Source organism: Nannobrachium achirus (assembly GCF_963921795.1).
Source record: "Nannobrachium achirus genome assembly, chromosome: 10".
NCBI classification, from domain to species: Eukaryota; Metazoa; Chordata; class Actinopteri; order Myctophiformes; family Myctophidae; genus Nannobrachium; species Nannobrachium achirus.
This window is the reverse complement of record NC_137819.1, coordinates 6,301,623-6,751,622: the sequence shown is the minus strand read 5'-3', so window position 1 is coordinate 6,751,622 and position 450,000 is coordinate 6,301,623. Positions and strand designations below refer to the sequence as shown.

The 450,000-nt window shown below is 42.6% G+C and overlaps 5 protein-coding genes across 7 annotated transcripts in view; all 5 read left to right on the top strand.

Annotated features, from left to right (window-relative positions):
- The window catches only part of LOC308292371 (NACHT, LRR and PYD domains-containing protein 12-like), a gene marked incomplete at both ends in the record, with an annotated part of 41,171 nt that extends 9,299 nt beyond the window's left edge, over positions 1-31,872 (top strand). The window contains 10 exons of the mRNA XM_080734684.1: positions 2,434-2,534; positions 2,993-4,844; positions 6,599-6,775; positions 13,716-13,892; positions 15,307-15,465; positions 18,053-18,229; positions 22,078-22,254; positions 23,426-23,578; positions 30,372-30,470; positions 30,555-31,872. Coding sequence (XP_080590810.1) covers positions 2,434-2,534; positions 2,993-4,844; positions 6,599-6,775; positions 13,716-13,892; positions 15,307-15,465; positions 18,053-18,229; positions 22,078-22,254; positions 23,426-23,578; positions 30,372-30,470; positions 30,555-31,872 — 4,390 coding nt within the window. The remainder of the gene's footprint in view (positions 1-2,433; positions 2,535-2,992; positions 4,845-6,598; positions 6,776-13,715; positions 13,893-15,306; positions 15,466-18,052; positions 18,230-22,077; positions 22,255-23,425; positions 23,579-30,371; positions 30,471-30,554) is intronic.
- Positions 31,873-79,361: 47,489 nt separating this feature from the next.
- LOC308292370 (CMP-N-acetylneuraminate-beta-1,4-galactoside alpha-2,3-sialyltransferase-like) lies at positions 79,362-80,372 on the top strand (the record flags this gene model as incomplete). The annotated part of the gene is made up of 1 exon (XM_080734683.1): positions 79,362-80,372. The coding sequence occupies one exon, from the start codon at positions 79,362-79,364 to the stop codon at positions 80,370-80,372; it is 1,011 nt and encodes a 336-aa protein (XP_080590809.1).
- An 80,319-nt stretch (positions 80,373-160,691) lies between these two features.
- LOC308293329 (uncharacterized protein) lies at positions 160,692-229,691 on the top strand. Of its 3 annotated transcripts, none has more exons than XM_080735791.1 (37): positions 160,692-160,920; positions 167,758-167,838; positions 177,719-177,801; positions 177,889-177,976; positions 178,891-179,036; positions 180,986-181,108; positions 183,355-185,308; positions 185,883-185,965; positions 191,911-192,091; positions 192,503-192,540; positions 192,670-192,738; positions 193,302-193,329; positions 193,444-193,467; positions 194,225-194,296; positions 195,104-195,243; positions 197,166-197,279; positions 197,376-197,430; positions 198,085-198,132; positions 199,282-199,338; positions 200,000-200,133; positions 201,767-201,877; positions 204,805-204,847; positions 205,646-205,726; positions 206,561-209,362; positions 210,380-210,504; positions 212,529-212,627; positions 215,166-215,223; positions 215,880-216,017; positions 218,490-219,785; positions 220,009-220,083; positions 220,933-221,084; positions 222,314-222,448; positions 223,693-223,750; positions 225,078-225,149; positions 225,720-225,797; positions 226,616-226,753; positions 227,495-229,691. In XM_080735791.1, exons 2-37 carry the CDS (start codon positions 167,814-167,816, stop codon positions 228,424-228,426), a joined length of 9,855 nt encoding a protein of 3,284 aa, XP_080591917.1. In that variant the 5' UTR covers positions 160,692-160,920; positions 167,758-167,813; the 3' UTR covers positions 228,427-229,691. The 3 variants fall into 3 exon arrangements, with proteins under 3 accessions (XP_080591917.1, XP_080591916.1, XP_080591918.1); XM_080735790.1 differs by having other exon boundaries at positions 167,745-167,838; XM_080735792.1 differs by lacking the exons at positions 160,692-160,920; positions 167,758-167,838; positions 177,719-177,801; ... (3 more) ...; positions 183,355-185,308; positions 185,883-185,965 and adding an exon at positions 189,612-189,760.
- Positions 229,692-238,765: 9,074 nt separating this feature from the next.
- Positions 238,766-445,378, top strand: LOC308292369 (uncharacterized protein; the record flags this gene model as incomplete). The annotated part of the gene is made up of 72 exons (XM_080734682.1): positions 238,766-238,920; positions 239,042-239,110; positions 260,397-260,421; positions 261,436-261,453; positions 265,446-265,496; positions 269,024-269,154; positions 270,852-270,977; positions 271,863-271,920; positions 273,203-273,250; positions 274,575-274,640; positions 275,596-275,735; positions 277,694-277,819; positions 278,419-278,476; positions 280,849-280,932; positions 282,066-282,176; positions 287,040-287,174; positions 289,015-289,101; positions 289,382-289,419; positions 289,574-289,642; positions 289,733-289,760; positions 289,875-289,898; positions 290,062-290,130; positions 290,501-290,646; positions 292,884-293,003; positions 293,665-293,719; positions 296,545-296,607; positions 296,810-296,875; positions 299,030-299,163; positions 300,735-300,854; positions 321,311-321,356; positions 322,158-322,235; positions 333,564-334,003; positions 334,481-334,789; positions 335,269-335,553; positions 336,035-336,409; positions 337,154-337,496; positions 339,736-340,050; positions 341,743-341,861; positions 345,198-345,332; positions 345,689-345,992; positions 346,770-346,912; positions 353,762-353,884; positions 355,481-355,871; positions 358,903-359,039; positions 360,894-361,016; positions 368,215-368,487; positions 370,198-370,470; positions 399,817-400,129; positions 400,337-400,473; positions 404,029-404,139; positions 405,751-406,072; positions 407,231-407,382; positions 412,122-412,241; positions 413,371-413,632; positions 416,090-416,229; positions 418,385-418,519; positions 419,174-422,468; positions 422,921-423,045; positions 424,397-424,498; positions 425,663-425,723; positions 426,812-426,919; positions 429,148-429,461; positions 429,965-430,096; positions 430,587-430,824; positions 432,392-432,460; positions 434,825-434,976; positions 437,490-437,618; positions 438,146-438,203; positions 438,559-438,624; positions 441,825-441,956; positions 442,037-442,099; positions 443,424-445,378. The coding sequence occupies exons 1-72, from the start codon at positions 238,897-238,899 to the stop codon at positions 445,376-445,378; spliced, it is 15,192 nt and encodes a 5,063-aa protein (XP_080590808.1). The 5' UTR covers positions 238,766-238,896.
- LOC308292265 (tubulin beta chain-like) lies at positions 243,974-254,373 on the top strand (the record flags this gene model as incomplete). Its single annotated transcript, XM_080734580.1, has 2 exons — positions 243,974-244,805; positions 254,348-254,373. The coding sequence occupies 2 exons, from the start codon at positions 243,974-243,976 to the stop codon at positions 254,371-254,373; spliced, it is 858 nt and encodes a 285-aa protein (XP_080590706.1).
- Positions 445,379-450,000: the final 4,622 nt, after the last annotated feature.

Below are 450,000 nucleotides of genomic sequence, written 5' to 3'. Positions count from 1 at the left end.
TAAAGCATTGTATTTGGGATTGAAAAGCTTCACCTTGCAGGGGGGGATTAATTATTAGGCTATAATCCATATTGCATTTGAATGTAAGCCAAACACAGAAGACAGAAGTTAATTTCTTTCTCCAATCTCCAGCCTATACGGCCGCGGTGCTCTCTTCTTGCTAGATCAATTCATGGTTCAAACTTATTTTTATTCTATAGCCTATTTTTGCACTGGGACGCGATGCGCTGATTATGCTGTGATGAAAGCTGGAAGCTTCATCATTTGATTAAAAGCAGAGCTCCGAGCGTCAAGTCATCGTTTACGGTGCCGCGTGAAGGGAAAAAAAACACAGCTACAAATAACACATTGCATCAGCGATCCTTTCTGAACCGTTATGTGTTGTTACATGAAGACTAATTCTTGTAAACTCCATTTGTAGGTTCAGGGTGAGAAAGAGAGAATGACAACGAAAAGAAGCGACGAGCAGCAAGCAGTCAGACCCTTATAACTCAGAGTCAGTGTGGCGGTTGCCATGTCTGCTAATTATAAGCGACTCTGGGCTTGATTTCCGTAAAGTTGCTTTGTAGGTTGATAGAAGGTGGTTGCGTTTTATTTGTTGTGAGCTTGTAGATCGGCAATTTTCAAGTAGCTGATGTGGTGATGCATATAGTTTTAAAGCTTGTGTGGCCTAGATAATATCACTTTTTGGTGCTTATTTTTGTACACCTGGTTGCTTATTTTTCTCGCAAAGTCTGGCAACTGGTCTCTCATGCCGCCACAATGGTTTAGTGAAAACGCTGTATGTTACGGCAAAGAGTGCGTGTGAAAACACCCAAAAAAACAAACTCGCAAATTATTATGCAAATTATTTTGCCGAAAAAAATCCGGAACTGCAATGAAAACATGCCTTATGACTTATGAGTGCAGTTTGTGAATGAAGTTGTATAAATCACAATATTGTCTTTTCAAAAAAAAAGATAAATTCTTTCATGAAAACTGGAAATGATGTGAGCTTGTTAGTTTGTTTTAATCCTGTTAACCTTTGACAAGTTGAAGTTAAACTATGAAACAACGTAGACGAGATAAATCAAGAGATCTATTGCTGTGTTATTGTTTTGTAATGGGACAAAAAACACAAATGATCTTCACATGATCATTTTATTAACATTGTTTTCCAGAAGTCTTCACCACAGAGCAGTGTCTCCAACACCCAGCTGTCTGTCTGTGAAGAGTGACCGGTCAATGGGAAATCGTCCTGTCTTCAGTGAACCTGGACCTCCACTCACACAGTATGTCAATCCTCCTATACAATATACAACACTAGAACATGACAAAGTGATCTCAATCATCTCACGCTACGTTTACAAAATCTACACATTACTATAAAACAAGACATGTTCATATGCATTAGTTACTATTAAGTTGGTGTTCAGTATTTGATTCTGATTCTGTCTATCTGGAATATACATTATTATGCAACAAATGATGTGTGTGTGTATTTATCTATGTAACAAACTATGACATCTCTGTTCTCAATTATGTTCATGTCAGGGACCTTCAAATTAATGCTTTTGTCTGCAGACCACTATCTGAAAAATATTTTGTGGCAATGACCTCCATACAACATTTTTTCAAGCAAAAAAGCGGATCTACAAGCTCACAACAGGTTTGCATAGCATGTTGTGAGGGTGTTTATCTGCTTTCATCAAATAACTGATGTCTATTGGTTTAAAGTAGTTCAACTAATCCTGACTATATACCAGTAAGACTCCCTAATCGGGAGATAAGCGACAGGTTGCTTATCTTAGAACTAATATCTATATATGCAACAAACTTTGGAATATCTGTCTGTCTGTCTGTCTGTCTGTCTGTCTGTCTGTCTGTCTGTCTGTCTGTCTGTCTGTCTATACTACAAACTACTTTTTCTTCTTTTATTATTTTTTTGTTTCTATTGCTATTTTGTGTAGTTTTTCCTGTTGTTTCAACATAGAAGAGCCCAAAACAGATCACAAACAGGTCACCTGTCCTGCATTGGGCCTGGTTGGAGGTGGTCACCCTAGAGGTCGCATGTCACCCTGAGGCGTCTTACTAGTTATCTCTTCCAGACTGTAGGCCAAGCGTCCGTCCGTCCGTCCGTCCGTCCGTCCGTCCGTCCGTCCGTCCGTCCGTCCGTCCGTCCGTCCGTCTGTCTGTCTGTGGCTAATCCAGAAAAACTGCTAGTTCGGCAAGAGCCTGTGCTTGTGCACACTGCCAATAAATGGTGCATTTATATAACACCTTTGTCCAAGGTGCTTTACATACAGTAGAGTAGATTGTACATTTGGTGTTAATGTGGCTAAGGTATGTTTCAGGCCTTGGAGTGATATTGATACATATTGATACATATTATTCTTATACGTAGCCCTATAAGTCATTGTCTATATTCATGATACGTTGTCTTCTCCTTCACAGAGAGAGGGAGAGGAGTGGTCGTGTTGTGACAGAGCAGGCGTCCAAGAGATCCAGAACCACACCTGGACTGAAGACACCCAGTCACACCAGCAGTGGACACAGTAAGACTGGACACAATGTACATTAATTAACACAGTTAATAACTGAAATGTTTGAAATGTTTGAATTGACAGAAGACATTGTCAGATTAAATGTCCACAATGTGTCATCAGTATCCATGTTTAAATAATGATGCTAAACATGTATCAACTCTGTATGAAAACCAGTGATCCACTGTTGTTTCTTTTGCCTGTTTTTCTTCGTTTTATTAACCACTTAAACCCCTTATGTTGTTTAGTGGAGACCGTCAGGGCTCTATACTAGTGTATTTTCTGTTCTCACTCAATATGAATTATCTTTGCTGAAAATAGCCGAAGCTTACAGATCAGCTTGTAAGCTTGTAGATCTGCTATACGCTGTTGTTTAAGTGGTTAAATTAATGATTTGCATACACAGCTGTAAGGATGTAAAGTTATAAATTCAACTGAATGTTTAAAATGTCTTCATTGTCTTCTCATAGCAGGTGTCAGTCCGCAGGAGGTTCTAAAGGTTTATAAGGTTGGTTTGAACCGTCTTGATCGTGTGACATACGTCACTGAAGTGCCCTCCCTCAGCAGCATCTACACAGAGCTCTACATCTCAGCGGGAGAGAGTGAAGGGGTTAATACCCAACATGAGGTCTGGCAGCTTGAGACAGCTTCCAAGAGGAAGACCCTTCATGACCAACCAATCAAATGCTGTGACATCTTTAAGCCCCTCCTCCTTGGCAGAGACAAACCCATCAGAAGAGTTCTGACCAAGGGCATCGCCGGCATTGGAAAAACATTCTCTGTGCGTAAGTTCACTCTGGACTGGGCAAGGGGTTTGGAAAATCAAGATGTCATTCTCCTGGTTCCCTTCTCATTCCGAGAGCTGAACTTGGTCAGAGATGAGCAGCACAGTCTTCTCTCACTGATCCATCGTTTCCACCCAGAATTAAAGAAGGTCACAGCAGAGCAGCTCGCTGTCTGGAAGGTTGGCTTCATCTTTGATGGTCTGGATGAAAGCAGGTTTCCGCTGAAATTTGAGAACATTCGCATTGGTTCTCATGTCTTCCAAGAGAATGACATTGTTTCTGATGTCACAGTGACATCATCAGTAGACTTGCTGTTGACAAACCTCATCGAGGGGAATCTGCTCCCCTCAGCCCTCCTCTGGATAACTACCAGACCTGCAGCAGCCAATCAGATCCCTCCTGATTGTGTTGACATGGAGACAGAAGTACGAGGGTTCACAGACCCCCAGAAGGAGCAGTTCTTCAGGAAGAGATTCAGTGATGAGAAGCTGGCCAGCAAAATCATCTCACACATGAAGACATCAAAGAGCCTCCACATAATGTGTCACATCCCAATCTTCTGTTCCATCACCGCTACCGTTCTGGAGGACATGTTGAAGACAGATGAGACAGAACAGCTGCCCACGACCCAGACTCAGATGTACAGCCACTTCCTGTCGGTCCAGACAAAGAGGAAGAATCTGAAGTATGATGAGACATATAAGGAAAATAATAAAGACAAGAAAAAGAAACCAAACAAGAGACAGAGAAAGAAGCGGCAGCAGCTCACAAAGCTCATGGAGAAGGACAGTGAACTTCTTCTGAAGCTGGGCAGGCTGGCGTTTGAACATCTGGAGAAAGGCAGTGTCATGTTCTACCAAGAAGACCTAGAAGAGTGTGGCCTTGATGTGAAAGAAGCCTCGCTGTACTCAGGAGTGTGCACAGAGATCTTCAAAGAAGAGACTGTTCAATGTGAGAGAAAGGTCTACAGCTTTGTTCATCTGAGCATCCAGGAGTTTATGGCTGCAGTCTACCTGTTCCACTGTTTCACACAGAAGAACATGAAGGTACTGGAGACATTCCTGGGAGGAGGAGGACCCTCGCTGACCCTGGAAGACTTCCTGTACAGAGTCATGAAAAAATCCCAGAAGAGTAAAAATGGCCACCTGGACCTCTTTGTCCGCTTCCTTCATGGCCTCTTACTGGAGTCCAACCAGAGTCTGTTAGGAGGCTTACTGGTTCAGAAAGAGAACCGTCCAGAGAGCATCCAGAGAGTCATCAACAACCTGAAGAAGATGACCACTAAAGATAGCTCTCCTGAGAGAATGATCAACATCTTCCACTGTTTGATGGAGATGAACGACCACTCAGGACTTCAGGAGATCCAACAGTACCTGAAGTCAGGGGACAGTCTGTCTCCATCCCAGTGTTCAGCTCTGGCCGCCCAGCTGCTGATGTCAGAGGAGGTTCTGGATGAGTTTGAACTGCACAAATACAACACAGACGAATGGGGGCGATGGAGACTGATCCCGGCTGTGAGGAACTGCAGAAAGGCTCGGTTAGTAGTCATGTGAATAGAAACATCCTAGAGTCAATCTGCCATTACAGTTAACATGTCTTTAACTAGAAACTACGTTTGACAAAAGTTCCAATAATACTTCTGTGTAACAGTAACTGGTGGTATTTTGTGTACGTGCAAAGTTCACAACAAAGCAGAGAAAAAAATAAAATTCAGGGAAATTGCAAGTGTGGTTGCCGTGACGCGAGTCACGAAGAATCCTCTGGGAAATTAATTCTGTCTTACCCTTTATATTAGATACTGTGGTGTTATTCATATTAGATACTGTGATGTCATTTATATTAGATACTGTGATGTCATTTATATTAGATACTGTGATGTCATTTATATTAGATACTGTGACGTCATTTATATTAGATACTGTGATGTCATTTATATTAGATACTGTGATGTCATTTAGATACTGTGATGTCAAGTGAAACATGACCAAAAGCTTCACCTTTCTGTTGTTCAGCCGTCCAACCTGGATAACATTACTCAGAAAGTTTAGAAAACACAGCTTCACTTTGCTGGGAAAACATTATCTGAGTGAATACAATAGTGTGTTGCTATAGCAACCACACTAACTAAACTAAGAGTGTAAAATCCCTGCTGGTTGAACCCACCAGACCAGTGGTTTGAACCCACTGACACTCAGTAGTGGAACCTAAAATAAAAATCACACCCAGCGTGAAGTGAGTGGTGCCTTTTATGAGTTAATTACAACGTCTGTCCGGACAGATTTACACACAAAGCCAAATGTAGGAGTGGTTAGCACTGCTCAAAAAGGACCAGATCATTATTATTTTCAATGGGTCTCTTTCACTCAGCTCTTTACATTTCTGCTATATTCTTTACTATAGGTTTGCTTCTAAATAAAGAGCCACGTCTGATTCATGACAGGCTGTGTAAAGCCTTGATTTGTGGATCTCAGGTTCATCAGATGATGAATTCCACCAAATCAAATGTGCCTTCATGTGTTCATCATTTGCATTGTTCTCTGTTTAACGCCATAAAAGACAACAGGAATATCCAACGTTAAACCAGCTTCACTGTGGTGAAAGCACTCTGTAGTACAAGTTCAAAGGCATCAGATCTATAAGCTTACAATGCTTTGCATAGCAACACCCTGGCAGCTTGTAGATCTGCTTTATTTGGAAAGCGAGTCCCTCATGCGATGTAAACAACAATAAGCTTTGTGATGTGACAATAAATAATATTATATACATAATAATAATAATAATACCTGTTAATATTCTGTTATGTTGTTTGGGTCCAAAGTGTTGTGCCTGGCGGCTGAATAAAACTGCCATTACCAATGCTGTAGTAAAGCTGAATATCTCTATGGACAACTTATAAACAATGTATGTGTGTCGGTGCTCCGCCTCGAAGCCAGATCAAAGCCTGCAGCTGTGGCCCAGTTTGAGGAGACAGGGATGAGAAATAGAGAGACTGAATGCTGGTCTCTAGCAGCTTGTTTGTAAAGCTTTTACACAGTTTAGGCAGTAAATATGCAATGTAGTTCAGTCTTCATTTCACACCTTTAACTGCTGGGTGAAATCTTTCATATCAAAATTGTTATCTTCCTCCGTACAGTCATTCTGTGCTGTCAAGTGGTGTAGTTTATTCCACACTCTTCTCCGCTAAATACTGTTTGTCTGGATAACTAGATAGGAGATATTTTATTTAACTCCCATGACAGTGAACTATGTATAATTTGTTTTGATAATCTCTTATTTAATCTGCATTTACAGACTTGTTGGCTGTAACCTCAGACAGACAGAGGTTGAAGTTGTGGCTTCAGCTCTCAGCGCTAATCCTTCCCATTTGAGAGAATTGGACCTCAGTGAAAACAACCTGAACGACTCAGGACTACTGGAGCTGCTCTGTGAAGGACTGAAGAGTCTGCACTGTAGGCTGGAGATTCTACAGTAAGATACATTTACCTGATTTATTTAGTTATTTCTGTTTTATTATGTATTGTATTATATGAATATAATATGAATGCTGTGGTGAGAATGTATTAATAATCTTGATATCATGGTAACCCAAGGCTATGTGCCTGAGTAGACGTTAAAAAGACCCCAAACATGTTTGAAAGTGAAATATCCCTTTAAGGTGTAATTATAGGCTACTTGGTCATACAACGGGGTTGTGCACCGAAAATAGCTGATCTACAAGCTCATAATGCAGCGAGGATGCACTGCTTGTGAGCTTGTAGATCGGCTAGTTTAGACACGCGAACTGTTGTAGCTACGCCACAGTTATGAAGCTTTACCGAGGTACGCAACAGATCAATAGATAATCAATAGCCTGCATCTACCTACTGTACCAATCAATTATCATTCTATTAGCCTAGGCATGAGGTTAGCAAATTATTTGGGGGGTCCCCTGGTGATTAGCTCAATGTGAAACATTGTTTTCTCACTCAACAATAAACAAACCAACATACAGTATAAGTGTATACAGGGCATATTAAGGGAGCACGGTCCCATACCGAGCTACCGAGGAGTTGACCCGTAGCTGGACCTGGCTGACGCGCAGTTGGTCTGGTTGATAGAATACCGTACTGTTTGTTCAACTTCGCTGTGTGTATCAATGTTTAAAAGAAACGATGCAGGCGGCTTCTTCATGCAATATGGTACATTTATTTCTCCACCGTGCATAACTCATCAGGGTTCCACAAACGGCTCCAGTGAATTAATAGATCAAAAGTTTAAACAAACAATTCGCGCCACAGCGACTTAAAACACAACAGGTAACTTGCGGTCAAAAACCGTTGCCCTTCCGGGTCAAAACCTCCCAAAGGTGCCCGTGAACTTGACCCTTTTATATTGTACAGCGCCACCCCATGGTCACACAAATTCATGAGCAGGTTTTAATGATTTGGCTCTTACACACCGGCCCCTAATTGTTGAGGCCGGCAGCCGAAACAATTCAAAAATAAACAAAACAAAATAAAGAGCCAAAACACATACACATTTCTTGAACCAGACAGTTACTGAGCTTTCAATAGTTCGGTCCTTTAAGTCTGCAATTTCACGGAACGTGCCATACTTTGAAAGACCTCCAGATCCCTGCCATGTTCTCATGCAGGCTCTGCAGCAGACTCTGCAGAGAGGTCACTTGCACGTCGCTCCTTGACACCTCTGCTTCGAGGCAACCACTCTCCTCAATAAGCTGCCGGATGCACTCGATGTGAATCTCCTTCGAATTCATACACTTGTATTCCTCTGGAGCTGTGTCTTTCTGCCAGCTCACCAAGACTTGAGTATGGCTTTTCCGGTGTTTAATTTCTTCTTCCAGAATTTTCGCAGCCCACAGCATGCCGCTCTTCTCATTCGCCTGCTGCCTCGTCATGATGTCAGACTCAAGCTTACGCACCCTGGCCTGGGCCTGTTGAAGCTCCTCCTCCATCCCGTCCTTCTCTGGCAGCATCTTGTTGATCTCCATCAGGATACTCATTGTCTCCGTATTCCTCATCAGCTTGTCGTGCTGAACCAGTGCCTTGGCCGAAACCTGCCTTCTCTCCTGCTCTACATTCAGGCCGTCCTGCACTTCCTTCAGTCCTCGCTCTACGTGCTGCACCCTCGGGCGGTGATGCAGGCTCTCTTCCTGGGCCACCTCAAACTGAGACTCTGCAATCTCTTCCCCCCAGTGCACAAACCCGAGTACCTCCAGGCCTTGGTTTTGCGATGTTCCCTCTTCAGTGAGAGAGATGTTCATGGAACTCTCATTGGCAGCACATTGCAGATTAGCAACCATCTTGCTGCTCCTGGTCTGGATCTGCTCATGTGGGAGTGGGTCCTGTCGTTTCAGCTCCTCAGAGTGGGTCTCCAGTTTTGACAGCTCTTCCTTGAGGCTCTTGTCCTGCACCTCCCAAGACACCCTGGCGGTGCACTGTAGCGGTGCACTGGCTTTCTGTGCCCTCTCCTCCTGAAGCACAGACAAACCTTCCACCTTTTCTAAAAACCTAAGGTCTTCTCTGGACCTTTCCTCAACCTTCACAGGTACCTCATTTAAGTCTTGATTGTACTGGTTGGCCAGCATTTCTTCCAGTCTACCAACTGCAATTCTGTTCACCATGGCAGAACGAGATTCTGCCTCCACACCACCACTGTTTCCACTCAGTGGTCCATTGACGACCCAACCCAGCACTGTCCTTATCGCATACGGGCCATTCTCGTGGCTGTTACAGACCTCCCAAGGTTCCAATAACTTGGGAGCGCTGGTCCCGATTAACAGGTCGACATCTGCCTTTAAGTGTGGGATGTGTACACCGGACAAGTAAGGCCATTTGGCCAGTTCCTCAGAAGTCACCACATTTTCAGCAGTGACTGGCATTTTCTTCTGAGTTAGAACTTCAGGCAGAACATAGAAGTCGTTGCTGTTCAACCCAGCTACCTCCAGCCCCATCAAAGAGTAAGTTGGCACAACAGCCTCCTGCCCCATTGTGCTCAACAAGATGTTAGTTCTTCTGCCCTTAAGGTTCAAACTCTGCATTAGATGTTCCGAGCAGAACGTGGCTGAGCTACCGGGGTCCAGGAAGGCATATGTTTGGATGATGTGATTTCCTTTTGCTGCTTTCACACTGACAGGGAGGATGGGCAATGCACACTGGTCATTACCGGCCCCTGTATGTCCACATGTTTCCTTTGAAGTTGGTTGGTTATTGGATGATTCCCTTGACTGTTCTGAAGATGGTTTGATATGAAGCACAGTCGGGTGAGTCTGACCACAAAGTCTGCATGTCAAGCGACTCTCGCAATGACGACTTATGTGACCAACACACAAGCATGCAAAGCACACTCCCTTTTCCATCAGAAAGGTTATCTTCTCCTTGTGAGTCTTTTCCTTAAACAGTTTGCAGTCCTCCAATGAATGAATGTGATCACAGTAAAGGCATACCACTTCCTTGACATTCACTGAATTTGATGTTAATATCAGCTTCTCATCACTCTCAGGCAAATCCATTGATGTTAGTGTGGTGGCAACAACATTTCCTTTTACTCTGTTGGATGGATATGCACTGAACCTTGTCAGAGCCTTGGTGCCGCCACCCCCACCAGAGGTTGGATCCTGGATGTCTCCAAATAGAGGGTCAGACAAAATACTGACATGTCGTTCCACAAATGTAACGATGTCCCAAAAGTGAGCCCTTTCATGTGTGTTTTCCATTATGCCGTGAGCCGTGGACCTCCACTGCTCCCTCATTTTGTATGGCAGTTTTGCTATAATAGCCCTCATGTGGACAGGCATATCAAGCTCCTGCATGTACTGCAGCTCCTCCATTGCGTTGCAGCAGCCACGCAAGAACAAAGCGTAAGCTTGGAGCGCCTCAACATCTTCAGCTTTTATTGACTGCCATGCCAAGGCCTTTTGCATGTATGCAGTCGCAATTTTATACTGGTTTCCGAAATGTTCTTGGAGAAGACTTTTTGCTACTGCGTAGCCACGCTCAGCAGCCATATGCTGGCAGCTACGGACCAATTCCTGTGGCTGTCCTCTTGTGAACTGCTCCAGATAGTATAAAGCATCTGTTTCGGTGGCCTTTTCCTCCACACCTTGTTCAAAGGCCTTAATGAATGCCCTATACTGGAGGGGGTCACCTGTGAATATGGGAATCTCCCTTGGTGGTAGAGACCTCAACTGTTGCTGCTGCACCAGAGCAGCAGTGATTTCATTTTGTTTCTCCATGATGCTAAATAGGGTTGTGGATTCCTTGGGACTGAATTGGACATTTGCGGATGGTTTCACAGGTGGTGTTTCCATTTTGTTTGTCTGTTGTTCCTTGTGGGTGTGGTTAGATGATGGATGCTTGACAGATGGTTTGTGCAATTGGCCATGTGACTTTGGTTTCACATCTATTGATTTGGTTGTTGGGATTGACAGTGGTGTTAGTTTATTTTGTTGGCTTGAATTTACAGGTTGATATGGGTTTGCCATAGGGTTTAATGCTTTGACGTTAACGGCCCTTTTCCTCTTTTCCTTTTCCAAATATGAGTTCATTGCCTTTGAAGGTGCTGTAGATGTACCGGTACTTTTATTCTCAGAATGCAACGCATCAATTTTTGCAGCCGTTGCAGCCAATTCCGCGTCCAACTCAAGTTGCTCTCTTCTCCTCCTGAGTATTTGCTCCTGTTCCTCCAAAGCATGTTTTTCTTTTAGAACGGTTGCACGGGCAACAAGTGCGGCTCTCTCCGCTTCAGCGATCCTCCTTGCGGAGGCCGTACTTGACTTGCCACTTTTACCGCTTGCTTTTGAGTGTTTACTCGAAACATTGGAAATACTGTCGTTCGGAGTAATACCATCATCAATTAAATTGACACCACCTCTTTTACCACCATTTTCATTCATTTCATTTGCAACCTGGGTTTCAATTACACCATTGAGTTCATTTGGAATTGGAACATCAGTTTCATCATCATCATTGCCACCTTCATCATCGTTACCACCATCATCATCACCAACCTCATCATCATCACCTTCATCATCATCACCACCGACCTCATCATCATCAACTTCATTTCGAGAAACCCACAAATTTGCATTTGACATGCATTCATTGTTTGACAACATTTTTGCTTTAAACCATATTTCTTGTTTTTCTTTTTCATCACTTGGCATAAACCCCAACATATTATCATGCATGCATTTTGCCTCATTGCAAACCTGGACCAGCTCGGTAAGAGCGTTTTGCACCTTATTTTTCTCATTATCTGTCATGAACCCTTGAATTGCACCTCTTAGTTTTGCTGCCATATTCAGCTTAGCCTTTCGTCCTGCTTGCAACCTTTCATATTTTTCTGCAAGCCCCTTTGCAGTCATTTTACCCACACGTTTTTCAGCTAAAATCTGAACCTTGTCTGTAACATCACCACTAGAAGCAGAGCGCACGGTGCGCACACGGGTATCCATGGTAACCTCTGACGCTGCTCGGCGCCCCTCCATAATAAATAGTCAGTGAGCAGCGCGACGCAACAAAGTCAGTGGAAAGAACAGTCAGTGGGAAAACGATGAAAGTCACACGCAAACGATAAGTCAATTGTCTCCTCTTCAGCAACCATGGATTTACGCTCCCCCAAGTTAATGTGCGCGCACAATATGAATGGCCATTTTTACCAGTAGCGCTACGTTTTTGCATACCTCGGTGCAGCCGTTGGGCGCCGTTGTGATGAAGCCGTCCACTACTGCTCCGCAGCCTGGCCCCGGATCGCCGCCGTCGCTCCTCCGTCCCCCGCGGAGGGATGGTGACGTTCCCGTTCTCCCGACGCAGCAGCAAACAGCACAATAGAATCCTCTTCAATCTCCGACAACACCAGCAGCTCCTCCGTTCGTCCTCTCGCGTCCCAAACGCAGCGCAGCTCCCGCAGCATACAAACTAAAGTCCAACTGGTACTTTAGGTTTTTGACTAGTATTAAGGGAGCACGGTCCCATACCGAGCTACCGAGGAGTTGACCCGTAGCTGGACCTGGCTGACGCGCAGTTGGTCTGGTTGATAGAATACCGTACTGTTTGTTCAACTTCGCTGTGTGTATCAATGTTTAAAAGAAACGATGCAGGCGGCTTCTTCATGCAATATGGTACATTTATTTCTCCACCGTGCATAACTCATCAGGGTTCCACAAACGGCTCCAGTGAATTAATAGATCAAAAGTTTAAACAAACAATTCGCGCCACAGCGACTTAAAACACAACAGGTAACTTGCGGTCAAAAACCGTTGCCCTTCCGGGTCAAAACCTCCCAAAGGTGCCCGTGAACTTGACCCTTTTATATTGTACAGCGCCACCCCATGGTCACACAAATTCATGAGCAGGTTTTAATGATTTGGCTCTTACAGGGCACATTTATAAAGGAACATTTTAATGACTTTTAGGACCTTTTTAAAACCAAATTGGACAAACTGTCAAATATTACAGAAGGAAGAGGCAAACATTGTGAAAATAGCCGATCTACAAGCTCACTGCAAGGCGTTGTGAGATTGAAGTTTGACAATTTTCCCAAGTGGAGTCAAACTAAAAACAACATGTTTGTCCAAGCTCCAGATTCAATCATTTTATTGCATCTGCCACAGTTCACCAGTTGAGCTTCTTTACTCTGTTAAAGGGTCATAAAACCATGAAACATTTATTTTATGTAAACATTTACATACATACATTTACAGAACAATAAGACACTTCTTATATCTGTGCATATCTTACTGCAATTCTTGGAGCTGATGTTTTCCTTTTTCTTGGGTTGACAGAAAAAAACTATTAGCATTTCATTGGATATTTGCTCTCTCTGTACCTTTGGTCTGATATTACATAGGCAGACTTTAATGTTCCCACCACTTATGGATGAGGAGTGGTTTCATCATTCTTATAACTCAACTGTCCAGCTGGTGGGATCATCACTTGCATTTCCTGGTTCTGTCTCTTGTCTCTTCACACATTGTAGCTTATGAAATGTTATAACATTGGTGGAAATGCAAACTAACGTTGTGTCGGTGCTCCGCCTCAAAGCCAGATCAAAGCCTGCAGCTGTGGCCCAGCTTGAGGAGACAGGGATGAGAATAGAGAGACTGAATGCTGGTCTCTAGCAGCTTGTTTGTAAAGCTTTTACACAGTTTACACTGTAAATATGCAATGTAGTTCAGTCTTCATTTCACACCTTTAACTGCTAGGTGAAATATTTCATATCAAAATTGCTATCGTCCTCCGTACAGTCATTCTGTGCTGTCAAGTTGTGTCGTCTATTCCACACTCTGCTCCGCTAAATACTGTTTATGTCTGGATAACTAGATAGGAGATATTTTATTTAACTCCCATGACAGTGAACTATGTATAATTTGTTTTTGATAATCTCTTTATTCAATCTGCATTTACAGACTTGTTGGCTGTAACCTCAGACAGACAGAGGTTAAAGTTCTGGCTTCAGCTCTCAGCTCTAATCCTTCCCATCTGAGAGAATTGGACCTCAGTGAAAACAACCTGAACGACTCAGGACTGCTGGAGCTGCTCTGTGAAGGACTGACGAGTCTGCACTGTAGACTGGAGATTCTAAGGTAAGACACATTTACCTGATTTATTTTGATCAATTTTGTTTTATTATGTACTGTATTATGTGAATATAATATGAATGCTGTGGTGAGAATGTATTAATAAGCTTGATATCATGGCAACTCGTAGACGTTAAAATGACCCCAAACATGTTTGAAAGTGAAATATCCCTTTAAGGCTAAATGCTACTTTGTCATACAGCAGGATTGCGCACCGTAAATAGCTGATCTACAAGCTCACAATGCAGTGAGGGCGCACTGCTTGTGAGCTTGTAGATCGGCTAGTTTAGACATGTGAACTGTTGTAGCTACGCCACAGTTATCAAGCTTTACTGAGATACGCAACAGATCAACAGATAATCAATAGCCTGCATCTACCTACTGTACCAATCAATTATCATTCTATTAGCCTAGGCCTGTGGTTCCCAAATTATTTGGGGGTCCCCTGATAATTAGCTTAATATGTAACATTGTTTTCTCACTCAACAGTAATCAAACCAACAAACAGTATAAGTGTTACAAGGCACATTTCTAAAGGAACAATTTAAATTACTTTTAGGACCTTTTTAAAACCAAATTTGCCAAATTGTCAAATATTACAGAAGGAAGAGGCAAACATGTGACAACAGCCGATCTACAAGCTCACTGCAAGATGTTGTGAGCTTGTAGTTTTCACAATATGTATCTGTGGAGTCAAACTAAAAACAACATACAGTATCTTTGTCCAAGCTCCAGATTCAATCATTTTATTGCAGATGGGTTTGGCAAAAAAAAAAAAGAAAAGAAAAAGCACCTCATTGGATATTTGCTACAGTATCTCTGTACCTTTGGTCCAATATTCATTAGGCAGACTATATTTAATAATCCCACCACGTAAGGATGAGAGTGGTTTCATCATTCTTATAACTCAACTGTCCAGCTGGTGGGAGCATCACTTGCATTTCCTGGTTCTGTCTCTTGTCTCTTCACATAACCTCCATATTGTAGCTTATGAAATGTTAGAAAATTGGGGGAGATGCAAACTAACGTTGTGTCGGTGCTCCGCCTCAAAGCCAGATCAAAGCCTGCAGCTGTAGCCCAGCTTGAGGAGACAGGGATGAGAAATAGAGAAACTGAATGCTGGTCTCTAGTAGCTTGTTTGGAAAGCTTTTACACAGTTTAGGCAGTAAATATGCAATGTAGTTCAGTCTTCATTTCACACCTTTAACTGCAAGTTGAAATCTTTGATATCAAAATTGCTATCTTCCTCCTTAGGCCTACAGTCATTCTGTGCTGTCAAGTGTTGTCTATTCCACACTCTGCTCTGCTAAATACTGTTTATGTCTGGATAACTAGATAGGAGATATTTTATTTACCTCCCATGACAGTGAACTATGTATAATTTGTTTTGATAATCTCTTGATGTAATCTGTATTTACAGACTTGTTGGCTGTAACCTCGGACAGACAGAGGTTGAAGTTGTGGTTTCAGCTCTCAGCTCTAATCCTTCCCATTTGAGAGGATTGGACCTCAGTAAAAACAACCTGCACGACTCAACTCTACTGCTCTTTGCTGGACTGAAGAGTCTGGAGATTCTACGGTAAGATACATTTACCCGATTAATTTTGATCACTTCTGTTTTATCATGTACTGTATTATATGAATATAACATGAATGCTGTGGTGAGAATGTATTAATAAGCTTGATATCATGATAACCCAAGTCTATGTGCCTGATTAGAATAGCTGATCTACAAGCTCACAACTCATTGAGGACGCAACACTTGTGAGCTTGTAGATCGTCTATTTTCGACATGTTGTACATATGTGCCATTTCAACTTCACACATCCTGCCATTGGCAAGACAGTAGATTTTCAGGTGATTTTCAGATTGTAGATCAGATATTCTCTGAAAAAAATAAGCTTTGTTCTCCAAACCGGTGAAAAAATGCATTTGCAGGAAATTTTCAGGAAAATAGCAGTAAATACTGAAGAGTTGAAACAGCATATCTGTAGCTGTAGTTATCAAGCTTTACCGAGGTACGCAACAGATCAATGCATAATCAATAGCCTGCATCTAACTACTGTACCAATCAATTATATTTCTATTAGCCTAGGCATGAGGTTTCCAAACTGAGGGTCTGGATCCCCAAGGGGGCCCCAAAATTATTTTGGGGGTCTCCAGGTGATTAGCTTAATATGTAACATTGTTTTCTCACTCAACAGTAATATGGACATTCTCATAATATAATTCGGTTTAGTCTTGCGAATGGGAGGGGTGAAGTTGACACATTCTTGCATATTTAATTGATACGTTTGCACTCACACTGCACTTTGTCATCCGAAACAAGGAATCTCTTATAGTCCACGTCTGTCCACGGTACATGTATGTATCCAAGCTGCCTAATAATGCCTCCTCCATCTCCCTGTGTTTATGAATTCTTCAAGTTCAACTCACAACTAACCGCAGGACCCCCGCAAAATTGCAGCGCAGGCGTTAGCCTATTTATCTGCGGTCGTAAACGGGAGATCAAAAAATAAAACCCAGTGGCGGCAGGCGGCACTCGCAAAATCTACCAGCAATAAACCAGACGGCAAATACAAGATATGAATATCTACGAAGAGGAGAACGTCTCTCTCTCTCTCTCTCTCTCTCTCTCTCTCTCTCTCTCTCTCTCTCTCTCTCTCTCTCTCTGCCCCTTGTCTTGCCCTCCGCTGGCTCCCTCTCTGCGCTCCGCGCGTAAAGCGTCTCCATTTGGACATGATTTGGCACAGAGAGCGAGAGAGAGAGCGCGCGCACGAGCAAGGGCGAGAGACCCACACATCGGCCTATATTATATTAGGCCTATAGCCTATATATGATATACAAGTGACTCCAGTGGCACCTTCCTTTTATCTAACTCCTCACAAATAATACACTATATGCGATTGAGGGAGCGGTGATCAGAAATTAAATCAATGAGGGGAGGGGGCGGCCAGAATGGTCAGAAATCTAATGAGAGAGGACGGTCTGGAGGGGGATTTAACCTTTTATAAATAACTATGGATTTAAACCGCACATTCATTGCCTGTATTTGAGACGGATGGATTCACACCAACAGTGAAGCGTTTGCTGTAGCGAATCGAAACCACCGTTTTTCTGTGGATTTGCTTTTGTTTCTTTGATTCGAAAAAGAATACGGATGCGTCTTCACACATGCCCAAACGTTGTGTATTTTCCGACAATACGTTCGAGGATTCGTTTTAATTGCAATAAAACGTGCCTGTGTGAATGCCGCCTGAGTCTATACAAGGCACATTTCTAAAGGAACAATTTAAATGACCTTTAGGACCTTTTTAAAACCAAATTTGCCAAATTGTCAAATATTACAGAAGGAAGAGGCAAACATGTGATAAAAGCTGATCTACAAGCTCACTGCAAGATGTTGTGAGCTTGTAGTTGTATATGTATATGTGGAGTCAAACTAAAAACAACATACAGTATCTTTGTCCAAGCTCCAGATTCAATCATTTTATTGCAGATGGGTTTGGCAAAAAATAAAAAAATAAAAAAATAAAAAAAATAGCAGCTCATTGGATATTTGCTATCTCTGTACCTTTGGTCCAATATTCAGTAGACAGACTATATTTAATATTCCCACCACTTATGGATGAGGAGTGGTTTCATCATTCTTATAACTCAACTGTCCAGCTGGTGGGAGCATCACTTGCATTTCCTGGTTCTGTCTCTTGTCTCTTCACATAACCTCCATATTGTAGCTTATGAAATGTTATAATATTGGGGGAAATGCAAACTAACGTTGTGTCGGTGCTCCGCCTCAAAGCCAGATCAAAGCTTGCAGCTGTGGCCCAGCTTGAGGAGACAGGGATGAGAAATAGAGAGACTGATTGCTGGTCTCTAGTAGCTTGTTTGGAAAGCTTTTACCCAGTTTAGGCAGTAAATATGCAATGTAGTTCAGTCTTCATTTCACACCTTTAACTGCAAGTTGAAATCTTTGATATCAATATTGCTATCTTCCTCCGTACTGTCATTCTGTGCTGTCAAGTGGTCTTGTCTATTCCACACTCTGCTCCGCTAAATACTATTTATCTCTGGATAACTAGATAGGAGATCTTTTATTTAACTCGCATGAAAGTGAACTATATATAATTTGTTTTGATAATCTGTTATTTAATCTGTATTTACAGACTTGTTGGCTGTAACCTCAGACAGACAGAGGTTGAAGTTGTGGTTTCAGCTCTCAGCTCTAATCCTTCCCATTTGAGAGAATTGGACCTCAGTGAAAACCACCTGCACGACTCAGGACTACTGGAGCTGCTCTGTGAAGGACTGAAGAGTCTGCACTGTAGGCTGGAGATTCTACGGTAAGATACATTTACCTGATTTATTTTGATCAATTCTGTTTTATTATGTATTGTATTATGTGAATATAATATGAATGCTGTGGTGAGAATGTATTAATAAGCTTGATATCATGGTAACTCAAGCCTATGTGCCTGAGTAGACGTTAAAATGACCCCAAACATGTTTGAAAGTGAAATATCCCTTTAAGGCTAAATGCTATTTTGTCATACAACAGGATTGCGCACTGTAAATAGCTGATCTACAAGTCCACAATGCAGTGAGGACGCACTGCTTGTGAGCTTGTAGATCGGCTAGTTTAGACATGTGAACTGTTGTAGCTACGCCACAGTTATCAAGCTTTACCAAGATACTCAACAGATCAACTGATAATCAATAGCCTGCATTTACCTACTGTACCAATCAATTATCATTCTATTAGCCTAGGCCTGTGGTTCCCAAATTATTTGGGGGTCCCCTGATGATTAGCTCAATGTGCAACATTGTTTTCTCACTCAACAGTAATCAAACCAACAAACAGTATAAGTGTATATAAGGCACATTTCTAAAGGAACAATTTAAATTACTTTTAGGACCTTTTTAAAACCAAATTTGCCAAATTGTCAAATATTACAGAAGGAAGAGGCAAACATGTGATAACAGCCGATCTACAAGCTCACTGCAAGATGTTGTGAGCTTGTAGTTTTCACAATATGTGGGTCAGTGACGTCCCAAAAAATGTGTTTTTAAAAAAACTTTAAATTGCAGGCATAAAAGTTATTTACTTTTGTTCTACTCACTCTCAACCTTATGGAAATACATTTTGTTTTTAGATATTTTATTGGAATCAGACTTTATTCAGCAGTTTGTTGTACTTGTGCCTAAAATCGTCATATGGTGTGACATGAAAATAATTGTTCATAAAATGAAAATGGAGTACATCTTTCTTAAGTTACTCACTTTATCAAAGTCCTTTATCATAACTAACCAGTGATCCACTATAGTTTTTTGAAAATTAATTATATCTGTATATTTTTTTCATAATCGACACTCTGTGTGAGGCCCATGTTCATGATCTTACAACATATTTTAAATGTATTCTGTCAAAACTTTCTCTAAAATTACACAAATATTTGTGACTCTTCCTGATAATATTCTCTATGTAATCCATAAACATTTTTTTGGTTTAATCATTAATAAAGGTATGATTTCTCACTATTTGGAATGTCACACCAAATGATTTAGTGTCACACCGTATGATCATATCTTCATGTGTCAAAGCAAACTGTGTTTTAACCTACCTATTAGTGAGTACTGAACTTTACTGATTGATTAAACAATTACCCAGGATAACATGGCCTTAATATTTCTGAACAGGATATTATTGTAGGGCTTTAACATGGGATAAGAAAGAATTGTAGTAGTAGATGGATGATGAGGATGTGCACAGGAATGCTACGCACACCTAAGTCTTCTGCCGGCCCACGGCAGAAGGATCCTAAAGGGACAATAAGGCGCATAGCCACACTTGGAGCCAAGGCATTGAAGGCAACATTTTATTAACACCAATTAGTGGAAACAGAACTCAGCATTCAGGTAAATTGCTTTTTTCCGAAGTCTCCTGAACTTGAACACAGCATTTTGTGTTGAACAAATGTAATTAGGAATCATGACATTACACCACATCTCCACTAGCTAAAGAGTGCTGGGTTGCGCAACTCTGAAAATAGCTGATCTACAAGCTCTCGCAGCACAACGTGTTGAGAGCTTGTAGATCAGCTATTTTCGCTAGTTTTGTCTCGGGTCCTACCTTAACACTGTCCACTGTCCAGTCCAGTGAGTCAAAGTACAAAAGTATTAGATCAGATTAGATTATACATTTAGACTGTATTGTACATCAGCCAGTCGTATTTGGTGAGGGTAGCAAACCGGCTGCCTTGTTGCGGTTCTGCTATGCCACAGACAACCTCCTGCTCTTCGTAGAAAATGCAGTCTCGCCCCTTTGGCTCCTCTCTCCTTGCTGGGTCATTGTTTAGTTTCTCCCTGTACTTTCTCGTTCTCTCAGCACTTGTCATTTTCCAGCTGACAAAAGAAAATGGAATGTATAGTTTAAGACAAAGAGAAAATATTGTTTAGATTGAAACAATATGTTAAGGTTTCTGTGAAGGGGTTTCTGCTCTGTCTGATGAATTTGAAGTATCACTGAATGAAGCTAAATTACATTTTATGTAAAAATGTTTAAAACAAATGTTTAAATGTACAAAAGAAACATGGAACTTTGTTATTTGTTGTTATATCTGTAGTTAAATACAGTATAAATCATATGGTGTGACAGTCAAGTCATATGGTGTGACAAGCAGACATGTCACACCATATGATTAAGTGTCACACCATATTACTGTTTTCTCCATTTAGGTTTACCTTGAGGCTACTATGTACACATTAGCATGCTAACAGCATGCTAGCTATAACAAAGCAGCCTAGATCTACATGGAAATATGACCAAAACTTCAAATAACTTAAGCTTTTTTTAAAGAAAAGGTGTCACACCAAAAGACATCCAGAATGGTGAGTTTGTCAACGTTTCAACAAGATGGCATTTCATGAAAATGTTAAAATCATAACTCACCTCAGACACCTGTCTTGCAGTTGTGCTGGGAGTGCTGAATAGCCTTACAGAAGAAGGACCTCTCTAGCCAATAGGTGTCCAAATAATTGCCTGTTTAATTTTTCCAAACTAGTGTCACACCAAATGATTTTGGGTTGGGGGACAAAATGTTTTTGATCAGAAATGACTGAAAACATTATGCTTTGACTTTGAAAAGATATAGGCTCAAAATAGACATTTTTTTTAGCCTAAATTCATTTTCAAATGATTTTTAGCAATTCTTTTTCTTAGTTTTATTCAAGTTCCCACTTTGAGAAACAAGGTCAGGACAGTCACACCATATGAGTTTTGCCATGTTTGGTTGAAGATTCTGAAGAAATGAGGAATGAAATGTTTTAATCTTGAGTAAGTTCACATAAAGCTTAATGTCCTGCACAATATTCAGAAGGTTTTTGACAAATATATTTTTTATTTATACATGTTTGACACCGAGGACAGCGAAAACGTTACGTCACGTCACCCACCCACGTATCTGTGGAGTCAAACTAAAAAAAACAACATACAGTATCTTTGTCCAAGCTCCAGATTCAATCATTTTATTGCAGATGGGTTTGACAAAAAAAAAAAAAAAAAATAGCACCTCAGTGGATATTTGCTATCTCTGTACCTTTGGTTCAATATTCCGTAGACAGACTATATTTAATATTCCCACCACTTATGGATGAGGAGTGGTTTCATCATTCTTATAACTCAACTGTCCAGCTGGTGGGAGTATCACTTGCATTTCCTGGTTCTGTCTCTTGTCTCTTCACATAACCTCCATATTGTAGTTTATGAAATGTTATAATATTGGTGGAAATGCAAACTAACGTTGTGTCGGTGCTCCGCCTCGAAGCCAGATCAAAGCCTGCAGCTGTGGTCCAGCTTGAGGAGACAGGGATGAGAAATAGAGAGACTGAATGCTGGTCTCTAGCAGCTTGTTTGTACAGCTTTTACACAGTTTAGACAGTAAATATGCAATTCAGTAAGTTCAGTCTTCATTTCACACCTTTAACTGCTGGTTGAAATCTTTAATATCAAAATAGTTATCTTCCTCCGTACAGTCATTCTGTGCTGTCAAGTGGTGTTGTCTATTCCACACTCTGCTCCACTAAATACTGTTTATGTCTGGATAACTAGATAGGAGATTTTTTATTTAACTCCCATCACAGTGAACTGTGTGTAATTTGTTTTGATAATCTCTTATTTAATCTGCATTTACAGACTTGTTGGCTGTAACCTTGGACAGACAGAGGTTGAAGTTGTGGCTTCAGCTCTCAGCTCTAATCCTTCCCATTTGAGAGAATTGGACCTCAGTGAAAACAACCTGAATGACTCAGGACTACTGGAGCTGCTCTGTGAAGGACTGAAGAGTCTGTACTGTAGGCTGGGGATTCTACGGTAAGATACATTACCCAAATTATTTGTATCACTTCTGTTTTATTATGTAGTCTACTGTATTATATGAATATAACATGAACAATGTTCTGAGAATGTATTAATAAGCCTCATATCATGGTAACCCAAGCCTATATGCCTGAGTAGTTAAAATGACCCCATACATGTTTGAAAGTGAAATATTCCTTTAAGGCAAAGTAAAGGCTACTTCGTCATACTGCAGGATTGCTCACCAAATATAGCTGATCTACAAGCTCACAACGTGGCGAGGACGTACCGCTTGTGAGCTTGTAGATCGGCTAGTTTAGACCTGTGAACCGTTGCAGCTACGCCACAGTTATCAAGCTTTACCGAGGTATGCAACAGATCAATGGATAATCAATAGCTTGCATCTACCTACTGCACCAATCAATTATTGTTCTATTAGCCTAGGCCTTGTAAATATACCAAGACTCCCTAATCACGTCGCATACACAAACTTTAGAAGGCAATCGTAGCCAATCATTAGGGAATATGGGAAATGGGACAGATCCATGTTGATGACATGACTTTAGAGATACTGTGTACCACTTTGTGTGATTTTAGGCCAAAATCTGTAGGAGCAGTGTCCAAAAATGTGTTTAGCAAAAACCGTGTGTGTGTGTGTGTGAAGTTTGGCATGGATAGGGGCAACGGAGCCAGAGATAAGAGTACGGCAAAAGTGTGACGTGACGGACAGAGGGACTGATGGACTGACTGACTGACGTAGGGACAGCCAACTGCGACCTGAAGGTCGCAATAATGTAGTTCAGTCTTCATTTAACACCTTCAACTGCTGGGTGAAATCTTTGATATCAAAATTGTTATCTTCCTCCGTACAGTAATTCTGTGCTGTCAAGTGTGCATTTAATTGTGTTGAGCTGAGCTTGTCCTAGCATATACTGTATGTATCCAGGAATAATTACATTTATTGTATCAAATATCCCACCGTTGCCTTTATATATATATACTTTTTTTTGTAATTTGTTTTCCCTAATAACATTGTTTCTCTCTCTCTCTCTCTCTCTCTCTCTCTCTCTCTCTCTCTCTCTCTCTCTCTCTCTCTCACTCTCACTCTCACTCTCTCTCTCACGCGCTGTGCATACTGTGCGCGTGCATGTGTCTAAATACATTGTATGTATTCTTATTCATTCAGACTGAAGCACTGCTGGTTGCCAGAGAGATGCTGTGAAGTTCTGGCCTCAGCTCTTAGATCTAATCTCCATCTCAAAGAAGTGGACCTGCGTTTCAACATCCTGAATGAATCAGACCTGAAGACTCTAATCTCTGCTGGACAGCAGACTGTCAGGTGAGTAGACCTGGATGTGTCCATGTTGGATAGAGCACTGTTTCTACCATACTGTGTTCAAACCTGGATAGTTTGAGCGTCGCGATTACATACAAAGTGAATGCAAAAGCGAGACGACGCGTGTCCGGGCGGGGCGCGAACGATCCGAACGGGGCGACGGGAACGGCACGAACGGTTGCCTCTGTATCTTCGCCCCAGTTGGAAAAATCCAAGGGAAGCAACCTTCGATTCACCCATCGTGTCCTGACAGCCAATCAGCGTTGATTTTGTCCGGAGACAAGGAAATGTTTTGGGTGTTTGGTTTTGTCTTGATTCTGACGCGACATGGTTTTTTTTCCAACACTGACCTGGGCAACCAAAGTGAAGCGATTGAAGCGACTAGAATAGAAGAAATAGCTTCAGGTTTGAAGGCAGCTTCAGACTGTGTTCACACTAGTGTCTTAAATAGTGCAATGAGTTTGCAGTGGGATCAGTGGGGTGATAGACCCATACCCACTGGGTCTATGGGCCTATCACCCCACTGGGATGATAGGCCCTTGTGTAGTTGTGTGGTGCTGCTGTACGCACCGAAAATATCTGATCTACAAGCTCAGAGCTTGGACATGGTCTGTGTGTCCGACTTTGGAGACCAAAGCGCATGAAGTCAGAACAGGACATTCAGAGAGAGAGAGAGAGAGAGAGACATTTTCATGCAGTTGATTTCAGTAATCAGTTTATTTCAGCTGATAAATACTTTCAATATCCTCATGTAAGGATGTTATGAATCATAACTCATAACTCTTGACATTCTTATATCCAACAGAGCTCATGGATACCATGAATATGTTTGTCTTCATCACGACTAAGTCTCAGTCAATACTTGCGATTAAAAATGTCCTGTAATCTCCTTAGAGATTAGGTATTTATTGGAGAAACACTGTAGTGTCAGCTAGTGGAGACGTTGTGTTAGACAGTTAGACATTGATTCATTGATGCATTGTTGTTCTACTTCCTACAGAGTGAAACATGGAGGAGAAGATTGGATTAAACCTGAACTCCTTAAAAGATGTGAGTATGTATGTCTTATCTACAGTATGTCACACATTAACATATTGTACACTGTTGTATAATCTGTTGGCTCCTCCCATGTTTTATACTCCCTGAATTCTAAACGAAAAACCTTTTTCCTGGGACTATTTTAATAATAGTATTATACAATGTGTTATATGTACATATATGTGTTATATATGTGGATATTTTTAAATAGCCGATCTACAAACTCACAACGCCTCCCATTATGATGCGTTGTAAGCTTGTAGATTGGCTATATTTCAAAAACAGCTGATCTACAAGCTCACAACATGTTGAAATGTGAGCTTGTAGATCCGCTATATTTCATACACAAAAAATAGCAGATCGACAAGACACTGTGATCTTTTTAATGGTTTAGATTTTAAAAAATCACTGATCTTTAAGCTCAAAACGCCTCGAATCGTTACACATTATTGAGTTTGTAGATCAGCAATATTTTAAAGATAGACGATCTACAAGCTCACATGTCATAATGTGTCATGCTGTGAGCTTGTAGATCAGTTGTATTGCAAACATAAAAAGAGACGATCTACAAACTCATCATAATACACATCATGATGTGGTGAACTTTTATATGGACTATTATTTAAACAAAATGGCTGATCTACAAGCTCACAACTTGTCGCATTGTTACAGGTTGTGAGCCAATCTGCAAACTCAACAAGTTGATTAAGTTGTGAGCTTTTACATCGGCTATAGTAGTAGGCAAAAATAGCAGATCTACAAGCTCACAATGCTTGGGATGCGTTGTTTAATGACTTTTAGAATATTACGTAAGAAAGCGGCAAATGTTGTGAAAATATCTGATCTACAAGCTCTCAACACTGTGGGCTTGTAGTTTGTCTGTTTTCTGTCAAACTACTGTCAATGTAATACCTACAATTCCAAGTGCTTGCAGGGTGAGGGTCCCCAGTTGAAATATGATTCTTTTAGGGGTCCCCAGTTGCAGACATGCAAACAGCCCCAAGGTGAAAAAGGTGACAACTTCTTTGGCTAAAATTCTCCGCCGCGCATAGCGCGGCGCGAAATTTTGGACCTTTTTTGGGTCGGTAGGGTGAATTTGCACAATTCTAACTGGGTAAAACAGTGACTTACTCATATAAAACATGCAGCAAAATTGGACTTGTTGCCTACCGATTGTTCTATCTAGATATAATGAAGAAAATTATAAATATAATATAGCCTACAGATATAGTTATAGGAATAACCTATAATATTTAGGAACTTGTCTTTAATAGACAGGCATAGACAGAGACACAATGCACGCTGTGAGCTTGTAGATCGGCTATTTTCTATCTTACTTCTTAAATAGGCCAGTGTTTTCTAAGATAATTTCTTTGATTTTTATTTTATTTATTCATGAAATTAGAAGGAAAAAATAACTTTTCTTTATTTTAAATCATTAAATGTTATTCTTTTTTGGGGGAGAATGTTTTTTGAATGTTTTTAAATGATACAAAACTAAATGTAGGAAACCAAACATTAAGGGACCCATAAACATTTTTTAGCGACCCATAAATGGGTCCCAACCCAGTGCTTGGGAAACAGTGTTGTTGTAAAACCACAGATGATTGTTGTATTCTCCGCTTTGAGAACTGTATGTGAGTCTGCCTCATTTTTCTCTCCCCCTCTCTCTGCCTCATCTTAAAATAAATGCGAGAAATCTCTGTTCTGTCTAATAAGAGGCAGATGGAACGGCATGATAGCGTTGATTTAGCGTTAGCTCTGCTCTGGTCCATAGCGCGCTAGACAGTGGAGTTCTCCACTAACGGTCTAACGCTATGGACCAGAGCTAATAGCGTTAGCATGTAGCAAAACTATCGCATCACCGTTGAGGAAAATCAACAAACGTAGGCTATAGTCGATTATGTCATGTCACCGCATCGATGCAGAATAGCGACCGCATCGCGATACAAACGAATTAAAAAGTCCAATCCACAACTACACCACAATATCAATATCAACGACAACCTATTACTATGTCCTCCGTTTGAGCTCTCCGCTCAGCTGCTCTGGACAGAGTCAACTCAGTCAAGCATGGGTGTTGACGTCACAGGCAAGAGAAAGCGAGCGCTTGATTTGTTCAAAAATAAAACGACCATATCCCCCACCCACCTTCACCACTACTGCACTGACAAAACGGACGGAGCCAAGAAGAGAAAAAAAGCGCTCCTCTTCTCACTGCTGCTCAACGCAGCCTAAATGACATGACACCCCCCCACCCCCCCAAAATATTTTTACATCGAATCTGAACGAATCACACAAACGATCAATTTGGATTCAAAACGGCGATTTTCGCCGAAAAGCTACACGTTTGCATGCCTGCAAATATGATTCTTTTAGGGGTCCCCAGTTGAAATATGATTATTTTAGGGGTCCCCAGTGTGTATTTTTCACATTGATGTAATTTTCACGTAAACTTCATGTAAACATATTTTCTCACAGAATTAATGTCACTTCTCAAACTGGAGGCTTTAAGACATCACAGACCTGGTTGTGAGCTTGTAGATCTTACTGTGTTGTCATCAGACACAGACCTGGTTGTGAGCTTGTAGATCTTACTGTGTTGTCGTCAGACACAGACCTGGTTGTGAGCTTGTAGATCTTACTGTCATCAGACACAGACCTGGTTGTGAGCTTGTAGATCTTACTGTGTTGTCATCAGACACAGACCTGGTTGTGAGCTTGTAGATCTTACTGTGTTGTCATCAGACACAGACCTGGTTGTGAGCTTGTAGATCAGTTATTTTTTTCACTATTTTAAACCCCCAAAATGACTTTTTTCTATTGATTAGTCACACCATGGAGACTTGAGTTCAATAATATCTTTTGTATTTGTCACATTCCTAAGACAAACATGTATTATAGTAAATTTACCCCCATTGATTCTGGATGGAGACCCAAATGCATTTGTGTGAGAGTCAATGGGGGTACATTTACTTAACCCTTGACCCTATATCTGCTATTTTCAGCAACATTTATTTTATTTCTTCTGCATCTCTTCTCCACTAGTCCCTCCCTAACATTTTACTACTGCATCTCTTCTCCACTAGTCCCTCCCTAACATTTTACTACTGCATCTCTTCTCCACTAGTCCCTCCCTAACATTTTACTACTGCATCTCTTCTCCACTAGTCCCTCCCTAACATTTTACTACTGCATCTCTTCTCCACTAGTCCCTCCCTAACATGTTACTACTGCATCTCTTCTCCACTAGTCCCTCCCTAACATTTTACTACTGCATCTCTTCTCCACTAGTCCCTCCCTAACATTTTACTACTGCATCTCTTCTCCACTAGTCCCTCCCTAACATTTTACTACTGCATCTCTTCTCCACTAGTCCCTCCCTAACATTTTACTACTGCATCTCTTCTCCACTAGTCCCTCCTAACATTTTAGTCTAGTGTGAAAAAATAACAGATCAACAAGCTCACGGTGCCTCGCTGCAAGCTTGTAGATCTGCTATTTTAGAAAAATCGTGAACATGTGTGCAGGTCTTAGAATATTTTTGACCCGATTCCATTCTAAACCGTTCTTCTAAATCAGTGGTCCTCGAACCTTTTACAGTTTTTTTCGATTGCTAAAACACATTTTTCAAAAATTTGGCACAATTTTCACAACCTTTACTTCTGTCCCCAATCGCTTGACTCAATTTGTCACTACTTTAGATTTCCTTATCATATTAGACTCCGACTTTCCTTCTTTACACTCTGATGTAAATTTCACATCACCTTGTTGTCAAAACACAAGACACACTTTTCAGGTTTGCACACACTTCTCACATAAAATCTCAAAGCATCAATCCACAGCACACAAATATTCAAATCTCTAAACTTTCGGGTCAGGCGAGCAATTCAGAGCCAGGTCCCACTGCTTCAGGCCATGGAGGAGGCTTGTGGAGATGTGGGCTTTGAGGCCTGTCAGGGCTTCATGCGGCACTCTAGGCCAGGGGTTTTCAAAGTGGGTGATGGGGCACCCTGGGGTGCCACGACGGCAGTCCAGGGGTGCCGCGAGATCATTTGATAATATTTGGAATTTATTTGGACACTTGAAAAAATATTATTTAGTATAATTTTAAACTTGAAGTACAAAGTTATTTTCAGTCAGTTCTAACCAAATGGCTATTACAGTTTTTTTCGATTGCTAAAACACATTTTTCAAAAAATTTGGCACAATTTTCACAACCTTTACTTCTGTCCCCAATCACTTGACTCAATTTGTTACTACTTTAGATTTCCTTATCATATTAGACTCTGACTTTCCTTCTTTACACTCTGATGTAAATTTCACATCACCTTGTTGTCAAAACACAAGACACACTTTTCAGGTTTGCACACACTTCTCACATAAAATCACAAAGCATCAATCCACAACACACAAATATTCAAATCTCTAAACTTTCGGGTCAGGCGAGCAATTCAGAGCCAGGTCCCACTGCTTCAGGCCATGGAGGAGGCTTGTGGAGATGTGGGCTTTGAGGCCTGTCAGGGCTTCATGCAGCACTCTAGGCCAGGGGTTTTCAAAGTGGGTGATGGGGCACCCTGGGGTGCCACGACGGCAGTCCAGGGGTGCCGCGAGATCATTTGATAATATTTGGAATTGAAGTACAAAGTTATTTTCAGTCAGTTCTAACCAAAATGGCTATTATCTCAACGTTTTCCTCGCAACATACTGTAATCACTAAAATATTGTCACTCTCGGGCAGAAAACTTGTATCTCCAAGTTTCAAATGTGTACGTGTTTTGGTAAAGCAAAGCCCTGCTACATCATACAAGACTGTCGCACAAAACTATTGAAAACAGCCGATCTACTCGCGATGCGAGGCGTTGTGTGTTTGGAGTGTTTGGGGGTAAACGTTTGGACCTACAGTCAATAAAATGTTTTGTCTGCATATTTGTGTGCTGTTTTATGTTTGTCTATGAGATTAGTGGGCATACACTGGGTCATTTTACAAAAAGGGAATTGGTTCATTTACCAGAGTAATTGACATTCATTCAGTGTGTTCCATTTCGACAATTGTGTTTTCAATTTTGCTCTTCAGTGTTCTGTTCATGCTTGGTAGTGTTCAGCCAAAAGCTAGTTGTGTTTATTCAATGAATGCATGTGTGTGTCATGTGAAAATATGGCTGTGTTTACCAAATGAAAACACGAGTTCCATTTTGTGAACATGTTAAGAGATTTGATGGCAAAGAGTTGTTTGTTTACGAATCTCCAGTCAGCACTCCACTCCTATGGGTGTCGCTAGCGGCAACCAAGAATAACAGAATCACTCACATATACTCCCGTAGGACAATTCCCATTGGCCGAAGGGTATGTCCGTCAAATGACGTACCCGCCTGGAGGCGGACCCCTATAAATTCCCCATCCGCCGGCTGTTCCCCCTCTTTTTCGCTTCTGCTTCAACTGGATTGCTTGTTCACTCACTCGCTCCAACGAAGTCTTCAGCATTAAGAAATCTTACCTTCAAGTTTCAACTTTTCCCACTAACTACACTCAGGAGTTCGTTTCGTCTGCACCGATTTGGCGAGTAAGGTCGAGCCTACCGCTTTCGAGACTTTTTCTCCTGCCTTCTTCGAGTTTCTCCGCTAGCTAACTTTAGCCCGTTAGCTTGAGCTTCGCGCTAGCCTCAGCCCTCGCTTGTTAGCCTAGCTGCGCTAGCCTACTAGCTATCCACGGCTCCTCTACCTCATGGTTAGCTTAGCCTCCGGCCTGCTTTTTGCAGCCTAGCAATGGCCTCGGACGTCCCCTCGTCCTCGGCTTTTCGCTCCTGCTCCGTGGACGGATGTCCTTCCCTCATGGACCCGGGAGCTCCACAACGGAGGTGCACCAGCTGCAGGGAACAGGGCCTCTCCTCCGCCCCAGGTTCCCCAGAGGGCCGTTTCTCCCCGACCTCCGTCAGGTGAAGGCACGCCGCTGTAGCGGCTAGCCTCATCGACCTGATCGCCGACTTCCGCTCCTCTTCAGAGAACCAGGCGCCCCAGGCCTTCCCTCCAGACCCATGGGAGGTCCCCACCGATTCCCAAGAGGTCTCCAGCAGGGACATCGAGGTCTCCTTCGTGGCCGCGCAGCTCCGAGTCAGACGCTGGCCAGAGGAGGAGGACGATACCGACGATGAGGGCATCTCTCTGCCAGGTCCGGTGGCTCCGGCCGCCTCGGGTTCTTCTTCCCAGGCCCCGACCGACCTGCTGCCTGCCCCCACCGTCTCCACGGTGACGCAGGCCCCTTCCCCCCCTCCACAAGTGGCGGGACCCCGGCCTGAGGTGTTCGTCTTCACCGCACAGGTTCCCTCCCGGGCTCCCCGAGGCTCCGCTTTCGCCGTTGAGGGGACCCCATACCGGCCTAACCCCCATCCAGCGACGATGACGGCCTGGTCCGTGCTGGAGAGGGCAAACCACACACTGGGCCTCCCAGTGGCTATGGGAGAATACGGGATGACTATGCTCCCCCAACTGCCTGGACTGCAAGAAGCCTTGCACGATACCTGGGAGCAGCACTGGGATCCGACCAAACTCAACTTCCCCACCGAGTTCGTGGGGGGACCGGAGATAGGCATCCCCACCTGCCCTAAAGTCAGTGCTCCTACCGCCAGCGCCCTCCAGGACAGGTTCTTCGAACTGAACCCGTGGGCACCCAAGAGTCCTTTCACCTTGGGACAGACCCCGAAGCTGGAGGACAGGCGGGACTCTTCCGCGTCCAAAGGAGCCAGGGACGCCTACAGAGCCATAGGTCATTCGGTCAGAGACCTTAACGCAGTTGGCCTCCTCACGGCCTATGCAAAGACCCAACTCAGCCAGGTGACGGACCTTCTCCACAGCGAAGACGCCACCGAGCTGGCTACCACCCTAGAGCACCTCTCTACGGTTAACCTCCATGCTGTAGCCTGGGCCGGCCGCGCCATGGACTTCATACAGCAAAGGGAGGCGCGCAGCTGGATCGCTCCGCTCTCCAACGACAGGCCTTTCGAAGGGAGAGAGGAGCTTCTCCAGCTCCCCAGCTCTCCCAGAGGTATCCTGGAGGGCGCACTACCGATCCTGCTGAGACAGTCCGCGGCACGCCGAGAGGACGCAGGTTGGGAAGAGCCTCTCCCCCGGCTCCCACTTCCCCCCCGTCCCTCCGGAGGCCCCCTCAGATCCTCAGACCAACGTACCAGGTCGGGCCGGCGTCTCCCTACTCAGGAACCCCCAGCCCGCAGGCCCAGAGAGGACCGCGAGCACCCCCTGTAGGGCGCTTTGAACAGACTATTGGGGACTCCAGGCCTTAGTTTTCTTCAGAACTGGCTTCTCCGTGGCTTTTTCCCTTGTTTTCCTTCGGACAGGGAATCCGGAGTCTGTTTTGCTATTATTGTTTTATTCAAAACGTGCATCCCCTCCTCTGCCTTCATTGACATAATGCTTTATTGTTTTATTCAAAACGTGCATTCCCTCTGACATTGTTTTATTCAAAACGTGCATTCCCTCCTCTGCTTACTTTGACGTAAAAATGTTTTGTATTCACAAAGGTTTTACTGGTCAAGTAAATTGGTCTGTCCTCCACTTTCTGTGTGTTTCTTCCTAGTACACCACCTAGTGGACACGAGATGTGTCGAGTGTTTTGCCTCTTCAGGCTGTCTCTCACTTTCTCACAGCCTTCTTTCCTCTGTTCTTCAGTGTGTAGAGATTTCGCCTATTCAGGCTTATGTTCTCTCAATTCCCCTTAGCAGTTCTTTCAGTCACCACTAGAGACCAACCTCCAGCTAAAGGTAATCTGAAGTCTCCGCTTTCCTTGTTGCTCTCCTCCTTCTAAAGGTATCCATGAGCCCCCTCGGGACCTTTTAGACCTTATGAGCTAAGAGTAAAACCTGTACGCCTCCACAGGGTTTTTTGGAGTCGTTTGCTGTAGGTTAGAGTGGACTTTAGCCCTCACAGGCCTTGTTTAGTCCTTCTCTCCTTGTCTTCCGCTCCTGGCCACGAGTTTCGGTTCCAGCCCTCTTCAGACGTGCTCGGTTCGTTCCTCGAGTCGTCCCCTTCGGGCGGTCTCTCGGCCACGGGCGCGCTCCCTTTCCTCCTCGGCTCCGCCGGCCTTCCGGGGCGCACTCGGTTCCCTCCGCGGGGACCCGAGGTGCGCTCGGTTCTCCTCCCGGCTCGGCCCTCCCCTTCTCAGCCACGTGACCGGCCCTCCTCAGGTGCGTTCGGTCTGTCGCTCGAGCCGTCCCGCGCGTACGGTCTCTGGTTTTTAGGTACGCTCGTTTTCCTCTCCGGCTCCGCCGGTTCCCGAGGTACGTTCGGTGTTTCCCCCGGCTCCGCGGGGACCCGACACGAGCTCCTTCTCCACATGACCCCGCTGCTTCCGGGTTACGTTCGCTTCCTCCCCCGGCTCCGCTGGAGTCAGAGGAACGCTCGCTTCTCCCCTCGGCTCCGCCGAGGAGAACGTCACGTGCCCGTCCAACGTCATCACGTCAAGACGGGCAGACATTTGTAAGCCCCCTCTTGGGGCGTTTGTTTTAAGGCACCTGGCCTCCCTCGAGAGCGGTGCCGATCAAGTCTCTTCGCTCTTCTTCCCTGACAGCCCTTTTCTCTTGATTTTTGGTGCATTCCCAACCGGGATCTCTCGCACCTTATCTAGGGGGTTTCAGGCCGTCTACCGGCTTACCCCTCTGTCCTTCAAGAGTTCTCTTCGTCAGGGAGACAGGCTGCATACAGCCGCCTTTTACTCTAGGGCGCGTGGAGTTTTTTCCTTCGTAACGAGACTCCATCCTGTCCCTCGTTCCCTACTTTAGGTAGGGTTTCGACCCGCCCAAACCGGGCCGGTTTGATTCGGTTCTTGAAAACCCTCTTTTTCAAGTTGCTGACTCCCGCCAGTCTTCTACGTTGAGGTGAGGGTGAACGCTGGTTCACCTATCTGGTTTTAAGGGACACGTCTTCACTAGTCTCCTTCTTTCCTCCTCACCGTCCTTCTATCAGGTTCGCCTCCCAGGGGAAGTGTACGAGTACACGGTTCTCCCCTCGGCTTGTCTCTGAGCCCCCGGGTCTTCGTCCTAGGGGCCAGGAGGGCGCTCGGACCCTTTGCGGCGCCAGGCCGTCAGGTCACAAGCTACCCGGACGTCTGGTTGAGTTACGCGAGCTCCGTTCAGGAGGTGGCGCGTCACATCAGGTTGGTTTGGGACCACCTGCAGTCTCCAGGGGTTTTGCTTCTCTCTAGAAAAAAGTGCCTTCTCCCCCTCCTCAGAGTGCCACTTTTCTAGGGGCATTTCTGGACTCGCTGCCTTGGTCAAACGCCCCTCGTAGGAGAGGATAGAGAAGTTTCTCTCCTACACAGCCTTCTCCCGGACAGAGTACTCAGTCCGTTTCGAGAGGGCCTTACGCCTCAGGGGTTTTCTTAACCCTAGCCCTGCACAGGGTACAACTGGGACGTCTCCACGGGAGACCGCTCTAAGGTGGTTGTTTTCCCTTCGGATCCCGCCCACCGAGGGTCGCGCTCTGGTGCAGGTTTCTCACTAGACCTTGGAGGTCTTGCTACCCTGGCAGCAAGCCGACCTCCGGTCGGCTGGAGCCAGGATGGGAGAGGTGTTTCACCGTAGGGTGATCACCTCGGACGCCAGCCTTTCAGGCTGGGGCGCGACTCTGGAAGAGCGCAGTAAGGGGCCCTCGGGGCCCGGGGGTGCGACTCCACCTTATCACCTACTCAGAGCTGATGACGGTGTTGCTGGCCCTTCGTCACTTCGATCCCCTGATCCTGGGTGGGCACGTCCTCATCAGGGCGGTCAACACCACGACTTTGTGTTAGCTAGACAGGTTAGCTCGGGCCACGACTGTGGTACCTAAGTCGACTACAGTCAATCAGGGCCTCTCTTGTTCCGGGCCTCCTGTTCAGCGGGGCAGTTCTGCTGTCCAGGGGTAACCACGTTACGAGATCTGGTCTCCCCGCCCCTCGGTGGCGGAGGAGAGCTGGATCGGGTCCTTGACCACCAGGTGGCAGACTTGTTCGCGTCGTCAGAGAACGGTCAGTGTTCTCTGGACCTTGGTCTGAGGGGGACTTCCCCACTGGACCTAGACGCTCTGTCTCGCAGCTGGCCGCAGGGCCTTCGGTCTGCGTTTCCACCGCTAGAGCTGTTTCGTCCGACCCACGTTAGGGTCAGAAGTTACTCCCCAGAGTTGCTCTGGGTGGTGCCGAATCAGGGGACTGGGAGTTCCCTGATAGCGCCTCTCCTGGTCGGTCGACCTTGGCGCCTACCTCTACTCGGGGATAGGGCGAGCTAGGCGTACCAGGAGTTTTCTCCCAGACCCCCAGCGCCTAGACCGGTGGGTCTGGCACATGTAAGGGAGTGGCGGAGGGCCGCCGCCCTGGCCTCTGCGGTCTTAGACAAGATGCAGAGGGCCGGGGCCCCTGGTACTCTAGAAGTGTACACGGGGGTTTGGGAGGCCTTCGCCTCTTGATACAGGTTGAACCGCCCTTCGGTGGTTTTGGCCCTGGCGTCCTTCTAGACTTTTGGACTTTCTTCAGTCCGGTATAGTCCAGAAGCTGGCAGCCCCTACTATTAGGGGCTATGTGGCTACCTCGAGGGTTGTCACCTTGGTTTGGAGGGTTCTTAACCTTCTAAGAACCCTTGGTTGTCTCAGTTTTGGCTGGGATCAAACGAGGCGCTGCTGCGGCTAGACCGTTGGTTCCCTCTTGGGTTCTAGAGGTGATCCTAAGGGGTCCGAGTCAGGCTCCTTTGAGCCTTTTGGGAGACTTTCTCCTTGGAGCCCTTTCCTTAAGTCGGCTCTTTTCCTGGTTCTGTCTACAGCCAAGAGGGTCAGTGACCTTCATGCTCTCTCTGTAGCTGGGGGCTGTAGGAGGTTTTCTGGAGTTGACCGCAAGGTCTTTCTCTAACCTTTCCTCATGTTCTTACTCAAGAACGGGAGGATTCAGGAAGTTCCGGTGGAAGTTCTGGCCTTTCTCCCTCCTCCTTTCGCTTCGGAGGAGGATAGGAGGTTGAACTGTCTTTGCCCGGTTAGGGCACTGAGAGTTTACTGTGAGAGGACTGAAGACCGCAGACGGTCTGGTAGTCTGGTTGTCTCACATGGTAAGTCCACTGGCAAGACGGAGATCGCGGAGTCGTCTCTGTCTGGGTGGATTGTGGAAGCCATTGATTTGGCTCATGACAGTGCGAAGATGGCTAGGCCCTTCGGCCTGAAAGCCCATTCGACTAGGGGAGTTTCCTCTTCTTGGGGTCTCGCTAAGGGGACTTCCATTCAAGAGGTGTGTATGGCGGCTAGCTGGAAGTCGCCTTCCACTTTTGCGGCTTATTTTCACCTGGACTTAGCGCCTCTTTCTTTGGCGCATTCCGTTCTTGAGGTGGCCGCTTCCTCCCCTTCCCTATGAGGTGAGACTCTTAGTAGTGTTCTCCCTCAGGTTGTTTTTGTAAGTGTCTTTACACTTTTTCTTCCTCCACACAGACCAGAGGGTAGTGGTCGTGGTGGAGGGGGGCCCTTTTCCTGGGTTAACCCTTCGGTTGTAACTTGGGGCAGACTAGGATTGAGGTGGGTTCCGGTGGGCCTAGTCTGTAAGGGTTCCTTAATTCCTTTTGGTCGTTTCTGCTTCCGGGAGTTTATGTTTCCCATAGGAGTGGAGTGCTGACTGGAGATTCGTAAACAAACACAAGTGTTTCGTATGAAACACCTGTTTGTTAAGAATCGGAAGGAAGCACTCCACTCCTATGGGTGAGGACCCTGTTCGTGAGTTTGCGCAGAGCTCTCTCAAAGAGGGGGAACATCCGGCGGATGGGGAATTTATAGGGGTCCGCCTCCAGGCGGGTACGTCATTTGACGGACATACCCTTCGGCCAATGGGAATTGTCCTACGGGAGTATATGTGAGTGATTCTGTTATTCTTGGTTGCCGCTAGCGACACCCATAGGAGTGGAGTGCTTCCTTCCGATTCTTAACAAACAGGTGTTTCATACGAAACACTTGTGTTTTGCAAAGGGATGCCAGGGTTTAGCAATTTGTGTTTGATGTTTGGAGTTTTGTGTGTGCAGTTTTGAAACAAACGTACAGTTTTGAAAAATGTGTTTTAGCAATCGAAAAAAACTGTAACTCACTGAATGACTGACTTTACATTATTTAATGGCCCTTGATGCCAGCCATTTTGTTTAATTTGGCTAAACGGCTAACGTGCACAAGCGTGCACGGCCGGGCTATAAACATAGAACGGTTGGGTCGGCGAATTTTTTCTGTCTACATAGCAAAAAAAAGTAGACGGTTATGGAGATAATGGCCAAACGTTTATAATATAATCTGGTGTAAAAGGAAAATAGAGGAAATATGTCATATTTGAAATACGCACAGAAATTGATATGATATGATATGATATGATATCATTTTATATCAAGTTTGCGCTCATTTCCTGTATATATACACCTATATAAGTGAACATTTAAAAAAATGTTGCTGCCATTTTAAACATAGCTGTAGTAAGCAGCTGCCAAATTGTCCTTACCTTTTAACGTGGGCACGGCACACATAGTGCATGATCTTTGCGCGACTCATGTAGTAGACCGGTAGACAAGATGACAGCTTTCGAATAAAAAGAAATCCATTGGAATAGACAAATCCGTTGACTCAAATCAGTATCCTGCTGAATCCGCCAGTATTTACATAAGAAAACGTTGGAAACAGCAGCTGTGCGCTATGGTAACACGTGGGCACGTTCGCGCACATAGCAGACGATATGTGCACGGATCATATGCCAGGCGGGCACAAGAATTAAACAGCTATCAAATAAAAAAAAACGCGTGAAAAAAGACGAAGATATGGCCGTGCAGCTCCTTCCTCTGTTTACAACACAAACCTATGGGACGGCAGCTGCGATTGGCTCGGTCTAAACAGGAAATACGACCGGATACAGTTAGGGGGCGGGCCTAAAGTCTCCGAAACGGCCATATACAGCGACCATACTTTTAATCGTTTCATAATGATTAAAGCTAATTAAATTTCCGGGAACGACAGGCATCGCAGAAAGATACAGCGGGAAATCAACGGTTTCGACGGGGATTGCGGGAAATGAGTTAATTTGAGTTGTTTTAACTCATTTTGTGCTCCAGACATGAACGGGTTAAAATGTACAGGCTGCCTCTCGCAGGCTCCGTCCGCGGCCAGTCTCTTATTTTGAAGGCCAGAAGTCGATTGCGCAAACATTTCATGTTTGACATCATGATGTCATTCACCGGAAGTGGTCATCATCCCATGCGGTTGCAGTAATGGCCGATCGTTGCCTTTTAGCTTGTCTTATAATAGCGAGAATCCAATGCCATCATTGGCATCAAAAGTGTTTTTTGGAGAAAATGGACATTAAAGATGAGATAGACCGTCGGCTTCCATGTTAACACATCTGTTGCCATGGCTTATTTCTGTCTGTACTGTGCTCTTGCCATGTTTTTGACCAACTTCGAAGACAGCCTCCGCATTCAGTTTTATCGTGACAAAATCACACAACACATGGAATGAAAGAGGAGATTCTCTAGTTTCACCCGGTCCAAGAACCATGTTTCTACGATGTTCGCTTCTGTATTTATAGGCCAGACAAAAAAAAAAAAAACGGCCAAAAATGACCCCTTTTTAGACCTTGTTTTGAGAAAAACAGCTTTTAGTGAATGATACTGTATCAGGCTGAAAACTCACTTGATCTTTTTAGCTTTGATTTCAATGACTTCAATATTGTATTTACAGTATTTTTCCTTCAAAGAAATACAAAAGAATAAGACAAATAAGTGTTTTTTATTTTGTTTCTTTACCGTTTTCAATCAAGTGTATTCTTGCTAGTTCAGTGTTTCTCTGGCTTGTTCACATTGTTTCTCACATTGTGTGTCTGCGCGCGTGCATGCGTGCGCCTGTACGTGTGCACGTTCACAGTTCAGAGTCTGCATGCATGCTCGTGTGCGTGTGCATGTGCATGTTCACAGTTCAGAGGCTGCGTGCGTGCACGTGTGAGTTGAGATGAGGCCGGTCAGAAACAGCAGGCAGGCCAAGGAAAGTTTTCAGTTCTCCAAAGGGAAGTCAGCAGGCTCCTCTGCACGAACCACTACCTATAAATATAGAAAAATAAAATCCATTTACAATACAATACAATGTGTCTCACACGCACGCACGCACGCACGCACGCACGCACGCACACACACACACACACACACTATTTCTCTCTCCCCTCCCTCTCTCTCTCACACACACACACAACAATAAATACTTTTTCTCTCTCTCTCTTCCTCCTTCCTCTTTCTCTCACACACAATACATTCTCACTCTCTCACTCACTCACTCACACACACACACACACACACACACACACACACACACACACACACACACACACACACACACACACACACACACACACACACACACACACACACACACACACACACACACACACACACAATACATTTCTCTCTAACCCTCTCTCACACAATCAATCACACAGTCAATTCAATGGAGCTTTATCCTCCCTCCCTTTCTTTCTTTCTCTCTCTCACACACACACACACACACACACACACACACACACACACACACACACACACACACACACACACACACACACACACACACACACACACACACATAAACACATTTATCTATCCCTCCAGCCCTCTCTCTCTCTCCCCCTCCCAGATGGGAGGAAAAAAAACACAAATCAATTTACACCTTTAGCCTAAAAGTTTTAGCAGACACATTTATCCTACCCAGAGCGATTTAGATTATAAAAAATAAATTGATTCATCTGACGATTATATAGGCTATATATATATAAAATACAAACTCACTGGAAAGTTGTGGTCTGGGTCTCTGGGAATGGGATGTGTGCCTTCGATCTCGCTGTGGTTTCCACTCTTCACCGAGTCAGTCAGGGGACTACACAACGCCTCCCCATGCGAGGCGTTGTGTGCTTGTAGATCGGCTGGCGTTGTGTGCTTGTAGATCGGCTGTTTTAGACTGCGTCTTCTGAGAGCTGAATGGACTCGCGTTAGCGACTGGTTCCGCGCACCACCGCGACCAGCTGCTGTTGTTAGCGCCACCGTCTTTGAAGGAGGTGACATTGTTGTAATGAAATAGAACACGTTTTTTTGTCACAGTGACCCACTAACAGGACATTCACAGCAGCCCGTGATAGACTAGAGTGTGTTGTGATGATGATGATGATGATGATGATGATGAAGAATATGTTGTTTGTCACCGCGACCGACTAATTCTTGTGGGGGTCCGCTCACTATCCCGACGGGCCGCTGTTCCGGCTAGCGTGGGCAGGTTTTTAGTTACTGAGGTAAGGTTACTGAGGTGATGATGAACCACAATCGTTTGGAGTGGACCAGGAGGAACCAGGACATCACGGCGTGCGGACAATCGGTCCGGCCGACGGCTAAGCAGCGTGAGGACCGGGACATCACGGTGCGTGATCGGGACATCGTGGTACGTTGACCAGGACGACTTGACGGCGACCCGCGAAGGAGCCGTATCACGGCGTTTGGAACCGAACCGGCCCGGCTCCGCGTCACCGTTTGGAAGAGCCTGCCCGCTTGGAGTTGATCGGCGTCTAGAGAACCGAACCGGCCCGGCACCGCGACGCCGCTTGGAGAAGACTGCCCGTTTGGAGTTGATCGGGGACGGGGAGAACCGGCCCGGCGACGCGGCGGCGGCACCGCAGCCAGCACGTTTGAGCCACTTACCCAGCGAACTATCACCGTTTGCCGTTTGGAGCAGTCTGCACCGTTGGAGTTGATTGAGCAGAGCTCAAACGGTGATCATGATGATGATGAGTAAAATGGATAGTCCCGCTGCTGTTGTAGCGCAGCGTCGCCATCTTTGATGGTGAAGTAGAAATTACAGCGACCCACTCGTTTGTTTGATGTGATGATGAAGCTGCAGAATAATGTAACGATAGGCAGGCAGACTAGAGTTGTTGGTGGGTGATGATCACAACACAAGTAGATAGTGTGTCACAAACACACACCCTGGCTGGCTTGCTTCAGTCCATTGGTTTCACTTCAGCAGGGGGTACACTAATCTGACAATGGCGCCATCGTGTGTAATAAAGGTGAAATTGACTAGCCTGGACCTTTTATATATACTCTATGGCCTGGACGCACTGAAAAGCATTTCGTCATAGCGAGTTATTATGAATTTCATATTTGAGCCATTTGAGCCATGGTTTAGCAATATTGTGGTTCATGGGAAGCATTTGTCTTTGTTTTTGGTCACATTACTTGTTGAATATGTGATTTCTGACTTATTTTTTATCACAGAAGCAACAAACTTTGTAACAAGATGGGTGAGAGTGTAATTAACCTAATTAAGTAATTAAGGCCAAACTCGGGAAACTCGGGGTTGGCACAGCGGTCTATTTGAAAACAAACTCGGGAAACTCGGGGTTGGCACCATATGTGTTAAGGGATTACTATTTTGTGCACGTGGATCCGCGATGATGATGAATCGGCGAGTCCAATCGGGCCGGCACTTTCCAACGGTCCGTACGGTAAGATTGCCAGCTTTACTGTACAGTATATAGCGCGAGTATACTCGGGATCGTCACTCCGAGTAATCGAGTATTTTTCACGAGTATTCTCGGGATCGGCTACAAAAGGGTTAAAACCATTTAAAAAAAGTGTGTAAAAAACGTTTTTGGCACTCGGGAAGTTAATGTCACAGACCCCCATCTCAAGATGTGTTGTTCCAGGGACCCCCTGAAGCAAAGTTGGTTTTGAAAAATACACCATTCAAAGGTTTGCACAAATGTTCATGCTTTTTCAAAAATAGCAGATCTACAAGCTCAAAACGCGTCATTTGGTCACTGGGGTGCCAGAGTAGTGGGCAGCGACATCCACCTGTCCGGGGACCCCGCAGGGGTCCTTGGAGGCATACCAGGGGGTCCCCAGTAAACTAGTTCATGCCACATTTTATGCACTTTAACCATATTGTTCTCTATTGGCTATTCAATACAGATCTACAAGCTCATAGGGCGTCATTTGGTCATTTGGTGTGAGAGTAGTTGGCGGGGATCCCCCCCGCGTCCGCGGACCCCCAGGGGTCACAGACTGTGCACCAGGGGGTCCCCAGTAAACTTGTTTGTGCCACATTGTATACTTTGAACATATCTATTGGTTATTCTAAAAATATCAGATCTACAAGCTCATAGTGCGACATTTGGTCATTTGGTGCGAGAGTAGTTGGCGGGAATCCCCCCGGGGTCTGCGGACCCCCAAGGGTCACGGACTGTGCACCAGGGGGTCCCCAGTAAACCAGTTCACGCCACATTATGCACTTTAACCATACTGCTTTCTATTGGCTATTCAAAAATACAGATCTACCAGCTCATAGGGAGTCATTTGGTCATTTGGTGCCAGAGTAGTTGGCGGGAATCCCCCACGAGTCTGCGGACCCCCAGGGGTCAAGGACTGTGCACCAGGGGGTCCCCAGTAAACTAGTTTGTGCCACATTTTATACGTTGAGCATTGTTCTCTATTGGCTATTCTAAAAATAGCAGATCTACAAGCTCATAGTCATTTGATCACTGGGTGCCAGAGTAGTGGGCGGCAACATCCACCTGTCCGGGCACCCCACAGGGGTCCTTGGGGGCTTACCAGGGGGTCCCCAGTAAACTAGTTCACGCCACATTACGCACTTTAACCTTATTGCTTTCTATTGGCTATTCAAAAATACAGATCTACAAGCTCATAGGGCATCATTTGGTCATTTGGTGCCAGAGTAGTTGGCAGGGGTCCCCCCTGTGTCCGCGGACCCCCAGGGGTTACGGACTGTGCACCAGGGGGTCCCCAGTAAACTAGTTTGTGCCACATTTTATACTTTGAGCATTGTTCTCTATTGGCTATACTAAAAATATCAGATCTACAAGCTCATAGCACGACATTTGGTCACTGGGTGCCAGAGTAGTGGGCGGCGACATCCACCTGTCCGGGGACCCCACAGGGGTCCTTGGGGGCTTACCAGGGGGTCCCCAGTAAACTAGTTCACGCCACATTTTACGCACTTTAATCATATTACTCTCTTTTGGCTATTCAAAAATACAGATCTACAAGCTCATTGGGCGTCATTTGGTCATTTGGTGCCAGAGTAGTTGGCGGGGATCCCCCCCGCGTCTGCGGACCCCCAGGGTTCACGGACTGTGCACCAGGGGGTCCCCAGTAAACTAGTTTGTGCCACCTTACCTACTTTGAGTATATTGCTCTCTATTGGCTATTCAGCACTCGGTGCTGCGCTGTGAGCTTCTAGATCTGCTATTTTTCATTAGGCCTAGTTAAAGCATAAAATAATGGCTAAAGTGCTTCCATATCTTATTTCAAGTGTGTGTGTGTGTGTGTGTGTGTGTGTGTGTGTGTGTGTGTGTGTGTGTGTGTGTGTGTGTGTGTGTGTGTGTGTGTGTCAGTCAGTGAATGATGTATTTAATGTTTACTGTGTTGTTTTCTCATCAGATTTCCAGCATCTCACTCTGGACACAAACACAGCATACAGAAGACTCTCTCTGTCTGAGAACAACAGGAAGGTGACACGGAGGGGACAGGATCAATCATATCCTGAACATGCTGACAGGTTTGATGTATGGCCTCAGGTTCTGTGTACAGAGGGTCTGACTGGACGCTGTTACTGGGAGGTAGAGTGCAGTGGAAGGGTTAGGATAGCAGTGACTTATAGAGGAATCAGCACAAAAGGAAGTGGTGTTGACTGTCTGCTTGGACACAATAACATGTCCTGGAGTCTGGACTGTAATTGTCTTAGTGATAACAGTTACATTGTCAGACACAATAATAAGCAGACTGTCCTTCCTGTCAGGGCCTCTAGGGGGGGCTCCATCAGAGTAGCAGTGTTTGTGGACTGTCCTGTTGGGACTCTGTCCTTCTACACAGTGTCCTCTGACTCACTGACACACCTGTACACCTTCCACAACACATTCACTGAACCTCTCTATGCTGGGTTCTGGTTAGACTGGTCCTCCTCAGTGTTTCTGTGTGAGCAGAGATAGTCTCTATGTGAGGGTGACATCAGGTCGCCATGGTTACTCAACACGTTTGAGTGAGTGCAGGTTGTCATGGTGACTCATGGACTCCATATTTGGGCATGAGTAACTCACGGTGACATCATCATTATGATGTAATCAGCAGCACAGTGACATCACACATTCCAGCTCCTGTAGATTCAGTGTTTCTCTGGCATTGTCTCTGGCGGACCCTCATAAGACAACATTTGTGTCGTTAACAAATGTTACAAATGATATAAAAGAAACACAAACATTCTCCTTAGAATAGCAGATCTACAAGCACGAGCTTGTAGATCTGCTATTTTTGAAAAATCATGAACATTTGTGCAGGTTCTTTAAATATGTTTTACCTGATTCTTCTAAATCAGTGGTCCTCAAACTTTTTCATGTCAAGGACCCCCAAAATTACATGTAATTGGTTGCGGACTCCCATCTCAAAATGTGTTGTTCCAGGGACCCCCAGAAGCAAAGTTTGCTTTGAAAAATATACATTCAAAGGTTTGTACAAATGTTCATGGTTTTAAAAAAATAGCAGATCTACAAGCTCACAGCACGTCATTTGGTCGTTTCATGCCAGAGTGGTGTTCGGTGACCTCCATGCGTCTGGGGACCCCACAAGGGTCATGGACTGTGTACCAGGGGGTCCCCAGTAAATACAACATTTTAACCACTTTAAGATTATCGCTCGGTGGGGGGTGGTGGCTGGCTATTCAAAAATACAGATCTACAACCTCATAGCGCGTCATTTGGTCGTTTGGTGCCAGAGTGGTGTAAATTAGTTAACATAGCATCACAATCATTTGAACCACTTTATCCATTTGTATGTTGGCTATTCAAAAACAGCAGATCTACAAGCTCACAACGCGTCGCAAAAAAAAGTTCAGATGGGGGTCCCTGGTACAAATATGTTCAAATGTGGGTCCCTCGTACAAATATGTTCAAATGGGGGTCCCTGGTACAAATATGTTCAAATGGGGGTCCCTGGTACAAATATGTTCAAATGGGGGTCCCTGGTCAAATCCATATTAATGTCAAACTCTATGGTATAAAATGAGTCATCACCACAGGGAGCTTTAGATCTCAGATTAGATCAGATAGAAGTGCACAAACCTCCACTCCACACATTTATAAATATGTATCATAAATACTGTCCATCAATGATGATGATGTATATATCAGTGTCATACTTGTGTCTCTTATGTAGATACAAACTCATATTTAATGTATATTTAATTTTTGATATTTTCAGAGGAAAACTGTATATTTGATCATGTAATTGTCACAGTATAAATATTGTTTCTTGTATATAAACCTTTATACTGAACCACTTGAGCCCCATATACTTTATTGACTGGGGTTCCCCAGGGTTCTGTAATTGGTCCCCTGCTTTTCCCCCCACCTCTACACCAGATCTCTTGGGTGAAAATAGCAGATCTACAAGCTGTCTAATAGCAAAAATCTATAATGTCACAAAGTTACACACTGTGAGCAGTGTTCATTTTGACAGCAAATAATTCTGTCATCTATTGTGTTTCTAGTTTTAGTTGACTAAATGTCATAACATTTTAGTTGACTAAATCTACAGTTTATTTAGTCGACTAAAATGTATTCTTGGAGGGCTGTGATGGTGTTGTAATGCCTGATTTATACTGAGCTCTGTGCCAGAAAATAGACGATCTACAAGCTCACAGCATGTCTGTGACGCGTTGTGAACTTGTAGATCAGCTGTTTTTTTGAGAGAGCTACACCCGAGCTCAACCAAACATAAAATGTCTTGTCTTGTTCTACTGGATCTCTTCTCCACCAGTCCCTCCCTGACATTTTAGTCTAGTTTTTATTTGTTGATGAAATTGTAAATATATTTTGTCAGAATGTTGTCAATCACTCTGGATTCAAACATCTACTGAATGTGTTGTTAATGAACTCAAATCAATCGTTGTTTATTCATTGATTCATTATCAGATCATTATTTCCTCACTCATTCCATTATGTTACTTTCATTGAATATTAATGTGATGCTGTTCTCATTGTTCACATGTTATTGTATGATCATGTGTAGAAGTAATGATTTTTTAATAAATTGATTGTTGACAGTCTGTCGTTGTTCCTGTGTATTAATATTCATAGTGTTGTCATGACAACATGGCCACAGCTCATTGGTCATGTATAATAACTAAGGCTGGGACTTTAACTGATTAATTGCGATTAATTAATTACAGAAAATTAACGCGATTAAAAAAATTAATGCATTTTAATCGCACTTAGTTTTTGCACCACATAACCTTCAGTTTCGGGCATACCGATCATAGTGATGCACCAACCAAGAAGAGAAAACAAACGCAAAGCGAGAAGTAGCCGATCAGAGCGCTTTGCTTGGCCCAGTGGAAGCAAAATTTAGATTTAAAAAACTCACTTGTTGATTCACTCGTACAACAAAATGTGTTTTACTTGAAAAAAAATGCTTCTCAGGTCAAATATTGATGTGCGATTAAAATGTGATTAATTGCGATTAATTAATCACAGAGCCTGTAATTAATTAGATTAAAAATTTTAATCGCATCCCAGCCCTAATAATAACTATAGGTTGGATCTCATTGGTCATGTATAATAACTAGGTTGGATCTCATTGGTCATGTATAATAACTAGGTTGGATCTCATTGGTCATGTATAATAACTAGGTTGGATCTCATTGGTCATGTATAATAACTAGGTTGGATCTCATTGGTCATGTATAATAACTAGGTTGGATCTGTTGGAACAAATTAAGGTTATTTTATTTTTCCATGTGTTTTATCCTGGTTTCTCATGCTGAGATCACTGCATTAAAAAGACATGTAATGCCTTCAAACTAGGGGTGTAACGATATAGTAACTGCATTGAAATATCGTTTTTAACTTAAAAAAAAAGTAAATCGAAATGAAAACAGCTAAAATCGAATCGTATCGTTTGATTTTGTATCGTATCGAATCGGCAGTGCAAAGAATCGATTGTATCGTATTTAGCATTTTTAAGAAGAAAAAAATGAAAAGGAGGGGTTTAATTACTATTCTTTTCCATATAGCCACACTGGTCTATTGATAAATGTATGTAATCTCTGGGTTCATGTCAAGGTGCAGGTTTGCCAATATACAATGTCCATGTATTTGGCAGATAATCACTGTGTTTACTTATTTATATCCATAATAATACATGTTTCCCTTAAAAACCTGCACTATCCACAACTTTCACACAGAAATAATGTCTTTGCTAAATAGTTACTATATCAATTTTAAATCATTGAATCGAATCGTATCGTATCGCCATGAATGAACCAATATCGTCCATGTATCGTATCGTCAACCATGTATCGTGATATGTATCGAATCGCTATTAAAATGTATCGTTACACCCCTACTTCAAACAGCTATGATAATATTTTCTTTATTGTTTAAAGGATTAACTGTCACGGATGAAGGCAGATTGAACCCAGAAGCAGAGCCACAACAAGCAGAGTTGCAATTAAAGTATTTAATGACTGAAATGATAACCTTACAGCAAGTAGTAGACCATGGCATAACAGGAGCAGGCAAGGCAGAACATCATGACAGCAGGTTACACAGGATCATCATGGTGACAGGATACTATGAACTGACAATGAGTGTTTGCATTGAGTCCAGTTATATAGTGAGCAGGGTGATTGCAGAAGTGTTCACAGGTGTGGAATGGGCATGGCACTGGGCTGATGAGGGAGTGAAGTCAGGTGAGTAACTGGGGCTGTGAGATGTAATGGAATGTGGGAGTGGTCGAAGTGGGGACATGGTCTGTGGAGAGGCAGACCGTGACAGTACCCCCCTCTCAAGGGACGGATTCCAGACGTCCCAACAGGCTGGCCCGGAACACGGAGCAGGGTGGGTGGAGGGGGTCTGGAGGAGAGGGAACGGGGCCGAGCAGGTGACTTCAGGTGGACGACCATGGACCGGGGCCAAGCAGGAGACACCAGGCGGACGACCAGAATGATGAACTGGGGCTGAGCCGTTGATGTCAGGTGGACGACCAGGATGATAGACCAGGTCAGCAAAGATGTCGTCTGGTGGACGGCCGGGATGCTGGGATGAGGCAGCAAAGATGTCATCTGGTGGTCGGCCAGGATGATGGGATGAGCTGTCATCTGGTGGTCGACCCGGAGGCCGAGACGAGAGAGAAGAGCTGTCATCTGGTGGACGACCTGGAGGTTGAGACGAGGTAGTGAAGCAGGAGACATCAGGAGATGAGTACTCTGGAGGCGATGCTGCAGATGACACCAGGGATGCTGCAGGCTCTGGAGGCGGTGCCAGGGATGCTGCAGGCTCTGGAGGTGATGCAGCAGGCTCTGGAGGTGACACAGATGCTGGAGGCGATGCCAGGGACACTGCAGGCTCTGGAGGTGATGCAGCAGGCTCTGGAAGTGACGCCAGGGATGCAGCAGGCTGTGGAGGCGACGCCAGGGATGCTTTAAGCGATGCCAGGGATGCTGCAAGCGACGCCAGGGATGCTGCAAGCTGTGGAGATGGCGCCAAGGATGCCACAGGTGCTGGAGGCGGCGAAAGTGCTGGAGGCGGCACCGCTGTAGACTGGGCCGCTGACGACTCAGCAGACTCTGGAGACGGGACCCCAGATGCCGTTGAAGACGGGAACCCAGACGACGCTGCAGAATCTGTAGACGGGAACCCAGACGACGCTGCAGAATCTGTAGACTGGACCCCAGACGGCACTGCAGACTCTGGAGACTGGACACCAGACGGCACTGCAGACTCTGGAGACTTGACCCCAGATGACGGAGAGAGCAGGAAGCAGCTGAACAGAAAGCCAAGGACCAGGCCTTCCATGACCTCGGGCATACACAGGTCACCAGTGGAGCTGACTGACAAAGGCTCTGGTAGATCATCGGCCGACAGGGCTGCTGTGGGGGCAGAGGGCGCAGGCAGGTCATCTAGGGAGATGGCTGGCAAGGGCTCTGGCAGGTCAGCAGCAGATACAGCCGGTGAGGGTGCAGAGGGCGCAGGCAGACTAAGCTCCAGGACTGGCTCTGGCTCCGAGGCGCTGTGCAGGACTGGCTCTGAGGCGCTGGACAGGACGAGCTCTGGCAGTGGAGGTTTGTAGATACTGGGCAGTGGAGGTTCGTAGATGATGGGCTGTGGAGGTTCCTTCTGGCGTTGAGAACCATGGTTACCACGCCTTCTCCTGGCAGGCCCACGGTTCCCCACATAAGGGTTCTGGACTGAAGCTGAACCAGGAGAGGTGGATGCAGGAAGAACAGAATCGAAACAAGCAGGAACTGGAAATGCAGGCTGGGTGCTAGCATGCTGGTTGCTAGTCAATTGAATGCTAGCAAGCTGAGAGCTAACTGGCTGGTGAGCAGCAGGCCGGGTGGGCTTGGTGGCTAAGTAACCCTGTGATATTTTCCCCCGTTTGTTGGCATTACGGGGATCTCCCCGAGCCAGACTGGAGCCCAGATTCGATTCTTGCACTTGAACTAGGTCAGGATACACAGGAATTTTAACACTGCTTTGAATATACGAAAGCAAGCTCACATACTTTGTCATTACTCCAAACCCAGTAGTGGGAGGCGCTGGCTGGGAAACATGGTGTGAGCTGGTTTCAACAAAGTTATTAAGCCTCCTACGGACAACATCCAGGTGGGGGACAAAATGGCTCACCCATGGCCTCTCTTTGAACCACTGCTGCTGTACTGTTATCTCCCTCTGAAGTTCAGCACGCAGTTTTGGAGAAGAGGACATGAAACGAACTACCAAATGTTCAAATTCCACCACCTTTCTGTTAAAATGCTGTTGCTCTGCTGGGTTCATGTTTATGGTCAGTTCATACTGTCACGGATGAAGGCAGATTGAACCCAGAAGCAGAGCCACAACAAGCAGAGTTGCAATTAAAGTATTTAATGACTGAAATGATAACCTTACAGCAAGTAGTAGACCATGGCATAACAGGAGCAGGCAAGGCAGAACATCATGACAGCAGGTTACACAGGATCATCATGGTGACAGGATACTATGAACTGACAATGAGTGTTTGCATTGAGTCCAGTTATATAGTGAGCAGGGTGATTGCAGAAGTGTTCACAGGTGTGGAATGGGCATGGCACTGGGCTGATGAGGGAGTGAAGTCAGGTGAGTAACTGGGGCTGTGAGATGTAATGGAATGTGGGAGTGGTCGAAGTGGGGACATGGTCTGTGGAGAGGCAGACCGTGACATTAACTGTTAATCATGGGACTTGAGCTGAGGACCTTCGACACATTGATCAGTCAAATAGAATTCAAATATTCCTCACGCCTGTTTTCCATAAACATTCAAAAGAAACAACACTGATACTTATTCTATCCACAAGTATATCACTGTATATTATAATAGATTTAGAGAAGTGAGGAACCTCCTGATCTAACAGAATAAATGGTTAAAATGAAGTTATGCCTGATTCAAACTTACTTTATACTTTAAGGACAAGTTTGTTTTTTTACAACTAGGGTTCATATTTTAGATTCTAATTAGAGAAAAGAAAAAGTGAGAGTTAAAATGTTTTCATTTGCTTCGTTCTATTGTTTTATCACGTTCATCATGCTAAAATGTGGGGCATGCGTACTCATGGGGGCATGCGTACAAGTGGCTAAATATGTCTTTTTAGACACAATAAGCCAGCAGCTTCTTTATTGCTATTTACAGTAACACTTCTAGCCCCCATAAGTCACATCATTGTATGCATGCCACCAACCACTGAAATAAGAATCTCTAAAACAATAGAAAGAAGCAAATGAAAAATGTTTAACACTCATCTTTTATATTCTTTAATTACAATCTAAAATATGAACCCTTGTTGTAAAAAACTAAAGTTGTCCTTTAATAACTAAGTTAACTCCCTGGGTGGACCAGAGTTACTCTCTCACACCACCTACTTTTTTCTTCCACAGTAAAAACCCTCCTTTATATTCAATAAGATTGATTGATTGATTGATTGATTGATTGATTGATTGATTGATTGATTGATTGATCGGATCAGATCAATCAAAAGAATCAAGACACCTGGGTAAAACTGAATAAATCCTCTTTGGGTCCAATTTTAACCTCAGCCAGGTGGATAACTTCACAGTCAAAGTGGGTGAAAATGTAATCACACAAAGTGTGGTTTCACTACTAGTCAATTCTGTGTGGGGATCTGATGAACTGATGGGGACTGACTGGAGCTGGTGGATACGGGGAGTCAGGGCCTGATGGACGGACGGACGGACGGACGGACGGACGGACAGACGGGTGCTGACACGGACTGGCCGTCTGATGGACTGACCCAGTGGTTCTCAACCTTTTCAGGCCGCAACCCCCAAAATAATCATATTTTAACGGGGGACCCCCCCCCCCCCCCCCCCCCCACCCCGATGAGCACTAAGAGTATATGTTCTATAACACAGTTCTATATTGTGAAAATAGCAGATCTACATGCTCACAACGCCTCGTTGTGAGCATGTAGATCTGCTATTTTCACAATTTCTGCCTCTAATAATTGACAATTTGGCAAATTTAATTTTAATTTCTCATTTTAGAGGTATTAAATATTAAATGGTCACTTTAGAAATGTGCATATACCCTCTTCTATACACTTAAGCTTTATGTTGGTTTGTTTACTGTGGAGTGAAAAAAAAACGTTGCACATTAAGTCCAAATAAAGGGGGGTCCCCCGACACAGAGGTTGAGAACCACTGGACTAAACTATGGGTAAACTATGGTACTGACTAGACCATGTTACTGACTAAACAAACTATGGTATGTAGTGTGCAGTATTTTCCCAAATATGGATATGACTGATGTCTGACATCATAGATGTCTTATGTTATAGACCACGTGAGACTCACACAATATGTCCTTTTATGGATATTCCAAGCTATGGGCTTAATATTGATAAGGCGTTGTGAGCTTGTAGATCTGCTATTTTTGGCTAAAGTTTTCAGGATGCTAGGGTTCAAGGGGTTAATCTAGAAAAAAGGTTTCTATCACACAAAGATTTGGAGGACCCCCTGTAGTAACTCTGAGGACCCCCTGTAGTAACTCTGAGGACCCCCTGTAGTAACTCTGAGGACCCCCTGTAGTAACTCTGAGGACCCCCTGTAGTAACTCTGAGGACCCCCTGTTGAAGACCCCTGCTGTAAAGCACTTTGTACTTATTGTTCCCCTCGTATGACTGACCTCTGTAAGTACAATACTTTAATCAATATTGTGCTGTTCTCTCAAATTCTCACAGCCTCCTCCAAATAATAAGGGGCGTACACTTCACCATGTTTCAACCTTATCTTTGTATAATTGGTCCTATTGACTGATCATTAGATTAAGTTGAAATTGTTTCAAACCTCAAATTGGGTCTGTTTTCCCGTAAACTGAAATTAAAGCTGTAGGTTGAAACCACTTTGTCGACTGTGTGTCTCTCAAATATGTAGCAGATCTACACATCCTGTAGACACCAACTTTAAGAGTCTCTGTGGTCTGTTGAATCAGTAATATAGAGTATAGATACAACCTATAGTCTGTTAAATCAGTGAAATGGAGCATAGACAACCTGTAGTCTGTTGAATCAGTGATATAGACGCAACCTAGTCCAGGGGTCTTTTCAGGCCAAGGACCCCTTAGTTGAGAGAGAGAGATGAAGCAGGGACCCCCAAAACCTTTTCAGAGATTCCATAATAGTTTCATTGTTTGACAGCACAATCATCTGTGCATTTTGTGTTTTTTCTTTTCCCCCTCTACACCAAACCTCTTTGTCAAAAATAGCCGATCTACAAGCTCACAACGCCTCGCAGCACGAGGCGTTGTGAGCTTGTAGATCTGCTATTTTTGACTACAGTTCTCAGAATAGGGTCACTAGGGTTCAAGTTGTTAATATAAAAAGGAGTGGAAGATTTGGAGGACCCCCTGTTTTAACTCTGAGCACCCCCTAGGGGTCCCAGGCCCCCCTGTTGAAGACCCCTGCTATAGTCTGTTAAATCAGTGATATGGAGTATGGACAATCTATAGTCTGTTAAGTCAAGTGATGTGGACCTATAGCTGCTGCCTGAAGCTTTTCATGTTGATTATGCTGACATATAAACCTATTATATTATATTATATTATATTATATTATATTATATTATATTATTATATTATTATATTATATATAATGTAACTGCTGCAAGAAGACATGTTGACATGTAAACATATTATATTATATTATATTATATTATATTATATTATATTATATTATATATAACTGTAGCAAGAAGACAACAGAGCACACACATCCCAGTAAAACGTTATGTTGTGTCCATTGCTGGCCCACAATTAAGCCCTATTCACGGCCCGCCCACTCAGAATCCCCCGGGTGCTGAAGTCACGTTTTGAAGGGGAAAATCCTACTATAAGCCTATTAGTCCATGAGCTAGACCAAAAGTGAGGGACACCTAAGGTGAATAAATCTCTTTTGTATAAGTTTGTTTATAGGGTCCATATAAGTACTTTGAAGCATGATAGCCTTTTCAAATAGGTAGCTTTAATAGTTTTTGGGGACAATCATTGTTTTCCCATTAACTTGCTTTATAAGCAGAGTAGAATTTGGTGCAGTTTATTGTATCTGGTATGTAACATTTAAGCTTGATTCACACTTATAATCACACACACACACACACACACACACACACACACACACACACACACACACACAAGGCTATGACATATAAAAGTATGTTACAAAATTATATAAATATTTCGGCCTATAACAATAATTTGCATAATTAGCCATTTATTACCTAAAATAGGAAACTACTATCACTTTGTTTCTTCTTAACTTAGAAAGTTGATCTAAATGAAATTCTTATCTTGCCATAACTAAATTATGAAATATCTTGTCATTAAGCATATTTGCATAAATTGTGAAATAATCGGGCTGAAACCCAGAAATATCTATGTATATACATATGTTTTGCTTTTAGTTTATTGAGAAGGATCTTACAGTCTATGTCAGTTTAAATGTACATACAATGATATCTTGTCATAAGTCACCAAGGTGACAGGTCACCTTGATGACTTTAAACCTGGGACAAGCCTTGAAGGTATCAAACCCTACTATGCACAAGACATGGTCTGTATTCATGCTCACAACTGAAGCTGAGGATGCCCAGGTCGTGGACAACATGCCAACAGATGACCTGTCACCTTCTTGGGTGACAGGTCGAAGAGGCCAAAATTGGAGTAATGTGACACCTTCTGCTGGACCTAGTTAACAGTCTTGCTGTAGTGTTTTGGATGAATTGAAGGCGATCTATGGAAGTTTTATTGAGGCAGGTGAGAACTGAGTTGCAATAGTCAAGGTGGGAGGACACAAAGGCATGGATAATCATTTCTAGGTCTGAATGAACAATCAACCAACCTAAGTTTCGCAATATTCCTAAGGTGGGAAAAGAAAACAGGTGCGTGTTACAGATTTTATGTGTGATTCGAGGTTCATGGCCTGATCAAAATTGACCCCAAGGAAGGTCTGGAAGACTGATAAGCTTGGACATGGCTCTGTAGGAACACACACAGCAACTAGAGATGGGTGGACAGCACTGAGGGCTGCTGGCAAGTGGCAACACAATTGATGGAAGATAGTTGGCTTGTTGAAGCCTGGAATGAGGCACATATACTGTACGCTATATGGTCCCACCACAATAAGGCTTATCCTTGAAGCAAAGCACAAGAAGAGGGCCCTAGAAGCACACAGGAAAACAGTCCAAGCAATGTTTGACCTCTATGTGTAAGAACATGCAGACTAGTCAGCACAGCTAGTTGACAGCACAGCTAGTTGACAGAACATGCAGACTAGTCAGCAAAGCTAGTTGACAGAAGATGTCAACCACCATCAAGAGGTGGAAAATTAGCAGCAGGCCTTGCTAGCACAACAAAGTCCTTGAGGAAGAAGAAATCCAGTAATCCTAAATTCCCTCTACACCTTGGGGAACTTCACCTTTCTTCTCTAATGCAAGTACTTATTTGCTCATGACAAGCAGACATATGGCAGACTGATTCTCCTCTAAACTGCATAAACGAAGGCCCTGCAGACCACACAGATATACCAATAATTCAGCAATGGACATTTCACTTTTAATAAGACTTAGATGACATTCTGTGCCACTGGGTAGATAATGCACTTGAGCACAATCACGTGTCACTGGAGGCCTTGTGACATTATTCAGAGGAGAGAGCAAGGTCATGACACACTCAAAAGGTTGTCCAACCAGGACTGAATGGTGATGACTTTGGTTATGTTGATCAGCAACCAGAATGTTACCACTGAATGTTTCCCCTGCCAACAGACCAAAGATTATAGTGAAATCTATGTAATGTTTTGACATCCATGATCTCCCATTTTCCATGAAGTAGCTAGGCCACATGGAAGAAGTGGTACAAAACTTGAGTCCACTGACACTGATATGTTTGTTCTTTCAATTAAATTATACCATCAGCTATGCAATCTGGTGTTAGAAACAAGCAATGTACTGCATAATTCTCCTAGAAACAATAGTGCAGGTACTGTAGTTGGTGCAGTGAAACCTAATCAGTGAGAGGTGGAGGCAGATGTAGAAACTTATAGTATAATATACTGAAAGTATAATATGGAGTTTGATTATGTTACTTGATTTACCACTTCCTTCGTTGAGTCCCCGTTCTATACGTTGTCCGCTCCTTTTTCACTCTACACCAAATCTTTTCAATACCAGTTAAGACTCCCTATATAGCTGTTCACATCATGTCACAATGAGATGTTGTGAGCTTGTAGAGGGGAGCGCTTCACTGTTTCTACATGTCTTTTCGACACCCAACTCTAACCCTTACCCTAACCCCCGTGGGGTGAGTCGCTAACCCTCCGGTCGAAATGATGGTAGTTCGAAAGAGTGAGATTTTACCCTTGTAGAGATGCCATTTGTTGAATGTTTACCCTGTGCTAGAGTTCATGTGGTTAAATAAGTGAAATAAGTGAATGAAAGAGGTTGAACAATGTTTTTTTTTTCCCCTCTGCATGACATGTTTTATTAAAAAAACAGTTAGACGTTTTTGATTCTGTGGATCTGTGGTTGGTGTCATTGAAGGCTGATAACTGTGACTAAGCTACCACTTGACTTGGGAAGGGCTATCATGCTGAAATATTATCTAGGGATATAGACCTTTTCAAAATACCAAACTAGATTTATTCACCTTGAATGTCCCCCGTTAGTGAAAATTCAGAAATGGGCTCATGGACTAATTAGTGAAAATTCTGTTCACAACATGAAAAATCACTGTCACAACATGAGCTGTTGTGAGCTTGTAGATATTGAATGTTTACATAGGCATGCTAAAATACGGCTAGCATGATCAAGAACACAAGATAGTAAAAGGCACAAAGCATTATAATTGACTTTACCGTTTGAAATAATGATTTGTTGGCTTTAAGTCCAGCTATTTCTGTTATAGTTTCCCCTTCTAAATTGACATCAGCACCCGGGGGATGCTGAGAAATTTGCTGAGTGGGCGGGCCGTGAATAGGGCTAATAACCTCCTACCTGACCTGGTGGAGACCTTTTTCTTTTTTACTTTAAATTAAAACGTGTCAATACCACAATGTGGAATGTAGAAACAGACTGTCATTGATGCATATACATTAAGAGTATCAACACCATATTGTGGAATGTAGAAACAGACAACAAATACATTAATTTAACCTGTTAACAATCCTGTATAATTTGCAAAAAACGCCTATACACAGCGTACCCAAAGTAAATTGATTGTTGTTTTTAAACCATTTGGAGTATTGCATTGGGCATGGTCTCATTTTGGAGGAAACATTTTGAAGTTTTACCCAGAAATAAATGATCACTCTGTGTGCAACTGACATTGAGTAATGCAATAAATAGATGCCTGCATAACACTGTTATTATCATATAGGAGCTGAAAAACACAATGTGGCCACATTTTGAAGCCTTACCTAGCCCAATTTCAAAGGGAATGATAAAACTACAGAATATGAATATTTTACACATGTTTTACTAAGTGTAAGTCTATGCGTTTTCATTTGGAGAGATTTGCATATATCATATAAAAAGGTCAAAAAAGGGGTAATAGACTGGATTTTTTTAATTTTTAATTTTTATTATTTTTATGAATTTATTATTATTATTATTTTATGTATTTATTTTACTGACACCCCTAACACTCTTGGTCTGACATGCGGCGCGCTTCTGCGTATTTACGCACATCCAGTAGTGTTGTTACGCAGGCATTTTTGGGTATTGTAGTTCACTTCAGCCAAAACAAATTAGGCATCATTTTTCTGAGAATTTTGGCTATAAGATGTGCCAGTCATCAGAACAACCTGTTGCCACTGGCTGAATCTATGGCACAGGAAACATGGCCATGCACCGCCTCTGAACACAGACCATTGGTTGCTATTGGGGGGATGGGCAGGACTAGAAGCTCCAATTGGGTGAAATGAAGTGTCAATCGTTTGGGGGCCATTTTGAGCTATGATTTTGAGAGCAAACAAGGGGTTATACTGAAAATGTGGACTGGATTTACATGCAAAACACCGTGAAGAGTTGTCTTTCGTCGTCATCATGTTTGTATGTCTGCCAATGGGAAACAGTGATGGCATGAAGGAAAATATGGTTTGGACTATTTTCAATCAATGGCTTGGATTATGTGTACTTTACACGAACTAAGAACATCATTATTGTGGAAATAGATCATGTTGGTGGACTAGAAACCATCTCTGAACGTGAGTAGTTACAACTTTGTCAACATTTGTTTGTTTATGTATGTCGGACTTCAACGTTGATAGTAGCGCGAGTTTTGATGCTACACATACGTGGTTTGCAGCTCTGTAATCACAAGACTTGTGGCTTTCTATAGATATGCGACATGCCCGTGTAGGTGAAACACACGCTCGCGTGGACGTGAATGTTTGTCAAAGTACGGCCGTTGGGCCCGCCGGCGGGCCGAGAACTGATAACAGGAGCCACAAATTGCAACTATAGATTATTTAAAAAAAAATTAATCTAGAGTTGCAACCGCAACCATTGACAGCCTATATGCATCTGTATTCTGTAGCGCTGGCCCTTTAAGGGTAAGGGTCGATCCATACCGTTATAAGGAGCCTAACTAATTTCGGTTCGGCAGTGTCCAGACCCAAATATGGGTTTCCATTCCCGGTTCGGGGGGGCGTCAACCGACTTTTGTCGGCTCTACGGTGCTGCCTAAATGTTGTGACCTCCCGACTTAATTTCGGTACTTAGCGGTGTCTTCTCATTCATTCAGCCCGGCTTCAAGTGCATATTCTCGGCTATGAATCCAAGGAAACAGCGTTCGTTTCTGGGAGGGAGACACGCCGACTTCCAAATGATTGTGGACGCCGTGTATTGAGTGTTTCATAGCGAATACAGACAGCAGCTGGGTCTGAGTGATGGCAGGCAGGCGCGCGCGTGACACACACACACACACACACACACACACACACACACACACACACACAGGGGAGGCCTTAGCTATGTTTCACCAGTTTCAATTGAAACGGGCCTCAGCCACCAGGGGGCCTCCAAGAGCTAGCCAGCAAGCCTTGTTCAACTTGCAACACATGTATAACACTTTTTAATAATCATGTAACCTTGTTAATATAACGCCATTTAGGTCAATGCTATAACATTATGTAGTGATATAATAATAATTTAAAAATAGCAGGCAGTTATTGACTATAAGTCAACTTCTGTGTGCGATTGTACCGTGGCTACTATGGCCTGGGTGCGCAGGCGGTGGCGTGGGGGGGCCTCATCAATAGCTCTTGAAACGGGCCTCCAGATTACTAAGGCCGCCCCTGCACACACACACACACACACACAGAGAGAGCTTTGGTCGCTTCTCGCCGACCGTTTTAAAGAGAAAAGAAAAGCATAGACACAACTCTGCTAATGTTCCGTGTTGATAGGTTTTCCACGACGAGTTGTGACTGCGTGATGATATGCATGCAGCAAATGAGGCGGCCGCGGCACGTCTATAATGTGAGCTTGTAGATTAAATGTTGAGCGTTTGTGAGAGTGAGTGAGAGAGAGAGAAGAGACCCCGTGTCCCCGGTGCTGCTGCCTGCTGGAGCTGCCTGCTACTTAATGGACTTCCAGTCATTCAGCTTGCAGCGCGAGGTCAGTCAGATATCCGCCCTGCAACGCTCATGTATCGGCCACAAACGTCGTCATGCCATGGACCTCCAATATTTACAAGCGACTACTAGGCAATAGCCGTTAAGAAAGTATGGATGAACTCCCCCCGAACCTAAATAATTTCGGGTCGGGGAGCACTCCCGAACCGAAATTAGTTAGGCTCCTTATAACGGTATGAAACGACCCTTAGGTGTATATAAGAGGTGGCCATTTTGGAGGCCTACTGTTTTGGCCTGAAGCCTCATTTGGGTGTTTGTATCAGACCAGGAAGCATGAGGTGTACTGGGTATCCAGAGGGAGCCTTGGATACATTGACTGGGTAGGTTTTGGTATTTTGTTGTATTTGAGTCATTTTGCTATGTTGTATAATGTAATGAATCTGTATTGATGGGTAACCAGATGTATTAGGAGGACTAATGTAGCAAACCAAGCTAATCTACAACCTCTCACTGTTTTTCCCACCATGCTATATTCTATTTGAAACTAGCTTTTGTGAGATTGTTTGCTGGGCCAAATTGACATCATAGTGCTGAGGGTATTTAGGTGTATTGGCCAGGGGTGATTTCCACACTCAATCCAGAGGGTCACAATGCATTTACTATCAAACATAGGCTATGTTTGATAGTAAATGCATGCATGGTGGCCCTCTGCTATGTTACACAGCCGACCTACAAGCTCAAAAAGCTCACACTGCCATGTGTTTTGAGCTTGGAGATCTGCTATTTTAGCATTTTTTTAATTGAATACTGATAAGTGTAATTTTATTCAATTTTAAATGCATTTAGGCCTATATGTTCTGTTAACTTTATATACAAATACATTGGATATAAAAGACTAGTACTAGTCATTAAGCTACTAGTATAGACTGAAGTAATTAAAGCAGGTCATGTTTGCATGTTTGTAATAATAATTGTAACAGCTGATATCAATCTATCAGTGTTCTGATATCACCATTAAGTGAAGGTGGGGGCCACATGTGGCCACCAGTTGCCCATGTATGGTATAAAGGCCAGTCATTAATATTGCATGGTTTGGATTTTGTACTTTAATTGGCTTAATTCCTTAAATTACTTTATTTGCTTTTGCATGATATTATTTAGATTTGTTTGGATCCAATAGGCCCTGCACCTACAGTATATCACCTGCACTTATTGGGCTCACTCCCACTTTAGCATCATGATCTCCCAGCTATAATAAACAGTCTTCCCTTCTGTATTTTAACATGATTTTTGTGTTTGTAAACACATTCCCCTCGGAGGCTTGCCTTAGTTCCCCTTTAAAGCAGTGTGACATGTTTTGAGCTTGTAGATCTATTTTTGAATTTGAATCCTGACTTATCTTTTACTATTTTTGAACTGAAATCCTGAAAAGTAAAATTCTAATTTAACATCAAATGCATTCAGTTATAGGCCTACTTATGTTAACTGTATGAACTTAAAAGACAATACAAATGTAATAATAGTCATTAAGCTACTAATATTCACGATATTCCTGGCCCCGCCCCCGGCTTCCTGTTCATATCCTGAAAGAAAATAAAAAACATCATTTGGTTTCCTGTGTCCTTGCATTAAAGTGTCAGTAGAGGCGCTCTGGGCTCTTGGCTCTGAATGAACCGGTGTTGCCATGTCTGCTTATAATAAGCAATTGGTGTCGTTGTTTATTGGGCTTACTTTCTAATATTTTTTAAACCAGTGGTTCCCAAATCTTTTCATATCAAGGACCCCAGATTAACAGATTTGTCCACAGTCGCAGACCCCCATCTGAAAATATGTGGTGCCAGGGACCGCCACACAGATTTGTGTTGTTAAAATGTTTCAAAAATATTCAAATTATTTTCGTTTTTTCTTTCCTCTATATTTTTTAAATAGCAAATATACAAGCTCACAATGTGTCACAATGTGACACATTGTGAGCTTGCTGATCTGCTATTTTCAAATGTAAATGTAAAGTAGTAAAACTGAACCAGGTTAATTCTATTGGGCTTATTATTCATAGACCTGGCCGCTTGTCTCTGGCAATATCTGGCAACAGACAATTCCCTGTCACTTCCTTGGGATCTCTTGTTCTTCGACTTGGGAGGAAGTGAAAAGATGTTTAAAAATGCTCCAGCGCCCTCTGTAAAAGGAAAATGGCAGCCTCCATAGAATGGCCAGGAATATCGTGAATAGACTGAAGTAATTGGAGCAGGTGACTATAATGGCTGAAATCAATAATATCAGTATTCTGATATTAACCTGCGGGTGGCACTAGACAGTAAGTGAAGGTTAGGGTCGGGGCCAGTTGCCCATGTATGGTTCATACTGATGGTGATAACTTCAGAGGACCCCTGGGGGTTGCCAGACCACACTTTGGCTGAGAGGTGAACCAGACTTCTGTGGTTCTTTTCAAGCCAAATAGGCTATATGCACATACGCCATTTTGTTCTACTTCCGGGCCTCTTTCGACTTCCTTCACAGGTGTTACTGATGATACTAATTAAGGCTCTGTTTGATTTATTGTACAGTGATTCTTTAATTTCAAGGACCCCCATAACTCTGTACAAATGGAATCAACAAATGGAATCAAATGGACCCGCCCTTGCGGGTCCATTTGCTTCCATTTGTACACTCTCAGAGTTACACACCTGCATCAGCATGGGGACATTTGGAACCCACTCAAGGACACTTTGAGACCCACTGGTGTAGCAGAGTGTTTCCAGTGAGCCAACATGCACAATAGCAGCACCCTGACTGTTTGACCAGAATGGAACAGAGCCTTCATTAGTGTCATCGGTAACACCTGTGAAGGAAGTCAAAAGACACCCAGAAGTAGAACAAAATGGTGTATGGTCATATACCCTGTTCCAAGCCTCATATTTTTGCCTCCTCCTTTGGCGTTATGGGGAAATTGGTGACAAAATGTGTGTCCATCTTGTGGACGTAATTCACTTAATGTCAAACATCCAAAGCAAATCACGGCTGTCTTGTTAAGAGTTAAAGCTAAAAGGCCTATACAAATGGCTCAAGGTACATTTACATATTTAAGAGAGCATAATAGAATTGGGTCAAATATTCAGACTTGCACAAATTGTCATGATTTTTCAAAAATGGCAGATCTACAAGCTTGCGTCTGCTATTTTTTATATTTTATTTGTAATAGTTAAAGCACAAAAAGTAGTAATACGTTCCTGGTCTTAATGTGTTAATTCCTGTGTCTATTTATAGGTGAGTGTGATTCACCGCAGCTCCTCAACCAGCCAACATCCTCCTTCAAACAACTACATTACCCAGAAGTCCACTGGTTTCCTGCCGGCTCCAGAGTCCAGAGTGCCCTGCGTGTGTGAGTTGGGATAGGCGCCAGCAGGAGGCATCATCTACCGTAGCTGTGTGGACGGACAGTGGACCAAACTCACTCTGACATGTCAACGTACAGTAAGTATGATATGATATGATATGATATAGTACTTTATTGTCACTTAACACTGAAATTTGTCTTGCGACAATGTACATGTACATGTCAGCCATGTATGCGAAACATATATAGGCCTACAAACATTTGACACAAGGGAACAAAAACAAGACAGGTTTACACACATAAGGATAATATAGACGAGAGCAATGTCCACCGCCTAGCCTACCTCTGGCAAAACTCCTGATTAAGCCTTAAGGTTCGTACACACAGAGGGCGAATTGGCGAATAGCGAATTAGCGTATAATTCGCCTTTTTTTAAAAACCTTATAAAGTCAATGGAAGCATCCACACCAAACGCGAATTTCGAAAAAGCGAAAAGGCGTCTGTTTTTTATTCGCCCTTGTGTCGAATTTAGTGAACGTTCAAAGGCGAATTCCTCTCTCTCTCTGTATCAAAGTAAGCTCACTCTACCCTATTTCAAGAGAGAGAGAGAATGGTGGAGGGACCTTCACGTTACATTGAGGCCAAGGGGAACGGTGTTTTTCTCCTTTTCCGTGTCTCTCTCTGTGTGGCAGGCCAGCGTGGCTGCTTGTTACAAGCAGCTTGTAAAAACTACTCGAATGTATTACTGGTAAAAGCATATGGTATGTTTTAGGCTAATTTATAACTGCAAAAAGACTAATGTTTTAAAATAAATCGCTGGGTATTAAATACAAAAGGATCCGAAGTGTAGTGGAGTAGAAGGAAAGTAGGCTACTGGAAATTGGACTCATCTACAAGTACAGGCTACTCAAGTAAATGTACTTTTAGTTACTTTCCACCAGCTGCTGCGGGGACCTGCCAGTGTGTTGGCCAGTATGCAGCAGGGACACGGGCGGAGGAGGAACGGTGAACGCTCTGCTCCCCTGGCTTCCCCTCACTCTCTCTGGCCAAATGCACTGCATGCAGACTGAGATGCGATATAATATGAAGAGCGCACTGTCTCGCAAATAGGGAGCGCGTGTACTGTTTGTTTCTCCGTTCTACTCTCTCCTCTCTTCTCCTTTCTCCTGCATGCGCCAGAGGCAGATCTATAATCACCCCCTTGTTTAGGCGAATTAAGCGAATATTAAACGCATATTCGCGTCGCTTTTGGTGTGTATGGAAAAAGGCGAATCGCGAATTCTTCGCCTTTTTCGTTCGCTTATTCACGTCGCTTTCGCTAATTCGCCCGTGTGGACAGAGCTTTAGAGTCGACTGATGGACAAAGGACCTCTTTAGACTTATTGTATTCTGCCCTACAAAGGCAGAGTGCAGTAACTACGTTTTCGGACACACCCAAAGGTTAAGTTAGCCTTCATGATATTGGGGGATGAACAATTATCTCAAGAACAGATATACAATCAGTGTAATATCACTTTTATGCCTTTATCTCATTTGTCTGATTAGCTGTAACACTTTTAAACCCTTTTTTTTTGTGAAATTCTTGAACGTAGTTGCTGCATTCTGCCTTTGTAGGCCAGTATTCTGGAACACCGTATCTCCTTCCTGAAGGCAGCAACCTATATTTTCTATGCACATGGCTACTGTTAGAGGTAATATTTCTTGCCAACCTTAGAATGCTGTTATCATACGTAGTCGTATATAGCCTCTGAAGTGGTTGTCCAACTATCTTTTAACAAATGTTCAGTTGTTGCAGCAGTTGTGACTTTAGGGCTGCAGACAAGCATCCATACCAGATGGTTCTACAGTACTGAAGAACACTCATAATGACAGAAGTGAAAAACATAAGAAGAATCTGTCTACTAGCACCAAATGATCTTAAACTGCGAAGGAAGTTGATTCTTTGCTTTGTTTTCTTACACACAGATTCAATCTGATCTTTACAACTACTTACTGTACTGACAGTAGAGCAAACTCACTCTGACATGTCAACGTAAGCACAACTACTTAGTGTAGGCTACTTAGATTAGAACTTCCTTTACACTACTTCTTGATTGCAACCGTAGATCGCAGATTAGTATGTGAACGGTCACGGCTTCTCCGTATGTATGTCACGCCTGACACTGTGGTTTGTCGCTCTGACATCATGCTCTGATGTCACTGTGATGTCAGGGGAACCACTCTTAACAGAATGGGTTCGCCGCTCTGACATCATTCTCTGGCTTCACTGTGACGTCAGTGATTATCATTGCCCTGCTTTGTGGTCACATGGGAATCCCATGGATTTAAAACATGTCTGAACTGCAAAACAAACTCTTTACTTTTTTTGTAAATTATATTTGAATCCCATTCAGACTGAATCAAACCAATCCCACTCCTCCTGAGTCTTGTTCAGACTGAATCAAACCAAACCCACTCCTCCTGAGTCTTGTTCAGGCTGAATCAAACCAATCTCACTCCAACCTGGAGACAAAATCCCACTTGTCCTGTCAGTGTGGAACACGGCCAAAGTGGTTTTCAAACTGTGGTTCCAGGGGGTCCCCAGGGCCAGGGGGTCCCCCAGCAACATGAGTTGACCCGGTATCAGAATCACTTTAACCACTTTTACCCTACACTAGTATATAGAGTAGAGTACATCGGCTATTTGGGAATATCCCATCTGCAAGCTCACAACGTGTTGAAATGCGGCACATTGTGAGCTTGTAGATCTGCCAATTGTCAAAGCTTAAACATTTCAGTGTGTTTGAAAGCTTGCACAGATCTTGCATGAGGTTCCCTGGCCCACAGTTTGAGAGCCGTTGTCTTTAGTTGATGTGTTTCTGAAACTGGAGCAGAACTGGTGTTTCTGAAGCATAGCAGACAGTAGGGCATTAACGAAAAAGTCGACAAGTCGACTTCATTACACAAGTCGATTCCCACCAGAGAAAGTTTAAAGTCAAAGGTTGAAAAAAAAAAGAAAAAAAAAGTTCTATTGTGAAAATAGCCAATCTACATGTAGATCGGCTATTTTCACAACTTCTGCCTCTATATATTTGACAATTTGGACAATGTTTAATTTGTCATTTTAGAGTCCTTAAATTGTCACTTTAGAAATGTGCAGATACCCTCTACACTTAAACTTTATGTTGGTTTGTTTACAATTGAGTGAGAAAACTAACCAAGTCAATCATCTGTGGACCCTCCAAAATAATTGGGGGGTCGTGTGTGATGTGATGACGTCATCAAACGATAAAGTCGACTTCAACTCAACGAGTCGAGTCGACTTGCAAAAATCACAAGACGTTAATGCCCTAGAAGACAACTGTGTTTGATACAGGAATAGTGAGCACCTCTTGGTTACATTGTTTCCCTCTGAAATGTAAAACAAATTGGGAATTAGTAAAATGGTCTTGCAAAGTATATGATGTGAACATGCACACTACATATTAACCATGATGATGATGTAAACTAAAGTATGCTGAGGATTATTATGGATTATTCAAAAATGACAGATCTACAAGCTCGTAGTGCGGCACTTGTATATCGTAGTGCAAGCTTGTATATCTGCTGTTTTCTAAAGGCCAGCCAGTGTGACACAGATACGTTCCACTTTAATTTATTCATTACTTTGGGGAAAACAAATGCCCACTTACACACTGAATTGATGCCCACTTACACACTGAATCGATGCCCACTTACACACTGAATCGATGCCCACTTACATACTGAATCGATGCCCACTTACATACTGAATTGATGCCCACTTACACACTTACACACTGAAGTGATGCCCACTTACACACTGAATTGATGCCCACTTACACACTGAATTGATGCCCACTTGCACACTGAAGTGATGCCCACTTACACACTGAATTGATGCCCACTTACACACTGAAGTGCCCTCTCTTTAAAGCTACAACTTACCCTGGTCTCAATGATGAGATTGACTTCTCTCCTTTTCTCTAACTGACAGATTTACCTTGCCTTTATACTGCAGGCTTATAATTGTAATTGTGTACATATACAGATTACTATTTTCACATGCTGTGATTCCTAGTTTTTATATTTTGTATTTTTCTGGTACTTTTTCATGTGGTTTTTATCTTTTCTTTTCTTTTTTCTATTTTGTTTCTAATGTATTGTAAACACTGCGCAGTGGGTGGGCCATTTTGTATGCATTACTGTTTATTCTAACTTATCAAGTGGTGATGTCTTGTTGATTGATTATGGGCGCTATATAATGACGTCTGTCTCTGTCATTGCTAGCGGACCCTGATGAAGGCCAAACGAGGCCGAAACGCGTTGGTCTTCTTTTAATGCTGCCATGAGCTAAATAAATTTGTTTTTCTACCTTGAACTGAACGGAGCTGCCTTGGATTCTTCTTAGTTCCCCACGTTATCAGTGCACTGTTTTTTGTTACAATGGGATGGAACTAGAATCTTTTTTGCCTAAATATATTTACCCTCTCCAAAGAGCACCTGTTTTCAGTCTTTTGTACTAGCCTATTCACGGACCCACGCAGCGCTTCTTCTACTTTTATTCTATTGTCTATTGGAGGACTTCCCTGGGTGAGTCTTTTTAAGAAGCAGCTCCGTTCTAAATAAAATTGGAACGCTGTGGCCATTCACATACTAACAAGCAACAACTATGACGACAAATACTACATTCTCCTACACGGAGCAGCAAGGAAAAGACATTATAGTCCGAGACTCTCTACTTGGGAACGATGTGACATTGACACAGTCAAATGATCCTACGAAACTATACCAAGATTTGAAGAACCTTTTACAAAAGGAAAAGAAACTGGAATTGCAATCAATTACCCTTTCCGACTATTGGAGAGAAGAAATGATCCCTCGGGGCCTGAGGGTGAAAAAGTTCCCCGCATTTGGGAGCGATAACGTTGAATTCAAAAACAAATGGGAAGCTATATTGAACAAGTGTTCACTTGACTTGATTCTACTCCTCATTGATGAGTCTAAGACACAGAAAACTGAATTACAAACGGAGATTCAGGAAGTGAAAGAACTCCTTGTTGCCCGTGTCACAGACACAGAGCGGAAGGAATCACTGGATAAACAACTACAGGAAGATATGGACAAGTTCTCTACGGCATTGCGAGATGTGAAACTGGACAAATTCAGACGGGATCAAAACGACTACAGGAAAGGAAATGTGTACTCTTGGAAACAAAACACTTTTGGCGGACGTGGCAACAGACAGAAACATGCACGCTCAGTGTCCTTTACTCTTCCAAGCAGCGATGAGGAAGATAATATGCTGAGTGACTCCGCTACTAGCGCCTCTGATTTTTTAGACAAGCGAACCACGCCTCGCAGAGGAAGAGGAAGACGAGGAGGGGGAGGAGGAAGCGGCCGCTTTCCCACACACCGTTCGGACAACCGCTACCAGCTACGCAGCACGGGGCCGACACCGACAACATAAACCAGACGGTGATTAATATATCAGGTACCCCTCTCCCTAACGCTTGCATGTCTGTGCTTTCAAAAGGACTTTCCTTTGCTCCTACATACACTACCAACGAATTCAAAACTAAAGTTGACCTGTATAAGTTTTATAGGAACCTGCACCTAAAAGCATGGTATAGCCACGACCCTCACAACACAGTGTCTAGAACAACACCTGACACAGAACAGACAATTGCTCACACTCCTTTCAAACCTAAATCAAAGTTCTTTCCACACAGCAATAATGCTTGTCTAAACACATTTACAAAGAAAGTAACGTATGATGTGGAAAAACTATTTCAGGATGGAAACAGACGGTCACGGAAATACAACCTTACAATGGAGGAGAATCAGGCTATCGTGGAACTGCAAAACAATAACGACGTGGTGGTGAAGATGGCTGACAAAGGAGGTGCCACAGTGATCTGGGGTAAGCAACAATATTGCCAAGAAGCTTTACGCCAACTAAGTAACCCTATATATTATAGTCCTGTGATGAGAAATCCATTGGAAAACATGCACTCTGAGCTGAAACAACTTCTTGATACAGCTAAAGATGACAAATGGATCACTGACAAGGAGTATGACTTTTTGCTACCCAAAAGCCCTAGATTGGCATCTTTTTATATGTTACCAAAAATCCATAAGGATTTGATTAATCCACCTGGTAGACCCATTATTAGTGGCAATGAAACCCTATCTGAACCAGCGTCGAAATTCATTGACTATTTTATTAAACCTTTTGTCACCAACTTACCTGCCTTCCTACAAGACACGACCAGTGTCCTAAAAAAATTGGATGAGCTACAAAACATTGGCAATGCCCTTCTAGTCACAATGGACGTGGAAGCTCTTTACACAAATATTGATCACTGTGAAGGCTTACAAGCATTAAGACACTATCTCCAACAACGCCCTGAGGACAGTATGCCCCTAGTGACTTCATTGTGTCATTAGCAGAATGGACTTTGAAAAATAATGTATTTTTATTTCAGGATCAGTTCTACAGACAGGAGAAGGGAACGGCTATGGGTGCAGCCTATGCCCCTAGCTATGCAGGACTCTTCTTGGGCCTATGGGAGCAACAATTTATCTACAGTCAGACCAACCCTTTCTTGGACAAGATCAAATGGTACGGCAGATATATTGATGATTTATTTTTTATTTTCAATGGATCAGAACAGGATTTGCTGGATTTCCACAGATATATAAATCTGACCAACGAGAACCTTAAACTCACTTTGGAGTACAGCAAATCAGAAATACATTTCTTAGACTTGAAGATCACAAAGGATGACAATGGAGATATACATACCTCTATCTTCAGTAGTGATCGAAATACTATCTTAAGAGCAGACAGCTTTCACCCTTCTAGTTTGATCTCAAATATTCCTTTCGGACAGTTTCAGAGACTACGTCGAATATGTGACTCTGAAGATGACTTTGACCAACAAGCCATCAACATGCACCAGAGATTCACACAGAGGGGATACAAGACAGACACTCTGAACCAAGCTTACACCAAAGCCAAATCCCTGGACAGAAGAGGTTTGTTCCAAAAAAGCTCCCGCCCTTCAAAATGTGGACAGATTTACTTCACTACTCAATACAGTACCCATGCCCATGATATTAAGCACATTATCAAAAAGAACTGGAGTATCCTAAAAAGTGATCCTGATCTAAGACCCTTGTTTCCTGATTCCCCATCTTTCTCTTTCAGACGTGCCCCCACCCTCAAGGACAAACTCGTTCGTAGTTACCTACCAGCCCCCCCCCCCAAGGAGACTTGGCTCACACCACCCCCAGTGGGAAACTTCAGATGTGGAAATTGCAACCATTGCTCGAACATGACTAAATCCAACAGCTTTGTTGACGTGTTCAGTAACAAAACCTATGAGGTTAGAAGTTTTGCAAACTGTAACTCTACCTATGTAGTGTATAGACTACAATGTGAATGTGGTTGCTTTTACATCGGACGCACTAAGCGCAGACTCAAAGATAGATTTGCAGAGCATAAATATGCTATACGGACTGGAAATCCCAACTACCCCATGGCAGAACACTACAAATCAGCTGGACACACTAACCTTAATAATTTAAAAGTAATGGTGATTGAAGTTATTCCCAAGTCCATTAGAGGAGGTGATAGACTAAAACAGCTTCTCCAAAGAGAAACATTTTGGATAATCACACTGAAAGCTACAACTTACCCTGGTCTCAATGATGAGATTGACTTCTCTCCTTTTCTCTAACTGACAGATTTACCTTGCCTTTATACTGCAGGCTTATAATTGTAATTGTGTACATATACAGATTACTATTATCACATGCTGTGATTCCTAGTTTTTATATTTTGTATTTTTCTGGTACTTTTTCATGTGGTTTTTATCTTTTCTTTTCTTTTTTCTATTTTGTTTCTAATGTATTGTAAACACTGCGCAGTGGGTGGGCCATTTTGTATGCATTACTGTTTATTCTAACTTATCAAGTGGTGATGTCTTGTTGATTGATTATGGGCGCTATATAATGACGTCTGTCTCTGTCATTGCTAGCGGACCCTGATGAAGGCCAAACGAGGCCGAAACGCGTTGGTCTTCTTTTAATGCTGCCATGAGCTAAATAAATTTGTTTTTCTACCTTGAACTGAACGGAGCTGCCTTGGATTCTTCTTAGTTCCCCACGTTATCAGTGCACTGTTTTTTGTTACAATGGGATGGAACTAGAATCTTTTTTGCCTAAATATATTTACCCTCTCCAAAGAGCACCTGTTTTCAGTCTTTTGTACTAGCCTATTCACGGACCCACGCAGCGCTTCTTCTACTTTTATTCTATTGCCCTCTCTTCCAGTTGGATGTGTTTTTGTGTGGCTCAGTGACCAAGCCTGTCAAAGTTTACATGATCACAATTATTTGAGATAATCGTAATTATTTAGCCTAAAATTGTCATAATCAATGTTTGCACTTCCAAACATGTTCATAAATATGATGATTATAATTGTATTTTATGATAATGGTTACACAGCCCTGCCAGGGACCACCAGGTGATGATAATAACAATAATGTCACCCTGTAAGCCGACACGACTCAAACGTTTCGCTCTTTTTTTTCTGTCTTTACAGAACATGAAGTTAACAAGAAGACGTCTGTAAGGTACAGAACTCTGCAGCCGATGTTTTGCTGCGTGCGGTGGAGATGGTGATGCTGCCCAGATGTTGCTGTGTGCTGCGTGTGGTGGAGATGGTGATGCTGCCCAGATGTTGCTGCGTGCGGTTGTCAAGGTAATTTTAAGATGTGGATATTTAGCTGTGCTGTGACTATCTGTCAGCAGATGCCCTGAAGGTCTGTGACCAAAACGTTGCACATCTATTACTATTATTCTTAGCTGGTGGTCTCATGTTGGAGTTCAGTCAGTAATGAATCAAGGCTAGTCTGAGAGCATGTTTTATACAGTAGCCCACCTTTCAGCCAGGTAGAGGTGATAATGGCCCAAAATCCCCTCCCCTGCCCTGTAACACCATTATAACAAAAGACGCACAGGAACAAAAGGCGAGGAAAAGGCAAGCAGAATTCAATTTACATCCCAATGAACTGGCTGGCTGCCTTCCCCAGCGAGTGGGCAAGGGGGGTTGAGAGACATTCTTTAAATTAGCAGGGCTTTTTGGGTGCTTGGGGGTGCTTTGGGGGCTATATTTAACATTTTCTACAGAATAAATGTAAGGCGACTGCCTTTTCGCCTTAATGAGCCGTCCGCGCCTGCTCCCAAAGTTCATACTCATCTCCATCAAAAACCAGCCGACTCCAACGGCTACTCGAAATAGCACACATGGCTGTTGTCGTTAGCCTAGCACGGCTAATCGGCTACAAACTTTCCACTTCAAAAATAAAATCTGGCAAACCTGGTTAAACTGGGCCCATAACCTGTTGAGTTTAGCACTGCAGGAATCTATACTTGTACCAGAAATACTCGAAGTGAAATAGATGGAGGATAAACAAACAAAGAACAGACAGGGAGGCATCAGCTTCATGCTGGAACCAGTCGACATACGAACTGGTGCAGGTTTATTAAGACAGCCTTAAATAGGGGCCAACAAGCACTTCCTGTCCAGCTTTCACAATAAAACTATCAATACACACAATACATACAACAATAAATATAGTGGGAGAGCATATCTCAACAATATCAAAGTCTATATTTAGACCGAATTTAGACGATTGAAAATCCATATTTCAATAAATATTTATTTAAAAAAAACAACTGCACGTTGCAGAACTGATCTCCAAATATTGGTGTAAAATCATGTTAATAGCCATTCGCCACTATAAGGTATACGTACGTAGGTGTAGACGTTTTATAGGCCTATACCTCATTTCAACGCCTATGTTTAGACCATGTTTTAAAAAAGAAGAAGAAAAAAAAAAATATATATATTAGGGCTGGTATGCGATTACAAATTTTAATCTAATTACAGGCTCTGTGATTAATTAATCACAATTAATCGCATTTTAACACATCGGGTGCCCACGAGGTGTCTACACGCCAATCTCTTTGATGTCTCTGGACGCCCAGCCCCAGTGCCCACGACGTGTTTGACGCATTTTACAATACTGTAGTTACTGTACATTGCTACCGCAATGAAGGCTCTACCACGGTGATCAAACGCCAACAATATGGGAAAAATACTACATTTCCCAAAATGCAGCGCGGTACATGTGACCAGGATGTGCAGTCTCCCAGCAGCCAATCACAAGCTTCTGTTCCTATCCTGCACTGCACTCTATCGTCCTCCCCTCGCAGGCTAGCACGACTCCTATGTATCATGGATACTAGTATTTTCCCAGTAACGTCTCGGCGGAGATACACGCAACATGGCGGATTCTTCTCCTAGTCTAGCTTTTTCAATCACCATGTTCAATGCGCGGTCCTTTCTACCTACCGTGACACAAACGCTGTGGCCCAGGTTTGATAAAAAGATGTCCTGACTGAAAGAAAACTTTATCGTAAAAATAAACAGGACATCCGTGGATTACATTTACTCGTATCATGGATACTATTTTCCCAGTGACGCTGCGGAGGTAACGTAACATGGCGGATTCCTTTCCTGGTCTAGCTTTTTCAATCACCATGTTCAAAACGCGACCCTTTCTACCGCGTGATACACACGCTGTGGCCCAAGATTGGTAAAAAGCTGTCCTGACTGAAAGAAAAGATCATCGTGAAAATAAACTGGACATACTTGGATTACATTTACTCAACGTATTACGGATACTTTTTCCACGAAGCGAAGGTACGTAAATGACGTGTTGCCATGGAGACGATGGGCCCCTGTGAGGGTAAACCCTGAATTAACGTGGGCATCCGATGTGTTAATCACACATCGATATTTGACCTGAGAAGCAATTTTTTTCAAGTAAACGAGTGAGTTTTTAAAATCTAAATTTTTGGGCCAAGCAAAGCGCTCTGATCGGCTACTTCTCCATTTGCGTTTGTTGTCTCTTCTTGGTTGGTGCATCGCTATGATCGGTATGCCCGAAACTGAAGGTTCTGTGGTGCAAAAACTAAGTGCGATTAAAATGCGTTAATTTTTTGTAATTGTAAGTCATCTTAATAGAAAAAGAAACCAAAATATACGATGAAATAGCCACTTCTGTCTATGTGCAGTGCAACTAGACCTGTTGGAGGCACCACTGCCGACCCTGCCATTAGGAGGGTGTCGAAAGTGTGGGACGAAACACCTGATGATCGATGGTTACCGCCTGAAGACATCAAATTGTCCTTGCCAAGGCTACATTCACCAAACGTTAATGGAGGAGAAGCATCATTAGATGTAATTATAATCATTGTAGAAAGGTTGCTGGCTTTGGCGCCCTACTAAGTCATTAGATTAGAGTATGCCCTGGGCTACATCTGGGCCAAATCTGGAGCTTTTATACTGATTAGTGTGACATTACCATTTCTCTCCCTAATTTCTCTGGTTAACTGCACATCTCCATTACTCTTAGGTCCCTGTGCCCTATCACACACTGGTGTGAGTATGTGTGTGTGTGCGTGTGTGCGCGTGCGTGCGTGTGTGTGTGTGTGTGTGTGTGCATACATGTGTGCGTGCGTGTGAGAGTCTACCATAGGAGGGAGGGAACTGTCGCAGTTCTGGTGTGTGTGTGTGTGTGTGTGTGTGTGTGTGTGTGTGTGTGTGTGTGTGTGTGTGTGTGTGTGTGTGTGTGTGTGTGTGTGTGTGTGTGTGTGTGTGTGTGTGTGTGTGTGTGTGTGTGTGTGTTGAGATGAATTAGATAGTATTATATTGTGTTGATTGCTATGTGCTGCATGATCCTGAGACACAGCTGCTGGTAGGGATGAGGGAGAATAGGTAAGGAGGTCATCGATGCCTCCCTTGTTTTATGGCTGTGTGAAAGAGATAATCACCATTAGAACAAAGAGGGTCCCCCAAGGGTTCCCAGTTCGATCCTGGGCTCCCCCAGAGTCGAAGTGTCCTTGAGCAAGACTCTGAACCCCTAGTTGCTCCCAGTGAGCAGGTTGGTGCCTTGCATGGTATCCTCCGCCATCGGTGTATGAATGTGTGTGTGAATGGGTGAATGTAATGCAAACTAGAGGGGGGGGGGGGGGGTTAGGGCCCTTAATCGGCCCTAACCACAACTGGTCTGTTTGTCAATCAGATATCGGAATCTGAGTAGTTTACCATGTGGTTGAGCAAGTTAACAATGAAGCAAAGTGTTCTTTTGTCAAGTCACTACTGTCTGTCTCGGAGTCATCCTCAATTATGTGGAATTCATGATGGTGGAAAAAGTACAAAAGTCTTTTACTTAAATTAAATACTGCAACAGTACAAAGGTATTGGTATGTACTTACCGGTAAGTTAAAGTACCAAAAGTAAAAGTGCTCATTATTTTCCCATTTCAAGTTTTCAAAATGAATAAAATTCCTTTGAAAATAGCAGATCTACTAAATCACAATGCATTGCATTGCAACGCATTTTGAGCTTCGATCGGCTATTTTCAAATGGCCAAAATGTATATAAGGATGAAGTGGTTAATGTATGTTTTGTAATAATAATCACAATCTAGTAGTAGTTTTATTTAGTCTTTTGAAGTAAATTAATGCAATACAGTTTTTCTTTCATAGAAAAAAAAGTAAATCAGACCAAAAAGGTGTAGGCTCAGAAGTCTAAGCTTATTATGCTTACCCTTCACAAAGTAACTAGTAACTAAAGTTCTCAAATAAATGTAGTGGATGGTTTAACCCATTTAGACTGGGAACACATTATTTCGTGCTTTAACTATTGAAAAATAGCAGATCTACAAGCTCACAGCTTGGTCCCTGTACCCTTGGTCCATGTGAGCTTGTAGATCTGCTATTTTTTTCGTAGCATTTTCTTCGTGAACATTTGTGCTGAATATTTCAAATACTTCTAAGGTTTTTTTCAATACAGTTTTTCTTTCATAGGAAAAAAGTAAATCAGACCAAAAAGGTGTAGGCTCAGAAGTCTAAGCTTATTATGCTTACCCTTCACAAAGTAACTAGTAACTGAAGTGCTCAAATAAATGTAGTGGAGTAAAAGTACAATATTTGGATCCACCCAAGATGTAGTGGAGTAGAAGTAAAAGTATTGGAAATTGGAAATACTTACTTACTTAGTTACTTACTTCCTATTGGCAGGGGTGTCGCACCAAATTTTGGGCCCTGGGTAGGCCTACAAGGATTCACTGCGGGCCCCCCATGAATGTTCGTCATAGGGGGAGGGGGTTTAACCCATTTAGACTGGGAACACATTATTTTGTGCTTTAACTATTGCCAAATAGCAGATCTACAAGCTTGGGTCCCTGTGTCCTTGGTCCATGTGAGCTTGTAGATCTGCTATTTTTGAAAAATCGTGAACATTTGTGCTGAATATTTCAAATACTTCATTTTTCTTTTTCTTTTTTTTTCTTTTTTAAACCTATGTTTCTATGCCAGTGGTGCTCAAACTTTTTTGTGAAGGACCCCAAAAATGATATGTATTTGGCCACGGACGCCCATCTTAAAATATTTAGTTCCAGGGACCCCCCCCCCCCAGAAGCTAAATTTGAGTTACAAATGTTTGCTTAAAAATACATAATATTCAAAGATTTGCACACATTTTCACAACATTTCCAAAATAGCTAAAGTATAAAATAATTAAGGCCCCTAAATTAAGCCCCCCCCCCCCCCCCCTTGTGACACCCCTGCCTATTGGAACATTGGCCGACGAGTCCCCTCCACCTGCCGACCCTTCTTGCTCCATGCCAGCTGACTTCCATCTCACTCAGGTCTTCCTTGGCTGTCTGTCTCCACGTCTTCTTTGGCCTCCCTCTCTTCCTCTTTCCACCCTCTGGCATCCAGTCCAGTTTACAGTTTAGGCATTTAGCAGACGCTTTTGATCCAAAGCGACTTACAATACGCAGGTAATACACATCACTATAATAAGCAAGACAATATGTCAGTACAATAACAACAATTTAACAAAGGAGGAATATCAATCTAGAAAAACAATAACAACACACACACACACACCCACGCACACGCACACGCACGCACACGCACACACACACACACACACACACACACACACACACACACACACACACACACACACACACACACACACACACACACACGCGCGCACACACACACACACACACACCAAACTGGGTCACCAAATTGGCAAAAGATGTTTTACTTTATTTTTTATTTTTTTATTACTTCACAAAAAATAAACTTAAACACTGAGGAAAAGCACAACAGAACTCAATGTAAAAAACGACCAAAGAAGAAACCAAACTAACTCTAATGAAATAGCTGAGAGGAAAATGCTATCTAGGCGTAAATAACCATAGCAGTGTGGGTCTGTGTTTGTTGCTGTGTCTGTCTTTACTCTCTGCACACCAAAGATGGCTTTTTAACAGCGTTGGGAAAAGTACTCACATTTCTTTCTTAAGTAAAAGTATCAATACTGCAATGCAGAAATACTCTGTTACAAGTAAAGGTATAACAAATGTATAACAATCTTTTGAAAATATCAGATCTAAGCTGACAATGCATGACATAGCGATGCATTATCACCTTGTAGATCGTCTATTTGTACTTTGCAGATTTGCAGATCGTATTTTTTTTAACTTTACGTAAATAAGTAAATGTACTTTATAGTTACTTTACACCACTGCTTTAAAAAGAGGTAGACTGCTAATAGACCCTATATGCCTTAAAGAGGTGGTGCCAGACTTTTGGACTTTTTCTGTTTTGTAATGTCTAGTCTACAGGATGTGGTCGTGGCGCAGATTGACCACAACAAAGAAAGAAAGATAGAAAGCTCTGTTGAGTCAACAGAGCTGTCTGTCAGTGTTGACCTGCTGTATCAATCGTTTCACAACCTGCACATTCAACTGAGGTAAGGACATCTTGTACTGTGATACTGCCACTAGTAGTACTAGCTATTACTAGAATGAATGCAACATCTACTAGGCCCTACTACTGCTATTGCTACTATTGCTAGCTGAAAACGTGCTATTACCTTCCATGCAATGTGCCCTCTCTTATCAATGATTTATTGAGGTGTTGGCCTTCACAATTTAACCCTGCTAGTAATCCTTGTATTTGACCAATGTTCAAGTTTATAGAATACATGTGGGTCAATATCTCAGCATGCAGAGTCTACTTGGTGCCTTTCTTCGGGTTCATTTGGAAATATACATTATATTAGAATATTTATTGCATTTGGGTTACATTTTCATAATCATTTTGAGCATCTTTAATGGTTTGGTATGAATATGTGTGTTTTTTTTTTTTTAGATGAGTTTTTGGGCTTTTATGCCTTTATCGATCTGTCAGTAGACTGACAGAAAATGGGGGGAGAGATGGGGAGTGACACACGGCAAAGGTCGTAAGGATCGGAAATCAAACCGGCGATGCCGCAAGGCATCCATGCCTATGTGGAAATGCCTAAGTGGTATGCGCCTGGACCAGTAGGCCAGCAGGCCTACATATATATATATATAAAGATCATTTTGGTTTGGCTTCCTTCAGACAATGTGGCAGCATAGGTAATAACAGCAGAATAATGATGACAAATATTTTAAAAGGGGGACAGAATAATATATCGTCGTTGTCGGGCAGAAAGCTCGTATCTCCAACTTTCAAATGTGTGCGTTCTTACTATGACACTATGGCACATTATGAGTCCTCTAGTACCAGTGGTTCTCAAACATTTTATTTGCAAGGACCACCTTTACTCTGAGAGTGTAGAAATGGAACCAAATGGACCTGTGAGGTCCAGAACCATCTGTATGTGGTTCTAATAGTATTATTGTCCACTCATTTGTGCTGCAAAAATGTACGTAGCAAAAATGGAATTCTTTACAAAAACAGTATAATTAGTTTACCTTTTTTTTTTTCACATGGAGGATATTGTATGTCTTCCAGCCCCAGATTCCCTCCTATAGGTCTGAGTTTGAATGCAGAATCATGTGCCAGATTTAATTTGCATGTGTGGGGAGTCAGGCGACTTAATCATTGATTGATTGATTATTAAACATAAACATATAAAATATATACAGTATATACAGTATATAATATGCGCTCTAGAATATTCCGTAATACTAGAGCTCAGCAGAATTTTATGTTTGGGCAATAGTGAGCTCATATTTCAGTGGTTCATTGTCACTTTAGAAATGTGCAGATAGGCCTACCCTCTATACACTTAAACTTTATTTTGAGTGTCTATTTACTGTTGAGTGAGAAAACATGTTGCACATTAAGCTAATCATCTAGATAGACTCTCCAAAATAATTTGGGGACGCCTCTGGGGGTCCCGACCCACAAGTTGAGAACCACTGTTATATTTGACGGCATCTTTATTATACAATTGAGCAAGAGCCGCATCCCACTTCCAAGCCCATTCACGCCCACTTTGCATTCACTTCAACTCAACTTCAACTCAACGGTAGGGAGAAGGACGTACGGAATAACCGCCCATAACTCTATCATTGGCCCCCCGTTGCCATGGTGACCGGTGTTTGGCTCGTATTCCCGGCTATGGGACCGGCGGATCCAATTTCAACCGAGGGGGGCGTAGCCAGAACACACACACACACACACACACACACACACACACACACACACACACACACACACACACACACAAATAGCTAATAGTTAGCTCACAACTTTCCACTTTTCTCTTTCACCTCAATCGCAGTAACATCCGTATACACCACTTGGCTAGGACTGATCACGTGGCACACGGAGTTCTTAACCGGAAGTGCGTCCGGCGGTCAAATATGTCCGACCGGAAACGTGCGCTGCGCCACAATAGTTCCGCCACAATAGTTCCCCCCCCCCCCCCCCAAATTTTTTTTATTTATTTTTTTTTTTTCCTTTTTTTTATCACTTTTTTTTTTTTTTTTTTTTTCCCTTTTTTTTTTTCAAAAAACTTAAAAAAAAAAAAAAAAAAAAGGTTTTTAGTAAAGAAGCGGGTGTGGACTCTAGATGTGAGCGGCCCGAAGGGCCGCGATCCTCTAGTGACATACAAACAGCTTAGTGAGTGAGACAACGGTACACTCAAAGAGAGGAGAGGGAGACATAGAGGAGCTAAGTGTTTCGGGTGTAAAGATTGCATGCTGACTCATTTTGAAGCATTGAGGCATTTCCCTCAAAGACTCAATTCTGCCGTTTTGTCTGTGTCACCAGAGTGAGTTCTCCAGTGTTTTAAGGTACCATGCATAGGAAGACCTGTGGAAGGCGGAAGACCATCCTGGGGATTTGTTTCATTCTGGCCCTGGATATCGTGGCGTACTTCTGGTTTGCGTATGATTGCGATGAGTGGAGTAGGCCTTCAAGTGACTGCATGCCTGGCTTTGCAGTTTGCAAGATGGCCACACTGTTCCCAGGGTTTGGATCAGTACCAGCTCCAATGTTTCTCGATCGAAACTTTGAACGATTCCGCTGCATCAGTGATTATGTCCTTCCTTTTGGAATCAAATCACACGAGAAGATCATAGAGGACATTCTGTCAGCTACAAAAAGCTACAGTTTAGGGGAGGAGCTGGACAGTTTAAAAAAGCGATGCATCGTCGTGGGGAACGGAGGGATCCTGACCAATAAGTCTCTGGGCCAGACGATCGATACGTTTGATGTCGTTGTGAGGTTGAACGCAGCTCCGGTGAAAGGCTACGAGAGAGACGTGGGCTCCAAGACCACCATGCGCATCTTGTACCCCGAAAGCTGCCCCAAGAAGATGGAGGAGATAGAGGGCCAGTCGCTGTTCGTCCTCTTGGCCTTTAAAGCTACGGACCTTGAGTGGTTCCGACACATGGTCTTCAAAGAGAAGCTACTTGATACGGAGCACTGGAAGTCAGTGGCACAGCATGTAGCTAGAGAACCGGCAGACATGCGAATCCTCAACCCATACTTCATCAGAGAGGCCGCTTTCAAGCTCATCGGCTTGCCGTACAACGATGGTCAGCCAGTTTGGGATAAGGAGAAGGGCAATGTTCCCACCACAGGGACAGTTGCCATAACGATGGCCCTCCACAACTGTGACCAAGTGGCTGTGGCTGGTTTTGGCTACAACAGGAGCGACCCTGACGCTCGCTTGCATTACTACGATGACCTGAAAATGTCAGAAGTGACAGTAAGCGGCGATCATAACATTGTAAAAGAAAACCTATTCCTTGTGAAACTTGTGAAGGCTGGAGCTATCCAGGACCTGACCATGGGCATCATCTAGATCAGTGGTTCGCAACCTTTTCAGGCCGTGACCCCCCAAACTAATCACATTTGAGCTGCTGACCCCGTCCACCATGACTAGCGCATGGATTTGTAGGAGTTGAGGCATTACATTTTGTTTGACACTGACTCGTTTCCACAGATAAATGCTGTGAATATATAGCAAAGCTCGTACAGCTATTTTCCACATTTTAGCCTATTTCTGATATGATTTGATAATTTGGCTAATATTTGACCAGTTTTTATAGCATAGTTTGTTGGTTAATTGTTATGCAGTAATAGTCTAATTTCTTTTCTTTCTTTTTGAGGTATTAAAAAGGTCTTGAAAATCCTTAAATTTTAACTTCACTGTCGTCTGGGGACCCAGATGATTATGTTTGGATGTTTCCCAGTCCATGAAAGCTTAATTCCTTACTTATATTCCCTACTTATCCTGACTTATTTGCCTTGCTTTTAATTAAATCTGAGGTGATTTCTATTTTTTTTTTTTTTTACTTTAATGAACTTGAATTTATTGAATTATTGTGATTTGTTATATCAAGGGCATATTTGAGTGCACTTGCTTTTGCTAAATAAAGTTTGCTTTGATTGTATAGTGGTTTTTTTTGTATTATAATAATTTTGCTTTAAAACTGGAGAAGCACTGCATGGGACATACCAAACCAGCATACATCCTCATACCAAACCTTATCCAAATGCAACATATTTTATTAAAAAAAAGAAAAAAGATGTCTTTTATACAGAATGAACCCTGCATGGATTACAGTTTTAAATTATTTTGCGAAGATTATGGTCTTGGGACCATAACGTATAATGTAAACCAATGATTGGATGGTTATGAATGCATATTAGTTATGAGGTAAAACAAGATAGGGTCTAATGGCACAGCTTCCATGAAGCACCGTGTGCCGCGCTGCGAGATTGTAGATCTGCTATTTTTGGAAAAATCTTGAAAATGTGTGCATTTCTTTGAATATTTCTCATCCTTCTAGAAGCAAAATTTGAGTTACAAATGTTCGCTTAAAAAAATACATATATTCAAAGATTTGCACACATTTTCACGACTTTAAATCTGGAATTCATCAGTTTGACCACTTCCTTATAGTAAAACGGACAGGGGGGTTGCACCGTACTTATTGGTTGCATCTTTTTCAGCTTACAGTACACCAAGTCTCTTCACCAAAAATAGCAGATCTACAAGCTCACGACGCGTTGTGAGTTTGTAGATCAGGTATTGTTGGTGAATGTTCCCCCCAGGATAGGGATGCTGGGGTTTAAGTGGTTAAACGCCAAGTCTTTCTCTGGTTTTGAGAAGGCGACGGTTAAAAGTATCCCACGGGTTCTCAAAACAGGCTATCCAGATTTGCTGCCGATGATGACGTCATCATCGGCCGTTTTTGAAGATTTTTTTTTTTTTTTTTTTTTTCAAAAAAAAACTTTTTTTCAAAAAAAAATCTTTTTTCAAAAAAACATTTATTTTTTTTCAAAAAGATTTTGGAGGGGGCACAGTTCAGGCCAAAGGTGGTACTGCAGCTGAAAATGCTCTGAGAGCCATTAAAAAATGAGAGAGGCTCTCTATTCAGGGGTGGTAATTTAGCCTCAAACCTTTTGAAAAACGTTTTTGGGACATAAACAATATGACATAAATACTTTTTAAATGCATGGTGTATCACCTTTAAGTTGTCCTTGTGACATAATCTGTATCTTATGGGTAGGGTTGCCACCCGTTCCGTAAAATACGGAATCGTTCCGTATTGGACAATTAAAAGATGCGTTCCGTATTGAACCAATACGGAACGCGGTTTGTTCCGTATTTAACCAAATGCCCCATAAAGGTCTGTCACACAAACCTCAACACAGAATTTAACAATAATGAATGAAATAAAACACAGGAAAAGACAGCAAAAGGAGGGAGAGGCACGAAAGACTCGCAGTCGCTGTCTCCTCTCCTCTCCTCTCCTCTCCTCTACCCCGGCCCCTGTCTGCATATGCACTGCATGTCGCTATCAATCACCGTTGCCTAGTTACAGTCAGTGTGATCACTGCACACCGCGCGCTTTAAAATGTCGTCTGAAGACTATACTCCACCGCCTCAAAAAAGGACAGAAGCCTATAAAGGTACTGGTACAGACGCGAGTGGGAAGAAACAAACCCGTGGCTTGACAGCGTCAGTGGAGAAAAATAACATGCAGTTGCCAGGTCTGATAATATAAGCTATGTTGGTCTGGGTTGGATGAAATTCCATGCAGTGTTGCCAAATCTGACTATTATAAGTATTTTGGGCTCTTATTTCTGTAAAGTTGCTCAGGTTTAGGCTAGTGAAGCCTATTCAGCTTAAAGTAAAAATGTTCAATGTTCATAAAATAGGCTATGCTCAGGTTTAGGCTAGTGAAGCCTATTCAGCCTAAAGTAAAACATGTTTAATCTTCGTTGCTAATAAAGCACTTTAAACTTTAAGTATATGACTTAATGGTTTCTTGACTACCTTCTCTTTACTGACCACCAAGTGACCCAATACAAGAGCCAGGTTCAAATCATTCATACATTGCTTTATTTCATACAAAATTAACTTATTCATATTTTAAAAACAATTGGCCAGTTCAAACTGCAAAACAATATAGGTTATACCATGTTGTGTGTTATAGTTATAACTATTCTATGCATTTCATGGGTTTGGGACTGCATTTCTTCGCCGGCCGGCGGCTGTGCCACGCGCACGGAACGCACGCACCGCGTGCCCGGAAGAGGTGTTCCTTATTTCAATTTCTGAAAGGTGGCAACCCTACTTATGGGGAAAGATTGGATGGAACTGTTGGCTCAGCTGGTTCCCCAGCTGGCTCACCAACCATGCACTCAGCTATGGCCACCCCCAATTTACAGGGGTGCCCTGAGCCAAAAAATGGCTTTGTCAGGCAGATGCCTGACAAAGCCATTTGCCAGGGACGTGCTGGCCATTGGGAAAAGCGGGACAACTCCCGAACGGCCGGTTCATTCCCAGGCCGGTCCAGGCCGGCCATTAGGAAAAAATTCTAAATAAAATGTCGGCCTTCGTTCCATTTTGGGGGCTGGGCGGCCAACAAAGTAAATCGTCACTGTCGGGCAGAAACCTCGTATCTCTTTCGCAAAGCAAAGCCCTGCTTCACCATACAAGGCCGTTGCACAAAAGTAGTGAAAACAGCCGATCTACAAGCACACAACGCCTCGCGGTGCGAGGCGTTGTGTGCTTGTAGATCGGCTGTTTTCTCATGTACTGGTTTCTCATGTACTCATGTACAGTAATTGGCCCACTGGCTTGTCACTTGTCATGATGTGAAACGGAAAATCTTTGAGATCTCTCTATAGCGCGCAATGAGGGCCTCTACAACTTTTTTCCCGGGCTGAATCAGGGGCCCAGCACGTCCCTGCCAGTTGCTCCGCGGTGGGTTCTCACCCGAACCTGCGCTACCCAAACGCCTGCTACCTTCCATTTAAATTACAACACCTTACAGTAAGTACATTTGTGTGCTGAAAATGTGATAGTGATACAGTATGTACCATGTTTGATGTTTTCATTTTTGTTTGAATGCATCTTTATTTCCCATTCCATTTTATCAAGGTACTTACGTATATATTATTAATCCTGATAACAATATCGGGGGTTTGCGTTCAAATGATGTTCTCATTTGGTAATATTATCATGTCAATTCGAGAGAGAGAGAGAGAGAGAGAGAGAGAGAGAGAGAGAGAGAGAGAGAGAGAACTACCCCCACAACATCTCAGAGGAAAATAATTTTCTTTTACTCCACTACAATTCTATTTTATTTACTAGTTACCTGTAGATTTTGAGTATATATCTTTCGGCCATTTGAAAATAACAGATCAGCCATTTTCTAAGGATTTTTTATATGTTTTGAACTTGTGAAATGGGACTTTCATCTGCACAATGAGTACTTTTACTTTTGGTACTTTTACATATATTTTGATGCCAATACCTATGTATGTACTTTTACTCAAGTACATTTTGAATACAGGACATCCACATGTAACATAGTAGCCTATACAGCATCGATACTTTTATTTAAGTAAGAAACGTGAGTACTTTCTTCCACCATTAACCATCAGCTTGCACAGAGCACCAGGCTTATGTTCCAAAAACACATTGCATAATAATTCGTACAAATTCAACTTGCACGACACTTGCAGAGCTGGAGGTAGCAGTCAGAGATGCAGGTTTTCTTCACAAGGCATAGTATAGGGTTGTGGTTTTAAGCTGAAAGTCTGGCATCTGTAATTTCTTGGTACTATAGATGATCAGTGGCCTGCTCTGTGACCACATCCTCTCCTCTCGTGCTGCGCTCTCTACACACCTGCATGTAGTGGCAGTTTCACTTTTACCCAGGCACGTGCAGAGGGGGGGGCTTTGGGTGCTTGGGCACCTGCCCAAAATTTGTGGCCCATATCAAGACGAACCTTTGACTAAATAATTCACTATAATAATTATTATTCTATTTATAAATGAGCTGGCTGCCATCATAGGAAGGGAATATCTTCAGAAATAGTGTCATATCCTGGAATAAATTCCTTACCAAAAACTTCCTTCACCAATGTGTTTGTAAAGGTCTCTGGTAACACATCTCACAAAGACTGAAATGCAGTTTCCCTAGGAGAATCAGTTACAGCTGCTGAAAGTTGGGATCCCATTAAATTAACTATACACACCAAAATAAATATGCTTTAAGTAGCATGTGAGGGGTCAAACTACTAAGTAAGTGTGAATGTATATATTACCAGTAAGGGCAACAAGCGACCTCACCCTAAAGGGCATTGTCGCGCCATGTCTTGGCCATCTGGCCAGTGATGTATATCGGACCAGTTACCCATATGCAGACCCCTGGTAGCATGTGAGGGGTCAAACTATGTTTTTTTCGCCTGTCAGTCACTTCCAGAACCCTCCCCATTCCGCCTTCGACTCACCCGATTGGACAGAGGGGGAAAACCGGAGAATTTATCTGCTCCAGCATAAACGCAAGGTCGGCACGGCGTGCAGAAATCCTCTACTGGCATGAAACCACTCCTTTCCCATTGAATTGCATTGGCGGAATGGGGATTCCACTTTCATAGGTACTTTGGTGTACCTATGAGTGTACCTATGAATGTGGATTCCCCATTCTGCCAATGTATTTCAATGGGAAAGGATCGAGCGGTTTCATGCCAGTAAGCTAAAAAACGCCCCATTCTCATTGAAATACATTGGCAGAATGGGGAATCCACTCTCATAAGTATTGGTGTGGCTGCAGCCTCACAAGTAAAAGTCCAAAATTCAAAATGTACTTGAGTAAAAGTACAAAATTATTAGCATCAAAATTCAAAAATCAAAAAAGTACCAAAAGTAAAATATATATTTTTTGTTGAAAATAGCAGATCTACAAACTTACAACGCATCGTGATATGACACGTGAGCTTGTAGATTGGCTAAGTTCAAATAGCCTCTGTATAAATTGGTGGATTAATGTATGTTTTATATCAATCATTTATACCTGCAAAGTAACTAGTAACTAAAGTTTTCAAATAAATGTAGTGGAGTAAAAGTACAATATTTTGATCCGAGATGTAGTGGAGTAGAAGTAAAAGTGTTGGAAATTGGAAATACTCTAGTAAAGTACAAAATAGTTCAAAATTGTCCTTAAGTACTGCAGTACTTAAGTAAATCTACTTAGTTTCTTTACACCACTGCATAGGGCTGTGGTTATAAGTTGAACATCGGACATCTGTAATTTCTCGGTACCAAAGATGATCAGCAGCCTACTCTGTGACCACATCCTCTCCTCTCTCATCTACACATCCAGACATAGAGCAAGTTTCACATCTACAACCACCATAAACGGTAAATGGTGCATTTGTATGGCACTTTCATCAGAAGTGATTATTTACCCATTCGCACACACATTCACCAATGTGTGTGCGAATGGGTAACATTCCCTCCTACTAAGTAAGTGTGAATGTATATATTACCAGTAAGGGCGACAAGCGACCTCACCCTAAAGGGCATTGTCGCGCCATGTCTTGGCCATCTGGCCAGTGATGTATATCGGACCAGTTACCCATATGCAGACCCCTGGTACCCATATGGAGATCCATGTACTGTATTTGGAGATATGCTGTGAGAGCCCAAACATGCTTATTTGTTACGTGAAATTCCTATGACATCTGACAACATACATACAATCTCTTTTATGCCCATATGTGGAAACCCCTGTCTGCAGAACCAGCCACACAACTATGGGCAACAAGGTCAACCTGATATAAATAACAAGGCGCAAGTTGGCACCTCAAGAGAGTACCAACTTGCCCACCCACATATATTAACAACCCATTTAGAACGGGTAGACATTTTAGTGTATTATTATTTTATGCTTTAACTATTGAAAAACAGCAGATCTACAAGCTCATAGCGCGGCACCGAGTGCCGCGCTGTGAGCTTGTAGATCTGCTATTTTTGAAAAATTGTGAAAATTAGAATTTTGACCCGATTCTATAAGTGTCTTTTGAATCCTTCTAAGACTTTGTGAAAAACCCTATGTTTCTATGTCAGCAATCTGGCCAGCCATCGTCAAAGAAAAGGTCCTTTTCACTTAACTGATATTTATTTGGCCACGGACCCCCAACTCAAAATATCTAGTTCCAGGGACCCCCCAGAAGCAAACAAACGTTCGCTTTAAAAATACGTATATTCAAAGATTTGCACACATTTTCACAACTTTTTCAAAAATAGCAGATCTACAAGCTCGCAGCGCGGCACTCGGTGCCGCGCTGTAAGCTTGTATATCTGCTATTTTTCACTGGTTAAAGCATTCAATAATTCTAGGCCTAAATGGGTTAAGACAACTCATCACCCTACTTGCTCGCTCTGCTGGTTGCACTTGTAATTTTCTTCGGAAAGTGACACAAATTACCAGCCATATTTGACTATGAGTGCACAAGACGCAAGTTGGCACATTGACAGAGTGCCGTGGCCCCTCATCAATTTTCGACATTTCAATGGCATGTGCCATGGCACCTCATTGGCTGGCCCCATAGACAAATATGGCTGGTAATCCACGTCACTTTCCAAAGAAAACAACAAGTGCGACTTGATTTATTATGACTTTTGTCTTTAGATGTCACGTTACTTTGTCCTCAGTGTTCTCGGTGACGCCACCACCTCAGCAAGCTTAGTTCCATACAAGGTGCAAGCTGGTGTAAAAGGACTGTTAGCTGGGGAGGAACTGGTAAAGTTTGTGCACTTGGTGAAAGGTTTTAGATTTTTGGTACGGTGTTAGGTATGGGTATAAGGTTTTCAAAAACCATCGCAAACAAGTGGTCTGTTTGCAATGAATCAAATATTAGATACTTCAGCATATGGTTCAAACCCCAAATAATTGATGAAAGACATTTTTCAATGGATTCTGTTACTATTGGGTATGACAAAACAAACAACACACTAAAAATTCAGGAAAAAAAAACTATTGGAAAGGCACCATGTTCAAGATGGCGTCCACAATGGCTGCCGGGAGCTGAAAATGCCTATAAACTGGGTTTTAATGTGTAAAAAATCATAATAAATCTGCACTTGGTGAAGAGTTTTTGATTTTTGGTATGGTGTTAGGTATTACCAGAATATCAACAGCCGCCGAGAGGGAGCTGTCCAGGAAAGACTTTGAATGTTTCAAGAAGCTGTTCCACAGGTTCCTTCAGGTGAAGGGACCGTCCGTGGAATGGAACAAGATAAATCAACCCGCTGAAGATTTATGATGAAAGCCTTATGATAAAATAGCTGCTCATGGCCTCCCGAAAAGCAGAGTGGTTGACAATCTCAACAAGCTTGTGGTGTTGAAGCTTAATGGAGGTCTGGGGACCAGCATGGGGTGCAAGGGCCCAAAGATCCTCATCACTGTCCGCGACATGAACACCTTCCTGGACCTCACTGTGCAACAGATGGAGCATTTGAACAAGACGTACAACACAGATGTTCCTCTTGTTCTCATGAACTCCTTCAACACGGACGATGACATGCAGAATATTATGCATAAGTATTCTCATTGCCCTGTCAAGATACACACCTTCACCCAGAGCAGGTACCCACATATCAACAGGGAGTCCCTTTTGCTAGTGGACATGGACAACGACACAGATGGGTGGTACCCACCTGGCCACAGAGATCTCTTCGCCAGTTTGTACAACTCTGGCCTGCTGGACCAATTCATAGCCCTGGGAAAGGAGTACATCTTTGTGTCCAACATCGACAACCTGGGAGCCTCCGTGGACACCCACATCTAGCAACAGCTGGTCAGCCAGTCCAATAGCAAGCACTGTGAATTCATCATGGAAGTGACTGACAAAACTAAAGCCGACGTTAAGGGTGGCACCCTGATCCAGTATGAAGGTAAACTGCGGCTGTTGGAAATTTCCCAGGTGCCGGAGGCTCACATTGGTGACTTCAAGTCCATCGTCAAGTTTAAAATCTTCAACACCAACAATCTGTGCCATAGACATGGAGATCATAGTTAACCCTAAGATGCTGTGTGGCGGTAAGAATGTGATCCAGTTGGAGACGGCAGCGGGCGCGGCCATGAAGTGCTTCGACAACGCCATGGGCATCAATGTGCCACGCAGGCGCTTTCTGCCCGTCAAAACCACCTCTGACCTGCTACTGATCATGTCCAACCACCTGTACAGCCTGGAGGCGGGCTCTCTCACCATGACTGTAAGAGAGAGATCCCCACCACACCCCTCATCAAACTGGGAGGCTCCTGCAGGAGTACCTGAGGAGGTTTCAGAGCATACCTGACATGCTGGAGCTAGACGTCCATACAGTGTCTGGAGACATCACCTTCGGCAAACATGTTTCACTGAAGGGAACGGTAATCATCGTAGCTCAACAAGGGAACCAGATCAATATTCCTGATGGCTCTGTGCTGGAAAATAAAATTGTGTCTGGCAACCTCTGCATCTAGGACCACTAAGGCCGTCTCCCTGCTGATGGCTACTCAAATGGTTACGATGAGCAGTCACTCAACTGGTAGCAGTTATAAGTGTTTTGCTCAAAGACACATTTCAACACAGAGGTGAACCAGCAGCAACCTTCTGATTACCAGACAGCCTCTCTACCCACTATCATCACAAGGAGCGTCTCAGGTTAACGTGCCACTATTCTCTCGAGACAGAGTCTGTAGCTAGTAGCTACTCAAAGGAAGAGGGACAGAATGAGTGGGCGTTCCCTTTTCTTTGACGATGGCTTGCCAGATTGACGTGCCACTAACATAGCCTACACAGTACAGTCCCACTTTGTGATTTATTTGGTAGACTCATCCACACGTTGCACCGTGCGTGTTGGCAAGCCATGTGGTGAATGGTACGTTATCATGTGAAGCAAAATCTGTATCTCACTCTTAGCCAAATCACAGCAGCCGTTCGCATGGGTGAGGTTTTGAAGGCGCATACTTGCAGACCTTGTCTTACTATAAATGCGAGAAATCTCTGTGTGCGTGTATGCGTAGATGTAATCCGCGTATCTCGAGAACCGTTCGTCCCACCGGCTTCAGATTCGGCATGCGCGTTCCCCAGCGCGGCGCAGAGTGTAGTGCCGGGCCTCGACCCTACCCGATGCGCGTTTTTCCCGAACCGGAATCTCCATATGCGGAGATGATAGTTGACATCAGGCTGTTTCTGAGGAAACCGGCGTACATCATAAAAGGCTCTGACATCACGTACGCCACATGAGTCAACAAAAAATGCCATGGTTACGTATTGAATGTCATCAGTATGACGTGTTCTGATGTTTATATATGGGCATAAATGGAAGCAGATAGACAGATACAGATATCTCCATATATGGGCATAAATGGACACAGGCAAACAGATGGTCAAAACGGGTCCTATGACAACAAGTATAATGGGGTTTGCATTAGAGTTCTCAACGGGCCTGAAAATTAAGGCCAGGCCCTAACTGGGCCCGACGTGGCAGGCCCGAGGCTCGGCCCGACCCTAACAAGTTTCATCATTCTAAGCCCGAAGCCCGATAAAGCCAGAGTAAGAAAAATCGCACCCGTGCGAAGTGAGCGGTGCACAAATATTTAGGGAGTATGATATATTGTGGACTTCGATTTTCAAACCTTTTCTTTAAATAACTAGACCAGGTCAACCTGGTTGTGCCAGACCCCCTGTCTGTCATCATCATTTATGACATCATGCCTTTTGTAGGCATGTCATCATCATGTCATCATCATATATACCCTTTATATAGAAAACCCGGACAGACAGACCGACATTTGCTTATGTAGGCCTACCCATTTCATGGGTCTGGCAATCATAAATGCTTTTCCCTTTTAATTTGAAGATATTAAATAATATCTTTATTATTACACACATATGGTTAATATGTGTGTGTGTGTGTGTGTGTGTGTGTGTGTGTGTGTGTGTGTGTGTGTGTGTGTGTGTGTGTGTGTGTGTGTGTGTGTGTGTGTGTGTGTGTGTGTGTGTGTGTGTGTGTGTGTGTGTGTGTGTGTGTGTGTGTGTGTGTGTGGCCATGATCAATCAATAGCTAGCTGTTCTAACAATTTGCCAAATTCAACACTAGCAGTTTAGTATTCACAATCACCAAGTCAGCATCGACAAGTTAGCATTCACAATATACATCATCAATATAAACCAATTCTATTCAATCATGTACATGATGTCATGTTTACATCACAATAGATGGTATATAGTAGGCGAACGAGGCATCTAGCTCTTTATATCTGTGGTAGTTACTGGGAGAGGAAACCAAAGGACAAGGTGACCATGGTGGAGCCTTGGGGCAGAGGGGAAGCGTTTGGATACGTATCTTTTCCAAAATAAGTAGCTACAGAGAGTCGATCTCCAGAGAGGCGAGAAGAGGCCAGAAGATGAATATTTTAGTTTTTCAAAGTCTGTTCATTTGTATTTTAAACTTGTATTAGCTGCCTGTCATTTATAACCTGTGAAATTATCCAGTCTGTCTAAAAGTGTGGTTATTTTATCGCTTATCAGTGATATTCATCTAATACAATTTTGAAATTCAAATTCAATGGCCTAAAGGGTGAACCAATCGGGTGCCTCCGTGTCTATGACATTGTTTTTTATGACGTATTTTCTCCGGCCTAAACGCGTTCTAAATCAGGGTGAACCAATCGGGTGCCTCTGTGACTATATGACATCATGGACAAAGCAACAGAATCGAAGTGTTTCATTGGTCTAGCTAACTCATGTCATCATCATTAGTGACATCATTTATTTTTTTCAAAAGCTCTTTATTTGTATTTTAAACTTGTATTAGTTGCCTATCATTCATAACCTGTGAAATTATCCACAGTCTGTCTAAAAGTGTGGTTGTTTTCTCTGCTTATGGGTGATTCTATTCAGTTTGGTCAATTCATAATCAAGTAAGCATTTGATTGGACACCATGTTTATTTTCTCCGGCCTAAAAGGTGAACCAATCAGGTACCTCTGTGCCTATGACATCATTTTTTATGACATATTTTCTGCGGCCTAAACGCGTTCTAAATCAGGGTGAACCAATCGGGTGCCTCTGTGCCTATGACATCATGGACAAATCAACAGAATCGAAGTGTTTCATTGGTCTAGCTAACTCATAATTTTGGTTAAAAAGCGGTCTATAGGAGCGGTTTGCACTGCTCAAAAAAAAAAAGAAGAAAATAAAAATCGGCTCCGCAGCAGCCAGCCACTGCAGCCAGTGTCCCTTCAAATTATACAGCGGAGTGAGAGAGAATGGTGTGGCCGTGTTAATCGTTGTCGTGTGGAAACCTTGTATGTCCAAAACCTTCCCTTCCAAAAACGAAAATAGCACACAAGCCGCACCGCAAGGCGTTGTGTGCTTGTAGATCGGCTATTTTCACTATAGCCTTGTGCGACAATCTTGTATGATGGATCAGGGCTTTAATTACTTTACGAATCAAACTAATTTGAAACTTGGAGATACAAGGTTTTGCCCGACAGTGACGATATGTTGTCTCATGCAAAGTTTCATATTATGAATTGAAATGAAATAAAATCCTTAATCCTCTCTTGTTCACTGTGCTTCACACTAGGGTTTAAGATTTTCCGGGAATTAGCAAATTTTAATTCCCGGGAATTTTATGGCCTTTTCCCGGGATTCCCGGGAATTCCCTTAAAAAAAAGAAATAATAATAATAATTTAAAAAAGTGCCCACTGAAATGCATTTATACGTAGATACTTATTTTTTTCAATAGAATTGATATTTAATTGTTTAAAACGTTTTATTTGGACGAAATATAAACATGTAAAATCAAACATTGAGGCCTATATAGGCCTACCATATTCAGAAAAAATATGACACATTTGTGAACATTGAATGAACTTTATTGAGCTTTTTCTTGAACTGTTAATATCCTATGCATAGCACTGTCCATCTGTCTTTCAATGTTATATGAGATACACAAGTGGTTCCGGTGTAAATAAGCCAAAAAGCTTACTATAGGAAATCCTTTTAGTTGACCTTGTACCCGTGATTTGCAAGTTGCAACAGTACAAATGGGTATCATTCACCTCTGAATCTATACGATACCTTTTTCGATACCTGGGAATCGATACAATACCTTTTTCGATACCGTTTGATACTTTTTTATTTATTGTTATTATTATTATTATTACCCTTATTATTATTATTATTAACTTTTTTTCTATAGGCTATTTTACACACCACAATAGGTTATTAAGGCCGTCTAAAGACAGTGGTTCAGCCATTGTCAAGTAGTGGGCTTACTGTAGTTGATGGAACTACTATTACTGTTACTATGGCTGCTATTTTATATACCTACAAGTGTTTGTCTGCAATAGAACACATTCTTTATACAGCTATTCTATGGCTATACTGTTGACGTTTTTTTATTTTATTTTTTATTATTGTTATTATTATTACCCTCATCATCATCATCATCATCTTACCTTATCTTAGTTTTTCTTATTTTTATTATCACCTCAATCACAACATTGCATTTAGCTTCTTGTCCCTGTAGAGTAGTGACAATAAGACCTTGCTTCTCTTCATTCTTAAACCTCACATCAACAATTTGCGCTGTTGAATGCAACTACATTGAACGTGAATGCGCGTTCGCTTCTACTGCATACGTGAACGTGCAGCATGGAGTTACACAGACGGACGCGGGGGCAGGGTGGCTGGCTGTGCTGGCGAAACAAACACAAACATGCTTAAAAAGTTTCTTTCAACCGATCAATTACCTTTTCCAGACGGTCGGAACTAAAGACACATGTACCATACTACACATCTCTCCTGGGACTGTATTCTTTTTTTAAGACGACACAGAAAAAGGCTTTCACGGAAAGGGTGCCAGTAGCTGCCTGCAGACAGCAGCGAGCGGAGAGGGGGAGACGCTGGGGAAGAGTAGCTCTGGTCCACCACAGCGTTAGCGTGGGGACTGGGGAGAGGAGATCATAGCCGTTGGATCATCATAATAAAGTCATTCCACACAGGTGAAGGGGACGCCATGCTTGCACGGTTGGTGAAGATAATGTGGCTGCCTCCGCAGCTGTTACCAGGCGTTAATTAGTAGTAATTTCTAACAAGAAAAAAAAATATATATATATAACGGGATAACGGGAAACGGCTCATTTCCCGCGATGGAAAATACCTCCACTTTTCCCGGGAATCCCGCATCCCGGGAATCCCGGCATTAAACACTACTTCACACCTAACCTCGCCCACCAGGCTTTCTGAGAAAAAGCCTGGTGTTCGTTCACAACAGCCCGTTTGGTTTCCGCCTAAAGCGCGGAAACCACTAGAAGAAGCGGCGTCGCTTTGATTTGGTTCCCTCCGTTTGTTTCCACAATCCCTATTAAAATGCTCGAGTAGCCTAGTGTAGTCTTGCCAGTCGCTAAAAGTTGGACTAAAAGATGCATGTACCAAACGAATTTTTCAAAAGCAAAACTACTCTGCATCAAGGAGTTTATTAGGTAGGTCCTAAAAGTGTGTCCTTGAGCGCAGGGGAATATTTTGGGTTAAAACTGAATCCGGTTTGCTCTTTCCGGCAAATTGTAGTCCTTTGAGTACTACAACATGACGTTTTGTGGTTTCCGCTCCAGACCGGTTACAAACCCGAAAAGTGAAGTGATCCCAGACTACTTCACACCCTGCAATGCATGCATGTCTGACTGTCTGTCGCTACTGAAATTCCTCTTCTAATCTCTGTCTGCTGTAGTGTTAATAGGCCTACTTAACATTAACACCTCGACCTCACCTTCATGTCACGACGACGATGACCAGGCCACGGGAACGCTGCAGCAGTCGGCAATCGGCACAAATAAAGGCTTTGAAGTTTGAATCAATTGTTCTTCTATTTCATTATTAATGATTGACCATTATTAATTATATTTATGAAATACATCACACAGCAAACGATACTTCAACTCCAAATTCCAACACTTTATTAAAAAATCAAACCTCGGTTCGAAGTGGAGCGGTGAATCTGAGCAGCTATACCGTGTGTGTGTGTGTGTGTGTGTGTGTGTGTGTGCGTGCGTGCGTGCGTGCGTGCGTGTGTATGTGTGTGTGTGCCTGCACAACAGCGCCCCTCCTTTAACTTGTGTGTTGTGTGTGGCCACTCAAGGTATTGCCAGGCTACAGACATAGCCAGCCAGCCACCCACCCACCCACCCACAGACATACCTGTCTATTGGGAGCGCTTTCACCACTCCAAAAACTATACACGGGCGCTCCAGCAGTGCAGTTTCAATAAAAGATGTGGACTAAACAACACTCTGGTAAACAAACACACACAAAAATATATAGACCTAAACTAACCATTAAAACAAAATAACAGTGGTGGTTAATTGCTTAAAAAGGCATGCAAGTGTAGCAGGATGACGTTCCTTCGGTCCGTCCCCCCTGCCCACCTCCCCGTGCTGCGGGTTTGATGGGCAGCGGTACTTAGGCAGCAGTGTTTGGCGCGCGCTATTCTGTTTGTTTGTTTGTGGCCACACACGGCTTGTTTGGACCGCAGTCCTGGGCATCTCGGCACGCAGGTGGGCTCACGCTGTTTGCCCTACCTGCATGCCTGCCGGTCGCTGTTGTACAGGTAGATTCTCTCCATCTTGCTGCTCAAACATTGCTGTGTGTTGCATTGTGACAGTGAACTTGAACCAGTGTTACTTTTCCTTTTCTCTAGCCTCTGTATTGTCTCCTTCGGGAGCCCCCGTCACGGTGGTGCCAGTGAAGCACACTTAAATGGTATGTTGTATCCTCCCTCTCCACAGCATAACATGTTCATTTGGTATCACAGAAATGTAACGTGGCTTTATTCTTTCAGTGTATTGCCTGCCTGGCTACCTTGTTAACGGCACGGCGTGTGTGCTCTGCCTCTGCAAATAGTGGTGAGTTCAATATTAGTCTCTCTGCTCTTTTCTCAGTGATCTAATGTATTGGTTAAGTGGTCTAATGCCACCGCGTCTCTATTTACAGGACGCAACTGCTGCTTTGCACGCTCTTGATGTTGGCTACTGGCCGTTACGAGTCAGCCGCCGCTTATTCCCAATTGGTACACAAGTACGCCCGTATACACTTCTTCGGCGTTGCGACAGCCGCAAGGCAGTCTGGGTAAAACAGGGGTTTCCGGCGCCATATTCAAAACGCTGTTTGTTATTGTTTTCAGTCGCCGGTTTTCAGCCACTTTTGAACCTAATAAATATTGTCAGTCTTTATTGTTTAACATTATAGTATTGCGGACCTTACCTGACCATGACGCATAAAAGTATTTATATGGATACTCTGCTTGAACCCGACCGTTCACGCTACGTGGACAAGCTAAGACTGATCAACATGCCAGCTTGCCCGTTCAGTTTACCTCCCTGTAGATGGATCAACGACCCCACCCAGGTTTTGGCTGAGATTTTAGCAGGAGATGGGAGTCAAGCATAATGATAGCTAGCTAGCTATTATGTCAACAGAGCATCAGACATTAGAACAGGGCAACCTTAGTACTTGCAGGGGAGGATGATCACTGTCACAAGTGTGAGAGAAGAGATATATAGTTTTTTGTTGTTGAAATTAAATATTAGTATTATTTCTTTTTAAGTTAGTCAGTTAAATTAAGTCCCCTCATATCTATATATAAATAACATCCAGCACATAATTCTGCATTCTAGTCTAGTGATCATTATACCCTGATGTGAACGAAAATATTTCCAAAACAGGTTGTCTTATTAAAATCGGTAGGACATATTTAATTTTGATGTCATAATTAAACTTAATTTTGATATGGCACACTGACTCTCAAGAAAATGAAATGATGCAATGGAAACATGCATTAGAAGAATGAAATACGAAACTCAATACATTAGTGTGGCCTTAGATGAATTCACATGTTTGGGTGAACATTGATTCATAATTTCTTCAAGGGATCTACACCAATATGAAAATGCGGAACCACCGGTCTTTGGATGCCCATAAATATTTTATGGATGGCTGGGTGCAAGTGATCCTGCACTGTAAACCCGAGGGCTCTGGTTGCACCCTCTTCCGGACAGAGGTGAAGCCCTCCTGGAGAGCCCATAGCAAGCGAAAATCCTAAATGAGACCTCAATTATTTCTTATTTTTGTCTCTAGATAAAGATGAGCACCAGCCGAGACCAAAGTGCATTTTCTCATTCTTCTCAATTTGAACTCCTGAGATTTGACACTGTTGAGTCTCACATTGATCACTGTTTGAGTTCTTGGGATAATCTCACCAACATCTCTTTTAAAGAGTCTCATCTGTGTCTTTCAGTGATCACTGATTGAGTTCCTGGGATAATCTCACCAACATCTCTTTTAAAGAGTCTCATCTGTGTCTTTCAGTGATCACTGATTGAGTTCTTGGGATAATCTCACCAACATCTCTTTTAAAGAGTCTCATCTTTGTCTTTCAGTGATCACTGATTGAGTTCTTGCGATAATCTCACTGATATCTCTTTTAAGGAGTCTCATCTGTGTCTTTCAGTGATCACTGATTGAGTTCTTGGGATAATCTCACCAACATCTCTTTTAAAGAGTCTCAGCTCTGTCTATCTGCGATCACTGTTTGAGATCTTGAGATAATCTCACCAACATCTCTTTTAAAGACGTCACTCATAATGCTTCATGATCACAATTACTGGTTACTCACTGATTTTTTTTTCTTTTTTTGGCCAGGATCATAGTCTCTCTATAAATGTCACTTTTCAAATCAGCTTGGTGGCCCTGGACGTTAAAATATGTCAAAAATCCCCCCAAAAGACACTTATTCTGCCTAGCTTTTTGGCGCTGAGTCCGATGAAGTTGGTCCTGTCGCGTAAAATGCTTTGGTCAATTTCTAACCCCTCTAAAAGGGCTAGCTCGGGTTCTAGGGGGCGTATATACAAACGGAAAAAAGATTATTGGTCGGCTTTCCGCGACGAACACATGGATGTATGTTTAATTTCTGAGCGACCCCTAGAAGGCTAACCCTAATTCTAACTTTAGGGGCCGTTCTCTTCGCATGTTCATCTCCGCGAGCTGAACACACCAGTATAAGGTTCATCCCACACGGACACTCCTGTGAGGAGATAGCTTTCTCCGGCCTTTCATTCAATGTGCTCTAACGTTTATAGAGTCTATCACGGGGAAGAAAGTTTGTAGGAGGACAACCAAGACATCCACACGTTCGTCTCGGAGAGCTCTACAACATATCTCAGAACCAAGGTCTGATGTCGCATCGTCTTTGACTTAAAACGCAAAATAACTAAGCCTAGGGTTAGCTATTTCGCATTATAAGTCGAAAACCATCATGTGTCAAGGGCCTGTCTTTTAGTAGGCTATGTTGTATAGCTCACCGAGACGAACACGAGGAGGTGTGTTTTATTTCTGTGCGACATTCCTAGGGTTAAACTAGGATTAGCCTCCTTTGAATTACTATAAAATCACGATAGGATATTAGGGTTGCTGAATGTCGACCTGAGGCTTAAAATTACGTGCAAACTTGAGAAAAAATATTCATCAGAGCACCTACCAACCCGTAATCTATCTATAAATGCGAGAAGTCTCTGCGTGTCTGTCTGTCTGCGTGTGTGTCTGTAATCCGCGTATCTCGAGAACCGTTCGTCCCACCGGCTTCAGATTCGGCACGCGCGTTCCCCGCCGCGGCACAGAGTGCAGTGCCGGGCCTCGACCCAACCCGACGCGCGGTTTTCCCTAACCGGCGCGAAACGTTCGGAATCTCCTTATGCGGGCTGATTGTTGACATCAGGCTGTTCCGGAGGAAATCGGCGCAAGCGCTGACTCACTGTGACATCACCTCATAAAAGGCTCTGACATCACGTACGCCACATGAGTCAACAAAAAATCTCTGTGAGTGTGTATGTATGTATGTAATCCGCATATCTTGAGAACCGTTCGTCCCACCGGCATGCGCGTTCTCCATATATGGGAATAAAATGAATGCCCGTATGCGGAGCTGATGTCTGACATCAGAGTTTTCCGCAACCGGTACTGTGTGTGCAGAGATCTTCATATATGGGCATAAGTGGACAAAGACAAACAGATGGTCAAAACGGGTCCTATGACAACAGGTATATTGGGGTTTGCATTAAAGGGTGGGGCATTCATGGGGTTTGCATTAAAGGGTGGGGCATTCATTCCCTATTTCAAATTCGGCACGCGCGTTCCCCACCGCAGCAGGTAGTGCAGTGCTCGGCCTCGACCCGACCCGATACACGATTTTCTGGAACCAGCACGAAAGGTTCGGATTCTGATGTCTGACATCAGGATTTTCCGGAACTGGCACTGTGTCTGCATAGATCTCCATATATGGGCATAAAATGGATGCAGACAGACAGATACAGATATCTCCATATATGGGCATAAATGGACACAGGCAAACAGATGGTCAAAGATCTCCATATATGGGCATAAAGTGGACGCAGACAGACAGATACAGATATCTCCATATATGGGCATAAATCGACACAGGCAAACAGATGGTCAAAACGGGTCCTATGACAACAGGTATAATGGGGTTTGCATTAAGTTTGTCTCCTCCTCCATCTGTTTGTCTGTGTCCCTTTATTCCCATTATGGAGATCTCTGTATCTGTCTGTGCCTCCGACTGTGTTGCAGACACAGTGCTGGTTCCCCCTTTAATGCAAACCCCATTATACCTGTTGTCATAGGACCCGTTTTGACCATCTGTTTGAAAAAGCGACAGGGATCTCATATATGGGCATAAAATGGACGCAGATAAACAGATATCTCCATATATGGCATATATGGGCATACAATGGACGCAGAATCACAAAGATCTCCATATACGGGCATAAAAGGGACACAGACAGACAGATACAGAGATCTCCATATATGGGCATAAAATGGACGCAGATAGACAGATATCTCCATATATGGGCATAAAATGGACCCAGAACTATAACTGCAGTGATCTCCATATATGGACATAAAATGGACGCCGACAGACAGACAGATACAGATATCTCCATATATGGGCATAAATGGACACAGGCAGACAGATGGTCAAAACGGGTCCTATGAAAACAGGTATAATGGGGTTTGCATTAAAGGGCGGGGCATTCATTCCCTATTTACATTGTTCCGAGTTGGCCAGGTCGCCTACTAGACGCTGGGCCGCCCGAGCTTCTAGTGCCTAAAACACACCAGGAAGTGGCAGGTTTGAGTGGGAGTCCACGGGGGTCCACAGGGAGCCCCGGCAGTGGCTGGGCCCCCGGGGACCCCTTGGGTGCCGGCCCCGTCTCTCCCGGGCCTAGAGTTATTTGGTCGCAAAAAATTATTGTGACCGTGGTGTGACGTGATGAGCCAGCCAGCCAGCCGGTGGAGGTTTTGATAATGACTGCGACCTGAAGGTGACAAAAATGGCCTCTCAAAAATGTTACCAATGCCATTGTAAGCTTGTAGATCTGCTCTTTTCAAAGATTCTGCATAATGAGTACTTTCTACTTTTGTACTTTACATATAAATACTTTTCATACCAATAGTTTTGTAGCCTACTTTTACTCAAGTAAATTTAGAATGATTTGTTACAGAGTATTTCTACATTGCAGTATTGAAAAAAATGAGTATATCTTCCAATGATGTATAGGCCTAGCACTTTATAGTATGTTTATTATAACTATAGTAGTTATAATAATAGTTATAATAATTACCCCCCCAAACTGAGATACCTTGTAGGGTAGGGAAGGGGGCTACAACATGTATTGTATATTTATGTATAAAATTGTGTAAAATCATATTGTGCATTCAATACTGCTATAATAATAATGCTATTAATATTATATATATATACCCCCTACTGTTGAAGACCCCTGATCTGATATGATCAGATCAGATCTAATCTTTAGATAAGTGTACAGTAGTTGAAAAACAATGCATTATTGCTTCAGCAGCAGTCAGTAAAAGGGTTAATTGCCCAAACAACAACTGGGAAGGTTGAGAACAGTGACATCACATATTGCTTTGATCTACCAGGAAGCAGAGCTCTGTAGGAGGCGGGGCATATCCTTTATTATTATACTTTCCCAGAGGAAACATTTGCTGCTCATTTTTAGCTCATGATGCTCATCTATTGCTCCTCGAGACAGAAAGGAGCTATTGAGACAGAAAGGAGATTGGAACGACTTGGAACTGGTTTGAACCAGTGCCATTTTGAACCTCAGAGTCAGTCAGTGTTGAAGAGAAGAACACACAGGAATTATATGCTCTCATGGACTTTATCCTTTTTCGGTAGGTGAAACAGCATAGCCACTGGATAAAGTTACCTACATGTACTGTATGTTACTTAAGAATGTTGTCTGTGGTGTTTTTGTACAAAGTGTGTATTTTCCTGAAAGGTTCACCCAACCAGCACTACAAAGCTAATGCTAAAGTTAGCTAATGCTAACGCTAGCTGATGCTAACGTTTGCTAACATTTTACAGTGGACATCCTAATGGAACTGAATGTTCAAAATGTGTAAGATAGGTTCCCTTTTGATAGAAGCAGACGTTTTTTTTGTTTGTTTATATTGTATTAACCTTGCTGTGTATTTGTGCACAGCTTGCAGCCTGTTGTGTGTGGTATTGTGGCTAACAGAGCCAAAGTTAGCTAGCAGCTGTTCAATACAGTCTTGTATTGTGTGTGTGTGTGTGTGTGTGTGTGTGTGTGTGTGTGTGTGTGTGTGTGTGTGTGTGTGTGTGTGTGTGTGTGTGTGTGTGTGTGTGTGTGTGTGTGTGTGTCATTTGTGGCTAATGTTAGCTTGCAATGGTAGTAGAGTATACAAATGGAACTAAATGAACCATAACAGGTCCATTTGGTTCCATTTGTACAGTTCTAGGGGAGTTATGGATGATGGGGGATCATGGCCAAATGCATACTAAACAGGGGGTCCTTGAAATAAATAAAATAGTCTGAGAACCAGTTCTTAACTAGAAATACTGTTCATACAAAACAGTGTGGGCTGGGCACAAATATCTACCCATTGGCTGCTCCTCATTGTAATCAGTGATGTAATAATCATATTTGAACTGGGGACCCCCCAAAATAGTCATATTTGTACTGGGGACCCTCCAACCTGACAAGCACTTGGAATGCAGTGAGCTTGTAGATCTGTTATTTTCACAATTGTTGTCTCTTATACCATTTGACAATTTTTTGTTTGACCAGTTTTTATATAATTTGTTGTTTACTTTTAATGTTATAATGGTATTTTCTTTCCTTTGTTCCCCTGTTCTTTTGAGGTATAAGAAATGTGGTTCTCAACCTGTGGGTCAGGACCCCCAGGGGGTCCCTAAATGATTTTGGGTGGGTCCCCAAATGATTGGCTAATCATTGTTTTCTCAACAGTAAACAAACCAACAAAGTTGAAGTGTATAGAGGGTATCTGCACATTTCTAAAGTGACAATTTAAGGACTTTTTAATACTGTACCTCTAAAATGACAAACTAAACATTGGGCCAAATGATCATATATTAGACTCAGAAATTGTGTAAATAGAAGATCTACATGCTCACAAAGTTGTGGGCATGTAGATCTGCTAGACTTTCACAATAGAACAGTGTTATACCAAATGTACTGTCCCAACTCTTAGTGCTCGTCAGGGTGGGGGTCCCCAGTTAAAATATGAATATTTTTGGGGTTGCGGCCTGAAAAGAGAACAACTGCAGGCTACCGGCAGCAGTGCGCAAAATCGCTTCATGTTGTTTGATCCGGCACGCAATAGTTATTTATAATATAATATATTTTACATTACTCTTAACACAAATGATCCCCTCTTGCTAATCACATGTTTTACAAAACACAGGATCACACCTGTTATGTCAACATGCTAGATTCAGTGACTGAATCTAGCCTTTCTCAGCTCCAGTGCAGACAATGGGGACTGATGACACCACCATTTTGCAGCCGTGTCCTGCCCAAAGGAACAGAGTTGACCTGACTCATCTCGCTCAGGTAAGATTTGCAGATGACTGTTTGAAATGGAGATCAAGATAGTGATTCTGATAAAGGGGGCAGGGGCGTCAATTGGGTATGGCAGGGGTATGTAGCTACCATACCCTGGGTCCAGGGGGAAAATAAAAGTTACTTTTAAATATAAATCCATGAATGTCCCTTTGTCTATCTGTTCTGGTTATTATGTTGTTAAATTACAGTAAAATAACTACAAATGCAAAATTTAACAAAAATGGTCACTTAACAAGGCATTATAATTATATTCTTCACACTTGTATTCTCCCCATCTTGACAAATGGTATATGCCAAGGTTCCGCAAGTCAGCTGCACAGGTGCAATTCATTATTGTTAATTGTGGCATGTTAACTAACATGCACTTGAACAACCAATCCAGGCTGCCATATCCAGCCCAAGAAACTGTAGAAACGGGGGAAAAATAGAATGTACTTCTTAAAAGAAATGTATCATGCCTGTTGCTAAGGTATGGCAACATGACTGGTGTCTTGCACGTGAGTGAAGCCAGTCGTGTTGCCATACCTTAGCTTTTTCTGAACTGACGCCACTGAAAGGGGGTAGCAGGGGGGTAAATGGCAAAGTACAATTATGGAGAAGTATGGGGGGCATGGTTTACATTTTTGCCACTATAAATATATTTGTCCACCAAATCCCTGTCCCCCCCCCCCTTTTTCCCCCTCCCACTTAGATGATTGAAAACATTTTGATGGCCAAACCTGGAGTAGAAAGGATCATTACAGAGTGTCAGAATCCCCTTCAGTGAGGAATGCCAGCTAAGCACAGAAACCCAGTGTCGTGAGGCCATCACACTGATGAAGCATACAACTGATGAAGCAATCGTCAAGGAGAAGATGAAACAGACCTTCACCCATCGCCAAGCAATGGTTCATGACCCAGTGAAGTCCTCTGAAATATTCATCACCTTTCCAAGATTTCTTGACATTGCAGGAATGGTATGTCGCTCTGAAACTGTCTTGCTATAAAGTCGAACTGACATGATAAATGGACTTTAAACAGATGACATCCCTGGTCATAAGGTGAACCTATTAAAAATGTATGCCATTGTCCTCTGTATTCCATTTTGTCTGCAGATGGAGCAGAATTTCAGTCTGATGTTTGGTGATGCCATCGCTGCAAAGTTCTGAAACAGTGGCCTACTCGCTACAGGCAGAAAGTCCTTAAACAAAGCCATGGCCTCTCCCAGGCAGGCGACCTTGAAGATCTGCTTCATAAAGCTGAATCCCAACAGGACAACTGAATAATGGTATGCTGGAATTAAAGGACTAATACTAATGGAAGAGGGAATTGGTTTTGAAACCAAAATGTAAAGATTTTAGTAAAAATGTCTTTCTGTTTTTTTTTCCTCCCCCTGTATTTTCAGGATGGGACAGTGAGATGTCCTCCAACTTGCCTTATCCACCTCATGCCACCCTCACCTCAAGGCTGCAACAAGAGACCAGGGAAGCTCTCAGCCCGACAAGCCATTGACCACCTTGTGAAGTTCATCTAGGTAAGGTTATAGTTCAATTAAAGTTTAAGATGGCTCACTGTTCTGTCCCTAACATTCACCCTTAAAACTATACTTTTGTGAAATCATGCGATGACCATGCTCATATAATCAGCGACTGCCCTGTGATAATTGTCTGCTTTTGCCCCCCCGTAAAGATAATGCAGAATGTTGTTATGGTTGCATGTTGTGGCAAGTGATTCTGGTGGCTATCCTATAAAGATGGGGCTCTAAACTGCAAACAGATTAATTGTAATAGCATGACTAATGAAGTTCTCTTGTCACAGACTGGGACCAGTGTCGAGGGGCATCTGGACAGCATCACCGAGAGTCGTCAACCCTATCTACTGGCTGTGGGGACCCAGAGCTGTACCATACACAAATACTTCATTGTGATTGACAAACGTACATTCCCGTGTAAGTCACCAGACTCTCCTAACCCTCTTTTGACATGTTTTTTTTAAACTCATTTTGTCTTTGCTACCTCATACAACCAGAATCTGGCCAATGTCTACCACTTTTTGCAAATCGCTTTTTACCAGATTGAGGCTGCTACCACCAAGGTCAATCCCAGGGTCAAAGAAATGAGTGCTCGGATGCTGCACTGATTATTATTTTTTATTTTGTTTTTATTTTTATTTATTTAATACTTTTGAGATGATATTGTCTCCTACCGGTTGGGTCCCCTACCAGAGACTCCCGGCTCTTGATTCTGCACTGATTTTTGATACATTTGTAATAGTTTTGAGGGTTGTGATGCTAAACTGAATAGATTTATTTTGAGGGCTCTGATGCTGCACTGAATTTTAATACTGAAAAGTATATTGTTATTTGAGTACTCTGGTGATGCACTGATTTGATACTGAGATGTTTTATCTGCCACTTTAAGTTCAGCCACTGTTGCAGTGCTGCAACAGTGGCTGAACTTAAAGTGGCAGATGTAGGCCAAAATGATCATTAACTTTTTGGTTATTTTGATTGAAGAGATTGTGTCTCAGGGTTTAATGTAACATTGTATCTTTTTCCCCCCTACTGACTGAGAGAAGTTTCGAACGACATCACTGGCGTGGAGAAAACATGTTGACTGTGCTTCTATAGCTAATTTCATCTTCTCTGTCTGCAGACTATGTTTTACGGTATGGCACCGAAGCTGGATGGAAGGCGGTGTCCGTGGAAAAACTGGTCGGACAACGCAGAGACGATTCACAGCAAGGGGAAGAACAGCCTACTCTTCCTGAGAAAACAAGATCGTTTGGCGTGTGCCACAGGATGCAACACATGTTCTACCAATCTGTTATGGCAAGTGTTTTTTTTTTTTTTTTTTTTTATGACGTGCTGCCTCCAACCTCAACAGACTGGTGAGGAAGGCAGGGTTCTCCTTGCAGGGGTGGATGAAGTGGCCAGGGTGCGAACGGCTGGATACAATCTTGAAGAACTCCTCCCACCTTGAGATTAACGTATACCGGAGTAAGAGAGGAAACTATAGATTCATCTACCCTGGAGGGGGACGTGAGAGACTGGGAAAATCTTTTGTGTCTGTTGTTCTCACGTTTTACAATGAGACAACGGTCGTTTGGTAAGGACAACTGTAACTTAACTGCAGTAATAGAACTGACTGTTCCTGTTTTTTTGTTTTTGTTTTTTGCTGGGAGCACATGTCACTTCTGCTTTTTGCACTTTTCACACTTATGTAGCAGTGACTGTTATGGACACATTTGATTAGGGTCACTTTTTCTTATTTGGCACTGAATTCATGAGTAGTAAGAAGAGTAACTGAAGTTTCTTTTTTTTCTTTTTTTTTTTGTTAAAGGGCAAGACCACTTTGGTCGAAGTGTGGGTTGTATAACTAACTATATTATTATATATCAATTTCTTGTTCACCTTAGAGTTAACATCACAGCAAGGTAAATACACAAACCAAACCTCTTCCAAAGTAGTATTGTCCTTAAAAGTCTTGTACTGTTAAAAGCACTTCATCCTCTGCCACCTTACAGAAATAAAGTTTTATTGAAGGAAATTATTGTATTGTTTTTTTTTTTTTTATCAAAATAGCTGCATGTATACTGTATCTCATTTACAGCTCCAAGTGAGAAGAAGGTTCTGGGTAATTAGATCTCAATTATTGCTCATTACTGGCTCAAAGTAAGAATATGGGAGACAGTTAAGAGACTTAAACTAGCCATTAGAGAGCTCTCACCTAGGTCTCATTTATTGATCGCTAGTAGCTCCGTTCTGTCTGGGTGAGCTAAACATGAGCAGCATTGTTTTTCTCTGGAGTTCTCATCTGTTTCTCTTATACTTCTCAAACACTGCTTAGGGTCATCTCAACTAAGCCTCATAGATGGCTTGTTGGATTCGGTTGGTTTATCATACTTCTCAAGTTATTGCCTGGTTATCTTCTCATTCTCATCTCTCTATTGCTCCTAAGAGGGTTTTAGGAGTAATAGGGCAGCAGCAAATGAGCAAAGGATGATATACAAAAGAGAAGGCAATAGTTATGTCTCAGGAGTTGAGATTAAGAAATAGATAAGCAACAAAAATTTTGCTATGGGAGTGTCTGGCAAAAACCACCATACCTGGGTGGCTGTGAGAGACAGCAACGAAGAGGACAAAACCAAAATCATCGCTGCTCACTGTGACTGTATGGCAGGGTAGGCATGCATTTAACTCATGTTAACTCATCCAGAGCCCAGGACATTAACGGATTAGGGGGTCCAGAGTGCCCCCTCCCGGCCCCATTAACGGCCATTGTCTTATTTTGAAGGCCAGAAGGTCTAGACCGGAAGTACTTCCGGTCTGACGTCATCGGATCCTGCGACGGAACCGATCATTGTTTACGTGGTGCCATGCTGGATTGCATAGGAGCGTTTATACATGTGTTTTATAAGCGAGCATCTGCCTCCATCTTCGCTTCTAAAGTGTTGTTTTGAGATAATGGACATTAAAGATGAGATCGGCCGTCCACCTCAATGTTATGGGATGACTATTGTGTGCTCGTGGAGCCGTGATGATGACAAATCAGCGCGGATTTCGTCTCCGGAGCGTCGGCCATTGTACTAGGTATTTTTACTCGCCGTTACAGTAATATATTACTTTTCGCGCGACATCGCGCATTCGGCACTATACGTACTCTAGTACTTATTGCGTGACATCACGCGAAAGGCACTAAATGAGTTAACTCATGTTATACTTGCATGACATTAAGGCTAAGTAGCAGATGTATTTATCCATAGCCCTGGCTGCATATCTCAGCTGGTAGGTGTGCTCCCACCCCCCATGGACTGAGCGAGTGCACTGATATGACTAATGTTAATTTTGTTCTCTGATTAACTTGTGTTTTGTTAGGGTGCAGGATGGTGCCCAATGGTTGTGCAGAACCATCTCTATACAGGCTAAGTAATGTTACTCTAATCTCGAATGATATTGTGGATCAAGGTAAGTCAATTCAACCAAGGTAAGCTTTACGTTGTTTGGTCCAGGTAAGATTTTTTCTTTTACTTAAATCTGCACAATACATTTTGATGAGTTTAACAAATTGGATGTTTTTTTTTTATCAGTAGGCTAAGTATGACATGTCTCTGTTCAACCGATCATCCTTATGGTAAGTTGAGATCAAATCACTATGTGCCACAGAAGAAAAGAAGTAAGTATCGGAAATGTAGATGCATTGTTCATTTAAGGAAGTGTTGTGATAAGTCTGTAGACATCAGTTATTCTCCTTTACAGCCTAGGTGAGACCTGTACACATGTGGGAGCCGTCCTCTTCAAGCTTGAAGCCTGTGTCCGCCTGGGTATGGCTCAGGTTGCATGCACGAGCAAGGCCTGCGAGTGGAATGCGGTTTCAACAAAAAATGTGGAAGGGGCCCTGATTGCTGACATCGAGTTCCACAGTCAAAAAGTAAAAGAAAAATCAATAGGAAAGAAGCGGAGGATTCGGAGACCAGTGCCCAAGGTAACACCTGCACAGGAAAATCAACTTCTGGACATTCTTGCCGGTACCGGCGAGATGCCTGTAGTCCTCAGCACATATGATGACTATTCAGAGCCATTTGTCCCCAAGCCCTGGTTCGAGAACTTAGAGGGCTTTACTGATGAGGAAGTTGTCAGAATTGAGAGCAAAACAATGGGACAAGCGACAAGTAGGCTTTGGCACCGGCAACGCGAAGGGCGTATTACTGGATCGTCAGCACACAGAGTGATGCACACCTCTTTAGAAAAACCATCAAGGACATTAATTGAGGGAATATGCACATCTACACCCACACGCCAGCTCAATGTTCCAGGGATAGTGTGGGGGAGAGACCATGAGATTGATGCTCTGGAGACCTATAAATATGTGTTGGGGAGGGGCGACAACGCTTCCTCCAAATCCATATATGTTTCTAACGAGATCATGAAGACTCATTTAAACCTCAAAGTGGAGAAAGCTGGCTTCCGGGTGTGCAGGGAAAAGCCATATATGGGAGTTTCGTGTGATGGCTACGTCTCCTGTGAGTGCTGCGGAAAAGGGGTGCTGGAGTGCAAGTGCCCCTTCAAATGGGCACGTGAGGGGATACCATCAGAAGACTGGACCGGGGATGACAGCGGACACCTGGAGACCTTGATGTCCTTGAAGAGAGAACACCCCTACTTTACACAAGTATGACTTTACCATTGATATTGATCACAATTATCAAAAGATTAAGTTTGAAAAAAGCCATCATGCACAAAAGACGTTTTTCCTCTATGCCGCACAAATATAAGCTTCTGTTTTGACAGGTGCAGCTTCAGATGTTTGTCTGTCAGGCAAAATATGCTGATTTCATCACCTGGACCCCACAGACGACTGTCATCTTCCGTGTCCCTCGTGATGACAATTTCATCATTGATGCTGTTGACACCATCAGCCGGTTTTGGGTGAGGAACATCTTCCCTCGGCTGACTGGGACATCACACCCTAATGGTGACCAGCAGGTTGAGGTAAAACCAAACATTTGAACTAAAATATTAAACAGTACGCAAGGCCACAAAGAAAATATAATTGCCTTGCCATACTGTATTTGATTTGATTATCACAGACAATAAAATAATCACAATTCATGCTTTGCATTCTCAGGACCGAGGAGAAACATCTGACCATCTGTATGCCCAGAGAAGAGAACACTGACGCTGTGAGGTAAGGATATGGACATGGTAGACAAAGGTTGACTTAAGATTAAAAAAAAAAAAAAAAGATCACACAGCATACAAAATATATACAATATTAAATTTCACTTATGAAATCTTTGATAAAACCACCTCTGACTATATATAGCACTCGAGTTAACCAATTGTGCAATCGTGTGACATCAAGAAAGACCCTCAATTATTCAGTATGTATATTTCTCATTTAATAGGCCAAAAGAGCATGTACAAAAAAACAAACACGTAATCAGAATCACTCCCCTCCCCTCCTACTTATCTCCCACTCTATTCTTGTTCATGACCACGCTTCCTGACAGATTCACCAGCGCTGCACACACATGCACGATCTTGTCCACCTTGGCCATCTTCCTGTCTGAAGCGGGTGCCAGCTCATCTGCCCTGGGTTTCACGAGCGATAGAGGAAGTGGGCCATCCAGAATGTGGAATCTCCCCTTCATAACTCCTATCACTCGTTCTGTAAGAAAATAAACGCAAAAGAAATGCTTCACCAGTTGGTTGTATCCTGTTCTGGTTTTCTAACAAACTTTGTTTCGTATTGACTTTTTCCCAGTGGCAACAGATAAGTCTCAGTGAACACTTATCTGTTGCCATAAGGTATCCTCTGATGCCTAGTATGTTCTCACAGTACACACTGCTGCATGTGGAACGCATGGATTTAACAGTGCTGTGAGGTCACAACAGTATGGTAATGCAAACTGGATAATGAAGATGCCAATTGTACTGTGTTCTTCTTATTTTGTTGCAAAGTTTCTTAAAAGGCTTAGTTTTATTTATGGTTGGGTGCTGCAAATATGTGCATTGTCAAGTGAGACAGCTGTTACTATGTCCTGAACCGTATTAGTTTCATGATGCATACTAATGTGCATCTAGAATAAAATGACATCAATAAAAAATAAATTTGCTCCATTGTATGTATTAATCTTTTGCATATTCAAAACATTACTTGGGTGTACTTACCAATATGAATCCTGATGTTTGACAACACCCGGGACTCCTCGACCTCTCTCCCTGGAAGTTGCTTTTTCCCACGAGTGAAGGCCGGGGTGAGGAGAGAGACACCCAGCAGCGCAAAGTCCTCCTTTAGGGTGAAGCCACGATCAGCCAAGATCTGAAACAGAATATTAAACAGCCAAATATGACTAAAACCTCATTGCTATGCTACATGATATGTTATTACACTAGGAATGAACCGCTGGTTTATTTAAGTATTTAAAAACATTCCAGGGGAGTCATAGTGAGAATGGTGCAGTGCCCAATTATCATTTTGATGTTGAATCGATTACATGAAATGGTTTAAGCTGACTTTAAAGTACTGTTGGAGACTGAGTGTATTCATTACCTGGTCACCTGGATGGTGGTATCATGCGGAGATGAAGTCTGACTCCCTGACGATCTTCACGTCAGAGGCTCTTCCTCCCCAGCCTCTGGACAGGTATGTGATGCTGCCGGACGGATGACATGCGATGAAGTATTTAACTGTTGTCCAATTTTTGTAGTTGGAGTAGGATTTTGCCCTGTAAACAAATACAATATAACATATGTCTTAGTAAACAAGGATTTGCTTTAATGTTAGAAGAGCAATGGTTTATATTTTCTGGTTTCATAACTTACCTAGCTTTTGGCCTTTGGGAATGTTCAATCCTGATTTCAAAGCAGTCAATGATGCACGTTAGATTAGGGAACTGCGCCTTCATCCTGGGTGGTACTGTAGTAGACATGGATTTGCGCTGTGGCCAGTGAATGGCACAGGAGGCCAGCTTTGTTGACAGCAGGTCGATCCATCGGTCAAACATGTCACTGAGGGTGGCGGGACTCATGCCAAGGATGTGGCTCAGCAGTAGGAGGGATGGGTTCTGCCTCAGCCTCAGCAGGGTGATAAAGAGCTGGTCAATGCTGGGCAACTTGCACTTCTTGGAGATGAACTGGGCCAGATAAGAGTGCAGTCCCACAAACACCTTCCAGGACACTCCAGTCAATGCCTTGCACTTCTTTGCATCTTCCTTTACTGAGTTGGCACAGAGGACTCCGGTTGACTTCTTCATCATGCTTGTCGCCTCATCCCTCTCTCTTATGGCCTGATCCCGCTCTCTATAGTGGGGTGCCTGGACACTCAGTCATTTTAAATTTGTGTGAAAGTTTATTTTTCACTTCCAATTTGTAGATTATGGTCTATAGAACAATTTTGGTTCGAGTGTCAAGACAGTAGATTGAAGAAAAATATATTTTTTGCCCTATTTCCAAAATGACCAAAATCGGAATTGTGTTTTTTGAACAATGTCTTAGTTTTCCCCACAATTGCTGTGTAATATATATTTTTTATTGCTATATCAAGTCAATACTGTGTGAGGAATCAATTGGAGTCAAATGTTTGTTTTGAATATTCTGGTATTGTATGATATTTCACACAAATGAGACAATAACATGGTTATTACACTCATACACAACAATACAGTTACACTTTTCTCCCTGTAGTGCCATTGGATTTAACAACTACTAGAACAATATTTAAAAAAATAAAAAATAAATCTAACACATATACAGTCTGCTCTGGTCTAGCTAGTTCTCACAAGTACATTTGACGTGTGCATTTCAATTTTTCTTTCATGCAACTGCACAGAGTGCAAGTTGTCATACAAGCATCATGGACCTGAATGAATGAATGACATATTACTACAATACATATTCATGCAGATACATAGTTATGTGCTGTCGCCGAGGCGCTTGCTTGGAAGACACTTCTGTTCAGATGTTGTTCCAAAGCATCAGTTGGGGGGGAATCCTTTCCACGTCCCTAGTTTTATGTGAGAATTGTGTCATTCGAACATGATCAACATCATTGCCCACTTTTTTCAGCCTTGGAGATGCTTGTGTTGGGAGTGTCAGCGAGGGTTACAAATTCTTCCATACCCTGCCATGGATTTGAATGACGATGTGCTGTCTGAGCCGGTGAATGCATGGAAGAGAGCCATGGCCTAGCATGCTGACTCATGCCCAGGTTTGTGGCGATGGTATTCAAGGAGATCATTCTAGTAATCTTTCCAGCTTTGAATCAGATCCAGATTTCCGCGGCCGCATTCAGAGCCTGGATGTGATTTCTGTTGAGGAGGTTTCTGTTGAGGAGGAGTTAGTTGTGCCAATTGTTTATGACTTTTGTTATTGATGGTGGAGTACTGAAATCGGCAAAAGTTTCTGGCAAACATTGACAACAAGAAGGAGCTGTTAAGTAAGAAGGAGATGTACTCATTCCTTTCAAGTAAGTTGTTAACAGATACACAGTTTCCAGATGACAAGGATGTCTACATTACTGCGGGTGATCAAGTCCACCACGTTGGAAACAGTCCACCAATGGATCAATGCAACCATGAGGAAGCTGACACTTGTGTCCTAGTAGGCCTACATCTTCTCTATGTCCTCCAAACATCATCACTTGGGATGGTGCATACTGGAGACACAGATGTTGTTGTAGTGCTTCTGTGTAATTTTCATCACATCCAGGCTCTGAATGCGGCCGTCTCTCTCTAGGTCGTCCTTAGACGAGCCTTCCATCGTCGCTTCCAGTCATCCCGGTTTTCCATACATCCTGTCAGCTCGCTGGTGCTTTGTGCTCCTGTGTCTTTCTTGAGTACATCCACATTATGTTAGTGTGGGACGTCCTGGTGACCGGTGCCCATGTGTTGGTTCCCCACAGCAGCAGTTTACTGTCTGGCAGCTGACATGTGCTGACATGTGAACTCTTGCTGATGTTGAGCACTACACGTAACATTCTGGTGTAGCACCCGTCTAGAGACTTCTGCAGAGCAAGGTCCAGCATTCACTGCCATATAGGAGAACAGACTCTACCGTCACATAGAAGAAGCTGAGTTTGGTTTGTCGAGGGAGGTTTGAGTTCCATACACTAGCCATGCCATTAAGGGCCCTCCATGCAAGATCTTGCTCTGTTGAGTTGAGCCCAGGTACTTGAAGTCCTTGACCTCCTTCAGAGCAGTGCCTCCTCTTGTTGTGAGAGGTGGATGTTCTGTTTGAATGTTATTTGTGATCACCTCAGTTTTCTTGGCATTCAGCTGAAGGCCAACCTTGGCACACTCGGACTCCACTCTGCTCAAGAGCTCCTGTGCTTGCTCTACGTGGTTGGAGAGTCTAGGTCTGTCAAGACTACTGCAGGGTGCCGTCTTGAGGCCAAGATCCTGCTCTTGTCCACTGATGACCTCCCTGAGCGCATAATCCAGGACTAGGGTGTCTCCTTGCAGTACCCCTGCCAGGATGTCAAATTCCTCACTGTTGCCATCTGGGGTCACCACCTTGGTCCGTGTTCCTGCATACATGGTCTCTATTGCCCGGAGTAGGTTGGGAGGGACACCGTAGGCCTTCAGGATCTTCATCATGGTGCCTCTGTGTATTGAGTCAAAAGCCTTTTTGAAATCGATAAAGCACAATACAGCCGTCGGGTTGTTCTTCTTCACCTCCTCGATTAGTCTCCTCAAGGCCAAGATCTGGGCTACTGTGGTTCTCTCCTCTGAAACGCCGTTTTGGTTTTCCCTCAGGTGAGGGTCGATGTCATGCCGAATCCGGTTTAGTAACAGCTGTGGAAATCTGGATCTCCTTCAAAGCTGTAAAGACTACTAGAATGATCTCCTTGAATACCATCGCCACAAACCTGGGCATGACAACATCCAAGGGCATGATTCTCTTCCATACATTCACTGGCTCAGACAGCACATCGTCATTCAAATTCAAGGGTAAGCGATCCTGCTGCAAGGTGATGCGCAAAGTGCCATCCCTCATGGAGGAATCTGTAACCCTCGCCGACACTCCAACATAAGCATCTCCAAGGCTGAAAAAACTGGCGACAAACTTTGTCTGTAGGCTGTACCCTGATGACTCAAATGAGGGCAATGATGTTGATCATGTTCGAATGACACAATTCTCACAGAAAACTAGGAATGTGGAAAGAATTCCACCCCCAACTGATGCTAAAATCACACAAAGCGGTACACAGTATCTCTATAGTCATGTCAACAACATAGATCAGTCCCATTTCCCATATTCCCTCCAGTCCTGATTGGCTACCTTTGCCTTCTAAAGTTTGTGTATGCGACATGATGGTCGCTTATCTCCCGATTAGGGAGTCTTACTGGTTCATTCAGGTCCATGATGCCCGTCCACAGTCCCACTGATTATGGGATTAGTGGTCCCATTTGGACCACTCTGCCCCTTGCCAAGGATATATTCAAGTGTGAAGTGCACTTGTAAAAGTGCTTGTATGCCAACCTGCACTCGTTGCAGTTACATGAAAGAAAAGTTGAAATGCACACATCTGTGCAAATGTAGGCCTACTTGTGAGAACTAGCTAGACCAGAGCAGACTGTATATAGGTGTTAGATTTTTTTTTGTCTTTGTTAAAATATTGTTCTAGAGTTGTTAAAGCCAATGGCACTGTATTGTGGTACAGGAAAAAGATGTAACTGTATTGTTTTGTATGAGTGTAATAACCATGTTATTGTCTCATTGTGTGAAATATCATATAATACCATAATATTCAAAACAAACATTTGACTCCAATTGATTCCTCACACAGTATTGACTTGATATAGCAATAAAAAATATATATTACACAGCAATTGTGGGAAAACTAAGACACTGTTCAAAAAACACATTTCCGATTTTGGTCATTTTGGAAATAGGGCAAAAAATATATTTTTCTTCAATCTACTGCCTTGACACTCGAACCAAAATTGTTCTATAGACCCTAATCTACAAATTGGAAGTGAAAAATAAACTTTCACACAAATTTAAAATGAAAACCTAAAATTACATGTACACGGAACCCCACTACTAATGGCTGCATCTCTTTCTATTTTCATCCTCTCAATTTCGGCTATCAACTGAGCCCTCTCATCGTTGGCCTGAATAGGCTCAGCCTCCATCTCAGCCGTCTCAGCCACTGTTTTTTTCTGGGCAGGCCCATCATCCCGTGTGGATGGTCTTCGGGTTGTTTTAGGCCCCAAAACCCTGTCAGCCTCTCTCTTCGCAAAGCTCCTGAAGCGGTCCAATCTGCGTTGAGCTGAAACAGTTTGCTTCCGGTTGGGGAAGATGGATGGGACATAATCAGGATGGATCCGGTCGTTGACTTGGAACCCTGAAATCATGATATCACAGTTATCACAGTCCAATGTTTGGCCTTTTTTCTGACCTTTTGCCTTTATTGACAGATTTTAGTGAGAGAGTGACAGGAAACAGGGATAGAGAGAAGGGGAGAGACATGCAGCAAAGGTCGTTGGGGACGGGACTCAAACCCACAACAGCTACGGGGTGGCATTGAAGCCTATATGTGGGGCGCTCCTAGCCCCAATGTTGGCTTTTAAAAGTAAAGATTACTTACTTTTCTTCTGTGGTACATAGTGATTAGACCTCAACTTACCACAGGGATGATCAGTTCAACAGACTCGTCCATTTTTATATTTATTTGCAAAATAAAGAAGAATAGATCTTACCTTACTGGACCAAACAATATAATAAAACTTACCTTGTTCCTTCAATTTACTTACCTTGATCCATGATATAATTTGAGATTAGAGTGACATTACTTACCCTGTATAGAGATGGTTCTGCACAGCTTCCAGACACCACCCTGCTCCCCAACAAAACACAAGTTAATCATACAGCCTAATGAGCATGATGATTAAATGAGATTGACGTCAAAGTGAGTGTTAGCAAATATAACATTTGCAAAATGATGATGGTATCAAACTTAGCCCTAGTCCAAGACAATACATGTCCCAGTCAGCCGGTCTAAAGCTGGTATGCCTGAGTTATAAAAACACCCTTGCTAGTTTATGGCCACGGTTCTCAAAGTGGGGTCCGGGGACCCCCGGGCGTACTTGAGGGAGTTCCAGGGGGTCCCCAGCTAAATGGATAATTAGGAACCAAGTTGATGGGTCTGTAACTCTTAGAGTGTACAAATGGGACCAAATGGACCCTAACGGGTCCATTTGTACACTCTAAGAGTTAAATTAACATAGATTTATTTTACAATATAAATGTGTGCCCCAGAGATAGAAATGCCATTACATGGGGGGGTCCGTATCCTTATGTATGTAAAACTGGGGGTCCTAGAGATTAAAATGGTTGAGAGTCATTGCTATAGCTGTACAATTCTTCTCTTATGGGGGTCCCTGGTGTATCTTTTCAAATGGGGGTCTGCGGGCTGATAAGTGCCAATTTGGGGGTCCTTGGCATGAAAAAGTTTGAGAACCACTGGTTTATGGCACATGTATTATTGTGGCGATGCTTCTCCCAGATTGATCAGGAGGAGAGTTGAGAATCAGCTATCAGACCGGCTAACGTTAGCTAGCTGCACTTGCTGTTTACATAATGGGAGATAACGTTAGCTAACAAACACTTGGCTGTTTATGACCACAACGTTGCTTCTTGTTGATTATCATGTCTTAGCTAATGTTGACGTTAACGTTACCTGTTATGAAATGTTCTCCACACACGTAGAAATGTGGGGATGGAGGATCCCACAACTTCCCATCTTTAGCTTTCCTTTTTATGGCTTGTAGCCACAAAAGCCGTCGCTCGGGGTGTTTGTTCCGACATGGTAGGGGGCAAAATCGGAGAAGTGGTGTTTTCTTTTTGTTGTTGGAGCATCCAAAAATACAACAGCTCTTGACCATGACTACAGAAACCAGCGACGGAGCGACTGAAAACAATAACAAACAGCGTGGCGCCGGAAACCCCTGTTTTACCCAGACTGCCTTGCGGCTGTCGCAACGCCGAAGAAGTGTATACAACTTCACCCGTCACGACGACAGGCGCACTATGGTGCGCGCAGTCCATAGACTATAATATAGGATACCTGTTGCAAACCCCCGAGGGTTTGCTAACCCAGGGTTAGGGTTAGGGTTGACCCCACCACTGATCGGTGCACTGTGGGGCGAACAGTACACAGATAATTGTCCATTGATCCATACCTGTCGAAACCCCCGCGGGTTAGTTAACACAATGATGTCTCTTTGAGTTTAATCGCCTCTGTTTTGATAATATTTCTTTTGCTGTTATTATTGTATATTTCGTTCGTTTGGTATTATTTGAGTTTGTTTTGGTTTGATCATTTGCATGGTTTTGGTATTATTTGAATTTACTTTGATTTGATTTATTGTTAATTTGTATCTCTACTTTGGCGAGTCATATTGATATAGCATCCTATCTGAGCCAGTTGCAACATATAGTTCGAGAATGGTATAGTCTACCACCCAACCTGTGATATTCTCTGACATCCACTGATATATATATTTTATTATTGACGGATCCCTTTTATTGATTGATTGTGATATGATTATGCATTAAATAAATAAAGCTTTTGTACATTTATAACCACTGTTTCTGTCTAGGTTAATTAAACCCATTATGTACAACGAACCTTGCAGGGAGTAACTAATGTCCAGGGGGTTTCCCTTTAACTACATTCTTAAAATAACTATCTCCCTAAGGGCGAAACTCCCTAAGTGGCGTTGTCTTGGCAATCTGTTAAATACCACCCTGCTACATTTTGCCGTGGGTCGGCAGGATAGTACAAATTAAAGGCAGAAACGTGGTTATTTTTTTTTTCTTCTTTCTGTCTGTTCTTATTTTTTTTTCTCTTCGTGGTATTGTTTTTTTTCTTTTGTTTTGGGTTTAGTTCTTGTCTTGTTTAAATCGGAAGAACAATACAGGTTGTATGTGGAGGGGGAAGTTGTGGTATTGGGTGTGTATTTTGGTTAACAAGCGTTTTTCCTTTAAAAGCAAAGCAGCAGTGTGCGTCACTGGACGGGAGAGGACCCTTTGGTCACCCGAGCAGGCGCCCCAGTTTCCGTTCCAGGACCTGGGTTGTGTATCGCCCAATTTGATTGTAAGTGTTGAACATTTTTCTGACTTATGATGGAGGCGGAGCTACAGCAGCTCAAAGAGATGCTAACACAGCTCAGAGTAGAGAATCAGTCACTGAGAGAGGAGCAGAGAGATTCACAGTCACGTTCTAGTCATGCTGCCTCCGAGGTGCCTGCTTCACTCCCCGTGGCACAATCTTCAAGTGATACTAATGGTGGCGTACCAGAGAGGTTGGTCTTTGTGCCGTCAGTTAGAAAGTGCCCGTATTTTAGCGGCAAGTCAAGTGTAAATATAAATGAATGGATCGAGGAGGCACAGACTTGTATGCGCGCTCGCTATCTGTCGACCAAAGACCAGGCTTTCTTTTTATTCGATCACTTGGAGGGAGAGGCACGAGAGGAGATAAAATATTGCCCTGCTGTGGAGAGGGAGGATCCCAACAAAATTATTGCCATCTTGAGAGACTTGTATGGGTGTTCACAGTCCTATGTGGCTTTACAGGAGGCATTCTTTTGCAGGAAGCAGCAAGATGGAGAGACACTACAAGAATTCTCTCTCGCTCTCATGAGCTTGATGGAGAGGGTCAAGCAGCGTGCGCCTTCCACCATGTTAAATGCTGAGGTCTTGTTACGTGATCAGTTTACTGAACACGTTTTGGACAACTCCCTGAGACGGGAATTGAAGCAATTAGTGCGTCGTAGTCCAACCAGTACAGGGGGCGCGAGGGGTCGTAGTAATTCCGTTCCTGCAACATATGGCACTCAGTATGCTGTTCACGGTGGCGCACGCCCTGTAAGCAGGGACTCGCCACAGAGCTCAGAATTTACAGAGGTAATGGATATGCTTAAGCGACAACAGGAACAGTTGAACCTTCTCACACAGACTGTGGCCTTCCTAAGAGGCACACAGCCTCCAAGTCGACCATCCAGGGGTGGTCCGGGGACCTGTTGGAGGTGTCAACAGCCCGGTCACCTCGCTAGGGACTGTGAGGCCTCAGGGCGTTCTTCCTATGGCCAGCGCCCCTCTGATGCTGGTCCACCGTTGGGTAGGGACCAACATGCTCCCGCACCAGCGGAAAACTGGCACCCCCCGAACTGTTGAGCCACAGTTTGTAAAGTGTACTCTATGTAGGATCGTGCATTGTATAATTCTGTGCTTGGCACAAATAGAAGACGTACGTATGTACCAGTTCCAACATCTGGTCCCACTGATCGTCCGACAAAGTGACCCCGATCCCATGCAACCCTTAATGAGTCTAGTCGAGTATGATTTAGCTTAGACATATCATCATATATCATGGACATTGGCCTCTTGTCTCCAGATCCAAATGACAAAAGAGAATCAAATACAGTCTCCGGTGGGCGGTTAGGAAATTGGGGGTATTTATTTCTAACAAAATCCCTGATTTGAAAGAAACGAAACAGGTGAGAGTTGGGTCAATTCAATTTGGCAGCGAGTTCTGCGAAAGAGGAGAATACACCGTTTGAAAAGAGATCATTGACAGACCGTAAACCCCTACGTGACCAGGTCTGAAAGACCAGATCAGACAGGAGAAAAAGATGATTTCAATATACTGGAGCCAGAAGACCAGAAGCCGTGTGTAGACCAAACTGCCTTCTGAACTGAGACCAAACTCTCAGTGTGTTTGTAACTAAAGGGTTTTTAGATGCCTGTTTGTAATCGGGATTAGCAGTTGATCTTAGATCGGCTATTTTCAAATGGCCTAAATGTATATTGGGCTGTATGTATAAGTAGTTAATGTATGTTTTGTAATAAAAATCTAAATCTAGTAGTAGTTTTATTTGGTCTTTTGAAGTAAATTAATACAATACAGTTTTTCTTTCATACAAAAAGAAAATAAAAAGTAAATCAGACCAAAAAGGTGTACACTGAAGTCTAAGCTTATTATGCTTACCCCTCACAAAGTAACAAGTAACTAAAGTGCTCAAATAAATGTAGTGGAGAAAAGTACAATATTTGGATCCATCCGAGATGTAGTGGAGTAGACATAACATTATTGGAAATTGGAAATACACCAATAAAGTACTTACTTAGTTACTTCCACCCGTTCCTATTGGAACATTGGGCGACAAGTCCCCTCATTTACTCTGGTCCCTGGCGACCCTTCTCATGCCAGCAGGTCTTCCATGGCTGTCTGTCTCCACGTCTTCTTTGGCCTCTCTCTCTTCCTCTTTCCACCCTCTGTCTTCCAGTCCATTGCAACAACAACAACAACAACAACAACAACAACAACAACAACAACAACAACAACAACAACAACAACAACTACTAGCAACTACTGGAAACTGGCACATTACATTTGAGGATGCTCTTTTCTTTTCTCGTTGCTCATTTGCCTTTTGCTCCCTCTTTCTTTTCTCATCTTTCTATATGTCTTCTTATTATTATTATTACCCTTTTTAGATTATATATTTTTTTTAGATGTGGTTTGCTGTTATATTGTTTGCTGTTATTTTAGATATACCGCTGCACTGTCTGAAGGATGCCAAACCAAAAAGTTTTACTCTTATGTATATGTACTGTAGACCTACCTGTACAAAACAATAAAGTACAACCTTGTACCGTGAACAACAACAGTAAAGTACAAACGAATACATCAAAATTGTACTTTACTGTTACACCACTGCACACAACTGATCTGTTTGTCATTCAGATATCTGAGTACTTTACCTTTACTACATTACTACTCGCACTGTGAGGCGTTGTGAGCTTGTAGATCGGCTATTTTTGGCAAAGAGTTTTGGTGTAGAGGGGAAAAGAGCAGACTAAGTGCAGAGTGAAAGGTCAAGTTTATTAGGTAATGACGGCTCACATGGTTAAATATCTGAAAACACAATTTGACAAAATAACACTGAATGATTGTGCAGTCAAACGATGAAACTTTATGGACCCCCACAGGTTGTGGGGGTCCCTGCTTCATCTCTCTCTCAACTAAGGGGTCTTTGGCCTAAAACATTGAAGACCCCCGGTATAAACAATACAGCAAAGTGTGTTAATTTGTCAAGTCACTCCTGTATGTCTGAGGACTGAGGAGACATCCTCACAATCAGCAGCATCCACATTATAACACATCAATAAGACCACAGACCTGACAGCAGAGCAAGCCATGAATATCTCTCTCTCATACACACACACACAATTTCAGTTCAATTCAATTCAAAGGGCTTTATTGGCATGAGAAAACATACGTTTACATTGTTTTATTATATCTTTTATTCAATGATTTCATGAAGAAATCAAAGACATTCCATAAATTAGAACACAAAGGTTTAAGAAGTAGTGAAAATAGCCGATCTACTATTTTCACTAGTTTGGGTCTCGGGCAAACGCCTAATTTCTCTTTTGGGTCACAGGCTAAAAACGTTGAGAACAACACATTCTCACCCCCAGTTAGTCAGAGGGTTGACGCGCCGTCTGGTATGCTCAGGGCGTTTATTCGAGCAGTCAGGAGAGGGCCATCCCAGCCATAGCGTTCATTCGAGCAGTCAGGAGAGGCTCGGAGAGCCGCTCATCGCGTACATTAGAGCAGCCAAGGCGTGTTGGCTCTCCGCCCACTCTTTTCAGTTGCGCTAGTGGAGTTACCATGGCAACGCGTCAACGGAGCGCTAGGGAGCGCTCCATTGTCAGAACCGGGATGCTGTTTCAAAACGGCATCCCGGTTCTGCAAATGGGCTTAAACGAGTGATAGTCACATGACCGTTTCAATATTCCGGTGTTTTCTAGTTAGGCATTTCCATTTAATGCATTTTGATAACATTTAAAGCCTTAGCTTTATAATGTGCTTAATTTTAGCTCCCTTCAATTAATTGATTAGATTTCTTTAAGGTTTAATTTATTTATTTCATGTTTTTATTTTGAGCCTACCGAAATGGCATGGCCATCAAGTTTAATTAATCATTTAAGGATATTGATATGTAATTTGGGCCATCGTGTTTATTCATTGTTAAATTATAAAAAATAATTATGATAATTTGTTGTTTTCACAGGAAGTTCAGTTGGCGGAAGTTGCGTCACTTACGTGCGTCTCACTAAAAAGACCAGATGAGAAAACAAAAACAAAAACACGGAAGCAGCAGCGCCGCTTAAACTTCTTTAAATTATTATTATACTGTTATACTGGCCTGTGTATTTTATTTACGAGAACCTTCAGATCCAAAGGTAAGTTTGTTTACCTTCTGTTGTTAAGCGTTGACAAGCTGACGTTATTGTAGACGAAAAGCAGCTGTGGTTATGGCTGAAATGCATCAAACCTAGTGTTAGCTAAAGATCTATCTATCTAGTCATTTCGTGCTCTCACATACGTGATATAACATTAACAAACGTCTTAACGTTTAAACGCTTATGTCTGAACACTGGATATGTGACGTTGGCCAGTGCATTTAGTAGAGACACACTGACTACTGTGTTGCTGCATGGTATTTTTTATTCTATAGCTGCCAATAGGTCAGTGACCAAAAGCAGTAGATAGAAGCCCATTCGTTAGTGTAAGCATGAAGATAATAGATAAATGTCTGACTTCACTCCACATCTGACTATAAACCTCATGGTATTCATATCAATTCAAAGCAGCATGAGAAAACATTTACATTGCCAAAGCAAGGGTCAACATATAATGAAAAGAGGAACAGTTGGAGGGGGTACAGAATTGTGTAAACAGAGCTGTCAGATTGCTGTCGTTTTATACATGTTATATACAAAAGCAACATATAAAAATAAAATGTGGAAACAAATGGCTACGTGGAAACACTTTGGGACAAATAGCTGATTTTTTTCCCCTTCAAAATAATTTGATTATTATACAAAACAAGGCTCAGATTTAAAATGTGTTTAAAAGTAGCTGCCCTGTTTATATGGGCAGTAGTTTGAGGTCTACTTGGTACAGATACTATACTAGAAAAAGATGATAAAAAAAAAAAAAAAAAAAAAAACATTCACAAATAAAGTTTATCTAGAAGAATAAATAAAGTTTCCCCAGGACTACAGTGTGTTGCCCTGTCAGGCAACCACACTAATTAGGGTGGTTTATTCCATTGGATAACCCTCTTTTGTCACAACAGTTCACAGATCTCACTGCTGTATTTCTCCCAGTAGGTATGGGAGAAATGGCAGGTGGTGGTGACTGAGAAAGTGTAGCTCTGTTTCCACATTTTAGATCGATAGATACCTTTATTATCCCAAGGGGAAAATCAGTTGCCCAGAGGCAGCACAGCAGTATAAGGTTATTTACAAAGTTACAGAGAAGTAAGAAGAACAAATAAAAGAAACAAGAACAGAGTACAGTAAAGAGCAAGGTACACCAAGAGAGTGAACGAATAATATATATATATATATATATATATATATATATATATATATATGTGTGTGTGTGTGTGTGTGTGTGTGTGTGTGTGTGTGTGTGTGTGTGTGTGTGTGTGTGTGTGTGTGTGTGTGTGTGTGTGTGTGTGTGTGTGTGTGTGTGTGTGTGTGTGTGTGTGTGTGTGTGTGTGTGTGTGTGTCTGTGTCTGTGTGTGTGTGTGTGTGTGTGTCCTTAAACTATAAGTGTCCTTAAACTATCAAAACAGTACAGTGTCCAAATCAAAGTGACCATAGCAGTCAATGCTAGTTAGTGCAACTAGCAATGACTAGTCTTTTGCATAAAACAAAGTACAGTTCCAAAACAAAGTGACCATTTTGTGCATCCCTGTAGGTTATTCTCTATGGTTGAGGGATATTTTATGGAGTGTGTCATAGAGAGAGATGGGTTCTATGACGGATATCGTTAACCAGATGTTTAGCTTAAAGGACGACTTCACCACTTTTCAACCTAACTTCATATAATTGGTCCTCACTGTTCATGATAAATAGCACAATCTTTTCCTACTCGGTCTGTCTCTCTCTCAGGAGAGCTGTGGGAAGTCCAGAAACCCATCATTCAGTAACATCATTGTTTCACAGATTTATTTTAAAAACACTATTTTTTAAACAAATATTTAGATTTTTATCATCGTAAGAACAATGGCTTCCATTATAACATGTAAGTAAATAAGAGTCTGCACACCAATTTTATAATAGACACTGACTTTGGGACTAATTGGCCGATAGGGTCACAGGTGTGGGATGACACACTGCACATATGAACTAGTCGGTGGTCAAGGACAAACTGTATCAAAAAACATACTACCTGGGCACTTCATAAATGATTACCCAAATACAATAATGGAGCACTCGACTGGTCTGCACGTTCTTTATTGCAGGGGTGACTCCATTATTTTATTTGGGTAGTTAGTCATTTATGAATTGCCCAGGTAGTATTCTTCTGCACATATAAACTGACTGTCTACGTTGATTGTGTGAAGGTCTGAGGAAGAGCTGAGAGTCGAAACGTACCTAAGTAAACTTACACTGGGAGCATCAAATTGGTGTGTGGACTCTTATTTACTTATATGTATACTGTTCATCAGTCCAGCACCCAGCCTATATGGCTTTAGCTGTGCGTTCCTTTTAGGCTGTTTTCTAACCTTTGTGTTAACTGTTTTCCATTATAACATTGCAACTTTTCAGGAATAGAAAGCCTGCATTTTCTTTTAGCTTGTATTCCCCATTGATGATGTCACTGGATGATGGGTTTCTGACCTGCCCACAGCCCTCCTATGAGACACAGACAGAGTAGAAAAGAATGGTGCCATTTTATCATGAACATTAATGAGGATGAATGATGATAGGTTGAAAAGTGGTGAATTCGTCCTTTACTCTCTCTCTCTCCATCTCTCTCTCTCTCTCTCTCTCTCTCTCTCTCTGCCTGTCTCTCTCTCTCTCTTTCTCTCTACACATATATACTGTGTATAATGTGTGTCGTGATTGTAATATACTTCTGAACTCTTCCCTTCAACACTGTCTGGCAAGTGACTTTCAGCTGCAGCATCACCTGAACAACTGACATTAGCTGCTTTGAAGATCTTGTGTTCATGTTGTTAATCTGAAAGAATGATCATTTCACACAAAAAGTGCTGCGAGCTTGTTGATCTGCTATTTTTGAAGAAAATAAATTAGTGCAAGTTTTAATCTCTTTTAAAAGCGAACATTTGTAACACAACTCCCTGCACTCTCTAACACTGAGAGTGCACAAATGGAACCAAATGGATTTGGTTCCATTTGTACTTTGTCAAAGTTAAGGGGAGACCTTCAAATTTGTCGTACTGGTCGGGCCAGCGGTTAACAGCAGCAGACTCTTGTAGTTCTGGTGTGAACAGTTTTTGCACTTTTTGTTTTAGTAAAAATGTTTAGTCTAAACTCAATTCCACTCTCATATATTCATATAGGTTGATGGAGGAAGGGATTCCGTCGTCTTATGAGGACCTAACTGGAGCATAGCTGGTACAACCTGCAGGGAGCCTCTGCTAAGACACTGCGAATATACACCCAAGCCCTGGTCTTCTCTGCAGCGGATTACTGTGCCCCAGTCTGGAGCAGAACCCCCGTGCATGGCAAGGTTGATGTGGCTATCAACAGTGCCCTCCGTATCATAACTGGATGCCCGAAGCCTAGCCTACCCCAGTGTCCCTCTTGCCATTCGTCATGGGAATAGCCACGGCCGGCTGCCTCCCACGTCCTGAGATGCTGGCATGGCTATATGCGACACCGAGTTGGACCTCTGACGGTTACTTCAGACACAGACCTACACTGGACACTGTGGCAGCAGCTTCGTAGTCTGCTACTGGAGTAGCGTTAAACTTTCTCTATAATCCACACAACACAACACACAAGTATGTTTATACCTTGAGACAGTTTCTTTTTTATTCATACGGACGGTGTGCGAGGCGCAAGGCGGCGAGGACTAAAACCAAAAATGAAACTAGCTTTTACTTTTTCCTCCACGTCGCTGACTCCAGTTGCAGGAGCGCGTTGTGCAGAGCTTTGTTCAAAATAGCTGAGGAACACACTGGAACAATGTTGACGGACATCTTTTCCTATGTTGGATTGGATTAATACCCTTGGTGTCAATGCGTTGGAAACGTGGAGGTTTTACCTGCCTTTTTTGCTTTGATGCCGCCTTTTGTGGACCTGCTTTTACCTGCGGCTATGTGGACCATAACACCATGTACATACATACATACTGCTGCTAAGTGGACCTAATCTCACACATACATACATGAACTTTACACTTTGAATACAGTACATCATCATTGGCAGGATCTGCTGGTAGGGCTCTGGGTGGCATAATAGCAAAAAACAAACAGCTGGGTGATCTGGGATATGCTGCTTACTCCAAACTATTTCACACGTGTGTTTGCCCTGTCATGGACTATTATGGCAGGTGTATGGGGCTCAAACACAAATGAAAAGGGCAAATGGTCCAAAATAGAGCGATACAGTATTTCCTAGGTGTGCATAAAGTTGCCCAGGTATTGGCAATAACAGGAGATATGGGATGGGAACCGTGTGAAGTAAGGTGGAAGGGCAGCATGGTAGCCTATTGGAATAGATTAATCAGAATGCCAGAAAATAGAGTTGCCAAGACAATATTTATTTGGGATGTATCAATAAAAGGTGCATGGGCATTGGGCAAGTACTGTGGATGAGATGCCCCTGCACCTTGAAACTGGTAGATACAGAGGAGTAGTGGAGGAAGAGGGGGTTTGTATTTATTGTGACATAAATGATATTGAGAATGAGTTCCACTTTATGTTCTACTGCCCTTTGTATCATGAGCTACGTCAAAGACTGTTTAATAAGTGTAAACCTAGATTTGATATGGTTCAGTGACGCAGAGAGACTTTGTTGGGTTTTTGAACACAATATATTTGCACTGGCAGAATATTTAGAGAAAGCATGGGACAAACAGACAAAGAAAACATATACCGTATGTAAGGTATATTTATTTTGTTTTGTCATTTTCTTTTCTTTTCTTTATAATATTATTGTTGTGCACTGTGTGCAGTTTCCAATAATGGAATGTGGTATTGTTTATTCATGTTTGGTGTCTTATAAGCTCGCAAGGGATGGGTCTTTTCGAAGTATACCATGACACGAAAAAAAAAAAAAACAATCATATACTGATGATAGCCAAAGATATTATTATGCCAAGGTACTATATTAGTGTTGTGTTGGTGGTGAAGGTTTTCCATGAGGTGATTTATATAACCAGAATACACTGTGCCCGTTTGTCTTCTCATTCTGTATGCCCATGGCAAAGAGCATTTTTACTAAAATGTCCACCTGCTGGACAGGTTATTCAATGATTGGAATTGATTAATTCAGAATCAAGCATTCAACTAAGCTGTGAGTTAGATGATGAACATGTTTCCCCTCTCTCTGCCCTGTTTTTTTCCTGAAAATAAGTACACCTGTAGAATGTGACCACAATGATTCTGATTCACAGAAAAAAAGAATTGTAATACAATCATGAAATCATGTTTTCATTCCCACTTCAGTTCTAGGACACTTCGTAGCAACACCAGTGCATATTACCAGTACACAGGATGCCAAAACATGAAATGTGTGATGTATATGTGCCAAGAACAATAAATTCCAGGAATATGTATCATGTCTTTGTGTTTATTGATAATGAAATATAGCTATGTATTCAAGCAAATTGTGCTGTTACAGTATGTCAACAGCAAATACCTGGTTGTGATACTGTAGTGTTATATTGTAGTAATAGTGTGTTATTACTGTCATATTACATAGTGATACAACCTTTCTGACATGATATGATATAGTACTATTGTCAGTTTGGTTTTCATCATAGCTTTCCATCAACTGGACTATACTGTATTTGAGGCAGATATGTGTACAGCAGGGTTCCCCAATTAGTTTTCCCCTAGGGCCGAATTATGTCTAGGATACCAAGCCGAGGGCCACAACATTGCAGGGGGTGACGGTGGTGTTCCCACTACTCCAGCGACAGTTTTCGTCGTTGTCAGGTGAAAATCTTGAATGTCTAAAACTGTTCGTTTTGAATTTATCATATTAAAAATGATTTAAACTAGTGAAAACAGCCGATCTACAAGCACACAACGCTTCGCGTTGCGAGGCGTTGTGTGCTTGTAGATCTGCTGTTTTCACTACTTTTGTGCGACAGCCTTGTATGATTTACGAAAGAACGTACAAATTTGGAGATACGAGATTTCCACCCGACAACGACGATATTAGGGTTGTTCGATTAATCGATTTTTAATCGTAACCCGGTTTTTTTCCTTTGGAAGATTTAAAAAAATGGAAATCGTAAAATCGATTTTCACTTTAATTAGGGAAATTCTTACTCATTGGAGCCTTGCACGCGCAAAAAGTACACAGCCCCGTCCTCCTAAAGCAGGACGACAAGGTCCGACACCAAATTAATACTACTTTCTATCTGATGTGTAATTTCTTTGATGCGCGTTTAGCGCACGTCAGACTGAGCAGAGTTCACCACCGCTCACTCGCGATGGTTCAAGCAGCAAACAGAACAAAACGCTGCTGAGCTGGTAAACTTACTTACTTGTTGTAGTTTGAAAGAAGCTTATTAATTCTGTGTTACCCACCTACTGACTGTAGTCTACTCCTAGTCCTACTGTCCCTGTCACTGTGTTAATTTTGCGTCGGGAAGCGAAGCGCTTCGCCTCCGTTTACAATCAGTCAACATCTCCGTGCATGAGTGGTGCAGGGCAGGGGCGTAGCCAGGAATTACATTTTGGTAGGCGAAATGCCTACCAAAATGCCTCACCAGCCTCCAAGAGCTGGCTTGTTTTGGCTGTTTTGTCACTCACTATTGATAATGAAACACTAAGGACGCTAAGTTGTATGTGATTGTTGCACAACTAAAGTTATTATTATTAATACCCTTATTGTTTTATTGCATTTTGCTATTTGGCTATATAAAAAAAATCAAAAAATGAAACAATAATGAAAAAAAAAAAATGTCCTTGCATTTTTTAAATGAAAACAAAATAGTTGAAACAATGTATTATTCTTTTAACAAAAAATCGAAATCGAAATCGAAAATCGGGATTTCAGAGAAAATAATCGAGATTTTATTTTTTGGCCATATCGAACAACCCTAGACGATATACTAGCTTTGTTGCTGCTCTTATACCACCATTATTACTGGGGTTGGTGTGGGCCAGACAGTAGCCCCCCGCGGGCTGCAAATGGCCTGCGGGCCGCCTATTGGGGAACCCTGGTGTACAGTATCAGATGTATGAACAGTTACAGATTAGTATGGGTCAAGTTGGACCCCCCTAAAGGAACTTAGTCCGTAAAGAGTCCCTGGAATCACCACTTCCTGAAAATAACCAATCCACACAAGCTCAAAATGAGTAGCATCAGCAACCCGTAGTGATCTTGTAGATCGTCTATATTACAGTAGGTGCCACCGTACAAGGAATGCCTCTTGGTGAGGCCTACACTATGATCAATATCTGACTTTTATCAGAGTGGCAAACCCATTCTGTTAGAGTGGTCTGACGTCACAGTAACCCTAACCCTAAATCTAACCCTAAACTTAACCCTAACCCTAACCTAGAGCAGCAGTGTTTCTCAAAGTGGATTCCAGGGACACTGTGGGTTCCTTTAGGGGGGTCCAAATTGACCCATACTAATCTGTAACTCTGACAGTGTACAAATGGAACCCAAATGGACTCGTTAGGGTTAATTTGGCTCATTTGTACACTGTCAGAGTTAAGAGGAGACCTTGAACTTTGAAGGTTTGAGAAACCTAAACCCTGAAATCTACAGTGTTGTTAGCTATAAGCTGTCGCACAGTGCATCTATGTACAGCATGTGGTAAATGGTAAATAAATAAATGGTAAATGGTGCATTTATATAGCGCTTTTAATCCAAAGCGCTTTACATAGATTGTGCATTACATTCACCCATTCACACACACATTCATACACCGGTGGCGGAGGAATCCATGCAAGGCACCAACCTACTCACCGGAGGCAATTAGGGGTTCAGAGTCTTGCCCAAGGACCCTTCGACATTGACTCAGGGGGAGCCCGGATTCGAACTGGGAACCCTTCGGGATTTATACCCTTCGTGCTCTAATACCAGTTTCTCTACCCCTGAGCTATGGTACTTCTTGGCTGTTTTCACTACTTTTGTGCGACGGCCTTGTATGATTTACGAAAGAACGTACACATTTGGAGATACGAGATTTCCACCCGACAACGACGATATACTAGCTTTGTTGCTGCTCTTATACCACCATTATTACTGGGGTTGGTGTGGGCCAGACAGTAGCCCCCCGCGGGCTGCCTATTGGGGAACCCTGGTGTACAGTATCAGATGTATGAACAGTTAGAAAGATGTTAAATCAACAGCATCTGTCAGCAGTGAAACAGCAGTTAACTTAAGCAGGCAACTGAACTGTCTTGCTTCTGGAGCCCTGGTAGCCAGGCCCTGGACTGCTCAAGCTGCGGCAAGCACCAAGAACTAGAGGCAAGAACATTGAATATGGGAGCCAACCCAGGGTAAAGCACTGGAGGGGCAAGAAGTACCATAGCTCAGGGGTAGAGAAACTGGTATTAGAGCACGAAGGGTATAAATCCCGAAGGGTTCCCAGTTCGAATCCGGGCTCCCCCTGAATCAATGTCGAAGGGTCCTTGGGCAAGACTCTGAACCCCTAATTGCCTCCGGTGAGTAGGTTGGTGCCTTGCATGGATTCCTCCGCCACCGGTGTATGAATGTGTGTGTGAATGGGTGAATGTAATGCACAATCTATGTAAAGCGCTTTGGATTAAAAGCGCTATATAAATGCACCATTTACCATTTATTTATTTACCATTTACCACATGCTGTACATAGATGAACTGTGCGACAGCTTATAGCTAACAACACTGTAGATTTCAGGGTTTAGGTTTCTCAAACCTTCAAAGTTCAAGGTCTCCTCTTAACTCTGACAGTGTACAAATGAGCCAAATGAACCCTAACGAGTCCATTTGGGTTCCATTTGTACACTGTCAGAGTTACAGATTAGTATGGGTCAATTTGGACCCCCCTAAAGGAACCCACAGTGTCCCTGGAATCCACTTTGAGAAACACTGCTGCTCTAGGTTAGGGTTAGGGTTAAGTTTAGGGTTAGATTTAGGGTTAGGGTTACTGTGACGTCAGACCACTCTAACAGAATGGGTTTGCCACTCTGATAAAAGTCAGATATTGATCATAGTGTAGGCCTCACCAAGAGGCATTCCTTGTACGGTGGCACCTACTGTAATATAGACGATCTACAAGATCACTACGGGTTGCTGATGCTACTCATTTTGAGCTTGTGTGGATTGGTTATTTTCAGGAAGTGGTGATTCCAGGGACTCTTTACGGACTAAGTTCCTTTAGGGGGGTCCAACTTGACCCATACTAATCTGTAACTGTTCATACATCTGATACTGTACACCAGGGTTCCCCAATAGGCGGCCCGCAGGCCATTTGCAGCCCGCGGGGGGCTACTGTCTGGCCCACACCAACCCCAGTAATAATGGTGGTATAAGAGCAGCAACAAAGCTAGTATATCGTCGTTGTCGGGTGGAAATCTCGTATCTCCAAATTTGTACGTTCTTTCGTAAATCATACAAGGCTGTCGCACAAAAGTAGTGAAAACAGCAGATCTACAAGCACACAACGCCTCGCAACGCGAAGCATTGTGTGCTTGTAGATCGGCTGTTTTCACTAGTTTAAATCATTTTTAATATGATAAATTCAAAACGAACAGTTTTAGACATTCAAGATTTTCACCTGACAACGACGAAAACTGTCGCTGGAGTAGTGGGAACACCACCGTCACCCCCTGCAATGTTGTGGCCCTCGGCTTGGTATCCTAGACATAATTCGGCCCTAGGGGAAAACTAATTGGGGAACCCTGCTGTACACATATCTGCCTCAAATACAGTATAGTCCAGTTGATGGAAAGCTATGATGAAAACCAAACTGACAATAGTACTATATCATATCATGTCAGAAAGGTTGTATCACTATGTAATATGACAGTAATAACACACTATTACTACAATATAACACTACAGTATCACAACCAGGTATTTGCTGTTGACATACTGTAACAGCACAATTTGCTTGAATACATAGCTATATTTCATTATCAATAAACACAAAGACATGATACATATTCCTGGAATTTATTGTTCTTGGCACATATACATCACACATTTCATGTTTTGGCATCCTGTGTACTGGTAATATGCACTGGTGTTGCTACGAAGTGTCCTAGAACTGAAGTGGGAATGAAAACATGATTTCATGATTGTATTACAATTCTTTTTTTCTGTGAATCAGAATCATTGTGGTCACATTCTACAGGTGTACTTATTTTCAGGAAAAAAACAGGGCAGAGAGAGGGGAAACATGTTCATCATCTAACTCACAGCTTAGTTGAATGCTTGATTCTGAATTAATCAATTCCAATCATTGAATAACCTGTCCAGCAGGTGGACATTTTAGTAAAAATGCTCTTTGCCATGGGCATACAGAATGAGAAGACAAACGGGCACAGTGTATTCTGGTTATATAAATCACCTCATGGAAAACCTTCACCACCAACACAACACTAATATAGTACCTTGGCATAATAATATCTTTGGCTATCATCAGTATATGATTGTTTTTTTTTTTTTTTCGTGTCATGGTATACTTCGAAAAGACCCATCCCTTGCGAGCTTATAAGACACCAAACATGAATAAACAATACCACATTCCATTATTGGAAACTGCACACAGTGCACAACAATAATATTATAAAGAAAAGAAAAGAAAATGACAAAACAAAATAAATATACCTTACATACGGTATATGTTTTCTTTGTCTGTTTGTCCCATGCTTTCTCTAAATATTCTGCCAGTGCAAATATATTGTGTTCAAAAACCCAACAAAGTCTCTCTGCGTCACTGAACCATATCAAATCTAGGTTTTTACACTTATTAAACAGTCTTTGACGTAGCTCATGATACAAAGGGCAGTAGAACATAAAGTGGAACTCATTCTCAATATCATTTATGTCACAATAAATACAAACCCCCTCTTCCTCCACTACTCCTCTGTATCTACCAGTTTCAAGGTGCAGGGGCATCTCATCCACAGTACTTGCCCAATGCCCATGCACCTTTTATTGATACATCCCAAATAAATATTGTCTTGGCAACTCTATTTTCTGGCATTCTGATTAATCTATTCCAATAGGCTACCATGCTGCCCTTCCACCTTACTTCACACGGTTCCCATCCCATATCTCCTGTTATTGCCAATACCTGGGCAACTTTATGCACACCTAGGAAATACTGTATCGCTCTATTTTGGACCATTTGCCCTTTTCATATTTGTGTTTGAGCCCCATACACCTGCCATAATAGTCCATGACAGGGCAAACACACGTGTGAAATAGTTTGGAGTAAGCAGCATATCCCAGATCACCCAGCTGTTTGTTTTTTGCTATTATGCCACCCAGAGCCCTACCAGCAGATCCTGCCAATGATGATGTACTGTATTCAAAGTGTAAAGTTCATGTATGTATGTGTGAGATTAGGTCCACTTAGCAGCAGTATGTATGTATGTACATGGTGTTATGGTCCACATAGCCGCAGGTAAAAGCAGGTCCACAAAAGGCGGCATCAAAGCAAAAAAGGCAGGTAAAACCTCCACGTTTCCAACGCATTGACACCAAGGGTATTAATCCAATCCAACATAGGAAAAGATGTCCGTCAACATTGTTCCAGTGTGTTCCTCAGCTATTTTGAACAAAGCTCTGCACAACGCGCTCCTGCAACTGGAGTCAGCGACGTGGAGGAAAAAGTAAAAGCTAGTTTCATTTTTGGTTTTAGTCCTCGCCGCCTTGCGCCTCGCACACCGTCCGTATGAATAAAAAAGAAACTGTCTCAAGGTATAAACATACTTGTGTGTTGTGTTGTGTGGATTATAGAGAAAGTTTAACGCTACTCCAGTAGCAGACTACGAAGCTGCTGCCACAGTGTCCAGTGTAGGTCTGTGTCTGAAGTAACCGTCAGAGGTCCAACTCGGTGTCGCATATAGCCATGCCAGCATCTCAGGACGTGGGAGGCAGCCGGCCGTGGCTATTCCCATGACGAATGGCAAGAGGGACACTGGGGTAGGCTAGGCTTCGGGCATCCAGTTATGATACGGAGGGCACTGTTGATAGCCACATCAACCTTGCCATGCACGGGGGTTCTGCTCCAGACTGGGGCACAGTAATCCGCTGCAGAGAAGACCAGGGCTTGGGTGTATATTCGCGGTGTCTTAGCAGAGGCTCCCTGCAGGTTGTACCAGCTATGCTCCAGTTAGGTCCTCATAAGACGACGGAATCCCTTCCTCCATCAACCTATATGAATATATGAGAGTGGAATTGAGTTTAGACTAAACATTTTTACTAAAACAAAAAGTGCAAAAACTGTTCACACCAGAACTACAAGAGTCTGCTGCTGTTAACCGCTGGCCCGACCAGTACGACAAATTTGAAGGTCTCCCCTTAACTTTGACAAAGTACAAATGGAACCAAATCCATTTGGTTCCATTTGTGCACTCTCAGTGTTAGAGAGTGCAGGGAGTTGTGTTACAAATGTTCGCTTTTAAAAGAGATTAAAACTTGCACTAATTTATTTTCTTCAAAAATAGCAGATCAACAAGCTCGCAGCACTTTTTGTGTGAAATGATCATTCTTTCAGATTAACAACATGAACCCTCGCATCCCTATTCTGAGGAGAATACACACACAGAACAAAGGAATAGCATATGCACATCCCCAAAATGTGTATACGGTGCTGGATCCAGGAAACAATGAATAAAGGATAATGTCCGCACACGTATAATGCTCTCCCGTTTTTTAATTTCAACCAACAACGTTTCGCCCAACAGGGCTTTCTCAAGTTACAAGTGAGTGGCATTGGAGCCTATAAATAGGTCATATTCCATGATGGGTGTCAACAATCAATTAGTTAATGAACCAATAGAATTCAATTACATAAATTTAAATTTAAGAGCCATACACCTGAACACTAGGTTAAAAAATCATCATATGCAACCCAATCAGAATATGATTGGGTTGCATTTACATATCACAAAGCATGAACATGTTACATACAAAGAGATACATATAATTCTAGGTTATATCTTTAATACAACACACACACACACACACACACACACACACACACACACACACACACACACACACACACACACACACACACACACACACACACACAGTTTAGATTAATTCCTATGGAGTGTGCTATATTGTATAGTCACTATAAAAAGTTAATAGATGTAATAACCAGGTAATTGATTGACTACAGAAATGTCCAAGAAAGCAGATCTACACGCGTCATACTCAAAAAATAGATGTCTACAGGCTCATAGTGGGCCAGTTGGTCACTTGGTGTCAGGGTAGTGTGTCCTGCACGTCTGTGGACTCCCCAAGGGTCATGGACTGTGTAGCAGGGGTCCCCAGTAAAACTAAACTAGTTTATTCCATAGCATATGCACTCTAACCATGTTGCTCAAGGATCTTCAAAATTAGCACATCTACAAACTCGCAGCACGGCAGCTTATATATCTACTATTATTATATATGCATTGCTATGTACTGTATATCTGCATTTCCTGTCAGTCTACTGTCCTATCAATAAGGATGTGGGGGGGGGGGGGGGGCATAGGCTATAAAGCAGGGGTCTTCATCAGGGGGTCCTCAGAGTTACTATAGGGGCCCTGGGGGGGGGGGGGGGGGTCGCCAAATCTTTGTGTGATAGGATAATTAACAACTTGGGGGTTCAATCCCTATTTTGAGGAGAACTTAAGACAAAAATTGCAGATCTACAAGCTCTCAACGCCTCCCATGTTGAGAGCTTGTAGATCTGCTATTTTTTGGCAAATAGGCTTGGTGTAGTGGGGGGTCCCTGCTTCATCTCTCTCAGCTAAGGGGTCCCTGCTTTATCTCTCAGCTAAGGGATCCCTGCTTCATCTCAAGGGGTCCTTGCTTTATCTCTCTCAGCTAGGGGGTCCCTGCTTCATCTCTGTCTCAGCTAAGGGGTCCCTGCTTTATCTCTCTCAGCTAAGGGGTCCCTGCTTCATCTCTCTCAGCTAAGTGGTCCTTGCTTCATCTCTCTCTCAACTAAGGGGTCCCTGCTTCATCTCTCTCTCAACTAAGGGGTCCCTGATTCATCTCTCTCTCACATAAGGGGTCCCTGCTTCATCTCTCTCTCAGCTAAGGGGTCCCTGCTTCATCTCTCTCTCAGCTAAGGGGTCCCTGCTTCATCTCTCTCTCAACTAAGGGGTCCCTGATTCATCTCTCTCTCACATAAGGGGTCCCTGCTTCATCTCTCTCTCACATAAGGGGTCCCTGCTTCATCTCTCTCTCAGCTAAGGGGTCCCTGCTTCATCTCTCTCTCAACTAAGGGGTCCCTGATTCATCTCTCTCTCACATAAGGGGTCCCTGCTTCATCTCTCTCTCAGCTAAGTGGTCCTTGCTTCATCTCTCTCTCAACTAAGGGGTCCCTGCTTCATCTCTCTCTCAACTAAGGGGTCCCTGATTCATCTCTCTCTCAGCTAAGTGGTCCTTGCTTCATCTCTCTCTCAACTAAGGGGTCCCTGCTTCATCTCTCTCTCAACTAAGGGGTCCCTGATTCATCTCTCTCTCACATAAGGGGTCCCTGCTTCATCTCTCTCTCAGCTAAGGGGTCCCTGCTTCATCTCTCTCTCAGCTAAGGGGTCCCTGCTTCATCTCTCTCTCAACTAAGGGGTCCCTGATTCATCTATCTCTCACATAAGGGGTCCCTGCTTCATCTCTCTCTCACATAAGGGGTCCCTGCTTCATCTCTCTCTCAGCTAAGGGGTCCCTGATTCATCTCTCTCTCTCACATAAGGGGTCCCTGCTTCATCTCTCTCTCACATAAGGGGTCCCTGCTTCATCTCTCTCTCACATAAGGGGTCCCTGCTTCATCTCTCTCTCAGCTAAGGGGTCCCTGCTTCATCTCTCTCTCAACTAAGGGGTCCTTGCTTCATCTCTCTCTCAACTAAGGGGTCCCTGCTTCATCTCTCTCTCAACTAAGGGGTCCCTGATTCATCTCTCTCTCACATAAGGGGTCCCTGCTTCATCTCTCTCTCAGCTAAGGGGTCCCTGCTTCATCTCTCTCTCAGCTAAGGGGTCCCTGGCCTGAAAACGTTGAAGACCCCTGTTTTAGCTTGTAGTTGTTTAAATCAGCATAGCAACAGCATTAGCATTAAATGTCCCAAGAAAGCAGACAATCAAACAGTGAAACAAACACACGCATCCCAATTGGCTACCACATCCTAACATTAGTGATGGATTTAACAATGTATTTACTCTTACCTGAATGGACTTTGCAATAGAAGACAAAACGTTATCCGTGGCTCTCCGTGAGCTTCCTACCAGCCAGCCACTGCATGCATGCGTGCATTTGTAAACAAACACAAAGCCTCATCCTCACACACAGTGTTGTGTGAAAGCAATGCTGACAGGCACTATTAGCCAATCAAAAACACGACCTTCCCGAGAAGACCCGCCCTTACCCACCTCTGATTGGCCTACCAAACGTCAATCTCTGTGACTCATTAGGAACAGGAAGTGTGTTCCTGCAACCTACCTTGATTTTATATTTGGAAAGAATATAAATGTTGTCCTTTCTAAGCCATCTAGCCATCGAAAAATTACAAATCTAGTATTGAAATGCACAGAAAAATTACAGGATTCTGTGGGTGGTTCATGGTGTGTGGTCTGGTGCATTTAAAACACGATCAAAACAGCATCCTGGTTCTGACAATGGAGCTCTCCGTTGCAGAACCGGGATGCTGTTTTGATACACAAACAGCATCCCGGTTCTGAAAATGAAGCGCTCCGTTGACGCGTTGCCATGGTTACCTCGCTAGGCGACTGAAAGAGTGGGAGGCGGAGAGCATGACTTTAGCGTCTGAAATGGAGGCCTTGGGAGGCCTTGGGCACATCCCTTTGGCGTTTAGACAAGACGCGGTGATTCCTTTGCGTTTAGACAAGACGCAGTGAGGCGTCCTGACGGTGCGTCTTGCGTGATACGCGGTAGGGATGAGAACGTGTTGTTGAGAACCACTATACATGACCTGAGCCATTCACAGTGGCGTCAGTTCAGAAAAAGCTAAGGTATGGCAACATGACTGGTGTCTTGCACGCACGCAAAGCAACAGGCATGATACATTCATTTTAAGTACATTCCATTCCCCCCCGTTTCTACAGTTTCTTGGGCTGGATATGGCAGCCTGGAACGGTTGTTCAACTGCAGCTAAACTTGGCATGTTAGTAAACGTGCCACAATTAACAGTAATGAATTGCACCTGAACCTGGGAATATACCATTTTGTCTAGATGGGGAGAATATAATAATAATACCTTTTAAAGTGACCTTATGTTAAATTTTGCATTTGAAGTTATTTTACTGTAATTTAACAACATAATAACCAGCACAGATAGAAAAAGAGACATTCATGGATTTATATTTAAAAGTAACTTTTATTTCCCCCCCTGGACCCAGGGTATGGCAGCTGCATACCCCTGCCATACCCAATTGACACCCCTGGCCATTCAGAATCGTTATGAAGCACCTAGGATTTCAGGTGTGATCATGTTTAGCATACTGTCTGAACCTGTAATTATCATATGTATGTTTGGGGGCCCTTATGTATAGCAAGGATCCCTTGTGCTAATGACCCTCTATTGGGTCTCTCTGTGGGTTTCCTCATGTTGGGTCTGTTTGTTCACCTCAGTCCAGCCAGTCAAATGTATTGGATTAGACAAATCTCACTTTAATTCAATAGAGATCATACCTTGCATGTGTGACCCGCTATAAATATGACAGAATCAAAGATATGGTACAAATATAACAATTGCTTTATTTAGAAAAGAAGCTTACAAATACTAGGAAAGAGTTCAAAGTTATTAAAAGTGTTGGAGATGCAATGGGGAGAATGGCTAACAACAAATCACTGAAAAGAACAAATAAAAAACTTCCAAAGTACACCGTGATGACATCATCACAGTGTAAAAAAGCGAAACCCCAAAATCGATCTTCCACAGAAGGTGGGGTCATTTCCACATAACAACTCGAGGGTATAATATAGAGGTGGTTCTCCCCTTTAATCAATAATGAAATGGCTTTTGGCTCTGCATTGACTAGCGCAGTGGCGGAGACCCGGAAGAGTTTGCCCACAACACACAAACTAGTGAAAATAACACATCTACGAGCACTTTCATCATCATTATATGGTCATTTTCATGGTAACTTTAAAGGGGAAGACCACCCATTTTCAATATTGAACTATGTCATTAATATACCTTAGAGGAGTTGTGTGGACATAAACAAAAGGTTCCCCCTCTTCTGTGTTGCCTAGAACTGGAGGATTGATTTTGGGTTTTTTATTGCAAATCACAACTTGATGACATCACACATTGTACTTTACAATACAAACCCCAAATTCAATCCTCTAGTTCTAGGCAACACAGAAGAGGGGGAACTTTTTTATTTTTATTTCCACACAACTTTTTGGTATATTAATGACATAGTTCAATATTGAAAATGGGTGGTCTTCCCCTTTAATACACAATTCAAGTTGTGACATAATAAAGAAAAAAGGTATTTAAGTGAGTGACTGGGTGGTAGCCTTGAATTTTCAAAAGAAGTGTGTGTGTGTGTGTGTGTGTGTGTGTGTGTGTGTGTGTGTGTGTGTGTGTGTGTGTGTGTGTGTGTGTGTGTGTACGTGCGTGCGTGCGTTACAATGTGATTTTGTTTGAGACGAAACTTTACAGACTCTCCCCTATGAGTTCTCCTCTATGAGTTCTCTCATGGCGTTTGAGAGTTCCGCTCCGGCTGAACTGTTTCCCACAATGGTCACAGCTGTAAGCCTTCTCTCCTGTATGAATTCTCTGGTGAAGTTTCAGATGACCTCCACGGCTGAATCTGGTCCCACACTGGTCACAGTGAAACGGTTTCTCTCCTGTATGAGTTTTCTGGTGACGTTTGAGAGTACCGCTCTGGCTGAACTGTTTCCCACACTGGTCACAGTGAAACGGTTTCACTCCTGTATGAATTCTCTGGTGAAGTTTGAGAGTACCGCTCAGGCTGAACTGTTTCCCACACTGGTCACATGTGTAGGGTTTCTCTCCTGTATGAATTCTCTGGTGTTGTTTCAGATGACCACCATGGCTGAATCTGGTCCCACACTGGACACAGTGAAACGGTTTCTCTCCTGTATGAGTTTTCTGGTGACTTTTGAGCTCACCGCTACTGCTGAACTGTTTCCCACACTGGTCACAGTTGTAGGGCTTCTCTCCTGTATGAATTCTCTGGTGACTTTTGAGATGACTACTCTGGCTGAACAGTTTCCCACACTGCTCACAGTGAAACGGTTTCTCTCCTGTATGAATTCTCTGGTGTTGTTTCAGAAGAGTGTTCCTGCTGAACTGTTTCCCACACAGGTCACAGTGAAACGGTTTCTCTCCTGTATGAATTCTCTGGTGACTTTTGAGATCACTTTTCCTGCTGAACTGTTTCCCACAATGGTCACAGCTGTAAGCCTTCTCTCCTGTATGAATTCTCTGGTGAAGTTTGAGATTACCACTCTGGCTGAACCTTGTTCCACACTGGTCACAGGTGTAGGGTTTCTTTCTTGTATGAATTCTCTGGTGTCGTTTCAGATTACATTTATGTCTGAATCTGGTCCCACACTGGTCACAGTGAAACGGTTTCTCTCCTGTATGAATTCTCTGGTGTTGTTCCAGATGACTGTTCGTACTGAATCTGTACCCACACTGGTCACAGTGAAACGGTTTCTCTCCTGTATGAATTCTCTGGTGTTGTTTCAGATGAGTGTTCGTCCTGAATCTGGTCCCACACTGGTCACAGTGAAACGGTTTCTCTCCTGTATGAATTCTCTGGTGATGTTTGAGTCGACCGTTTCTGCTGTAGATATGTTTTGTCAGTGGTAGTTGAACAGGAACATCTTGGATGGAGAATGAGGAAAGAGAGGAAAAAAGCATAAAATGTTTTGAAATAATATATAAGCTGTGTTTTATCACCAACTAATAATGTTCTAAAGTCTCTTTCACACATGTGAGAGACTCTTACATTTATAAAGGGTGGAAACTGCCAGGCACAAATTGACCATTGGACAGCATACACGGTTGCTATGATTTATTTCATATTTAATGTCAATGGCACAATATGAAAATGTTATGTCACGATTATTGTATCCAAAGAAATGTCAATTTACTATATTATCGCGATAATCAATATCCCCAACATCCATTATCCTGGGGCGGAACATTTGCCAACAAATAGCTGATCTACAAACTCACATCGCACAAGTTGCGAGGCGTTGTGAGCTTGTAGGTCGACTATTTTTTTGGCAAAGAGATTTGGTAGAAGGTGAAAAAAAGATTATCAAGTAATTTATTTCCAGATCGGTTTTCACCAATTATAGAGGGTTTAAATGGTACCGGATATGCAGCTCTGCAATTAAAAGGTGACTTGATCCCAGTGCATGATGGAGGATCATTTCATAATACATTTTAATCTCCACAATATGATTATTGCGACTGTATTTTATCACGATAAACGCTTATGATTATCGTCCCGTTCCTAGAATATGTTTTATTTAATTGTTTATTCAGACAGTGCATATAAATGGTAGGGCTGGAAGCGAACCTTCGGAGGTTCGAACGTTCGTTCGTTACGTTGGCAATCGAAGTTCGAAATTAATGGGTTCAGGTTTTTTTCTTTTTTTTTTCTCTTTTTTTACACGAAAAATAATTATCAGAATGTGATTGGCCTATTCAGAATATCACAGTAGTAGAGATAGCCAGATACGAAATAAGTTAGGCCTACCGGTAAACACTAACAGTTAATGGTGACCGTTATAGTAGTTATAAAATGCACCAGAACAGCTTGGAGCGATCAAGGACCGTCCTCCGCTCCAATTGCGCTCCTATTTGGGGCCGCGAACCGGGTGGCGAATCAGCCTCGCTGACACACGCTTGTTGACAGTGAGTGAGAGCAGCTCAGAGAGACGTGTGTGCTTTGAACAGCGAACACCCAGCCATCCACGCACCCAAAGATTAAACATCCCTTTCTCCTAAGCATGAGCAAAGATGGATTTCATTGCAACCCCCTAAAGGATCTATAATCAATGCGATGTATGGGGTTGTTACATCGAGACCAGTTTAGCCCGAACGCGACGAGCTCCGATGCAGTCACCAAGTCTAATCATCATCATCCGTGCAACTCCGCTATACATTGAGCCTGTTCGTCAACAAACTGTGCGACATTTTCTCCGATTGGGTTGGATTTTCCAAGTGTTAGCCTAGGTGTTAATGCGGCCACGCATCCACGCGTTTTCAATGGATAAAACAGCGCATTTAAAACATTTCCTAGTTTCCTACACTGTTTAAAGGTACAGTACGTTCGATGGTTCGAACGTCCGAACGTTCGGTTTTTATTCAATTGAACGAACCATCGAAGGTTCGATGGTTCGTTCCGAAAATCCCCCCGAAGTTCGAATCCCTAAAACAGGGCTAGATTACAGCCCTAATAAATGGACATCACACATGAATGCAACTTAAATACAACGGATTTAGCAAAGATGATATTTTACATCCGCAGTCCCCACATAAAATATATATAAAAAAAAAAACAGGCAGACAGTGCATCAGGAAACAAAGCATAAAACACACATACAGGAACAAGTTACAAAGGCACAAAGTACATCTACCGGTATATCATTTAGCAGCATTTTACAGGGCAATACAAGTTTGTATCTAAATTAACTTGAGCATAAAGTGCAGTATTGCTTTCAAGTAACACGGATATGCTGTCAAAGTGCACTGGACTATTAGACTATGCTATACATGGTCACAGTTTTATTTTTATAGCTGATATATATATATATATATCATCATTCTTCGAGAGTGAGGTCTAGCCAACACCAACTCGGGATTCCTGGATCGCTGCCGTCCACAGTCTCCTATCCAACATCAGGTTCTTGAGCTCTGCAGTGTTGTGAGCAGAGCTGTCGCGCCGCAGCACGTCTACATAGGTGGTTCGCCTTTTTCCCCTCCTGGCTTTGCCCTGGATTGGCTCCCATAGGGTCAGTTTATTAGCCTCCAGCTCTGGGTGCCTGACACAGTGTCCTGCCAGCCTCATCCTTCTTCCTCTGACCTTGTCCGTGACCCGTGGTAGGTCTCCATAGAGGTCCACATTTCTGATGCGGTCCGTCCATGTGACACCTAGTGCCATTCGTAGCATTCTTGTGTAGACTCCATCCAGGGCTTTTTCCTGTTGTGCTGTGAGGGTCCATGTCTCAGCCCCATACAGCAGCACAGACTCCACAGTAGCTATGAACAGCCGCCTCTTAAGGTCCTCTCCAAGTTCTGATTTCCACACTCTCCTCATCCCGTGCAAGGCCCTCCAGGCAAGTGCTCTCCTGACCTTCAGATCCTGTTCAGTTGAGGCAGTCCAGGCCCCGAGGTACTTGAAGTCCTCCACACGCTCGAGCACAGTCCCGTCTGCAGTGGAAATGGTTTTATCCTCCGTGTTCACAGTCATTACCTTCGTTTTCTTGGCATTGAGCCTGAGGCCGATCTTCTTGCACTCCTTTTCTACTGCCAATAGAAGCTCCCTTCCTTTCTCGACTGTGTCCGAGACCAAGGCAATGTCGTCTGCGTAGTCGAGGTCAGTGACCATGATGGGGTGTACTCTCCTCGACTGCCTTGGGACCAGTGTAAAGCCCAGAGCCTCCTCTCTGCCATTGATCGCAAGTCTCAGGGCGTGATCCATTGCAACCACGAACAGGAAGGGGGCCAGAGTGTCACCCTGTAGGACACCAGCCAGGATCTCGAATTCCTTAGTGTCACCGTCGCAGGTTTGGACCTTGGCTCGAGTCTGATTGTAGCTCGACTCAATCATCTGAACCATTTTGTCTGGAACTCCGTAGGCTCGAAGAATACCCATGAGCTTTCCCCGGTGGATGGTATCGAATGCCTTTTGGAAGTCAATGAAGGTGATCACTGCTGACAGGTTTCGCTCTCGTACCATATATATATATTAGGGATGGTCCGATCAGGTTTTTTGGAACCGATCAGCGAGCACCGATCACAAAAGTTTGATCACCCGATACCGATCAATCACCGATCCGATCAAGTTATTATTTATATTTTGTAAATGTTACTGTTTTAACTTTAATTCATTCATTCACTCATGAATTCATTTATATATTTGCCTTATAGTTATTTACCAGCATTACTATGTATTTATTATCATAGCAGTAACTAATTATTCCTTCAGCACTGTGGAAATCAATACCCCAAAATGGCCTCAAGTGGGCATACTGAACGGCTGGTTGATCGGATGCACCGATCCAATCGGATCGGTGAATTTACCTTTTGATCTAAACCACCGATTATCGCCGATCACGCTTTGATCGCCCCGATTTGATCCATTGCCGATTGATCGGTAACATCTCTAATATATATATATATACGCTGATGAAGGCTGATAAATATGAATTAATGATACATAAATGTATGATTCATGTATGTATGAACCTCATATGACCATAAGGCTATATTCTGTGAACTACTGTCTGTACTGGACTTCCAGTACAGGTCAGGGCGACTTTTGTTACCTTGACTACGAGATCATGTTTTGCTTATACTATATGATCTGTTGTTACTGTATTCTTTTACTGTATGTCTAACCACCATTTTTAAAGGCTTAAAGGATAACTTTGTTTTTTTACAAGGGTTCATATTTTAGATTGTAATTAAAGAAAACTAAAGACGAGTGTTAAAATGTTTTCATTTACTTCTTTCTATCGTTAAAGAGTTTTTAATGATTTTGATTTCAGTGGTTGGGGTGTAATGGAAATATTGGACTTTTTAGGTTTCCTGTCAGGGAGCCACACCCCATTTGATAACCATGGCCAGGAAAGGGGTATGACTAGGGCTGTCACAATTATTACATAATCGTCTAATCGCAATTATTCGAGGTAGTCGTAATTATTTTTGCATAATCGTCAATCATTTCCATGTTGAGAAATGTTAATATAGTTACAAACACTTTCAAAAAATAGTGGAAATAGCCGATCTACAAGCTTGTGAGATTGTAGATCGGCTATTTCCACTATCAGTGTTCTTTTTTAAGTATAATATTGTCAAATATGTCAGTAATTTCTTTGTATATTTAAGTTATGTGTCATGATTGCCATTTGCAACTTCAAAGCCTAAAAGCCAAACAGAAATGTAATTGTCAACGACAAATACACAATTAAATCGTTAATCGCAATTATTTGAGTGACAATTAATCGTCATGTAATATGTCATAATCCTGACAGCCCTAGGTATTTTGTGTTTATTTCCTCTGAAGGAATCAACCCACCGACTTGAACAAGCTCTATGTAAAACACCATGTGACACCTATTGTTTCTCAGTGCTTGGCTTGAGAGAGAGAGTGTGAGGTTATTAGCATCTCTTTAGTTTATCTAGAAAGCCACCAGGACGAGACCGCGGTTTTCCCTGGGACCCTGAGCGCAATGGTGGGGGACGGAGGGTCGCGAGCTTGGCGTACAAGATATTTAAAAGTTATTTGGGGCCATGATGATAACCCCTTCTTCCCACTACTAGACTAAGTAATAAGGATTTATATTGTCTATGTTATTGTTTACAACCACAATTATTCACGTGTGAATATCGCGGTTCCACTAGTTTTACTTGTAGGCTAGTGTAGGCATAGAAGCCTTTTCAGATTGATTGATTGAAGAATTTATTAGAAGTTTGCAATAGAAAAAAAGTTCAGTTTCATGACAGTACAAATCACTGGTACAAGGTCAACTAAAAGACCAGAAGTTAATTTAATGTTTTCATTTAATGATTTTAATTATCTGATTTGATTATCGGATGTGATGTAGTCGCCACTAGGACACCAAGAGGCCATTGGGTGGGAGATGTGGTCTGGGTTTTAGCTCCAGAACCATGCATCCTGCTTGTATTCTGTACTCTATGCATCAACACTTTGGAAACCTCTGATCAGCTTTATATTCTACATTCATCTTCCGAATGACAATGTAATACTAATGCTGGACCATTTCCCCAAAATGTCATAACTATATCATACATGCAATCTGGTTGGACTCTGTGTGGGTGTCTCTCTAGACCCCGGGCCCTTTCCAATCAATCAGGGCTGGGGTCATGGACTGCCTGACTGTGTCTTAACCTTTCTCTCACCCCTTGTCCTGACACTGTTATCTACAAGCTAAACAAACTTTGAGATCCAAGACAGTGGGGGGGGGGGAGACATAAAGGCAGATGATCATTTGCCTTCCTGCACTCAGGAATGTGTCACCAGACACCCCACTCTGCATCCTGGGTCCTCACACACACACACACACACACACACACACACACACACACACACACACACACACACACACACACACACACACAAGCCCATCCTGTTTTTTTCCCCCTCTCTCTCTCTGTCCAACATGAAGACTTTGGAAATGATTTTCGTTTATATAATGAACCAAAACTAGGGTTGCCAACTCCGAGAGTTTCATATACGGGACACCTCATTATATTTCTGAGGAAAGGTGCGGCGAAAAATCTGATATTTTCGGTTATAAAGTTGGCTAAAACAGGCATTTTCCTATATTAAATCATATTTTTCCTTTTACAATATCATTTCGGATGTCTTTGGGCCATGTCCTATTACCTTAAAATCATCTAGTGTATTTTTTTTTCTTCCAAAACAGGTCTACCTGGTTCTCATGTGCCCACTCTTTGGTTACCCAACAATAGTTTAATCATATTGGCATACAGTAATAACCATTAGGTTTTAAAAACAAAATCAACGCATGCTTATGTTATTTCACATACCAGCCAGTCTGGGGTCGCTTTAGTAGTTGGCAGACAAGAAATACTGTAGTGCTCCCAGGAATACCAATATATCCATGGCTTATTTTCTGCTTGCTTTTTCACTTTGTTGTTTAGACTATCACCTATCATGGATTCATGTCTAATCTGTTTGTACACAATCTTCTGTCACGCGTTTTCTTTTTTAAAGACATTCAACTCGGTATCGCTCGCACTTTCGCGCAGGCAACTGTGGACTGTACCTACAGCCCATGGGAACGGATTGTGTAGGCGGCGGAGCGGCGGAGCCTGTGTCTTAGCAACACTGTGTTAATGGGCTGCTTACAAACAGTGCAGCGCCTCACTCAGCAATGGGATGCAGCACTTGACTCAGAGGAGAGCAGAGTGGAAGCTCATTGACAGGCAGAATCGCTGTCATTTCTCAATTAAATCATCCCGTCATTCATATTTATCCCCCAACCTTCAAATACGGGACAAAGAGCGTCCCGTTTCAGTTCAATACGGGACACGTCTTTTAGTTTCCAAAAAAGGGACAATCCCGTATTTTACGGGACGGTTGGTAACCCTAACCAAAACACAAGTTTCAAGAAGAACATGACCAAAGGATAAAGGAAGGACCATGGACTATGTTGGGTGGAGCATGAATAAAGTATAAACTATATGACTTGCGTATGTACTATATAATATGAGGATATACTGTTGTAATAATGTATACTGTATGCTGCCTGACCATGTCGCAAATGAACAAATGCCAATTTTGATTTGAAAAACAATGACACCTCTGAAGAATCAGTTGTGAGGTTCTGCAAATGTATGAATGTTAAAATGAATCCAATACAAACTCTGATGAAGAATCCCTGACATCTTTTGGCTACACCCTTATCAAGAAAGGGGAGGATCTCTCCAAAAGACAAACATGTGTGTTCCCCAGCTCTCGCAGGCCCGCGACCGAGTATTTCCCGGTGAATCTGTGCGCAACGGTGGGGGCTTGGGAGTGTGGGGGACACGCACCAACACTGACTATTGCTGATGATGGAGAGGTTAGCTTAGCTTTTATGTATTATGTTATGTAATGTAATCTTGCCGATTTAGTAAGAGACTCGTCGCCAATTGCAAGATATTTAAAAGTTATTTGGGGCAATGATGATATCCTTTTCTTCCCACAACTAGAAGGATTTATATTGTCTGTGTTATTGTTTACAACCACAATTATTCACGTGTGGCAAGATCGCGGTTCACTAGTTTTTAGTAGGCTATTTAGTGTAGGCTTAGAAGCCTTTTCAGAAGTTAATTTAATGTTAATGTTTTCCATTTAATGATTTCCTTTATCCTCAACTAATCTTGCGCTAATGCACGCAACTGTTTTTGCCATGTTTTAAGGCTGTGTATGCTTTTCAGAAGTTAATTTAATGTTTTCCATTAAATGATTTCCTTTATCGTCATCTTCCGCTAATGCACGCAACTGTTTTCGCCAGGTTTTAAGGTCTTATTTTAGTTGTTTCTCATAAGCTCGCAACCCTCCTTGCCCATCGGCCCCCACCTTTGCGCACAGATTCACCGGGAAATACTCAGTCGCCGCAGGCCCGCCCTCTCTTCTGCTGGAACCAGCTAGCCCTAAGGAACACCAAAAGGCTCTCTCTAAAAAGGCTTTTTCTCTCTATAACACTATTGCTTGATCAATGGCGGAGGGGGTGACATAGAAAAGATTTCAGTCTTTTCTCTCCCCTTCTCCGGCCAGTCGGCCACACACCTGAAGTCCACCGACTAGGAGGAGAGGACTATGGGGCTGCACCAAGGGTGAAAGAGACGGTCAACAAGCTGTTCTCCCCATCTCCAAGGCCCGCTATGCTGTTATGTCTGCCCGCTACAAAGCTTGATACGGCCCCGGTGGTCATTCTTGGCCTAGAGCAGACGAACGAGCACAACTCAACAACACGCCCTCCTCCAGGGACCAGGGCCAGAGAAACCGAGGGACCCCCAGATGCTCTCCACCTCTGCCCGGCTCTCCTCATCTCTACTGCCATGCCAGGCGACGCAACGACATGCCATTCTCCTAGCCTGCATGGTCGCCATGCCGCCTTTCTGTGCCCGCTACAAAGCCTTTGTCTAAGGCACATTCCTACCACAGGTCGAATTTCGTGTATGTTATGGCAAAAGAATGATGAGAATGAGTGTACTTTACCCTCTTAGGCTGTATGACCTAATAGCCCATCTACCAGTTCACTTCATGGCGCTAAGCTACGTGTCGTGTGCTTGTAGATCTGCTATTTTTCTGTCCATACTTCTGGACCAAGACCACCAATCTATCAGTTCACATCATGGCCAAAGTGACATGTTGTGAACTTGTAGATCTGCTATCTATACTATAATTTTGCGAATGTCTGAGTGAGTGAGTGAGTGAGTGAGTGAGTGAGTGTCTGTCTGTCTGTCTGTCTGTCTGTCTGTCTGTCTGTCTGTCTGTCTGTCTGTCTGTCTGAAACAGCGTTTCTCCTCAGTGGCTGGAGCAATTGATCTGAAATCGCATCACCATTAGCATATGAACACACCTGACATAACTGTGAAGCCCGTTTGTCACTTTCACAAATCATATGCTGTATATTAGCATTTTTATGGTGTATCTACTATCTATTCTGCATCTAGCATGAGGCAAATCTATTCTGCATCTAGCATGAGGCAAAATGTTTAACCAGCTCTGTGTGTGTGTGTGTGTGCGTGTGTGTGTGTGTGTGTGTGTGTGTGTGTGTGTGTGTGTGTGTGTGTGTGTGTGTGTGTGCAGGCAGGCGGGTGTGTGTGCAGGCGGGTGGGCGGGCGGGCTGGGGGGGGGGGGGGGGGGGGACAGTATCTCTGTAGCCATTAAACGAAACGGGTTTCTTACATTGATGCTCCTACATCATGCAAGCACCAGTTAAAGTTACTTTCCATCCCTCATATACTGTGTGCACCCCATAACCCACACACTGCACATCATTTTGGAGCTCATATCTTTGAACGGGTAAGGGCTAGTTTTTCATTATTTCTGACATGGAGTTCTTTGTTTTGTTCATGCCCTTCGATACATGAATTAACTAAGTCCAGTCCCCACTTGATTCACTAAACAGTTACGCCCGTATTTTATTTTTCTTGTTTTGACAAGTACCAGTTTTATCTATATATTCTTTCCACTTGACCAAAATGGAGTCCCATCTGTGTCTATCCACAAGTAGACACAGATCGGATGAGATGTCCTTATTTAACCACTAGACCACTTATGCTTCAATGTACCACTGAAACCAGTATCATATTGAACTATGGTGTACCTATTATTCCTTGTAATAAATGGAAATTGTTATGATTGAAAAGGTATTGTGTCCCTTTTTCCGGTTTTACCGTATGTACAGCAATGTAATAAGTCTGTTCAAGAACCCACATTTTAAACGGTAAACGTGAAGAAGAATAATTTTCCAATTTTGAAAAATAGATTTTCAATTTTTGAAAAATATATATTTTTTAATATTACTGTATTCAATACTGTATTCATATTCAGCATTGTCTCTACAACAATATATTCCTAACAGGTGTCATGCCTCATGCGTGCAAGTGGCTAAATATGTATTTTTCCACACAATAATCCCAAAATGCATGCACCGCAATCTTTCAAGGGCTAGTAGTGTTACTGTAAATACTAATAAAGAAATCGCTGGCTTATTGTGTCTAATAAATACATATTTAGCCACATGTACGCATGCAACCAACCACTGAAATCTAAATCTCTAAAATAGTTAAAACGATATAGAAAGCAGTAAATGAAAACGTTTAACACTCATCTCACACTCATCTCTTCTTTGCTCTAATTACAATCTAAAATATGTTGTAAAATAACAGAGTTGTCCTTTAAAAGGATATTCACCCTAGAAAATAGCCTACTTTCCCCCCATGGATTAGGCTACTCTCCCCATGGAGACTTGAATTCATGAATATTCTGTTTTTGTTGCATTACTAAGCTAAGCCAATCATTTGATTTGATGACCAGCAGTGGTTCCCTATGGAGACACAAATAGCCTGCTTTGAGACACAAAGAGTCTCTCCTCAAATTATTGGCATAGGAATGCGACAAAAAGTAAAAGTAAGAAAGATAATAATAAAAAGTAACACGACTCACCAATTCTGTGTAACTTTATCACAGGCTGCTTCAGCATGGCTCGCTGGTGCATCTGTGGCTGTTCCTCCTCTGACGCAGCAGCTGAAAACATGTTGGACGACATCTCTCTTTCTCTTTCTTTCTTTGAGGCGTTTGGCGGTTTGGGATCTGACTTTGCTTGCTGTTGCTGACGTGTTGTGGTCTTGATGTCACTCTGGTCACTGTGGTCAGTGAGCTGCAGTCGTCTCTGCTCCGCCTCTCGGCATGAGAAAACTCACACCACGCCCCCTCTCACTCGTTCTTAATTTCTCGCATTCTGAGCCGCGTGTGTTTCTCTCTCTCTCTTTGTGTGTGTGTGTGTGTGTGTGTGTGTGTGTGTGTGTGTGTGTGTGTGTGTGTGTGTGTGTGTGTGTGTGCGTGTGTGTGTGTGTGTGTGTGTGTGTGTGTGTGTGTGTGTGTGTGTGTGTGTGTGTGTGTGTGTGTGTGTGTGGAGCCCCTAGGCAGAGGGCCCCCCCAGCTGGGCTCATTATTCTGAGCATTTAGGGAAAAAAAGCAAGTCTCTAGCCCATTCCTGTCAAAAGTTATGATTTTTTGGTAACACTTTACTATAAGGTACAAAGTAATACACTTAGTTAATGCTTAACTAACACTTTATTCCTGATTAACTAATACATCAGTTAATCATGAATTAATCATGAAAATCATCAAGTAATGTTGGAATAGCTATTACTTAACTTAATCTATCAGTAGTTAAGACTATGTTAGTTAATAGTTAATAGCTCACTGGCTTTGGCGCAATTAATCACGTTTTAATCGCACATCAATATTTGACCTGAGAAGCATTTTTTTTTCAAGTAAAACACATTTTGTTTTGAGTGAGTTTTTTAAATCTAAATTTTGCATCCATTGGGCCAAGCAAAGCGCTCTGATCGGCTACTTCTCCCTTTGTGTTTGTTGTCTCTTATTGGGGGGGGGGGGGGGGGCGGGGGCATAAAACAGATAACATTCTGCCTGCTGGCACACAGAAACCTGCAGTTAAAGTACAAGCTCATCATTGTCTCAATGAACAGAACAAAGTATATTTGGCATCCCTAGCGCATCTAAAATACAAAACTATATGATCACATAAAGTAAGCTATCCATTTGACACCTGGCCCCAGGTGACCCAAAATACATTCAAGTTAATGGAGTGACAGTCCATAAATACAGTAGGTTCATGGCGATTTCTGCCTTGTTTAACTCATCCCTAGAATGAGTTACAGATACAACTGGTATTGACACCTGGGTCCGGTGCCCTTGAACTATTGGAAGTGTGAACCAAGACCGTGAGTGGTTCCTGGGCCGAGTTACAGGAGACGGAAGTCCCACCAAAATAGGCCAATACCACTCACTCCATACTTCTAATCAAATGTATCAAAATCAAATATCTAAATATTGAATCAAACTAACTGTCATCTAAATCTGTATTTTAGATGTCCTAATGATGCCCAAAATACAGAGAAGTAGCAAAGAAAATGAAATAAGGAGGATGCGTATGAACCCCTTGAGAACTAAACCGTTTTCTGTAATGGTGGCCTCTAATGTGCATATTTAGGAGTAAGCTTACCACTAATTACATAAAACATACTTTACAAGCATTGTCTAACCAGAACATGGATATGTACATTTTATTTGTCAGTTTTGCTAGCTTTGTTAGAGTTAGTGCAAGAAATAGTGCAAAATCACCAGCCATTTTGATATGCAAATTAGAAGGTTAAAAACTCAGAATTTTGCTTGGGTACCCGGTTTTTCAGATTCAGCAGCGTTGAATTGTGTAAAATGGCCTGGTACCACACTTTTACCCCCAAATGCCTCTAACCTCCTAGAAGGCCTTTTTTCAGAAATCCCACGCGACTATCCCTTGTTTTATTGCTGTGTGAAAGAGATAATCACCATTAGAACACAGAGGGTTCCCGAAGGGTTCCCAGTTCGATCCCGGGCTCCCCCTGAGTTAATGTCGAAGAGTCCTTGAGCAAGACTCTGAACCCCTAGTTGCTCCCGGTGAGCAGGTTGGTGCTTTGCATGGTATCCTCCGCCATCGGTGTATGAATGTGTGTGAATGGGTGAATGTAATGCAAAATAGAGGGGTTAGGGCCCGTAATGGGCCCTAACCACAACTGATCTGTGTGTGTCATTCAGATATCTGAATCTGAGCACTTTACCATGTGGTTAAGCAAGTAAACAATGAAGCAAAGTGTTCTTTTGTCAAGTCACTACTGCAGTGTTTCTCAACCACTGTGCCTGGGGACCTTTGGTGTTCCCCTGAGAAAGGTCAAGTGTGCCCCTTGAAACTGAAAGCCAGTATTGAGTGAGTGTCTGTCTGTCTGTCTGTCTGAGTGTCTGTCTGAGTGTCTGTCACAGCGTTTCTCCTCAGTGGCTGGAGCAAATGATCTGAAATCGCATCACCATTAGCATATGAACACACCTAACATAACTGTGAAGCCTGTTTGTCACTTTCACAAATCATATGCTGCATTAGCATGTTTATGGTGTATCTACTATCTATTCTGCATCTAGCATGAGGCATATCTATTCTGCATCTAGCATGAGGCAAAATGTTTAACCAGCTCTCTGTGTGTGTGTGTGTGTGTGTGTGTGTGTGTGTGTGTGTGTGTGTGTGTGTGTGTGTGTGTGTGTAGGCGGGGGGGGGGGGTTACAGATGTTGTCCAAAAATCATGCAGATCGGTACACAGTATCTCTGTAGCCATTAAACGAAACGGGTATTTCTTACATTGATGCTCCTACATATTATCATGCAAGCACCAGTTAAAGTTACTTTCCATCCCTCATATACTGTGTGCACAGTGCACACCCCATAACCCACACACTGCACATCATGTCAGAGCTCATATCTTTGAACGGGTAAGGACTAGTCATTTAAAAAAAGATTTAAACTACTGAAAACAGCCGATCTACAAGCACACAACGCCTCGCGGTGTGAGGCGTTGTGTGCTTGTAGATCTGCTGTTTTCACTACTGTTGTGTGACAGCGCAGCAGCGCAGCAGCGCAGCAGCGCAGCGAAGAAACGTACACATTTGAAACTTGGAGATACAAGGTCAGACAGTGACGATATTTACACCCCCATATTATGTTGGTGTGCCCATGGATTCTTGGTACATGTGTGCCCATGCAGAAAAAAAGGTTGAGAAACACTGCACTACTGTAGGGTGGACTCAGGTAATGTGGGCCGCTTTTTGGTAAATCGCCTGGGAAACTAAGAAAAAGCAGTGCAGAACGCTGAATGTATTTTTTATAGTTAATATAGACTGTCCTTAATATATTTGTGTTAAATGTATGTAGGAAAATTAGATGGTTATTTTTTTTTAAATGTTTAAGCTTAAAATGTCACACATTTTCAAGATTAACACTTTTCAGGTTTTTTGAGCCACCTGATCAGCTAAAATGGGCCACTTTAGGGTTGACCCCATTAATTCCTAGCTCTTTAAAATTTAACAGCCAATGACTGCACATGTTTCTTGCCACAACTGTACTTGACACAAAACAATCAAAATTTGAGTGGTCTTTGGTTGTTTTGGTGGGAAGAGCAATGTCTCAAAACTAGCCTGCAGAGGAGAATTGCATTGTCCAAACATATCTAATTTGTCAGTTATAAGTTTGACAAGTGAATAAAAAACAAATGCACATCGATAAAAAATATATATAATATATATGTAGACGGCCTTAACCAGAAACAATGCTTATATTTTGCATATCTAGTGTATTTTTATATTAAATCATATTTTTGTCAGTGGCCCATCTTACCCTAACCCTAATAAGGTAATGTGAGCCACTCATCTGCTATAATGAGCCAAAGCAAATCAAAGCAAAACAGTCAAACAAGATTTGGAGGTCAATTTAATTTCATTCATTGAATTTAATTTCAATAATGGTACCGTTGGAACCGGCTCGCCGTCCCGCACACGATGGTGCCATCGCGGACCCCCGCGGACCCCCAGGGCCGGCGCCAGGCCCCAAAAACCGGGCCTGGGGAGCTCCGGGGACCCCCAGGGACCCCCAGGGCCGGCGCCAGGCCCCCAAAAGCGGGCCTTTGCACCACTCTGGCCGGCCAGGGACCACCAGGGACCACCAGCGGGGGTCCCCGGAGGTCCCTGCCCGGCCTCCGAGCACTGCCGCCCGGGGACCACCTCCGGGGACCCCCAGGGCCGGCTCCAGGCCCCCAAAACAGGGCCTGGGGACGGCCAGGGACCACCAGGCACCACCAGGGACCACCACCGGAGGTCCCTGGCGGGCCTCCGAGCACTGCCGCCCGGGGACCACCTCCAGGGACCCCCAGGGACCCCCAGGGCCGGCTCCAGGCCCCCAAAACAGGGCCTGGGGACGGCCAGGGACCACCAGGCACCACCAGGGACCACCACCGGAGGTCCCTGGCGGGCCTCCGAGCACTGCCGCCCGGGGACCACCTCCAGGGACCCCCAGGGACCCCCAGGGCCGGCTCCAGGCCCCCAAAACAGGGCCTGGGGACGGCCAGGGACCACCAGGCACCACCAGGGACCACCACCAGAGGTTCCTGGCGGGCCTCCGAGCACTGCCGCCCGGGGACCACCTCCAGGGACCCCCAGGGACCCCCAGGGCCGGCTCCAGGCCCCCAAAACAGGGCCTGGGGACGGCCAGGGACCACCAGGCACCACCAGGGACCACCACCGGAGGTCCCTGGCGGGCCTCCGAGCACTGCCGCCCGGGGACCACCTCCAGGGACCCCCAGGGCCGGCTCCAGGCCCCCAAAACAGGGCCTGGGGACGGCCAGGGACCACCAGGGACCACCAGGGACCACCAGGGACCACCACCGGAGGTCCCTGGCGGGCCTCCGAGCACTGCCGCCCGGGGACCACCTCCAGGGACCCCCAGGGACCCCCAGGGCTCATTTCTGAAGGTGGCCCACCTAAGCTAACACAAAACATAATGCTAATGAGGTGGCCCACCTAAGCTGGCCCAGCTAAGCTTTCACCACAATTGACTATGGTAATGTGAGCCACTTACAAAAACGTCATTATTTATGAAAAATGATTTCATTAAGCAAAATATCAACATCATGCCTGGTAAAGGACATCTTAACACACATTTTGCACCAGTTTTTATAAATGTGCATTTGTTTTCATTGATGTAGTATCCTTAGCAATCTCAAGTTAAAACTTTGTGTCTCTGCACCCACCTTGCAAATTCTTCCAGCAGGTCTTGTTGTGTGGCTTAGCTCCTCCCATCAAAACGACTATGGACCAATCAAATCACTTGTTGGTGTCAAGCACAGCTGTGGCAAGAACATGTGCAGCCATTGGCTGCAAAGATTTAAAGGCACAGTTGCTAGGAGCCTGAAACTATGGCTGGCTCACATTACCTGATGGCCCACATTACCTGAGTCCACCCTATGTCTTGAGGAGTCATCCTCAATTATATTGTGGAATTCATTATGGTGGAAAAAGTAGGCCTACAAAAGTCTGTTACTTAAATGAAATACTGCAATATATAAATAGGCTACTCTGTTACAAGTAAGAGTCTGGAATTCAAAATGTAAAAGTACAAAAGTATTGGTATGTAGGCTACTTAAGTTAAAGTACCAAAAGTTAAAGTGCGCATTATGCATAGGCCTAATACATCAAAATTGTACTTCATTGTACTTCCCACAACTGATCTGTTTGTCATTCAGATATCCGAGTACTTTACCTGATGGTTCTTGGGTAAGTATAAACCATAAAGCTCCGAATCCGATGTCCCAGAGTAGAGAGAGAGAGAGAGAGAGACCCCCCCCCCCCCTCATGCGCAGAGGTTGGCATGATTGAAATAATTAATGAATTAGCCTAAAAGCCAGCAAATAAATAGCCACATCTGAGCACATATAGCCTATAAGGCCAAATCTCACTTACAAAAAAGTATAAAAGCTATTTGAGATGTTTATAGATTAGAATCTTTACACACCTGCTTCCAAATAATTCATTATATAATTCCAGTTCACTGCGCATATTATTATGTAGGTCATTTCAATTAAGCTCTCGCACTCACTCCCCCTGTGTGTGTGTCTCCGCTCTCATAGGCTACTAAATTGAACAGCCTTTCGGACTTTAAGTCTCTCGGACTTTAAGGCCATCGGAAAATCACCACACGCCCGTCTGAGGAGTCATCCTCAATTATATTGTGGATGTCATGATTCCACTCAGCAGCATCCACATTATACCACATCAATAAGACCACAGACCGCCTTGCAGCAGAGCAAACTGAGCCATGAATAGCTCTCTCTCATACTCATACACATACACATACACATACACATACACATACACATACACATACATAGACAGCGTTTCTCCTCAGTGGCTGGAGCAATTGATCTGAAATCGCATCATTAGCATATGAACACACCTAACATAACTGTGAAGCCCGTTTGTCACTTTCACAAATCATATGCTGTATATTAGCATTTTTATGGTGTATCTATATCTATTCTGCATCTAGCATGAGGCATATCTATTCTGCATCTAGCATGAGGCAACATGTTTAACCAGCTGTGTGTGTGTGTGTGTGTGTGTGTGTGTGTGTGTGTGTGTGTGTGTGTGTGTGTGTGGGCGGGGGGGGGGGGGGGGTGTTACAGATGTTGTCCAAAAATCATGCAGATCGGTACACAGTATCTTTGTAGCCATTAAACGAAACGGGTATTTCTTACATTGATGCTCCTACATATTATGATGCAAGCACCAGTTAAAGTTACTTTCCATCCCTCATATACTGTGTGCACAGTGCACATCCCATAACCCACACACTGCACATCATTTCTATTTAATTCAATTCAAAGGAGCTTTATTGGCATGAGAAAGCCTCTATGAGAAAGCCTCTAGCCTTCTTTTGTCGCAAGAGTTCACAAATCTTGCTGCTGTGTTCGCACATTGTTATATTTCTCCCTGCAAGTATGGGAGTTTTGCATCATTGGTCATGTTTTCAAACTCTGTTCACTGTAGAAATGACCATAATTATAGTCTAAAGAAATACCTCACCAAACTGGTGAAAGATGTGTTATCCTAAATGTGACCATAAACGTGTGCGCGTGCTTGTGCGCGTGCCCGGCACGCGCACAAGCACACCTAGCGGCCGGACTACACCAAGAAACGCGCACATACGCGCGTACTGTCCGTGAAGAGGCTCGCGTATGCGTAAACGCTCCAGGCTACACCAAGGAGGCAGTATATGTGAGGAAGACCCATGGGAAGACCAGATAGTCTATGTACAAAACGCATAGGCGTGCTTAAAAAATAGAACCGATCCTATTTTTAGGGAATGCGTATCCGTGGTTCGCGCTATCCGTACGCCTGGTGTAGCCGGCTGAATTGATATACATTGGAGCTATCCAAAACGCACATACGCGCGCGCGCCCCGCATACGCACGCATACGCACTGACGCGCGCGAAACGGCTTGGTGTAGTCCCACCGAATACACACCGTGCGTGTGTGCTTGCATGCGTGTGTGTGTGTGTGTGTGTGTGTGAGTGTGTGTGTGTGTGTGTGTGTGAATGAGGGGAGAACCCTTTAGATATTTGCATTTGGTTGACTTTATCACGGAGTCATAATAGGTGCTATAAAAGTAGTCTTTAGAGATGTATCACTGATAGTAAACTCTCAATGACAACAAGGTCTGCTGCCCCTTATCTCTGTGGAACCAGGTCAACACTGATTCTAACTGATGTCTGTTTTTGTTTCTATCACTCAAAGATTTGGAGGACCCCCTGTAGTAACTTCGAGGACCCCCTAGGAGTCCCGGACCCCCTGTTGAAGACCGCTGCTGTCCTATGCAAGAGCTCCTGGGGAACTCAGATTAGATCAACAAACACAGAGTGACAGAGGTCCTCTGTTAACCCATGTTTGCACATTGATTGTTTGCATATTTGATCTCACATCAGACTCAAAACTTTTTCCAGCCTGTAGATTGCCTGTTTTCACTACTCCTTAGACATTTGTTTTCTAATTTATGTCATTTATTAGATTTTTTATTTATTTCTTCATGAAATTACTGGGGGGAAAAAAATATTGAATTTGTTTTTCATTCATTAAAATGTTTTGCTTTTTTTGGTAATGTTTTTTTTATGTTTTGAAATAATAATAATTAAAACCAATGTAGGAAACAAAAAAATAAAATAAGGGACCCATAAAAAAATAAAAAATACAAGACAAAGTTTTTGGGAAACAGTGCTCTTCAACCTTTTTGAAATGAAGGGCCACGTTTTTTTTTATTTCTTTTATCTATATGGAAATTCATTTCAATTAAAATAAAAAACCTAACATATTTTCCATGAATAAACCTTTTTCCTTTGAAATATTTTCTTTCTCGTCCGGGGACATATTGCTATAATGATTAGACATTAAAGCAATAACCCACCTACTATAGGCCTATCTCCCAGATTTCAGTTTGAATGAATGAAGACTGTACAGGATGTAATTTCCTGCAAAATTGGTGATTTAATTTAATTGACCACATTTAAAACATACATTATATTTGAATTTTGAAACAAAGAATCGTCCCTTTCACACTCTTGCCAGTGCGCCAGTAGGCCTAATAGATTTTTTGACTTTAGTAGGCCTATTTCCAATTACTTCTACTCCACTACATCTCATAGGAAAATAGCTGATCTACAAGCTCACAGTGTTTTGCAATGCCTCACATCATGAGCTTGTAGATCTGATAGGCTATATATATATATGGCTATATATATATATATATATATATATAGATATCCCTTTGTTGAAATATATTCTTTCTCATCAATACATTGCTATAATGATTATTAGACATTAGAGTAATAACCCGCCTACTGTATCTCTCTATATATATATATATATAAAAGAAAGGAAAAACTTGTGATGAAGCATAGTAGTGGCTACTTTCTCTCTTTTACTTTAAGTTGGCCTACATTTTTATACTTGTGTAGTTTACTTTTGAATATAGGCTAAATGTTAAATTCCCTTCTTGTAACAGATATTTCTACATTGGTTGCAGACAGTATTGATAGGCCTACTTTAGATTAAATGTAGTAGCCTACTTTTCCCACCACTGGATAGGCCTACTGCCTGGATATGGTAATCTCTGGTAGGCTAGAAGTTAGAACAGATTACGATCTGCAAATTCCGATAGGTTCCCGGATTGGGAGGTGGTTTCCATTCAGACCTGCCCCTCAAAGACGTTTTGACTGTTGTTGGTGGGGGTCGACACACATTTCCCCTCTTCCCTGTTGTTACTCTGATGCATTAACCGCTGCATGATGCATCAGCGTTGGACTATTTTACCAAGTGACCAGACCTGATTTGCATTTTTTTTTGCGTTTTCTCTCCACGGAATACAGTATTTTTTCCCCTCTCATGGATAAAAAGTAGGCTAATTTCGGATAATTTGGGTTGAATTGATCGAGCTGCATGGCTGCAGGACCGCTATGTCAACAAACAAGGTAACGCTATGCCTAGGTACACTACAACTTTTTAACACAGATAGACTTATCGCGCCCATTTGTTTAGGTTTTTAACTTAAAACCAAAGCAAAAGGGAGATGCCTACACACATGCATGTGTATTAGTGCTACACATGCATGTAGGAATCTTTGTTAAAAAGTTAGACCTACGTTTAACTTTTAAATGTCACTGGCTGTCTTAGTCTCCGTCGCTCCTCTAAAGCTATTTGTTTTCGGTTAAGTCAGTGATTTCAAGCGTCCAACTGACGTGTCCAGAATAGATTATGTTCTGTTGTATTAATTGTTATTATTAGATATAGCTGGAGAGGTTTTGGAGGTTCCAAACGCGCGTTGGATACACCTAACCTGACTCTGCCACATGGTGGCAGCATTGAGTTAAGTTGACATCTGGCGGAGTCATGTTAGGACAGTGTTTCTCAATCTTTCAAATTTCAAGGTCTCCCCTTAACTCTGACTGTGTACACATGGAACCAAATGAACCCGTTAGGGGTCATTTGGTTCCATTTGTACACTGTCAGTGTTACATTGTATGGGTCAATTTAGACCCATAAAAGAATACCACGGAATCCACTTTGAGAACCACTGTGTTTAGATACCCCAGCATATTATATTGATTGATTGATTGATTGATTGATTAATCGATTGAAATCTTTAGGCTATTACAAGTTTGCATAGGAAAAGGTACAGTTTCAGTGAATGACAGCTTATTATACTTTTAGTGTATTTTGTATCCTATGAACACATGTAGCTACTATGTCAAGAAAGATGAGTGTGGAGAGCGGGAGCATCCATTTAGAGCAGTGGTTCTCAAAGTGGGGTGCACTCAAGGGACCCTCTAGTCTAAGTGGTCTGTGGCCAGACCTAATGCAACTCCTCCTTGCAACCATAATCCCAAATGTTGCAAGGAGTTGCATTGGTACGATCTGGCCTTGATCTGTCTCTGAGAGTGCACAAATGGAAACAATTTGGTTCCATTGGTACACTCACTCACTCAGTTATGGTGGTCCTTGAAATTTAAATAGTTTGAGATCCACAGATTTAGAAGAGGTGTTAAACGTTGGCCAACGGAATGCTTTGTAGGCCTACAAAAAATATCCATTAGTTGATGCAACATAAATATATAACATATAGAAGCATGTGCAGAACACACATTTGAAATGTTTATTATAAACAGAAGTACAAGGATGCCTCATACAAAGGTCATGAACAATGACCGTGCAGTCAGATAATGAAAGAACAGCCAGTTACAAAGAGCCTAGATGGCTGAGCATTGTTACATACGATACTTGTCAGACAGCAGACATAAATCATGGGTAAAGAAAGCAATGCCTCCTCCAAATTGAGCGGCTTCCTATAATGGCTGACACTGAGCATGAGCAACACCTTGATAACTGTTTTGGCCCTCCTTTTGGAGAGGCCTGCCATTTTAAGCCCCTCACAACCAACTTGTGCACATGCCTTAGGCTGCCACACACACGCATGCACGCACGCACGCACGCACGCACGCACGCACGCACGCACACACACACACACACACACACACACACACACCAAAGATGGAAACTAAACTGCTGCAGTATAATTTAATATAGACCAGTTAAACAGCTTAGTTTTTTAGCAACTCTTAACATTGATTTTATGTGGTATCCTTAAGACTGTAGCTGCTGCATTGGCTTTTGTGCACAATGCATTTCACTTGCCTTTTACTTATAATTGGTATTGTTGTCAATAAAGTTGAACCTTGAACCTTGATTTCGGAGTGAGGGCCGCTTTGGGCGAAAGGTGACTTGATACAACCAGATGCAGATGCAGTATACTCACTCACACGCATTCACTTACACAGCTGTCACTTGTCTTTGTTTTACAGCCTGTCATCTCAGTCACTGCTATTAATACTTTTACACTCTCATACTATCCAAACCTCCACCAGCCGTCAGTCTGTCCTTCCTTCCGTCACGTCACGTCACTCGTCACACGTCACACTTTCCCCCTACTCATATCTCCGCCACCGTTGCCCCGATCCATGCCAACATTTCCACACAAACTCCTTGCCTGCCAAACTACAACCTCCAAGGACCCCCGGAGCTCCAGGGACCCCCAGGTCCCTGGGGGACCCCCAGGTGTAAAAAATGACCAATTGTGCAAAAATGACCACCCCAACGGGGCTGCTCACGATGAATTCCCGGGGACCACCGACTCCTGGTGCTCCAGAACGGATGCAAAAGTGGTGGCGCCCCCAGTGGAGGACCCCCTCCACTGCAGCTCACATAAAATGCCTTAACTCGGGCTAGGAGCTACCGGGAGAGCCGGGGCCGGTACCTATTCGTCCGCCTCGGCGGCGCTGAGACCCCACCCCTCATTTCTCACATGGCCCTCTTCTAGCGCCACCATGAGGCCGATTCTTGCAAAACACATTTTTGGACACTGCTCCTACAATTTTTGCCCTAAAATCACGCAAATCGGTACACAGTATGTCTACACTCATGTCATCAACTTGGATCTGTCCCATATAGCGCCACCTTCAGGCCGATTTTTTAAAACACATTTTTGGACACTGCTCCTACAATCTTTGCCCTAAAATCACGCAAATCGCTACACAGTATGTCTACACTCATCTCATCAACATGGATCTGTCCCATATAGCGCCACCTTCAGGCAGATTTTTTAAAACACATTTTTGGACACTGCTCCTACAGATTTTGCCCTAAAATCACACAAATCGCACAGTATCTCTACAGTCATGTAATCAATACGCATATGTCCCATCTAGCGCCACCATCATGATGATTTTGGTAAAACAAACTTTTGGCCTATTTGTGGAGATAGCGACCGTTGGTATAATGCCCATTCTGTAGTCTTTGTGTACTGTAAAGTGTGTGTGTGTGTGTGTGTGTGTGTGTGTGTGTGTGTGTGTGTGTGTGTGTGTGTGTGTGTGTGTGTGTGTGTGTGTGTGTGTGTGTGTGTGCGCGCGCATGTGTGAGTGTGAGAGGACAGTGTATCTGTGTCAGTTTGACAAATTATTTAATTTCTTTAGAACAAGTCTTTTACGAGTCTACAGGGAAGTCTTCTGGCCTCACAATGGCCTGTGTGTGTGTTTCTTCGTCAGTGCTTTGTGGGGGCCCCATGCTTCTGTGTGTGTGTGAACAGGGAAATTACAAGTGAACACCTGTGGCTGTGTGTGACTGCCTAGAGGCCGCGTACAAATGTCAGCGTGTGCACATGCACATGCGTGTATGTGCATGGATGTGCGTACTGAGTGCACACGCAAATCTGAGCTTGCACATGGCGCTAGCTTTTGTGCACATTTGTGAGAAGCAGTGCCACCTCTTTATGCCCATTTAAATACTTGGGGCCCCAAAGTTGTTGTCCTTTGAATACGTGCTGCGCTTCAGAGCCGAGGACAGACACAGGTGTCCAAGAGATGACACAAATGCAGTCTGTGTCCTTTACCCCTCCATTAAGTCTTCAAAAATCAGGTGTTACATTCACACCCTGTCAAATTCATTCATGGCCATGAATGAATTGCCTTTGTGCACCTTTTGATTTATAGCGTGTAATTGATTCTTATGTTGCTCAGTGGGAACAACGCCTTCTATTTTGTCCAACAAAAAGGGGGGTTAATGCTATGCACTGGTTCCTTAATCTTCTGTCACCTGTGTTGTGCACCGGTTCCTTCTTCGGTCACCTTAACAACAGGCAACAAGAGAGCAGATTGTAACTACACATGTATATATTTTCTTCATGCATGACAGTATGTCTACACTCATGTCATCAACATGGATCAGGAAGACATTTTTTCCCTATTTGTGGAGATAAGCGACCAACGGTCGCTTATCTCCCGATTAGGGAGTCTTACTGGTAACTACAGTAGCCTATTTCGCTTTACAAATGTTGTTCATTATTAAGAATAGCGACTTAAACAACTTTAATTATTAGGTTGTAGGCTGCAACAAATTTGGTAGGGCATCATGTGCATGATGACCAGTAAGACTCCCTAATAGGGAGATAAGCGACCGTCAGGTCACAGCGTGATTTTAGGGCAAAATGTGTAGGAGTAGTGTCCAAAAATGTGTTTGAAGAAATCGGCCTGTTGGCGGCGCTATATGGGACAGATCCATATTGATGAGATGAGTGTGGACATACTGTGTACCGATTTGCGTGATTTTAGGGCAAAATCTGTAGGAGCAGTGTCCAAAAATGTGTTTGAAAAAATCGGCCTGAAGGTGGCGCTATATGGGACAGATCCATGTTGATGACATGAGTGTAGACATACTGTGTACCGATTTGCGTGATTTTAGGGCAAAATGTGTAGGAGCAGTGTCCAAAAATGTGTTTAAAAAATCGGCCTGAAGGTGGCGCTATATAGGACAGATCCATGTTGATGACATGAGTGTAGACATACTGTGTACCGATTTGCGTGATTTTAGGGCAAAAACTGTAGGAGCTGTGTCCAAAAATGTGTTTTGCAAGAATCGGCCTCAGGGTGGCGCTAGAAGAGGGTCATGTGTGAATTGATGGGTGGTGGTTGTGATTTGGCAGGCAAGGAGTATGTGTGCAAAATTTGGCATGGATCGGGGCAACGGTTGCAGAAATATGAGCAGGGCAAAAGTGTGACGTGTGACATGTGACGGACAGACGGACGGACGGACGGACGGACGGACGGACGGACGGACAGACAGCCGGTGGAGGTTTTGATAGTAAGTGCGACGGTCGCAACCATGCACGTGCACTATACTGCCCTGCAAAGTCAAAGTGCCGTAACTGGACATGTTTTCATGGAAGCCAGACAGAGACCAGAATCCTTAATTCAACAATAAATTATTTATATAGGATATAAAGCCCTTTATAGCAATCCAGAAGGGCTCTGCATCATATACTACGTCATAGTGGAACTGGGAACACAGAAAATAGACCTTGACATTACCAGTAAGACTCCCTAATCGGGAGATAAGCGACCGTCAGGTCACAGTATACAGATCCATATTGATGAGATGAGTACATACTGTGTACCGATTTGCGTGATTTTAGGGCAAAATCTGTAGGAGCAGTGGCCAAAAATGTGTTTTAAAAACTCGGCCTGAAGGTGGCGTTATATGGGCCAGATCCATATTGATGAGATGAGTGTATACATACTGTGTACCGATTTGCGTGATTTTAGGGCAAAATCTGTAGGAGCAGTGGCAAAAAATGTGTTTTAAATAATCGGCCTGAAGGTGGCGCTATATGGGACAGATCCATGTTGATGACATGAGTGTAGACATACTGTGTACCGCTTTGTGTGATTTTAGGGCAAAAAGTGTAGGAGCAGTGTCCAAAAATGTGTTTTGCAAGAAGTGCAACTGAGTAGTGGGACTGAGTTACTGGGGCCCAAGGTGGAGGGGCCCTAATTATTTTATACTTTAGCTATTGAAAAATAGCAGATATACTGTACAAGCTCACAGCACGGCACAGAGTGCCGTGCTGCGAGCTTGTAGATCTGCTATTTTTGAAAAGTCGTGAAAATAAGTGCAAATATATGTATTTTAAAGTTTCTGGAACAAAATATTTTGAGATGGGGGTCCGTGGCCAAATACATATCATTTTGGGGGTCCTTGACATGACAAAGTTTGAGCACCACTGACATAGAAACATAGGTTTTTCCAAAAAAAACCTTCAAAAGACATTTTCATGGTTTTAAAAAAAATAGCAGATCTACAAGCTCGCAGCGCGGCACTCGTTGCTGCGCTGTGAGCTTGTATATCTGCTATTATTCAATAGTTAAAGCACAAAATAACGCAGTGTCCTACATTGGTTGGGCATAGTTTTACTGAGGTTAGGCATTGTAGCAATGCCAATCACCAGTTTAACATTCACCAGCCCCATGTGATAAAGAGACCGTCACAATCATCCTAATGGTTGCAGCCACTAAAGCAGTGGTTGTGGTTCTCAAGTTACCTTTTCAGGCCGTGACCCCCCCAGACATAATCATATGTGAACCGGTAACCCCCCACCCTGATAAAGACTTGGAATGTTGGAGTTGGGGCATTCAATATTGTTTGACTCAGTTCCACAGATAAATAGTGAAAATAGCCATTTACAAGCTCACAACACCTCGCGTTGCTGTAGATCGGCTACTGTAGATCATCTATTTTCAAAATGTAGCCTCTTTCTTGTATTATTTGACAATTTGGCAAAAGTTTGACCAGAAAAATGCAGGGCAAAGGTTTTTCCGTTGCCTCTAGGGCAGTGTTTCTCAACCACTATAGGCCTGAAACTGCTTGAAAGCCAGTATTGTATTCATCATTTTAAAAATGATTTAAACTAGTGAAAACAGCCGATCTACAAGCACACAGTTGTGCGACACTACAGTTGTGCGACAGTCTTGTATGATGAAGCAGGGCTTTACTTTACGAAGAAACGTACAAATTTGAAACTTGGAGATACAGAACTTGGAGATACAAGGTTTCTTCCCGACAGTGACGATATTTACACCCCCATATTATGTTAGTGTACCCATGGATTCTTGGGACATGAAAAGTGTGCCCATGCAGAAAAAAGGTTGAGAAACACTGCTCTAGGGAATGTGCATACAACATTTTACACTGTAACACTTAACACAACTCTAACAACAAGGCCACTGGGCCTTGTGAAATTCTTTATACAAACTATTAAGCATTAACACATTTAACAGAGCATTACAATCACAAAATAAACTGATTAAAAGTATTTAAATGCTATTATTAAAAGAGTTAAAATAGTGTAAACCCTATAATGCAAATCTTTTAGATGTCCATCTAAAGTTTCATTCTATGTGTGTTAATTCAGTGTTTATTTTTAGCCTTGAAGATACTGGAAGACTGGAGGAAGGAACGCAAGGAGGGCAGCTTGTTAAATATGATCACACCAGGACACAAGCTGGGTGAGTATTAGAATTAAAGTAATTTAAATGAAAAACAGTGTTGAAAGCCAGTGATATGTCCAAATCCATCTTGTTTGTACAACAGAGTGCTTGTTGTTGCACAAGTGCAGTGCAGAGGTTAGCGCGTGTCTCAGAAAGAGACAGAAAATAGCCGATCTACAAGCTTAGGAGGCAACGCCTTGTGAGCTTGTAGGTCTCAGGGCATGACATTAAAGGTGATACACCATGAAATTTCACTTTTCATATTTTAAAACCTTTTTTTGGGGTCCCACTAGCACCTTCTATCCTCACAAAGTCCCATTTCTGACCGTTGTGTCTTTCTCTGGTTTTGGGAAGGCTAAGGTTAAAAGCATCCCACGGGTTCTTAAAACAGGCTGTCCAGATTTGCTGCCGTCGCTGACGTCATCGACGGCCGTTTTTGAAGGTTTTTCTTTTTTTTTTTTTCTTTTTTTCAAAAACCTTTTTCTCCAAAACTTTTTTTTTTCAAAAAAATTTTTTTTCCAAAAAGATTTTGGGGGCGTGGCGCCGTTCAGGCCAAAGGTGGTACTGCAGCTGAAAATGCTCTGAGAGCCATTCAAAATGAGGAGTGGTAATTTAGCCTCAAACCTTTTGAAAAACGTTTTTGGGACATAAACAATGACAAATACTTTTTAAATGCATGTTGTATCACCTTTAAGGCTTGTCCTGTTGTCCCTTGAGAAACTTGTCCCTTGGACAACTGGCTCTTGGTTTCACCTTTTCTGTGACGCTTGTTGCTGTCTCCAAACAATGAAAGAAAAATAACCAATGGCTCAAATTGGAGATCTCAACATAAGGAAGAACACCAAAAAATGGAAAGTTTTAACGTTTTTTATTTAACCGTTTCCCCACAGTATAACAAGTTTTAATGGATTTTATTTAATGAAAACAGCTCTTAGTGGCAACTTAAACTCAAGGTACTTTACCAAACCAAAGATGTAACTGGAAACCAAAAGGGACCTGGAGATGCCGGCAAAGCTTCTGATTGGTCCCTGAGACTCCCTGACTGGCCAACCAGAAAAAACCATTCACTTTTTGCTATCGGGGGTGGAGTTTGTGCAGTGGAGAATGTTGCTTCAGGCTTTCAAGAACGGTCCGCACTGCACGACACGGCGTGCGTCTAGTACGGCCGCGCGAGGTGATCGCGATTTCGCTCAATATAATGAATAAGCTTCAACAAACTAGTTCACATGGACCTTATCAATGTAACTAAGAGTTACGATTGGGTACATATATTTTAAATGGGCAGAATTACGAAAGCCAGCCTATTATGTGAGGAGAACTATAATCTGGCTGTCATCTTCCTACCCAAGATGCACTGCGCTTTCTCTTTCTATTTCTATTCTCTCTCTGATCCAGAGGATTAAACTAATTAAAACATATATTTTCGGGGGAAAACTACTGTTTTGGTATGTAATTACTATACCCTTTTCTTCCCTTTTTATTATCACGTAGATGTGTTTTTTTGGGTACTAGCTGTAATGAGGCTATGAAAAAAAGAAAAATCCCATCCACTTCCACTATAAAAGAATCTGCAATGGTGATTCTGTCCCACTGGGATTAAACACATTAAAACAAACCCCCTGTTTTGCAATGTAACTACTGTACCTTTGTCTTCCCTTTTTATTAATATCACCTAGATGTTTTTCCTTTGGTACTTTAAATTGCAATAATGAGGCAATGAAAATACCCTCTCCCCCCATTCACTGCCACTATAAAAACAATCTGCCCAGGGTCATCTGTACCACCATAGTAAAAGGGCAGAATGGGGCGGGATTTGCAAAGGGAAGAATTGGTTTAGTCACAGCAAAGTGAAGGAGAATAAGAGAATGAGTGATGTCATGGCCATCCGCAACAACGCTCCTATCAGCTTTGTGGAGGGGGGCCACGGGGGTCTTATCTATGTGTCAAATAAAAAAAACATAAATGACTGTGAAATGGCTCATTTTTATCCAGACAAGTGACTTTTGTGCCTGGACAAGTGAACGGGAAATGTACTTGTCCAAAGACAAGTGCCTCAAAAAGTTCATGTCAAGCCCTGATGGTCAGCTCCTTAGATCAGTGTTTCTCAAACTTTCACATTTCAAGGTTTCCGCTTAACTCTGACAGTCTACAAATGGAACCAAATGGACCCGTCAGGGTCCATTTGGTTCCAGTTACAGACTTGTAAGCGTCAATTTAGACCCCCCATAAAGTAGAGAAATCCACTTTGAGAACCACTGCCTTAGATTAGCTTCAGCTGACATTCCATCCTGACGTGACACAGACTGAGCTCACTGAGCAGAAGAACATGAATATGAGTGCTAATAAGCAACACAGGTTGGCAGGTTTTTGACCAAGGCTGCTCAAACAGATGCAAGACGCCTCTCACAGAACAATGTTCCTCTGAGGTATTCTGTAATGTTGATAAAAAAAAAAAAAAAAAAATCACACCCGTGTGAACTGAGCGGTGGTCATGGAGGCTGTGCAACAGCACTACTGGGTGGGTGCAGCGGGGTTAGTGTGCTTTACAATGCTGTAGTTTCTTCACACACTCTAATTTATTTGACCCTAAAACATTCAGTTTGTTAATAATAATAATAATACTTGACCACACATGCTGACCCACCCTTCCCCCCTGTGTGTGTGTGTGTGTGTGTGTGTGTGTGTGTGTGTGTGTGTGTGTGTGTGTGTGTGTGTGTGTGTGTGTGTGTGAGAGAGAACAACAGCGCCCCTCCCTTAACATGTGTGGTCAGAAAAGGTACTGCAGGCTTGAGGCTACATACACGGACGGACGGCCGGACGGACGGACGCATACACACACGGCCACGTATAGGAGACGGTGTGACCACCGCTCAAAAAAAACAACATTTGTATCCTGTGTGTTGAGCATGATGTCATTTCTGTTGGAGGACGGCTGTGCAATTTGTGTTTTGACCAAGCATACAAGAGAGACAATTTGAATTATTCTGTTTTTACATTTTCTGTACGCCGACAGAAAAGTAACTATAACTTTTTGAGGCACTTGTCCTTTGGACAAGTACATTTCCCATTCACTTGTCTGGGCACAACAGTCACTTATAAAAATGTGAAATTTCACTATAATTTCTTTCTTAAATGCACGCATAGGAGTTAGACATTGAAATAGAATACATAACAAAAGGACTGCTAACGACCTCACCCTCCACTCCATAGTATCGCCAGTCCAAAGTCTGCATACAGCACAAAGCTGCTAGGAGCGTCACATAAAAAGTGAAACCTAGAGCCACAGACAAGTACATTTTTAAAGAGCTTGTCCGGGAGGATTTATTACTTGTCCTGGACAACAGGACGAGCCTTAATGTCAAGCCCTGGACAGGATGTAGTTGGTAGGCTATGAGACGGCCTGATGAAGGTCTAACAGTGACGAGCACCTGGTGGTTGTTCACAGCTGAAGATTGCTTAATTGGTTGTCAGATGTCAGCACAGGTGTTTTTTAATTTGTTTGAGTCCAGTTTTGTTGAAAGGGTGTGCATCTGTGAACAAGGTGAGTAAAGTGTTTCATAAGGTTTATTCTATGTTTGTTATGTTTCATTACAATTATTGACCTATGTTTATTATAAATGACCAATTTAAATACCACATCACACCACACACCGACCATGTAAACGGTGCCTGTGCTTATCGTTGCTGTTATCTTCATATTCAAATTAAAGTAATGCCCTACTTGATCATACTACAGTACAGCATCACACAAAAGCATCAAAAGTAGCAGATCCGCAAGCTCAAAACCACACCATGTTTTGAGCTCGTAGATGAGCTACTTTTGCCATTTTTGAATTTGAATCCCAAAAAGTAAATGTTTTGGACATGAGGTTTCCACCCAACAGTACAGAGACGATATATATTAAGTAACAACTCTATGACAGATCATGTGAACTGCTGATTTCCCAAGTCCATGCCCCTCATCATTCCCAAACCGAGGAGGACTAGGCCCATCATTATTCCCAACCAGAGGAGGACCAAAGAGATACTGCAGAACTAACACTACGGCTCGAATAAGTGAATATTAGCAGCCAACATCTTATCGGAGTCACTCGACCCCCCATGGCCTTCATGTAGGAGCACGAACTGCTTTCCCCATCTACAGCCCAGCCAGCGTAATGTGCTAGCCCGGGTTCAAAAGAAGCCACCCAATGGCCGACAGCAGCCAGCAGGCTCACCAACAGCTGGATCAGAATACAGTGCACTGGCCTCCCGCCCCACTGGGCTTCGCCTTGCCACAACCTTGCACAAGATAATGAGCCTCAGCTAAGGTCTTCCCTGCCACCTTCCCTTGCTTCTAGTGATGGGCAATCCCGTTCATTTCAGTGAACGGATCACGGATCACGGATCACGGATTTCGTTCACATTCACGGTAATGATCCGTTCAAAAGATTTGCTCAAAAGATTCGTTCATAGCGCGATCGTCGCGTGAAAAACACAATCGCGGGAGATTTTTTATTACGTCGTGAGTACTGCCCGCCGTCGCGTCCTGTCTGCCGGCCGGGGATATTAGGGGCACGGTGGCGCAGTGGTTAGCGCTTCGCCTCACAGCTAGAAGGTCCTGGGTTCGATTCCCGCCGGGGGGCGCTGTGGGCACTGGCGGCGTGTTCCTCCCTCCGCGTCATCAGCGCCCACACCCTAGGTGGGGTTGGCGATAGGGCCTTTCTGTGTGGAGTTTGCATGTTCTCCCCGTGTCTCCTAGGGTTGATACCCTCACAAAAACATGCAGTAATCCTGGTTTCAATAATGCCTCCCCCTGGCCTGCCGGGGCGCCTGATGGAGGGGAAAGGAACTGGTTGGAATAACGTGTTCCTTCCACGCGCTACGTCCATACCGGGGAAATCTCCACTGTCAGGTGAAAAGAAGCAACTTGAACTCCTCATGCATAGAAGGAAGCATGAGGTCAGTCCGTTGTCTCCCCAGGCATGGCAGAGGGAGAGCAGAGCCCAGGATTACATAGGTAATTGGCACTGGGTGAAAAATGGGTAAGAAAATTGTGGGATAAAAAAATTAAAAAAGAAAAAGAAGACAAGGCTTGTCACTCCCGCCCACCGATGGAGTTCGCCACTTCATGGAGGATACACTCCACTACAGGCATCGCCCGGGTGCCCCATGCCAGACTACCATGAGAACCATCTATAGCAGGGTTCCCCAATTAGTTTTCCCCAAGGGCCGAATTATGTCTAGGGTACCAAGCCGAGGGCCACAAGATTGCAGGGGGCGACGGCGGCGGTCCCGCTACTCCAGCGACTGCGACATATCAGATATCGTCGTTGTCGGGTGAAAATCTTGTATGTCCAAAACCGTTCGTTTTGCATTCATCATTTAAAAAATGATTTAAGCTAGTGAAAACAGCCGATTTACAAGCACACAACGCCTCGCGGCCGCAAAAGGCCCGCGGGCCGCCTATTGGGGAACCCTGATTTATAGGAAGCCAGTATGACCCTAGAGTCTAGATCATATTCTGGCCTACACCACAAGGGCCAAAGTTCTGGTCCAGAGACTGTGTGCCAAAAGACTGCGACTGACTGGGATGATCAGCACTTACTTGCTGATCTCCTGCAAGTCTGGTCCTGATCGGAAGAAGAGCCTCTGAGGCAGTCAGCTTCCGCTGAACCCGCTGAAGCTATTTCCCACCAGACGTCGAAGTTGGTTACCTCAGCAGTCCACGTAGCCTTCATACTAGCCTGCTCTAGTGTAGCACCAAAGAAACAGCAGTCGATAGCATGAGTTGAGGTTCGTTCCGCTCTGACTAGGGCTCAGCTCGGCCATTTCATCCAGAGAGAGCTCAATCTTAAATTGAGAGAGACAGTGCTGTGGTCCGATTCCAACACGGTGTTACCTGGATACAGCAGGGGTTTTCAAAGTGGGTGACGGGGCACCCTGGGGTGCCGCGAGATCATTTGATAATATTTGGAATTTGTTTGGACACTTGAAGAAATATTTAGTATCATTTTAAACTGGAAGTAAAAGTTATTTTCAGTCAGTTCTAACCAAAATGGCTATTATCTCAACGTTTTCCTCGCAGCATAATCACTAAAATATCGTCACTGTCGGGCAGAAACCTCTGTCGCACAAAACTAGTGAAAACAGCCGATCTACAAGTACGTGTGCTTATAGATCTGCTGTTTTCACTAGTTTAGTACATTTTATAGATGATAAATACAAAAAGAATGGTTTTGGACATACAAGGTTAACCCTAACCCTAACCTGACAACGACGATATTCTATAAATTTAAGGTGCTGGGAGTGAAAATTATAATGTAGGGGTGCCTCCGATTAAAAAAATATTCATAAGGGTGCCCTGAGACAAAAAAGTTTGGGAACCCCTGGGATACAGTACGAGTCCTGCCGACACAAAGTCTTCGTCAGGACCCGAGTATCTGAGATCCAAGAGCTGAAGAAGCATAGTCATGGAGGTTGGTGGACTCGAGGAATAGTCCTTTAGACGCCATCGCCAGAGGAATGACCCTGTCGGATCTAGCCACACCAAACCAGTTCCGCTTCACGCGACAGTTGGCCACCCTCTCCTACTGCCACTGAGGTTTTGATGATGAGACAGCGATCCTCCAGAGAGGCCTCACCCAGGGGCGTCACAAGGGGGGGGAAAGTGGGTCTGAGTTACTAGGGCCCAAGGTGGAGGGGCCGTAACCCATTTAGGCCTAGAATTGTTGAATGCTTTAACTGTTGAAAAATAGCAGATCTACAAGCTCACAGCGCGGCACCGAGTGCCGCGCTGCGAGCTTGTAGATCTGCTATTTTTGGAAAAAGTCTTGAAAATGTGTGCAAATCTTTGAATATATGTATTTTTCAAAGCGAACGCTTGTAACTCAAATTTTGCTTCTGGGTGGTCCCTGGAACTAAATATTTTGAGATGGGGGTCCGTGGCCAAATAAATATCATTTTGGGGGTCCTTCACATGAAAAGGTTTGAGAACCACTGACATAGTAGTCTCTCAAGAACAGACTAACTGAGCTCCAGTTAAGTGAAAAGGACCTTTTCTTTGACGATGGCTGGCCAGATTGCTGACATAGAAACATGGGTTTTTCAAAAAAACCTTAGAAGGATTCAAAAGACACTTATAGAATCGGGTCAACATTCTAATTTTCACGATTTTTCAAAAATAGCAGATCTACAAGCTCGCAGCGTGGCACTCGGTGCCGCGCTGTGAGCTTGTATATCTGCTATTTTTCAATAGTTAAAGCATAAAATAATGATACACAATATGTGTACCCGTTCTAAATGGGTTAATTATTTTTATTCTTTAGCTAAGTAAGCTCAGTGATCATTTTGATAGCAAATTTTGATTTGGTTTTAGTCATAGTCCTTTGAATAAAATGTGATTTCGTTTTAGTCATATTTTTGTCATCTGAAGTGTTTCAGTTTTAGTCGACTAAATATCATACGATTTTAGTCGACTAAATATATAGTTAATTTTCTCACCAAAAGAATATTTTCCGCGGGCCTTGATGGCATCTTAATGCCTTCTTACACTTGGTTGCATGCTGAAAATAGCCTACTTTCTTCTTTTCTTAATCTACAAAATATCTATTTGCCAATAATAGCCGATCTACAAGCTTGTAGATAGTCTATTTTTGGCTGATGTTCCCCCCAGAATAGGGATGCTGAGGTTCAAGTGGTGAAACGTCAAGTATAAAGTCTGTCCTAAATGGAAACTGATATTCTCTCAAGCTTTCCCTGTGACGTACTGTATCTGTAAAGATTAACATATTTGCATACCGTAATATGACATAAATGTAAGGTGTGTCCAAAAAAGATTGAGAACCACAAATCTAGGTTTGTTCTTTGGTACTCTGAAAATGAGTTGAAAATATACGCACTTCCGTTATGCCTGTGCCGTCACAAACCAAATTAGCCGAAGCCTACCTAGTTCAGAAGATATTTTAAAGCTAACTGGCAACATATTTCCGTGAATACTGCACCGTGATTGGTCGAATACCCTTCTGATCTGAAGAGCAGAGATCAAGGAAGAGAGGAGGTATCCGCCGAGTGAGACATGCATTGCGGTTGGAAAAAGGGGGGCTTCAATAGATAGTGCCAAGTAAGTAACCATATATCCGTTGTATCAGTAGTAGGCTACTCAGTAGACAGTTGTCTGGCTTTAGCGCAAAACCAGGGGTGAAGAGACCAGTCTGTTCTGTGCAACCTCCCCTATGTCAGGTAGAGCAGGAAGTAACATAGTCGAACAGATGTAATCTCTCGGAACGGTTTGTGGTTAGTGAAACTGTGTTTCTGATTAGGGTAATGTCTGAACTGTAAGATGAAACCAGTGACTTTGTCTGAACGCGTTGGCATTATTCCCATCAGATCCGAGGGTGTGTGTAGGTATTAGGCTAGTCTACAAAGTAGGTTATTCTACAATAACTTGGCCCATGTTGCTGAAGTAACTGACTACTAGAATGCTCAATATTCTCTTCAGATTATGTAGGCTTTAAATGCCAATAAGAGGGATGTTGCTTTTAACACCAGTGTTACCTGCTCTCTGATTTACCTGAATATTGCATCAAAGCAGCTTTCGGGTCAGGTGCAGATTCATGCATACTGATAGTCCTGTCACTCATTACCAGTGGCGTCAGTTCAGAAAAAGCTAAGGTATGGCAACATGACTGGTGTCTTGCACGCAAGACACCAGTCATGTTGCCATAACTTAGCAACAGGCATGATGATACATTTATTTTTCCGTTTCTACGGTTTCTTGGGCTGGATATGGCAGCCTGGAACAGTTGTTCAAGTGCAGCTAAACTTGGCATGTTAGTAAACCTACCGCAATTAACAATGATGCTTTGCACCTGTGCAGCTGACCTGCTGAACCTGGGAATATACCATATATTGTCAATATGGGGAGAATACAAGTGTGGAGAATATAATTATAATACATACCTTGTTAAAGTGACCATTTTGTTAAACATTTTGTTAAATTTTGCATTTGTAGTTATTTTACTGTAATTTAACAACATAATAACCAGCACAGATAGACAAAGAGACATTCATAGATTTATATTTAAAAGTAACTTTTATTTTTCCCCCCTGGACCCAGGGTATGGCAGCTGCATACCCCTGCCATACCCAATTGACGCCCCTGCTCTAGTAGTAGTTTCCTTAATGCTGCTGTGTCTGTTAACCCTAAAGGGGATTTCCTGTAGGAGGATGCATCAAAGACGTGTGGTAAACCGTGAGCAATTTGATGTCCAACAAACGATAGTTTTATCATAACTGCGTGTGCTCCCGACGGTATACACAAATTAAGGACACAAAAGTAAAGAAAATAAGAAAAATAATAATGAAGTGATGGCAGTCTCTTGATGGTTCTCACATTGTACGCACTGTTAAGAACATCTCTCCTATAGGGCTGTCACGATTATGACATTTTACATGACGCTTAATTGTCAATAATTGCGATTAATGATTCAATTGTGTATTTGTAGTTGACAATTACATTTCTGTTTGGCTTGTAGGCTTTGAAGTTGCACCTGGCAATTATGCCACATAACCTAAATATACAAATAATTTACTGACATATTTGACAACAAAAAGAACATGGATAGTTGAAATAGCCGATCTACAAGCTCACAACACGTCGCATCATGATGCGTTGTGAGCTTGTAGATCTGCTATATCCATTACTTTTTGAACAGTATATTAACATTTCTCAACATGGAAACGATTGACAATTGTGACAAAATAATTGCGATTATCTAAAATAAGTGCGATTAGACTATTTTATGTAATAATTGTGACAGCCCTACTCTCCTATGCTCATTTTATTTTCCACTCATTTATGTAGTCGGTCAGTTCAGGTTGTTTGAACTTATCAATGATGCTGTGTGTGTGTTGACAGACTTAAGGGAAGAGAAAGAACAGGAAACCAACAACATCCAGCTCAGCCCCACGCATCCATCCACATCTGGCGGTCAAGCCCAGGCAAGTCACTCATCTCTGATGCCCAGGAGTAGACAAGCCATTTAATGCTCTGTTGAACCACCAACTAACCAACGGTGTCACCCACAGGTCACTCCAGATGACATCATGGACCCCACAGTTACAAACGCAGTCCTGTGGAACTACCTTTGCATCGGAAGAACAGAGCCAGTCATTGGTCAGCATATACTCTCGTATTTAACTTCTGTCTTGAAATATCTGGTTTATAATGACAACCACAGTCCACTAGCACTACGTATATACAGTACATACTGGACTATGCCTGCAGTATACCTATAGCCTTGTATGCGCACACAAATAAGATGAAGCTGCACCAACCACAGCTCACCTCACACTGCCAACGCTCACCATGGCACACTTGTGTTCACAAACTGCACCTAGCACCTACGGTAGCAGCATGCGAGCCTAGGCCACGTTTAAGGGAAGTTATGTCATGCGGTGCGGGTCTGTTTACATCAGGGGTGTCGCACCAAATTCTGGGCCCTGGGTAGAAGGATTCACTCACATTTTGTGCTTTTAACCATTGACAAATAGCAGATATACTGTATATACAAGCTTGTAGAGCTGCTATTTTTAAAAAATCGTGAAAATTCAAGTCTTTGAATTATTTCAACCCCTTTTTTTTTTTGAAAAACCTATGTTTCTATGTCAGTGGTGCTCAAACCTTTTCATGTCAAGGACCCCCACAATGATATGTATTTGGCCACAGGCTGCCATCTCAAAATATTTAGTTCCAGGGACCCCCCAGAAGCAAAAGCTTAGTTACAAATGTTCACTTAAAAAAATACCTATATTCAAAGATTTGCGCAAATGTTCACGACTTTTAAAACATAGCAGATCTACAAGCTCACAGCGCGGCACCGAGTGCCGCGCTGTGAACTTGTATATCTGCTATTTTTCAATAGTTAAAGCAAAAAATGCGAGTGAATCCTTGTACCCAGGGCCCAGAATTTGACACCCGCAACACCCCTGGACCCCTGTGTGTTGTGTTGGTTCAGTTAACGTGTCTTTCATCTCCTCGCCGTTGTTGTGTTCACTATCTGTGACTGTTCTGTGACACTGTTGTTCCAGGTCTGAGCACGATAACAGAGCACCGGTGGCCAGACAACCCCAGCCTCAACTATTTCCGTTGTCATTGCTGTTCGGACATCATCGCCAGTGTCCGGTACCTGTGTGACTGTCACCTCACATCTGCCAGTCACCGCTACAACTACATAGTGAGTATTTAAGCTCTGTCTAATGCCTAACTCGGGGGTCTTCAACAGGGGGTCCGACCGGTGCCCTTAGAGCAGGGGTTCCCAAACTTTTTTGTCTCAGGGCACCCCAAAAATATATTTTCTAATCCGAGGCACCCCTGCATTATAATTTTCACTCCCAGCACCTTATATTTAGAGCTGAGCATATCGTCGTTGTCGGGTGGAAAACTTGTATGTCCAAAACCGTTCGTTTTGTATTTATCATCTATAAAATGTACTAAACTAGTGAAAACAGCAGATCTACAAGCACACAACGCCTCGCATCGCGGCTGTTTTCACTAGTTTTGTGCGACAGTCTTGTATGATGAAGCAGGGCTTTGCTTTATCAAAAGACCTACACATTTGAAACTTGGAGATACAAGGTTTCTGCCCGACAGTGATGATATTGTAGTGATTATGTTGCGAGGAAAACGTTGACATAATAGCCATTTTGGTTAGAGCTGACTGAAAATAACTTTGTACTTCAAGTTTAAAATTATACTAAATATTTTTTTTAATATTTTTTTAAATATTATCAAATTATCTCGCGGCACCCCTGGACTGCCGTCGCGGCACCTCTGGGTGCCCTGTCACCCACTTTGAAAACCCCTGCCTTAGAGACACAGCAGGGGGGCATGTCATGGGTCACCTCACAATTGGGGGAAATTAATCGATTAATAATCGATTATTGCTTTAGAATAATTAATTTTCGATAAAGGTCCATTTTTTACATCCCTATTGAGAGTCTTCAATTCCACTGGGCCTTAGACATGAAGTCCATGAATTATGATTTCCACGTCACTAACTCAGGGGTCTTCAACATGGGTTCCAGGGCCCTTAGGGGATCCTCAGAGATGCTGCAGGGCCGTAGGGACTTAATTGTATTTATATATTTTTTACATTAACCACTTGAACCCTCACATCCCTATTCTGGGGGGAAACATAAAGAAAATAGCCGAACTATAAGCCTGTAAATCGGCTATGTTTGATGAAGAGGTTTAGTGTAGGGGGGGAAAAAGAGAGCAGGTCACGTCTACAAAGTATTGGGTTTAGAGTAGTAGTTCACTCCAAAATACTACTTCTTTTAGATAATTTACACACGCCATGAAACTGTGAATTTGTGGAGATTCTTTTTGTTTTTGTCCCATTCCAACAGGGACGTGCAGAGAATGTTAGAGAGGCAGGGGATGACATTTCTAAAAGGGCTTGTTGGTGAAAATATCGAAAATAGCCGACCTCCATGCTCACAACGCGCCGCGCTGCGACACGTTGTGAGCTTGGAGCTATTTTCAGTACTTGAGACAAGGTAAATATCTCTTAAATGCTGCCTTCAGGTATGGCATGGAAAGGGGGCATTTGCATTTCTTTCACCACAGTAAAAACTGCATTCATGGTCTGGAGAGGGCCAGACCAGGACTGATATAAGGGCAGGGGCTCAAGCCCCCTTTGGTGTCTATGTGCCCACTTACAACTATGTTTGAATGAGTAACAAGAAAATGTGTCAGTCATTTGTATGACTGATTCAGACAGAACAGTGACTTAAGCCCGTATCAGAGTGTACGGTGGAGACCTATCCACCGCAAATTTGAGGTGGAAAGCTTTCCACCTCAAGTCAGAAAATAAGTGCAGGCCATCATAGTCACGGCCCACGGTGAAGTCCTTTACCCCGTCTAGACCGGTTCAGGTCGACCAATCAGTGAACGGGGTGTAGAGCCTGTCTGTCTGATAGTAAAAACAGAGAGATGTGTTGGGACTCACGGTGGAAAGCTCTCCACCGTGAGGAATGATGTAACGTTGTAGTTTCATGACTCAAAAAGACTACACCGCGGTGTAAAGCCTTCCACCGTGGACCCGACTATGATACAGGCTTTACTCTACATGCTTGCTTCAAGTTGCTTGTTTGTTTGTTTGTTTGTTTGTTTGTTTTGCAGAAAAAGTTGCGTCCTAGTATGGTCCATGATTGGCCAAGCAGTGTGGACCCTAATGAGTATCCTGGAGAGCTGAGAGACCTGGCCCAACAGGTGGAGAGAGATGAAGGATGTGGAAGATTGAGGGTAATTCTTTTTAACCTTTAAATGTTTTTTAAGTATGCGAGACATACTAGTTTCACCCTACTAATGATGTGTTGTTGCCATAATCCCGCTCAGTACAAGGGGAAACTACTGGTGCGACACTACCATCTGCTGGCTTATAACTGAACTTCAGATATAACTGCCAAAATGTCAAAATCCCACCCTAAGGGCACGGTCACTCGAGAATAATATTCTACCTATGAGAGTGGATTCTGCCAACACATTCCAATGGGAATGCAGCGGATTTCTCAAAATATTCGCTCCATTCCCTTTGAAATTGGCAGAATCAATCTCATAGGTAGCATATGCTAGAACAGCACTGCCTGTGGCCAGGGATAGACGGTAGGGCATTCACCAACTATTCGAATATTCGAATATCAAAGTCACTATTCAACGTTGTTCACCGAAGTCGAATATTCGCTTTTATTTATTATTTTTTTATTATTTTTTTCTCTTTAAAAAATATATAGTTTTCGGGGGCACGGTGGCGCAGTGGTTAGCGCTTCGCCTCACAGCTAGAAGGTCCTGGGTTCGATTCCCGCCGGGGGACGCTGTGGGCACTGGCGGCGTGTTCCTCCTCCGCGTCATCAGCGCCCACACCCTAGGTGGGGTTGGCAATAGGGCCTTTCTGTGTGGAGTTTGCATGTTCTCCCCGCGTCTCCTAGGGTTGATACCCTCACAAAAACATGCACGTAATCCTGGTCTCAATAATGCCTCCCCCTGGCCAGCCGGGGCGCCTGATGGAGGGGAAAGGAACTGGTTGGAATAACGTGTTCCTTCCACGCGCTACGTCCAAACCAGGGAAATATCCACTGTCAGGTGAAAAGAAGCAACTTGGACTCCTCATGCATAGAAGGAAGCATGAGGTCAGTCCGTTGCCTCCCCAGGTTGGCAGAGGGAGAGCAGAGCCCAGGATTACATAGGCAATTGGCACTGGGTGAAAAAATGGGTTACAAAAATTGTGGGATAAAAATTATACAGAAATGAAAAAAATATATAGTTTATAAAGCTTGGATAGATAGGAAGTCATAAGAATGAGTTGTCTAAACATTTTAGGCTGTGACCCCCAAAATAAACATATTTGAACTGGGGACCCCCACCCTGACAAGCACTTGGAATTGTAGGTATTACATTTAATATGACTCGGTTCCGCAGATAAATATTGTGAAAATAGCAGATCTACATGCTCACAACGCCTCGCGTTGCGAGGCGTTGCGAGCATGTAGATCGGCTATTTTCACAATGTTCGCCTCTTGCTTACTTAATATTTCACAGTTTGGCCAGTCCTGTCGAATATTCGACTATTCGAATACTTTGAGGTCGAATAATTAGAATACTTAAAATCACTATTCGTGAATGCCCTAATAGACGGTAGACATTGAGGCCCCATTCGGGGACTGCTATGCCTGTCTAACATGATGCTGTCATATTGTCCCATCAAGCGCAGGCTCTGAGTTTTGAAATGAAGCCGTTGTTGGAATATAGGAGACATTATCATTAAATCAGTCATTTTGAAATCTGAAATCTGGATAAAAGCCATAACAAGGGTTCTCCTGTATTCCCAAATACAAGAGGTTATGGTTTTCTTTGATACTTGTAAAGGTCATCTGTGCAGGAATTAATTTCACTGAGCCTCGTCTGTGACCCCCCTGGTAAAAGACGAGGTGTTTTATTTAACTCGGTAACAGTTTAACACAGGTCTCAAATAAATCTCTCCATCTCTATAAGTGACAGGTCCAACTCTTGTATATTTGTATATGTATATTTATCCATACTGTACAGTATACATTATACTGTAGATCATATTTAGAAGTAGGAGTTGACTCAGAAACGATGTTAAAAGATAATAGAAAACATTTATTTACAGCGCTGTAACAGTCATACAACATAAACTTACATCCTTCACCAACGACACACAAGACAAGACTGACTGGCTCATCCCTGACTGTACATTCATAATTGGCTTGTTTCTCACAGTCATAAAACAAAACCTGGTTCTCGGTTCATGGCTTTTTAAGAAAACAAACTCATCGATGTTAAGCAATATAATATTCGCCTCTGACTGTTGCTATTCTGTATTATTTATGTGGTATTGTCGTTGGTGCCGCTACAATACTTTTTGTGTACTTGTTTAAGAACACAAATATTGAATCTTCTAAAGCAGGATTCTGAAAAGCTCAGTATTGGAAATGGTCAGCTGCATAATATTGTTTTGTGCTATTTTAAAGGTGACGGTGATGAGCCAAGACCTCGAAAGGATTCTTACTCCCAAGACTGTGGCGGAATCAAGCACTGAACTGTCCAAGAGCTGCCTGACTGAAGATGCAGCCAAAACTGTTTCCAAAGGCAACTCTGTCGTCACAGCCATGCCACACACCGACGGTGAAACCACGACAACCTCTGATGCGCTTGCAACCAACTCAAAACTTGCCATCGGTTCTAAAACTACTGAGACAAACTCCAAACCTGAGGCCCCTTCTCATGCTGCGACCTCCAGTGCAACGTCCACCATCTCCAATTCTACTGGAGCCATGTCACACCTGACCCTAAATACCACCAGTGCAACACTAGTCCGCTACACAACCGCTACAGTCATGCCCAAAATGAGTTGGAAATGGAAGATGCCAATCAAACACATAGTTACAGAGACATCTGAGACTGCCACCAAAACCAACACGACCTTGACTACCTGTCAGACTGCCAAGGCGGTCTCCAAGACCGGACATATGCAGACCTCTATGATGTCAAATGGTGACGACGCAACTCCACCCATGTCCAAATCCATCACAACCATCTCCAATCCTACCACGTCTATGATCACCTCCAAACCAAGTACATGTCCAGCCATCTCCGAATCTCAGTTAGATCTCTGGGAAGCTATGGATGCTGCCTTCGTAGCCGGAGCTGCTTCTGAAGCTATGAGGGTTTCAGGTAAAGATAAAACCATTTCCAGTGCAACATCTGCCATCTCCAAATCTACTGGAACCATGTCCAGTTCCAGTGCAACACCAGCTGTGTCTGAATCCACCACAACCATCTCCAAATGTACTCCATCTACGACCACCTCTGAGCCGAGTACAACAGTCTGCCATCCTGCTACAGTCGTGTCCAAGCCTACTGCTGCAACCTTCTCGAACACAACTCCAGATGTCTCCAAACCCTCTTCGTCCACAACCGCCTCTAAACCAAGTACAAATGCAGGCTTGTCTGAAGCTCTCTGGGAAACTCTCTGGCAAGATTTTGAGGCTGCCGTCGAAGCTTCGAGCGATTCAGGTAAAGCTGTCACCACCGGTCCGGAAGTCGTGGGGACCTGTGATACTGTAGGTTCCCCCAAAAACAAAGTGGCTTCCAACACATCTGAAATCACTTGGAAGTTTTCCATCGAACACAATGTTACAGAGACATCTGTGACTGCCACTAAAACCCACACGACCTTGACCACCTGTCAAACTAGTAAAGACATCTCCAAGACCGGCCATATGCAGACCTCTATGATGTCAAATGGTGTCGAGGCAACTCCACCCATGTCCAAATCCATCACAACCATCTCCAATCCTACCATGTCTATGATCACCTCCAAACCAAGTACATGTCCAGCCATCCCTGAATCTCAGTTGGATCTCTGGGAAGCTATGGACACTGCCTCCGTAACCGGAGCTGCTTCTGAAGCTACGAGCGTTTCAGGTAAAGATAAAACCACAAGCCAGTCATCCACAAGTCGGTCCCCGGCAGACGACACGAGCAAAACCACAGATGTTTCTGTTAAAAGGAATAAAGACCTCAAAAAGATTCTCATTGGATTAACGGAACTGTCCAAATCTACTGGTGCCAAGTCACACATGACCCAGACTACCTCCAGCGCAACTCTGCCCATCTCGTGTTCTATTGCCAACTCCAAACCCACTGAACACGTCTCCAGTGTAACTCCAGCCACGTCTGAATCCACCGCAACCGTCTCCAAATGTTCTCCACCTACGACCACCTCTAAATCAAGTGTAACATTCTGCAATTCCACCACAGTCGTGTCCAAGCCCACCGCAACCTTCTCAAATACATCTCCAGGCATCTCCAAATCATCAGAATCCACTGCAACCATCTCCAGACCCTCTTCACCCACAACCACCTTCTCTGATGCTCTCTGGGGAAGATTTGAGGCTGCCGTCAAAGCTAGGGGCGCTTCAGGTGAGTTGCTGCAATTTCAGCCAATCAGGGGAGTCAATCAGTCGTTCATCCCCTGGGTCTCTGAAGTAATTTGAAGTAAAATAACAATGGGTCAGCTTAAAATCGTCTCATAACAATTGTGATCCAAAAATAAACAAACTCTCCCGATTAGCCTTATTCACGGCCCGCCCACTCAGCATCCCCCGGGTGCTGAAGTCACATTTTGAAGGGGAAAATCCTACTATAACCTATAGAGTTAACACAGAAATCGCAAATGTAATGCAATTTCCGAATAGTAAAGTATAAAATACGGCTAGCATGATCAAGAACACAAGATTGTAAAAGGCACAAAGCATTATAATTTACTTTACCGTCCGAAATAATGATTTGTTGGCTTTAAGTCCATCTATTAATACAGTTTCCCCTTCTAAATTGATGTCAGCACCCGGGGGATGCTGAGACATTTGCTGAGTGGGTGGGCCGTGAATAAGGCTTATTGAATAAAATTGGTATTCCTATAACTCAATTGGATCCGGCAGGTGATAACATCGTACCTGTTATTAATGCCTGACTGACACTTTATTTTTGTTTTTAGGAGGAATATCCTACACAAGGAAGTCTTTGACTCAGCTTAGAAATTGTGCTGTGGCCCAGAAGAATGCAGAGTTTTTCTTATATGTAAGTAAAAGTTTAATACTGTAGGCTACATCTTCAACAATACACTAGTGGCAGGCTGGCAGCCATAATTGTCACACAACAAGTAACTGCATGGATTCAAGTTCTCTTTTTTTGTGAGGTAAAATGTAAAAGAGAAATATGGAGTCCAATCCGAGATGACAAGTAGAAGATGTTCAGTTTATTTAGAGACAATAGTAACAAGTCCATTACAGCATATGCAACTCAAGTCTAAAGCCTTGTCTGCCCTCAGCCTTCTGCCTCGGTACAGATCCCTTCTCCCAGCAGTGTCCCTGGGTACAGTCCTCAATAAAAGTCATACTGTCAGCTATATACACCCCTACAAAGGCAGAGTGCAGTAACTACGTTTTCGAACACACCGACTTATTTGTGTCACCCAAAGGTCAAATTAGCCTTCATGATATTGGGGGATGAACAATTAGCTCAAGAACAGATATACCAGTAAGACTCCCTAATCGGGAGATAAGCGACCGTAGGTGGCTTATCTCCACAAATAGGGCAAAAATGTGTTTTTCCAAAATCTTCCTGATCCATGTTTGTCACAGCTGGCTCAAGCAGTAACAAAACGAAGGGGAGAGGAGACATGGCAAAAGTGTAACAAGGTGTATTTATTAAATAAAGGCTAGGACAATAAACTAAAGGTGGTCAACAACAGGCCAAAAGGATCCTATGAAGTGTGGAGTCAGTGATCAGTGGTGTAAATGTGGATGAGTGGAACATGGTGTAGTGCAGGGTGTTGGATGGAAAGTAAAGCTAAACATAACAACAGGGCATGGTGGAGACAGGTCTGCCTCCTCTGGATCTCTCCTTCAGACTGGCATGGACAGGGCTTTTGTAGACTCCTGGAGGCACCCGGGCCCAGGTGCTCTCCCATGAGCCATTAGCCCAACGAGCCAATGAGGCCCCACCCAGCTCACCTATTAGGACACAGTTAAGCAAGGCAGGCACACCTCTAATGACAGACTCAATGTGTGGGGCATCACATGTTGATGACATGAGTGTAGACATGCTGTGTAGTGATATTCGTGATTTTAGGGCAAAAACTGTAGGAGCAGGGTCCAAAAATGTGTTTTAAAAATCGGCCTGAAGGTGGCGCTAGAATAGGGCCATGTGGGAAATGAGGGGTGGGGTCTCCGCGTTGCCTTGGCGGACGAATAGGTACCGGCCCCGGCTCTCCCGGACGCTCCTAGCCCGAGTTACGGCATTTTATGTGCGCTGCAGTGGCAGGGGGTCCTCCACTGGGGGCGCCACCACTTTTGCATCCGTTCTGGAGCACCAGGAGTCGGTGGTCCCCGGGAATTCCCCGTGAGCAGCCCCGTTGGGGTGGTCATTTGGTCATTTTTGCACATTTGGTCATTTTTTACATCTGGGGGTCGGGGCTCCGGGGGTCCTTGGAGGTTGTAGTTTGGCAGGCAAGGAGTGTGTGTGTAAAATCTGGCATGGATCGGGTCAACGGGTGCGGAGATATAAGCAGGGAAAAAGTGTGACGTGTGAGCACATTTGGTCATTTTTTACATCTGGGGGTCCCCCAGGGACCTGGGGGTCCCTGGGGCTCCGGGGGTCCTTGGAGGTTGTAGTTTGGCAGTCAAGGAGTGTGTGTGCACACACCTTTTTATCTGCAATCTGACAGGAAATGGGGACACGCTGTAAAGGTTGTCTGACCGTTACACCAGCCGCCCAGGCCAGAAGCCAGCATGTCTTTTATGGAAGCATAATATGTTGTGCTGCGAAAAAGCCTATCTACAAGCAGTGATGTTTTTCATTGATTGATTGAATACTTTATTGCGACCGTCAGGTCGCAGTTTAGTATCAAAACCTCCACCGGCCGTCCGTCCGTCCGTCCGTCCGTCCGTCCGTCCGTCTGTCCGTCCGTCCGTCGGTCACACGTCACACCTTTGCCCTGCTCATATCTCCGCATCAGTATGACATCACACTGCTTGGTGTGTGCCGTCAGGGTCATTTGTGTACGGTGTGATGTCATACTGATGTCAGCAGTCTGATGTCATACTGATGTCAGCAGCTATGTCTCTATATATGGAGTTATATGTTGTTCGTGTCCAAATATGGGGCTTGTGAGGTCAGACTTAGTGAGATTCGTCGGTTATCTCCATATATGGAGGGAGAACCAGCTTATGAGCCGATGAGTTGTGTCAGAGTCGAGATCCTGCTTGCATCTAATCTGTCGGTAGATAATGCCGGTCTTATATAAGGGTCATTTGTGTACGGTGTGATGTCATACTGATGTCAACAGTGTGATGTCATACTGATGTCAGCAGCTATGTCTCTATATATGGAGTTATATGTTGTTCGTGTCCAAATATGGGGCTTGTGAGGTCAGACTTAGTGAGATTCGTCGGTTATCTCCATATATGGAGGGATGTGTTGGTTATCTCCATATCTGGAGATTCAACCTTCAACGATTTTGACATCTTGTTACTAATCTGTCGGTAGATAATGCCGGTCTTATATAAGGGTCATTTGTGTACGGTGTGATGTCATACTGATGTCAGCAGTGTGACAGGAGATAAGCGACCAACGGTCGCTTATCTCCCGATTAGGGAGTCTTACTGGTTAGTTCGCACAGGGAAAGCACAAGACAGTATAGTTCTGAATCTGATACAAGGTCTACTAATAGGATTTTAACCCAAGAAAGCACTATGTCTTGTTTACACTGGGGTCCTTTAACGTTAACGATGACGTTAACGCCTTTTTCAAGGCGAAGGTGTGATATTGACAAGCTAAACATGGTTCTTTGGTGACTAAAATATGATGAGATGAATGTGTGTTTTCGTTGACGAGACGAAAATGTTATAAGGTGGATGTTCAAAATCCATGAAAAGCTTACTCAAAAGATTAAAGGGGGCCAAGTCAATCAAATACTGGGAAAAGTGGATTCTCTGCCTTAATTCAGCCCATGGCATAATATAAAAACAAAGTAATAATTGTAACTTTAGTAAAATGCAGCCCTTTTGTCTTGTCGTGTCCTTTTTTGTCTGTATCCTTGTATGTTTGTATGTCTGTTCAAACTTTTTTTTCCCAATAGAAATTGAGTTTTAATAAAAAAAAAAAAGAAAAAAACATGAAAGCTGCTCATGTCAATGGGACTTTAGTGCCCAATCATAGGGAGCGTTCTAGGCTGGTAGCAACATCTGGCTCTGTGATTCGTTTCTCTCACCCCCATAGCCCCCACCCCTTTTTCGGGGGCTCTGTGATTGGTTGGCATACCGGCTTCAGCCACGTGACACGTTATTGTTCAGTGGTGTGTAAAGTAAAAGTACATTTACCTAAGTGCTATACTTAAGTACAATTATGAGGTAATTTGTACTTTACTTGAAATGTGACATTCTGCATGATGAGCACTTACTACTTTTATAATTTAAGTACGTCTTGATACCAATACTTTTGGTACCGCCGCCCGGACTTTACAGAGTATTTCTGCATTGCAGTATTGATACTTTTACTCAATGTAAAACATTTGAGTATACTTTTCCCAACACTGCAGGTTGCTTGTTTGTTTGTGAACGCGGGGGCGGCGAAGTTGCCTCACTGTTTGCTTTACGCTAGTTTTCTGTTGGGTAATAATAGAAGCTAGTGGTCTGACTGAGGAAAGACGTGTCAACAAATAGCTTCGGGTCGCTGGTCGGAAAAGAAGAAACGACATTTGGATTTTAATGGACTTTACTTTCCAACAATCCGTCTGAAATGGAAACTATGCTGCTGACAGGAGAGCCAGACAATGAGAGATACAAGAAAGCTTACCACGATATTCTTGCAATGGTAAGGAAGGGGGAAAAACTTAGTTTTCAAAAGGTTTTCCATAACATCTGATGAACCGGGGGAGGGAGAGAGAGAGAAAGAGGCAGAGAAGAAACTTGCAGCTAATTCTGGTTTGATGTGTGCACAATTTTTTTCACCTGTGATGTTTTGGACGTGCGACACGTATGTATATCTATTCTGCATCTAGCTTAAGGCAAGACCCAAATAAATTCAGAGTGAACATTTTTTAACTAAAATCTTTGATTCTGGGGGTCCCCGGAACAGAATATTTTGAGATCAGATGGGGGTCCGCGGCGTTATACATATCATGTTTGGGGGTCCTTAGTTGACAGACTTGACAAAGTTTGAGAACCACTGACCCATTCTACAAATCCTCTTTTTTTTTTTGCTATATATCAGTGCTTCTCAAACTTTGTCACGTCAAGCACCCCCAAAATCATATGTATTTGGCCGCGGACCCCATTCCAAAATATTTAGTTCCGGGGACCCCCAGAAACAAAGATTTTAGTTAAAGATGTTCACTCTGATTGTCGGTCTTGCCTTAAGCTAGATGCAGAATAGATACACGACCCCTACTTTACGGAACTCTCCCATCATGGTGGTGTCATAGTGACAGACATGCCCTTATTTGGATAGGCGTCGCAAGACTTTTGGGGAATCCCCTGTAACTGTCGGAATGCGCAATAATTTGTCCTTTTTCATGTCTATCGTACATTCAACCAGTTATTGACAGTTTTGTCCTAAAATGCGTCTATTCTTTAGCCAATTCTGTTTGCTGCGTGTCCGATTCGATCACCTTTTGATGTTTTGAACGTGTTAACTGCATGACGGGATTCTTATGTGACGCTTTGGTGACGCACAGGAGATGACCATATTTGGAATGGGCTTGTCAAAAACATTCCAGAAGCATTCCATTCAAGTTACAACTCGTCAGTCGTCAACCCCCCCAACCAACCTTTTCAAGTCCAAGATCACCTTTTGTTCCCAATTCTAAAATCCCCAAAACAATTTTTCACAGTTGCAATTTCTGACAGGTTAGTAGTGACACATAGACTAGCAGTTTAAAATACGATTAAACACAGATAGCTATATAATCAATGCCTAAATATTAAGAAAAAACATATCAGAAATATAAATATTAGGACAAAAATACAAATAGGCCTAAAAGATTTTTTTTTAAATAAAACAAAACTCAAAGGACATGAAATAATGGAGTGTGACTTCTACTTCTACTCTGTGTCAGCATAAAACCTGTACTAAGTGATGCTATACATGGTCATTGCTAACTTAACTCATTCTCATGTGTTTCGCACGAAACACCTGTTTATTAACCAGTCAGCCTTATTATATACGGTATGGTACTTATAGCCTTTAGATAGCTCTTTCTATTCTATCTCCTTTTATGGAGAGCATCTGTGTGTATAAGAGAGGTGTCCCATATGACACTTCAGGAGGCTTGTGCTCGTGAGAGCTGACAGGAGAGGCCAGGAGGCCTGCTCCTCTGATGCTGTGAATGCTGTTACTCTGCTCAACTTTTTGTCTTTTTGAATCAAACAACTGTGTCAATCCTTCAAATCCTTCATCCCTGTGGAACATACATTTTTTTCCATCATAATTCGTATTGTGGAGATTTAATTTATCGTGATATCATCCTCCGTCATGCACTGGAATCAATTCATCTCTTATTTGCAGAGCTGCATACCCAGACCTCTTAAACCCTCTATAATTGTCAAAAGGTATTAATAATATATATATTTAATAGTCTTTTTTCACTTCTTATCAAATGTCTTTGCCAAAAAATAGCCGATCTACAAGTGTGTCGCAAAGCTTTGTGAGCTTGTAGATCAGATTTTTTTTGGCAAATGTTCCGCCCCAGGATAATGGATTTTGATTATCGGGATAATATCGTAAATTCTTTTGTCACAATAATCGTGATATGAAATGTTCATATCGTCCCATCCCTAGTTACTAAAACATCATGTTACACGTTTTAGTTAAATTGTTCAGGAAACAGCGCTAGTGTGTGTGTGTGTGGGGGGGAGGCTCCTTTCACACTGATTCACAAATCAGACATTAGGACTTGGCCATGCAAACATTTTCAGTCGTGAGATTGTATTTAGCTTTAATCCATGATGGGTCGTTTTCTTCAGGAGCCCAGGGTTGTTCTCAGACGCCTGCAGCCACCGATGCTACCGGCTGCCGAGGGACCCTCGCGGTCGCAGACACCACCAGCCACTCAGAAGAGACCCTCACAGACACCACCAGCCACTTGGAAATCCTCACAGTCCCAGACAACGCACCACCCGTCTGCATTCAGCACAACCACACATGGTAAGCTCGCAGGCTACAGCAGTATGCCAAGAAAAGCCTAGACTTATTACGTGTGTGATGTTAAACATCTCTGTTAATTTTCATGTCTTGAGTTACCATATCGTCGTTGTCGGGTGGAAACCTTGTATGTCCAAAACCATTTGTTTTCTATTCATCATTTTAAAAGCGATTTAATTTAGTGAAAACAGCCGATCTACAAGCACACAACGCCTCGCACCGCGAGGCGTTGTGTGCTTGTAGATCGGCTGTTTTCACTACTTTTGTGCAACGGCTTTGTATGGTGAAGCAGGGCTTTACTTTGCGAAACAAATGTACACATTTGAAACTTGGAGATACAAGGTTTCTGCCCGACAGTGACGATAGGTTCTTTAACATCTGCAAACCATTCTCTTTCTTTCTTTGTTTCCACAGCAAATCATCCAATCACGTCTTGCGTACTGAACTGCCAGGTGAATATGACTTCTATTCCCACAAGCATAACCTTGGCATCATTATCACACTGTACTTGCTTCTCTTCTCTATAAAGTACAACCTTTAAGATAATTGTACAAATGACACTTATTGTGCATCTCAATCAGGTCTGTGGTGTAATAACCAATACTACACTGCAATATTTTGCTCACACCCAACGATTGGGACACCAGCAGGTGAGTCATGTTCATATGTTTACGTTAGTTACGTTTAAGTTAGAACAGGGGTCTTCAACAGGGGGTCCTGGACCCCCAGGGGGTCCTCAGAGTCACTACAGGGAGTCCTCCAAAACTTTGAGTGATAGAAAGTTTTTTTTTCTCCTTTTTTATATTAACCACTTGAACCCTAGTGTCAATATTCAAGCTGCGCGAGGCGTTGTGAGCTTGTAGATCGTCTGTTTTCGGCAAAGAGCTTTGGTGTAGAGGGGGAAAAAAGAGCAGACTAAGTACAGAGTGAAAGGTCAAGTTTATTAAGTATTGACGGTTCGAGTGGTTAAATATCTGAAAACACAAATTGTCATGAATCCAAAATACACTGCTGATTGTGCTGTCAAACGACGAAACTATAATGGAATCTATGAAATGGTTGCGGGGGTCCCTGCTTCATCTCTCTCTCAACCAAAGGGTCTTTGGCCTGAAAACGTTGAAGACCCCCGAGTTCGAATATTAATGCATTGACCTGATCGTAACTTGCTGAAAGGTGTCCCAATGAAACTAACTGTCTGTCCATCCGTCCACAGAAAATGAATAAAATCTTCCAGATAGAAGGTACTACAGTATATTATACCCTGTTATCTCATGGTGTGTTGTTAATGTTAACCACATGTACTGTATGTCACATTAATGCATCTTCTTTATTCTTAACCCCCTGTTCTACAACAGCAGATGAACTGGAGGCTGAACCAGGTATGCGTTATGATTATTCTACTTGTTCTACATGTTGGGCTATCGGAGCTGCCGTGGCGAGGATTCCAAAAGGAGATCTTATACATTTAGTGGAGGAGTGCTGCTTAACAACCCATTTAGGCCTAGAATTATTGAATGCTTTAACCAGTGAAAAATAGCAGATATACAAGCTCACAGCGCGGCACCGAGTGCCGCGCTGCGAGCTTGTAGATCTGCTATTTTTTGAAAAAGTGGTGAAAATGCGTGCAAATCTTTGAATATATGAATTTTCAATGCGAACGTTTGTAACTCAGATTTTGCTTCTGGGGGGTCCCTGGAACTAAATATTTTGAGTTGGAGGTTCGTGACCAAATAAATATCATTTTGGTGGTCCTTCACACATGAAAAAGTTTGAGAACCACTGACATAGTAGTCTCTCAAGAACAGACTAACTGAGCTCCAGTTAAGCGAAAAGGACCTTTTCTTTGACGATGGCTATAGCCAGATTGCTGACATAGAAACATAGGTTTAAAAAAAAAAAAACCTCATAAGGATTCAAAAGACACTTATAGAATCGGGTCAAAATTCTAATTTTCACGATTTTTCAAAAATAGCAGATCTACAAGCTCGCAGCGCTATTTCTTTTATTGTTAAAGCATCAAATAATGATAAACAATAATGTGTACCTGTTCTAAATGGGATAAATGAAAATGTCTTGTCATATTTTTGCCATTGAATGTAAATTGTAAAGCTTAATTGAGGGGTTCTTTCATTTCAGGGTCCTTCAGTAATATATTGATGAAAGGAAGCCAGTACATCAGGAAAGAACAGCGGGCTGAACCAGTCATCGGTGAGTTGGGGCTGCATGATGTGTTATGTGTATAATCACCGTGATGCCATTCAAATGACTGTCGTCTGTCAATTAGGGGTGGGCGATATGGAAAAATACAATATCACAATATTTTCCCAAGCTGTATCACGATACACGATTTTATCACGATTCACGTTGGTTTTTGAAGTGGTGAAAGCCGCTTCCAAGGAGTGGCTTTGTGTGTCCCGTACATGCAGAATTGAGGATTGGTCAAGCTTCACATGACAATTTGGCCCTCCAGACAAAATCATTCATTCATTCAGAATTCATAAAAATATAGAACTAACGCACATAGAAAGTATAGATCTAGAACACAGATTTCATAGCTCTAGAACACATAGAATAAAAATTCACCGCTTCACTTCCAAACCGAGGTTTGACTTTTTATGGTTATCTTTCAAGTTACTTGACAAAAACTAGACTCTCTGGGTTCCTTTTGGGAGGTCTAAATTGAACTCTACAAGTATGTAACTCTGACAGTATGGACCCTTACGGGTCCATTTGGTTTCATTTGTATACTGTCAGAGTTAAGTGGAGACCTTGACATTTTAAAGTTTGAGACCTGATGATTTTGACCAAAATGCAGGTTTAATTGAATTCTGCACTAATCTCTGTAATAACATTAAACAGGATTTTTTACGAGGCTCCCTCAATTGTATCACGATATATACGATACCTCTGAAAAGGCATATCGTGGAGACATTGTATCGTCTCAACGATAGTTATCACCATATCGCCTACCCCTACTGTCAATTATACTAATTAGAGCATTGTCTTTTTGAATAGGTCTTCTTCATATGGTGGCGTGTGTCTGCACCCGAGCAAGCAGGATGCCTCGTTACCTGTGTCTGGTGTGTAAGTGTACGTTCTCTGCCTCCAAGTTCAGAGCCCATCTGCGCGATCCATCACACATCAAACACACTCTGGTGAGTCATTTCTCTCTCAAATGTTAATCTTTGGTTGCACTTGTGTTGAGCGATGCCCAGCAGAAAGCATGGCTCTTTGGAATGGGTTGGTTGGTTCTAGATCAGGGGTCGTCAACGTTTTCAGGCCAAGGGCCCCTTAGTTGAGAGAGAGATGAAGCAGGGACCCCCACTACCTTATCATAGATTCCATATAGTTTCATTGTTTGACAACACAATCGTCAGTGTATTTTGGATTCATGTTTTAGTAAGGGCTTAAATCCACCACAGTGCATCCTGTTTTGCTCTCCGTTTATCTATACAAACACAATTGGCTGTATAGGAGGAGTAGGACATTAGGCAGTGTTGCATTTCTGACACTCTGATTCAGGGGTCTTCAACAGGGGGTCCTCAGAGTTACTACAGGGGGTCCTTCAAATCTTTGTGTGATAGAAACATTTTTTCTCCTTTTTTATATTAACCACTTGAACCCTAATGTCCATATTCTGAGAACTTTAGCCACTTAGGCGTTGTGAGCTTATAGATCATCTATTTTTGGAAAAGAGGTTTGGTGTAGAGGTGTACAGAGAGAAAGGTCAAGTGTTGACGGTTCAAGTGGTTAAATATCTGAAAACACAAATTGACATGAATCCAAAATACACTGATGATTGTGCTGTCAAACGATGAAACTATATGGAATCATGGGGTCCCTGCTTCTCTCTCTCTCTCAGCTAAGGGGTCCTTGGCCTGAAAACGTTGAAGACCCCTGCTCTAATTGCATCTTCCCTTACTGTTTTGAGCAGTTTTCTTGAGCAGTGCATGTACAAATATATAGTATTCATCCTCCTATATTAAAGTTGCGGGCGGTGTATATCACAGCAGGACTCACAAATTCTACACTCTTCACTATTTTTAATTGGACCAAGGTCCTAGACGATGTCATTCAACGGGCCAATTCTTACAGGGCCTCATACCACAAAATGAGCATGGATTTATATTACATACGCTGTTATTGCGACCGTAGGGAGCTACTTACTGTAGAAATCTCCACCGGCTGTCCGTGGGTCAGTGAGTCAGTCAGTGAGTCAGTGAGTCAGTCACACTTTTGCCCTGCTCATATCTCCACAACCGTTGCCCCCATCCATGCCAAATTTTGCACACACACTCCTTGACTGCCAAACTACAACCTCCAAGGACCCCCGAAGCCCCAGGGACCCCCAGGTCCCTGGGGGACCCCCAGATGTAAAAAATGACCAAATGTGCTCACACGTCACACGTCACCCCTGCTTATATCTCCGCACCCGTTGACCCGATCCATGCCAGATTTTACACACACACTCCTTGCCTGCCAAACTACAACCTCCAAGGACCCCCGGAGCCCCAGGGACTGGGGACCCCCAGATGTAAAAAATGACCAAATGTGCAAAAATGACCAAATGACCACCCCAACGGGGCTGCTCACGGGGAATTCCCGGGGACCACCGACTCCTGGTGCTCCAGAACGGATGCAAAAATGGTGGCGCCCCCAGTGGAGGACCCCCTGCCACTGCAGCGCACATAAAATGCCGTAACTCGGCCTAGGAGCGTCCGGGCGAGCCGGGGCCGGTACCTATTTGTCCGCCAAGGCAACGCAGAGACCCCACCCCTCATTTCTCACATGGCCCTATTGTAGCGCCACCTTCAGGCCGATTTTTAAAACACATTTTGGGACACTGCTCCTACAGTTTTTGCCCTAAAATCACGAATATCACTACACAGCATGTCTACACTCATGTCATCAACATGGATCAGGAAGATTTTGGAAAAACACATTTTTGCCCTATTTGTGGAGATAAGCCACCTACGGTCGCTTATCTCCCGATTAGGGAGTCTTACTGGTTATAGAGGTTAAATAATACCATTATGGGCTTTATATTTTGTTCTATTTTATTCAATGTGTGCTGCAGATGCACCAGAATCCTACACGACTACCGTTTGCCTGGAAGCTGAATGAGTGTGACTGGGATTCCTTGGCCTGGGAGGAGGAGGAGGCTCAAGGACCAGAACACATGGTGCTCAAGGTAGATTGACAAACAAAGCATATTGAAAGTCATTGATCCTTTATGTAAGGCTTTGCTACTCCATTTATGGGCATTCATTTACTTACTTATTTTCAGATAATTGATCTGCCAAGCAGGATCTTTTGCCTGTTGAATGACAACTATGAGCATGGTGAGTACTAGATTGGTATCGTATGTGGGTCGGGACCCCCCAGGGGGGTCCCCAAATGATTTTGGGGGGGTCCCCAGATGATTAACTTAATGTGCAACATTGTTTTCTCACTCTACAGCAAACAAACCTGCATAAAGTTTAAGTGTATAGAGCGTATCTGCACATTTCTAGTGACAATTTAAAGACCTTTTAATGCTTCTAAAATGACAAATTAAACATTGGCCAAATTATCACATATTAGAGGCAGAAATTGTGAAAATAGCCGATCTACATGCTCAGGCGTTGTGAGCATGTAGATCTGCTATTTTCACAATAGAACAGTGTTATACAAAATGTAATGCCTCAACTCTTCGTCAGGGTGGGGGGGATCCCCAGTTAAAATATGATTATTTTGGGCTGAAACACAGCCTGAAAAGGTTGAGAACCACTGCCATAAAGTGACTATTTGAGGCCCACCACCACTGTCCTGCACCAGTGGTTCTCAACCTGTGGGCTGTGAGGGTATTTCAAGTGGCAAAACACTACGAGTTTAATGATAATATTATGAACCCATTGTCCAAAAAGAAAATGGAAAAATGGTTGTGTTTTGTTCCTGTTCTTGAGAGATTACTGTCCTGTCCCTATAACTAATGGTTTCTAATGGTTTGTTGACAGCCTGCAAGGTTCTGGAGGAGTACTTCTGCAAAGACTGGCAACATGAAGGTTAGTTATTTTTATATAACAATCAATCAATCAATCAAACTTTATTACGGTCTCATGGTCTATAGCAAAGGACAATTCTTTGCATGCATGTCCCCAGGTTGGGGGCATGCAAGTGGCTAAATATGTATTTTTAGACACAATAAGCCCATTCCCAAGATGCACCGCAATCTTTCATGGGCAGATGTGACTTATGGGAGCTGGTATACATAGTAACAAAGACATTGACGGGTTATTGTGTCTAAAAAAGACATATTTACTTTATTTAGCCACTTGTGTGCATGCCCCCACCCACTGAAATAAACATACTAAAATCGCTAAAACAATAGAAAGCAGTAAATGAAAACATTTTAACACTCTATCTTTTCTTTTCTCTAATTACAATCTAAAATATGAACCCTTGTTGTAAAAAACTAAAGTTGTCCTTTAAACAGTTTTGAGACAAACCTGACCGGGTTAGTCAGAATTAAAATAATGTTGTTGACAGCCTACGCATACATTTATACATGAGGTTCCACAGCACAGCAGAGCAGGGGGTCACACCGATACTGACCAACATCTGGCTTGCACCGCTGCATTGTGGCACTTTAATTAGGCCTGGGATTATTGAATGCTTTAACTATTGAAAAAATAGCAGATATACAAGCTCACAGCGCGGCACCGAGTGCCGCGCTGCGAGCTTGTAGATCGGCCCTTCACATGAAAAGATCGGTCCTTCACATGAAAAGGTCTGAGAACCACTGAGATAGAAACCTAGGTTTTTCAAAAAACCTTAGGATTCAAAAGACACTCAAAAATAGCAGATCTACAAGCTCGCAACAGGGCACTCGGTGCTGCGCTGTGAGCTTGTAAATCTGCTATTTTTCAATAGTTAAAGCATAAAATAATAATACGCATTAATCCATACCCAGTCTAAGCAGCTCATCTATCATTATATGCCACATTTGAGTTTCTGCATACTGCTCCTTTCTGTAGCATCGCCACAAGTGGGCAGTATATACACACACCTGTGCAATAAGCTGAGAATAGAAGCTGAACACATACTAACCTTACGAACAATCATGTTTGCTTGTGCATATAACAGTTCATTAGCTTTGTAATGTTTGTGTTGCATTGTGACATGTTCTGTGTTTGTGTGCATGCATTCTATAGTTCCAAACATGGTCACACTTGGAGAGCTGCAGGACAGCCACACATATCCTCAGCTGGGTGAGTATTACCACCACATAATGGGATGTCCACAAAGTCCACATCAAGCACCATCATTATAATTGTACCTATAACTATAATCGTAACTATTACTACTATTACCGTACTAAACTCGGCACAAAAAGAAAGGAGACTTGACTTTATAAGTTTATATCCATTATATCTCCCCTTTAATAATGCCAATTTGTATTATGTTTTATATCATTGTTATTGTTGATTCGTCTCCTTTACAACGAGGTACAGTTTGTAAGCATCGGGCATTCGTGGAATGGGGAAAGGAAATTCACAATGTTGACTGCGTCAAACGGTGACATTTGTAGCATCTGTAGCGCCTCAGATGGATGCAAGTGAAATCACTTTTGGCTCTGCATTGTTCCCCTGGTTGTATTAGACATGTTTGTGGCAGATTTTGGTTAAAAAAATAAAAAGGAGTCAAACTTTAACATTTATCAAATTAATCATAGATTAATTCATGAAATATGCTCCAATTTCTCTGCATATTTGTTTTCGGAATGGAAAGGAAAATTACTCTCTCTCATCTCGTTGTGCACTGTAGTATTCTACTGTATTTCTAACCCCCAATAAATGTAGTGTACTTGGTCTAGATGTTGTGGAGTTTGTGTGTAAATTGTCTTAGTACATTGTCTTCTTTCCCTACCAGGTCTGCAGTTCATGGTTCATTACCAAACTTCCAGAGGACCATCGGGATCCTTGTGTTTACTGTGTGAGAGGATGCTGAACGAACTGGAGTTCTCCTCCCACGTGTTCAGCTTTGAACACATCAAAGTGTTTCTGGTGAGTTCAATAACGTCCTCAAATTGGCCACGTTTCTCCTTTTGTGATAAAAAAAACAGTGCTATTAATTCCACAACGATGACATCCATCCGTCAAAGGATTTGACTTAGCTTTAGGGATGGGACGATATGAAGATTTCATATCAAGATTATTGTGACAAAAGAAATCGCGATTTACGATATTATCGCGATAATCAAAATCCATTAGCCTGGGGCGGAACATTTGCCAATAACAGATCTACAAGCTCACAACGCGTCGCAAAGACATTTGATAGAGTGAAAAAATCGAAGCTTTAAATGGTACCGGATATGCAGCTCGGACAATAAAAGGTGAATTGATCTCAGTGCATGACGGAGGACGATATCACGATGAATTAAATCTCCACGATACGATAATCGTGTTTTCTATCACGATAAACGATGATATCGTGTATCGTCCCATCCCTACTTGGCTTCGCTAATCCTTTGGTCAGTTAAAGGACCAGGTCACCTCTGGGACAACCATATCTTATTCTATTGTTGTGTGGGACACGATCAACACAATCCTGAATTATTCTTTGTGTTCAATCTGTGTTTTTAGATTATGTTAGTATTTCAGCATGCTACAACTGGTCATATGATGCATTTTGCATCATATGACCAGTTGTAGCATGCTGAAATCGGCTGAAATACTAAAATATCTAAAAACACAGATTGAACACAAAGGATTGTGTTGATCGTGTCCCACACAACAATAAAATAAGATCTGGTTGTCCCAGAGGTGACCTGGTCAGTTAACTGGTTAACTTGTTAACTCATTGAGTGCCAATCCCGAACTAGTTCGGCTTTATTAGCGTATCGTAGTGTGCCGATCCCGAACAAGTTCGGCTTTTAAAAAAAAAAAAAAAAAAAAAAAAAAAAACATTTTTTTTTTTTTTTTGAAAAAATTTTTTTTGAATTTTTTTTTTTTTTTTTTTTGGATCCCATCAAATCTGGTGAACATGATTTCAATCGCGATTTTGCATGTTCCACCCCCATACAACCCCATCTAACATACAGGGCAGCCATTTTTGTTTACATTACATGTAAAACATAATGGCGATTATCTCAAGAATGCCTGAACGGATTTCCAATCGGATTTTTTTGTTTGAAAGCTGTGAACAAACTGCACAAATCCACTCCAATGCAATCCAGGATTGCATTGGATTTTTTAGAGCTCATTCTTCTCTGTTTTTTTCCCATGCATGAGGTGTGCAAGGTTTAATCATGGCTAAGTTGACGAAAATAAGGCTTCTAAAATGCTTGGTAGCCAATAGCTAACTTCAAGCTAACTTCATCCTCTTCCTGTACATGCACAAAGGAAAGTGTCCTTTCCTTTGTAAAAAAAGTCATGGCTCCAGGGCTTGGGCATGCATTACCAGCATATCTCTATTATTCTCTGGTCACTGGGCGCCCTCTAGTGGTGATAGGCTGGCACTCAATGAGTTAACTGTGACTGTGCTTCGCGTGAAGAAGTTTGCCATTTCCATATGTTATCTGTGATAGATACCCCAAAATCCTTCTCCCAGCATAATCTAAGACCCTCAGACAGTGGAGCCTGTATCCCTCTTATGTATTCATAAATTGATGTGTGTGTGTGTGTGTTTGTGTTGCAGCAAAAAGCCCACCCCGGCTCGCTGGATTCTGAAGCAAAGAAAACCCCTGTTTGGAAGTTGCTGGACTTGGCAAAGCAGGCAGCAGAAATCCACCCCACTGGTCGTATACAGGTACTACACTCTGTACTGTAGATATGATTAATTAAATCCACCCCACTGGTCGTATACAGGTACTACACTCTGTACTGTAGATATGATTAATTAAATCCACCCCACTGGTCGTATACAGGTAACACTCTGTACTGTAGATATGATTAATTAAATCCACCCCACTGGTCGTATACAGGTAACACTCTGTACTGTAGATATGATTAATTAAATCCACCCCACTGGTCGTATACAGGTACATTCTACACATCAAGTACATCAAACACACAGGGCTGAAAGTGGATTCACACTCGCCAACCTCAATGTGCCTGGCTCAAGACGCTACCACAACCTAAGAAATACTCATCGGATGCCCACGAGGTCAACGCGTAAATCTCTTTGATGTATCTATGTGCCCTTTGACACGTTTGCCACGTTCACGTGACCGGGAAGTGCCGTCTCCCTCGTTCACTTCCCTGTAACGCTGCTGCACAAACATGCCGTTTTCTCCTAATCTAACTTTTAATTCACCTTCATGTTCAAAACGCAGCCTTTTCTACCGGCCGTTAGAAAAACGCTGTGGCCCACGATTGTTTAAAAACGGTCCTGACTGAAAGAAAACATTATCGTGAAATAAACAGGACACAGTTGGATTACATTTACTCGGGTTACTTTTTTCGCCAGGACCTCGAAGGTAGGTAAAATGGCAGGTTGCCATGGGCACCAGCAAATTAAATGTTGAATAATTCTGGGCACCCGATGTGTTAAAAAGCCTACTACCCCAACCTTGGCTTCCCTAATTCAAAAACATGTAGACGTCTGCCTGGTGTTGAAATGAGAAACACTTGATATCATGTATAGCAAATTCAGGGCTGTCCCCGACATCAAGGTTTTGTGGTCTAACCACACAACCAAATGCAGGGAGACGGTCCACTCTACACACAAGTACACTCTAGATCAGGGGTCTTCAACAAGGGGTCTGGGACCCCTAGGGGGTCCTCAGAGTTACTACAGGGGGTCCTCCAAAACTTTGTGTGATAGAAACCTTTTTTTTTCTCCATTAACCATTTGAACCCTAGTATCCATATTCAGAGAACTTTAGCCAAACATAGCAGATCTACAAGCTCACAACGCCTCGCGCTGCGAGGCGTTGTGAGCTTGTAGATCGGCTATTTTTGGCAAAGACGTTTGGTGTAGAGGGGAAAAAGAGGGGAGTACAGAGTGAAATGTCAAGTTATGTATTGACTATTCAAGTGATTAAATACTAATAAATCTGAAAACACAAATTGACATAAATCCAGAATACACTGATGATTGTGCTGTCAAACAATGAAACTATATGGAATCTATGAAAAGGTTGTGGGGGTCCCTGCTTCATCTCTCTCTCAGCTACGGGGTCCTTGGCCTGAAAACGTTGAAGACCCCTGCTCTATATGATAGATTGGTAGACTGACTGACTGACTATCCATCCATCCATCCATCCCAAGGGGAGAATTCAGTTGCCCAGAGGCAGCACAGCAGTTAAGGATACAAGTTACAGGGTATGGAAAAGAAAAGGTACTGTTGTGAACAGTGAACAACAAACGAGGAAACATACAGAGCAAAAGTAAAAAGGTTATAACAAAACAATAAATATATAAAGTGTCAAGAAAGAGTCAAAGCCACAAAAAGTCACGACACAATACTTAACAGTTTGCCAGCCGAAATAGAATGGTTGTTGGTAGATTAGCCGTGAAATTTCTATTATTATATTATGATCTGAACCGCATTCATTTTACCAGACATCCAGCGCTATATCACGTGGTCTTCATCCCCCATTATCATACCGCGATCCCCCGTTGTTTTACTCACCACAGTTCCGTGTGAAATTCTCAATCTGCATTGGCTTAGAGTGGGGGATTCGGCTGACGCATCGTGTCCCTGTGCGTTTCGCGTGCGCGATCCGTTCACGTAAATGTCGCCTCAAATAATCCACGTGTGACTCAAGAGTAGAAATAAAAAGTTTTGCTTGCATAGCCCGCAGCACTGCTGCTGTAGAAGCACTGGTGTATAAACAGTAAACAGACGACAGCAAGGAAGCTTAAAGAAGGAATGGAACTGACGTCACTTCTGCTTCATGTCAAAGCAGCCATGAGCTATCGATGGACGAGCAGTGACTAGGGAAGGTTAGACGATCGCCGATTTTCGGATAAAAATCTTTTATTTCGGTTTTAATGACCCAGAACGGTAAAAGACTGCGCGGCTGAGACACCCTTGCTCAGATGTCCGGTATATTCCGGTTTTAATATTAAGGGGCTCCCCGTGGCTTGGAAAGGGTTAAAGTAACCAACTATATTAATGGATTGCAATTTTATAGCGCTTTTCTGAGCAAGATGCAAACTCAAAGTGCTTATCACGGTCCATCCATATCATGACTTAAAGGACAACTTTAGTTTTTTACAACAAGGGTTGTATTATATTTTAGATTGTAATTAGAGAAAAGAAAAAGTGAGTGTTAAAATGTTTTCATTTGCTTCGTTCTATTGTTTTATCGCGTTTACCGTGCTAAAATGTGGGGCTTGCGTACGCATGGGGGCATGCGTACGAGTGGCTAAATACGTCTTTTTAGACACAATAAGCCAGCAGTTTCTTTATTGCTATTTACAGTAACACTTCTAGCCCCCATAAGTCACATCCAACCATGAAAGGTTGCATTGTATCTTGGGAATGGGCTTATTCTGTGTAAAATGGCATATTTAGCCACTTGTACGCGTGCCCCAACCACTGAAATAAGAATCTCTAAAACAATAGAAAGAAGTAAATGAAAAGACTTTAACACTCATCCTTTATATTCTTTAATTACAATCTAAAATATGAACCCTTGTTGTAAAAAACTAAAGTTGTCCTTTAATTGCAGAAATCTGTTCCATTTCAACATACCGTACACTTATTCTCTATGTTCTGTCTTACAGAAAGTGACGTATCACAGCCCCATCTGGCCACCATACGGAAATGGTAAGTTGATCACTTCTTCCTTTTTTGACATATTCCATTATGTCACAGAGCATGTTCATAAATGCATGTATTTAGAAAGCTATCTGGTTGGGTCTAACCACATACAAAGTTAAAGTGTAAATGCACTGAAGTCAAGTCGTTGACCGAATTAATTCGGATCACAAAAATCACTTTCGGTGGTGGTATTAGAACTATCTATACAGGGTTCCCACGGTCATGAAATTCCTGGAAATATTTTGAAATTAGAAAAATATTTTTCCAGTACTGGAAGAGTTTTGGAATTCATCAAGGGTCCTGGAAGGTCCTGGAAAAAATAGCTATGCATTGTCTTTGGTTATTGATTTTGTTAATACCTCTGAAATTACAAATTAAACATGGGACAAATTGTCAAATATTAGAGGCAGAAATTGTGAAAATAGCTCTATATGCCCGTTGTGAGCATGTAGATCTGCTATTTTCACAATAGAACCAACCATACAAAATTCCTCAACTCTTAGTGCTCGTCAGGGTGCCGGGGTCCCCAGTTAAAACATGATTATTTCGGGGGTCACGGCCTGAAAAGGTTGAGAACCACTGGCATACACTACCTGTCTTTGGGCATTGCGCATAGGAGTAAGCGACCTGTTATTGAGCTGAATTATTGTTATATAGTCCTGGTAATCGGGTTAAATATTCTGGAAAAGTTTTGGAAAAGTTTTGGAAATCAATTGGTAAAAATGTGTGGGAACCCTGTATACAGTACTGTATATCATTTCTGGTGGACGTTGGTATCTTAGCTACGTACTGTATGTGTTCCAGCTGTGAAGACGCTGAAAGGGATAAAGAAGAGAGAGGCACGGCGTCAGCTTATTCCTGTTTTACAGACAGGAGAGAAACTGGGTAAGGCATGTCAAATGTTCTCGTCTGGTAAATAGAAAAAATGAGGGGGCACGGTGGCGCAGTGGTTAGCGCTTCGCCTCACAGCTAGAAGGTCCTGGGTTTGATTCCCGCCTGGGGGACGCTGTGGGCGCTGGGGGGCGTGTTCCTTCCTCCGCGTCATCAGCGCCCACACCCTAGGTGGGGTTGGCGACGGGACCTTTCTGTGTGGAGTTTGCATGTTCTCCCCGTGTCTCCTAGGGTAGATACCCTCACAAAAAACATGCAGTAATCCTGGTCTCAATAATGCCTCCCCCTGGCCAGCCGGGGCGCCTGATGGAGGGGAAAGGAACTGGTTGGAATAACGTGTTCCTTCCACGCGCTACGTCCATACCAGGGAAATCCCCACTGTCAGGTGAAAAGAAGCAACTTGAATAGAAGGAAGCATGAGGTCAGTCCGTTGTCTCCCCAGGCGCGGCAGAGGGAGAGCACTGGGTGAAAATGGGTTACAAAATTGTGGGATAAAAAAAACTAGAAAAAAAGGAATATATATATATATATATATATATATATATATAGAATAAATGGTAAATAGTGCATTTATATATTGTAGTGGCTTTATCCAAGGTGCTTTACAATGTGCATTACATTCACCCAATCACACACACATTCACACACTGAAGCCAAAGGAAACCATGCGAGGCACTCATGGGAAGCAATTCAGATTAGCTCTGTTCAGACTGACAGAAGGGCAAAAACATAGAGTTCATCCCTGGCTTTGGACGCCTGATGACTTGAAGCTAATCTGATTAACCCTGCTTTTATTGTGCCTTTATTTTTTTTTTATCATCCCTACAGAGACTCCAGAGAGCGAAGCCAACGCTGTGAATGATCACACCACACAGCCCATTGCAGTGAAGAAGCAAGCAGTGCCCGAGAACGATTCCTGTGTCCATATTCACGACGGGAAGTGTCCCGCTCAGAACACCTCGGATACAGACACCAGTGTGGACATGGAGACTTCGAAACAAAGTAGCGGGAAGCAAAAGGCGAAGAAGCGGCCGTTGCGGGAGAAGAGGCCGAAACGGATAGGGGCATCGGTGTTGGGAGAGTCCTCAGCTCAGAAACTGAGGGCTGGACATCCGGGAAAAGGCAGAGCGGCAGCGAATACATCAGGACAAACACAGAGGAGGGCAAAAAGACAGCAATCGGCCTGTGACAAGACCCGAAAGCGGTCCCGAAAAAGGCCCCGAAAGAGGTCCAAAGAGGAACGAGACGAAGCAGGAGACATAAGCGGTATTGACCAAACAGCGGGGGCTTTGAGTGATGTGGCAGAGGAGACAAACACAGACGTGGACAGAGAGACTCTGAAACTAAGTACAGAGGAACAAAGGACCGAAAAAGGCAAAGAAAGCTGCAAGGGTGACATGGAAGAAGAGGCCGGAATAAAAAGGGGTGCGACTAGCAAGGACGCCACGCCAAGGGTCAGGAGAGATCTTGATGCCGAAACGAAGAGCAGAACGGCCAGAAAAAGGCAGAGGAGTGAACACTCCAGGCCAGAGGCGGGGGGTAAAATGAGACGCAGACAATCTGTGAAAGCTACTGCCAAATCCCTTTTGAAAGCAGACCGCACAAACAAAACCACAGATCCTTCTCTTAAAATGTATGTCATGTCCAGCTGCCCAACTGAAGATGAAGCCCAAACAGACACATCACACTCAGATGGTGAAAGTACGACAACATCCGATGTGCTTGCAACCAACTCAGAACCTGCGACCAACCCAGAACTTGCCATCAGTTCCAAAACTACTGCAACCACATCCAAAACTGTAGCTCCATCCGGTGATAAAACCATCGCCTGTGCAACTCCACCCAGGTTCAAATCCAACTCCAAACGTATTGCACACATCCCCAGGTCAATGCTTGTGCTGCCCATGTTTAAATCCACCACAGCCAACTCCAGACCTATTGCACACATCCGGCCCATTACAACGTCACCCGTGTTGAAATCCACCACGACGACCATCTCCAAACCTACTACACACCTCCCCATTTCAGCTCCACCCATCTCCAAACCTACTACATACATCCCCATTGTAACTCCACCCATCTCCAAACCTACCACACACATCCCCATTTTAACTCCACCCATCTCCAAACCTACTACACACATCCCCATTTTAACTCCACCCACACACATCCCCATTTTAACTCCACCCATCTCCAAACCTACCACACACATCCCCATTTTAACTCCACCCATCTCCAAACCTACCACACACATCCCCATTTTAACTCCACCCATCTCCAAACCTACTACACACCTCCCCATTTCAGCTCCACCCATCTCCAAACCTACTACACACATCCCCATTTCAACTCCACCCGTCTCCAAACCTACTACATACATCCCCATTTCAACTCCACCCGTGTCCAAACCTACTACATACATTCCCATTTCAGCTCCACCCATCTCCAAACCTACTACATACATCCCCATGTCAACTCCACCCGTGTCCAAACCTACTCCCTACCTCTCCATTTCAACTCCACCCATGTTGAAATCCTCCACAGCCACCTACAAACCTATTGCGCACAATGACATTCCCATTTCAACTCCACACATATACAATTCCACCACATCCACCTACAAACCTATTTCACACAATGACATTCCCATTTCAACTCCACCCATATTCAAATCCACCACCACCACCATCTCCAAACCTACACCTATCCCCATTTCAACGCCACCCATGTTCAATTCCACAACATCCGCCTCCAAACCTACTACACACCTCCCCATTTCAACTCCACCCATGTTCAAATCCTCCACGGCCACCTACAAACCTATCGCGCACAGTCACATTCCCATTTCAACTACGCCCACGTTCGAATCCACCGCGAACATCTCCGAACCGACTACACCCACTCCACACCTCCCCATTTCAACTCCACCAGTGTTCACATCCGCCACAGCCATCCCCAAACCCGCTCTACACCACCCCATTTCAACTCCACCCATGTCCAAACCCACTGCACACCTCCCCATTTCAACTCCACCAGTGTTCACATCCGCCACAGCCATCCCCAAACCCGCTGCACACCACCCCATTTCAACTCCACCCATGTCCAAACCCGCTGCACACCTCCTCATTTCAACTCCACCCTTGTTCAAACCCGCCACAGCCACCTACAAACCCACTGCGCCCAATCACATTCCCGTTTCGACTCCACCCGTGTTCGAATCCACCGCGAACATCTCCAAACCCACCGCATCGGCGACCGCCGCGTCGACGACCGCCCCTACACCAAATGCAACTCCGACCTTCTCAGAATCGATGAAAACCCTCTGGAAAAGTCTGGACTTGGCAGCTGAAGCTGATTCTGGTCCTATGAGTCCTTTGGGTGAAGCTGCCGCCACCACCTTCAGCCCGACGGACACAGAACCAGAGGCCTGCGGTACTGCAGATGCCCCCACGGTCGAAGTCGCCTCCGAAACGTCCGAAACCATTTCGAAAACCGCAACCAACAAACACGTTACAGAATTATCTGTGACTGTCACCAAAACCCATCCTGCATCTACCTGTAGGAGCAGCCCTGTAGGAACGTCAGAGTCCGCCAGGCGATCCGAATCCACAACAAATAGACCTGCAGTCGGTTAGTAGATCTTTCTTTTTACTATGTTGCAGGTGTGCAGTGTTATATATACAGGGTTCCCACGGTCATGAAATTGCTGGAAATATTTTGATATTAGAAAAATATTTTTCCAGTACTGGAAAAGTTTTGGAATTGATCAAAGGTACTGGAAGAACCTGGACAAAATAGCTATGCATGATCTTTGGTTATTGATTTTGTTAATACCTCTGAAACCATAACCATTGACCAGATTGTCAAATATTAGAGGCAGAAATTGTGAAAATAGCCGATCTACATGCTCACAACGCCTCGTGTTGCGAGGCGTTGTGAGCATGTAGATCTGCTATTTTCACAATAGAAACGTGTTATACAAAATTCCTCAACTCTTAGTGCTCGTCAGGGTGCCGGGTGCAGTTGAGAACCACTGGCATACACTACCTGTCTTTGGGCATTGCGCATAGGAGTAAGCAACTTGTTATTGAGCTGAATTATTGTTATATAGTCCTGGAAATTGGGTTAAATATTGTGGAAAAGTTTTGGAAATGAATTGGTGAAAATGTGTGGGAAAATTAAATGCAACACGAACTGTAACATGTAGCAGCAACAAAGCTAGACAAGAAAGAGAGACAACTCCAAATATTCAACCAAATTATCACACAAATTAGAAATAATAGTACAGGGTAAACATTAGAGAATGAAGTAACTGTGTAGCTAAACATAAATTAAAATAAAATGCAATGTTTTGCTTTGGCAGTTTTAGGCAAATAAGTAAATTTTTAATGTTTTTTTTTATGTATTTAAAAAAGAAAATGGGTAATTATTTGCATAGCAGGGGGGCATCTCTTTTTAATTTTTCTTTTTGAAAGCTTGTGTGATTCCATATATAATTCCAATAGTCTTTGCACCCAGGATAGAGAGAGAGAGAGAGAGACTTCAGGCCTACGTTATTAAAGCTGGTAATGTTGTTGCCACTTGCCTTACCGTTCCTTTAATCAGAGCCCTCTGTGCACTGGCTTGTGATTGTGATCTCCCCTCCAGGTGTGAAGTTCATGGTCTCGGTCACACATTGGTTTCGCTCTACGTTGTTCTGCACGCTGTGCAAGACCAGGCCGCTTGGCTACAGACAACACCGGACCGATCCCACGCACGAGTTGAACTACCTGGTGAGTGATGCTGTTATAGTGTTTTAGGAAACGTGTTGGTTTTCTACCAACACGTTACATCAAGGTTCCCCAATTAGTTTTCCACAAGGGCCGAATCATGTCTAGGGTACCAAGCCGAGGGCCACTACAGCATTGCAGGGGGCGACGGTGGCGTTCCCGCTACTACCAGCGTCAGTTCAGATATCGTCGTTGTCGGGTGAAAACCTTGTATGTCCATGTTGTAAAATGATTTAAACTAGTGAAAACAGCCGATCTACAAGCACAACGCCTCGCACCGCGAGGCGTTGTGTGCTTGTAGATCTGCTGTTTTCACTGCATTTGTGAGACGGCCTTGAATGATGAAGCAGGGCTTTACTTTGCGAAAGAACGTACACATTTGGAGATACGAGGTTTCCACCTGACAACGACAATATACTAGTGTTGTTGCTGCTCTTATACCACCATTATTACTGGGGTTGGTGGGGGCCTGACAGTAGCCCCCCGCGGGCCGCAAATGGCCCGCGGGCCGCCTATCGGGGAACCCTGCGTTACATGTTAAAAGACCCGAAATTATTCAAAGCTTTAGCTACTGAGAAATAGCAGATATACAAGCTCACAGAGCGGCATCTGCTCGTTTTGGAAACATTTGAAATTGTGTGCAAATCTTTGAATATATACGCTATATTCTTTTAAAGCGTTTTTTTTTTACTCAAATCTTTACTTCTGGGGGTCCCTGGAACAACATATTTTGAGATGGGGGTCCGCGGTCAAATACATATAATTCCAGGGGTCCTTAATATGAAAATGTTCGAGAACCACTGACATAGAAACATGCTTAAAAAAAAAAAAAAAAACCCTTAGAATGTTTAGTAGACATTTATAGAATCGAGACGATATATTGAAAAGACTGTGCAAAGACTTGCACAAATTGTCATAATTTCTCTAAAATAGCAGATCTCCAAGCTCACAGTGAGCCGCGCTGTGAGCTAGTAGGTAAAGCATAAAATAATGGTTTAGCGGTGTTCTACAATCTACATGTTAACTGTATGTTCTGAACGACCCGTTTAGAGGTGCCGAGTGCCGCGCTGCGAGCTTGTAGATCTGCTATTTTTGAAAAAAATCTTGAAAATATGTGCAATTCTTTGAATAGTTTGACCCGATTCTAAAAGTGTCTTCTGAATCCTTCTAAGGTTTTTTGAAAAAGATGTGTTTCTATGTCGGCGGTCCTCAAACCTTTTCATGTGAAGGACCCCTAAAATTATATGTATTTGGCCATGGACCTCCATCTCAAAATATTGGATCAGGGACTCCCCAGAAGCAAATATTTGAGTTACAAATGTTCCCTTTAAATATCAAACATATAATTTTCCGAATGTCTGTCTGTCTGAGTGAGTGAGTGTCTGTCTGAGTGAGTGTCTGTCTGTCACAGCGTTTCTCCTCAGTGGCTGGAGCAATTGATCTGAAATCGCATCACCATTAGCATATGAACACACATGACATAACTGTGAAGCCCGTTTGTCACTTTCACAAATCATATGCTGTTTTTATGGTATTTTAATGGTGTATCTATATCTATTCTGCATCTAGCATGAGGCATATCTATTCTGCATCTAGCATGAGGCAACATGTCTGGCCCTGTTACAGATGTTGTCCAAAAACCATGCAGATCGGTACACAGTATCTCTATAGCCATTAAACGAAACGGGTATTTCTTACATTGATGCTCCTACATATTATCATGCAAGCACCAGTTAAAGTTACTTTCCATCCCTCATATACTGTGTGCACAGTGCACATCCCATAACCCACACACTGCACATCATTTCAGAGCTCATATCTTTGAACGGGTAAGGGCTAGTATATATATATTCAAAGATCTTCACAAATCTTCATGATTTTTCAAAAAATAGCAGATCTACAAGCTCGCAGCGCGGCACTCATTGCCGTGCTGTGAGCTTGTATATCTGCTATTTTTTCAATAGTTAAAGCATTCGATAATTCCAGGCCTAAATGGGTTAACTGTATGTTCTGTATGACACATTTAGAGGATCAAGTACCCCGAGTTGCCGTCTGACCTATCGGACACGGAGTTCCAGAAGATTGTCAGCGACTTGGCCAAGAGAGAAACGGGCCACGTACCGCAGGTAACTCACAGCAGGAGGTTTCCCACTTTAAAACGTGTTATCCACAACTTTTCCAACATCCCATCGTGCATTGCGCAGAATGTGCAGGCAGCTTCCGGCGCCGCAGCCGAGAGTGATCTACAAGCTCAACCTGGCCCCCAACACAACCCAACACAACCTGGCCCCCCCTTACCTCACTGACCTCCTCGAGCCATATGTCCCGACTCGCTCACTCGGGTCCAGTGAGGCGGGCCTCCTCCAGGTCCCCAAGCCTACGCGCCGAACCTGGGGTGACAGGGCCTTCTCTGTGGCCGCCCCCACCCTCTGGAACGAACTCCCCAAACATACCAGAGATGCCCCCTCCATCCCCACCTTTAAAACCGCCCTGAAAACACACCTATTTACCACTGCCTACCCCAGCTGATCTTGGACCTACTCGTTTTTATTGTTCTATTGTTGCTTTTAGTTTTTCTTTTTCTAATAAAGTTGTTGTTTTTACCTGCCACACACACACATTTACACCATATTGTAAAGCGACTTTGAGTACTCAGAAAAGCGCTATATAAATTCCAGCTATTATTATTATTATTATTATTATTACAAGCTCACAACGGTTGCATCTGCGACGCGACGTGAGCTTGTATGTCTGCTGTTATCCGGAAGTGTCCCGCAAATAATGCTACAGTAAAATTCTCGCGGAAACAGGTGGATACTGAAACATTCTGGATTTTTAGAATAGTAGTAATAATAATAATAATCCTGCGAGGGAATTTCAGTATTTTCAGAGCAATTAGGGGTTAAGAGTCTTGCTCAGGGACACACATCCACATTGCTACCCTCGCCTGGAATTGAACCCGGGCCAACCAGGGGCTCTGGTTCCCCAGGCGGGCTCCCTAACCATTCAGCTACTCCGCCCCATAGTCACTCATACACAATTTTCATTTTGATAACTGAAAGTGAATTCAGTTAAATTAAACTACTAATTTGGAACTAATCTGGAACATGCTGAAGGACCTCTGGGGCAGGGTATCCGCTAGCTCTGGTCCATAGCGTTAGTGGAGTTCTCCCTAACGCTATGTTCCTCTACCTCCGTATTCCTTGGCAAAACCGGAAAACCCCGCCGTCTGGTCCGAAAATAACAAAAACTGTTTCGCCCCTCATCAAACCAAAGGTATCAGTGGACAGTTGATAGCTTACTCTACTTAGTGGACACGGGCTGAGCCCCCCACCACACGATTAAAATACATTTTATGGGCAAAATGAAAAATATTCTACCGGATGGAGACTCCATTTCTTCTCGTTTTTCACTATTTGTCGTCGCCATCAAGGTGCCAACTCACTACTGCCGCGCAGGTCAGAGGACCGAATTACAATGAGCATTAGTCTCACTGGGTGTTATTCAACTCTGCGACGTTGGAAGCGCTGTTTCGTAAAAACCTGGAAGAGCGTCTCCATCCGGTGGAATATTTTTCATTTTGCCCTAGAAATGTATTTTAATCGTGTGGTGGGGGGGTCAGACCTCGTCCACTAAGTAGAGTAAGCTTTCAACTGTCCACTGATACCTTTGGTTTGATGAGGGGCGAAACAGTTTTTGTTATTTTTGGACCAGACGGCGGGGTGTTCCGGTTTTGCCAAGGAATACGGAGGAAGAGGAACATAGCGTTAGGGAGAACTCCACTAACGCTATGGACCAGAGCTAGGTATCCGCCTGGAAACGTTGGGTCCGGCCACCTTGGCCGGCAGGATTATATTTTACCGGCCAAAGAATACTTTTATTGGCCATAATAATATTATAATTAACGTCATGCGTGTTTGCAGATACTGTGTGTGCATTGTGCACCCAGCTGATAATTACACCGCGTTGCGTTGGCGCTGTACTTCTTTCCACTTGATTCCTTTCCGATTAGCTCCTATTTTTATTGTTACTTAAATCTACACATGAAGAGGTTTTGCTTGCCAACATATAACTGAATTGTGGGCCAGAGTAAACTGCTTGCACAACAATGTCGCACAGTGGCCTAGACCAGTGGTTCTCAACCTTTTCAGGCCGCGACCCCCAAAATAATAATATTTTAACAGGGGACCCCACCACCCTGACGAGCTATAAGAGTTGAGGAATTACATTTTGTATAACACGGTTCTATTGTGAAAATAGCCGATCTACATGCTCACAACGCCTCGCAAAGCGAGGCGTTGTGAGCATGTAGATCGTCTATTTTCACAATTTCAGCCTCTAATATTTGACAATTTGACCAATGTGTAATTTGTCATTTTAGAGGTATTAAAAAGTCCTTAAATTGCCACTTTAGACATGTGCAGATAACCTCTATTCACTTAAACTTCATGTTGATTTGTTCACTTTTGAGTGAGAAAACAATGTTTCACATTAAGTTGATCATCTGGGGACCCCCCCAAACTAATTTGGGGACCCCCCTGGGGGTCCCGACCCACAGGTTGAGAACCACTGGCCTAGACAAATTAATATATGTTTTGGGTCGATGTGAAAGGGAAGTGCGTGTTGATGTCCAGAAACGTGAGTTTCTCTTTATCTGTGCACAGACTGTGGAAGTGGGTTATGGAGAATACGAAGAGCTGTCTACTGCAAGATTACCCAAAGGTAAAACCCTGTGTGCTTTGCTTTGTACTTGTCTGCCTAAGAGGTCAGTGTGTTGAGAGGAAGAACATTGTATACAAATCTTAAAGGAGTAGTTCACCCCCAAAATGACTTTTTTTTTCTATTGAATAGTGACGCCATGGAGACTAGAGTTCAATAATATTTTTAGTTTTTTGTCACATTCCCAAGACAAAAATGTGATAACAATAAATGTAACCCCATTCGTTCCGGATGGGGTTTTGAAACGGGTCCCCATCCAGAATCAATGGGGGTAAATTTACTCGAAAAATTTTGGGGGTGAACTACTCCTTTAAAGGCAGGGAAACTGTAATAATGTGGAAACGGATATTATTTGGCATTCACAGAAATTATAATTCAGTCAAATATTTTAAAAAAAATATCAAAAATAAAACATTTTATTAATACATAATATGTGTGAATATTACATTTGATTTGTGCATTCAGGCTTAGCTATATACAACTCCATGCACAGCACACTATAAGTCAACCATTTAAGAGCAAAGTATTCTCTTCTGTTTTCCTTTTAGACTTAGATATTGTTAACTACCTGTATAATAACCTTGCTCTACAACTGTGTTTAACACGTTGCTGTAGTTATTTTCTTTAATGTGGAAGTCATTGTGGTCTTTCTCCTTTAGCCCTGGCGTTGCTTGAAGCCATCCTGAGACAGCAGAGAGGGTCCCAGGATTCACCTTCTGCAGCTAATCCTCAGCCAGAGAGCCTGAAACACCAGGACATGTCAACTGGTTTACATCAACCTTCACATCACCCTGATGGTAAATGCACCAGCCATCCTCACTGTTTTATAAAAAAACATCAGCTCAATGCAGCCTTGAACAGCCCTAGACCAGTGGTTCTCAACCTGTGGTTTGGGACCCCCAGGGGGGTCCCCAAATTATTTTGGGGGTCCCAAGATGATTAACTTAGTGTGTGATATTATATTATGCCACTGGTTCCCAAACTTTTTTGGCTGAGGGCACCTCCATAAATATTCTTTTCATCCGAGGCACCCCTACATTATATTCATCATTTTCACTCCCAGCAACTTAAATTTATAGCATATTTTAGCAATTATTTTGCGAGGAAAACGTTGAGATTATAGCCCTTTTGGATAGAACTGACTGAAAATAACTTTGTACTTCAAGTTTAAAATGATTATAAATATAATTTTAAGTGTCCAAATAAATTCCAAATATTATCAAATTATCTTGCGGCACCCCTGGACTGCTGTCACAGCACCCCAGGGTGCCCTGTCACCCACTCTGAAAACCCCATTATGCACATTTCTAAAGTGACAATTTAAGGACTTTTTAGTATCTCTAAAATTACAAATTAAACATTGGCCAAATTGACAAATATTAGAAGAAAATGGCTGATCTACATGTGGCGTTGTGAGCATGTAGATCTGCTATTTTCACAATAGAACCATTTTATACAAAATGTAATGCCTCAACTCTTAGTGCTCGTAGGGTGGGGGGGGGTCCCCAGTTAAAATATGATTATTTTGGGGGTCGCGGCCTGAAGAGGTTGAGAACCACTAACAACTTTGTATGCAGGCAAACCACTGGAGGGCCCGTGGCCCTAATGGGTGTAAGCAGGGCCCAGAATTGACCTTAAGTCAAATACGTTTCCACTTGTCCAAAAGAATACAAATAAATCATCCCCACGGAAAACAACAAAATCAGGAATGTAAGATGCGATGGAAGAATTGTTACCCATTATAGAACTCTGTACACGTATTACAGACCAATCATATTACTGTGAGCTGAAATGGCGTTACCCAACCACATCGAAAAGCCTTTCCTAGTGAAACAGAGGTTGGGTGCTGGTAAGCCAATAGGGTGCAGTAGGGACTAGGGCAGGGGTATTCAACAAAATTGTCCAGGGGGCCACGTTGACAGAAAACCAAGGGGCCGGGGGCCGCACTAACGTACCCCCCCCCCCCCCCCCCCAAGCTATTAATCTAATGAACACTTGAGACAACGGGCACGACCACATTTTCACTACTACATTTTCACAAACAACCACATTTTCATCTACTTTTCATGTCAATGTGCTTAATTTCTGTTCAACAAGTTGACAACTGTACACATGCTTTCTTGTTTAAAACCTAGTGCTAACTACATCACACTAGTGATGGCCAACCTGGCTTTGATGCTATCTTAGAGTAGATGTCGACCTTATTGCAGTGCACACACAATTGCCTTCTTTGATGCTTTAACGATGCTCAACGAGGATCAGGTGGTCAGACACACACACACACACACACTCCACTCTGCTGCAGTGCTCTGACTGGAGTCTCTTCACTTGACTATGATGGAATATGATTAGGGATTACTGTGATTATGGTAAGATGAAGCTCACGTTTCATATCGCGCAAACCATACCTATAACGTTCATTAGTCTCCACAAAAAAACGATTTTGTATTTTTTTTTTCTTTTTTTTTTTTTTTTTGAAATCTTTTTTTTTTTTTTTTTTTTTTTTTCTTTTCAAAATTGCTCCAGGGGCCACAAGGAAGGTCCCCGCGGGCCGCATTTGGCCCGCGGGCCGCCAGTTGAATACCCATGGACTAGGGGTTCATGAGTGAATCGGTGCATGCCATTGCAACACGACCACTTAAGGTTTGTGGCTTTACGGTTTTTTAACTCATTTGCTGCCAAAAACGAGGAACCCGAGAATTTCGCGATGTACCACCCTGCCACGCCCGAGGAACCCGAGAAATTTTGAAAAAAAAAAAAAAAAAAATCAAAAAAAAATTTTTTCAAAAAATTTTTTTTGACCCCAAAACATTTAGTAGGCATGATAGCGATCGCGAAATTGCATGTTTAACCCCCATAGCAACCCCATCTTTCAAACATGGCAGCCATCTTTGTTTACATTTTAGGAAAACATAATGGCTGCTATCTCATGAATGCCTAAACGGATTTCCATTCGGATTTTTTTGTTTGAAAGCTGTGAGCAATGTGGACACACGTGGTGCATTATCTAGGCATGGGTGTGCATGATCCGTGCACTATGAATTACATGGAAGTCTATGGAGACAGTTTGGCATAATTAGAGTACGAAGGTATTGTTAAATGGCAGCAGATGAGTTAAGGAATAGGCCAATGGATGCAAAGCTTATAAGAAGTTAGTTTTTTAGTTGTCAGCCCATACTATCATCTTTTCATCGTTTCTAATCTCCATCCGACCGTTTCCGACCATTGTTTATTTGCACTGATCCACCGTCCCATCCCTCTATCCATAGGTAATGAAACGAATCAAAGCCGACATTGTTTGGCCACTGGCTCACAATCCTCACAAAAGCAAACCTTACCCCCAGACACCCGCCCAGCCAGTTCCGACAACATGAGGACACAGCCAGTGGCTTCTCGGGACCCCAGGACACAGCCAGGGGCCCGCCGGTATCCGGGGACACAGCCAGCAGTGGCCCCTGGGAATGCCAGAACACATCCGGTAGTTCCTCCGAACGCCATGAAACAACCCTTGGCCCCTCGTCTGGACTCGAGGCCACAGCCAGTGGCCCCTCTGGAAGCCAGAATACAGCCAGTGGATCCTCCGGATGCCAGGATGCCGCCAGGGGCTCCTTGGGACTCTAGGTTGCTGCCAGTGGCCCCTTGGGACACCAGAACAAAGCCAGTGGATCCTCAGCACCCCAGGACTCAGCCAGGGGATCTTCCGGAAGCCATGACTCAGCCAGGGGATCTTCCGGAAGACAGGACTCAGCCAGGGGATCTTCTGGAAGCCAGGAATCAGCCAGGGGATCTTCTGGAATCCAGGAATCAGCCAGGGGATGTTCCGGAAGCCAGGACAACGCCAGTGGATGTTCAGGAAGCCAGGAAACGGCCAGTGGCCCCTGGGAATGCCAGCACACATCCAGTAGCTCATCCGGACGCCAGGACACCGCCTGGGTCTCCTTGGGACTCTAGCTTGCATGGCACTGGGGCAAAGCCAGCGGCCCCTCAGGACTTCAGAACACAGCTAGTGGATCTTCAGGAAGTCAGGACACAGCCAGCGGCCCCTGGTAATGCCACAACAAAACCAGTGGATCCTCAGGACCCCAGGACACATTCGGTAGCTCTTCAGGACCCCAGGACACATTCGGTAGCTCTTCTGGACACCGGGGTTCCTCCGGGTGGCCAAACACAGTTGAGGATCCCTCAGGACACCAGGACCCAGCCAGACTCTACTCAGGACTCTGTCACGCAGCAAGGAAGTCCTCCGGGTTCCCCGGAAAGACCGGAGGCTCCTCAGGAACCTGCTACATGGCAGGAGGCTACTCAGGAACCTGCTACATGGCAGGAGGCTACTCAGGACTGTGACACACGACCCGTGGCTCCTCAGTGCTCTGGTGCAAGTCAGGAGGCACCTCAAGACCCCGGTGGCGTTCAACCACGGGACCCAGAACGGTGGGAGAGTAGAAGAATAAAACTGGAGGAGAAACACGAGCCGTTGGTGTGTCCAGATAGGCGGCTGTTCTCGGACCCGGGCAGTGGACACCAGCGGCCCGTTGTGCAAGCGGTGTGCCGAAGCAATTCATCAGGTATGTGTGGTTCGAGTCATTGCGTTCACGTATTTTATTTTATGTTTTACTTTCTGTGTTTGAATCTATTGGTCGACTTGGGAATGGGTAGGGGCCGTCTGGGGGAAGGGAAGGTAGAAAGCAAGATTTCTCCCTCCTGAGTGCTTATCATCAGCTAAGTGAAGCTGTCTGAGACAGATTTTCAGAAACTAATGTCTCTCTTTCCCTTGTCTGTCGCTTAAAGGGGAAAGGATTGCCAGCCGTGTGTCTTATTACCTGGATGTGAAGCTGTCCGAAGCTGAGAGGAAGAGAGTCGTAGGTGAGTGTTTGTTTGTTTGCCCTCATGCACCAATGAAACAAATCCTGTGTTGTGTTGAGATGTGGTTGCAGGGTATTTTCAAGTATATAGTCCAAGTATTTCAGCCTCAAGTATCAATTATGACATTCCACAAGTGAGTCCCAAGCCAATGAGCCAAAGTCAAGTCTTTTTTTTTAATTTACCCTGTCAATCAAGTTGCACGCATGTGCTCGTACACACACACACACACACACACACACACACACACACACACACACACACACACACACACACACACACACAGGTTAAAATAAGGTAAATGGTGCATTTATATTGCGCTTTTATCCATGGCGCTTTACATAGATTGAGCATTACATTCACCCATTCACACACACATTTATACACAGATGGTGGAGGAAACCATGCAAGGCACCAACCTGCTCACCAGGAGCAACTAGGGGTTCAAAGTCTTGCTCAAGGACTCTTCGACACTAACTCTGGGGGAGCCCGGGATCAAACTGGGAACCCTCTGTGTTCTAATGATGTTTTCTCTACCCCTGAGCCGGCCCTAAGGTTGTGTCGATATAAGAAGCATTCATGTTTGGCAAGGGGTTAAATTCATTCTACTGCTCATACCAACAGTCATACAAAAGTGTGTACCTTAACCTTCTTCAAAACTATAAAACTATAAAGTATATTATGCTTTGTATATCATTTCTTTGTCTTTAAATGTCTCAATTATTTGAATACACAGGATCTCAATGGAAATATGCCCTTGGGGCTTTTTGTGTTATACCTTTTTTTGCAAATTGTTAATAAAATCAATCAATCAATGAATCATTATTGTGTGTGTGCGTGTGTGTGCCCCAGGTCTAGAATCGGTACTGGAGTGTCAGTGTGGAGAGATATCTAGGGGTGAGAAGCTCTTCCCGTTCTACATGTGTGTCTGCTGCCAAGAGACGGTCCAACTCAAACACATCTGTGAACACGTGATCTGCGTCGATCACCAGCGCAAGTATATGGTCAGTGGCCTCTCCGGTACTTACTAACTAAACTGAAGAACTGTGTGTTAACCTGTGTGTGCGTGCGTGGCGTGCATGCGTGCGTGCGTGTGAAAAGCATGTCCGTCAACAGGTTTTGATGCACTAACTTGACGCCTCCAGTGGAGATGCTCCGATTGCGTTTTATGGGGCGATCTACTGGAATCAGTATTTGCCGATACAGATATCCCGATTGCAGCGTCAAATCCATAAATTGTTCTAATAATTGTGTTACTGTAGCAGCATTTATATATGTAATGATTCTTCTTACAAAACATTGACATTGTATATTAAATATAAACATTAGGAGATTGCTGGAATGCAGGCTGAGGTGCTTTAGCATCCAATTCAACTTGTAGGACTTGAAGCTGAGGTTACATTCAGTTCCCACAGATAAATATTGTGAAAATAGCTGATCTGGCTTGTAGATCGGCAAAGCCGATAGAGGCAAAGCCAATACCGATCAAAGCCAATAGAGGTATTATCGGCCCGATCGCGATCACTCACCGATCAACCGGCACATCTCTAGCCTCCAGTGTTGCCTACGGCCATCAAAAACAAATAAGTCTTTTTGTGGACGCTCCAGTCTGGCGCTCACGTCTTTTTTATTTGTCAGTCAGGGCCTTAACCCATTTAGAACGGGTACACATTATTGTGTATCATTATGTTATGCTTTAACTATTGAAAAATAGCAGATGTACAAGCTCACAGCGCGGCACAGAGTGCCGCGCTGCGAGCTTGTAGATCTGCTATTTTTGAAAAAACGTGAAAATTTGAATTTTGACCCGATTCTATAAGTGTCTTTTGAATCCTTCTAAGGTTTCTTGAAAAACCTATGTTTCTATGTCAGCAATCTGGCCAGCCATCGTCAAAGAAAGGGTCCTTTTCACCCAACTGGAGCTCAGTTAATCTGTTCTTGAGAGACTACTATGTCAGTGGTTCTCAAACCTTTTCATGTCAAGGACCCCCAAACTGATATTTATTTGGCCACGGACCCGCATCTCAAAATATCTAGTTCCAGGGACCAAACGTTTGCTTTCAAAAATACACAGCCTATATTCAAAGATTGGCACACATGTTCACGACGTTTTTAAATAGCAGATCTACAAACTCGTGCTTGTATATCTGCTATTTCTCACTGGTTAAAGCATTCAATAATTCCTAGGCCTAAATTTAAACATTCACAATGTCCTTCTGTATGTTTGTCTCAGTGGAGGAATTTCCCGCATATAATGAACGGAATCGGGAGTCTGGAGGACGTGTCCGAGAAGCAGAAGAGGAAAGGCTTTGAGATGACCATCAACAAAATATCCATACGGGAACAGTTTGAAGGAAAGGATGCTCAGGTAACCATTTTAATCCATGCTGCACCATGAAGTTTAGTTTAGTTTAGTTTATTAGCACATTATAAAAAATGGAACGATACATATTGAGGATACAAAATACTGCGCAAGGAGAGGATGAAGCCAAAAGGCTTATTTAGAATCCTTTCCTTAATGAAAGAGCTCATTCATTTAACAAATACAAGTTCACTAGGAACAAATACAATATACAAGTTATGTCAGAGCAGCTGTGCAATGAAGTAAAAACACAAACTCCACAAAAAACAGAAAAAGACAAACAAAAACAAAAAACACATTTGGTAAGATAACACATCAGTAGATGAAATCATGTGGACTTACTGTAAAGAAATAAGATATTGTTTCATACATTTCTTAAATATTGACAAGAATAGTGATGAATCTAGAGAGCTCCACAATTGAGGGCCTCTAAATGTAATAAATAATTGATGTTTTGTGGTACGACAAACCATGAAGTTAACCTTTCTCTTAAGGCAGGGGTTCCCAAACTTTTTTGTCTCGGGGCACCCCATACTGTAAATATTGTTTTAATCCGAGGCACGTTATCATTTTTAATTTTCACAAGAACATTATATTTATAGCATATCGTCGTCGGGTGGAAACCTTGTATGTCCAAAACCGTTCGTTTTAGTATTTAACATCTATAAAATGTACTAAACTAGTGAATACAGCAGATCTACAAGCACACAAAGCCTCGCGATTTGTGTGCTTGTAGATCGGCAGTTTTCACTAGTTTTGTGCGACAGTCTTGTATGATGAAGCAGGGCCTTGCTTTACCAAACTTGGAGATACGAGGTTTCTGCCCGACAGTGATTATGTTGCGAGGAAAACGTTGAGATAATAGCCATTTTGGTTAGAACTGACAGAAAATAACTTTGTACTTCAAGTTTAAAATTCCAAATACTCAAAATACTAAATATTTTGTCAAAATAAAATTCCAAATATTATCAAATTATCTCGAGGCACCCTTGGGACTGGCATCAAGTCACCCCAGGGTGCCCCGTCACCCACTTTGAAAACCCCTGCTCTTAATATTGTATTGTTTGTGATGTACCTTTATTATTTTTGTGAGTACGGTATGTTTGAGATTAGATAGAAAATACGGTATGTAAAATGTCTCCATGTGTGTGATGCAGTCCTTATTTAAAATTCATATGGCCTGAATCTGGCCTTCACTGTATTGCTATTTATGTTTTGCCTGTTTGCCTGTCATGTTTTCTGTTGTCAAGGTTATACTGATTGACAAGAACTCATACCATCGTGTCCAAGCGGCTGAATTCAGTGAAGGTACGGCAGCTCTTAACCTTTTTATTCTATGAATCATCATGGTGTCATTACATATCGACGGCCAAAATGCAAAACCTCCATTCACTTTGTTGGGGAAATGAAAAAGAGAAATGTGTATTCAACACCAAAACCTCCTAAAACTTCTATTTCTACTATTTCTAGGTAAAAACCTCCTATCTGCAGTCGACAACATAGATAGATAGATAGATAGATAGATACCTTTATTATCCCAAGGGGGAAATTCAGTTGTCCAGTTGTAGCATAGCAGTATACAGTATTTACAAAGTTACAGAGAAGTAAGACAAAAGATAGATAAGAGTAAAAGAAAAAAAAAGAGCAGTACAGTACCAATAAAGAACATGCAGATGGGAGATTTTTACCTGGAAATAGTTAGGCAGTTTATTTGTTAAATAACACTTTTTACAGCACTTAATTATGCTCCTTTTGAGATCAAGACATTCTACAGGTTTGTTACAAGTATTAACATTTTTTTATCAACTCACCCTCTTGGTGTGGTAAAAGTTTCACCACCTGACACCAATCATTACGCACCATCCAAACATTTGCGACAGCTATCGTGTCCGTGTCGTTTGAGAATGAGGGGGCGGAGGGTGGGTCCAATTCATTCTCGATGAAGGTCACGTGTTTATTTGTCTCTTGCAAATCTCTTGGCCAAAAGACAGCCTTCGGTTGAGCAAGAGACACGGCAACGACATGAAACCACGTGACTTACATAGAAAATTAATTGGACCTCGGAGAAGATGTCTCACGCATATGTGTAATTGCGGCCTTAGCAATCAACAAGGCAATGCAGATTGTTTTGAGCTTCAACATTTTGCCACTTAAAGGAGCTATAGTCAACTTTTTCTTGAAAAACAGATGCTAAAATATCGAAAATATTTTATAAAAAAATAAGCTTCATATATGTGTTTCTATTCAAAAATGACCACAAAAAGCGTAAAATAATGATAAAATAATCATTTTGGCCATTGTCAGACCGACACTTTGTTTACATTCTAGTCTATAGACTAGGATGTAAACAAAGTGTCGGCCCTACAATGAAAAAGTTGACTATAGCTCCTTTAATGAAACTGAACAAAAGTGTGGTTCTACATTATATTCACATGACGCTTTTTACAAAATGAGGGTCAGAACGATCTTGCAGACAGACTGACCATGTGCAGCATAGCCTCTTGTCCTCATTTCAAGTGAAATCACCGAAATCATGATTTTTTTTTTTAGGTTTTGCCTTTTGGCCCTCGATATCACAGCTATGGTCCTTGAATGTGTGCTGTTGTAAACGTAGTGGATTGATTGTTGTCTGTAGGCATCCACATACTGGAGGACATCTGGAGACAACAGACCTCCTCCTGTCCTCCTGCTGATCAACAACCACCAGGTGAGAACCTCTCCATCTACACACAAGCTTTATGTTCCACTAAAACAATGTTGGAATGAGATGGACATGTTAGTCCATTTTAATATGTCCACATTTTTCGGGCTTTTTAATGATTCTGAATCCATTGCAAACATTTGTTTAGCAGGAAAAACATTCCTTGGGTTAAAAAAAGGCCCCCACAAGACTGTGAAAAGTGATCACTCATCACTAAACCATAGTTTTGTTGGGGCCGTTTTTAGCCAAATTAATGTTTTTTTTGTGCAAAACAAATGCTTGAAATGGATTCAGAATCATTAAAAAACCCTAGTTTGACCCCTCACATGCTACTTAAAGATTCTTTTGGGGGGTATTTTTTTCCTTTATAGTACAGCGTATAGTAAGTGGATGGGACCCAAACTTTCAGCAGCTGTCAAAGATTCCCCTAGGGATTTTGCAAATGGAATCATCGATTTTCTGATTTGTTATACTCTGAAGTTTCCAAAAATATATAGTTTTCATAATCCCCCGAAAATTTGAACGAAATGACACAAGCGACTTGACTATGTTGTTGTTCTGCCTTCTGTTGAACAGACCAGCTGCGTTCACAAGACTCTCCTCACACAGAGGAGTCATCCAGGACAAAAGAGGCAGACAAGAGCAGAGATAAAGGTATACTAGAACCAACATAACATATACTGTACACAGGGTTCCCACGGTCATGACATTCCTGGAAATATTTTGAAATTAGAAAAATATCTTTGCAGTACTGGAAAAGTTTTGGAATTGATCAAGGGTCCTGGAAGGTCCTGGAAAAAAATAGCTATGCATTGTCTTTGGTTATTGATTTTGTTGATACCTCTGAAATGACAAATTAAACGTTGGCGAAATTGTCAAATATGGTTACACCCCGCCATTCCGAAACACCGCTATTCCGAACGTTGACTTCTAACCCTACCCCTAACCCTAACCCTAACCCTAACCCTTACCCTAACACTAACCCTAACCCTACCCCTAACCCTAACCCTAAACCTAACCCTAACCCTGCTTCGGAATAGCGGTGTTTCGGAATGGCGGACTGTTGCCGTCAAATATTAGAGGCAGAAATTGTGACAATAGCAGATCTACATGCTGTGAGCATGTAGATCACAATAAAACCGTGTTATACAAAATTCCTCTACTCTCAGTGCTCGTCAGGGTGCCGGGTCCCCAGTTAAAACATGATTATTTGGGGGGTCACGGCCTGAAAAGGTTGAGAACCACTGCCATACACTACCTGTCTTTGGGCATTGCACATAAGAGTAAGCGACTCGTTATTGAGCTGAATTATTGTTATATAGTCCTGGAAATCGGGTTAAATATTCTGGAAAAGTTTTGGAAATGAATTGGTAAAGATGTGTGGGAACCCTGTGTACATCTGCAAACAGATACAGAGATGTCCAAGGCCATGACCATTGTTGAACTTCCTAATCTTATTGTTTTCAATTCAGAAGTGACAGACAACAGAGACAACGTGCGCTTCACAAAGCGTCTGATTGAGACGATTCCGATCAATTTGGCCATAGTGAAGACTGAGCCGATCCCGGAGCCTCTTACGACCCTGAACACTCACGACTCAAACAGAACAGGTGCGTGAGACAAATGGTGAAATAGGTTATTGTGAGAGAAGAGATCTGTCACGTTTTAGCTGTTTTGTTTGGCAGAAATGTGTTAATTAGATTTATAGCATTTGTAGCTGTATGGAATGAACATTTGACATGTTGTGACTTACATTATACTCTCGGGGCACCCTTGTAAATATTTTTTTAATCCGAGGCACCCCTACATTATAATTTTCACTCCCAGCAACTTATATTTATAGCATATCGTCGTTGTCGGGTGGAAACCTTGTATATCCAAAACCGTTCGTTTTGTATTTATCATCTATAAAATGTACTAAACTAGTGAAAACAGCAGATCTACAAGCACACAACGCCTCGCATCGCGAGGCCTTGTGTGCTTGTAGATCGGCTGTTTTCACTAGTTTTGTGCGACAGTCTTGTATGATGAAGCAGGGCTTTGCTTTACCAAAAGACATACACATTTGAAACTTGGAGATACGAGGTTTCTGCCCGACAGTGACAATATTTTAGTGATTGCGAGGAAAACGTTGAGATAATAGCCATGTTGGTTAGAACTGACTGAAAATAACTCTGTACTTCTAGTTTAAAATGATACTAAATATTTTTTTCAAGTGTCCAAATAAATTCCAAATATTTTCAAATGATCTCGCTGCCGTCGCGGCACCCCAGGGTGCCCCGTCACCCACTTTGAAAACCCCTGGTCTAGTATGTATCCTAATATATCTGTCTCCCCCCCCCCCCCTCCAGAAATGACCAAAGCAGTGAAACATGGTTTGGATGACGCGCCATCGAATGGAGATGGAGAGACGGTCAAACGGAGAAGAATTTCAAAGTCTCCCGATGGCAGTGGCATGGGTGACGGCCGCTCAGGTCCTTGTTCGAACGTCTCGTCGACTGCCGTTCACTGTCCCTCTCCCCTCAGCCAAGAGGCCAGAGTGAAAGTAGAACCCACGTCAGTGCCTGCAACACTGCTTTCTCAAGTGCCGCACTGTGAGCCTTCACAAGTGAAGCGTGAGACGCAATTAGAGCTGGTCCTGAACTCGCTTAAATCGATAGCGTCCTACAACTTCAGCCTCGGACGCGCGCCGACAAGACCGGCCTCAGCCGGCCCTACTACTGCGCTGTCGTCCAAACCGTGGTTCAAAGGTTCTTCACCGGCCCGACCTAAGTCACAGCCCGACCTTAACGCCACCCTGTCCGGTGCCAAACAAGCCCAAGAACTGCCCTCGAGTAAACCGATAACGCCCATCGACCCGAACGAGTTCGGTCTGTTGATGTCTTTGGTGCGTTCCAAGCAATTAGAGAAGACCGTCTCTAACGCTAGCCCACATCAGCCCGCCGTGTCAACGGTAAGCCCCGGTGAATCCGTGCCAGCTACAGGCTATGGCACCCCAGTTTATTCTTACCGTCAAGTCACCCAGTGCTCTTATTCGACACATGGATATTCGTCCGGAAACTACGGTATTTCCCGAACCCCAGAGCAGCACCCTGTGTCCTCCTCACAGTATGCAAACGGCAGTGATGTGGACTGGAGGACTGTGCCCAGGCCACACTCCCCTCAGCAGGGAATGGGACAGGATGTGATTCCTGGAGGCACCTATAATGGCGCAAACCCATACGCAGAAGCCTGGCCTGACATAGACAAAGACTATAGGCAAAGACAACAGCTGCCGCAATAATGCTTCCCGGGAAGCGTCATCTCTTACTGTTAACCTGCCACTGTTTAGAACCCATTTAGAACGGGTACACATTATTGTGTATCATTATTTTATTTTTTAACTATGGGTGCCGCGCTGCGAGCTTGTAGATCTGCTATTTTTGAAAAATCGTGAACATTTGAATTTTGACCCAATTCTAAGATTTTTTGAAAAACCTGTTTCTATGTCAGCAATCTGGCTATAGCCATCGTCAAAGAAAAGGTCCTTTTCACTTAAATGGAGCTCAGTTGGTCTGTTCTTGAGAGACTACTATGTCAGTGGTTCTCAAACCTTTTCATGTGAAGGACCCCCAAAATGATACCCCCATTCAACATATTTAGTTGCAAAATTTGAGTTAAAAAAACGTTCGCTTTGAAAATACATATATTCAAAGATTTGCACACATTTTCACGACTTTTTCAAAAATAGCAGATCTACAAGCTCGTATGCTATTTTTCAATAGAGCTAAAGCATTAAATAATTCTAGGCCTAAATGGGTTTAATAATCGTATGCTCTGATGTTGCGTTTTTTGTTGTTTCGTTTATTCTCCTCTCGTCTGACGTTGGTACTTATTCCAGTTCCTCTGAACCCAGCCTCTGTAGAACTATGCATAAACGTCAGACTCGTTATTTCTGTTTCCTCACCTCCGTCCTCCGGCCGTGACCCGCGGAAATCGATCGCATGGCAGGTTCTAATTTGCTTTTCAAGGAGCCAAAAGAGAGGAGGCTCCGCAATGGCTCTTACTTTGTGTAATGGAGGACACGTCATGTTGTTTTAAGCGACGACCCGCTTGCCTGTTATGTGTGGGTCCACGACCTGTTATTGTGTTTCACTAACGTGTTCTAATTTGTGGTCATGTTCATATCACTGAAGTGTTACCGTGCAATGAGGAAGCTGAAAAGCAGGGTATTGTTTATTCCTTTTAAATGGGTACATATTTTGTTTTGTTACTGGGACATGTTATGTTACCGTGCCAGCATTGTTTTATGTTACTGAGCCAGAAAGTTTTATCTTAATAAGGAATAATTCTACTAATAGAGAATAACATACAGTCTGGCGGTAACAACAGGATATTTGAACGTATTCTGTTTAACGTGAACAAATCTCGAAACTGTTTTGTTGTTGCGATTCCTTTTTTATACCTCAGAATTACTACTTTATATAATTGTATATAGGCCTATATTTTTTGTATTTTCATACCCTTTTTCTTAATAAAAGCGGAAGGCCACACGTGACTGTTGCTGTAGTTGATGAGTGTGCTGGTTTTCATTTGGTCGTCCTACTCTAGTTGATGAGTGTGTGCTGGTATTGGAAACTAAAACAATATAGTCTGTTTGCACACTGGATCAAGCTCTAAAGCAGGGGTCTTCAACGTTTTCAGGCCAAGGACCCCTTCGTTGAGAGAGAGATGAAGCAGGGACCCCCACAACCTTATCGTAGATTCCATATAGTTTCATTGTTTGACAGCACAATCGTCAGTGTATTTTGGATTCATGTCAATTTGTGTTTTCAGATATTTAACCACTTGAACCGTCAATACTTCATAAACTTGACCTTTCACTCTTTCAGTCTGCTCTTTTTCCCCTCTACACCAAAGCTCTTTGCCGAAAATAGACGATCTACAAGCTCACGACTCAAAGCTCTTTGCCGAAAATAGCCGATCTACAAGCTCACAACGCCTCGCGCTTGTGAGCTTGTAGATCTGCTATTTTTGGCTAAAGTTCTCCGAATGTATGGACACTAGGGTTCAAGTGGTTGATATAAAAAAGGAGAAACAAACTTTCTATCGCACAAAGATTTGGAGGACCCCCTGAAGTAACTCTGAGGACCCTCTGTTGAAGACCCCTGCTCTAAAGTTTAAAATGTATTGATTTCTTCATCAGATGAAGAGCCGGTGAGGCTCGGAACATCTCATCCAAACAGTGAAAACCAATACATTTTAAACCTAGATTTCATGATTTGATGCTGGTATTCAGAACAATTATGGATCTGGATTTTAACAGCTAATTTTGAAAATGTATATCAAATTCCTTACTTTTCTTCCGCATATATAAATTCTTCGAGATGTTCAGAACACCATACTAAAAGTCCCAAGAAATCCGAGCTGGGGGATGTGTGTTAATTGGTGTCGATGCAAGATGTCCACCTATTGTAGTCAAAAAGCCATTTAGAGATGCACATGCCCATACAGCCAAGTGCTGTTATATTGGTTCAATTGGGATATTTTATGTGAATGCATTCACCTCAAAAAGTCATTTGAAGTTTATTGAAATCTCAGGCCAATGGAAATTTGACCATTTTATAGGGATTTTTGATAATAATTGGCAGTCTGGCAGTCATGGATCGATTTCAATGAAACATGTTTCCGCAACTAAAATGACTTTTTGTATTTTGGTGATAGATATGGTCTGTGAAGGACTGTTAGAATGACTTGCCTTTAGGTAAAAAAAAATGTCTAGTTTGTCTGGACTAGTTGGTCAGTAAGGCCAACTTACTCACTGGATAGAGCAACACTGCCACCTATTGTGTCATTGCCAAAGTGACTAAGTCTGAGCTATTTCACATTTACAAAAGTTATTTCATAAGTAATACTCAGACAATGTGTACATTATTATTTAAAAAATAGACATCTTTACAAATACATGTTTGAACTAATGATGGCATATTTTAGCTAATAAATGCCAAATAATGAATGGCCAAATAATTGGTAGCCTAAACTATTTTTGGTGCAACAATATCCTTTAGAAGTGTAGACAATATATAGTGCTGGTACCTCGGTATGTCAGCTAATTATTTGAGATAATCTAATCTGGGTCCAACATAAAATATTAACTTTTTGTCATGTGACCTTACATCTCCCATAGCTTATTTCATACTGTACATGGGCAACTGCAGCCCCCACCTTCACTGCGGCCCACAGGTTAATATCGGAATAGGCCTACTACCGGTATATTATTGATTTCAGATGTAACTTACAATTCCAAACATGCACACATGACCCGCACCAGACTATTATTAAAATGTTATTGTCTTTTTTGTCTAATGTATTTGTATTTAAATTCATAAAGTTAACAGTTAATGCTAACAGATGTAAAAAATAAATAACCAAAAAATATTCAGGATTCCAATCCAAAAGTAGCAAAAATAGCAGATCTAAAAGTTAAAAAACATATTTTTGCTACTTTTGTGTGACATAAGCTACAGTAGAATCATAAAAAAAATAATTATAAAAAAAAGAAAAGTTAAAGAGACATTATGCCAGTGTTTCTCAATCACTGTGCCTGGTGTACCTTGAAACTGCTTGAAAGCCAGTATTGTGTTTATCATTTTAAAACGATTTAAACTAGTGAAAACAGCCGTCTACAAGCACACCGCGAGGCGGTTGTGTGCTTGTAGATCTGCTGTTTTCACTACTGTTGTGCAACAGCCTTGTATGATGAAGCAGGGCTTTACTTTGCAAAGAAACGTACACATTTGAAACTTGGAGATACAAGGTTTCTTTCCGACAGACGACAGTGATGATATTTACACCTCCGTATTATGTTGGTGTGTGTGCCCATGGATTCTTGGGACATGAAAAGTGTGCCCATGCAGAAAAAAGGTTGAGAAACACTGCATTAATTAGGGGCCTCCCACACCTGGCAGATATAAGCAATGTGGCCCTCTGGAGTGTAGTGGCCCTCTCCATCATCAAAGTTGCCCACCCCTGAATGTTGTTATCTTTAAACTGTAAGTAAGCAAACAAAGTTGCAACATGAGTGATCAGTGCATAGCATACTGATGACTTTATGACTTGGCTAGTAGTTGGCTTGGGGAGGAGTTTGGACCATGCGGGTTTGGACTAAAGGCCAGATGGCTTAAGGCACCGCCCCCCTGCCTTTCCCACAGTGTTGCCACGTTTGCTTATTATAAGCGACTTTGGGCTTGTTTCTAAAGTGTAGTTTAGGTTTAAAGGATATATATATATATATATATATATATATATGTTACAGTATGTTTGGGTAACTCAGGACGTTCATTGTAAGAGCGCTTGTTTCGTTCACCACACACTAATCACCACCAGATGGCGACGACAGCCCATAGACAGCCATTCACTAGTGCAGGCGCTGACGTCACTCGTTTGCGACTCCCTTTCTTTATTTACTAGCCTAGCTGGGCGGTGTTTAGCCATTAGCTTAGCCATTAGCTTAGCCATTAGCTTACTATGAGCGTTTATCTTGGGCTTGCCCAGGCCTTACGGCCTGGGCATAAATATAACGATTGCATTCACCACGGCTTCGTAACTCGCGCGGCGCTCCGCCGGCCGCGCGGCCCTGGCCCGCTCTTCGCGGCCACTCGCGCCTGCGGCGCTCGGGGGCGAAGAGCAGGACCAAGGTCCGCTGGCCTTCGCGCCGCTTGCAATGTCGTGGACAATCGATGGGCTCCGCCTGGAGGACGTTGTTGTGGGCGACCGCTTGTTCCGCCCCGTGCGGCACCGCGAGTGCTCCGTTTCTCGGCCGTCCTGTTTCTCTAACATCCGGTGACATATATATATATATATATATATATATATATATAGTTTAGGTTTAAAGGATATATATATATATATATATATATATATATATATATATATATATATATATGGGTCAGTGACGTGACGCCCCAAAAAACATGTTTTTTAAAAAACTTTAAATAGCAGGCATAAAAATTATTTACTTTTGTTCTACTCACTCTCAACTTTATGGAAACACATTTTGTTTTTAGATATTTTATTGGAATCAGACTATTGAGCAGTTTGTTGTACTTGTGCCTAAAACCGTCATCTGGTGTGACATGACAATAATTGTTCATAAAATGAAAATGGAGTACACCTTTCTTAAGTTACTCACTTTATCAAAGTCCTTTATCATAACTAACCTGTGATCCACTATAGTTTTGTGAAAATTAATTGAATCTGTATATTTTTTTCATAATCAACACTCTGTGTGAGGCCCATGTTGTCGATCTTTCAACATATTTTAATTTTATTCTGACAAAAACTTTCTTTAAAATTACACAAATATTTGTGACTCTTCCTGATACTATTTTCTATGTAAACCATACACATTTTTTCGGTTTCATCATTAATAAAGGTATGATTTCTCACTATTTGGAATGTCACACCAGATGACTTAGTGTCACACCAGATGACCATATCTTCATGTGTCAAAGCAAACTGTGTTTTAACCTACCTATTAGTGAGTACTGAACTTTACTGATTGATTAAACAATTACCCAGGAAAAACAGCAACAGTAAAATTGCTTTAACATTAAATAACATGGCCTTAATATTTCTGAACAGGATAGTATTGTTGGGCCTTAACATAGGATAACAAAGAATTGTAGTAGTAGATGGATGATGAGGATGTGCACAGGAATGCTACGCACACCTAAGTCTTCTGCCGGCCCACGGCAGAAGGATCTTAAAGAGACAATAAGGTGCATAGCCACACTGGGAGCCAAGGCAACATTTTATTAACACCAATTATTGGAAACAACTCAGCATTCAGGTGTATTACTTTTTTCCGAAGTCTCCTGAACTTGAACACAGCATTTTGAGTTGAACAAATGTATTTACGAATCATGTCGTTACACCACATCTCCACTAGCTAAAGAGTGCTGGGTTGTGCAACTCCGAAAATAGCTGATCTACAAGCTCTCGCAGCACAATGCGTTGAGAGCTTGTAGATCAGCTATTTTCGCTATGTTTGTCTCGGGTCCTACCTTACCTCATTGTCCAGTCCAGTGAGTGAAAGTACAAAAGTATTAGATTAGATTAGAATAGACATTTAGACTGCATTGTACATCAGCCAGTCACATTTGGTGAGGGTATAGACATTTAGACTGTATTGTACATCAGCCAGTCACATTTGGTGAGGGTAGCAAACCGTTTGCCCTGTTGCGGTTCTGCTATGCCACAGACAACTTCCTGCTCTTTGTAGAAAATGCAGTCTCGCCCCTTTGGCCAGACAAAACCATTTTTCATTTTTCCAAGTTGATTCATGCAGTTTATCTCTAGCCCCTCCTTATTAATGGTAACAATCTGCCCCACATATGGCTTTCCCTCATATTTGATTATGACAAACTGTCCTTGTGTGTATTCATCTGAGGAGGTGTCTGAATCCTCAGCTTGGGCCTCTCCAATAGATGCACTTGTGTCCAGCACCTGAGTAGAAGACCTTCAGGAGGAGACATTTAAATGTAATTTATTTGTCAGGTAGATTGTTTTTAGTAGTAAAATGTAATTACTAGCAAGTCCTCAAGTTTGCCAAGTATGTTATACTCACTGAGCTCCGGAAGCTGTTTTGGGCCTGCAGCTGACCTGGGAAGGGGGCAGTTCCGCAGATGGGCCACCACTTAGTTAAGGAAGAAAAGGAATGAATGGATGACATAAGTTACTTTATTGTCATTAAACAGGTACAATTACAGGTATCATAAAATTGGCAAAGAGAATGATTTAGTTATACTTACTCATCACTTGTCTTGTCAGCCCTGGAGACTTGGTCGAACTGTAATTTTCGTGGGTTGTGACAGGTGCAGATCTGAGGAAACTGGCAGAAACAACTCAGGTCTCTGTAAACTATCTTTCCCTGGAAGATAGAAAGAACCTGGTGCGTAGTGCTGATGCCAGTCACTGGACGCACTGATGGAGGGACCATTTCATCCATGTTGGATATCTTCTCTTCTTCGATCCACATGACAGTGACTTTTTCAGAGGACTTCTGTAAATACTCACACAGATCCCTCGGTGTTTGTAGGTCACTGCCTCCGAGGACATACATGTCTGCCTTACGCTTCAGCACCCCTCCCACACCATCAGGTGCGCCCTTTCCATGGGAACGCTCTGAAAAGTTCCAGGTGACCCTCTTGAATCCCCATGTATAAGGAATGCTGCTCATGAGGAAGCAGTTTGTGCGATTCCGGTACTGGGTTGCTGGCCCATCACTGAGGACATGCAGGGTGTCAATTGCATTGTCTTGTTTTCCTCGGAAATCATCAATAACTGGCTTGATGTGTGCCCACACAGCACGCTCATCATGGCGTAAGGACTGTGAAATGGTGGCATAGCACTGGGAGCCACTGACTGAGTAGGCAACTCCGGTATGCACTGTTGCCTGCTGCCTATTGCCACCAAAATGAAACGCCTGAATCTCTGTGTTTAGTTTACATGCATAGTTCTCAGAAAAGTCTATATGCAAGACCATTTCATTGGGTTGGATGCTCTCCTTGATGTGTCTGAACTGCTTCACCTGATGAAGCCAGTTGAGCTGATGACTTGCAATCGCACTGAGCCTCTGGTTGAACACATCAGTGAGTTCTCCAACTGTCCCAGTCTTCTTTTTCTTCACCCAGTTCTTGTATGTTTTCTCTCCCACTACAACATCCTGCTTTTCCCTTTTCCTTTTTAAGTACAGTACTTAAGTAAATCTACTTAGTTACTTTACACCACTGATGTTTAGGGACCCAGCTGTCTATTTTAGGCTTTTATTTGGGCACTGCTGTTGATACAGGACCCCATTCTCTGTGCAGCTCACTCTATGGTGCAGCTATGGTAAACATCATGTACACAAGTTCATTATGTGTCTATACAGTGCAATATTAATTAATCTTGTATCAATTTAGTTGGCCAGAATTCATTTATATGTTCTTTAAAAAAATGTATTTTGTTGTCTATATTTGCTATGCTAAAGTGTGGTGGTTGAGCTAGCAGGACCTAGACTGTTTGCAAGCAAGCTATGTGCAATGTGCAATTTGTCCAAATTAATCAATTTATTTGAATTGTGCTAAATCTATAACTAGTAGTCCTACTTTTTTTCCTTCTTTTTTTTTGTTTTGCTGTATCCAAGTAAGGATAAGAACAGCTATGGTTTTGTTTATGCCCTTCCTCCATATCCATTCATTCATCACTATACAGTATGTTTGTGTATTTTGGAAATAATAAAATCACATTTTCTGTACCACCCATTTTCTGTTGTCAAGTGTCTTATATTAACTGCTTATAACGGTTAGTTATTATAAAGTGTTACCACAATATAAGGTTTAGGTTTCTGTGAAGGGGTTTCTGCTCTGTCTGATGAATTTGCTGTATCACCGAATGAAGCTAAATTAAATTATGTAAAAATGTTTAAAACGTTGTTTTAAACATGTTAAAATGTTTTAAATGGACAAAAGAAACATGGGACTTGTTATTTATTGTTATGTCTGTAGGAAAATACAGTATATATCATCTGGTGTGACAATCAAGTCATCTGGCGTGACAAGCAGATATGTCACACCAGATGACGAAGTGTCACACCAGATGACGTTTTCTGCATTTAGGACTACCTTGAGGCTACCAGGTACACATTAGCATGCTAACAACATGCTAGCTATAACAAAACAACCTAGATTTACATGTAATTATGACCAAAGTTTCAAATAACTTTTGCTTTATTAATGAAAAAGGTGTCACACCAGATGACATCCAGAAGTGCCACACTTGTCAAAGTTTCAACAAGATGGCATTTCATGAAAATGTTAAAATCATAACTCACCTCAGACACCTGTCTTGCAGTTGTGCTGGGAGTGCTGAATAGCCTTACAGAAGAAGGACCTCTCTAGCCCAGTAGGTGTCCAAATTATTGCCTGTTTAATTTTTCCAAACTAGTGTCACACCAGATGATTTTGGTTTGGGGGACAAAATCTTTTTGATCAGAAATGACTGAAAACATTATGCTTGGACTTTGTAAAGATATAGGCTCACAAATAGACATTTTTTTTGCCTAAATTCATTTTTAAATGAATTTTAGCAATTCTTTTTCTTAGTTTTATTCAAGTTCCCACTTTGAGAAACAAGGTCGGGACAGTCACACCAGATGACATTTACCATGTTTGGTTGAAGATTCTGAAGAAATGAGGAATGAAATGTTTTAATCTTGAGTAAGTTCACATAAAGCTTAATGTCCTGCACAATATTCAGAAGGTTTTTGACAAATATATTTTTTATTTATACATGTTTGACACCGAGGACAGCGAAAACGCTACGTCACGTCACCCACCCATATATATATATATATATACACACTGCTCAAACAAATAAAGGGAACACCCAAAAAACCCAACATAGACCTGCCAGTCCATGTGTTCTCTGGCAAATGTCAATCGGGCTGCACGGTGTTGGGCTGTGAGCACAGGCCCCACTTGTGGACGTCGGGCCCTCATACCACCATCATGGAGTCTGTTTCCCACAGTTTGAGCAGAAACATTCACATTAGTGGCCTGCTGAAGGTCGTTTTGTAGGGCTCTGGCAGTGCTCCTCCTGTTCCTCCTTGCACAAAGGACCAGATAGCGGTCCTGCGGCTGGGTTGTTGTCCTCCTACTACGGCCCCCTCCACGTCTCCTGGTGTACTGGCCTCCATGCTCTGGACACTGTGCTGGGAGACACAGCAAACCTTCTTGCCACAGTGCGCATTGATGTGCCATCCTGGATGAGCAGCACTACCTTCTGTGGGTTGCAGATACCGCCTCATATACCTCTAGTGGTCAGGGCACTGGCAAAATCCAAAACTAACCAAAAATCTGCCAGAAAGGATGAGGACAGGCAAATGGTCTGTGGCCACCACCTGCAAAACCATTCCTTTTTTAGGGGTTGTCTTGCAAATTGCCTCATTTGTTGTCTTTTCCATTTGCACAACAGCAGATGAAACTGATTCATAATCAGTGTTGCTTCCTAACTGGCCAGGTTGATATCCCAAAAGTGTGATTGACTTGGAGTTACATTGCAATGATTATGCGTTCCCTTTATTTTTTTGAGCAGTGTATATATATATATATATATATATATATATATATATATATATATTGCACTCAAGTCTCCATGGGATGAGTAGGCAAATCAATCAAAAAGTCATTTTGTGGGTGAACAACTCCTTTAACTTCTTAATGTTGTCCAAACATAATGGAAATGTTTCATTAATGGACCCCCTCAAATTGTCCGAAGACCCCCCTATCTACTATTTTCAAATAGCCTAATAATTGGTATAAGGTTAGAGTTAGCCCCATATAGAACCTCACCCGTCGCTGAGAGTGTGTGCGCCTCATCATGTGGCCCATAGCTTCTTCTCTTCATAGACCCGGGTTGCCTATTTCTCTCACTCTCTCACAAAACCTGGCAACACTGATTTCCTCAACAGGGGAAAAAGAAAGTGTCGGTGACCACCAGGCATACACTAGACTAGAGTATGATCCGTTTTTCACTGCAGCGCAAAACAATCGTAACGGGGATCTTGTGATCACTGCTGGTATGTAATATCCCATCAGACACGTACGGACCGTTTAATCTCCAGGGAATACAACAAGCAGATTCCTCTGATGTCGGATCCATTCCGTTCCGAACATCCGAACCCAATGTTTTCCGGGTCAGTTTTTGGTTGAAGATTCACTATCGCACCAGCATGGCTCCAGGACTCTTCTGCCAGGTAAACAAATAAGACAAACTTTTGCGTGTTTTTTGTTATTGTTCTGTTTTTCCTCGTGTGAATGTCACAGTTTCTGTCTACGAGGTAATGTAGAGAGCGTTGTTTTCTGCTTTTTTCTTAGGTCTGCCTTGAGGAGAGTTCCTCTTTCGGCCACTTGAAGAACCATCTGAGATCCAAGGCACATCAACAGGTATGTCATAATAATTATAATAATACATAACTGGAAACCACAATAAAGAAAACAACACCATCCCCGGAAACCCGAACAGAGTTTGAAACGTTTCGACACTTGTCTAATTCGGTTCCTGCTGACTGTGCAATGGAGCTCAAACATATAACTGCATGCTAAATAACAATTATAATAACAATAATTATAAATAATAAATTCCCTTTTGCAAGACCATAGTAGACAGTCTCGAGTCTTTGCTCTTGAGCAGTTCAAATCCAAGTCCAACACTTTGTTTGGAGTCATAATGCCAGACAGTAGACTCAGAAACGGTCTGGGTACTAACGTATAACTTGGACCAGAAACACTTGTATCATGTTTCTGTTTCCACTCTCGCTAGCGCGCGAATAAGTGAAAACGCGTGTGCAGAGGCGTCAATTGGGTATGGCTATGGCAGCTGCTTTTTAAATAAACTTTATTGTGAATTTGCAGTTTACAGTCATTTTTTTTAAGCATTTACATCCATACAAACAAATCAGAAACAGGCATGTCAATATATTAGAATGTAATTACATTATTAAGTACAGGAAATATATGTAAGGGCATTACTTTTCTTATAAATCCTCCCCTTTTTTCTTTTTTTTTTTTCAACATCTAGCCCAAAATAGTCCTTTAAATAGAAAGCACATAATAAAGTAGAAAGGAAAAATAGAAATATAATAAAAATATATACAGAGTTACAAGCTCAAAAGGTGCCACGGCTTCAGTACGTTTTTTTTCGAGTCCAAAGTTCTTTGTCTCTTCAGCTCAGTGACTATTTGCTTAAAGACCACCTCTTGCTTGATTGTCATTACACAGCAGGTGTTCCACAGTTTGTTAACTGTGGTACATACCACAGACCAATAAAAGTCCTGGTCCATGGTTGAAAGAGTCTCTTAAAAAACACCATACATTACTGCGTTATACGTTATTTTTACTATGGCAGCTGCAGCTTCCAATTCCATACCTTGGCTAATACTAATAGGCTACAGGCCCTGTTGCCACGGTATGGCAGCTGCCATAGCTTGCCATCCCCTGTTGTTGAACAGGGGGAAATAATAAAATGTACTTCTTAAAATGAATTCATCGTGCCTGTTGCTAAGGTATGGCAACATGACTGGTGTCTTGCACGCGCAAGACACCAGTCATGTTGCCATACCTTAGCTTTTGCTGAACTGACGCCACTGCGCGTGTGTCGCCCCTCCTGCAAGTCGCAGCAGTAGGCCTACTCATGTACATGATAGCCTACTGCAGGGGTGCCCACACTTTTTTGACTTGAGAGCTACTTTTAACGTGACCAGCTCGACATGATCTACCCCAAAGAAAAAAAGGGGGCTAAGGGGAATTTGGAATACTGGCCCTGGCATTACATAATAGGACAAACCCACTTGAAATGGGAAATAGTGGGGGACGGTCGCAATTTTTTGTAAATGCTACTGACTCTTGACAAAAAAGCATTGCATTGGTGGGTTTGACTACTTTAGATGACATGACAGAACTCTAATCTGGCCTACACCAAAATAATGTGTTTTTGTTTTATTCTTTCGTTATTCATTTTACAATATATGTGCTGACAGGCACTTCTTGATGTCAAATAATCAAGTCACCTTATTTCAAGTGACAGATGCCAAAAAGAGGGGTTTTGTGATTTGTGTTTGTACATATTCTTCTTTATATTTTAAATATATTTGTATAGGGGCATGTCATGTGATCTACCTGCACAGCCTTTGTGATCTACTGGTAGATCACAATCTACCTTTTGGGCTCCCCTGGCCTACTGTATAATTATGATATATATAACCTCTAGAGGCATGTGTTTCTTCTCCTTAGCTGGGCATCGCTGATGCCCTGTTTGTCTGCAGTGCAGTTACTGTTAACTGAAAGCTTAGATACTCCAAAACGAAGTGTCATTGATTGATTGATTGATTGAAGAATTTATTAGAAGTTTGCAATAGAAAAAAAAGTACAGTTTCATGACAGTACAAATCACTGGTACAAGGTCAACTAAAAGGAGATCCTAGAAAGCTCTACGGCTTATTTCCACAGGAACCACACTTTAAGTATTGTAGCATCTAGGGAGACTAGGATCCTTTAAAGTAATGAAATTAGATCCTTTATAGTAATGAAAATAGATCCTTTGTATTTCGATGTTCTGCAGCTGGGGGCCGAATGTGTTGAAGGTCAAAGTTTAAGAGTGACATAAAGAGCCAGTTCCAAATGACCAGATGGGTAACTATTTGGGTTTAAGGCGTTTGGTAAATTAATGTATTGATTGGTGAATCAATGTATTGATTGTCTTGCTAGGCTGTCTGAGTCTAGCCATAACTCTGGCAACATGCACTTAGGTTATTGTCATCATGTGTACTTTGACTTGCAACAATGGGCACTCAGCTGATGGAGAGCACATCTGTCACTATGCCACATACCTGTCATGGTGGTGTTCATGAAAGGTGCAATTAAGACCAAGCACTTACAAGGAGATACTGGAAGGGGGTTTGAGCATGGACTCTCTTTTCTAATTAGTTTAATGGTGTCTCTTAGATTTAGGCACCTGCCCCCTCTTTTCTCTTTGTGCGTGTTTGTTTTAATGATCATATAAAAGGAGTCACCCACAAGTGTGCGTTGGTTTTTCTGCTCATGATTCAGAGAGAAAGGAGACCCCCTGTCCTAGAGAGAGGACAGGAGACGGCTGTCATACTTGTGCTGTGTTTTGTAAAGAGATGCTTGTGAACTTAGAAATAAACCAGAAGATCTAAGACGTGGTGTGAACATTCCTTCATAATTATTCTGATCAGATGCAACAGTATCTCATATAACATTGAGATTCATTCACACTGCGACGGAACAGGCTAGCTTTTACGCATGTCCGGATTGTCCGCTGTGTGTTGATTGATTGATTAGGCTTGCATATTTTAGTGACAGTATATTAAATGAGCCACCCCAACCTATTAGCAGGGTTTGATGTAACAAATCACACCTGTGTGAACTGAGCGGTGGAGGCCTGCGCACCTTGAGGTGTATGCAGCGGTTGAGGTATGTGTAGTAGAAGTAAAACTATTGGAAATACTCAAGTACAAACACCTTAAAATGATCTAATCCAACTCTCTAAAGGGCTAGTGAAATTTCTATGTGTGTGTGTGTGTGTGTGTGTGTGTGTGTGTGTGTGTGTGTGTGCGCGTGCGTGCGTGCGTGCGTGCATGTCTGGCCGATTCTGGGCTTGTGTTGACCTCAATGACCCCTGACCGATTGACCCCTTGCTGTGTGTGTGTGTGTGTGTGTGTGTGTGTGTGTGTGTGTGTGTGTGTGTGTGTGTGTGTGTGTGTGTGTGTGTGTGTGTGTGTGTGTGTGTGTGTGTGTGTGTGTGTGTGTGTGTGTGTGTGTGTGTGGGTGGTCTGTGTGTGTGATCATGAGAGGTATGGCAGGCTACAGACACGTAGGGCTGTCACAATTATTACATAATCGTCTAATCGCGATTATTTTACATAATCGTGATTATTTTTCATAATCGTCATAATCGTGAATGTTGAAGATGTATCATATACATATTTTTTTAAAGTAAAGAATAGTGGAAATAGCAGATCTACAAGCTGATGCGACACGTTGTGAGCTTGTAGATCAGCTATTTCCACTATCAATGTAATTTTTTAAGTAGAAAGTTGTCGCGATGCGACGCGTTGTGAGCTTGTAGATCAGCTATTTCCACTATTTCTGACATTTTTCAACATTCACGATTATGACGATTATGTCAAAATAATTGCGATAATGTCAAATAATGACGATTAGACGATTATGTAATAATTGTGACAGCCCTAGTGGGCACACATATTTCTGACCTGGGCACCAAACCTACTGCGTCCTGGGAACACAGGGCACCAAAACACAGTGGGCACCACCGATGTCTGGGCACGCATCAATAGGGCTGTCACAATTATTACATAATCGTCTAATCGTGATTATTTGACATAATCGTGATTATTTTTCATAATCGTCATAATCGTTTCCATGTTGAAAAACGTTCATATATTAAAACTAGACCAGGTCAACCTGGTTGTGCCAGACCCCGGTTCTGCCAACCCTCTGGGTCTGTCTGTCATCATCGTTTGTGACATTCTGCCTTTTGTAGGCATGTCATCATCATGTCATCATCATGACCATCTATGGAGAAAAACCGGACAGACCGACATTTGCTTATGTAGGCCTACCCATTTCATGGGTCTGGCAAAAAAGAGTCAAAAATAGTGGAAATAGCAGATCTATGATGCGACGCGTTGTGAGCTTGTAGATCGGCTATTTCCACCATCAAAGTTATTTTTGCCAGACCCATGAAATGGGTAGGCCTACATAAGCAAATGTCTGTCGGTCCGGGTTTTCTATATAAAGGGTATATATGATGATGACATGATGATGACATGCCTACAAAAGGCATGATGTCATAAATGATGATGACAGACAGGGGGTCTGGCACAACCAGGTTGACCTGGTCTAGTTTAAGTAGTAAGTTGTCAAATATGTCAGTAATTGCCAGACCCAGAGGGTCGGCCTACATAAGCAAATGTCGGTCTGTCTGTCCTGGTTTTCTATATAAAGGGTATATATGATGATGACATGATGATGACATGCCTACAAAAGGCAGACAAATGATGTCATAAATGATGATGACAGACAGGGGGTTGTCAGGCAAAGGTTTGCATTGTGTGTGACGTCAGGCCAGAGTTCTGGTCGACCATATAACCTGCCAGGTCAAACAATCTCTTTAACTTCAAACATAGACAGGGATAAGGAGAGAAGCCTATAGGTAGAAGCTTGTATTTACATTTATTGCAGAGAAGGTTTTAGGACTTAGACATCATGAGGGAAATAGACCGCATCATGAACACCTTTATCGTGGCGCCCTCGCCCAAGGTGTCCGACGTGGTGGTGGAGTCCTACAACGCCACGCTGCCCGTGCACCAGCTGGTGGAGAACACGGACGAGACCTTCTGCATGGACAACGAGGCGCTCTACGACATCTGCTTCCGCACGCTCAAACTCACCACGCCCACCTACGGCGACCTCAACCACCTGGTGTCGGCCAACATGAGCGGTGTCACCACCTGCCTGCGCTTCCCTGGCCAGCTCAACGCCGACCTGCGTAAGCTGGCCGTCAACATGATCCCCTTCCCCCACCTGCACTTCTTCCTGCTGGGCTTTGCGTCGCAGTTCGACGCCAAGAACATGATGGCGGCGTGCGACCCGCACCACGGCCGCTACCTCACCGTGGCGTCCATGTTCTGCGGGTGCATGTCCATGCGCGAGGTGGAGGAGGAGATGCTCAAGGTGCAGAACAAGAACACCAGCTACTTCATCGAGTGGATCCCCAACAACAGCAAGATGTCCGTGTGCGACATCCCGCCTCGCGGCCTCAAGATGGCCTCTACCTTCATTGGCAACAGCACGTCCATCCAGGAGCTGTTCAAGCACATCTCGGAGCAGTTCACCGCCATGTTCCGTCGCAAGGCCCAACTGCACTGGTACACGGGCGAGGGCATGGACGAGATGGAGTTCACGGAGTCCGAGAGCAACATGAATGACCTGTTGTCATACTCGGACCACCAGCCACCCAACAAGATGCCCAGGCTAGAGGCTATACTAGCTAGCGATTCCACAGAGACTGCAGGATCGATGCACAGCACCATTCAGGGTAACAGTGGAGTGGCCTCTATCAGAGTTCCCCTTAAATTTGTTAACAATACAGGCTCTCCTGAAGAGCGCAACCTTTGTTTCGTCAATAGCCCTGTGCAGGCTCTAATGGCTTTCACATCCACTAAGGAATATTTCCTTAAGTTGAATGAACCAGATATAATTGACTATATATTTCAAGGAGCATGTCAGACCTATATATTTAGTAATTTGGTCAAGAAAACCACATATAACAATACAGAACATTTCAGTACCACGGTCTTACATATCCAAGAACATGAACATGACGTGTGACAATCTATAATATTAACACCCAATGATTAGATAAGCTACACTTACAATTTATTTATTATGAACTCATAAAAAAGAAAGTATGTTTTGTATTTATTTTTTATTTTATTTATTTACAGATTTTCATTTTAATATTTATTTTATTATTTATTTTATTTATTTACATTTCTTTATTTAAAATCTTTAAATAGATTTTTTATTTTTCAATCTCATAAGAAAATACAAATATAAGAACTTTTATTTAAATACCTTTTTTTAAGAACAGTAGACCCAGAGGGTCGGCCTACATAAGGCTTTGTCTGTCCTGTTTTTCTCCATAGATGGTCATGATGATGACATGATGATGACATGAGGGAGGGATAGACCGACAGACAAAGCCTTCATGTCATCACAATGACATGAGGGAGGGACAGACCGACAGACAAAGCAAAAGGCTTTGTCTGTCGGTCTGTCCCTCCCTCTTTTCTCCATATTTGGTCACAATGATGTCACAAATGATGATGATATGAGGGAGGGACAGACAGCCTATAAAGGGACAGACAGCCTATAAATGTACCATTACATTTATAGGCCCAGAGGGTTGGCAGAACCGGGGTCTGGCACAACCAGGTTGACCTGGTCTAGTTTCTTTGTATATTTAGGTTATGTCTCATATCTGCCATGTACAACTTCAAAGCCTAAAAGCCAAACAGAAATGTAATTATCAATGACAAAAACACAATTAAATCGTTAATCGCCAATTATTTGAGTGACAATTAATCGTCATGTTAAATGTCATATCGTGACAGCCCTATGCATCAATCAATCAATCGATCGATCAATCAATCAATACAGCTATATGCTTTGTTGAAAAGGAAAGTCTTTAGTGCTCTCTTAATTATTATTGTCTCCACCAGCCGAAAGGCATGGGGAGACTATGTTTTGCACCCTGTGTGTGTGTGTGTGTGTGTGTGTGTGTGTGTGTGTGTGTGTGTGTGTGTGTGTGTGTGTGTGTGTGTGTGTGTGTGTGTGTGTGTGTGTGTGTGTGTGTGTGTGTGTGTGTGTGTGTGTGTGTGTGTGTGTGTGTGTGTGTGTGTGTGTGTCTGTCCGTCCTCTCCTTCTGTCTGTGTACAGCTAATCTACGTAGGGCTGTCACGATATGACATTTTACATGACGATTAATTGTCACTCAAATAATTGGCGATTAACGATTTAATTGTGTTTTTGTCGTTGATAATTACATTTCTGTTTGGCTTTTAGGCTTTGAAGTTGTACATGGTAGATATGACACATAACCTAAATATACAAAGAAATGACAACTTACTACTTAAAAAATAACTTTGATAGTGGAAATAGCCGATCTACAAGATCACAACGCGTTGCGATGCGACGCGTTGTGAGCTTGTAGATCTGCTATTTCCACTATTTCGGACATTTTTCAACATTCACGATTATGACGATTATGACAAAATAATTGCGATAATGTCAAATAATCACGATTAGACGATTATTATGTAGTAATTGTGACAGCCCTAAATCTACGGCGCCGTTGCCATGATGGGCAACGAAACTAGTGGGCACGTCGTACACTCCCTGGGTGCCAGAGCCAAACCTCTGCCCCAAATTTTTCACATCGGCCTGTTATAGCGCCACCAGGAGGCGAATTTGTGCAAAACATAGTTTTGGATAGTACCGCTACACATATTGTCCAAAAATCCCGCAAATCGGTACACAGTATCTCTGATAGTCATTAAACAAAATGGGTGTTTCCGATATTTCATAATCCATCCTGATTGGCTAAGATTGCCTTACAAAGTTTGCAGGACTGCTCCGTTTTGAACAAAATGCCTCAAATCATGAAATTTTGCACGCATATTCCCACTAGGCCGACGTCACTTAAAAATGGTAAAATCAGCCTCATGGTGGCGCTACACCAGCCTGATTTGTGTTTGCCAGACCCATGAAATGGGTAGGCCTACATAAGCAAATGTCGGTCTGTCTGTCCGGGTTTTCTATATAAAGGGTATATATGATGATGACATGATGATGACATGCCTACAAAAGGCATGATGTCATAAATGATGATGACAGACAGGGGGTCTGGCACAACCAGGTTGACCTGGTCTAGTTTTTTCTATAACTCCACCGATCACTGTAAAACATTGTATGCACACTCCCTACAGGCTAAAGATAAACCTTTTCCCTGCATTTCTCAAATTTGCATTATATGGCGCCACCAGGAGGCTGACTTGCGTAAAACATTTTTTATATGACTCCTTCAGATTTTATCCACATTTCACGCAACATGATCACAATCACATGATCATGATCTCTATAGTCATTGGGGGGATTGCAAGAAGGTGATGTTTCCTAGCCTTGTGTTGCCCAATCTGGCTTGCCATCATCAAGGAAAAGTTTTTTTTAATGACAGATTCTCTTGCTTAGCGTCAGAGAATCCTTTCTTGAGAGATAACGTGTTGCCAGACTGTGTCTGACAACGCGAGGCCAGACTCTGTGTCTGACAACGCGAGGCTAGGTGTTTCCACATTGGTTTTGCCCTGATAGTCAAACGTGTCGGTAATGGGGATCCCCGACACAACATCTTTTCAGAGGGGGAATGTCTGTAGAATCCTTTGTTTTTGTATTCGGCATACCATTGAAACATAGACCCTGGTCTCAATGGATTTCCCCGAAATAAAGGGTTTCAAATCGATGTCAAATCGATATCAGTTTAGTGGTCCTTCACATGAAAATGTTTGAGAGCCTATGTTTTAACCCATTCAGAACGGGTACACATTATTGTGTATCATTATTTTATGCTTTAACTATTGAAAAATAGCAGATATACAAGCTCACAGCGCGGCACCGAGCTTGTAGATTTGTTATTTTTTTTTTATCGTGAACATCTGAATTTTTACCCGATTCTATAAGTGTCTTTTGAATCCTTCTAAGGTTTTTTTTGTGAGAAACCTATGTTTCTATGTCAGCAATCTGGCCAGCCATCGTCAAAGAAAAGATCTTTTCACTTAACTGGAGCTCAGTTAGTTCTTGAGAGACTACTATGTCAGTGGTGCTCAAACTTTTTCATGTGAAGGACCCCCAAAATGATATGTATTTGGCCACGGACCCCCATCTCAAAATATTTAGTTCAGGGACCACCCAGAAGCAAAATTTGAGTTACAAACGTTCACTTTGAAAATACACATTTTCACGACTTTTTCAAAAACAGCAGATCTACAAGCTCGCAGCGCGGCACTCAGTGCCGTGCTGTGAGCTTGTATATCTGCTATTTTTCACTGGTTAAAGCATTCAATAATTCTAGGCCTAGAAAACAGAATAGAGGCTGTAGTCTGGAAGCATAAATATGTTGATGTTGATTTGCCTAACTTTGCCTACCGTTGCCTACTTTGAGAGCGTTTCGCTGTTACTACGTGCCATCTGTTCGACACCCAACTCTAACCCTTACCCTAAACCAGGGGTCTTCAACGTTTTCAGGCCAAGGACCCCTTAGTTGAGAGAGAGATGAAGCAAGGACCCCCACTACCTTTTCATAGATTCCTAATAGTTTAATCGTTTGACAGCACAATCATCAGTGTATTTTGGATTCATGTCAATTTGTGTTTTCAGATATTTAACCACTTGAATCGTCAATAAGTAATACACTTGACGTTTCCGTTTGTACTTAGTCTGCTCTTTTTCCGCTTTAAACCAACGCTCTTGGCCAAAAAATAGCCGATCTACAAGCTCACAACGCCTCGCGGCGCGAGGCGTTGTGAGCTTGTAGATCTGCTATTTTTGGCTAAAGTTCTCAGAATATGGACACTAGGGTTCAAGCGGTTAATATAAAAAAGGAGGAAAAGCGTTTCTATCACACCAAGATTTGGAGGACCCCCTGAAGTAACTCTGGGGACCCCCCCCCTGTTGAAGACCCTTGCCCTAAACCTAACCTCCGTGGGGTGAGACCCTCCCGACACTCCTTTGTCGAAACAGTTCAGTAAAACAATCAATTACTGGTGTCTGTTGATGTGACAATGGTTCAACTGGCACTCCATTGTCATCTCTGAGCCGTCAGCTTCCAGGCTAAAGGCCTTAATTCGGCTCTCGTTTGCATTCAAATACATTGAAAGAATGACCCTACTGGCTATTGTAGCTTACAGGACCAGTGATGTTACTAGGTTTTCAATGTAATGGGTCCCGGGACCCACAGGTGGTCATTCAAATGTGTCCCAGAAAAGTTTTATGAGTCCTCAATACAATGTTTTCGAGCGCTTTGAGCTTGTAGATCGGCTATTTTCAAAATGTTTGCCTATTTCTTATATTTATTTTACAATTTGGCTAATGATTGAACTTAGAACTGCTAAAACTACTAAAACATGTGCCCCTAATGAATTCGGGCGCGCAAAATGGCGTCGGACGTCGTGGAATCAAAACATTGACGTTTCTATCGCCTGTTTAAGACTTTCTACGTGGATTTTATTTGTGTTAACGTAGGGTAAAGTAGGATGCTTTCACCCATGGCATGAACAATGGTGGTGTCTGTGGAATTTAAAAATGTTTTTCTTTTACCGCGACCCGGTAAATTATTTTAACATGGACTCCAATAGAGGCGCATCCCCGGGACCCCAGGACCATGACATGAATGAGTCCCTGGGCGACTTGAATGAGTTTTTGATGCGGGATGCGCACGTAATGACATCACTGCAGGACTCTAGGAAGTCATGTCATGCCATTTACATGCTATGGTTACCAACACCACTTTCCTTTTCTTACCATATACTTTACACGTCACACCATTTCCGACCATTTTCCAAAGCACATCCCCAAAATGTACCATTTTAACCAATCGTTGTTAATATACTCTTCCTCGTGACGATAAAGCACACGATAAAACACTCTTGCCACTATTTTACTATCGTGAAAAACATTTTAAAGCGGTTCAAATAGCCGATCTACAAGCTCACAACGTGTCGATAAGGGGTATTGGTAGGGCCCGTAAAATAAGTCTCTTATTCTTTAAAGGGGAAGACCACCCATTTTCAATATTGAACTATGTCAATAATATAACTTAGAGGAGTTGTGTGGAAATAGAAAAAAAGTTCCCCCCTTCTGTTCTGTGTTGCCTAGAACTGGAAGATTGATTTTGGGGTTTGTATTGTAAAGTGCAACTGTGTGATGTCATCAAGTTGTACTTTCTCGCCAAATGTTCCAATTTAATCATAATTCTCTTCCTCTCTAATATGTATGAAGTGCAGAGTATTCTTGAACTCAAAAAATGGGGCCCAGAAATACCCGGTGCCCACCATTCCGGTTACCGATTAGGCCACCCATAACTCTGAGAGTGTACACATGCACTCTCGAGAATGCAGATCTGTAAAGACCCCTTGGAACGCCCTCAAGGACCCCTGGGAACCGCTGACTAATTGCTGTAATTTAACTATAACGATAATTGACAATAACTGCTGTCCTGTTGTCCTGCTGCCGACGACACAATCTGGCTAGCCATCGTCAAGGAAAAGGTTGATCCTTTTCATTAACTGGAGCTCAATTTTAACTCTAGCTCAGTTCGGCTGTTCTTGAGAGACTACCGACAACATGACGCCAGTGGTGTAAAGTAACTAAGTGCATTTACTTACAGTTTTGAGATATTTGTACCTGCGTTTTTTCCAATTTCCAATATTTTTACTTCTACTCATCTACATCTCGCATTCAAATATTGTATTTTTACTCTGCTTTTTTGATTGATTGAAGACTTTATTAGAAGTTTGCATAGGAAAGGGTACAGTTTCATGACGGTACAGTTCACTGGTACAAGGTCTACTAAAAGGAGATCTTAGAAAAGACTACGCTTATTTCCACAGGAAACCATTTAATTATCTCATATAACATTGAATGACAGACGAATAGAATACAGTACTATGCAGTAGATATGTAAATAAAAAGAAAATGAAAGAACAAAAAAAAAAAAGAAAACGGTAAGTCTAAACAAACAGTAATGCTACATTCATATGAACACTTATTTACTAGTTACTTTGTAGATTTTGATTATTATTTCAAAACACTTATAGCTAACAAAGTGTCACAGCTATAATCAATTTCGGCCGCGATGTGACACTTTGTGCGCTTGTAGGTCTGAGACAGAGGAGCTTGGAGGGTGAACGGGGAGGCGGGGCTAGCGGGGGCTACAGGGAGCGGTGACGAAAAAGGTGGCAAGCAAAAGCAGTGGTGCTATAGTGCTGTGGTTCTCAACCTTTTCAGGCCGCGACCCCCAAAATAATCATAGAACGGGTACACATTAATGTGTATCATTATTTTATGCTTTAACTATTGAAAAATAGCAGATATACAAGCTCACAGAGCGGCACGAGTCCCGCGCTGCAAGCTTGTAGATCTGCTATTTTTTTTTAATCGTGAAAATTAGAATTTTGACCTGATTCTATCGGGTCAAAATTGTCTTTTGAATCCTTATAAGGTTTTTTGAAAAACCTATGTTTCTATGTCATCAATCTGGCCAGCCATCATCAAAGAAAAGGTCCTTTTCACTTAACTGGAGCTCAGTTATTCTGTTCTTGAGAGACTACTATGTCAGTGGTTCTCAAACCTTTTCATGTGAAGGACCCCCAAACTGATATTTATTAGGCCACAGACCCCCATTTCAAAATATTTATAGTTCCAGGGACCCCCCAGAAGCAAAATTTTAGTTACAAATACATACATACATATAGTCAATGATTTGCAAACATTTTCACGACTTTTTCAGAAATAGCAGATCTACAAGCTCGCAGCGTGGCGCTGTGAGCTTGTATATCTGCTATTTTTCACTGGTTAAAGCATTCAATAATTCTAGGCCTAAATGGGTTGTTAACTGGGGACCCCACCACTCTGACGAGCACTAAGAGTTTAGGCATTACATTTTGTATAACACTGTTCTATTGTGAAAATAGCAGATCTACATGCTCAGTGAGCATGTTTTCAGTTTCTGCCTCTAATCTTTGACAATTTGGCCAATGTGTATTTAAGATGTATTACAAAGTCCATACCGAATAGTTTTCATGAATTCAAACCCCACTCCAACCATTTTTTTATCGCAAATATTATGTCTTATGGACATAGAAAAGTAAGCGTTGCCTATTTTATGGCCAAGGAGTAATTTTTACTGATAACTAATGGTTGGAATGGATTCAGCAGCCCGAAAATACCCCACTTACACACCTCATACGCTCATATTGACAATATTAACATTTTTCCCCCCTTTAATCCCAGGCCCTCGGGATACCCCCAACTTTTTTGGGGGGGGCTTTTTGCCTTTATTGGATAGGACAGTAGACTGACAGGAAACGGGGGAGAGACAGGGAGTGACACACGGCAAAGGTCGCTCGGATCGGGAATCGAACCGGCGACGCCGACAGGCATTGATGCCGAAATGGCAACGCCTATATGGTATGCGCGCCTGGTCCACTACTAGGCCACCAGGGGATACCCCCAACTTTGATTGGCTCCCTCAAAGTTTCCAGAGGGAGTTGTGATTGAGAAAGTTCAGAGGTGATAGTAGACACCTTTATGAACACATTTGTGAAGAAAGATGTTGGAAATGATTTAGTTCCCAGATTGGTCCAGCAATGAGGCTAACTTTCCCTTACTATTAGGGTGGTGGTTGTATTCCATTATCTAGCCTTCTTTTATCACAACAGTTCACACAACTTGCAGAAACATGTTGCGGGAACATGGACCCCCTGCCAGGTGAACCTGACAGGGGGTCAGATTAAGACTCAGTTATCTTTTAGCCGTGCGTGCGTGCGTGTGCGCAGTCGCGTGTGTGGCCTTGACTCTTGACCTACACCTAACCACTACTAACCCCTGACCCAGTGTAACACTCAATAGGCGGGCTGGCAAGTTGACAGGGGCTGAGCTGGACTCGGTGGTGGCAATGGCAGAGAAAAGGACTCTGGCCAAGACATTGTCCATACTGGACGATGTCAGCCACCCGCTGCACACAGTACTTCACTCTCAAAAGAGTACATTTAGTAATAGGTTTAAATCCCTAATTCCCTATCATGCAAAACAGACCGATATGGGAACTCTTTTATCCCAAGGGCCATTAGGATATATAATGAAGTACTGGGGGGGAGAGGAGACGGACGGGGGTTGGCTAGTTAAATCCTTTTTTATTCTGTTACTATAGTTTTAGCTATGTCCTTCTTGAACGTTTTGTTTTATTTTTTTCCTCTTAATTATTGTCTTCCTATACTTTTTATATGAGTTTTATTGTGCTATGTCTTTTTTCACCGATGCATTGTTTTTATATGTTCATCATGCTCTTTTTATTGATAACATGTGTGAATGTACTGCATTGGAGCTGTTGAACGAAATTAATTTCCTTCGGGATTAATAAAGTATCTATCTATCTATCTATCTACACAGTGCTAGTGATGTGCAATCCCGTTCATTTGCCAGTGAACGAATCATTTCGTTCACGTTCACGGCATTGATCAGTTCAAACGAATCGTTCGCGTTCACCGCTCATGTTCGCATGTCTCACATGGCTGTCTCGCTCGGAGGAGGAAAAGTCCGCCTCCCAGGCTCCCAGCCTGGGAGGCGGTTTGTGGGGAGGTGGGGAGGTGGGGGGGGGGGGGGGGGGGAGGGGTGAACGATAGCATGAACCTAACATTTTGTGAATGTGAACGTATCGTTCACAAGTCCTGCTAATGATTCGGTCCTTATGAACGAGTCACTCATGAACGACACATCACTATAACACAGTGTTTCTCAACCTTTTTTTCTGCATGGGCACACTTTTCATGTCCCAAGAATCCATGCGCACACCAACATAATACGGGGGTGTTAATATCGTCACTGTCGGGAAGAAACCTCGTATCTCCAAGTTTCAAATTTGTACGTTTCTTCTCAAATTAAAGCCCTGCTTCATCATACAAGGCTGTCGCACAACGGTAGTGAAAACAGCCGATCTACAAGCACACAACGCCTCGCACCGCGAGGCGTTGTGTGCTTGTAGATCGGCTGTTTTCACTATTTTAAATCATTTTTAAAATGATAAATACAACACTGGCTTTCAAGCAGTTTCAAGGGGCACACTTGACCCTTCTCAGGGGCACACCAAAGGTCCCCAGGCACAGTGGTTGAGAAACATTGCTATAACACACCCCACTGGGTCAAGGTCCTGACTGGTCCAGCCCATTGTGTCGGTTCCGTCTGACAGGTCTGTAGTGTGGATTAGTGTGGGAGAATGTCATCTTATTTCCTGTCAATTTCCTGCAGCAGCAGCGCTGGTGGCCCAATTTTAGGGATGTCATTTTGACAGACAGGCCATGTGCTGCTTGGTGATGTAACATAAAGAAATTAATGGTTTACAGATACTGTGGTAAGTTACTTGAATCCCTTAGCAGTCTGTCACCATGATAAAGCTGGGAAACAAACAGCTCTCGCACCAAAAAGTCTGTATTTTGGAAAGAGGAATAAGTGTGTGTGTTTGATTGACTGACTTTATTAGAAGTTTGCAATAGAAAAAAAGCAGCAGGCCTACTCATGTACATGATACTGTATAATTATGACAGGAAATATATAACCTCTAGAGGCATGTGTTTCTTCTCCTTACTGGGCATCGCTGAGGCCCTGTTCGTCTGCTGTGCAGTTACTGTTAAAGCTGTACTGTGGAAGCTGCTCAACTAGTGGTCAGTAGCGGTATTGCTTTTCTTGGCCGGAGTCGCCGCGGACCACCGGAACGCCGCGAGCACCTCCGCCTCGCCAATACGCATCCGTAGAGCCGTCTCCCGTCATTTTTAGACCAGGATTGAGGGAGTAGCAGGCAAGATTCCTTCACCAATGTAAAAACAGTTGCTGAGGGAAGCTACTTCCTTTAGAGACAGCAAGACTCGCTGTGATTGGCCGGTGGTGTATGATCCGCGCTGTGATTGGCCGGTGGTGTATGATCCGCGCTGTGATTGGCCGGTAGTGTATCATGTGGGAGATGACATCATTTTGCTGGGAAATACAGCCCCTGTCACAGCTATGTAGAAAACATAATAAAGAAAAGGCTTTTGGGGCTGAAATTAACAGAGTGGGGGTTCTAAAACTTTAGCGATTTAATAGTTAGGACAATTTTAAGATATGTTTTATAAAAAACGTTACATAGTATAACTTTAACTGAAAGCTTAGATACTCCAAAACAAAGTCTCATTGATTGATTGAAGAATTTATTAGAAGTTTGCAATGGAAAAAAGTACAGTTTCATGACAGTTCAAATCACTGGTACAAGGTCAACTAAAAGGAGGTGTGTGTGTGTGTGTGTGTGTGTGTGTGTGTGTGTGTGTGTGTGTGTGTGTGTGTGTGTGTGTGTGTGTGTGTGTGTGTGTGTGTGTGTGTGTGTGTGTGTGTGTGTGTGTGTGTGTGTGTGTGTGTGTGTGTGTGTGTGTGTGTGTGTGTGTGTGTGTGTGTGTGCGTGCGCGCGCGCGTTGCTGCAGGGGCTGTCTCACCTTTGCAGATCATAGCGTCTCCCATGCAGTGTTTAAGAGTGTAGCTCTGGACGAGAGCATTACCATCTTCACTCTAAAAGCCAGACTGCAGGTTTTACCAACTAAGCTGAATCTCTCCATCTGGCTTCCTTACAGTCACAGCCCACACTGTATACCCCATGGACACGCACAGATCACTGAAACCATGGCTCACATCCTAAACGGATGCTTTGCGTACAAGGGGCTTTATATATGTAGACATGACAGAATTGTGGATCTTTTATCAAAAGATATTAGCTCTACCTTTGGTCCCTCTGCATCACTGTACAAGCACTCTACTGTAAAGCCCACTATGTTTGGTCTGTGTGATGATGATTCGGATGTGTTCTTTAACATCTCAGCTAGGGCTGTCACAATTATTACATAATCGTCTAATCGTGATTTTTTTTTTAATAATTGTGATTATTTTTCATAATCGTCATAATCGTTTCCATGTTTAAAAATGTTCATATATTAAAAAAAAGGTCAGAAATAGTGGAAATATCAGATCTACAAGCTCACAACACGTCGCATCGCGACGCGTTGTGAGCTTGTAGATCGGCTATTTCCACAATCAATGTTCTTTTTTAAGTTTAAAGTTGTCAAATATGTCAGTAATTTCTTTGTATATTTAGGTCATGTGTCATATCTACCATGTGCAACTTAAAAGCCTAAAAGCCAAACAGAAATGTAATTGTCAACGACAAAAAAATTAAATCGTTAATCGCAATTATTTGAATGACAAATAATCGTCATGTAAAATGTCATAATCATGACAGCCCTAATCTCAGCAATCTTGTGTTGGTTAATGAGAGTAGCAGGGAGGTGCTCATTCTAGAGGTTGCCTTAGGGTGGATCTTAAATGACCTTTTTTTGATTTTCTTGAGTCTTACCCCCCAATTATGTTCCAATGTACAAAAAACTGCTTTGGTTAAAATTTGGTTGAATTTCAAGCATATTTAGAGGTAGCTCAATCAAGTCAAAGATTGTACATTTTATTGGTCAAAATCGAATTGCACTGCAGGCACATTTAAGTTATACATTACACATTATTCTTATTCTTATTCTTACTAAGCACAGAAATTATATTTTTTAAGCTTACAAATCTAAACACAAATCTGATTACATGTTTGTCATTATGTCAAACCAGAATTAATGTATTGTAGGAAATAGCAAAGCAAAGAATGACAATTTGCAATTTTTCATTTAACGTGCACAATTACATGTCTTTATTGCACACTCTTCAATCATACTCACAACACACAAGCACACAGCCCCACTTCCTTGTTTATCCCCAAAACCCCTGAAAGTCAATGCAGTATAGCAATTCAGTAGTTACTGATCAATTAAAGTTTGTTTACGGCTATCGGGATACTTGTGCCGATAGTCCTGCACGATTTGCAGCAAGTATTGGAGTTGGGACTCATCTTTAGTAATGATACCACAATATTCTTGTATTAGGGCAACCCCACGCTCTGCATGATCATTGACAACATTCATCGCCTTCACTACAGCCAGAGCTTCTTGGTAGTCCTCCCTGGGCTCCCACTCAAAGCACCTTGGAAAAAATCTTCAATGTTCTTCCTTGCAATTGTTCCAAGGTCAACAGTAATTCTCTTCATATGCCCCTGTTCACCATAAGTGATTGGAAAACTTTTGAGAAGCAGCTTTAGACACCTCAGCATTTATTGATGAACCGGATACCTTGCTGCTCGAGATATCCGGCTCAGAGCTCCAGGAGCTACCATCATGCCCGTTGGATGGCAAAGGTTATTTATTTTATGAAGATCTGGATGTTTCATGGCCAATAAACCCTTTTGTAAATCCCGCCCCATTCTGCCCTGTTACTATGATGGGACATTAACCCTGGGCAGATTGTTTTTATAGTGGAAGTGGATGGGATTTTTTTCCCCTTCATAGCCTCATTACAGCTATATAAAGTACCAAAGGAAAAACACCTAGGTGATATTAATAAAAAGGGAAGACAAAGGTACAGTAGTTACATTGCAAAACAGGGGGTTTACCCGAAAATATATGTTTTAATTTGTTTAATCCCAGTGGGACAGAATCCTCTTTGCAGATTCTTTTATAGTGGTAGTGGATGGGATTTTCTTTCCCTTCATAGCCTCATTACAGCTATATAAAGTACCACAAAAAACACATCTACGTGATATTAATAAAAAGGGAAGAAAAAGGTACAGTAATTACATAGCAAAACTTTTTGCTAAGTTTTCCCCCGAAAAATAAATGTTTTAATTAGTTTAATCCTCTGGATCAGAGATAGAAAGAGAAGCGCATTGCATCTTGGGTACTAGGAAGAGGACAGAGAGAATGTTTCTCCTCACATAATAGGCTGGCTTTTCGTAATTCTGCCCATTTAAATTATATGTACCCAATCGTGACTCTTAGACCATTGATAAGGTACATGTGAACTAGTTTGTTGAAGCTTATTCGTTATGATGAGCGAGATCGCTTGACGCTTGCCGTCGCTATCACCGTACCGGCCGATCTCCGTGTCGCGCACTGCGGACAGTTGTTGAAAGCCACATTCAATATTATCCACTGCACAAACTCCACCCCCGATAGCAAAAAGTGAATGTTTTTTTCTGGTTGGCCAGTCAGGGAGTCTCAGGGACCAATCAGAAGGCTGACAAACGGTCTATTCAAACTGACCTTCAGGGAAGAAAAAGCATGCATGGATTTGTGCATTTCTGCAGTTTGCAATTATGTAAAGGCATGGATGATGGCACCTGTTGCTGTCAGCGCTCCACTAAATGACTTGGAGCTGTTAAAATCGTTGCTGGAATATTCATCAATAAATGCTGAGGTGTCTAAAGCTGCTTCTCAAAAGTTTTCCAATCACTTATGGTATTTGGCTCCAGAGATCGTCGGACTTGCATTGTTTGACAGTCAAGTGAGCGTGCAAACGAAGAGGCTGATGGTGAGAGCCATGAAAGATGGAAATGAAGATCATGAACAGGGGCATATGAAGATAATTACTGTTGACCTTGGAACAATTGCAAGGAAGAACATTGAAGTGCTTTTCAAAATGATGGATCTCCCAGATGACTTCCTTGACGTTGATCCCGATGAGTGGGAGCCCAGGGTGGACTACCAAGAAGCTCTGGCTGTAGTGAAGGCGATGAATGTTGTCAATGATCATGCAGAGCGTGGGGTTGCCCTAATACAAGAATATTGTGGTCTCATTACTAAATATGAGTCCCAACTCCAATACTTGCTGCAAATTGTGCAGAACCATCGGCACAAGTATCCTGATAGCCGTAAACGAACTTTAATTGATCAGTAACTACTGAATTGCTATAATGCAGTGACTTTCGGCAGTGACTTATAATGCAGTGACTTTTTGTGTGCTTGTTGTGTGTTGTGAGTATGATTGAAGAGTGTGCAATAAAGACATGTCATTGTGCACGTTAAATGAAAAATAGCAATTTGTCATTCTTTGCTTTGCTATTTCCTACAATACATTAATTCTGGTTTGACATATGACAAACATGTAATCAGATTTGTGTTTGGATTTGTAATCTTAAAAAATATAATTTCTGTGCTTAGTATAAGAATAATGTGTAATGTATAACTTAAATGTGCCTGCAGTGCAATTCGATTTTGACCAATAAAATGTACAATCTTTGACTTGATTGAGCTACCTCTAAATATGCTTGAAATTCAACCAAATTTTAACCAAAGCAGTCTTTTGTACATTGGAACATAATTGGGGGGTAAGACTCAAGAAAATCAAAAAAAGGTAATTTAAGATCCACCCTAGGTTGCCTGTACCTTTGACTACAGTCTAGAGGAGGCCTTTCTAACCAAGATGCTGAAATAGCAGCAGCTGAAGCAGACCATCTTACAGCTAGGCTACAAGTGTAATCTTCTTGTGTTTATATTCGGCAGCCTGGGCCATGTTCACAAGCTTGTGGTTAGGCCTTCAGATAGCTGATAGAGGAAGGCCAAACAGTTAGCAAGATATTATATCTGCCATTATTGGTAGCCGCTCTGTATGGAGGAGGCGCTGCTTTTTGTACCCATGAGGTAGATACAGTCTTTTTTTTTTAATTTGTTTTACTGTAATACTGTAATGCTACTGTTGCGAGCTGTACTTTTGTAAGGTTATACTGATCACTGTGCACAGTCACAATGTAACTGAATGTCTCCCGAGGAATTTTGCACTGATAGTATTTATGTCCATTGCAAACTATGTATCTATGTGGACATAAATAAAGCATTTCAAAATGTGTGTGTGTGTGTGTGTGTGTGTGTGTGTGTGTGTGTGTGTGTGTGTGTGTGTGTGTGTGTGTGTGTGTGTGTGTGTGTGTGTGTGTGTGTGTGTGTGTGTGTGTGTGTGTGTGTGTGTGTGTGTGTGTGTGTGCGTGCAACGTGGCAACGGCGGGACGTGCGCGCATGCATGTTGCAAGTACAAAGTTTCTTTCCATCCCTGACATACAGTATTGTGCACAGTGCATAACCCAAACTCGTCACTACTCATATCCACAGACGGGTATGGACTAGTGAATTCCTAAAATGGCCAATGGATGCAAGGGAATCCAGCTTGATATCTTGGGGTGCGTTCGGAAATGCGCACCCCGAACGCACTCACGTATTAGTTTGTATTGGCCAGTGCGCTCAGTGCGGTATTTCCGAACGCACCCCGTGTTGCAAGAGCTTCCAAGAATCAAGTCAAGTCAGTGTTGACTCAGATAGTAACGTTGTGAAACTGCATGAGCTTGATTTACACTTCTCCGTGTGACGGTGTGTAAATGAATCATTACTCAAACCTGTCTCTTATTCTCTATCCACAGAAAAAGGCACAGCTGTTTCAGAAAGGTAAGGCCCTCAGTGAGTTAGGAAGAACCATACATGTGCCTCAAAGATAATCATTTTATGTTCAACAAATGTTGAAATGCCAGTTAAATTCAATTGAATATGAATATTTACACATGTTTTAATACTTGTGATGAGATGAGTTAAATTGGTTCCACAACAGCACAAATTATTGTGTTGTTTTAACCCATTTAGGCCTAGAATTATTGAATGCTTTAACTAGTGAAAAATAGCAGATATCCAAGCTCACAGCACGGCAACGAGGGCCGCACTGCGAGCTTGTAGATCTGCTATTTTTGAAAAATCGTGAAAATTTGAATTTTGACCCGATTCTATAAGTGTCTTTTGAATCCTTCTAAGGTTTTTTGAAACACCCTATGTTTCTATGTCAGCAATCTGGCCAGCCATCGTCAAAGAAAAGGTCCTTTTCACTTAACAGTTAACAGCTCAGTTAGTCTGTTCTTGAGAGACTACTATGTCTGTGGTTCTCAAACCTTTTTCATGTGAAGGACCCCTGTAAAAAAATATTCATATCTCAAAATATTATAGTTCCAAGGACCACCCAGAAGCAAAATTTGAGTTAACAAACGTTCGCTCTAAAAATACATATATTCAAAGATTTGCACATATTTTCACGACTTTTTCCAAAAATAGCAGATATACAAGCTTGCAAGCGCGGCACTCGGTGCTGCGCTGTGAGCTTGTATATCTGCTATTTTTCAACAGTTAAAGCAGTCAATAATTCTAGACCTAAATTTTAATATTGTGTTTGTATTGTTCTGTATTGTAACCTCGGCTACATTGCAAACGAGGGCTTGCCCTCAATTGTACTTCGAGTATAAATAAAGGTGATGATGAAATGGCCGTCGAGTTACGTAACTTCCTTTACAGCTACCGTATACGTCTTATCTGTCTCGCATGTGAGCACCAAATAGTTCCAGCTTTCTTTAATAACCTCTAATTCACCTCTGTTCTGTTTGTTTTCTTTCTGGATGCTCTTTTCCTCCTGGTTGTCAGCGGTGTACCATGGCCAAGGTAAGCTCCCTTCTTTTTAATTATTTTGTGTTGCATTTTATGCTAAATGCAAAATGTTGACAATGACTGATTATAGAGACTTGTAGATAGATACCCTAGATCAGGGGTCTTCAACAGGGGGTCCTGGACAACTATGGGGTCCTCAGAGTTACTACAGGGGGTCCTCCAAATCTTTGTGTGATAGAAACCTTTTTTCTCCTTTTTTATATAAACCACTTGAACCCTAGCGTCCATATTCTGAGAACTTAAGCCAAAAATGGCAGATCTACAAGCTCACAACGCCTCGCAGCGCAAGGCGTTGTGAGCTTGTAGATCTGCCATTTTTGGCAAAGAGGTTTGGTGTAGAGGGGAAAAAGAGCAGACTAAGTACAGAGTGAAAGGTGAAGTTTATTAAGTATTGACGGTTCAAGTGGTTAAATATCTGAAAACACAAATTGACATGAATCCAAAATACACTGATGATTGTGCTGTCAAACAATGAAACTATGGAATCTATGAACAGGTTGTGGGGGTCCCTGCTTCATCTCTCTCTCAACTAAGGGATCCTTGGCCTGAAAACGTTGAAGACCCCTGCCCTAGATAAAGGGGGGAGGGGTCACACTTTCTTGTGACTGTCTTGCACAGACCAGTGGCGTCAGTTCAGAAAAAGCTAAGGTATGACAACATGACTGGTGTCTTGCACGCGCGCGAGACACCAGTCATGTTGCCATACCTTAGCAACAGGCATGATGCCTGGAACGGTAGTTCAAGTGCAGCTAAACTTGGCATGTTAGTAAACGTGCCACAATTAACAATAATGAATTGCACCTGTGCAGCTGACCTGCGGAACCTGGGAATATACCATTTTGTCAAGATGGTAGAGAATACAAGTGTGGAGAATATAATTATAATACTTATAATAACCTTGTTAAAGTGACCATTTTGTTACATTTTGCAATTGTAGTCATTTTACTGTAATTTAACAACATACTAACCAGAACAGATAGACAAAGAGAAAGAGAGCTGCATACCCCTGCCATACCCAGTTGACGCCCCTGGTGGAGACAGGGCACGGGAACTGTCTTACAAAGAGGAAGTGTACAAAAAGAGTGGACCACATGATGCACACAGAGAGAGAGAGAGAGAGACACACACACACACACACACACACACACACACACACACACAAACACAAACACACACACACACACACACACACACACACACACACGTGTTTTGTCTTGTGGTTACACAGGTGCAGAAGATATAGCCTGAAAACCGAGAGATGGAATCATTATACTCTAATCCAGGGGTTTTCAAAGTGGGTGACGGTGCCGTGGCGGCAGCTCAGGGGTGCCGCGAGATAATTTTGATGATATATGGAATTTATTTGGACACTTATTTAGTATAATTTTAAACTTGAAGTACAAGGTTATTTTCAGTCAGTTCTAACCAACATGGCTATTATCTCAACGTTTTCCTCGCAACATAATCACTAAGATATCGTCACTGTTGGGCAGAAACCTCGTATCTCCAAGTTTCAAATGTGTACGTCTTTTGGTAAAGCAAAGCCCTGCTTCATCATACAAGACAGTCGCACACAACTAGTGAAAACAGCCAATCTACAAGCACACAACAGCGTTGTGTGCTTGTAGATCGGCTGTTTTCACTAGTTTAGTACATTTTATAGATGATAAATACAAAACTAACGGTTTTGGACATACAAGGTTTCCACCCGACAACGACGATATGCTATAAATATAAGGTGCTGGGAGTGAAAATTATAATGTAGGGGTGCCTCGGATTAAAAAAATATATATTTATGGGGTGCCCTGAGACAAAAAGGTTTGGGAACCCCTGATCTAGTCTATAGTCTATACTCAAATTGTCTGGCTGCCTTTTTTTCTTTTTCTTTCTTTTTTGTGTCTGTGTGTAGAAGCAGAGTGAAAGCATAATATTTCAAGATGACTTGAGACCTATAGACAAAACAAAACTGTCACTCGTGCAGATCATTTTAGAGAGGCAGGGGCTGAAATATTCTAAAAGGGCCTTTGTGAGCTTGGAGGTCGGCTATTTCCGATGCTTGATTTCTACACAGAGAGGACAATTCTTTCAACATAAGATACTGCATTCAAGTTCTGGAGAGTTTTGACAAGGAAATTCTCTTTTATGCTGCCTTCAGATATGGCATGGGAAGAGGGGCATTTGCATTTCTTTCACCACAGTAAAAACTGCATTCATGGTCTGCTCTGGAGAAGGCACTTTTTACAGGCAGATAAAAGGGCAGGGGCTCGAGCCCCCTTCGATGACTATGTGTGCACGTGCCTGCTCAAGTGTTCCAAATACACCCAGGGTCACGATCACCTCAACCCTGCTTTCAGAGATACTGTGTGTGAGGTCAGGTCAGAGCACAGTGGCGTCAGTTACATTTTGTATAACACGGTTCTATTGTGAAAATAGCAGATCTACATGCTCACAACGCCTCGCGCTGCGAGGCGTTGTGAGCATGTAGATCGGCTATTTTCACAATGTCTGAAAAATATATATTTGTTTCCCCGTTTTTTACACAGGTTTCTACGGTTTCTTGGGCCGGATATGGCAGCCTGGAACGGTTGTTCAAGTGCAGCTAAACTTAGCATGTTAGTAAACGTAAATTAAATTGTAAAATTAACAATGATGCATTGCACCTGTGCAGCTGACCTGCGGAACCTGGGAATATACCATTTTGTCAAGCTGGGAAGAATACAAGTCTGGGGAATATAATCACAATACCTTGTTAAAGTGACCATTTTGTAAAATGTTGCATTTGTAGTTATTTTACTGTATTCATGGATTTATATTTAAAAGTCACTTTTATTTCCCCCGCCTGGACCCAGGGTATGGCAGCTGCACACCGCTGCCATACCCGATTGACGCCCCTGTCAGAGCAGGCCTTGAATGGATGGGCAAGATAAGCAATGTTGTGCACATAATCGTTGCTGCCGGGGCAAATGAACTGCTACAGATAGATAAGCTCAAAACATGGCAAAGCTACGCGTTTTGGGCTTATCTGATCTGCTACTTTTGCCATTCTTTTAATTTGAATCTTGAAAACTACCTGATTTGGATATGCACAATTGCACAGGCCTATAGGGCTGTCACGATTATGACATTTTACATGACGATTAACAGTCACTCAAATAATTGCGATTGACGTTTTGATTGTGCTTTTGTCGTTGACAATGACATTTCTGTTTGGCTTGTAGGCTTTGAAGTTGCACATGGCAGTTATGACACATAACCTAAATATGCAAAGAAATGACCGACATATTTGACAACTTTATACTTAAAAAAAACAAAAAACATTAATAGTGGAAATAGCCGATCTACAAGCTCACAAGGCGACACGTTGTGAGCTTGTAGATCTGCTATTTCCACTATTTTTTAAATGTTTGAACATATATAAACATTTTTCAACATGAAAACGATTATGACGATTATCACAACATGATGTATGTAATAATTGTGACAGCCCTTGTGACAGTTTCCACCAGGCATAGGCGATATAGTATTCAAATATGTTTATTTTGGGGGTCACGGCCTAAAAAGATTTGAGAACCCCTGGTATAGAGCATTAAATAATTCATCCACCAGGGGCATTGACAACTCATTCTTATGACTATCTCTTTAAAAAAAAAGAGAAAACAAAACAATTAAAATAAGCAAATATTCGACTTCGGTGAAAAACGTCGAATAGTAACTTAGATATTCGAATATTCGAATATTTGGTGAATGCCCTAGCCTAGTATATACATAAATGTATTCTATTACCAGCATATAACATGTATATACTGTACATCATTGCCAGTAGATTATGTGCAAACATACAATAAGGTTTTTCCTTGTTCAGCTGTTCTCTTCTTTTTAATTCAATAAGGCTTTTGGTGGGTACTGACACACATACTGTTACATGAAAGTAGTTTTTCCATGTTGTGCATTGCTGATGTTTCTCCATAACTGACTCTCTCTTCCAGTTCATTTGAAAAGCATCTTTCTGGAAAGCCGCCCGAAATACCCAAAATTAGGTTAGTATGTATGTGTGTGTGTGTGTGTGTGTGTGTGTGTGTGTGTGTGTGTGTGTGTGTGTGTGTGTGTGTGTGTGTGTGTGTGTGTGTGTGTGTGTGTGTGTGTGTGTGTGTGTGTGTGTGTGTGTGTGTGTGTGTGTGTGTATTATTATGTACAATTTAGGCATTTAGCAGAGTAAGCAGACCAGGGTCATGAAATTCCTGGAAATATTTTGAAATTAGAAAAAATATTTTTCCAGTACTGGAAAAGTTTTGGAATTGATCAAAGGTCCTGGAAGGTCCTGGAAAAAATAGCTATGCATTGTCTTTGGTTATTGATTTTGTTAATGCCTCTGAAATGACAAATTAAACATGGGCCAAATTGTCAAATAATCGAGGCAGAAATTGTGAAAATAGACGATCTACATTGTGAGCATGTAGCATTGGTGTTGTGAGCATGTAGATCTGCTATTTTCACAATAGAAACGTGTTATACAACTTTAAAATATGATTATTTCATGACGGTTCGTTGGAGAAGTATTTCGGGGGTCACGGCCTGAAAAGGTTGAGAACCACTGGCATACACTGCCTGTCTTTGGGCATTGAGCATAGGTGTAAGCGACTCGTTATTGAGCTGAATTATTGTTATATAGTCCTGGAAATTGGGTTAAATATTCTGGTAAAAGATTTGGAAATGAATTGGTAAAAATGTATGGGAACCCTGACAGACGCTCTTAGTCCAGAGCGACTTAGAATAAGCAAGGTAATACATCAATACAATAAGCAAGAGAAACACCAGTAAGACTCCCTAATCGGGAGATAAGCGACCGTAGGTGGCTTATCGCCACAAATAGGGCAAAAATGTGTTTTTCCAAAATCTTCCTGATCCATGTTGATGACATGAGTGTAGACATGCTGTGTAGTGATATTCGTGATTTTAGGGCAAAAACTGTAGGAGCAGTGTCCAAAAATGTGTTTTAAAAATCGGCCTGAAGGTGGCGCTAGAATAGGGCCATGTGAGAAATGAGGGGTGGGGTATCCGCGTTGCCTTGGCGGACGAATAGGTACCGGCCCCGGCTCTCCCGGACGCTCCTAGCCCGAGTTACGGCATTTTATGTGCGCTGCAGTGGCAGGGGGTCCTCCACTGGGGGCGCCACCACTTTTGCATCCGTTCTGGAGCACCAGGAGTCGGTGGTCCCCGGGAATTCCCTGTGAGCAGCCCCGTTGGGGTGGTCATTTGGTCATTTTTGCACATTTGGTCATTTTTTACATCTGGGGGTCCCCCAGGGACCTGGGGGTCCCTGGGGCTCCGGGGGTCCTTGGAGGTTGTAGTTTGGCAGGCAAGGAGTGTGTGTGTAAAATCTGGCATGGATCGGGTCAACGGGTGCGGAGATATAAGCAGGGAAAAAGTGTGACGTGTGACGGACTCACTGACTCACTCACAGACAGCCTGTGGAGGTTTTGGTAGTAAATGCGACCTACGGTCGCAATAACGTTGGTAGACTGAGCACTTAATCAGTAAAAAAAAGCCTTATGAACAAAAAAAAACAGCTATCTAGCTTTCATGTATGGTCGTTGGGGTAGGTGAGTGCTACGGTAGAATACAGGTCACTTCGCCAAAAATCCAGCTCGCCAAATCAACTTGCTAGGACACCTCGCCAATGAGCAGGCCTGTCAACATTGGACTGTCAGTCCAGGAGAATCCAGGAGATTTATTTTTAGGGGGTGCGCGGAACTCCCCAACCGGGGTCTGGTCTCTGGTCTCCCCCCAAAACTTCTTAACAGATATATATTTCCCTGTGTTCTGTTGAATTTTGTGCATGTTTGATACTTTTATCAGGCTTGCTTTACTAGCATGGGTACAATTTCAGCCTTAAAATGTACAGATTTGATGACAGAAGCAAAGTAAGACATCCTTAATATGACTTATCATCTGGGGGTCCTCCACCAGAAAGTATTTAACATAGTAGATGTAATTGCCAATCATCCTGGCAAATCCAGGAGCATTGACAAGCCTGCCCAATGAGCGTGGACAATTTGTCGAGTTGGATTTTTGGCGAAGTGACCGGTTACCCTACGGTAAGTGCTATGGGCTCAGGTGGAGTCTGAAGAGGTGGGTCTTCAGGCCATGGCGGAAGAGTTGTTCTAATTGTGACATGGAGTTTATTCCACAGTTTGGGGGCCAGGACTCAGGAGGGTGAATTGTCTCGGACGAGTGGATTTTTAGCAAGGGTTCTGTCATCATCCCTGTGTTATCTGATCTGAGTGAACGGGTGGGGTTGTAGGGGTTGATCAGGCTTTGGAGGTATGGATGTGCCATACCTTTGGCTGCTTTGAAGGCCAGCATCAGTGTTTTGTATTCAGTGCGGGCAGCAACCGGGAGCCAGTGGAGGGAGCGGAGAAGGGGGGAGACATGTGAGAAGTTTGGCTGGTTGAAGGGATAGTCCTTAATTCCATTGTATACAATGGTGCATGTAAATTGCATCTGACTTGTAATAGTCCCGAGTTCTCGTCCTACCTACGCTATACTTTACTTTGTATTGTAGTTGTGGAAACAGAAATGAGTCCATGGCTTATGCAGGATTAGCGGAGGCTTAGCCCCAGGACTTCATACTGTTCAATCACTCCACCTTTACCGGACCATACTTTGTCTGACCAATAAAAGATAAGCCCATCTTTAGCAATACCTCATTATTACCAATAAGGCGCCATAACGGTGAGGGGCGACCGTCAGGGGGTCTCGACACGCAGGTTGACTGCCGCCGGCGGCTTGCTCACGTTACCCTGAAACGCTTAGCCTGGTCCTCTCCATTGACAAAACTCTGATGCGCGAGTCAGCGCGACACGTTGTTTTTAGATCGTTATTCACGTTGACGGTGCGTCACAAGCATAAATCACGCAAAGACAATCCCAGTTTGTAGAAAACACCATGGAGCACTGAATAAACACTTCTGTAACAAGTTCCCTTGTTCCTTACTGCAGGGGCACCCTGGGGTGCCGCGGCGGCAGTCCAGGGGTGCCGCGAGATCATTTGATAATATTTGGAATTTATTTGGACACTGATATGATATAAATGGTATTTAGTATCATTTTAAACTTGAAGTACAAAGTTATTTTCAGTCAGTTCTAACCAAAATGGCTATTATCTCAACGTTTTCCTCGCAACATAATCATTAAGATATCGTCACTGTCAGGCAGAGACCTCTGTCGCACAAAACTAGTGACAGCCGATCTACAAGCCCACAACGCCTCGCATCGCAAGGCGTTGTGTGCTTGTAGATCAGCTGTTTTCACTAGTTTAGTACATTTTATAGATGATAAATATAAAACGGTTCTGGACATCGAGGCGTTGTCGGGTAGAAGCATATCGTCGTTGTCAACGACGTTATGCTATAAATACAAGTCGCTGGGAGTTAAAATTATAATGTAGGGGTGCCTCGGATTAAAAAAAAATATTCATGGGGTGCCCTGAGACAAAAAAGTTTGGGAACCCCTGCCTTACTGTATCACCGTTATGTTTGTTATTCTGTATTTTGCGTCCTTCCTAGGCTTGTCTTTGGTGACGCTCTGCGTGGGTTCAAAGATTGGCTCCCTGTTCTACCTGTGTCACGCGTGTGAGGACTCCGTTTTCGACATCAGTAAACATCTGGACTCGGCTGAGCACTGTCGAAATTACTACGTAAGTGATGACCACCACCCCACACAGAGATGCTCCTTGTAGGCCTACTTGATATTTATTTTGGAAACGGGATTTACGGCTCTTTGAAGTGAGCCAGAGCCATGGATCTGGCTCACTTAACTCACCCACCGCTATTTTTAAGACCCTTCTAATGGTCCACACCGCCAGGATTTTGCCTACCTTTAACGTGGGCGCGCGCGAATCCATTGCGCGATGGTTCACCGATTCCATTCACAATACGATCCAGGCACGGTAAGCAACAACACACTACAGCCTTCCATCGCTCAAAGCGAAACCGACGAAGCGCCACGCTGGTGTTGCATAACATTGAACCAGATGACATTTCGGCAGACAGGATACAGGCGTCGTTGTCCCGCCCCCCCCCCCCATTTCCGGTCTGGAACATCCAGATCCGTTTTTTTGTGAATAGCGGCCTTCCATAGAGCGCTATGGACGGCGAATCGGCGATCATACTTTTTTGTTTTATAGTTATTAAAGCTAATTGATAACTCGTCATATTCGTCATAAGCAGAGTGGACCCATAAATATAGCTCGTCAAGCTCGTCATAAGCACTGGATGAGTTAAAAGAGCCGTTCAAAAGACTGGCTCATTTGGCTCGTTGTATATTTTATATCTTTATAAGAAGCATTCGTTGAAACATGAATCCACAAGGTGGCACCACATTCCTCTGCTGACGGTTGAGATCACAATTTTGTATTTAGCCTTTTTATAAAATGTGTGTGTTAATTAAGCTACCTTGACTTATGTTATTCATGCAACACCTAAAAAAAAAAACAAGCAGGCAAGCGACCGCGGTTTTCCTGGTGAACCTGAGCGCAACGGTGGGGGCCGATGGGCAAGGAGGGTCGCAAGCTTATGAGAAACAACTAAAATAAGACCTTAACCTGGCGAAAACAGTTGAGTGCATTAGTGCAAGATGACGATAAAGGAAATCATTAAATGCAAAACATGAAATTAACTTCTGGAAAGGCTTCTAAGCCTACACTAGCCTACTAGTAAAGCTAGTGTAACCGCGATCTTGCCACACTTGAATAATTGTGGTTGTAAACAATAACACAGACAATATATAAATCCTTAGTCTAGTAGTGGGATGAAGAGGTTATCATGGCCCCAAATAACTTTTAAATATCTTGCAATTGGGGACAACATGGGCAAGAGTGCCTCTCAATACTTAAAGCTATTTAATGTCCATCATCGGCAATAGTCAGTGGTGTGTGTTCCTAGCCTGGCCGAGCCCGACGTCATACTGCGTTCACTCACTCATTCCTTCATTCTAATTAAAACAGAGCATCGCGATGGCCCTCGACGGGTGTTGACGCGATGTGATTTCTGCCCAGTGCTCTTCATGTCAAAGTGAAGAAATTCAATCAAGCGCGGGTAAACGGCGGGAGTAACTATGAGTCTCTTAAGGTAGCCAAATGCCTCGTCATCTAATTAGTGACGCGCATGAATGAAGGAATGTGTGAGTGAACGCAGTATGACGTCGGGCTCCGCCAGGCTAGTGTGTTCCTCCCCACACTCCCGCGCCCCCACCGTTGCGCTCAGGGTCACCGGGAAAACCGCGGTCGCAGCAGGAAACAATGAAATCGCTCCTCCCCTTGCCGTTCAAACGATTTGATTCGTCCGCGAACGTCACAGCTCTAATTTCTTTGTGCTTTCCTATTCTTTCCCCCAGAACTACACCAACCCAGACGTGCTGAGATTCTCCTGGATTCCCAGCTCAAACATTCACACCATGGTGGATCCTGTGGTCCACGGCAACATCAAGAAGAACTGGGAACAACACACTGGGAGGCTGCAGGTTGACATGCACACGGAGATCTATTTCATATTCTTCTGGGAATTAAATTTAGGCCTAGAATTATTGAACGCTTTAACCAGTGAAAAATAGCAGATCTACAAGCTCACAGCGCGGCACCGAGTGCCGCGCTGCGAGCTTGTAGATCTGCTATTTTTGAAAAAAGTCGTGAAAATGTGTGTAAATCTTTGAATGTATGTATTTTCAAAGCGAACATTTGTAACTCAAATTTAGCTTCTGGGTGGTCCCTGGAACTAAATATTTTGTGATGGGGGTCCGTGGCCAAATACATATCATTTTGGGGGTCCTTCACATGAAAAGGTTTGAGAACCACTGACATATTAGTCTCTCAAGAACAGACTAACTGAGCTCCATTTAAGTGAAAAGGACCTTTTCTTTGACGATGGCTAGCCAGATTGCTGACATAGAAACATAGGTTTTTCAAAAAAACCTTAGAAGGATTCAAAAAACACTTATAGTGTGTGCCAGCGGCTACGTCATTGTAGTCCTTAGCGGCCATTTCTTGTGACAAAACACAGGTGTTTCAATTGTTTGATTGCATAGAACTAATGCTATAGTCTAATCAGAACACCTGTGTAAGGCTGTGTTGTCACAAGAAATGGCCGCTCTTAGAACTACATTTGGCACACCCTATAGAATCGGGTCAAAATTCAAATTTTCACGATTTTTCAAAAATAGCAGATCTACAAGCTTGCAGCGCGGCACTCGGTGCTGCGCTGTGAGCTTGTATATCTGCTATTTTTCAATAGTTAAAGCATAAAATAATGATACACAATAATGTGTACCCGTTCTGAATGGGTTAAGAAAACAGCCAGCACTCAATAAATGCCGATTTATTTACTTCTATTACATCTTTTCTGTGTGCAGGTTCTGGACTTGCCTCCAGTTTTGTGGGAAACGGTGAAAAGTTGCAGTTATGCCAACGGTACAGTGCTGCTGACCCTCTGTTTTATAATGTTCATTTAAAATGTTAATCCTGAAGATCGTCATGCATTTAGGATCACAGATTTTCATTCAAGTTCCAGTCCAAGAAGAACACAATCGAATTGCTGCAATAATGCAAACGAGACAAATAGTGTAATATGATCCTTTTCGTACCTGAGACGAATAACAGTCTAAATAAGTCCGTATTTTAAACTTTTGGATAAAGACATTGTTTTGATTTACCAGACTGTAAACCACAAACTAGAAGTTTTGAATTTTTTAAAGTCTTAACTCATTCTGTGCCAGATGCCAAAATGCCTCCAAGGTTTTTTTTTTATAAACAGACACAGTTGTTGTGATTCAGTGGCAAAAAGAATTTTGTCAATCGGACAAATGGTTCCAGAGATAGAGCTGTTTGAATAAAAAAAAGTGTCCATCCACTAGAATGGACACACATTTTCACACATTTTCTCAATCAGCTAAACGAGGGAGCGAACACACAAACAGAGAAAAGCATCTCTCTGATCTCAGGTCATTTTGACATCTTTAAAAAAAAAAATGAAAAAACTTTTTTTTTTTTTTTTTCTATGTAAAAAACACAAAAACCGTCATAAGCCGTCATTGGCACACAGGGCTATTGGAAGAAAAAAAACGTCAAAACCGTCATGTGGCACAGAATGAGTTTAATGTACTCCCCCCTCATTTTGTTGAGTTAGATTTTTTTACTTAACTCATATATATTAGGAATTATAAGACATAATACTTGTGGAAAGTGGAAAAACAGTATATCTCCAACAGTTTGTGGAACAACAGTATAAGTCCGTACAAGCAATATTCAGCAGACAAAGGGAGCAGATAACATTAAAAACGACAATTAAACAAAATGAGGGGGGGGGGTTGCATTAACAATATAACAGATTAATAATGACTAGTTTGTGGTTTACAGTCTGGTAAATCCAAAAATATATATATTCAAAAAATTTCAAATATGGACTTAAGCTGGTTGCACACTGCTGCGTTTTTCGTTGCGAAATGCGTTTTTCAGGGCAAGGAGAGAGAGAGAGATAGAGAGAGCAAGGGACCGAGTGGTGCGCGAAACGGGCGGCAGTGTGCAAACGTGACTGACATAACGTGAGGTTGATTTTTTTATTCACGCGCTCCGAAAATCACTCCGATATTCGGCCCGAAAAACGCAGCAGTGTGCAACCACCTTTATACTGTTATTCGTCTCAGGTACTCATAGTGGTGCAAATGAACTAATGATTCTCCTCTCTCTTTGACAGCAATGGCCACTCTGAGTCAAAACGACAACCTTCTGAAGCAGACCACAGGTCAGTTGATGAGCTCCCTCTGACTGCCTCATTATTGATTGATTTGATTGAATATTTTATTAGACAAAAGTGGAGAACAGAACAAGTATAGTCAATACAATAAAACCAGTAAGACTCCCTAATCGGGAGATAAGCGACCGTAGGTGGCTTATCTCCACAAATAGGGCAAAAATTTGTTTTTCCAAAATCTTCCTGATCCATGTTGATGACATGAGTGTAGACATGCTGTGTAGTGATATTCGTGATTTTAGGGCAAAAACTGTAGGAGCAGTGTCCAAAAATGTGTTTTAAAAATCGGCCTGAAGGTGGCGCTACAATAGGGCCATGTGAGAAATGAGGGGTGGGGTCTCCGCGTTGCCTTGGCGGATTAATAGGTACCGGCCCCGGCTCTCCCGGACGCTCCTAGCCCGAGTTACGGCATTTTATGTGCGCTGCAGTGGCAGGGGGTCCTCCACTGGGGGCGCCACCACTTTTGCATCCGTTCTGGAGCACCAGGAGTCGGTGGTCCCCGGGAATTCCCCGTGAGCAGCCCCGTTGGGGTGGTCATTTGGTCATTTTTGCACATTTGGTCATTTTTTACATCTGGGGGTCCCCCAGGGACCTGGGGGTCCCTGGGGCTCCGGGGGTCCTTGGAGGTTGTAGTTTGGCAGGCAAGGAGTGTGTGTGTAAAATCTGGCATGGATCGGGTCAACGGGTGCGGAGATATAAGCAGGAAAAAAGTGTGACGTGTGACGTGTGAGCACATTTGGTCATTTTTTACATCTGGGGGTCCCCCAGGGACCTGGGGGTCCCTGGGGCTCCGGGGATCCTTGGAGGTTGTAGTTTGGCAGTCAAGGAGTGTGTGTGCAAAATTTGGCATGGATGGGGGCAACGGTTGTGGAGATATGAGCAGGGCAAAAGTGTGACTGACTCACTCACTCACCCACGGACAGCCGGTGGAGGTTTCTACAGTAAGTAGCTCCCTAGGGTCGCAATAATGTCATAATAATAATAATTTGGGATGCTCCTTTTAGGAGCATCCCAAATAAGTCCTTTTACAGTCTTTTTTTTTTACGTCGGAAGTCCTTGGTATTCAACTCATGGATATAACAAATAGCAAAAAAAAAAAAACATTCAAATATTATCACAGTTATAAAAACAGTATAGGCCTGTACAGGGTAAGGCCGGGAGACGAGGGAGGTGGGGCTAAGGTAAGGGGGGGGGGGGTTCTCACTTCTCGCCTGCCTATGTCTATTATTTATGCAGTTTGATTGATTGAACTTAATGCAGTAAGTGTCATCAAAACCCTGTGTTCCAATATGTGTCATCTTTCTATCCTCCACAGCTGCGAGGCCAAAAAGGATGACTATACAGACATACCTGGGAACCCCCAAGAAGCATTCTCTTCTAGGTCAGTGGTTATCAAATAGTCTTGAAATACCGTAGTCAAAAAACAAGGCCTAAGTGTTTAAATTGCTCCTCAAGTTGCAGGGGACACCCTGGCTGGAACACCTGGAGCCCGCCGAGAGAACCGTTTTTCTAGCATGATTGTTTGCATCTTTGCAGAATAATGAGTCATGAGTCTGAGGACAAAATAAGTACACATGTTATTTCTTAGGAATGCACATTGCACACACTCTGTGAAAAAAGAAAAAAATATGTATATGTATGGTATGTATGTATGCATGGTACATATTGTATGGTATGTATGATCTTAATCAAGTGAGATTGATGTCAGAATTCTCTGTTGATCTCAAATGTCAGGGTCTATTGTAAGATAGTCACATACAGTCTTTTCGTTGGAGCCGTCTAACGAGGGACTTTTAACCCATTCAGGCCGGGTACACATTTTAGTGTATGGGATGGGCTTACAGTACATGTACAGTATGTAGCAACATATTTGTTTTTTTAGGCTACCGTATTTTCCGGACTATAAGGCGCACTTAAAAGCCTTTAATTTTCTCAAAAAACTACAGTGCGCCTTATAGTCCAGTGCACCTTATATATGGATCATTCATTGACATTGACATTCCCTTTAGCACAGCTCCATCTGTTTGATGCATAACGCAACGGTAGCGTCCATTATGTGCGCCTTATAGTCAGGTGCGCCTTATATATGAAAACAGTTTGAAAATAGACCATTCATTGACAGTGCGCCTTATAGTCAGGTGCGCCTTATAGTCCAGAAAATACTGTAATTTCTGATTTAGGCCTAACTATTATAGGTTAGGCCTAAATGGACCTAGCTCATCATGTGAACGCAGCTACTGTAAATAACTGGTTGAATTTAAACTTGGGTCCCAAGAACCAGAGTTGATCCATGTGTTGCTTGTACTATTATTTCACTCATCTTTTCCTCCCTGCAGGTCTGGAGCACCTGGTGGAATGCAGCTGTGAGGATCAGACTGACAGACGCTTTTATCTCTGCACCGTCTGCAAACGCACTTTTACCAACGCCAAGATCATCAACCACCTCCTCGGCTTTCATCACATCCGCTGCTACATTGTAAATTTCCTATGCTATGACACTCTGTTGCATAAAAATGGAGACAATCCAGTCAGCATGCTCAATATACAGTATACTTTTAATTATTTCAGAAGCGCTCAATATCAGTGCAAGCTCTAAGATCACGCAAAGCGGTGTATTCATGTGACCCGGCGGTCGCTTATCTCCCGATTAGGGAGTCTTACTGGTTATGTTTGTTTGATTACTTTACATGCTTGTACTAAATTACTTTACCTCACTTACTTTACCGGGTACACATTATGCTTTAACTATTGAAAAATAGCAGATATACAAGCTCACAGTGAGCTTGTAGATCTGCTATTTTTGAAAAAACGTGAAAATTAGAATTTTGACCCGATTCTATAAGTGTCTTTTGAATCCTTCTAAGGTTTTTTTGAAAAACCTATGTTTCTATGTCAGCAATCTGGCTAGCCATCGTCAAAGAAAAGGTCCTTTTCACTCAACTGGTGCTCAGTTAGTCTGTTATTGAGAAACTACTATGTCGGTGGTTCTCAAACTTTTTCATGTGAAGGACCCCCAAACTGATATGTATTTGGCCACGGATCCGCATCTCAAAATATCTAGTTCCAGGGACCACCCAGAAGCAAAATTTGAGTTACAAATGTTCGCTTTAAAAATACATATATTCAAAGATTTGCACACATTTTCACAACTTTTTCAAAAATAGCAGATCTACAAGCTCGCAGCGTGGCACTCGGTGCCACGCTGCGAGCTTGTAGATCTGCTATTTTTCACCAGGAAATACAGAGTCCCCTGTTACTGAAAAAAAGAAAAACACTTTAGCAATGAGTATTATCAGAATATAGAGATACAGGGCTTAAACCTTTTAACGAAAGAAGTAAAGAAAACACGACTGAATAATAAGAGTGAAATTATAAACGGTATAAATTATCTAAAAATGTATTCTCTCTGTCTGTAACTAGGCACTGTATCGCCAACAAGGCTCCGCTATGACCTCGTGTCATAAAATAACTGGTAGACGAAATAATACTGTAGCACAGAAAAGGGAAGTGAGTATTTCCAAAAGGGGAATTGCCTTGTCAGTTGAAATATGCAAATTTAGCTGCTGTGTGTTGCAACCAACGGTGGTCACTCAAACGTTGAACTCGAATTCGACATTGTTGCAGCAAAAAAAAAGTTTGTTTGTTTGTGGAATCAGTCCAGTCCAGTAGTTTGGTTTTCAGTTCAGGTTACAAACTTAAGCCTAGAATTATTGAATGCTTTAGCTATTGAAAAATAGCAGATATACAAGCTCACAGCGCGGCACCGAGTGCCGCGCTGCGAGCTTGTAGATCTGCTATTTTTGAAAGTCGTGAAAATGTGTGCAAATCTTTGACTATATGTATTTTTAAAGCGAACGTTTGTAACTCAAATTTTGCTTCTGGGGGGTCCCTGGAACTAGATATTTTGAGATGCGGGTCTGTGGCCAAATAAATATAATTTTGGGGGTCCTTGACATGAAAAGGTTTGAGCACCACTCTCAAGAACAGACTAACTGAGCTCCAGTTAAGTGAAAAGGACCTTTTCTTTGACGATGGCTAGAGCCAGATTGCTGACAGAAACATAGGTTTTTCAAAAAACCTTCGAAGGATTCAAAAGACACTTATAGAATCAAAATTCTAATTTTCACGATTTTTCAAAAATATCAGATCTTCAAGCTCGCATGAGCTTGTATATCTGCGAGCTTGTATATCTAAAATAATGATACACAATAATGTGTACCCGTTCTAAATGGGTTAAAATCATGGCAGGCTGCATATAACCTTCCTTATGCTGTAGTGCAGTGTGGTTCTCAACATTGTCAGAGCCTCCCACCCCCCTTTCGTGGCGACTGACTGTTGCTGACTGGGTTGATATTTGGACATTAAACAGCATTGTTTTATTTTGGTGTCTGATAAAAGTCACTGGTTGCTTACTAAGTTGTTGTTTGTTCCCAGAATGCCTGGCACCCCTCTACACTCTTGCTCAACAGTTACAGTTACACCGCCACGTTTAACGTCATGATGCGGGATTTAGCAAAACAGATGGAAGAAATCCATGGGACGACCATCACTGATATGAAGGTAATGAAGTAGAGAACACTCTAGAGCAGGGGTTTTAAAAGTGGGTGACGGGGCACCCTGGGGTGCCGCCACAGCAGTCCAGGGGTCATTTGATAATATTTGGAATTTATTTTGACACTTGGAAAAATATTTAGTATAATTTTAAACTTGAAGTACACAGTTATATTCAGTCAGTTCTAACCAAAATGGCTATATCTGAACGTTTTCCTTGCAACATAATGACTAAAAGATCGTCACTGTCAGGCAGAAACCTCTGTCGCACAAAAATAGTGAAAACAGCCGATCTACGCCTCGCATCGCGAGGCGTTGTGTGCTTGTAGATCTGCTGTTTTCACTAGTTTAGTACATTTTATAAATGATAAATACAAAACAAATGGTTTTGGACACACAAGGTTTCCACCCGACAAAGACGATGCTATGCTATAAATATAAGGTGCTGGGAGTGAAAATTATAATGTAGGGGTGCCTCGGATGAAAAAAGAAATTTTTATGGGGTGCCCTGAGACAAAAAAGTTTGGGAACTCCTGCATTAGAAAATACATTTCTAAGATGCTCTGTATGTATGATAGATTTAATAAGTGTAATACCTTCTGTTGTAGCAACTGGTCCTGCGGCCTGATATGTTCTCATCATTGGAGGGAAGCTCCTACATTGAGGGTAAGTTTTTATAGTCTCCGCCAGGGCCAGGCCGAAGGTTATCGCCGTCCACGTGTCCGTTTGTGAGCAGCTAATCTCCGGCGCCATTTGGCCGATCGGCAAGAAGCTGTGCATGCGTACTCCTTGGAGGCCAATTAACAATGATGTTATAGGGCAATGGTTCTCAAACTTTGAAATGTGAAGGTTTTTTACAACAAGGGTTCATATTTTAGATTGTAATTAAAGATTATTAAAGATGACTGTTAAATTGATTTCATTTACTTCTTTCTATCGTTTTAGAGATTCTTATTTCCGTGGTTGGGGGCATGCATACAAGTGGCTAAACATGTCATTTTACACAGAATAAGCCCGTTCCCAAGATACAACGCAACCTTTCATGGTTGGATGTGACTTATGGGGGCTAGAAGTGTTACTGTAAATATCAATAAAGAAACTACTGGCTTATTGTGTCTAAAAAGACATATTTAGCCACTTGTACTTGTGCCCCACATTTTAGCACAGAAAACGCCATAAAACAATAGAACGAAGCAAATGATAACATTAACACTCACTTTTTTTTAATCTAATTACAATCTAAAATATGAACCCTTGCTGTAAAAAAACAAAGTTGTCCTTTAACTTACGGGTCCATTTGGTTCCATTTGTACAACGTCAAAGTTACAGACAGTCGATTTAGACCAAAGGAACCTGGAGAGTCCCTGAAATCCACTTTTGGGCCTTTTCCACAAGGCAAAGAACCGGTTTACGTTCTTTCTCCCGCCTATGGGATGGCAACTTTCTTGGAACCTTTGGTTCGTTCTTGCAAACCGGCAGAGAACCAACTTTTACGGTTCTGAACCAACTCGGTTCTCGGTGGAAAAGCTCACCTCTGGTTCATCCCATAGGCGGGAGAAAGAACCCGAACCGGTTATTTGCCGGTGGAAAAGGCATCTTTGAGAACCACTATTATTGGGTAACTAGTCCTTACCCGTTCAAAGATATGAGCTCCGAAATGATGTGCAGTGTGTGGGTTATGGGGTGTGCACTGTGCACACAGTATATGAGGGATGGAAAGTAACTTTCTGGTGCTTGCATGATAATATGTAGGAGCATCAATGTAAGAAATACCCGTTTCGTTTAAAGGCTACAGAGATACTGTGTACCGATCTACATGACAACATCTGAAAGAGGGCAGCCAACACCCCCCCGCCCACCCACACACACACACACACACACACACACACACACACACACACACACACACACACACACACACACACACACACACACACACACGCACACACACACAGAGCTGGTTAAACATGTTGCCCCATGCTAGATGCAGAATAGATATGCCTCATGCTAGATGCAGAATAGATAGTAGTTACACCATAAAAATGCTAATATACAGCATATGATTTGTGAAAGTGACAAACGGGCTTCACAGTTATGTCAGGTGTGTTCATATGCTAATGGTGATGCGATTTCAGATCAATTGCTCCAGCCACTGAGGAGAAACGCTGTGACAGACAGACACTCAGACAGACAGACAGACACTCAGACAGACATTCGCAAAATTATAGTATAGATATGATATTACTCCTCCAGATCTTGTCCAAGCATCATACAAATCGGTACACATCTCTATAGTAATGGGATCTATTATTATAGTAAAGCGTATGTCTTTAGACGTCCAGATCTATACTATAATTTTGCGAATGTCTGAGTGAGTGAGTGAGTGTCTGTCTGTCACAGCGTTTCTCCTCAGTGGCTGGAGCAATTGATCTGAAATCGCATCACCATAAGCATATGAACACACCTGACATAACTGTGAAGCCCGTTTGTCACTTTCACAAATCGTATGCTGTATATTAGCATTTTTATGGTGTATCTACTATCTATTCTGCATCTAGCATGAGGCACATCTATTCTGCATCTAGCTTGAGGCAAAATGTTTAACCAGCTGTGTGTGTGTGTGTGTGTGTGTGTGTGTGTGTGTGTGTGTGTGTGTGTGTGTGTGTGTGTGTGTGTGTGTGTGTGTGTGTGTGTGTGTGTGTGTGTGTGTGTGTGTGTGTGTGTGTGTGTGTGTGTGTGTGTGTGTGTGTGTGTGTGTGTGTGTGTGTGTGTGTGCGCGGGCGGGCGGGCGGGCGGGCGGGCTGGGGGGGGGGGAACAGTATCTCTGTAGCCATTAAACGAAACGGGTTTCTTACATTGATGCTCCTACATCATGCAAGCACCAGTTAAAGTTACTTTCCATCCCTCATATACTGTGTGCACAGTTCACATCCCATAACCCACACACTGCACATCATTTTGGAGCTCATATCTTTGAACGGGTAAGGGCTAGTACATTTTTAATTTAGCTTAATACTTGCTTTACTGACAATTTGTAGCCTTGAACATGCTGGAGCACTGGAGGAAGCTACGCAAGGAGAGCAGCTTGATGACTACTAGCGTCACACCAGGAGACAAGCTGGGTACGTGTTTGCCGAGAAGAAATCACATGTAGGGCTGTCACGATTATGACATTTCACATGGCGATTAATTGTCACTCAAACAATTGCGATTAACAATTTAATTGTGTATTTGTCGTTGACAATTACATTTCTGTTTGGCTTGTGGGCTTTGAAGTTGCACATGGCAGATATGACACATAACCTAAATATCGTCGTTGTCGGGTGGAAACCTCGTATCTCCAAGTTTCAAATGTGTATGTTCTTTCGCAAAGCAAAGCTCTGCTTCATTAGACAAGGCCGTCGCACAAAAGTAGCGGAAACAGCAGATCTACAAGCACACAACGCCTCGCACCGCGAGTTTTCACTAGTTTAAATCGTTTTTAAAATGATAAATGCCAAACGAACGGTTTTGGACATACAAGGTTTTCACCCGACAACGACGATATAAAAAGAAACGACTGACATAATTGACAACATACTTAAAAAAAGAACATTTATAGTGGAAATAGACGATCTGCTAGCACAAATAGCCGAGATATACAAGCTCACAAGCTTGTAGATCTGCTATTTTAGAAAAATCGTGAAAATTTGAATTTTGCCCCAATTCTATAAGTGTCTTTTGAATCCTTCTAAGATTTTTTGAAAAACCTATGTTTCTATGTCGGTAATCTAAATAGCCATCGTCAAAGAAAAGGTCTTTTTCACTTAACTGGAGCTCAGTTAGTTTGTTCATGAGAGACTACCATGTCAGTGGTTCTCAAACCTTTTCATGTGACGGACCCCCAAAATGATATTTATTTGGCCACGGACCCCCATCTCAAAATATTTAGTTCCAGGGACCACCCAGAAGCAAAATTTGAGTTAAAACATTCGCTTTGAAAATACATATATTCAACGATTTGCACACATTTTCACTACTTTTTTCAAAAATAGCAGATCTATAAGCTCGCAGCGCGGCACTCGGTGCCGCGCTGTGAGCTTGTAGATCTGCTATTTTTTCACTGGTTAAAGCATTCAATAATTCGAGGCCTAAATGGGTTAAATATTATGTAATGATATGGAGACGAGGGCAAAGAGCAACAGATGACCAATACGATTTGGGATTGTGTTGTGTTTGTTTGGTTCTTTTTCCTCAGTGTTGCTTGTCTTTTCAGTTCATGCCCCTGGCAAGATGACCACCAGCAACGCCTCCAAAGACCCAGTGCCCGTGAAAGAAGCTGCAACAGAGAAGAAAGAGCCCGCACAGAGCTCTGACGCTGAGACGGGTGAGAATGAGACCGTTTCGTAATTACAACGTCCGTGTTTTATTGATTACGCACGCATACATACGTGAAAATTAACTCACTGGATGCCGTCGATGCTGATGTGTGCCGTCGGCGAATGTGATAAGGTTTTGTTGCGACCGTAGGTCGCAGTTTACTATCTGATAGGGCTGTCACAATTATTACATAATCGTCTAATCGCAATTATTTGACATAATCGTGATTATTTTTCATAATCGCCATACTCATTTCCATGTCGAGAAATGTTAACATAGATACAAACACTTTAATAAAGTAGTGGAAATAGCAGATCTACAAGCTCACAACGCGTCGCAATGCGACGCGTTGTGAGCTTGCAGATCTGCTATTTCCACTATCAATGTTCTTTTTTAAGTGTTAAGTTGTCAAATATGTCAGTAATTTCTTTGTATATTTTAGGTTGTGTGTCATATTTACCATGTGCAACTTCAAAGCCTAAAAGCCAAACAGAAATGTAATTGTCCACGAAAAAAACACAATTAAACCAGTAAGACTCCCTAATCGGGAGATAAGCGACCGTAGGTCGCTTATCTCCACAAATAGGGCAAAAATGTGTTTTTCCAAATTAATGATTAATGATTGCGACCTACGGTCGCAATCATTAATCACAATTATTTGAGTGACAATTAATCGTCACACTCTGACATCACTATGATGTCAGGGGAAACAAATCGGGTCACCGGTTTTGGCCCTCGACTCTCCATCTCGGTGTGGAAGTATCCCTCTGTCAGACGCCTATAGCAGCTCCCCACCCAGCAAACATGCAGAGAATACATGGCCCTTCCCCCAGTGGAGTCAGGAACAATACCAGTAAGACTCCCTAATCGTGAGATAAGCGACCGCCAGGTCGCATACACAAACTTTAGAAGGCAATCGCAGCCAATCAGGAGGGAATATGGGAAATGGGACATATCCATGTTGATGACATTACTTTTGAGATACTGTGTACCGCTTTGCGTGATCTTAGGGCAAAATCTGTAGGAGCAGTGTCCAAAAATGTGGTGGCGCTAGAAGAGGGCCATGTGAGAAATGAGGGCTGGAGGTTGTGGTTTGCCAGCCAAGGAGTGTGTGTGCAAAATTTGGCATGGATACGAGTAGGGCCAAAAGTGTGACGCGACGTGGCGGACAGACAGAGGGACAGACTGACTGACGGACAACCAGTGGAGATTTTTATAGTAACTTAAAGTGCCCTTTCCCATGTATAGGTGCACCAATCATTGTTGCATTGGTGATTTTGTCTCTTTAGTGGGACGCTGTTTTAATGATTCCTCTGTAAGCCACCTGTGACAGCTCCCCACCTGACAAATGCCCCTCGAAACCAGGGGCATAGTTCCACCGATTTAAAATGACTCCAATACGGAACTAAAACTTCCTATGATTGGCCGCTAGTTGTGCTGTTCTCCCCCCCGGCCGATCACAAAAAGAATTGTTCTCTACTAGAATTTTGCGGCCCTTTGTCTGTGTCGCGGTCTGCAGTAGATGTTAAACGTGGACGCTTGCGCCTTGGAGAGAAGCGTGCGTCTTGGAGAGCATAGGTAGATGCTTGCGTCTTGTAGAGAATGTGTCCTCTTTTTCTTTGGCATAGCTGTCTGTGTCGCGGTCCGCAGTAGATGTTTGTTTTTCAATGCTGAAATGTGTAGGCAGTGTATGTGTGCCGAGTGTGTGACTGCGTGTGTAGTGTGGCTGGAATGTTACACCCCATTTGGTGACCTATAGAATTTGTTACACCGCAAATGGTGACCTATAGAATCGAGTGGCACCCACGTCTGTAATGTAAACAGACGTTAATAAAGTATTGGTGAGGCGATGACTGTTTGATTTGCGTTGTAGATGATAACTATTTGAGGGGACTATTAATGCGAGTTGGCGGCCAATAGTGAAATACGGACGTTACCGCGATTGAAGTGAAAGAGAAGAGGTAGAAAGTTGTGAGCTAACTATTAGCTATTCGGCTAACTGGGGCTAACTGTTTCCGGGTCGACTTGAGGCTATTTTCTACAGAGACAAAATATTACGGTAATAACTAATCCAACTGTATACAGAGGTTTGGAAACACATCTTGCAAAAGTGGCATGGGTGTTTGAATTTGTAAGCTATATTTAGTACATATGTAGTACATCTAGGCCAAGTGGTTTGATTTTAAATTAGAGGGTGATTGTTGACCCGGGAGTAGATGACTTACTCTGATGTAATTATAAAGATTGGACCCCATTCATTTTCCCCTTTCGTTTTCTAACCTTAATTAACATTTTCATAAATACTTTATGGTTCTTATCGCTAGTTAAAAATTGCCTTTCAATGACGATTATATGCGTTTTGTGAAAATAAGGTCCCATTTATGTTAAAATTGATGATAAAGTTGCGGGGGGCGTGGCCAACTAAACTAATACCAGCCGGCTGTGTTGTTCTTCGTGTGCTGTATTTCGGGAGGCTCCGACCACATTCTCCCATGTATCCCTGCGGTTCCACGTGACCGTTGGCAGCCAATAGCATCCTCTGGTGCCTTTACAATCTATGATGGCAACACCCATTGCCATTCCAAGGAAAGGACCCATATTGTGTCATTTGTGCTGCATAGAAACCAATGGCTTCGCTTTTTCCATATTTTTTATGCAGTCTATGCTCGAAACTAGCCATCTGCTGGGTGAACAGGGGTATACTGGTCGCTAGAACGCATTCCCTGCCATTCATGTGTGTGTGTGTGTGTGTGTGTGTGTGTGTGTGTGTGTGTGTGTGCGCGCGCGCAGCATGCTACTATAAATAGAGCACAATCGGAAATTCCCCTGAGGTTTCAGACAGGGTGTAGAGCAGTGGTTCTCAACCTGTGGGTCGGGACCCCCCAGGCAGGGTCCCCAAATTATTCTGGGGGGTCCCCAGGTGATTAGCGTAATGTGCAACATTGTTTTCTCACTCAGTCTCACTCAACAGTAAACAAACCAACATAAAGTTTAATTGTATAGAGAGTATATGCACATTTCTGAAGTGACAATTTAAGGACTTTTTTAATACCTCTAAAATGACAAATTAAACATTGGCCAAATTCTCAATATTAGAGGTAGAAATTCTGAACGAGGCGCTGTGAGCATGTAGATCGGCTATTTTCACGATAGAACTGTGTTGTACAAAATGAAACTCTAGTGCTCGTAGGGTGGGGGGGGGGGGTCCCCAGTTAAAATATGGTTATTTTGGGGGTCGCGGCCTGAAAAGGTTGAGAACCAGTGGCATAGCCATAGAGGATGCCTGGGTGTACAGCCAGGAGTTTCAATATGTCCACCTCAGATAACCTATCCGTATAATGCTTTGAAACCCCAAATGCTTGCTGATAGTAATACTGAGCATGATCCATAAGTTAGTTAGTGGTCACTTTGTTATGCAAAACTGTATTTTTACTTTAAGGCCAGGATTATGGGGGATTATGTCAATGTCTGAGTTGTAGCGCTGCATGTGTGCTCGCCCAATACTTACTTAACCCATTCAGGCCGGGTACACATTTTAGTGTATGGGAGGGGCTTACAGTAGATGTACAGTATGTATCAACATATTTGTTTTTGTAGGCTAATTTCTGATTTGGGCCTTACTATAGGTTAGGCCTAAATGGGTTAAAGTAGGACTGCTGTCACTTTTTGAAAAAAATATTTTTGGACCCCATTCTATCTTGTAAACATGATTGCAATCGCGATTTTGCATGTTTCACCCCCATACAACCCCAGCTTCTCACCGGAAAGTAGGGCTCTAAAAGTGTGGGGGGGGGGGGGGGGGGGGGGGGCTTTCCACCCTTTTCCCCTCTCCCCGTAGCCCCCGCTTGCTTTTACTACACTCTGTCCTCACACAGCCAGCCAGCCAGCCACACACATAGAGTTATGACACGCACACACACACACACACACACACACACACACACACACACACACACACTTGAAGAAAACGGGGAGAGCAAAGGCTGTTTCTGAACGAGGAGAAACCATTTTAACAGCGGGCACTCCAAGAAGTTGTTTTTAATCCATATATATTGAAACTATGAAGCCACGGTGGTCGCTGGTCCCCATTCCAACATGGTGGCATGGCTGAGAGCTCAGCTGGTTGATCGCGTTAGAATGCGTTCTCCATAACGTTAATAGTTTCCATATAAGGAACGATGTTGGGGTAAGTAAGTGATCTGAAGGAGGATATATATATATTGATGGAATTCTCGAGAGTCGAGACTCAAGCGCGAGAATATAATCAGCTCGTATTGTAAACAGACAGGTTTTTGACAGGTCTTGCTTAATATGAATGAAATAACAGTGCTTTACAACTGCCGGTTCTTTTTCGCTGGACATAGAACCGGACAAGCTGCGTCAGCCTGTGCAACACTGTGACATAACTTTTCCCAAATACATAAGAAAGACATCATTCTATAAATTAACCCGATTATATTGAGCCTAAAATGGTTCCGCCGCCGTGCAGAACCGTTTTTAACAGTTTTTAACCATTTTTAACCGTCGAAAAATGAGTAAAATCAGAGAAAAAAAAAAGCAATATTTTTTGGCTGCGCCCACGTGCACAGGGGACCTCCTGGAAATACTGATCGCCAACTTGGGATGTCTGACAATGCTCCCAATGCTGCTGTTGTAGAATTCTCGGAGAGAATGCAAGCGACTCACTTTGAGACAGTAGAGTATTTGTTGGGCCTCTTTATTTTTATTAAGGGCCCTATTGAGACTGTGAAACAGGACTATCAATTACTTTACGGTCTCCTGTTATGAATGAACAATTAATCCCAAGACCACGTGGGATTTTGCATGACGGTACATTTTTCTCTTTTCCTCAATGTTGTATTCTTTTCAGTGCATGTGCCCGGTGAGTCAACACCCAGCAGCAGCACGTATCCTAACCCAGTGTCCGTGAAAGGTGGTGATGTTGCAAAAGAGAAGGAAGGGGAAGAACAGCCCTCTGAGGCCACGACGAGCGAAGCAAAACAACGTGAGCGTTTGTTTGTTTGCTATGCGTGACTATACAATGCGGGATCCCTTTAGGGGTTGTTGTTGCCATGTACAGCAGGGGTCTTCAACAGGGGGTCCGGGACCCCGAGGGGGTCCTCAGAGTTACTACAGGGGGTCCTCCAAATCGTTGTGTGATAGAAACCTTTTTCGCCTTTTTGATATTAACCACTTGAACCCTAACGTCCATATTCTGAGAACTTTAGCCAAAAATAGCAGATCTACAAGCTCACAATGGCTCGCGCTGCGAGGCATTGTGAGCTTTTTTGGCAGAGAGGTTTGGTGTAGAGGGGAAAAAGAGCAGAGTGAAAGGTAACGTTTATTAAGTATTGATGGTTCAAGTGGTTAAATATCTGAAAACACAAATTGACATGAATCCAAAATACACTGATGATTGTGCTGTCATACGATGACATTATATGGAATCTGGGGGTCCCTGCTTAATCTCTCTCTCAGCTAAGGGGTCCTTAATGGCCTGAAAACGTTGAAGACCCCTGATGTACAGTATATAGCAACATAATATACTTATGTTTTAGTTTTCAGAAAACTTCAGGATTCAGGTCAGTGTAGTATATTCAGGGGTTGTGACTTGTCTTGTCCACCTTTTCTCCAGCAGTGATATGAGGCGACACAAAAGTAGAAGGCAACCAATAGTCCTCGTTTCACCCGTCACAGATCGGGCTGGGTTTTATTTCATACAACAGATTATCATCATAAGTAGGTTGCAGTCAGGTCACGGGCTAGTTGACCAAGGATCGCTGTGTGGACCACGGATCGTTGACAAGGAGCCCCGATCTTCTCTGTTGAACCCCTTTTATACCCCCCCAGTCTAATGTGTGTCTTTGTACGTGCACGAACATGCACATTGTGTGTGTGCTGTCAGGGCACCGCAGAGTCTGGAAAATGTGTACATGAAAGCAATTGAGGCGGCATGCGTTCTTTACAGATTAGCATATATGGAAGGAATGACCGGTGGAACTCCAGCCAGCCGTTCACCTTCTGACCCTAGTTCATTAGTCAGTATCGATGTTACGTGCGGTTGACGTGCGTGTGCTGAGATTGTGTATTTGTGCATATGATGTCTTTAGTTTGACCCCCACACGCACGTCCCCACTATGTCTGTGAGTTGTGGTGCCTAAGCACTTTTTTGGGAACCTGAGGGTACAGAGGAGGCTCCGCTTTAAGGTCCTGAGATGGACAGCTGTGCGGCCAGAGGGGATGCATTAGTCACACTAGGAACTACAAGCCCACCGGGCTGTCACACTTAATAAGCAGGGTGTACATTACGCTCGTGTGTGTACTAATACATTCTCATTTCCATAGTAACGTATGGCAGTATTCTGCATCAGGATTTAGAGGGCGTTTTTTAGGATCGGCATCGGGTCTAAATGGACAAGAAATGTGAGCTTTGCAGGAAATATTATTGCCCTAGGGCAGGGGTCTTCAACGTTTTCAGGCCAAGGCCTTCGGGTAGCATCATTAATTCGGCTGTTCGGTGCCACGAGATTTTGTGACTCGCCGAAACCCAAATAAGTTTGTCTCTAAAAGTGAGGCATGAATCGGCCCTTAGCCAGACAATATCACAACTGCAATGGCAGGCAGTCAGCTAGAGTCTGTCTAGCTGCACTAGGCTAGAGGTTATCCACATTCCACACAAGCAGAGAGACGGGTTGGTACAACTTGACAGCATGTTTGTCTGACCTCTCATCCAAGCTTTATGTAATATAGATTAATAATATAGGTGTTTTTTTTTTGTTTTGTTTTTTCTTTTCTTTTCTTTATTTTTAAATTTAAAATGTTCTATTATTATTTATTTTGTACAGCTACTGCTGAGCCCCCTGGTGGTGAAATGACAGCACACCATCCCACCAAAAAAGATACTCCAACTACAATCTCCAAGCTGGAAGAAGGTGTGCGTGTGTGTGTGTGTGTGTGTGTGTGTGTGTGTGTGTGGCCTGAACTGAACTGAACTGTTTTGAGAACCCGTGGGATGCTTTTAACCTCCACCTTCCCAAAACCAGAGAAAGACACAACGGTCTGAAATGGGACTTTGTGAGGATAGAAAGTGCTAGTGGGACCCCCAAAAAAGGTTTTAAAATAGGAAAAGTGAATTTTCATGGTTTATCACCTTTAACATCTGTAGACTCATATGTATTTCTTGTTTTTCATTTGTTTTTGTTTTTTTCACAGCAAAGCGTCCAGTCATGTCTTGCGTACTGTGCTGTCAGGTGAATATGAATGATATTCTCGCCACCATAATATTGACATTGTCATTACCACACTGTACTAGCTTGCCTCTTTCTATGATTCTGTAAAGGACAATGTAAGATAATCCAGTGGACTAAAGATGCCGTCATACATTTTATTTTGACTCTCGATCAGGTCTGCTATATGAAATTCAAAAGCATAGCGCAATATGTTCAACATGTGAAAGGATGGGAACACGTGCAGGTGAGGCATATTTCCATATGTTCACAAGTTAGAATAATTTACTTGCCCAAAAATGTGTCCCAAATTAATAAAAGCTCTGTCTGTACACAGGAAATGAAGACGCTCTTTGGCACAGAAGGTACAGTATAGTATACCCTGTTATCTCATGGTGTGCTGTTAATGTTAAGCACATGTGCTGTATGTGACATTGATGCATCTTGTTTGTTCCTAACCCTCTGTTCCGCAATCACAGCAGATGAAATGGGATATAAAGCAGGTATGATTTATGATTATTCTACTTGCTATTATCAGAGATGCTGTGGATATGATTTCATGATGAACTATTGTAATAGTGGATAAGTGCTGCATAAACTAGCAGACAATCATCTATCAATATTGTCACTGATTGGAGCTTAACTGAAGCTTGCTGTCGTCCATAGTGTTCCACTGTGAAATCTTGAATGAATACTATTGCATCAAGAATGGACAGCGGGCTGAACCAGTCATTGGTGAGTTCCAACTTCATCATGTTATTGTTAATCATTATTGATTATTTGATTGACTGAATACTGTATTAGAAGTTTCGAGTTGCAACCGCCTGTGGGTGAGTTTAAGAGTGGTTTTTAAGTAGAGTAGGAATTTACGCTCCTTTAAGGCCGTTGGTAGGGCATTCCACATTTTTGCGGCATAGCAGGAGAACAAATTCAACCCTTTATTTGAGCCAAATCTGGGCTGGACGTGACCACATCTGTAATTCCAGAGCTGCATGGTCATTTGTACTACAAAGTAATTTAAAGGCACTTTCTGTATTACACGTTTGCAAACACAAGTGACTCTTGTCCTTGAACTATAATGAACGGAGCATTTTCTCTGTGAAAGGTCTTCCTCATATTGTGACGTGTGTCAGCACCCGAGCTACGATCCAGGCTTTTTGCGTTTGCCTGGTTTGCAAGTGGTTGTTTCCTGCCACTGCCTACGAGTTCAGAGCCCATCTGAGGAGTCCAATTCACATCCAGCAGACTCTGGTGAGTCATTTGTTTCTGCAATAAATGTTGTCGTATGTTAGGGTTGGGGCATTAACGAAAAGGTCGACAAGTTGAAAAAGTCGACTTCATCACAAGTCGACTCCCACTAGAGAAAGTCGAAAGTCGAAGTTGAAAAAAAAATCCTTTGTATTTTTTTCTATAATTATTTTTGCTCCATGTGTGTGTCTGTACAGCATTCAAACATCCAATATTACAGTGGTTCTCAACCCTTTCAGGCAGTGACCCCCATAATAATCATATTTTAACTGGGGACCCCCCCACCCTGACGAGCACTAAGAATTGAGGCATTACATTTGGTATAACACGGTTCTATTGTGAAAATAGCAGATCTAAATGCTCAAGGCGTTGTGAGCATGTAGATCGGCTATTTTCACAATTTATATCGTTTGATGACGTCATCAAACGATAAAGTCGACTTCAACTCAACTTATTACTGAGTCGAATCGACTTGCAAAAAAGTTGTTAATGCCCTATCTTATGTAGGTTTTGATTTGGTTTATATACAGTAAGCATCAAATAGATCACACGTGTAACATCACTTAATTCAGTTTAACTTTTCGCCGGTCTGAAATAGTCAACGTCTCAAACTGACTGATTGGCCGACCGACCTTTTGGTGCTATTTTGTTTCACCATTGTTGTAAAATTTTTAAAGGGCCAGTTCACCTCTGGGACAACCGGATCTTATTTTATTGTTGTTTGGGACACGATCAACACAGTTATTTTTTGTGTTCAATCTGTGTTTTGAGATATTTTAGTATTTCAGCATGAATGATGATGCATTTTGCATGATGCAAAATGCATAAATAGAAGAAATTATGGATTTGACGATCGATCGGAAATATCTGTATTGGCTGATACTGATTCCAGTTGATCGGTGATCGGCATCCAGCGCCGCCGCTACTATGACGCGCATGACGCGGTGAGCGCCAGGCATCACGTTGCCAAAAGGCACCAAAAAATGAGAGAGAAAAGAAAAAAGAGCCAAGCCGATCCATTTGATCTGGGGGCGGGGCCGCAGCGCAGTCCACAACGCACTCTGAGTCTGCACTCACTCACAGACAGACAGACATACACTCACCCAGTGGAGATCGAATAGTCTGATCTGAGCTGATACATTGCAAGTAAAAATCAAACATTTTTCCACCTCATGTGAATTAACTTATCCCTGCCCAGCTCAACAACTATGGAATATCAACTTGGCCGAGCAGTTAACCCCGCGAATTTCGCGGACATTTCGTGCGGGGGGGGGGTGTCGCGGGGGTCGTTGTCGCGCGGCGGGGGGCACCCAACAGCCAGTTGCGAGTCAGGCACCCCTGAAGGCATCGGCCCCAAAAATTGCAATCAGAGTATAGTTGTTATAGAGCATAGCGGCCCATGACGTCATGTTTAAACAATAAAGAGAAGAGGATATCAAGAAATTATTACAGTGCTGTTCATAATAACCATTTAACACTTATTGCGCACTAATGAATGATTGTTTTAATGATATTTAATGATAATATGTTTTACTTTTGTCTTCATAGATGGTGGTCAGCCATAAACTCACAGTCACAACAACTGGCCAATAAAAAAAAAAGATTTGGTTCTCCAGTTCTGTTCAGAATTTGACGCTCAATAGTGGGCTCGATAAACGCCCGGCTCAATAAGTAGGATCGATAAGGTGCTCACTATCAATAAAAATGAACGGGCTCCATCCCTAGTCAGGACCATATGATGGACAATCTCATTCAACCGTCTTTCTTTATTTGTTCTCTTTGATTCAATGTGTGCTGTAGATCAGGCACGTGCACACATGGACATCAAAGGGGGCTTGAGCCCCTGCCCTTTTATCCATCTGTAAAAAGTGCCCTCTCCAGACCATGAATGCAGTTTTTACTATGGTGAAAGAAATGCAAATATCTCCTTTCCATACCATACCTGAAGGCAGCATTCAAGAGAATTGCCTTGTTCAAACTCTCCTCGAACACAGCATCTTATGTTGAAATAATTGCCCTCTGTGTAGAAATCCATGCCGTTACGTCAGTATTTACTTGATTATGCTTAGTTCAGTGTGGTATCATACATCCGAAAATAGCAGACCTCCAAGCTTACAATGCGTCGCGCTGCGACGCGTTGTGAGCTTGGAGGTCTGCTATTTTCCATATTTCCACCAAAAGGCCCTCTTAGAAATTTCAGCCCCTGCCTCTCTAACTGTCTCTGCACGTCCCTGCTGTAGATGCATCAGAATCCTGCTCGATTACCATTTGCCTGGAGGGAACAGGAGCCTACATGCTTCTTAACGTCCTGGGCCTGGGAGGAGGAGAGAGCTCAAGGACCTGATCACATGGTGCTTAAGGTAAAATAGCAAATAAAACGCATTGGAAGCAGTGGCGGCTCCAGAGAATTGGGACTGGGGGGGGGGCTATGGGGGAGCTGGCTTTTTTAGAGCTGGGGCTAATTAATTTTGGAAAGAAGAGGATATCCGCACTCTCTTAAGTAATGTCTTTGTCGTTTTATTTCATAAGCACAACAGCATTCTCACCGTATGAGTATGATGGTTTCGGCCTGTGGCCTTCAGCGTCGGTAAAAACTCTGCTAATTAATTTTGGCAACAAACAATAATGAATAGTACTAATATGACAAATGAGAATCTCTCGCTTAGAGTATGGATAATAGAACAGACCAGCTCATTGGCAGTTGTCTGTAGGTGATCGAATAGGGTTTTTGTGAGGCTGAAGATGCTTTCTTGCATAAAAAGTACAGTTTTATAGTATGGTTTACATAGAAGTCAGTCAATTGTCTTTCACATATTCATAGATATTTAATTTATGTATTCCATAAATATTTTCCATCACAATTGGGTTTGTGGGGTTGGGGGGCTTGGGGGGTGCTAAAGCCCCCCTCTAGCCCCCCCCCCCCCCTGGAGCCGTCACTGATTGGAAGTCATAAAGAAGTAAGGAAGTGTGTGTTGTTTTGCAGTCACTGGTGTAAACCCGGACGTGTCACATTTCTTTCAGATGATTGATCTCCCAAGCAGGATTTTAAGCATGCTCTGCAACAGCTCTCCGCATGGTGAGTACTGGCATTGCTACTAGGGCATTCACAGAATATCCAAATATCAAAGTCACTAGTCGACGCTGTTCACCTAAGTCGAATATTCGCCTATTTTTATTTTTTTATTGTATTGTTTTCTCCTTTAAAATATATAGTTCATAAAGCTTGGCTAGATAGGAAGTCATAAGAATGAGTTGTCAATGCCCCTGGTGGATGAATTTGTTGTTGCTCTATACCAGGGCTTCTCAAACCTTTTTAGGCTGTTACCCCCCCCAAAAAAAAACGTATTTGAACTGGGGACCCCCACCCTGACAAGCACTTGGAAATGTAGGTATTACATTTAATGTGACTCGGTTCCGCAGATAAATATTGTGAAAATAGCCGATCTACATGCTCACAACGCCTCGCGTTGCGAGCATGTAGATCGGCTATTTTCACAATGTTCGCCTCTTGCTTACTTAATATTTGACAGTTTGGCCAGTCCTGTCGAATATTCGACTATTCAAATACTTTGAGGTTGAATAATTCGAATACTAAAAATCACTTACTTGCTACCAAGCGTATAATTGGCCCACCTCAACCTCCACCCCCACTGTCCTACAACAGTGTTTCTATCTTTTTTTGGCGTGAGTACCCCCTTTCACCTGATTTCTGAATCCAAGTACACCCTTTACCCTGCAACAACATTTGTTTTTTACCCTGCTTATAAAACTGTAATTAAAATATAAATACAAAAATAGTGGTATATATGCAGGCGCGCAGATCCAGTAAATGCATAGGAGGGGACCTGCGCGCGCGAAGCCTCCGTGCGCGCGCGACCGATTTCGTTTTTTTTGCGTGCAAAGATCGGTTTTCGGGCGGTTTTCCCCCCTCATTTTCATTCAGATACGGGCATTAACGGTTTTATGATGTATTATTTATTTACTTATGAAGTTATCACTAGTACTGCAATAACCAACACAACCAAAGCTTACACGAAAACACACACTTCATCAGAAACTTACCATTGTTGCTTGTTGTGGTCAACTTGGTCCTTCCGAAATGTACATAGTTCTAACTTCTAGTTCTGTAGCAACTTGGGACAGCCAGGTCGTGAGGTTGGTATCCATTTAATTCCAATAAACGTACAAGCGTCAAATGTCATTGTCCAGATCCAGAAAGTAATTTAATTGAAACCAGTGCACCAGTCAGTGCTCTTCTCTAGACTCTAGTCACAGACACCCAGAGAGTTATAATAAGGACACACAGCCATAACAAGTCGCCATATTATGACGTCATCACTGAGTCAACTGAAAGCTATTCTTCTATGGCTAGAAAGGCACTGCCGCACAGGACGGTCTGGACCAAACCATTTGGGGATTTTAGATGGGGGGGGCTTAAAAATAATCGCTCGCGTTTAGTGCGTGATTTTCAGAATTCAGACCCCTAAAAGTTTGGCTTGGGGGTCCCTGACTGGGGGGGGCGGGGGGGACTTCTGGAAGTGAATGGAGGGGACGAAATTGAACCTGGAAGGTGACCAAAACACCTTGTCACCCCCCCATTTGCGCCCCTGTATATATGATGCTATTTCAAGAATATAAAATCACAAATAAGGAATGGAGTGAAAGAGTTTCAAACGGTTTTCATGTCAATAACTTCCATACAAACAACTTTAAAAGTTGCCTGGTACCATGTAATTTGGGTTAGCAACTCAGGCTCATATCAGGTTTCGCCATTTGTCATCATTAAACATAATAGTACATGTTTTTCCCCTTCTAATTCAATTGTAGTCAATGATTTAACTATGAACAATATTAGCATGATTTATACTTATATTTTTCTGTTTTGGGTGGCAATTTCTGAGTACCCCCTGCAGTACCTCTGCGTACCCCTAGGGGTACACGTATTCCCATTTGAGAAACACTGTCCTACATTATTACCGGCTTGTTTGAATGCTTGATTCTGATTGGTCAATCGCTGAAATCAGAGGTCTGATATTCTGGATAAAAGACCGCTCCGCTCTATAACAGACCGCTGCCTAATCAAAGACTCAGAACACCTGCAGTGCTGCACTCAGGTTGCACTGTGTGAATCTTGTGCTGTAGCCAACATGTCAGCCATGTAAACAAACACACAGCGACATTTAGAACTAAACGTTGCTCTCAAGAATGTTTTTAAAAATATTTTAAGCGAGAAATAGACGACGTAGTATCAGAAAATGGATTCTATTTGATCAGCACTTCCTTGTTTTCCAAGGCGGCCGCGTCACGCTGGGGGGGGACGCCCAGCGCAACACTCGTGGAATACTCTCAGCCGTCTATAAACAAGGAAATACTGTTTTGTTTTTGGTTTTGAGTCAAATTATTACTTATTTATTAGCCGGGTAATAAGCGGGACATTGAATGGCTCCGCGGTGATTGACGATACATAACAGACCGACAGCCTGATAACTCCCGAGGCGCCAGCCGAGGGGAGTTATCAGGATGAATTATCCCTTACATATCTAATGGTTTCGGATAAGGTTGTAAGGGCACATATAGTTGTCGGTTTCGCATGGTTCTATGTTGTTACAGTAGTAAGGAGGAAACAACATATCGTCATTTATCATTTTAGAAATGATTTAAACTAGTGAAAACAGCCGATTTACAAGGACACAACGCCTCGCGGCGCGAGGCGTTGTGTGCTTGTAGATCTGCTGTTTTCACTACTTTTGTGCGACCGCCTTGTATGATGAAGCAGGGCTTTACTTTACGAAAGAACGTACACATATGAAACTTGGAGATACGAGGTTTCCACCCGACAGCGACGATATGTTGTTAGTTTTTAACTGGTCTGGTACATACCTGTACACCCCTATTTTCCAGACTGTTTCCAGACAGTCTGCGAGACGCTTGACAGGAACTTCCTCAACGGCTGGATACATGAAGGTTAGTGATTTTGATATGACAGTGTTATTCGCTTGTCCTTCCATTCACTGAACAATGTTTATATTTTCTTATGACATGTTCTCTGTGTGTGTGTGTGTGTGTGTGTGTGTGTGTGTGTGTGTGTGTGTGTGTGTGTGTGTGTGTGTGTGTGTGTGTGTGTGTGTGTGTGTGTGTGTGCGTGTGTGTGTGCGTACACAATTAGTTCCAAAGATCGTCACACTCAAAGCGCTGCAGGAAACAATCTCCTCGGACAAGTATCCTCAGCTGGGTGAGTTTCAGCTGGTATACAAGCTCACAGTGTGGCACCGAGTGCCGCGCTGCGAGCTTGTAGATCTGCTGTTTTTGAAAAAGTCGTGAAAATGTGTGCAAATCTTTGAATATATGTATTTTCAAAGCGAACGTTTGTAACTCAAATTTTGCTTCTGGGGGGTCCCTGGAACTAGATATTTTGAAATGGGGTCCGTGGCCAAATAAATATCATTTTGGGGGTCCTTCACATGAAAAGGTTTGCGAACCAATGACATAGTAGTCTCTCAAGAACAGACTAACTGAGCTCCAGTTAAGTGAAAAGGACCTTTTCTTTGACGATGGCTAGCCAGATTGCTGACATAGAAACATAGGGTTTTTTCCAAAAATCTTAGAAGGATTCAAAAGACACTTATATAATCGGGTCAAAATTCGAATTTTCACGATTTTTCAAAAATAGCAGATCTACAAGCTCGCAGCGCGGCACTCGGTGCCGCGCTGTGAGCTTGTATACCTGCTATTTTTTGTATACCTGCTATTTTTTTATATTTAAAATATTGCGTCATAATGTGTTCAGGCCTAAATGGGTTAAGGTCCGCACTTCTGCATCTGATAATTCACACGTACAGACAAGTGTGCTCATCATTTTATCCGCACTAGATGCTTGACCTGGACCCAATCAACAGCCTGCAGAGCAACTCCATACCAAACCCGGCCATCATACCATTATTTCAACGGACCAAAAACGACACACGATCACGGAATGAAAATAAACACACTCGAGTCCAGATTATCACAAAGGCTTGTGGAAGAACGTTAGCCTGACACCCTAACCCTAACCCTGAATTGACATTTCGTTTCACTCCATTATTCAGTCTGAAATCTTGATACTTGCTAACACAAGAAACAGGCAGAATAGGAGCGCTACGAACTAGTACTGCTACTGATGATTCATAGCGAGATCGATACGACCGCATGTTACCGCGGCGGGCGACGCAATGTTTATGTCTGGGAATGTGTGGTACGGTCCAGAGGCGGCGCTGGGTTGCTTGGAACGAGTTCTGGGAAAACTCCAAACACGGTGATCACAACCCCGACGTCATCGAGTTGAAGCGACGCTGACTTGCTCGTTCGGAATTTCAACCGAGGAAAACCACTTTATTGAGAGCATCACCAGACCTGAATCGCAGATTTTTTTTTTTAAAGGGGAGTGGCTAGCGATTCAGGGTCTGTAACCAGGCTAGAATAAAGTATTGAGTGCCCGTGATGAATCCCAAAAGTGCCCAATATTTTAGAGATTTTACCTTATTTCTGAGGGTAGGAGTAAAAGTAATCTGAGTAAATGTAATCCGAGTATGTCCTGGATTTTATTTGCGATAGCATTTTCTTTCACTCAGAACAAACAAAATAACAACCTCGGCCATCAGTGCTTTTGTAACGGCCGGTAGAGAAGGGCTCGTTTTAAACGTGAACGTCATTGAAGTTAAGATTACGAGAAAAAAACACTTTTGTGAATCATAACACTGGCTCTCTGAGGGAACCGGACTTCCCGGTCACGTGATACCTTATACAAAGAATTCATGTGAATTGGGCCGTTTCGCTTGCCATCCATTCAGAGCACAGAAATGCATTTTCTAGAACAGATCCACAGAAAACAGCCAGGAAGTGATTTGGGACTCCATTATTGCTAACGTGCGGTGGATTTTTGAGAGCAGCATTACGGGAGATGTTTTTACAGTACACAGCGGCGCGACCCCCCATCAGCTTACAGTCATCAGACGAGGTAAAAAGAACGAGACGTAGTGGCAACGCGCTGCCGTCAAAATTGGGGCGAACGGGAACGTCCAAAGCAGTAAAAGAGTTAATAAACTTGACCTTTCACTCTGTACTGAGTCAGCTCTTTCCCCCTCTACGCCAGAGCTCTTTGCCGAAAATAGCCGATCTACAAGCTTACAACGCCTCGCAGCGCGAGGCGTTGTGAGCTTGTAGATCTGCTATTTTTGGCTACAGTTCTCGGAATAAGGACACTAGGGTTCAAGTGAAAGAAATTGTCTATCACACAACGATTTGGAGGACCCCCTGTAGTAACTCTGAGGACTCTTTAGGGGTCCCGGACCCCCTGTAGAAGACCCCTGCTCTAAATCTAAACGTGTGGTCTGTCTTCTCTCCCTGCCAGGTGTGCAGTTCCTGGTTCGACACATCTCTGGCCTGGGACCCTGGCGGTCCCTGTGTTTCATCTGTGAGAGGAACCTGGAGGAGCTGGAGTTCTGCTCCCACGCGTTCAGCATGGAACACGTCAAAAAGTTCCTGGTGAGTACAGAAATGATGGCCTAATGATGAGGAAAATGCACTATCTTGTCACAATTATGACATTTTACATGACGATTAAACACACTGAGGGCTGTCACGATTATGACATTTTTACATGACGATTAATTGTCACTCAAATAATTGCAATTAACGATTTAATTGTGTTTTTGTCGTTGACAACTACATTTCTGTTTGGCTTTTAGGCTTTGAAGTTGCACATGGCAATCATGACACATAACTTAAATATACAAAGAAATTACTGACATATTTGACAATGTTTTAATTACCAGTAAGACTCCCTAATCGGGAGATAAGCGACCGTAGGTGGCTTATCTCCACAAATAGGGCAAAAATGTGTTTTCCCAAATCTTCCTGGTCCATGTTGATGACATGACTGTAGACATGCTGTGTAGTGATATTCGTGATTTTAGGGCAAAAACTGTAGGAGCAGTGTCCAAAAATGTGTTTTAAAAATGGGCCTGAAGGTGGCGCTAGAATAGGGCCATGTGAGAAATGAGGGGTGGGGTCTCCGCGTTGCCTTGGCGGACGAATAGGTACCGGCCCCGGCTCTCCCGGACGCTCCTAGCCCGAGTTACGGCATTTTATGTGCGCTGCAGTGGCAGGGGGTCCTCCACTGGGGGCGCCACCACTTTTGCATCCGTTCTGGAGCACCAGGAGTCGGTGGTCCCCGGGAATTCCCCGTGAGCAGCCCCGTTGGGGTGGTCATTTGGTCATTTTTGCACATTTGGTAATTTTTTACATCTGGGGGTCCCCTGGGGCTCCGGGGGTCCTTGGAGGTTGTAGTTTGGCAGGCAAGGAGTGTGTGTGTAAAATCTGGCATGGATCGGGTCAACGGGTGCGGAGATATAAGCAGGGAAAAAGTGTGACGTGTGACGTGTGAGCACATTTGGTCATTTTTTACATCTGGGGGTCCCCCAGGGACCTGGGGGTCCCTGGGGCTCCGGGGGTCCTTGGAGGTTGTAGTTTGGCAGTCAAGGAGTGTGTGTGCAAAATTTGGCATGGATGGGGGCAACGGTTGTGGAGATATGAGCAGGGCAAAAGTGTGACTGACTCACTGACTGACTGACTGACTGACGCACAGACAGCCCGTGGAGGTTTTGGTAGTAAATGCGACCTACGGTCGCAAAAAAAGAACATTGATATTGGACATAGCCGATCTACAAGCTCACAACGTGTCACAATGCGACACGTTATGAGCTTGTAGATCAGCTATTTCCACTACTTTTTGAAAGTGTTTGTAACTATATTAACATTTCTCAACATGGAAACGATTATGACGATTATGCAAAATAAGTACAGAAATGATGGCCTCAAATAAATGTTGTGTACCTACAGTATGTAGATATTGTATGTACGTATGCACAATACTTACAATACATACGTGTTTCTGTGTGTGTGCGTGTGTGTGTGTGTGCGTGTGCGTGTGCGTGTGCGTGTGTGTGCGTGTGCGTGTGCGTGTGTGTGTGTGTGCGTGTGCGTGTGTGTGTGCGTGTGCGTGTGTGTGCGTGTGCGTGTGCGTGTGTGTGCGTGTGCGTGTGTGTGTGCTGCAGACAAAAGCCCATCCAGGCTCACTGGATTGTGAAGCAAAGAGAACTCCTGACATGTTGCTGGACTTTGCAAAGCAGGCAGCGGAGATCCACCTCAACTCACCTCACTCACATTGCATACAGGTACATTCTTCTGTTTATTTTGCATCCCACGATTTTTATTTTTTCACCCAGTGTCAATTGTCTAACGCAGTAGTTCTCAACCTTTTTACACCAGGGGTCTTCAACAGGGGGTCCGGGACCCCCAGGGGGTCCTCAGAGTTACTACAGGTGGTCCTCCAAATCTCTGTGTGATAGAAACCTTTTTTCTTGTTTTTATTTATTCATATTAACCACTTGAACCCTATAGTGTCCTTATTCTGAGAACTGTAGCCAAAAATAGGAGATCTACAAGCTCACAACGCCTCGCGCTGCGAGGCGTTGTGAGCTTGTAGATCGGCTATTTTCGGCAAAGAGCTCTGGCGTAGAGGAGAAAAAGAGCTGACTAAGTACAGAGCAAAATGTCAAGTGTATTAAGTATTGACGGTTCAAGTGGTTAAATATCTGAAAACACAAATTGACATGAATCCAAAATACACTGACAATTGTGCTGTCAAACGATGAAACTGTATGGAATCCATGAATATGTTGTGGGGGTTGTGGTGGAAATTCACACAAAGACAAAATACTCAACAGTATCAAGGAAAAGACAAATCTCAGAACAAGTTGAAAGTCAAGTAGAAAAAGAAGTTTAATCCAAGCTGATCAGGATCCGGACGGGACAACACTTTGTCCAAAGAATAAAGAAAACTCAAAACCATGTAAAAGTATCAAATAAAACTATCCATTGTAATAGAATTATTTAAGCATCATACTTATATAAATAATAACATAATAAATTGAATCGAATTCTTAGAGGGTGGAGTATAATGAATACAACATTTATTCAACAATCTTATCAAGAGCTCTGAGCGACACGCATCCCCATCTGTCGCTCCCATTTCTCAGGCATGGTCCCATTATATACACGGACAGTGTGACAAGAATAGTTGAGAGGGTGTATCCTAAACAATGTCTAAAGATACAATTCTGAAGAGTCTTCCATGTACGGACTGATGACGTCGGAGCGCGCGTGGAGCCACGGTCCCGACAGCTGTTGCTGAGTCAGTCTTACTGTATTCTTAGGTAAAGTGACAGACACGTGACTGCACATATAAAACAAATAGATTACATTTCATAGAATCTATTACAATTCCTCCCTTTGATCATATATCATCATATATGGTCATTAACAGTTAATGTAATCTACAAGAGGATCAAACATCAGTTTTGAAACCCATTTAAATCTGGTAGGGGCGAAAATCCAATTAAGCATTTATCTTGGTAAAATTCCATCCTACGACCCTCAGGTTTGAGCGATCACTTCGTAAAGCCAGCATTTTGTTTGTGTATGTGTTTCTCCTGCACTCTTTTCCACTTGAATGAATGAGTCCCTTCTTAGGTTGGTTCGTAATGTCTCTTCTTCCCTTATTTGGGCAATGTCACGACACAGGGCTTCCATGCCCCTTTTCCGATCACAACGTCCTCATAGCAGTTGGATTGACAGCGTCCTTCATAGTGGATGGGATGCAAGGCAGTTAGGGTATGTCCCTTGCACAGTTCTATCATCTCATCTGGTTGGGATGCAAGGCGGCAATTCCATGGTGATTTCCCAGACATCTTTTGGTTTCCATACATCTCATTTTTATGGCTCCGTCTCATCTTTCATGTATGGTTTAATTTATTGGATTTCATAAAACTGGAAATAGAAAACTCAGCACCAAGGGTTATCACATCCTAACCTAGAATGATTTTTATAATCTATACAGCCATCAATATTCTGTATTTTCCAACATGGCAATGGGGAGCATTTATCACTTAAACAATATTCAATTTGTAGTACAAAATGGTCATAAATAGTGCAATAATGAATGATATCTTATATTTTTACATACCTTAATGTGTGGAAGTATTTTCTTACCATAGGGTTTAGACATATTTGACATATCTTTCCTTCCATTTTTTCCATTGTTAGGAGTGTTCCTTTACCATATTGACTCAATGTTTTTGGAAACATTTTGACATCTCCTGTAATTACATTTCATCTTCCCAACGACATTCCATAGCATAGACATGTTGTTATGGGTTTAGTTAGTTAGTTAGTTTGTGTTAACCACACATACAGTATGTTGGGAAGAAAGAATAAATCTGTTAAAACCTTCACCACTTGTGTTTTCTCTCCTCTCTTAAGACCCCCATAGTATTTCAGCACCTAAAAATTGGAAAATCCTTTCCTGGGAAAAAACAATTTTGAATTAAAACACATTGACACCTTCCCCATAGCTAAGTGATTCGTGGGAGAAAACAATCTTTCATTAGACAATCCCATGACATATAGAAGACATACAATATATTTCATTTCCGTCCAAAATGGGACTCAGGATCCCTATAGAGAGAAATCAAAAGTATAGTTAGCGTGACTTTTCTTTCACCTTCAAAGGTGAAAACATCCTAATTTTGAAAACATACTCCGTATAATGCATTCAACATTATTCTCCAACAAACCAGTGATTCTCAAAAAACACTGTCTTCACTCATACATACACATATATTCGACCCATATATGCTCAATATACCCGGGTATCACTCAACCTCAGACATGCACTCCTTGCATTTCAATTCAGTGGGCAGTGGCCTGTGGTTCAGGCTCCTGTTATTCCCAAACATACAGTGACTCCAAGGGTGTACCTCCCATTTCTATCAGCTGGTCATTAACCCAGCAGGAGTCCCTCTGGCCAGTAGAGAACTGAACAGGTGACCAAACAAAAACAAACCTAAAAATGTCAACCAAACCTACATTATGTAGCTACTAGAGACAGCAATTCTGAATAATAATAGCCTAATAATCTAACCTGAAAATGTACTAGAGCCATTCCAAAATTGTAACTACTAGAGACTAGAGACAACAACTCTGGAAATTGTAACTACTTCTAGTCCTCTTATAATTAATAGCCTAATGCTCATAATTCTCTTATAATTCATAAAAAGGCTAATTCATATCTATAATTCTCTTATAATTCCTATCACCTCCCCCCTCTTTTTGAGAAGCACTGGTCAAGCTCACTCTCTCCAAACCGAAGCATTCCGGTCTTCCAATTGAGCATGACCTACAGTACAAGCTCACAACGGTTGCGTTTGTGACGCGCTGCTCACCCTGCTCGGCGCAACACAGAAGATCATCAATAACTATTAGGAGCAGGGAGATAAAAATACATATAGACACCCCCCATGGGGCTACCCCCATGGGGCTACTGTTGGGGAGTGGTGGGAGGAGGAAGGGACAACCGAGGAACCCATGTCGCGGGTTCCATCCAGTAACCTCCTAGGAACTTCATGGATAGTGCTTATTAGTTAAATAAGAGGGTCTAATTTGCTAATCATATGTTATCCTCTCAGCACTGATATATCCGTCCTCAGTGTTTCACTACTAACTAAAATTCAAGTATATAAACAAAATCCTCAAAGCAGCGTACTGGTTAAGCCTGTAATTAATTTAACAACTTAAAATACTAAACCCCACACTGACCCCCATATGTATAGAAACACACCTTTTTCCCAAGAATCATATATTTCCCTAGAATCATATATTATTTTATCAGGCACAGGATTCTTTTCCTTGTTTTATGATTCCATATTGCCTATTGCCTATTAGTAGTGTAATACATTTAATACATAGATCAATCCGCTGTGGCAATGTACTGTACTATCCAACAAGTTTCAACATTACTCCTATAGATATCCTGTGAGAAAAAACAGAATTATAAGGCTAAGTGGAGGGACATTATCGCAGAGCTCCACTCCATGTGCACTCTTCATTTAATCACTGAATGCTAAACAGCAGATATCATCTCAACCGTGTCAATTAATGTCACCTGACGACCACACTGTTCCTGTCACTCAGCCATTTCCGTCTACCCTTGTGTGCTTACTATAAGTTTGAACAACTGAACTGACCTCCCCAAGCTGTTTCCCAACCAAGTCATGACAGTTGATCTGCAAGTGGCCACAACAGCTGAGATTTAGCCCAAAAATATATTTGCTCTTTGTGCTGCCTGCCTGTATGTTTGGCTATTACAGAGTTGGACAGTACCACACACTAGTAGGCTTCTACTGGAGTACCTGGGTTATCTGTTATGTCAATCCACCTAAAAACACTATTATTTTATTCTATCTTAGACCTAAGACCCCACCACCCACACAGAATCGCATTATTCCTATTTTAATCTTTAATAGACTTAAGAGATTATATTTGTGTTCACTCTAGCACGTTGGAAGAGAACAAAATGTGTTATTGGCCTACAGTAGGGATCTATTCAAATACGATTTTAAATCAGTTATAATTATCCTTAATTATATTGGCAACAGTCAGTCTGATACCACTGTTGTGTTCTTAAATTCCATGCCACTGCACTATTTTACATGATCTGGGTCCAATATTAATGACAATGTGACACTTATCCTATGTAAGTGTAAAAATTAGGCTTCTATTGTTAGACATCCTTGGGACCTTCTCTTAAGTCCAAAGGACTACCCCACGGCTGAACACTTCCTCTCCTGGGCATAATAATTTTTAGTGAGACAATTCTCTTCACAGACTGTCCTATGACTGGCAAGGTTAAGAACCATCTTAGTATACATAGTTATGGGCATATTAACTAAGCATATAGGGTTCAAATTTCACAGAATACTTCATTCCCATTCACCCTCTTTTAGTTAGGTCTATATTTCAAATCCAAAATATCATGGTTTCAAACACTCTACAAAACTCTACATGTTCTGTAAACAATTTTGATTGAGTTATAAGTAAATGGTTTATCTATATACTGGTTTGTATCACCCTGGCATAGGACTATATTTATCTAGATAGTAATGTTGCATTTTTTATCATATGGAAGCCACTTATACCTAGAGAAACAGCCTTTCTACTCACAGTCAGCTCACTACGGATCCATCAATGTCCCACCGCCACACCGCGCTCCACCCGGAGAGGAAATGCACCCATTCAAGGAAAAAAAAAAAATAGTCAACGGAAAGACAAAATCATTAGTTCATCAAGAGAGTTCATTCTTCCCATGTGACTCCAGGAATGTTCGTCATCAGAGTCTCTGTCCTTGTTGCCAGTTGCCACCTGGCGACCTCCGTGTGCCCTGGTGACCTCTGTGTGCCCCTCACAGTAGGTCATGCCAATCTCAAAATGTCTCTGGAATTAGATTCCTTCTTAGTCATTGTGTTGCTCCATGTCAACACATGTCGTTCTGGAAGTGCGAATGTACGTGCAGTTTTCCTCCCAGTAATCGCACCATGCGACAAGTGAGACACTAAATGGAGACGCAGTGAGCAACTGGAAGGATTCCCCATTTTGTTCACCACTACCATGTATTGAATCTTAGTTTGTCTATGCTTTTGAGGGTTGGCCTATACCAATATGATCAAACAATACAACCATACACTATCACTATCCTTACCCCAATGTTACAATTATCTACTATCTAATTATAATGCCCTGCAATCTCAAAAGTATTTTACATTTACACAGAATCCTTCTTAAGGCAATTCTGTCAATACTATGTCATGAACCGACAGTGTATTCCTGAACAGCTGTGTGAGAGAATTGTCACACTTACTTCTAGAGGCCCTGTACATTTTACAGTAATTGTACTGTCCGGAAACAGTTCTCTAGATCTGACCACATGTCCTCCATTAATAACAAATAATATAATATTATAATATTATGTCTATTTTTTCACATGGGAAAACCCCAGTACATTGGATAATTTCACTACCCATCTTACAATATTAAGTACATACATTCACCACTATTTAGTGCCCGTTTTTCAGCTCCCTTTCTTTAGATACATTTTACATGCCACATGCCACATCTAAGAATTTAAAATGGTTACACTTAAAAGCTAGTCATCCAACCAATCGGTTGTTTATCCTTTCTCAAAGAAATTATGTTGGCTGCTAAGACTTTAAAAATAAACTAGTAGCAGTGCTCCCCCGAGCACTGGTCTCCACACAAGCTGAAGTATGCGAAAATATACTGACAGGTTGGCAACCGTTTTTTTTTTACTGTCTATATTAGGAAAAATTAGATTCTACTGAAACATTTAACTTCTTGTATGTGACATACTTGTGTAACCAGATTACACCATCACTTTGCTTGAGTTTCACTGAATTAGAGAAACATTTTATCAATAAAGTTTTCAGCCAACCATATATATTTTGCACTACTGTTTATTTCCTACCCTTACCCTTAGTCCTTGCTTGGCCTATGAAGAGAATAGCCTGACAACAAGCTGACTACAGCCTATTTTAAATCAATGTTCATTAGTTCATATGGTCACTTTTATTTTGACGACTGCTAAACTGCAAAGCTAAAGATATATTTTGGACAATCTCTTCTTCAGTCCACTGGCTGAAATAAGTTACATTCTCCTTTTAAATGAGCGTACAAAGGCCAAATAGGCCCAAATATCGAAACAGCCATTCCACCCAGACTGACACACATTTGGGATGGACCACAGAAATGTTATTCTCACAGCAGGGGTTGTCTTCCACAGGCCCCCACCATTCCTAAAGCACGGCACCTGTTCCCCATGTCCAGCTATTCTACACTGTCCTATCCAAGTCAGCAAATAGCATAATGTCAATCACAGCCCAAGCTGTCTATTAATGAACTACTAAACCATTTAGACTGACGTCCACTACCATGTCTATGATGTGGTTCTCACCCACAAATTACCTCACTTAATACCTGTCACAAAGCAATGCCAACCGATTTTACCGTAGTGTTAATAATTAAGAATAGACTGCTACCCAACCTTAATTTAACCCTGGTAAAATAATCTAAGTCAAGCTTTAGAGGTCAACCCAGAATGATCTGGTCAACACATACATGTAAATTCATCCATTTAACCTTCAAACATCACTGTTTACCAAACAATGAGATACTCTGTCACAACTATAGCCTAGTTTCCAATCACTGCAGCTAACATTCACAGTACAGTATACAGTCTCAATAGTCAAACTGACTTCTATGTCCTACTTAAATATTAAGACAAAATTAAGCCTTCATTAACCATTATAAATTATAATCAATATTCTCCAACATGCCTTGAAAACCGCTGATCTACCGTTCTGCTAGAACAGACTCACAAGTTTACAATGGTCTACTCTCATGGGTTTTCCCTGACCCCAACGTGTCCCTGGGTTTTAGATTTAAATCAAATAATGTCTATTTAATTGTGCCGAGGTTTCCTTTGCTGTATGATTATGCAAGCGTTGACGCACGAGAACAATCGTCTCCCCAATGTAGGCCTATCCGCTTCTTCGTATGGCCGGTGCGGTACGCTACTAAAATAGCCAGCAAAGGAACCCTTGCCTGCTGTGACCCTGTATCTCATTTAAAAATAGCAGACCTACAAGCCCACAGCGCAGCGCATTTCACCGTGCTGTCAGCTTGTAGCTCTGACGGGTCCGTGAAGTGAAGTGAGCAGAAAGAACGTTTCCGGTCTGAGAGACGGCAGAAATATGCCAGGCTCCAGCCTTCAAACTAAAGGTGCAGTAGGCCTACATAATGTATATTATAGCCGGCTTTAGGGATACTCTTATTCTTAAGAGACCAGCGCCGGAAGCCTTATTTCTGCTAACGCTATTTCTGCTCATTTCACATAGGCGCTCTGTCACCCCCCCACCGCGCGTAACTGTTGTACGGCGAGAATAGAACGTAACAGAAGCAGACAGCTGCCGTATCAGACAGACTCACAAGAGTTTGACAGGTCATAGACCTCAATTAATTAGGTATTGTTGTAGCTTTACCACTTTAGACAAATAATAATGTGTAATTTGTAGTTTTATAGGCTTAAATTATAGCCTAAAATCTTTCTTTTCCCAGCTGACCATGGTAGTCGTGGATTCTTTATTACCAATCAACGGAACAGTTTCTTCATTTCAGATAGCCTATATTGATCGCTCGACCACGACTGACTAGTTATACAAGGTAACGGACTCTCCCGTCCGCCTGGTATTTTTTCCAATAGCATCAGTTATTTGATATAGGCCGAAAATGCATTTCCTTACATTCACGGCCTCACATTCACACCCCCAGCAGCTCGAGACTTATGCTTTTCACAAAAAAGGTAAGGTCAAAACCTATATTTTTAGTCTACCCAATGTCTTAATGACATAAGACCTTCTCCCAGGCCATTTTAACCCAGCGAGAGAAAAGAAAAGATGATCCCGATTCCTATTTTGGTTCTGGTTTCAACTACCCACTTCTAGTTGATTATCATAAATGCATAAATTAAATTCATACCTACCCCCCCTTTGTAAGCAACTTTCACAGGAGACGGATGCCCATAAAGGCACCCCAAAACATGGCCTACCAGAAAGATGCTCACAACACATCGAATTTAAAACATTAGTTGTACTGTATCAACTGTACTACATGGAATAGTTATTTAACAACCAAGTCTGGCTTTCACAGTTAAATATATACGACCATTTCATAATTACATATTTCACGTCTGGTTACGTTCATTTATGATCGCCTGATTACGTTCATAATTACTCGCCCACATGCGGCGTTTTAGAGAATATTTCGTCATGCAATATCCTATACCGAGATGATTATTGCCGAAAGGCGATTCCCCAATCGATAATCAACCCTAACCCTGGTTTTCTACAGGTACTGTACTTTAACAGAAACAACCCACGATCACGTGGAGCTACGTATTAGCTTTCACCCCGAATTACACGGGTACTGTACGTTTAAACAGTATACTTCCGAGATACGGTAGATACCTTCTATACATGCAAGGCATCTCTCTATTAAATTTTGTTCATGCAAGTACGACAGCCGCATAAAAATGTCGTGGCCTGTCCCGGGTACATGCAATTATAATGACCACGTCTGGCCTCCCAAATCATATTGTATTCACGATACTCTCACCCCGTTAAGTTCGACCGGCGATCCCTGTCCGTCAGCTGCTCTGAATCAATAGCCAGTGTGTCCTGTACAGAAAAAGAGAAAAGCTGACAGACAGATTATGCCGGTCCCACCAGAGTCGCCACTGTAATAGAATTATTTAAGCATCATACTTATATAAATAATAACATAATAAATTGAATCGAATTCTTAGAGGGTGGAGTATAATGAATACAACATTTATTCAACAATCTTATCAAGAGCTCTGAGCGACACGCATCCCCATCTGTCGCTCCCATTTCTCAGGCATGGTCCCATTATATACACGGACAGTGTGACAAGAATAGTTGAGAGGGTGTATCCTAAACAATGTCTAAAGATACAATTCTGAAGAGTCTTCCATGTACGGACTGATGACGTCGGAGCGCGCGTGGAGCCACGGTCCCGACAGCTGTTGCTGAGTCAGTCTTACTGTATTCTTAGGTAAAGTGACAGACACGTGACTGCACATATAAAACAAATAGATTACATTTCATAGAATCTATTACACCATGGACAGGGTCAGAGCACAAACTGACGATGACGGTGGCAATGACAATCTGATGCAGGGTGAGCAGTCCTTATATACTCTCAGGACTGTAGAACAAACGTGGGAAAGAGCCTGGGTGCAAATGATAGATGTGGCAGGTGCCAGCAAAGTAATGAGTAATTGCCGATTCAGCATAGAAGGAGTGAAGACCGACCCGGAGAAATCAAAGGGCTATCACGGGTTACTTATCGGTCATCCCCAACACGTGTAGGAGTGCCACGTGCAAGACATGGTGTCGCCAGGGGTGATAAAAAGGACACAGTTTTGCTTACTTAGGGAAAAGGTACATTTGATTGATGGGGGGATTTACAGATGGTACACTTCTTTGATGACCACTTGCCAACCCCTACTTCAGTATCTCGATTAACCCTATGTTAACACAGTACAATATATTTTGCCATTACATTCCCTCCTTTTAAACAATAATCTTCTTATTGATTAACATACAAAATATATGGTTGATTAATAAGTATGAGATAGATGTAGAATAACCCAAATGATAACAAACCCAAGCATGCATAATACCCAATGCTAAAGGAATGTACTAATGTATTAGACTATGACAAATTAAAATAACTTAAATGAATAATATAACCCATGCATTTTCAAGAAAAACACCAGTAGTATCATTTTATCAAACACATCACACTTAATACAAGTTTCGGGACATGTCATCATTGGAATACACGTCCCTCTAGGTTGGAGCAAGCTTTATGAATATATAAAGTATGGAAGCTTTAAGGTTTTACACCAAATATTACTGAGAACATAAAAAGAATAAAAACAAGAAACAATAACAAGATCAACCCATTTGGAAGTAAGAGTCATACATTCGGACAGATGTAATTCTAAATGTTGGCTGTTGACAGAATGCTCACACAAGCGTCTTTTTCGTGGCTCATACCCAGTGAATGGCGTGACATAGTCAGGTACATAATTCAAATGCATAACCACACACTGTCCTTCAGAGCCTCGGCGATCCAGTTGGCACCGAATGGGTTGAAGTGGCCTTCTTTTAACCTTTGGTCAAAGACAGGCAGGTTGGTAGAGCGTTTGCTGCCTGCGGGCAGTGCCACTCGTAATAACCTTGTAAAGTGTCATGGGCAGGTCTTTTGAGATGGTACAATAAAGAGCAGTGTGCAGGTTGGGGTAGTGGTAACAGCACTTAGCTGTTTAAGGAGGGACGGTGATGGGGAGGGGCGTAATGCAAACTGCGACTTGAGAGCGATGTCCTCACGTCATCCGTTGTTGTGTTGCCAAACACAATTCATCTAGTTGGTGCATGGCAATGCACTTCATCTGCTTCTCATCCTTCGCGCGGGCACGTGCCAACGTGCATTCATCTGCTTCGCCTCCTCACCCTCCTTTTGTCCTTCCACTGGTGGTGGTGGACGGTAGCACTTGCAGTGTGACGTGTGGATACTGGTGTTCCTCTCAGCTACCTTGACGGCGATGTAGGTGATTAACAGCACCTGGAACAAATTTTGAACAGAGACATAGCTGCCGATGGCAGCCGAAAGCAGCTTCCAGCTACTATCGGACCCAATCTCTGAGTCCCCGGAAGATGAGCCGTCACAGGCCAATTCTAGGTCAGCGTCTAGGAGGGGTCGTCCCTCAGGTCAATCCTAAGAATGCAAGCAGCATTAACAGTGTGGAGACAATTATGATCAAGCCATTATTCGTCAACAGTGAATTCTTGTTTAACAAGGATGCAGATCTCTATGTTAACAGGGAATAGGAAGCAACGTAGCAAGCTTAAGAACATTGCAACATTTCACAGTGATATTAGACATGCAAAGCAACAGTGTGTTATAGCATAGCCAACATGGCAGTGACAGGTGGCACATTTTCATTAAGCAACAGCGAAACAGCATGGAGTGCATACACAGTCAGCTGCAAATAAAACAAAACCACGTGAGGCACTCACAGGCCGTCCACGTAAAACAACAATACTATCTAGGTCTGCCTTTAAGGCAGCAAAAAGAAAGAAAGAACGTTGCAAGAACCCTTGGCTAAACTTAGTCCAGGTATTACCTTGGAAGATGAACTCAACCCAGTACTGACTCGCCTCATCCGCTGGATGCTATGAAAAGGATTCAAGAAGTTATGGTACAACACTCTGGTGTTATTCCGGCGAGATGTTGTGTGGTTTTAGCTCCACAGCCACACTCTCAGAGACGGCACTGTTCGTAACATGCAGGTCCTCTCAGAATATCCATGCGGTGGGTTTCTCCCTCGACAGGTGCCTTATAGACAAGTAAAATTGATTGATAGGAGATTCATCACAAGGAACAATCACTGCTGCAGCTAGAAAAGATTGAAAACAGGCCTATAAGTGCTCTTGGGTGTAAAGACAACCGGTTGTGTAATTTTAATGAGGCCTACATCATATTTGTGTTTCGCCAGAGTCCCTCAGGGATCATGGCAATTTAGAGATTTTAGTGATATCACATTTCGCCATAGGTGTGTGCCAGTCCAGTGTGTCTCGTCATCTGTCAGTGTCACAGTCCCAATTACCATGTATAGACCTATTTTGAAAAACTTTCTGCTCTAAGATTGTAGCAGTTTGTATTTTAGGGTCATCTAGCTCGTGAATTATTAAAGTCCAACTTTACTTAAGTAAAAGTATCAACACTGCAATAAATAAATAATCTATGAAGAAATACATTTTAAAATCTGCCAAGTTATTCACTGTTACACACTTTTTTTTTTTTTTTTTTTTAGCATTATTTATTTACCGTGTGTGGTTATTCACCCTGTCAACGTTAACCAATAATCTACATTTTGGGACATGGTTATTTCAGACCTTCCATCTAGCATAGGTCCCCTATTCAGCGGTATCATCATTTTGAACTTTTTTTTTTTTTTTTTTCTTTTTTTAAAAGGCATCAATTACATCACATAATTACTAGGTCAATAGTTTCCTGGCTTAAGTGTGTTGGGTGCATGGCTGTGTATGTTTGTGTTGTCACCTGAACTTTCCCTGTCGCAGTGCAAAGCAGAAAGGACTTCCCCAGGCCCGGATTGCAACACCTGGTCAGACCATCAATCAGCCTGGACACACCCACCTCTCCTGTCGTCTCTGTCGTCTCTCTTGTCTCTGCGTCCCTCTCTCCTCTCTCTGGGCCGGCCGCTGAGCAGCTCCGGACAGACGTTTCGCCAGTGTCCTTGGTGACCGCAGTTATGGCAGCTCCCTGGCTCCCAGAGTCCTTCAGTGTAGTCAGCGTTGTCGCCATTGTCGGAGCCATCATCAGAGCTGTCGTGGTCTCTCCCTTCCCAGCCTCTGTTTCCCCTGCCTCCTCCGCGGACAGAGTTGTGAATCAGCTGGAGCATACCCTTCTCCATCGTGGCCTCTATCTTCTTCTTTGCTCTGACAGCCTTGTCATTAGTCACCTGTTCATAATGTTCAGCATGTGCTACACAATCAGCAAGTGTCGCAGTAGACCAGCCAACAAACTTTTGTTTAATTTCAGTTGAAATGTCCGGACGGAGGTTGGCTATGAAGTGGCTTCTCAAATGTGCCTCATATGGTGTAATCGGAATGACTCCCAGCTGACCGGTTGGAATGCCACTGTTGACCCTGAATGCAGTTGTCAGACGGTCGAGGAAAACCTGGACTGGCTCGTCCTGTTTCTGTAGGCAACCAGTCACTGCATTCACGTCCATCCTTGCCGGGTATTTCTCCCTAATGCTGTCACACAGAGCTCTCAAATAAGCCCTGAACTGGATGTTGTGGTGGGAGTCGTAGTCTGCTTCTCTCAGGCGGACGTCTCGGGCAGGCCATCCATCTGGCCTGACAGTGTTCCAAATAGTTCCCCCCTCTCTCTGTACGATCACACGCTGGAGCTCGTGAAGTGTGGGTTTCACATAGCGTAAAGTGTCTGCGAGCTCTGTGGCGTATATCTCACCATTGTTCTCAAGTTTAGGCAGGTGGGAGAACACTTGGGCCATCTCATTAATTGCCTGTGCACGATAAACAAGAGAGACACCTACTGGGCCCTGTACTTCCACCATAGGCATGGTAGTGCGAGCTGGAATTATGTCCTCACCTTCTTCTTCCTGGCACGTCTGGCTGGGAGCGTCATCTCTCTCGTCAAGCATCTCACTCCTCCCTCCGACGGCACCTTTCAGGAAACACGTGTTCTGGTCCCATTGTTCAGCGATTGGGCGACGCTGCATTCTCTGTCTCTCTCTCAAACGTGTGTGTTTATAAGGACCAGAGTCAGGGCTGGAGCCCCAAACTGCATGAGCATAACCAGGAGGGGCTTGGTAGTTGGGTTGTGCCCTGGGGAGTGACTGCGGAAGTGGGTGTACTTCTTCTCGGCCAGGCGGGGCAGGGGTCATGACCATAGGCACTGAGTCATTACGTGTTTGATCCCAACCTGGGCTGCTGGGCGGTGGTCGAGACAACAGTGGAATGAGGGGGGGCTGGAGTTGGGGGGTGCTCTGGGCAAAACTTTCTCTCAGCGTCTCCATCATGCTGGTAATGTCTCTCTGCAGTGCAGCCCGGAGGTCAGAGGGGTTAGGAGCGGAGGCCCCTGACACTGACGCCCCTCCTTCCCCTGATGATTTAGTAGTGGCTATGGCTTGCTGTGCGTCGGCATACATGCTGTTGGGGGTGGAAGCCGCTACGGGCGGGTGCTGGGGAGGCTCTTGGCTGGAGGAACTGGACGATGAGGAGGCCGTTGTAGGTGACGGTGACGATGGTGGCGGTGGTGGAGGGCTGGCTCTTGGCTGGGCAGCAGGTGGGGGTGCGAGCGGTGTGCAATCCAGAGCTGGGTCCATCCTTGAACAAGAAAGCAAAGCAGAACCAGTGCTGGGGTTACTTGCTCTTTGACAACCCCCTCTCAACATGCCTCTCTCCCTACTCTCTGCAACCTCTCTCCAATCCGAATACGCCTTCCAGTTAGCAATAAACCTTTTTCCTTTCTCTCTCTCTCTATCCTCCAGTCTGGACTTGAGTTTGTCTAGCTGAGCTAAACTAAAACTTCCTCCCTCAGGGAATCCCAGATCATCAATCCAAACCTTTATTTGTGCTAAATTATTGGGGTCCTTGTCCCACATGAGCTTGAACTTTGGGTTTGTTTCAATCAAATCCCTTTGATCTTTAGATAAGGATTTCCCCATAATGAACAGTAGAGAAATACACTTTATAAAACAGAAGTAATAAAACAAATGTTTTTTTTTAATATAGAATATAGAATAGCAGCAGTCCCAATAGTGATGTTTTGGGACAATAATAGCAGCAATACCAATAGAGGTGTTTGTTGTTGTTTTTTTGGACAATAATAGCAGCAATGTTTTTTTTTTTGTTTTTTTTTATCAATTAATAATGAGAAGAAAATAATGAACAAATTCTATATATATTATACACACGCATATACACACGTGTATATATATACACACATAAACACATTCATCCATATACCTATATATTCACATTTCTTCAATTAACTAATAGAAAAAAGTAATAAAACAAATTGTATTCAGTGTTTCAATTAATTAAATAGTAAGAAGTAATAAATCAAATTGCATTCTGTGTTCTTCCTTTCACTTTTTTTTTTTTTATTATTATTATTTAATAGTGAATGACTAATTAGACCATTTTAAATGTCTAGTAAAATATATTTATTTTTTAATATCATTTATTTTAATATAATTACCAGCAATATAACACTGAACATTTTGGCACCAATATAGCTCCAAGACAGTGAAGATAATTTTAAACCCTAAATAATAATACTAATACGGGTAATAATAATAATAATTCCACTACAGTGAAAATAGTTTTGGCAATATAACTCCTGATAATGTTGGCACTAAAAATAGCCCTAGATAGCACCCCACACTTTTTTTGTTTTACAATAAGTCAGACCAATAAAAATGTCAAGTCAGTAGTCCAGTCGGGGAAAAGAGCAATGTGCGAGGTAATATTCAATTATATCAGCGAGAGTATCGTGAACGTAGCGAAGCCCATGAGAGCGAGGGCTAAAAGTATGAAACTCAGACCCGATAGAGTAGTGAAGTGTCCAGGAGGCAGAGAGCCTATGGAAGCACGTCAAAGCAGCGAGCAAAACAGAAGAAAACCGTATCCATCAGAAAAAAAATGCTCGTAATAATTGAGCAGTGTAACTCACACCCAACTAAAGGACAGATAAAGGCAGGTTAGTAACAAAGAGGTAGATAGAGGGAGTAACAGACAATCAACAGGAGTCCGTATAAGAATGTGCACAGATAAAACGGCGTCAGGGCTAAAGGCATAAGCTCACGGCTGCAACCACTGAAGTACCGCAGAAGAAAAACATAACCAAGATACCACACCACTAAAAAGAAAAGTAATAAAACAAGCAACAGGAGAGTGATAGATAACCAACCAAAGAGGATTTGTGGCACAAATACGCACAGACAAGACAAAGTCTGGGTCCTGGGGGTCAAAATGATTACACAAATCTCCGACAAGGGCTAAAGGCATGAGCTTTCGGCTGGCACCGAGACACAGATTTCAACTGTCGACAGGCATTTTCCCGTGCGGATTCCACACCGCAACTTTTAACGATGTGAACGTCTTCAACACCGCCCAGACTAAGGTGCTGGGATAACCCTAACGTGCTCAACAAAAACCGTGTGCAGGGCCTCAACACCGGGAACTAAGTTCCCCACGAGGAACACCCCAAAGAAAGACTCAATGTGCGGGTCTCAACTCCGGTGAACCAGGTCCACCCCGGGGAACACCCCACATGCAACTAGCACGCGCCTGTGTCTCACCAATCTTACAGCCTCAAAAGCTCAGAAAAGTACCCAACCATACGCCTCGCACGGAATAGCAATTTAACATAGACAAACCAAATTAACAGAAAATATTTAAAAGAAACCACCCATTCGAGGCCCAGACAAGAAAAGAGAGAAAAAAAATGACAATTTTCCGTAGAAAAAAAAAAGAATGTAAAATGTGTCAGGACCGAAAAAGAAACGCGTGGTTTTAATTATAATCTTCAAACAAATGTGTAAATTCTCTCACCGTGTCAAGATTCCAGCGCTGATCCCCGCGGAAAGCCCGGAGCCGTGCCCGTATCCACCCCTAATCCCTCTTTGGCAGATTGATTGGTTTTGTAGCCGTAGACGGGATGGGTGGCTGGCCAGTTCAGGGACCGCACCAGGCTAGCCGCGGCGTCCAGTCGTGGAATCCCACTTCGACACCAAAATGTGGTGGAAATTCACACAAAGACAAAATACTCAACAGTATCAAGGAAAAGACAAATCTCAGAACAAGTTGAAAGTCAAGTAGAAAAAGAAGTTTAATCCAAGCTGATCAGGATCCGGACGGGACAACACTTTGTCCAAAGAATAAAGAAAACTCAAAACCATGTAAAAGTATCAAATAAAACTATCCATGGACAGGGTCAGAGCACAAACTGACGATGACGGTGGCAATGACAATCTGATGCAGGGTGAGCAGTCCTTATATACTCTCAGGACTGTAGAACAAACGTGGGAAAGAGCCTGGGTGCAAATGATAGATGTGGCAGGTGCCAGCAAAGTAATGAGTAATTGCCGATTCAGCATAGAAGGAGTGAAGACCGACCCGGAGAAATCAAAGGGCTATCACGGGTTACTTATCGGTCATCCCCAACACGTGTAGGAGTGCCACGTGCAAGACATGGTGTCGCCAGGGGTGATAAAAAGGACACAGTTTTGCTTACTTAGGGAAAAGGTACATTTGATTGATGGGGGGATTTACAGATGGTACACTTCTTTGATGACCACTTGCCAACCCCTACTTCAGTATCTCGATTAACCCTATGTTAACACAGTACAATATATTTTGCCATTACAGGGTCCCTGCTTCATCTCTCTCTCAACCAAGGGGTCCTTGGCCTGAAAATGTTGAAGACCCCTGGTCTAATGCAGTAGTTCTCAACCTTTTTACACCAAGTGCTGTAGCACCTGATTGGCGTTTTATGTGTCCACCTTGTGTCAACGAATACAGAGAAAGATATGATCAAATCAATATACCATAAAACCCAAAGGTGTTTGTTGATCCTGTGATATGAGGAACCAAAATCAAACAATGTCCAGGCAACAGTTATAATCCAATTATCCAAATTATGTATTACCGGTACCTTATTAAGGGATATTTCACTTTCAAAAAAACTTTGGTCATTAAATGACTAAAAAGCCTGATTAGTCGATAAAATTTGTATCGACTAATCAGGCTTTTATGAACACCCTGGACAGTTTTAAGTTGCTCGATTCAATATTTAGATGTTTGATGTAAATGTTTATCAAGTTTACATTATTTTTGAACCTATTCTAATATGAATGATAAAACGATACAACCTCGTATACAACAATACAGCAGAGCTCTGGGTGCAATCCTAATTCCCTGACACAGATATTACTCCAAGTGGCAGGGCGCGAAGACTGCACACTTGAGTTCTAAACTACAGAGCTTATATAAACAATCTTGGGCAAAGATGAGCGGATGACTCTCGCCGAGCCCGAGGCCAAATTTCCATTGCGGACGACTACGTGCGTCGGAGCGTGTATTTGGCAAGACATAGCCAGTCCTTATTCGCCTGGCCTTTAACCCATTTAAGCCTAAAATTATGACTGCTTTAACCAGTGAAAAATAGCAGATATACAAGCTCACTGCGCGGCACCGAGTGCCGCGCTGCGAGCTTGTAGATCTGTCGTGAAAATGTGTGCAAATCTTTGAATGTATGTATTTTCCAAGGCGAACGGTTGTGACTCAAATTTTTGCTTCTGGGTGGTCCCTGGAACTAATATGTTGAATGGGGGTCCTTGGTCAAATAAATATCAGTTTGGGGGTCCTTCACATGAAAAGGTTTGAGAACCACTGACATAGTAGTCTCTCAAGAACAGACTAACTGAGCTCCAGTTGAGTGAAAAGGACCTTTTCTTTGACGATGGCTAAGCCAGATTGCTGACATAGAAACATGGGTTTTTCAAAAGATCTTAGAAGGATTCAAAAGACACTTATAGAATCGGGTCAACATCCTAATTTTCACGATTTTTCAAAAATAGCAGATCTACAAGCTCGCAGTGCGGCACTCGGTGCCGCGCTGTGAGCTTGTATATCTGCTATTTTTCAATAGTTAAAGCATAAAATAATGATACACAATATAGTGTACCCGTTCTGAATGGGTTAAATGGTATTCCTCTTGTCTTGAGCTTATGCAAGCTATTGCACAACCACCAATTCCCAGACCGCGGTGTTATCTTGGCAGGACATTCAGGCCATTTGGCGTACGTGTGCGCCTTGAGGCGGAAATGTTATGGCATGTTGTCGCGGTCATGGTGACATTGGGCCGAGGGAGATGGAGTGCCTGTCATAAACATGTTGATGTGTCTGTTTTATCGGCAAGATTATGAACCAGCTTAATACCAGAATTAACATCAAGTATCACGTAATGTTTAAAGGGCCACTTCACCTCTGGGACAAACCTATCTTAGTTTTGGGACACGATCAACACAACCCTGAGTTATTTTTTGTGTTCAATCTGTGTTTTTAGATATTTTAGTATTTCAGCATGTACTAGTGATGCATTTTGCATCATCAGTGATGCGATGCAAAACACATCACTAGTACATGCTGAAATACTAAAATATCTCAAAAAACAGATTGAACACAAAAAATAACTCAGGGTTGTGTTGATCGTGTCCCAAACAACAATAAAATATGGTCGGGTTGTCCCAGAGGTGAAGGGGCCGTTTAAGGACGGGAGGGGTGAAGACTCGTTATGGGGCTGTTAAGTATGACATCATTTTATAGGGCAGAGGAGAATTTCTGCCCCCAGTTTCCGTGAATCTTTTTACTATTTTTACTATTTAGTATTTACACATTTTTTCTTCTCTTTGTTGTTGAAAGGAAAGTGTTAGAATTATACTTTAGTCGTTATTTTTGTCTCGGATCTGTTGAAATAGCGAGGGACAGAAAATGCTCTGGGGGCAGAGTTCTCCTCTGCCTACAAAATGATGTCACGGCTTAAAAGCCCCTATAAACCTGTATGTGCGCACTTGATTGCCAAGAATCAAGGGACAAGCTCTGCTAAGCTGAAATAAAGCATTGTGACTGTTAACTCTTCCCACGCTTTGAACGTTCACGTTCGCCCGATTGCGCAAGACCTTACCGCCAATACGGCGCTCGTTCGGTTCGTTCGTCTGATGACTGTAAGCTGATGAGGGGTCGCGCGGCCGTCTACTGTAAACACATTTTCCGCGGTGATGGTGTAAAAAATCCATTATGCGTTAGATCAACGGAGAACAATTCACTTCCTTGTTGATTTCCTCTGGCTGTAAGGCTCTGGGGCCAGTGACTGGTCTTCTTCTTCTTCAACACATAACAGGCAAATTCACATTCATTCTCGCATGACGCCGCCCTCTGCTGCCTGGCAGACCAAAGTGCACTATTGCACAACCAAAAAAAATAAAAAATAAAAAATAAATGTCTGTCTGTCTATCTACTATAACGTCGCAAAGGTAAGCCGCTTTTTGATGGCGCCAGACCCAATAAATAAATAAATGATCTGGCAGTAGGAGAGTTAAACCAGTTTGTCGTGTCCATCTCTATTATTATTCTATAAGAAAAACTCCTTCACGCTTCACAACGCCTCGCGCTGCGAGGCGTTGTGAGCAGGGAGATTGCCTATTTTCACAATTTCTGCCTCTAATATTTGACAATTTGTGTAATTGCATATACCGTAATAAATATATATAATGCAATATGTTTAATTTGTAATTTTAGAGGTATTAAAAAGTCACTTTAGAAATGTCCATGTACCCTCTATACACTTAAACGTTACGTTGGTTTGTTCACTGTTGAGCTAATCATTTGGGGACCCCCCGATTCTCGACCCACAGGTTGAGAACCACTGTTCTAGATGTCATGAATTAGACGCAGCAATCTGTTCTGTTTCAACACGCTCTTTACATACATACATGTCTGTGTTTTCTATTTTACAGAAAGTGAGAGTGAGCGGCCCCATCTGTCCATATAGCTATAAGACAGGTGAGTGTGGCTATGGGCATGAGGAGGGAACGTTGTGAGATCATTCACTTGCTGTTTGTGTCTTGGGAAACTGAGTCCCTGCATAACTCTGGGGTACGGGAGACGGCAATTTAATATAAAACAATGTAAAGACTAATTGACTGACATTTGATAGCAATTATTGCTGCTGTATTTGTTCAGCAACATGATTACCAATTTAATAGGACACAGGATAAACAAGTGCATGTATAATTGATGAAATTAGCAGAAAAAGTGGAGCTGGAACCAACCTTATTTATTTTTTATTTTATTTTTTTTACAAACTGTTATCCCAACCATGAAAGTTTGTTTTACTGTTTACGAAAATAAAAAGCTGATGAGTTGGGGAGAAACGGAAAAAAAAAACACTTGCTTCCAGTGTACGGGGAGATCCATAAAAATGGATTATGTGAATGCAACTAGCAGATAGCATAGGAGTGGCTCTCAAACATGTCAAGGACCTCCAAATAAACTTTTGGGGGCTTGTGTCCTCATATTGTGATGCTTTGTGTGCTTGAAGTTTGTCTATTTTCAAATAGCAGATGTACTGTATATAGGGGGAAGTGTTTAAACTGGATGCTATATTAGCTTATCTTGCTAGGGACCCCTGGAACTCCCTCAAGGACCCCTGGATGTCCCCGGAACCGGGAAGACTCGGGGGCCCATTTGTGGGTCGCAGACGCATTTTTATGGGGTCGCGAGTAAATACGTACAATAACAATAAGTGACAATCATTTATGGTGGAAGTACAGTTGATGATTTAACTGCATGTGTCTGTTCCAGCTGTCAAAGCCCTGAAATGGCAAAAGAAGATGGAGGGTGGAAAGCTTTTTACTGGCTTACCCGTGGGAAAGAAATTAGGTAAGCCAATGTTTTTGTCTGTCCAGAGACAACTTAGGACTGAAATGCTCTAGCCTTTTATGTACGCTGTACGACGATGCAGCTTCAAGCCTTTTACTTTTTTTTCCTATTGATTATTCACACCATGGAGACTTGTGTTCAATAATATTTTTGGGTTTTTAGCGCATTCCTAAGACAACATTTTTAGTATCATAAATTTACCTCCATTGATTCCGGATGGGGACCCGAATGCATGGGTCCCCTTCGGGAATCAATGGGGGTACAATCAATCAAACTTTATTAAAGCCGAAGCCAAATGTAGACATACAAACAGATAAAATACAATATAAAATCATTAAAGAAAATCTAAAAAACAGATAAAAACATCTATAAAAGACACTCGTACCAATGTTTCCACATATGAGAGTGATATCTTACAGAGCGGTACATTTACTATAATCACATTTTTGTCTTAGGAATTTGACTAATACAAAAAAAATATTATTGAACTCAAGTCTCCATGGCGCGAGTAATCAATAGAAAAAAAGTCATTTGGGGGTGAACTACTCCTTTAAAGTGACTGCATTAAATTCATTTTAAGCACTTCAACCCCAGCATCCATATTCTGAGCGTTGTCATTTAGGCACTTGGTGTCATGCTGCGAGCTTGTACATCTGCTATTTTTCAACAGCTATAATACAGGGTTCCCACGGTCATGAAATTCCTGGAAATATTTTGAAATTATTATTATTATTTTTTTCCAGTACTGGAAAAGTTTTGGAATTTATCAAGGGTCCTGGAAGGTTCTGGAAAAAATAGCTATGCATTATCTTTGGTTATTGATTTTGTTAATACCTCTGAAATTGCAAATTAAACATGGGCCAAATTGTCAAATATTAGAGGCAGAAATTGTGAAAATAGCCGATCTACATGTTGCGAGGCGTTGTGAGCATGTAGATCTGCTATTTTCACAATAGAACCGTTTTATACAAAATTCCTCAACTCTTAGTACTCGTCAGGGTGGGGGGTCCCCAGTTAAAACATGATTATTTCGGGGGTCACGGCCTGAAAAGGTTGAGAACCACTGGCATACACTACCTGTCTTTGGGAATTGCACATATAGTAGGGGGAAATAAGGGCCGAACCATTACGCGTTGGATAGAAGCACCAAATTTGGTACAGATGTCCTTTGGGTCATCCTAAAACATCCTAGAAGGGGTGCCCAAAAAAATATTAAACAGGAAGAGAGTTATGGACAAAATTCAAAATGGCCGCCTAAACTGTTGACTGTTGACTCAAAAGACACCAAAAGAATCTCCAAAAAGCATAAAATTTGGCACACATGTCCCTTGGGTGATCCTAAGACATCCTAGAAGGGGTGCCCAAAACAATCTTAAACAGGAAATGAGTTATTGACTAAATTCAAAATGGCCACATATACCATTGGTAGTTGATTCAAAAGACACCTAAATAATCTAATAAAAGCATATAATTTGGCATGCATGTCCCTTGGGTGATCCAAAGACATCCTAGAAGGGGTGCCCAAAAACATCTTAAACAGGAAGAGAGTTATGGACAAAATTCAAAATGGCCGCCTAAACTGTTGACTGTTGACTCAAAAGACACCAAAAGAATCTCCAAAAAGCATAAAATTTGGCACACATGTCCCTTGGGTGATCCTAAGACATCCTAGAAGGGGTGCCCAAAACAATCTTAAACAGGAAATGAGTTATTGACTAAATTCAAAATGGCCGCATATACCATTGGTAGTTGATTCAAAAGACAGCTAAATAATCTAATAAAAGCATATAATTTGGCATGCATGTCCCTTGGGTGATCCAAAGACATCCTAGAAGGGGTGCCCAAAAAATTCTTAAACAGGAAGTGAGTTATTGATAAAATTCTAAAATGTTGCACTCTGCATCTTCGGGATTGTTTTGCACTAATTTTCTTTCTTATTCATTACAATATAGTAGTGACTCACATGTGCCATTCACATCCACCAGCACATTGGCATAATGCTGTACAAGGTAACCCAGCATCACGGCACCGACACTTTCGAGAACAGAGGGGCTCAGCTTTGCAGCCACACTTAAGGAGTTCTCTACAAACTTTGGCAGCCTCTGGCAAGAGTGTCCATAACGGTGTCCACGAATCAGTGATTTTGGTCCATCCAAAATTGTCAGGGGATGGTAGAGACTGAATAGCTTTTAGGCTGTTGGACCAAATGCTAGATTGATAAACTGCTCTATTTGAATGTTGTAGCAGTGCAGCCTGTGTGGGAGGAATGTTTTCCATTGAGAGACATTTTTTAGCAAACAGGTCCTTCCTTAGATCATTGACATTTTCAATGTCAGTTGTCTTGTCATACAAAACACATGTATATCGTTCCAGCAATGCAAAAGTGTTTGATTCCTGGCTAAGCTGCTGAAAAGGATCAGCTGCCATAGCAATGAAAGCATCTGTCACTTCTGGAAATGATTTCCATGCAGCCCAGGCTGTCTTTTTGCCTTTGCCCTGGAACTGTGATGTTGTATCACACCCTGTGAATGAGTGGAATCCAGGTAGAGCCAAACTCATGTTCTCCCCCAGCTTTTTGGAAATAGTATTGATGCATATTTCCTGGAAATTCTTCCCCATACCAAAAGCAACCCAGATGCCTATATTTGGGTAGTCTTTGGTAAGCTGTCCAAACAGACCAACGAGGATCACTATGATATCTGTATCCACTGTTCGAATTACGACTGTCTGTGCAACCTTTTCTAGAGCATCTTTCAGATGGATGCACACTCTAGTGTCAGCTTCTTCGTGGTCACACTCTGGCATTGGGGCTAGAGGACCGGATGAAAGCACATGCCTACCTTTAGTCACATATATTTGTTTCCCTGATTCGAAAGTGGTGGCGTTAGCTTTCTCAGCTAGCATTTCAAAGAGCTCTTCCTTGTTCAATGGGTTCTTCTTCTAGCCATGGCAGGAAGACATCACTGGCATATTCACCAAAGGTAGATACTTTATCAACAGGTAGGGCGTGGGCAATAGCGGCTCCATCAATAATTTTAACATCAACAGAGGATGGTACTGGTGGATAAGTATCGGCTGCTATTAGACCCAACAAATCAGATTTCTGAGATGGCAAATTGAGTTTACCTTCTTTGGACAGGGCCGGCGGATAGATATTATTCTCATGAGAGAAGAACTCATCAAGGTTGCCATCTCTAAACTTACTAGCAATGTAAAGTTGACTGAAGAGGTTACAGTCACTTTTCAATGCTGAAAGTTTTGCTTTCTCCTTGGATCTTGGCTTTGCTTTTCCATTCTTGAAAAGAGGAAGGTTATTCCTCTTAATAGTCTGGTGAATGGGTGTTTTCCCATCAACAATTAATTCCATCACATATGTCTGGTACTGGGTAGTGCCCAACATTTCAATGGTACGCACAGTGTTGACCACATCTTCATTTGCACAGTTGCGAGTGTTGAGTACAAGCAACTCTTGACATGTATCCAGAAATGGATTTCCCATGATTGATATTGTGTTGCACAAGTTGGAAACTTGTTTTTGGAATGTTTTCTGGTATGAGGAGCTCTGCTCATGCTGTAGATGCAAAGAGGTGTCATCTAAATGCATGCACTGTGATTCAAAATCAACAAGAAGTCTAGCCTGCTCTGGTCCTGATACCATCCATCGCCGAAAGGCAGTGGGGTTTTCTGTTAGACCAATGGCACCCCCTGTACCTTTTACCAACTCATTGTTTTGTTCATGGGCTTGATCAATCGGCATGCATGAGAACCTATTTTTTGTTTTTGGAATAGACCAGAAGTTACTCAGTTCCTTCTTGATGTTTGGTGGCAGAGCTTTCATGTCACGTATGTGTATGGGGATCCATCTTGCGTAATTGGTTCTGTCCAGTGCAAAAAACCAACAGACCAATGCCTCCAGAACTTCCACGTAAAGATCAAAATCCCTGATTCTGTGAGCACGGACAAAAATCATCACAAGTCTCTCAAATTCAAGAACAATGTTCCAGAATTGGAAGGTCGGGTACTTTTTGATCATGTCTGCTCTCCATACCTCAAAGGAAGTACTTGTAGATTCCATTAGCCATGCATCTTTCTGGAGTTTTGACAAGGCTAGCAGCGATACTTGATGACTGTGCCTGGTTTTGGTCAAGTGTGCTGCCTTCAAGAAGGAGTCTGCTGTTCCAGTGGTGGCCACCCCGGCTTCACACAATGCTGTTGTCCAACCACTTCCATCTAAGAGCTCTCCAATTGTGTGCCATAAAGCCATTTCTATGTGTAACCCACCAAACATAACCACAAACTCTTTCTCTCCATAGGAGTCTGGAAAACTCCACTGAACCATTTTCGCAAGGGTGTACAGTGGTTGGTCAAAAGCCATTACTGGGGCTTGACCAGGATTTAGGTGTTCCGTTATCTGTATTAGTACATCCATACCATGTTTTACCATAGCAAAACTAGCTGCTTTTTCATCAAAAAGAGGAAGAAGTGAGTTTATGGCTGGTGGATCAGATGGTTCTGGCTGATGTGAGGCGTGGTATGCTGCCCAAGAGATGTAATTATCTCTATCTATATCACTTTGCAGGAGTAGGGTTGCATGGTCTGCCCATTTCTCCTCTTCTGCTTTTGCAGTGTCAAGTTTTCCCTTGATACTTGTTTGCTTTGCTTTAGGCACTGTGATAGACTTTGTATTGCAAGTAACAGCAGGAACAATTGTGTACTTCTCAGGTAGAAGGAGTGTATCCTTTTCCTTTGGTTCAATGGTAATTTGTTCTCTACAAACACCAGAGTTTGAAACTGTTGGAAATTGGAACACACTTATCCCAGTCCCATGAAATGATCCCTGAGCTGTGGTCGATGAAGGGTTATGATCTATGTTATCAAGTGCCCCAACAGTGAAAAGACCTTTCCTTAGGATAGCAGGGCAGACCAGGTCTTGTTCCATGTACTTTCTACAGACAGCGGATCCAAGCTGGTTTTCAACCTCAAGGACACGTTTGTAGTTTACACTGATTCCCAGTGTGTATAGGGAATTGAGAGTGGTTTTGCTTCTTGTTTGGGTATGAACTTTAAGACCAATAAAAAGAGGAAGGGGTGGCTCATGAAGTTTGGATGGCCTTGATGGGCCTGCTGCTTTGGCAGATTTCTTCTTCATATTGAAAAGTATCAGCTGAGAAATGGTTAGGCATGCCTGAGAAACATTGCTGTCTTGATTAGAGACATTAGGGCCATTCAATAGCATGGAAACTAGTGCCTTCAAGCTGGGTGGGAAGGAATCAGTCTGACAGTTCTGTGGGAAATTACCATCAAATTCAAAACCTGTATAGTCAAACACATCATTGCGAATTGATTTGACTACTTTTACCATAGCAAGTGCCTCTTTATCATAGTTTTGTTCCAGTGTGCTTTCTTTCAGTATGGCCTGCAATCCATCTTTGAAAACAATCAATGTTGTGCGTCCAACTCCGCAAGATTGCTCCTGACATGCATCAAAATGACTGAGAATGTGTGATTTAAGTCTGGTTTTGTTTATGGTTTTATTGACACCAAGCTGACTTAGCCGACCTTCATAGAAACCATGGAGCTCTGAAAGTTTAAAAATGAAGGTCCCTTCTTCCAAATGACTTTCTATGTATGAGACCAATTCAGAAAAGACCAAAGCTTCAACGCATTTTCCAGTTTCATTTGACATGTTCATGTTTTTCTCAGACCTCTGGATGCTCCTGTATGTATTTTTGTATTTAACAAGACATTCCAGATGATATTTAGCTTCTATTGCAATTAGATCCCCGCCTGAGATCTTTGCTAATAGAGCTGTGTCCTGCATTTTAGTGGCTATTTTTCGTAGACTGTCATCAAGCTCCATTGTTGAGCATTGACAAAGTTTTCCTGTCTTCAAATTGCAGAACAGGCACTCACAAAGAAGTGTGTTTGTGTCTGTGTTTGAAGTGGACTGGCGCTTGGATCGACGCAATTCTTCATCAACAGAGTCTTGTTTTCTTTTCTGACTCTGTTGACACATTTTTAATGCTTCCAATTTTGAAGAAGAAAATTTCAAATGGCATGCCTTGTGCCATTTGGCTTTATTTTCTTCAAAAGCCTCAACCGTACCACAACCCTTAAAATCTATCTCCACAGGCATCCCATCCAACTCTTTAAATTCTTTAACTAAGTTAAAGAAAGTATGGTACACCTCTGCACCGTTTCTTTGTAGAGAATCTGCTGGACACCTCAAATCCTCTCCTCCATTTGAACAAATAACACACACACTCCAGTCCATGTTTCCTTCCTCTAAGTGAAACTAAGCTGACTCAAATTAAAATGATAAAAAAAGGTCAAATCACATCAAATTGATCAGATAAGTCACTTAATTGACTGCAATGTACTGTAAGTCAGTGTAGTGTTTGGAAGCCTTTTGAATAAATCTACTATAATGCTACTGCTGCTCAAGTTAGGTCTTTACTCTAAGTAAGTGTAATGACAAATGACAGAAAATGAGCAGCAGCACACCAAGTCTTATAAAGAAGACACACCCCCTTCCACTCCCTCTCTCTCTGTGTGTGTGTGTGTGTGTGTGTGTGTGTGTGTGTGTGTGTGTGTGTGTGTGTGTGTGTGTGTGTGTGTGTGTGTGTGTGTGTGTGTGTGTGTGTGTGTGTGTGTGTGTGTGTGTGTGTGTGTGTGTGTGTGTGTGTGTGTGTGCGCGCGTTGTGTGTGTTTGTTTTTGTTTCCACACAAAGTTGCAACATTGATTCTTTTTCAAGCACGAGAATCTGTCTTTTCCCGCAGTCCCAGCACGAGAACCACACAAAGTTGCAACATTGTTTATTTTTCAAGCACGAGAATCTGTCTTTTCCCGCAGTCCCAGCACGAGAACCTCTCTGTTCCCGCAGTCCAAGCACGAGAACAGTTAAATGTTTTTAAACACAATTATGTATATTTGGCATTAACATTATATCACTCAGAGAAAGATTACCGGTAGTGTGGAAGGTAATTTAGTTTGGAGTGATTTTTAAGCCTATTTCTGGTGTTTAAAACATATTTAACACATTTTCATAGGTGTCTTTGGCCAAATCCTTTATTATTAGTCTATCTAGATTAAGTCCAGTGTCTTATGATACAACATTTTTTATACATTTCCAATATTACATCCAACTGTAGGCTTCTATCCACAAATGTAGAAATTAGTCAATTTTCGGGTAAAAAAAAGAAACTGAATTGTGCCCCACTAGAGGGCTTGATCTCTGATCATATGAAGTTTTCACAATATGTTATCTATAGATAATCTTTCATAGGGCCTTTTAAAAGTTTTTAAACCCAATTATGTGTATTTTTCATTAACAATATATCACTCAGAGAAAGATTAGTGTGGAAGGTAATTTCGTTTGGAGTGATTTTTAAGCCTATTTCTGGTGTTTAAAGGTGTTTAAAACATATTTAACACTTTTTTCATGGGTGGTTTGTCCAAATCCTTTATTATTAGTCTGTTTACTATAAATGTAAATGATATAATTAGCACCTTAAGCCAAAATGTCAGAATTATATCACCTCTTAGGAATCATAGGTCATTTTTGGCAGCCATTTTGGATTATCCCTTTTAAAAAGCATTTAATGGGTCCGATTTTTTGGGCACCCCTTCTGAGATGGTGAGATACATCCTAAAGAATGTGTGTACCAAATTTGGTGCTTCTATCCACCGCGTAACGGTTTGGCCATTTTTTGACCTTATTTCCCCCTACTAATAGGAGTAAGCGACTTGTTATTGAGCTGAATTATTGTTATATAGTCCTGGAAATTGGGTTAAATATTCTGGAAAAGTTTTGGAAATGAATTGGTAAAAATTTGTGGGAACCCTGTATAATAATGGTTAACTAAGTGTCTAACACGACGCAGACGCGATCCAGGTCAAGTTCAGAGATAGAAAAAGAGGGTTTGGGGGCGTACGGTACATCTGTCTACTTGGGTTTCGCTCACATACATTTTGATTCCACGAAGAGAGACACAGGTGTGTATGTTACATACCAGGTGCCATTGCATTGTTCCATCCCATTAGTCTGAATCTAGTGAATGTTAACCTGGTGAAAAATACTCTGCCTAAACCTAAACCTAACCCTAACCTCAGTAAAACTATGCCTAAACCTAACCCAAACCCGAACCCTAACCTCAGTAAAACTATGCCTAAACCTAACTCTAAAACCTAACCCTATCCAAAGTAGGACTAATGAGATGTAGGACTAATGAGATGTAGGACTTATGGGCAGTCCCCACATACCATTCCCACACGTGTTGCGCATACACTCAGATAACCTCCCTGTCGGGTGGAATCCTGTCATTAATTATGTCATTATTGATATTCTTGTACCACGGAAACAACATAGCAGAGGTATTTAGAGCAGTGTTTCTCAACCACTGTGCCTGGGGACCTTTGGTGTGCCCCTGAGAAGGGTCAAGTGTGCCCCTTGAAACTGCTTGAAAGCCATTATTGTATTTATCATTTTAAAAATGATTTAAAACAAGAGAAAACAGCCGATCTACAAGCAACGCCTCGCGGTGCGAGGCGTTGTGTGCTTGTACATCTGCTGTTTTCACTACTGTTGTGCGACAGTCTTGTATGATGAAGCAGGGCTTTACTTTGCGAAGAAACGTACAAATTTGAAACTTGGAGATTCGAGGTTTCTGCCCGACAGTGACGATATTTACACCGCCCGTATTATGTTGGTGTGCCCATGGATTCTTGGGACATGAAAAGTGTGCCCATGCAGAAAAAAAGGTTGAGAAACACTGATTTAGAGGACATACGAGTAAGCCTTGCCGAGCCTTGAGGCGAATAGGGGCAGTAGCCTATATCCTGATTCTGTAGCGTGAGGCAGCTTGATGTACAAGTACACCCCCTGCTGGACACGGCAGGGACTTACCCCCTATCCAACCCCTTTGAGGACATACAAGGACAGGCGCTGAAGCCATGTGAGGAGACTGCAGCAAAAACGTAATTTATGCCTCCCCCTTCACATGATAGAGAAGGGGTGTTGAGTTGTCCATAAGATTAAATGGGATCAACCATGGAGACTAGCATGAAGTGAACATGTGAGGCACACACACACACGTATTCTTCTGCAGTGTACGTCGATAGAATAACTAACAGGGGCGTAACAATTAGGGATGGGACGATACGCGATATTATCGTTTATCGCGATAAAAAACACTCACGATAATCGTATGGTGGAGATTTTATATATATCGTGATATCGTCCTCCGTTTCACCTTTTATTCGTTCACCTTTTATTTGCCGAGCTGCATATCCGGTACCACTTAACCCTGCAAGGCCCAGCGTTGCTTTTTGGCAACATTTTTTAAATCATTTTTTTTTTTATGTTATAATTAGTTTTCCTGTTCTTTTTTCACATTAACATCACCATTAAATCCTATTGTTTAGTATTACAATGTCATTGGCCACGATATTTGCATATGAATACCCCCCACAGAGACTGACATTCACACCTCCCAGAGAAGTTGACATTCCAGCGTCTGGACGAACAACATCTCACTTTTTAGCTATTCCTCATTAAAACACAAGTAAAATGCCTGTAATATATTTTTTCATGATCATTAGAATGTCTAGAACATGTACATGTGTGTGTTATTATTGTGAAAAATATCCCGAAAAATGCAAATTAGAGCATGATTTATGATTTATGGCTATAAAACCTTACAAAAACATTATACATTTTTTAACATTACATTTTCCTGTGATTAGGACTGCTACAACACCATCTGGTACTTATAATATACGTACTTGATACAATCCTTTTTTCACTCTGTATCAAACGTCTTTTCCAAAAAATAGCCGATCTACAAGCTCTTGAGTTTGTAGATCGGCAATGTTTTTGGAAAATGTTCCGCCCTTGATTATCGCAATAATATCGTAAATCGCGATTTCTTTAGTCACAATAATCGTGATATGACATTTTCATATTGTCCCATCCCTAGTACACATCCCACCTCAAGAGAGTAAGAGAGAGTAAGCACAGCAGTACATGCTGATATACTGTAACTGTTCTTATGGAGACGCAAGCTTAAAGCTATGCTGTGTAAGTTGCTAAACTAGTGGTCAGTAGCGGTATTGCTTTTTTCGGCCGTTTTTCGCCCGGAGTCGTCGCGGACCACCGGAGCGGCGCCGCAAACCACCGCGACGATACGAATCCGTGGAGGGGTAGAACCATGGTAGAACGTAATTTTCTGGCCAGGATTTGGGGATTAAGAGGTTAAGAATCCTTCACCATGGTAAACACTGTAGCTGAGGGAAGCTACTTCCTGAAGATACTGCAGATACGCCTGTGATTGGCCGGTAGTGTACCATGTGTTTATGATCCGCGATATGATTGGCCAACGTATACACAGCGTATACAGATGATGCAGAGGACGTCATTTTGCCGCGAAATTCTCTCCCCCTCACGGCTCATAGAAAACATATAAAGAGAAGGCTTTAGAAGCTGAAATTAACGGAGTGGGGGTTCTAAAACTTTAGCGATTTAACAGTTAGGACAATTTTAAGATTTGTTTTATAAAAAAACTTACATGGTATAACTTTAACTTTCCTCAAGCTCACACCACTCCTCCATTGAACTCCATGGACTTGTGGGCGTTTTGGGTTTACAATAAAGGTTACAGGAAAAGGCCCATTGAACTCGTGCAGGATTTGTGGTATTGCTACTATTTATGTTACAAGCAGTAATATAAATAATAAGACTGAATTCATTTCCCATAGGAATTCGCTTGGAAACCTTTTTTCAAAAATCTCAAAGTATAAAAGATTGTAACAAGAAAAATACAAGCACACATAGCTGTGTAACGCAGTGTTTCTCAACCACTGTGCCTGGGGACCTTCGGTGTGCCCCTGAGAAGGGTCAAGTGTGCCCCTTGAAACTGCTTGAAAGCCAGTATTGTATTTATCATTTTAAAAATGATTTAAACTAGTGAAAACGAGGCGTTGTGTGCTTGTAGAATCTGTTGTTTTCACTACTGTTGTGCAACAGCCTTGTATGATGAAGCAGGGCTTTACTTTGCGAAGAAACGTACAAATTTGAAACTTGGAGATACAAGGTTTCTTCCCGACAGTGACGAGATTTACACCCCTGGAGCTTGAGCATGACCCCGGTGTGCCCATGGATTCTTGGGACATGAAAAGTGTGCCCATGCAGAAAAAAGGTTTAGAAACACTTGTGTAAAGCTTAACGAAATCTATGGGATAACTCGGGAAACTTGCGGTAAAGCAGTGAATGCGTTAAATAAAGTTATATGCTTACGTTTTTACTTATTATGTCGATGTTACCTTCTCAGTCCCTACAGAAGCTCCAAAGGAGACAGACAACGACGTTAGGAGCAACACAAGTCCTGAAATGACCAAGACGGCTGAGAGAGATGCTGCCACCCTACAGCCCCCAGATGTGAAGGACCCCACTCCACTGCGTCCAGATGTGAAGGATCCCACTCCACTGCGTCCAGATGTGAAGGACCCCACTCCACAGCCTCCAGATGTGAAGGATCCCACTCCACTGCGTCCAGGTGTGAAGGATCCCACTCCACTGCGTTCAGATGTGAAGGATCCCACTCCACAGCGTCCAGATGTGAAGGATCCCACTCCACTGCGTCCAGATGTGAAGGATCCCACTCCACTGCGTCCAGATGTGAAGGACCCCACTCCACAGCCCCCAGATGTGAAGGATCCCACTCCACAGCCTCCAGATGTGAAGGATCCCACTCCACAGCCTTCAGTAGGGGTGGGCGATATAAAAAAAATACAATATCACGATATTTTCCCAAGCTGTATCACGATACACGATTTTATCATGATTCATTTTCACGTTGGTTTTTATGGGTATTTCTCAAGTTACTTGACAAAAAATAGACTCTCTGGGTTCCTGTTGGGAGGTCTAAATTGAACTTTACAAGTATGTAACTCTGACAGTGTACAAATGAAACCAAATGGACCCGTAAGGGTCCATTTGGTTTCATTTGTACACTGTCAGAGTGGAGACCTTGACATTTTAAAGTTTGAGAACTTGATGATTTTGACCAAAATGCTGGTTTAAATTGAATTCTGCAATGAATCTCTGTATCAACGATTAAACAGGATTTTTTTACAAGGCTCCCTCAATTGTATCACGATATATACGATACCTCTGAGTCTGAAAAGGCATATCGTGGAGACATTGTATCGTCTCAACGATAATTATCACCATATTGCCCACCCCTAGCCTCCAGATGTGAAGGATCCCACTCCTCCAGATGTGAAGGATCCCACTCCACAGCCTCCAGATGTGAAGGATCTCGCATCACAACATCCACAGCCCGTTCCAGTGGAACAAGAAGCCGCGTCTGAGAAAGATTCCCGTGTCCATAAACCTGATGAGAAGAAGCGTCCCACTCAGAACGCCTCTGTGGAACGTAGAGCAGACGCAGGCACCAGTGTGGACAGAGACACTCTGAAAAAACGTAGAGAAGAACAGAGTTTGGCTGTGAAGTCTACGACGGGGAGACGGCTGAGTTCCGAGAGTCAGGACAAGGTATGGAAAAATGCAATATCACGATATTTTCCCAAGCTGTATCACAAATTCACAATGCACGATTTTATCACGATTCTTTTTCCCATTTTTTTATGGTTATTTTTCAAGTTACTTGACAAAAACTAGACTCTCTGGGTTCCTTTTGGGAGGTCTAAATTGAACTTTACAAGTATGTAACTCTGACAGTGTACAAATGAAACCAAATGGACCCTTACGGGTCCATTTGGTTTCATTTGTATACTGTCAGAGTTAAGTGGAGACCTTGACATTTTAAAGTTTGAGAACTTGATGATTTTGACCAAAATGCTGGTTTAAATTGAATTCTGCAATGAATCTCTGTATCAACGATTAAACAGGATTTTTTACAAGGCTCCCTCAATTGTATCACGATATATACGATACCTCTGAGTCTGAAAAGACATATCGTGGAGACATTGTATCGTCTCAACGATAATTATCACCATATCGCCCACCCCTAGCCTCCAGATGTGAAGGATCCCACTCCACAGCCTCCAGATGTGAAGGATCTCGCATCACAACATCCACAGCCCGTTCCAGTGGAACAAGAAGCCGCGTCTGAGAAAGATTCCCGGGTCCATAAACCTGATGAGAAGAAGCGTCCCACCCAGAACACCTCTGTGGAACGTAGAGCAGACGCAGGCACCAGTGTGGACAGAGACACTCTGAAACAAAGTAGAGAAGAACAGCGTTCGGCTGTGAAGTCTACGACGGGGAGACGGCTGAGTTCCGAGAGTCAGGACAAGGTAGGGATGGGCGATATGGAAAAATGCAATATCACGATATTTTCCCAAGCTGTATCACAAATTCACAATGCACGATTTTATCACGATTCTTTTTCCCATTTTTTTTTATGGTTATTTTTCAAGTTCTTGACAAAAACTAGACTCTCTGGGTTCCTTTTGGGAGGTCTAAATTGAACTTTACAAGTATGTAACTCTGACAGTGTACAAATGAAACCAAATGGACCCTTACGGGTCCATTTGGTTTCATTTGTATACTGTCAGAGTTAAGTGGAGACCTTGACATTTCAAAGTTTGAGAATTTGATGATTTTGACCAAAATGCTGGTTTAAATTGTTAAACCTCTGTATTAACGATTAAACAGGATTTTTTTACAAGGCTCCCTCAATTGTATCACGATATATATACGATACTTCTGAAAAGGCATATTGTGGAGACATTGTATCGTCTCAACGATAATTATCACCATATCGCCCACCCCTAGCCTCCAGATGTGAAGGATCCCACTCCACAGCCTCCAGATGTGAAGGACCCCACTCCACAACGTCCAGATGTGAAGGACCCCACTCCACAACGTCCAGATGTGAAGGACCCCACTCCACAACGTCCAGATGTGAAGGATCTCGCATCACAACATCCACAGCCCGTTCCAGTGGAACAAGAAGCAGCGTCTGAGAAAGATTCCTGTGTCCATAAACCTGATGAGAAGAAGCGTCCCACTCAGAACACCTCTGTGGAACGTAGAGCAGACGCAGGCACCAGTGTGGACAGAGACACTCTGAAACAACGTAGAGAAGAACAGCGTTCGGCTGTGAAGTCTACGACGGGGAGACGGCTGAGTTCCGAGAGTCAGGACAAGGTAGGGGTGGGCGATATGGAAAAATGCAATATCACGATATTTTCCCAAGCTGTATCACGATGCACGATTTTATCACGATTCTTTTTCACGTTGTTTTTTATGGTTATTTTTCAAGTTACTTGACAAAAACTAGACTATCTGGGTTCCTTTTGGGAGGTCTAAATTTAACTTTACAAGTCTCTAACTCTGACAGTATACAAATGAAACCAAATGGACCCTTACGGGTCCATTTGGTTTCATTTGTATACTGTCAGAGTTAAGGGGAGACCTTGACATTTTAAAGTTTGAGAACTACTGATTTAGACCAAAATGCAGGTCCATTTGGTTTCATTTGTATACTGTCAGAGTTAAGGGGAGACCATGACATTTTAAAGTTTGAGAACTACTGATTTAGACCAAAATGCAGGTCCATTTGGTTTCATTTGTATATTGTCAGAATTAAGGGGAGACCTTGACATTTTAAAGTTTGAGAACTACTGATTTAGACCAAAATGCAGGTCCATTTGGTTTCATTTGTATACTGTCAGAGTTAAGGGGAGACCTTGACATTTTAAAGTTTGAGAACTACTGATTTAGACCAAAATGAGGTTTAAATTGAATTCTGCAATGACGATTAAACAGGATTTTTTTACAAGGCTCCCTCAATTGTATCACGATATATACGATACTGTACATCTGAAAAGGCATATCGTGGAGACATTGTATCGTCTCAACGATAATTATCACCATATCGCCCACCCCTAGGAAAAGGCTCGGAAAAGAAAGCATGACACCGTAGAAGAGGCCGAAACAGAAAGGGGTGCGACGACTAGCGAGGACACCACCACACCGAGGGTCGGGGGAGGCGTTGACGCTGAAAAGGAGAACGGCGCGCCCGAGAAAAAACGGAGGAGTGAAACTGCCGTCATCACACCAGAGGCGGGCGATGAAAGACAACGACCGGACGATGCGGAGTCGAGGTCGGCCTGCGAGAAGATCCAGACGACGCGCGAAGAAGGAGACGTGAGCCGGGTTGACCAAACAGCGGAGGCTTTGGGCAATGTGGCAGCGGAGACAAACGCACATGAACAACGTGTTACACATAAAGGTACAGTATTGTTCATCGGTCCATTTCCATTTAACTATAGCCATGTTTCCATAAACTTATTCGAATTAGGGAAGCGAATTATCAGAAATACGTATTAACCCTTTCCAAGCCACGGGGAGCCCCTTAACACTTATGTTGCAATGATTTTTTCTCTTCAATGTCTCGCGTTGCCATGGTTACCATAGACTTCCATGTAATTGTGCAATTGTGTAAAAAGTGCACGCCCATGCCTAGATGATGCACCACGTGTGTAGATGCTGTTCACAGCTTTCAAACAAAAACATCCGCTTGGAAATCCGTTCAGGCATTCATGATTTATCAGCCATTATGTTTTCTTCAGATGTAAACAAACATGGCTGCCATGTTTGAAAGAATGAGTTGGTATGGGGGTTAAACATGCAATTTCGCGATCGCGATCATGCCTAATACATTTCTGGAGGTCCCAAAAAAAAATTGAAAAAAAATTTTTTGAAAAAAAAAACTTTTTTTTTTCTCAAAAACGGCCCAAACTCGGGAAACTCGGGGTTGGCACAGCGGTAGTACCAATACAAACTCGGGAAACTCGGGGTTGGCACCATATGTGTTAATATTAAAACCGTACTATATCGGACTTCCTAGGGGAGGAGGGGCAGCCAATCGTCTTTTCCCATACTTTCCCGTATTTACCGAAATAAATGATTTTCATCCGAAAATCGGCGATCGTCTAACCTTCCCTAGTCACCACTCGTGCATTGATAGCTCATGGCTGGTCTGACATGAAGCAGAAGTGATGTCATGGCCCTTTCCTTCTCCAAGGCACCTTCCCCCATTCGGTTACTGTCTGTACACGAGTGCTTCTACTGCAGCCGTGCTGGTGGCTATGCTAGCGATACTTTTCAGTTCTACTCTTGAGTCACACATGGATTATTTGAGGGGACATTTACGTGAACGGATCGTGCACGTGAAACGCACGGGGACATGATGCGTCAGCCGAATCTCCCACTCTAAGCCAATGCAGATTGAGAATTTCACTGGGAACTCACTGGGAACTGGGGTGAGTAAAACAACGGGGGATCGCGGAATGGTATTGGGGGATGAAGACCACGTGATATAGCGCTGGATGTCTGGTAAAATGAATGCGGTTCAGATCATAATATAATAATAGAAATTTCACGGCTAATCTACCAACAACCATTCTATTTCGGACGGCAAAGTGTTAAGACAAAGCGAATTTAGCATGTTTCCATTTGTGGGTGTCATTCGAATTAGCGTTGGTCGTATGAGTTGATCGGGCTGATTTTTTCAGACCGAACCGAGACGTGTGCACTGCACGTCTGACTGCTGTGACTCGATCGCTGCACAGCGCACTCATCCTTCAAGTTTCAGCGTCCTCTGGACAGTGGCCGATCGGAGACGTGGATGCGAGCTGCTGTGAGCTTGTAGATCGGTACTTTTGGCACGCAGCACCGTGTGATGAGGAAGGGTTAGCCACGGATGGCTTGACTCCGGGAAGTGAAAAGGGGTGGAATTTACACACAGTCCGTGTCACTCCGGTTTGCTATACAATGGACGTTTAAGCGGCAGGGGAAAGTGTTACGCTGGAGGACGATATGGACCTAGAACGTCATAATTTATTCGCATTTATTGTCTGACCCGTTTCCATCCACAAATGCGCATTTAGTTTATTCGATGAAGCCTCAAAATCCACCTCCTCAAAGCGGATATTTTTTTATGGGAACGCCACTTATCTTTTGTACAGAAGTATCGGATCAGAATTAAGTTGAGGGCCTATATATACCACACATGGGCAACATACGGCCCGGGGGCCAGACCTGGGCCCTTTGACCATCTCGATCAGGCCCTCGAAGCTCTCAAAGAAAAACAAAATGACTTCCAATAATCTGCATATTAAAAGGCAGCATTATAGAGCACCGAAGTCTGTAATTTACACATCCTACCTGGGTTGTGCTTTCCCCGCCCCATTCTGAATTCCCATGTTTTTTAATTTTTTTATTGCATCAAATAAGAACTTGTGTTCCAAAAATAAACAAATGATTCAGGCGGTTTGGTTATGGATATGAAGCATCAACTGACATAGAGAAAACGCTAATGATACTACCATCAAATTAGTTAAGTTGTCGTCAGAGTTCATGTGGTTAAACGTGTTGCCTCAAATCAAGATGCAAGCACACCACCGTTTGATGTAACCAGTCAGTTCAGGTGTTTGAACTTGTCCGTCATGCTCTGTGTGTGTTGGCAGCCTTAAGGAAAGAGATTGAGCTCGTCGCTGTACAGGACACTTTGCATGGAGCTCCTCAACCTGCAGACTCCCCGGCTGTCTCTGAGGTGACCCACAACATCCAGGTCAGCCCCACGCATCCCCAGGGCCTCCAAACCCCTCCGTCCACATCTGACTGTCAACCCCGGCCAAATCCACTCATCTCTGATGTCCAGGACAAGACATCCAGCTCTGATCTCCCCCAGGTCACTCCAGAGGACATCATGGACCCTGCGGTTACAAACACAACCCTGTGGAGCTTCCTCAACTACCCTACAAGAACAGAGCCAGTCATTGGTTAGCATACTCTCCCATGTTTGTGTTTTCTTATTAGGCCTAGAATTATTGAATGCTTTAATCACTGAAAAATAGCAGATATACAAGCTCACAGCGCGGCATTGAGTGCCGCGCTGTGAGCTTGTAGATCTGCTATTTTTTGAAAAAGTCGTGAAAATGTGTGCAAATCTTTGACTATATGTATTTTCAAAGCGAACGTTTGTAACTCAAATTTTGCTTCTGGGTGGTCCCTGGAACTAAATATTTTGAGATGAGGGTCCGTGGCCAAATAAATATCATTTTTGGGGTACTTCACATGAAAAGGTTTGAGAACCACTGACATAGTAGTCTCTCAAGAACTCTCAAGAACAGACTAACTGAGCTCCAGTTAAGTGAAAAGGACCTTTTCTTTGACGATGGCTGGCCAGATTGCTGACACAGAAAAGGTTTTTCAAAAAATCTTAGAAGGATTCAAAAGACACTTATAGAATTGGTTCAAAATTCGAATTTTTACGATTTTTCAAAAATAGCAGATCTACAAGCTCACAGCGCGGCACTCGGTGCCGCGCTGTGAGCTTGTATATCTGCTATTTTTCAATAGTTAAAGCATAAAATAACGATGCACAATAATGTGTACCCGTTCTAAATGGGTTAAAACCTTTCTGCCAGGTAGTTTTTTATAATACAGAAGTGTATTTCCGCTTCCATTTTTTTTCCCGGCTTTTCTTTCGTCTAGAACAGAAAGATCACAACCGGGGGCCATCGGTGCTAAAGTGACGGTCGGTAGATAAGGCCTTGTTTTGATCAAGCACTAGATCGCTACTTAGATTACAAGATAAAGCCTTTATACTATGGGATTTGAGTTTGTGCATTACTGTGTGGCGTATCAGGTCGCAGGGCTGATATTAAACAACGGAAAGACCGATATGCGCGTATATGGCAGCCAAGTGGGGTGACATCTGAAATCGTGTTTTGGCGTAAAAGGCGGCCCAAAAGCATGCAAACCTTGCTAACATATCAATACAGAGACGCTACGTTAATAAGACCATTTCTGGTTTTGGTTCAGAGAACTTGCGATGGGCATTCACTATCATCATCTACAGCAGGGGTTTTCAAAGTGGGTGACGGGGCACCCTGGGGTGCCGTGACGGCAGTCCAGGGGTGCCGCGAGATAATTTGATAATTTGGCATTTATTTGGACACTTGAAAAAATATTTAGTATCATTTTAAACTGGAAGTACAAAGTTATTTTCAGTCACTTCTAACCAAAATGGCCATTATTTCAACGTTTAACTCGCAACATAATCACTAAAATATCGTCACTGTCGGGTGGAGACCTTGTATCTCCAAGTTTCAAATGTGTACGTCTTTTGGTGAAGCAAAGCCCTGCTTCATCATACAAGACTGTCGCACAAAACTAGTGAAAACAGCCGATTGCGAGGCGTTGTGTGCTTGTAGATCTGCTGTTTTCACTAGTTTAGTACATTTTATAGATGACAAATACAAAACGAACGGTTTTGGACATACACGGTTTCCACCCGACAACGACGATATGCTATAAATATAAGGTGCTGGGAGTGGAAAATTATAATGTAGGGGTGCCTCGGATTCAAAAAATATTTATGGGGTGCCCTGAGACAAAAAAAGTTTGGGAACCCCTGTTCTACAGTGCTTGCCGTTGTGTTCACTATGTGTCTGTTCTGTGTCGTCCAGGTCTGAGCATGGTGAAACAGTTCAGCGCCAGCGTCCATTTCCATTGTCACTGCTGTTCCATGAGCCGTTCCAACATCTTGTTCCACATCAAGTCCGCCAGACACCGCTACAACTACATAGTGAGTCTGCTGTGGTGGCAAAGGAAAGCGTATCTAATTAGGGATGTAATTAGGGATGTTAAATACAGTGGCGTCAGTTCAGAAAAAGCTAAGGTATGGCAACATGACTGGTGTGTGCGCGTGCAAGACACCAGTCATGTTGCCATACCTTAGCAACAGGCATGATACATTTATTTTAAGAAGTACATTTAAATCTTTTCCCCCCGTTTCTACGGTTTCTTGGGCTGGATATGGCAGCCTGGAACAGTTGTTCAAGTGTAATTAACAATCCACAATTAACAATAATGCTTTGCACCTGTGCAGCTGACCTGCAGAACCTGGGAATACGTATACCATCTTGTCAAGATGGGGAGAATAAAAGTGTGGAGAATATAATTATAATACCTTGTGAAAGTGACCATTTTGTTAAATTTTGCATTTGTAGTTGTGTTACTGTAATTTAACAACATAATAACCAGCACAGATAGACAAAGAGACATTCATGGATTTATATTTAAAAGTAACTTTTATTTTCCCCCCTGGACCCAGGGTATGGCAGCTGCATACCCCTGCCATACCCAATTGACGCCCCTGATTAAATATATTTTTTTAATTTGCAACCATAGGTCGCAGTTTAGTATGAGAACCGTCACGACTAGTCCCTGACTCCCTGTCTGTCCGTGTAACGATTGGTTTGACACTCTGACATCACGCTCTGACATCACTGTGATGTCAGGGAACCACACCTAACAGAATCCCTTTCATGCCCATTTATGGAGATCCCTGGTGTCAATATTAAGCCCATATCTGTGAATGCCTAATATCTTTGCTATACATATCAGTCTAACCAGTGTGGCTGGTTCAACAGACAGGGATCTCCATATATGGGCATAAAAGGGATTGTATGTATGATGTCAGACGTCATAGCAGAGCTCAAAGAATACAAGGGATTGGTTTGTCATGTCCAGCTACAAATTGTCAGTGTGATTACTGAGTCTGACCTCCTTTTTGAGCGGTGGTAAACCGCTCCATAGAGTGGCTGTGCGTGTGTCTGTAGCCTTTTTCCTCAGGGTTTTGCCATAGTAAAATGTGTGTGTGTGTAGCATACCGCTCCATAGTGGCTGTGCGTGTGTCTGTAGCCTTTCTCCTCAGCGTTTTGCCATAGTAAAATGTGTGTGTGTAGCATAGCCTGTACATCCTAGACTCAAATCCTAGTCTGAAGACGTTATGACCACCGCTCACTTCACATTGGGTGTGTTTTTTTTGGTTTAGATAACATTGAATCAATCATTCTGCTACATTTGAACTGTGACTTATAATGTATTTTCAGGGTTCCCACGGTCATGAAATTCCTGGAAATATTTTGAAATTAAAAAGATATTTTTTCCTGTACTGGAAAAGTTTTGGAATTGATCAAGGGTCCTGGAAGGTCCTGGATAAAATGGCTATGCATTGTCTTTGGTTATTGATTTTGTTAATACCTGACAAATTAAAAATTGGCAGAAATTGTGAAAATAGCCGATCTACATGCTCACAACGCCTCGCAACGCGAGGCGTTGTGAGTAGGGATGGTCCGATCAGGTTTTTTGGAACCGATCACCGAGCACCGATCACAAAAGTTTGATCACCCGATACCGATCAATCACCGATCCGATCAAGTTATTATTTATATATTATTTATATTTTCAAAATGTTAATGTTTTAACTTTAATTAATTAATTCACTCATGAATTCATTTATATATTTGCCTTATAGTTATTTACCAGCATTACTATGTATTTATTATCATAGCAGTAACTAATTATTCCTTCAGCACTGTGGAAATCAAAGACTAACTTTTTCATAGGTAGCACTGGTGCCACCTACCTTTTCATTAGGTAGCAAGTTTGACAAAACACTAAGGCTGTGTATTTTAGGAAAGCCTTCAATATTCAATATAATGTTGAATACCTCGATAACAATATGTCTCATTATAACTACAAAATGCTGTATTAGCCTTAGTATTTTTGCTTCAAGTTAATTGAAGCTAACTAATTAATTCAAGAAAAAATAACAAATATATCTAGCCTAAAGGCCCATTCCCACTGGGCCTTATCAAAGGCAATATAACTGTAATACCTAGAACTTTGACTTTCAGTTGCATTAATGCACAATGTAGGCTACTGTAGACTAAATGAAATAATAATATATTAGGCCTAGTGCCATTCAGGATGGAAAAATAAAACTGTCCTTTTGGAGTGAAGTAGAAGTCAGTTTCAAGAGGAGATACTGGGAAGTAGCTGGCTACTTGATATCATAGAAAGCATTACTTGGACACACACACACACACACACACACACACACACGCACGCACGCACGCACACACGCACGCACTAACAACACAGAACACACGCTACATCAGAGACAGAAAAGTTTAGCAGGTGCTTTCATTTCAGCTGATTGTCTATGAAGTAAAAAATGCGCATTTTGGAACTTAACGAGCGTTACGAGCCACAGCTGTTTCGCACGTAACAGTAGTTTAATGTCTGTAACCTGAGGTTGAAGACATACACGAGCGATTGCTAATCAATAGCTAATCTAATAGCAAACAACCCGTACAGCTCCATGGATTATAGATTATCCAGTTCGAGGTGACAACAGCAAAAGCATTATACAAAGAAAGGTTAGTAGACTATTTGAGAATTGAGATCTATCCATGGTGAGCGAGAGAGAAAGAGAGTGAATCTGTCGCTCCACGATGAGTCTCCGCTCTAGTTGTGTGTGTGTGTGTGTGTGTGTGTGTGAGAGAGAGAGAGGAGGAGCAACGAGGCTCTTCTGCACAGCAGGAAGAGAGAGGCAGGCAGAGAGAGAGAGGCGATCCTCCAGCATTTCTTCTTTTTTACTCATCCTCCAACCAGGTCGCACCCGTTTAAATTTTAACTCGCACGTTATACTGAACGGCTGGTTGATCGGATGCACCGATCGGATCGGATCGGATCGGTGAATTTACCTTTTGATCTAAACCACCAATTATCGCCGATCACGCTTTGATCGGCCCGATCCGATCCATTGCCGATTGATCGGTAACATCACTAGTTGTGAGCATGTAGATCTGCTATTTTCACAATAAAACCGTGTTATACAAAATTCCTCTACTCTTAGTGCTCGTCAGGGTGCCGGGGTCCCCAGTTCAAATATGATTATTTCGGGGGTCACGGCCTGAAAAGGTTGAGAACCACTGGCATACACTACCTGTCTTTAGGCATTGAGCTGAATTATTGTTATAGTCCTGGAAATCGGGTTAAATATTCTGGAAAAGTTTTGGAAATTAATTGGTAAAGATGTGTGGGAACCCTGAATGTATTTTTCTTTTTGCAGAAAAAGGTGCATCCTCATATGATCCATGAGTGGCCAAGAATGGTGGGGCAATGGTGGGGTGTACGCCATTGGGTTACAAAGCTGCGAGACCTGGCCCGACAGCTGGAGAGAGAGGAGGGATGGGGAAGATTGGAGGTAATTTCTCCTCTTTTATCTTCTTGGATTAATCTGGTCCGGGGCCAAAAAAAGACACTTATAGAATCGGGTCAACATTCTAATTTTCATGATTTCTCAAAAAATAGCAGATCTACAAGCTTCAAGTTTCTATATCTGCTGTTTTTGAATAGTTAAAGCATAAAATAATAATACACAATAATGTGTACCCGTTCTAAATGGGTTAAACCTAGATGAGCTACAAATGCAAACTTGGTTTCTGCCCTGGGTTACATCTGGGACAAATCTGGTGCATTTACACTAGTGCAAAATATTTCCCTAAGGCCTTGGACAATGTTACGTTGACAAGTAATTAAGTGCATACATGTCTTTGCCAGGTCCTAGACTATGTGCACGGAGTTCCTCAACCTGAAGACGCCCCGGCTGTCTCTGAGGTGACCCACAACATCCAGGTCAGCTCCACGCATCCCCAGGGCCTCCAAACCCCTCCGTCCACATCTGACTGTCAACCCCGGCCAAGTCCACTCATCTCTGATGTCCAGGACAAGGATCTCCAGCAGCCCCAAGTTGAGCCACCAACCGACGGGTTCACTCTCCAGCTCACTCCAGAGGACATCACGGCTACAGACCCGGCCCTGTGGCGCTTCCTCAACAGCACTGAGAGAACAGAGCCAGTCATTGGTCAGCATTCAATCTCATGTTTATGTTTTCCTAAATGTTCTTAATAACTTTGTTAGCAACATGCAAACAGTGCTAACATAGAAACAGAGAGACTCCACAACACTTTAAGGTTTCGATTTAGATGACGTGCGATGATCATTCACTGTCATGTTCTACTTTCTGTTGTGTTCACTATACTGTAGGGCTTTCACGAATAGTGATTTTTAGTATTCGAATTATTCGACCTCAAAGTATTTGAATAGTCGAATATTCGACAGGACTGGCCAAACTGGCCAAACTGTCAAATATTAAGTAAGCAAGAGGCCAACATTGTGAAAATAGCCGATCTACATGCTCACAACGCCTCGCAACTGTGGAACCGAGTCACATTAAATGTAATACCTACAATTCCAAGTGCTTGTCAGGGTGGGGGTCCCCAGTTCAAATATGTTTATTTTGGGGGTCACGGCCTAAAAAGGTTTGAGAACCCCTGGTATAGAGCATTAAAAAATTCATCCACCAGGTGCATTGACAACTCATTCTTATGACTTCCTTCTAGCCAAGCTTTATAAACGATATATTTTTTAAAGAGAAAACAATAACAATAAGCGAATATTCGACTTTGGTGAACAACGTCGAATAGTGACTTTGATATTCGAATATTCTGTGAATGCCTTATGATGTATTATTGTTGATGTATTACCTTGCTTATTGTATTGATGTATTATTATCTTGCTTATTGTAAATCGCTCTGGATTAAGGGTGTCTGCTAAATGACTAAATTGTGAATTGCCCCAGGTCTCAGCATGATGACAGAGTTCCAGTGGCCCACGGAGCAAAGCGCCCGCAACTACTTCCGTTGTCACTGTTGTTCCAGAGACATGGTCGGGGCCCAGCACATGGCTCACATCCTATCTGCAGAGCACCGCTACAACTACATAGTGAGTCAGTGGTATACTTTGTCTTACAACGGTGTTGTCTGCTGAAAATAGTCTTACGGGTCCATTTGGTTCCATTTGTGTCTCAGAGTTAAGTGTGTCCTTACTAGGCCATTCACCAAATAATCAAATATCAAAGTCACTATTCGACGTTTTTTTTTTTTTTTTTATTGTTTTCTCTTTAAAAATATATAGTTTATAAAGCTTGACTAGATAGGAAGTCATAAGAATGAGTTGTCAATGCCTCTGGTGGATGAATTTGTTAATGCTCTATATCATGGGTTCTCAAACCTTTTTAGGCCACGACCCCCAAAATAAACATATTTGAACTGGGGACCCCCACCCTGACAAGCACTTGGAATTGTAGGTATTACATTTAATGTGACTCGGTTCTGCAGATAAATAATGTGAAAATAGCAGATCTACATGCTCACAACGCCTCGCGTTGTGAGCGTGTAGATTGGCTATTTTCACAATGTTCGCCTCTTGCTTACTTAATATTTGACAGTTTGGCCAGTCCTGTCGAATATTCGACTATTCGAATACTTTGAGGTCGAATAATTCGAATACTAAAAATCACTATTCGTGAATGCCCTAGTCCTTACAAGTAAAACATTTGAGAATCACTCCTAATGCCATAGTCATAGTAAATAAGTGTCATAGATATTCTGAAGAAAGAAAACTTGGGGACTGACATTCAGTAACTGGTAGGGGTGTAACAATATAGTCATTTGCAATGATCTACTATATCGATATGCAAAAGCATATATCGTACCGTCTTGGCTTTGTATCGTATCGGTATCGTTTCAAATGCAGATAATCGGTATCGAATCGTTTTGCAGTGCAAATAATTGATTGTATAATGGAAATGAAGTATTTGTGCCTTGTATTTAGCAATTTTAAGAAGGAAATGAAAAAGAGGGGTTTAATTACTTTTCCATTCCATATAGCAGGGGTCCTCAAATACAAATCTTGAAGGTCCAGAAATATTTTTTTGAAACGGGTCCGGGTCCGGAAAAAAGGCGAAGGCGAAATAAGGCGGATACATTTATACAGTATGTACTGTATGTATGTATGTTTAATAATCATTAGAATTGTATTTTTGGTTATTATTATTATTAAGGAACTTTGGAAATCTCAGTTGGAACTGTTACCCCTGCTACCCGATGCTGGATAAGCGGTTGAAGATGAATGGATGGATGGATGGCTAATTATTTATGCATGTAGAGTAGGCTACATTATTTACCATTTATTGTGTAGCAATAAAACACTGGCTTATAGTTTAATTATTGGAAACTAAAGAGCCTAAATGCAATATTAGGCTTGTCGTTCAGAATGGAAAATAAAGTGGAACTTAGCGTGAGGGGGAGAGGATTACTTGACATTCAGTTGACACACGTACTGCACAAGCCAGACTGTGCTGGATTGCCTGTCAAATGACCGGTCAAATGAGGGTCAACGAGTCATAGTTATTAACCTAACACAGCCTAGGATAGCTGGCGATAATATGCGACGACACATCACATTGTTAAAGACGCATGATCACGCATCGCCACCATTTCTCGTCTATGCAAGCAGTTGGAGCCTTACATCGTGGATTTTAATGTGTTGCTGTTGTCCTCAACAATTGAACAGCCAAAGGTAGAAGATCTCTAGTTATTAATCCAGTGGGAGCAATGGTTTCCAAGAGGTTTTAGCAACTTTTTTCGGGCAGCGAGCGGCTCAGCGGCATGGAGGCATGAGTGTGTGGAGAGGGGAGGGGAGGGGAGGGGAGGGGAGGGGAGGGGAGGGGGGAGCAGCAGCATGGAGAGCAGACTGCGTCGGGACTCGGAGCCGGAGGGGAGGAAAACCTTTGATCTGCAAGCCCACAGCACGTTGCATCCGCGACGCTTTGTGGGCTTGCAAATTGGCGGAGGGGTGTGTCTTGTGAGCCTGTGTATGTGTTTGAGCAAATGAGCGCACACACACACAAACGCACATCACACACAGTCAGTCCGATACAACTGTGCGGAGATTTCTCAGAAATGTGCCGCGGTCCGGTCTGAGGTGCCCCGCGGTCCGGACATGGACCGCGGTCCGCCTATTGAGGACCCCTGCCATATAGCTACTCTTGGTCTATCGATAAACGTGTGTAATCTCTGTGTTCATGTCAAGGTGTGGGTTTGTTGCGACCGTAGGTCGCATTTACTACCAAAACCTCCACCGGCTGTCTGTCCGTCCGTCCGTCCGTCAGTCAGTGAGTGAGTCAGTCACACGTCACACGTCACACTTTTGCCCTGCTCATATCTCCACAACCGTTGCCCCCATCCATGCCAAATTTTGCACACACACTCCTTACCCTCCAAACTACAACCTCCAAGGACCCCTGGAGCTCCAGGGACCCCCAGGTCCCTGGGGGACCCCCAGGTGTAAAAACATGTCCCTCTGTGAGTCGCACGTCACACGTCACACTTTTGCCCTGCTCATATCTCCACAACCGTTGCCCCCATCCATGCCACATTTTGCACACACACTCCTTACCTGCCAAACTACAACTTCCAAGGACCCCCGGAGCTCCAGGGACTCCCAGGTCCCTGGGGGACCCCCAGGTGTAAAACATGACCAAATGTGCAAAAATGACCAAATGACCACCCCAACGGGGCTGCTCACGGGGAATTCCTGGGGACCACCCACTCCTGGTGCTCCGGAACGGATGCAAAAGTGGTGGCGCCCCCAGTGGAGGACCCCCTCCACTGCAGCTCACATAAAATGCCGTAACTCGGGCTAGGAGCGTCCGGGAGAGCCGGGGCCGGTACCTATTCGTCCGCCAAGGCAACGCGGACACCCCACCCCTCATTTCTCACATGGCCCTCTCCTAGCGCCACCATCAGGCCGATTCTTGCAAAACACATTTTTGGACACTGCTCCTAAAATGTTTGCCCTAAAATCACGCAAATCGCTACACAGTATGTCTACACTCATCCCATCAACATGAATCTGTCCCATATAGCGCCACCTTCAGGCCGATTTTTAAAAACACATTTTTGGACACTGCTCCTACAGATTTTGCCCTAAAATCACGAAAATCACTACACAGTATGTCTACACTCATGTCATCAACATGGATCAGGAAGATTTTGGAAAAACAAATTTTTGCCCTATTTGTGGAGATAGGTCGCTTATCTCCCGATTAGGGAGTCTTACTGGTCGTTATGTGTTGAAATATAATGTCCATGTATTTGCTAAAGAATCACAGTGTTTACTTGTTTATATCCATAATAATAGATTTCTCCCTTAAAAACATGCACTATTGACAGGTTTCACACAGATTTAATTTCTTTGCTAAATAGTTACTTTTAACTATTTTAAATCATTGAATCGTATCGTATCGCCATGAATGAACCAATATCGTTCATGTATCGTATTGTCAACCATGTACCGTGATGCGTATCGTATCGTTGTTATGTTGACTATGTCCCAAAATGACGATTCGGGTCACCCCATGATCATTTTAGGCTTGCGTCCTCAGGGGACAATTCCCTGAGGAGAGAGGCCTCCTGCTAAGTGTTGTGAGAGTGTTACTAATGTTGCATGGGTATACATCCACATAACATGGGAAGGCACCTGCAGGTCTTACCAGACTAACCTTATGTAAACAGGTTAATAGGCCCTCTGAGGTATGTCAATAAGATAAGTAAATAGGCCCACGGAGTGTTCGACTTGGCACTGTGCATTTGGAGCGGTAACCGCGGTAAACCGCCATTAGGTCCGACCTGGATGTACAGTGTCAGGTTGTCCATTGTGGCTACAAGGCCGAATAAAAACAAATGCAACAATGAGAATAAAAGATATAAAAAAAAATCGAGCAAAAGAAAAAATAGGATTTAATCCTTAAAGTTGTGCCTGCACCTTTTGCAATGATTGATAGGTGAAGTGAGAGAGAGTGATGAACTGACAGGTTAAGGTTTTCTTATATGATTTACAAATGAGAAACAGTCAAGACCTTTAAGTTATCACTGTCCATGTAAATAGAATAGACATCAGGAATGACAGAATTGAAAGAATGAGCTTGTAGATCGGATATTTTAAAGACTCAGCCAAAAAATGGCATGAGCTTGTAGATCGGCTATTTTCAAAAGAAAATATATAAAGTGCTGAAAAGCTATCTTTCAAACTGTCATCTCTGAATTTACCAAAGGTGTTGAGTTGCAGAAGGCATACTGTGTACACGCCGTGCTTTAACCTTGTCAACCTATTTCCCTCCCAAACTGTATTGATTGAACTCTGTGGGTTGTGAAATAGACACGGAAAAACTAAACATATGCAGCCGTTTTTATGGCTGATGCGGCTGGGTGGAAACACAATCTCAGCAATAAAATCGACTAGGCAAGGTACTAGGCGAGGGGCCCCCGACGACAATCTCAGCAATAAAATCGACTAGGCGAGGGGCTCCGACGACAATGTACACGACAATGTACGCTTTTACGTGCTTGCATATTCTTCATTTCCGTAGTTAAATAGGCCATGGTATCGTGCCCCGCATATTCTTCATTTCCGTAGGTAAATAGGCCATGATATCGCTATGGTTGCTGATTTGCAGACAAGCTTTGTGGTGAGACGCTCTTGGCGGCCCCCACCATATAGGACAAACATACATATCTAGCTTTAGCGGCCCCACCATATGGGACAAACATACATGTCTAGCTTTAAATTGAGTACATGACTCTTGGTGGGCTCCCACCCTGCATGACAAACATATTGGCGGGCTATCACCATGGAAAACAAACATACATGTCCAACTTTTATGTGACTGTTGAAATGAGTCTTGGTTATTCATTGTTGAGAGTTAACATGTATCGTTACACCCCTAGTAGGGCATTCACAAATAGTGATTTTTTTAGTATTCGATCGAATATTCGACAGGACTGGCCAAACTGTCAAATATTAAGTGTAAGTGGCAAACATTGTGAAAATAGAAGATCTACATGCTCACAACGCCTCGCGTTGAGAAGCGTTGTGAGCATGTAGATCAGCTATTTTCACAATTTTTCTGTGGAACCGAGTCACATTAAATGTAATACCTACAATTCCAAGTGCTTGTTAGGGTGGGGGTCCCCAGGTCAAATATGTTTATTTTGGGAGTCACAGCTTAAAAAGGTTTGAGAACCCCTGGTATAGAGCATTAAAAAATTCATCCACCAGGGGCATTGACAACTCATTCTTATGACTTCCTATCTAGCCAAGCTTTATAAACTATATCAAACATCTAATTTTGCGAATGTCTGTCTGTCTGTCTGTCTGTCTGTCTGTCTGTCTGTCTGTCTGTCTGTCTGTCTGAGTGAGTGTCTGTCTGAGTGAGTGTCTGTCTGTCACAGCGTTTCTCCTCAGTGGCTGGAGCAATTGATCTGAAATCGCATCACCATTAGCATATGAACACACCTGACATAACTGTGAAGCCCGTTTGTCACTTTCACAAATCATATGCTGTATATTAGCATTTTTATGGTGTATCTATATCTATTCTGCATCTAGCTTGAGGCATATCTATTCTGCATCTAGCATGAGGCAACCAGCTGTGTGTGTGTGTGTGTGTGTGTGTGTGTGTGTGTGTGTGTGTGTGTGTGTGTGTGTGTGTGTGTGTGTGTGTGTGTGTGTGTGTGTGTGTGTGTGTGTGTGTGTGTGTGTGTGTGTGTGTGTGTGTGTGTGTGTGTGTGTGTGTGTGTGCAGGCGGGTGGGTGGTTGTCTGCCCCTGTTACAGATGTTGTCCAAAAATCATGCAGATCGGTACACAGTATCTCTATAGCCATTAAACGAAACGGGTATTTCTTACATTGATGCTCCTACATATTATCATGTAAGCACCAGTTAAAGTTACTTTCCATCCCTCATATACTGTGCACAGTGCACACCCCATAACCCACACACTGCACATCATTTCGGAGCTCATATCTTTGAACGGGTAAGGGCTAGTGTTTTTTTAAAGAGAAAACAATAGAAACATGTATTTTTTTATTGTTTTCTCTTTAAAAAACATATAGTAACATAATAAGCGAATATTCAACTTCGGTGAACAACGTTGAATAGTGACTTTGATATTAGAATATTCGAATATTTGGTGAATGCTCTAACCCCTAGTAACTGGGTCTTATGATCAAACTATTTTAACATAATGGTGTGTAAAGAAATAAAATCTAACATTTGCCACGGACAAGAACCAAGTCTTTTCCACGGACACATTTGTCCGTGTACGGACATGTTGGTGACCCCTGGGACAGTGACTTAGGGCAGGGGTTTTCAAAGTGGGTGACGGGGCACCCTGGGGTGCCGTGACGGCAGTCCAGGGGTGCCGCGAGATCATTTGATAATATTTGGGATTTATTTGGACACTTGAAAAAAATATTTAGTATCATTTTAAACTCGAAGTACAAAGTTATTTTCAGTCAGTTCTAACCAAAATGGCTATTATCTCAACGTTTTCCTCGCAACATAATCACTAACATATCGTCGTCACTGTCGGGCAGAAACCTCATATCTCCAAGTTTCAAATGTGTACGTCTTTTGGTAAAGCAAAGCCCTGCTTCATCATACAAGACTGTCGCACAAAACTAGTGAAAATGGACGATCTACAAGCACACAACGCCTCGCGATGCGAGGCACTGTGTGCGTGTAGATCTGCTGTTTTCACTAGTTTAGTACAACGAACGGTTTTGGACATTACATTATAATGTAGGGGTGCCTCAGATTAAAAGTTTGGGAACCCCTGACTTACGGGAACTGTTTTACTTGCTTTGGCAATGTACTGTAAACGTATGTTTTCTCATGCCAATACAGCTAGTTAGACTTTTTATACTCTTTCTTGTTTGCTTTTTGCAGAAAAGGTTGCGTCCTAATATGGTCCACGATTGGCCAAGCAGTGTGGACCCTAATGGGCGTCCTGGAGAGCTGCGAGACCTGGCCCAACAGGTGGAGAGAGAGGAGGGATGGGGAAAACTGAGGGTAATTTCTTTTTACTTTTATCTTTTATCTTCTCAGATGAACATTCATAATCTGGTTCTGGCTTTAATAACAGGTAATCTGTGGCAGATTAGGACAGAATGTTGTTTGACTTGGGGCTTGACCAATTGGCTTAAAGGACAACTCCGCCCTAAATCACTTCCAGGCTCATTTTCCTACTTATATTGATCCCAAAAGACTGTCCATGGGGTCTATTAGGCAGAAATTCTCCTGTTGTCCACTTTCCGGACGGACATGTACACTTTTGTAAGGTCTATGGTTTTGCCGCTCTGACTTCACCGTGATGTCAGGGGAACCACACTAACAGAGTCCCTTTTATGCCCATATATAGAGTTCCCTGATGTCATCAATATTAAGCCCATATTAATGGGAATGCCCATACCGTATATGGAGGCCACATCGGCCACATACCACACATGGCCAAGACAAATGGCCAAGACAGCCCACCATGGGCATAAAAGGGATTTTAGGTATGATGTCAGATGTCATAGACGTCATAGGACTTTCACATAACCAATAACTGAGTAAGCATGTTTGGGCTCTCACAGCATATCTCCATATACAGTACATGGATCTCCATATTGCCGTTGTCGGGTGAAAACCTTGTATGTCCAAGACTGTTCGTTTTGCATTTTTCATTTTAAAAATGATTTAAACTAGTGAAAACAGCCGATCTACAAGCACACAACGCCTCGCACCGCGAGGCGTTGTGTGCTTGTAGATCTGCTGTTTTCACTACTTTTGTGCAACGGCCTTGTACGATGAAGCAGGGCTTTACTTTGCGAAAGAACATACAAATTTGAAACTTGGAGATACGAGGTTTCCAGTTCCACCCGACAACAACGATATATGAGTACCAGGGATCTCCATATATGGGTAACTGGTCCGATATACATCACTGGCCCGATGGCCAAGACATGGCTTGTCGCCCTGAAGTGTCTTGCTAGTTGATAGTGACCAAATTAAATGTAATGTATGATTCTGAAAGAGCTGTAAGAGTGTTGGAAATGGAGGCGAATAGTTATCATGTTCTAACTCGTGCTTAGCCATTTTGAAACATGTTAAATACAGGGTTCCCACGGTCATGAAATTCCTGGAAATATTTTGAAATTAGAACAATATTTCTCCAGTACTGGAAACGTTTTGAAATTGATCAAGGGTCTTGGAAGGTCCTGGAAAAAATGAATACCTCTGAAATGACAAATTATTAGAGGGAGAAAGTGTGAAAATAGCTGATCAACGCCTCAGGGCGTTGTGAGCATGTAGATCTGCTATTTTCACAATAAAACGGTGTTATACAAAATTCCTCAACTCTCAGTGCTCGTCAGGGTGCCGGAGTCCCCAGTTCAAATATGATTATTTCGGGGGTCACGGCCTGAATAGGTTGAGAACCACTGGCATACACTACCTGTCTTTGGGCATTGTGCATAGGGGTAAGCGACTTGTTATTGAGCTGAATTATTGTTATACAGTCTTGTAAATTGGGTTAAATATTCTGAAAAGGTTTTGGAAATTAATTGGTAAAAATGTGTGCGAACCCTGCAGTCACTTACAATAATACGGTGTGCTATTCTATAGGTGACTGAGGTGAGGTCGTCCACAAGCCAGTCCCTGAAAGCCACCGCCAAAGAGAAAGCGCTCATTGCTGAACAGGACACTTTGGATGAACTCCATCCAAACACTGCTCCTCAACCCGTATCTGAGGTGACCCACGACATCCAGGTCAGCCCCACGCATCCCCAGGGCCTCCAAACCCCTCCGTCCACATCTGACTGTCAACCCCGGCCAAGTCCACTCATCTCTGATGTCCAGGACAAGGATCTCCAGCAGCCCCAAGTTGAGCCACCAACCGACAGGTGTCACCTCCAGGTCACTCCAGAGGACATCATGGAGTTGATCGTCCCCGCCATTAAGAAAACAGCCCTGTGGAAACACTGCAAAGGCACCAAAGGAACAGAGCCAGTCATTGGTCAGCATACTTTCTCATTTTTTGTGTTTTCTTAACCCATTTAGAACGGGTACACATCATTGTGTATCATTATGTTATGCTTTAACTATTGAAAAAATAGCAGATATACAAGCTCACAGCGCGGCACCGAGTGCCACGCTGCGAGCTTGTAGATCTGCTATTTTTGAAAAATAGCGAAAATTAGAATTTGGACCCGATTCCATAAGTGTCTTTTGAATCCTTCTAAGATTTTTTTGAAAAACCTATGTTTCTGTCAGCAATCTGGCCAGCCATCGTCAAAGAAAAGGTCCTTTTCACTTAACTGGAGCTCAGTTAGTCTGTTCTTGAGAGACTACTATGTCAGTAGTGCTCAAACCTTTTCATGAGAAGGACCCCCAAAATGATATGTATTTGGCCACAGACCCCCATCTCAAAATATTTAGTTCCAGGGACCACACAGAAGCAACATTTGAGTTACAATCGTTCACTTCGAACATACATATATTCAAAGATTTGCACACCTTTTCACGACTTTTTCAAAAATAGCAGATCTACAAGCTCGCAGCGCGCGCTGTGAGCTTGTAGATATGCTATTTTTCACTGGTTAAAGCATTCAATAATTCTAGGCCTAAATTCTTACCAACTGTGTTAGCAACATGCAAACATTGCTAACATAGCAACACAGAGATACTACAACGCTAATAAGACCATTTGTAGTTTTGGTTCAGATATCGTGTGGTGGGCATTGGCGATCATCATCTACAGCACGGGTCTTCAACGTTTTCATGCCAAGGACCCCTTAATTGAGAGAGAGATGAAGCATGGACCCCCACAATACAACCCATAGATAGTATATAGTTTCATCGTTTGACATCACAATCATCAGTGTATTTTGGATTCATGTCAATTTGTGTTTTAACATATTTAACCACTTGAACTCAACCATCAATAGGGATGGGTATCGAAAACCGGTTCTTGTTGAGAACCGGTTGCCCGTGGTTCGGTTCCATGGAATCGTTAGCCAATGTCCTTAACGATTCTGCTATCGATTCCTGCATATGCGCGATGACATCACGTCACACACGCGACGCGCTGCCTTGTTTAGAAGCAGCCAACATGTTGTCTGATGCTCTGGTCCTGTGACTAACTAAAGCAAACATAACAAGTAGCAGGCAGTCTACTTTATAGTGGCAGCCTACATAATACAGATGGTGCTGGTTACCTTTGCAATGTACGGATATATTCCATAATCCTGTGTCTGTCAATGTCGTCTCAAAAAAGAAGAAGAGAAAAAAAAAAGCATCGTGTCACCAGGCTTTCCTGCCTCCAGACGGTCCATGCAGAAGGAGTTTACTTTCACTTTCATTTAACAGAAAGCAACAGCTTTGCAAAAGCTCTTGCAAGGCTGCAAGGTACAGAAAAAGCCATCCTATAGCCTAAATGTCCCTTTATTTTAGCCAGTTTCAAAGGAAAACCACCTCCCGTTTCTCTGTTGTTGAAAAAAAAAAAAGTCAGTTCACTTTGCGTGGTGTCGTTGTGTGTCTGTCCGCACGCTGGATTAATCAATGCATGTCCAGGTGAAGCCCGTTAAAAGTCGTTATAGTATCCTCCGATAGTTTCACAAAGTACATTAAGCAACAGAAATGTATTATTTAACATTTTAAGTCCCTTACAGAGGTTTTACAACCCAAACAACAGGAACAGTGTCATGAGGTAATATTTTGCCCTTAAATATTTGAAAGGAATAGACTAGAGTCAGACTACTGTGACATAAGGTAAATTTCTCACCTTGAAAACAACAAATGCAACCTTATTTATTTTAGCTTTTAAGACAATCGTTTTAAAACAATATTTATTCAATAATAATATTTTTAATAATATTTGAAATAAATTATCTCAATATGTAGCCATAATTTTAAAATAAAGTTTTTGCCATAATCATGCAGCTCTAACAGTGACACAGACATAGCAGCAATGGCACAGCAATTACAAATATAGGCTATATACAGTAGTATGTATTTTTAACTTTAGGCCTTTCAGTGAATGATCAGCTGGCATCAATATTATATCCATATTAGGGCTACACTGTAAAAAAAATAAGTTGTGCCTTCACATTCTGAGCACTGCAAAAACGGGACGTTGGATTGAGCTTTTTTGGGTGAAAAATATAAATAAAAACTAGAAAAAGAAGAAAATGACAGGAGGAGAATAAGGAGTGGAGGAGGTAGAAAAGACCATTGGCCACTATTTCTGACCAGCCCCCTGCATGGCGAGGGGGCTGAGAATCGATAAGAGAATCGATAAGGAACCGGATCGATAAGCAGAACCGGAATCGGAATCGGAATCGCTAAAATCTTAACGATACCCATCCCTAACCATCAATACTTAAACTTGACCTTTCACTCTGTACTTAGTCTGCTCTTTTTCCCATCTACCCCACACCTCTTTGCCAAAAATATCCAATCTAGATCTGCTATTTCTGGCTAAAGTTCTCAGAATAGGGTTCAAGTGGTTAATATAAAAAAAGGAGGAAAAAAGCTTCTATCGTACAAAGTTTTGGAGGACCCCCTGTAGTAACTCTGAGGACCCTGTCGTAGATTAGAGATTGTCATGATTGATTATGTGTGACGTTATAGAGTAGATCAAGTGTTCATTGCTTATATTAATATCTAGCCTAATGACACATCATTGAAGCTTGTAAGAGTCTAGATGTCTACCTAGGTCTGAGTAGCTATCTATCTTGTTATGGTACAGCTCGTTCCAGAGGCCTTGAAGCCACATGAATAACTCTAGTGTCTGACCATTCTTCTTGGCAGAACTACCTTACTCACTGCCCAGAGTGTTAAACTGTACTTCTGTCCATGATATCATGTTACATAAACTTGACCACACCACCACGGTCACCCAATATAATTGTCTTGTCTCCTCATTTTCTCATGATTATCGATTGATCTGAATTCGACCCCCTAGGGGTCCCAGACCCCCTGTTGAAGACCCTTGATCTACAGTGCTTGCCGTTGTGTTCACTATGTGTCTGTTCTGTGTTGTCCAGGTCTGAGCATGATGAAGAAGTTGTCTGCAAAGCACTACACCAGCATCCATTTCCTTTGTCAGTGCTGTTCCATTGGCTTCCCCCGTTCCGATCTCTTCACTCACGTCACATCTGCCAAACACCGCTACAACTACATAGTGAGTATGTGAGCCTTTGGTGGCAAAGGAAACCTGAACTAATGCTTGATTTGTCGCAAATTTCATACGGCCTGTGTTTTCATTCCTAAATTGTATTATAATCGGCCTGCCAGCGCCGTCAAACGAGAATATTTTCCCAGAGTATCCTCAGACGGGTGGCTGCTATCTCCCTTAGAGATAGGGTGAGAAGTTCAGTCACCCGAGAGAGACTTGGAGTAGAACCGCTGCTCCTACACTTGGAAAGGAGTCAGCTTAGGTGGTTCGGGCATCTAGTACGGATGCCCCCCCACGCTTGGAAATCCGTTCAGGCATTCATGATTTAGCAGCCATTATGTTTTCTTCAGATGTAAACAAACATGGCTGCCATGTTTGAAAGAATGGGTTGGTATGGGGGTTAAACATGCAATTTCGCGATCGTGATCATGCCTATTTCTGGAGGTTTTTTCTTCTTCAAAAATGGCCCAAACTCGGGAAACTCGGGGTTGGCACAGGGGTGGTACTGGTACCTATACAAACTCGGGAAACTCGGGGTTGGCACTCGGTGTTAAGAGATATCCGAGTACCATGTCTACACGGATCCAGTGAATCGGATATTTTTCAATGTCTTCACTTATTTATCCGGTTTCAAAAATATCCAGCTTTGCGGCCGAAATATCCAGCTTCATGTGGCTGCAAGCCCCAACCGCACAAAAAAAAAAGTCTAGCAAATGTCTAGCTTCAGAAATATCCAGCTCCGTGTAGTTCACCTCAGTTGGAACTGTTACCCCCGCGACCCGATTCCGGAGAATCGGTTGAAGATGGATGGATAAATTGTCAGGATTGCTTGTTCCCCGCTGTTTCATTCTGAAGGGCTATTATTGTATGTTTTACCTTGCACGTCTGGTTACCTTTGGTAATGTGAAATAAGGCTTGATTTGTGTTCACACAAAAATCATTGATATTAAATATTCGTGATGATGGCTAAATAACATTGTTTAAATGCAATGCATATAATGTACTGTATGTGACTTTGTTATGGTCCGACCAAAAGTAATTTTTTTCAGGAGATGTACTATTCAGTACTATTCAACTATTTTTGAAGCGGTGAAAGCCGCTTCCAAGGAGTGGCTTTGTGTGTCCCGTTCATGTCCATATATGGTCATTTCAGTCCAGAATGAACAGGTTTTATCTGTCCGTAAATGTGTGTCCCATGTGTGTCCCCTCATGTCCATATATGGTCATTCCAGTCCAGAATGAACAGGTTTTATCTGTCCCGTACGTCCAGAATATGTGTGTAGTGTCCGTCCCGGTCTGATGATTGGATGATTAAAAATGTCCAATGAGACCATACTTTGAGGATTGGTCAAGCTTCACATGACAATTCGGCCCTCCAGATAAAATCATTCATTCATTCTGAATTCTGAATTCTGAAGCTCTAGAACATATAGAATAAAAGTTCACCACTTCGAACCGAATGTATATACAGAGTTCATAGCTCTAGAACACATTGAATATATTAGGACTACTGCGGCACCCAAATGTGACTAGGTCTGGCACTTTGTGCCTTATGTCGGTATTAGTTTGAGTTTGTCTGTCCCGTGCCTGTCCCGTGCCTGTCCAGTCCAAAATGAAAAATTGAACATTGGTCAAGCTTCACATGACAATTTGGCTCTCCAGACAATTTTATACTCCGATTCACCGCTTCACTTCGAACCAAGGTTTGATTTTTACTTTATACTTTGAAACTGTCTTGAGCAAAGTGTGATTACTGACCTCCTTTTTTGTTTTGTTCGTGATAACATTGAATCAATCATTCTGCTAAAATAAAACTCTGATTTATAATGTATTTTTGTGTTTGTTATTTTTTTTTTGCAGAAAAAGGTGCATCCTCATCTGATCCATGATTGGCCAATCCGTGTGAAACTTCATAAACAGCATTGGGCAATAAAGCTGCGAAACCTGGCCCAACAGCTGGTGAAAGATGAGGGAATATTTCAGGTAATTGCGACCGTAAGGTCGCAGTTTAGTATGAAAACCTCCACCGGCCGGCCGTCCGTCCGTCCGTCCGTCCGTCCGTCCGTCCGTCCGTCCGTCCGTCACACACGTCACACCTTTGCCCTGCTCAATGTATATGTGTAACGCCTGATACTGAGGTGATGTGTCACTGTGACATCACAGATACTGAGGTGATGTGTCACTGTGACATCACAGGTGAGATCGCAGTGATGTCAGATACTCAGAGCAGGGATCTCCATATTTAGGCATAAACAGGTGACATCACAGTGATGTCAGATACTCAGAGCAGGTATCTCCATATATGGGCATAAAATGGATTCTGTTAGGGATCTCCATACTGTATATGGGCATAAAAGGGATTAGTGATGTCAGATACTCAGAGCAGGGATCTCCATATATGGGCATAAAAGGGATTAGTGATGTCAGATACTCAGAGCAGGGATCTCCATATATGGGCATAAAAGGGATTCAGATGGAGATTCAACTTCAATGAGTAACAATGGCAAACTGTCAACTGCCCGTATGTCTTGATAATTGGTAAAACAAACTTTTGGCCTATTTGTGGCTTATCATCACATCCAACCATCTTAAGATACTCAGCTAGTGGGGAATGCTCTCTTCCCTGGTGAGAATTGCCCCTTTATATAGGGCTTGTTTGTGTATTGTATGACATCACGCCACATCATCAGCTGTGGACTCTGTGATGTCATCGTATCTCCATATATGGCCATCTCCGTATATGGAGATATAAGTCGTCCATGCCCAGGTATGGGCTGGTGAGGTCAGACTTTGTGTGATGGGTAGGTTATCTCCATATATGGAGATTCAACATTCCAGGTGTAACTATGGCTGCCCGTATGACGTGAGAGGTGGAGGCTGTGATATTTGTGGAGATAAGCGACCAACGGTCGCTTATCTCCCGATTAGGGAGTCTTACTGGTATATATCAGTGCTGCCGAAATGTTGTGACTTCCCGTACTAATTCCGGGTGCTCAGCGGTGTCTTCTCTTTCATTCAGGGGCACAGGCAGACTTCCAAATGCGTGTGGCCGTCTAATGAGCATCCCATAGCGGATACATTGTCAGAGAGAGTGAGAGAGTGATGGCAGAGTGGGAAAGGGGCAGAAATGAGACATTGTGCGCGCACACTAGGGCTTTCGCTTCAAGTATTTTTTACAGATCGACTAGTTGAAGCCACTGGTAGTCGACTAGTCGACTAGTCGTTAACATATTATGTCATAATAAAGAGCGCTGTGGCACGGCTTTTCACAGCAGCCAAGTTACCATGACAACGGATACTCACACAAACCCCACGTGTGCAAGTTAGCGCAACATAACAAGACCAGCATTTCACAATCGCCACATCCATTTGAGCTGCTACAGTAATAGAACGCCATGCTTGGACTCACCAATAGCTGCTGTCTCTCGTAAACAAAGGACATTATATCCATTTCCATTTGCATGGTCGGCTAGCCAGGCTAGCAGGCTAGCTCGCTACACTCCTCTGTCTTTTAATTACTTCTAATCAAACGAACGTGCGGAATGTCTGTCGGTCTGTTCGTTGTAGCAAGCACTGGGCTGTCCTCACTTGCTGCTATGATCGCGCTACGATGTTATACTGTTAAACAACTATATTCTGACTGTAGGACTAGGCTGTAGTCTCACAACTCTGTTGCTGTGTGCAGACGCGACGCGGAGTTTCAGCACTTTAGGTGACCTCTGGGTGAACTCCCCGGTCCACTGTCTTTGGGATTATTAACCCTCGGTAGGGAGATGCAGCAAGGTGTGTGTGTGACTGGATAATAATATTCCGTTTGTAATGGTTGTTAGAAATAAAACAACTATAATCGAATTGAAATGAGTTTGCTAGGTCTTCATTAAAAAAAAAAAAAAACGAAAATATTTTTTTAAGTTAACTCATTGAGTGCCAGCCTATCACCACTAGAGGGCGCCCAGTGACCAGAGAATAATAGAGATATGCTGGTAATGCATGCCCAAGCCCTGGAGCCATGACTTTTTTTACAAAGGAAAGGACACTTTCCTTTGTGCATGTACAGGAAGAGGATGAAGTTAGCTTGAAGTTAGCTATTGGCTACCAAGCATTTTAGAAGCCTTATTTTCGTCAACTTAGCCATGATTAAACCTTGCACACCTCATGCATGGGAAAAAAACAGAGAAGAATGAGCTCTAAAAAATCCAATGCAATCCTGGATTGCATTGGAGTGGATTTGTGCAGTTTGTTCACAGCTTTCAAACAAAAAAATCCGATTGGAAATCCGTTCAGGCATTCTTGAGATAATCGCCATTATGTTTTACATGTAATGTAAACAAAAATGGCTGCCCTGTATGTTAGATGGGGTTGTATGGGGGTGGAACATGCAAAATCGCGATTGAAATCATGTTCACCAGATTTGATGGGGTCCAAAAAAAAAAAAAAAAAATTCAAAAAAATTTTTTTCAAAAAAAAAAAAATTTTTTTTTTTTTTTTTTTTTTTTTTTTTTTTTAAAAGCCGAACTTGTTCGGGATCGGCACACTACGATACGCTAATAAAGCCGAACTAGTTCGGGATTGGCACTCAATGAGTTAAGAGAGTATGAATTGACTCTCCCCGAACCTAAACCATTTACCCATATACAGTATGGAGACCCCTGGTACCCATATATGGAGAGATCCATGTACTGTAGGGCAGGGGTTTTCAAAGTGGGTGACGGGCAGGGGCGGCCTTAGTAATCTGGAGGCCCGTTTCAAGAGCTATTGATGAGGCCCCCCCACGCCACCGCCAGCGCACCCAGGCCACAGTAGCCACGCAACAATCGCACACAGAAGTTGACTTATAGTCAATGACTGGCTGCTATTTATATATTATTATTATATCACTACATAATGTTATAGCTTTGACCTAAATGGTGTTATATTAACTCATACAGTGCCAGGCGACTTTTAGAGCAACTTTCTCACTATGGAGTTCCCTGCCAAGCGACTTTGGGCGACTTTTACTTAGAATTTTTTTTTTTTTTTTTTTTTTTTTTTTTTGGACCCAATTAAATCTAGTAAACATGATTTCAATCGCGATTTTGCATGTTCCACCCCCCATACAACCCCATCTTTCAAACATGGCAGCCATTTTTGTTTACATCTGAAGAAAACATTATGGCTGATAAATCATGAATGCCTGAACGGATTTCCAATCTTTTTTTTTTGTTTGAAAGCTGTGAACAGCCTGCACAAACATGGTGCATGATCTGTGCATGGGCGTGCATGATCTGTGCACTATAAATTACATGGGAGTCTATGGAGGCTTCTGGCACTAGTGCCACTCGAGGGGCATTTTAAATTGGCAGTAAGTGAGTTAACAAGGTTATATGATTATTAAAAAGTGTTATACGTGTGTTGCAAGTTGAACAAGGCTTGCTGGCTAGCTCTTGGAGGCCCCCTGGTGGCTGAGGCCCGTTTCAATTGAAACTGGTGAAACATAGCTAAAGCCTCCCCTGGTGACGGGGCACCCTGGGGTGCCGCGACGGCAGTCCAGGGGTGCCGTGAGATCATTTGATAATATTTGGAATCTATTTGGACACTTGAAATGTTTTTTAGTATCATTTTAAACTTGAAGTACAAAGTTATTTTCAGTCAGTTCCAACCAAAATGGCTGTTATCTCAACGTTTTCCTACAGTCAGGCAGAAACCTCTGTCGCACAAAACTAGTGAAAACAGCAGATCTACAAGTACACAACGTGTGCTTGTAGATCTGCTGTTTTCACTAGTTTAGTACATTTTATAGACGATAAATACAAAACGAAAGGTTTTGGACATACAAGGTTTCCACCCGACAACGACGATATGCTATAACTATAAGGTGCTGGGAGTGAAAATGATAATGTAAGGGTGCCTCGGATTAAAAAAATATTCATGGGGTGCCCTGAGACAAAAAAGTTTGGGAACCCCTGGTATAGGGTACATCCCTTTTATGCCCATACTGATCACTGTCTGAACCATCGACACAGATACGGCATTCCCATATGAAGTTAGATATAGGCTTAATATTGATGACATCAGGGATCTCCATTTATGGGCATAACATGGATTCTGTTAGAGTGGTTCCCATGACATCACAACATACAATCCCTTGTATGCCCATACAAGGAGATCCCTATCTGAACCAGCCACACAGATATGGGTCATATCTTGGCCACCTGGCCAGTGATGTATATCGATGATTTCAGGGATCTTCATATATGGGCATAAAAGGGATTCTGGTGAATTCCCATATATGGACTTATTGCGACCGTCAGGGAGCAGTTTACTATGAAAACCTCCACCGGCCGTCCGTCCGTCCGTCCGTCCGTCCGTCCGTCCGTCCGTCCGTCACACCTTTGTGACCATCAACAAACGTCACACCTTTGTTGATGTTTAAATCGAAGAGTCTTGGTCAAATACTTCTGTTGGTTTCTGCACTGATCATTTATACAATTCAGCTGTGTTTGCTCGTGTCATCATGATGAGGTCATAAATCAGCCATGCCCAAATATAGATTTTACGGGTTTACATGCTTACTCAGTTATTCGTTATGTGAAAGTCCTATGACGTCTATGATATCTGACATCATCATACATACATTCCCTTTTATGCCCATAAATGGAGATCCCCTCTGTAGAACCAGCCACTGACATCACTGTAATGTCAGGGGAACCAAATCCCTTTTATGCCCATATATGGAGATCCCTGTGATGCCAGGGGAACCAAATCCCTTTTATGCCCATATATGGAGATATGGAGATCCCCGTGTTGCCAGGGTAACCAAATCCATGTTATGCCCATATATGGAGATCCCTGTGATGCCAGGGGAACCAAATCCCTTTTACGCCCATATAAGGAGATCCCTTATGACATCAATATTAAGCCCATATCTGTGAATATCTTTGGGTACCAGATGTCTCCATATATGGTTAAATGGTCCGATATACATCACTGGCCAGAATACCAAGAAATGGTGCAACCTCGCCCTTTGCTTTTCTCCCTATAGGCATCTTACTGGTAGGTAGTTTAATGAGGAATGCAGTATGGTGGTAGGTAGGTAGTTATGGCCTTTGATGTAAGATTTTCACTTTCTAGGATAACTATATTTGCTATTCCCAGATGATGCCCTTTTAGGGTACCCCTCATGCCCATATATGGAGATCCCCAGGCTTTACTAATTAACATAAGTTTTATGCCCATATATGGAGATCATTGTCCCAATGTCATCAGATATATGGGCATAAATGGACACAGGCAAACTAGATGGGCTGTATGGATATCCAGATGTGTGATGTAAGTGTTTTATTCCAAATGTGGCACCCCACAGACATATTTCCAGAAACAAAATCCCTTTCATGCCCATATATGGAGATTTCTGATGTCATCAATCCCAGGCCCTGTAAAAAACATGGTTGCTATGGTATGAGCAACTTATGTCTCCATATATGGAGATTCAACTTCAATGAGTAACCATGGCAAACTGTCAACTGCCCGTATGTCTTGATAATTGGTAAAACAAACTTTTGGCCTATTTGTGGAGATAAGCGACCAACGGTCGCTTATCTCCCGATTAGGGAGTCTTACTGGTATATATATATATATATATATATATATATATATATATATATATATATGTGATGTCACAGTGATGTGTCAGGGGAACCACAGTGTCAGGCGTGACCTTCAGAGATGTGCCGTAGATGTGTCATCACAGTGACATCAGAGCATGTCAGAGCAGCAAACCCATAGACCGTAAAAATGGGTACACACACGCGGACAAGCTGTGACATTTCTCATGGTAAACTGTGGAGCCCTCCCGAACCTAAATAAGTTTGGCTCCTTATTGGACTATGAATCGGCCCTTAAAGTTCTCTGTCCCGGAGACTGATTTCAGTCTTGAGGATTCCATAGAAAAAATAAGGGGGAGGTGTAGTGATAGCCGCGGCGTGAATGACAAAGTCGTCAAAAGGCTAGTCAAGTGATCTCTAAACTAAAAAGCAGTTATAATTTCAAGATATGAGTATTTGAATTGGCCAGACTAGCTAACTAACAGGACTTCAGAAGATACAGTACTTCTAAAAAATGAAGCATGGAATTGCACACACACATTCAGTGAAGGCAGTTCAGAACGTGATGGAAACACCCCAAGTATTGGTGTGCGATGCGCATGCACCTTTTCAAAAATCACAGATTGGGACATTGATGTGAAAATACATTTCAGTCTAGGCTTTTTTGAGCGGTGGTCACAACGCTCCTATACGTGGCCGTGTGTGTGGGTCTGTCTCTGTCCGTGTCTGTATGTAGCCTAAACTTCGGCGCGTAACTAGTGCCGCACCATTTACGCCACTCGCGCAATATATACATCAAAATGTGCGGCTCGGCCGGGAATGGTGTGCTATTACCTTTCGTTCCGATCCGCCTTACCATGCCGACGTAATCGGCAAAAAACAACGCTTAATTGTCCCCATTGACTTATAATGGGACAATGCAAGAAATCACTTTCAAGTATTTTTCTCTCGTAAACCATAGGAGCTACAGTTTCAAACCTCGGAGAGGAGATTCATAATGATTTTAAGAATGAATCGAAAAATAATTACATCACTCGGCCTCATGGTGGCGCTATAGCGGCCCACTTTACGTTTTGCCCCGTAACTCTTGAACCGTAGATCGGAAAATTAAAATTATTTTTTCCCTGGATTCCTTGGGTCAAGACGCATCTCCCCGTATAGGTCACACCCATTTGCGCCAGGATAGATTTTCCGCCATCTTGAATTTTCTCCAAAACACACTTTTTGCTCCTTTTCCTACATATTTTCTTCAAATGTCACAAAAATCGGTACACATGATCTATGAGGTGGGTAAACCACCGCTCAGTTCACACGGGTGTGATTTTTTTTTTTTTTTTGGCTTTAACCCCTGTGCTCTAAGGATTTAGGAAGGGTGCCCAGTGACTCCTCAGGGTCATCATTGTGGCCATATCTAATATGGCCACCATCTCAAAACGGTTTTGGCTCCGACTATTAAACCTAGATGAGCTACAAATGCAAACTTCTGCCCTGGGTTACATCTGGGACAAATGTGGTGCTTTTACACAGATTTGTGCAAAAAAATAATAATCCCTAAGGTACTGGACAATAATAAGTTGACATGTAATGTCTTTTGCCAGGTCCTAGACTATGTTCATGGAGTTCCTCAACCTGAAGACGCCCCGGTTGTTTCTGAGGTGACCCACAACATCCAGGTCAGCATCACGCATCCCCAGGGCCTCCAAACCCCTCCGTCCACATCTGACTGTCAACCCCGGCCAAGTCCACTCATCTCTGATGTCCAGGACAAGGATCTCCAGCAGCCCCAAGTTGAGACACCAACCGACAGCTGTCACCTCCAGGTCACTACAGAGCTGGCCCAACAGCTGGTGAAAGATGAGGGAAGATTTCAGGTAATATATATCAGTGCTGCCGAAATGTTGTGAATCCCGAACTAATTACGGTGCTCAGCGGTGTCTTCTCGTTCATTCAGCCCAGTTTCAAGTTCATATTTTCAGCAGCAAAGCCAAGGAAACACCGGTAGTTTGGAAGGGACACAGGCCGACTTCCAAATGCGTGTGGCCGTGTAATGAGCATCACATAGCGGATACTTTGTCAGCTGACTCTTGCTCTGGCTGGAGAGTGATGGCAGAGTGGGAAAGGGGCAGAAATGAGACATTGTGCGCACAAAGCTTTGCTGTGTGGCTCGCTAGTTTTCATGCCAAGGACCTCCAATATTTACAAGCTACTTTGGCGCTAGCTGTTAAGAGAGTATGAATTGACTCTCCCCGAACCTAAACCATTTACCCATATACAGTATGGAGACCCCTGGTACCCATATATGGAGAGATCCATGTACTGTATAGGGTACATCCCTTTTATGCCCATACATGGAGATCACTGTCTGAACCATCGACACAGATACAACATTCCCATATGAAGTTAGATATAGGCTTAATATTGATGACATCAGGGATCTCCATTTATGGGCATAAAATGGATTCTGTTAGAGTGGTTCCCATGACATCACAACATACAATCCCTTGTATGCCCATACAAGGAGATCCCTATCTGAACCAGCCACACAGATATGGGTCATGTCTTGGCCACCTGGCCAGTGGTGTATAACGATGATTTCAGGGATCTTCATATATGGGCATAAAAGGGATTCTGGGGAATTCCCATATATGGACTTATATAAATATATGTGATGTCACAGTGATGTGTCAGGGGAACCACAGTGTCAGGCGTGACCTTCAGAGGATGTGCCGTAGATGTGTCATCACAGTGACATCAGAGCATGTCAGAGCAGCAAACCCATAGACCGTAAAAATGGGTACACACACGCGGACAAGCTGTGACATTTGTCATGGTAACCTGTGGAGCCCTCCCGAACCTAAATAAGTTTGGCTCCTTATTGGACTATGAATCGGCCCTTAAAGTTCTCTGTCCCGGAGACTGATTTCAGTCTTGAGGATTCCATAGAGGCTATTTCTGAGATCAGTGCAGATGGGAAAGAAATGAAAAAAATAAGGGGGAGGTGTAGTGATAGCCGCGGCGTGAATGACAAAGTCGTCAAAAGGCTAGTCAAGTGATCTCTAAACTAAAAAGCAGTTATAATTTCAAGATATGAGTATTTGAATTGGCCAGACTAGCTAACTAACAGGACTTCAGAAGATACAGTACTTCTAAAAAATTAAGCATGGAATTGCACACACACATTCAGTGAAGGCAGTTCAGAACGTGATGGAAACACCCCAAGTATTGGTGTGCGATGCGCATGCACCTTTTCAAAAATCACAGATTGGGACATTGATGTGAAAATACATTTCAGTCTAGGCTTTTTTTTTTTTTTTTTTTTTTGCTTAAACCCCTGTGCTCTAAGGATTTAGGAAGGGTGCCCAGTGACTCCTCAGGGTCATCATTGTAGCCATATCTAATATGGCCACCATCTCAAAACGGTTTTGGCTCCGACTATTAAACCTAGATGAGCTACAAATGCAAACTTCTGCCCTGGGTTACATCTGGGACAAATGTGGTGCTTTTACACAGATTTGTGCCAAAAAATAATAATCCCTAAGGCACTGGACAATAATAAGTTGACATGTAATGTCTTTTGCCAGGTCCTAGACTATGTTCATGGAGTTCCTCAACCTGAAGATGCCCCGGTTGTTTCTGAGGTGACCCACAACATCCAGGTCAGCCCCACGCATCCCCAGGGCCTCCAAACCCCTCCGTCCACATCTGACTGTCAACCCCGGCCAAGTCCACTCATCTCTGATGTCCAGGACAAGGATCTCCAGCAGCCCCAAGTTGAGACACCAACCGACAGCTGTCACCTCCAGGTCACTACAGAGCTGGCCCAACAGCTGGTGAAAGATGAGGGAAGATTTCAGGTAATATATCAGTGCTGCCGAAATGTTGTGAATCCCGAACTAATTCCGGGTGCTCAGCGGTGTCTTCTAGTTTGGAAGGGACACAGGCCGACTTCCAAACTGCTCAAAATGATCCCCTTTGGCCGATTGGGGTAAGATTGGTTTTAGTGATATTTGGACTAAAGGTGGTTGCACACTGCTGCGTTTTTCGTTGCGAAATGCGTTTTTCAGGGCAAGGAGAGAGAGAGAGATAGAGAGAGCAAGGGACCGAGTGGTGCGCGAAACGGGCGGCAGTGTGCAAACGTGACTGACATAACGTGAGGTTGATTTTTTATTTGCGTGCTCCGAAGTTCACTCCGATATTCGGCCCGAAAACCACCTTAACACTCTACATCTTTGCCAAATGCCATGAACATGTTACTTTGCATGTATGATTTAGAGGCAGAAGAATAATTTGCATAAAACTGCAATATTCATTGAATTATTAAAAAAAGCATGTTTCAATTTAAAAAAAATCCGATCTGACAGATCTTTAGATATTGGTCCAAAGTTCACGTAAAAAAAGTTTTGTGCACGTGACGCGAAAATTCCAGAATAAAAGCGGGTTTACGTGTTTTACAAACTGCTCAAAATGGCGGAAAATTGAAACGAAACGAGTCATGACTTATGCCTAGTGTTGCCCGATCCCGATCACGTGATCGGATCGGCCGCCGATATGGCCGTTTTTATAAGATCGGAGATCGGGGAAAAAAAAATCGGAAAAAAAAAAAAGTTTTTTTTTTTTTTTTTTTTTTTTCAAAAAAATATTTTCTGGGAGTACTGAAAGTTACAGGTAAGGTGAATGCGATATGAAATGTAAGCTTACCATAATCACAGTAATCCTTAATCATTTTCAATCATATTCAAGGGCTTTTGGAGAAATGAGACAGACAGAGCACTGCAGAGGGAAGGTGATTGTGTCAGACTCTGTGTACAGCTGGCAGCTGATGCCAATAAGTAGTAATTGGCCCCTTGCTAATGGATCAAAGGAAGGAAATTATGTCTCTCTGCACTGTCAACTAGCTCAGTGGTTCTCAACCTGTGGGTCGGGACCCCCAGGGGGGTCCTCAAATTATTTTGGCGGGGTCCCCAGATGATTAACTTAATGTGCAACATTGTTTTCTCTCTCAACAGTAAACAAATCAACATAAAGTTTAAGTGTATAGAGGGTATCTGCACATTTCGAAAGTGAAAAATTAAGGACTTTTTAATACCTCTAAAATGACAAATTAAACATTGGCCAAATTGTCAAATATTAACTCTTATACTGCTTTGAACGTTCCTGTTCGCCCCAATTCTTGAGGTCGAGTAGGGCCAATACGGGCGTTCGTTCGTTTGATGTTTTTTATGGATTATGATAAAAGACGTCCTTGCGCAACTTTTGAATGCATAATTGGTCGTCGGTCTCGTTTTGAGGACAGCCGGAAACCTTTCATAAAAAAAAAAAGTAAACAGACTGTCCTGGCTCCGCCTGCCCAGAGCGACTCTGCACCAGCCTAGCTGCCAGGGGCGTCAATTGGGTATGGCAGGGGTATGCAGCTGCCATACCTTGACAGGGGGAAATAATAAAAATGTACTTTTCATCGTGCCTGTTGCTAAGGTATGGCAACATGACTGGTGTCTTCACCAGACACCAGTCATGTTGCCATACCTTAGCTTGTTCTGAACTGACGCCACTGCTAGCTGCTAGCAGCTTTGAGGGACTATATTGTTTTATGCATCGGGCTGTTAGTAGAGAAAGAGAGAGAGAAACGTTGGTAAAAGCGATCATTTTGTCGGAAATCAGTTGTTTTATAGTATTAGTAGTATAGTAATTGTAGTAGGTAGTAGTATTTAGCAGTACTAGAATATTGAGATGTATTAGGCCAACTCAGCCTCAACTTGCTGGTATCATTCCGCCGAAGTGCGACCCTCCCCCCCTGGCCGGAGCAGCAGCCAGCAGCAGAGCAGATCCACGGATAGAAACAAACTTTGTTAGAATTAGGATTACAAACCTACCCGCGTTGGTGACTCAGGACCAGGCAGCGCCCACGAATGGTGGTGGTGGTCGTGATGATGATCATGATGAAGAAGAGAAAAAGATCACTGTAGCCGTTGGTATTGAAGATAAAAAGATTGAAGATGGTGCCAGTCGCGAAGAACCGGGGTCCAGAAGTGGATCAAGAGCCTTGTGATATTGTGGAAACCGATCCCGACGGAGCTCGACCCCCGTGTAGGATGGATCCCCCCGCCCGGGGGCTCACATCGCCGCAGCAGCAGAGACCCATGTACCGCCGCCACCGCCGCGAAGAGACAGACGAACTGGGCGATTTGGCCAATGAAGAATGGCTTCCGCGTAGAGACCCCTCGGAGAACAGAGGCCACGATTCTACTGTCCAAAGTAAGACTTCCAATCCAGTGCATGTATGTATTGTATAGTTGTATACTGTATATAGTTGTATACTGTGTGATAACAGAGCATCCGTGTGGAACTGGAAGCCTGGGATGGGGGGATGGTCAGTGATCAGTGAGATAGGGTAACGGTTTTCCATTGCGACGTGTTGCCACTCCGACATTGGGATCCGGTCTAGAGCCCGCCTACTGCATCCGGCTATTTACACGTACACATACATGCAAGAAATGTTTCCGTATCCGGACCGGATCAGTAACTTGATCCAAGCAGTTAGGATCCACGTGCTTGGTTTGTTTTTGTCGCTACTCAGGACACACGTGGAGTTCCTATCACGCGCGTGCACGTACCGCGTGTAGTGTACGTGCACTGCACAGCCTACTAGGATTATTTGATGGGAATTTAGGATTTATTGGCTTAGTTTGTGTGTGCGTGCGTACGATGTGTGTGAGAGAGAGGGAGAGGTTTCTTTTTATCGTCATCATCATCATCATCATCATCATCAGTAGCTGATGATGTAGCTTTTCAGTTCAATTCAAAGGAGCTTTATTGGCATGAGAAAACATACGTTTACATTGCCAAAGCAAGTGTTACAAATAAAAACTGTTGAAAATGGGGAACATATATACAGTTGGAGGGAGTACAGCTTTGTGTAAACAGAGCTATGTTGCATTGTGACATTTTATATAGGTATACAGGGTATAAAGGGAATTTCACTGTGACAGTAAATGCATGGTAACTATTTACTATAACTGCATTTTATGTTATATATGAACTTATTGTAAGTCATTTGCTAAATGTCAAAATTGTAAATTGATTTGTTTAGATATAAACTATTTGATATTTTCCTGGCTATGATTTTAGATGATGAGTCGACGATGATGATGAGCCTACTTCTTCATTTCCACATCGTGGAAAAACAAACTTTTTTCTGTAAATCAGACTTAGCACCATGCACATGCTCACATAGACATCAAAGGGGGCTTGAGCCCCTGCCCTTTTATCCATCTGTAAAAAGTGCCCTCTCCAGACCATGAATGCTGTTTTTACATAATTACTATATATATATATATATATATATATATATATATATATATATATTTGTGTGGTAAGCAGGAAGTGCATAGAATGTTAGAGAGGCAGGGGTTGACATTTCTAAAACGGCCTTTTGATGAAAATAGTAGGCCCCCAACCTCCACGCATTCTGCTGTGACGCGTTGTGAGCTTGAAGGTGTACTATTTTTCATGTATTTTATAGTAATTATGTATTTGTATAATTTACAGATCGACCATGGGCTCGTGTACGAGTTCAGCAGACCCGGTGGAGCCCTTCCGGAGGAGCCTGGCTGGAGTGAAACAGAATGGAGCCCCAGGCCCTGTGCAGGCTGAATGACACACACGCACGCACGCACGCACGCACACACACATATACACTCTGTACTGTAGACATGTAGTGTCACAGTAGTGTCACAGTGAGATAAAGAGAACCCTGAAAGCTGAAGCAGGATTCAGGCTGAAGCTCATGTCACTGTGTCAATGTTCTGCACTGCTCTTACTACTGCTCTTACTTCTCTTACACACTAAAAGTGTGTAAAAAGACACTTTTTCTTGTTTTTATTTTTTTGAATTTGTTTGTAAACAACCACTGATCATAGGTGTGATGTTACTGAAGCCAACAATAAAAGGCTAAAGAGAGATTTCTGCCTGAAAATGTATTCTTCACAAAAATGCATTTTTCTCAGCTTTATGTTCTCAAAGAGCTGTTTTTAGGCCACATTCTGCAGCTTCTAGCTAATGAACAGAACAAGATAAAAACTCGAAATCTTTTTCTGTTGCAAAGTAGACATTCTATTCTTCGTTGCCATATAATTGTTGTCTTTATAGTCGAAACCAAATTTCTCCAGTAGGCCTTCAAAGATGAGCGACAATTCTCAATTTAGCTGGCAGTGGATTGAGCTTTTTGTTCAATTCTGTGGCAGTAAAAGAGTTAAAGCCAGAAATTGTGAAAATAGCCGATCTACATGCTCACAACTCCTCGCGTTGCGAGGCGTTGTGAGCATGTAGATCTGCTATTTTCACAATAGAACCGTGTTATACAAAATATACTTCCTCAACTCTTCAGGGTCGGGGGTCCCCAGTTAAAATATGATTATTTTGGGGGTCACGGCCTGAAAAGGTTGAGAACCAAGTGATAGAATGAATAGAATTTTTTTTTCTTCTTAATGCCTTGCCAAAAGATCGGATCGGGAAAGATCGGGATCGAATCGGAAGCAATAATATTTGATCGGTATCGGATCGGGAGCAAAAAAACCCTGATCGGGGCATCCCTACGTTATGCCCGTTTGAAGTTTGAATTTTCAAACGATTCGTATAGCGCCCCCCTTAGGCCAATTGGAATAAGATTGGTTTCAGTGATATTTTGACTAACCCTCTACATCTTTGCCAAATGCCATGAACGTGTGACTTTGCATGTATGATTTAGAGGCAAAAGAATTATTGGCATAAAACTGCAATATTGAGTGAATTATTAAAAAATAATGTTTCACTTTAAAAAAAATCTGGTTGATCAATCTGACCGTATTGGTCCAAAGTTCATGTGAAAAAAGTTTTGTGCGCGTAACGAAAAAAAACCAGGAGGAGATAGATTTTTACTGTTTTTCATATAATTCCAAATTGTGGGAGACCTAAAGGTCAGAGGTCAAAAGTCAGAGCGTAAAGGTTGTTCGGCATGAGGAGACGCATACGTGTATACAGGTTTCATGGCTGTGCCTAAAACACAGCATGAGCTATACCTGTTCAAAGTTCGCACTTTCGAAGGCTTCCTACAGCGCCACCATTTGGCCGATTGCTGTAAAAAATAATAGCACACTTCGCCACTGTAAACTGAACACATTGATGTTTTTATTTTCATTTTCTCACTAAGTATGTAGGAGTAGAAAGGAACCGAAATCCCGTCTACTGTCTGACTGACTGACTGATAGATAAATAACTAGAAAAATATTGTTCCTTCGAAACAATTGTGGGCTCGCTTCAAGCCAGAAAACAATGGCTATAAAAGTACAAAATGTCAAGATCGCAGGCAGTGCTCTCTTTGACGTTACTGACGTCAAAGATTGGTCCATTTTGTTCCAAAAATGTGTTGTGCCAAAAGTTGACCCGCTGGTGGCGCTATTATAACAGGCCAATGTAAGAAGGGTGGTATCTGTTCCTTGACCTATTGGGAATGTGCTTGCAAGATTTCACGGACATTGCAGGCTGTGTTCATGATTTGAGGTGTTTTTGGCTTTGGCCACTTTATCGCTGCTTGCAGCTATATTTGTTATTATTTTTCTTTTTGTGTGTGTGTGTACTTCATAGGCATATTAGATAAAGGTCCTTAGATTGTGTGTAGAATGTTTCATGCAAATTGCAAAAAAAAATCCTAACGGGTTTAAGCGTTTCACAAACTGCTCAAAATGATATAGCGCCCCCCTTTGGCCAATTGGAGTGAGATTGGATTTAGTGATATTTGGACTAACACTCTACATCTTTGCCAAATGCCATGAACATGTTACTTTGCATGTATGATTTAGAGGCAGAAGAATAATTTGCATAAAACTGCAATATTCATTGAATTATTAAAAAAGCATGTTTCAATTTAAAAAAAAAATCCGATCTGACAGATCTTTAGATATTGGTCCAAAGTTCACGTAAAAAAAGTTTTGTGCACGTGGAGCGAAAATTCTAGAATTTTTTACAAACTGCTCAAAATGGCGGAAAATCGAAGGGCGGAGCTTACTTAACAAAGACAGAGTCAAAGCACGCGTGTAAGCAAGTTGCATGTCTTAAAACGAAACGAGTCATGACTTATGCCCGTTTGAAGTTTGAATTTTCAAACGCTTCGTATAGCGCCCCCCTTTGGCCGATTGGACTAAAATTGGTTTCAGTAATACTTTGACTAACCCTCTACATCTTTGCCAAATGCCATGAACGTGTAACTTTGCATGTATGATTTAGAGGGCGAAGAATAATTTGCATAAAACCGCAATATTGATTGAATTATTAAAAAATTATATTTCACTTTAAAAGAAATCTGGTTGATCAATCTGACCGTATTGGTCCAAAGTTCATGTGAAAAAAGTTTCGTGCGCGTAACGAAAAAAACCCAGGAGGAGATAGATTTTTACTGTTTTTCATATAATTCCAAATTGTGGGAGATCTAAAGGTCAAAGGTCAAAAGTCAGAGCGTAAAAGTTGTTCGGCATGAGGAGACGCATACGTGTATACAGGTTTCATGGCTTTACCTCAAACACAGCATGAGCTATACCTGTTCAAAGTTCGCACTTTCGAAGGCTTCCTACAGCGCCACCATTTGGCCGATTGCTGTAAAAAGTAATAGCACACGTCGCCACAGTAAGCTGAACACATTGATGTTTTTATTTTCATTTTCTCACTAAGTATGTAGGAGTAGAAAGGAACCGAAGTTTTTTGATACTTGCACTGACTGCCTGCCTAGTATAGAAATAATGACAATATCTAAAGTGTGCTCGCCTTATAGGCGAGCCCACAATGACAATATCTAAAGTGTGCTCGCCTTATAGGCGAGCCCACAATAATGACAATATCTAAAGTGTGCTCGCCTTATAGGCGAGCCCACAATGAGCTTGTACATTTTTAATGGACTTTGTACTTCAAGTTTAAAACTATACTAAATAAGTGTTCAAATAAATTCAGAATATTATCAAATGATCTCGTGTCACCCCTGGACTAGGGTGTTCTAAGGAAGGTTTGAAGGTAGGAAAGGTCTTCCTACAATCCGTCTCTGGTGTTTCAGGACATGGACATGGATCTGGACGACGGTCCAGAAGTTGTGGAAGAGGAGATCTTTGAGGCAGAGGAGAAGAAGGCCGTCAGTGCTCGCTCCAGAACCCGCTCCAGATCACGCTCCAGGTCGGGCTTTGCCTTTTACTTATGTATTTGTGTCTCCAAAGTGTGTGAGTGGCTCTTAAGGATAGCTCTGTCTGTCCGTCCATCTGTCACTTTGGTTCCAAACAATCAATCATCTTGTTTAGTTTTTACTCTGAGGAAGACAAAGTCAGTCACCCCTGCAAAACTATAAAACACATGCTGATGTGCTTTAACCATTATTGTATGCTTCCACTATAAAAAGGAAAATAGCAGACATACAAGCTCACAGCGCAGAAACCGAGTGCCGCGCTGCGAGCTTGTAGATCTGCTATTTTTGAAAAGTCGTGAAAATGTGTGCAAATCTTTGAATATATATATTTTTTTAAACATTTCTAACTCAAATATTTGCTTCTGGGGGGTCCCTGATACATAATATTTCGAGATTGGGGTCGGCAGCCAAATTCATCTAGTTCTAGGGGTCTTTGACATGAAAAAGTTTGAGAACCACTGATATAGAAACATTATCAAAAACAATTTAGGAGACATTTATAGAATCGGGTCAAAATATTCAAAGACATGCATAAATACAGACCAGTCGAGTGCTCCAGTATATTTATTTTATTAGGGTATAGTCTCTCCCGAAGTGTATTATTATTCTCTCTGATGCAAGGTGTCCCTGTTGAGCACAGGAGAGCCCTACTGCCTACTGCTGGCACGTAGGATTTTCTCTTTACATACGTGAATCGTCGCTGTCAGGCAGAAATCTCACCTGTCCAAACCATTAGGTTGGAATTTGTTGTGCACTTACATGAACTCTGGAGTATGAGCTCCTCTCTACACATTTTGGTGACCAAATGGCCTTTCCTTTAGCGCCACCCGCTGGCCTAATTTCCCACACAATATTCTTTATCTCAAAATATAATTCACCCATTGTCAGCCTTCTCATTGGTCCCTGACTGACCAAGCAGCAGGCTCCTTCTGCCTTGTCCCGCCCTGGTTCCGACCTTTTTATATTGAATTTGCTAAAACATAATTTTTGGAGAAATACAACCATTTAAAAATATGCCCAGTCACTAGGCTCCTTTTACTGAAACCAAGTTTAAAATGAGAATAGAATACACAAAATAACAATAAGAGGCAACTGAATTGCAATGGTAGTGGATGAAGAGAAAGGACTTGTGACAAGACAAGCAACCATTTGGTGCAAAGAGGGGCGGACTTGACAAGGGGTGAATTGCGGGGGGGTTGCCATGAAACTTGATGAGACTTGATGACATTTATGCCTCTCAGAGGCATATGAACTCTTACCTGTTTGAGTGACTCCATGACCTTGCCTTTAGTGCCACCCTTCAAGCCACAATGTCAGCTTGGCGCGCGAGATGCCTCATAATCTAATAGGCGGTTAACTGTAGATAGAATGCTTGAGAATCTCAGATACAATATCATTAGTGGGCGCTAGCAGGGCTTTTAGACTCTTAATCTTGTTTTCCTTTGGGGTCCCTCTCGGAATCTCAGAACGGTATGGCTCTTGTATCTGGATCGAATCCAACGCTTAACTTAAGCCAAGTGTGTTGTTGTTTTAAGTTCCCACAGATGTGCTTAACTCTGCTTTCAGAGTCAGACGACTTAATTAGACCGGTGATTATTTGGCAGACCGTCTCCGAGCCCGTCACACGAGTCCGCCACACTCTGGCGGAAAGCAATTAGGCTGCGAGCCGAGTCTTAACTCATCTAGAGCCCAGGACATTAACGGATTAGGGGGTCCAGAGTGCCCCCTCCCGGCCCCATTAACGGCCATTGTCTTATTTTGAAGGCCAGAAGTCTAGACCGGAAGTACTTCCGGTCTGACGTCATCGGATCCTGCGACGGAACCGATCATTGTTTACGTGGTGCCATGCTGGATTGCATAGGAGCGTTTATACATGTGTTTTATAAGCGAGCATCTGCCTCCATCTTCGCTTCTAAAGTGTTGTTTTGAGATAATGGACATTAAAGATGAGATCGGCCGTCCACCTCAATGTTATGGGATGACTATTGTGTGCTCGTGGAGCCGTGATGATGACAAATCAGCGCGGATTTCGTCTCCGGAGCGTCGGCCATTGTACTAGGTATTTTTACTCGCCGTTACAGTAATATATTACTTTTCGCGCGACATCGCGCATTCGGCACTATACGTACTCTAGTACTTATTGCGTGACATCACGCGAAAGGCACTAGATGAGTTAATGAGTGCTCAAGTGAGCAAGAATTAAACGGAAATATAGACCGTTTGCGGGGCGCCTGTGGCGTTGATTTAGGCCTAGAATTATTGAATGCTTTAACCAGTGAAAAATAGCAGATATACAAGCTCACAGCGCGGCACCGAGTGCCGCGCTGCGAGCTTGTAGATCTGCTATTTTTGAAAAAGTCATGAAAATGGGTGCAAATCTTTGACTTTAAAGCGAACATTTGTAACTCAAATTTTGCTTCTGGGGTGGTCCCTGGAACGAAATATTTTGAGATGGGGGTCCGTGGCCAAATACATATCATTTTGGGGGTCCTTCACATGAAAAAGTTTGAGCACCACTGACATAAGTCTCCCAAGAACTAACTGAGCTCCAGTTAAGTGAAAAGATATTTTCTTTGACGATGGCTAGCCAGATTGCTGATATGGAAACAGTTTTTTTTTTTAAACCTTAGAAGGATTCAAAAGACACTTATAGAATCGGGTTAAAATTCTTATTTTCACGATTTTTCAAAAATAGCAGATCTACAAGCTTGCAGCGCTGTGAGCTTGTATATCTGCTATTTTTCAATAGTTAAAGCATAAAATAATGATACACAATGATCTGTACCCGTTCTGAATGGGTTAATACTTTGCCAAATAACTTTCTTCCCCGACCGCTGGGGTTTCTCTCTCTCTCTCTCTCACCCACCGCAGATCCCCTAAGAGGAGGAGGTCCCGGTCGTGCTCCGGCTCCCGCAAGCGGAAACACCGCAAGAGGTCGCGCTCGCGCTCCAGGGACCGCAAGAGGAAGACGTCGCGCTCCTACTCCAGCGAGAGGCACGCCCGCGAGCGCGAGAAAGAGCGGCAGAAGAAGGGACTTCCCCCCATACGCTCCAGGACGCTGAGTGGTAAAAGAAAATGAACTTTTCGATTAGAACAGGGGTCTTCAACAGGGGGTGTTCAACAGAAACTTTTTTCTCTTTTTTTTATATTAACCACTTGAACCCTAGTGTCCTTATTCTGAGAACTTAAAAACAAAAATAGCAGTTCGAGGCGTTGTGAGCTTGTATTTTTGGCAAAGAGGTTTGGCGTTCTTTTCCATTCTGGAGTATCTGCCTTAAGATTCTTTTTTATTGTTGTATTATAATTCTTTTTACGGATTATGAATGTGTTTCTTTTTAAACCCAGTGTGCAGCACGACCCTGTGGGTGGGCCAGGTGGACAAGAAGGCCTCTCAACAGGATCTCACCAACCTGTTTGAGGAGTTTGGACAAGTAGAGTCCATTAATGTAAGTACAGCTGCCGCCAGCAGGCGACTGTGACCTCTGAAATATTAATAATCTCTCTTTGTGAGATGTGAACACTGTGTCATTAGCCGTCTCCGCTCTCTCCTCTGCACTCTGAAAGCGTTCTCTCCCCCATCGCGCGTGCTCTCTCTCTCTCTCTTGCCTGCCATGTTCATTTTCACATTGCTGCTCTCGTCCATTAATCACCGCTCCGCTGTTAACTCGTCTCGTGGCTTATTAACCTGGCTGTCTCTGTGTCTCTCGCCCTCCAGATGATCCCTCCCAGAGGCTGTGCCTACATCTGCATGGTGCACAGACAGGACGCGTACCGCGCCCGCCACAAGCTCAGCACCGGCTCCTTCAAGATCGGATCCAAGGTCATCAAGGTATACAGCATGTCCCCCACCTCCTGCCTGTGTGATTTGATTTGAGCACGCACGCACACACACACACACACACACACACACACACACACACACACACACACACACACACACACACACACACACACACACACAGTTCCACTAATATGATTGTCCTTGTACTTCAGCAAGGTCACACCCTTAAAGCGATTACATTAACTGCTGTGTTCTCTCTCTCTTTTTTTTTTTTTTTTTTTTTGCTCTTAACCCTATCTGGGAGATATATATTTGGTTATCCATGAACAACATACCGTGGTCTGTTCAGATAAATGCCCTTTGAGATGTTTTCTTCTCCTTAACATCCCTGTGTGTGTGTGTGTGTGTGTGTGTGTGTGTGTGTGTGTGTGTGTGTGTGTGTGTGTGTGTGTGTGTGTGTGTGTGTGTGTGTGTGTGTGTGTGTGTGTGTGTGTGTGTGTGTGTGTGTGTGTGTGTTCACTTATATTGCTATGCTTGTGAGGGTCAATTGTCCCCACCAGACATGGACTTTTATAAATTGACATTGTGACACTGTGAGGACAATTTTCCTGGCCCTCACAAGAGAAATGGTTGCTTTGTTGTTAAAAAAAACAAAACAAAAAAACGTTTTACGGCCTGTGTGAATGTGATCTGTATGTTTGCAAGGAAATGCTCTCTCTTTCTCTCTCACTCATTCTCTATCACACACACACAGACAGACAGACACACAAACTGTGATTATTCATTCAAACCGCATAGTCGTTATTACATACAGGCATTTACAGTACATGAACTATTTGTGGCGCACAATCAACCGTGTCTTGTACTTGTACATAAACAGTTGTTACAGACCTTTAAGCCCTTTGCACACAGGCGCGTTTATCCGCTCAAAAAAAACTGACGATTTCATTTTTAAATGATTCTCTATGACCTCATGCACACCGGCTCCGAATTTGCCATGCGGCAGGTGGCTGCGGCAAGTGCGTTTTTTCCCCGATCTAACCCAGTTTGATTCGTGCGTCTTGTCGCATGCGGTGAAAACTCATTGACTCTTTTTTTTTTTTTGGATCCGCAGTGCGGATTCCGCACAGCCTTACACACCAAATCCAATGCGTTTTAATCAAGCAGCAAACGGGAAGAAACGCAACGGTCCTGTGTGCAAAGCACTTTAGAGTCAGTCTTACAGCTAGGAAAAGTTTCAGTCTGGGGTATTTAGAGGTTTGGTTTAGTTGATAGGATACACAATTTAAATTCAATTCGATTCAAAAGAGCTTTATTGGCATGAGACAACCTATTTACATTGCCAAAGCGTAGCACTTGCCCTAGCCTCTAACCTTGTGCAAGGCTTGTGCAAAGACTAACATGTAATTAGATAGCATTAGATAGTTATGTAGACAGAGGCCAGGTCAGTGTGTCCTGGCATCCTATAGTTTGTATAGTTTCAATGTACAGATTATAATTACTGATTATAGGTTCTTGGTTTACCGACGATTAGGGGTGGGACGATACGCGATATTATCGCTTATCGTGATAAAAAAAAACACTCGCAATAATCGTATCGTGGAGATTTAATTTATTGTGATATTGTCCTCCGTCATGCACTGGGATCAATTCACCTTTTATTTGCCGAGCTGCATATCCGGTACCATTTAAACCCTCTATAATTGGTAAAAAGTACTTATAATATACGTACTTGATACAGTCTTTTTTTCCACTCTCTATCAAATGGCTTTGCCAAAAAATAGCCGATCTACAAGCTCACAACGCGTCACAACATGACGCGTTGTGAGCTTGTAGATCTGCAATTTTTTGGCAAATGTTCCGCCCAAGGATAATAGCTTTTGATTATCGTGATAATATCGTAAATCGCGATTTCTTTTGTCACAATAATCTTGATGTGAAATTTTCATATCTTCCCATCCCTACCTACGATGCTAAATGACTATTTCTCTGCATTTGATGTATTACCATGTGCTGTCCTTGCTTACTGTAAGTGGCTCTGGATTAAGAGCGTCTTCTAAATGCCTCGATTGTGCGTGTGCGTGTGCGTGTGTGTGTGCGCGTGTGTGTGTGTGTGTGTGTGTGTGTGTGGTCCAGATTGAGTGGGCTCTGAACAAGGGGGTGAAACAGGAGTACAAACAGTTCTGGGACGTGGACCTGGGCGTCTCCTACATCCCCTGGGAGAAGGTGAAGCTGGATGACCTGGACGACTTCGCCGAAGGTGGCATCATCGACCAGGAGACGGTCAACGACGGTGAGAGAGAACAAAAAACACTCCAGTCTTGTATTAGCCCCGTATAGCAGGGGTTTTCAAAGTGGGTGACGGGGCACCCTGGGGTGCCGTGACGGCAGTCCAGGGGTGCCGCGAGTTTTCCTCGCAACATAATCACTAAAATATCGTCACTGTCAGGCAGAAACTTCGTATCTCCAAGTTTCAAATGTGTACGTCTTATGGTAAAGCAAAGCCCTGCTTCATCATACAAGACTGTTGCACAAAACTAGTGGAAACAGCCGATCTACGTGTGTGCTTGTAGATCGGCTGTTTTCACTAGTTTAGTACATTTTATAGATGATAAATACAAAACGAACGGTTTTGGACATACAAGGTTTCCACTCGACAACGACGATATGCTATAAATATAAAGTGCTGGGAGTGAAAATTATAATGGGGGTGACTCGGATTAAAACAATATTCATGTGGTGCCCTGAGACAAAAAAGTTTGGGAACCCCTGCCATATAGTACCTCACCCTCCGCTGGCGATCTGTTGTTAGCTCCGAGATCGTTGCGGCGGGGATCACCCTTTTTGCGAAAACGTATATTCAATGGTAGTTCCAAGTTCCCCGAGCAGGATTTTCCTTACACCAGCACATGAAAAGTATACGTCGGGGTTGGGGAAAACGGTTTAAATCACTTATTTAATCAGCCGTGCCATGTTTTCCCATTCAACCCAGAACTCCCCCGGCGACAGGTGCCAGTACTGCTCCCCGACATATATTTTTCATGTGCCAGAGTATGGAAAATCATACTCGGGGAGGAGCGTGGAACTACCCTTATTTTTTGGATATGTTGTCGCGAAAAGGGTGGAGAGGTTCCTAGGACCTCATCTAGGAGCGAACAACAGATCGCCAGCGGAGGGTGAGGTTCTATACTGTATGGGGCTAGTCCTGTCCTACCGATGTCTGTGGTTGACATTGGCACATTTCACTCAGATTTTTTTCATCTCACTCATGTCACTTTGGCTGCTGACCTCACTCAGCAACAAAATAAAAATAAACACAAATTAAAACTAGAAGCAGTGCTCTTCCGAGCACAGGTCTCCACCAGGCCACACAAATCGGCCTGTTATAGCGCCACCATGAGGCTGATTTAAAAAATGTGGGGCAGAGGTTCTGAATTAGCATCCAGGGAGTGTGTGTGCTCAGTTTGGCAGCGATCGGGCCAACGGCGCCGGAGATTAGCTGGTAACAACCAGGCCACACAAATCGGCCTGTTATAGCGCCACCATGAGGCTGATTTGAAAAATGTGGGGCAGAGGTTCTAGATTGGCATCCAGGGAGTGTGTGTGCTCAGTTTGGCAGCGATTGGGCCAACGGTGACTGAGATTAGCTGACGGAGGGGAAAACATACTCTCCCTCAGCCTTCGGCTGGTGGAGACAATAAAACAATTCACAGGAGGCAAGCAGTGATCACCCCATGATGTGCACTGCAATGTCGTTTCAAATGCACCACATTGCAGATGCTTTTTTGAGAGTAAAAAAACGAAAAAAGAAGAAGAAGACATGCATGACATGCATGATCTGGGCAGATTGCCCCAGAAAATGTGCCAATGTGAACCAGAGACATCGGTATATGGCAAACACGAACCGTATGCTAGTAAATACACACGTAATGACAAGCCTAATGCAAACACTGGGGATTTTATTATCTAAGTGGATGTTGAGTCCCTGCCCAGTCACTCGGTTGTTTTGTTTTGTTAATTGATCAAAGTCCTTCCAAGAAATTGTCTTGAGGGAAACGCCAAGTCAGAGATTTAGACAGGGTTCGACTTTGGTGCAGTGGTTGGTGGTGCATGTGCCCTTCATGCTGAAGGTTGAGTGGTTCAAACCCTGCCTAGGCCCACGTCAGCAAGGAGGAGAAGACGACAGCCACCCCTAAGCAACAAGACATCTTGTGAAATAAAATGTCGTCAACCAATCATCAAGGACGATGATACACGAAAGAAGAAGAGATTTAGATGCAAAAACGTATGCAAACAATCCAGCATGAAACGACAGAGACTGACCCAATATGTCCATATATGGGCATTCCCAAATATCGTCTTAATATTTATGACTTCAGGGATCTCCATATATGGGCATAGAAGGTACAAGGACGGAATTCATTTGCAAGTGTGACTCACATTGCGACGACCACACTGGTTATCGTGAGATTGACACAATATGTCCATATATGGGTGTTCCCAGATATGGGCTTAACACTTTGACTGCCAGAATTATTTAATCAAACTATGTGCATTACTGCCGTCGTGTTTCGTAGTGTATTATTTTAGCAGATTTTCGAGGGCTCCACAAACGCTCCATGTGTCCATTATGTCACTGGAGACGAACGTTCCTTTCTGTCACGCGTGATAGGAAAAAAAAAAATACAACTGCGGTCATCCGTGAGCGAGTTATGGTCCATATAGAAAACGGGTCGTTTTGACCAAACACACGATCTGGGACTAGGAATCCTCGACGAATCCATTTTTCTGCAGTACAAGTGAACGGACAGCAGGATTTCCAGACTACATTATTTCCCAATGCATCGTGGGAAACTGAGTCATGATCTGCAGGTTTTCATACTAAATGCGACCTACGGTCGCAATAACTGCTGTAGAGGAATGTTTTCAACAGTCTCCTCACCTCTCCTCTCTTCTCCTCTTCTCTCTCCTCATCTGATCTGCAGAATGGGAGGCTGCCAAGCACGCAGAGGCAGCCAAGGATGCTCCGAGCAGCCAGCCAGCCGCTGCAGAAGCCATAGTAGCATCTCCTGCCCAGACCGAGACCGCCTACAGCCAGCAGGTCACAATGATGCCTGTTCAGGTACAGATTCTCACCCACAAGCATTTCAACAACGAGTGGCCTGTATTAGGGATGGGACGATATGAACATTCAAAATCCATTATTCTGGGGCGGAACATTTGCCAAAAAATAGCAGATCTACAAGCTCACAACGCATTGCGTTGCGACGCGTTGTTAGCTTGTAGATCGGCTATATTTTGGCAAAGACATTTGATAGAGTGAAAAAAGACTGTATCAAGTACGTATATTATAAGTATCTTTTACCAACTAGAAAAATATTGTTCCTTCGAAACAATTGTGGGCTCGCTTCAAGCCAGAAAACAATGGCTATAAAAGTACAAAATGTCAAGATCGCAGGCAGTGCTCTCTTTGACGTTACTGACGTCAAAGATTGGTCCATTTTGTTCCAAAAATGTGTTGTGCAAAAGTTGACCCGCTGGTGGCGCTATAACAGGCCAATGTAAGAAGGGTGGTATCTGTTCCTTGACCTATTGGGAATGTGTTTGCAAGATTTCACGCACATTGCAGGCTGTGTTCATGATTTGAGGTGTTTTTGGCTTTGGCCACTTTATCGCTGCTTGCAGCTATATTCATTATTATTATTTTTTTGTGTGTGTGCACTTCATAGGCATATTAGATAAAGGTCCTTAGATTGTGTGTAGAATGTTTCATGCAAATTGCAAAAAAAAATCCTAACGGGTTTAAGCGTTTCACAAACTGCTCAAAATGATATAGCGCCCCCCTTTGGCCAATTGGGGTAAGATTGGTTTTAGTGATATTTGGACTAACACCCAAATGCCATGAACATGTTACTTTGCATGTATGATTTAGAGGCAGAAGAATAATTTGCATAAAACTGCAATATTCATTGAATTTATTTTAAAAAGTATGTTTCAATTTTAAAGAAATCCGATCTGACAGATTTTTAGATATCGGTCCAAAGTTCACGTAAAAAAAGTTTTGTGCACGTGGAGCGAAAATTCCAGAATAAAAGCGGGTTTACGCGTTTTACAAACTGCTCAAAATGGCGGAAAATCGAAGGGCGGAGCTTACTTAACAACGACACAGATGTCTTCCGCTTGAGTCAAAGCACGCGTGTAACAAGTTGCATGTCTTCAAACGAAACGAGTCATGACTTATGCCCGTTTGAAGTTTGGATTTTCAAACGCTTCGTATAGCGCCCCCCTTTGGCCGATTGGAATAAAATTGGTTTCAGTGATACTTTGACTAACCCTCCACATCTTTGCCAAATGCCATGAACGTGTAACTTTGCATGTATGATTTAGAGGCTGAAGAATAATTTGCATAAAACCGCAATATTGATTGAATTATTAAAAAATTATATTTCACTTTAAAAGAAATCCGCCGAGACTAGTTTGACCGTATTGGTCCAAAGTTCATGTGAAAAAAGTTTTGTGCACTTGACGCGAAAATCCCAGGAGGAGATAGATTTTTACTGTTTTTCATATAATTCCAAATTGTGGGAGACCTAAAGGTCAGAGGTCAAAAGTTAGAGGGTAAAAGTTGTTCGGCATGAGGAGACGCATACGTGTATACAGGTTTCATGGCTGTACCTAAAACACAGCATGAGCTATACCTGTTCAAAGATCGCACTTTCGAAGGCTTCCTACAGCGCCACCATTTGGCCGATTGCTATAAAAAATAATAGCACACTTCGCCACTGTAAACTGAACACATTGATGTTTTTATTTTCATTTTCTCACTAAGTATGTAGGAGTAGAAAGGAACCGAAGTTTTTTGATACTTGCACTGACTGCCTGCCTGCCTAGTATAGAAATAACTAGAAAAGCAGTTCCTGCAGAAACTGCGTGGGCTCGCTCGAAACTGTTTTGAAGTAATAGTAGAAAATGCATTTAAGCGCAAGTTTTTTGAAAAAAAAAGTTTTTTAAAAAAAAAAGTTTTTTGAAAAAAAAAGTTTTTTGAAAAAAAAAGTTTTTTGAAAAAAAAAGTTTGAAAAAAAAAGTTTTTTGAAAAAAAAAAGTTTTTTGAAAAAAAAAAAGTTTTGAAAAAAGAAAAAATTTTGAAAAAAAAAATGTTTTTGAAAAAAAAAGAAAAATGTTGAAAAAAAAAATTTTGGAAAAAAAATTTTGAAAAAAAAATTGAAAAAAAAATCTTTTGAAAAAATTTAAAAACGAAAAAAAAAATGAAAAAAAAAGATTTGAAAAAAAAAAAATGTTGAAAAAAAAAAATGTTGAAAAAAAATTTTTTTTTTGAAGTTTGAATCGCGTTCCTACGTAAATGTATGCCAGAGTAATGAGGCTATAAAGTTTAGTGAAAAAGTAAATTGTTAAAGTCAGATCCCATTCATTCTCTATGGGATGAAAGATTTATGAATAAAGTTAAATATTTCAAACAGTATAAACTTTTTTTCAAAATTATTAAAACAACAATGAAACTTCAAACCTCGCTGAACATTTCAAAGTTGGAACGAGGTTTTTATGTGAAAGTATGAAAGAGCTATAAGAGCACAAAGAATTTGCACCAGAAAAGTGGGCACTTTTCTACATAGACTCCCATTATAAGGAGGAAAAATGTAAGTTTAAAAGTTAAATATTTCCAAAAATATGAAATATTTTGAAAAGAAAAATACAAGCACACATCACTGTAGAAAGCTGAACATGTTGAAGTTGGAACGAAGTTTGTAGCACAAAGTGTGAGGGAGTTGAAAGCGGACGAAGAAAGGGTACGGAACCTTGGAAGTTAGAAATAAACTAGAAAAGCAGTTCCTGCAGAAACTGCGTGGGCTCGCTCGAAACTGTTATGAAGTAATAGTAGAAAATGCATTTAAGCGCAAGGGTGTAAAAAAAAGTTTTTTGAAAAAAAGTTTTTTGAAAAAAAGTTTTTTGAAAAAAAGTTTTTTGAAAAAAAGTTTTTTGAAAAAAATATTTTTTTGAAAAAAATATTTTTTTGAAAAAAAAAGTTCTTTGGAAAAAAAGTTTTTTGAAAAAAAATTTAAAAATTTTTTTCAAAAGAAAATTGAAAAAAAAAAAATTTTGAAAAAAAAAAATGTTTGAAAAAAAAAAATTTGAAAAAAAAAATTGGAAAAGAAAAAAATTTTGAAAAAAAAATTATTTGAAAAAAAATGTTTTGAAAAAAAAAAATGTTGAAAAAAATTTTTTTTTGGAAGTTTGAATCGCGTTCCTACGTAAATGTATGCCAGAGTAATGAGGCTATAAAGTTTAGTGAAAAAGTACAAATGTTAAAGTCAGATCCCATTCATTCTCTATGGGATGAAAGATTTATGAATAAAGTTAAATATTTCAAACAGTATAAACTTTTTTTCAAAATTATTAAAACAACAATGAAACTTCAAACCTCGCTGAACATTTCAAAGTTGGAACGAGGTTTTTATGTGAAAGTATGAACGAGATATAAGAGCACAAAGAATGTGCGCCAGAAAAGTGGGCACTTTTCTACATAGACTCCCATTCTAAGGAGGAAAAATAAAAGTTTAAAAGTTAAATATTTCCAAAAATATGAAATATTTTGAAAAGAAAAATACAAGCAACCATCACTGTAGAAAGCTGAACATGTTGAAGTTGGAACGAAGTTTCTAGCACAAAGTTTGAGGGAGTTGAAATCCGTCGAAGAAAGTGGTCGGACCCTTGGAAGTTATAAAGTTATAAATATAAACTGGGGTATAACAAGCTGGACTCGCCTTCAGCGAGCCCACAATAAATAAATATAAACTGGGGTATAACAAGCTGGACTCGCCTTCAGCGAGCCCACAACTAGAAAAGCAGTTCCTGCAGAAACTGCGTGGGCTCGCTCGAAACTGTTATGAAGTAATAGTAGAAAATGCATTTAAGCGCAAGGGTGTAAAAAAAACCTTTTTGAAAAAAAAACATTTTTGAAAAAAAAACATTTTTGAAAAAAAAAACATTTTTGAAAAAGTTTTTTAAAAAAAAATAAAATTTAAAAAAGATTTTTTTGAAAAAAAATTTGAAAAAAAAATTTTTTTTTGAAAAAAAATGTTTTTGAAAAAAAAAATTTGAAAAAAAAAAATTTAAAAAAAAAATTTTTTTGAAAAAAAAAAAAATTGAAAAAAAAATGTTTTGAAAAAAAAAATGTCTTTTGAAAAAAAAAATGAAAAAAAAGAAAAAAAAATTTGAAAAAAATTTTTTTTTGAAAAAAAAAATTTTTTGAAAAAAAAAAATTTGAAAAAAAAAATTTTTTTGAAAAAAAAAAAAATTTTTTTGAAAAAAAAAAAAATTGAAAAAAAAAATTTTTTTTTTGAAAAAAAAAGTTTTTTGAAAAAAAAGTTTTTTGAAAAAAAAAAGTTTTTTGAAAATTGAAAATTGGTATGGAACTGCCGATGGAATTAGATCTACAAATCATGGGGATGGGACTGGTTCTAGAATTAGATCTGCAAATCATGAGGATGTGACTGGTTTTAGAATTAGATCTACAAATCATGTGGATGAGACAGGTGATGGATTTAGAGCTACAAATTATGGTATGGAACTGCCGATTGAATTAGATCTACAAATCATGGGGATGAGCTACAAATTATGGTATGGAACTGCCGATGGAATTATATCTACAAATTAGATCTACAAATCATGGGGATGGGACTGGTTTTAGAATTAGATCTACAAATCATGTGGATGAGCTACAAATTATGGTATGGAACTGCCGATGGAATTATATCTACAAATTAGATCTACAAATCATGGGGATGGGACTGGTTTTAGAATTAGATCTACAAATCATGTGGATGTGACAGGTGATGGATTTAGAGCTAAAAATTATGGTATGGAACTGCCGATGGAATTAGATCTACAAATCATGGGTATGGGATTGGTTTTAGAATTAGATCTACAAATCATGTGGATGTGATTGGTTTTAGAATTAGATCTATAAATCATGTGGATGAGATAGGTGATGGATTTAGAGCTACAAATTATGGTATGGGAACTGCCGATTGAAATAGATCTACAAATCATGGGGATGGGATTGGTTTTAGAATTAGATCTACAAATCATGTGGATGTGACTGGTTTTAGAATCAGATCTACAAATCATGTGGATGTGACAGGTGATGGATTTAGAGCTACAAATTATGGTATGGAACTGCCGATGGAATTAGATTTAAAAATCATGGGGATGGGACTGGTTTTAGAATTAGATCTACAAATCATGTGGATGTGACAGGTGATGGATTTAGAGCTACAAATTATGGTTTGGAACTGCCGATGGAATTAGATCTAAAAATCATTGGGATGGGACTGGTTTTAGAATTAGATCTACCAATCATGTGGAAGTGACTGTGTGTGTGTGTGTGTGTGTGTGTGTGTGTGTGTGTGTGTGTGTGTGTGTGTGTGTGTGTGTGTGTGTGTGTGTGTGTGTGTGTGTGTGTGTGTGTGCGTGTGAGTATGCATGTGTATGTGTGCATACATGCGTGCGTGCGACCGTGCGTCCATGTGTTCCCTGGACCACACTTTGAGAACCAGATAAATAGCCGATCTACAAGCTCACAAAGTTACACAGTGCAACTTATTGTGAGCTTGTAAATCATGTGAGACCACTGACTCAGCACTGTAATTAAAGTTAATAAGGAGCACCTTTGCTTCTGAGCTGTAGAACTGTTTGTTCAAGATATGGGCCATATCCATTGGTTTGAATAGGGAGCGCAAGTGTACGAACTGATCGCTCTCCCGGAAACACGAAAAGTTGAAAACACATAGTCTTTGCTCGGGGAGTGGCTCGGTGAGTGGCTCTACGAACATTGCGATTCTGATGTTAAAAGGATCAATAATGTGCGCATGAGAGCAAGCTAGAAATGTTTGGGGGAAAATAAAAAAATTCTGAAAACGAGAAAAAAATGAATTGAGGTTAATGGGGCGTCTGAGGCGCGACCCGGCACTCAGAGGGCCATAGATGAAATTCTGTAAGTCTCTGTTTTATTTCAGTTGCACTTTACGAAACACGTCGAGCGTGGCTACAAATGTACCAAAAAACATGCATACATTTTAAATATTCTGGCCGTGAGGACGATTCGTTCAGAGAACTTCATTACTTTAAGAAAAAATCTCCTCCACTCTAGCCACACTCTAGGAATGGTTTTCCCGCCAAAAATACCCCCCAAATACCCCAAACCACTCTACCTTTGGACTGCGATTGTGGAAGAACGGTATGATGTTTTCGAATACCGTTTGAACCATGAAGAAGTCCAAAGGCGTGTGAGCGTTTTTCAAGTTTGAATCGCGTTCCTACGTAAAAGTATGCCAGAGTAATGAGGCTATAACGTTTTGTGAAAAAGTGAAAATTTGAAAGTCAGATCCCATTCATTCTCTATGCGATGAAAGATTTATGAATAAAGTTAAATATTTCAAACAGTATAAACTTTTAAATAATTTCGAAAACAACAATGAAACTTCAAACCTCGCTGAACATTTCAAAGTTGGAACGAAGTTTTTATGTGAAAGTATGAAAGAGTTATAAGAGCACAAAGAATTTGCACCAGAAAAGTGGGCACTTTTTTGCATAGACTCCCATTATAAGGAGGAAAAATTAAAGTTTAAAAGTTAAATATTTCCAAAAATATGAAATATTTTGAAAAGAAAAATATAAGCACACATCACTGTAGAAAGCTGAACATGTTGAAGTTGGAACGAAGTTTCTAGCACAAAGTGTGAGGGAGTTGAAAGATGCCGAAGAAAGGGGTCGGACCCTTGGAAGTTTTAAAAAAATAAATATAAACTGGGGTATAACAAGCTGGACTCGCCTTCAGCGAGCCCACAACTAGAAAAATATTGTTCCTTCGAAACAATTGTGGGCTCGCTTCAAGCCGGAAAACAATGGCTATAAAAGTACAAAACGTCAAGATCGCAGGCAGTGCTCTCTTTGACGTTACTGACGTCAAAGATTGGTCCATTTTGTTCCAAAAATGTGTTGTGCAAAAGTTGACCCGCTGGTGGCGCTATAACAGGCCAATGTAAGAAGGGTGGTATCTGTTCCTTGACCTATTGGGAATGTGCTTGCAAGATTTCACGCACATCCCAGGCTGTGTTCATGATTTGAGGTGTTTTTGGCTTTGGCCACTTTATCGCTGCTTGCAGCTATATTTATTCATTTATTTATTTATTTTTTGTGTGTGCACTTCATAGGCATATTAGATAAAGGTCCTTAGATTGTGTGTAGAATGTTTCATGCAAATTGCTAAAAAAAATCCTAACGGGTTTAAGCGTTTCACAAACTGCTCAAAATGATATAGCGCCCCCCTTTGGTCAGTTGGAGTAAGATTGGTTTTAGTGATATTTGGACTAACACTCTACATCTTTGCCAAATGCCATGAACATGTTACTTTGCATGTATGATTTAGAGGCAGAAGAATAATTTGCATAAAACTGCAATATTCATTGAATTATTAAAAAAAAAGCATGTTTCATTTTTTTTTTAAATCCGATCTGACAGATCTTTAGATATTGGTCCAAAGTTCATGTAAAAAAATGTTTTGTGCACGTGACACGAAAATTCCAGAATAATTTAAGCGTTTTACAAACTGCTCCAAATGGCGGAAAATCCAAGGGCGGAGCTTACTTAACAAAGACACAGATGTATTCCGCTCGAGTCAAAGCACGCGTGTAAGCAAGTTGCATGTCTTCAAACGAAACGAGTCATGTCTTATGCCCGTTTGAAGTTTGAATTTTCAAACGCTTTGTATAGCGCCCCCCTTTGGCCGATTGGAATAAAATTGGTTTCAGTGATACTTTGACTAACCCTCCACATCTTTGCCAAATGCCATGAACGTCTAACTTTGCAAAAAACCCAGGAGGAGATAGATTTTGACTGTTTTTCATATAATTCCACATTTTGGGGGATCTAAAGGTCAGAGGTCAAAAGTCAGAGCGTAAAAGTTGTTCGGCATGAGGAGACACATACGTGTATACAGGTTTCATGGCTGTACTTATAACAGAGCATGAGCTCTACCTGTTCAAAGTTCGCACTTTTGAAGGCTTCCTACAGCGCCCCCCTTTGGCCGATTGGAATAAAATTGGTTTCAGTGATACTTTGACTAACCCTCTACATCTTTGCCAAATGCCATGAACGTGTAACTTTGCATGTATGATTTAGAGGCCGAAGAATAATTTGCATAAAACCGCACTATTGATTGAATTATTAAAAAAATATATTTCACTTTAAAAGAAATCCGACCAGACAGTTTGACCGTATTGGTCCAAAGTTCATGTGAAAAAAGTTTTGTGCACTTGACGCGAAAATCCCAGGAGGAGATAGATTTTTACTGTTTTTCATATAATTCCGAATTGTGGGAGACCTAAAGGTCAGAGGTCAAAAGTTAGAGGGTAAAAGTTGTTCGGCATGAGGAGACGCATACGTGTATACAGGTTTCATGGCTGTACCTAAAACACAGCATGAGCTATACCTGTTCAAAGTTCGCACTTTCGAAGGCTTCCTACAGCGCCACCATTTGGCCGATTGCTATAAAAAATAATAGCACACTTCGCCACTGTAAACTGAACACATTGATGTTTTTATTTTCATTTTCTCACTAAGTATGTAGGAGTAGAAAGGAACCGAAGTTTTGAGGAGAACTTGATATAGTATAGGAATAAATAATGACAATATCTAAAGTGTGCTCGCCTTATAGGCGAGCCCACAACTAGAAAAATATTGTTCCTTCGAAACAATTGTGGGCTCGCTTCAAGCCAGAAAACAATGGCTATAAAAGTACAAAATGTCAAGATCGCAGACAGTGCTCTCTTTGACGTTACTGACGTCAAAGATTGGTCCATTTTGTTCCAAAAATGTGTTGTGCAAAAGTTGACCCGCTGGTGGCGCTATAACAGGCCAATGTAAGAAGGGTGGTATCTGTTCCTTGACCTATTGGGAATGTGCTTGCAAGATTTCACGCACATTGCAGGCTGTGTTCATGATTTGGGGTGTTTTTGGCTTTGGCCACTTTATCGCTGCTTGCAGCTATATTCATTATTATTATTTTTTTGTGTGTGTGTGCACTTCATAGGCATATTAGATAAAGGTCCTTAGATTGTGTGTAGAATGTTTCATGCAAATTGCAAAAAAAAAATCCTAACGGGTTTAAGCGTTTCACAAACTGCTCAAAATGATATAGCGCCCCCCTTTGGCCAATTGGGGTAAGATTGGTTTTAGTGATATTTGGACTAACACTCTACATCTTTGCCAAATGCCATGAACATGTTACTTTGCATGTATGATTTAGAGGCAGAAGAATAATTTGCATAAAACTGCAATATTCATTGAATTTATTTAAAAAAGCATGTTTCAATTTTAAAGAAATCCGATCTGACAGATCTTTAGATATCGGTCCAAAGTTCATGTAAAAAAAGTTTTGTGCACGTGGAGCGAAAATTCCAGAATAAAAGCGGGTTTACGTGTTTTACAAACTGCTCAATATGGCGGAAAATTGAAGGGCGGAGCTTACTTAACAACGACACAGATGTCTTCCGCTTGAGTCAAAGCACGCGTGTAACAAGTTGCATGTCTTCAAACGAAACGAGTCATGACTTATGCCCGTTTGAAGTTTGAATTTTCAAACGCTTCGTATAGCGCCCCCCTTTGGCCGATTGGAATAAAATTGGTTTCAGTGATACCTTGACTAACCCTCTACATCTTTGCCAAATGCCATGAACGTGTAACTTTGCATATATGATTTAGAGGCCGAAGAATAATTTGCATAAAACTGCAATATTTATTGAATTATTAAAAAATTATATTTCACTTTAAAAGAAATCCGCCGAGATTAGTTTGACCGTATTGGTCCAAAGTTCATGTGAAAAAAGTTTCATGCGCGTATCGCGAAAATCCCAGGAGGAGATAGATTTTTACTGTTTTTCATATAATTCCGAATTGTGGGAGACCTAAAGGTCAGAGGTCAAAAGTTAGAGGGTAAAAGTTGTTCGGCATGAGGAGACGCATAAGTGTATACAGGTTTCATGGCTGTATGTATAACACAGCATGAGCTATACCTGTTCAAAGATCGCACTTTCGAAGGCCTCCTACAGCGCCACCATTTGGCCGATTGCTATAAAAAATAATAGCACACTTCGCCACTGTAAACTGAACACATTGATGTTTTTATTTTCATTTTCTCACTAAGTATGTAGGAGTAGAAAGGAACCGAAGGTCCGTGTCTACAGTATGATATGACTGATAGATAAATAATGACTACATCTAAAGTGTGCTCGCCTTATAGGCGAGCCCACAACTAGAAAAATATTGTTCCATCGAAGCAATTGTGGGCTCGCTTCAAGCCAGAAAACAATGGCGATAAAAGTACAAAATGTCAAGATCGCAGGCAGCGCTCTCTTTGACGTTACTGACGTCAAAGATTGGTCCATTTTGTTCCAAAAATGTGTTGTGCAAAAGTTGACCCGCTGGTGGCGCTATAACAGGCCAATGTAAGAAGGGTGGTATCTGTTCCTTGACCTATTGGGAATGTGCTTGCAAGATTTCACGCACATTGCAGGCTGTGTTCATGATTTGAGGTGTTTTTGGCTTTGGCCACTTTATCGCTGCTTGCAGCTATATTCATTATTATTATTTTTTTTTTGTGTGTGTGTGCACTTCATAGGCATATTAGATAAAGGTCCCTAGATTGTGTGTAGAATGTTTCATGCAAATTGCAAAAAAAAAATCCTAATGGGTTTAAGCGTTTCACAAACTGCTCAAAATGATATAGCGCCCCCCTTTGGCCAATTAGGGTAAGATTGGTTTTAGTGATATTTGGACTAACACTCTACATCTTTGCCAAATGCCATGAACATGTTACTTTGCATGTATGATTAGAGGCTGAAGAATAATTTGCATAAAACTGCAATATTCATTGAATTTATTTAAAAAAGCATGTTTCAATTTTAAAGAAATCCGATCTGACAGATCTTTAGATATCGGTCCAAAGTTCACATAAAAAAAGTTTTGTGCACAGTGAGCGAAAATTCCAGAATAAAGCGGGTTTACGCGTTTTACAAACTGCTCAAAATGGCGGAAAATCTAAGGGTGGAGCTTACTTAACAACGACACAGATGTCTTCCGCTTGAGTCAAAGCACGCGTGTAACGAGTTGCATGTCTTCAAACAAAACGAGTCATGACTTATGCCCGTTTGAAGTTTGGATTTTCAAACGCTTCGTATAGCGCCCCCCTTTGGCCGATTGGAATAAAATTGGTTTCAGTGATACTTTGACTAACCCTCTACATCTTTGCCAAATGCCATGAACGTGTAACTTTGTATGTATGATTTAGAGGCTGAAGAATAATTTGCATAAAACTGCAATATTGATTGAATTATTAAACATTTATATTTCACTTTAAAAGAAATCCGCCGAGACTAGTTTGACCGTATTGGTCCAAAGTTCCTGTGAAAAAAGTTTCGTGCACGTCACGCAAAAATCCCAGGAGGAGATAGATTTTGACTGTTTTTCATATAATTCCAAATTTTGGGGGATCTAAAGGTCAGAGGTCAAAAGTCAGAGCGTAAAAGTTGTTCGGCATGAGGAGACGCATACGTGTATACAGGTTTCATGGCTGTACGTATAACAGAGCATGAGCTCTACCTGTTCAAAGTTCGCACTTTCGAAGGCTTCCTACAGCGCCACCATTTGGCCGATTGCTTTAGAAAATAATAGCACACGTCGCCACTATAGGCTGAACACATTGATGTTTTTATTTTCATTTTCTCACTAAGTATGTAGGAGTTGAAAGCGGACAAAGTATTGAGGAGAACTTGATATGCTTAGTATAGAAATAACTAGAAAATGTGCAATTTGGGAAATTGCGAGTGTGGTTGCCTGCCCTGCCCCCCTCCCACGAGTTTTGCAAGACGATTATGTTGTCACGTCGCTCCCGAGATCGTTTGTCTTTCGTTTTGAGAGGGTTGTTCCCCCTGAGAAACGCGTTTTGGCCTGAAACGGTTACGTTTTGTGCGTTTGTGGCGCCCCCTAAGGGTCGAAGTGGAAATGCTTTTGGGGATTTGTTGAATATCCCACCCGCAACTTGTGGTTAAAATTTGGTGTTGACTGGATGTTTCGTTTATGATTTATGGCTATTTTTGGAAAAAACGGGCCCCTCTCGCTAACTTCGGAAGCGTGTTCCGGACGAACGGTATGGACTATCAAAATATCGCTTGAATATGTTTATCGCATGGGTCCAGAGATCATCTGTACCGATTTTTGTGACATTTGGAGAAAATATGTGGGAAAAGGAGCAAAAAGTGTGTTTTGAAGAAAATTCAAAATGGCGGAAAATCTATCCTGACGGAAATGGGCGGGGCCTATATGGGGAGATGCGTCATGACCCAAGGAATCCAGGGAAAAAATAATTTTAATTTTCCGACCTACGGTTCAAGAGTTACAGGTCGAAACGTAAAGTGGGCTGTTATAGCGCCACCATGAGGCCAAGTGATGTATTTATAATTTGATTAATTCTTGCAATAATTATGAATCTCCTCCCCAAGTTTTGAAACTGTAGCTTCTATGGTTTGCGAGAGAAAAATAATCTAATGTGAGTTTTTGCATTTTCCCATTCAAGTCAATGGGGAAAATTAATTCACTAATAAATTAATATCAATTAAACGATACAACCTTTCTCTTAGAAAAGTAATAGCACACTATTCCCGATCAAGCCGGTCGATTTGACATATGGCGCGAGTGTGTGGCGCAAAAACTGTGGGAGGAGATTCGCGCCGAAAAAAAGGTTACATTGAAAGAATAATAATAATAATAAAGTTTCCCTAGAACTATAGTGTGTTGCCCTGTAAGGGCAACCACACTAATGACAATATCTAGAGTGTGCTCGCCTTATAGGCGAGCCCACAATGACAATATCTAAAGTGGGCTCGCCTTATAGGCGAGCCCACAATAAATAAGGGGGAGGTGTAGCAACGGCGTGAATGACAAAGTCGTCAAAAGGCTAGTCACCATCTCAAAATGGTTTTGGCTCCATCTATTAAACCTAGATGAGCTACAAATGCAAACTTGGTTTCTGCCCTGGGTTACATCTGGGACAAATGTGGTGCTTTTACACTGATTAGTGCAAAATATGTCCCTAAGGCTCTGGGCAATAAGTTGTTGACAAGTAATTGATTGCATAAATATCTTTGCCAGGTGCTAGACGATGTGCATGGAGTTCCTCAACCTGCAGACGCCCCGGCTGTCTCTGAGGTGACCCACAACATCCAGGTCAGCACCACGCATCCCCAGGGCCTCCAAACCCCTCCGTCCACATCTGACTGTCAACCCCGGCCAAGTCCACTCATCTCTGATGTCCAGGACAAGGATCTCCAGCAGCCCCAAGTTGAGCCACCAACCGAAGGGTGTCACCTCCAGGTCACTCCAGAGGACATCGTGGACCCCGCAATTAAAAACACAGCCCTGTGGAAATACCGTAAAGGCACTAATGGAACAGAGCCACTCATTGGTCAGCATACTTTCTCATTTTTGTGTTTTCTTAAATGTTCTTACTGTGTTAGCAACATGCAAACATTGCTAACATAGCAATACAGAGATGCTACAACGCTAATAAGACCATTTATGGTTTTGGTTCAGATATCGTGTGGTGGGCATTGACGATCATCATCTACAGCTTGCCGTTGTGTTCACTATGTGTCTGTTCTGTGTTGTCCAGGTCTGAGCATGGTGAAGAAGTCGTCTGCAATGCACAGCACCGTCTTCCGTTTCCTTTGTCCGTGCTGTTCCAGTGACTTCCCCCGTTCCGGTCTCTTCAGTCACGTCACATCTGCCAAACACCGCTACAAATTCATAGTGAGTATGTGAGCCTGTGGTGGCAAAAGAAACCTGAACTAATGCTTGATGTATAGCAAATTTAATACGGCCCGCGCCTTCATTCCTAAAATGAATGATAATCGGCCTGCCAGCACTTTTTTATGGTTCGACCGAAAGTACATTATGTCAGGAGATGTAGTCAGCCCTTGGATTTGCAGAAAACAGCCATTCTACAAGCTCATAACACTATTGAATGTTGGCGTTTTTGCGACCGTCAGGGAGCAGTTTACTATGAAAACCTCCACCGGCCGTCCGTCCGTCCGTCCGTCGGTCACACGTCACACGTCACACCTTTGCCCTGCTCATATCTCCGCATCAGTATGACATCACACCACATGTGTACACAAACCTTTGTGTACGTTGCTGTGGCAACAGTCTGTTGTTGCTGGTTTGTTAGTGTACGTTAGCAACCACCTTAGCAACCATGGTTTTACCCTAGCAACCAACTGTTTACCCTAGCAACCAACTGTTTACCATAGCAACCATGTTTTTTTACCCTAGCAACCAACAGTTTACCATAGCAACCAGATACGCAGAGCAGGGATCTCCATATATGGGCATAAACAGGTGACATCACACTGATGTCAGATACTCAGAGCAGGGATTTCTCCATAATATATGGGCATAAAAGGGATTCTGTTAGGGATATCCATATATGGGCATAAAAGGGATTCTGTTAGGGATCTCCATATATGGGCATACAAGGGATTCTGTTAGGGATCTCCATATATGGGCATAAAAGGGATTCTGTTAGGGATCTCCATATATGGGCATAAAAGGGATTCTGTTAGGGATCTCCATATATGGGCATAAAAGGGATTCTGTTAGGGATCTCCATATATGGGCATAAAAGGGATTTTGTTAGCTGTTAGTGATCTCCATATATGGGCATAAAAGGGATGCTGTTAGGGATCTCCATATATGGGCATAAAAGGGATTCTTTTAGGGATCTCCATATATGGGCATGAAAGGGATTCTGTTAGGGATCTCCATATATGGGCATAAAAGGGATTGTATCCCAGATGATGCCCTGTTAGGAGATCCACACTAACAGAATCCATAAATGGTCCTACCGACAGCTGCTATAAGCCAACCCTGGCGATAAGGTCTGAGTCGAAGAAATGCTTCTTTCCTGGCAAGAATTGCCCCTTTATACTGTAGGGCTCGTTTGTGTATTGTATGACATCACGCCACATCATCGGCTGAGGACTGTGTGATGTCATCATATCTCCATATATGGAGACATAAGTTGCTCATGCCCAAATATGGGCTGGTGAGGTCAGACTTAGTGTGATGCGTAGGTTATCTCCATATATGGAGATTCAACTTCAATGAGTAACCATGGCAAACTGTCAACTGCCCGTATGTCTTGATAATTGGTAAAACAAACTTTTGGCCTATTTGTGGAGATAAGCGACCAACGGTCGCTTATCTCCCGATTAGGGAGTCTTACTGGTTAAAAATGATATTTCGATGCAGTTACTATATTTGCGACCGTCAGGGAGCAGTTTACTATGAAAACCTCCACCGGCCGTCCGTCCGTCGGTCACACGTCACACGTCACACCTTTGCCCTGCTCATATCTCCGCATCAGTATGACATCACACCACATGTGTACACAAACCTTTGTGTACGTTGCTGTGGCAACAGTCTGTTGTTGCTGGTCTGTTAGTGTACGTTAGCAACCATGGTTTTACCCTAGCAACCAACTGTTTACCCTAGCAACCAACTGTTTACCATAGCAACCATGTTTTTTTACCCTAGCAACCAACTGTTTACCATAGCAACCAGATACGCAGAGCAGGGATCTCCATATACGGGCATAAACAGGTGACATCACACTGATGTCAGATACTCAGAGCAGGGATTTCTCCATAATATATGGGCATAAAAGGGATTCTGTTAGGGATCTCCATATATGGGCATAAAAGGGATTCTGTTAGGGATCTCCATATATGGGCATACAAGGGATTCTGTTAGGGATCTCCATATATGGGCATAAAAGGGATTCTGTTAGGGATCTCCATATATGGGCATAAAAGGGATTCTGTTAGGGATCTCCATATATGGGCATAAAAGGGATTCTGTTAGGGATCTCCATATATGGGCATAAAAGGGATTCTGTTAGCTGTTAGTGATCTCCATATATGGGCATAAAGGGATGCTGTTAGGGATCTCCATATATGGGCATAAAAGGGATTCTGTTAGGGATCTCCATATATGGGCATGAAAGGGATTCTTTTAGGGATCTCCATATATGGGCATAAAAGGGATTGTATCCCAGATGATGCCCTGTTAGGAGATCCACACTAACAGAATCCATATATGGTCCTACCGACAGCTGCTATAAGCCAACCCTGGCGATAAGGTCTGAGTCGAAGAAATGCTTCTTTCCTGGCAAGAATTGCCCCTTTATACTGTAGGGCTCGTTTGTGTATTGTATGACATCACGCCACATCATCGGCTGAGGACTGTGTGATGTCATCATATCTCCATATATGGAGACATAAGTTGCTCATGCCCAAATATGGGCTGGTGAGGTCAGACTTAGTGTGATGCGTAGGTTATCTCCATATATGGAGATTCAACTTCAATGAGTAACCATGGCAAACTGTCAACTGCCCGTATGTCTTGTAATCAGGCTTAAACATGTCATGTTTACTGTACTGTACAGGGATTGACACTAACGGTTACCCGACTGCCCGGGGCAGGTAAATAAAATGGTCAAGCAGGTGAAGTTTAATTTAAAAATATCTGTCTTTAGCCTACTTGAACGGGGCTAGGACGGTATTTATTAGACTGTGACATTGTTGTGTCAAATGCATTAAAGAAGGATTTAGTTGATCGTTGCCAACCTAAAGCTACACCAAAACAATATGCTACTTAAATAGAGGACCAGAGATGGGGGCATAATTTGTCTAACCGATCCTGATACCCTCCGAAACGGCTGGGAAGACAGCCCATCATGCTATCCACAGCTGTTGCAGCGTCTCTGTAACAACTGTGGATAGCCCTTTGTGAAACTACCAGATCTGCATCCTGACATACATGTTTGATTGATTGATTGATTGATTGAAGAATGTATTAGAAGTTTGCAATGGAAAAAAAGTACAGTTTCATGACGGTACAAATCACTGGTACAAGGTCAACTAAAAGGAGATCCTAGAAAGCCGAGGCTTATTTCCACAGGCACCACACTTTAAGTATCTCATAATAACATTGAACGACAGACGGATAGAACATAGTACTTTATCTAGGATAATATCAATTTCAAAAGCAGAAAAAGCACAACATCAAATGCAAAGGCAGAAAAAGAAGGGTGAGGGGGAGCTTGTGACCCTGTTCATGAACAGTACTATTCAACTCTTTTTACTTTATACTTTGAAACGGTCTTGAGCAAAGTGTGATTACTGACCTCCTTTTTTGTTTTGTTCATGAAAACATTGAATCAAATCATTCTGCTAAAATTGAACTGTGACTTATGTTATATATATATATTTTTTTTTTTGTGTTTTTTGTTGTTGTTTTTTGCAGAAAAAGGTGCATCCTCATCTGATCCATGATTGGCCAATCTGTGTGAGCCTTGATAAACAGGATTGGGCAAGAAAGCTGCGAGACCTGGCCCAACAGCTGGTGAAAGACGAGGTAACATACTGTATATCAGTGCTGACGAAATGTTGTGAATCCCAAACTAATTCCGGGTGCTCAGCGCAGTCAGCGGTGTCTTCTCGTTCATTCAGCCCAGCTTCAAGTTCATATTTTCAGCTGCGAAGCCAAGGAAACACCGGTAGTTTGGAAGGGACACAAGCCGACTTCCAAATGCCGTGTAATGAGCATCACATAGCGGATACTTTGTCAGCTGACTCTTGCTCTGGCTGGAGAGTGATGGCAGAGTGAGAACTGGGAATGGGGCAGAAATTAGACATTGTGCGTACGCGCGCGCACACACACACACACACACACACACACACACACACACATAGGGCTGTCACGATATGACATTTTACATGACGATTAATTGTCACTCAAATAATTGGCGATTAACAATTTAATTGTGTATTTTTCGTTGATAATTACATTTCCGTTTGGCTTTTAGGCTTTGAAGTTGCATATGGTAGATATGACACATAACCTAAATATACAAATACATTACTGACATATTTGACAACTTACTTCTTAAAAAATAACATTGATAGTGGAAATAGCCGATCTACAAGACGCGTTGTGAGCTTGTAGATCTGCTATTTCCACTATTTCTTTTCAACATTCACGATTATGACGATTATGACAAAATAATTGCGATAATGTCAAATAATCATGATTAGACGATTATGTAATAATTGTGACAGCCCTACACACACACACAAAGCTTTGCTGTGTGGCTCGCTAGTCGATGCATGCCTCTTGAGGCTATTTCTGAGATCAGTGCAGATGGGGGAGAAAAAAACAAATAAGGGGGAGTAAGGGGGTGTAGCGATAGCCGCGGCGTGAATGACAAAGTCATCAAAAGGCTAGTCAAGTGATCTCTAAACTAAAAAGAGAACCTCAGAAGATACAGTACCTCTAAAAAATGAAGCATGGAATTGCACACACACATTCAGTGAAGGCAGTTCAGAACTTGAGGGAAACACACCAAGTATTGGTGTGCGCTGCACATGCAACTTTTCAAAAATCACAGATTGGGACATTGATGTGAAAATAGAAATACATTTCAGTCAATGGATTTTCTTTTTTTTGCTTTAACCCCTGCGCTCTAAGGATTTAGGAAGGGTGCCCAGTGACTCCTCAGGGTCATCATTGTGGCCAAATCCAATATGGCCACCATCTCCAACTATTGAACCTAGATGAGCTACAAATGCGAACTTGGTTTCTGCCCTGGGTTACATCTGGGACAAATTTGGTGCTTTTACACTGATCAGTGCAAAATATGTCCCTAAAGCCCTGGACAATAATAAACAAGTAGGTCGGGAGTGGCTTATTGTCGGTATCAGCCGGTAACACGCGGGAGTCTGTCCCCGTTACAATGCGCTAGACCCCTGGGAGATGGACTGCTGAGGTGGAGCGCCACACCTACCATCAGCTCCCAGTACTTGCCGCACGACTTGCCAAGCCGTGCTACTTATACGCTGAGTTGGCGGTGCCCGGAATCGAACCCATGACCTTGTGGTCCAAAGGCGAGAGCTCTACCGACTGAGCTATCCGGGCACAAACAATAATAAGTTGACAAGTAATTAAGTGCATACATGTCTTTGCCAGGTCCCAGAGACTTTGCAAAGAGTTCCTCAACCTGAAGACGCCCCGGCTGTCTCTGAGGTGACCCACAACATCCAGGTCAGCATCACGCATCCCCAGGGCCTCCAAACCCCTCCGTCCACATCTGACTGTCAACCCCGGCCAAGTCCACTCATCTCTGATGTCCAGGACAAGGATCTCCAGCAGCCCCAAGTTGAGCCACCAACCGACAGCTGTCACCTCCAGGTCACTCCAGAGGACATCATCGACCCTGCAGTTACTGTGGAAACAATGCAATGGCGGAGGAAATACGGCGATGACATTAAAGGAGCAGAGCCAGAAATTGGTCAGGCATACACTCTCATTTTAGTTTTCTTAAATGTTCTTACTAACTGTGTTAGCAACATGCAAACCTTGCTAACATAGCAACACTGAGACGCTACGACGTTAACTCTCTCCCAGCCATTTACAATAGGCTTGTGCGCCTATACTGCCAGGAATTTTATTAATTTCCAAGTTAGCTTTAATCTAACCCAACAGGGATCATATTGTTGTAAAATGTAGTACTAGTACTATCCACTAGAGTGTGCCCAACGATAATCTCCTAGAGTCTGGACTAGCGAGTGGACAGCAGTAGACCCATAATGGCGGCGCCCATTGGCGGCCATTATGTCTCCCGGTCCGCCGAACGGGAGCTATAAAACACGATCCGAACGTCGTGCACACGCCATTTACACTCGTTTTTGCTCTTGAGTGACCAATCTGTCAGTCCAGCCATTTTTTTCCGAATGAAAATCGGTCTAGATATGGTAAAGTTTGATAAGAAAAACGTCAACATTCAATGCTGTAAAAAGGCCCATTCTATGTTATGGCCGAACGACTTCCGGGTTACGTCATCGATGATGTCACTTCCTTCGAATATGTAACTTTAGACTAAAATTAAGCTAGAAAGGTCATTTATAGCTCAAAAAATGTCAAAAAAATACCAAAATGATCAGAAAATGATCCCCAAGGCGACGTTGGGCGATCTGGCTGCCTCACCCTCCTCAAAATGGCGATGGAAGGCGATTTGGCTGTGAACTAGTTAATAAGACCATTTATGGTTTTGGTTCAGATAACGTGTGATGAGCATTGACGATCATCTACAGTAGGGGTTCTCAACCTGTGGGTCGGAACCCCCAGGGGGTCCCCTGAGGATTAGCTTAGCTTACTTAACCGTAACACTGTTTTTTTTCTCTCTCAACATTAAACAAACTGTAAGTGTATACAGGGTCATTTCTAAAGTGACAATTTAAGGACTTTTTAATACCTAAAAAATGACAAATTAAACATTTACCAAATTGTCAAATATTAGAGGCAGAAATGGTGAAACATACATGCTCGTAGAGTGGGGGGTCCCCAGTTAGAATATGATTATTCGGGCGGTCACGTCCTGAAAAGGTTGAGAACCACTGATCCACAGTACTTGCAATTGTGTTATATGTGACTATTCTGTGTTGTCCAGGTCTGAGCATGATCAAAAGGTTGGAGCAGAAAAAGTTGTCTGCAAAGCACAGCACCAGCATCCATTTCCATTGTCAGTGCTGTTCCAGAGACTTCCCCCGTTCTGACCTCTACACTCACGTCACATCTGCCAAACACCGCTACCACTACATAGTGAGTATGTGAGCCTTTGGTGGCAAAAGAAACCTTATTACTTGCCAGCGCCTCGTGCCACAACCCTGAAACAGTGTTAAATCAGCCAACAACCCACTCCCTCTCATGGTAAATGGCTTACTTCATGGTCTGGAGAGGGCAGGGGCTCAAGCCCCCGTTGATGTCTATGTGAGCACGTGCCTGATGAATGAGCATAATAGTGTGGTATGCTGTGTCCAAAATACAGCTCCTGTAGGATTTTTGTGCCAAAATTGATTTTTCTGCAGATTTTGGTTCTTTAGGGTCCAAACTATCAGAAAATGACGGGGGTCAAATTTTCCGACCCCTCCCTTATTTCCTGGGGGCGGGTCACTTCAGTTTTGGCCCTATTCGGCTATGTATTCCCAATTTCCCATAGTATTTTTTGCTAATATTGATTTGTTTGCTGTTTTGGCTTCTATAGGGACCAAACTATCAGAAAATTACGGGGGTCACATTTTCAGACCCCTCCCTCATTTCCTGGGGGCGGGTCACTTCAGTTTTGGCCCCGTTCGGCTATGCATTACCAATTTCCCATAGGATTTTTTGCTAAAATTGTTTTGTTTGCTGTTTTGGCTTCCATAGGGAACAAACTATCAGAAAATAAGGGGGTTGAAAATTTCAGACCCCTCCCTCATCTCCTGGGGGCGCGTCACTTCAGTTTTGGCCCTATTCGGCTATGCATTCCAATTTCTTTCTTTCTTTCTTTTTTTGCTATAATTGTTTTGTTTGCTGTTTAGGCTTCTATGGGGACCAAACTATCAGAAAATGACAGGGTTGAAATTTTCATTCCCCTCCCCCATTTCCTGAGGCGGCAAGGGGGAGGGGGGGTTAAGTTTTCCGAAAGATTTTTTTTTCTTCTTTTCTTCTTTAGGGACCAAACTGTCAGAAAATGAGGGGGTTCCGATTTTGCATGCAATTGAAGATGCCAGGGCAGAGCCCCTGTAGGAAGATCTTCCATGTGTCCCATAGCATGATCTGACGGAGGACGATTATTCTGTCAAAGTTCTTATTGTTCTGAAGCACATGTGCTTCAGAACATGAAAAAGACAAAAAGCGGTCAGATCTTTAGGATGCATTCAACAAACGCATCATAACGATGATGGCTGGCTATGTTGAGGGTCGAGTTGTCTTTTATAGGTAATATTAAAGGTCATTAAAAATACTAAGTCTTCATCCAGAGATGAAGCTCACTATGTCCATCAAGAAACTCCTGACTGTGTGATCAACCAAGGAGAAGTTGACGTGTTAGGCCAGGGACTGCTTGAGTATTTCTCAAGGGACAGTTCTTTCATGCTCTTTGTCATATATGATACCTTCATCAAGGGACATGATTTTGAGGAGGTGCACACATCGAAGAGGCTGCTGACACCAATGTCCAATTGCCCTGAGCCCTGAGCTTCCACCAATTGAAGAGAATTGGTGGAATTCAGAGAGTGGAGGGTATGTTCCAGTCAGGTGTCTTGCCCTCCCTGCTCCAAAGGCAATAGAGCATCGCAGTTGAAGCCCCACCCCGTCCTCACTCTGGTGTCGGAAGCGTTTTCCGCATTCATTTCTTCCATAGACATTTCATAAAGTATTTATTTAAACGTTTTTAAGCCTTGGACAAAGCCACCTCGGCTGGAGAGGGATCATGTCAATATTCAAATTTTTTTGAATGCAAAGATTAATTAGAAAGCTGAAAAAAAGGGCAGGGTACAAGACTGTGTACATCATTATTTTTAAAATTGCGGAAACTACACTCCCAGAATGCATTGCGAATGTTGTTGTTGTTTCCTGAAATATAGCCCTTAAATCACGCTCAGTTTAGTTATCCAGGCCAGCATATGGCCTGACATGTAGTGATTGTCATCTCTGTGGATGCTCTTATCAACATCCTTAACATAGTGCATCATATTTGTAAAAGAAAGACGATCGCTCACGGAGTTCCGCTGAAGTGCAATAATCCGCCGGGAAGACAGGGGGCAGTAGCTACTTCAGCGGTAACCGCAAGATATGTGAAAGAAGAAGAAGCTAGACCAATCACAGACGTCGATTTCACCGGATGTACATGTTTAGCAGTATGGGAAATGCAGTTCTTCTCCGTGCGATCTTGATTAAAACATGTTTTTACTAAAACTAGAGTGATTGCATACATACTCGGGGGTTCTACAGGAGCATATAGAACCATTTTACAACCACCAGACTAGTGGTAAGTGTACATTGAATTGCTACGACTTTGTGGCTGATAATGAAAAACCCTATGGTGAAAATGAATGGAAAATGGACTTCCGACACCTCACTGCGATGCTCTATACTTGAGCTCATCACATGTGGCTGCAAAGCAGGTTGCAAGGGACAGTCAGTCTCTGCAAGTGCTATGGCACTGGACTGGAGACTTTGCCAACAGTATAAAGACCCATTCCCAGTATAAAGGCCCATTCCCACTGGGACAGATTAACAGATAAAGAAATATCTTTCTCCATTCAAGTGGATGGTAAGACACAGATAAAACATATCTGTGACAGATATTTTCTTTTATCTGTATCTTACCATCCACTTGAATGGAGAAAGATATTTTTGTATCTGTTTATCTGGCCCAGTGGGAATGAGCCTTAAGGGAGGACATAGATAACAGGGATGATGAATAGATCCTGTATTTGACAAGAATAATAACAGGTCAGAAGTATAAACGCTACCCCATCCTCCTCACTTGAACTGTTCCTACCTAAACTATTGAATAGCCTCAGAATATACCGTGAAGTTGTTTATAAATTATTGTAAAGTACTCCCCCCAGGATATGAGGGAGGGGTCTGAAAATTGGAACCCCGTCATTTTCTGATAGTTTGGTCCCTATAGAAGCCAAAACAACAAAAGAAAAAATATATTTTAGCAAAACAATCCTATGGGAGATTGGGAAAACATAGCCGAAAAGGGCCAAAACTGAAGTGACTGAAAGGGTCTGAAGGGTCTGAAAATTTGAAACCCATAATTTTCTGATGCCAAAACAGCAAACAAATCAATTTTAGCAAAAAAATCCTATGGGAAAACATAGCCGAATAGGGCCAAAACTGAAGTGACCCACCCCCAGGAAATAAGGGAGGGGTCTGAAGATTTGACCCCCATCATTTTCTGATAGTTTGGTCCCTATAGAAGCCAAAACAGCAAAAAAAATCTATTTGGGCAAAAGAATCCTATGGGAAATTGGGAAAACAAGGCCGAGTAGGGCCAAAACTGAAGTGACCCGCCCCCAGGAAATGAGGGAGGGGTCTGAAGATTTGACCCCCATCATTTTCTGATAGTTTGGTTCCTATAGAAGCCAAAACAGCAAACAAATCATTTTTAGCAAAAAACTCCTCTGGGAAATTGGGAAAACATAGCTGAATAGGGCCAAAACTGAAGTGACCCGCCCCCAGGAAATGAGGGAGGGGTCTGAAAATTTGACCCCCGTCATTTTCTGATAGTTTGGTCCCTATAGAAGCCAAAACAGCAAAAAAATCTATTTGGGCAAAAAATCCTATGGGAAATTGAGAAAACAAGGCCGAATAGGGCCAAAACTGAAGTGACCCGCCCCCAGGAAATGAGGGAGGGGTCTGAAAATTTGACCCCCGTCATTTTCTGAGAGTTTGGTCCCTATAGAAGCCAAAACAGCAAAAAAATCTATTTGGGCAAAAAATTCCTACAGGAATACATAGCATACCGCACTATAATGATTAGCCGACATTACAGTACGTTATCCACTCCTCCAGAGAGGTGAGGAGACGAGGCGATCACACTGCCGTCTTAACAGCACGTAAAAATGTATATCCGTTCCAACAGAGTACTCAATGGCTACAGGAGGTGAATGTTCTTGTAATCATTATAAATATAACATCCTTAAATCCTTGTGCATAGATTAAAAGCTGCAGTTTGTCGTAAGCTGAAAATGAACGTGATTGTGACGTTTTCTGTGCAACGGTAAGAGGCCGAGTGCAGACGTTCTATGTACCAGAAGGGCAGGGATGCGAGCCGATGAATCTCATCGGCCAATCCCTAGCAGATATACAAGCTCCGCGCTGCGAGCTTGTAGATCTGCTATTTTTGAAAAAGTTGTGAAAATGAGTGCAACTCTTTGAAATCATGTATTTTTAAAGCGAACGTTTGTAACTAAAATTTTGCTTCTGGGGGGTCCCTGGAACTGAATATTTTGAGATGGGGGTCCGTGGCCAAATACATACCATTTTGGGGGTCCTTCACATGAAAGACTTTGAGAACCACTGACATAGTAGTCTCTCGAGAACAGACTAACTGAGCTCCAGTTATGTGAAAAGGACCTTTTCTTTGACGATGGCTAAGCCAGATTGCTGACATAGAAACATAGGTTTTTCAAAAAACCTTAGAAGGATTCAAAAGACACTTATAGAATCAGGTCAAAATTACATATTTTCATGATTTTTCTAAAAAAAAATAGCAGATATACAAGCTCACAGCGCGGCACTCGGTGCCGCGCTGCAAGCTTGTATATCTGCTATTTTTCAATAGTTAAAGCATAAAATAATGATACACAATAATGTGTACCCGTTCTGAATAGGTTAATGAATCCACATAGCCACAAAGAGGTATAAGAAGCCCTTTGCATCCTGCTTCAAACTGTCATTCTCTGCTGACCCTGTTCATGAACGGTACTATTAAAGGAGACGACATTGAATCAATCATTCTGCAAAATTTGAACTGTGACTTAATAATGTATATTTTTTTGCAGGAAAAGGAGCATCCTCATCTGATCTATGGTTGGCCAAAGCTTATGAACCCTAAACGCGATTGGGCTAGAAAGCTGCGAGACCTGGCCCAACAGCTGGCGAGCAATGAGGGAAGATTGCTGGTAATATTTCTTCTTTTATCTTCTGAGATCAGGGGTGGGCAACTTAGGCCTAGAATTATTGAATGCTTTAACCAGTGAAAAATAGCAGATATACAAGCTCACAGCGCGGCACCGAATGAAAATGTGTGCAACTCTTTGAATATTTGTATTTTCAAAGCGAACGTTTGTAACTCAGATTTTGCTTCTGGGTGGTCCCTGGAACTAAATATTTTGAGATGGCCAAATTTTGGGGGTCCTTAAAATTTTGGGGGTCCTTCACATGAAAAGGTTTGAGAACCACTGGCATAGTAGTCTCTCAAGAACAGACTAACTGAGCTCCATTTAAGTGAAAAGGACCTTTTCTTTGACGATGGCTAAGCCAGATTGCTGACATAGAAACATAGGTTTTTCAAAAAACCTTAGAAGGATTCAAAAGACACTTATAGAAACGGGTCAAAATTATAATTTCCACGATTTTTCAAAAATAGCAGATCTACAAGCTTGCAGCGCGGCACTCGATGCCGCGCTGTGAGCTTGTATATCTGCTATTTTTCAATAGTTAAAGCATAAAATAATGATACACAATAATGTGTACCCGTTCTGAATGGGTTAAAGCGAAGCTCTTCATGCACGCAATGATTTTCTCACACATAACATACTGCTTCACAACCTGGTCACAAACAGACGTAACAACCTTGAAACCTATAGAGTCACTTTACAAACAGACATTAAAAACACTTGACCAAAAGCCCAGCCGTTACCACCATTGCCATATAGTAAAACAATACAATTTGTTTAACTTTGACAGCTATTTTGCGGATTCTTGTCTCGTTTTTAAGGTGCTCAATGGGCTTGCACCACCGCCATTGTGGCCCCCTGAACCTTTCACGCCCGACATTAGCTTTAGTCTCTGTGTACTGTAGTTACATAAGAATATGTTATGCTAAGAAATGCTAGTCCACGGCCTTAGGGAAATTTGTTGCACTAAAAACGCACCAAATGTGTCCCAGATGTAACCCAGGCAGTATTTAGGAAGGGTGCCCAGCGACTCCTCAGGCCCATCATTGTGGCCACATCTAATATGGCCACCATCCCAAAAACAGTTTTGGCTGCAACTATTGAACCTTAAACGCATACATGTCTTTGCCAGGTCCTAGACACTTTGCATGGAGTTCCTCAACCTGAAGACGCCCTGGTTGTTTCTGAGGTGATCCACAACATCCAGGTCAGCCCCACGCATCCCCAGGGCCTCCAAACCCCTCTGTCCACATCTGACTGTCAACCCCGGCCAAGTCCACTCATCTCTGATGTCCAGGACAAGGATCTCCAGGTCACTCCAGAGGACCTCGCAGCCACAAACCCAGCCCTGTGGTACAACCTCAACAGCCCTAAAAGAGTTCAGCCTGTCATTGGTCAGCATACTCTCTCTTACTATCTTCTTAACACTTATGTTGCTATGATTTTTTCTCTTCAATGTCCCGCGTTGCCATGGTTACCATAGACTTCCATGTAATTGCGCAATTATGTAAACCCAAACTCGGGAAACTCGGGGTTGGCACAGCGGTAGTACCTTTTCAAACTCGGGAAACTCCGGGTTGGCACCAGATGTGTTAACTCATTTAGTGCCACCCCTTTCACCACTAGAGGGCGCCCAGTGGCCATAGAAAATCCCATAGAGATATGCTGGTATATGCAGAAGCCCTGCAGCCATGACTTGCCTGAACACTTTCCTTTGTGCATGTACAGGAAGAGGATGAAGTTAGCTTGAAGTTAGCTATTGGCTACCAAGCATTTTAGAAGCCTTATTTTCGTCAACTTAGCCATGATTAAACCTTGCACACCTCATGCATGGGAAAAAAACAGAGAAGAATGAGCTCTAAAAAATCCAATGCAATCCTGGATTGCATTGGAGTGGATTTGTGCAGTTTGTTCACAGCTTTCAAACAAAAAAATCCGATTGGAAATCCGTTCAGGCATTCTTGAGATAATCGCCATTATGTTTTACATGTTATGTAAACAAACATGGCTGCCCTGTATGTTAGATGGGGTTGTATGGGGGTGGAACATGCAAAATCGCGATTGAAATCATGTTCACCAGATTTGATGGGGTCCAAAAAAAAAAAAAAAAAAATTCAAAAAAATTTTTTTCAATTTTTTTTTTCTTTTTTTTTTTAAAGCCGAACTTGTTCGGGATCGGCACTCTGCGATACGATAATAAAGCCGAACTAGTTGGGGATTGGCACTCAATGAGTTAATTGTTCTTACTGACGTTGTTAGTTGTACGCTACAACAGTGTTTCTCAACCTTTTTTGCATGGGCACACTTTTCATGTCCCAAGAATCCATGGGCACACCGACATAATACGGGGGTGTAAATACCGTCACTGTCGGGAAGAAACCTTGTACCGGTATCTCCAAGTTTCAAATGTGTATGTTTCTTTGCAAAGTAAAGCCCGGCTTCATCATACAAGGCTGTCGCACAACAGTAGTGAAAACAGCAGATCTACAAGCACACAACGCCTCGCACCGCGAGGCGTTGTGTGCTTGTAGATCGGCTGTTTTCACTAGTTTAAATCATTTTTAAAATGATAAATACAATACTGGCTTTCGAGCAGTTTCAAAGGGCACACTTGACCCTTCTCAGGGGCACACCAAAGGTCCCCAGGCACAGCGGTCGAGAAACACTGCGCTACAGCACTGGTTCCCAAGCGCTGAGTCGACCCATTTGTGGGTCGCAGACACATTTTTATGGGGTTTTGGTTTCCTACATTTTTGTTATTTGGTATTATTTCAAAACATTAGTCAGTGTAACCACTGTTGACTTAGAACTTGTCAACTATGCTCAAAACTGTATTTTTTGGAACATTCAGTGTCTTTGCAATTGTTTTATATCCTTTTCCTTTTTTTTTATAAAGCAATAATCTCTTCTCTGAACTTTTCTGACCATTCCTTAAAATTAGCCATGTTTCTAAAGCAGGGGTTCCCAAACTTTTTGTCTCAGGGCACCCCTATAAATATGTTTTTCATCCGAGACACCCCTACATTATAATTTTTACTCCCTGCACCTTATATTTATAGCATATGTCGTTGTCGGGTGGAAACCTTGTATGTCCAAAACCGTTCGTTTTGTATTTATCATCTATAAAATGTACTAAAGTAGTGAAAACAGCAGATCTACAAGCACTTGTGCGCTTGTAGATTGGCTGTTTTCACTAGTTTTGTGCGACAGTCTTGTATGATGAAGCAGGGCTTTGCTTTACCAAAAGACATACACATTTGAAACTTGGAGATACGAGGTTTCTGCCCGACAGTGATGCTATTTTAGTGATTATGTTGCGAGGAAAACGTTGAGATAACAGCCATTTTGGTTAGAACTGACTGAAAATAACTTTGTACTTCAAGTTTAAAATGATACTAAATATTTTCTCAAGTGTCCAAATAAATTCCAAATATTATCAAATCATCTCGCGGCACCCCTGGACTGCCGTCGCGGCACCCCAGGGTGCCCCGTCACCCACTTTGAAAACCCCTGTTCTAAAGGCTCTAATCACAGTCTACAAGTCAACAAACTTCTAGTCAGGCCAGATTGCACATCTGATGCAACCATTTAAGCCCTTGATTAGTCGATTGCAGTTGATTACAGATGTTTTCAGGTATAATTAAGAGTAGAATAATTGAAAGTGAAAGTGGCGTTGAAAGTGGCATTTAGCATTGATTTTGGACAAAAACACAACACATGTTACTTTTGAGCTATTTACATTGTTCTTGTGTGGTTTATTATTTATTTATTGACTATTCTGTGAATCTTGACAATTCTGCAACGAGTTGAGCGAAACCATTTCCTTGAATTGAGTGACCGTGTGCCTCCAGGTCTCAGCACGATGACCGAGTACCGGTGGCCGGAGTGGCCCGCCCGCAACTATTTCCGTTGTCATTGCTGTTGCGTAAACTTCCGGAGTGCCGAACACATGAGTCACATCACATCTGCCGAACACCGCTACAACTACATAGTAAGTATCTGAGCCTGTGGTGGTGGCAAATGGAAACCTTATCTAATGTTTAACTCATTCCCCGTCTTTTAAAATACCTTCGAACTCCCATTTGCCATTCGTCTCCATAGACTTCCATGTAATTCATAGTGCACGGATCATGCACACCCATGCCTAGATCATGCACCACGTGTGTCCACATTGCTCACAGCTTTCAAACAAAACAATCCGAATGGAAATCCGTTCAGGCATTCATGAGATAGAAGCCATTATGTTTTCCTAAAATGTAAACAAAGATGGCTGCCATGTTTGAAAGATGGGGATGCTATGGGGGTTAAACATGCAATTTCGCGATTGCTATCATGCCTACTACATTCTTTGGGGAAATTCTCGGGACTATCGGGCCTGGCGGGGAGGGACATTAGCATATTCTCGGGACTATCGGGCCTAGCAGGGAATGAGTTAACCCATTGAGTGCCTAACTTTGTATGTGCCCTCCCTAGAGGCCAAGGAAAAACCTCTGCCCTGCATTTTTCATATGCCTTTTACAGCGCCACCAGGAGGCTGACTTATGTAAAACACTTTTTTTTCCTATTATTCCTTGAGATTGTATCCAAAACTCATGCAAATCAGTACACAGTATCTCACAGTATCTGTTTTGATCACATGACTATAGAGTCTATAGTCATGTGATCAAGACGGATCTGTCCGATATTTCATATTCCATCCTAATTGGCTAAAATTGGCTTCCAAAGTTTGCAGGATTGGTCAATTTTGAACAAAATTACTTAAATCATGAACGCAGCTTGTGATTACAGAGAAATTCTGCAAGCACATTCCCACTAGGTCAAGGAACAGATGCCACTCTTTTTACATTGGCCTGTTATAGCGACACTTTTGCCAAACTGTTTTTTGGAACAAAATGCCTCAAATCATGCATGCAGCGTCACATTGCTGTTTAAGGCCAAAGAAGACATGGCACCAGGCACCCTATTCACATTTAGCGCCACCAGGACCTATCTGACCTGGTGGAGACCTGTGCTCGGAAGAGCACTGAACGGGTACACATTATTGTGTATCATTATCATTATTATTATTATTTCAGCAATCTGGCTAGCCATCGTCAAAGAAAAAGTCCTTTTCACTTAACTGGAGCTCAGTTAGTCTGTTCTTGAGAGACTACTATGTCAGTGGTTCTCAAACTTTTCATGTGAAGGACCCCCAAAATTATATTTATTTGGCCACGGACCCCCATCTCAAAATATTTAGTTCCAGGGACCCCCCAGAAGCAAAATTTGAGTTACAAACGTTCGCTTTGAAAATACATCTATTCCAAGATTTTCACGACTTTTTCAAGAATAGCAGATCTACAAGCTTGTAGATCTGCTATGTTTCACTGGTTAAAGCATTCAATAATTCTAGGCCTAAATGGGTTAATGATTTTGATTGATGGGTAATAATTTTATTAACTATCAAGCCACGGAATCAAGAATTGTTCTCCACAGAATCAGGATTTTTCTCCGCGGAATCGAGACTTTTTCTTCTGCAGATGGGGGACTATTAAAGGTGATACACCATGAAATTTCACTTTTCCTATTTTAAAACCTTTTTTTGGGGTCCCACTAGCACCTTCTATCCTCACAAAGTCCCATTTCTGACCGTTGTGTCTTTCTCTGGTTTTGGGAAGGCGGAGGTTAAAAGCATCCCACGGGTTCTCAAAACAGGCTGTCCAGATTTGCTGCCGTCGCTGACATCAGCGACGGCCGTTTTTGAAGATTTTTTTATTCTTTTTTCAATTTTTTTTTTCAATTTTTTTTTTTTTTTTTTCCAAAAAGGGGGGGTGGCGCAGTTCAGGCCAAAGGTGGTACTGCAGCTGAAAATGCTCTGAGAGACATTAAAAAATGAGAGAGGCTCTCTATTCAGGAGTGGTAATTTAGCCTCAAACCTTTTGAAAAACGTTTTTGGGACATAAACAATATGACATAAATACTTTTTAAATGCATGGTGTATCACCTTTAAATGGGCTAAAATATGACTAAAACAAATTCTTTATTCAAAAGACTATAAATAAGCAAAATCTAAATAATATGTTCTTTTGCTGTATAAATAAACACTGGTTCTGACTGATTCAAACACAACTGTGTTTTAAAATGCATGTTGGTTTGTTTTTTTGCAGAAAGAGGCGCGTCCTCGTATGCTCGATGGTTATGGTTGGCCAAGCCTTGAGAGAAAGCCTACTCAATTTCAAACTGAAGTGCTGCGAACCCTGGCCCATCTGGTCGAGAAAGATGAGGGATGGGGACGATTGAGGGTAATTCTTTAGCCTTCATGCCATCTTGGATTAATCACTGTAATCTGGTTGGGGTTTTTTTAATAAAAGATATTATGTGTTGGATTCTGACAATTCTGTTTGGTTTAGACGGAGGGCTTGACTGGCTAACTTGTCAGATTAAAGCTTTAGTCTCTGTGAACTGTAGCTACATTCTGTCAATTCAAGATTCTAGCACCTTCCAAGGGCCATAGAATGAACAGCTTTTTATTGTCATAAAAAAAACAGCTTTTTATTGTCATAAAAAAAAAGGTTGCTGGTTGCTTGGCTACTGGAGACAGAGCAGTGATCATTATTGATGGTGACAAAGGATTATTGTATTTGGTCAGAGACTTTTGCCAACAAAGTGAACCTGCTTTTAGTAAACCTTGTGTGAAGTGGATCACGGTTGTCCAGAAATATGTATAGATATATCTGTCTGTCTCTTTTTATGACCATACAGTATATGGAGATTTCTCTATTTGTTTGTGGCACTTACATGTACATACCGTGTATGAAGATTAATATGAAATGTAATGTAGGATTCTGGAAGAGCTGTATTGGAAATGGTGCTTAGTAGTTATCATGTTCTAACTTAGCCATATAAACGATGTTCAATAAATAGTCACTTACATACTATTGTATGCTATTTTAAAGGTGGAGATGGGGTCCACAAGCCAAGAAGCTACTGACGAATCCCATATGACAGCAGACGGCACAAGCAATACAACGGATGTTAACGAACACACCTTTTTGAATGTAATATCCAAATCGTTGTCTGAATTAACGGAACTGGCCAGCAGCTGCCTAACTGAAGATACCGCCCAAGCTGTTTCCAAAGGCAACGTTGTCACAGCCACATCGCACACTGATGGCGAAACCACGACAACCTCTGATGCGCTTGCAACCAACTCAAAACTTGAACTCGGTTCCAAATCCACTGCAACCATCTCCAAACCGACTGCATCGACGGGAGTTGCGTCCTTAGCTACGAGTGCTTCGGAGAAACCTGCCACCACCCCCTCCAGCCCGAATGTCGCACAGGCCTGCAGTACTGCGGCTAAGCCCAAAAGCAATGTCGCCTCCAAAGCAAAAGCCTCTGAAGCGGCAACCAAACAACAAATTGGGACAAACTCCAATGTAATTGGAACCAACTCAAAACTTGAACCCGGTTCCAAAAGTACCGCAGCCTCATCCAGATCTGCAGCCCCGTCTCATGCTGCAACCATCTCCAGTGCAACATCCACCATCTCCAATTCTGCTGGAGCCGAGGCACACGTGACCCAGACTACCTCCAGTGCAACTCCAACCACCTCAAGAACCACAGCCAACTCCAAACCCATTGCACAGCTTTCCAGCGCAACTCCAGCCGTGTCTGAATCCACCACAACTGTCGCCAAATCTACTACATCTACAACCACCTCTAAACCAAGTCCAACAGTCTGTCATACTGACATAGCCATGTGCAAGCCTAGTGCTGAAACCTTCTCAAATACAACTCCAACCATCTCCAAGCCTACTACATCTATGGGAGTTGCTAAACCTGTGAGCGCTTCAGATAAACCTGCCACCACAAACTCCAGCCCGACTGTGATGGCCTCCAAAACGTCCCAATCCACATCGAAATCTGCAACCAACCAACAAGTTACGAAAACCTCCAACTCAAAGCTTGCCAACAGTTCCAAAATGACTGCAACCACATCCAAACCTGTAGTCTTGAGTGCTTCAGATAAACCTGCCACAACCTCCACCCTGACCGTCACGGGGGCCTGTGATACTGCAGATACCCCCAAAAACGAAGTTGACTTGAACACGTCCGAATCCACATCGAAATTTGCAACCAACCAACAACATACGACAACTTCCAACTCAAAACTTGCCATCGGTTCCAAAACTACTGCACCCACATCCAAATCTGTGGCCGCTTCTCATGCTGCAACCATCTCCAGTGCAACGTCCTCCAAATCGGCTGGAAACCAGAATAATTCCAGTGCAACTCCAACCACCTCAAGAACTACAGCCAACTCCAAACCCATTGCACACATCTCTAGCGCAACACCAGCCAAATCCAAATCCACTGCAACCATCTCCAAATCTACTGCATCTACGACCACCTCTAAACCAAGTACAACAGTCTGCCATTCCACTACAGTCATGTCCAAGCCTACTGCTACGCTCTCAAATAAAACTCCAACCACCTCCAAACCTGCTAAACCTATGGGAGTTGCGTCAAAACGTGTGAGTGCTTCAAAAAGTGTCACATGGGCCTGTGATACTGCAGATAACCCCAAAAACGAAGTTGCCTCCAAAACATCAGAATTGACATCGAAACATGTAACTAACCAACAAGTTACGGCGACCTCCGATGTGCTTGCAGCCAACTCAAAACTTGCCATCAGTTCCAAATTTACTGCAACCACATCTTCCATCTCCAAATCTACTGGAATTAAGTCACCCCAGACTACCTCCAGTGCAACTCCAGTCCGCTACATGACCGATATAGCAAATCCCGTTATGTCTTGGAAAATGTCAACAAAACACTTAGTTCCAGAGACATCTGTGACTGCCATCAGAACCAACACGACCTTGACTACCTGTCAGACTGCCAAGGCGGTCTCCAAGACCGGCCATATGCAGACCTCTATGATGGCAAATGGTGACGACGCAACTCCACCCATGTCCAAATCCATCACAACCATCACCAAACCTACCACGTCTATGATCACCTCCAAACCAAGTACAGGTCCAGCCATCTCCGAATCTCAGGAAGATCTCTGGGAAGCTATGGACGCTGCCCTCTTAACTGGAGCTGCTTCTGAAGCTCCAAGGGTTTCAGGTAAAGCTAGCACCATCTCCAGTGCAACTCCAACAGTGTCAACAACTACAGCCAACTCCAAACCCACTGCACACGTCTCCAGTGCAACTCCAGCCACGTCTGAATCCGCCGCAACCGTCTCCAAACGTACTACGTCTACGGCCACTTCTAGACCAAGTACAACAGCCTGCCATTCTGCTACAGCCATGTCCAAGCCTACTGCTGCAACTCTCTCAAATATAACTCCAACCATGTCTAAACCTATTACATCTATGGGAGTTGCGTCTAAAGCTATGAGCACTTCAGATAAACCTGTCACAGAGGCCTGTGGTACTGCAGCCAAAAAACAAGTTTCCTCCAAAACTACCGAATCCACATCGAAATCTGCAACCAGCCGACAAGTTACCACAACCTCCGATGTGCTTGCAGCCAACTCAAAACTTGCCATCAGTTCCAAAACCACTGTGACCACATCCAAACCTGCAGCCCCATATCGCGCTGCAGCCGTCTCCGGTGCAACGTCCGCCCTCTCCGATTCTACTGGAGCCATGTCACACCCGAGCCAGACTACCTCTGGTGCAACTTCAGCAGTATCGAGAACCACAGCCAACTCCAAACCCACTGCACACGTCTCCAGTGCAACTCCAGCCAAATCCAAAGCCATTGCGACCACCTCTGAACCAAGTGCGACAGTCTGCCGTTCCGCTACAGTCACGTCCAAGCCTACTGCAACCGTCTCAAATACAACTTTGTCCACATCCACTGCAACCATCTCCAGACCATCCCCATCACACGCTTCAGGCAAAGAAGCCACCACCTTCAGTCCGACCGTCCCACGGACCTGTGATGCTGCCGGGGGAAAGAACGAAGTCGTCTCCAAAACGTCAGAAACCGCTCTGAGAACGGCGACCAACCAACAGGTCACGGAGACATCTGTGAATGAAGATTGGTCCACGATGGGCCCTTTGCAGACCTATGCGAGGACAAATAGCGTTGACGCAACGCTGAAGAGGGACACACAGGGGCTTCTCTCACTCTTCACGGCCGTGTCTCCAGCATCTACCTGTGGGAGCAGCCCTTCGGAAACATCAGAATGCAGCAGGCGATCCGAATCCATAACATATGGACCTGTCGTGGGTCAGTAGAACCTTTTTTTTTAACCACTTGTCCCTATTTTGGGCACGTCATTATTGGCAAGATTCTTCACAAATGTTAAAGGGTAGGGTAAGTGATTTCACTCAAGTTTCAGTTGTCATGTAGGTGACAGTCAAGGCCTTCCTCCAATCGTGATCATGTGTGAGCGGGCCTTGGTGCGCGCAAGGCCCGTCCCCACTCAACCATATCCTGACTGTCACCCAACAGTTTTGGTGGAGCAACTGAAACGGTTTTCTTCCAAATATGGAGCAAACACTCTGTAGTAACTAGTACTATCAGATCATAGACCCATTTTGTTATGATTTGAATTAAATGAAATCACTTACGTAACCTATAGCGTCGTTTAGAATCTCAAAAATAGATCTACAACGTCACAACCTGTCAATGCTGCTGTTATCTAATCAGACTTGTGCTCTCTTGTGAACCTCTTCCAGGTGTGAGGTTCATGGTGTCGGTCACGCACGAGAAACGCTCTACGTTGTTCTGCACACTGTGCAAGACCAAGCCCAATAGCAACAGACAACACAGGTCCAATCCCATGCATCAGTTAAACTACGTGGTGAGTCATTGAAACATTTTCTTAAAAAAAAAGAAGAATTGCCATAACAGTGGTGCTCAAACGTTGTCATGCCAAAAAAAAACTCAAAAATACATTATTATTATATGTAGTAGAGCAGGGGTCTTCAACAGGGGGTCCGCGACCCCTAGGGGGTCCTCAGAGTTACTACAGGGGGGCCGCCAAATCTTTGTGAGATAGGATCATGTTTTTTTTACATTAACCACTTGAACCCCAGCATCCCTATTCTGAGTGGAACATTAGCCAAAAATAGCCGATCTACAGGTGCTGTAAGCTTGTAGATCGGCTATGTTTGGCAAAGAGGTATTGACGGTTAAATGTCTGAAAATACACATTACTCCAACACGATGACAGTGCTGTCAAGCAAGTCTAAGCTGTCTGAGAAATCTGTGAAGATTTTTAATCTGCAACATAATTATAATAATATGTAGTGGGGGTCCCTGCTTTTGCAGTTTGCACTGAGTGTTTGCACTTTTTAGGTAGTTGTTTTAGATCTTAACTCATCTAGTGCCTTTCGCGTGATGTCACGCGATAAGTACTAGAGTACGTATAGTGCCGAATGCGTGATGTCGCGCGAAAAGTAATATATTACTGTAACGGCGAGTAAAAATACCTAGTACAATGGCCGACGCTCCGGAGACGAAATCCGCGCTGATTTGTCATCATCACGGCTCCACGAGCACACAATAGTCATCCCATAACATTGAGGTGGACGGCCGATCTCATCTTTAATGTCCATTATCTCAAAACAACACTTTAGAAGCGAAGATGGAGGCAGATGCTCGCTTATAAAACACATGTATAAACGCTCCTATGCAATCCAGCATGGCACCACGTAAACAATGTTCGGTTCCGTCGCAGGATCCGATGACGTCAGACCGGAAGTACTTCCGGTCTAGACTTCTGGCCTTCAAAATAAGACAATGGCCGTTAATGGGGCCGGGAGGGGGCACTCTGGACCCCCTAATCCGTTAATGTCCTGGGCTCTGGATGAGCTAACATATATAGACTTAAGCAGCCTAGTTTTGTTTTAGCAACGTAACACTGATTTTATTATTTGTTTTCTCTGTTAAGCACTTGTGCTTCATCTTCTGCTCTGTAAAGCGCTTTGAGCTGCATTTCATGTCATGAAAGGTGCTATACAAATAAAGTTTTATTATTATTAGTTATTGCTGCTTTTGTTTGCACACAATGAATCTCACTTACCTTTTTACTTAAATTGGTATTGTTGACAATAAAGTTGAACCTTGAGCTAAGGGGTCCCTGGCTTGAAAACGTTGAAGACCCCTGTAGTAGAGGTTTCCTACATGTTAACGTTATGTTCTGCATTTAGAGGATCAAGTTCCCCGAGTTGACCTCTCTGTCGGACACGGAGCTCCTGACGCTTGTCCCCGACTTGGCCAAGCAGGACGCGGTCAACAGCCATGTCATACAGGTGACTCACACCAGATGTTTTACAAACATAGTTCAAATACTACTACTACTCCTCATTTGGCTGGGGACCCCCGGGAACTCCCTCAAGGGCCCTTAGGGGTCCCCGGTAACCCCCCTTTGAAAAACCACCAACTCACGCCACTTTTCTGCAAAGTATCCACACACACACGCACACACACACACACACACACACACACATACACACACTAGGGCATTACCGATTTTTGCAAGTTGACTCGACTCAGTAAAAAGTTGAGTTGAAGTTGACTTTATCAAGTTGACTTTATCAAGTCATCAATTTATCAAGTTGTGTCTGGGTAGCTCAGTCGGTAGAGCTCTCGCCTTTGAACCGCAAGGTCATGGGTTCGATTCCGGGCACCGCCAACTCAGCGTATGAGTAGCACGGCTTGGCAAGCTGTGCGGCAAGTACTGGGAGCTGATGGTAGGTGTGGCGCTCCACCTCAGCAGTCCATCTCCCAGGGGTCTAGCGCATTGTAACGGGGACAGACTCCCGCGTGTTACCGGCTGATACCGACAATAAGCCACTCCCGACCTACTTGTCTTGTCTTGTCTTGTCTTGTCTTGACTTTATCGTTTGATGACGTCATAACATCACACACAACCCCCCAATTATTATGCGGGGTCCCCAGATGATTAACTTAATGTGAAACATTGTTTTCTTACTCAACTGTAAACAAACCAACATAAAGTGTATAGAGGGTATCTTCACATTTCTAAAGTACCAATTTAAGGACTTTTTAATACCTCTAAAATGACAAATTAAACATTGGCCAAATTGTCAAATATATAGTGGCAGAAATTGTGAAAATAGCGATCTACATGCTCACAACACCTTGCGTTGCAAGGCGTTGTGAGCATGTAGATCAGCTATTTTCACAATAGAGCGTTTTTATTTTTATTTTATTTTTTTCAACCTCGACTTTCCACTTTCTCTGGTGGAAGTCAACTTTTTCGTTAATGCCCTAAAACACACACACACACACACACACACACACACACACACACACACACACGTTGATTGATTGAATACTTTATTAACGATGATTATTACTAGTAGGCTACAGTCAAAATGTATGCTAAAAGGATGGCCTTGTTCTTGTTGTTTTGACATGACTTACAGTATATGTCTCTTTGCTTTGCTTAGACGGTGACAATGAACAGTGAGAGAGAGTATGAAGAGCTGACTAAAGCAGAATTACCAGAAGGTAAAAAAAACCTGCATAGCGAGACACCATCTTGTTGATCTGCTATTGGATTTTCAACCAATTTCGACAAGCCGAACGACAATCCCAAAAATGTTCACACCGCATTGAAAGTGGCTAATGTGAGACATTCGATGTGAATCTAATGCAGGGGTTTTCAAAGTGGGTGACGGGTGACGGCAGTCCAGGGGTGCCGCGAAATCATTTGATAATATTTGGAATTTATTTGGACACTTGAAAAAATATTTAGTATAATTTTGAACTTGAAGTACAAAGTTATTTTCAGTGAGTTCTAACCAAATTGGTTATTATCTCAACGTTTTCCTCGCAACATAATCACTAAAATAATATCGTCACTGTCGGGCAGAAACCTTGTATCTCCAAGTTTCAAATGTGTACGTCTTTTGGTAAAGCAAAGCCCTGCTTCATCATACAAGACTGTCGCACAAAACTAGTGAAACAGCAGATCTAAAGGCACCGTTGTGTGCTTGTAGATCTGCTGTTTTCACTAGTTTAGTACATTTTATAGATGATAAATACAAAACGAACGGTATTGGACATACAAGGTTTCCACCAGACAACGATGATATGCTATAAATATAAGGTGCTGGGAGTGAAAAAAAACTTTTGGTCATTTTATTGTCTAATCAGGCTTTTTTGAACACCCCGGACAGATTTTAATTTGCTTGATTCAATATTTAGATATTTGATGTAAATGTTACTTCAAACTCCATTTTAACCATGATAGATTCATCAAAAACACCCCATTACTTTTTTCTGATGACTCATACTACCCTCCTAATACGTGAGCAGGCCGTGCTTTTTTGATAACCTTTTTCATTTATTTGTAATTATTCTTTGGGGAAATGGAAAAATAATCAATACAATAAAAGAATGGCGTGACAACATTTACATCAAATATCTAAATATTGAATCAAGCAAATTAAAAACTGTTCAGGGTGTTCATAAAAGCCTGATTAGACGAAGTGAAATATCAATTTAATGAAATAAATGACCAGGGAGTATGACGCAGTGTTTAGCCCAGAGCTGTGCTTTTTGATTTACACATGATTGTGGTCTTTCTCCTTAAGCCCTGGCTATGCTTGAAGCCATCCTTCTGAGACAGCAGAGAGGGTCCCAGGATTCACCTTCTGCAGCAGAGAGCCTGAAACACCAGGACATGTTTCCGTCAACTGATGGTAAATGCACCAGCACATCACAGTTTCCTCAAATGTTTCTTTCTTGGGGTATAAATATTTCGAGATTATGGGGGACCTCGGTCAAATACATTTAACCCATTCAGAACGGGTACACAGTATTGTGTATTATTGCGACCGTCAGGTCGCATTTACTACCAAAACCTCCTCCGGCTGTCTGTCAGTCAGTCAGTCTGTCCGTCATGTCACACTTTTCCCCAACTCATATCTCCGCCACCGTTGCCCCAAGACATGCCAAACTTTGCACACACACTCCTTGCCTGCCAATCCACAACCTCCACCTCTCACGTCATACGGGCAGCCATAGTTACACCTGGAATGTTGAATCTCCATATATGGAGATAACCTACGCATCACACAAAGTCTGACCTCACCAGCCCATACTTGGGCATGGACGACTTATATCTCCATATACGGAGATGGCCATATATGGAGATACGATGACATCACAGAGTCCACAGCTGATGATGTGGCGTGATGTCATACAATACACAAACAAGCCCTAAGCTATAAGCTTAGTTGATGCTGGCGATAAGGTCTGAGTCGAGGAATGCTCTCTTCCCTGGTGAGAATTGCCCCTTTATAGGGCTTGTTGTATTGTATGACATCACGCCACATCATCAGCTGTGGACTCTGTGATGTCATCGTATCTCCATATATGGCCATCTCCGTATATGGAGATATAAGTCGTCCATGCCCAAGTATGGGCTGGTGAGGTCAGACTTTGTGTGATGCGTAGGTTATCTCCATATATGGAGATTCAACATTCCAGGTGTAACTATGGCTGCCCGTATGACGTGAGAGGTGGAGGTTGTGGATTGGCAGGCCAGGAGTGTGTGTGCAAAGTTTGGCATGTCTTGGGGCAACGGTGGCGGAGATATGGGTTAAGTTCTTACCGGACACCACGCTAAACCACACATTCTCTGGCCCAAACAATGCAATACATTTGCCACACACATCCCCCTACACTCAGGAACCAATGCCACTTACAGCCCTCTTTTACATGTGACCTGACGGTCGCTTACCTCCCGATTAGGGCGTCTTACTGGTTATGTTATGCTTTAACTATTGAAAAATAGCAGATATACAAGCTCACAGCGCGGCACCGAGTGCCGCGCTGTGAGCTTGTAGATCTGCTATTTTTGAAAAATCTTGAGAATTAGAATTTTGACCCTATTCTATAAGTGTCTATTGAATCCTTCATTTTTCTATGTCAGCAATCTGGCCAGCCATTGTCAAAGAAAAGGTCCTTTTCACTTAACCGGAGCTCAGTTAGTCTGAACTTGAGAGACTACTATGTCAGTGGTTCTCAAACTTTTTCATGTGAAGCACCCCCAAAATGATATGTATTTGGCCACGGACCCCCATCTCAAAATATTTAGTTCCAGGGACCACCCAGAAGCAAAATTTGATTTACGTGAGACGTTCGCTTTAAAAATACCGGTATATTCAAAGATTTTCACACATTTTCACGACTTTTCAAAAATAGGAGATCTACAAGCTTGCAGTGTGGCACTGAGTGCTTTCACGACTTTTAAAAAATAGCAGATCTACAAGCTTGCAGCGCGGCACCGAGTGCCGCGCTGCAAGCTTGTATATCTGCTATTTTTCAAAAGTTAAAGCATTCAATAATCTTAGGCCTAAATGGGTTAATTCTGGGGGTCCTTGACTTGACAATAGGCAATTTAAGCTTCCCATACAAAACAGCCATCGGCAACGGGGTCCCACCCTGTTTACTGAACTCTTTGGTTCCCATGGCGACGCGTCTATGCGGCAGACGTTGTAGACGCTACGTGGAAAGGGAGCTTCTGGCGTTGTAGAGACGGCTGTGACGGTGACAGGTTTATCTATCGAGCACTGGTCATATTCCGGCTACCGTTGTCATCTGCCGTAGCCGTCCGAAGCTTAAATAGCCTACTGTTTGTGCATCACTGATAGAGAAACACATTTTTCAGAGAAGGAATTTTATTTATTTATTATCATTAATTTTGTTTTCTATTCCGGTAAATTCCGGTCGGCTAATTGAGCCTACTAAAGAAGTACGGTTGAGTCCGGTTGCAATAGATTTCGGCTGAGAACGAGTTAATGGGATCCTGTTTTCTGTTTCTCATCTCCATCTGTTTTTTTCTTCTTTTTCTATTTTACCCCTATCATCGTTTATTTGCACTGATCCACCGTCCATCACTTCCGTCCCTTCCCTCTGTCCATAGGCGTTGAAGCGACCCAAAGACCGCATCGTTTGGCCACTGGCTCACAATCCTCACCAGTGCACACATTACCCCCCGCTGACGCCCAGCCAGGCGGCCCACAGAGCCGTGATGTTCAGCCGGAGAGTTCTCGCTACCCCAGGACTCAGCCAGTGACTCTTCGTGACACCAGGACACAGCCTGCGGCCCCTTGGGACTCTGTCGAGCAGCAAGGGGGTCCTCGGGGGTCCCCGGGAAGACAGGAGGCTCCTCAGGAACCTGCTACATGGCAGAAGGCTCCTCAGGACAGCAGTGGCGTCAGTTCAGAAAAAGCTAGGGTATGGCAAAGACGGGAGTCCTCACGGAAAAGAGGCATTACATTTTGTATGACACGGTTCTATTGTGAAAATAGCAGATCCACATGCTCACAACGCCTCGTGTAGATCGGCTATTTTCACAATGTCTGAAAAAAACGAGTTTTGCCAGTTTTTTACACGGGTTTCTACGGTTTCTTGGGCTGGATATGGCAGCCTGGAACGGTTGTTCAAGTGCGGCTAAACTTAGCATGTTAGTAAATGTGCCACAATTAGCAATAATAATGCATTGCAGCTGACCTGCGGAACCTGGGAATGTACCATTCTGTCAAGATGGGGAGAATACAAGTGTGGAGAATACAATTGTTAATTGTTAATACCTTGTTAAAGTGACCATTTTGTTACATTTTGCATTTGTAGTTATTTTACTTTAATTTAACAACATAATAACCAGCACAGACAGACAAAGAGACATTCATGGATTTATATTTTAACAAAGTATCTTTTATTTTCCCCCCTGGACCCAGGGTATGGCAGCTGCATACCCCTGCCATACCCAATTGACGCCCCTGCAGGACTGTGACACACGACCCGTGGCTCCTCAGTGCTCTGGTGCAAGTCAGGAGGCACCTCAAGACCCCGGTGGTGTTCATCTCAAGGTTATAATAGTTTTGGATTTTTTTCATTTGTTTTTATTTTTTATTAGTTTTGAGGTTTAGTTTTAATTCGTTTTTAAAGTGGGGTTGCTAGTAACGTTTCGTTTTTATTTTTTGAAAATGCTTAGTTTTAGTTTAGTTTTGATTAGTTTTAGTGTTAGTTTTAGTCTCATGGGGCATTTGTCAGATTAAAAAAGATCCGGAAAAAAAATCGACAAAACATCATATTGTGGAGAGTGGCAGGAATGTTGAGACATACAACGTCTCTCTTTGACCTCACCAACTGGTGGTTTTTATATACTCTAATAACCAAGCCAGTGGTTCCAAAATAAACTGACCAAGACGAAAACTAAGGAGATTTTCTCTATCATTTTAGTTTTAGTTTAGTTTTGTAAACACACAATACCGTTTCAGTTAGTGTTAGTTTTTTTTTTTAAAAAGCTTGTTTTTTCGTTAGTTTTAGTTGACTATAATAACCTTGGTTCAACCACAGGACCCCGAACCCAGGGAGGGAAGAAGGATAAAACTGGAGGCGCCGCTGGAACGTCCACTCAGACAGACGTTCTTCTTGGACTCGGACAGGGGACGCCACCAACAGGACAGGGGACGCCACCAACAGGACAGGGGACGCCACCAACAGGACAGGGGACGCCACCAACAGGACAGGGGACGCCACCAACAGGACAGGGGACGCCACCAACAGCTGCCCGTCTTGCAAGGCACTTCAGCAGGTCTGTGTGGATCAGGGGGTGTCATTAGAGCAGGGGTTTTCAAACCTTTTTGTCTCAGGGCACCCCATAAATATTGTTTTAATCCGAGGCACACCGTCCCCCTACATTATAATTTTCACTCCCAGCACCTTATATTTATAGCATATCGTCGTTGTCGGGTGGAAACCTTGTATGTCCCAAACCGTTCGTTTTGTATTTGTCATCTATAAAATGTACTAAACTAGTGAAAACGGCAGATCTACAAGCACACAACGCCTCGCGACCCGAGGCGCTGTGTGCTTGTAGATCGGCTGTTTTCACTAGTTTTGCGCGACAGTCTTGTATGATGAAGCAGGGTCTTGCTTTACCAAAAGACGTACACATTTGGAGATGCGAGGTATCTGGCCGACAGTGACGATATTTTAGTTATTATGTTGCGAGGAAAAGGTTGAGATAATGGCCACTTTGGTTCGAACTGACTGAAAATAACTTTGTACTTTAAAATGATACTAAATATTTTTTCAAGTGTCCAAATAAATTCCAAATAATTATCAAATGATCTCGCGTCGCGGCACCCCTGGACTGCCGTCACGGCATCCCAGGGTGCCCCGTCACCCACTTTGAAAACCCCTGCATTAGAGGCATCAGGGGGTTAGCAGACGCCAACGCCACCCCCTAGTGTTCACATTTAACCTTAAATTCTGTTATTTCATGCTTATTGTCCCCAAGTCTGTTTTCAAACTGTTTTAGTAGATTAATCTGATTTTATCACAAATTGATGCCTGTCCGTTTTAGATAAGCGTTTTGCAACCATTTATTAACCACTTACATCCCTATTTTGGGAATGTCATTATAGGCGAACGTTTTCAAAACATTTTGTCTTTTTGCCCCCAACAAATGGTGAAAATAGTAGACCTACAAGCTCTCAAAGCCAATATTTTCACTATTGGAGGAGGGGTAACCTATTTCTTACTGTTTCTTTCGCCGTCTTTCTTTTCTTTTTTTTTTCTCTTTTTTTTGTACTCTTTTACTGCTTCGGACGTTCCCGTTCGCCCCAATTTTGACGGCGGCGCGTTGCCAATACGGCTCGTTCTTTTTACCTCTTCTGATGACTGTAAGCTGATGGGGGGTCGCGCCGCCGCGTACTGTAAAAACATCTCCCGTAACGCTGCTCTCAAAAATCCCCCGCACGTTAGCAATAATGGAGTCCCAAATCACTTCCCGGCTTTTTTTCTGTGGACCCGTTCTAGAAAATGCATTTCTGTGCTCTAAATGGATGGCAAGCGAAACGGCCCAATTCACATGAATTCTTTGTATAAGGCTGCCCTCTGCCGCCAGCTAGGCCAAAGTACACATACGAGCGTTGTATCGTAGAAAGAATTAGTTTGAAAATATCAACTAGATAATTTTCTATAACATCACAAAGGTAAGCTGCTTTTTGCTGGCACCAGCCCCAATATTATACATTATAACATCTGGCTGTTGGACAGTTAATTATTATTATTTCTTAGTTTTTTATGTTTTCATTCCTGTGTGGGTTTGTTTGTTTGTATCTTATTGGTGGATGCTGTCTGTCTGTTGCAAACAGAGAAAAGCAAATTGACGTCCATTTTCCTTGGCGTGAGGCTGTCTGAAGCGGAGTGGAAGAAAGTCATAGGTGAGTGTTTGTTTTCCCTCATGGACAAAATGAAGAATCCTTTGTGGCGTTGACATCTCTTTGCAGGGGAGTCAACAGCGATTTGCAAGTGTAAACACTTGTTTTAACCCATTTAGGCCTAGAATTATTGAACGCTTTAACCAGTGGAAAAATAGCAGATATACAAGCTCACAGCGCGGCACCGAGTGCCGCGTTGCGAGCTTGTAGATCTGCTATTTTTGAAAAAGTCGTGAAAATGTCGTGAAAATCTTTGAATATACGTATTTTCAAAGCGAACGTTTGTAACTCAAATTTTGCTTCTGGGTGGTCCCTGGAACTGAATATTCTGAGATGGGGGTCCGTGGCCAAATAAATATCATTTTGGGGGTCCTTGACATGAAAAGGTTTGAGAACCACTGACATAGTAGTCTCTCAAGAACAGACTAACTGAGCTCCAGTTAAGTGAAAAGGCCTTTTGATTGACGATGGCTGGCCAGATTGCTGGCATAGAAACATAGGTTTTTCAAAAAATCTTAGAAGGATTCAAAAGACACCTATAGAATCGGGTCAAAATTCTAATTTTCACGGTTTTTCAAAAATAGCAGATCTACAAGCTCGCAGCCGCGCTGTGAGCTTGTATATCTGCTGTTTCTCAATAGTTAAAGCATAACGTAATGATACACACTAATGTGTACCTGTTCTAAATGGGTTAAGACTCAAGTATCAAGTATTCAGAATCAAGTCCTGAATACGTTCCAAGTGATTGATATGAGCTAAATGAGGGCCATTTCAAAGCCTTTATTCAATCAATAAATGGGGAGCGCCACGCAGCAAACGGCGTTGGGGGACGGGATTCGAACCCGCAAAACACCCCCTGTCAGGCTGTCATTGCAGTCTAGGGACCCCCACACCAATATTAGCCCATTTAGGCCTGAACACATTATGACGCAATATTTTATGCTTTAACTATTGAAAAATAGCAGATATACAAGCTCACAGCGCGGCACCGAGTGCCGCGCTGCGAGCTTGTAGATCTGCTATTTTTGAAAAATCGTGAAAATTAGAATTTTGACCCGATTCTATAAGTGTCTTTTGAATCCTTCTAAGGTTTTTGGAAAAACTATGTCAGCAATCTGGCCGGCCATCGTCAAAGAAAAGGTCCTTTTCACTTCAACTGGAGCTCAGTTAGTCTGTTCTTGAGAGACTACTATGTCAGTGGTGCTCAAACCTTTTCATTTGAAGGACCCCCAAAATGATATTTATTTGGCCACGGACCCCCATTTCAAAATATCTAGTTCCAGGGACCACCCAGAAGCAAAATTTGAGTTACAAACGTTCGCTTTGAAAATACATATATTCAAAGATTTGCACACGTTTTCACGACTTTTTCAAAAATAGCAGATCTACAAGCTGCCGCGCTGTGAGCTTGTATATCTGCTATTTTTCACTGGTTAAAGCATTCAATAATTCTAGGCCTAAATGGGTTAGATGACTGTTACAGGTGACTGTTATCCATATAGTATGTAATAGGGGGGTAAAGATATAGTAACTGCACCGAAATATCGTTTTTAATTTAAAAAAGTAAGTATATTGAAATGAAAAGAGCTGAAATTGAATCATATCGTTTGATTTTGTATCGAATCGGTAGTACAAATAATTGTATCGATACTACCTACTTGTGCATTATATTTAGTATTTTTAAGAAGAAAAAATGAAAAAGAGGGGTTTAATTACTTTTCCTTTCCATATAGCTACACTGGTCTATCGATAAATATGTGTAATCTCTGTGTTCATGTCAAGGTGCAGGTTTGTCCATAATGTGATAATCACTGTGTTTACTTATTTATATCCATAATAATACACGTTTCCCTTAAAAACCTGCACTATCCACACTTTTAACATAGATTTAATTTATTTGCTAAATAGTTACCATATTGATTTAAAATCATTGAATGTAATCGTATCGTATCGCCATGAATGAACCAATATCGTCCATGTATCGTATTGTCAACCATGTATCGTGTTATGTATCAAATCGCTATTAAAATGTATCGTTACACCCCTAGTATGTAACAATTACATAAGAGGTGTCTTAAAGGTGAGTGGCAGTTCAGGTCAAAGGTGGTACTGCAGCTGAAAATGCTCTGAGATCCATTCAAAAATGAGAGGCTCTCTATTCAGGAGTGGTAATTTAGCCTCAAACCTTTTGAAAAACGCTTTTGGGACATAAACAATATGACATAAATACTTTTTAAATGCATGGTGTATCACCTTTGTGTGTGTGTGTGTGTGTGTGTGTGTGTGTGTGTGTGTGTGTGTGTGTGTGTGTGTGTGTGTGTGTGTGTGCGTGTGTGCGTGCGTGCGTGCGTGCGTGCGTGTGTGCAGGTCTGGCATGGGTACTGGAGTGTCAGTGTCGAGACATCTATACGGGTGAGCAGCTCTTCCCGTTCTACCTGTGTCGTATCTGCGAAGAGAAGGTCCAACTCAAACAAATCATTGGACACGTCACCAACATCCATCACCAACGTGCACACATGGTCAGTGGCCTCTCTGCTACTCCTCACCAATTATCATTTCTACTATCACTAAATGGAGAAACTCTTATAATGGGGCTGTTAAGTCTGACATCATTTTGTAGGCAGAGGAGAACTTTTGGCCCCAGCGCCCTTGAATCTTTTTACTATTTACTAATTTTTCTTCTCTTTGTTGTTGAAAGGAAAGTGGTGGAATTATACTTTAGTCGTTATTTTTGTCTCGGATCTGTTGAAATAGCGAGGGACAGATATTGATAATAAATCTGCTTGGAGGTCTGACTACAAAATGATGTCACGGCTTAAAAGCCCCATTGTGACATGCTCTAACATTAACTCATATGCTGCTATGGCTGAAAATCCCGTTGTACCGCCCTGCCATGCCCGTAGAACCCGGAAATTTCCTGTTTTTGAAAAAAATAAAAAATAAATTTGACCCCAAAAAATGTAGTAGGCATGATAGCAATCGCGAAATTGCATGTTTAACCCCCATAGCAACCCCATCTTTCAAACATGGCAGCCATCTTTGTTTACATTTTAGGAAAACATAATGGCTGCTATCTCATGAATGCCTGAACGGATTTCCATTCGGATTTTTTTGTTTGAAAGCTGTGAGCAATGTGGACACATGTGGTGCATTATCTAGGCATTGGTGTGCATGATCCGTGCACTATGAATTACATGGAAGTCTATGGAGACAGGGGCATATGAGAGTACGAAGGTATTGTTAAAGGAGTAGTTCACCCCCAAAATGACTTTTTTTCTATTGATTAGTCACGCCATGGAGACTAGAGTTCAATAATATTTTTTGTTTTTTGTCGCATTCCTAAGACAAAAATGTGATAACAATACATTTTCTCCCATTGATTCCGGATGGTGACCCGTTTCGAAACGGGTCACCATCCGGAATCAATGGGGGTAAATTTACTCGAATCAAATTTTTGTCTTAGGAATGTGACAAAAAACGAAAAATATTATTGAACTCTAGTCTCCATGGCGTGACTAATCAATAGAAAAAAAGTCATTTTGGGGGTGAACTACTCCTTTAAATGGCAGCAAATGAGTTAAAGGGATATTTCACTTTAAAAAAAAACTTTTGGTAATTTTATCGTCTAATCAGGCTTTTATGAACACCCTGAACAGTTTTAAATTTGCTTGATTCAATATTTAGATATTTGATGTAAAATGTTACCAGGCCCTCCAGGCCCAGGGCCTCTCCACATACATTACACACCCATTGTAACTTCAAACTCCATTTTAACCATGACAGATTCATTAAAAACACCCATTTTTTTTTGGGGGGGGGGCCCGCTGGCCTAGTGGTCAAGGTGCATACCACATACTAGGCTATGATGCCTGCTGGCGTCGCCGGTTCGATTCCCGATCCGGACGACCTTTGCCACATGTCATTCCCCATCTCTCTCCCCATTTCCTGTCAGTCTACTGTCCTATCAAATAAAGGCATGAAAAGCCCAAAAACAAATCTTAAAAAAAAAACACCCATTATTTTTTCTGGTGACTCATACTACCCTCCTAATACGTGATCTTTTTTAATAATTATTTTTTTGTATTGTATTTTTTCCATTTTCCCAAATAATTATTAAAAAGAAATGAAAAAAGTTACGGATAAAACACGGCCTGCTCATGTATTAGCAGGGTAGTATGAGTCACCAGAAAAAAATAATGGGTGTTTTTAATGAATCTATCATGGTTAAAATGAAGTTTGAAGTTAAAATGGGTGTGTATGTTGTGGAGAGAGGCCCTTCCCCTGTTTCCCTGTTGAAAGTGGAATATCCCTTTAACCCTCTCCCCATGACCAAATAACGCTCCTACATCTGGCTTTGTCTGTTTGTCCCGCCTGTCTGGGCGGTGATTGGTCAATCGGTGTCTGTCTGTACGCCCAAGGTCACATTAGCCTAGCTTCGCAGGCCGCTTAATGTAATTAACTCTCAAATACCTGGAACGCGCCCGAGTCGCGTTAGATTTTAACCACTTTAACCATTATTGTATGCTTTAACCTTAGAAAAATAGCAGATATACAAGCTCACAGCGCGGCACCGAGTGCCGCGCTGTGAGCTTGTAGATCTGCTATTTTTGAAAAATCGTGAAAATGAGTGCAAGTCTTTGAATATCTTTGACCCGATCTTTGACCCGACTTCCAAATCCTTCTTCTAAATCACGCTGTTCTCAAACTTTTTCATGTCAAGGACCACCAAAATTACATGTATTTGGCCACGGATCTCAAAATATGTTGTTCCAGGGACCCACCCAGAAGCAAATATTAAAAGTTACAAATGTTAGCTTTTAAGTAGATATATTCAAAGACTTGCAAAAAAAAAATCATGATTTTTCAAAAATAGCAGATCTACAAGCTCGCAGCGCGGCACTCGGTGCCGCGCTGCGAGCTTGTATATCTGCTATTTTTCACTGGTTAAAGCAGTCAATAATCCTAGGCCTAAATGGGTTAAATCATATAAATAGCACTGCTCGCGTCACACGGGGTGTGATTGTGTTTGCAGGCGTATTGCTCCACCATCACGGCTGGAATCGAGGAGGTGAAGGCCAGCGAGGAAGACAAGAACAAAATGTTTGAGCGGGCCGTCAACAAAGTCTCAGAGCGGGAACGTGGAGTCCAAACGGATGCTATGGTAAGCGGTCGGATCGTCATGGTAGACCATGAAGTTAACCTCTGCCGTGGGTTGGGATGCGGAGGCGGGGATCCCACATTGAGGACCCGAAATTTGTCGCATTCCCAAGGCCAAACATTGTCATCAAATGTTAGTCTTAAGAATGCGACAAAAAACTAAAAACATTATTGAACTCAAGTCTCCATGGCATGAGTAATCAATACAAAAAAAGTCATTTTGGGGGTGAACTACTCCTTTAAGCCACAAGGCAAGCTTGCCTCGTCAAAACATGTGACTTCCATAGGGAATGAATTGGACAGTGCTTTACCCCCCGCCTCCCCCAAGGTTAAGCATAAAGCATGAGCCTTAACTGTGTGAGCACAGCCTCAGTATTGTTTTGATTTTGTTTGTTCCAAGTTTAGTTGGAACGCCCAGCCTAGCTGGAGGACCGAGATTAGAGAGGATAAAATAACAATGTGATATTTCTCTTCATTCTGTGTCTGATTTCTGTCCTTAACTATTTTTCTATTTTTTGTTTCTTACCTAAGGTTATAAAGCTTACCAAAGAAGAATATAATCGTGTCCAAGCGGCTCCATTCAATGAAGGTACAGTAGTTCTTAATCTTTTTATTTCACGAATCATGAAGGTGTCGTTACATATCGTCACTGTCGGGCAGAAATCTCGTATCTCCAAGTTTCAAATTTGTACATTTTTTCGCAAAGCAAATCCCTTCTTCATCATACAAGGCTGTCGCACAAAAGTAGTGAAAACAGCCGATCTACAAGCACACAACGCCTCGCACCACTAGTTTAACTCATTTTTAAAACGATAAATGAAAAACAAACGGTGTTGGACATACAAGGTTTCCACCCGACAACGACGATATCCGTGTCTGTTTACAGCTGGATAGTCCTTGAATGAGTGGTGCTGTAACTGTAGTGTATTGATTGTTGTCTGTAGGCATCCACATACTGGAGGACATCTTGGTTCCATCTTCCTGTCCACCTGCTGATCAACATCCACCAGGTGAGAACCTCTCTAATCTTTATGTTCCTCTATACCAGGGGTTTTCAAAGTGGGTGACGGGGCACCCTGGGGTGCCGCGATAGCAGTCCAGGGGTGCCGCGAGATAATTTGACAATATGTGGAATTTATTTGGACACTTGAAAAAATATTTAGTATCATTTTAAACTTGAAGTACAAAGTTATTTTCAGTCAGTTCTAACCAAAATGGCTATAATCTCAACGTTTTCCTCGCAACATAATCACTAAAATATCGTCACTGTCGGGCAGAAACCTCGTATCTCCCAAGTTTCAAATGTGTACGTCTTTTGGTAAAGCAAAGCCCTGCTTCATCATACAAGACTGTCGCACAAAACTAGTGAAAACAGCCGATCTACAAGCACACAACTCCTCGCATCGCGAGGTGTTGTGTCTGCTGTTTTCACTAGTTTAGTACATTTTATAGATGATAAATGCAAAACTAACGGTTTTGGACATACAAGGTTTCCACCCGACAACGACGATATGCTATAAATATAAGGTGCTGGGTGTGAAAATTATAATGTAGGGGTGCCTCTGATTAAAAAAATATTTATGGGGTGCCCTGAGACAAAAAAGTTTGGGAACCCCTGCTCTAAAACAGTGGTTCTCGGGCTGCGAGCCCCAAAATATTCATCACCCTGACGAGCACTAAAGGCTCTAACAGAGTCCAGGGTGAAGAGCTATTCACTTCACCTCGTTGTAGTTTCCTAGCTATCACCTAGGCTTTGTTATGTATTTTTAGGTGATAGCTAGAAAACTACACTGCGGTGAAGTGAATAGCTCTTCACCCTGGACTCTGATAGAGGCTCAAGAGTTGAGGCATTTAATTGCGACCGTAGGTCGCACTTACTACAGAAAGCTGCTCGAGGTGTCCGTCCGTCCGTCAGTCCGTCCGTCACACACGTCACACGTCACACTTTTGCCCTGCTCATATCTCCGCAACCGTTGCCCCGATCCATGCCAGATTTTGCACACACACTCCTTACCTGCCAAACTACAACCTCCAAGGACCCCCGGAGCTCCAGGGACCCCCAGCTCCCTCGGGGACCCCCAAGTGTAAAAAATGAGCACATGTGCAAAAATTACCAAATGACCACCCCAACGGGGCTGCTCACGGGGCATTCCCGGGGACCACCCACTCCTGGTGCTCCAGAACGGATGCAAAAGTGGTGGCGCCCCCAGTGGAGGACCCCCTGCCACTGCAGCTCACATAAAATGCCGTAACTCGGGCTAGGAGCGACCGGGAGAGCCGGGGCCGGTACCTATTCGTCCGCCTTGGCGGCGCGGAGACCCCACCCCTCATTTCTCACATGGCCCTCTAGCGCCACCATGAGGCCGATTCAGATTTTGCCCTAAAATCACGAAAATCACTACACATTATGTCTACACTCATGTCATCAACATGCTCAGGAAGATTTTGGAAAAACACATTTTTGCTCTATTTGTGGAGATAAGTGACCTACGGTCGCTTATCTCCCGATTAGGGAGTCTTACTGGTTTTGTATAACACGGTTCTGTTGTGAAAATAGCAGCTCTACATGTCGTGCGGCGTTGTGAACATGTAGATCGGCTATTTTCACAATTGTTTAATTTGTCGTTTTAGAGGTATTAAAAAGTTGTCACTTTAGAAATGTGCAGACTGTCTGTACATTTCTAAAGTGACGACTTTTTCAGACACCCTCTATACACTTAAACCTGAGGTTGGTTTGTTTACTGTTGAGTGAGAAAAAAATGTTGGATATTAACTCATTCCCTGCTAGGCCCGATAGTCCTGAGAATATTTTAATGTCTCTACCTGCCAGGCCCGATAGTCCCGAGAATTTCCCATTTTTGAAAAAAAAAAAAAAAAGAAATGACCCCAAAAAATGTAGTAGGCATGATAGCAATCGCGAAATTGCATGTTTAACCCCCATAGCAACCCCATCTTTCAAACATGGCAGCCATCTTTGTTTACATTTTAGGAAAACATAATGGCTGCTAGTTCATGAATGCCTGAACGGATTTCCATTCGAATTTTTTTGTTTGAAAGCTGTGAGCAATGTACACACACGTAGTGCATGATCTAGGCATGGGTGTGCATGATCCGTGCACTATGAATTACATGGAAGTCTATGGAGACAGAGGCATATGAGAGTACGAAGGTATTTACAAATGGTGGGGAATGTATTAAGTTAATCATCTGGGGATCCCCCCCAAAATAATTTGGAGACCCCGACCCACAGGTTGAGAAACACTGCTCTAAAACAACCTTTAACAGAGTTAAAGGTATACAAGGACCAACTTAACATACTGTACCTCTGCATACAGATACATATATGTCCCAGCTAGTGACCACTGAAGTTGATTGCGACCGTCAGGTCGCAGTTACTATCAAAACCTCCACGGGCTGTCAGTCATTCTGTCTGTCAGTCTGTCTGTCTGTCCGTCACGTCACACTTTTCCCCTACTCATATCTCCGCCACCGTTGCCCCTATCCATGTCAAAACTTTGCACACACACTCCTTGGCTGCCAAACCACAACCTCCACTCATTTCTCACATGGTCTAGCGCCACCATGAGGCCGATTCTTGCAAACACACATTTTTGGACACTGCTCCTACAGATTTTGCCCTAAAATCACGCAAAGCCGTACACAGTACTGTATGTCTAGAGTCATGTCATCAACATGGCTCTGTCCCATTTAGCGCCACCATCAGGCCGATTTTTGCTAAACACATTTTTGGACACTGCTCAAACACGTATTTGCACTTACAGGCCTAATTGTGTATACATGTGACCTGACGGTCGCTTATCTCCCGATTGGGGAGTCTTAAGCCCGTATCAGAGTCTACAGTGGAGACCTATCCACCGCAAATTTGAGGTGGAAAGCTTTCCACCTCAAGTCAGAAAATAAGTGCAGGCCATCATAGTCACGGCCCACGGTGAAGTCCTTTACCCCGTCTAGACCGGTTCAGGTCGACCAATCAGTGAACGGGGTGTAGAGCCTGCCTGTTTGATAGTAAAAACAGAGAGATGTGTTGGGACTCACGGTGGAAAGCTCTCCACCGCGAGGAATGATGTAACGTTGTAGTTTCATGACTCAAAAAGACTCGAAAAGACTACACTGCGGTGTAAAGCCTTCCACCGCGGACCCGACTATGATACGGGCTTTACTGGTAATCTTATCGTTTTCCCACATTTAGAAGCGACAGACAACAGACGTTTGAAGAAACAAGGTCTGACTGAGAAGACTCCGATCAGCGCGGCCATCGTGAAGACTGAGCCGATCCCAGAGTGTCTCGCAGTCCTGGACGCTCACGACTCAAACACAGCAGGTGTGTGAAGTCAACATTACTCCAAACACAGAAAGTTAAACCATGTCTGATTGGTCTAATTGTCTCTCTGCTGTTTCCAGTCACCATTAAACAGGAGGTGAAACAGGAAGACCACGCCCACAGCTGTTTCTCTGGACATGCTGGTAAATATACTGACACTTACTGGATCACAACTTGTTTTAACCCATTTAGAATGGGTACACGTTATTGCGTATCATTATTTTATGCTTTTACTATTGAAAAATAGCAGATATACAAGCTCGCAGCGCGGGAGCTTGTAGATCTGCTATTTTTGACCCAATTCTATATGTGTCTTTTGAATCCTTCTAAGGTTTTTTGGAAAAACCTATGTTTCTATGTCAGCAATCTGGCCGGCCATCGTCAAAGAAAAGGTCCTTTTCACTTAACTGGAGCTCAGTTAGTCTGTTCTTGAGAGACTACTATGTCATTGGTTCTCAAACCTTTTCATGTGAAGGACCCACAAACTGATATTTAGTTCCAGGGACCACCCAGGAGCAAAATTTGAGTTACAAACGTTCGCTTTAAAAATACATATATTCAAAGATTTGCTACAATTTTCACAACTTTTTCAAAAATAGCAGATCTACAAGCTCGCAGCGCGGCACTCGGTGCCGCGCTGTGAGCTTGTATATCTGCTATTTTTCACTGGTTAAAGCATTCAATAATTCTAGGCCTAAATGGGATGATATGATATGATATGTCAGTTCACACTGATATTTGTCTTGCGGCACAGCAGCCATATATGCGAAACATATATTAAAGCAATAAGCCACAAGAGGCGAGTGGTTACCGGGGTAGTATACACCGGCTGAGAGGCGTTGGGAAACACGAGGCGCAGCCGAGTATTTCCGACCCTAAAACGGTCACAATATTGCAACATGAAAATCATAGACATGTACCAATTAAAACTGTTCTATTTCACTAATAATACACAATAAGGTCTGCTCTGCAAGAAAGTGTTTCCCGGCCAGGCTGCAGAAACAACACAGGTGCAGATAATTGGTGCACTGTGTAACACTGTGGAAAGAAATAACGCACCTGGGTTTGATATAAACTGATGCAAGGTGTGGGTTATAGTCTCATATACCACAGCAACCAGCCAATCAGAATCAAGGAATGGAACTAGCCGTTTTGGAAACAAACATTTGACACCAAAAACAAACAAAAAACAGGATTACATACATAAGGATAATACCGACAAGAGCAATGTCCACCGCCTTATTTCCTGATAACCCTGCTGTTTTGATCAACTGTACTATTATAGTTATTTACAACGTGGCAAAACACTTGCAGTCGGTTTATACTGTTGTCATCGAGATCACCTTGCATTGTTTAATTTAGAGCAGGATTATCAGATCAGCGCGTCGGTCTCGCAAGTCTTCATCCAAAAAGCTGCTTTCGTTTTAAAATGTATCCTGACATAGATTTTTTTTTTCCCCTTTCCAGAAATGAGAAAACAATTGAAACACGGTTTGGATGGCGTGTCATTGATTGGAGATGCGGGGACGGTCAAGCGGAGAAGAATGTCAAAGTCTGCCGCTGGTAGCGACACGCGTGACAGTCCCTCAAGTCTGTGTTTAAAAGTCTCATCGCGTGTCAGCCTGTCCCCCTCTCCCCAAAACCAAGAGACATCAGTGAAAGTAGAACCCAGTCAGTGTCCCTCTCTCCAAAACCAAGAGACATCGGTGAAAGTAGAACCCAGTCAGTGTCCCTCTCTCCAAAACCAAGAGACATCAGTGAAAGTAGAACCCTGTCAGTGTCCCTCTCTCCAAAACCAAGAGACATCAGTGAAAGTAGAACCCTGTCAGTGTCCCTCTCTCCAAAACCAAGAGGCCACAGTGAAAGCAGAACCCACATCGGTCCCTACGACTGTGGTTTCTCAGTTGGTGCAGCGCTGCGAGGCTTTGCAAATGCAGCCTGAGCGGAAACTAGAGCTGGTCTTGAACTCACTTAAAACAATAGCGTCCTTCAATAACTTCAACCTCGAATGTCCTCCGACAAATCCGGCCTCGGCTGCTTCTACCGAGACTTGGTTCACGGATTCTTCGCTGGCGAGACGCGAGCCACAGCCTGAACTTGGCTCCATCCACTCTGAGGTCGACCGTATCTCACTGGCGAGACGCGAGTCACAGCCGGACCGTAGGTCCGCCCCGCCCAACCCGTCCGATGCTGAACGAGCCTCGCCACCGCTGGTGTTGTCCCATGTGACCCCCGTCCCCCTGTCCCCTCCAGCCGACAGAGGACCGCCCCCCAGTGAACCGATAACATCCATCGTCGACGTGAACAACTTTAGACACTTTGCGTCTTTGGCCCGAGCCAAGCAGTCCGGGAAGGACGTCTATTCCGGTCAAGAAAGCTCAGAAAACGCCATCGTAGGTCGCGTGAAGCCCAGGATGCAGTCGGACTCGGAGTGTCAAATCCCGGTCGCCAAACGGAACCAAAATGTCAACCTGCGCAAACGCGCGGCCCCGGATTCTCCGGGCGTCGACGTCTGGAGCTACGAGAACCGGCAGTTCCCCGACGTCACCCCCGCCCCCGACCGGCCTCTGGAGAGCTACTACGGAGCAGCGCGCCCTGCGGGTGGAGGCGGTCGTGTCACCTCCAACTCTGCTACAGCCACCGAGGAGCCCGATCTCCCCGGGGTCGTAGCCCAGTTGTACCGTAATCTGGGCATCGGCGTGGGCGGAGCCAGCGCCACCACCCCGCCGCCGGCCACTGTCGTTAATCCAAACGCCGCTCCAGCACCGCCGCAGGCGGTGCTGGAGCGGCGTATAACACGTACGTATAACACCATGGCCTCTCCTTTTAATGTCGCGGTCGGTCCGTACATGGGCGGTCCCGTCACCGCGGTGAACCCAAACCCCACTAGCCAGCAGTTTGCTGCTATCGATTACAGCGTCAACCAGCCCACCGTACCAATGGCGCCCGCCGGTGGCTCCATGCCAGCTGCAGGCTATCCAGGCACGCCACTTTATCAATACCGCCAAGTCGCCCAGAACCCGTATTTCGCGCATGGACATCCCTCCGTAGCCGGGACCCAGAGCACTTATTTCACACACGGGTATCCGTCCGCGACCGGGACCCAGAACTCGTACTTGGCAGCGCACGGATATCCGTACGGGACTGGGCCTGTCGTGTTGCCTCCTCCAGCCCACCTGCAGCAACACAACCCACCCGCGGCAGCAGCAGCAGGCGTTTCCCAAGCCCCGGACCAGCACTCCATGTTCTCGCCGTACGTAAGCTACAGCGGTGGTTCTACTGGAGGATTGTACCCCGTCCACACCCCCGCTCAGCAGGGAGCGGTCGCAGGACAGAGCGTGATGTCTGGAGGCACCTACACCACCAATCCGCCTTTGGAAGCCTGGCTTGACATGCAAATGCAACAGCCGCAGCCGCAGTAACAGTTCTGGGAAACGGTGTCTCTTATAATAACCACCCACTGGTGCTTTGGTGTTTACTGTTCAACAGCCACCATTAAATCATATCGTCGTTGTCGGGTGAAAACCTGGTACGTCCAAAACCGTTCGTTTTGTATTTATCGTTTTAAAAATTATTTAAACTAGTGAAAACAGCCGATCTACAAGCACACAACGCCTCGCGCCGCGAGGCGTTGTGTGCTTGTAGATCGGCTGTTTTCACTACTTTTGTGAGACGGCCTTGTATGACGAAGCAGGGCTTCGCTTTGCGAAAGAACGTACACATTTGAAACTTGGAGATACGAGGTTTCCGCCCGACGACGACGATATGCTCTGCTTCGGGATTGACCTTTTTGTTGTTTGGTTTGCTCTCCTCCTGTCTCACGCTGGTATTTTGTCGTTGCAATTCCTCTCCGACCAGAATAATAACCTCTTTGAATCCTTGCATAAACGTCAGCCCCACGATGGCGTCGTGTTTGTTTCTTTTAACGTTTCTTGGTCCCTTGTTGAGATTAGCATCACAGGTGTTGACGAAAGCGGAGCTGCTGGTTACACCGTCAGTGATTTTCACTCAGGTTAGCGAAGGACCGACAGACGGTCAACTCAGGTTAATGTTAATTATACAACAGGTAGTCAGGCTCTCAATGGAAAACAGGCTCTCCAACCGTGCAGGTAATGAGCACTACTGCACGGTCTCATCAAATAAAGAAATAAGCTGCGTTTGTCACGAAAGAGAGCAAGCGCGCCCCTCTCCCCGCACTATGCTAGGCGGCTAGGCTAGCGGTTTTCATGTGAAGTTCAGGGACGTAGTAGCTAAATGAGGCGTTAAAAAATCACAAATTCCTATCGTATATCTTAATTACAATGAAATGAAGTTGACGTGTTTTTGTTTTTTTAGGGGCAACAGTTGTATAATCGCAATATTACACGAGAGGGTGTGCATTATCGCGGTTATTTGTCTCTTCAGCCCTGCCTACGGAACTCGCCTGCGGCTCGTTCCTGCAGCAAGGCTGTCGGGGCCAAATAACCGCGATAATGCACACCGTCTCGTGTAATATTGCTTAATAACGACACAGTGTTTCCAAGCGTTACCTGCTATAGTGTTTTGTATAGTGTTTTATACCGTTTTTGCTTTTTTTTTTACAACAGCTGGCTCGACTTGTCCTCGGGGGACGTTGAGCTGCTGGAATGTTTAAGGGTCAGTTTGGGTATGGTCTCCCTCCCGTTGTTGTTTTTTTCTTTTTTTTTTTTCTTGTTGGAATTCAGCTTTAATTGGTTGTTGGAGTCGTGGTGGAGTTCAGCCAATGTTGCTTTCAGCAACGACCGCAGTTACTTATCGTCGTTGTCGGGTGAAAACCTTGCGTGTCCAAAACCGTTCGTTTTGCATTTATCATTTTAAAAATGATTTAAACTAGTGAAAACAGCCGATCTACAAGCACACAACGCCTCGCACCGCGAGGCGTTGTGTGCTTGTAGATCTGCTGTTTTCACTACTTTTGTGCGACGGCCTTGTATGATGAAGCAGGGCTTTACTTTGGGAAAGAACTTACACATTTGAAACTTGGAGATACGAGGTTTCTGCCCGACAGTGACGATATGTTTCACTGAAGTATTACCTCGAAGAAACTGAAGGGGGGGAGTCTTTATTTTGTTTATGAAAGATGTTGTTTATGCCTGAGAGGTTGATCGATTTATAAAATTAATGAATGTTCCGCCGTACAGTATTATTAATGTAAGTACCCTGTGTAAGTATTGTGCAGGTTAGCTGTTCAAGGTATGGATGTTTATTGTTTTTATTTAGGTTTTTAAAAAGAGACATGCTTTGGGTTTTTTCGTTACCGAGTGAGAAAGTGTTATCACAATGTTTTCAAAATAATGTTTTATTTTGTATTTCTTTTAAATCTATCCATTAAATGGATATTTGAATGTGTTTTATTTGAAGCAATATGATTTATTGTCTTCCTTTTTTTTTATTCTTTGTATTTTCAAAACCTCATTCTGAATAAAAAACAGTAAATATACCTAAATGTTATGTTGGCTGTCACTAGCGCTCTGAATCAACTGCAGTCGTGTGATGGATTTTGTTTTAGGGAGACCTGTAAAGATGAATGTACAGTATCTAGATCAGGGGTATAGTTCTGACGATTTAAAATGACTCCAATACGGAACTAAAACTTCCTATGATTGGCCGCTAGTTGCGCTGTCCCCCCCCCCCCCCCCCGGCCGATCGCAAAAAGAATTGTGCTCCATTGGATCCCATTCATTTTCCCCTTTTGTTTTCTAACCTTAATTAACATTTTCATGAATACTGTATGGTTCCTATCGCTAGTTAAAAATTGCCTTTCAATCACCATCATATTCGTTTTGTCGAAATGTGGTCCAATTTATTTTAAAATAAATGATAAAGTTGCGGGGGGCGTGGCCAACTAAACTAATACCAGCCGGCTGTGTTGTTCTTCGTGTGCTGTATTTCGGGAGGCTCCGACCACATTCTCCCATGTATCCCTGCGGTTGCATGTGACCGTTGCAGCCAATAGCATCTCTGATGCCTTTACAATTCTATGATGGCGACACCCATTCCAAGGGGTAGAAAGGGCCATTTGCGCTGCATAGAAACCAATGGCTTCGCATCGTCCATATTTTTCTACAGTCTATGATCTAGATCAGGGGTGGGCGACTTTGATGATGAAGAGGGCCTCTATATGTCCACACTCAACACCCAGTGGGCCACACTGCATAGTGTTACTGTCGAGCAAAAAAAACATCTACAGTAAAGCCCCTTTTCCACTGGCCCCACACCACACCGTCCACTAGTGCCAGGTTTTCCACTAAGGACCTGGGTAGAGTGGTGTGAAAGTGGTACTAAAAATTATCCAATCTAGAGTAGGTCTGAGCTAGGCCAAACAGGGCCAAACACAATGACTGATCACTCACTGGCTTTTCATTTAGACCACCAGGATATAGTTGTAATACATAATAGATTCTATTGTATTATAACCACTATTATAACCTATTATAGTGTATTATAAATATCATAGTAATACATTCATACGTTATAGTGTATTATAATCACAGTTATAATACATTATAGTGTATTATAATTTAGGATATTTGTAATACAAATGTATATTGTATTATCACAGTTAAAAGGGTCAATTTGTTTCTTACTGCACTTTATTTTTCCAACACACCCCTATATACTGGGTATAGCAAGACGATTTTTGCTGCGTTTTGAGCCAAACCAGTACTGTCCGTTACAAGTTTTCTCAATGAAAATATTTGAATTTCCTGTGCTGCATGCACAACAACACAGGAAGACATCAAAACAAAACCAACTCGGTACAGTGCCAGTGTGGGCTACCTTTTATTGAATTTTTATTAGACTAAAGAACAAAACATATACAACATAAATAATTAACACCTGTAAAACAAATAATAACAAATAATGGTGGTTGGTCAATTTGGACTATTATTATTATTATTATTCATATGATGCCAATATTTCAAAATACATGTGTAGAAATAGTCCTCCATTCAAAATGTATTGGCATCAAAATATGATGTGGAGTTTGGGAGAATGCTTCCACAGGGATAGCCACCTATCTGAACTGTAGCCACCAGACAGGCCTGTACTTTTCCCTATGCAAACTGAACCTTCTAATAAAGTATTCATTCAATCAATCAATCAAACAAACAAACAAACAAACAAACAAACAAACAAACCACTTTCATTTTCATTTGCTTAGAGTAATAAGTCTTAGTACAGAAAGTTTCTGTTATAAGCAAACGAAAATGAAAGTGTTGAGTTGATTTCATTGTTCACTCCCCCTGTCATTTAAAACCAATGAACAGGCAGTTGATCTGCGTTCTTTAAGTGCATGCTGCTCTCATGGACTGTAGAGCGAGACGCGCAAGGGAGCGATCACCAGGGAAGGGATTTATGTTGATCAGTGATGGTGTTTATCTCAAGGCAATAAAAGGAATTTCCTCCGATCAGACTTCGATGCCTGGGTCCGTTTAGAAAATAACTTTTCCGGGTCTGTTTGGTTTGTACGCAGAGCTGCAGCATGGCTCCCCCGGGACTGTTCTGTCAGGTAGGCTATTAGCAGTGCATGGTTCCCAAACTTTTTAGCCCGTGCCTGACCCAAAAGAGAAATTAGACGTTTGCCCTGGTACCCAAACTAGAAAACCGCAGATCTACAAGCTCGAGCTTTTAGATCGGCTGTTTTCACTACTTCCTAAACATTGTTTGTCTAATTTATGGAATTTCTTAGATTTTTCTTTTTATTTCTTCGTGAAATTATAGACCTACTTAGAACCTTTTTTTATATTCATGAACAACTTCTTTTTGGGAAACAGTGGGCTATAGGGCTGCTGCCTGCTGCACTATATAAGGCTTTTTTCCCCCTTTTTTCTGTGTAAATGTTTTAAACATCAAATGCTCTAATCAAATTCCATTTATAGCTGATGTTGATGTAAGCTTGTTTGTTGGTTTGCCTGATCAGATGACTATAGGCCTATTTCTATGCATCTGATCATAGACTATTAGGCTACTATAATTACCTGCTTATAGGCTACTGTAAATGGCTCTGGATTAAGAGCGTCTG

Coding starts and splice junctions, on each gene's coding strand:
- LOC308293329 (XM_080735790.1), top strand. Junction 185,966..191,910: donor ATGCAGAGTTTTTCTTATAT/GTAAGTAAAAGT, acceptor CGTTTTCTTCAG/GAGCCCAGGGTTGTTCTCAG. Junction 225,798..226,615: donor AGACAAGAGCAGAGATAAAG/GTATACTAGAAC, acceptor TTTTCAATTCAG/AAGTGACAGACAACAGAGAC.